The sequence below is a fragment of the Paroedura picta genome, chromosome 3 (assembly GCF_049243985.1).
Source record: "Paroedura picta isolate Pp20150507F chromosome 3, Ppicta_v3.0, whole genome shotgun sequence".
Taxonomy (NCBI): Eukaryota; Metazoa; Chordata; class Lepidosauria; order Squamata; family Gekkonidae; genus Paroedura; species Paroedura picta.
Genome location: NC_135371.1, coordinates 91182191 through 91758906, shown reverse-complemented (window position 1 = coordinate 91758906; position 576716 = coordinate 91182191). Strand labels below are relative to the sequence as shown.

Sequence of the window (576716 nt, the reverse complement as noted above, 5' to 3'; positions counted from 1 at the left end):
GCTTGACTGTTTTTTCCCTCCCGCAGCGAGGCTGGCCACAGCAGTATCTTAATTAAGAAGGGGATTTTCTGTCAGCCAACTGTTTGGCAGAAGGGGAAAGTTCCCGCCCCTCCCCAAAGGAAAGCACATCCATGGCCACAGACTCTGCGTTGCTCTTGGAAACACCTCCCTCGCCTCTGTCAGGGACTGTCAGAGGCTCCTTCACAGCAGGACTGAAGGGAAGGGGGAGGGAGCGCCCTCATCAGTGGTGAAGTTGTTGGATGTGACAATTAGGACAGCCCTGGGGCAAAAAGGGCTGGTGTGGCCTGTCGAAGCCTCCATTCTCACCCCCCTCAGCAGCCCTACAGACATCCTGTTCCTGCGGTGGTCAGGGACAGACTGGCAGTGATGTCGCCAGATTGCCCCTGGCCAGGCAGGTGGGCGGGCTGTGTCGCCTCCCTATTGGTCGCAAATCTGGGGGGGCGGGACCAGTCAGATCTTTATACCAATCAGAAGACATTTTTTGCCTTCTGATTGGTACAAAGATTGGACTGGCCCAGCCCACTCTCTGCCCACCTAGGCCTTAGCTTTTTAAATATATAGTGAAGCTGTTCCAGATGGAGTTGGAAGGGGGCCCCTGGGTCATCTAGTCTAAGCCCCTGCACTATGCAGGACACCCTGTGCCAAGCCAAACTACTAGCGCTCTACTTGGCCCCAGAATATCTAGCCAAAGTGATCCCTGCCCTTAACCTTGATCTGGATACAGCAACTGGTCCAGAATGCCACAGCCAGGATCCTCACTGACCGTGAAGGGCACATACTTGGCCAGCACTCCAACAACTCTACTGGCTCCCAATTGAATTTCAGATCAGGCTTAAGCTTTTGGTAATCACCTTCAAGGCCATACACGGTCTGGGCCCCAGTGTACCCGAGAGACCGCTTCCCTGCCTATATCCCCCAAGAGAGCCTTGCACTCTGCCAACTCCAATTGGTTGGTGATCCCTGGCCCAAAAGAAGCACGTTGGCCCTCAACCAGGGCCAGAGCTTTCTCTGTCCTGACCCCCATGTGGTGGAAGGAGCTCCCTGAAGAGATCAGGGGCATGCCTGAACTCCCACAATTCTGCAAGGCCTGTAAAGGGAGCGCCTCCACCAGGCTTTTGGTAGAGGCAACCCGACCTAATAACATTTGCTGGTCCTCCAGACATCCTCCCACACATTATCTGAACCTAAGCTGACCTCCCTATGGGTTTATATTAGACTTTATGAAAGCTATCGTTGTATTATAAATTGTTATAATCCCTGTTGTTCAACTTGTGACTTATTATTATTGATACTGATTCTATGTATATTCTTCAAATTTTAAACTGCCCTCAGCCTCACGCGAGGGCGGTATAGATATTTAATAAATAATAAATGTTTCACAATCATATTCTGAATGAGTGCACCACTTCAGGGGGTTAAAAATGTTAAAAAGTTGAGATAGGCTGCTGTAGAGCAACAGGGGAAATGGGTTTCAGTGATATTTAGTGATTTCAATAGCCATCTGAACTTCTGAAAAAGGCTATATAACCCCTGGTGAGCGCTTGCATAACCCCAGGGTTTCCTGGGAACCCTTAACAAGATTCCCTCCTAAATGTGACCTCTAATAATTGGAAATAGCCAACTATCATTTTTAAAAGCAGTGCAAGTTACTGCTATCTCAACATCAACATCTCCATACAACAAATAGCGCTGGCTGCATCAGCATGGAACAGCCGATTCGGACACCGCCGCACCCAACCCTAGGCCAACCAGTTTTTAAGGACAGCCAATTTATACACCACTTATCTATTGGAACATTATTTAATGGCAAAGTATCTTAAGTAATGCTACATTCTCTACTTTCAGATCACCAATAACTAAGTCAATGCAAAATTCTAATTATAATGTGCCACCTGCAATTCATAGTCCCACAGCTGCCAGTGCCATTGCAATTTAGGACCAAAGGTCCATATAGGATACCATCCTATCTCAGTGACCAACCAGATCCTTCTATGAAGCTAACAAATAGGGCATGAAAGCAACACCCTTCCCTTGTTGCTCTCTCCTAGCATCCAGCACTCAGAGGCTCATTTAGCAGCAGTTATTAGACCTCCATTAATTTGTCTAAGCCTTTTTAAAGCCATTAACCCTTTTTTACTATACCACCTTAGTGTAGTGGTTAGGAGTGCGGACTTCCAATATGGCGAGCTTGGTGTGATTCCGTGTTCCCCCACATGCAGCCTTCTGGGTGACCTTGGGCTCGCCACAGCACTGATAAAGCTGTTCAGACCGAGCAGTGATATCAGGGCTCCCTCAGACTCACCCTCCTCACAGGGTGTCTGTTGCAGGGAGAGGAATGGGAAGGCGACTGTAAGCTGCTTTGAGATTCCTTCGGGTAGAGAAAAACGGCATATAAGAACCAACTCATCTTCTTCTACATCTTATAGATAAGAATTTAAGTTAATTAGGTGATGTCTGCAAAGTATTCTTATGGCTTAATCCCAAGACATTACAAGAAAGATTTTTAAAATATGGTTGATTTTCTGCACATCATGCATAATATTATAAATTTATCATGTCCACCTCAGTCACCTTTCTTTCCTATCCCAAAATATATCTGGTCTCAGCTTTTCACATAGGCAATATATGTAAACCTTTAATCATTCTGATTTCCCCTTTCTGGATCTTTTTCTAGTGCTACAACATTCTTTGTGAAATGGAGTGACCAGTGCTGTATAGCATTCCAAAAGATTTCCTTTTAAATCTGAATAGATGCTTTGTCAGCTTTTTCTCTCTTCTATATGCCAAGCAGAAACCGCCTCAGATAGAACAGCTTGTCTTGTCCAGAATAAAAATGCCTTAAAGGCAGCCAAATAGACAGGAGAACCAGTAGAGTGTTTCTGAAATGGCTGACTCATCAATCTCACAGAGGAGTTTCCTTACTGCATTTATAACAGGACTGCCTAACAAAGGCTTCTAATAATCAAAATTGTGCATTAATGCTGCTAAAAAGCTAAAATTCTTCCCCTGACATTCACAAGCCCCACTATTATAAAACCTCCAATGAATATGTAGCATAACAGCTATCTGAAATTAGAGATTTTGTTTAAATCAACCTTCAGTCGCCAAAGCTATACCTGATACCTTTTTTCAACTCATCATCCACTCCAAGAACTGCTGAATTTTCTTTTTCTGAGGAAGACTGAGATCCAATCCCCATGCACATAGAAGTATTGCCACTGAGGGATTTTCTTCCGATGGCAACCCCTCAAAGCAGGGTGCTTGGTGAGATTCTCAACTTTGGATCTTTCAGGGTGTTTGCTGGGATAATATTGTACGTTTTTATTGGGGGTTTTATTTGTCACCTGCCGCAAAGCCAGCTTGCTGGGAGTGCTGAGATATGAATTAATAAAAATCTGAGCTGCCACTGGAAAGAGAGGGGAGCTGGAAAGACCCCATAATTTAGAGAAACACACTACAACAATTTGAACCCCACCACTGAACATTTAGCAGGGCAATGTACACTTAAGGCACAGAACAGAGGAAAGCTGTAACCTCACCAAAACTGTTTATGCACTGGGAACTTCACTGACCCAGCTCTCGTGCAGGAGCACAAATCAGGGGTGGATGAGGTGCACCAGGCCAAATGTTCCCCCGTGTGGCTGCAGGAAGAGGTGGGGCAACCTGCCATGACTAAAACTCCAGCCTGCAGCCCGGCATGAAACCTCCAGTGCATAAATGGTCCAAGTGAAAAAAACTTTGCTGCAATAAACCGAACACCATGGAATTTGTTCAGGGAGATTCCAACTGGAAGCAACGTAGGGCTGCTGTACTCACCCTACTTCCCTACTCTTCTAGGAAAGTGTCTTGAAGTGTAAGTGTAACAACTGTAAGAATTAAACTCCTCTAAAAATGGAATTATCATCTCTTCATTCCACTGTACTGATAACTACTGGTGAGTGATATGGATCCAGCTGTTAATAATTACAACTGGTCCAGATCCAGCAAAGTAAATGTAATATGTTTGCCTATTGCACCATTGGGTTGCTGCTCAGTTTTATGAAATTTCAATCCTTTTCCCCTGGTTAATTCCAAAAAACACAGAAGTATCTGGGAGGCAACAACAAAGAAGTTAGGAAATGACTGGGAGTTACATTGAACCAAGTTCCTATGTGTCATTTCTATCAACTGCCGTAAAAGGCGATTTTTTTATTTATTTGTGTTATTTGCCGGGGCCCTATAATCCAGGAGCAACATTTCAGGGGTCATTTTGGACTAAGTGGAAGGGGAAAGCAAGGAAATCACACTCCACCAATTGAGAGCCCTTTCACCATGCAGAAATCCTGTTGGATTCAGATCTATGAATCTTACAATGTCGCCTTTGTCCACTAGCAACAAATACAAGGATGCTGTTCTTGTATGCAAAAGAACCCATAAAGGCAAGTTTTATCGAACACCTAACACAAATGTTTTGAGTCTTTATATATAATTTTGTAATTGCAAACTTCTTGTCCCATTGGAAAGACTTTCAAAGAATTACCATTTAGTGTAAGGATATAGTGTTATCAGTTTTTTTAAAAGATATTAACTTTCATGTGCACTTGTTCTGAGAAAAAAAATGCATTTCAGATTTTAACAACAACCTTGCTGCATTTGTTATAACCTGTATACTTAATATGTTCAAAAAGACATAAACGTTTGTCATTTTTATTAAACAACATGACCCTGGCCTGCAATACATTTAAAAGTCAACAGTTTTCTATACTTAGTTCACAAGTTTATTATGAAAAAAGCTGCAGTACTCTTCTGCAGCAACGTCTTACAGAAAAAGGCCTGTTCTGTTCAAAATAACTCACTATGATGGACAAGTACAAAGGACATTGTACAGGGAAAATGTGGGAGAAACTGAGTGCAGACAAAACATAATCATACAATTAAATTAATGAGATTTCCCTGAAAATGAACAAAGTTTCAGAACACAAATAAGAAATCGGTACTTATTTAAAAGTGTTCATTAAGCTTCGATGATTGATGATTGCTATCCTTATCTACAGTCATGCTGGAAAGCTATAGCTAAATGGAAAGTTAATTGTATTCACGAGGTGTTAAATGTCTACATCTTAATATCTGCAGTCTCTCAGAGAAAGCAAAAGTAACTACAAGTAGAGCTATGCCAGAAACTGGTTTCTTGACCAACAACGTTGCTTCAGCATGCAATGAACTGGATCATTCTAAAGTGGTCACAGTCGCTGACAGACAAGAGGTTTTTGTACTTCAATATGGCACATCTTTTGGTCCATGTGAAAACAAGTTTGAATGTTAAATGTTTTCTGACACTTTGGAGTTACTGTTGCTCTTCCTATATCCTTTAGGTCAACACATGGTTCATGGCAATACTGTACAAGTGTAAAATCTCATTACAGGAAGTAGTCTGGAGTGCGTCGAGTAACGTGTGGTTCACCTCTGCGTGGTGCTGGATCAAACTGCAAGCTACAACAAAAAATACAATTAAATTCCACTGTTCATCTTGACTTAATTGTTTTGAATACTCTGTATAAGACAAACTGCTCAAGTTTTAAAAAATCCAAGATTATGTTTTGCTTTTAAGTATGTTTCTTTAAATTTTTCATAACAGTCTATATGCAAAAATCAGACATTTATAGGATTCATTTCATGGCTGTTAGGATTAACTTGTACTTTACAGTCTAAAAAACAGTGTGATATAATACAAATGAACCAGAGCAAAAGTCCAAATTAGCACTCATATTCTTTAATTTCAAAAGACTGACTTGTCAGAATGAATTACACAGATGAACCTTCCACTCCACTAGAAGACCTTGCAAATAAAAATGTAACATAGTGCACTGCACACTGTGGAGTGAAAGTAGATGACAGTAATGATAAACAGAGGCACAGATCCTTGCCTCCAAAGGGTATTTAGCAAATTAATCCTATTGTAAGAACAGAAGTCCAGATTTTAACATTAAGGGGCATGCAAAAACAATAAGGAAATTAGATTAATAGCCTTTGAGTTCTCAGTCTTCTGTTCCAGGAACTAAAACTAATACAAGGGGCTCTATAAGCACTCTTAAAGAATATTGAGTTGTTTTTTTTAAGATGTTCTGCCCAAGTTACCTCTGAAATATCTGCCAACATTGTCTCCTACCAATAGCTTAAACCAGTTCACTTTGATTCACAACTAACCAAGGTTTGAAAGAAGACCTCACAAAAAATATTTTTAATACTTACAATGAATATTTTAGAGTATCATCAAGTTCCATGATTGCAGCCTGGTTTCCACAGCGATAGCAGTAATTTGGAGCACTGAAAATTGTTACTACATTTCGATCATGGCACCAATTATATCCCTGAAAAATGCAAATGTTAGAGGAACTCAAATATCTCTATGAAGTCGGCTTAATCTTCTGGAAAAAGTATTCTAGTTAGGTATCGTGGTCCATAATAAACTGATCACCTCATACTGATCACCCTATTGGCCTATCCAACCAAGTACTGTCTATGCTGACTGGCAGAAGGTCTCCAATGTTTTCAAAAGCAGCATGGATCCCAACAGGACTTTCCCTCTCCTGCTGTAGTCCACTGCATCCCTCAATTACTCCCAGGGATAAGAGGAGCCATGGAGCTATGGATTCTCAGAGTAGAAACAGAGTGGTAGCAATTTTTTTTTGGAAAATTGAGACAGAAGCACCCCAATTAACTGGGCTGCAAGGATTTGTGTAATAAAGGGGCAATGTGAAATGGGCCAATAGAAACAGGCTTAGGGTAACCTATCAACAGGCACTTACCTCCATTACCAGCTGATGAGCTCTTGAAACCAAAGTAAGACCATTAGCATGGTTGAAAGTTTCTGAAATATCCTGTCCAAAAGTATAACCAGCTCCTCGAGGAGATATGCCCCAACCACCACGATCATCTGGATCTGACCACAGTAAGTCACACATTGGACCCTAAGAAACAGTTTCAGCATCACAAATAAGCCATGAGAAGGGAATAACACTAATGCAATATGGAAATTTTTAAAAGGGGAAATCATTATTACTCAATGAAACAGTTATTTTGGACCAATTATTTATATCCCATGGCAGCTTACAAATCCAAATGTACAAAATACTATTGAGCCTCACATAACATGCCTCTAAAAATTGATGCAACTTATATCTCATCAAATGCCTTTAAGATGAGCCAATTGCAGTTTCCAGGCAGTCTTCAAGGACAGCCATTATGTAGTAACCTGGACAAAAGGTTACAAGGATGAGCCTGGCTAACCTGGCCAATAAAGAAGACCAAATTGACAAACCAAATACAACCGTTAAAAAGGCACACAGTCACCATATCAACCCATTTTCAAACCCAAAAGTATCCTTATGCTCTCAACCTGCTCTCTAAATGCCAACTTCCATTGCACCACAAGTGAATCTAGTTCCTCTGAGCCACCAGACCTCCTGACTAGGCTCTTCTATTTATGTGGGGAAACAACTTGCTTCCCTCCTGTAATGTCTGGATTTGACTTTTTATAAAGGAGCATGCATCCTTTCACCGACAACTAAGCACCAGCTACAGTTGCCCAGAGATCCAGGAGCATCCCTAGCCACTGCATTGCTGCACATTCCTGGCAAAAGCTACCACCACCACATACATTGTCTCTTCTTCCAAAGTAACATCAGGGCAGCTTCTTCCATTCCCTATCCAAGTGAGCAGATGTAAATATGCATGTACCCAACTGCAATAACCATCTGGCCAGAGGAAGAAGTCAAAAACAATGTGGAAATATTGAAAGGCTTATTATTAATCAGACTGGCCAATAATGTGCAAAATGAAGTATTGGCCTTTAATGTTAAACATGCACAAAACTGCATATTACCTCATGTGGAACTTCTTGCAGACGATCAAGTGCTCTGATATGATCCAGTGTATCTATAGATGGGGAAAGTCCTCCATGTAGACAGAAAATCTAAACAAAAATATGACAATTTGTGTTAGTTTCAAATACCATTGCTCTGCTGTAAAGAGCTTCTAGCAATCTGTATAGGACAAAAGCCTAACAACTACTATCTGATCACCCATTCTACTGTGTACGCCTTTTAGTAACATATCAATTTCCTGTATACCTGTCCATCCACCAAGGCAGTTAGAGGAAGATAGTCAAAAAGATCTGTGAAGTATTTCCAAACATTTGCATTTCCATATTTCCTTAAACACTCATCATAGAAGCCATATACTTGTGTGATCTGTCTGCTTTCATGGTTCCCTCGAAGGATAGTAATACGTTCACGATAACGAACCTACAAAACAGGATAATGTGTTTATTTACATCCATCTTTCTCCTAATGCAGCTTACATAGTTATCATCTTTTCTACTTTATCCTTAAAACAATGCTGTAAGGTAATTTAGTCTCATCCATGAAGCTTCCACGGCAGAGAAGAGATTAGAACCTGGATTTCTCAGATCCTAGTCCAAAACTTTGACTCTCCAGATGACCGTGGACTACAATTAAGAGCATGTATTTCCTCCTGTTACATGTACTCCATGGACACCTGGAGAGTTAAAGTTTAGCCACCCCTGCCCCAGTGGCTGAATAAATGGCATTTGTTTCCCCAATTATTCCTAAAAAGGAAAAGAAGGCCAGATCCTAGAAAGGAAGCCAAAAGAAAAAAAAAGGCTATCTGCATCTAAACAAATTTCAATGAAGGTTAACGGCCGATTAGCTTGCGGCTCGGCAAGCTTCTCTTCCCTCCCCTCCCGAAGCGAGAAGCTTGCCGGGCCGCGAGCTAATCGGCTGTTTTGGCGGCCAATTTGCTCGTGGCCTGACGATCTTCTCGCTTCGGGGGGGAGGGAAGAAGGAGCCGGCGCCCGGCGCCAAGGCCTTCGCGGCCCAGTGTTGGGGACCACTGTTCTAGTGTTCAGGACTGTCCAAGGGCCAGTGGAAGTTTCTATTCCTTTTTACATCCAATGTGTATATGAAACTGGTGGTCAAAGTTCTATGCACATTAATGTGGAAGAAAACCACTGGATTCAAGAAAGCACAAATACAATCAGACAGTAACAAAGCAGTTTCTCTACCATCCTTGGCTGACATGCGCTTTATGAGACAATGTTTCAGACCGGAAGGACGGAAGTCTTTTTGAACCTGCAAGTACAAATTCTGAATGGTAGGCACCGTAATAAAATGGCTGCCACAGGAGGTGGAGCCAGACACAGCATGATTGCTTAACAGCTTAACTTCAGTAAAGGTAAAGGTATCCCCTGTGCAAGCACCGGGTCATGTCTGACCCTTGGGGTGACGCCCTCTAGCGTTTTCATGGCAGACTCAGTACGGGGTGGTTTGCCAGTGCCTTCCCCAGTCATTACCGTTTACCCCCCAGCAAGCTGGGCACTCATTTTACCGACCTTGGAAGGATGGAAGGCTGAGTCAACCTTGAGCCGGCTGCTGGGATCAAACTCCCAACCTCATGGGCAGACAGCTTCAGACAGCATGTTGCTGCCTTACCACTCTGCACCACAAGAGGCTCTAACTTCAGTAGCACTGTATAAATCCTGTGATAGCAGCTGTTACCAAAGCAACATTTTAAAAAATCTGAATGCTGAATCAAATCTCCAATCATCATTCAGAAGCCTTGCTGGGCAAAAGTCCTAGTTAGGCCTCACCCGCTTCCTATAAAAATCGGGAGGGGGAGGGGGGGATTCAAAAGGTACCATGTTGGCCCTGTAACACAACATGGGTAGACACTTGGCTGCCCAAGACTCTAACTCAGGCTTTTGTGAATGGCTGGGAGTTAATTTTTATATATCTTTTAAATTTATCGGATGATAGGTCCACACTGACTTGTTCCCTCCCCCCAAATGGCCAATAATAGGAATGGAGGGAGTGGGGAGGTGCCCCAGATGGGTATGTACACAGCTATCCTACCCAACCATGTTCTACAGTCGCACAATTTCGGGGGGTTATCAAAGCCCAAAGAATGTTTCAGGGGTTTATGAACAGTAAACAAGATGAGAAAGGTTGCTCCAACAGGACCTCAGGAGACTACTATCTCACCCACAGCTTTCTCCCCTGCATGCCAGAAAGACAAGTACTAGAATGTCCTCCTGCAAACAGGCACAGAGGTTACTAAAACATTCTCTTATGTACATCAGTGAAAAACCAGGCAATGTTATAAAGGGACAAGTCTCTGCTGACGTTTACTTGGAATGGAAGGCACTGAAGAGCTTGTCTAGGCTTGTACAGGAATAAGACTGAGGGGATGGGCCAAAGCTACTTGGCCTTGACTCCTCTTAACTCAAACACTGGTCCTGTTAAAAACTGTCAAGTCTGGACCCCTTGATGGGGTCTTTTACTCAGTAATGCTCAAGAATTAGTGCGACACCAAACACATATTTATATAGGTCCAAATATCTTGACTAATTTTTAAACATTCTTTTAAGCATTTTGCAATGGTACCTCTGTTCAGGACTAGCATGACTGTTGTATTGGCATACAATTGCATAATGAGCTGAGCATGCCCCTCTAAAAAATTAGAGCTGCTGCTACCCTTCCCACCCCCTTCAGATCCATCTTTGACCGTTTCAGGGTTGACCATAAATAGGGTTGGGTGCTTCGGCATCTGAAGCAGCTACTCGCGCCCAAAGCAGCCAGCAATGCTTTTCGGGGGGGGGGGGGCATGGGCGTCGATGTGCCAGTCGGCACCTGCACCTCCCCTCTCCCTCCACAAGGCAGTGCTGGCTACTTTGGGTGCAAGCAGCTGCTTCAGACGCTGATGCACCCAACCCTATTTATGGTCATTGTTGTTGTTGTTGGGTGCAAAGTAGTGTCTGACCCATTACGACCCCATGGACAATGATCCTCCAGGCCTTCCTGTCCTCTACCATTCCCCGGAGTCCATTTAAGCTCACTCCAACTGCTTCAGTGACTCCATCCAGCCACCTCATTCTCTGTGGTCCCCTTCTTCTTTTGCCCTCAATCGCTCCCAGCATTAGGCTCTTCTCCAAGGAGTCCTTCCTTCTCATGAGGTGGCCAAAGTATTTGAGTTTCATCTTCAGGATCTGGCCTTCTAAGGAGCAGTCCGGGCTGATCTCCTCTAGGACTGACTGGTTTGTTTGCCTTGCAGTCCAAGGGACTCGCAAGAGTCTTCTCCAGCCCCAATTCTTTGATACTCTGCCTACCTTATGGTCCAACTTTCACAGCCATACATTGCAACTGGGAAGACGACAGGCTTGACTAGACACACTTTTGTTGGCAGGGTGACGGCTCTGCTTTTTAGGATGCTGTCTAGATTTTCCATAGCTTTCCTCCCCACCTGCAAGCGTCTTTTAATTTCTTTGCTGCAGTCCCCATTTGCAGTGGTCATATCACCCGATACATGTTTAACAGATTTTTAAAAATCATTAAAATTAATTTCCACCCATTTGGGAAAACCCTTCCACAGCACAACCCCAGGGGGGTTCCACGGCACAACCCCTTTAAGCCAATTATAGTTTTGGAACCACCTGGATCAGGCAATGATGAACCAATCAGAATACATCCTGGCAAGAACTCTCTGGAAAATTCCTAATTCTCCCCCTCCCCTCATATGGCTCATGAAGAGCCAATTAACCCGCTGAACTTGATAAGAGGTCAGCAGGCTGAGAGGCCCAATTAGTAACACCAACAAGATGGAGCATGTTAGTTAACACATTGAAGGCCAATTAATCAGACCCATTAAACCAGACTTAAGTTCAGCAATTTTTTTCTTCAGAAGTTTCAAAGTGTTCTTAATATAATCTCAATTCACATTGGCCTCGAAAATGTGAATGATCACTGAATAAAATCTATGTATTTACTGGATTAAGATTTTGAGGTAACAGATCTAGCTAAATTGCTACTTATTAAATGTCAGTAAGTTGCACCGTTATTGGATGGATTTATCTATATTTCAGCCAACTATCAGCTGCTCTAAAACAACAAAGGAGAAACAAAATGAGCTGCCTAGGGATAAATCTTGTGGGCATAGATAGAAGCATGACATCAGCAACAGAAAGTCCAAAGTACATTATTTCTGGAGAATCAAACAGCTAATTTCCCTTTAATGCTAATAAAAACCCACTAAATGTGTCACAAATCTCTTAAAACTCGTGCAGAAATTGAATAATACCCATAAGTTCTTACCAGCAGCTTGAAATCGCCACCCACTTTATTTATAGTCTAACGCAGAAGTCCCCAACCTTTTTGAGCCTGTGGGCACATTTGAAATTCTGACATGGCTTGGTAGACTTAGGAATAACATGGCTGGCACAAAATTACTGCTGCAGGAGGTGGAGACAGACAAAATTATTGCCATTGCTTTGGTAAAAATGTAGATTCTTGTGTTGTGGTGACTACTGTGGTCAAAGCAACGTTTTTCAAAATCTGCACAATTAAGCAAATATCCAAAAGTCAGCCAGAAGCCTTGCCGGGCAAAAGTCCTACCTGGCCCCACTCATTTCCTAAAAATACTTAGCGATAACCAGAAAAGGTGTCTGCATGTGCCACGGCGCTCCTGGACATAACGTTGGGGGCCATCATAATTTTGGACATAACGTTGGAGAGCCAGTTTGGTGTAGTGGTTAGGAGTGCGGACTTCTAATCTGGCATGCCAGGTTCGATTCTGCGCTCCCCCACATGCAACCAGCTGGGTGACCTTGGGCTCGCCACGGCACTGATAAAACTTTTCTGACTGAGCAGTGATATCAGGGCTCTCTCAGCCTCACCCACCTCACAGGGTGTCTGTTGTGGGGAGAGGAAAGCGGCATATAAGAACCAACTCTTCTTCTTCTTAATTACTGTACCAGCTTAAGGGCCCAGAAAAAGACTATGCCACAGTACATTACATTTCACAGCCAACCAATTAAAAGGGAGTCACAAAATCATTGTAATAATAGGATTACCTATCAACCCAAGCTTTCTATATTCCTGTACTATGGTATTATCTCAGAAATAAACATATTCCATATGATGCACACCTTCTCTAGCTGGCTGGCTGCAAGTTATCAACTACATGCTACTCTTACCTTCCAACATAGTCTTGATTGTTACAGACTGCTTTGCAATTTCAACATCAACTTCAAATATCTCCCCATCAGAACTCTGCAGTTTAATTGAAGGCATCTGAGAACAGAAAAAAAGTTTATTTCCTTAGGTACTTTTGATGACAGAATGTGATAATTGATCACAGGTCCATTTTTATGTGCTGCAGGTGAGGATGGGGGCAACTCTTAAAAGGTAACTGCTTACTTAAATTCACCTAATAAACTTATGTCTTTGAATACTGGACCTCACAGATTACAAATGTATCTTCCCTAGCTTTACATGAGTAACACTACTTATCACCAGTTGCCAGCTGTGTGCAAGCTCAAACTAGACAAGGTTTTTCAAGTATCACAAATAGCTTATTTCAGAATCTCATTTAGATGCTGCTTTGCAAAATAAACTGTATATGCAATTGCTTTACCTGAACAAACTGATTTCAGTACCAGTCTGAATAACTCATTGCTTACCTGCAGTATTACCTTCCTTCAAATGAAGACATACTCATTACAGAATTAGAAAGCCAGTGCTTGAGACTCAGCAAAGCCAATGCTCTGACTCCAGACATCTAGGCTAGGCAGCAGGCAAGCTTCCACCCTATGATATTGCAATTTCAAGTGTACTCAAGGACAGGGGATTTTTTTAGCACCAGAAGGACTACTAGCCTTTATAACTGATGCATTACAAAAGCAAATTGTTAAGTTGAAAGAAAGATGACAAACCAATAGTATTAAAGTTCAAAGTGAGCTAATCTTATGGCCATTCAAAGCAGCTTTATGAAATAAGAAGATGCAAGAGGCCCAAGTCATTATTCTTAATACACAAGCTCAATGATATTGCAGCTTCAACTGAATTTTGCAAACAATTAACTCAGCCTTTCTCAATTTTTTTTACCACTGAGAAAACCCTGAAATATTCTTCAGTCTTCAAGAAACCCCAGAAATTGTACAATCGTGCAGAATATTGCTGTGAAGCATAACTCTGTATATGCTCACCAGGGGTCCCTCCCCTTCAACGGTCCATCTTTGGCCATTGGGGTGGTGTGAGTTGACATGACCATATATAGTGATATCACCCGATAAATTTTCAACAAATTTTAAAATACATATTCCCATTTGGGAAACCATCTGGAAGCAAGATCAATTCTCAAAACATATGGTGATCTTAGCTAAAATATAGCAAGACTCTGTACCTGCTTACTATTAAAATGATTTAATTTTTTCCTAGGAAATCTTATGTACAACCATTTTCCCCTTTTAAGAAGCATTACAGATTGCTGCAAAAGCTAAGTGATACATATTATTGATGTAGTTACCATTTAATTTTGGTACTGGAAAGGTAAAAATGAGTCACAACTGCTACTAATTGTACACTTAAACCAGTCTGCTTACAGAGATGTAGAAGAAATTTCTGTGTGCTTTCTGTTCCCATGGGAAATTCTTAATTTCTGAAGATCTATTGTTTCATACAAGTATGAACAAATAAATGCTGTTATCAATACCATACCAATGTCACCATTGTAATTAATGTTTATCACATGTTTATCCCAAGGAATTGACTGAGAATTGATTTGTAACATAAAAGTGGAGAAGGGGGAGAAAGATTAAACAAATACATATCTGATCTGGATTGTTTTCCTTGGGACATAAAGATTGAGATACTTCAACTCATTTACAAAACAAAGGTAAAAAGTAAATATATTGGATCACACTCTATTTAGGGAAACAGAAAATTTGCCAGTTCTAATTATTTCACCATGTACTAGTTGGGCTTAGTTCAGGTACAATGTTAAGTCAAGTGTTAAGACTACAAGAGATAATCTTGGGCTCACTAAGGCAATGCCCCTCATACAGTCTGATGACATTACTTACTTTCTTATTTCCAGTAAGTCATTACCATCAAACTTGAATCAGCAGAGTATAGCTCATATTGGCCCTAAAGATCAAGAATGCAAATCATGCTTTGTTCTCAGATCACAATCCTGATCTGAAGGCCAAACATAAGTACCAGCTTGCCACACCAGTTCAGCAATGGCAAGCTATGAATGACCAATAACCAAGAACTGGCTAGCATTCAATGCCTGGAGGAAAGGGGATTTATTCTTCAGTGTCAAAACAGTTTGGCATTCCATCTGAATCAAGCTGAAACGTCTTTTGAGGGTGGTTACCACACCACAGATGCAATCCACTCCCTCCACCTCTCAGTTTACCAATGCTCTTATTGCACCTTGCCAGTTTTGCTCAACTCAAAAATAACAAATCTGGTCAGTGTAACAGGTTCAAGCTAAGGGTTCAAGCTAAGGGCAATATAAACATAGTTTAAAAAGAAGCACAACCTTTACAATCTGCAACTTCCTCCACGACCATATTAACATTTTCAGTAGAAGTACATTAGTACAACTCCCAGTATCATAGTGAACACCATAGTAACATGCTTTTAAAAAGTTATAGTACACAAAAAAACAGCATGACACTTTATTATACTGAAATACATGACTCACAGAACTGAATGATCTTTAGAAATAAGCAAAAGAAATTCCAAAAGGTAAATCATAAGCATACTGTCCAAGGTGATACCAAGAAAGTTCATTTCAGGATCTAGTATCTCCTATTATATAATTACATCTGTCAAATCATGTCAGAGAACCAAAGCCCCCATGTAATGCCTCCCTTCCTAGCTGCTTTCATAAGGTTTATTTTATTATATATATTCTGGGATTTATAGTCTGTCCTATTTTCCGGAACTCACACTAAATTCACATCTAACAGCACACCCAATCCCTGTATAAATTTACATTAATTCAGATTAAGTACAAAAAAACATTTACATTAAAATCCTGTACATTACCATAATAAATTAGCAATAAATGTTAACTATTGAAATCAGCTGTGGCGTTTCGACTCTGCATCCTTTTGTGCAAGCTGGCCGTGCCCTCCCAGGAACTCGTCCTATAGTGCAAATATTGTTCCACAGGGGCCCGTCCTCTTTTTAGCCATTTAATTCCCAACTCTCTCGCCAGGGGGAGGGGGGGCTGTTTTCGTGGCTCAGCGGCTCAGGAAGCCGCAGCTGCTGGACAGAGAAAGCGCATCAACAAGCCCAGCCGTTCCCGAGACCTTCTCCCTCCCCACCCCCACCAGCCGAGGAAGAGAAGAGGCCGCTCCCTTCGCAGCCACCTGCAAGGGCCTCCCCGCCCTCGACCCTTCCTCCCCCGTCCAACGCCGAGCAGGCCCCGAGCAGGCCCCGAGCAGGCCCCGGCCGCCCTCACCGTGAGGCAGCAACGCGCTGGCGGCTCTTAGCCCCTCCTTCTCCGACGCCGACTGACTACGCCGCGGCGCAAAACCTCAGGCCCAGCCACGGCCGCCGCCTCTTATAGAATTGGGGGGCGGAGCCAAAGCGGCGCGAAGGCCCCGAAATGCCCTCCGTCTGGCTCTTCTCGCAGGCACCCTGTGACCGCGCCGCGCCCGAACGAAAACTGGGCGGGAGGGGACAGGGGGAGCAAAGGAAGGCAGACACGCACCCCCCTCTACGGCCCGCTCGACCAGAGAGAGAAAAGGGGCTTGGTATTCTGGGAAATGGAGGTACTGGGCCTGGGCTGCCACCGAGCTCGCAGGTCCTTGAGGCAGGCACTTAGACGCCCTGAGTAGGAACGGTCTCATGGCAACGGCGGCGACCGCGATGTACGTAATAAGCGTCGCGAGGCGTTGCGGTTGATGCTTCGACCCCCCCCCCCCCCGGTAGTTTCCCGCGTGCTGGACCTTAACGATGCATCTGCAGCCCCCTCCCCGGGTGGCATTTCCAGCTTGTCACCCCCCCCCCTATCCCATTGCATTCAGTACGTTGCCGGGAAACCATAAAAGCTTGCTTGAGCATCTTTGGAGCGGCAGTCACTCACATGCAGCTGCACCTACTAGGGATGCCAAACAGGTTTTATGTGGGCCATTCCCACACTGGCTACTGCAATCATGATAAATTTTCATGCCCTCTTGTGGATGTAGCCTAGGAATAGTTATAAGGCTTTACTGTTTTTCCTATATTAAACTTCATTAGCAGGCAGTGGCAAGCCATGTTTGCTTACTTGTTTTGAAAGCCCTTTGCTGAGATCACCAGAAGTCAGCTATGACTTGACCTTGCTTTATACACACACATACTTCATTAGCACTGGCAGTTGCAAGTATTATTCCCAATTCCATATGGGTAAATTTCAGCAGGTTTGAGGATGGGTAGTACCTCAGTGAGGCATAATAGTATGGAGTCCACTCTCCAAAGCAGTTTTTTCCCCCACAGGATCTCTGTCACTGGAGATCAGTTATTGTTACAGATCTCCAGGCCTCACCTAGAGGTTGGCAGCCCTATGACTGCAAATACACAACAGAATGTTTTTTTGGGGGAGAAATATAACATGGAAAGAACATCCCATCCAGCTGTAATGTTATCCACCAAGTATATCCTTTTCTGTTTCAGCTACTATAAGTGTGGCTGTAGGATCTTGGCTCATTGGAAAGGTCTTGGATGATCCAGCTACTGAACCTGGGCCAAAACAAGACATAGAATTTGGTCTGTTTACACTGTATTTTTTCTTTGTGCTGTTGTGAGTTGCTTTGAGTCCCCTCAAGGAGAAAAGTAGGTTACAAAAATTAAAATATTTTTAAAATGCTATGAAATAATGGAATGATTCCTTATATTCTCAAATCCTACAGATCACCTTATGCAAAATTATTAACTGTGTGTTGTGTAGCCAGCAGTGAGATGGAGACAAACTCTAGTGATCCAAAGGTTCTAGGAGGTCTGCTTTAATAATGAAGGGGGGAAAGGTGAGATGTGAATGAGCCATAATGTAGCCATACCAGTGAAGTCATTGGATTTAATGGCTGGTAGCTAGCTAGATATGGTTGGCCCCCTTCAGATCTTCTTAGTCCTGATCCTAAATGTATAATGAGTTCTTGTTAAGGTATCCTATTAAGCATATTTTTATATGAGTGTGTGTGTTTATAAATCCCATATATATTCTATTATCACAAGCCTCTATAAAGCATTTATAATTACAGTTATTGTACACAATAACATTTAATAAGCGGCAACTGTAATAAAATTGTCACAATGGAATCATTTTTGCATACAAAGCCAAAAATATAAATAAATTATATTAATTATATTAAAATATAAATAAATAAAATAAATAAATAAAATGTGAGGAAAAACTCAGATTTAAGTAGATCAAGTCAAAAATAATTGATTGAAATGCAAAGGGTTGCATGAAATTCCTCTGCTTAAGTTCTGAAAATGAAATTTGAAACAAAACTTTTTCCAGGTGGCTTCACACATCACTACTTATGGATCTCACCAAAGTTCACAGATGTATTCTTGCACACTCTGGACAAGATGAAGTCATATTCCTGTGACCAGTCATCTGGATAATGTTTTCTACCTGGTCCAGGACTGATAAAGGACTAGGCTAGATTGCACAATAACGCATTTCTCCTCATAGGGATAACCCATTAAATCATTTCCCACCAAAATTATTGCAATTAGACTTGTGCATGAGAACCTGTGGTTTCGAATGTTCGTTGAGTGTGGGAGAAGACTGACCTTTGGGAATTGTGGCATAGTGGTTTCCAGAGCTATGTCTTCAGATACGTGAAGGAAAAATCAGACAGGAGACTCTTCTTAGTGAGAGATTACATGGCAACCAATTCCTTCCAGTTCTGTTTTCAATGTCATTTCCCTTCTTTTGTGAATTAGGCCACAGACACCGAAATGTCCCCCTGCCCTAATCCCCATAGGGTACAGTACACAGGTGGCCTCCCTGCTCCTTCTGTCTCTTTTTTTACTGTTTATAAAATGTTATGTGCCCACATGTTTCTTTCATGGTGGCTCCTTAGAAGAAGAGCTGGATTTTTGTACCCTGCTGTTTACTACCCAAAGGAGTCTCAAAGCGATTTACAAACACATTTTCCCTTTGTCTCATCACAATAGACAACCTGTGAGGCATGTGGGCTGTGAGAGGCCTGAAAGAACTGGGAATGGTCCTCAGTCACCCAGCAGGCCTCAGGTGTCTCAAAGCAGTTTCCAATCACCTTCCCTTCCTCTTCCCATAAGCAGGCTCCCATGAGGAAGGTGGGGTTGAGAGCCTCACAGGGAAGCTGGCAACCCTAAGAGGAGGTCTCTCTGTGCACAGCAGTCTTGACCTTAGTCAGGTTTATGCGCACCTAGGTAGTGTGGAATTCCAGAATGTGAGCCTATCTTGCAACCTTACCTCTTCTCTGCAATGTTTTCTTGACCTGAAATAGGTTAGGGGGTCCTAGGTGGCTGTAGGGGCATTACACACTTTTGAGGCTCCACTTCCAGATTTCAAGGAATATGTTCATACCAGGGACAGCCAACGTCCAGGTGGGGCCTGGAGATCTCCTGGTATTGTTGTTCATCTCCAGACTATAAAGATCAGCTCCCCGGGCAAAAGTGGCTGCTTTGGAGGAGTAACTGTGTAGCATTGTATCCCACTGAGGTTTAGGAATGCCAGCCCCCAGGTGAGGTCTAAGAATCCCCTGGAAGTACAGCTCATTTCCAGGAAGTTAGGCTGAAGGGAAAACTCTTTCCCTTCACATACACCCCTTCAAAAGGAATGCACGTAGCCCCAGAATCTACTTGGTTGCTTGGCTGGTGATGTCTGCCCTTCTGAAGCCTGAGGCCTACTGCTGGCAACTGCAGTCCCTGTTGATGTCCGCAAGGCCAAGTCATTGCCTAATAAAAGTGGATCACCTAATTTCCCCCAAAGTCTCACTGTCTACTTTCCTGTAAAGCTAACTCCACTTGAAGTTCTGGGCCACTCATGCCTTTGAGTTCATAGTTTATTTACCAGGCCAGGTTTGAAAAAAGTCACTTCACTTACCATGTCTCTCCAGCCATTTACTTGTTCACTATTTACAGTTTCAGGCTGTAAATATTCATTATTTAGATCTTCCTGCACTTTCCAGACACGCAGGACTGATACTGGACTGTCTGTTTGGCTGCACCCCAAAATACAAACAGTTGCTGGGAAGGACTGGCTAAAGCCCATAGCCCAGAAGGGACACACCCACACCACTCCACCCCAACCGCAGTCTACGAGCCTCTACCATTGTCTCTAGATTGCTGCTCATCTCTAGATTATAATGATCAACTCTGCAGGCAAAAATGGCTACTAGAGGCTAGACTCTGAGGCATTGTACAATTTTGAAGTCCCACCTCCAAACCTCCAGGAATATTTCCAACCCAGGGGTTACTAACCTCCAGGTGGGGCCTGGAGAGCCTCTGGAATTACAGCTCATCTGCAGATTATAAAGATCAGCTCCCCAGGCAAAAAGGGCTGCTATGGAGTTTGGACAGGATTGTTGTGAAGAAGAAACATCTAAGGCCTCCCATGCAGGTTGTTGTGGAGTTGAAACACTTGAGGCCTACTGCACAGGGTTGTTGTGCAGAGGAAACAGGAAGCAAAAGAACCTACACAACAGCATTTAGTTTCACCTGCACAACAACCATGTGTGGTAGGTCTCAAATCTACAGAGATTTGCTTGACTGTTTTTTCCCTCCCGCAGCGAGGCTGGCCACAGCAGTATCTTAATTAAGAAGGGGATTTTCTGTCAGCCAACTGTTTGGCAGAAGGGGAAAGTTCCCGCCCCTCCCCAAAGGAAAGCACATCCATGGCCACAGACTCTGCGTTGCTCTTGGAAACACCTCCCTCGCCTCTGTCAGGGACTGTCAGAGGCTCCTTCACAGCAGGACTGAAGGGAAGGGGGAGGGAGCGCCCTCATCAGTGGTGAAGTTGTTGGATGTGACAATTAGGACAGCCCTGGGGCAAAAAGGGCTGGTGTGGCCTGTCGAAGCCTCCATTCTCACCCCCCTCAGCAGCCCTACAGACATCCTGTTCCTGCGGTGGTCAGGGACAGACTGGCAGTGATGTCGCCAGATTGCCCCTGGCCAGGCAGGTGGGCGGGCTGTGTCGCCTCCCTATTGGTCGCAAATCTGGGGGGGCGGGACCAGTCAGATCTTTATACCAATCAGAAGACATTTTTTGCCTTCTGATTGGTACAAAGATTGGACTGGCCCAGCCCACTCTCTGCCCACCTAGGCCTTAGCTTTTTAAATATATAGTGAAGCTGTTCCAGATGGAGTTGGAAGGGGGCCCCTGGGTCATCTAGTCTAAGCCCCTGCACTATGCAGGACACCCTGTGCCAAGCCAAACTACTAGCGCTCTACTTGGCCCCAGAATATCTAGCCAAAGTGATCCCTGCCCTTAACCTTGATCTGGATACAGCAACTGGTCCAGAATGCCACAGCCAGGATCCTCACTGACCGTGAAGGGCACATACTTGGCCAGCACTCCAACAACTCTACTGGCTCCCAATTGAATTTCAGATCAGGCTTAAGCTTTTGGTAATCACCTTCAAGGCCATACACGGTCTGGGCCCCAGTGTACCCGAGAGACCGCTTCCCTGCCTATATCCCCCAAGAGAGCCTTGCACTCTGCCAACTCCAATTGGTTGGTGATCCCTGGCCCAAAAGAAGCACGTTGGCCCTCAACCAGGGCCAGAGCTTTCTCTGTCCTGACCCCCATGTGGTGGAAGGAGCTCCCTGAAGAGATCAGGGGCATGCCTGAACTCCCACAATTCTGCAAGGCCTGTAAAGGGAGCGCCTCCACCAGGCTTTTGGTAGAGGCAACCCGACCTAATAACATTTGCTGGTCCTCCAGACATCCTCCCACACATTATCTGAACCTAAGCTGACCTCCCTATGGGTTTATATTAGACTTTATGAAAGCTATCGTTGTATTATAAATTGTTATAATCCCTGTTGTTCAACTTGTGACTTATTATTATTGATACTGATTCTATGTATATTCTTCAAATTTTAAACTGCCCTCAGCCTCACGCGAGGGCGGTATAGATATTTAATAAATAATAAATGTTTCACAATCATATTCTGAATGAGTGCACCACTTCAGGGGGTTAAAAATGTTAAAAAGTTGAGATAGGCTGCTGTAGAGCAACAGGGGAAATGGGTTTCAGTGATATTTAGTGATTTCAATAGCCATCTGAACTTCTGAAAAAGGCTATATAACCCCTGGTGAGCGCTTGCATAACCCCAGGGTTTCCTGGGAACCCTTAACAAGATTCCCTCCTAAATGTGACCTCTAATAATTGGAAATAGCCAACTATCATTTTTAAAAGCAGTGCAAGTTACTGCTATCTCAACATCAACATCTCCATACAACAAATAGCGCTGGCTGCATCAGCATGGAACAGCCGATTCGGACACCGCCGCACCCAACCCTAGGCCAACCAGTTTTTAAGGACAGCCAATTTATACACCACTTATCTATTGGAACATTATTTAATGGCAAAGTATCTTAAGTAATGCTACATTCTCTACTTTCAGATCACCAATAACTAAGTCAATGCAAAATTCTAATTATAATGTGCCACCTGCAATTCATAGTCCCACAGCTGCCAGTGCCATTGCAATTTAGGACCAAAGGTCCATATAGGATACCATCCTATCTCAGTGACCAACCAGATCCTTCTATGAAGCTAACAAATAGGGCATGAAAGCAACACCCTTCCCTTGTTGCTCTCTCCTAGCATCCAGCACTCAGAGGCTCATTTAGCAGCAGTTATTAGACCTCCATTAATTTGTCTAAGCCTTTTTAAAGCCATTAACCCTTTTTTACTATACCACCTTAGTGTAGTGGTTAGGAGTGCGGACTTCCAATATGGCGAGCTTGGTGTGATTCCGTGTTCCCCCACATGCAGCCTTCTGGGTGACCTTGGGCTCGCCACAGCACTGATAAAGCTGTTCAGACCGAGCAGTGATATCAGGGCTCCCTCAGACTCACCCTCCTCACAGGGTGTCTGTTGCAGGGAGAGGAATGGGAAGGCGACTGTAAGCTGCTTTGAGATTCCTTCGGGTAGAGAAAAACGGCATATAAGAACCAACTCATCTTCTTCTACATCTTATAGATAAGAATTTAAGTTAATTAGGTGATGTCTGCAAAGTATTCTTATGGCTTAATCCCAAGACATTACAAGAAAGATTTTTAAAATATGGTTGATTTTCTGCACATCATGCATAATATTATAAATTTATCATGTCCACCTCAGTCACCTTTCTTTCCTATCCCAAAATATATCTGGTCTCAGCTTTTCACATAGGCAATATATGTAAACCTTTAATCATTCTGATTTCCCCTTTCTGGATCTTTTTCTAGTGCTACAACATTCTTTGTGAAATGGAGTGACCAGTGCTGTATAGCATTCCAAAAGATTTCCTTTTAAATCTGAATAGATGCTTTGTCAGCTTTTTCTCTCTTCTATATGCCAAGCAGAAACCGCCTCAGATAGAACAGCTTGTCTTGTCCAGAATAAAAATGCCTTAAAGGCAGCCAAATAGACAGGAGAACCAGTAGAGTGTTTCTGAAATGGCTGACTCATCAATCTCACAGAGGAGTTTCCTTACTGCATTTATAACAGGACTGCCTAACAAAGGCTTCTAATAATCAAAATTGTGCATTAATGCTGCTAAAAAGCTAAAATTCTTCCCCTGACATTCACAAGCCCCACTATTATAAAACCTCCAATGAATATGTAGCATAACAGCTATCTGAAATTAGAGATTTTGTTTAAATCAACCTTCAGTCGCCAAAGCTATACCTGATACCTTTTTTCAACTCATCATCCACTCCAAGAACTGCTGAATTTTCTTTTTCTGAGGAAGACTGAGATCCAATCCCCATGCACATAGAAGTATTGCCACTGAGGGATTTTCTTCCGATGGCAACCCCTCAAAGCAGGGTGCTTGGTGAGATTCTCAACTTTGGATCTTTCAGGGTGTTTGCTGGGATAATATTGTACGTTTTTATTGGGGGTTTTATTTGTCACCTGCCGCAAAGCCAGCTTGCTGGGAGTGCTGAGATATGAATTAATAAAAATCTGAGCTGCCACTGGAAAGAGAGGGGAGCTGGAAAGACCCCATAATTTAGAGAAACACACTACAACAATTTGAACCCCACCACTGAACATTTAGCAGGGCAATGTACACTTAAGGCACAGAACAGAGGAAAGCTGTAACCTCACCAAAACTGTTTATGCACTGGGAACTTCACTGACCCAGCTCTCGTGCAGGAGCACAAATCAGGGGTGGATGAGGTGCACCAGGCCAAATGTTCCCCCGTGTGGCTGCAGGAAGAGGTGGGGCAACCTGCCATGACTAAAACTCCAGCCTGCAGCCCGGCATGAAACCTCCAGTGCATAAATGGTCCAAGTGAAAAAAACTTTGCTGCAATAAACCGAACACCATGGAATTTGTTCAGGGAGATTCCAACTGGAAGCAACGTAGGGCTGCTGTACTCACCCTACTTCCCTACTCTTCTAGGAAAGTGTCTTGAAGTGTAAGTGTAACAACTGTAAGAATTAAACTCCTCTAAAAATGGAATTATCATCTCTTCATTCCACTGTACTGATAACTACTGGTGAGTGATATGGATCCAGCTGTTAATAATTACAACTGGTACAGATCCAGCAAAGTAAATGTAATATGTTTGCCTATTGCACCATTGGGTTGCTGCTCAGTTTTATGAAATTTCAATCCTTTTCCCCTGGTTAATTCCAAAAAACACAGAAGTATCTGGGAGGCAACAACAAAGAAGTTAGGAAATGACTGGGAGTTACATTGAACCAAGTTCCTATGTGTCATTTCTATCAACTGCCGTAAAAGGCGATTTTTTTATTTATTTGTGTTATTTGCCGGGGCCCTATAATCCAGGAGCAACATTTCAGGGGTCATTTTGGACTAAGTGGAAGGGGAAAGCAAGGAAATCACACTCCACCAATTGAGAGCCCTTTCACCATGCAGAAATCCTGTTGGATTCAGATCTATGAATCTTACAATGTCGCCTTTGTCCACTAGCAACAAATACAAGGATGCTGTTCTTGTATGCAAAAGAACCCATAAAGGCAAGTTTTATCGAACACCTAACACAAATGTTTTGAGTCTTTATATATAATTTTGTAATTGCAAACTTCTTGTCCCATTGGAAAGACTTTCAAAGAATTACCATTTAGTGTAAGGATATAGTGTTATCAGTTTTTTTAAAAGATATTAACTTTCATGTGCACTTGTTCTGAGAAAAAAAATGCATTTCAGATTTTAACAACAACCTTGCTGCATTTGTTATAACCTGTATACTTAATATGTTCAAAAAGACATAAACGTTTGTCATTTTTATTAAACAACATGACCCTGGCCTGCAATACATTTAAAAGTCAACAGTTTTCTATACTTAGTTCACAAGTTTATTATGAAAAAAGCTGCAGTACTCTTCTGCAGCAACGTCTTACAGAAAAAGGCCTGTTCTGTTCAAAATAACTCACTATGATGGACAAGTACAAAGGACATTGTACAGGGAAAATGTGGGAGAAACTGAGTGCAGACAAAACATAATCATACAATTAAATTAATGAGATTTCCCTGAAAATGAACAAAGTTTCAGAACACAAATAAGAAATCGGTACTTATTTAAAAGTGTTCATTAAGCTTCGATGATTGATGATTGCTATCCTTATCTACAGTCATGCTGGAAAGCTATAGCTAAATGGAAAGTTAATTGTATTCACGAGGTGTTAAATGTCTACATCTTAATATCTGCAGTCTCTCAGAGAAAGCAAAAGTAACTACAAGTAGAGCTATGCCAGAAACTGGTTTCTTGACCAACAACGTTGCTTCAGCATGCAATGAACTGGATCATTCTAAAGTGGTCACAGTCGCTGACAGACAAGAGGTTTTTGTACTTCAATATGGCACATCTTTTGGTCCATGTGAAAACAAGTTTGAATGTTAAATGTTTTCTGACACTTTGGAGTTACTGTTGCTCTTCCTATATCCTTTAGGTCAACACATGGTTCATGGCAATACTGTACAAGTGTAAAATCTCATTACAGGAAGTAGTCTGGAGTGCGTCGAGTAACGTGTGGTTCACCTCTGCGTGGTGCTGGATCAAACTGCAAGCTACAACAAAAAATACAATTAAATTCCACTGTTCATCTTGACTTAATTGTTTTGAATACTCTGTATAAGACAAACTGCTCAAGTTTTAAAAAATCCAAGATTATGTTTTGCTTTTAAGTATGTTTCTTTAAATTTTTCATAACAGTCTATATGCAAAAATCAGACATTTATAGGATTCATTTCATGGCTGTTAGGATTAACTTGTACTTTACAGTCTAAAAAACAGTGTGATATAATACAAATGAACCAGAGCAAAAGTCCAAATTAGCACTCATATTCTTTAATTTCAAAAGACTGACTTGTCAGAATGAATTACACAGATGAACCTTCCACTCCACTAGAAGACCTTGCAAATAAAAATGTAACATAGTGCACTGCACACTGTGGAGTGAAAGTAGATGACAGTAATGATAAACAGAGGCACAGATCCTTGCCTCCAAAGGGTATTTAGCAAATTAATCCTATTGTAAGAACAGAAGTCCAGATTTTAACATTAAGGGGCATGCAAAAACAATAAGGAAATTAGATTAATAGCCTTTGAGTTCTCAGTCTTCTGTTCCAGGAACTAAAACTAATACAAGGGGCTCTATAAGCACTCTTAAAGAATATTGAGTTGTTTTTTTTAAGATGTTCTGCCCAAGTTACCTCTGAAATATCTGCCAACATTGTCTCCTACCAATAGCTTAAACCAGTTCACTTTGATTCACAACTAACCAAGGTTTGAAAGAAGACCTCACAAAAAATATTTTTAATACTTACAATGAATATTTTAGAGTATCATCAAGTTCCATGATTGCAGCCTGGTTTCCACAGCGATAGCAGTAATTTGGAGCACTGAAAATTGTTACTACATTTCGATCATGGCACCAATTATATCCCTGAAAAATGCAAATGTTAGAGGAACTCAAATATCTCTATGAAGTCGGCTTAATCTTCTGGAAAAAGTATTCTAGTTAGGTATCGTGGTCCATAATAAACTGATCACCTCATACTGATCACCCTATTGGCCTATCCAACCAAGTACTGTCTATGCTGACTGGCAGAAGGTCTCCAATGTTTTCAAAAGCAGCATGGATCCCAACAGGACTTTCCCTCTCCTGCTGTAGTCCACTGCATCCCTCAATTACTCCCAGGGATAAGAGGAGCCATGGAGCTATGGATTCTCAGAGTAGAAACAGAGTGGTAGCAATTTTTTTTTGGAAAATTGAGACAGAAGCACCCCAATTAACTGGGCTGCAAGGATTTGTGTAATAAAGGGGCAATGTGAAATGGGCCAATAGAAACAGGCTTAGGGTAACCTATCAACAGGCACTTACCTCCATTACCAGCTGATGAGCTCTTGAAACCAAAGTAAGACCATTAGCATGGTTGAAAGTTTCTGAAATATCCTGTCCAAAAGTATAACCAGCTCCTCGAGGAGATATGCCCCAACCACCACGATCATCTGGATCTGACCACAGTAAGTCACACATTGGACCCTAAGAAACAGTTTCAGCATCACAAATAAGCCATGAGAAGGGAATAACACTAATGCAATATGGAAATTTTTAAAAGGGGAAATCATTATTACTCAATGAAACAGTTATTTTGGACCAATTATTTATATCCCATGGCAGCTTACAAATCCAAATGTACAAAATACTATTGAGCCTCACATAACATGCCTCTAAAAATTGATGCAACTTATATCTCATCAAATGCCTTTAAGATGAGCCAATTGCAGTTTCCAGGCAGTCTTCAAGGACAGCCATTATGTAGTAACCTGGACAAAAGGTTACAAGGATGAGCCTGGCTAACCTGGCCAATAAAGAAGACCAAATTGACAAACCAAATACAACCGTTAAAAAGGCACACAGTCACCATATCAACCCATTTTCAAACCCAAAAGTATCCTTATGCTCTCAACCTGCTCTCTAAATGCCAACTTCCATTGCACCACAAGTGAATCTAGTTCCTCTGAGCCACCAGACCTCCTGACTAGGCTCTTCTATTTATGTGGGGAAACAACTTGCTTCCCTCCTGTAATGTCTGGATTTGACTTTTTATAAAGGAGCATGCATCCTTTCACCGACAACTAAGCACCAGCTACAGTTGCCCAGAGATCCAGGAGCATCCCTAGCCACTGCATTGCTGCACATTCCTGGCAAAAGCTACCACCACCACATACATTGTCTCTTCTTCCAAAGTAACATCAGGGCAGCTTCTTCCATTCCCTATCCAAGTGAGCAGATGTAAATATGCATGTACCCAACTGCAATAACCATCTGGCCAGAGGAAGAAGTCAAAAACAATGTGGAAATATTGAAAGGCTTATTATTAATCAGACTGGCCAATAATGTGCAAAATGAAGTATTGGCCTTTAATGTTAAACATGCACAAAACTGCATATTACCTCATGTGGAACTTCTTGCAGACGATCAAGTGCTCTGATATGATCCAGTGTATCTATAGATGGGGAAAGTCCTCCATGTAGACAGAAAATCTAAACAAAAATATGACAATTTGTGTTAGTTTCAAATACCATTGCTCTGCTGTAAAGAGCTTCTAGCAATCTGTATAGGACAAAAGCCTAACAACTACTATCTGATCACCCATTCTACTGTGTACGCCTTTTAGTAACATATCAATTTCCTGTATACCTGTCCATCCACCAAGGCAGTTAGAGGAAGATAGTCAAAAAGATCTGTGAAGTATTTCCAAACATTTGCATTTCCATATTTCCTTAAACACTCATCATAGAAGCCATATACTTGTGTGATCTGTCTGCTTTCATGGTTCCCTCGAAGGATAGTAATACGTTCACGATAACGAACCTACAAAACAGGATAATGTGTTTATTTACATCCATCTTTCTCCTAATGCAGCTTACATAGTTATCATCTTTTCTACTTTATCCTTAAAACAATGCTGTAAGGTAATTTAGTCTCATCCATGAAGCTTCCACGGCAGAGAAGAGATTAGAACCTGGATTTCTCAGATCCTAGTCCAAAACTTTGACTCTCCAGATGACCGTGGACTACAATTAAGAGCATGTATTTCCTCCTGTTACATGTACTCCATGGACACCTGGAGAGTTAAAGTTTAGCCACCCCTGCCCCAGTGGCTGAATAAATGGCATTTGTTTCCCCAATTATTCCTAAAAAGGAAAAGAAGGCCAGATCCTAGAAAGGAAGCCAAAAGAAAAAAAAAAGGCTATCTGCATCTAAACAAATTTCAATGAAGGTTAACAACAACCAAATGTGACACCATAGTATTGGGTGTTACTTAAAACACTGCTGGGAACTTATGAAATTAGATACAAACAATTCTGAGGCTGAGTGTGGTGGAACTCGGTTGCAGCAGGATAAATCCTGGTGTTTTAAATGGTTAGTCTGGAGTAGACTCCTTCTTAGGCTTGAAACAACTTCATCACCTTTTCGGATTAATGCCCAAAGCTAATCAGAAGTTATAAACACATCCTAAAAGCAACTTAACCACATTATCTTCAGTAAGATTTCATAGCGTAGTACAGTACCAAAATGTTAATTTATACAGAAGACTTAGCTATTAAGATCTTTAGTATTACAATTTTAGTTCTTTTCAGACTTAACAGATGTCATATTCTTTTTAATTATAATCTAAAAATGCTATTACCTTGAGAGCTACCAGAAGTGTCACTGTTTCAACAGAGTAATATCCCCTGTCAACATAGTCCCCCATAAACAAATAATTTGTGTCTGGTGATTTGCCTCCAATTCTGAAAAGTTCCATGAGATCATGAAATTGTCCATGGACATCTCCACAAACTGTGACTGGGCATCGTACTTCTTGCACATTGGATTCTTTTGTCAAGATTTCTTTAGCCTGAAACAAAAGAAGTGAGTTATTTTACAGACATTTCTTCAGGCATTTTATTATTCATGCCAAAGTATTCTACCTGTACATTATTTTCTATTTCAGCTTGACATATTAAGAATATATTCCTCAAAGCAAGTTACGTGACTTCCTTTAGGACCAAGATGCTTACATTTTCATCAACATGCTGTACGTTTCTCTGTACCAAGACCCAAAAGAAACCTATTATTTAAGGAAGCATCACTTATAGATAGTACATTTCTTTTCTTATTTCAGTTCTTTATTAAAGAGATTTGCCCCAATGGAAACCTTGTTCAACAGGAAATTGATTTAACAGAGTTGCAGGAACTTTAGCAAACTTATCTATTATTTATTTATTCAATTTCTTACCTGCCCTTTCAAAACTAGTCTTATGGTGGGTTATTGTAAATGATAAAACCCCACATAAAACAGCTAAAAACTAACAAATTCTGTATTCTAGTGGCAAGAAAAGTAAAAAGAATCCTAACCCCACCTCCTCACTTACCCTCCCCCCCCCCGCGCCAGATTCTCAGTGAAGGGGTGCCAATTATTTCAGATGTAAATTGTTGTTGCTCTGGTGCTTTTGACTATGGAGGGGCCCCTAGAACTACCATGCCCTGGCCTCAACCAAACACCTGACTTACAGGCCCTGCAAAACCATGACATCTCTGGCACAGCCTTCAGTTCTTCCAGGAGCTCATTCCATCAAGTCAAGGCCAGGACCTAAACGGCCCTGGCCCTGGTCGAGCCCAGGCAAACCTCTCGAGAGCCAGGAACCACCAACAAATTAGTACCTGCAGAGCACAAGCCAACAGGCAGTGCCTCAGGTATGTGGGTTCCGGACTGTGAGGGGCCTTAAAGGTTAACACCAAAACCCTGAACTTGATCCAGGCTGCAACTGACAACCAATGCAACTGCCTCAGCACAGGCTGGATGTGGGCCTTCCAAGATGTTCCTATGAGGAACCTAGAAATTGCATTTGCACCAGCTGCAATTTCTGGGTCAAGAACAAGGGACGGCCCGTATAGAGTGAGTTACAGAATTAAATCCTGAAGGTGACCATCGCTTTGATCACCATGGCCAGGTGTTCCAGGGACCGTAAGGTGCTAGTAACTTCACCTGGCAAAAAAAGAATGCTGAGTGTGCTACTTTTGTTACTTCCACCTCCATAGTCAGGGAGGCATCAAGGATCACTCTGAGATTCCTGGCACAGAACACAACGTTAAGTTGCACTCCAGCCAGCTTGAGCAATCACTGGCCTGCTCCCTTCCAATCCCAGCCACAGGACTTCCATCTAGGAATGGTTGAATTTCAGGTGACTCTGCTCTAACCATCCAGCTATGGCTTCCAAACAACTAGCTGATGTATCTGGAGGGGAGGGCGTCCGGGCGGCTGTCCATAAGGAGACTGATGACAACCCAGCCGGAAACTCCAGACCAGCTGGGCCAGAGGGTATATAAATATGTAGAAAACTGTGGGGGGAAAAGACCAGCCCTTGAGAGTTGGAAGGTGTGTGATAACTCTTCCCCCACAGTGACCCTCTGTGGCCAGTTCCATAGGAAGGGGCACAGCCACTGAACAACAGCTTGGATCCAGTATAGATCTTACATAGATGTAAGATTTCCACCTAAAACACAAAATGCCCTCTCCCCCACAAAATCCTGTTTTGGACTCAGTTCACATGTTCAAAAGAGTTATGTTCAAGTAATCTCCACTGAAGCTAATGATGAAGCTGTTCCAGATGAGGGAGCTCCAAGCATGCACTAGCACCAAAGCAGGCAGCTGGGGATAAGGATAGAATGACGCATGCAGCACATAATCATGCTGGAGATCCAAATTTTCATATATGAAAAAGCTAACCTAATTCTTATTGACAAACTGTTCAACACATCAGGAAATTTCCCATTAGGTTGTGGTCCCCTCAATGAGTCACACTTTTGCAAAATTTATTACTAAAAATAATGCAAAGTGTATTTCATATTTTTGCACGAAATGGACATCAGCCTATCATTAAAACCTTCAACAGAATGATATCTAGTGATTAACTAAATGCTAAACCAGCTTCCTGCCACTCAGTAATATCTGCACTATAGTAATTTTTTTACCCTTAAGTACCAGGAAATGATTAAAATTTAAACAATGTAGTTTTCTAGTATTCTTTGGCATACCACATTCTATTTATTACACTAACAGGGTAATTTCGGACAAATCCTCCTTCCTTCCTCATGAAATTGAGAAGCAAGTCTCTACACGAGCCACGTGTTTAAGATTTCCATTTAAAAATGGAAAAGATAGTGTCTCAATTTCTGTATATAATCTGTAAGGGGTTTTTTGGTTACACAAAATTTTTGCTCTAAGAGAACTAATATTTAGTCTACTCAAAAGTCTTCAATTTCATTTGAAAGGAACACACAAGTAGAATCAGTGAAGTCTGCATGTACAAAATTAACATTGCCCATCATCTTGCAAAGGTATAATGGGACTTATTCTACAAATCCTAAAATGTCTGCAAAGTAGTCTGGACATGCAAACAAAAACCCATTCTGATTTTTTCTATTTCTATTTTTCTTTCATAATAGCCTCTTTCTTCGTGCATACAAGCAGTCCATTCAACCCTGCAGAAACACAATTGTTATTCTGGACACCTTTAATTCCTTTCTCGCATATCTTAAAACATGAATCCAGAAGTACTGCATTTCCCCAGCATTCTCATAATATGCAGTAATACCATAAAGGCTTCAAGTGGCAAAAATATCTAGATTATGGACATATATACGAAGAAATGCCAAAGTACTTTCAACCAAAATATAAAAATAAATGTAGCTCCTAAAATATATAAAGCCTGTATGTTCCTCTATGAAAACAGGGTTGCTCACCAGTAACTGTTGTTCATTGACATCTTGTATGCAGACACATTGGGACTGCGCCTGCACAGGCCTGCCATGAAGATTTTCTAGCTTAAAAGCTCCAAAGATGGCGCTCTGCAGCTCAGCATGGGTTTTCCTGCCTACTGTGTCACATGACCTTAGCATGCAGCACCCCCATCCCTCAGTTCCTTTACAAGGGTGAACCGATATCATTAAATGACAAGATAAACAAGTTGAATTGAGGGCTCATAGCAGGATGGGAAGGGAAGGAATGTCTATCTGCACACAAGATGTCACTGAACAACAGTTACAGGTGAGCAACCCTGTTTTCATCATCCATCTTGCTATGCAGCCCTACATTGGGACCATAATGAGCTGCCCTCAATGAAACAGGGAGTACAGTACAGCCATTCCAAAACAAGTGTCCATCCTTACATGCAAATCCAAGGCATAATGCTTCATAAAATTTCTTCCCTTGCCCAGGTAACAGTGCAAGAGATTTCTTCCACTGGGATCTTACGAGACAACACTGCTGAAGTGGCTTTCACCCAGAAAGAACTGGCCTGAATATCCAAAGGGCAAAGCAAAGACAACTCCCTATATGTCAGTGGTCCCCAACCTTTTTGAGGCTGGGGACCGGCAGGGCAACTGCTTGCATGCGCATATTACGCATGCGTGGCACTTTTGCGCATGCGCGGCACTTTCGAGCATGCACGATTATGGCCGCGCTTGCGCAATGCGTGGGCGCGGCCCTGATTCCCTCTCCCCCCCTCCCGCAGTAAGAAGCTTCCCGGGCCGCAAGCTTGCGGCCTGGGAAGTTTTTTACTGCGGGGGGGGGAACAAGGAGAGGGAGACGCGGCCCGGCATCAAGGCCTTGGCGGCCTGGCACCGGGCCGCGGGTTGGGGACCACTGCTATATGTGGCCTGTATAGCAGTCACTACCCATCAGGATATGGAGTGAACTGATGCCCTAGAGCCTTTTCTAAGGCCCCAGTAACAGATAAATAGTTTTTGTGATTTACAAAAAGGCCTTCTTCTATCAATATAATAAAGAAATGCCCAACACACATCTTGGGCAGAACTCCCAGCTTGGGTGTAGGAGTACCCTCCAATGGATAAACCCTCATGTAGACCAGTGGTCCCCAACCTGCGGGCGGCAGCCCGGTGTCGGGCCGCGAAGGCCATGGCGCCGGGCCACGGCTCCCTCTCCCCGCCCCCCCGCAGTAAAAAACTTCCCAGGCCGCAAGCTTGCGGCCCGGGAAGCTTCTTACTGCGGGAGGGCGGGGAGAGGGAATCAGGGCAGGGCCGCGCAGCCGCGGCCCGATGTGCGGGCGCGGCCCGTGCGGGCGGCCCGATGCGCGGGCATGGCCCGCGGCTGCGCGGCCCGATAAGCAGGCGTGGCCCGTATGGGCGCGGCCCGATGCGCGGGCGCGGCCCGATGCCCTGCCGGTCCCCAGCCTGAGAAAGGTTGGGGACCACTGATGTAGACGATGCAGTAAAAATTCTACACTCAATATGCCAACAAATTTGGAAAACTCAACAATGGCCACAGGATTGGAAAATCTAAAGCCTTTGATTGTTTGGAGCACAACAAATTGTGGCAAGTTCTTAAAGAGATGGGAATACCAGAGCATCTTATTTGTCTCTTGAGAAACTTATATGCAGGTCAAGAAGCAACAGTGAGAACTGAACATGGAATCACTGATTGGTTCAAAATTGAGAAAGAAGTTCAGCAAGGCTGTATACTGTCGCCTTGCCTATTTAACTTGTATGCAGAGCACATCATGAGAAAGGCGGGGTTAGAGGAGTCACAAATTTGGATCAAGATTGCAGGGAGAAATATCAACAACCTCAGATATGCAGATGATACCACTCTAATGGTAGAAAGTGAAGAGGAACTAAAGAGCCTGTTGATGCGGGTGAAGGAGGAGAGTGCAAAAGTTGGCTTGAAACTCAATATCAAGAAAACAAAAATCATGGCATCCGGCCCTCTCAATTCCTGGCAAATAGAATTGAGTGGGCAGATGGGTGGGAAGCCAAGTTTTGAGCCCTTGGGAACAGAACTGCACTATTTCTTCCCTACTTTACCTTTTTAAAAAATCCATAAATGCTGGTGGTACATCAATTTGGGCAGCTGTACCTTATATGTTACCTATTTCCGCCACCTATATGTATTTCCTGGGCATCTTGGGCTACCCCTGAGTGCAACTCTGCTGCCTTGCCCTGAGGAGCCTCAGTCGCATGTCCACCACCATTTCCAGATCTCCAAGCCCTAGCCACTGCTTCAGCTGTCTTCTGCTTCTGTTGGGGCTTTTTTGGAGGCTTTTCCTGTAATTTTATTCGCTGCAATGGCTCCACACTAACCTCAGCCCCAACTGCTGGTCCCTCCTGGCTCCGTTGGGTAGACAGGCGCTTGTTGCTCCTCATCCAAAGAGAGGGCATCCTCATGCCCTTCTATCTATTGCCCAAAATTGGCCACCACCCCAAAAACGAAAGCACATGCAGTAGCTAGCACCACTGCTGTAAGCCTCTATCTAGGCTAGATAAACACCACAGCAGTAGAGTAGAGCAGAGGAGGAGACAAAAAGCGTTAGGAAGAAAAAATAGAGAAGGGAAAAATCTGTGAGATAGCCCTCTCCCTCTCAAGGCAGGAAGACTGGAAGCGGGTGCTTCCCACCAAAGGAGACAGGAATTTAGAAATTAGTCCGTCCCTTGAAGAGTAGTGGGAAACACCCACCAGGATGTCCTCCTACATCCGCTTGAAAAGAAAGGCAATTTGAACTTTGGCAATCAGGTAGCCAATGCTGGCTACTTGGCAATCACCTAATTAAGGATAACTATTATTAGTTTCCAAGTTGGTGATGAGTAATTCTTAAAGAGGCAAAGTGAGACAAAAACCAATTCTAATTTGTTTGGCTAACAATAACTACGAATTTTGAGGGTTAACCCCAAAAGAGCCTTTTAAAAGGCCAAGGCATGCCCAGTATCCCCAATCGCAAAGCAACAACTGAAAGGACAAATATAGACATTTGCATCTATTACATTCAAAGGCAGAAAAACAGTAAGCAGGACAGAAGACCGCTGCTTATGGGATGGGCTCCGCCATAGAAGACCAAAGATAAATAGCTTGGTATTGGTAGATAAGGAGAAAAGAACAGCATTTTTGTTGCCTATGACACAGTACTTAGTATGTCTTTGCGGGTCTTAGCTCATTTCATTCCAGGCATCATCTGCAGCTGCAGCTTATGTTGATTTAGGGAAATTCATATTTGTCCAGACAGTTCAGAGAAAATATCAATATATGCCATACTTTATTAACCAAGTTTAAATAGCACAAAATGCATAGCTTATAACTTTGCATATGAAATTGATATATTCATGAAATTCAGGGAAGTTTTCTACAAGCAACACTGCGAATATAGCCAATACTAGAGATGGCACTACAAACTGCAATGTTCTCTGCTATCTTAATATATGTACATAAGTACAGTATGACATACTATAACATTAACTGTGGACAAAAACAGTCACATTTAAATGAGTGTATATTTGAAACTATGTACAATATACAAGAGTTATCTAATGTCAATTGCAACTTGAGGGCACTTCCCACAACCACCAGTTTGGTAAAACAATCTTTGTTAGAGACTAGCAGCAAAGCCCGTTTTTAAAATGGGCTGTATAAGTGCTGGAAGGTGGAAAGGACCCTGCAGGACAGATGAGTTCATCAGCTAGGTTGCCATGCTCTGCAGGAACTCTGCCCTTGCTCCTGTGGAGCAGGGAGGGCCAGGTGGCAAGATGAGCCAGATAACCACCCTGAGCACTCCACCGTGGCCAGGAGCCTCAGGTGTGTGGCATAGCCACCGTGGAGCACAGCCATAGAGCCATCTCCAGCTCCCCAGCTTACCTCCTAGCTGCTCTTCCTCCTCATTTAAATGCCAGGAAACAGCATGGAGGAGGAGAAGGAGCAGTGGAAGAGCCTCTGACTGGCCCTCAATCAGGGACTACCAAAACCCTATTGGGGGAATGTCTCCCACTAAGAGCCAATAGGGCTCGGTGTGTTGTCGGCAAGATGATAAGGTTTTTATATATGAACGTGTAAAGTCTTTTTAAAAAGCAGATAAAAATACTCAGAGGCCCTTAAAAACTCCTATGAAATATTTCCTCTCTCTTGGAATAAGTATAGTGCTTTTCAGCAAAGATTTCACTCACTCAAAACTTAATATTGTCAAAGGACTTTCTGGGGCCACTGTGATACTCCAGATTTTCACAAAGCCCTGGTTGTGAAAGCCTGCATTGTACCAACTTTGAAGTTTTTTGCTGCATCTCTGGGTTCAATACCTCTGTCAAGGCTCAAGCATGTTACTTCTTGGCCGCAGCATGTTCTCCCAAACAGCCTCTTGAGGACCTGAAGAGGATTCCCACTTTGGTTCAGTTTTGGAAACACTTTTAAGTCTATTAAGAGAAGCTTTTGAGGGCAACTGAACTGAATGAATGCAAATTTTTTGCAGCTGAGTTTATTTGGCATAGATATTTTACTGCCTTTGTAGGTTTTGACATACATTACCTGACCTACTGTTTCACAGAGAGAAAAATGGGGTGAATATGTTAATAAAAACACTGAGCTAATCAACAGGTCATAATGTATATTGACTGTAACTTCATTGCCTCCTATTGATATTAACTCCTTTTCCTGTCCAGACAAAGCAAAGCTCATTTATGGGGTAGGTAACTCTGATCTTACAAGAACTTTTAGATGCCTGAGCTTTCAGAATGATATAGCAGACTCATGAATGGAAGTCTTTACTAAGTCTTGTTTGGTAGCAATCAAGGTTCACTGCCTTTACAGCTTCCCAAAAAAATACTGAAAAAGGCCAAATGTGTTATATGCAGAACCTAAGGACACACAGGTAAACTTCTTACACAAGGATTGTAAGCATCTTATTACTGACCTTCTACTAGCTGGAAAAGTGAGCCATCCCTCAATTGCCTTATATCATCTTAACACAAGCCCGCGGCGCGGACTAAATAAAATAGTAAGCCCTTGGAAGGCGGGATGTGTCCGGGATGAGGAAGGGTGCCGATTGGCCCCTTCCTCCGGACAGACTATCGGAGGGACCAATCGGCAGGCGCAAAGTGCCTGCCGATTGGTCCCTCCGATTCCCCGCCGGAGCAACTGCGAGCCGCGTGCAGCGCCGCTCGCAGTTGCTCCTTTGCCGGCCCCGACGCGTTGGGAGGCGCAAAGCGCCTCCGACGCGTCAGGCCGCCGGCAAGGGAGCCCCCGGTGGGGAATCGGAGGGACCAAGGCGAAGCGCCTCCGCCATGTCGGGCCACCGCAGGCCTGAACGAAGACAACGCCCGAAAAATGGCCGCTGGCCAGAAGACACCGTGCAACACAGCACCGTCGCCGAGACAAGGACGCCACGCCGCCGCCGCCCGCCCTCGCAAACGGCCTCTTGCGGGTAAGCCACCTTCCCTCATCCTACCCTCGCCAGTCCCTCGCTCTGCCCCCGCCTGCTAGCGCACACTGTATTTATTATACAATGGGCTTTTTTACTAGTTGAAGCACTAAAGGCCCAGATACTGCACAGTGTTGCTGAAGGGGTACAAGAGGAAGAGGCAGAAGCTCTCAGAATGCTTTCTAGGCTGGGACTGAAATAACAAGGATGGAATGAAGGGGGGAAAATAATCTGTACCAGATATTTAACTGCCACCTTGGATTCTTTTAATATTGACTGAATACCAAGCATCCTGCTGTGCTAATAACTAACATTTTATACAAATAAAACACTAGATACTTTTACTATACAAAGTGTGGTTGCATAAACAAAAACATATGTTACGAGCACTATCATCACTAAGCCTAAGCAGAGTGATAACCCTTCAACAACATACTGGTGAAAGATCACAACAGCCCCAAATAAATACACTTTCTGCAGAGAATGCTATCTGTAGCCTACCTTTCCCAGTGAGACTCCACGCAGATTACAAAAACTAGATTTAAATGCACATTCTACACCAGAGGCAGAGACACACATCTTTGGGTGTTTTTCACCCCTGTCTTCAGGGAAGCAGGTTTGCTTTTTTCCCTTCCTGTTTCCAGTAGAGGGCATGATTTTTTTCCTGCCTCAAAACTGGGAGTTTAGGCTTTTTTTGAGCGTTAGCAGGCATTTACCTTCAAAACTATTTTCTCTCTTCTTTGCTATCTTCCTCCTGCTCTAGTGCCTTCCTTTCCTCTTCTACAACTTCTAGAAAGGAGTAGTTATTGTTTTTTTAATTCTTTCCACCTTGGAGAGAGAGTCCATGGCAGCCCGCTTTGACTCAGACCTCCCCGCAGCACTAGCTGATCTGATGGAGGACAAGAGGAATCAATGGTTTCCTTTGGGAGGAGGATCCATCCGCTTTGCTCATGGAAGGCAGTGAGAAGCTCCCTTGGCTGGCGGGTGAACCAGCTACAGCCACTCTGCATCTGGTCAGAGCACACTGAGGCCATCATGACAAGTGCACCAAAAAGTCAGCAAGAACCTCCGGCAGTTATCTTGATTCAGCACTCCAGAGGCCTCCTAGCCCGAGAGCCCCAGAGAAGGATAATTTGCAGGCTAATTTTTATTTATTTATTTATTTAGATTTTAATGCTGATGAGGCTTCTTGGGAAATCATAGTAAGGCCCAATGGGCAATCTTCTGTTTCCCCAGATATTCTTAATTCAATAAATGACTCCATTGCTAAGCACATGCAACCTATTTGATAAGTTTTAGAATGCTGACATAGGTGTAGGGACAGGTCAAACTCATCTCCTTCCCTTCCCCTCCAGATATTATGACAGATACTTCACGAACCCAGAAGTTCTGAGCCCACTAAAGCCACTAGAAAAAGAAGGAATAGTCCCTGTGGGGAGTGTGATCGTTCTTCAAACAGTGAGACAAACATAAGGGCTGATACTGAATTCCTCACAGATGAGGAACTAGAGGTAGACATAGAACTACCAGAGCCCTCTAAGAGGTTGTTCAAGTTAGAAAATTATAATACCTTATTAGAAAAGATACTAGCAGCCCAAGATCTTAGGTTTCCTTTAACTGAGGAAACAGAGGAAACTCCTAAAAAGGCCAAACATCCAAAGGGTAAATCAGAGTTCTTTCAACTTTTTGCTCTTCCAGATTATTTTGAGAGACAATTCATGAAGGAGTGGGTAAAGCCCATGGCGGACAAACAGTTCCTTTTATATGCAAAGAAACTGTATACACTTCCTGAATATGCTGAAAAGCTCCTGCAGGTACCAGTCATCAATGTGCTCATGGTGCCCCCCCCCCCCCAAGTTCCTGGTCTTCTGTCAGAAAATGGTGAAGGTACCGTCAAGGATGTGTTGGATAAAAAAAGCAGACTGCCTAATATAAGTTACATTGTGGCGTCTCTTCTATTTCTTCTGTTATTTCTAGGGCTACTGTTGTTTGGGCTTGCAAAATGGTACAACTTATCGCTGACAAGGACAAGAGGTTGGCAGAGAGTGCCAATAGAATCTTTCAGGCAATGTCCTTTGTGGCTAATGCCAAGTTAAATGCAGCTATATTCAATGCTCATAAAATTGCTTCTGCCTCAGCAGCTTACAGGCACTATGACTTCATACTTGGAAGGTGGATTTACATTCCAAAGCCAGCTTACCTATTCCAGAGAGAACGTTTTTTCAGAGATGCTTACCAATTCCAAGGAAAAGAAGCTAAACATGAAGATCTGATAAGAAGCCTTACACAAACTATTCTAACTATTCCTTTTGATCCTCCAGATCATTCAATAGGAACTGACAGGATAGATGTTTCTTCTGGTTGCAAAACAGGTAGTCCTTCCATACAGGAGGGTTCTCTAATAGATTCAACAAGAATAGAACTGTTAAAAATGACAGACAACAAACAATCCAAGGACTTACTACTGCAGTCTGCCAGTGAGGGGAAGATTGCTCCTATTCCAACAGAAGTGGTTTCAAGAAGTCTCAGATCAGTGGGCTCTGGAGATCATCTCTCAGGGCTATGTCTCAGAATTTCAACACCCCCCACCAGAAAAGTTCATATGCTGACCACTGAGCAAAAATCCAGGAAATAGAACTCCCTATATTGTCAAACATCTTCAAATATCAGCAATAGAAGAAGTTCCCATAGGGGATCAAGGAAAAGGGCTGTATTCAATCTTTTTTACGGTCGCCAAATGCATGGGGACTGGAGGGCTATCCTCATCTCAAGGCTCTCAAACAGGTCTGTGCAACACAAGATATTCAGAATGGAGACTCTACAATCAGGTATCTCTTACGTGGACCTTCAAGAAGCATATCTACACGTCCCCATCAGACAAAATCATTGGCACCTGGTTCCACCTAGCCGATTGTAGATTGAGCACAGGAGATTCTGAAGACAAGATCTTTCTCAAAAAGTGATAGATACCATCCTGGTAGTAAGGAAGACTTTCACTAATTGTAATTATTATTATACATGGAGGGTTTTCTACAGATGGTGTAAGAGAAAACACATCTTCCCCACGTCTCTTGGACTCAAGGGAGTCCTAGACTTATTTCAGAATGGACTGAGTCAGGGCCTTAAAGCATCTACCTTGAGGAGACAGGTAGCCACTATTGCCACAGTGCCACCACGTATTCAAGTGTCTAACTCACCACCCACACATTATGCAATTTTTAAAAGGCGCATCTTTGTTAGGTCTTCTATACAGAACAGATTCCCAACGCAGAAACTCAACTTGTTGCTCAATGCCCTTATTCATCTGACGTTCAAACCTACTGCAGAGATATACTTGAAGTTATTAAGGATAAAGATGCGCTTTCTGATAGCAGTACCTTCAGCCAGATGGATTTAAGAAATAGGGGCACTGTTAGCTAATCCTAAGATATTGAGATCTCTAACATCGAGATCATTGTTAGATCTATTGTCTTGGTGCCACCCTCTTCTGAATATTATTCTCTCCACCAGGCTGAACTAGATCAGAATTGTGACCACCGCCGCTATATTATATGTAACTTTTGCTGATGTTAATTGGAGGTTTTATGGGGATTTTATCGTGTTTTAACTATTTATGTTGTAAACCGCCCTGAGACCTATTTGGAGAAGGGCGGTCTAAAAATTAAATAATAATAATAATAATAATAATAATAATAATAATAATAATATACATTTTCCATAAAGAAAAAGTGACCTTAAGACCAGACGCTTCTTTTACTCTTTTTATGGGAGACAGGGGATTCACCTTCCCACCTTCTACCCAAACCCAAAACATTGCCTAGAAAACCTTTTGCATTATTTAAATGTATGAACAGCCTTAAAGGCTTTTCTCATAGGGACTGCAAGATTCTGGAAGTCAGATAGTATCTTTATTTCCATTGCAGCGCCTAACAAGGGCAGCAAGATGTCAAAATCTTCCCTGAGCAGATGTCTCAAGGAACCTATTTTGGAGGCTTACAAGGCCTCAGGCAAGCCCGTACTGGAGGGCATTCTGACATATTCAGTTTGTACTGCTGCTACTTCAACTTGCTAAATAAGATTCCTATAGAAGAGATATGCAAAGCAGCTACATGGTTTGGCAGGGCTGTCCTGCAGGAGGTGATCTTTACAGAAGCAACGTTCCACCCATAGGGACACTCCTCAGGGAGGTCCAAAAGATGTCTTCCACCTCTGGGGGAGAATGACCAGTGAGGGGTCCTTCTCCCCAGAGGTTAGGGAGACATCTTCATCCCTCCCTAGGAGTTGCTACCTTGCTTGTTCTTCTTTATGCCTGTTGTTGCATTCCAAGAGTTACACTTTTTTTTCCTTCTGGGATTGCTTCTTGCATATAGTAACTTTTCTTAAGCTGGTATTCAGTGTTTTGTGCAGAACTGAAGGATTCCTCGGCAGTGTCGAACTGGAGCAAGAAATCATGCCCCCTACTGGAAACAGGAAGGGGAAAAAGCGAACCTGCCTCCATGAAGACCGTTTATGCACTGGAGGTTTCATGCTGGGCTGCAGGCTGGAGTTTTAGTCGTGGCAGGTTGCCCCATCTCTTCCTGCATTCACATGGGAGAGCATTTGGCCTGGTGCGTCTCATCCACCACCGATCTGTGCTCCTGACAGTGGGGTGGGGCAGTGAAGTTCCCAGTGCATAAACAGTCAAAGAGAGGGGTGAAAAACACTCAAATATGTCTTCCTATACCTCTGGGGAGAAGGACCCATCACAGGTTAAGCCGCTGGTTATTTTTTTAAAGCAGCATTACACTAGTAGCAGGTAAAAGTTCAAATTATTAGATCAAAGTTCTTGTGAAAAACAGAAACCTCTTCAGTGTATTAAGCATATATAGTTACTCCAAAGTTCCTGGGAATATTAACTGTGAATGTATATACAGTCAGTTCTAAAGTCACTCACCACCTGCCTGGCCAATCCACTCTCCCAGCAGCAAGGAAACAACATTAATATTTAAAAATGCATTCCATACTTCCTTGTAAAGCTGGTAACAGGTTATATGAGGTTCCTAGTAAGTCTGAAATCCAATCCATCCAAGCATTCATAATTACTGACTCTTATTCAATACGAAACTTGCTTTTCTGTGCAAAAAAATTAAGTCCAATGGCACCTTTAAGACCAATAAAGATGTTTTTACAATCCATATTCAGAAGCATCCTATTTTCCTGAAGCTTTGTCACCTGAGTTAAATATAATGCTGAAGTCCAGACTTTGAGGTCCTTTACTGAATGTCCTGGAAGGTTGAAGTTTTTTCAGTTTTGTGATTTTTGATGTCAAACTTGTGTCCATTAACTCTTTGGTGAAGGGTTTGACCTGTTTGCCTTATGCAGAAAATGGAGTGGGCATTGTTGAGAAGATGAGCATGTGAATAAGACTTTGATGTACGTGTAGGTGATTTTGTTAGGTCCAGCGATTGTGTTATTGGAGTGTATGTGGCAGCAAAGTTGGTTTGTTGCAAGCTCTAACATCAAAAATCACAGAACTGAAAAACCTGTAGGGGAACACTTTAATCTTTCAGGACATTAAATAAGGAACCTCAAAGTAGCTGCTTTATTGCAAAGAAGAAACTTCAAAAACAGACTGGAAAGGGTGATTGCAGAAATGCAAGTTATCACAACACTCAAAACAATGGAATCCCCCAGACTCCACAGGGATATTGGTTTCTTTACATATGCTAACTTCATCCAATTCTTATATCCACACTCCTTACAACCTTTTTGAGGCTGGGGACTGGCAGGGCAACTGCCCGCCCGCGCATGCCGTGCATGCGCGCCCGCGCCTTGCGCATGTGCGCCGGGCCGCACATGCATGGCACTTTCATGCATGCGCAAAAGTGTGGCGCATGCGCGATATCGGCCACGCATGGCGCATGTGCGGGCATGGCCCTGATTCCCTCTCCCCTCTCCCGCAGTAAGAAGCTTCCCGGGCCGCAAGCTTGCGGCCTGCGAAGTTTTTTACTGCGGGGAGGGCGGAGAGAGGGAGCCGCGGCCCAGCACCGGGCCACGGCCCGCGGGCTGGGGATCACTGCCTTACAATACCCTCTTCTTTTTAATTTGGGACAATGTGACAATAATGTGATATAAGTGATTTAGAATCTAACTCTCTTGTGGAGAAAGATGGTGCTATTAACAAGCCTCTTTTAAATAATTCTTTTCATAACTGTGAAAGTGTCTGCTATTAATCACTAACCTTGACATTTTTATTCCCCCAATGTTTTTGTAAACGACAATTAAACCCAAAGGACTGATTAGCTTTTTCTAGCAAAGTATTATCATACTGCTTATTTTTGGATGCAAGGCTGTTTACTAATTTGCTACTAATTTGCTTTCTCGTTATATCTGTACTCTTATGATTTTTGTTTCATCATCTGTGGAAGTTTACACGCACATGAAAGCTCATGCCTTGAATAAATTTTTATTGGTCTTAAGGGTGCTAAAATTCTGTTGTGCTACTTCAGACCAACACAGCTACCCATTTGAATCTTATTTTTCTGTGGTTAGGCGATTTATGTTAAAGTAGTATTGCATAATTATTCTCATTTCCCAATCTTCCTCCCCCAAAGAAAAATTCCTGGGGGGGGGGACAAGGTCCCACCACACCTGCTCCTTTGAAGGTTTTGGACATTTTCTCTCCTATTTGGATAAAACACTGGAGATTCAGTAGAAATCTCCCACATTTTTGTACAACCTTTTACTATGTGCATGTAAAATTTCATACAGAAGAGAGACACCCTGCACTGCATCCTATTCCAAGTCCCCAGGAACAGCTCTTCAAGGACATAGATTTGTTCCATAATCCCTCTATTTGCTAGGCCTACAGCCAGAAATATTTTATACAGCTGAAAATTTGCTGACTAAGCATGGCATGCTGTGCTTTATCCAAAGATGGGCACTTTAGAAGTCTTAGTTCTACAAACACCAGGCTTCTACATATTATACCTACAAAGAACATCTTGAAAGCACATGAACACGAACTAGGAAAATCTCAATACACAGGTGATCAAGGAAGGGCTTCCAGCTGACAACAAGATGGATTCCAGTATCACACAGCTACTTATTTGCCAATGACTATTGTTTAGCATCTTGACTATTCTCAATTTCCATACATTTCTTTCTATTACTCCAAAGGCTCGCACCTAAAAATGGCAATCTTTTTTAAAAAATGATTCTTAGAAACAAGTCAGGCACAATTTATTCTAACCCCAGCAAACTAGATGCCTGAAATGACTCCCCTGCCCCATGTGCCACCAAAATGGAGAAGGGGCCACATATAATGCACATATTATTTTGTGCATTAATTATTTAAATGGTGCATAACTTTTTAAGGTGGTCATCTTAATTTCAAGGTCATTTTTCTTTCAGATAAATAATGGCATTTCATGTGTTAGGTCTGGATTTCAAGTGGGCCACAAATTCAGAAGGACAATAGTACTATTATGACATTATATAAATAATAATATAGCCCGCTGTATGAGGAACACAGCGGGCGCTAGGAACTAACCTTTGTGCGTGTCCCCCGGCGGCGGTCCTCTGGGGCGGCAGCTCTTTGAAGGGGCAGCCTGACGCGGCTACCAGGGGCTCCCTGGGGTGGTGGCCTGACGCGGCAAGAGGCGCGAAGGGCAGGAGCAACTGTGAGCTGCGCTGTGCGCGGCTCACAGTTGCTGGGGCTGGTAATCAGAGGGACCAATCGGCAGGCGCTTTGCGCCTGCCGATTGGTCCCTCCGATTGTCTGTCCAGAGGAAGGGTCCAATCCGGACCCTTCCTCATCACAGACACATCCCGCCCCAGAACCCCTTAGCGAATCATTTAGTCCGCGGTGACCGTAGCACCGCGAGCGGTGTTTAGATAATAAATAAATAAAATATATCATGCAAATTTCTCTATTCTCGCTACACTTTGCAATCTGCTTATTGTAAAACAATGCTAGGGTGGCCATTGAAAAAATTTAAATGACTTAGCAAATACAATTAGTAATGTCAGGTTGACTACAAAGACCTAGAAAACAAAGTATTATCAGAAGCATCACCACCCAAACCCATGTGATGTTAAACTGATACCAGTTTACAGCATCCAATTTCTTGAATCCTTGGACTATAAATAAATAGATACAGGTCATCTTTAACACAGCCCCACGGCACCGCAGCGCCGCGGACTAAATAAAAGAGTAAGGGCTCCAAAGGCGGGCCCTGTCCGGGATGGGGAAGGGGCCTGGACTGACCAGCGGAGGGCCCAATCGGGAGGCGCGAAGTCCACCCCCAAGCTGCCAATCAGCAGCCGCGCACAGCGCGGCTGCTGATTGGCTGCTTGCCCGGCCACAAACCAATTGGGAGGTGCAAAGCGCCTCCCAACCCGCCCCACCCCCCACCAGAGCTTCCCTTCGCTCCGGCGGCCATTACTTTGCTGGCCGCTGAGAGCGAAGGTAGGCTCCCTGGTCCCTGCCCCAAAAACGGCTCGCCTTTAAAACGCTGGCCAAGCCCCGGGGAAGGCGCTCCGGGGCTTGGAAGCGCCTTCCCCGGGGCTTGGCCAGCGTCTTAAAGCCCCCCCCCCCCGCCTTTACAACGCTGGCCAAGCCCCGGGGAAGGCGCTCCGCGACTCCAGGAGCCGCGGAGCGCCTTCCCCGGGGCTTGGCCAGCGTCTTAATGCGTCCCCGCCGCCTTTAAAATGCTCCCTAAGCCCTGTGGCCTGGGGAACATTTTGCTACATGGGCGTGAGGGGAAGCAAACCCTCCCCTAGGGCCCGCTGTTTTTTTTTTGACAGCGGGCTCTACTGCTAGTTTAGAAATAAATAAATAATAAAAAATTATCTAGAAAGCTCAAATGGATGACATCTAGGGCTAGTGAAGTGTCAGAATGAGATCACAAGCAAAATATTATAAGCAAAATATTATAATCACTGACCTGATAAACAGCTCTGAACATTTTAATTAATTCTTATGACACATATTTCAGCACTTTCCCGTGAGCATTGTACTGTGTATTTGAAGCCTAATTCTTGACTACCCTTTTAACCATATTTATCTGTATTTCTGAGAGCCTCTTGTTATGCAGAGTGGTAAGGCAGCAGAAATGTTGTCTGAAAGATCTGCCCATGAGGCTGGGAGTTCAATCCCAGCAGCCGGCTCAAGGTTGACTCAGCCTTCCATTCTTCTGAGGTCGGAAAAATGAGTACCCAGCTTGCTGGGGGGTAAACGGTAATTACTGGGGAAAGCACTGGCAAACCACCCCGTATTGAGTCTGCCATGAAAACGTTAGAGGGTCACACATGACCTAGTGCTTGCGCATGGGATACCTTTACCTTTATTTGTATTTCTAAATAAAACCATAACAATAGGAAATAGCATCTATCTTTGTGGGGAGGGGAGAAGAGAAGGAAATGAAAATTAGATCTTGCTGTCAGACCAGGACCTAGTGAGAACAATTCAGATGAAAGTTAGTATACTTTCAGTACTAGTGACAAAGATTGTATTCTAGAGCAATGGTCCGCAACCTTTTTCAGGCTGCAGCCCGGCGCCGGGAAGGGCGATCGCCCAGCCGCGCATGCGTGGCACTCCCGCACAGGAGTGCCGCGAATGAGCATTTGCGACCACGCATGGCGCAAACACACATGTGTGCCCCGGCATGGCCCTGCGGAGGCAGGGAGTCGCAGCTCGGTGCCAGGGCCTTCGTGGCCTGGTGGTTGGGGACCACTGTTCTAGAGAACTGGTATCAGTGGAGTTCAACAGACATACTCAATTCAAGAATAAGTTGGATCTCCTTAGTTTTAACTACCCTTGTTATTTAGACTCACCCCTTCAGTTCCTTGCCTTAGATGTCTGACTTTCTTTCCTCCTACATCCATCTGGTATTCCTTCCTTGACAGAACAAGACATGCTGCATGTATTTATAACTCAACCTTCCTTCCTCTCTGCATTTTTTTTCATCTTCAGGCATACTTAATTGAGATTAAGAAAAGGTATTTTTGCACCTATTACCATCATGAGGTGTTAAATGTTCTCTTTGCAGGTTACTACCACTACTATCACCACCACTGCTCTGCCTTTTTTCTTCAGAAGACTTGTATTCTAAGCAGTGCTTCTTTTCCTATCTAGTAAGATTTTCATTCTCCCACTTTTTCAACACCAAATGACTTGCTTCATGGGGGGGGGGGGTGTCAAGTCACACTTTTGTATAAAGTCAAATATATTCCATGCCAACCAAGGAAAATTCTATATAAGTTGACAGCCACCCAGTATAAGTTGACAGCCACCCAGGTTTTTACAATCCATATTCAGAAGCATCTTATTTTCCTGAAACCTTGGCAGCTGGGTAAAATATAATGCTGAAATTTAAACATTTGTTGCCATACTGACCATGAAATCATTTAACAGTTACAACTCCAGATCCAAGATTACCATTCACATTATAAACATGTAACGCTAGCTGTGAAAGGAGAAAAAAATAACTTGCTAATATACAAAAGGAACACAGAACACTAAAATACCTCACCCTTCCCCTCCATTAGGCATCTTCCCCGCCTGTGATATGTAATTATATGCAGTCTAAGAACCTGAGGTGGTCTGGGACAAAAAAAGATGCAGGGTATAGTGCTTGTAATCTTAGTGACACCTTAGTAACAGAACATAAAAACATTGTACTTCTATACTACTGAACTAGCATTATTCCAAATTAGCACTGGAAATTTGCACAAACTTACCAACACACACCAAAACCCTAGTGAACATCAGGCTCAGTTGGTTACTTTGTGCAGAATCAGCAAATAATGGTAAATGGCATCTGATAGTGATAGGAAACACTGTCTCAATTAAATGGATAAAGAAACCTAAGATTAATGTGAGGTCTTTGTCCTCACATTAATACTATGACAAACTGTAAGAGGCTATACTGTCTGAAAAACTTCCTGTAGTTTACAGTATATATACTAATAATAAATTTCTATACCGCCCTTCCTCATGTGGACTCGGGGAGGCTCATAAAACTCATTCCACACTGGTCACAAAGTTCATACTGGCCCACAGTATACTACCAGCATAGGCAAATGGTACAGGTTTTCAAAGCTTAAGAGAAAAACACTGGTTACAGTTCAATTGTTAACAGAGGCCAATGTTTACAAAACCTGAAGTCCCATATATTTGAGTTGCCTGACTGGTTTGTACATGTACAACAATATTTCAACCAAAAGAACAAGTTTAACAAATGCATGAGAAACTTCACAAGACTTTAGGTTTATTCCTGAATCTAAACAGATTTGTCTATCCAGCCCACTGACTGCAAAGAAAGCAGCAATGAAATAACACTATTTACACTAAATATTAATATACATTCTGGTGAAGCACATAAGTGAAAATTTCAATAACTCCAATGATTTGACAATACCAATACAATCAAAACAATTTAAATGCCCAGAGGTATGTTATTCTATTCAAGCCTCCACATCTTTAATGTACCAAAAAATACTATCATTTTTCTTAAATTTGGCATAGTAAGTGCTAGTTGAAGACTGACCATTCTGTCACACCAAATAGGTAAACTTAAAGCCACAAATGCCCAAGCGTATTGCAGTAAGCCATCGTGTAAATTGCATTCCGAAATGAAAGTTTTTTGACAGCGATTTTGACAGCCCAGTGAATTGTTGCATCACTACATACAGCTGCAATACAAGATGAAAAACCCAGTCGGTTATCTCAAGATGGGCTTCAGCCCTCCTTTCACACTCTGCTAACGAGGATATAGACCATTATGGCAACACTTTGCAGTCCGGAGAGTCTCCTCCTATGCATTCGCGCTTAATAATCCGGACTGTATGTTAAAGTAACCAAACCTCGCTTCCCCAAACGCAAAGCAATAGACCAAATGTGGGCGCAAGACAAGACCCGGTGGATTCTCAGTCTACTGTTTCCAGTTTCGTTATGGGCCCTCAAACCCACCCACCTAATGGGGGGGGGGGGGAACCACCGGTCGAGCACTAGGCAAACAGGAGGGTCTCAGCGCATTTTCAGTAAAAGGCGCCATTTTAGGAGACAGCAGGAAAAGGAGGAACCGAAGGAGAGGCCGATGCGACAGGAGGCGCAGGGCTGCCAGGCAAAGCGATCCTCGCAGCGAAGTCCAACTACCGAGCCGCCTGCGCTTGGCTCCCCTCCCTCTCCCCCCAAGGGCTGCTGCACCCGCCAAGCGGACACGCCCCACGCGCCCTCCCCGGGACCGGCTCCGCGCAACTAGAACTTCCGCCTCAGGCCTCTCCAGCCTGCCGCCCCCGGAACAGCCCCCGCCCGCCCGCCCGCGAAGGCCTCGCGCGGAGACCCTCCCGGCTGCCTCGGCCGCCCTTGCCCACGAGCGGCCCGGTTCCCTGGGGCCCGGCACTTGCCTTCTCGCAGAGGCTCTTCACCTGCCCTTCGGAGAGCTGCTTGCACTCGTTCAGCTGCTCCACCCACTGGTCCAGCTCCTTGGTGAAGACCTTCTCCTCCATCCTGGCTGCTCACCCGGCGGCGGCGGCGGCGGCGGCGGCGGCGGCCGTCTTCGTCGCCTCCTTCCTTCCTTCCTTCCTCCCTCCCTCGCCGGCACCCGCCGCCCCGGCCCAACCCCCGACCGCCCCCCTTCCCTGGGCAGAGCCTGGCCTCGGAGAGCGCCGCCTGACAGCGCTCGCCGGAAGGAGGGAGAGAGGGGCGGGGGCTCTCTGTCCGTCAGCCGCGAGGCTCAGGCGGCGGCGGCGGCTCCGGAATCCGCTCGTTCTCCCCGCTCCGTGTAATGGCTGCCGCGCTTTGACGTCATCCGCTCAGTTTCCACCCTCCTCGAAACAGCCAAGACAACTCCGCGCCTGCTCAGAAAGGCCAAAGGAAACGCGAGCGCGCACGCGTCTACCCCTCCCCCCAGGTTACAGAAAGAGGGCGGGGCCTCCGATAGGAACGTCGCGGAAGATCTCGGGGAGGGTTTGGCCAATAAGCAGGAGGACCGAGCTCTGACTCACGGAAGCTCCTGCCAGTAAAGTTTGTTACGTCTCTAAGGCGCTGCTGGGTGCTTGCTCCGTTCTACTGGAAGACGCCGGTGTTCTTGAGCGGAGTGAATCGAATACATTTTTTGGCCGAGCCTCAGGGTGGATTACGCAGTATAAGGCAATGCATTCAAATAGTATGAGACATCCAGCAAACAATGCAGGGCACAAGCATTAGAGAGGAGGCACAAGTATCGGCCCTGTTATGCGCAGTGCAAAAAATGAAACTGCAAATAGTTTATAGATACAAATAATAGAAAAAATTCAGGAGGAGCAAATACAGACAGTAAAAAATGTTAACAGCAGTTCTATGCATTTTATAAAAGAACCTTTCAGTTTAGGGAGGACCAGGGTATGTGCAAAGCAGGGCTTAGGAGGGAGGGGGGTCGTAACTTCTCAGTTTACTGGTTGGGGAAAAAAAACATTTTATTCCAACCTTCAGATCCCCACAGGTAAAATTCTAATAGCAGCAAGGGAAATGCAGCCAGTGTACTGTGCTTTAATACATACAACAAAACAGGATCCAGACTCACACTGCACTCCTAAACAGTTTAATCTTTCTAAATCCATTGTATTCAGTAGGGTCAGATGGTTGTGATTCTGTTGTTGCACCTCAAGTTACTCTGCATTGTCTTTGGTAGATTACAATCCCTAAAAATAACTGAGTCATTGAAAGCAACAATAACAAGGCATAAATTACTGATTATGTCAAATGCTCATTCTGTGTAAAAACAAAGTAAGAAGTAATAGCTGGTTTTGCCCTGAATTTTTTCTCAGATGCAGCAGATTGCGATACTGCTATCAATTTAGGAAGGAAAAATCAGGAAGGAAATCTTGCAAGGTTCAATTAATTTCATGGACATTTAAGTCCTTTTGAAACTGAGCAATGGTCCATAGAAAAAGCAATCTGTAGGCCTATTTCCATACTGTTGATAAAAAAATTATATCCAGCGCCCTAGTTAATAACTACAGGTGCAACCAGCAACTCTGTATAGAATGAATGGGCTATAGGAAAAACAGAATGCAACTGGATATAACTGCAGTAGCTGAGGGAACATGTTTGCCCATTAGCAAGGAAGTCACTACATCAGTCTTTCTTAACCAGGGTTTCATGAAACCCTGAGATTTCTTGACAGCCCTGGAAGGATTTCCTAAATGGGTGGGAGTTAATTATTATATATATCATGTCCTTATTTGGTCATGTCAGCTCCCCCCAAAATGACCAGTGATGGGCCTGGAGGGGGTGGGAAGAGGAGGCTCCCCAGTTGGATGTGTATACTTCTTTGCTTCCCAACCATATTCTGCATGATTGCACCACTTTGCCGGTTTCTCAAAGGTAGAAAAATGTTTTAGGGGTTTCTCAATGGTAAAAAAGTTGAAAAAGACTGCACTACATACTGAAAAGGCTACACTTTTGAAAAACTTAGGCCCATTCCACACAAGGACCAATGTTGCCAATTGGTTCCTGATAGCGGAAATGCTATTTTTAATAGTGCAGTCTCTTGAGTTATGCATACCTGCCTTTGTAGTGGAATCCAGTAGCATTTCAATTGTTTCCCACAGGTTTCCGGTCTCGCCAAAAATTGCTAGAAAGGAAGTGATTTTTTCTGTGCTTTGTCCCACCCCTGGCCGTCAATCAAACAAACAGCCAATGGCCATGCTCCCGAAAAGCCCCTTTCCCTTTAAGAACAGTTTGTTTTTTTAAAAAAAGAAGAAGAAGAAAAACACGTTGCAATGAATGTGCCTTGATTCCTTGATTCCTCCTAACGTAGAGACCCATCTAGCTGGCAGCTGGGGTGTGAGCTGGCGATTCATCGTTACCACACTGCCTCGAGTGAAAAGAAAAATCCTCCCCCCCCCCCCCGCGATTTTTGGCTGAAAATAAAGGGAACTTGCAAACGGGGCTGTTTTGTGCTTGGTGACTTAGGGGAGCTTTAAAGCAGTTCTGTGGAGGGACTGTAGCTGGAGAAGCGTCGCTGGGTGAATGAAGCCTCGCCGGTTCGTTGCTTTCTGCTCGCACTGAGAAAAAAGAAATGGCGATCGCTTCGCTGGAAGTTCGGAGGAGAGAGCCAGGGGGAGGGACTTGACTGGAACCACAACAATGGGAACACACAGGTCTTTTTCGCTACTGTTGCAGATTGTTTGCAAGTGTGTAGCCCTTTTCGGAGGTGAATCCACTTTTCTGGATTTCCCTTTAAGCGCTACAACGAATCGCTTTTTGCGGGACTGTTGAAGTCGTGCGGAATGGACCTTACTGTTCCCAAAAACATACTTGATTAGAGCCATCAAGGAAGACAAGACAGAAGTGGACTCTGCTGCTGCCGCTCGTCCACATGGTTTCCCAGTGCCTGTCTCTGGATCCTGTACTAGTTGTGGGGCCCAGCACGCACAGAGCTCTTCGCCAATTCTATGATGCATATTGCATATTGCAACAAGAAGGGGCACATTGCTCTAGTGCGCCGATCCCAGCACATGCCGCTACTTTCAGGCACCAACTTGGTGAGGCCAAATTCCACCACAAATAAAGCAGAAAGACACTGCTTGAGTCTACCACATCCAGCCACTGACATCGTGCAAAGACTAGCACCCACATGGTCTTCATCACAAAGAACAGCCCCAAGAAGAAGAACCATCTGTTGGTGAGCATGCAGGGAGTTCCCTGCTCCATGGAACTGGACACTGGGACATCACTTTCAGTCAGTTCTGGTGTGACCCTAAAATGCCTAATGGAGGCTCTTCTCTGCGACCTCTGGACTACATCGTTAAGAATTTTCAGGGCAACCTTGTCCCAGTGTGAAGAGTGGGCACTGGTCGTTGTCAAGGTTGGGCGCACCAGTCTCCTTAGCGTTGACTGGGTAGAGCCACTTAGGATCACCATATGTGGAATCCATTGACTCGAGGCCACATCTTTAGAGGAGGTTTGCAGCAAGTTTCCAGCCATATTTGATAACTTGCTCAGCTGCTACACCAGTCTGCCACTTTCCCTGGCTCTTGACCTCCCAGACAGTGGTCATCCATCTCAAGGCCAGGAGGGTTCTCTTCATGTTAAAGCCCCACATTGACAAGCTTCTGGCACAGGGCGTCCTCAACCAGTGCTGAATGCGCGTTGGGAGACCCAGTTTTTATCCCCATGAAACCTAATGGGGATGTCTGCATCTGCACGGACTATAAGTATACGCTGAACAAGGCACTGCAGCAGCACTCCTATCCAGTGCTTGTCATCAGCCACATTTGGTGTCTCTGGCAGGGGGTAAGGTCTTTGCCAAACTTGCCCAAGTTTACCAGCAACTGCCAGTCGATGATGCACTGGCTGACACACAAATGATTGTCACCCACTGGGGAGCATTCAGGGTCAAGTGCCTGCAATTCGGTTTCAGTGTGGCACCAGGAATCTTCCAGAACATGATGGAAGATCTCAAGGGAATTCTGGGAGTGATTCCCAATTTGACAATGTTTTGCGTGCAGGGAACACAGTCCCCCAGCTCACTGGCCACCACCAAGAGGTCCTGAACCGTTTCAACACAGCCAGCCTGAAGGTGAAGCGAGAACAATGTCTTCTCAGCCTCCCATCCGTGGAGTTCCTCGGTTTCCTCATCAATGCCGCTGGAATCCACCCAACCATGTATAAGTTGACAGCCACCCAGAATATGCCAATGTACAAACACGATCTGCAAGCCTTCCTGGGCCTCTTAAATTTCTGCCAAACAGTGGCACCATCTCATAGCCTCTGCATTGGCTTCTGGATAAAAAAATGCCCTGGGTATGGTAACCTGCTCAGAAATCTGCGTTTATCACCTCAGACAGCATACTGGTGCACTTTGATGAGACTCAGCCTGTTGTCCTGGTTTGCAACACATCCCAGCATGGAATCTGCACTATTCTGAGCCACCGCCTACCAGATGGGTGAGAGGCTCCAGCATCCTTCTTGTCTTCCGCTAAGCACAACTACACACATCAACAAAGAGGCGCTCGCTGTAGTCACTGGAATAAAAAAATACCAAAACCACCAATATGTATGCCAGTTAAAAATAATCACAAACTACAAACCACTTTTCAGCCTCTTCACTATGGACCATCAAATGCCACAAATCCTCTCCCCATGGATGCTGTGCTGGTCCGTTTTCCTCCATGGCTATGACTTCAGCCTTGAGCACCACCCCAGGAGGGCCATCGGCCATGCTGACGCTCCCAGCTGCCTGCCGCTGCTGCAAGTCGACAGATCTTAACTTTCACCAGGATTTTTTTTCCAGCCTCAAACAGCCTGCTGGGATAGCGGTTTGCTCCCTTGGAGAAACACAAAGGTAGCCCTTATGCTGTCTGCATGTCTTTTCCAAAGTGCCAAATATCAGCTATGGCAGTGGTCCGCAACCTTCCAGCATGCGCAGCAACCCCAGCGTAAATGCGCATGTGCATCGGGCCGCAGCCCAGGCATTGGGGACCACTGAGCTACTGCATCTGAAGAAAGAAACAGTTTAAAGTCATTAACCTCCATGCCACAGTGCCCATATCTCACAGCTTCTGTTTATATGCTGGAGATCTGAACATAAATACTCCAGACTCTTGTCTGGTTTGAGTCTCAGAGACCCCACCAGAACTGAAACTGTTTATTTAAAACATATTTACCCCATGATCCTAATCTTCCTTCAAAGAAACCTCCAAAGGCAGTTAACAACAGTAAAATAGAACAATTTATTTCATACTCTTTAATACTATATGATTTTCAACAATCATCAAACTTCTAATGGAAGATAGCTCATATTCTTATTGCCTCACAAGTGGAAAGTGCTAGTTAAGTTAATCACAACTAATTCTAGGTAATTCATATTTTCAACAGTGATTCAAAATGAATCATTGCTGAAGAGGAGGAACAGAACAGATGAACCATCAGTGATGAACCTAGTAGTTTCTTGTCTGTTAGAAAAGGCATTGTTTGGTATTCTGAGCTAGTTTTAATCAGAAAGTAAATGTATAATTGTGCAAAAAAGTCAAAACCACATTTTAAAGTGATGGCTTATTTTATATTCTTGTACTCTGAAATTCCATTGAAAGAAATAGAAACTAAGCCAGATGACTCAACTGTTGAACTGCTCGCCCACAAGACAAGGTTTTTACATGTAGAAAACTAGCAGGAAGCAGGTTAAGCTAGACCATTTCTGCCTATCCTGCTAGTCATTTGATGTGCATCAGATTTTATTCTGGTATGACAGAGTATTTAATCATGAATCCCTGCTTGCAGTCTATACAGCTTAGACGTAGGTTTAGTGTGTGAGCTGCTTACAAGGACTAAGCCTAAGAGCCTGATCCCTTGCACAATTAAACAGGTGATGAACACATGTAACTTTGCAGGTTACCAGCCTCTGGGTGGATCCTAAAAATCTCCTGGAATTACAACTGTTGTCCAGACTGCAGAGATCAGTTCCTTTGGAGAAAATGGCTGCTTTGGCCTGGATTCTAAGACGTTATACCCCTCCCCAATACCCCACCCAATTTCACCCCCGAATCTCCAAGAACCTCCCGGCTGGGAGCTGGCAACCCTATGGGACCTGACTGTACATTCATAATCTTGTTACTTGGGAGAAAGACTCATATAATTCAGTGTGTCTTAAGCCCACATAAACATGCATAGGTTCAGACTGCATGTCGTTGAATTTATTTTCAAGTGCTATCAATTGTGATTTAAATCAGAAAGTTCTCAGAAGCAAATAGTGATAGCATCTAGATCCTCTGTGTTCATGGTTTTGGTCCTAGTACTTAAATTATGTTAGGAGAGTGAATGAAGGATTAATTAAACCCACAGTATCATATCCTGATCCCATCCTTCCACTAGAAGATATGCTGCCGATGCACCTGCTACCTGATTGCCCTCAGGGATGTTAGTTGTCCCCCAGGGCAGAGATCCTCAACCTGTGGTCCTCAAGATGTTCATGGACGATGATTCCCATGAGCCCCTGCCAGCAAATGGTGGCAGGGGCTCATGGGAATTGTAGTCCATGAACATTTGGAGGACCACAGATTGAGGATCCCTGCCCCAGGGGACCAATTAGGTAGGGGGCGTCCCATCCCTCTCCACCTCCACCTCCCTCTTCCACCTGCATGAAAAGCCGACAGGTGAGCTGGCCTCACGGGGTGACTGGATGGGCAGCTGGGCTGGCAGGAGAGGCTGGGCTGCAGGCCAGCCAGCATCCCCAGGGAGGCCAGTGCCTTGACTGCAGCTGCCTGAGTCAGGAGGGAGGAAGCCAAGGAGGCCCACCAACACTTGCCCCCGCCCTGAGCTGTCCCGCCCTGGCAGCACCCACACAGGTGGGGGGAGGGAGCTAGAGCCCATTGTATTTTTCCCACAACAGGCTTTTTTGCTAGTTCTGAAATAAAGCTGGGGAGGCAAACCTCATAAAAATAATATATAAGACAGGGCCGCTTTGAAAACTGGGTAGGAGGAGCTCATTTTCTGTGTTTTGATTATTGGTTCAGCTTGTTTGAAAAGTTTGGGAAATGTGTGATATTCTGCAATTAATTTCATGAGCTTATCATTTCCAAAACATTAGGAAGCACATTCTGAGAAATAAGAGCTTTGGGTCTATAATGGTTCATTGCAATAATTATCACTACCCTGAAGAATTAGACAAAAATATACATGCCCATATTAGTTTTTAATGCTTCTGGGGAAAATGCCCAAGTAACAAATAGAAGACAGAGAGTTGTTCTTTACAACCCACTTCCTGAAAGAGTTCCAAAGGGGCTTACATTCACCTTCCCTTACTCTCCCCACAACAGACTTCCTGTGAGGAAGGTGGGGCTGAGAGTGCTCTGATAGAACCGATTTGTGAAAACAGTTCTAACAGGACTATGACTAGCCCAATGTCACCCAGCTGGCTGTACATGGAGGAGGAGTGGGGAAATCAAACCATACTTTCCAGATTAGAGACCTGTGCTCTTAATCACTACACCAACATACTGAGAAAAATCCAGATATACTGCTTATTCTATCTTTATGGTAAATGCATGTTTTGCATGAGGCTTAATGAGGGGAAGTTAATACTTGCTCAGAGATGTTTGTTGAAGTCTAGTGGGACAGATAATAAAATGGTGTGGTCATTTGCTACAGCGGTCCACAACCTTTTTTAGGTTGCGGCCTGTTGCCAAGGGGTGGGGGGAGAGGGCGACCCAGGGCCACACGCATGCGCAGCAGCCCCGCACAAACGTGCATGCATGGACCTGCGTGCATGTGCATTTGCGCCTGGCGGGGGTGCAAACGCACATGCCCGACAGTTTTGCACATGCATGCATGCACGGGGCTGCTGTGCATGCGCATTTGCGCTCCTGGCAGGGCACAAACGGACATGCATGGCGGCTCTGCGCATGCGTGCACGTGCGAAATTGCCACACTTACGCGTTTGCACCTCCATCTGGTGCAAACGTGCATGCACGGCAGATCCCCCACATGTGCGTTTGCACCACTGACATGCCGACAGCCATGCTTCCCTCTCCCCCCCCCTCCCACAGCAAGAAGTTTGCTGGGCCGCAAGCTAATCGGCCACTTTGGCAACCGATTTGCTCATGGCCTGGTGAACCTCTCACTGTGGGGGGGGGCAAGGACAGGGAGCCGTGGCCCGCTGCCAAAGCTCTTGCGGCCCAGCACCGGGCTGCATACCGGGGCTTGGGAACCACTGATTTTCTAGATCAGACTCTACAATTCAGTATCCACTTGGCTTTGTTTCACCCAGCTCTATCTTTTCATCACAATTTTTCATCACACTTCCCTGAGAACCTCTACATCAACTAAGGTGTGATGCAAAAAAGGATGTCCCTGCGTGATACAGTGGTTGAAAGTAACTGGGAGTGTTACTCGTTCAAAGTGTACTGAATGCTCAAATGCAAGAAACATGGGTACACTAAAATAGGCTCTGTGTTCATGGAGAAAATATGTATGGTAAATAAACAAGAAGTTTAATCTGATCTTGTATAGGGTTGAAGTACATCTAAATTATCGAAAATACATACACACCAGTAGATTTGAGACTGGTCTCAGTGTGCACTGTATGGCATTAATGCATCTGAATCACAATAATCTTTCTTTTTATGGCATTGCTCCAGGTTCGTTGCTTTTTATCCTCACTAGGAGAGAATGTAACAGCATTGTGAGGGAATTTCCTTGCCTGCAATGACATCATGGTATCATACCAGCAATGCTTTGCCTCATTCCTTTGAGCCTAGCCAGGCAGCTGGATTCTCTCCAGGTGTTGATTCTGGAGTTTAATTTTTTTTTTCTTTAACGGATGCCAATAAGACAAGGAAAATTGACGCTGGAGTAAATAGAGGGGGGGATCCATTGTCTCTGCCAACTATCCCACACCTAGTTAATTTAGTTCCTCATCCATGGCAACTACAACTTTTTAGAAGTTATATAATATTGTGCTGTGTAGTGAAGAAAAATATTTATTTTGGGGTTTTTATCCTGCCCTTCCTCTGGGGGCTCCAGAACATCTACTAGTTTCCATTCCCATATCACTAAACGGTTTCAACCTATCACTGGATGGATCTCATACATATCCACATGAAGAAGAAGAGGAGGAGGAGGAGTTAGTCTTTAATGCTACTTTTCTCTACCTGAAGGAGGCTCAAATCGGCTTACAATCGCCTTCCCTTTCCCCACCACAGACACCCTGTGAGGTGGGTGAGGCTAAGAGAACCCTGATATTGCTGCTCGGACAGAACAACTCTATCAGGGCTGTGATGAGCCCAAGGTCACCCAGCTGGCAGCATGTGGAGGAGCAGGGAATCAAACCCAGCTCGCCAGATTAGAAGTCCGCACTCCTAACCACTATACCAAGCTAGCTCTGGAGCCTCTTGCCTACTGTCAATATGCACATGTAGCAGTTTTGTTTGTATTTCATTTTTTAATGCTGAAGATCACATAGGAAGATAGATTCAACTATGCAGCATTTTTGTATCACCTGTGTGCAAATATGAAGCATGTTCTTCATCTTCTCACCACCTTTTCTTCCACAGAGTTCACATTTGGGAATCCGCATACACATACATACACTTTGAGCTCTCCATCCTGAGCCCTCCATCCAAATTGTCTTTTGGCAGACACATGAACAGACAGGGCTCCTTTGCCCTTTTCTGTGTTTCCACTTCCATGACTGTATTTGCAGAATGACCATTGTTTTCATTGCCCTCTGCTCTGTAAAGTCCATCTTGTAAGTGGGTGTTCAAACTAACTGGCACAATTGAAGAATAACTTCGTCAATTTCAAAAAAAGAAACGAAAGTGGGCAGAACAGACTCTGAATTTTAAGAAAGAATGAGGCATGGCGATTTTATGAACTTAGGCAGATTGTGAGTGGGTGGGCAGGAAGGCATGTGCCAGTGTTTGTCTCTTGTGGCCCTTCCTTGCATACCCAGGGAATTGCTAATCACCGCTGTGGGATGGTAGGTGAATTTTCTCCAGGCCAGGCTGGATTCTGGAGATTTTTGATGGAGGGTTCACTTGAGCATGAAACTGGGGTTACCGTGAGTGGGCAGGTAGTTGTGAGTTCCTGCATTGTGCAGGGGGTTGGACTACATGATCCTGGAGGTCCCGCCGCAATGATTCTATGGGTAAAACTGACAAGGCTTTCTTCTGACATCAACAATAAAATATTGGTTGTCTACCAGCATGGATACTCACTTTGAAAAGGGGACATAAGATTGGTGAAATTAGCAAGACTTTCCCCCTTAACTGCACAGTTTCATGAGGGGATGCAGTGAAGAAATGGCAGCAAAGTGAGCTGGTGGGAAACTCAGAGATCTGAAATTTGTTTATGTTTGACTGATACCAACAATGCCATGGTAAGACCGCATCTGAGTCTAGTCACAAGACAGGGTAGGCCACTCTCCGGGGTAGAAAAATCTTCTCTCACACCAGCTGGAGGATATGTGTGACATTTAAATGGGAAAAGATAGCATGTAAGCAAGGGTGATCTGCAGGCACTGAAGCAGAACAAAATTCCTCAGTGATCATCAGTTCATAGAATCATAGATCATAGAGTTGGAAGGGGCCATACAGGTCATCTAGTCCTACCCCCTGCTCAACGCAGGATCAGCCCTAAGCATCCTAAAGCATCCAAGAAAAATGTGTATCCAACCTTTGCTTGAAGACTGCCAGTGAGGGGGAGTTCACCACCTCCTTAGGCAGCCTATTCCACTGCTGAACTACTCTGACTGTGAACATTTTTTTCCTGATATCTAGCCTATATCGTTGTACTTGAAGTTTAAACCCATTACTGCGTGTCCTTTCCTCTGCAGCCAACAGAAACAGCATCCTGCCCTCCTCCAAGTGACAACTTTTCAAATACTTAAAGAGGGCTATCATGTCCCCTCTCAACCTCCTTTTCTCCAGGCTGAACATTCCCAAGTCCCTCAACCTATCTTCATAGGGCTTGGTCCCTTGGCCCCAGATCACCTTCGTCGCTCTCCTTTGTACCCTTTCAATTTTATCTACGTCCTTCTTGAAGTGAGGCCTCCAGAACTGCACACAGTACTCCAAGTGTGGTCTGACCAGTGCCGTATACAATGGGACTATGACATCTTGTGATTTTGATGTGATGCCCCTGTTGATACAGCCCAAAATGGCATTCGCCTTTTTTACCGCTGCATCACACTGCCTGCTCATGTTTAGTTTACAATCCACAAGTACCCAAGGTCTCGTTCACACACAGTGTTACCTAGAAGTGTATCCCCCACCCAGTAGGCATGCTTTTCATTTTTCTGACCCAGATGCAGAACTTTACACTTACCTTTTTTAAATTGCATCTTGTTCTCATTTGCCCATTTTTCCATTGTGTTCAGATCTCGTTGAACTCTGTCTCTATCTTCCGGAGTATTTGCCAGTCCTCCCAATTTGGTGTCATCTGCAAACTTGATGAGTAGTCCCTCCACCCCCTCATCTAGATCATTAATAAATATGTTAAAAAGTACCGGGCCGAGCCCCGAGCCCTGAGGTACCCCGCTACTCACCTCTCTCCAGTCTAATGAAACACCATTGACAACAACTCTTTGAGTGCGGTTCTCTAACCCAGTGGTCCCCAACCTTTTTGAGGCTGGGGACCAGCAGGGCAACTGCCCGCCTGCACATGCGCAATGCGCGGGCGCGGCCCTGATTCCCTCGCCCCCCCCCTCCCGCAGTAAGAAGCTTCCCGGGCCGCAAGCTTGCACTCTGAGAAGTTTTTTACTGCGGGGGGGGGGCGGGGAGAGGGAGCCGCAGCCCGGCACCAAGGCCTTGGCGGCCCGGCAGCGGGCCGCCGCCCACGGGTTGGGGACCACTGCTCTAACCAATTCCCTATCCACTTAACTATCTGAAAATCCAGATTGCAGTCCTTCAACTTATCCATCAGAACATCATGGGGAACCTTGTCAAAAGCTTTACTAAAATCCAAGTAAATGACATCAACCGAATTTCCACAATCCAGCAAACCTGTTACTTGATCAAAAAAGGAAACCAGGTTGGTCTGGCAGGACCTGTTGGAGACAAATCCATGCTGACTTCCTTGGATCACCAAATTGTCCTCCAGATGTTTGCAGATCACTCCCTTTAATATCTGCTCCATTATCTTCCCCACAACAGAGGTCAGACTCACTGGTCTGTAGTTTCCCGGGTCATCCTTTCTCCCTTTTTTGAAGATCGGAATAACGTTTGCTCTCGTCCAGTCCTCCGGGACATCTCCAGTCCTTAAAGAGGTTCCGAAGATGATGGACAAGGGCTGTGCAAGTTCTCTGGAAAGTTCTTTGAGCACTCTCGGGTGCATTTCATCTGGCCCAGGGGATTTGAACTCATCCAGTGCAGCTAAATGCCTCTCAACAACCTCTCTATATGGACCTGCCACCCAGACACTGTCCTTTGGCTATGGCCATCTCTAGATGTGCCTAAACCCTTTGACCTGTGGGAAAAAACAGATGTAAAATAGGCACGAAGCCTTTCTGCTTTCTCTGCATCTTCTGTTAGAGTTTGTCCATCCGCACCCAACAGTGGGCCTATTGCCTCCTTTACTTTACGTTTGCTCCTCACATAACTGAAAAATCTTTTCTTGTTACAATGGGCTTCCCTGGCCAATCTTAGCTCACTCTCAGCTTTGGCCTTTCTGATGATTGATCTACAGTGCCTAGTAACCTGTAGGTACTCTTCTTTAGAGCTTTGTCCTTCCCTCCATTTCCTGAACATTTCCCTTTTCTTTCTTAGTTACTCTTGAAGTTCTCTGTTCATCCAAATAGGCTTCTTAGAGCTCCTGCAGTGTTTTCGTCTTTCTGGGATAGTCATTGATTGAGCATGCAATAGCTCTTGTTTGAGTAGCGCCCACCCTTCACATGCTCCCTTCCCTTCCAGCATTCTCGTCCATGGTATGACACTCATCATGTCTCTGAGTTTATTAAAGTTTGCCCTACGAAAATCCAACATCCGTGTCTGGCTACAAGCTTCCTTGCCTCCCCATCTCAAAAGTTCTCTTGAAAGGGCACATGGGATTTTTGGCCTTGGAAGTAAAGTATGTTGCTCCCTTTCATTACAGATGGCAAGCTTCCTCACCTGCTTGAGTCCTGGGAAGAGTCTGCACTTACTTTGTTTATTCCATTGTCAATCCTGTTGAATTCAGATCGCTTTGAACTCGGATCTTCCTCTCCCCCCCCCCCCCGTCCCCATTGAAACAGGAAAGTCTTCTGCACGTGGTTAGGGTAGTTCAGAAGGGGGGGGGAGCCAAGCCTCTTTCTTTCTTTTCTTGAAGGGGGGGGGGAGTGGGAGGAGCCAAGCAGGGAGCCTCTTTCTTTTCTTGGAGGGGGTGGGGGGAGAGGATCAAAAAAGGCAGAGAAGGGAGAAAAAATCCACGGGGTGGTTTGCCAGTGCCTTCCCCAGTCATTACCATTTACCCCCCAGCAAGCTGGGTACTCATTTTACCGACCTCGGAAGGATGGAAGGCTGAGTAAACCTTGAGCCGGCTGCTGGGATCGAACTCCCAACCTCATGGGCAGACAGCTCCAGTCAGTATATCGCTGTCTTACCACTCTGCGCCACAAGAGGCTCATAAGGAAATTTTAAATCGCCCCAAATCCAAACGGAAATCGCATTCTGTGTAGAGGGCAGGGACTGAATCGATCTGGGGTTGGAATAAAAGCTCCGTGCAGTTTACACCCAGGTGCCTCTTTTTTAAAACAATGCAACCATCTTTGCCTCCTTGGACAATGGCATGGGAACACAATTCATACTTGGTTGCAAAAAAATAAACAGTTGCTCATTGTACAAAACATGAAGCCTGTTTTACATGGTCTGACACAATCTAAGTTGCATAGTACCTCTTCTGCCATATCTTGGTGTTTTTATTATTTTTAAATTAATAGTTGGTTTTTCCCCTCACACTCTGAAGTATCTTTCTCCCTGCCCCTTTTAAAGTTAGCATATATCCTGAAAGAAAGGAATGAAACTAAATGTGGGCTACTCACTACTTTAGACTGTTTAGGTGGCTGGAATAAAAGGCATTACACTTGAATTTTAAGTATACCAGCAGTTACTTGCAGTTTTGTAGATTTTAAGTATACTGAACTCCATAATTACTTTGAGAAGACTTCAAGGTTGATGTTTGCCCTCAGAAGACCTAGTTGGCAACTTGTGAGACAAGGAGCTGGACTGGATGGACCACTGGCCTGATCCAGCCGGGCACTTCTTATATTCTTACATTCTTAAAGTTAGCAAACCATATATATCAGGCAATATTTAATTGTTTCTTCCTGTCCTTCACCAACTTTGAGTGAGAGCCAGCTTGGTGTAGTGGTTAGGAGCGTCAACTTCTGACGAGCTGGGTTTGATTCCCCATTCCTCCACATGCAGCCAGCTGGGTGACCTTGGGCTCACCAAAGCACTGATAAAGCTGTTTTGGCCGAGCAGTGATATCAGGGCTTTCTCAGCCTCACCCACCTCATAGGGTGTCTGTTGTGGGGAGAGGAAAGGGAAGGCAACTGTAAGCCACTGAGACTCCTTCAGGTAGAGAAAAGTGGCATATAACAACCAACTCTTTTTCTTTCACTTCCAATAACAGATTTAGTCTGAGGGATCGTATGCACACTGTTAAGCAGTTTGATTGTCTGTCTGTCTACACACAAACACATATACCTACTACTTGTAAATCTGATGTTCCTAATGCACCTAAAACACCATTTAATTATTTAGGAATCTAGTCAAGCTTTTGTACAGTTTGATTACATTACATACATACATACGAGCTGCCCACCACTGTATTCATATGCCGCCCTAACCCAAAAGTTCTGCTTCCTGCTCTCTTGCTGCGCTCAAAATGCCTCCTGAAATACTGCTTCATTTAAAAATCAGAATCAAATACCTATCAGAATCAAATACCCAGGCTATTTCCATTGATTCTCTAAATTTACCAGCAAGAGGCTGAAGTCAGAGGCCTTATTACATCCTTAGCTTCCAATAAATCACCTGAAGTAGACCTCATTCCACCTGATTTATTCAAAGCATTTCCTAACTGGTGGGCCCCAGTTTTAGCCTGGTCTTTACTCAGATAAATGAATCAGGCATTTTCCGCAACGGCTGGAAGATGAGCATAGTGGTTCCTATCCACAAAAAAGGCAACAAGATCGACCCACAAAACCGCCCCGTTAGTTTACTAAATATTGTATCTAAACTCTATGGAAAATTCCTCCTACATAAACTAGAGGATTGGGCTGCTGACAACCATATGTTTACTTACTTACTTACTTAAACATATCTTACACCCAAATCAAGTAGGATTTAGAAGAGGCCATTCTACCATGGACCACTGTCAAACCCTCTATTATTTAGCTTATTCCAGCATGGAAGGCCCTACGAGAGCTCTATACACAGCTTTCATTGATTTAGCCACAGCTTTTGACAGAGACAGACTCTGGTCAAAGTTGAGGGAAACTAACATTGATAGACGCCTACTGTTTCTGATGCATGAACTACACACAAAAATTAGGGTAGGTGCTTCAGGTTCTCTAACTAAAGAAATTGCAGTAAGGAAAGGGGTAAAGCAGGGGTGTGTACTAGCCCCTCTGCTTTTCAATATTTACATCAATGATATAGTGCAAAGACTATCGGGCCCAGAATTTGTACCCCTTCAGCAAAAGGTTTCTATTCTGCTTTATTCAGATGACATGGTCCTGGTTTCCCTTACAATAGTCTGAAAAAGCTACTTAACAACTTACTTATTGTAAGGAAGAGTCCCTCTCCATCAACTATGCAAAAACAAAAGTTATAGTTTTTAGGAAAAGACCAGAAAAATTTCTTTGGAGTATACACAATATTCCTATAGAACAGTGCAGTACATTTAAATATCTTGGAATCACTTACAGGGAGACCCTAAACTGGAATGCCCACCTTGCAATTATAAAGGCCTCTGGTCTAAAAATCATTGGAGCCATTCTGAGATTTTATTACACCAGGGGAGGATTTCTAGTTGACCCAGCTCTAAAGCTCTTTGCAGCCAAGGACATTCTCCGGGCGTGTTCATGGAACGCGAGGAGGGGTGGGCAGGGGCTGTTGTGAGTTCTCTTCACGTTTGACACATTCCTCACCTACTATATGGCATCGACATCTGGGGCTGGAAAGAACAAATAACCAACAGCTTGGAGCCCATTCAGAACTTTTTCTTCAGATGTATCCTGGCTCTTCCAAAAGGGTCTCCCGCAGCCCTGATGAGGGCAGAGCTTGGTTTCCCCTCACTCAAAGCCCGTGCCCACTTAGCTATTCTGAAATCTTGGAAGAAAGACACAACAACCAAATCAGATTCTTTAAGCCATCAAAGTTTTAAGCTCTTATTGAGCAAAGACAGGACTCGGTCTGACTTCTTTAGCTCCATTCTTTCACGCTATACCATACCAGATGACTTACTGCATACATCAGCTAATATCTCTGATGTACATGATTGGGTGCTCAAAGCTGATTTATTGATTGATCACTCTTCAATTCTTCTATCACAATCAGCCACATGGTATAAAACGGGGGTCATCAACCCCCAGTCCACGGCCCGATACCGGGTCGCCGGCAGCTGTGCCTGCCTCCCCCCCCCCCCACAGCGAGAACCTCACCAGGCCCGGCTAGCTTCTCGCTGAGAGGGAGGGGAGGAGGCAGGCACGGCCGCCAGCACGCCAGCGACGTAAACGTGCATGTGCGCAACTGCCGTGCATGCGTGTTTGTGCCCCCTGGTGGCAAAAATGTGCATGCACAGCATCTGCGCGTGTGCGTTTGTGCGCAGCTGCCATGTGTGCGCGGCGCCCGGACCGCTGGCTCTCCCCTCATCCCCAGAGGTGGTCCCTGACCTCAGAAAGGTTGGGGACTGCTGGTATAAAACAATTTAATAAGACCACTCTAGAGCATCATATTTAGTAAACATAACAACACGCAATATTAGAATGGCCCTAACATCTTTGCGGTTTGAAATGATGCCATCAGCCATGCTCTTTGGACGATATCTCCAAATACCCACAGCCCAACGCCTGTGTATATGTGGAAATTCATCTGTAGAGGACCTGCCCCACTATGTTTTGGCTTGTCCCCTGTACTATGAACCCAGGGGCAAATTCCTTGCCAAGTTACTGCCAAACTCACACCCCACTTCTGATTTTGATAAAGTCGCCTATCTGTTATCAGATGTTGACCCCTATATTTCATATGGGGTGGCACTTTTCACTCTGGACGCCAGGAAGATCCGAGCTAAAACTTTTTTACAGATGTCCCCACCTTGATACACCGTGTTGCTTTTAAATTGTAACTCAGTAGCCCTCGTCTACAATTTTATGTACGCAATATTGGAGAAATATTGTTTTATCCGTATTTGTACCATATTGTTTTTAATTATGTTTTGTAATGGCCTTTGGCTAAACACAATAAATGTCATTGTACCGTATCAGGAAGCACATTGGACTGCTGCAAGATGGGGAGGTGAGAGAGTTGCACTCTGACTTCCACCCACAAAAGTTGTCCAGTGGATCCCAGCCATTATTAGGGTTCGTTCATTGCAACTGAAGAAGTGGGCCTTTAGTCAACTAAAGCTTGTGTTGGAATACAGACTTTAAAGGGCCACAAGCCTCTTGTGGATACGCTGGAGTTGGCTTGAAATCTCTTGTTTTGGCAAGATATCATGCCAGCTCCTGGGCGGGAACACTTGGAATCTAACCTTTCTGCAGAGTCACTGTTATTCTGACACATGTGATTAAGTGCTCCAAAAATAATGCTAAGCATTGCCTTTCAGACCAGCTGATAGTCAGATCATAGGCTTCCTCCTGGAAAATTGTGAGCACATGCTTTTCCCATTGCATTGATGTTACTGGAAAGAGGAGGGGCCAGGATTTTCCATTATATACACTCTGAGAAAATTCAGCATTATTTTTCAGTGTCAGGGATTCTCTTTAGGCAGAAAAAACAGACCATTTAGTCCAAATTCTGTGTGCTTCTGACCTATCATTTTAATGTGATAGGTAATGTGCAGACCTGGAAATGTTTTATTAGAATTAATCAGCATTAATACAGTAGGTCAACAAGGTACTGGTAATCACCACATACAATTATAATGAAGAGACTCTTTGAAAAGCCATTGTTGAATTATATTTCACTTTGATTTAAGAGATTCTCCCCCCCCCTTTTTTTTTCTTCTTCTCTGGACAATGCAATACCAAACTTCACTGCCTGATGCCTTTGGTGTTATAAATAGGTAGTGATGCAATTAGAATAATTATTGTTGGTCTGAATATAGTTTGCATCATTACACAACAAAATGTTCTAACTCAGAGCATCTATTAAAAGGGAGGAGTAGAAGTGTGTGCTGTGGCAACCTGAAATTATTTATGCATCACTGCTTGGTTGCCATAGAACAGATAATGAACATACCTTCTTTCTTTCATAGGAGAAATTTGCAAACAAGTTTAATACATATGAAAGTTAGTGCCTGGGCCAGCACTACATTAATAGATACAGGGTTCCATCACAGCCTGAGGCTACAAATCTTTTTAATTCAAATGCCACACTTGTTACTGAGCTCATAAGGAAAGAAAGGCAGGTATCTTTCCCTGTCCAGTTACTGTACATCATAGTATTATTTAATATAAATAAAGTTTGGCATTTAACTAGTGGTTTAGAATGCACCAAGTTGCTGTACTAACAAAATCATAGTAATTACAATAACCTTGCAAAGTAGGTCTGTTTTATTATCATTGCATTATTGTAGATCCACACCAGATTTATACCCTTCTAAGTCCACTAAACTAAATTAATCGGAAAACAATTAAAAGAAGGGTTTGACAAACTCAAGGCACAGTACATATAAGGAACAAAGAGAGGGAAATGGGTGAGGTTTAAGTACACAGAAAGAAATTGTGCAAGTTTCAAAGAATAAAGGTGTGTACACCACTGGAAAGCTGCAGCAAGAATTATTTATACCCAGAATTAAACTTTGTTGTTCTTAAAGGTGCCATTGAACTCAAACTTTATTCCATGTTATAAGAGGCTGGTTTTTATATCCCACTTTTCACTACTCAGAAGAGTCTCAAAGCTGCTTACAATCACCTTCCCTTCCTGTACTCACCACAGATGCCCTGTGAGGTACGAGAGAGTGAGGGAGCTCTGAGAACTGTGACTGGCCTAAATTCACTCAGCTGACTGCATGTGGAGGATGAACGTGGAATCAAGGCTAGCTCTCCAGATTAGAGGCTGCGGCTCGTAAGCACTACACTACACTGGCTCTGTTATTTTACATAACCCAGCATCCACTAATGAATATGTTCTTGTGATATTGGATCTGTGGGGAACACCATGTCTTTGTAGATGACTCAGAAAAGTCAGAGATGTGGCGTGTAATGACAATCCCCTCCTCAAATTCAGCACGACAGAGAAGATTCCTAAGACATTACTCTGTAGAATTCAACAGTTCTTAGTGCAGGAGTAGTCTGAGGTAAGGTGACCATATTGTCCCACTTTTGGAGGGACATCGGGGGGCACCTGGCAAATTGTACTTATGTTGAAATTAAAAATATATATATTACAGTACTATTTTTGCATTCTATGCGTTCTATTAAACTTTTTGTTGCTCCATATAGACCAAATTTTTACTCAAGAACCCCCCCCCCCCTGGTCAATGGTGTCCCGCTTTACCAATGTTAAAATCTGGTCACCTTGGTCTGAGGTGAACTCTTGAAGGATACAAATAGTGCAAAATCTAAGCAGGTTTTTGACTTTGCCTTTGTCATAGGACAGCCATAAACCTCCAGACATTTTGATGACAAAGCAGAAATGCACTTTCTCAGGATAAATGTGGTGATTAAAAAGCTGTGCATGAAGCTGGCTTCTATTGAGTCACACCACTGGTCTGTTAAGGTCAATTTTGTCCTTACTCTGACAGACGTTGCTCTCAGGAGCTACAGGCAGAAGTCATTAGTATTATCTACTACCTGATCCTTTCAGTTGGGGGTGCCAGGGACTGAATCTTTGACCTTCTGTATGCAAAGCAGGTGTTCTGTCATTGAGCTACAGAATCTTCCTGTTTAATGTTTGTTTTGTGTAGCTGTTAAAGACACTTTTAAAAGTCTGTCAGGAAAAACTGAAAACCATGAGTCAGGGTCCTCACTTGTCACATTTATTGCAGATTTCAGAGATACAATATATCTTGCAATTCCATCTCCTGCTTATTCTAAGGTGACCAGATTTCAACATTGGTAAAGCGGGACACCATTGACGGGGGGGGGGGGGGGGGGGGTTGATTAAAAATTTGGTCTACATGGAGCAACAAAAAGTTTCATAGAACGCATAGAATGCAAAAATAGTATTGTAATATATATATATTGCAACATAAGTACAATTTGCCAGGTGCCCCCAGATGTTCCTCCAAAAGTGGGACAATCTGGTCACCTTAGCTTATTCATTCCGAATATACTTGGGAGTAGATCTTACTAGAGGTAATATACTGATAAGCAATTTTAAGGCGTTTCACCAAGTCAGACATTGAACTACAGCCAAATTCCAATCATATGACCTATTTAGAAGGGGGAAATGGGTGTTTTCTTGTCCTGTCGTAATTAACATGTACAGCCATGCTTCTCAACTCCACCTGAAATCCAATATAAAAATCTCCCAGGTAAAACAAGACAGGAAAGCAATGTGCCTTAAGCTTTCAAGAGGGGAAAATATATTTATTATCTTCTGATTACATATACTGTCTTGTTTAGTAGCATAACATTTGCATCAAGACCCAACATGACTTTACTTCAAGGCAGAGTTTGTATACAGCTGGGTGATACAGCCCTATTATACAGTACCTGATTCCAGAGACCTCGGTGCTAGTTGGTCAAGACTAAAAAGGGCTAAACTGAACTAGGATGCCAAGCAGGGGGCAGTGCCATAATTCTATAAGAACTTCAAAGATGAATATATTTATTCTATGGATATTCTATGAAGGGAATTAGAATTCCCTTCAAGGATGGTTCCATGTGACCATTTATTCTTGAATTGCTATGATTGATATTCCAACACAAGCTAGAGATATGTTTTCCCACATTTAGAATCCCTACATAATTTTTTATCATCTCCCCAGATCCAGTGGTTCTGGGTCAGGATTTAGAACTGATTTATTAATGTCTTGCAATAATGTTAGAGATAGAATTTATTCTATGAATTTTAAAAGCCCTTCCTCTTTTATAGTCAATGGCTTTGGTGCTCTAAAAAGCCTTAGATTCTCTCCAATGGTACTTAATTAGCTACTTCCTGAATGTATTCTTAAAACAGTTCCCTTTCAGTGGGGAAAAGGCATCAATGGCTTCGTTTCTATTCCAATGTGCGCTCATTAATTTTAAAAAATTGGAAATTTAATTATTCATTTTTAGATACCAATTATCATAATAAAACAATCAAATTTAGTACAAAAGAGCATTTCACCTCCTCCTTCCTCAGCAAAAGATATGTTACTGGGTCACCACAAATGTACAAGGAGTAATTCATTAACTTGGAGGAGCAAAAGTAGCTGGGAAATTATAAACAATTGCAGGGAGAAGAAAGAATTTGCTGAACTAGGACTCCTTTGATGTAAACAGAATGGTGGAGCCTTGCCTTTGGGGAAAGGCATTGACAGATTGTTAATAGTAATAATAATATAATAATAATACACTTTATTCTTGTATCTCGCCCTTCCTGGTAGCTCAGGGCAGGTAACAACATGAATTGAACAATCAGATTATTTAGAAGCCAGTATATTCATTAAAACATTAAGGGTAAATATAGTGCTAACTTAAGTACTGTTTGAAACCCATGTTTCAGTTCTGCTTGGAGGTGAATGTGGAAAAGGACTTCTTCACCAGAGCAGAAGGTCATCATGTAAGATCAGCCTAAGTGAAGACTGTGGTGGCTGTAAACTTCAGAGAATAGTACCACATGCCCACGTGTGAGGGACCTTTATAATGCAGGTATCACTGAAGATGAAATAGAGCCACCTTTCAAGAGTCATTAAGTCATAAAATCTAACACTCAAATGAATTTCCCTGTGATTTAATCTGCATAACCAAATACCAGGCTCCATAGAAAAACAGGTTCTTCTGAGTCACCTGGCCTCTGGCAGAAAAGACTGCAGCTCTTTTGACTTCTCGCAAATCATTTCCATTTTTGACATCTGTCCTATGACTTCATGAGGGAAAGGGTTTAAAAAAAAATTAAAAAACACCAGCCTGACTAAATGAATGTTTCAGTCATCCAGAGGCTCACAAATGAGGATCCACCACATGCTATTAGTCAGAAAGGTGAAGAAATGTTAAAATTTGCCTCAAGATTTAACTCCAATACATGTTTCAGTAGTTGGCAAGAAACAGAAATGGAGAAGCACAAAGGACTGGATGCATTTAACACAGTTATTGAAACTCTTTCTTGTGGTCCACTCTTCACAGTCCTTTCTGTCTTCAGGTAAGGTTATTCCTCGGCTGCAGAACCTCTGTGAGTCAGGAGGCTCCAGTGGGGAACGGGAAAGGGGCCCCAAGTGCTTTCTCCTCCCTCTTGCATTGAAGGAAGAGTTGTTGGAAGAGCGGATTTTGCATACTTTTACCATCCCATTGCAGCTTCTAACCAGCAGGATTTATCTCCAACCAGCTCCAGCAACCACAAAGAATAAACTTTCCCCATTTCAAAATGAATTGCTGGTGAGAGGGGAATTATAGGCAAAGCCTGCAAATGTCAGCTAATCAATCATTGACTCCTGGCAAATGATGACAGTCACAAGATTTTTCTGTGCACTGCCCCTCCCTCAATAATATTCCTTTCCCTGTGCAGCCTAGTCAAATGCTTATTGACTCTGAAGTCAGTCCAATGGGGATTAACAGGACTTCCCTAGCATTGCAGACTTCATATGGTACTGCTTGGATCTGAATCTTCTTATATGCATGAATATGCCTGCCTATAGTGCTGGTATAGTATGCTTGCAACACCAGAACAGCAAAAAAAATTTTAAAAAGGATATGTCTCTTCCAATCTACTCTGCCTTGGCAAGCACATGTTCAAAATGGGATTTTAAAGTATTTGATAAACTATTTATAAATATAGACATGAGCACCAGATCACTGGCATGGAATCTGTAGACTGTGCTTGACCTTGCTGATGCCAGGTTTAAAGCATGTTAATCAGCATTTCACTGTCATCTACTGGACAGGCTTCTTTACATTTTAGAATGTATGAGACTAAAAACAAGAATGGCAAGAACATCTGCACCCTACATGTCCCGCTGAATGCCTCCATGAGATAGTTCTCTGTACATGTCACGCTGCAACTGGGGTGAAGAAGATGTCGGCTGAAGCCACTAATGCACACAAAACCAGCCCTATGTGGCTTCATGATGCTCCTTCACACACAAGCAGCAGATCATGCATGGACTAAAATCCGTCTCTCCCTGATCCTCCATGGGCAGCATTCCATGCACATAGAAAACTAAAGGCAGAAGGGTCTGAAATCCAGGCTCTTCCTAAATTTTTATCAGCACATGAAATAATTTTCATAGAGAAGTATTCATTCATTTATTTATTCACTGCCCTCCCCTCGCGGCTCAGGGCAGTTTACAGAAATCTTGGAAATCATAATACGGGTAAAAACATGAAAACTTTATCAGGCTACTAATAGTTGGAAAGGTTTATAATTATTTCTGGCATACCTGAGGGGACCTCATGTTACTTGGGGGGAGGTGATCTTCCCTACCTGTTTCTCTCTTTTAGCCTATCTTTCTCACACCGCCTCCCAATGGTTTTAGGCAATCCCAAAGTGCACCTGAGACAGTGGAGTACCTAGCCTATTTGGTGACTGGGTGGGTAGGTGGTACCTAGCCTATTTGGTGACTGGGTGGGTAGGTGGACAAGGCTTGGTAACAGAGGGGAAGGGCTTGCTTCTGCCTGGAAGATGCCAGTTAAGGCCACAATGGTGCCCTCTCCAGCCTGCCTGCCTGCATGCCTAGGCATGGATGTCACCCCCCCCCCCCAGTGGAACAATCTTTGGCCAGGTAGCACTCCAAGCAAAAGGGATGTGGTGGAAAGCAGGCTGCAGGAATCCCTTAAGAGCAGTAGCCCAGGCCATTCATAGCCAGTAAGCCTCACCCCCCTTCCTGCAGGATATGTGATGGCCCATCTCCGGCTGGGCTGTAAATGCAGGTTAACTCCTCGGTTGGCTGGGAGATGATGGCTGGGCTTGTCCTTGTGCCAACCCTGGGACCAGCAAAGTTCCCAGTTGTGCAGTTATCAGTCCTGGTGGGAAGCCAACAGCACAGCGAAGGAATGTTACACAGCTTCAGTCAGAAGATGAAAGAGACACAGAGTCAAGACAGTCTTTTACCTGTCACAGCTGATAGAAGCCAGGTTGGTACAAGGTCCAGAAGTCAGGAGGGAGATGGGAAGGCAGTCTGGTCATAAGGCAGTCTAAGGATCGAGGCAGGTGGTAATCAATTCAAATTGGGAACAGGCAGAAGATCAGGCTGGGCAGGAGTCTAAGTATACAGGCATGGACAAGGTAAGAGTCTCACTCACTGCACCCTGACTGGGCACTAGGTGCCTCAGCTTCAATTAGGCATGGCCAAAGAATGAGGACAGCACCTGCAAGGACTTACTCAGGGAGTCCAGATCTTTCAGTCTTCATCCTGTGAGGATTCAGGTGTGTCCCCTAGCCTCTGGTGTTAACAAGCAGCCAACTAGTTACTTCTTCATCTGCAACTTAGGTACTGTCTCTGCTTTTGCAGCCATTGCTCAAGAGGTTCACCACTCTCCCCTGGCTCCCTCTTGCTCACAGCTTCTCGACTGGTGCTCGACTGAGGCTTCTCTTCCTCCTCCTCTGCCTCATCACCAGCCTCCATGAGATCCATAGTCCGACTCCTAACAGAACAGTTCACAGCAGTGCCATGGCCAGCCCTCCTCAGGCTATGAGTCCCTGGCTGTGCTCCCGGGGGCAAGGGGACTCCCGGCTGAGTACACAGGGCCTGCATAATACTTGGACTTGGCTGGTTTGGTGCCAGCAGGGCCCCCATGGCCAGAAGATAGGGCAGTGGCAGTCTGCCTGCTGCTATGGCCCCTGTGGCTCCTGACAAGCTCAGCTCGGGCTGCATCCCCCATCAACTGGCGACCAGAACATTTGCTAGATTAGGGATGATGGAAGCATCCAGGGGGGCAGTGAGGAATTTTGGAGCAGGAGATGGGCAGTGGACTGACTCTTCCTGCCGCAGCTGCATTTTCCTAGCCAGAAACGTTCCAAGGTGGCTTGCAATTGCCTGCCCCTGGGAAGTGGAAACCCTGGACTTCCCTGGTGGCTTCTCATCCTAGTGCTGATCAGGGCCAACCCTGGTTAGCTTCCTGAAGAAAACGAACGCTTCATAAAGTTGGCTGGGTGGGGTCCTATTCCTGCTGAGCTCCTTCCCCTCCTCAGACCTTGTCCTCCCCAGGCTCCACCCTAGAGCTCCCGGAATTTCTTAACCAAGCCTTGGCAACCCTTCCTCCAAAATCCCCACCATTGGGAGGCTGGAAATGCCTCCTCCTGTTTGCTCCTGGCCATGGGATTTTCCACCTTTCTGCCCAATGAGGACCCAAAGAGGTTTTTACAAAGATATATATTATTCCCAGACTAAAATATGGCCACTGCACAACAACCAAAAAGGAAGTGTCGGCAACAGAATATGTTCTGAATTTGCAGGAGAGATGTGTGTATTCATATGTGTGTGTGTGGGGGGGGGGGCACCAGGGATGTTGCCAGGGAGCCTGAAATAGTTTGGGAACCACTGCTCTAGATATACTACCAGTCTGAAATCTTAGAAAACAACACTGCAAAATCTCCTTTTTGCTTGAAGTCGCAATGTCTTTATAAACACAGATATCAGTCCAGCTATTTGGGTTTTTTAAAATCTTTTTATTATATTTTTCATTTTTTCCCTACAAACCTGAGAATTATTTCAGCTGTGTAGAAAATTGCAACCACAATTCCTCTCTTGCATTTTTTTAAAATCCACACACTATATTGTCCTTCCTTTTCTTTTTTAAGAGGAACAAGGCTCCTCTTCAACAAGGATTAGAAAAACAAAGATGAGATTGTTTGTGGCAAATTGTTTCAGAGGAAACAATGATAAATTCACTAATGTATACATACATGCGACTGCATACAACCATGAAATGTACAGAATTTTTTTTTAACAGTGCTGCTTAGTGCTTTTTAACACTGCCCCACAAAGGACTTCTTTTGGGGGCTTTTTGCACGGCTTCAAAATAGCACAATGGTTGCTAATTGAAAACGCTACTGATTTGGAATAACGCACGACGTCGTAGACAATCTGCAACACTCCTGAAACCGATCAGCAAAAAGCGCTTCGTTGTAGCGCTTTCAGGGGAATCCCAAAAAGTGGATTCACCCTCCGGAAAGCAATACACTCCTGCAACCAATCTGCAACACTAGCGATAAAGACCTGTGCGTTAACATTGTTGCGGTTTCTTCAAAGTCCCTCCTCCTGAGCCTGTCCTCCAAACTTCCGGCGAAGCGATCGCCATTTTTTTTTCTCCGAGCGAGCGGGGATAAACGCACCAGCGAGCCTCTTTCTGTTTAGAGGCTTCCCTGGCTTCAGTCCTTCACCTTTAGTCACTAAGCACAAACCACATAAAAGCCCGTTTGCTGAAATAAAGTCCCTTTATTTTTTACACATTAATCCAGCCGAAAATCGGGCCCGTGAGAGGGGGGGGGGATTTTTTTTTTAATCACTCGAGGCAGCGTGGCAACGCTCATACGATCAAACGACAGCTCACATTAGGCAGCTGGATGGGTCTCTCCGTTGCAACGAATCTACCCAGATTCGTTGCTATGGGTCTGTTTTTTTTTTTTTTTAAAAAAAACCTTTCTTAAAGGGAAAGGGGCTGTTTGGGAGCATGCTAACGGCTGCCCATTGGCTGCTTGACGGCCAGGGGCGGGACGAGCTTGGCAATAGCGCTTCCTTTCTAGCGATTTCTGCCGAGACCGGAAGCCTGTGGGAAACGCTAAATAACGCAACTGATTCCACTACAAAGGCAGGTATGCATAACGACGAATTCCACTATTTTAAATGGCGATTTTTCATTCCGCAAACAATTTGCAACAAAGATCCCCGTGCGTAAAGGCCCTTGTTGTTTGTATGCAAGAACTGTGCGCATTGCTCCTGAGGACCCTCAGGCTTCAAATTCTATACTTTAACTAGTGCCATAAGTGTCCTCCAAGTTATTGTGTTTTCACTTAAGTTTCCAATGAAATGCATATACAGGTGGACCACATTGTTCTGAACAAGACTTTCTCCTGTGACGTCAAAAGTCTTTAAAGGGTTACACTAAAAGAGAATTCATGGTATGAATTAGTAGCAGGACACAAGTGATTCAAGTGCCTCCCTTTTTGTTAATTATAACTAGATCGTTGTGTAACAAAGTATTTTTGTCCTATTGCGCACAGATAGCTTACTGCAGAGAATCTGAGCAGTCAAGCCTTTAAGCTTGACTTTGGATTCCTGTGCCTGCCATACACACTGTTCTTTTTGCTTTGGTTATTTATTCTGCAGTTACAACCCAAAAATACACTTTTTCTCAATTGGGGTGGAAACATCACTTGTGACATGGGGGCATGGCATCCAATTTTTTTAAACTTTATACAATTGCCCTATTGTAGCTATATAGTGGCATCAAGTAAAGGCCTTCCTTTTAAATCCTCATTGTTCAATTCCTTGAATGAAAGGAACACAAAGGAGCACAGGCAAAATTAAACAAAAACGTTTTCAAATTGACCAAACTATTTTTGAAACTGACTAGAGCAGCTGCAAAGCTCCCTTATCTTATGGCCAAGCTGTAATGCACTTTCTCAACAGTGGTTTTGTGAGACTTTGGGGTTTCTCAAAAGCTCTGGAATGCTTTCTCCGATTGGGTGGGAGTTAATTAATTTTTAATACATTTTTAATTTAAAGAATGATCAGTGATATGACCGTTTTTTGTTATATCGACCTGACCTTGCAATGGTCAATGATAGGCCTGGGGGTGGGGTGGAAAGGGGAGGAGTCCCAGTGATAAAAATCCATGGTGGAGGAGGCTCGTTGCACGTGGTAGTGACTGAAGTCTAACTTCCATCATTTTAGGGCAGGAGGGAGCAACAGAGTGGCAGATGCCTGCCCCACTCCTGTTCCTGGCCCAGCAGAGGCGGCCTCTGGGTCATTTATATCCTTGGAGGGTAGGGGGCAATGGAGCATGATGTCACATCCAGTGGGAGTGTCTGGGTGATGTCAGTTCTGGTGACATGTGACTGATGGGGGCATGGCAGGGAAATGTGGCTTGCTGACATCACTTCCAGGGCATCTTGAAGCCTGAAGCATATTTCAGTGGTTTCTAAACAGAAAAAAAAGTTGCTAAAGAGTGCTCTCATGGATTCTCTGTTGTGTTATTGGGAACTGAAAAATGGAAAAAGACTCATCACCCTCCACTGTCTCCCTCTTTCACTGCTGGTCTTTCCTTCTCTCTCCCCCTTTCAGACCTTGCTAAGAGGCTTCTCAGAGAGCTGCCAGAGAAGCATGTTTTTTCTGTCACTCAAAATATGTTTTGTCAGTTTCACTGTGATTTTTTTTCAGCTTGCTGCTGGGCATATGATTCTATGCTAGTCTTGACTCTCTCTCTCTCTCTCTCTCTCTCTCTCTCTTTCCCCCTTCCCTCCCTCCTTCCATTAAAATCCTCACCATTCAAGCCCAATGCCAAAAGAGCGCACAATCCAGTAGTTTAATTCAGGGTATAAGCAGTCATGTGCATGTAAATTTCATCAGATATATTGAAACGAAACTTCCTCAACCAATTACATATAGGTAGAGAGAGTAGTTAGTTGCCGGGAAGAATTAGTTAAAGTCAAGATGCATAAGTGACTATGCTCCTACATGTTCTAAGACTCAGTTCTCATACCCAGAATTAAACTTTGCTGGTCTTGGAGGTTCCACTGGACTCAAACTCAGTTCTCACATCTGTGAGCAGGGGTGCTCAAGGCAGGAATCCAGAGTCAGTTCCCCCCTTCTCCCTTGGCCCAACTGGCAAAGCACCACACTTACAAGCCAGAGCTGTATACGCCCTGTCTGGCATTCATAGTTCCCAGAGCTACAGGGATGCTCAGTGGTGGCTGATTGCCCACTGGCTGGACTGGGTCGGAGAGACTGGTGATGGGGAGGGCTGGCCTGCAGTTCAGGGGAATGATGGTCTTCCTCTGTGATTCTCATGTTGCAAAAGGCTATCCCATGAGAGCAGCAGAGGAGGAACAAGTTAAAGACTGCCTCTCCTTGCACTGTTCTTTTCCTTAATGAAGCCTTTGCAGCAGCCACATTTGCAAAAGGACAAGCAGCCATTTAATATATGGACAAAAGCAACTATGATATGTCATTGAGCACTTGAGTGGCAAGATAGAAGGTTCAGGTGAGCCATCAGGAGAATGCACAACATGCACTGCTGATACAGCTTTGAGTGGAGCAACCAAGAATGAAGCATGCCTTGGGGGGGGCATAATGCAGGGCTGGAACTCAGGGGCTTTCCGCACTCCTTCAAAATCGCACAATGGTTGCCAATTGAAAACGCTAGTTTTGCCATTATGCACAATGTTGACAATCTGCCACACACCTGAAACCGATCCGCAAAAAGCGCTTCCTTGTAGCGCTTTCAGGGAAATCCCCAAAAGTGGATTCACCCTCCGGAAAGTGCTACACTCTTGCAACCAATCTGCAACACTAGCGGGAAAGTTCTGTGCGTTACCATTGTTGTGGTTTCTACAAAGTCCCTCCCGCTGGCTCTCTCCTCTGATCTTCCGGCGAAGTGATCGTCATTTTTTTTTCTCCGAGCGAGCAGAGATCAACGCACCGGCGAGCCTCCATTTAGAGGCTTCCACAGCTTCAGTCCCTCCCCAGAGTTGTTTATTCACTAAGCACAAACAACAGAGAAGCCCGTTTGCTGATGTATTTTCCCTTTATTTTTCACACTGTTTTCGGCCGAAAATCGCGCCCGTGAGGGGGGGGATTTTTTTTTTCACTCGGGGGGAGCGTGGCAATGATGAAACGGCAGCTCAAACACACCTGCCAGCTGGATGGGTCTCTCTGTTGCAACGAAGCAACGCATATTCGTTGCAACGTGTGTGTGTGTTTTTTTAAAAACCTTTCTTAAAGGGAAAGGGGCTGTTTGGGAGCATGCTAACGGCCGCCCATTGGCTGCTTGACGGCCAGGGGTAGGACGAGCTCGGCAATAGCGCTTCCTTTCTAGCGATTTTTGCCGAGACCGGAAGCCTGTGGGAAACGATAGAAACGCAACTGGATTCCACTACAAAGGCAGGTATGCATAACGATGAATTCCACTATTTTAAATGCCGATTTTTTGTTCAGCAAACAATTTGCTACAAGGATCCCGGTGCGGAAAGCCCCTCAGTGTGCTGTGGGGCTCTTTCTCTGACCAGGAAAGTCTGACAAACAGCTCTCCTCCTCTAGGCAAACAAAGGTTGAAGCCAATAGCACCTTTAAGTCCAATAAAGTTTTATTCTGATTATAAGCTTACTTAGCATGCACATGAAATGAAATAATCCAGTGCAGAGCAGAAGGAATAACCTCAATGTGGGCAGTGAGAGTGTCCTCCAAGGAGAGGATAAAGGGCAGCAAGTATCCAAGGGAATCTTTATGCTTTTGAATTACCTTTGCTTGGAAATGAAGCAAGGCTAAAAACTGCTACAAAACCACTCTTAGAAAATAGTAATGGGAAAGCAAACTAAGCATTAAAGGGAGGAAAATCAATGCAGAATGGATATGCATGGTGGAAGTGAGGGGAAGCACTTGCTCTACCACACTTTGTACATAATACGGCTTTGTCTCATCCAACTTTGTATTCAGTCTGCATATGAAAAAAGGGAATAGGCTTAACCCTTAATCTACTACAGCCTCTTCCACCACACACACACATCCTGTCTTGGTGTAGTGGTTAAGAGCAGTGGCTTTTAATCAGGTGAGGGAGGTTTGATTCCCCACTCTTCCACATTCACCCAGCTGAGTGACCTTGTGCTAGTCTGAGTCCTGCTATAACTGTTCTCACAGTGCAGCTTCTCTCAGTGCTCTCAGCCTCACCTACCTCACAGGATGTCTGTTGTGGGGAGAGGAAGGGAAGGTGATTGTAAGCCACTTTGAGACTCCTTTGGGTAGTGAGAAGTGGGGTATAAAACCCAACTCTTCTTCTTTTGAAAACTGTAAGCCAGAGAATATAATTAAAGTCTGAATTATTGTTTTTGGCACATGATTTGCATAATAGGATCGCTGTTAGCTAACCCAATAGTAGTTAGACGTTTCCAGCACCATTTCCCATATGGCAGAGCACCAGGGGGATTCTTTGCCATGTTATCAGCCATTGTGAAAAATGGGAATGAATTCCACAAACTCATAACATGGGGAAATATGCAGAGTGCACAGAATGCATGTTAGAACTCACTGACACTAGCATTGGAAGCAGTGATCACTGGCAATCTGTGTGTGCACATGTGTACCTGTGCAAAGTCAACTGCAGCTCTACCACACTTTGCAGAGGTCAGCAATCTGTATCTCTGGCTGAAACTCTGGGGAGTATTTTTTTAGTCTTGTGCCCATAATGTTAGAAAATTGGGAGGGGGAGTATTTTTGCTGATGCCCTAGTGCAACTGCACAGTAACGGTAATTTCCTGCCCTTCCGTGTAAATTTGCATGCTCTTCTCTTTGTGATTCTCTACTTTGATCTGGCACTCTGGTCATGATCTTGGAGGTTTTTAAAAGCCTGTCCTGTGTGGATTGCACTGTCCTCCAAATGGATCAATTCCAAATAATTAGTAGTTCTGTATGACACTGACAATGCTATCTGAAAATCATTTGCCATCTCTGTTCAAATTCTGAGATTGCTGCGTTACTAATGAAGAGACACTATGCAAACACATTCTGGTGCCAACTAGGCTCACTGGCAGCTAAATACCAGTGACAGACAGGATAAACATAAAGGTCAGGGGAATTTAATCTATAAAGAGATTTGAACTGGGATTCCTGGGTTTTACAGATCTGAAGGGAAATTTTGCAGTGGTTATAGCAAACTGAAGACAATCACAGGGAAAATATTAGGTACATTAGTGCTTTTTCCTAAAGCTTGAATCAGAGGGGAGAGGAAATTGCCCATGGCCTCTTACTTTTTCTGATTTGTTTTTAGATATTTTAATTTAATACAGGGAGCATGATTTAGCCATGACTCATTAAGGGCTTCCCCACCTTAATCCTCCAAAATTCAAGCACTGCTTGCATCCCTATTTCCCTACCAGCCTCCAATGAGAAAGTAAGAGCTTCCTACTCCTATAAAAGTTCCTTGATTTCTTGGCTCAACCTTTTGGATGTAACTCTAGAACTCCAGTTTGCTGCCCATTCAGCATAAAGAATGGGCTAAAACCCACATACGTAACAAGCAATTACTCTTTATATTTGGACTTCAAACAGACTGTAACATATTGACAGTAAGAGGCACCACTATTTATTATCTTCTACACCAAGAATTTAGAGAGAAATGGGGAAAAAATCACAAACAGCAGAAAATCATAAAAGAAAAACCTGTATTCATTCACTCTATGGTGGATTAATAAATTTCAGTAAGCTTCTTTGACCTCCTGAAAAATAAAATAAAAGCAGTTTAGTAAAGCATCTCAGATATGTACCAAGCAATACGAAAAACTATGACAGGGTGAGTTGAAAAGCTCTTCATAATTCCTGCTGTGCCAGCTGGTCTTTAATACCCAAGCTATTCAAAAATCTATTCTAGTTTACACTATGCCTTGCATTTGCTTTGGCCTAATGATTTCTAGATATCTAAAAATATAACAAGCATGTTTGCCTTAAACCAAGGACGTGCACTAGAAACCCCACTGATACTGTGTTGGAGTTACAAAATTCCCCCTTATGATGTCACTGTGGTGCAGCTAAAACTGACATTAACAATGTGGAGGACGTGGTGTATTTTGGCTTCTCAGCATTTTGCTGGGAAGTCATTTCCCCTCTCCCAAATTCCTTCTGCATGCAAAATATGTAGCTTGAACTTCCTTAGCCCTGTTCGCACCAGTCCCAATGATACCACTTCACTTCTCGACACTCACTTGGAACTGGTAAGCACATGGAGCACACAGAGGTAACAAAATTCTGAACTGCTAGAGTTGAGCATACCCCTTCTAACTGCGAAGGGAAAGATGGCGTTTCTGAATGCTTTCCCATTTTAAAAGCTCGTAAGAATAGGAGGAGAGCCTGCTGAATCAGACCAATTGATCTTGCCCAGCATCCTGTCTCACACAGCAACCAACCAGTTGCCCTGGAAAGAAAACAGGGCTTAGAGGCTAAGGCCTTCCCCTGCTGCTGCCACCAAGCATCATGATTCAGAGGTTTGCTGGCTCTTGATATGGAAGCTCCCTTGAGTCACCATGATTAGTAGACATTGACGGACCTGTCCAAATAGAGCCCTTGATCAGGGAGAAAGGTTCCAGCCCAGCCTGACTCTTGTTGTCCTGGTCTTTTAGGCAGGACAACCTTCCTCCATCTGCAACCTGAACTGGTTTTGTCTACCAGTTCAGAACTCCAGGAAACACAATCAGTTATCAGTTCCCATCTCCATTTCTTCAGTTTTTCCCTGCATCCGTTTTGAAATACACTTAGATTCTCTAACCTTTCCATAAAGCCTTCAGCAGAAATACAAACACATGCTTAACTTTCTATTGGATTTTTGTTTTAAATATCAGGACAGCTTCAATTGTATGCAAATATTGTTAGCCTGAATAACATACTCAACAGAAACCAATGCTTGGCATATAGTGAAAGCCCCTTTAAAGAGTTTAATTCATGTAGTCTGTATGCATACAATTTAACTTGGTGGAGAGTATTTGCCATGTTCCTAATGAAGGACATTTCAATAACTGATACAGGTTCTTTCGTTTGTCTAATCTGAAGGTAGTCTTCTTTGCCACCTGAGAACATGTATTTGACAAGATGCTATGGTTTAGTACCACTTGTTATGACTTTTTACAAGTATTAACATATTATGGTCCATTATGTTCCCACCACCACCTTGGCAGCAAGGGCCAGAACTTCAATTTTCAGAAAGCCATAGAAGAGGTAGGGTCCACTTCTCATAAGGACTCTGCTATCAACATATCAGTAAGGAAGAAGTACATGATGCACATCTTACTTGCTTTGGTGGCTTTGGGAAGTCATAAGCAAAGACTTAGAAACTATTTGTTTCACGCAGAATGTAAGGGTGAGAAAGTGGCTGTAGATAAGGTACTAAAAGCAAGAAAAATAGCAGGATATGGTGACAGTCAACTTCTGCACTGTTCAAAACTAACTCAAGCAACCAATATTTCAGCTTTATCCTTGCTAAAATCTGATGGGAGAGGACAGCAGTATCCCACATCAAAATATTTGCAGCTGATGATACGCTGCTTTCTTTTAGTGTTTTATTGGCACTAAACATACCCTGCAACACTCACATTCCCACAGAGTTAAAAGGTGTGATGCTAGTTTTACTGTGAATGGGACAGCAGTTTGTTTTGATTTCTTTAACTATAGAAGTACCTTCATGTTTCCAACTGACATATGAATTCTCTATGTAGCTCCTACAATACTTTGGCATTAGGCCAATGAAAGGGCTTTCCTTAAGCAAAGAAAGAACTGGAATTAGAGTGTTTGATTCACAAATAGGACCCCTCTCTGCCCTTTTCCACACCTCTGCCAATGTTTGAGGCATTTTGCATTTCTTTCAGTAGCCAGATGCACAAGGATCCACCTTAAATGATCTCTCTAAGAAAGCATAGGAAGCATGGTTGTGAAGGGCACATTCAATACCATAAAAGTGATTGAGAGTTCTGTGTTCACTTGTCATCTCAGATGAGCTTGTAAGGAAGATTTTGAACTGCTAGCCATGACATGAAGGAAATGGCACAGCAAAGGTAAGAAGTACAAATCTTTGCCTCTACAGTCCTCCTCTCGATATCACTTCATAAGGAAAATGGACCAAAATATCAAAGATTCTGCTGAGGGGTAGCCAGAAATACCAGGGGAAAGCTTCTAGCAAAACTCAATGCTTCCATTGTGGGAGGTAAAAATAGTATGTTCAACAAAAGAATATACAAAACCAAAATAAAATCTGTAACATGAAAAAGATGTCTGGTAAGAAGAATGCTTTGAAAATAAATAGTGCAATAATGAAATATCAAAAGTTGAACTACAGGTGACTTTTGGGGCTACTCTTGCTCAGAAGCTTTCTGAGAGTCAAGTAGCTATTATTAACCATTGCTCCAAGAATAAACCAAATACCTTATGTTTCAAAAGCATTAATGTTTGCACTGGGATGAGTATCTGAAATATCTGTAAATTTCTTTATCTTTGGAACTTTTCTTATTCTTACTATGAAAAATAATAAAACTAATATTAAAAAAATTGCAATGCAGAACTATTTAGAGATATTCCACGGGCTTTTTTAAAGCGCAGACTACAACCAAACACTCAGCAAAGTATCAAGGAACAATAAATAGTGTTGTTCATTGCCACCAAAATTATAAATCAAGACATATGGCAATTAAAAATCATGATGACATATTAAAATATACATTGTCACATGTAATCTGTCTCTGCGTGTAATATTTGTAACCTAGACCATTTCCGTACAGAGGCAGCCAATGTGCACTCCCTCCTGCTCGCAAACACGTGATTGTAAACCGCACATTTGGCAGCTTTCTGATGGGAGACCCCTCCCGTGTTAGCTTGCCATCTCATAACGGCTTTTCCCTTCCTGATGAGGCAGCCGAGAAGATGGAAGCATGGACAACCCACAGGTTTTCCCCCGATCCTTGGGTTGTCAATCAAGCCGCCAATCCCCTTACTGCAGTAGTTTTGGGGACTCTTACAAGTAAATATACATAGGATTTAATCACAGGCATACTTAGTTGTGCATTGAACTCTAGATGACGTTCTTTGCATATTAACAAAGAAATGTAATTTACCTCTGGCTTTTCACGATTCTGATCCACATTTAGTAAGGATGGTATTTTAGATACGTCAGATTTCTTTGATTCCCTCTTCAGCACTCTTACCTGTTTAACTTTTACAAACAAATAGCTAATTATTTCTATATTTGAATGCTTTTGTGAATTATCCATGATGCATTTTAAAATAATTAATCTAGTAGCTAAGGAGAAAAAAGAAAACTGACATCTACGGGCTTTCCAGGAAACATTAGGTAAGCATTTATTTGGGGCTGCAACAGGTCATTAATGGCTTTTAATTCATACAACTTAAACTAGCAGCAAGTATCCTGAAAAGGAAGGAGCAATGTGTGTGGAAAAAGCCGGCAGATAAAGAAACATGTACACAAACCCCAATGTTTTTGGTACAGAACACATCATCCAAAGGCTGCTTTTCATTAAAGAAAAATACTGCCAATGCTTTGTTACTCACATTTGCATGCAATGTGTAGTATAATCCTGTGAGAGAATTTAGTTCATGAAAAAAAAAGATCTTCCACACAAATTACACAATTCAAAGAACCGGGAAACTAATCTCATTGGCCCTTGAGAGTTTTATGCCTGATTTTTTCACATTCAAAGCCTCCTTCTTTCAGAGTGCATGACAAATGGCTGTTGAAACAACAGGATATTCAAAAATTGTCTGAGATATGGTCCGGGGGGGGGGGGGTGGTACTGTTCAAAAGGGGAGGCCCTTGCATGAGCCTAAGGACAAAATGGAGCAACAGGCTGCTTAAAGAACTATTCTAACTGTTGCCTGCAGTTATTCTTATGTTCAACTACTATTCTGGAGGCAAGCAGAGAGTAATTGTGCTTAGAGGGGCAGGTAGTCCTCATGTTGAGCCAATCAGGACATTGGAGCAGGTAATTTGAAAGGACGTTCCTGGTTGCTGTCACGTGTTGGCTATTGGCTTCTTTGCCTTGGAGAGACCATGAGTTTTTTCTCCCAAGAGAAATAATGGTAGGACTGGACCACTTGATCTAATTTACACAAACATTGGTGGATGGGCAGAATTAGCTTCTCTGCGATCAGATGACAAATGTCACCACCTATTTAGCCTAGTGTCCCCCTTCTTGTGGTCTATGTTTAAAACATTTCTTATAGAGTGCTGCTTAAGCAACCAGAGTTCATTCATCTCTTTTTAAAATAAAGACGGAGAAAATCTAGTTTTGATGTGGACCATCTACTGGTGCAGTACCTATAACAGAAATGATAACGGACATGACATCCATTGTCCCGCCTTAGGGAGCACAACTGTAGATGGCCTACAGCAGCGGTGCCAGAGCAGCAAGGCCTAGCAATGAGGTGCTCTTGTTGCTCTGGCACCAGTACCACTGGCAGTCTTCCAAGGCCGTTTCCTCCCTCCAGAGAACAGGAGCAGCCTCAGAAAATTGCTAGAGGTGGCGGCAGCGAGTGGGCCTCGGTGTGGGCCCCAGCCATGGAGGCCAGACCAGCCATGGCACCCAGGAGCCACAAAGTTAAGAAGGGGAAGGGAGTGGGGGGGAGTCTGGGTAACTGAGTGCGGGGAGTGGGCAGGGAACTAGGAATCTTGCCCCTTATGTAGATGCTCCACAGAACTGCTGCCTCTTGACATCACCACTCCCAACCAGTCAACACTGTGCACCACCAGTTTCCACACAAATCAACAGAACTCATCTGGCCAGAGTTCAACCCTGGTCAGAATTAGCTACATCTGACAAAAATGTAGTGAGTACATTGAGTACATCTCCAGAGTGCAGCAATTCTTCTTTTATGTGCTTTTGTACATAACTTGAAAGCATGGATCAGCTCTTGGTCTGGGCAGAAGATGAGGAAAAAAGTTGGGCGTGGGTGAAATTCACAAGAACTGAAAGTGCTTATCTGGGGATGGAGTATACCCAGACTTTAGCTTTTTAGTTAATGAATAGTTACAGGACAAATAGTTATATGCAGCAAAACATGTAGCTTGGACAATGATTTTGGTTAAACAGGTTTTTGGTAAGACATAAAAACTTCTACAAATAAAAACGTATCTTAATGCTGTTCTGTTAAATAACCGAGATGTCTTTTCGCCAATAAGCATTGCTTTGGTTAAAATGATGCATTAATAAGAATCACTGAGTCTTTCCTTGCAATGAGACCTTATCTTCTTCCTGACTTCACAATGCATGTAAATTGATGGACTTACATTGATTTGAATGCTGATTCTACCGTCTGTCTTGCATCATCCTTCCTGCTTCAGGCTCAGGTTTTTTAAACTATCATTTGTACAACCATATATTTTCCCCCCCCCCATAAAAATTCCAATCTTTTAAATAGATTAAGAAACGGTATCAGGCTAAGGTAGATTAGTCAGAGGCGCCAGCCAATTAACAATGTTCACAGCCAATTACAGAGGTTTTGAATCTGTTCACCCAGACCATCAGTGGCTACTAGCCATGGCAAGGAAAGGACACCTCCATTTTTAGAGGCGATAAGGCTCTGAAATTCAGTACTAGGAGGTAACATCAAGGGAAGACCTTTGCCACTAGGCTTTGATCCTCTAAGGCAAATGGTTGGTTACTTAACGAAGCAGGATGCTCGACTAGATGGCCCACTGGTCTGATCCAGCAGGGCTTTTCCTATGTTACAGAGCCTGACCATATAGAAAGATAGCTTGTTCTAACAAAATGAAGGGGCATTAACATTCAAATTACATCCATTTACATACTACGTACAGAAACTACACATGTTATCTATTTTCCGTGGAACTTTCTTCACTATAGGAATTATTAATAAACTAGCAAGAAAGCCCATTGCAAGCAGGGATACAATGAGCACTAGGACCCAGGGGACACCAGGAGGTGCAGATCTCTCTCTGCGTCTCTCTCTCTCTCTCTCTCTCTCTCTCTCTCTCTCCTTCTTGCTGCCTGTGTGCCTTGTAGCAGAAGGCATAACAAGTAATGAGGGCTGGTTTGTAGGAGGGAAGGAGGGCTGGAGTGCAGTTTGGGGCAGCTCTCTCTTTCTGTCTGTCTCTCCCTCTGTCACAGCAGGGGCGGCTCTCTCTGTGTCAGCAGCTTGGGGCAGCTCTCTCTGTGTCTCTCTCTGCCTCCCTTGCAGCAGGAGTGACAGGAGGGAATGAGGGCTCATGCTTGGTCTGGCAAGGCTCTGTGTGTATCTCTCTGTCTCTGGCGTGTCTAAGAGAAACATGGCTAGCGTCCAGGGAGGGATGGCGGGAGCTGTAGGGGCAGGGCCAATCAGAGTGCAGCCAGCGTTCACCCTGATTGTCCCTATTCCAACTTGGACACCTGGACATATTCCACCCCCCAGGCTGTTGCACAAATATATAGAGGAACCATGGATAAGTAGTGACCCATATTTTAATCTAAAAAAATTTGAGAAGTGGAATGTAACTTTAACGTACCAAGAAAACATTTCAATATATTATTTCCTTCAAAGAATATGCTAACTTTTAGAGTACACAGACAAAACATTATTGACAGGTAGAGACAGGTGGGTCCACAAAATATATTGAAAACTGCTTGTTTAAATGAACATTTTTTCTCCATAGTTGTGCCAAGGAATAAATGGTTCAGAAACTGTGTAACAGCTGTGCATGCAGAGGATCAGCTGATGTTGGGCCATCATAATTCCCCTTCTCCAACATATCTTCCTGTGACAGTTCAAGAACTTTACAGGGTTTTTACAAGTGATCAAACAAAAAACTTGTAATTGTATAAAAATACTAACAGCACTTGAAGCAAATTTTTTAAGTAGTTAGCCTGCCTGATGTTTGGGGGAGGAGGAGCAAAACTGAGAACTAAACCAGCATTCAAGTCAGCAGCAAATATGTTTCCTGATGAGCACTGTGAAGAGATAGAAAGTTGGGCTCACTTCTGGGGGGAGAACACACCCCTGAACACCAGTGTTTTAGGTCTGCTTATGTGCAGCCTTTGATTTGCAAAAGAAAGCTGTTGCTCCAGCTGACTCACCAAAAGAAGAGTTGTTTTTATTCTGGACTATTTCCCACAAATCTTCTACAGTGGTGCTTAAGCTCCATTGCTTAACATGCCATTGTTAACTACATGGCCTTGTGGCACATCTGTAAAGTTCTATAGAAAGTGACAAACATACTTTCCATTCCTTTCAGCTCTTTTTGTTGTCCAGTTGTTGTCAGTTCTGGAAAGTGAATGTCTCTCTTCTCACATCTTGAAATATTACGCTTTTTTCTGTTTATGTTGACCATTTGATCAATCTGAGCAGCTCTTTCATACAAGGAGGCTTTCTCTATTGGGTTCTAAAATGGAAGCAGTATGTATCTAAAAACATCTATGGTACAACACAACCATTGCCTGTGCTTCATTTTCAGCTTGACACACCAAAGTAGAAAGTCCTCAGAGGTTCTTTTTAGAGGAAGTTTATAAGAGAGAACCTAAGTCTGGCTCAAGAAGTTCAGGAGGAGATTTGAGCTCACATAGACAGTCTCTCCCCACAGAACTATGGCTTGCAGGAAACAAACAAACAAAAATGTGTTGGTTCAGATATACAAACTCCAATCTTTGGGGGAATTATGAGGTAAAAAATAATAAATAAATAAACCACCCTTTTAATTTTTATTTTGACATTTGGCTTTTCTACTACAGCAATATACTACATAGAATCTATCCTCTTGTGATGACTGAAATCAAGAGAATAGAAAAAAACAATGCAATCCAGAGAAAGGCAGGCCAAAATACCATTTAAATCAGTTGGATGGAAACATCTGTGGAACTTCAGCGTGCTAAGTTTAAAATACTAAAACCTGTGGTGGTAGACATGCTTGCTGAAACCCAGTCTCACCTGAGAATGTACATAATGATAGTGAGAACAAAAGGGGTGTGAGGGTCAAGGAAGCATATATTGGATACTGGAGCTCAGATAAGGTAAAAAGCACCCTGAGACACTTCTTTGCACTAACCATTGAATCTGCCCCCACTTTATATGGAACTGGGACAAACATTTGTTTAAACAAATCTCATTAAATGGCTGTACTTCACTTTTCAAAATCAAGATATATGAACTGAATTGGAATGAAGAACTTACAAGGGGAAGGGTTTTTTTTTAACTATTAGGTTAATCCAGTTCTATGAGGAAAAAAATTAGTACCCAAGCCCAGGATCAAACTAGCAACTTCCATATTTCCATTTACTGCCTTCCCAACTGAGCTATTGACTGTACTGAAAATCAGGGCAGAAAAACACCATCTAAGGCTTTCATTGGGTTTTAAGGTTTTTTAAACCAAGGACTCCAGTCTTGCACTGCCTTGGTAGACATTCCCCTTCTTAAAATAAATGAAATTGACAATATGGGAAGGGGGGAGAGGAGAGGGCAGTCTGGAGCCCTTAGCTCCCAGTGTTTCTCAGGCCCTAGTCTGTGAGGCAAATGTTGGGAGGAACACAGAGAGGAGGAGAAGGCTGGAGGAAATTTAGGCTTCTCTAGATTCTGACATTAACAATGAACCCTGATTAACACTAGAAGGGGGGGCTTATTAAAAAGCCCCTTCAAATGCCTGTAGTATTGGAGCTTATACACTGATTAAAGGGGGAGAGCCTTCTACTAAGATGGCTACTGGAAATGAATAGCAGCTTGAAGAAGGTACATGGCAGTCCCTGAGTAGCATGGAAGTGGAGGCCCAGCCTCTTGGGGTGGAAGAACAATGGGGGGGGATATCCAATCGAAGGTTTCTGCTTTGGAAAAGACTGGAAAAATCATAGAAATAGTACTCAGAAAACTGTGAAATTAATGCATGCTGAAAGGTGAAAAACCAACGCAGAAGGAAAAAAGTTCCGATAGACATCTACTCAGAATGCAGAAGTGAAAAAATAATCAGACAGGAATTCAATGTGGAACTGGATGAAATTACCAATTCAGAAGAGGCCAATCTTTTCCAAGATTGTAAATCCCCTGCCACCTGAGAATAACAACATAAGTACACATTTAATTTTAAAAGACTAGCATTTGAACACTTACTTGACTTATGCTCCCTTCCTCTTGACGATTATTAGGACCCACCTGTCCCACTGATGGCCAAGGACTTCGCCTTTTCTTTGCTTTATCTGGTAGTCTGATAATTAAACAGATAAAGTATGTACCAAATTAATTCCCAGATAAGGACAGAATTCTTCCTATCTAGAATGCCTTTAAAATCCAAGTTAGTAAATGTATTATATATATAATGCTATCTCGTAAGAGTGTGAGAGACATCTCTGCAATAAAGTGATGATTATGATCTTGAACTCCAAATTGCTGTTTTGTCAGCATGAGAACAAAACAGCATTTCTATATGCAGGGCTGGGGGAATGATCTCTGTTGATTCCCTCTTCCACAGTATTTATTAAAATATTTATACCCCACCTTTCCCTGTAGCTCAAGGCATCTTAGAAATCCTGGTTTCAAACATAAATAATGCAGAGGGGAGTTCATTGACACACTGGAGTGCAATTGGAGGTGGTGGAGAGAGGCAGAAATTTGGGGAGTTGTTTTCCTCCAGCAAAGCTCCACTTACTCTGCTTAGGAGCCAAACTATTCTATTTTAAAGCCTGGACACAACACATCTACAGGAACAAAAATATTGCAAACTACATATTCCACTGACATACGTCACTTTCAGTCAGTACAATACTTGGGGAAGCACACTAAGGAAGAAAGAAACAGTTTTGATCTTGATCAGTAAAGAGACATAATGGGGCAGACAGACCAAAGAGAAGACCACACTGCTGTTATCAAGGACTCAACACAATGTCAAAGGGAAGCCACCTCTTTTTGTGAGCTCAAGCATGATATATAGATAAGGCACCTAGAAACAGTAACCGGAGGAATAAGGGCCAATAAAATGTAAATAAAACTGAAGTGCTGTGGGTTGACAGTGCAGCTGAACAGGCAGTCTGCTCTGCATGAGGTTGTTCACGCCCTAAAACAGCATGTCTACATTGTCACTTTTAGATTTAGGTCTACAGGTGGAAGCTCTGGTCTCCTCTGTGGTTTGCGGTATCTTTGGTCAACTTTGACTGGATCACTAGTTAGGTCCCTTCTTTGAGAGGAGCAAGTTAGATGACAATAATATATTGTCTGCCTTTGAAAATAAGTCCAACTGATACCAAATGCAGCAGTGAGACTTACTCACCAGTACAAACTACAAACATAATATCTTGCTGGTTTTAGGAGAGAGATTCTGGCTACTAACCAGCTTCCAAAGCTCAATTCAAAGTGCTATTCCCTTGCAGCCCAATCCTTAAGCACAGACACACCCGAAATCTTCCAAAATCAGCAGGTATAGAAGAGTATCTAGCAAATTATCCATATGGCAACTGCATTTTCATACCCTGTTTCCACTCTTCTTTTTCTAATTTTTACTTCTGCAGCACATACCTTGAGTTAGAGCACAGATAGTGTGAGCTGAAGTTTGTGGTAAGATTTCCACAATTTGGGTGAATGCGAGGCATTGTCATAGAGGGAGTTTGCAAACAATCTTCCTTTGTGCCGCCAGCATCAGGACCAGGTGTTGGTAGAGCAGTTCCATCATTGCTCGTGGGTTTACTTTCATGAGGAAGGTTTACAGGATTCTGAGACAAAGCAACCCACTGCACAGTTGTATCTTCTTGCTCAGTCTTTTTCATCTCTGAGTGTTCAGATTTTACTCCTTTCATTTTGATACCTTTGACCTTTATCTCCTTTGCCTTTTTGTCCTTTTCAGTATCCTGAAAAAAATAATATATGCAATCATCAAACAATTCTTTTTTTTTTTGCCTTGATACTTAAAAGATGGGATATTCCCATTGTCTGTGTTTTTTTTATATGGGAATGGTCTGAAAGCACATGACCTACAATGCAGCCCTAAGAACACTTTTCTGGGAATAAGCCCCACCAAATAGATTTGAGCAGGATGACACTGCTAGCCACCTAGCTGAAGTGAAGCCAGTCATTGGATACATGAATGACCTTCTGTAAACCCTACCTAAATTAGCTTGAGTTCCATGACAGAAGAACTTTGGTACAATGGTATCATCATGTCAGGACTCTTGAGTGAAACCCTGGGGCCAGATTACAAAATATGACTATCGATTCAACTGGGCAACATAGACCTCCAATAAACAATACTATAGGACCAGGATGACAGAACTGCAGAAACAATGCAAATAAAAACTAGTCTAAGGCATGGCATAGCATAATGGAGAGTTACAGTGGTAGAGAACATTGCAATAAAAAGTAGAGTACATGTACAATTGACAGTACAACAGACTACAATATTATCCCTTGTAGAAGCAATCTCCCATGTTCCATTCAATTACTTCTCTAACCTTGTTGTAAAAGTGACCTCCTGAGCATTGTTATTTTGCACATGTTGCAAAACAACAGGAGTGTGGAGCCTTTTTGGCCACCCCATGCTGATGGTTGCACGAAGTAGAAGCCGCCATAGAGAATTTAAGTGAACAGGCAGTTGGCAATTTTACCCATTTGTAGGGTTGCACCTTCAGAAGGCATTGCTCAAATGAGCAAAGCTGCTGTAGTGAGTCACAGTAATTGTGGTCTAAACTGGCATACAAATGCACTAATAAATGAAATAACAAATACTAACAGAAAAAACAAAGTATTCCATTTGTTTCATTTCCCCTTTGAATTGCTACTTTATTATAACTACTAGTAAATAAGCCCACTGCTGTTGGAATGCAGTGGGCGCTAGCAGGGGTTTGGAGGGTGAGGGGGCGGCTGTCGACGGGCATGGCGCGAGGGGGTGGACTCTAGGGGGGTCGTGGGGCGCCGCATGAGGTGGAGGCGGTTCGTCCTGCCCCCAAGGGCCCTCCGATTGTCAGTCTGGGGGAAGGGGCCTATGGGCACCTTTCCTCATCACGGACAGGGACCGCCACCATGGACCTTAACGAATTATTTAATCCGCTCCGCGGGTTAAAGATGAAACTGGGACCCTTTCTCCTATCAATGTGAAGTTTGGCAGTGAGGACCCTATTTGAAGGCTACAATCCCTGAAAACATCATCCAGCTTGGGTGGAAAACTAAGCAGCTAAGGCTGACATTGCTCCCAAATGAAACTAGTGGCAGTGAAAACATATGTAACAATAAAAAGGAATGGGAACAATACAATGAAACATAAAGCATTTAACTGTAAAAATGTGCACATTCCTAGAAAATTGGGGTTGCCTCTTAACTATTTAAAGTGCAGCTTTTGTAGGTTGAATTGTGAGGCTAAAAACAGCATTTCCACACTTGGGATTTACCCTGGATTCAGTGTTCTCAAGAAGTGTCCCCCCACATACACACACGCAAAGTAAGGCATTAAGATCCACTACCTTTATTTAAGCACAACCTAAAAATGATCATGAGTATGTTAAACCTATACATTCAGTGCACCAGTGCACTACTGAAGGGGGAAATGATATTACATTTTCTTACTTATATTACACCCCCCCAAATCTCCCCACTTCATTTTGCTGTTTAGCCTTTCAAACTATACAATGTTGTGAAACACTACCCACACCTCATGTGCTCCTCAACCTCTTTTCAGTTGTTGGAGATTGCCTGGCCACATTCAGATCATGGTGCCAACAATTATTATTATTATTATTATTATTATTATTATTATTATTATTATTATTATTATTAGATTTATTTCCCGTCACTCCTGAATTGACTCATAGCGGGTTACATGTCATAAAATCCCCACTAAAAACCCCAGTTAAAAACATAATCCCCAACATGGCGGAAAACCCCTCCCCACCCCCTGCTATTAGAGGAGGGGAAGGAGGTAAGATAGATACTCATACCTGGATACTCGTACCTGGAGGGGGGGGCGTGGATCTACCTTGCTAACCCCAGCCTCATCTATACACAGAAGCCTTCCCAAAAGTCAGGACTGGCTAACAAGCAGTGAAGGTAGCAGGGGGCTTACAGACAGGCATCGTTTCCAGAGAGGAACATCTTTGTATTCCCAAAGGAAGCTAAATTGCTGCACAAAAACAACCTGCCATGTATTCTGATCATAGCTTCTATGTTGATATACCCATCCTGGAGCACTGAAAATTCTGCTAAGCACAGCTTTATCATTCATTATTTTACCAGGATTCGAATACTCATTGTAAAGCCTATCCTAAACCTCCTCCGGGATTGCCGAAGCATCATCGCTACATAGAAAATTAGCTTGACCTCCCATATTCTCAGCATAAGGACATCACCTCCAGACCAGAGCTCCTGAGGACTCCAGTGTAACCAGTTAATTTCCCACAAAAGAGAGTTATTCAACCACCACAGAGAAGGAAACTTGGATGCACAAAAACCTTGTACCTTCTTCTACAATGTGAACAGGAAAGCCTCTTTCTAAGCATGTTCCACTGAAATAAGCAGGAATTACCACTAAAACCTTTTGTCCCAGTTCAGCAAAATATCCAGGTAATTAATAACAGACAATAATTAGATGCATGTGGGTGTCTATAGCAGCTATGCCAATACTAATGAGTTTAGGGTGCTGTATTTCTAACCTAAATCTTTGCACTATTTTTAAAAAATACAAAAAAAGGCAATTGTTTTTACCTTCCCAACAACTGGGCCATTTTGAGGCACATTAATATGAGCTGCTCTTTTTTCATCTTTGAGTTGTTCAGTCTCTTTGTTGCTGTCTCTGAACTTGGACAGACAACTCAGTTTTGTTTCTTGTAGTAACTTGGCATTCAGTTCTGGTAAAAATCTGAAAAACATATTTACATCAGACACATATCTAAGCCAAGGTAATCTAGTTTGACTCCTTCTAGAAATACAAGTGCATTGCATAACCAAGCCCATCCATTCACACCCATCCCTCACTATAAGTCATCATCATCAAGACCACCACTTTCTAAACAAATCGTGCAAATTGAGCTTACAGGCTGCCCTGCAGGCCGGCCTGGTCAGGTCCCCTCTAGGATAATGCTTTTAGGCTTCCGTTCTGATACTTGAGTATTCAGACAAGAGCCTGAAACTTGCACCTAGTGGATCAGTTGACCCAGCAAAACAACCTTCCCAAGTCTCAACCTCATTGGCCCTAGATCCATACAAGTCTGGCTTTCATCCTGGCCACAGGGTGGGGACTGCGCTGGTCGCCCTGATGGATGATATGTGGCACCAGCTGGACCAGGGCAGTTTGGCCATCCTCATGCTTTTAGATCTATTGGCTGCATTTGATGTGGTCGTGTATGAGTTGTTGGTCCACCGACTCACCAGGCCCAGGATTAGAGGGACTGCGCTGAAATGGCTGGTCTCCTTTCTTCGGAACCAGACTTAGAGGGTTGCAGTGGGGAGTTGTCTAGCCCCTTTGTGCTCCCATGTGGAGTATCACAGGGGCTGATACTATCCCCCACACTTTAAAAAATCTATATGTGCCCTCTAGCCCAGCTGATCCAGGGCTTTGGGCTGGGATGTTCATCCATATGCAGATGACACCCAGCTCTACCTCCAAATGGATGGCTGGCTGGACTCCGGTCTGGAAACATTTGCCAGTTTTTTGGAAGCAGTGGCTAGATGGCTCAGGAAGAGTCATCTGAAACTCAAACCCCCCAAGACGGAGGTCCTGAGGCTGTGTAGAAGGGGGCAGGATCAGGAAGCACGTCTCCTCTGCCTGGACGGGGTGCAACTGACATCTGTACCAGTTGCCAGAAATTTTGGGGTGATCTTTGAAGCCTCCCTTTCAATGGAGGCGCAGATCACAAAAGTAACCCAAACGGCATTTCTCCATTTGCACCTAGCACAGCTACTAGCACCCTACCTGAAAACACTTGGCCACAAAGATCCATACAACAGGCAATTCCAGATTAGACTTCTGTAACTTGCTCTTTGTGGGCCTACCCTTGTCTTTGACCCAGAAACTGCAACTGGTACAATATGCAGCTGCGAGTATCCTCACTCAGACATCTTGGAGGGCCCATATTCCGCTGGTGCTGCATCACCAGCTTACTTCGGGATCACGTTCAAGGTTTTGGTTTTGACCTTTAAGGCTATACACAGCCTGGGTCCTACTTATCTGAGGAACCGCTTATCTGCTTAGGCCCCCCACAGGGCTCTTCACTCTGTGGGTATGAATGCGCTGGCTGTCCTGGGCCCCCAGGATGTTTGTCTGGTCCTGGCCCCAACCTGGTGGAATGAGTTCCTGGAAGAGCTGAGGGCACTGATGGAACTCTCTAGGTTCTGCAGGACCTACAAGACAGAGCTCTTCTGTCAGGCGTTTGGTTGAGGCCGGGCGGATGACCGGGGTTGTCAGCTGTGGGTCACCCCCGGGCTTATACCCTCTAGGCCAGCTGTCCCCAACCCCCAGTCCTGAGACCGGTACCGGTCCATGGATCACCCAACACTCCCAATGGAAAAATAAGTCTACTATGGTTGTGTTCAAAGTAGAGTGTCGGGACGGGAGAGTGGGGCTGTAAGCTACAATGGTAAATTTGGCCACAATGAATAATAGTTTGCAACCTCTGTTACTGGGGATTAAACTTCTGGAGATGCCGCATGGAGGGGCAGTAGAAGTGGCAGAGTGGTGTTAGGATTGAGCCATGGCTTCCCCCTCCCACAGGAGAGGCTAAAAACATACCCAGCCACACCTCGGCATCCAGAGGCAGTTAGGTATCCCTGCCTTTGCTTGGCTACCTGGCTGCCAGTCATGCCCTGGAGTTCATTGTGACAACTCCTGGGGAGAGGGGGCCACTGTGTCCTAAGCACAATGGATCCGGAGGGCCTGCCTGCATAGCAGGGGATGACCAGGAGGGTCCACAAGCTTGCAGGGGCGAGGATGTGCTTTAGCTGTCACTGTACTCCCTGGGCTCTGGGTCTGGTGCTCGTACGTAGTTGCGCTCAGCAGGTGTTAGGCAGGTGGATAGATGGTGGTGTAGATGGGCAGGTAAACAGTTGGGTAGGTAGGTAGGTAGGCAGGTAGAAAGTTGGTTAGGTTGGTAGGTAGATAGGTGGGAAGTCAGAGCACCTGACCCAGGACTCAGGGAGCGTGTTGGGAGCTACACCCCATCCAGACCCATCCAAGCTTGTGGACCCTCATGGTCATATGTATAGGCACTACTTGGCCTCCATGGGGGCTACTGGCGCCCATTTCAGTCATCATCCATTAAATCCATATGAAACCTTTGTTGTTGTTGTTAGGTGCGAAGTCGTGTCCGACCCATCGCGACCCCATGGACAATGATCCTCCAGGCCTTCCTGTCCTCTACCATTCCCCGGAGTCCATTTAAGTTTGCACCTACTGCTTCAGTGACTCCATCCGGCTACCTCATTCTCTATTGTCCCCTTCTTCTTTTGCCCTCGATCACTCCCAGCATTAGACTCTTCTCCAGGAATCCTTCCTTCTCATGAGGTGGCCAAAGTATTTGAGTTTCATCTTCAGGATCTGGCCTTCTAAGGAGCAGGCAGGGCTGATCTCCTCTAGGACTGACCGGTTTGTTCTCCTTGCAGTCCAAGGGACTCGGAAGAGTCTTCTCCAGCACCAGAGTTCAAAAGCCTCAATTCTTTGTCGCTCGGCCTTCCTTATGGTCCAACTTTCACAGCCATACATTGCAACGGCTAATACCATAGCCTTGACTAAACGCACTTTTGTTGGCAGGGTGATGTCTCTGCTTTTTAGGATGGTGTCTAGATTTGCTATAGCTTTCCTCCCCAGGAGCAAGCGTCTTTTAATTTCTTTGCTGCAGTCCCCATCTGCAGTGATCTTGGAGCCCAGGAAAATAAAATCTGTCACTATCTCCATTTCTTCCCCATCTATTTGCCAGGGATTGAGAGGGCCGGATGCCATGATCTTTGTTTTCTTGATGTTGAGTTTCAATCCAACTTTTGCACTCTCCTCCTTCACCCACATCAACAGGCTCTTTAGTTCCTCTTCACTTTCTGCCATTAGAGTGGTATCATCTGCATATCTGAGGTTGTTGATATTTCTCCCTGCAATCTTGATCCCAATTTGTGACTCCTCTAATCCTGCCTTTCTCATGATGTGCTCTGCATACAAGTAGGCAAGGTGAACTTGCTGAACTCCTTTCTCAATTTTGAACCAATCAGTGATTCCATGTTCGGTTCTCACTGTTGCTTCTTGACCTGCATATATAAGTTTCTCAAGAGACAAATAAGATGCTCTGGTATTCCCATCTCTTTAAGAACTTGCCACAATTTGTTGTGCTCCACACAATCAAAGGCTTTAGCATAGTCAACGAAGCAGAAGTAGATGTTCTTCTGGAACTCCCTAGCTTTCTCCATGATCCAGCGTATGTTGGCAATTTGATCTCTAGTTCCTCTACCTCTTCGAAATCCTGCCTGTACTTCTGGAAGTTCTCAGTCCACATATTGCTGGAGCCTAGCTTGTAGGATTTTGAGCATAACTTTGCTAGCATGAGAAATGAGTGCAATGGTGCGGTAGTTTGAACATTCTTTGGCATTGCCCTTCTTTGGGATTGGAACGTAAACTGACCTTTTCCAATCCTGTGGCCATTGTTGAGTTTTCCAAATTTGCTGGCATATTGAGTGTAGCACTTTTACGGCAACATCTTTTAAGATTTTGAATAGTTCAACTGGAATGCTGTCACCACCACTAGCTTTATTGTTGCTCAGACTTCCTCAGGCCCATTTGACTTCACAATCCAGGATGTCTGGCTCCAGGTCAGTAACTACCCCACTGTGGTTATCAGGGAAGTTAAGCTTGCTCTTGTATAGTTCTTCTGTATAATTTTGCCACCTTTTAAAATCTCATCTGCTTCTGTGAGGTCCCTACCATTTTGGTCCCTTATTATACCCATCTTTGCATGAAACGTTCTCTTCATATCTCCAATTTTCTTGAAAAGATCTCTGGTCCTCCCCATTCTATTGTTTTCTTCTATTTGTTTGCACTGTTCATTTAAGAAGGCATTATCTCTTCTAGCTTTTCTCTGGAATTCTGCATTCAATTGGGTGTATCTTTCTCTTTCTCCCTTGCCTTTCACTTCCCTTCTCTCCTTAGCTATTTGTAAAGCTTCCTCAGATAGCCATTTTGATTTCTTACATTTCTTTTTCTTTGGGATGGTTTTAGTTGCTACCTCTTGTACAATGTTGCGAACCTCCATCCATAGTTCTTCAGGCACTCTGTCTATCAGATCTAATTCCTTAAATCTATTTGTCACCTCTACTGTATATTCATCGGGAATATGATTTAGTTCATACCTGAGTGGCCTAGTGCTTTTCCCTACTTTCTTCAATTTAAGCCTAAATTTTGCAACAAGAAGCTGATGATCTGAATATGAAACCTTGCTCCTCTCTAAAACTATGACATGCTGGATGTAGAATTTCAGCCAAAAGTAATGTTAAATGAATGGGAACAACTTTGGGAAAATAACATTAAACTAACAAAATAAAACTGACATGGCAAGGTAAGTGGGTGGATGGCCACTTCTCAAGGCGAAAGGGGAGAAGAGTGGACACTGGACAAGTCCCAGTAACCATGTTCATAATGAGGTGATACACTCAGGGGGCTCCACAGTGAATTTCATATATAAAGCACCTAGGAAACAGCTACACTTAACAAACTCAAGGAAACCCAAAGGTTCATGAACATGGAGGGGAGGGTGTCCATGCATGTGCAGGGTTTGAGACATTCCCCACCCCCACCCCCACAAACCTGCGACCACCCACAAAATCCAGTGAACTTCCATTTTCCAGGTTCGTGCCCACCTCCAATAGCAACCGTGGTATTCTTTGGTGGCCTCTTATCTAAGTACTAACTAGGGCTGACCCTGCTTAGGTTCTGAGATCTGAGGAGATCGGGGTAGTCTGGGCTATCCAGGTCAGGGCAATATTACATTATAGCATGATTTAAATACATTGACTTGAAATGTCCTTCCAAGCAAGGGTGAAATTTTACTTTTCAATCAGAAAGAGTAATCAGTGCACTAGAACAATCACTTTTCTGGTTTCCCCTCTACAAAATGCTAACTAGGGCTCAAACCCACAACTTGTATGGGAAAGCTGCCACACAATATCCTGTCAACCACTGTATCTCATAAGATTTGTCCCAATCTCACTTGGGGGCATATGTGGGCCTCCCTTCTCCACTTTATCCTCACAAAAACCCTATGAGGCTGAGAGAGTGAGAGAGCTACTAGACCAATGCCATCCAGGAAGTTTAATGTAAAGTGGATGCTTAAACCTAAGTCTCCTAGATCTTAGCTTAGGGTTTCCAGACAACCCTACCTTGCCATTGTGAAGGCAGGGCCAAGGCCTCCCCACACCACTGCCCAGCTGACTGGTAGGAAAACTTACCAGGAGAATAAGGAAAACCCAGATGATGTTGACAACAATGTGGTAACACCACTTCCAATACACCCTGGAAGTGATTTCATTCATAGTGTTGCAGTGTGATGATGTCACTTCTGCTGCATGCCAGAATGAACATAGCCGCATCGCTGACATAATCACCTGGGCCTCCCTCCCACTCCTGGTAAGTCACCCCATCCCCCACCAGTTGCCATGAGGGACCTGGCAATACTATCTTAGTCCAACACTCTAATCACTATATCAGACCAAGACTTTAAAAAAAAAAATCAATGGAGAGAATATGCACTCTTAAATCAGGGGTGGACAAACTGTGGCACCCCAGATGTCCATGGACTACAGTTATCATGCTGGCAGGGATTCATAGTAATTGTAGTCCATGGACATCTGGAGAGCCAGTTTGGCCACCCCTGACCTAGATGATGTTTTGATCGCTCAACAAAACAGTACATTTATCATGCAAAAAGCCAATGATCTTGAAAGGATTTCAAATTGACTTCTGAAACCAGATACCAAATGCTTACTTTTCAACAAACCCATCTCTGGTGAAATATTCATGCTGCAGCAAATCAGCAGAAGAAATCCTATCTGCAGGGTCCATTTGCAAACAAGCCTGGAAAACGATGGGATTTGTTTAGAACACAAGATTTCTGCAATCGTACATCGTAAAATTCACAGATTAAAATTTGGAATGATATATTATGAAGTAATCTGTAACCGCTTCGCAGAGCGGTTGCTGATTGGCCCCTTGCCCCAGGACTGACCAATTGGGAGGCGCAAAGCGAGATGCGAGCTAGGCCCAGAGCCCCAGGGAAGCTGGCCCGAGGGGGGGAGAGGCCTTTGCGGCCGCCCCAGGAACTGGGCCAGCGCATCATTGACACGCCATCCCAGCTTCTTCCCTGTCCGCAAAACTGGGAAGCTGAGCCGGGGGGGCAGAGCCTGGGCCGGGAGGGGGACGGAGACAGCTTCGCGGCCGGGCAAGGAGTTGGGCCAGCGTGTCGCAGGTGCACTGGCCCAGCTCCTTCCCTGACTGCGAAGCCCCAAAGCTCGGCAGGGAGGGGAGAGAGCCTGGGCAGGGTAGGGGCCCTTCGTGGCCGGGGAAGGAGCTGGGCCAGCACATCGCAGACGCGCCGGCCCTGCTCCTTCCCCGGCCACAAAGCTGGCCAGCTTGCTCGGGAGGGGTGGGGGAAGTTCCAAGTCCCCCACTGAAGCTGGGAGAGGTTGGGTGGGGCAGAGCAGCCTTCAGCGTGGGTCTCAGAGCCCTGTGCTGAAGCCGGGAGGGGGTGGGTGGGGTGGAGCAGCCGGGAAGGGTGAGGTGGCGGACAAGCCTTCAGCGTGGGGCTCCAAGCCCCCCGCTGAAGCCGGGAGGGGTTGGGGGGGCCTGGCCTGTGTGTGCAGGGGGAAATGAGTCGGGGGAGAGAGTGCGGGGCCCGGGAGGGGGGAGGGGCCCGCCAGGGGGGCCTTCCACAACCACCCACTGCCCACTAGCACCCGCTGTATTTCGGATACAGCGGGCTTAATTTCTAGTTATATAATAATTCCTTGTTGATTCACAAATATTTAAGGAGTATTAGTATAGTATTATCTGGTGGTATGGGCAGCAGTGGTTTAGATGTAACAGAATGCGACCAAAAAGCACACTGATGTTGTCCTGACATGATCATTTATGGCCAAAGGCATCATTTGGCTGATGAATTTTACCATTCAGCCACTTAGAGAAGCCTTGGCTCCATGAACCTTTCATGGACTGAACAAGAGCCTTCATTTCCTTGAAAGCATGTCTATTAGTGCTAACGAGAGGATAGCTGTAACAATCATTTATTATTGCAAGCCTCATTATTTCTTGCTGAATCAAGCACTTTAGACTTTTGGTCAAATATGAATGATAGTAGTGTGTTACACCTTGTTACAAGAGTGCCTAGCATTGCCGTTAAATGATGCATTACTTTGTCGAGCTTCCGTCTTTAATCTGTACGTGATTTGTTATTCAAATATCTCAAGCCAAGATCTGATATACAGAGTCTCTGCCTGGAAGCATGTTTATAACATATGATTTTCAGGAGTGCAACAGAGAAAACTGACAGGAAGATATCTACTGTAATTAGGATAGTGCAAGGACCAATAAAGGGGAATCCAACATGACACTGGAATATAGACACTGACTGATTTATTACACCCAGTCAATGTTACCCATTTGATTACGTTATGACTTGGCTGATATTTTATGCTTCAAGATTTAAATGGAGCTTCCAGTGCCAGCTCAGGCAGCTGATCCCTACCATATCTTGGAGCCAGGATACCAGAACCTCAGCAGTCATACAACAGTGGCTGCTAAAGTTGGTGTGACCAGTTTCAGCAGGTGCAGTAGCTCCCTGGTCAAGTGCACCGATCCCATAGCACTGTGGTGTAATATGGTCTAAAGTGGCCTCTTCACTAAATCGCAGTTGCTTCTGTAGTTGAGCATGAAACTGATACCCCAACCCCCAGGTAGGCCTGGCAGGGCTTGAGCCAGCATGGCATAGTGGTTAAGAGCAGTGGTCTCTAATCTGGACAGGTTTGATTCCCCACTTCTCCACATCCAGCCAGCTGGGTGATCTTGGGCCAGTTACAGTTCACTTAGAGCTCTCTCAGCCTCACCTACCTCACAGGGTGTCTGTTGTAGGGAAAGGAACAGTAGGCAATTGTAAGCTGCTTTGAAAATCCTTAGGTAACAAAACACAGGATACAAAAAAACCCAGCTACATTTGCACTGGAGAAGGATTGCATCAGCACAATACAGCTATGTACCCCTCCTCAAAACAAAACAAGTGCTATTCTTGTAACTGGAATGTAAACAGTTACATTTGTAAATTCAGTCACACCACTGTTAAGAATTTCATTTCTGATGTGTCCTGCTTGATAAAGCCATTTCAAAATAAAGAACAACCCTTCTTGATGGTTAGTGGCTTCTCAATAAAGCTATTAAATCCCATTTTCCTTTGTACAAAAAAAATCTCATAAAAGATCGCTAATGCTGATGAAAGATGCTAATGGGTAGGTTCCACTTGAAAGCAACTTATGCAAGATAACATGCAGAGAATGATGTGGATGCTGAAAGAGCTGCTGACAAGGGAGAAAATTCGCTTATTATACTTTATGAAATTAATGTTCTTCCAGCTAAAGATTTCATTGATTAGCATTGATATATTGTTCTAAAACTTCTGTGAAAATGATTGGAATTTGTGTTTTTCTCTTTTTTAACCGACTGCTCTAGCCATTCATTTCTTGATATGAGGGAATAAATGGTGAATGCACTTATGTGTGTGTGTGCATCTTATCCAGCCAACTGCCTGCAAAGGCACAGAAAGGTGGTTTTGTGTCTATCAAAACATCAAGATCCAAGAAGAGTAGCAAAGGCCTCTGCCATAATCCAGCCTGTGTGTCGCGCATAAGCAGAACAATCAAGACAGATCACACCAAATGAAAATACCCTGATCTCTAACCTGTCTTCTAACATCCCTGGCACTCGTACATCAGTTCTTGCTTGGATGAAGGACATATTAATGCTGAAGCAGGATCAGGAGGAGGGCGCGTTGCTGGTCAGAAGTGACAATACTATGCCAACCCTTTCCAGCCTTCAAGAAATAGGTTTGGAGCCCTTCAGACTCTCCACTTATGTCCCCAATAGAAGCTTTTCATGATACAGACACGAGGAATAAAACGATTAGCCTACCATTAGCACAAAATGTATTTTGGGCTTCAGTTAGCTGCCCAGCCATCTCACAACTCAGGCATGCAAAAACAGTCCCGTTTGTATCTTCTGGAGATGGGAAAGGAGGGTGGCGGGTGATCTGACTGCCTTCTGCCAATCATTACAGAGGTCTTAGCAGCTTGTTTTAAAGCCAGCCATTAGCACAAAACATCTTCTTGGGCTTCAGGAACAATGTGCAGCATCTTAGAAATCCATCCAGACAGAAATAAAGTGCAAAAAAAAAAAAATACAAATCCCAAAGGTGGGGTGCTGTATTATTCTGGGGTTTCTCCAAAGCAACACAGAATAGTTGATTTTATAAAAGATGCATCTGTGTTGTGGCATTACTGCATAGAAATGCGGAAGTGACTTTTAAAAAAAATTATTTCGGGGCTGGTGGGGGAGAAAGTTTCAGTCCACAAGATAACAGCTGTGCTGTAATTGGTGGCTTGCTGTGATTGACAAGCCAGAGAGCAGAGGGAGAAGTTCAGCTTGTTTTCCCTTGCAGTCTTGTCAGGAGGCAAAACTCCTTGACAGGGCAGAGGGAAAATGTGGGAAGGGTCTCCCCGTGAGGAGGGCCTAATGAATTACCAAAAATTCTGGAAGAGATATTCAAATACATGGTGACAGCAGCCAAAATGATTTGTGCGTCAAAATGGAAACTACATGTCTGTCAATGCCTAGAAAAATGGGGAAATAAACTGGCTGAGTTTTCAGTAATGGTGAAATTAACAAGTTATTTGAAAAACAGTTCAATCATAAAATCCATGGAGAAATGGAGTATGTATTATGCAAGCAGGAGATAAATTTAGAATGAGAAACAATTTTTAAAAATTGTATATAAATGTATCATAATGTAGAAGCACAATGAGAATAAGTTTTAAATGTAATATAAGGAAGTAGATAATGAGCAGCAATGTCTTCTACTTTCTTATTATGATTAATATAATTGATTTTCTTTCTATACTCTGATTACCTGTTTGTTAAAAGTTACAGTGAGTAGGTAGAAGTGGCAAAAATAAGCAATACCAAATATGTAGTAAAGATGAAACCAATAATGTATATGAAAAACAGATTAGTTATCCCAACAAAAGTAAGTATTATTGTATTATATGGACAGAGTTTTAAAAACTATAATGAAAGGGGTGTTGAGAAATGCTCCCTCTTTTTTTATACTCTGTGATATATAATTTTTATATACATAAATGTTTTTTTATTTTATTTTCAATAAAAATATAGGTTGGAAAATCCTAGGCATCAGGTCAGGGCAGAATGGAACGCTCCTTATTGCCCTGTCTTGGAAAGAAGGCCAGCATACATTGTGCAGTTTTGTTTCAAATCACACCCATTCTTTCTAAAACAAAAACAAGAATTTTGTTCCTTCTTTTCCAGGCGTTTCCTTTTCATAAATGTATTAATAAAATTGACAAGACAAACAATTATTTAACAGGCCTGTTCTTGCCAACGAATATTCAAACTACTGGGGGAGAAGGGGGAGATCTGAGATTTTTGAATTCTGTCAATCACAATATCAATTTTTGTCATAACCCTGGGTGGGTCCTTGGCCCTTCTACTGTGCCATATTGGTACAGGGGACAAATTAGAAACTCTATATGAGATCAAAAAGCTATGAATTTTCATGGATATATATGGGTACCTCACTGAGGCTGAAAAGATATCTCATTCAGTAAAACATTTTTCTGGTCCTACCCACCAAGGGCAAGGGCTGCAGGATGTAATTCTGCATGTCTCCGGCTGGTGCAACTGGAAAACCCAATATCTAAAGGGTTTCCAAATGTTTATTGTCCATGGTAAGGGTAAAAATGAACAGCATTTCTTCCACTTTGCTTGCAAGAGAAGTCTTTGGTACCTGCTGCCAGAAAGTCAATGGGAGCAATGGAGACATTCTCTGAGCTTGAAAGAGTGAGCTCACTGCTGAGAAACATGTAACTTCAGCTGTTTTCCTGCTTTCTTCAGAGAACAGACATTCAAAAGGAGTTTGAAATTATCCCTCCTATCCAGTTGGGCATACACAGAAATGGAAAGTTAACATCAACTGCTACTTGAAAAAGTGATGAAAGGGGAGAGCAGACCACTAAGCAAAAAGAAAAGTTGTCTTTTGCAAAAAAAAAACCCTAAAATATTTGGAAGGATACTCTCTTTAATTAAGTTTATATATGGTAAAGCATTTTTAAATTAAATACTATGAAAAATTGCTGTTATATACTTCGGAATGTAAATGAAAATAAGCTTTTAACTATTGGCACTCAGCTAAATTTATTTGTGATATAACATTACTATATAGTGGCCACTGAAAATATTACAGAGGTGTGTGTGTGTATGGGAAAAGATGGCTCCTAAAATGGCCACCAAGATTGAATGAACACCAGTAAATTCAAGTATGGACTATTTTCAGAAATTCTTGATACATGGACCAGAATTGGATCAGAGACTATGTAAATGGAATACCAGTCATCAATTAATAAACAATCAACATTTAGCAGTGAAGCAAGAAATCAAGAAATTGGAGAAATCTATAAATAGTTTTTCAGAGATCCAGTTTGTCAGAAAGAAATACCTAACATTAGAAACAAAGGTGGATGAGGCCAACATAGACATATAGATAACTTGGCTCTTTTGGAACTTAAACTGAAGGAACATTGCTTAAGATTGAGAAATATTATAGATATATATAGGGAGAATACATAAGACAAAGAGTAGTTAATGTGCTTATAGAACTCCTTACCTTCTGGAATAAGATATACCAATAGAAGTAGATTCTGTCTACAGAGTGAACTAAAGGAGCCATTCCACACCCAGAAAATGAAGTGAAAGGGTTACCTCTTGCAGACGCTTTTTTTTTCCGTTTTACATTTTACACGACGTCATCAGCATCTAGCGTTCCAGCAGCAAACCGGCAGCTACATCCTCCATTTTAAAATGCTAGCTGCGTGAGTGGGAGGAGAGCAACCAACTGTATTGCATGAGTGGGAGGAGAGCAACCAACAACCACTAGCAAAATGGCTGTGCGTAACCAAAGGGCCAGAAGTAGCGTGATCTCCATCTCCAGCACCCGTCCTTGTGCCCGCCTCCTTTTCCCTTCTCTCTGGAATGGGGGTTATTTTTGTAGCAAGCTGCCTGAAGCAATGAATACATGTTGCTCCATAGAAGCAGAACAAAATAAATTCCCACCCACTAGTTGGCACACAAAGCATGCCTCTCCACCCCCCCCCCCAAAAAAAAAGAATTGGGGAAAATTGCTTATGTTCATCTTCAAGTATCAAACTTCCAAAATGTGCTGGCATTAAAGTATGCACTATGCATCTATGATTGTATGATTGGCATAGCAATGGAGAAGTTTTACTTTTAAAAAAATATCACTTTCCCTTTAAACCTAGGAGAAAACTGATTGGCTGGCTGCCATGATTGACTGGCAGGGGGACACTCACTGGTATTGCGAGTCCCTCTCTGCAGCCATTTTAATCAGACATACAGAGTGCCTGGAAGCGTCAGAAAGCGAGAGAAGAAAGCGAGAGACTGAGGAGGTGAGAAATAGCGGGGGGCGTGGTTTTTTATACTGTTAACCAATTGCAGTTGCTTAACGCTATGTTTTTAGAGGTGCAGAATGGCCCCAGATATGCAATAATGAAAAAAGTTCCAAAAGATACTTTGGTCCACTTTGTGAGGAAATCTACTAGAGATAGAATCCTGCAACAATATTTCAAGATGAAATTTGATGGTAAGGAAGTGATAATTTTAAAGGAAGTTCCACAAAGAATTTTACAGAAAAGAAAAAAATATACCTTCCTGACAGATAATCTTAAACAAAAATGGATTGCCTTTCAATGGGAGTCATCTTTACATTTCAGAGATTCATGCTGAAAGTGAGTACATTCATCAAAAGATATAAAACAGAGTAGGAATTTTTAGAAGTCCCACAATCATCACATCATGATTGTGAGCAACAAATACTAGCTCAAAAGAAAGACCAGTGGAAAAGTGATAAGAGTGGAAAAAGGAACTTTGTCTCTGTTGAGATATGAATATCTATTACAAATTTTTGATGTGGAATATAAATGGATTTAATCCACCTCTGAATGAGAAAGGGAAAAAAAGAACAGAACATTCGGTCGGATTTGAGGGATAATGAACTGGAAAAAAACATGTCATTTTGTTTAGATATATGGCAGTCATTTTGTTTAGATATGTGACAATGTGAGAGTTTAATATGTATAATACTGGGGGAAACGCAAACTTACTTATAAGATTATATGTTAAGTTGTTAGAATTTCCTGATTTTTTTAATGTATTACTTTGGTCAGAAAAAATTTAATATCTACTTATGTGATATAGTGGAAATGTTTTGTTCTTTTTTTCTAGGGAAAAGAAAAATGGTTTAATAATAATCTGTAGACTTGAAGATTAAAGACTATAGATCTCTGAGTACATATATCATAATGAAAAGGGTCTAGAGAGTTGAGGAGATTTAAACCGGTTAGAGATGAATTACAATAATGTAATATTATTTACCAAGTAATGTAATACTAAGTCAAAAGATCTCTGGTGTCTGTTCTTTGTTCTTTCCTTTTATAATATTTTCTTATCTGTTCTATCTTATAATTTTAAAAAAGTTAAAAGCAAATAAAAAAGCCCTTTTCCATGGAAGGGGAAAAAGCTATAAGAATCTGCATATTCATTGGTCCTAAATACACAAGATCATGAAGCACTGATTTTAAAACTCTGTATTACAAATTATGCCCATTATATAAATAATAATAACCAGTAAGGCTGATACTCAGACCTCTTCTGACATACATGAACCATATCTGCAAGTAATCCATTGAGCTTGGGATACTTTTTTCTTGCACATTTAGGGTGCTGAACTTCAGGAAGGACCATCCCAGAAAAAACTGGACTCCTTATAAAAATACTCTGAAGATGAGGTGTCAAATTTCCTAAAAGAAAAAAAGTTTTCAGAATCTAATATCTGGCATTATATTAAAAATGTGTACAAAATAGATATTTGGCCAAAATCTAGGACTACTCCTGGCATCTTGATTTTTTTTTATTAACAGATTTTAAAAAGACAAATGCTAAAATCTAAGTTACCTGCAATGCAATCCTTTCCTAAGAGCAAATCCCACTGAGTAGACCACGGTCCCCAACCATTTTGAGTCCTTGGGCAGCTTTGGAATTGACACAGCATATTGCGCACAGCCTCAAAATGGCAGCCGCAAGAGACAGGGCCCACCATGCAATGGCTGCCATACCTTACCTTCAGACCAACAGTAAAGATTCTTGAGCTGTGGTTGCAGCTGCTGCCAAACCAGCATTTAAAAAAAAATCTGCATAGCCAATCAGATGTCCAGTGACCAATCAGAAGCCTTGCCTCACATAAGCTCTACTTGGCCTACCCAGTTTCTAAAAACACCAGACAGTGCCAAGAAAGACATAAATGGGTGTCATAATGACCACAGTCGCCACAGTGGGAACCCCTCAAATAGACCAAATTGATCCTTCCCAGGTCTATTGTGATAGTGGAGCTTACTCCCCGAAAAGCTTTCTTAGGACTGTGCTGTGTTGCTTTAATCATAATGCCATCAGTAGAGATGGACAACTGGAAGGTTATGGAGGGTGGCAGAAACTGAGCAATTAGACAGGCAGCTAAGAGCACAGATGAAACAGAAACTGGAAAGAGTGGACAAGGGAGGGAAATAGGATCCCTGCAAGTGAAACCATGGGCTAGCATGGAGGAGAGTGAATTTCCGGTTGATTGTGAGTCCTTCTGGATCTCCTGCTGGAAATAGGTATAATAATAAAGAGGCCAAGTATGTAATGTATATTACTGGAGGATGCAAATGGAACTACTTGCTTACCTAAAATGCTAAATCATACCCATTGTTGAAGACATGTCAGTGACTTCAGCAATTATTTACACTAGGAGCAGATGACATGATTATATAACTGCTCAATGATTATGTACATTATTTATTTATTTACTGGATTTCTAGGCTGCCCCTCTCCAGAAAGGTCTTGGGGAAGTTTACAACAAAAAATTATCACATACATTTAAAACTTAAAATTAAACTAATAAAATACTATTTCAATCACTCCATCCGTTAAAACATCTCCCTGGGCCTGATGTTAAAGCAGATCAAAGTACAAAATAATTGGCCCAATTTTGATGAGAGGGAATGGCTCAAGCAGAAGCCTGGGCGAAGAGTTAGGCAGGGGACCCTATCGGATGGTTGGCCCTATTGGCCTCAGCCAAATGCCTGGCGGAAAAGCACTATTTTGCAGGCTTTTCATCAATGTCACCCACTCCTATTTCCTGACTATTCAGTGATGCTGAAGATATGAAAAGCACTATTTTGCAGGCTTTTCATCAATGTCACCCACTCCTATTTCCTGACTATTCAGTGATGCTGAAGATATGAACTGTTTCCTATACAAACAGCACTTCCATGCAGAAGAAAAGATGTATGTGTAGATGCCATGTGTAATAATCACACACATATTTTGCTAGCTGTACATGTTGTGGGAAACCCTCTCCTTTTGGTTTTGGAGCCCTGAAAGTAAATGCTGACTAAATCAATAGTTCCAAGTAAGCGACTTCAGAAATGTGAGGCTGAGTGTTCCATTCCAATTTGGGTGCATGAAAGAAGAATCTGTGCTCCATTTCTGTTACACAAACTCCTCAAGTTACAAGTCTTGCAGGATACACTACAGATAAGCATTTTGGTAATACAACATGGGAAATCTTAACTATAACTTTGATGGCAAACAGAATTCTTCCAGGTGATGAATGCAGTATCTCCTATTACACCAATTAAAATTTAAAGTCGAAAAAATAAGATATATGCTGGCAGTAAAATCATATGTACAAGAAACAACACACAAGTTCTTACTAGAACATTTTCTGCAAGTATCATCAACAACAGTACCTACCTACTTTGGTCACAATTTTATGAAGTAGGTCTAGGTCAGAGCTGCTAGGCAGATAGGGATTACCAGTGGCCATCTCGATGATCATACAACCTAAAGCCCAGATGTCCACAGGTCTAAGATCAGGGAATGAACAAAATGCTCAACCATACAGTGCCTGAAGTTACAGTAACTCCTACTTGCTAGTCTTTTAAATTAAGAAAATATATCTTAATAAGGAATTTAAACATGAAGGTACATACATTCAAAAATAACAAAGCGAGATCTGTTAGACTGTATCTGCACAAGCAAGCAAGCCTTTTCCTCCAAAACAACTGATATGGTTAATTGGCTCCAAACTAAATGGCTTCAGTGTTGCAGCTTAAGGCTTGAGCACACTGGAATGTTTCCATGGATGGAAGGATATCCACCCACAGAACACAATTTTCATGGTGCCATTTGGGCTGTAGAGGGAGGCAAGAAAGTTGTGTTCCATGGACAAATATCCTGTGTTCTGTGCAAGCATGCTAGTAGAAATAAACCAACAACACCTTGGTCATAAATGTATCGGGTTGACAAGTATCACAAAGATTTCATGGAGTTTAGGTGAGAACACATATTTAAACTATATTGTATTAGTGAGTTTGACAAGGTAGTTGATAACTATTAGAATCTTCTTATCTTCCCAGAGTTGGGAATATGGAAGTTTCACCAGCATAAGAGGAGCTGGTCTAATTGGAATTTGCCCATTATGTGCAAGTAAATTCTTCTGAAATCAGCAAATCTTACAAACATAAAACATTGCATATTGTGGTATGATTCCTATTTAAGGAAAGCTTTCAAAGCACAGCAAAACAGTTTTTCTCAGAGATAGATGGCTTGCCTCCTGAAATCAATGCAAAATGTGCCCTTGTCCTCAGAAAGCACAGCATTATGTACAGTGTTCTATGAATTATTGAAGTTAATAAAATAGGCAACCTCCTCCTCCATTAGAACAAGTGCCATGGTTTTAATGTGTGTGAGAGTGCCACCTAATGTTCCTCTAGGATACCCTACTACATCCAGTCTTCAATACACTTGTTAAAATATTTTAACATGAATATATTAAAGCTGTTCACTTAATATATGCTGTTGTGAACCTGCATAGGACAAAAATAAGACTTTTTAAAAAATGCATACTTCCCATATGTAGTATCTTTCAGTACCAGCTCTGGAGCTCTGTACCACCTTGTGGCCACATAGTCAGTATAAATATCACCTGGAGCTGCTAAAGTCCGAGCAAATCCAAAATCACAAAGTTTAGTAATTCCAGTCTGTGAAACTAAAATATTCTCTGGCTTGATATCACGATGTATGACCTGGCCAAAAAAAAAGAAAAAAAGGAATACTTTTAATTTTGTTTACATGGACAAAATGGTTTCATTAAAATGGGGGAATTACCATCCATACTGATATGCTTTTTTAAAAAAAGGGTTGTGGCCCTCACACAAACAAATCAGAACACTTTAACTGAATTTAAAGACAAATTCTAAAGAAAGTGCAAAAGATCATGGAGCTTAGCTTGAGAGGTTCATAACGTCATCCTCAGTGTTTAGAACAACAAAGGGATTTATACTCTAAAGATAGATACAGATGTGGATATCTTGAATTGGTAGCCCATCTACAATCACACCTTTTTAGAGAGTTCTACTAACTCCCGAAGTGCAGAAACAATTGGTTCTTCCTGTTGTGAAGAGAGGCTGCATCAGCAAAAGCTGGCCAGCTGGTTCTTAAAACAATCCTGAAATCACCTCCTGCCCACTGCTCCACCCAAATGTGCAGAGTGTTCACTGGACCTAGAGGTGAACATGATAAAATCCCCCTCTCAGAGGGGGAGGAACAAACAAATTTTTCTGTCTCTCAGCCAGTTGGGAAGCACAGTGTTAAATCTGTGGGTTCAGAGACCAGGAGACTGGGAGTTCATTTCAGCTCTCACCCAGAGCCTATTTTTAAATCTAAAAAGAAAATATCTTAAAAGTGCTAATAAATTATTAATGAATAAATATGTGACTTGGATCACAGTTTTCTACTGCCTCTATTGTATAGTCCTCCACTGAAGTCCTGCCTGCCAAATCTAGCATTGGGTCTTCACAGTAGTTTACAAATATGTTTCATATTTGACAGCCAGTGTTGTGTTGTAGTTCAAATGGTGAGCTCAGATCTGGGAGAACCAGGCTCAAATCCCCACTCTCCCATGGTAGTGTGCTGGGGGGACCTTTGGCCATTCAAACAAGCTTGGCCTACCCTACCTCATAAGGCTGTAGTGATGATGACATGTAAGAGAAGAGAACAATATAAGCCACTCTGGGTCCTCATTGGGGAGAGAAGCAGGGTAGGAAAAAAGTAAATAAATGAATAAATACATTTCAACAAAATTGTTTTCAGCATTTGCAGTGGTAACCTTCCATAAAGAGATTATTTTTACCCCTAAAGAATCTCCTTGTGCGGTTTCACACCCACACCAGAAAGCCAAGCCAGGAACCAACATCTTTGGCATATCTTCCAGCAATATCCACTGGTGCCACCTCAGTAATGATGGGGGAGGAACAAACAAATCCTTCTGTCTCTCAGCCAGTTGGGAAGCACAGTGTTAAATCCATGGGTTCAGAGATCAGGAGACTGGGAGTTAATTTCAGCTCTTTAGTGTGACCTCAACATGATGGTACAAGAGGCAAAACTCAACTAGAGAACCCCTCCAAAATTCATAACTTATATACAGTACAACACAATAGATCTTCCTGCCAGTGTGCACTATAGGTCAGTTTCAGTTTAAACTGATTGGATCTGGAAGTCGGGATCTAGTTTCTTTTTGGCTGATTACATACAGTGCAGGTTCCCAATCCTGCCTCAGACTTCAAGCTTGATCTTTGGCAGATCTACAGGCACAATGAAATAACAGAAGAGGGAACAAAGTAACCCAACCTGGGTGCACAAGTTAGGAACGTAAAAGGTTGAGCAGCAATAGAAGAGTTGGTTCTTATATGCCGCTTTTCTCTACCTGAAGGAGTCTCAAAGCGGCTTACATTCGCCTTCCCTTTCCTCTCCCTACAGCAGACACCCTGTGATGTAAGTGAGGCTCAGAGAACCCTCATATTACTGCTCGGTCGCTTTATCACTGCTGTGGTGAGCCCAGGGTCACCCACCTGGTTCCATGTGGGGGAGCGCAGATTCAAACCCAGCTTGCCAGATTAGAAGTCTGCACTCCTAACCACTATACCAAGCTGGCTCTGGTAGAATAAGTATAAAAATTAAAATGCAAAAATGTATTACAATACATGTGCACATATAAAACTTTAAAACATCAATGTATGTCATGCTCTGTTGCACAAATCCAAAACATTTAGAGACTGGGATAAATGATAAAATAACCAGATGTATTTCAATCCCCCTTGGGGTCCTCTTCAGTGGACTTATATTTAAATGCACTCATGAGATGTAATGGGGGACCATAAGGTGGTAAACAATATGAATTGAGAGGCTCCCACACTATATGAAAAGTATCCAAATATATCTCTTGGAGCCATCCAATTAAAATATCTATTCTTCAAACTGCCACCCTTTTACAAGCCCTCTCTGTGCCTGAGTGTATTCTCACGTGTCCCATGGAATGTAGTCCAACCCCCTGCTCAATGCAGGATCAGCCTAGAGCAGGGGTAGTCAAACTGCGGCCCTCCAGATGTCCATGGACTACACTTCCCAGGAGCCTCTGCCAGCAAATGGCATCAGCAGAGTTGGGTTGGGGAGATTATTATTACTGCTATCTTATGACTGTGGGATATGGGGTTTTATGCTATTGCTGTCTTAAATGGGATTTTATGGGATGTGTTGTTTTTATGATTTTATTTTGTAAGCCATCTTGAGGCGACATTGTTGTGAGAGGCATGGTATACATTTATAAATAAATAAAATAAATACATAAATAAATAATCATGTGGGACTTTAATGTCCACACAGAGCTGCTGTCCTCTGGAAATGGACTGGACCTGGTGTTGGCTATGGCAGCACTAGAGCTCTCACAATTTGTCACCATCTCCACCCAACAAGCAGGCCATACCCTGGATCTTATCTTCAGCGCAGAAGTGGAACTGATAATGGCTAACCCCATTCTATGGTCAGACCACTATGCACTGAAGGCCCAGCTAAGAATACCACCTCCTCGATTGGGTGCTGAGCATATTTTAGCTCACCTAGAGAGACTTATGGATCCAAATGGATTCCTGAATGCCCTGTGGGACCCAGTGCTTCCCTGTGCTTCTCTAAATGAGCTAGTCAGTGACTGGCATGACAGAATGCTGACTGCCACTGTTGAGATACCCCCCCCCATGCCCTCTTCGGTCCTGCCAGAAGCAGGTGCTCCATGAAATGAAGAAGAGTTGGTTCTTATATGCCAATTTTCCCTACTCGAAGGAGGCTCAAAGCATCTTACAGTCACCTTCCCTTTCCTCTCCCCACAACAGACACCCTGTGAGGTGGGTGAGGCTGAGAGAGCTTTGATATCACTGCTCGGTCACAACAGGTTTATCAGTACCGTGGCGACCCCAAGGTCACCCAGCTGGCTGCATGTGGAGGGGTGCAGAATCGAACCCAGCATGCCAGATCAGAAGTCTGCACTCCTAACCATTACACCAAAGTGGCTCTCGGTATCACCAAACTAAACCAAATTGGCCTCGGTATCATGGCAACTGAGATGGCTAGAGCAAGTTTTGAGGAAAACTCATGAAAAAGTGTCAAGATCTATCCATCCAAAATCTGTCTGTCACCCAAACGAGAAGAGGGTGATATCCTCAGTCAAGCCTTCAGGGTGTTGTGGTCTGACCATGGAATGATGTTATTCGGCAGCAAATCTAATGCTACACCTGCGTCAAAGATTAAATCGAAGGTGTGACAAGCCTGATGAGTGGGACCAGCAACAAATTGCAAGTACCCTAGTGTCTCCATGACAGACACTAGGCCTGGGCCAAGAACTGCAGATCGACTCCCACTCTAGACTGACACACCCTATCACAGAATCGATGGCGCAGGGAGAACCCTGAACAGAATTGCCACCCCTCTTCCCACCCCTGGAGCCGGGGCTGATGCAGGACCAAAAACTCAGGTGGTGCCAGTCCTTTCAAGGCAACTGTCTCGCCCTCATGCACCCAGGTTTCGGTCATGCAAGCCAGGTCAGCCTCATGCCTTGCGAAGTAATCCTGCAAGGTTGAGGATTTGTTGTTGATTGACCTGCCGTTGCAGAATATCAGCGCTAGTTCCACCCTAGCCCTCTCTCCTACAAACCTGGGGATCGGACAGAGATTTGAAAGGCAGCACCTGTATCGACCAGGCCACCAGCTGTGGAAATTCTACCACCAGTGACTTCCCGGACCTACATACATCGCTGCCCTCCTATTATTGAATCTCCCCCCACTGCTATGATTGCCTTGGCTCAGAACCACAGGAATCAGAGTCCCAGGCAGGATCCCCTACCCCACATCCTCACTCCCAGCCATGTGCCCCGTTCCAGTTGTTATCCTAGAGCAGACCTAAACCTTATAGCTACTCTAACTGACTAAGCGAACCACCCACCCACATCCCACCCTATCCCAAAAATCCACCCAAATCTAACTACAGTTAACAGCAGCAATCCAAGGGGGGGGTTGTGCCATGGATCCTGCTGGATGCCCAACAGCTCTATTTAATCTGTTTGAAGAAAAATTGTTGTTGTGTACTTAGGTATCTGTCAGTCAGAACTTTGGCTGCAATATTTAATTTTTGTTAAGACTGGATTTTATCGTTTCATCCTTTAAATAAGATTTCTTACAAGCAATGCAATTGTGTAATCTATCTGTTTAGCCCATTTAGGGTTAACACCACGCTTTTGTCTCTGTGCTGCCAAACTTAGAGTTTTGTTTTCTCCCCCCCTCCCCCTCCCAATTGAGTTCGCCTGTTAGGTTCTATATAACTCTAAGCTACCGAGCTAATATATTTGTTTGCTATGTCTGCCAACATCAAGGCAACTAAAGTGCTTGAATTATTAGGTCTTAAAGTTCAATCATCTGCTTTTAAATATGTTTGTTTAGGATTGTTAATGCTCAACCATTGGGGAAAAATATTTTGTGAAGATGTTTGTGTGTTGTGAATTGGGCCAGATATAAGTAACAAAGTATAGATTTTATGTTAGGGGCCACCTCAGAGTATGAGCCCCCAGTTTTCCACAACTAGGTTCTGACCAAAACATTTGGATTTATTTGGCTAAGGAAATAGTTAATACGTCCCATTTTGCCTTTATGGTAGACTCGCTTATGACCACTTGTTTATGGGAAGTCCCTACTCCTTTGAAGTTTCTCAGGCCTTTTGTCTCATCCAGATGGGAAAAGGCAGCTGAGGGATGTTTTTATTTTTCAGGAGAATTGTTTGAATGTTATTAGTGATGACCTCCAATATAATCTGACAGAAACCATTCCCCCTGAAGCGACCAGCCTTGCTTTCCCAAATGGTTGGTTTCTGTTGTGTGGGCGGAAAGCCTTTTCTTATGTCCCTGTATCTCATATGTATCCTATGTTTAAATGCCACAGGGGAGCCTATGCAATAGGGAGGCTCACTGTAATATTGCCCACTCCTGACCCCTACCTTCAAGGGACGCTTTAAGTGCTCTACACTTCCACTCCAGACTGTGATTTTAAGGTTTTCCTTGCTTACCAAAGGAGAATACATTGCCTTGGCACTTTCAATGTTTAGAACAATTGGGGAAATGATTAAAAATGCCCTCCACATCAATGTTTTAGTTTGTGTTTTAGCAATAAGCTTGAATTATACCTTCCAATCCATACCAAATTTGGATAAAAGAAGTATAAGAGGTGCAACTCTGCAAAACAGGGCCACAATTGTTTATTTCCTGCTGCCAAATATGGTTTTTTTCTTCGAAAGTATGTTGTTTTAACCTGGATGGTATTCGTCTAGGATGTCCAGTAGACTTGATTTGTCTTCGCTGACCAGCTGGCTGCCCAGATTTATTTGGTTAAAATCTCTGTTTTGTTTTTATTATTGCTTATAACAATAGATATTATGATTTGCTGTGTACTATAATGCTTGCCTGCTATCTTTTGGCCAAATAAAGGTCCTGATGGATGCAGTATCCCCCTATATAGATTTTAGCAGTTATGGCTAACTCCTGGAACTATATAAAAGCAAACCCCCTTCATTCTTTTGGACTTCTTGTTTACTATCCTATTTTTAAGTGACTCTCTCCTATCAAGAGGAGGGACAAAGGCTTTCATAAGCCTGCACTTAGAAGAATCCTCTGTTAACGGACAAAAGTTTTGGACTGTTTGAACTGTTTTGTTATATTTTGACCGAACACAAGAGCTTGACACAGGCAGGAGTGAAAAGGCCAGATATTAACTCTGTGAAGATATTGTTTCCTGTTTATAAGATCCAAAATCCTCTTGAGAGCCTCTGCATGGATGCTGGCATTTGCAGGTTGTGAGAAGGCATGACGAATTAAGCTTCCCAAAGAAAGTGAGGCACACCATGTCTGAGATGGCCAGAGAGAAAAGTGGGATCCAATCTTAATCCACCAATGACTGAGTTTGAAGGCTAATCCTCCACCTGTGGTTCCAAGATTTGAAGTTTGTGACAGCCCGTTTGTAGTGCTGTGACTTCCTTTTCCACTACATTGAAGCAAGCATAAAAGAAAACTGTTTTACCCAGAAGTAAGCAGGAATGGACAGATCTCAGCCCCTTGTGCTGACCAGAACTTTATACTTGACTATGGAGCAACACCCAGGAGGACTTGGAGATTCTTTTCCAGCCCAATTGCTATTGTAGGCACTGATTCCTTTTGACATCACTCTACACTTTGCTTGTGGACCAAGAACTTGTTCTCTACATGCTAGAATTATAGCATCACCCAAGACTGACACACCCTATCACAGAATCAATGGCGCAGGGAAAGCCCTGAAGGCGGAAGACTCTCTGAAAAGAATTGCCACCCCCCTTCCCACCCCTAGAGCCGGGGCTGATGCAGGACCAAAAACCCAGGAATCAGAGTCCCGGGCAGGATCCCCTACCCCACATCCTCACTCCCAGCCATGTGCCCCGTTCCAGTTATTATCCTAGAGCAGACCTAAACCTAACACTATAGCTACTCTAACTGACTAAGAGAACCACCCACCCACCCACATCCCACCCTATCCCAAAAAAACCACCCAAACCTAACTACAGTTAACAGCAGCAATCCAGAAGGGGGTTGCTGGATGCCCAGCAGCTCTCCTTTGACATTCCCCCCCTTGCCTAACTAACTAATAGGGAAAAAAGGGAAAAATCCCCTCCTCCAAGGACTGGAGGTCAAAAAACTAGAAGAGGTTCTTTCCTTGACCAATAGGTGGTACCAGACAGCCTTCTCCTCCCTTCACAGCTGTCGATGAATTCTGGTAGAAGTACAGTCCAACCTCTGTATCATCTTACTCTACTCAGGCAACAGAAACAGCAGTGTGAGTCACTCAGTCGTGACTTATTTGAGCCAACATGGCTCTCTTCTGCCCTGCCATGGCTGGAAAGGTCTGCCAGAGCTCTAAGTTGGTTCCATCCCATCTCAATGAGCTTCCCAAGCCCATAGCTTTGGGAGAGCTGTTCTTCACACTAGGAGGAGTTGTAGTCTGCCGTGCGCTCAGGGAGAGGGCAGATGAAAGGACGGTGGAGAAAAAGGAAGAGAAAAGGGGGATGAACCACGCAGCATTAAATCAGCTGCAGAGTATTCTCCCATTGTTGGCTCTCCAAAACAGGCTGGTCGTGACTCACCAGACTGCCCTCTGCCTCTGCCTGTGGCTGGTCGGTGGCTGGTCCACAGCCATTCCCCACTCCAACTCTCCACTCATGTTAAGTCCAGCAGTCCTCAGTTATTCCCAGGCTCTGCGTTCCCTAACTCTCCCTATAAGTTCGCTATTAAATAAGTTTTATATTGAATATTCACTGCATTGTACTGCATATGAGAGTTATAATGTAAACTGCCCTAAGCCGAAAGGTAGGGCTGTATATCTGGAACAGCTTTGCTGTATAATAAAAAGCTAGGACCTAGGTGGTTGAAGAGTGGGCAAGCCCAGTCCAATCTTTGGACCAAAGATCAGACTGGTCCTGCCCCCCCCCCTCAGAATTGGGACCAATAGGGAAGTGACACAGCCCACGCCCCTGCCCGGCCAGGGGCAATCTGGCGACATCGCTGCCAGTGTGCCCCTGACCACTGCAGGGAGAGAAGGTCAGTAGGGCTGCCAAGGGGGGGGGATGGAGGCTTGGACAGGCCACATCTGCCCCAGGGCTGTCCTCACTGCTACTTCTAACAACTTCCCGCACTTTGCCTCAGACCGCTGATGAGTACACTCCCTTCCCCCTCCCTTCAGGCCTGCTGTGAAGGAGCCTCTGACAGCCCCTGACTGAGGCGAGGGAGGTGTTTCCAAGAGCAATGCAGAGGGGTCTGTTGGCGTACTTGTGCTTTCCTTCGTGGGGGGAAGTTCTGCCGAACACTTGGCTGACAGGGAGGCCACAGAAAACCCCCTTCTCACTTAAAATACTGCAATGGAAGAAACAGCCAAGCAACTCTCTGTAGATTTAAAGCCTACCACACAGGGTTGTTGTGCAGGTGAAACTGGATGCTGTTGTAGAGGTTCTGCAGATGAGCTGTAATTCCAGAACCTCTCCAGGCTCCACCTGGATGTTGGCTACCCCTGGGTTGGATATATTCCTGGAGATTTGGAGGTGGGACTTCAAAATTGTACAATGCCTCAGAATCCAGCCTCCAAAGTAGACATTTTTGCCTGCAGAGCTGATTAATATAATCTAGAGATCAGCAGCGCTCTAGAGACAATGATAGAGGCTCGCAGACTGCGGTTGGGGTGGAGTGGTGCGGGTATGTCCTTCTTGCGCTATGGCCTTTGGCCAGCCCTTACAACCAACTGTTTGTATTTTGGGGCACAGACAGACAGACAGTCCAGTATCAGTCCTGCGAGTCTGGAAAGTGCAGGAAGATCTAAATAAAGAATATTAATAGCCTGAAACTGTAAATAGTAACAAGTAAATGGCTGGAGAGACTTGGGAACTGAAGTGACTTTTTTCAACCTTGCCTGGTAAATAAAAAACTCCTATGAACTCAAAGGTATAAGTGGCCCAGAATTTCAAGTGGAGTTAGCTTTACAGGAAAGTAGACAGTGAGACTTTGGGGGGAATTAGGTGATCCACTTTTATTAGGCAACAGAGACTGCAGTTGCCAGCAGTGGGCCTCAAGCTTCAGAAGGGCAGCCAAGCAACCATTCTGGGGCCACATGCATTCCTTTTGAAGAGATGCATGCGAGGGGAAAGATCTTTCCTTTCAGCCTAACATCCTGGAGATGAACTGTACTTCCAGGGGATTCTCAGACCCAACCTGGAGGCTGGCATCCATAAACAGTCACCCCCTACAAAGCAGCTATTTTTGCCTGGGGAGCTGATCTTTATAGTCTGGAGATGAGCAGAAATTCCAAGAGATCTCCAGGCCCCACCTGGAGGTTGGCTGTTCCTGGTATGAACATATTCCTTGAAGTCTGGAAGTGGGGCCACAAAAGTGTGTAATGCCCCCACAGCCACCTAGCACCCCCTAACCTATTTCAGGTCAAGAAAACATTGCACAAAGGAGGTCAGGTTGTGAGATTGGTGTAGATTCATGTTCTGGAATTCCACACTACCTAGGTATGCATAAACCTGACTAAGGTCAAGACTACTGTGCACAGAGAGACCTCCTCTTAGAGTTGCCATCTTCCAAGTGAGGCTCTCTACCTCAACTCCCTCATGGGGAGTCTGCTATGGGGAGAGGAAGGAAAGGTGATTGGAAACTGCTCTGAGACACCTGACGCCTGCTGGGTGACTATGGGCCATTCCCAGTTCTCTCAGACCTCTCACAGCCCCACATCCCTCACAGGTTTTCTATTGTGGGGAGACAAAGGGAAAAGGTATTTGTAAACCGCTTTGAAACTCCTTTGAGTAGTAAACAGCAGGGTACAAAAATCCAGCTCTTCTTCTAAGGGGCAACCGTGAAAAAAGCATGGAGGCACATAACATTTTATCAGCAGAAAAAGAAATGGAGCCAGAAGGAGCAGGGCGGACACCTGTGTACTATGACTACCCTCTGTGGATTAGGGCAGAGGAACATTTCAGTTTCTGTGGCCTAATTCACAAGAAGGGAAATGACATTGAAAACATAACTAGGAGGAATTGGTTGCCATGTAATATCCCCCTAAGAAGAGTCTCCAGTCCGATTTTCCCTTCACATATCTGAAGACACGGCTCTGGAAAGCTCATCTGTAACCACTATGCCATAATTCCCAAAGGTCAGTCCTCTCCCACACTCAATGAATATTCCAAACCACAGGTTCTTGACACCCATCTCTCCACACCCATGCCCTCATTTGTCACCATGCCATCACAACTTCCCACACAACACACACATTCAACCCCATGTCCTTACAGACTGGACAACTCCTCCCCTTCCTCTTCCCACCGCCAAGCTCTAGTGCCCATTATATTCCTGGCTACAACAGGCTTTGCCACTAGTAAATCTTTAAATAAAGTTGAAATGGTCATCTGGGCGGCGCTGTCCGGGTCTCTAGTTTGCTGTCCGGGTCTGTCCAGCCTTAGGACAGCACAGGCAGCGGGCCAATCCAGAAGCGCCCAGCACCTGCCTCCCCCAGGCGACTGGCCCTGCTTGCACAGCCTTACCGCCACATGGCTCTTTGCCGCTGAGGGCTGTGCTTCTCCAACTTGCCTTCTTCCAGCCATCCGCTGCCGAGGCACCTGGTCCCAAGAATCATGCCCCGCGGTGGTGGCCCAGCCCTCCGTCTGCCATGGGCCCACCCACACCACACACGCCTTCTACCCAGGAGCGCCCCATGGCTCTGCGCCTGCACACCACTGCACCGCCGACTCTATGGAGGCCTTGCCACCACGCTGCCTTCTGGCCACCCTCTGGCTGCCCGCTGCCGATCCAGCTGCTCCCCAAGACACTCCGCCGCCCTGTCCTGGCCGCCAAGGACAAGTTCCTATCACCGCCATTGGTCACCTGGCCTGCAAAGACGCCACCAGCAAGCCCTCTGTGCACCCGCCGCCAGGCCAGCCAGCCGCTCCTGATGTCCTTGGCTGCCAGCGTGACGCTCCGCGGCCCTGCCGTGGCCCCCAAAGATGTCTTCCTGCTGCCGCCATTGGCTACCTGCTGCTCTCTCTCCTTCCAAGACGCCGCCAGCATGCCCTCCACGTGCTGACTGCCACGCGACCCACTTTCTACCGGCCTCCCCACAACCGGCCCGCTCGCCCTCAATGCTACTGCCTTTGCCCGCTCTTCCTGACACTGCCCGCTAGCGCCCATTGCATTCCTGAATGCAATGGGCTTTTCAGCTAGTATATAATAAATAAATAAATGTTCCTACCATTTTGAACCTGAAGTAGAATATGGCAGGAGATGGAATAAAGCAATAATAAGGGCATGACAGGATCTGCCCATAAACAGAACCTATGATGTCCATTTGTGGGGCTTACATCCACATAAGACCCAGATCCGGCTCCCTCTGAACCCTCTGCCTCTCTGGCAGGCCAGCAGAGTTCAACTCTGTTTTTCCTTGAAGCTAAGGGTCTACAAGACAGAGTTCTTCTATCTGGTCTTTGGTTGAAGCTGGGGCAGTTAATATCAGTGGGCCTCTCCTCTGAACAGCCAAAACATTGGGCTATTCTCTTTACCTCTCCCCACCCCAGGCATGGGGGTATGATGAGCAGGAGGGAAGGGGTGGGCAGGGTTAGGATTAGTAAGGGATAATAAATGTTAAGATTATTGTGTTTTATGGGGTTTTCTGTGAGGTTTTTAAACTTTAACCCACAATAAGCCAGCTAGCCTGGGAGTGGCAGGTAATTAATCTAATCTAATCTAATAATAATAAGCATACACATGAAACCAGATCTTGTTTAAAAGGTTAGAAAAAGGTTTATTAGATAACCAAAAGAAGGGCTACTATTAGGCAACACAGTATATTGAGTCAAGTTGTTAAAAACAATAAAACTGACTTTTCTGTCTAGACAGATACCTGACTGCAGAAGATATAGTCACAACATTCCAGAGTTGAAGCCCAGAGGTCCAAGCGCTCTCCTATGACTCAGCATTGTCCATACCACAGTTTTCTAAATCAGCCTCCTCTTTTGTGATCTCTAGTTCAATTATATCTTTGATCCCCTAACATCAGGTGATACTACAAATCCAATCAGGGGTCAAATTCACAGGCAATCTCTAGAATACTGCATCTCCTTTTCTGCTCCCCCCTCCCATCCAATGGAGAGCTGGTCTCCCAAAGAGCTAATTCTTGGCTCTGGTCTTGAAAAAGATAATAGCCTGTAGATGAGATGAATTCATTACAGGCACCTGGGAAACCAGAATAGATCCGCTAATATTCCTGTTAACCCTTAGGAGGAAGAATACACACACACATACATATAACTGGGAACAGTATGAGTTGCTCTCACTTTACCTAACTGACATCTCCAAGTCTTCAACAGGCACATTACAAAGTCTCTCAATATTGTGTAGAAGCTTGTCAAGAAAGGATAAGATAGTCATAGGTCAAGTTGAAGGCAGGAAATTGGCCAGTTTCATGCTTCAAGAGCTAAAATGTCACAAGTGCTCATGTTCAGAAGAGCATTATGAGTGTCCCAGTTCTGCACTGAGAATGGCAAGTAGTTTCTAAGGAGAGCCAAAAATATTGTGTGAGCAATTCCTCAGCAGGGAGTAAACAGTTTAAGAGCTGGACCAGTAAAACCTTTTACAAATCAGATAAGTTATTCAAGTGACAGTAATACCCGGTTTCAACTTACATTATTGCTGTGGAGATACTCAATAGCTCGAAGAATCTGGAAGAGATATCTTTTAAGCTTTCTGTTCTCCAGTCCATGAGAGTAATGCTGCAGTTCATCTAAAATTGTATGGTCAATAAATTCAAACACTATATGAATTTTCTTTTTCAGTCTAAAGACTTCAATCAGATTGACCAAATTTTCATGACGAAATTGCTGTTGACAAAAGAATTTTTTTTTAAATTAGGTATAGAATTAAGCGAAAAATGCTGGTATTCTGACATTTCCAAATACAGAAATCCTTCTTCCCTTTGTTTAACATAGTTCCTAACATTTGGGACATATAACCTGAACCAACACATTTTTAGTGAATTTTTTAAAATCACTACAGAAATCCATGGAACTGCCAAGAAGACAAATAAATAGGTTCTAGATAAAATTAAGCCTGAACTCTCAGAAGCTAAAATTATCAAACTGAGGCAATCATACTTTGGTCACATTATGAGAAATGGAAGTCACTGGAAAAAACAATAATGCTAGAAAAATCTGAAGGCAGCAAGAAAAAAGGAAAACCCAACAGGAGATGGATTGACTCTATAAAATAAGTCATGACCCTTAGTTTGTAAGACCTGAGCAAGTCTATTAAGGATAGGATATTTTGGAGGACTTTCATTCATAGGGTCACTATAAATAGGAAGCAACTTGATGGCAATAAACACACTAACTACTACATGTAATATAAAAAGGAAGAGGATCTTCACAGTTTATAAACAGCAGAAAATTTTGTTCAACATATAGAAATCCTAAGCACATTTGACCAATACTTTTCTGCTCATTTGTTGTAATGGTTAAATTCTGAAACAATGACTATGTTTATGCATGCCTAATCTCTTTTCAGTTCTTATTATGGTCTGTCATTTGATGAGTCTCTAGAGATTGCCTTGCACTAACCATTTTCTTAATATTTTCTATAGTCATTCAGAAAGAACCAGAGCATCCCAGTAATCATACTCTGCATTCCTTCTAGGATCACCCAAAATTGGGTGATATTAAACCATATGTTACCACTACACATACAATTCCTTTAAATATATTATAAATTAACCATCAGAAGCACAAAAATAATTATACTATCAACTATTAACAATAAGAAAATGAATAGTACTGTTTCTTTATAATACACACACAAAATAATCCAACATTATACTTTCAACATCTGAACATCTAATCTAAAATTTAATTCTGAATATAAAACTCTGAAAATCTGAGGTAAGAAGTCTCTAGCCTTCATGTCTATGGAAAATAATCTTTGAAGTAAATCATATTAGAATATTATTGATTTCACTACAACATACTTTGTATACTTTGCTCAGGATATCATGAGTTCTAAAAAGTCACACACTCTAATTTTAAAAACTAAGATTCTCTGAATTATGGTTCCAATTATTTATGTATCTGCCCCTTTTACTGATTTTTAAAAAGATTGGTAAACCATCTCTGTCTCTTAGAGAGCATGTATATAAACATCATCATCATAATCCACTAAATAAACAAAACATACCATAATGCTACATATTTTATTGCTAAGCCATTCAAGACACTGATTTACAAAATGCCAAGAAAAGAGCCAAACCTTTAGGAACTTTATCTCCCTCATTGCAATTTTGTTGACAGATTTTTCTGGCTTCTCATAAAACATCTTAATGGCAACTATATGACCGGTTTCTTTGTGTTTACATTTCATTACCATTCCGTAGCTTCCCTCTCCCACTTTTCCGAGGACGTCATACATCTCCATACTCAAGTGAGAAATCTCTTCATGGAATGGGGGAAAAAAAATGTTACTTTAAAACACTTAGAACTCTGTTAATTAAAGGATGGTTACAGATAAATTTAAGCAGAGGACCTATTATCACAGGGAGGTGAGGTTTCTTTCAAGCATACTATGTTATACCTAACAACTTGTTCTCAGCTAAATTCAGGTGGGCAGCCATATTGCTCTAAAGCAGCAGAGTCCAGTGGCATCTTTAACAACGACAAAGTTTTATTCAAGGCATAATCTTTTGTGAGCCTTTTGTGTACACACTTCCTCAGATACTGGTAACTTCCGTTTCAATGTATGTGAAGAAGTGTGCATACACATGAAAGCTTATACCTTGAATAAAACTTTCTTGGTCTTAAAGCAGTGGTCCCCAACCTTTTTATCATCAGGGACTGGTCAACAATTTTACTGAGGCCCGGGGGGGGGATTTTTGCCGAGGGACACCGCCACCCCCACCTGAGCCCCTGCTCCACTTGCTTTCCCGCCAGCACCCCTGGCTTCCTGCTGCCCACTGGGGGGATGCTGCCAGCAGCAGCTGTGCAGTGCCACACAGAAGGGGAGCCCCAGCAATGGCAGCCACTGGAGAGCACCAAAGGTGAGCCGGTGGCAGAGTGGTAGGGCAGCCCCCAAGGTAGCAGCCAGGGAGGAGGACAAGGAGGAGCCGCGGCCCAGTACCGACTGATCCACGGACTGATTGCAGTCCCCAGACTGGGAGTTGGGGACCACTGTCTTAAAGTATCATGCAGTTACTGAATAGGTAAAAAAACTGTAACTCAAGTGGCCAGGAGCTTCACCATGAAAACCCACCTGAAATAAATTAGCACTGTACATATCAAATAAAACTAAATTTCTTTTTAATACCATCCACCTAATCTACTGTGAAACTTCCACTGTTACCAATAGGTCATGCACAGGGTTCCTACCAAGGACCTGATGGATTGAATCTGTTAACCAGCACTATGTTTTAAGGGGAAGGAGCACTCATGGTTTGTTTATTCATTTGGAGCATCTGTATTCCACTTTTCTACCTAATTAGAGCATGTCAGAGTCCAGGTGGGACCTGGGGATCCCCCATAATTGCAGCTCAACTCAGTCCAGACTAGAGATCAAGGCCCCTGGAGAAAATGGATTGCTTGAGTGGACTCTATGTCATGGCACCCCACTGAGGTCCCCAGCCTCCAACCCCAAATCTCCAGGAGTTTCCCAACCTGGATCTGGCAACCGTAACCCCCACCCCCTACTGGTGGGGACCTGGCAACCCTATTCAGGACTCTGACTATGGTGTAGCCCTTTGTGTGCATGCATAAGCAAACAAATCTTATGGTTGATCATGGCAGGACAATATTACTTAAGCTACATTCTATCTTTGCAAATGCCATCCTACTCTATGCATGGTTCAAATATCTTAATAAATATCCCACAAGGTTAAATTACAATTCTCTTCCAAAACACTTGACTGGAGCTCATAAAAAGAGGGAAATGGAAAATGTGTCTGCCAGGAAGCAGGGAGGAAGACATGCTATCCACCAAGATCTCTCAGACAATAATGTGGTTGCCATCTGTTTCTGTGGCTTATTCTCATCCATTTCTGCATAGCACAATGCTAGCTGAGTTCTCTCAGGCTTTTCCTGGAACAAGCATATAAAGAGAGCCCCTCGTCTGTTTTCAGTGGGAAATCTAAATAGCTTCTAAAGGAACCCTCCTACCGACATTCAGGATACTAGAAGGAAAATGCTCAATCTCAGCCTTTAACATATAATTCTTGGGGGGACAGTAGCTGTATTGCTTTATTTTTTGTTTTTAATTGTTTTGGTGTGTGTTATTTTTTTAAGTTTGTTTTTTTCCCATTGTTCAGCACCTTGGGAGTCCCAGCTCAGTGGAAAGGCAGCCAAAATCAAAGTTTTAAATAAATCAATAAATCCATTGCTCCAGCAAAGGCACCATAATGGCCAACAACATATTCATTCCCGCATCAATCTCTATAGCCTACCACCCACTGCTTCAGATACAATGCGTGAATCTTTACTCTGTGAATATTTTAGGGTGGGGAGGGAACCGCAAGATTAAGGGGCATAAGATACAATGAGTACAGTGGGGAAAGTATGATTCAAATTCCAAACAAAGCGAAGTCCATAGATCATTCACTAGTTAACTTCCATAAAGAGCGGGAAAATCCCAGATCGCATTTCTGTGCTTTGGAGCTGTGCATCGTCCCGTTTTCGGAAAATGAAAGGCTGCAGTTGTACGTATGAGAGAGAGAAATCCCCCGTCCTGCAGGGCTCTTCTGAGCGTCTCTTGCAGAGCGAGCTTGGCTGCTCCCACGCGCGCCACCAATCAGCCCCGCCCCGCGTCCCCTCCCGCCTCCACGTGACAGCCGTCGGAGCCACCCTTGTTCCGTGACGCACCGAAACAGCCCTCTTCTGGGGCCAAGCTAGAGGGCCTCTGACCTGCTCTCGAGAACTCCCCATGTTGACTCCGCCCTGGCCCAGGCCAGCAAACCGGCCTTGTTACCATAGCAACAGGCTGCTCTAAACAGCCGGCCTGTCTACGTCAGAGGGCGGTGCTCCTTTGATCTCGTCGCGTTCTAGAGATGCCCGGGCGGGGAAAGAAGAGCGAGGGTGGGCGATGCAGGAGGCCGGGCCGCGGAAGAAAAGCGCCCCCAAACATGGCAAGGTTTCTCCAGAGCAGCTATTCCGCGAGGCTGCCGGCACCCCTGTGGTTGGCACTTTCGGGAAATGTCAAGTGTCTCACGGTGCTTTATTCTCAGGTTGCATAATCAGGCTGGAATGCTTTTTGCTACCCGTCTCTGGATAGTTTTTAACCTGACTTTCATGTGTGACGCCTCAGCGCTGGGTTCTTCATCACAGTCTGCTGGCAAGTGTGTGTGGGAGCGGGGAGGGAACCATGGTTAATTAAAACGACATAAAACAACCATCCATTACCGTGCTGCTACAGAAGCCGCTGTGAATGAAAACATGCACATTCGTGTAGGTGCAAGTCTACTTAAATAGGAACCGTCTGTACTCAGTGCAATCTAGCTCAAGCCCTTCCTATCAGTTCTATCAAAGTGCTGGAGGAAAACAAAAAACAGAACGATTTTGATGAACTAAGAACAATCTTTAGGTCCACTCCAAATTCTGCTCAGGCCTACCTTACTGGGGACAGACTCCCTGCTAGAGAAATAATTTGTATCATTTTCAGGTTACCATAGCTCCTTGGAATGACATTCTCAATTTACCAGGTTTACAGACTCAGCCCCAGAATCAATAAACTTTTAAAAGAATGTGTTCATAGTGGAGTGGGTGTAGGATATTGGCTAAGAGAATGAGCTGACTGCTGATTCAGAATTCAGCCAGGAGCCCCCTGGGACTGTTTATGCACTGGGAACTTCACTGCCCCAGCTCCCGTCCAGGAGCACAAATTGGGGGAGGATGAGGCATACTGGGCCAAATGCTCCCCCGTGTGGGTGTAGGAAGAGGTGGCCAACCTGCCACAACTAAAACTCCAGCCTGCAGCCCGGCATGAAACCTCCAGTGCGTTAAACTGTCTGGGTGACCACAGACAAACTGCTAACTCTCAACCTCAGTCCCCAGTCTACAGTACGGGGATAGTAATGCTACCTTACTATCTGAGAAGATTACACTTATTTTAAGATTTGTTTGCTGTAAAGTCTAGGTCGGAGATGGTTCTGCAGTTGCTGATATCTAAAATGAAAGGTGATGGTGATCTTGTGTTGCCTAGCAATTTAATAAAGGCTGCAATTTCATCAAAGATAATATCAAGTAGTAATACAAAATTGGTAGGCCCTGGGCAGATGTTTGGCTGTCCTTGGAAACATATGTCCACAAACTGGGACTCATGACTGAGTCATAGAGAGCAAACTAGGGCAACTCATTTCCACAGTCTTAGCTCTGCAACTAGCCTGTTCCCCGTGACCTTAATTATGTCTGTTCCTTTCCTTCAACAATCTGTCATAACTTTCTTATTACCAGCCATGAATACTGAAAAATGTATAGTTGTACAGCAATGGAACAACAAAAGAGGGAACAAAGTAACCCAAATCTGTATACACAAGCTAGGAACCTGAAAGGTTGAACAGCAGCAGAATATATTAAATACTGAAATACAAATATTTATTTCTATACATGGGCGCATATAAAACTTTAAAACATCAACATATATCACGCACTATTGCACAAATCCAAAACATCCTCGCACTTGGATAAATGACAAAAAACCAAAAAACCAAACATGTTTCAATATGAATGAAGAGGTTCCCATACTTTTAAAATGTATCCAAATAAATCTCTTGGAGCCCACCAATTAAAGTAATTCTTCAAAGTGTCACCTTATTGAATCCCTCTCTCAGTCTGAGTGTATTCTATTGTATCTTATAGACATTCATATTGTTTCCCACCGTATAGTCCCCATTATTACATCACATGAGTGTTTTTAAATATTAGACCACTGAAGACTACCCCTAGAGGGGTTGAAACACATTTGGTTTTCTGAGTTTCTGTGTCAAAATCTTTTGGATTTGTGCAACAGTGCATGATACATGTATCGAAATAAATATTTGCATTTTAATATTTAATATAATCTGCTGCTGGTCAAACTTTCAGATTCCTAACTTTATAGCAAACATATTTAGACTTGTATAATGGTTTGTCAATGGATCTTGAAAAGTATACCATAAGAAATTATCCTGCACCAGCTCCTTTTGTATTGCATATCCCTAGCTACTTCCCACTTATGCAAGGGACAAAGAACAGAACTGGCTTGCCTCTACAAACTCATAGATATTGCTTCTGACAACAATCAGGAACCTTTTATAGTATAATCTTAAGTCCATTTAAGTAAATATAATTGCTCTTAATGGCTTTGTCCCACTATCAGAATTTAATTTTAAATGGTGCAGAGCGCAACCACATACATCAAATGATGGATGTGATCTAGAAAAAGTTCAGTGCCCTGTATATAGCTGACCTAAAAATAGTCATTATTCAGGGTATCTGAAAGTGTGGGCCTACTAGAATTGGTGCTAAAATGAAGTCACTAGAATGTGACCCTGAGGCATTTTTGCAGACTAGAATGCAATTATTTTTTTTGGGGGGGGGCTTTTAGGAGCAAGTGGAAAATGGTGGGGTGGGTGGGAGTGGTGGTCAGCTAAGAGAAGTTGTGGACAGACATAGGTCTTTTTAGGATGACAGAATGATGAGTGAGTTTGTGATGTATAGAAACTGTAGTAGGAGGGTTGAGATTTCATAAAGTTTCAGAAACACTGTGTAGTAAAAGCCACACTTTTCACCCATTAGCTTTAATGTACTTGGTACAACAGTGTAGGAACCATTAAGAGCGTTAACGTGCAGTCTGCTTCTTTAAAACAGTGGTAAAAACTCCTTTTTCTCAGTTTACATAATGGATACTGTTCATACTGTTAGCAATAATTTAAAGCGTATTACTTGGAAATTGATCCCATGTATTTCAGTGAAAGTGACTTCCATGTAACTACCTTGAGTCATAGTTGAGAAGATATTGGGGATGTACACATAGTTTTCTGAGAACACGGCTGATTGACTGGTTCAGTGCCTGTAAAGCTTGCTTTGTGCATGCTTTCTCCAATGCTGCAGTGGATAAGGACCCTTTGCTCATGTAGAACTTCATGTATGTGTCTGAATCCTCACATGTGCACTGAAACAGGTAATCAGTGGACAAGTTTGGACCCTAGGGGGAAGTGACCATGTCCTCATAGAATTCCTTTTGAGATGGGGAGGCAAGGAAGCTTGTAGCCAGACGCGGATGTTGGATTTTCGTAGGGCAAACTTTAATAAACTCAGAGACATTATGAGTCTCATACCATGGACGAGAATGCTGGAAGGGAAGGGAGCATGTGAAGGGTGGGCGCTACTCAAACAAGAGCTATTGCATGCTCAATCAATGACTATCCCAGAAAGACGAAAACACTTCAGGAGCTCTAAGACAAACTCTAATGCAGAGAAAGCAGAAAGGCTCAGCGCCTATTTTACATCTGTTTTTCCCATAGGTCAAAGGGTTTAGGCACATCTAGACATGGCAGTAGCCAAGAGATAGTGTCTGGGTGGCAGGTTGACATGGACAGAGAGGTTGTCGAGAGGCATTTAGCTGCACTGGATGAGTTCAAATCCCCTGGGCTGGATGAAAGGCACCCGAGAGTGCTCAAAGAACTTTCCAGAGAACTTGCACAACTCTTGTCCATCATCTTCGGGACCTCTTTAAGGACTGAAGATGTCCCGGAGGACTGGAAGAGAGCAAACGTTATTCCAATCTTCAAAAAAGGGAGGAAGGATGATCCAGGAAACTACAGACCAGTGAGTCTGACCTCTGTTTTGGGTAAGATAATGGAGCAGATATTAAAGGGAGCGATCTGCAAACATATGGTGGACAATTTGGTAATCCAAGGAAGTCAGCATGGATTTGTCTCCAACAAGTCATGTCCGACCAACCTGGTTTCCTTTTTTGATCAAGTAACAGGTTTGCTGGATCGTGGAAATTCGGTTGATGTTGTTTATTTATTAATGATCTAGATGAGGGGGTGGAGGGACTACTCATCAAGTTTGCAGATGACACCAAATTGGGAGGACTGGCAAATACTCCAGAAGATACAGAGTTCAAGGAGATCTGAACACAATGGAAAAAAGGGCAAATGAGAACAAGATGCAATTTAATAAAGATAAGTGTAAAGTTCTGCATCTGGGTCAGAAAAATGAAAAGCATACGTACTGGATGGGGGATACACTTCTAGGTAATACTGTGTGTTAACGAGACCTTGGGGTACTTGTGGATTGTAAACTAAACATGAGCAGGCAGTGTGATGCAGCAGTAAAAAAGGCAAATGTCATTTTGGGCTGTATCAACAGGGGCATCACATCAAAATCACAAGATGTCATAGTCCCATTGTATATGGTACTGGTCAGACCTCACCTGGAGTACTGTGTGCAGTTCTGGAGGCCTCACTTCAAGAAGGACATAGATAAAATTGAAAGGGTATAGAGAGAGCGGCGAGGATGATCTGGGGCCAAGGGACCAAGCCCTATGAAGATAGGTTGAGGGACTTGGGAATGTTCAGCCTGGAGAAAAGGAGGTTGAGAGGGGACATGATAGCCCTCTTTAAGTATTTGAAAGGTTGTCATTTGAAGGAGGGCAGGATGCTGTTCCTGTTGGCTGCAGATATAGGCTAGATATCAGGAAAAAATTTTCACAGTCAGAGTAGTTCAGCAGTGGAATAGGCTGCCTAAGGAGGTGGTGAGCTCCCCTCACTGGCAGTCTTCAAGCAAAGGTTGGATACACACTTTTCTTGGATGCTTTAGGATGCTTTGGTCTGATCCTGCATAGAGCAGGGGGTTGGACTAGATGGCCTGTATGGCCCCTTCCAACTCTATGATTCTATGGTTCTATGATTCTATAAGTTTTAGATTGGAATGTGTGTAATTGTTATTTAGAACAAATCATTTCAGATTTGGTCCAGTAGAGGCAGGTACCATAATAAGTCTAGATATTATACCTGCCCATAGTAACCTTTTATGTCTTATTATTATTATTATTATTATCATCATCATCATCATCATTAATAATAATAATAACAATAATAATAATAATGACATTTGCATCTCCTCTTCTGAATCAAGCCCGAAGTTGTTCAGTGAGTTGCATGACTGAAAAAGAGTATGAATCCACATCTCTATTGCAAGTCCAGCATATTATCCAGTATGCTGCTCTTGTTTTTTACAACTCAAGCAATGCTTTTTATATGACACTGGTAATAGATTCCTTGCAGTCTGCAACTCACCCTCATACAGTTTATTGCAACCTTTATGCATAGTAACAAAACTATTTTCATGAGTCCAGCAACTATTAGACTTGTTTTTCTGAAACAACAGTTTCCTTGCTGACAAGAATGGGTTCACTGGAACTAAAGGGAGTTTCGAGAGCAATTTCCAATAACATAGCAACCACTGTCAAAGACAGTTTGTGCACTGCAAAAATTGTATTGTGCTAGGACAAGGCTCTTGTACAAGCCTGAGCAACTCTATGGATCCTGGTCTATATGATTTACTTCCAAGTAATGTGTTCAGGAAAAGCTAATCTTCGCAGCTCACTTCATTCACAAAATAAACATAAAAAACGGTGACTTCATAACTTTAATGTTTAAATTAATGTTCAAGGATTTAATATAAAATCACTGGATAAAAATAATCAGGACAGCTAAAATGCCATTTCCAGTCTTTCAAGCTGTTAAGATTTTTTTGATGAATGTATGATGATTTTCTGATACAGGAGACACTGGGGAAAATGATAATAATCAGTCAATGTGAATTAATGAAGATATTATAAAAGCCTTGAACAAAATCATGACACTGGAATTAATGTGAAACATAATAAGATGTTATCACTTCATCGAGGAATGATAATGAGAAAGCAGAGACTGATGTACAACATAACCAAAAAATGGAATTGCTGTCAGTTTAAAGTTATTTTCCCATTTCCTTGACTGAACAAGTTCAATGATGCCTTGACTACATGCCCTTGAAGTAACAATCTTCCAGTCTCAAAAACTCACTCAGTAAATTATGGTGTACATTACTGAATAACATAGTGTCATATAGAGAAGATAATGTTTTCACTTAAGGAAGTCAAAATGGTAAATAGCAGCAATAAAAATCAGCTCTGCTCTGTTGCCAATTAACAGTAGAGAGAAATAATCAGCATCTGCCTCCTAAAATGAATTTTTCAACAAACAGAAGCTATTAACTTACAGGAAAGGAATGGTGGTGGAAAAGTGCAAATCATAAAGACTCTGAATTATTTTGTTGTTTACAGTTTTATTTGAAGTCAAGCCTGAATGAAATTAAATTTATGAATAAAATCATGTCAGTTGAACTAATGTGTTGGCAGCTAACTCTTGAGATAAAGTGTATTCACTGAAGTAAACAGATTAAGATTATTTAACAGTCCTAGGCATATTTTGTCAAAAGTCCCGTTGGTTTCAAAGAGAGAGTTACTCATCTATAACATTTTTGTCCTAAGTTTCCTCCAAATAATTCAGAGCAGCATGCAAGGCTCTCTCCATTTTATCCTAAAAACCCTGTGAGGTAGGGAATATGGAGAGAGAATCCTGTTGCAATCCACTAAGCAAAATTTGGAGCCTTCTTCCAGTTTAAGTGGCTCTTCCTCCTTGACCTTCACCAAGGCTCCATGCCAGGCTGCTGCCTCAAGCTGGAGCTGGGGCAGGTTGCCCTGCCTCTTCCCGCTCCTGCATGGAGGAGCATTTGGTCTGCTGCACCTCGTATGTCCCAGATTTGTGTTCCCACAAGGCAGCTGGGGCAGCAAGGTTTCACAGCACGGCAGGGCAACATGGGCATTTTTTTTTCTTTGTGGTATCGCATACCGATGCAATATCACATCCTTAAATGGGAGGGAAATGCCTGGGACATTTTTTTGTTTCTTCTGGATGAAACAACAAAAGAGGGAACAAACTGACCCAATCTGTGTATATAAGCTAAGAAACTAAAAGGTTGAACAATAGCAGAATATGTATTAAACTAGGGGCCAAGCCCCTTGCATTCAGGAATACAACAGGTGCTAGATTGGGGGTGTGTGGAAGAACTCTGTGGATAGCCTCCCCCTCCACCCAGGACCTGGAAAGGCTGCAGGCTGGAGCCCCCCCCGGGAAGGGGGGCAGGGGTAGCTCTCACGCAGCAAAGATCTGCAGCATCAGAGGGAAGTGAAAGGAGGATGGGGTGGTCAGAGGTGAGGGACTGAAGGCGATTGGCTGGCTGCTGGACAGACAGACAAGCCAGTTGGAGGAGAAGGCACTCAGGGGCGGGACAGCCACCCTGAGTGGATGTTATGTGGCATTCAAACCATGAGACACACTCCTCCTCCAAGGCCTTACCAGACATATGTGGAACATAGGAACAGATATTAAAATGCAAAGATTTGTTTCAATACATGGGCACATATAAAACTTAAAACACCTACAGGTATCAAGCACTACTGCACAAATCCAAAAAACATTTTGACACATGTATGAATTACAAGAAACAGATAACCAAACATGTTTTAACCTCCCTTGAGGTCTTCAGTGGTCTAATATTTAAATGAACTCATATGATGTAATAATGGGGACTATGAGATGGTAAACAAGATGAAAGGAGAGGCTCCCATACTAAGGAAAAGTCTCCAAATATATCTCTTGGAGACATGAGAATAAACTTGGACTCAGAGAGGACCTCTATAAGGGTGGTACTTTGAAGAATAAATATTCTAACTGGGGTGCTCCAAGAGATGAGCGGTGAGTCGGGCCAAATCCTGGGTGTAGAAAAGGCCCAACAGAAAAGCCACTTAAGCTGAAAGAAGACTCATTAGGGCACAATCTAAAGTACGGCACATACCAGTGCACTTCTAACCTACCTCCTAGATCTTAGTTCAACATTCTTAAAAATTTACTCTCAGTGGATATTGCTCCTAGGTAAATGTACAGTCCTTACAATGTACTATGTAAGCATATTTATTAAAAAGTAAATTGCATTGAGCTCAGAGGGGCAGCTTGGTATACTGGCTTCTAAACTGGAGAGGTTGGGTTTGATTCCCCACTCTTCCTCATGCAGCCAGCTGGGTGACCTTGGGCTAGTCACAGTCCTGTTGGAGCTGTTCTCACAGAGCAGGGCATCTGTTGGGAGAAGAATACCCCACTTTTCACTTCCCAAAGGAATCTCAAAGAGGCTTACAATAACCTTCCCATCCTCTCCCTGTGATGTAGGTGGGACTCAGAGTACTCTGACAGGACTGCTGTGTGAGAACAGTACTATTAGGACTGTGATGGGCCCAAGGTTACCCAGCTGGCTGCATGTGGAGGAGCAGGGAATGGAACCAGGCTCTCCAGATCAGAAGCTGCTGTTCTTAACCACTACACCAAGCTGGCGCCTACACCAGGGTTAGGTGATTGTAAGACACTTTGAGATTCCTTTGAGTAGTGAAAAGTGGGGTATAAAAACCAACTTTTCTTCTCAGCAGCCTTTGACACAGTGGACCATCTCATCCTGTTTAGCTGTTTGGAAGTAGCAGTTGGGATTAAGGGATGTGCTTCTGCTGGCTTCAACCATTGCTTATGGGCAGGACTCAGATGACTGCTGTAGGGCAGTGTTCCCCAACCTTTTTATCATTGGGGACCGGTCAACACTTGACAATTTTACTGAGGCCTGGGGTGGGGGGGAGTCTTTTGCCAAGGGATGTCGCCGCCGCCTGAGCCCCTGCTCCACTTACTTTCCTGCCGGCGCCCCTGACTTCCCGGCACCCACTGTGGGGCGATGCCAGCAGCAGCTGCACAGTGCCATGCTGAGGGGGAGCCCCAGCCATGGCAGCCCCTGGAGAGCACCAAAGGTGAGCCAGTGGCAGAGTGGCAGGGCAGCCCCCGAGGCAGCAGCCAGGGAGGAGGACAAGGAGGAGCCGGGGTCCGGTACTGACTGCTCCATGGACCGATCCCGGCCCCCGGCCCGGGGGTTGGGGACAGCTGCTGTAGGGGACAAGTTTTCTGCACTGTGGGATCTGCCCTGTGGGGTCCTGCAAGATTCACTCCTGTCTCACATCAGGCTTTCTCAACCAGAATTTCATGAAACCCTGGGGTTTCCTGACAATCCTGGAAGGGTTTCTCGAATGGGATGGGACATAAGTTTGTATATATTTTAATTTTTTTTTATGTACCAGGTGATATGACTATATATGGTCATGTCTACCTGCCCCCCCCCCCAATGGCCAATGATGGACCTAGAGGGGGTGGGAAAGGAAGGGGCCCAGGCTAAACAAACCCTTGCTGGTCTGGTGATGACACTTCTGGTGATGTGACCTCTGGACACATGGCAGGAAGGTATGGCCTGCTGACATCACTTCCAGGGTTTCTCAAAGCCTGAAGAACGTTTCAGGGGTTTCTCAATGGCAAAAAGGTTGAGAAAGTCTGTCTCACATGCTACTCAATCTCTATTTAAATCCATTGAAAGGATAATTTAATGGTTTGTAAAAAGGAGCCACCAACACCCAGCTCTATATTTTTTATCCAACTCTCCTGGGATACTGTTTATTTACAAAATGTCCTCAGAGTCATGAAGGCAGCTAACAAATTAAGAGCACACATTATTTATTTATTTATTTGTTGGTTTGTTTATTATTTATTTATATACCATCCTCCCCCGGGGGCTCAAAAATAAATCATAATAATAATAATAAATATATACCTTAATAAACATTTAAACCAAACAAAAACACATTTTAAAACAAAACCAAAGCTAAAACATACATACAATAATATAAAAATAGCAGTTAAACACACCTAGAATGGATGATAAATGGAAACATCAGACAAAACAAAAATGACTTCACCCATTGATGAAAGTTGGCAACAGGTGATGACAAACTTTCTGGAGGGGCAGTTCTAGAGTTTGGGTGCCACAACCAAAAAGCTCCTCCCTCAGACTGCAACCTGCTTAATCTCAGAAAGCTGGGACACCTGAAGCAGGGCCTTGGAAAATTACTGTTGTAGTTGGTTTGGTTTGTAAGGGAGTGGGCAGACCCCAGAATTGTTCAGGAGGAAATTCTTGCAGAGGAAGTAACGGCATAATGTATCAGGCGCCTGACCTCTATTAGGGTTTTTCCCTCCTTCCAATTCTTCAATCTCAGCCTCCTTGCACTATGATGGTTTACAAGCAATGTTTGCAGTTAATAGTCAAATTCCATGATGTTTTGTAACCTGCTTGCGGATTGTCAGTAGCTTTGTTTTTACTATAAATTTTCCCTGTTAAATTCAAATGGTATCATTTTCTGAAATTGGCTTAGTGACTGACTAAATAATTCTATCAAGCCTGTAATCTTCCTTGAATCCCAGTGAGAAAGGCACACTATAAATAGAATCATGGAATCATAGAGTTGGAAGGGGCCATACAGACCACCTAGTCCAATTCCCTGCTCAATACAGGATCAGCCTAAAGAATCTCTTAGTATCTGTCCAGCTGCTGCTTGAAGACTGCCAGAGAGGGGCCGAGTTCACCACCTCCTTAGGCAGTTGATTTTCAATTTTGTCCTCGTCTTTTTGAAGTGAGGCCTCTAGAACGGCACACAGTATTCCAGGTAGGGTCTGACCAGTGTGGTACATAGTGGGACTATGACATATTGCAATTTTGATGTGATACCTCTATTGATATTGCATTTGCCTTCTTTATTGCTGCATCAAACTGCTTATGTATATTTAGTTTACAGTCTTGGGCTGTAAACTAAATATGAAAAAAGTACATGTGATTCTAAGGCCCACATCCATTCTAATATGAGTCAGCAGCTGAGCTTGATGGGATGATTAAGGCTGCAATTCTGCACAGTCTCCTTAGAACCATGTCTCCAAATCTGTGGGGTACTTCTGAGGACAGAGTCAAATCTATGTATACATAGTATTTGCAAGCAATCCCCATTCAGTCACTAAACATGCTGGATTGCATTTGCCATTGCTCTTGATGTGACCTTTAGTATCTCCAGGCCTTGTTTTGTTAGTAAAAGGCGTGTGTGTGTGTGTCTTTACAAGGCAGTTTTACCTTTTGAGCGATGACTCATTGGGGCCAAGCCTGGCAATAACCACTGGACACTCTCTCCGAGACCACACAACTTGCACAATATGCTCAGGACTGGTTGCTTGCTACAGTTCGGCAGGAGCCAATCCATGAAAGTCAGTGGGTTGTTGTGGTTAAGAGTTTCAGAGTAAGGTAGGGAAGGGGAAAGGAGATTCCCACACACACACAACCCGGCAAGTCCTTGTAGTCCTCCAGTTCTATATTTTTGTGTGATGCTTCTTTTGGGGGAAGGGGCGTACAATCATTTAAAAACAAGCCCCATTAGACACCCCCACAGGAGGGAGAAGAAAACGCCTTCTTCAAGGGTTCTCCGCCATGCCCGCACTCTGTGGGCGCAGTGTCCCACAACCACTGTTTCCTGTAGCGTCGTCTACGCTAAACGACTTCTCTCCGCCTCACCCCTTTTCGCTCAGGCGCAGTGGTACATTCCTAAGGCGTTCTCGCCCGCCCCCCTCCCAGGCAGGCCAAGTGGTTCAGTCGCGAAGGGTGGCTTGTTCCCTCCCCCACCGGCGGAGGGAGACGCCATTGCGGAGTTGTTTGTGAAGCAGCAGCAGAAGGAGGCGGCCGCCGCCGAATAGGGGAGCAGCTGTGTGGCCGGCCGTGCTGAGTCGGGTTGGGGAGAGGGCTGCTTTTGGCGTTCGGATCATGTCCACTTCAGCCAGGCGGAGGCTAATGCGGGATTTCAAGAGGTCAGCGCTTTCCTTCCTCCTTCCCCGGGGCTGGGGTCGCTCCTGAGAGCGACGTGCCCCCTCCCCCCCCCCCGGCTGGGACTCGCCTCTCCCCGTAGGGCTTCCCTTGCGTCTCCCCGGGGCGCCGAGCCGGTCCCTTGGTCTCCCTTTTAAGCGGCGGCGGCGGCGGCGGGGAGGGGGTGGTGGTCTTTCCCCTGTATTGGGAGGAAAGGGCTGCTTCTGTCCGCCTTCTGTCCCGAAACTAGTGGGGAGGACAAAGAGTTCAGGAGCTCCCTCTCCCACTTCCCAAGAGGGACGGGTTTAATTCCACCCGTACCTGGGGCTGCCGTCCTCTGCCTGTCAGGGAAGAGGAAATCAAGCTCAAGAAGGATTGTTCTAGACAAAAGACTGAAGGGCTTTTTATGTTTCCCTCCCTCCAAAGGGTTTCCCTATTACACGTTGGCAGACCCCCCTTGTCTAAGATGCCTGCCGGATGGTGTATTTGTTCCGTCTGAGGAACATGGAGGGGGACGACCAAAGATAGCCGTTTTTGAAGAACAAGGTTGCGTTAATGTAAGAGTCAGCCAAATCTGTGGGTTAAAAACGCATCGGGTTTCTCTGCCATCTCCCCCCCCCCCTCCGCACCACTGGCCTGTCGTGGATACAAAAGTGGCCTCTATGGAAAGATAAAATATTAAAGGTGCAACTATAGACGTATTGGGAGTTTGAATTGCTATGTAAAAGCTGCAACGATCTGCCGATGCATAGGAAATAGTTGACAGGTTTTGTCAAGGGAGGGGAGAGGGTAGGTCGCAGGCCTTTTAACATAGACACTTCCTTGTGCTGCAGTGCCAGCGTGTAAATTCTCACACTGCATTCTATCCACCGATCTGAAGGCAACTTGCCAATTTATTGCTTCAAAAAAATTTCAGAAACTGTTGTCATACGTTTAGGTTCTTCAGTGAGTCAACAGTAAGGCTGTAAATAAAACTCCTTCCAGTCCAATATCCTCTTCTTCCCTTGGACATGCTGGACATTTTAATCCCCAACTGCTTCAGAGTGGAACGACAGAAGTGGTTCTCTTCACTAGACATGCTGATGCAAACAGGGAATTGGTGCACAAATTCTTCTACTTCCAGAAATGTAAACTCCTTGAAAGGCTGGTTTGAGAATTCCATAACTGATAGGGAGTGGAGGAAATTGTTGAAAGACACATGATAATCTTTTGGATTGTAGATCTCATTGCTTTCATTGTACATAATTCTGAAAGAGCCAATGAATGCAGTAATCACAACCATGCTTGTGTCTGAGAAGAAATCCTAGTTTTCTCACAAGGTAGCCAGGCAGCCTTGTGCATTTCCATGTTTGTTTAGGATTACTTCCTATAATGGTTCTGCCTCACAGCTTTTACTGACATTTGCAGGCATCTGAAGAGCTTATGCTGAAGTTGGCAAAACAATGGCCATTTTCCTTTCTCAAACAGGCTGCCAAGAACGTCATCCTATCCAAAGTGCTGTACCTGGCACTGTGAATGGATTCCACGGAAAAACCTGTTTCGCTCCTGTAAAATCGCCATTTATAAGCTTAATAATATTAACTTTATAACATTAATATGGTTATATGTCTGCACTATGGTAACTGTCTTGCCAAGAACAACAGTTGTAGGTAATCAAACATTGGGTTGCACTTAACAGAGAAGAATGTACATTCTGTTTTTATGCACTGACAGATACTTTAGGATCAGGATGAACTGCCATCATTTTGCCAGTGTAGAATAATGGCTTAGTGCTGTTACATTGTCAAAAGCCATGGTAAACAAATAACGTTGTGTATTTTCCTCAAGAATATCTTCCGCTGAAATCGAGGCTTATGTCGAAATAAATGCTATAGGAGGAATAACTTCAAAATAGAATGCTTCTGTACATACATAATTAAGACCAGGGGTGCATTATTACTATTGACTAGTTGTTTTAATAACTTTCACTGTTGGCTTTAGTTTTTAATGCCTCCCTTGATTCAACTTGTGATGGATTTGTCTTCGTTGAAGGTACTGCAGAAGCTGTACGCTTAGTCTTAAAACAGCCTTAGGATTCCACACTTTTTAATATGAGGCATTGCCTTCTGTATAGCTTGAATGCACAATTGTACTAGAAATTAATTTCTGATCTTGCAGTTTTAGTAATGTATTTTAAAACCTTATTTAGAAATACATACAGATGAATCATCCATGTTGCATGTATTTGTTAGCAAGTCCAAAAGTCCTCTCATCATCAACTTTCCCCTGAAAGGCTCTGCAGCAGTTATTTGTTTGCTGCATTTAATCGTTCACAGAGACACAGTTCATTGCCATGGATTCCAATTTTGTCCTGTATTTCAAGACATTGTGAATTAGTTTGGGCAAATTACTTAAATTTAGTACCTCCCTCTCCTCCTCTGCTGATTGTGCTTGAAAATAATGTGATGGGAAGTAAATTTGCTTCTTCGTGAAGTTAGATGTGAAACAGTCTTTCAAGTTGTATATCACCAGAAATATCGTTCTGTCTTGGACTTTGAACTGGACATTGCTCATGCCAATGAAATGTTACAAAAAGTGGGGAGAAATAGCAATGTTTATGCTTCGGGATTTATACTGCACTTAGCTTGCTAGACCATGTTTGGTTGTGGTGTTATGTGAGCTGTCAGTTCCTCTAGGAAAGAGATATTAAATATACTTTCTCTATTAAGGAGACAATCCCTTTATCTTCTGATTTCCCCCCATATATTCTAGAACAGGGATTCCAAACCAGAGCTCCTGTAAGAGCTCCCCAGAGGTTCCCTGGCCTTTCTCTTATATCCTGCCTAAATGGACTCAGCCACAAGGTATTCCCAGCATTTCAGTGAAATCAGGAAACCAGCTGTTTCCATTGACCTTGGGGGTGGCATTCTCACCTAATTACCATGCCCTGGAAAGGGGATGGAGCCTGACTGCCTACTTCTGCCTCAAACTGCCTCCTTTCTCCTCCCTCCAGTCCTCCTTGAGCATAGCAGGGTGGTGGTGTGGCCAGTTGACATCACTTCCAGACTCCTCCATGGTCAAAAGGTTGAAAAAGGATGTTCTAGAAGATAGTTGGTTTTGTTTAGTGACTGAGCCTGAAAACCCTATGTTGGGAAGTCCCAGTTCTGACTTTACCTCAACCACAGACTCACTAGACTTGTAGATATTCTTTGGAATAATACACACAAAACACTGAACACTTGAAAACTGTTTCTTAGTATTAGTTCATCATATTGGCAACTGAGTTGGTAGCACATTTTGGATAACTTCTCTCCTTGACATAGGCTAACTGAAGCAGTAGATGGGCATAGACATTTCCTCTGAGCTGCAAAACCTTTATATCTAAAGGTATTTCACAGCAGAGACAGCTTTAGGTTTTGAAGCTTCATGAACTGCACTTACAGGGCTTAATGCTGAAGCCAGAGCTTTGGCATTGCAATCTGGCTATCATGTAGCAAGAAATCACGTTCCTTTGCTCTCCAGCCAAGGTTTTAGGTGGCTTGTGTTGTTGACATTGAGTTGCTTGAACAGAGCATGCTCAAAGAACACAGCTATCTGATTTTAAGGTAGTTTTGGAACAAGGAATCACAGATTGACAACACCATGTTGTCAATTTTACAACAATGCTGTGTTTTTCTAGGGTTCCCTTTGCTATAATTAATAAATAGAAATGGATTGCTCTGTATTCTTGCTTAGCTTTGTGACTACTAAGAAGGAAAACTGTTACGTCTGTGTACATCTCTCACAGGCCCTCTGCTTTTAAAAAATATGAACAGAAATCATTGACATAATATCACTGATGTTACAGTGAGAATGTTTGACCATATTAGAGTCAAAATTCTGTAGCTAGGAAAGAAAGGCAGATTCCTATGTTGCATGAAGTTAAGTGTGGAAAGGTCGTAGTCGTTATGCAGGTGGACATCAGGGTGCCCAGTGGTTCCGTGACTTAAGATGCATAGTGCAGTCCTGAAAAGTCACATCCTAAAAAATCAAGATGTTACTTGACCATATGGGAGCAAAACGTGTGATTTGGGGACGGATAACAAAGTATGGTAGGACAGAACGTTATGGGAAACAATGTACACACGTCAAACAAGCCCACCAACCAGAAAAAGTAGTACAGTCTTAACTATACTACAGTATTAAAGATAAATAGAATCAAGACAATTAAATCCATCAATTTCCTCCTCCTTCAATAAGTTTCTGTTTGCATCTGAAATCATATTTAATTCATTCCTCAGAAAACAATTCTGAATTGTTGTTCCCAGCTGAAGGTCAGTGAATGTATGAGGATGCCTTATACTGAATCAAATAGGTCAGACTCTGATTGGCAGGGGCTTTCTGGGGGCTTTTACATCACCTTCTGTCAGGTGATAAGTGGGGATGCTGGCGGTTGAACCTGGGACATTCGGCATACAAAGCAGATGCTCTGCCACTGTGAGTGTGAATGAAAGAGTGAGAGAAAATTTTTTGGCAACCCTATGAATAAAAGGAAACCGCTTAGGGGCGTCACCCCAAGGGTCAGACATGACCCAGTGCTTGCACAGGGGACACCTTTACCTTACCTTTACCTTTATGAATAAAAGACCTCCAAAATGTCCTAATCTTAACAGTTTTGCTCAGGTCTTGCCAGCTGAGTGCTGCAGCTTTGTTGATTGAATCATTCCATCTCATGGTAGGTCTTCCTCTCCATGCTGTCTTCAACATTTCCTAGTGTTATCATATTTTCCAATGACTCTGATCTTCTCATGTGACCAAAGTACAATGCCCTCAGTTTAGTCAAAGATTATTACAGTTATTCGGACCAAGTTATATCAACCAAATCATTATTAGGTATAATACAATTAAAACAAATCCTAAAATAGAAATTAAAACCTAAAATTATCTTTCTTGTAAACTTCATATTGTTATGGCGGTGGTACAAAACATGGCAAGCTGAATTGTTATCTGGTGGGTCTCATTGCTTAATAGCTTCTTTGCTTGATATGCATCTGGATGTTCTGGAAACCTTTTTTGAGTAGTAGATTGATCAATTAAAAAACTAGTCTCAGTGAGAGGGGGGATCTTCTTATAATGATTTACTGGAGCTGAGGACACGACTAAGCATCTAGCAGGGATACATGTCCTTCTTTACAGAGATAGATAAGTGGCAGAGCTCAGAAGATACCTTGTTTTATCTGGGGCCAAAAATGTTGGAGCCCTCAGTTTAGTCATTTTAGCTTCTCTGGGGAATTCAGGCTTGATTTGATCTAGAGCTCGCTTATCTCTCTCTTATGGCACCTGTAAAAAGTCTTCTCCAACACCACATTTCATATGCATCAGTTTTCTTCCTGACAGCTGCCTTCATTATTCAACTTAGTAACAGGGAATATTATGGTATGAATTATCTTGATTGCCAGCAACAGATCCTTACCTGTAATAATTTTTTCTAGCTCCTTGATGGCTGCCCTTCTCTGCCTCAAATCTTACTGATGTTCAGCTGTAATCCTGCTTTGGTTTTACCTTCATCAGTAGTAATTTCACGTCTTCCCTGTTTTCTGCTAATAATATAGTGTCATTTACATATCTCAAACTGTTAATGTTCCTTCCACCAAGTTTCACTCCACCTTCATCTAAATCTTATTCAGCTTTCTTGATGATGTGTTCTGCATATAGATTGGAGATAAAATACATCCTTGTTTGACATCTTTGTCAATTGGAAACTATTCTCTTTCTACATATTATTGTATTAGCCATCCAATGATGTCCATGTATGCAGTGCAATAGTCTGTTTAGCTACCTGAAATGTATTCACAACAAATTGTTGTCTTCACAGAATTCTATTTGTTGCTGTCCTGCTTCATTTCATGCTCCTAGCCCAAGACGTCCAACAATATTTACTTTTGTTTTGTTTCCTACTTCTGCATTCCAGTCACCTATGATTATTAGCACATCTTGTTTAGGTGTGTGATCAATTTATTTTGGGACTTTTGCATGAAAGCTTTCACCAGCACCATCTGTAGTTAGGGCATAAACTGGAATAATGTAGTCTAATTAATATTATTTGGTCGGACCATGCATTCTAGCTCCTAATTGCTTGTGCTACAATTTGCCTCACTGTTAGAGCAACTTCGTGTCATCTATGTTTGGCATTTCCAGAGTAAAATACTTTATAATTTTCTGGTTGAAAATGTCCCAATCCAGTTCACTTTAGTTCACTCACTTCCAGGACTGCAATGTTTAAATATTCCATTTCCATTTTTTATATTTTTGAGTCTCCCTTGATTCATTCTTACAAGGACTAATATATAAACTCTTATTGAAATATGAAACTGAGATGGAACAGATAAGATTCATTCTTCTCACGTTCCATGTTCCTATTATATGTGTTGACTAGCTTATGACTTTCCTTTTGCATCCATTTATGTAAGTGACTGAACTTTCTTTCAGCTTTAGTCCAGTTGCATCAATAAGACAGTGCTACTCACACTTGTCTTCAGCTCTTCCCCAGTAGCTGATTGAGTGCCATCTGACTGGGGATCCTGACTTCTACCACTGTACTTCTACCACTGTACTTTTTGTTTGTTTTGGCTTGTCTTGGTAATCAAGGTAAGAGATGATCAGAAATGGTTTACCTTGCCTTCTTCTGAACCATGCTGACCAAGATTAGTTGAAGTGCTGCTGTGGTTATCTGTGAAAGATCCTCTGCCCCTATCGCCACTGCAACTGTCCTCTTCTGCTGTTACGACCATTCTTTTTTGAGGGGGGATGGATGCATCTTGGTCTGGCATCTCAGCCCTGATTGACTCTACTAGGAGTTTAGCCTCTTATCTGTAACTCCTTGTAAGATAATTTTTGTCTTTGCTTTATTTATTTTGTATCCTGAGTAGAGTCCAAAATTTCTCAGTGGGTCTAATAATGGTGGAATTGATTTTGTCGGGTTTTCCAAGGTACAAACTACATCGTCAGCGTAGCATTTCAGTTTGAATTCTTTTTCAATTCTTATTCCAGTGATTTCTTCCGTGGCTCGGATCTTGGATGCCAATATTTCTAGTACCAGATTAAATAATAATGGACAGCCTTGCCTGGTACCTTTATTTATATTGATTGATTGTTCTGTAAGCATTCCATTTACTAATATCCTTGCTTCCTGTTCCGAGTATATACGTCTGATCAAATAAAAAAAAACATCACCATAGTCTATCAGTTTAAGAGTCTTAAATAAAAAGTCCCAACAAACATTGTCGAAAGCTTTTTCTGCATTTAAAAATATAAAGGCCGCTTTCAGCTTTTTCTTCCTCATGTAGTCTGCAACATTCAGGACAAACCTGAGGTTGTTCCTCATTAACCTTTTTGGCATAAAGCCTGTTTGGTCTTGATGTACTATGTCCCCTACATGTAATTACGATTATTGTCTAGCCAGCCTCCATAATGTGTATATATTGTGGATTTTCTATCTTTTTTTTTAGATTACAAGAAGATCCTCCTGTGGGTGTCAGTGGTGCACCATCTGAGAATAATATAATGCAGTGGAATGCAGTTATTTTTGGGTAAGCTAAAAATGCTTTAATTTTGAAGAAAACCAATACTTAAGAGAAAGCAAGATACTTGATACTTTTTCTTTGAGCTTCTTTGTTATTTTTAATGGAAATACATAAATATAAAACTTTATGTTCTTCATAATACTGAGAACTTTGGCTGGATATATATTGATCACATTACTTAAACTATAACTCTATGAGCAGGACATGCTGGTAGCAGTTCTACTGAAATATGAAAAGGGACAACTATCTAGTTTAAGTAACAGGTTTGCACACTTAACCAATATCATTATTGCAGTTTTGATCCTAAATAGTAGCATAGCTGTTTTAAGAAATAGTACTACTTATGTTGATTTACGCTTAGTTTCTACCTTTCCTTTAAATTAGAATAAGATTGCCGCTATAGAAACTCTGTATTTTGTATTGTTCTAGGCCCGAAGGTACTCCCTTTGAAGATGGTAAGTTCTTAATATTTCCTTGTTGGTGGGGGGGTCTAAGTAAATTTCATATAACTTTGCATTGTCTGATCATCGACTTATGTTATCTGCCACATTATTGAAATGACCCATTATAAAATTCCAGTTGCTGTAACAATATGTCCGAACTACAAAAGTGTAGCCAAAGAGTCTTCTGTAGTATAAAGCAATCATCATACATATTGAAATACACTATTTTGGCAGTGCCAATGGGCAAATAGTTCTGCTTGTTTAATTGGGACCACTAGATGCTGTCAGAATAGCATACCAGAAAATGTTTTAAGTGTGACATTTTGTGCACATAGATATGTTATGTTGGCTATCTTTTATTTGTATTTGCATTAAGAATTGTAGTCTCGATGGGCGAAGTACAGATTTTTATGATGTAGGTCAAGTCAGAGTTATTAGAGTTCTACCCTATATCTAAAATCAGATTATCTGCATTTAAAAATTAACCAATACGTAGCCATACCCATTTGACTTTAAAAGATTGTAATCACTGTGGCTAGATTCTAGTTTCTGTTGAGCTCTTTTAGATTGGAAAGCAGTCTTGATCTCAGCTTTTTATTCCATTAGAATTTCCTCTGCCTCTCCCTTAGAATTCCATTTCCATCAATAATGGTATTTTGGCCATAGTGGCATCTCTCAGTTAAGATCCGTACAACTGTAGTATTAATTCTGTATGAGCTGAACTTGTGTTTCTTGAATAACAGTCTCCCCTGCCACACACAAAGTACTGTTAAGAGTGTGAGGACTCTTAAATGTTTGATTGAAGATGGAAAACTGTTCAAAACATGAAAAGGTCAATATCCCACTGGGGAGACCAGAGGCTTTGAGCGCACCAGATTAGCTATTTGGATCCTGGCCACTATCACCATCCTGAAAATGATTAGATAATACAGAATGATCAAATGGACAGCTAGGTGTACTCCAGCTGGGGCTGAGAGAATTAGTAAAACCCGCACTCAAGATCTGTCAGCTTTTCTGTTGGAAAAATGGGCAGACAAAACCCGCTTTGAGCACTGTACTGGGGATCATAATACCTACATGTGGGATGGGGGCTGCAGCAAGGAGAGGAAATTGGGTAAGACAGAGGAGAAAATTTTTTAGGATTCAGCCCTTGATTCTTAATATTCTGGCCTTACTGGGATGGGGTGTGGAGTATAGGGTAATTTTTAACAGCTTTACAAATAAGTCCATAGAAGTTACTAGTCTATGAACGTTTTACTAGCCTGCTTACTCCTACATATTTAAGGTAGTCAGCTAAAAGGGGGAGATCCCTTTTTGAAAAGCTTTCCTGGGCAGAATCTGCACTTACTTTTTTTATTCCATTGTCAATCCTGTTGAATTCAGATCGCTTTGAACTCGGGTCTTCCTCTTCCCCCCCTCTCCATTGAAACAGGAAATCCTTCTGCACGTGGTTAGGGAGGCTCAGAAGAGGGGGGGAGGCAAATGGAGACTCTTTCTCTGTTTTCTTGAAGGGGGGGAGAGAATCCAAGAAGTCAGAGGAGGGAGGAAAAAAATCCTTTCTTTTCTTGAAGGTGAGGGAATGAAGAAGGCACAAAAAAAAAAAATCCAAGGCCGACAGAAGTTGAGAGAAATTAGGGGCTTCTCCTTTGAGGCAGGCTTGTCACATGACCACCTGTAGCCAATCACGGGTCCTCTACCACGGAGGAGAGCCCAAATTCAAAACAATGCGATTTTCTGAATATATTCAGGCTTAAAAGCACTCTAAGGTATCGCACAATAAAGGTAGGGTCACTCTGGATCAATCCTTCTTGCTGCAGAAGAAAAATTAAAATCGCCCCAAATCCAAACGGAAATCACATTCTGTGTAGAGGGCAGGGATTGAATTGATCTGGGGTTGGAATAAAAGTTCCGTGCAGTTTACACCCTGCTTTGCCTGGCACAAGAACACCTATGGCTATTTACTAACCTGACATGCAACATCTTGGTCGTGGAGCATATCTAAGGTTCTTGCATATGGCCCATGGCAGCTTGTTAAGACACCCAACACCATTTGTACTCCTTAAATTTCGGTTGCAAAAGCATCCTAAATGGCTGTTGGTATTGAAAAACTATTCTCTGTTCTAGCTTTTGGCAGAAACACTGCTAGGCTGGGTCTAATTGAATACTCTTAGTTTATATAACTCTTGAAGAAGATTGGCTGCTTTCTTCTTTGAAGTTTTCTTTTCTCGTTGTGTAAAACACTGGAAGAATCATGTCTCAAGCAGATATTAAGTAAGAGTTTATTCCAAAATAGTTGGATATTGAGTAGTCCAACATCTTTTAAAAAGAATATTCCTTGGGGCAATAATCTCTTATCTTTTTGTCTCAAAGGAAGATCTTTCCTTTTACAGGAAGGCTCTTAAGCGATTTCTCTGAGATAAAAGGATACCAGAATTCATCACTATGAGAAACATAGTGAGGATTTTATGTGTAGTTCTGTGTTATCTTTTGCTTTCCTTTCTAAAAATTTGCTTTTTCTGTTGGATTGAGATTTGATCATTTCTGGCTGATTCACATATTAGACTTCTTTTCATTTGGAAGGCAGTTTTGTGTTTTTATTATAATTTGGAAATGTGTACATTAGTTATGTATTTAAATGGACATGTATGTATTGGTCTATGTATGACATCATGACACTGTATATGAATTTTGTCTGCTTCCTGCCCAGCAGTGTTTTCCACATAGAATTTGCATAATTTCTGGAGAATCTCATAATTGATCATTCACCAGAATTTACACCAGCTTAAAATGCAATGTTATATAACTCTTTATTTATGAACTGCTACAGTACAGTGGCTAAGACCTGAAAGTTCCAAATTCAAATCCCCATTCAGTCATTTAACTCATTTGGTAACCTTGGGTAAGTCACTCTTTCTTAGCCTAACCTATCTTATTGGGTGTTCTCCTACAGTGGGGCCAAAGTCATCCAGAGTGGTTAGGTCACGCCTCTGCTTGCCTAGTAGGGCAATTGTAATGCAGATTTCTTGCAGCCACTTAGTTGGTGACCAGAGCCTGACCGGCCAGTTTTAGATTGCCCTACTGCCTAGGTAGGAGATCCTGAGCTCTGTTCCTGATTGATAGAATCCATTAGATTTATAAAATAAAACAGCTGCGAAAAGAAGATATTTTTTTGCTACAACCAACTTCCTTGCAACTGCAATATTGAGAAAACTGCTAGAGACTTTTCTTCATGGCTCCCACATACTCGCAAGCGGCTGGAGCCAGGACCGACCACGCTGCAGAAAAACAGCGGGAAGGGTCAGAGGCGGCTGCCCCTGAGGAGCAGCCCAGAGCTCCAGGCCTCCACTCCTCCAGTGGACCCGCGTTGGGGCATGGCTGGCGGTGGCGGATTCCCCACCCCCGACAGGATGGAAGGCAGGAGCACAGAACAAAAGGGCCCTCATGAAGGAGAAAGGTTGAACTGTGCCAAAAGGCATCGGCTCTCACAAAGCAGCCCCCAAAGCCTACAACAAAGCAGATGCAAGACTCCAGCCGCAGATATAAGAGCTCTGGAGCCCCGGAATGCATGCCCCCTGGGGGCCGCACTAAACAGCCACTGGAATGCTCAGTCGCAGAGCCGCCTGAGAAACACTGCTTGAAGCACGCACGACCAGTGAGCCCTATAGGTGAGCAATATGTGCTGGAGCTGCAGTCAAGGACTAGTTCCCAAGACCTCCAGTCTCTTGAGGACGACCAGGGCATCCTGGAGCTCTGGGAACAAGTCCTCAATACATGGCAACAGTCACCGTGCCTAGGGAGCTCCCAGGCTTCCAAAATGGCACCACCCATGTGATCCCCAAACATGGTGGCATCTTCCCCATACTTGCATAATTCTGGCTCTGAGCTCAGTACAGATGAGGGGGGGGGGTTTGACCTCTACTCTCTGCCAAGGGTCCTTCCTCTCAAGGAGGGGGGGGGGAGCTCAGGTGTACCACAAGTCCTCTGGCCACCAGTAAAAGCAAAACAATGGGACAAGGAACAATTGTTCCTGGGCTTCCTTGAATGGAGAAAGGTTTGGCCCAGGAGGGCTAGGGAGTCATCCGGGGCACTCATGGAGTTCCCATCTATTCCGCATGCCCCCTAGCAGCCACAAGGAACAGGAATTGAAGGATTCAGAATGCTACGCCACTGATTTTTCTGAGCAAGAGAACACCTTTGTCATATAAATTCGGGGGGGGGGGGAGCCAAACCTACACAGGTGCGCATGGGTCAGTCCTCCCTGGCATGGACACAGTACATGCTCCCCCAGTGAGGTACATTTGCAGGTACCCTGAGACTCTTTCAGAAAAGGAGGAGGGGGAGCTCTCAGGAGATAAGCCCATTGATACACCCCAGACATGTCCATCAGGCTCTTCCAGGCAAAATACATGCAACACCTTCTGCCAAAGGTCATTTCTACCCTGAAGTACAGGATGGAAGTCTGAGAAAAACTTCAGTCAAAGACTTCAGCTAATCTAGATACCAGGGGTTTCATGCGGCCTGTTCCTGCCCACGCAGTCCATCCATTCCAAGTTAGCTCTGACGATATCCAAAAATCCGATTGGCTTATTCCAGGCATTGGAGACTCTGGCTTCCTTTGCCAGGAGACTGTACATTCTCAAAGAGGAGGCAATGGAGGATCTAAAAGTTCCACTTCTTGATGCTCTGGCGATCACCCTCCATTCGAGAGCCTTGCTCACCAAAGATGGAGACAACCCTCTGAAGGATACAAGAGACAAGAAAAATGAATACACTAGTAATCAAGCCCGCTGTAGTCATAATACAGCGGGCGCTAGGCCAGGGACGGCCTGACATGGCGAGAGTTGCTCCCTTGTCTGCAGGGCGGGAATTGGAGAGGCCAAATGGCAGGCGCTTTGCACCTGCCGATTGGCCCCGCCGATGGTCTGTCCGGAGGAAGGGGCTAATCTGCACCCTTCCTCATCCCGGACAGAGCCCACCCTAACTCCTCCCCCTAAGCCCTTACGGCTTTATTTAGTCTGTGGCGCCTGTGGCGCCGCGGGCAGGGTTAGGATGCTTAAGAAGAACTATGAGGCTCCTTCCATGGTGATCAGAGCTTCTGTAGCCCTATCCAACTCCACTCGGGCCATTGTCATCTGGACCAACAGCATGATGAAGTCTCTGAATTTTCGCCAATACAGAGGCAAAAGTGTCCTCCTGAAGAGCAAGAGGGTGGCAGAGTTTGCCATGGATGAGTCCCAAGATGCTTTACACTTCTGCGCAAGAGCACAGGCAGCCAATGGTACCATTAGTTGCAACATTTGGCTGAAATATTAGAAGGTTGATCACATCTTGAAGACCACGCTGTCTACTTCCAAGCTTTGGTGGTAGACTCCTCTTCTGTGAATTAAACTTGGACAGGGTCCTTGCAGAGATGAAAGAAAAGTAGAAGGCCATGCCTGCCACATCCAGCCCCAGCAGAGACAGGGATAACAGAAGCAGCAGTCCTTTCGCAACTACCACACTTCCGGCAGGGCTAGAGACTCAAGGGACTTCAGAATTTTATGCTCTGCAAAATACAGGCGCAGGTTTGTACAGCAGCAGTCCCAGCCCTTCAGGCAGGAGAAGAGCCAGCAAGCCCAGAAGCACTCTGCCTGCCTACCTTGTTGAGGGCAGGCTCTACTTCTTCCAGAAGGCGTGGAGCCACACCACAACAGACCAGTGGCTGCTGAGCATAATTTTGGAGGACTACCAGATAGAACTTACAACAGACCCCCCCCCCCCACAAATCACTTTGTCTAGTCTCCTACTCCTAAGATACTGCACAGAAGGTCTTTATTAAGCCAAGCCATTCAACATTTGATCAACATTGGGGCCATAGATGAGGTTCCCCCTCACCAAGGATCCTCAGGAGTCTATCCCGTTCTTTTTGTTGTGCCAAATAAATCAGGAGTGGCAAGCAATCCTCAACCTCAGAGGCCTAAACTGATGGGTGAAGAGATGGCTGTTCAGGATGGAGTTCCTGTGACATATTCTTCAGATTCTGCAGTGGAACAACATGTTGACATACCTGGATCTTCAGGAGGCATACCTTCACATTTCAATCCACCTGGACGTCAGAAAATACCTCTGGTTCTGTCACCAGGAATGCATTTCCAAATCACATCATTGCTATGCACCAAGGCCATACTGGTGCTGGTAGTGAACTGGCACCAAGGAGAAATTCACTTCTATCCTTATTTAGGCACTTTTTTTGCTGAGGGCCAAGAATTGAGGGATGGCAATGTCAACCACATGACACACTATCTCCATCCCTCAGACCCACAGTTTTACTGCTCAACAGTGACAAGTCACTTAGCTCCCACTGCAGACCTAGTACACCTGCGGTTGAGGATTTGGTACACAGCACGATGGTTTTCCACCAGTTGACAAACAGAGAAAGGTGATACAGATGGTTATGGAGATCATGGCCAGCAGGGCATTCGAACTTATGCACCTAGTGGTGCTTCACGGGCTGATGATATCCACCATTGACATGGTGCCTGTGGCTCGCTCTCACTTGAGACCATTGCAGTGGATGCTTCTGTCATTCCAGCGGGACATTGCAAGACCAAGAAACTGATACTGCCTACGTCAATCTGCATAGAGCTCCTGTGGTGGACCCTTCCAGAAAATCTGACAAAGGCATATGATTCAATCCTCTGAAGCAGTGGTCCCCAACCTTTTTTGGGCCGGGGGGGGGGAGGCGCGGGCGCCAGGCGCTACCATGTCTACACATTTGCGCCCACACCTCCCTCCCCTCTACCGCTGCCTGGTACCGGTCTGTGGCCTGGGGGCTGGGGAACACTGATCTGAAGCACGTCATGGTCACACTACGGATGCAAGCCAGAGTAGCTGGGGAGCGCATTGCGAGGAACTCACAGTGCAGAGCAGGTGGTACCAACCACACCAGGGGTACAGCATAAACTGGCTGGAACTTCGTCCAGTCAAGCTGGCACTTTTACACTTCCATCTAGCCCCTCGATGCACATGTTCTGGTGTGAATGGGCAACATGATTGTGAAGACACAAATTAACAGACAGGGCAGCAGGAGTTCCCACACACTGTACCTCAAGGCATCCCTACTCATGAGAGGGGCAGAGCAGAACTCTGCCAGTCTCAGGGCTGAATACCTGAAGGGCCTTGACAACTAGCAAGCAGATTGACTCGGCAGACAAGATCTCAACTCAGGAGACTAGAATTTGAATCAGGAAGTCTTCCACCAGATTGTGGCCAAGTTCAGCACCCCAGTGATGGACCTCCTGGCGACACCTCAGAATGCACAGGCATTGAGATTCCTGATGCAGCAGAGGGGGTGGATGGCCTCAGTTGCCCATGGCCTCAAGGACATCTGTACGTGTTTCTGTGAAGCGTTACACGGGATCTGATAAAAAAAAAGCAATTGTGATCATCGTGGCATGCCATTGGCCTCAATGGCTATGGTTCTCAGACTTGATTCAACCATCACTGTCAGACCCATGGCCGTTGTTATCCAGGAAGGGCCTTAAAGACCTATTGTGGCCACAGTGGACAGCCTGGAAGTTGAGCAATGATTTCTCTGGAATTTAGGTTTCACCACTAAGATAGTGGACATCATGTTGCAAGCAAGGAGACCATCCATCAAACGCATGTACAACCATATTTAGCGCACTTTCCTGACATGGGCTTCCAACAAAGGCCTGATAACAACTCACCTGTCCTAGAAGGACACCATAGACTTCCTGTATGATGGGAGGCAGCATCACCTGAGGGCTAACACCCTAAGAAGAGATCTGAATGCCGTTTTAGGCATTGACAGTTCCAACTCCCTGATGATGAAAGTATACGTCAGATGTTTCTCAAAGAGGTCAAGTAGCTGGATCCACCAATCCAGTGTAGGTTCCCAACACGGTAGTTACCTACAGTTCTTCACGCCGTAACCAAGCCTTCTTTTGAACCCATCCGTCAGTCCAAACTCAAGTACTTGTCATGGAAGGTGGCCTTCTCATGGTCACCACTTTGGCCAGGCAGATCTCTAAAATAACCGCCTTATCCAGGAAAGAACTCTGCTCCTTTAGAAAGGATGTAGTCGGATTGTGGACAGATCCTAGCTTTAATCCATAGGCCTCTTCACGCTTTCACTGCAAAAAGCTGGTGGTCCTCCCTGATTTTTACCCCAAACTGCAGATACAAGGAGAGAGGGACCAGTATACACTGGATGTGTGACGGGCCCTGTACAGATCAGCAGGCTTGGAAACATTGTTCATCTCCCGTGGCAGGACAAACAGTCATCGAAACATTTCTTCAGCCACCATCGCCTATTGGATCAAACAGTGCATTATCAAGGCCTATGAAGCCCAGGGCAAGATTGCTCCAGCAAAGATCATGGCACTTGTGCCGTAGCATCATCCACAAGCTTCTCCATCAGTGCACTAGTGGTGGAGAACTACCGTGCAGCTACATGGTCTTTTTCTCCACCTTTGTGAGACACTACCACAGAGATCAGTTGGCCTCTAAGGAGACTGACTTTGACTGTTGTGTCCTGCAACAAATAACTCTAGAATGTAACATGTAGTCTCCCACCCCGGGCACAGCTTGGGTACTGCTAACCACTCTGGATGACTTCAGCCCCACAGTCAGAGAACAAAACATTGGACTCACCTGAAGGTTTCTTCTCTCCAGTGGGGTGAAGTCATCCACATCCCATGCAAAGCATGGAGTGCATATTCACACAAACACATTAAACAAACAAACAACAGCCTGACATATGAGAATGCAGCAGGGCTTGGGAACAACTGGAAGGTCAGGCTCTGGTCACCAGCGAAGTGGCTGCAAGAAATTTCATTACAATTGCCCTACCTAAGCAAGCAGAGGCGTGACCTAACCATTCGGGATGACTTCGCCCCACTGGAGAGAAGAAACCTTCAGGTGAGTCCAATGTTTCAGTTGTTAGGATAAAATAGAGAACAATATATGCCATCCTGGTGAAGCGCAAGATAAATATGCAAATATAATACAGATCAGGTAATTTTCTCTGGCAAACAAGTTGGCCAAATTCTTGGGTGGGGGTGGGGGTAATACCAATGTCACATTGCCAGCCTATGGAATGGAAATTCCACAGAAATAATACTATATTAAGATGCCTTTCCTTTAGGACAGTTAAATAACTTGTATTGTAGATTCTGTTGAGTGGGGTGCTAAGATAATACAAGGTTGCTGAAATCATTTCTATTCAGAGCCATGTTTTGCAGAATTTTATTAACACTTAAAATAAAAATAAACACTTGGTCTAACATTTTTAGAGTAGTAGGTCCTGACCGAGGTGGGTCAGCGCTGCTGATACTATTAGACCTTTCGGCAGCATTTGACACAGTCGATCATGACCTCCTAGCTCACCGCCTTGCCGACGCTGGGATATGGGGGACCACCCTCAAATGGTTGATCTCCCTCCTCCAGGGTCACGGACAGAGGGTAGCAATAGGAGAGAGAGTATCTAGCCGTCACCAGCTCACATGTGGAGTCCCAGAAGAGCAGTCCTCTCTCCTATCCTATTTAATATCTTCATGCGCCCTCTTGCTCAGCTGGTGCGGAGGTTTGGGTTGGGTTGCCACCAATACGCAGATGACACCCAGATCTTCCTCCTCATGGATGACTGCCCTGACCCCCCCCCCCCCCCGAATCTTTAGCCAGATGCCTGGAAGCAGTGACAAAATGGATCAAGCAGAGTCGTCTGAAGCTCAACACTGCAAAGACAGAGGTCCTGTGGTTGGGTAGGAAGGGACTATGGGAGGAAGAGCGCCTGTCCACCCTGGACGGTGTGCAGCTCCTAGTGACTTACTCCGCCAGGAACCTGGGCGTGATCCCGGATGCTTCCCTTACAATGGAAGCCCAGGTCACAAAGGTAGCACGGCTGACATTTTACCACCTCTGCCAAGCCAAACTACTAGCGCCCTACCTGGAACCAGAGCACCTAGCCACAGTGATCCATGTGATAGTCACCTCCAGACTGGACTTTGGCAACTTGCTCTACACAGGCCTACCCTTATCCTTGATCCAGAAACTACAACCGGTGCAGAACGCCGTGGCCAGGGTTCTCGCTAAGACATCATGGAGATCTCATATCCGGCCGGTACTCCAAGAATTCAGTTGGCTCCCAGTTGAATTCCAGATTAAGCTTAAGGATTTGGTAATCACCTTTAAGGCCATACACAGTCTGGGCCCAGTGTATCTGAGAGACCGCCTCCCTGCCTATACCCCCAGAAGAGCTCTACGCTCCGCCACCTCCAACTGGCTATGAATCCCTGGCCCTAAAGAAGCACATCGGGCCTCAACAAGGTCCTGGGCCTTTTCAGTCCTGGCCCCCACCTGGTGAAATGAGCTCCCCAAAGAGATCAGGGCCCTGGCGGAACTTCCACAATTCTGCAGGGCCTGCAAAAAGGAGCTCTTCCACCAGGCGTTTGGTGGGGCCGACTGACCCATAACATCTACAGGTGCCCCCCCAGACTGAGGGACCGAACCTACTGAGGGATTGTCAAAGTTATTGTTGAAGTGCCGTTCTAATTGTTCCAGTTGGTGTGTTGTTATTATTGTTATACTGTTATATTGATTTTGATAGTGTTCTATGTGAATGTTCCAAAATGTTTTATGTAAACCGCCCAGAGCCATAGGGAAGGGCAGTATAAAAATCTAAATAAATAAATTTCTTTTGCAAAACTAATGTCTGGGTTTTAAAAGCATTTACATGTACATGGTCTTTTTTCCTATTCTTTTCTCTTACTATGCAGGTACCTTTAAATTAGTAATAGAATTTTCAGAAGAATATCCAAATAAGCCTCCAACTGTTAGGTTTTTATCGAAAATGTTCCATCCTAATGGTGAGTGCTCGTGATTGTAAAATTTTACATGCAGTGATGTATCCTTTTTTGACATCTTAACAGTGCTCTGTCTGTCTTCTGTCAGTTACTCAGTCCAGAAAATGTCCACAACTTGTGGGCTGGACTGTCAGAGAAGCAGGCACAAGAATAGACAAATGTATTAAAACTAGTATCTAGTAAAGGCTCGCCTACTTAATTAATGTAAAGGCCTTTTTTAACTTTCCCAATAGGGACCTAGGACAGCTTACAAAATACAATTTTAAAAAATAAACCCAACAGTAAAATAAATGATGGTTTTGTTATATTTGCATTGTTTATGGTCCCCATTTCTCACTAAGATGCCAGGCAGATTATCAGTGTCAGTCAGTACAGTGCACCACATCCTGGGCTGCTTCTCACTCAGGGCCACAGGCAGCAAGCCATGAGCGAAGAGCTGAGGCTTATGCCTCTGGCCATACCCTAGGCCACATACAAGGCCCAGACTTCATTCAGCTGCCATGAAGATGTTCCCAACATTCCTGCCCTACTGGAAATATATCTCGTCAAGTCCAAGCTCAATATTGTAGAGAAGGAAGTGGTATTACTCTTAAAAGTTTTTCTACTGTACCACTGTGTCAACATTTAAACATTATTACTTATAAATACAACCCCAAAGTTGTTTTTGTGACTTGATTTACAAACATTGTATTACTTATCCGAGCAATCAGTATAGTCTGGTTTATTTTGCCATATGAATTTTACTTAGTAATCTCTCTTGAAATGAGTCACACTGTTCTTTGTGTACTGTTTTATTGTTATAAGGCCTCATTTGACCTGGGAGCAGGACTGGTGCTCTCAAGTACTGATTCAGTTCTTTGAGAAATCATCAGGTTCCAATTTAGAGGCACACATGCCCTGTGCACAGCTGTTCTGGCAGCCTAAGGTGCTTCAAAATGCTGTTTGCAGTGCATGGGGAGGGAGGGTGAACCAGAGATCTCTTATTTCTAAGGTTCCTGATCCTTGGGTAAAAAAGAGACAGCCTCCTACAGACTTGCAATTGAAAAGTGGAGTGCTCTTTGTGAGAAAAAATGTAACAGTTTGGCCGTGCATGTGTTAGCCTACTCCAAGTAGTCAAACTGCGGCCCTCCATATGTCCATGGACTACAGTTCCCATGAGCCCCTGCCAGTGAATGTTTTCTGATCTCTCTGTTTTCTAACACATATTTTCCTATTGCCGAGAAGTGGTTAGGTATAGGCTACTCGTTATGTTTCTAGAGTGCAAAGGAAAATAGTACCTTTAGATCACACAGTTTTCTCTTGACTCTATATCATAAGCTCTATGAGTCATGAACTCCCAACAGCCTAATTAATTACCAGATATCTTTTTGAAAACCCAAGTTTCTTACTAATTTTTGAATCTGGCATAATTTTCTGCCCATGCAATGTGAAGTACAGATAAATCCTGTGTTTTATGAAGTAGTCAGTTCTCCTTCATGGGCTTATACAAAGGCAGTGACCTTCAGACCCATACCCATCTAACTACAAGTTGCAGAATTTTTAAAGAGACTGTTCTCAGAAATCCATTGTGTAGCCTGATCCTGTCCATATTTACTTGGAGCAGAGTCCCACAAATGTCACTGGAACATACTTTCTAGTAATTGTATTCAAAATTGCAGACCTAATTTGACCTTGGGAAAGGCTACAAACTGTTGAAATAAATATGAATTAAAATACTGAACTTTATTGGGATTGATTCTGTGCTTAATCATGATACATATTGTTAATTTTAAAACTTTCTTTTGTTTTAGTGTATGCAGATGGTAGCATATGTTTAGATATCCTTCAAAATCGCTGGAGTCCAACATATGATGTTTCTTCTATTTTAACCTCAATTCAGGTAATAAAAGTAAACAGCTTACAAATCTACTGTTTCCCTGAACTGATGGAGAAAGGTCCCACAAATATGAGGGACAAGACCATGAAGGGTTTTATATGTGATAGTCTGTAGTCTGGTAACTGATGGACCGTCAAAGGAGTTACTGTAAAATTGGAGTAATATGCACGTTCTGACTAGCAGCCAATAATAACAGAGTTGTAATCTTCCACGCCAACTAGAATCTCTGGATTTAATTTGAGAGGAAACCTGTATAGAGTGTGTTAGTCTAGTCTTGGCGTCAGCATGGCATGGATTCAAGTGGGCAGACTGGCCATGTCAGGGTAGGGGGCCCTCTTCTAGGAGTTCAGTGACTTGGAAGAAAGCATTTTTTTCAGCTGCATTAATTTGCTTCTCAAGCAATAATGTTGTATCTAGTATAACCCCTAGGCTATAAACTGAGTCAGTTGAACCCCATTGAAAGTGGGGAACACAAGTTCATTCAAAATCTCCACCTTGCCATCCATCATTATATTGGTCTTTCCAGGGTTCACACCTGTGCATGTTTAGGGGAAGACTTGCTTAGAATTGCTTTAAATTGCTGTCAGTTTTTGATTTAAAATGAGTATCTGTTCGCTTTCATTTTAATTATTTTTTAAAATGTCCTTTCTCTTCCTGCAGTCGCTGCTTGATGAACCTAATCCAAATAGTCCTGCCAATAGTCAGGCTGCACAGCTTTATCAGGAAAACAAACGAGAATATGAAAAAAGAGTTTCAGCTATTGTTGAACAAAGTTGGAATGATTCATAAGAAATGACTTCCTTCATTAACTTCATTCACATAATCATCATGTACAATTTAACTTGCGATAGGAAATGCTACCAGAATTTATCAAGTGCCACGTTTGACTTGCATACAGATGTGTTTGCAAAAAAGCCCTTCAGTTTCAAAACTCTAAACGCTTGTGTACCTTGATTAATGTACTTTTTATTGCATGTTATGACTTAAGTTATTGCTACATAAATTTGTAATATATCCTGTTTGTATTTTTTTCAAAGTGTATAATGTTGGTGTGAAGTTTTCATGACAGAATATACATATTTTGTAAATCTGTACTTTTTCAAAATATTGAATGCCTTATTTTTTGAATTCTTTAGATTTTTAAATTGGAAAAAAGTCACTTAACAGAGTTTTATATATAAAATATTTCATGTAAAGCTGAAATACATAACCTCAGTGCAAGAGAGTTTTCTGTCACTTCTTTCAGTTTTCTGTCCGAAGGCTCACAGATCCTCTAGTTGGTAGGTTTCTGTTTTTGTAGTATCTTCAGACCACAAGATGCTGTTTCACATACATATTCTATAACTCCTGCCATTCTAAGAGATGTTTGATTCCCAATAAAGGAAGACAGCTCTCAATGCTTTTATGTGGTAGAGAGTTACATGGAACTTTTTAAAGACATTTCTTGTATCCTGCTTTGGGAGGAATTTGACACTGCAACCTCAGAACAGGCCTGTGAAAGTTGGGTTTAGCTAAGATACCCACAGATACTCAGTAAACTTAATGCAAGTGGTAGTTTGAAACCAGTTGTCAGTCATGTAAACCCAGTACTTCATTTTATCCACCATTGTATCTCACTTGGCTATGAAGCTGGTGATCAGAAGCAAATTCTGACTATCCAGACTTAGGCCTTAGCTCCCCCTGTGAGCTTGTGGTTCTTATCCAAGTGTGTATAAGATATTTTATCTTTACAGTGAAAGGCTAGAGCCAGGCTTCAAAAACCTGGACGTCTGTATTTTGGAGGCGTCTAGATGTAGGATGACACCTTTAAACATTTTGTTAGCAGGTAGCTAAGTGGCAGGCAGGAAGTTAAGTATCAAGCCAGTTTTCTATACTAGGGCAAGAGAAGGAAGCCATATAGCACTGATGAGTATTTTGTAATATAATTGATGGGGTTTGCTCCTCAATTACTGGCAATTGTGACAGGATATTTGCATTTTTGTTAGTGCATGCTATCCTTACAAGTATAGGTAGGCATTTTGAACTGTGTTCATGATGTGGATGAAAATACCATGAATCCTTTCCAAATATTTCCTCCTGTTCTGCTGAGTGTACAGTTCTGCTATTCTTATGGGAAATATTTGAATGTTTATTTTGAAAGATTGACTAATGCAAAGTAATGTCAATCTCAAGCATATTATTGTATTTAGTACTACTTCCCAGTTGCCCACCCAGGCAGAGAATTATGAGCTCCAGTTTCCCATTCCTGAGGAATTATGTAGTGGGAGAAAAAAGGACCTCCAAATAGTAATTAGGAATTTTACCTTTGTCTCTGTGTTACAGGCCATAGAGACTAGGGAAGGCAAGGCAACCTAGTGTACCACCTGGAAGTGATATTACACCCACCCTGAGCATTGCCCCCCCCCCAGTATAGCCTTTGCTGAAGCAATGTTGGGAACTCTTTGTCCTAAGACAAGGAGAGTTTGATATTCCTCTCAAAAACCAAGTTTCATAAAATCATACTGCATTGGATTAAAATTTCTAACAAAATTCGTAAACATTTCCTATTATATGACAAAGGAAAATTGGGATTTTGTGAAGGACAAAATTCCAAGGGTTCCCAGTGAAACTAAAATTTAAAAGTAGGCTTCTTGAATCAACCTTCAGTACCCATATTGTTCCTCCATTGCTGGAAGCATAAGAAGAAAGTACAGCAGTTGCCAGCTATTGGCTAATTTAATTTCCTTGACAGCTGTACATGTGTGATGTTTGTTATGGTTAGTTCATATTACAACTATATAAATAGGACTCATGTACTGAGATTAGAATGCATGTTTCTAGAACAGCCTCACACATAGACATTTAAGGTCATTTAAGGCCTGCTTTTGCTGAACAAAGGAGATACACCTGCTGAGTAAATTTTAAGGGTATTTAAAAGATTAGGGAAAGATGCTGAGTTCTCTAAGACATGCATTGTCATCACAGGAATATTGTACAAACCTGGAACAGCCCTGGAACAAAATAAAGTTGCAGGAATGTTTAAAATGTTTAACAAGTTAATGTTCTGGGTGTTTATGTGTGACCTATATCTCATGAAACTTCAGGAGATCTGGGCCACAGCTTTGAGAATTGTGCCCTAGGAACAGTCAAACCTAGTAGGAGCAGCTGGAACGTGCTGCTACCAGAAATGTCAGGAAGATGGTGGAGGTGGCAGGAATAGAGGCCAGGCCAGGCAGGTGGAGGTGGTAGCCCTTCAAACAAGTGGGCTTGCAGACATGGCAGTAATCAGTAGGGGAAGGATGGAGGAGGTGGTAGGGAAGGGGAGAGAGGTGCCACTGCCAGGTTAGCCCAGAAGAAGGAAGAGGTGGAGGCAGCAGAAGACAGAAAAAGCAAATGTGGGGGCAAACGAGTTAAACTGGGGGAGGGTAACAAGTGTCATGGGGGACAGGGGAAGCCGGAGAGATGGGGGAGGGGTTAAAAAAAGGAAGGGAAGAGGCAGGGGTGGCAAAGTGAGGGGAAAGTATGGGATTCTTTCCCAGCCCCTGAGTCTTTGCTGCTTTTATATGAAACATTTTAGGGACTGCAATACCATAGCATTATTAGTCCACATAGAAAGAAAAGGGGTTTCTGAAGATGTCTTCATTAATATAAAAGCAGATCAGGAGAGAAGAGAAGTACCGTTAACAAAGGACACAGTTGATCACAGCCTGTGAAATTTACTTATCTATTGGTAAGTTTAAAATAGAGATCAAATATTGGGAATGTTAAGGTGGACAAGATAAAACATTCCAGTGGGAAAGCCCCATTGTATAGCAAAATAAAACAAGGCCAGTGACACCTTAAAGGCTTTAAGATCTCACTGGACTTCAATTTTGTTAGGGCTATGAAAGCCACTCAGAGCCTTTCTTTCCCAGTAATGACCACGTGTCAGGGCACTATGCCTAGGGATTTATTTTCTGCAATTTTTATCTATTTTTAAATTATCAATAATTAAATATTACAGGCTGTGAATAACTGTACCAATTATTAATTGTACATTTTCTCCATCCTGATTTACTTTTGTGCTGACAATACTAAAGTCAGGAGGAAAACAATAAAAAACAAAATAATGTTTTCAATAATATGTTATTTCTGTTAACCCTCTAGGGCAGGTTTTTTCAACCAGGGTTTAGTGAAACCTTGGGGTTTTTTTTTAACAGCCCTGGAACGGTTTCCTGAATGAGTGGGAGTTAATTACTTTTAATATATATTTTAACTTTGTTAAACATTTATCAGGTGATATGACCATATATGGTCATGCTGACCTGTGTCCTACCCCCCCCATAGCCAATGATGGGCCTGGAGGGGATGGGGAGCAGAGGGGGCCCTGGTGGGCATGTGCACAACTATGCTTCCCAACCATATTCTGCATGATCGCACTACTGATGGGGTTTCTCAAAGCCTGAAGGATGTTTCAGGCATTTCTCAATGGTAAAAAACTTGAGAAAGGCTAATCTGAAGACAAGATTCAAGTGGGTAGCCATGTTGGTGTGAAGCAGCAGAACAAAGTTTGAGTCCAGTGGTACCTTTAAGGCCAACAAAGTTTTATTCAAGGTATAAGCCAGGCTTTCTCGACAGGTTTCCTGAAACACTGAGGTTTCCCAACAGGCCTAGAAGGGTTTTGCCGATTGGATGTGAGTTAATTTTATATTTTTTAATTTTAAAAAATCTATTAGGAGATATGCCCACATATGATTATGTTGATCTACCCCCCCCCCCTGAATGGCCAATGATGGCCCTGGAGGGAGTGGAAAGACCCTAGTCCTAAAAATCCTTTCTGGCCCAGGCTAATCACACATGGTAGTGACTGGATTTGAGAGGTAAGTACTCTCATTTTAACTTAATTGCATTGTGGGGTGGCAGGGGATGATGGAGCGGTGGATGCCTGTTCCAGTCCTGATCCCAGCCCAGTGGAGTGGGCCACTGGACTGTTTCTGGCCGTGGAAGGGGGGGCCATGAGTGCTTGGGCGATGTCGCTTCTGATGACATGTGACTTCCGTTGACATGGCAGGGAAGTGTGGTCTGCTGATATCACTTACAGGGATTCTTGAAGCCTGAAGAATGTTTCAGAGGTTTCTGAACAGTACAAAGGTTGAGAAAGGCTGGTATTAGCTTTCGTGTGCATGCACTCTTCCTCAGATGCAATAAAATGGGAGTCCATACATAGAGGTGGAGAGTAGTACATTAACATACAGAATGAATATATTTAACAGATTCCAGAACCAAACAGGAATAACAAGCTTAGTTTGTAAAGTTACTATTTATTTGGGTTTGAATCCAGGGGATAACAGAGAAGGAAATAAATATGTCAAAAAGGGAGAAAAATGGGCAGACGTGTCTTTAATTGGGGAATGATGACAGCAATTAACTGAGTCCCTGCTTTTACTCTCCATCTGGCTTCTCTCAAGCATGGAGGCATCTTTACACATCTCCTTTGAAGTGGGGTGACTGGCTGTGCAGAGTCCCCAGACCAGAGAAACATGTATCCATCTACCATTCCAAATTACATTACATTATACTATTCATTACATTATTATTCAAATATTTATTATTTTTATTTATAAGTTGATTTATACCATCCTTCCATGCAAATGGTCTCAAGACAATGTACAACTATAAATAAAAACAGTGCAATATTTTTAATGCAGTAAAACACAGTAAAACCCATATTGTAAACCCGCCCTGAGCTACCAGGAACGGCAGGAAATAATATTATTAAAAGTTGTATTAAGGGCCCCACCTCCCCACCAACTGCTGCTGTCCAACCACACAGATTGATACAATATATACCAAAAACCCAGAGTGGATAGCACATCTTGCTGGGTTTGCTGATGGGTTCAGTGAGGCAATAAATGACTCTGCAGGAGGGTGTAGTTCCAAGAGTTTTGCAGAAGACAGTCATAAGACACTTCCTAAAGAAGCCAGTGTTGTCTAGTGATTAAAGCAGGCTTTTCCAACCTTTTGACCATGGGGAAGCCCCTGAAATAATTTTTCAGGCTTCAAGGAGACTGACATCACCTGCATTGACAAACAGTCTTGAAGAGGGAGAGGGGAGAAAGGTGGTGGTTTTAGGCAGGAGCAAGTGTGCAGGTTCGACCCCCTCCCAGGCAAGAGAACTCATGTTCAGTTATGGAAGCAACCAGTTCTCTACCCTGTGGCTGAGTCCATTAATCAGGAAGGGAAAATCTGTGGATCTCCTCTGGAACTCCTGCAGAACTCCAGGGGTCCCTGGACCACCAGTTGGGAATCCCTGGATTAAGGTCTTGGACCCCCAGGTTCAAATTGTCACTCTGCCAAGCTTGCTGGATAACCTTGGGTCAGTCACCCACTCTCAGGCTCATCTACCTCACAATGTTGGTGTGAGGATAAAACGAAGGAGGTGAGAATGTTGCAGACCACTTTGGGTCTCCTGGGACGGACAGAGTTTTGGTCACCCTAAGTTATGACTTTTACTAGGAAAATGTCATGGCGAGCATGTATCCATCAGTTCTCCTGGATAATCTTACCAGCATTTTATATCCTCAGTGACAGTATCTTTTTGGATAGGCTGGTTGGGTAGGGAGGCACCATGTTTCAAAGGCTCTACTCTTAGTTGACTGGCAGATTCTAGAAGTTCATGCTGGAGGGGGGGAGTTGCTGCTTGACCCTCGCTGCTTGACCCTGTGGCAAACAGGGTCACTTTGTGTCACATGGAGAATTCTGGGTAATCCTTTGTTTTCAAATGTACAGTTCAGTTAAGAAGAGCCTTACTGGATCACACCTGGTGACCCCTGCTAGGCATGTGCGCTTTATTTATTTATTTATTTATTACATTTATATACTGCCCTTTCCTAAGGCTCAGCTCTGAACCGCTTTGGTCAAAAAAATGTTCCAATCAGGGATGCTTCAGTCATAGATCAGCTGAGTACGGTCTGAAGCAGCAAATGCATAGATCTGTATGGCCAAATCACAGCTGTCCAAATCATCCAAATCATGATTTGGACGTCTCCAAAGCCATTTGTCCATTAAAGTCAGTGGCAAGTTAAAGTCAGTGGGAATTTTCCCATTTCCAACTTCTCTGAGGCTTGTGTGTGTGTGTGTGGGGGGGGTGTTATTGAGACAGAGACTCTTTCAGGGTAGCTTGATGACCCTCTTATCTAAATAACCCCCAGATTTCAAGAAGATTAGATCAGGGGGTCCAATTATAGGGGTACCCAAAGTAGGGAGCCCTATCCAGATCAATTGCATCCTATGGTAGAAATTCTGACCCTCTAGTTTCACTCCATGTGTGATCCACCAAGGCTGGATGGGGCAACCACTTTTGGTGCTCCTAGAATTGGACCCCCTGGTCCAATCGAACCTTGGGGAGTCTTTAGAAAAGGGGGTCCAAGCTACACTGACAGTTTGGAGCCTCTAACTGAAACCCCCACCTGCCCAGGCCGCTGAGAAGATGGAAATGGGAACTTTAACATAGCAGAGAGGGGAGGGAGTGATCTCTAACATGCAGGTGGCACTCTCCAGGCAGGATATTTTATTTATTTATTTTGTTACATTTATATACCGCCCTCCTATGGGGCTCAGGGCAGTTTGCATGGAACATGAGATATTATACATTTAAATCAGTTTTGCCAATGAACTATAATATAACAATGGTAACAATAACAGTAGTAACAGAAGATAATAGTTTAACAAACTAGTAAACAAACAGGTCCATGGAGTAGATTCAGATAAATGGATTCCAGGGAGGGAGGTTCAGGGGCCCAGTAGGTGTTGTAGATTCCTGCTGACCTCAGCCAAATGCCTGGTGGAGGAGCTCCCTTTTGCAAGCCCTGCAGAACTGCTTTGGTTCTGTCAGGTCCCTGGTCTCCTCTGGGAGCTTATTCTACCAGGTAGGGGCCAGGACAAAGACTCTGTCCCTAGTCAAGGTCAAGCGGGCCTTGAGCCAAGGATCACTAGCAGTTGGCGGTAGCAGAGCACACGGCTCTTTGAGGGGCATAGGCATAAAGGTGCACTGGGCCCTGACTGCGTAAGGCCTTGAAGGTGATTACTAAGACCTTTAGCCTGATCCAGAATTCGACTGGTAGCCATTGTAGTTGGTGCAAAATGGGCTGAATGTGAAACCTCCATGGTGTTGCTGTGAGGCCCCTGTCCGCTGCTTTTTGGACCAGCTGCAGTTTCTGGATCAAGCCCAAGGGTAGGCCTGTGTAGAGCGAGTTGCAGAAGTCTAGGCTAGAGGTGACCATTGCATGGATCACTGTGGCTAGGTGTTCCAGGGCCATGTAGGGCGCCAGAAGTTTGATTTGGTGAAGGTGGTAGAATGCCAGCTGTGCTACCCTCGTGACCTGAGCTTCCATTGATCATGCCCAAGTTCCTGGTGGAATAAGCCACTGAGAGCTGTATACCGTCCAGGGTGGGCAGGTGCACTTCCTCACATGGGCCCTTCCTACCCAGCCACAGGACCTCCGTCTTTGAAGGATTGAGCTTCAGACAACTCTGCTCAAGCCATCTTGTCACTACTTCCAGGCAGCTCACTAATGCTTCTGGGGGAGAATCAGGGTGGTCATCCATCAGGAGGAAGAGCTGGGTGTCATCAGCATATTGATGGCAATCCAGCCTGAACAGTTAGGCAAGAGGGCGCATGAACATGCTGAATATAATTGGAAAGAGGATCACTCTTTGTGGGAATCCACAAGTGAGTTGTTGGTTGATGATTTCTCTCCTATTGCTGCCCTCTGTCCATGACCTCAGAGGAAGGAGATCAGCCATGGAAGTCCCCTGTATTCCAGCGTCTGTGAGGTAGCGAGCCAGAAGCTTATGGTAGAAGTTATCTGTCAGGGCTACTAACACTGTCTGTACCCCATGGCCAGGCCAGAAACCCGTTGGAGATAGGTCCAGGACTGAAACTTCTTCCAGGAATGCCAATATTTGATTTGCAACAGCCCTTTCCACCATTTTCCCCAGAAGCTCTAAGTGCGAGACGGGTCGATTATTGTTGGGCATAGCACTGCCTCTTAGCCTGGCTCTTATTCTTTTGTTGGGTATTTTTAGAAGCCATGATGGGCAGGGGTCTAGTGGGCATATGGTTGGCCTCACTGCTGTTAGCATCCTGTCCACTTTAGTCAACATGAGTCATCTGAAGTTACTCAGTGTTCTTTCTGGAGATGGCCAAGGGGCCTCTAGCACAATTTCTGTGCCTAGGGTTGGGGGGAGGTCACGGCGGAGTGTTGATATTTTTTCTGCAAAATGACTCGTAAATGCCTCACAGCTAATATCCAACGGGCTATTATTTTGATACCCCTCTGCTAGAGCAGTGAGAGATCAAACTATCCTAAACCATTGTGCAGAATGTGTGTTTGCGGACACGATGGTAGTTGTGAGTCTACCTCCAAACTCGTTCTAATCATCTCAGGTGCCATTTCTTGCCATGAAGCTCCTCAGTGTACTAAGGGGCTGATTTGAGATGGGTCAGAGAGAATATTGGGAGAGCTATCTCATCGATGGCAGTCAGCATTGTTGTGACAGTTGCTGACCAGACCATTTAGATTAGTGCCGGGAGGCACTGGGTCCTGCAGAGCATTCAGGAATCCTATTGGATCCATAAATCTCCAAGGGCAAGCGAAAATTTGCTCGGGGGTGGTAGCCTTAGCCGAGCCTTCGGGGCATAGTGGTCTGACCATGGCACAGCATTTGCCAGATCCACATTGAGACCAGGACAGAAAATGAGATCCAGGGTGTGGCTTGCTTGGTGGGTGGGGCCTACAATAAATTGTGAGAGTCCTAATGTTGCCATGGATGACACCAGGTCCAACCCATTTCTGGAGGATGGTAACACAGTATGGACATTAAGTCTCCCAGAACTAATAGTCTGGGGAACTGTAGCATCCAGGCTGCCACTGCGTCCAGAAAGGCTGGCAGGACATCTGGAGATACATTGCGCACACGCTACATCAACCAGATGGTCACGTTCTCAACTGATCACAACCTAAAGCCAATACATTCAATGCCTGGAATTGATGGCATGGAAAGGGCTCTGAAGGAGAAATCCTCTTGGATTAGGATTGCCACTCCTCCTCACCCAATGGTCCAAGACTAGAGGACAGAAAACCTGACAGGAGCTAATTCTTTAATGGCAACTGTTTCATCCTCCCTGGTCCAGGTTTCTGTCACATACGCCAGGTCCACTCTGTGCTCTACATTCGTTTGCAGGGTAGAGGTTTTGTTGTTTATTGACCTGACATTGAACAGCACCAATGTCAGAGGCGGGTTGTTCACCTTTGCCTCCACCCTAGTGTTGAGAGGGATGAGGTGGAGCTTGGAAGGAGCCTGAGTACAGCTGAATTTTGGGCCCCATGTTTCAACGCATCTTCACCCTTTGCTGTCTCTGCTGGTTGTCCAGTCCAGATGTGTTGTATTTGTTATGTGTTAGTTCATACTGGGAGTCTTTAGGGGCTCCTGTTGGATAGGGTTGGTATAACTGATTCCATTTGTTGTGTTGGTTATTGGGCATTTTTTAAATTTAAGATTACAATTAATTGGAAAAGTAAGTATAAGTACAGTTAGGTAATTTATTAGAAACAGGTTGGGCTGGTTGAAATTGATTGGGTTAAAAAAATCAGTAGATTGGGTTGGAAAATCAATTTGGAGTAGATTGGCGGTAATCAGTCAGGTAGGGAAATCATTGGATTGATTGGGGTTAGGGGGTCAGTTTGGGTTGTGTTGTGGGAGGCTTGCAATAGGAATTGATTAGGGTGGTTGGTTTGGGATCAATTGGGATGGTAATTATTTGAAGTGGGTGATTGATAGGTGATTTTCTCCTCCCCTTTTTCACCTCCTCCCCCTTTACAGTTCTCTTTCCTCTTTTCCCACGCTTGCCAATGTTTCTCGGTGTGCTTGTTAAAGTGCTTCCCCCTCCCCCTTTCCTACCCCTCCTCCCTCTGTTCCCGCATGTTAGCATTCTTCAGTGCTTTCGTTCTCCTTCCCTCTCTCCAGCGGGTCGAAAGGCAGTGGTGGGTCGAAGGCGGTTGTAGCGAGATGGGGGGGGGGTCCGGGGAGTGGCAGGACCACAATGGGACAAGCTCTCCTCGCAACAGTGGTTCGGAGCGTGCTCTTCATGGCCTGCCTGGTGTCGGGGTGGTTGGTAAGTTACCTTCCTTTCGATGTTTCGTTGGTTGGGTTCTTCTATTATTTTCTTCTTGTTGTTAAGTTCTCTGGGGGTTTGTTTCTTTTCTTTGTGTTAGTTTGCTATTGTTGCTGTTTAGATATCTCCTTTTTTGGGCATCTGAGTTTAGGTTGGTTTGGTGTTTGATTTAGTGTTTTTGATTTTTTGGGGAAGCTTTCCTGGGCTGGGCCAATCTAACTTGGGAAGCAAACCGTCTGTTTGATTGACTGTTCTGGCTGCCATCTTGCTTCATGATGATGGGAATAAACAAGAATTACAGCTCAATATTCACATAGAGCAGTTCCCATCACCTCCTCTGGAGAAAGGGGATGCTGCGGCTTTGCACCTCAACAATTCTAGGGTGCCAGCCTCCATTTGGGACCAGGAGACCTGCTGAAATCATATCACAGCAAAGAGAGATCACTTCAGTTTCCCTGGAAAAGTGGGGGGTGAGGAACCTCACAGCACACTGGGAGTCTCAAGGGATGCTAGCCTCCAGGTGGCACCTGGAGACCTACTGAAATCATACCACACAACAGAATGAAATCACTTCCCCAGAGAGGTGGGGATGTCTGTTTACTGTCTGCTGGCTGGCTTAGTATGGCTGCTGTTGCGCTGGACCTTGGGGGATGTATCTTCATGGCGGCTGGCACCTAAGCATTGCTGGGGTAGCCAGCCACAGACCTTGCTTGCAGCTCTAGCATGCATCCCTTATCTCCAGGAGAGGTGATGAGAACTGCTCTCTGTGTGAAGATGAGCTGCAGTTTCTGTTTATTCCCATCATCTCCTGCCTGGAGGGTGGCACCTGCATGCTAGACCTGAGAATGAGAGAGTCCCCTCCCTGCTTTGGCAATTTTCAGGTTTCCGCAGTCTCCATGGCCTGGGTGGGTGGGGGTTTGAATTAGAGGCTCCAAACTTTCAGGGTAGCTTTAGGAGCCTCTTCTCTGACTCCCTCACCCAAGTTTCAATAAGATATAACCAGGGGCTCCCCATCTAGGGGCTCCCCAATTCTAGGGGCTCCCCATCCTACATCCAATGATGAGAAAAGATAAGACTCTCTGTTCTGATTATAAAATCTCACCATTGGACGTAATGGCTCAGTACTTTCTGTTCTGTTTATTGGGTCACCCAGAGTCTGCAGATTACAAGACAGAAGACCTGGGAGGCATATATTTTTGATGCATGAGCAAGAGGACGTTACAACTATTCTAATTAAGAGACTCTGTCTGAATGAAAGAGTTTTAAAATATAGGCTATGCTGCTTAAGGATACAGTTTAAACAAATTTTACAGCTCAGTAACGGTTATTCAAGAACACCCCAAAATTAGCTGAAACAGCTTTTTTATATATCTTGGTAGTCCTTTTCTTTTACTTTCCCTATAGACCTTCCCCCATTTCATTTTTCCTCCCAACTCCTGTGAAACTGATAGAAGCAAAAAAGGGATAGGAGGGATATAGAATTACTAAAGGTAACATATATTAGGCTTGTTTTCTTATAATACATTAACCCCTCCTTCAGACACATTTCTAGAGCACAGCTATTATCAGTCTTTAAAGTGCTCTCCACACTGTAATTTTCAGCTCTCATGGAGAAAACTTATGCTTAACCTCCTACTCTGCCCATCTGCATGATGCTTAACCCCCTAATCTGCCCATCTGCCACAAAAGAACTATTACACATCCACCAGGAGGAAATACTTGTTCCTTCAAAAGTAATTAGTTACCTCAGACAGTGTGCTGTCAGGGCCAGACTCTGGGGCAGGAGGTCATGGATTCCAGTTCATGGCCTTAGCTGTGGGCCCCAAAGCAGATGCAGTCTGGCATTTAACTGACAATCAACTGAATTATAATTCAGCTTTATAAGTCAATAAAGCAGCTTAGCAGAAACCCACTCACAACAGTTGATGCAATAAAGTTCATTGCATATTTTAAAAGCTCTTTAAATGTTATTTTTATTCAGGATTTGTGTTAGCAGGTAAAATAAGGTGCAAGCTATGAAGTACACTATTTAGTTCCGTAAAAATTAGTTTATAAAAAAATATATAAAAACACTCAATACATAAAAACACTAAATTTAGTGAAACTATGCAGTCAGTAATGCACAAAATATTTTTACAAACCTACAAAAAAAATGAACAATTTCTACAACAGTTTTAGTCTGATTTAGGCTCTGGCAGACCTTATTCAGAAAAAAGTAACATGCAACATCAGAGCAATTCAGAAGACACCTAAAATCCTATTATAGTATGCATGTTGTCAAATGGCTATGGATTTATTTTGGTTGAGGCTATGCTAGAACACATCCCCTACATCTAATAATAAACTGGCTGGCCTCCATGTAGATCATCAAAACTGCACAACTTGGCCCTCCACAGAAAAGTTAGGAATCACTACTTAATTGGGGAACTGAGGAATACATAAAAATTTAAATTAACCAAAATGCTAATTTTGAAGGCAGTTGAAGCAAAGGGAGAAAGGTATGGAAAATCTGTTGGCTCAGGCTATAGTTTCTGCCAACAAACTGGAGAAAACAACTGCCACTTTAACAAAGATTTAATGTAGAAATAGGCAGCTGAAGCTTTTCATAGTATGGAGGTAAATAACATCACCTGGTAAATAACAGCCCATTAAAAGCTGTTATAAAGGGAATAGGGCATTTTTTTCTCCAGGACATTAATAGCTTATAAAATCCTAGGGGGGAGGGAGGGCTTTGGGGGGTTCCAAAATGTCTCCTCTCCCCTATGATACCTTACGGTCTCTCACCCTTTATTCCCCATTTATTCCCCATTTCAGAAAATGAAATCCACTTACTTATCTCATGGGAAAGCAATATAAAATATCCTGCTTTAAACAAGGCCCAGAGCTGATGAAGGGTTTAAACGTTATGATTCATTCCTGTGGCATCTTTGTTACTTATTTTGCAAAACCAATCTAGTACTCCAGTCAGACACATTTCTCTAAGCTCTGACACCATGACTACAAGCACCTGAAAAGTTGTACCTGCCATACTTCGCAGATATATTTTGAGCTACCAAAAGGCCTGGGAACCCTAATGCTGAAAAGGCTTACATATCCTCAATTGAAATGTACATAACTTCTATTTTAAAAAGATATGAGACAATCAAAACTTTGCATTTAAGTTCTTCTCCATGGTTAGGGGATCTAGACTGTCATGATGGGAGAAAAATAAATATCTCCAGATATTTACAGAACATTTAAACCATGCTTCCAGAAAAATACAATAGTATTAATATTTGTGCTATCTGCATGGCAAGTATGCAGAGGATTTTCACACATCCTTTCCAAAACCAGAGCAGCCCCTCTACTTACACAATACAAGGCATGCACCAACAGAGTCAGTTTACACATCAATTAAGACTGTAATGTAAACATAGTTACCTGGGAGTAAATTCCATTTACTCGTGAGCAAACAAGCACAGGATCAGAATATCAGTCAAATTCAATTGTTATAAAGAATTATCTACATTAAACAGGTACTGTGATTCCATCAGTACCCTTACCACTATTTCTAAAAACTGTGTCCCATAGTCAAAAAAAGAAGGAACAAAAGTTATCAGTACTTTCTTTGATCAGAATCAAGATACATATTTTTAAAAAACTGAAATGAGTGTCCTGTGTAAAAAGACCCCAATATAAAATACATGTCTGAAATGAAACTCGTCACAGTCTTCTACTTCAGTAAATTATGCAGCAGAGTAAAAGTCTAGCACCTCATCTCTTGGGCACTAGTGTTGATTCTAAAAGAGAGAGAGAGAGAGAGAGAGAAAACTAAGTAAAGGTCAGTTAAATGTATTGCAGTTACATCTATCAATAATAAGGGGATACCTAACATCTGTTCCAACTAAATTAGCAGCAACTGTTATTAAGGCAGAAGCCTAAAGAATACAACTGAGGTGAAAATCAGCAAGGCCTAGGCCAGTGGTTCTCAACCTGGGAGTTGGGACCCCTTTCACAGGGTCACTTTCATCAAGAACACTGGCATCATTTTATGGTTGGGGATCACCACAACATGAGGAACTATAATAAAGTGTTGTGGCATTAGGAAGGTTGAGAACCGCTGGCCTACGCAGAAAGAAGTCCTGCCACACCAAATTTTAAAGTGCTTTGAGATTAATAAACATGTGGATAAGGCAGGCATATATATTGCAAAAAAGTTTTGACAAGGTTCCACAATAAAAACTCCTAATTAGCCTCAATAGTAATGAGATAAGAGAACAGGTAATTTTATAAATAAAAATTTCATTAAATGTGGAAAAGAAGAGAGTAGGAATAAATCTACAGTTCTTGCAATTGGTAGGAATAAACAATTGAGACCTCTTAGTACTAGTGTCGGTGTTCTTTTTAAACTGTAAATGTATGCTAATGGAGCCTGAACAGGGAAAGATTTCGGTGTTGTAGGACATAGCTAAAAAAATGCTGGCAGTGCACAGCAGTGACGAAAATGTCAATTCCTTAATGAGGATTATTAGGAAAGAGATGGCAGATGTAATACATGTTATCTGTAATGTTTTTATTCCAGTTCCATGTAAACCACCTTGAGCCTCAGGGGAGGGCAGTATAAAAATATAAGAAATAAAATAATAAATAAAATAAATGGACATTGTACAGAGTGATGGTACTGTCTCATTTGAATATGTCATACAGTTTAGGTCAATGTATCTCAAAGAAAGATATTGCACAGCTGGGAAAGTGAAAGGCTTGTAAATGAAACAAACTAACATAGGCTACTACAGTTTTCCTGGTCAGAACACACTCAAAAGGCTGCGCAAGTTAGCACTTAGACACAGGATAATCATACATTTTTGTTTGTAACAAATGAATTGAGACAAGTGAGAAGGTTGTTTATCAATATTTTGATAAGACTTTTAAAGTTTTGGGGTTTTAATGGGACTTTTATGGGGTAGAATTATATAATCCAGCTTGAGTCCAAGGAGGAAGGCAGACTATAAATTGAATAAATAATTGAATTTGTTAACATAATTTCATTTTGACATTTGACAATTTTAAATTCAAGATATCATATTGTTATCTTCTCTAACATGGATTTAGAGTAATACCACACAAAGCTATCACATCATTGTTTCAAAGATGCATAAGTATTATGCATAATGAAACTCAAGCATACCTGTAATTAATAACACATTTAAGTGAGGGATATGGGGCAAAACTGAGTTACTGGAATGGAGGCTTGCAAAGTAGTAGCAACATACATGGAAGCCAGACTCCTGAGAAACTAGTCTCTGTTGAAGAAGGGTTGGTTCTTATATGCTACTTTTCCCTACCAGAAGGAGGCTCAAAGTGGCTTACAGTCACCTTCCCATTCCTCTCCCCACAACAGACACCCTGTGAGGTGGGTGAGACTGAGAGAACCCTGATATCACTGCTCGGTCAGAACAGTTTTATCAGTGCCGTGGCAAGCCCAAGGTCGCCCAGCTGGTTGCATGTGCGGGAGTGCAGAATCGAACCTGGCATGCCAGATTAGAAGTCCACACTCCTAACCACTACACCTAACTGGCTCTACTCCAGCACCTGGAGCTTCTTCTACATTCCTCTTCTTCCTTTTAGCAAGTGCAACATTCATGTTTTCAAGCTTCCCATTGCTGGTATGAAGATACAGTGTTTATTCTATAGTGGCAGAAAATTACATACTACAGTTGACTTAGAAAACAAGACATTTATACTGGTAATTAGGTATTACTGCCAAATGCAGAGTACAGTAAAAATGAGAAAGAGAGAGCTACAATCATATATTCAAAATATATTAACTGCTTTCTTTCCTCAACACTTGTTGAAACAATATAGAATTAGAAATCCCACTTTAGATCACCCATTTATGCACAAATCTATTTTACCATTTGCAAAAGTAGGCCTTGTCAGCATTTTGGTTTTTTTAGTTCTAAATTTTGAATATTCACCTTTTTCATTATTTCATCACGGGTTGTAAAATGTGGGGCATCTTCAACTTCAATCCCCTCAGCCATTTCTGTAACCTTATCCAAGAGATCTTTGTTGTATCTACAAAATAAAAATTAAGTTACAGAGCAATCCTAAACAGATCTATTCAGGTTTATTCAACAGGAAAGTGTTATAATCCATATATGCTTTTTAAAACAGAAAGCATAATCCTTGTAGTTTTAGGAGCTGAAAAAAAGACCATGGAGAGCCGTGCAAGAGCCGAATTATATATATGTTTACAAGGGTTAGACAAAAAATATATAATCTATTCAATATTCATGTAACTGTTTCACTTTTTAAACTTTCTTTATGTGGTAGTGAATTTTAGGGGCAGACCCAGATGTTCAGATATACTGTTTTAAAACTCTCAGTTTCTAAGCTTTAGGCAATTCTCATCACAACCCTTTTACCACAGTAATCACTGGAAGTATAATTTCTCTAATTTCCTAACATGTCTCGAAAATTTTTAAAAGTGTGAGATGTATGCATGTTTTCATTGTCCAGTTGTGAATAAATCAGGATCATATCTCCATTTTAATTTCTCAAAATTTTCACTTAATAGCTCCTCATTGAAAACCATAAACATCACTGCCACACATTTATATATACATAACTTGTAAGATCCAAAACGAACTTAGTTCAGCACTGCTGTTCACAGTAGTTTTCTGAAGTAAGCAGGTTAACCACCTCTGAATTACAGTAATTGGGCACATTAGCTGGATAATTATGGACGTGTGTTACCAAATGCCTAAAGAAAAACAAGTCTTATTGCTTTAATAGAAACTTAATGTAAGGTTACCAGTTCCAGGTTGGGGAACACTTGGAAGTTTTGGGGGGTAGAGCCTGAGGAGGGGAAGGGGAAGGCCACACTTTCCAAAGCCGTCTCTTTCTTCCAGTGAACTTATCTGTTACCTGGAGATCAGTCATAATTCCAGATCTCCAGGTACCACTTGGAGGTTGGCAACTAGCTGTTTACCATTGGGTATATATATATTTCATGCCATGAAAAAAATTCCTGTGCCCATTTCTACACATTACACCATTGTTTAAAGGCCATGGCATTTTCCTCCAAGACCGTAGGCAGTCTTATCATGAACTGCTGACAGTTGTCTATGTGAATCCTACAGCCCAACCCTATGCCTAAAAGTAAATTCCATGAGATCTGATGCGGTTTAATCCCAGGCAGGAGGCTACAAGACTGTACCCCATTAGAGGAGGTGCTTCCAATGAGGCTGCTATAAGCTGACGGTGGGACAGTTCCCTTGACTGCTACGTGGCAGGTGGAAAGACAGCAGATGAATCCGCTTCCGAGCACGGAGTCAGAACGCCGAGGAAAGCTTCGCCCACTGCATTTCTGCCTTGTCGTATAGCTTTTGGAGGAGGATACGGCAAGGCCCTGCCCCCCCCCCCCCCGAGGTTTCCTCGCTGCATGCCCGGGGACGGGGGTTAGAGACGCTTCCCCGCGCGCCGACTGCGCACAGACGCGGGGCCTGAAGGGGCGCAGGAAGGGCGGTACCTGCATCCCAAGAAGAGGTGATTGGCCCAGACCATAGAGAGCGAGAGCAGCTGGTCCACGCGCAGCGGAGAGAGCTCCGCCCTGGCCTCTGGCGGGATGTTGCGCAGGATGAAGGCGCGCCGGGCCTGCCAGTGCCTTTCGGTCTCGGAGTAGGAGCGGAACCGCTCCGGGAAATCGGCCACCGGCTCATCGCTCCCGCTCACCATCCCTTCGGCTTCTCCGTTCCACGCGCTAGTGGGAGGCAGGGAACCGGAAGTAGCGTTGCTAACGGTCAGGCGGTGGGAACGTAGGTGAACAGACTTTGCCGCTCTAGCCCTGCCTACTTTCTTGCTCCCCTGTTCAGCGCAATGCCGGCTCCGGAATCCCGTGGGAGTGTTTCGACTTAGTGATGAGCATGCGCACAAGGACAATGCTGGATCAGCTTCAGTTTTGTTGCTTGGGTGAAATTTAGGCGCCCTTAGTTCTGCTGCTGAGGTATTTCCGTAGTCCTTTACGGACTCTCCCTCCTTCGCACGACCATGTAGAAACCATTCGGCTTTTTTCATTTGCGCATCTCTCTCTCCACCCCCCCCCCCCCGGTTATCTCCCTTTTTTGGCTGATCTGCTTCTAGAGCTACCCTGACATTACGTCAGCGATGCTGTGTTCAGAAGGAGGATGAATTTGTTTCCTCAAACCCTGGATCTTTATGGTCCTATCAAGCACCAAATTTAATAATGCTTAAGCAGCTCTCCTTCTCTAAATAAATTTGGAACTCATCTCAACCCGTAAATCTCTGGAAACAGGAGGCAGAGCCCAGCAAAGATCCTCAGAGAGACTGGTGCCCCATCCAAACTTGTCTTTGTACAAAGCAATCCAAATTAAGGTAACTTCCTGGAATCATTAGATGAAAGATAAGTAGGTTAAGGATTGATGCACCCCCAAATAAGCTTTCCACCACCTTAAACATTTGAACCCCTTTTAACCTGCACCCCATTTCTTGGGTCACTAGGGTGGAGGCAAAGACAATCTACCTCTGACACAAGCTGTGCAATGCCAGGTTTATTAACAACAAAGCTTCTACTCTGCAAGTCTGCTCTGCAGAGCACAAAGTAGATCTGGCTTGCCTGATGGCAACCTGAGCCAGAGAGGGTTAAACAGTCACCCATCAGTCACGGAGTGCAGGGCAGGGAGGAGGGGTGGCAGTCCTAATCCGTGAGGATTTCTCAACCAGGATGGGGTACAGCTGTCAACGACTTACTCTGCCAGGAACCTGGGCATTATCCTTGATGCCTCCCTCTTTATAAAGTCACAGGAGGTCACAAGAGTAGCGTGGCTGGCTTTCTACCATCTACATCAAGCCAAAGTACTAGCACCTTACTTGGCTCCAGTTTACCTAACCACAATGATCCATGCGATGTCACCTCTAGACTAGACTTCTGCAACTCACTCTACACTGGCCTACCTTTAACCTTGATTCAAAAACTGCAACTGGTCCCGAATGCCACAGCCAGGGTCCTCACAGGAACACTATGGAGGTCCCACATCCATTCTGCGCTCCAACAACTGCACTGCTCCCAGTTGAATGCTGGATCAGACTTAAGCTCTTGGTAATCACCTTTAAGGCAATACACAGTCTTGGCCCAGTGTACCTGAGAGAATACCTCATTGCCTACACCCCCCAAAGAGCTCTGTGCTTAACCACTTCCAACTGGCTGGTGATCCCTGTCCCCAAAAAAGGATGTCAGTCTTCAACCAGGACCAGAGTTTTCTCTGTCCTGGCCCCCACCTGGTGGAATGAGCTCCCTGAGGAGATCAGAGCCCTGCCTGAACTTCCACAGTTACACAGGGCATACAAAATGGAGCTCTTCCACCAGGCATTTGTTGAGACCAACCAAACCAACAGCATCTGCTGGTCCCCCAGATACCCCTCATGAACTGAATCCCGAACCAACCTAGGGGATCATAGTTAGCAAGTTAATGTTGTAATAGCAAATATTATAGGAAAATTTACAGTACGTTATCTTCAGTTATGGAAACCACTGTTATTGTTATTTACCTGATGTTATGAATTGCGCTTTACTATCCCTATATTCTGTGTAAACTGCCTTGAGCTGCAAGGGAGGGCAGTATAGAAATATAATGAATCAATCTATAAATAATTCTATCCCTGAGTGGCTTACAACAGCATTCTTGATTCCTCCATTTTATTCTCAACAACCATACTGTGAGTTAAGTTAAGGTTCCCAACTCTGGGAAAGGAGATACTTGGAGATTGGGGGAGGGCTTGGAACCTGCAGAGGGAGCCCAACAGGGTGAAATAAAGCTGTCTTCTGAATTCATTTTCAGAAGACCAAGATTAGTTCCCTTGGAGAAAATGGCTTCTTTGGAGGATGGCATATCCTGCTGAAGTTCCTCCCCACTCCAAACTCCATCCTCCCTAGGCATCACCCACAGTATCTCCACATATTTCCCAAACCAGCACAATACCATATACTACCAAAGCTGCCATTTTTTCCATGAGAACTGGTGTCTGCCATCTGGACATCAGTTGTAATTCTGGAGCTCTCCAGGCCTCACTTAGAGGTTGGTATCACTATTTAGACAGAGAGTGGCCAAAGTCACTCAACAAGATCTCATGGCATAGCGGGAATTCGATCCTGAATGTCCTAGATCCTAGTCCAACATTCTCACCATTATATCATGATCATATATCCCTGGAATCAGGAGACAGCAACCTACAAAGTTCCATAACAGGGTACCTGATCCAAAGCCTGGTTTTTGCACATATGATATTTGTTAGAAAGAAAGCTACCTGTGACTTGAAAAGCAGACTGAAAAGCAGAAACTTAGTGACAATGCTTATTAAAATACATGGTGCAGGATGATTTTTAACTAGTATTGCCATTTTAGAAGCAACAAATAGGATAGCATGCTTTGTACTAAGCTGCTTATGCACATGTTGAATTTGAAGCTGCCTCTTTACACCAGGCTACTGAAAGATCACATTTTTTGTGGCAGGATTGCAGGTATGCAAATCCCACACAATTTTGAAAATGGCTTTATAACTTTTGGTCCAAAGACAGAAGAGGAAAGGAAACATTAATTAGGGGGCTAGAATTGAAAACATGAATGCTGGAAGAAGTATGTTTGTATCTGCACTGACACAATCCAAAGGCTATTAATACATCCACAGGCTATCCATCAGCATGGTTTTGCCCTACATTTGAGGCAGGTGAGAATATTGGGCTATCCAAGAAGAAAGAAACCCAGAAGATAACAGGTAAGAAAAACTTGTAAAGATGCAAACCTGACTATTAATCTGTGATGGATACATTAGGCTGATCCAGCATTGAGCAAGGGATTGGACTAGATGGCATGTATGGTCCAAATCTATGATTGTGTGAGTATCAGAAAATAATTTTTAGTGGGTTATAGTAATTATATGAAAATGACATAGCAAATTCTTTGTGATGTCTGAATACATTGGCGTTCTCTTCTATAGAAAAAAAAAACAATAACTAGGTGATGTTCACAATGATAATCTGTTTGAATACAATGATGAGGTGGTTCACATACCACATATATTTACTGACCCGTGTCTACAATCATTTAAAATCACTCTTTGTGCAGGCAAATAACGCGAGAGGTAACCACATTGCAAGTTGAATTGTAGAACAGCTGGGCAACAGTTGTAGCAAAAATACTGACTATCATAAAATTTATGGTTTACTCTTCAACTATAACAGCATCACAATCATGGATCCTTCAAAAAGAAATGCTCCACTGTGATATGGCAAAGCCAAATGAGGATGTATTGGATATTTTGGCTATACATGCCTGTTAAAGCGAGACAAAAAGTATGACAATATCTATCTTCTATAGAAAAGAAAAAGAAAGATCTCACAGTAGCCAGGAATACAAAAGACAAGTCTTTCCAGAAAGAAAGGAAATACATCAAATCAGCTGAGGAATAAATGAATAAATAGCTCTGCATTTATAGCTGGCAACTACAGTGAAGTGAAGAGTTCTGAAGCAATGCAGAAAATTGCCAGTGAAGGAAAGCTTGAAGGGCAGACAGATTGCAATGTTTTTTCCAAGGCTGCATTAACACACAAGGAAAACAGGATGCTTCAGGAAATTACCATATAAAACATCAAGAGATTGTTACTCTGTCTCCTTTTATATTAGACCTGTCCATGGAAGTTCAGCTTCAACCGCTTCAGGTTCTGCAGAGAACAGGTTTGTTTGAGCTGTATCTTGATGCCACTGAATCAGCCTGTCAAGCATCTGTAGACACCAGAGCTTATGTTACATTATGTGCATGAATATCCCTCAGAGTCATCTGAGTGTGCACTTCCAGAAGCTAGAGATGCTTACCTACACTGGCTGGCATTACTTTCACTTTTAAAATCACTGGTCATCAAATTATAATGAAGAATGTTAATGCAGCTGGGCTTTGATACATGCTGGCACAGAGGTTTCAGTAACATGATGCTCTATTCCAGCCTTTCTCAGCTTTTTTGCCGTTGAGAAACCCCTGAAACATTCTTCGGGCTTCAAGAAACCCAAGAAGTGGTGCAATTGTGCAGAATATAGTTGGAAAGCATAGCTGTGCACGCGCCCACCTGGGGTCCCTCCCCATCCCCTCCAAGTCTATCATTGACCATTTGGGGGGGGAGGTCAACATGGCCATGTATGGTCATATCACCCAATAAATGTTTAACAATTCTTAGGGCCGTTCTGCATTCGTCCAAAATAGCACAATGGTTACAAATTGAAATCACTACAGTTTTGCCGTTATGCACAACGTCGTTGACAATCTGCAACACTCCTGAAACCGATCCGCAAAAAGCGCTTCGTTGTAGCGCATTCAGGGAAATCGCAAAAAGTGGATTCACCCTCCGGAAAGCGCTACACTCCTGCAATCAATCTGCAACACTAGCGGGAAAGTTCTGTGCGTTACCATTGTTGTGGTTTCTGCAAAGTCCCTCCCCCTGGCTCACTCCTCTGATCTTCCGGCGAAGCGATCGCCATTTTTTTTCTCTGAGCGAGCAGAGATCAACGCACCGGCAAGCCTTCGTTTACCCAGTGAGGCTTCCCCAGCGGCAGTCTCTCTGTTTAAAGTCACCAAGCACAAGCAACAGAGAGGCCCGTTTGCTGGTTTATTTTCCCTTTATTTTTCACACAGTTTTCGCCCTTGAGGGGAGGGGATTTTTTTTTTCACTCGTGGGGAGCATGGCAACAATGAAACGGCAGCTCAAACACCACCTGCTAGCTGGATGGGTCTCTCCGTTGCAATGAATCAACGCATATTCGTTGCAATGGGTGTGTGTGTGTGTGTGTTTTTTTAAACCTTCCTTAAAGGGAAAGGGGCTGTTTGGGAGCATGATAACGGCCGCCCATTGGCTGCTTGACGGCCAGGGGCGGGACACAGCTCAGCAATAGCGCTTCCTGGCTAGCGATTTTTGCCGAGACCGGAACCCTGTGGGAAACGATAGAAACGCAACTGGATTCCACTACAAAGGCAGGTATGCATAACGACGAATTCCACTATTTAAAATGGTGATATTTCGTTCCGCAAACAATTTGCAACATGGATCCCGGTGCGGAATGGCCCTTAATATATCCTTAACATTATTTTGCTCCTTATATTTGGGAATCAGCCTCCTGGGAGCAGACTACTCTGATTGCCCCCCCCCCAGCTGCCGCCCTCCCTCGTTGCCTGCTAGCAGCGCTGCTGCGTCCAGACAGGGCTTTGCTGCCGAATAAGAGGATGGGCTGCAGAGATGCTGCTGATGGGTAGGAGCCAGGGCGGAGACTTTCCAGCCTCCCTCAGGCTTCAAAGCCCTGTTGCCGGTTCGCGGAGGGGCTCGCAGCCTTCCCCTACCCCTTTCACAGCCCATTTTTAAAATGGGTGTTGCTACTTGTGTGTGTGTGTGTGTGTGTGTGTGTGTGTGTATATATATATATATATATATATATATATATATATATATATATATATATATATATATATATAATTAATGAACTCCCACCCATTCAGGAAACTCTTCAAGGGCCATCAAGAAACCCCAGGGCTTCACAAAACCCTGGTTGAGAAAGCCTACTCTGCTCAGTGCCCCCCTGCTTATTACAAGGCATATGTTTATGACAGACCTGTGAGGTTTTGTTTTTTTACATTATTACATATTGCAGTGTACATGATAAAATGTATGGCTGGTCTTGAAAAAAAAAGATAAAACTTATAGCTGGTAATATAAATAAAATAAAGATATCCAAGAAAGTGAAAACTCTTTTCTGTATTCATTTGTATGGCTGTGAAAATAGCAAAACAATATAAGAATGCAGAGAAGTTATTTATTACCTCAGCATTATCTGCAGTACCAGATGTTTGACTGAAACACATAGGACAAGTGTATAACATTGTGAATCAGGAACTTACAAAACTGAATCATAAAGCCATCCATTGAGGTGACCTCAGCAGGTATGAGGAAATGACTCCAATAACATAAGAATCTATATATCAAAGGTCACCTTTTGTAAAATTAAGCCCACACTGAAGATGCTGACAACTACTACTCCGCCCCTGAACTACTACTCCACAACTACAACACAGAACTGCTGAAACTCTTGACCAAGTACATACCAGCACTGCTGTCGTGATGACAGTATGTTCCAGGCAAAAAATGGCCCCACACCAGAAGGAATAATGCTGAAAAAAGGTTCAGGGCTATTCAAGAGGAAATTTTTTAAAAATTCATTACAGAACTGCAGAATTTGTTGAAATCAAGGACAAATACCTATGGTTGTCCAGGGAATCTTTCAGAAAAGCAACAGAAAAATATAATGGAAAAAGAAAAAAAAACTAATAAAAATACCAGTTCAGACATTCCAGAGCCTCTTATCCTGGTGGACACTTGGAGCAAAGCGCAAAGCACCTCTCGCCGCGTCAGGCCGGGAGCAACTGCGAGCCACGCTGTGCGCGGCTCGCAGTTGCTGGGGCTGGGAATCAGAGGTGTTTTGGTGAATGGACCTGAGAATATGTGCCTGAGTGAGTACCCTAACTTGGGAATTCACAGCCAAAGTTCACAGACATGACATTAGCAATGCTGTGATATTCCAAGGAGCAATGGCACCTTGTAGAACATTGTTGCCTGATTTCAGAGATGTATGAGTTGAAGTAGTCCCAAATTTATTTTGTGGTGCTTGTGCTTCAGATCCTTGTTCTTTGTCTGTTAAGGAATGCAATCTTTTAGGATTCTTGGGCAATTCCCAAATTTTGAGTGTTTTGCACAAAAGAGAGTATTTGGACAAGATGCCAATATAGGGCACCTTGGAGTACAATTTATATTTGGTTCAGGATTGCAGAATAAGGAACCAGTAACTCCTTTTGCTCCACTAAGTCAATTGAAAAATGGATATGACCAAAGTAGAAAGAAAAAGCTTTACCTGACTATGTGTCCAGTGAGTGAGAATCAGGGAAGGGGAGCATTGGCCTCCTGCCCCAAAGTTGCCCTGTTCCATCTAGCTGAGGTTTACAACCCCTGAGGGTATTCCCAGTCAGGCAACTAGCAACATGATGCCAGCTGTGATGTGTCCTTTCTCTCTCCCTTTCCCAGGAGTCAAAAGTAGGACAAGGTTATTTTTACTTAATTGCACCAATTCCCTTGAGATCTGCTGAGAAAGGAGTAGATGAGTTTAGCATAGTTTATAAAGGCAAGCTATGCATACTTACCTGGCAGCAAGCACCACTGGATTTAGTTACTCCTGTGTATGCATTCATTAGGTCTGACTGTATCCATTATTCAGAACTTCTTCTGAGTCATTAGAATTTGTACATTTTGTTAAGCAGGCCCATATGTTTAGGTTCAATCCATTCACAGTCATAAATCTATTCATTTAACAGCTCCTGAACCCCAAAATCAATTTATATATTTTAGGCATTAATCCATTCTGTTCCTTTCAGGAATCTTCTTCAGGTCAAATGGAGATAGATTCTATAGACAATCAGCTGTTGGTAGCCTATGTTCTGTTCAATGGGGTTTACTTCCCAGGGACATAAGAGTGCAGCCCTTTTATTTATGGGTGAGCTGACCAGAAAAACTGTTGTGCCTTACTAATGCTATGATTGTTAGAGAGCATGTCAGGTGAGTCATCTTAAGCCTAGGTGAAGAAATGAAGACCAAACCCCCTATTTGCGGATAAAATATTATTTGGTTTGTTCCGCATATCTCAAGATCAAAAGACCATCACTCTTTTGAGAGTGACCTGTGGAAAAAAAATGGACCACTTATGCTGACAAATTCCCATTTCAGTCAATAGAATTAAATAGTGTTATATGATTTTGGGATTAGAGCTGGGCTACACAAGAGCTTACAGTGCAAGCCCACTGACTTCAATGAATTTAGAAGAATATAAATCTGCTTAAGATGATACTGTTACAGATAGTGCTATGTGTATTTACCCAGAAGCAGGTCCCATTAATTCAGTGGAGCTTACTCTCAAGTAAATGTACATAGGATTGCAGCCTTAAGGGAAATCCTTTAACAATTATCATCTTGTCCACATCTGTATTGAGATTTTAGTACAAAGTAGTACATAACAAAAGTACATAACAAAAAATATTATCTTAGTGATTTCTATTTTAATACTTAGGGAAGTTCATGGACACACATGTTCTCTTATAATAAAAAAGTACAAAATGCCTGAACTAAACTAATTCCAGAGTCTCACCAGGTTTCTCCTGCTGGAGAGGCTGCATTTTGTTCAGGTAAAAATAACTCCTCGTTGATTTCCGCTTTCATTCCACCATCTACTAAATCCCCAAGGCCTAATTTAGCAGAAATATCTGTGAAAGAGAAGACACTTGGGGCCACTACAAGCCTGTGCCATGTTCTACAGTGTAATTAGCTCAGCAAAGCCAATAGATTTTCTTATAGCACATACATCAAGGGAGAGTTGGAGCACTCTCTGGGTCTCAGCTGAGCCCCCTAATGTATAACAGCAACTGCCATTAGGAGGGGATACCACATTTACAAATGCTTTTATGCTCCAGCCTCCATCTATTGACACAGTTACCCCCCCTCCTCATGAGGTTTTACCTGCTAAATACTGTCTTGAAATTTTCTACTCTGCCAAACTGTATGCTTTTATGTATTATATCTTTGGACCCCATGTTTATGCATCAAGGTGGGTGGTGCTCCTAGGATCTTGGGAGGTCTCCTGTCTAGGCACTAAGGAGAGCCAGACCTCCTTCAGCAAGGCTGCTGGATCAGGTGCTCTCTAGCCATCCCTTGGAGGATCTGCAATGTAGAGTTGTAGTGTGGATAGCTCGATGAAAATGGTGACTGTGTATGGGGCAGCAGTGAAAAAGACTAACTCCATTCTGGAGTTAGGAAAAGAACTGTGAATAAAAACAGCCAATATTGTATTGCCCTGGTATAGCTATATTGGAATACATTTGTGTACAGTTCTGGTCACAGTTTCTCCAAAAGAAACTGTAGAGCTGTAGAGCTGTAGAGCTGGAAAAAGTGCATAAGAGAAAAACCAGAATGATTAAAGGAGTGAGGAAAGGCTGATGAGTCTTATGAATTTTTAGTTTAGGAAAAAAAATGACTAAGAAGGAACATGCTAGAAGTTTATAAATAAATAAGCAAGCAAACAAACAAACAAATAAATAAAATTATTAAAGAAATTTTTCTCCCAGTCCCATAATACCAGAGCTCAGGAGAACCCAATTAAGATGATGACTGGATAGTTTGGGATGGACAAAGGAAACACAGCCTTGCTCAGTGTGTAATTAAATCAAGAAATTCACTGCTAGTGGACTAAGTCATGGTTGCTAGTATAAATGTCCTCAAAAAAAGAGAGAGAGATTAGGCAGAGTGATGAACTATAGATCTATCAGTGGCAGCTAGCCATGATGACTAGACATGAGGCCTGAACTGCTTAACTCCTATTTCTCCTCAGTCTTCTCTTGTGAGGGAAATAGTGCTCAATATGGAAAAAAATGTATCACAACAGGGGGGATGGGATTGGTGGCCTAGGATCACTTTGGGGGCAATCTACAATTACCTAGTTTCCTTAAATGAAACAAAGTCTTCTGGGCCAGATGAATTGCATCCAAATGTACTAAAAAAACTTGCAGATGTCATCTCTGAACCTCTGTCCATTATTTTTCACACTTCTTGGAGAACAGGTGAGGTGCCAGATGATTAGAGGGGAGCGAATGTTGTCCCCATCTTCCAGAAAGGGAAAAAAGAGGATCCGGGTAATTACTGATCCATCAGCTGTAGCTGGCAAAATTTTGGAACAAATCAACAAACAGTTGGTCCTTGAGCAGCTGGGACAGAGAGCTGTGATTTCTAGGACTCAGTCATGTCAGACCAACCTTATCTCTTTTTTTCGAGATAGTGACTACCTTGCTAGATCAGGGGAATGCCGTAGACATAGTTTATCTGTATTTCAGTAAAGCTTTTGATAAGGTTCTACATGATATTTTTGTTGACAAGTTGATAAAATGCGGTATAGATCCTAATTCTGTCAGGTGGATCGATAACTGGTTGGCAGATTGTACCCAAAGGGTACTAGTTAATGGTTCAGCATCCTCTTGGAGAAGAGTGACAAGTAGAGTGCCCGAGGGATCTGTCCTGGGGCCTGTGTTGTTCAACGTACTTATAAATAGTTGGGTAAGAGATTAGAGGGGGTACTTATTACATTTGCAAACAATACTAACCTGGGAGGGATAACAAACAGAACAGAAGATAGAATCAGAATACAGGATGATTTTGATAGGCTCGAGAAGTGGGCTAAACTGAATAAAATGAAATTCAATAGGGACAAATGTAAAGTTCTGCATTTAGGTAGAAAAACCATATACACCAATATAGGTTGGTGGAGACTTATTTTGACAATTGTATGTGCAAAGAGGATCTAGGAGTCTTAGTAGACCATACATTGAACAGGAGACAGCAGTGTGATTCGGTGGCAAAAAAGGCAAATGGTATTTTGGGCTATATCATGTCCAGATCATGGGAGGTGATGGTACCACTTTACTCTGCTGTGGTTTGGCCTCACTTGGATTACTGTGGGCACCACAGTTGAAGAGAGATGTATACAAGCTGGTCCAGAGCATGTCCAGAGGAGGGCAACAAAGATGGTGAGGGATTTGGAGACCAAGACATATGAAGAAAGGTTGGGGGAACTTGGTCTGTTTAGCCTGGAGAGGAGATCTGATAACCATCTTCAAGTATTTTAAAAGCTGTCATGTACAGGATGAAGCAGAGTTGTTCTCTCTTGCTCCAAAGGGACAGACCAGAACCAATGGGATGAAATTAATGCAAAAGAAATTCCATATAAACATCAGGAAGAAGTTCCTGACAGTTAGAGCGGTTTCTCAGTGGAATAGGCTTCCTTGGGAGATGGTGGGTTCTCTATTTTTGGAAATGTTTAAACAGGCTGGATAGCCATCTGACAGAGAGGCTGATTCTGTGAAGGTTTAAGGGGGTAGCAGGTTACAGTGAATGAGTGATAGGGTTGTGAGTGTCCTTCATAGTGCAGGGGGTTGGACTAGATGACCCAGGAGGTCCCTTCCAACTCTATTATTCTATGATTCTATGACTATATGGAACCTTCATGTTCAGAGGCAGTAAAGCTCTTAGTCCCAGTGGAAACACCAGAGATAATTCTGCACTTACTTTTTTTTCCGCTGTGGATCCTGCTGAATTCAGATCGATTTGAACCTGGGCCTTTCTCCTTCCTCCCCCCCCCCCATTGAAACAGAAGCCTTTTGCACTTGATGAGGGGAGCTCAGAGCAGGGAGGGGGAGAGGAGCAGCAGTCATGTAGCTTAACTACTTTTCCTGAACTGGCAGGGTAGGGGGTTAGGTGACTCCAGCCAGCACTAGTACTTTATTTCTTTTCTTTTGACTCTCGAGCCAGCAGCAGCCAATCAGAGAATGAGGCAAATCTCTGCTGAGAGAATTGTGGGCTCACGTCTTGAATAAATCTTTGTTGGTCTTAAGGGTGCTATTGGACTTTTGTTGTACTACTTCAGACCAATGTGGCTACCCACTTGAATCTATCCTTCTGGAGTGCAGTCACTTTAAAACAGGGAGGGAAGCCTTGCAACCGGGAACCAGGAAGTCTTTGAACTGATGCCCTGCTTTGCTATGAGGCACAGAGGAGTAAGTTAATTCGCAAACAGGAGAAATCTACACTTATACTGGTTGCGGTTTTTCAAATATCGAGGCTTATATCCACTCCTGGATATCGTGGGGGAAAGGTAGGGTCACCATGGATCAATCATGTATGTTGCAGAGGGAAAATTTAAAGCGCTCAAAATCAAAATGGAAATCAAATTCACTGTAGACGGGAGGGATTTATTTGGACTGGGAGTGGATAAAAAGCCTCGTGCAGACTCAACCAGGAGAAAGCCTTGGCTACTATGCCCAATTTGTTGATCCTCCAGGGCAACTGGCTAGCCACTGTGTAAAGCAGGACTGATCCAGCAGGGTTCTTATATCTTTTATGTTCTATTGCGGGGGGAAAACCTTGTTAATTTTCTCTTATTTATTTATTTATTTATTTATTTATTTATTTATTTATTTATTTATTTATTTATTTGTTATATTTATATAACACCCTCCCCGAGGGCTCAGGGCGGTTTACAGGAAACAGGAAAAGATACAGATAACATTATTTATTTCATTTTAGTTACTTAAGGTTGTAGTCTTAAGCATATTCACTCAAAGGGACTTTCCTTTTATTCTCCCACATCCCCCCAAAAAATACTGGATTTGAGCTGGTGTATCATACAAGCTTCAACATCAAGAAAACAAAGATCATGGCATCCGGCCCTCTCAATTCCTGGCAAATAGAAGGGGAAGAAATGGAGATAGTGACAGATTTTATTTTCCTGGGCTCCAAGATCACTGCAGATGGGGACTGCAGCAAAGAAATTAAAAGACGCTTGCTCCTGGGGAGGAAAGCTATGGCAAATCTAGACAGCATCCTAAAAAGCAGAGACATCACCCTGCCAACAAAAGTGCGTTTAGTCAAGGCTATGGTCTTCCCAGTTGCAATGTATGGCTGCGAAAGTTGGACCATAAGGAAGGCCGAGCGTCAAAGAATTGAGGCTTTTGAACTCTGGTGCTGGAGAAGACTCTTGCGAGTCCCTTGGACTGCAAGGCGAACAAACCAGTCAGTCCTAGAGGAGATCAGCCCTGACTGCTCCTTAGAAGGCCAGATCCTGAAGATGAAACTCAAATATTTTGGCCACCTCATGAGAAGGAAGGACTCCCTGGAGAAGAGCCTAATGCTGGGAGAGATCGAGGGCAAAAGAAGAAGGGGACGACAGAGAATGAGGTGGATGGATGGAGTCACTGAAGCAGTAGGTGCAAACTTAAATGGACTCCGGGGAATGGTAGAGGACAGGAAGGCCTGGAGGATCATTGTCCATGGGGTCGCGATGGGTCGGACACGACTTCGCACATAACAACAACAACAATCATACAAGCTAGTCCAAATTGCAGTTTTCTTATTGACTCATTAAAAATAAATCCCCCCAGCATGTAGATACAAGTTTGCAATTTCTGGAATGGAATATTTATAGTATTTGATGGCTGCAGAATGTTCAGCAGCCTTCTCTTGGTTCTGGCGTCTACTTTGCAACCCAGGCACAATACCACAGACATTCTCCAGAGGTATTTTAGAAAGAAACAGTGAAATGGTTCAGAATTCCGTAAGGCAGTTTGAGAAGGTGTGCATTTCTGCCTCAGTTTAAAAACAGGGAATTCATGTTGCTTGCTTTGCTCCTTGACATATTCAGAGAAAACGTTTTTTAAATTTTGCATGTATGCACATTTCCCCTTTTCTTTTCCTATTCTTACTCTGTGATCTGAAGCTGTTCACAAGCCAACAAGGGGATCATCTTTTTCAAAGATCCTTTAAACTAGCTTGTGTTTTAAATATTTTCCGAGATCCAGCTATCCTTATAAAGGCAGATTCAATCTTCATATACTATAGAATTATAGAATCATAGAATCATAGAACCATAGAGTTGGAAGGGGCCATGCAGGCCATCTAGTCCAACCCCCTGCTCAACGCAGGATCAGCCCTAAGCATCCTAAAGCATCCAAGAAAAGTGTGTATCCAACCTTTGCTTGAAAACTGCCAGTGAGGGGGAGCTCACCACCTCCTTAGGCAGCCTATTCCACTGCTGAACTACTCTGACTGTGAACATTTTTTTCCTGATATCTAGCCTATATCGTTGTGCTTGTAATTTAAACCCATTACTGCGTGTCCTCTCCTCTGCAGCCAACGGAAACAGCATCCTGCCCTCCTCCAAGTGACAACCTTTCAAATACTTAAAGAGGGCTATCATGTCCCCTCTCAACCTCCTCCTCTCCAGGCTGAACATTCCCAAATCCCTCAACCTATCTTTATAGGGCTTGGTCCCTTGGCCCCAGATCATCTTCATCGCTCTTCTCTGTACCCCTTCAATTTTATCTACGTCCTTCTTAAAGTGAGGCCTCCAGAACTGCACACAGTACTCCAGGTGTGGTCTGACCAGTGCCGTACACAATGGGACTATGACATCTTGTGATTTTGATGTGATGCCCCTGTTGATACAGCCCAAAATGGCATTTGCCTTTTTTACTGCTGCATCACACTGCCTGCTCATGTTTAGTTTACAATCCACAAGCACCCCAAGGTCTCGTTCACACACAGTGTTACCTAGAAGCGTATCCCCCATCCAGTAGGCATGCTTTTCATTTTTCTGACCCAGATGCAGAACTTTACACTTATCTTTATTAAATTGCATCTCATTCTCATTTGCCCATTTTTCCATTGTGTTCCGATCTCATTGAACTCTGTCTCTATCTTCCGGAGTATTTGCCAGTCCTCCCAATTTGGTGTCATCTGCAAACTTGATGAGTAGTCCCTCCACTCCCTCATCTAGATCATTAATAAATATGTTAAAAAGTACCAGGCCGAGCACCGAGCCCTGAGGTACCCTGCTACTCACCTCCCTCCAGTCTGATGAAACACCATTGACAACAACTCTTTGAGTGCGGTTCTCTAACCCCTATCCACCTAACTATCTGAAAATCCAGATTGCAGTCCTTCAATTTATCCATCAGAACATCATGGGGAACCTTATCAAAAGCTTTACTAAAATCCAAGTAAACGACATCAACCAAATTTCCACGATCCAGCAAACCTGTTACTTGATCAAAAAAGGAAACCAGGTTGGTCGGACAGGACCTGTTGGAGACAAATCCATGCTGACTTCCTTGGATCACCAAATTGTCCTCCAGATGTTTGCAGATTGCTCCCTTTAATATCTGCTCCATTATTTTCCCCACAACAGAGGTCAGACTCACTGGTCTGTAGTTTCCCGGGTCATCCTTCCTCCCTTTTTTGAAGATCGGAATAACAATTTCTCTCTTCCAGTCCTCCGGGACATCTCCAGTCCTTAAAGAGGTCCCGAAGATGATGGACAAGGGTTCTGCAAGTTCTCCAGGGAATTTGAACTCATCCAGTGCAGCTAAATGCCTCTCGACAACTTCTCTATCCATGTCAACCTGCCACCCAGACACTATCCTTTGGCTACTGCCATCTCTAGATGTGCCTAAACCCTTTGACCTGTGGGAAAAAACAGATGTAAAATAGGCGCTAAACCTTTCTGCTTTCTCTGCATCTTCCATTAGAGTTTGTCCATCCGCACCCAACAGTGGGCCTATTGCCTCCTTTACTTTACGTTTGCTCCTCACATAACTGAAAAACCTTTTCTTGTTACAATGGGCTTCCCTTGCCAATCTTAGCTCACTCTCAGCTTTGGCCTTTCTGATGATTGATCTACAGTGCCTAGTAACCTGTAGGTACTCTTCTTTAGAGCTCTGTCCTTCCCTCCATTTCCTGAACATCTCCCTTTTCTTTCTTAGTTCCTCTTGAAGTTCTCTGTTCATCCAAATAGGCTTCTTGGAGCTCCTGCAGTGTTTTCGTCTTTCTGGGATAGTCATTGATTGAGCATGTAATAGCTCTTGTTTGAGTAGCTCCCACCCTTCACATGCTCTCTTCCCTTCCAGCATTCTCGTCCATGGTATGACACTCATAATGTCTCTGAGTTTATTACAGTTTGCCCTACGAAAATCCAACATCTGCGTCTGGCTACAAGCTTCCTTGCCTCCCCATCTCAAAAGGAATTCTATGAGGACATGGTCACCTCCCCCCTAGGGTCCCCACCTCCTTCACCTCATCCACCAACTCTTGCCTGTTGGTCAGTATTAAGTCCAGTATGGATGAACCTCTTGTGGGTCCATCTACCATTTGATAAATAAAATTGTCAGCCAGGCTGGTCAGAAAGTTGCATGACTGAGGACGCTTCGCAGAGTTTGTTTCCCAGCACACATACAAGGCTACAATTCCAGCGTTACTTAATTAGAAGCCACTGGGACTGACTTCTGAGTAAAGATGCATAAGAATTAGTTGTGTATTTTTAGACTATCGGAATCTTATTATCAGGTGCTAATAGACAACATCCTAACAGAGAGAGCATCCTAACAGTAGGTGAAGTTTAATTGCAGATGCTGCTGCCCTGACAGTCTGTGCCATGGATTGGCAACCCCTGGTATGTGTATGGAATAGTGCCATGCCAGAGCATTCTGCTAGCCCCACAGGACCAGTTCTCTTCCCAGACAGTGAAAACAAACCTGAGGCATTGGCAACGTCACCGGAGCTGGTGACAGGACATGGTTTATGCCCATCAATGTCTCTGAAGTGAGATCCTGAAATAATGGCAGGATTAATGAGGCTTGGAATGACTACAAGACGCTGCCTTGTATTGATTCAGCATCTTGGTTCATCCAGGTACGTATTGTCTACCCCGACTGACTGTAGCTCACCAGGGTCCTAGACTGAGGTATTTTACATCACTGAAATCCTGAACCTTTTGACTGGAGATGCTAGGGCTTGAACCTGGCACCTTCTGCATGGCAAGTTGATACTCTACCACTAGGCCATGGTCCCCTACCTCCTTTCAGTATGTTTGGCCAAGTAGAATCCTCACCACCACCCTATTTTCAGCACATCAGCATCTTCAGTAATCAAGATTGTACTTTTTAACTTTGGGGCCAAAGCAATAATACATAGGGCTGTGGTAGATTACCATGCTTATTCCAGCCTTGCCTGTTTTTCCACTTGCAGCCCAATGGTGGTGAAAAGCACTGTCAAGTCACAGCTGATTTATGGTGATCACATAGGGTTTTGAAGGTAACAGGTGGTTTGCCATTGCCTGCCTCTGCATAGTAGCCATTTATTTATGTTTATATTCTGCTTTTCCACCCTGGGCTTCTGTGATGGTCTCCCATAACCAGTACTAACTAAATATTAACCAGGGCCGACCCCGAGGAGCTTCCAAGATTTGACAAGCTTGGACTAGCTGGACTATTCAGGTCATGGTAACATGCCTTCCAGAATCCCTCCTATGTGCATAAAGGGTTTGTATTCCATTGGGAACAGGATGTTCTGAGAGATTAAAGTAAGCCAAAACAGCCAAATCTGTTAGGTGCTGCTTTTTCTGACACATGTGGGAATGCACTAGTGATTGAGAGCCGGCCAAAAGCAGAGAGTGGTGGCCTCTGGAAGTGCATATTTTAGAAGGTGGGCTCCAAATCAGATACCTTTACATTAGAAAGACTAATTGGAGCACCACCTAACAGGTTTTTCTTTGCCACACAGCATGCATTTTGATTTTGGTTTTATACATGAATGCATTCCTCACAATAATTTGACCATTGAGAAAGACCCCTCGGAAGCAAAACGCATTTGGTCCATTCTATGTTGGTCCATTCCATCTGTAGTTAGAAATGTGATATTTTAAAATTATGATGACTATGTTTTTAATATGTTGAATTAGTGCACTTTATGTAATAAATATTTTAAAAAATTTAAAATTATTTTTGCAGCTCAGACTTTGGGTTCCTAACTTTTCTGGTTAGGTTGGGTTTTTGTTTCCCTTTTTGGTTTTGCAATCGATGCAAGCCACCAATCCCGTCACAGTGATTGTTTTGGGGACTCAAACTTCTTTTCCTCCCCCCCATCCGTCCCCCCCAAGTCTCGAAATTATTTTTAAAAAATACACATCCATGCTACTTTGGGGAAATGCCACAACAGTAAAACATTTTTTAAAAAAACCTTTCACTTCTGCTTTGCTATGGGATCACGCAACAACAATAAAACATTTCCTTAGATCCCTTTTTGGGATATGTTGTATAATGGTCTCAATGTTCGGGTAGATTAGTGGTAACTGGACCCTGATGATTGTGAGTTCACAATAAAAATTTAAAACATAGAGCACAGAAGCCAAGCTAATAGGGTGAGGGCTGCTTCATCACACACCTTCCCTTCTTTCCCCATTCATACCCCAATGCCAGAAAACACAAACAGGAATGTGTTTTAGCTGCCCAATCCCAATATTTCTGTACACAATAAATATAACATTTTACTTTTACTGAGATGCGAGGGTGGGCAAAACACTACCAAGACTGTCGCGTATTTCTCCCTTCAGATTGGCTTGCATCTGTTTGCACCCTGATTTGCAGCACAACAAGAAAGGGAAATCTTTCTTTCTTTCTTTCTTTCTTTCTTTCTTTCTTTCTTTCTTTCTTTCTTTCTTTCTTTCTTTCTTTCTTTCTTTCTTTCTTTCTTTCTTTCTTTCTTTCTTTCTTTCTTTCTTTCTTTCGCGATTTCCCTCATCACGGAGCAAACCGGATGAAAACTTGCACCAACTCCTGCACAGCCATGGGTTGCTGCCAGCATCATGTGGAAGCAGCACTAAAACCCACGAGCAATGGGAGGCTGTGCAGGGGCAAATACCTTGTGCAGAAATGGTCTAGATGTTGTTTAGCCCTCAATACATTTTGCATGGTTAGTCTGCAGTTCCTTTTGTGAACTTTTGTGATCTATCATATCACAGCTGCCAGAAGCACAGCACATATACAAGGGGGGAAACTTGTTAGATAAGAGTTGTTATTAACATCATAAGACTATGAAAACAAATCAATGACAGCCTCACTCTCACTAAGTATGTGGAACACATATCTGCTCGGATGCTCCTTGTTCCTCCCCTATCCCTACCTCAGACACACATACACACACAACAAACTCCTTCCTCCCATTCCCCCCTGCCCCCACCACCTTTATCTCTCACTTGCCTGACCTCCCTGCTCCCTCCCTCTTCTCTCCCACCCAGACTCCCTCCTCCCACCTCCCCCTATCCTTATCCTTGTGGTGGTGCTGCCTTAGCTGCCTCCCACACTCCACACACATCCTGAAGCCTCAGGCAGGACCGCACTGGCTCAGTTATCTCCCGTGCTCCACCAACATTCCAAGGCCTCAGATGGGGCAGTGCTGGCTCAGCTGCCTCCCATTCTCCACAAGTGTCCCAAGGCCTTGGGCAGTCAATGTACTGACCAGCCTCCTCCCATGCTGTCCTGCAGCTGCCCCAGCCTCTTCTGGCCGGCTCTTTGGGCTGGACTATAGACATCACATCTGAAAGATGTGTTCTACCTCTACAATCATATGTTGCAAAGATTTACTGTATCCTCCCCCCTACACACACACACCATTATGTCGCTAATAAAGATTTTTAAAGCATCATATACTCTGTGCTTTGAACTGCCTTGTTAATGGAAATTAATATTCTGGTCTTTCATGTCAGTTAATTCATTATTTATGTGTCTGTAGAATGGCATCTCTGACTTGATGTATAACCTTTGTAAAATAAGCAGTGCAGGAATTCCAAAGTGATGAGTATCTGTGAGTCTGCATGTATTTCTTTTTTCTTAGGAGTTTCTAGTAGTTTCACGGAATGGGCAGTGGATTAGTGCCTTTTGTTCGCTAGAAAGGTCAATAAAAAATGACAAGCCTTTTTCAGGTCACTTAAGAGTTTGGAATTTAAGCAAGGATATGAACTATGCTGAACAGAAGCAATAGAACAGAACATTAAGCATTAAGGCTGCAGTCACTTAGCTGACAGCAGGCCCAGTTGCCTCTGCTTCCCAGTAATTTTGAACAGAATCCAACCTCGTAGCTGCACTTTTACTAGAGCAGGGGCAGCGACCATCATGGGATGGTCCAGACACAGCCTAAAAGAAGAATTATTTTACTGAACTGCACACAATTAGAAGGAACAAAAGTATGATTATTTGTGTTTGCTGAGGCAAGAGATATGCAAACAAGCAACACACACTGTTTTACTCTAGGTGTTCTATCACACTTTAGCAATCTGAAGATGGCAGTGACCTGCTTCTGATTGTTTTGCTTGGCTCTGTCAGTGAGAGGTTCATGCCAAGGCTCAGTGACAAGTATTTTTCATTGGTGTGGATGAAAGCAATGGGGTTGAGGAAACAATATCAATACAACAACCTGCACAATAATAATGAAAATAATACACATGAAAAGGGGAAAAAAACTAAGTGCTATTTATGACAAATGATCTAATAGTGGTAGTTAAAATGCAATCAAGTTGCAGCCAACTTATTGCAATCCTGTAGGGTTTTCAAGGCAAGTGACTAACAAAGGTGGTTTGCTATTGCCTGCTTCTGCCTAGTGACCCTTGACTTCCTTGGTGGTTTCCCATCCAATTACTAAACTGGATCAGGTGTGCTTAGCTTCCAAGATTTTATGAGACTGGGTTAACTTGGACTATCTAGGTCAGGACCTAGATAGAGAAAAGGAGGTTGAGAGGGGACATGATTCTATAAGGACAGTGATCTAATACCTGTATGCTAAAACAAACAAACATCAAAATGATAACGAGATGGAAATACATTAATTTTCCTTGGAACATTGAAATATATTGATTTTGAAATTAGGGCAGTGTTGAAGACTATGGTCCTAACTGTGGCTGTGCTGTTTGCTGTGGGGACTGCAATCCCACTATGGTTGGGATGTGCAGTAACTTTGAAGGGAGCTGCTGAGGGTTCCCCATGTCTTCTTCCCCAGATGAGAAAGAAACAAGGGATAGAATCACAGAATCATAGAGTTGGAAGGGGCCATACAGGCCATCTAGTCCAACCCCCTGCTCAACGCAGGATCAGCCCAAAGCATCCTAAAGGATTCCTACTTCTTGGGGCCACCCTCTTAAATTTGTCCTCTTTCCTTTACACATGACATGCCAATGCTATAATTCTTTCAACAGTGGTACCTCACATCCGGCCCGGTTTTGTCAACAACCTGTCAAACACAGTACCACACCATCAGAATGCCTGCAGGACATGTACAGGACAAACATAGGTTTGTGGCAGCTGATGGTCCAGATGGAATTTCTTTGGGGGCAGAATCTAGCCAGTGGTCCATAAGAAGCCAGCTTTATTTTAAATCTATGTTTAGGATTATGCTGCATAAACAGTTCTTAAAAGAAAATAAAAGAAGAGTTTTAATTCTAACATTTCCATGGGCTTTCCCATGTATTCTGAACTCTGTAAGAGGAAAAGCAACTAGATGAGGTCCATTTGGAGTCAAGAAACAGTGGGCAGCCAAAGGGTGAAGTTGCTTTTCCCATTTGAAGTTCCCTCCTCCTAAAGCTTTTTTCAAGAGAAAGAACAGAGGGAGGAAGGATGTCTGGGCTCTCTTATGTCCATTGGAGCATTATTTGCACTGATGATTTCTTGCGTTCAAGTTGAGTTCTTATACGTTTGGTTTCCAGGACTGCCTGTGAACAAGCTGCATCAGTGGCCCGTTATAATTAGCGGTGTCATGCCAAAGGTATCCACTCAGCAGCCATCCTATCAACTCAATACAGAATTGATCCCAGTTCACCAGAAAATGGATGTGAATAGGAAAAATGTTGTTCAGAATCAGAAGCTTGCCACCTGGAAGAGGGATTAACAATGAAAGGATTAATCCAGTGTTTAAAATGGATATGGCTGGCGATTCTTAGTCAGTCTCAATTCTGATATAGATGGGTACATGGAGGAGCATGCAAAAAGGTTCAGTGATACAGCATCAGTTTTTTATCTGGAAATCCTCACGTTCCTGGCTAGATATGAACAACTCAGAAAATACCTTAGGTGATGATGCTGGGAAATGCCCCTCTCTGGGATCTTGGGAAAGGTGGAGTACTCAGTGCCAGTCTACATAGATCAAAAGTCTGACGGGGTGTAAGTGGAAGCTTCATATTCATATGAGGGGGCTGGGGTTAAAACAACATTATGGAGCTCCATGACTTCTGCTTCAGATGTATTTTCACTACCAAACAACAGGCTTGGAAGCCCTCCAAGTGTTTGGAAATATGGTCTTCTGTAATTATGTTCTCTTAGCCAGAATTGGTTATGATAAGTCATTTCCCGGATTCAGCTGTTATGCAAAATGTTTGTGTGTTTTGCTGGTGGGAAGCTGGACTCCCCTTCAGAGGAAATGAGTATTGTTGTAAAGAAGTGGGTGAAACAAAACCTTTCTAAGTGCAGATGTCTCATCATAAAAAATACCTAATATTTCTTGGAAAAGTAGGCATAAGAAAACCTCTCATTCCAGAATTTTGAACGTTCCTACTATGTTCTGTATCAAGGAAGTGGTTGGTTAAGAGACATAAACAACCAATGGGATAAAAGGTCATTCTCTGTAAGAAAGTGAAAACCAGATTCACTTATATTTCTTCAGCAAATGATAATAATTTGCATAGATAGACATCCATCCTGTAGTCTTGGCATTGCCACATTGGTACTACGTTCTGCTGGGCACCCTTTAATTACACTGGTACTGTGGGGCTTGCAAAAATAACTACCACCACCTTCAGTTTCTACTGCTGATATTCTCTGGCTTGACCTTAGTCCTGTTGGTTTTCAACTGACACAGTGGCACTGGTTCTGCTGGGCTTGCAAAAATACATCCCTTTCAGTTACTATTGCAGAGATTCTCTGGAACCTTGATTCTGTTATGCTTGGCTTTTATTGCTGTTGCTTTAAAAAAAATTTTTTTTTGCTGTTTCCTTCCTTCCATTGGAAACAATGGTGGATGGGGCAGTTTCTTTGGGGGACAGTAACTCAGACCCCACAAATACCATTCTTACCAAACTTAAGAGGGCAGATTGAGGAGCATCAGAAATATATTATCTGCAAGTCTGGTGCCTCTAGGTTGTTCAGGCTGTGTTCTACATAGTTCAGGCTGTGTTCTACATAGGCCCCATAAATCCAATCCTCACCAAACTTGAAGAGATATTTGGAGACTTCCTGGGAGTTTGGTGTCTCTTGAAGGCAGGGGTGGGGGAGTATCCTTTGCATCACAAACCTCATGAGCCAAACCAGTTCATTTAGCCCCTAAAATTTAGTGAAGCTTCATGGTGCACAAACCAGGCACACCATGAACCACAAACAGTTTGCGCCCATCCCAACTATTGGACAATAGAGTGGGTGGAAATCCAACAGAATGTGCTGTCCCAAGTCTCCAGCATTTAATGCCTATACTAAAAACTGGGAAGATAACAGCCCTCTAATTCATTTTCCCTCCAGTGTAATCTTGGACATTGCACAATTTGCCCTTCACAAACTCAGACTGGAAAGCACAATATGCAGTATTATTTACCACTATAAATAAATATCAGTCATCAGGTGGCAAATTTGGTACATTTGTATTTATTTCAATCTGAAGTATTGCTAGAATGTCCAGGAGTATTCTGTTGCTGATATAAAGATCATTATTATTCTTCAAATGAACGTCAAAGAGAGAATCCAATGAGAAATTCCTGAATTAGCATTCATCAAGAAGATCAACACTGTCCCTCAGCCAGGTCTTAACAAGGATTTGGCATTTCTCCCTCACCATAGGTGTTAATATCTTATTATGCCCCACCCTTACAGATGTTAGTAAGCTCAGCTGTACCGCTATTGCTTTTTAATTGGATCTTCATATCACGTTTTACTCTGCACTAAAGTTATGTTGATTCTACTTTTTCTATCAATTTTGGGGACTGATCCCCAACCACTGATTGGATCAATTACTCTTTTCAATAGATATTGTTTTAAACTGATGTCTTTTTGCAACATGTACACACAAAAAGTTTTCTATTATCTGTGATTTTAAGTATAAACCCTGAAATGTATGAACATAAATCAAAGGAAGTAAATTCTAATTCATGAAAGCTTATGCTGAAATACATTTTAAAATGCCACCTGTTTTATTTTGCTGTCGTAGAAGTATCTATATGGAATTATCATCTGCCAAAGTGGAGCAAGTGAAAACTAGACTTGAAGGAAATAAGAAATGAACTGGAGGTTAAAAGGAAAAGGGGCATCAGGTGATTGCTGGAAGGGTAGGTATGTGTGGAGAAAGCTAAGGAGAAGGAGAAGGAACTAGGTGACAGAGAGAAGAAAAAGAAATGGAATTGAGAACTATGGTTAAGGAAGCAGAACCTCTGCCTTCTGAAATAATTGAATGAGATTAAAACAGGATGAATGCACATTCCAGTTGATGTACATTTCCAGTAACCAGCACAGTAAAATGCAGACATATTTTCACTGCTTCTGCACAGTATGCATCCAGCAAGGCTGAACTGTATTCCTTTCTCACTTCACTAAGGCCATGTCACTGGCCTTGTGTGGCAGGTAGGAGTCAGTGCCAGACTTGGTCTTTCTGCCATGCTATAAGATTTTTCTGCACAGTAGTCAACTTGTGTTAACCAAGTGCATTTGTGTGTCCAGCATTCTGCACCGCACGCTTTACCCTCATTTATCCTGTGATGTGTCGGAAGGCAGGAGAGGGGAGCAATCTCCATCCTTGTTAACAGGAATTGTGTACCTCATTCTCTGGGCATTGTGCTGAGAATGAACAGGCAAAGACGTGTTCAGAATCAGCAAAAAGCTTCTCCTATTCAGCTGGAAGAAGAACGGGACTGGCTATAGCCTGTGAGAGAAGAATCGGAAACAATTGCTGAAAATGAGCATCGGCTGGATTTCTTTCCAAATTTCTGCTGAGGCAATGACAATTCAGAAGCATATTCCAGCCTTGCCCCAACCTGGTCGCTAACCTTTGTGTTGCATGCAATATTGCTGCTACCAGCACTTTAATTTGGTTTGTCACTTTCTCGGCGCTAGCTAATGGCTAAAACAGGCCTGGTTAACATGGTTGCTGGTTTTTCCGGTATAATTATTCCTGAGTAGTACCAAGATTTGTTAGGTTTTCCCAGGGGATGGGCTTTCTGCTGTGCTGCTTTTATAGAGCAGTCCTTCGCATTCTTCTACATCTTCCCTTCAGGTGGCAGCAACTCATTGTGAGATGTTTTCAAGCTCTAAGTGGCTTCCCACCCCCTCTTCTTGGCTTCAATGCTGGTTATATAATTAAGCCGGAGGTGGCAGCTAACACTGACTGGTATACCCCTAATGATGCTGCTTTCTGCCTTGACTGAGGACCTTAGAGCATCTAAGCATTAATGAACCAAGCCTCACAATGCCACTGAGAGTGAAAACAATGGGGAATTAAGGTCTTGTTTACTTGAGCTGTTTTTGAGCAGTTAAGAGCAAAATCATGTCATTGTGCAACAAAGGCAATCAGACAGCCATTAACGCAGATGCCAGAGTGCAGTGCTGTTCAACCTCCTCCTCTGAAATCTGGGAAGGGCTGCGTATTGCTTCAATCAGCATCCTTGACTGAGGAGCCAAAACAGACATCTCGTTCAGTTCTTGCCATGGGAATGGGACCATCTGTTTTGTCCTACCCAGGGCTCAAGCACTGGAGTGGGGTGGGGGTGGGGAACAGAAATGAGTTCACTTTACAGGGGTACAGAGGACAAGAGGAGCCTGGCCTGGGCTGCAAGCCCATTACTATGACATGGGTCATTTATCAAAATTACAGCTGATATGTTACTTTCACAACTTATAAAATGGTGTGTCTGGGATGGGACTATGTCATCAGCTGCAATCTATGATCTTTAATAGTGTAATGGTCAGTGTCATCCTGCCATGTGACTTTGGGACTGTCATGCTCTCAGCCTAACCCACCACTCAGGGCAGATTATGTAAAACTAGAGAGGATAAAACCAGAGAGGATAACCATTTACACTACGCTGAGCTACTTGGAGGAATGATGGGATAAAAATGTGATAATTATTGTGTGGCATGTGAATAATATAGCCAGGAGATCCTCAGATCGTCTGGCAGCCGGGTAAGAGATGTTTGTAGGTGGTTTGCCATTGCCTGCCCTCGTTTGACATCCCTGGTATTCTTTGGAGGTCGCCCTTCCAAGTTCTAGCCAGAGCCAACCCTGCTTAGCTTCCAAGATCTGACATGACTGGGCTTGCATGGGCTATCAATGTTGGTTTATGATAGGTAGATTAGGGTGGTAGGTAGATTAAGAAACACAGAGGGCGGGAGGGAGGGGTAAATGGGTGGGTGGGATGGTGGCTGTCTGGGTCTGTTGCTGTGGTTTTGCCGGAAAGGGGGTTTAGAAAAGATTGTCAATGTTTCTTTAATGGCTATTTGTGAATGAACCACCTCCAGAGGTGGGGTCAGAGACAAAGTGTGCATGAGAAACAGAATGTTTGGCAGGTCTGGAGGGAAAGGGTGGGAGAGCAAGCTGTGAGATGACTGAAGCACTTGGATGTACAGGGCTTCTGTGGGGCAATCTGAATGGTCTATAACAATAATCATACACCACCGGTGTGGTTGCCAGGGATAGTTGATCCTGAGGAATAATGGCATGTCATATGAAACATGGAGAAAGCAAATGGCTGCTTCCAATCATCTCCACATATAGTCCTTGCCTGAGGGTCATAAGGTAAATGCTCACTAGGTTTCAAAAGATGCTTATTTATTTGAAACATGCTATATTTGACCTCTCACTCACACAAAGACTTTCCTGTTTTCTCCATAGCATGTATTATTACCCTGTAGTGGAGTGGGTTAGAATGTATTTTCAAAGGGTAAGGTAAAGGTAAAGGTATCCCCTGTGCAAGCACCGAGTCATGTCTGACCCTTGGGGTGACGCCCTCTAGTGCTTTCTTGGCAGACTCAATACGGGGTGGTTTGCCAGTGCCTTCCCCAGTCATTACCGTTTTACCCACCAGCAAGATGGGTACTCATTTTACCGACCTCGGAAGGATGGAAGGCTGAGTCAACCTTGAGCCGGCTGCTGGGATTGAACTCCCAGCCTCATGGGCAGACAGCTTCAGACAGCATTTCTGCTGCCTTACCACCCTGTGCCACAAAAGGCTCTTTTCAATGGGTAAATTGATGCAAATTCTACATTAGAGCTTAGGTCATTTGTCCCATTGAGTGACACTTCAGTGTCATGAACTGACTACATCTATCACCCAGCCTTGCACACCAACCAAACAGAATCCTGAGCTAGTTCTATCAGGAGAGCATATTTCTAAATCCTGGTTCTCTGTCATAGCATACCATTTAACTAGGCACCTATATACAAGACTCAGAGAGGGGAAATGTGATTGGGTCCACTTCAACATAAGAGAGACCAAGATGGAACTTGACAGTTCAGCTCTAATTGGAGAAAGCTGTTAGTAAGGGAGGTGGGGGGGGCATCTAGCAGAGTGAAGTTACTTTTCACAGCCAACCACTGTTTACTTCACACAGCAAGATTGGCTTGACCACCTGCACCAGCCATCTCTTTTGCGGTTTTCCATATTTTAAAACAACAGAGAGACAAACTCTCACTAGGTCTCTTTTGCACAGCAGGCAGCTGCCAATTACCACAGGCTATGATGCAGGTGTTCAACGGGAATAGAAAGGATTTAAAGATGTACATTCTGGCCCAGAGAATTTTCAAACAAGCAGGCTGGCTAATCTTTCCAATACAGCAATCATGAAGAGTCACACTGAGCTCATCAGTAAGACTGGCTTCCCCTTTATGATTTCAGGTGAAGGAACACCTGAAGTGGGTGGGTTGGGGGTTGGTTTCTGCCAGAATTCTCAGCTAAGGTTCAAGCAGTCACTTTGCACAGAAGTTGGAAATGGATACACCCAGTCTCCAACACAATCTGGCCCTCCTCATGACCTATGTACACGGACCTCTTTTGGCAGGGACAGCAAACATAAGGCCCGTGGGCTGGAACCAGCCTGACCAGGGCTCTTATCAGGCCTGCAAGCAACTGGTGCAACAGAGTGGAAAGGAGGCTGCTCGTGAGGGGAGATGGGCAGAGCCTCTTCAATTGTCACTTCAGCACTGCAGAACAACCTTGTCCTGAGCAGACAAGCAGAACACCTTTGCTTTAGTATCCTCCTCAGTGGTATGTTGGGAGCTGCCACAGTCACATTCATGCCAACAAAGGCTTCCAAGGGGAAGTCACACACATCTCCAATAAGCCTGCAGCTCCAAGGATACTGTCCTGGATGGATGTGAGGATTGAAGTTAGCACATTGGGAGCAGATGCAGACAATCCTCTGCTAGGGTCTTCTGGCAGCTGGCGCCACCACCATATTTGCAACCCACCCCATGCAGCAGCTGTGCTTTGGCCCATGGGCAGGGTGTTCTTCAGCAGTTTCTTCCACACATTGGGGGCCAAGTTTTGTCACTGAGCATGCAGTTTGGCAGCTGGGTCTCCCTCTGCCATGAAACACCTGAGGGATCTTCAGCCATAGGGAACAGCTGCCTCATGGGGAGGGGGCCTATGCCAGCTTCTGCCACATACCTGGCCTTGTGCATATGGTGCCTGTACCCCCATAAGATGATCCAGCAGCCTTGAGCAAGGGTGGCTGCCACTGCAGGGAAACAGCACCGCCTGCTGATGATCTTTGCATGGGAGCTTTGGCTAGAGGTAGCTACTGCTACACAGGTGTAACTTATTGAGATTTGCATAGCCTGGGTCCCACCATGTGCATCCCTTATAACTAGGCCACTGCCCCATTTCTGCAGTTCTGCAGTTCAACTTATCTTCCTGGTCTTCTGTTGTGGCTCAGAAGCCAGGGGGAGGGGGCTCACAATACCTGGTTTAACACTGGGGCTTGGGCTCATAGCATTGGTTACTGCTGAACTAACAGGCTGAAGAAGGAGTTTGCCCCCTCAAGACATCAAAGGCATGTCTGTCCAGCATTGCACTACTATATCTCCAGCTTGCCCCTGTGGGTTTGCCTCTGCACTCTTCCCAACCCACAGAGCCTTGCTGTAAGGACAAACCAACTTGGAACATACCAGCTGCCAATATTTATAAAGTTTGCATCTCCAGTGTCTGATATCCCATTTTATGGCACACATGGCCTAGCCTGACAAAATGACATTTATGTCAGATCTGGCCCTTCAACACCTCTGTTTTATTGGTTCTTCATCCATCAGTCAACCATACAGAGTCCCCTGTAAGAAGTATTGCCTCCTGAGCTTATTGTCAGGTCAGGAATCACTTTCAAAGCAGTAACAAATTAGGAAGTTGACTCTTCCCTGTATGGAATTTGATTTGCCCCTTAGGTACAGCTGCTAACAGAGGCACAGGAAGATGCTCCTTACCTTTTCAGGTCTTCTCTAATTGGCAGTTTGTTAAGGAAACTGTTCTCTTTAGATGTATAAGGAAAGATTTGCAATGTTGTCTGGGAGCCAGGCAGAGCATTTCAGTCTAATCCATCCCCCATCCTTGTGACTCCTAGGGTTGCTGGCCCTCCAATGGGGGCAAGGAATTCCCAACCCCTAGCTAGTGGCAACAGAAAAATGAAATTAAAAATGGCCATTGGCCAATAGTTTAACATTACTTCCAGGAAAACCTGGAAGCAACCTCAAAATCATAGAGTATTCACCATTCCTAGACAAGATTCCTGTTTCATTTCTCTCATGTCCCAAGTCAAGACTACATTTCAGTTAACCCTTAGTTTGCTGATATTGTGAGGTTGTATCTGTTATGGAAGGAAGTAGATAACCGTGCCTTTTCTTGCTGGGAAATTCCCTGAGGCCAGTGGTTCCCTGGGAAGCACACTGGTAACCAGCCACCACCATTGGGATCTCCTGAGAACATCTAAATGGGACTACTGAGAAGAAATCCTAGTGCAGCAATAATGAAGTGACGAGGTAACACCTTATAATAAACTACACAGTGCCATGCTAACTAGTTTGTAGGGAAGAGATTCAAAAAATGTCCACCAAAAATAACTGGTACTAGGTGAAATCAAGAAATGTCTTTGCAACAAAAAAGATTTATTAGAAAAGAGAGAGGAGGAGGGGACACTGTATTAAGAATTTATCAAGAATAAAGAAACAAAAAAATAAACAAATTAAGGATATGGAAATTGAAGTTGGTAAATTAATAGATAATTATAGATAACTAGTAAAAAAAGCCCATTGTATAAAGAAGACAATGGGCTCTAGCACAGTGGTCCCCAACCTGCGGGCCGCGGCTCCCTCTCCCCGCTGCCCCCCCGCAGTAAAAAACTTCCCAGGCCGCAAGTTTGCGGCCCGGGAAGCTTCTTACTGCGGGGAGGGCGGGGAGAGGGAATCAGGGCCGGGCTGCGCCCGCGCGGCCCAATCCGCGGGCGTGGCTCGCGGGTACGGCCCGATCCGTGGGCGTGACTCGCGGGTGCGGCCCGATCCGCGGGCGTGGCTCGCGGGTGCGGCCCGATCCGCGGGCGTGGCTCGCGGGCGCGGCCCGATGCGTGGGCGTGGCCCGCGCGGGCGCGGCCCGATGCCCTGCCGGTCCCCAGCCTAATAAAGGTTGGGGACCACTGCTCTAGCAGACGGGGACAGAGCGAGGCGCAGGCGAGGGACTGAAGCTACCTGTAAGAGGAGGCTGGCGGCGCCTCCGCAGCTCTTCACGGGTGCTCCTCGATGGCTGCTGACGCGGCTCGGCAGCGCTTGTAGGCTGTTTTTTTTCTTTCTTTGGGTGGCTCCTCAAAGGTTTTTTTTGTTCTGCAAGCAGGAGGGCAGGGAGGGCCCGGCAGGTGCGCTGTGCGCACGCGTTGGAGGAGGGGCGCTCCTCGGCGGCTTCTCACGCGGCTCATCGGGGCTTTTCGGCTGTTTTTTTTTTTTTCCTTTCGGTTGCTCCTCGAAGTTTACTTTTCTTCTTCAGCCAGGAGGGAGGCCCCAGAAGGCGTGCTGTGCACACGGATCGGAGGAGGGGCGCTCCTCGGCGGCTTCTGTCGCAGCTCGTAGGGGCTTTTTGGCTGGTTTTCTTTTTTCTTTCAGTTGCTCTTCGTAGGTTTGTGTTGTAGGGAGCCCCCGGCAGCCGCGCTGCGCGCGGCTTCCGAGAGCTCCCTTGCGGGCGGCAACAAAAAAGCAACTGCGAGCCGCGCTGCGCGCGGCTCGCAGTTGCTCGGGGCTGGGAATCGGAGGGAGCAATCGGCAGGCGCTGCGCGCCTGCCGATTGCTCCCTCCGATTGTCTGTCCAGAGGAAGGGTCCAATCCGGACCCTTCCTCATCACGGACACATCCCGCCTCAGAACGCCTTACCGTTTTATTTAGTCCGTGGCGCCTGTGGCGCCACGGGCGGTGTTAAGATTATAAAAGATCAGGATCCCCCTCAGATAAAGTTAAATTAGATCAGAAATTAGAAGAATTAAATATGTTAGAACAACTTTAAAATTATGGTATATGAAACAAAAATATTACGAATTTGAAGGGAAATGCTCGAGATTATTAGCAAACAAAGTGAAGTTAAATCAAACAAGGAAACTGATTATGGCAATAAATAACTCTAAGGGAAAATTGGTTAACAATCCTAAGGAAATATTAGAATCCATCTTGGAATTCTATAACAATTTGTATGCAGCAAAGGAATCCCACTCTCAAAGGATTAACGAATACTGCCTTTCTGTGAAGATTCCTCAATTAGAGTTTGGAATGAGAGACATGTTAGATAAATAAATAACAGTAGAAGAAATTAAAACAGCTATTGACTCATTAAAAGTAGGAGCAGCACCTGGATTAGATGGATATACAGCAGTATTTTATCAACAATAAAAAGACATTTTGGTTCCCCACCTTTTTCAGCTATATAATGAAATTATGGATGGAGCTTCTCTTCTTCCTTCTTGGCTTGAAGGCAAATTAATTTTAATTCCAAAAACAAATAAGGACCCTACATCTAGGGAGTCATATAGACCCATATCGTTAATGAACACAGATTACAAAATTTTTACTAAAATCTTGGCTTCTAGATTTTAAAATTGCATTGGTAATTTAATTAGCATAGATCAATATGGCTTTGTTCCAAAACGTTATATTGCAGATGCAATTAGAAAAGTTATGGAGTTGTTATATTTTTCAAAAAAGGAAAAAGCAGAATCGGCATTAATATCTTTAGACGTTTATAAAGCATTTGATTCGGTTGATTGGAATTACCTTAAAAAGTTAATACAATGCTATGATTTTGGAAATAGATTTAATAACACAATTCAAGCTATTTATTCCACCTCTTATGCAAATATTTTGATCAATAGTATTTCAGGGAAAGTGGAAATTAACTGTGGTACTAAACAAGGATGCCCTCTTTCCCCATTACTTTTAACTCTGGCTTTAGAGCCTCTAGCAAATAAATTAAGAAATAATCAGGAAATTAGAGGCTTTAATTGCGATGTGGTAGAAAGGTTGTTAACAATGTATGCTGATGATATGTTGCTATCAATAGCAGATTTAAAATCATCTATAAAACCTATTAAGGAAGAATTTCAAAATTTTAGTCTAATTTCAGGGCTAAAGATAAACTTTTCAAAATCTAGTCTGTTATGTAGTAATAGTACTCCTAAAATACAGCTAGAGGCTTCTCAGAAATTAAATATCCCATTAGTTCATAAAAGTTTCAGATATCTTGGTATAACAAAAATTTAAATAAGATGTATCAATATAATTATAAACCATTGTGGAGACAAATAAAATTGGACTTGAAGATATGGGAAAAACAGAATAGTGATACATTCACTCGAATTGCATGGGTTAAAATGTTTATTATCCCAAGATTATCATATTTATTTTATGTATTACCATGGCATCTTTCTGATAAGATCTTAAGGAAAAGGCAAATACAAATAGACCGATTTATTTTTAGATCCAGGAAACCGAGAACAGCAAAATTATTGAGATACCATTCAGTAAATGAAGGAGGTTGGGGAATCCCAAATATTTCTTTATATTATAATGCATATCAATTAAGACATATTATTCCTTTCCTATCTCTCTCAAGGGAAATTAACAGTTCAAACTTGGATAATTATATTTTGGAGAAAATAGGAGGTTTCCAAATTTTATTTGGCAAGATCGCTGGTAAAAATGTAAATATAAACTCTTTGCTTACTCTTCACAGCCTGATTCTTGTATGGAAAAAATGGAAAAAGAACCTATACCCTGCAATCTCCCTATTAACACAGATTTTCTGCCACCCAAAATTTTTAGCATTTAAAAGTTATGGATTAGACATTATAGGAGACCTTGGTAAAGTCCTTCTTCTTAAAAATATTCATACAAATTTATCAGAGGTTAGCGAGGTATTAAGATATGAAAAACATTTTCCAGAGGGATGTAACTGGATGTTGAAACTTCAAATTCCATCCTTTCTGCAAAGGAAAGAAATTGAAATCCAATTGGATTGACCATTAACAGATTTTGAACAATTAATCGACAACATAGATAAAATAGAAGGGAAACTAATATCAAAATTATATAAAATATTATTAGATCAGGTACAATCCGCATCACAAACAATAAAAAATGTGGGAGACCTAAATATCACTATTAATGGGATGGAGTGGAATAAGATATTTAGGCAAGTTCCATTTAAGTCATTATCAAGGAAAGTCCAAGAACATGCAATAAAGGTAATACAAAAATGGTATTATTAGGGTATATTGAATGAAGAAATCTGGGGATAAAAAATGTTGGCGAAGCTGTGGAAAGGAGGGAACTTTTGTTCATATGTGGTGGGAATGTCCAGCAATAATGAATTTCTGGAAGAAAATTTTTCTGGAAATTAGTAAAATTATAAAAGTGAAATTGGAACCTTCAGTCCAGTTGGTTCTCCTCAATTTATTTCTCAATGAAAATGCTCAAAGTAAGCAGAAAATACTGGTGAACTTTCTGATTGTAGCTGCCAGGATGTTAATTGCTACTAACTGGAAAAATGCAAATAATATCTCATTAGAAAATTGGCGAAAGAAAATTAGGCAGTTTATGACATTGGAAAAGTTAACAAATAACATTAAAGTAATTCATGGGGAGAAAAAGATTGAGGATTTCAATATAATTTGGCTGGATTTGGCAAATTACTTAAGGAAATTTCAGACTATAAGGTATGTGAACTAGTGTTGTAATTAGGGTTGTGCAGGGAGGCCAATGCAAGTCAATGGCTCCATTGACTTGCATTGGAAATCCTTCCCCTGCCTTCCCCGGGGGCTGGGGGGAGGGGTGTAAGTTGCACCCCTGAAACATCTTGGGGAGCTCAGGGAGGGTCTTCCCTGAGTCCCCTGAAAGTTTCAAGAAGATTGGACCAAGGGGTCCAATTGCCATTGCCAAACAAGCTAACTCTGCCTAGGCCAACCAAAGAAACAGCTTAAACAAACAAACAACCAGCAGCCACCCAGGGCACTCCCCAAAAGGTGGCTACCAAGAAAAACCTGCCCTGCAAGGCCCTAACAGCTAACCAAACAAGCTAACTCTACCTAGGCTAACCAAAGAAACAGCTTCAACAAACAAACAACCTTACCAGCAGCCACCCAGGGCACTCCCCCAAAGGTGGCTGGCAATCCAGAAAAACTGGCCCTGCAAGGCCCTAAGGGCCACTAATCACAGAGGGGTCTGAGCACCTTGTTTTAAAGCCAACCATTTACACAAAATGACATTTTGGGTTTCAAAAACAGCCCTGTTTGCATTTTCTGGAGGTGGGAAATGGGGGGAGGGGGTTGATCTGGCAGCCTTCTCCCAATCATACAGGAGTTTGAGCATACTGTTTTAAAGTCAACCATTAGCATAAAATGTCTTTTTGGGCTCCAGAGACCATGTTTAGCATCTCACAAATCCACCCAGGCAGAAATAAAATGCAAAAGAGCATGAATTCCAAAAGAGGGGGGGAATGCTGTATCATTCTGGCCTTTCTCCATAGCAACGGGGCATTTATATTTATATTAAAAATGTATCTGTGTTGTGGGAACATGGAAGTGCCTTTAAAAAAAAATCAATTTCAGGGCTGGGGAGTAAGAAATTTTCAGACCACGAGAGAACTGTTGTGTTGTGATTGGTGGCTTGCTGTGATTGACAAGCTAAGGAGCAGAGGGAGATGTTTGGCTTGTTCTCCCTTGCAACCTCGTCTGGAGGCATAAAGCTGCGATGGGACAGAGAGAAAACGCAGGAGGAGTTTTCCTGTAAGGAGGGCTGCAAACACGAGATTTGCAAGCAAGAAGCCACTTGCATTTTCTCCCTCTGTGCAGAAATGGTCTCTATGTTCAGAAACAGTATACCACTGAATTCAAGTTGCTGTACAGCATCTGAGTTACCCAAATTAGAATGTTTGATGGGGGAAATTAATGAATTCTAGGAGACTTTAGCGAGACGTGGTTAACTACAGGATCTCCACCTGTGTATGTATACCAGGGTCCTTCCCTCAGAAACATGCACAGAAACCAGTTTGAAATAAATGAAAAAGATTATTTATTTTAAAATAAATTAAAAATAAAACTAGCACACTTGCGCACAATTTAAGCTAAGCATTCACACAAGAGAAAAGACAGTGCTGAAATTGGGCAATAAGGGAATATAAGAGGGAGACAAAAACTACAGCTACTTTTGCAATGTGAAGAATGTCAATACCCATGGAAAGGAGTCGAGCGGATGGCCATCAAAACCAACTGAGTCCCAGTCAAAAGAACAATAGTGAAAGTTAGCTTTATTGAAGGCACATAGCAGGAACAAGCAGTAGGTACACATGGAACCAGGGAATTGGCAAAACAGGAGACAAAGGAAATATGGGGATTTATATAGACTCGGGCTCACATTCTCCAACAATATGTGGGATATCATTTTCCAGGGTGTAAACTGCACGGAGCTTTTATTCCAACCCCAGATTGATTCAGTCCCTGCCCTCTACACGGAATGCGATTTCTGTTTGGATTTTGGGCAATTTTAATTTTCCTTCTGCAGCAAGAAGGATTGATCCGGAGTGACCCTACCATTATTGTGCGATATCTCAGACTGTTTTTAAGCCTGAATATCCAGCTTGGGAAAGAAAGCTCCGGATTGGGAAAGAAAGCTCCGTGGTAGAGAACCTCTGATAGGCTACACCTGGTCATGTGACACACTTGCCTTAAAGGAGAAGCCCCTAATTTCTCTCAACTTCTGTCGGTCCTGGATTTTCCCCCCCCTCCTCTGCCTTTTTCGATCCTCTCCCCCTCCCCTCCAAGAAAAGAAAGAGGCTCCCTGCCTGGGAGTCCAGTACATCAGAGAGTTCATAATGGGTATCCTCCCCAACCATGACTGGAGGTGGGCGAGAAGCACCTGGATACCACTTCATGGGAGCAGTGGCCTTCTTCAAGAAAATGATGTGTCCTCTGGATATCCACATTCATCTCAAGCACTGGTCATTTTCACTGTTTCTGAACATCTGTGGCATGTGCCATACCAGTCTTTCCTAGAGAAGCCAGGTCCACCAGAACACACACAGAGAAAGAAAAGGATTCTGGTACAGTCCCTTAAATAGCTAACTTTGTGTCCGGAGGCTAAGGCTGAGCCTGATGGGATTGCATGCGTATAAAATAGAACCTCTGAAAGCAGGTGATGTTTTTGTCCATTGTGGACAAAACATGGGGTGAGGTCTCAGAGGTTTCCAGGACAAAGATATTAACTGTGATTATCCTGGGTGGATCCTAGGTGAGTTTCCCCGGCAAAGAAAGAAAGATGTGCTTACATTGACTGAATTAGGCAAAAAATGATTAATAGAGTTACATAGGTATGGGAAAGAAGCAGCACTTAAGGGGGTGATAAGATTAGTAACATTCAGAAGCGCACCATTGACCTGCAGATGGGCATTGTTTCTATTTTGGGGAGAGAACAGGCAGCAATTGAATGCCCCTGAGGATCCATAATGATGTCACCCGAGGAATTCAGGCAGCTCCTGGAAAACATGACATCTGACTGGAGAGTACATTGTCTACTTTCTGTGTGGCTACGGACATTGCTGGTCAGTTTTGCAAGAAAACTGCCAAACATTTGTACATTTCCAGCACAGAGGTACAATTCAAAGCAGTATAATGGTGGGCTATGAGCAGCAATGATGAAGGGTGTTTGCGGGCAAACGGTCCCTCAAAGTGAAGAGTGGTCTTGCCACTAACATCTGCCAAAGCTCAGAGCTCAGCTACATGAAGAAGAGGATTTGGGATCTGATGAATCTGTGCCCTGATTCAGCAGGGTGTTCTCTGTCCTCTTAACCTAACTCCCATGGGAACCCAGTGTGGTCCTGCACACTGCAATTCCTGGCTGCCCTCCCCATTTGAAATCAAAGAGGAGGGGAGTGAAGGTTCTTACAAGGGAGCTCTTATTGTCTCTGCACAGGTGCAGCCCTCCAGCTCTACACTGCACAAGGTGGTCTTGTGATCAAAAAGAGGCATATTGATTATTTTGCTGTCAGTATCTGAATCTGTGATTATTACTGAGTCATTCGCTGGAGCCGAAACACCAAGATAATTAGCAAAGAGGCTTCTGCTGAACACATGCCAAAGGCTACATCAGTATATATATATATAAAACCAACCCTTTCTCTCCACCTAATCCTATCCATGTTATCTGGAAATAAATGCACTCAATGGCATTTTATCCCAAGTCAGTGAGCCTAGGATGTTAGCCTAAAGTTCCCTGGAGAACACTGTCAGTGATTATGTTGCTTAATAAATCTTACATCAAAGGCTTGCTGCCCAAAATTCATGATAACCTCCTAATTATTTTCCTTGCACCAGTGAAGAATAATTAAATTCTTCTGACCTGGCTGTCTGGAAGTCTTGCTTGCCTATCACTGTTAATGCAAAGAATGATTTTACATTAAATATATGATAGGAGAAGAAGCAAATACAAGCACTTCCTTTATTCAAAATGGTGGAATACATTGCTTCTGTGACTGGTTTCCATTACCCTTTGATGGTGGGCAGATGTCTTTATTATCGTAGATATTTTTAAAAAATAGGTAGGCTGGTATTAGCAATATTCAGGGTTGAAAGACTGTAAAATGGGGTTTCCTCTATCCTTATGTTGTTTTATTACCCTTTCTCATGCACCAAGGGACTGACAGCACAATCTTATGTGGGTTGATTTGGAAATCACTCCCACTGAATTTAGCAGGCAGGAATCACAGAGGCCATCACCACACAGTGCCGTATCAATTGGAGAGTCATCAGTTAGCCTGCTGTATAATTTACCTTTGAGCTTTTAGCTCTAACATTCTGGGGGTTTCTGTATACACCAGTAATGGTTTCCCAAAATAAAACTCACAAAGAATTGTATCATTGCCTGTGGCTTCTGGATAAACAAGATGTGTGTGCTAACCGGAGGTTATGTCTTTCACTGGAAAAAAATCCTCAGTTCCTCCGAATTCCACCCAAGCCGAAACAGAGTGTTTGAACAGTGATTGCTAAAGAACATGATGTGTCACATACCGAGAATGTAGGCATCAGCCTGCCAAATCCCCTTAGGTGGGCAGCAGCACAGGAAGGGAGAAAGCAGTGCTGAGAGAGCTGCAAACAGTTGCAGGGATTTCCAGAAAAGGGTTATCAAGAGCCAGTCCAGCTCTACGAGCTCTCTGTAAAACTCACCCAGAGCTCATTTGTTTGAGATGCTTTCATTGGTCCCAGCAGCATTTGTAACAGGGGACCAGGAGAGCCTGCTGGCAGGCTAGTCTGCAGACTGTGTTTGGAGCCCCTTGGTTGTGTTTTGATCAGGATTTATCTGTTTGGCTCCATTATTTTTTCTTTTCATGACACTGCTCAAATACATCCCTGCTGGTCAGAGTCAGGTTGTCCTAAACATACACTTACACACACCCCTGCCTTGATGGGTTCATCCTGACTGCATGATCCAGCTCAAACCCATCTCCCTAACCCTATGCCACATGCACCTGTAAGATGTTAACATAGGTTCAGGTGCTGGACAAAAGATAGATTCATGTATAAAGTATAAAGCCTGTTGCCCCACGATAAGGGAACACTGATAAATCTCTTTCTTATTGCGGGAAACAAGTTGCAGCAGGGGCATCGGGAAGGGAAAAGTCGGGCTGTCCCTTGCCCCACCCTCCCAACTACTCATCCAGCCCCAAGTGTCACTTCCATCCTCCTCCCACTGCCCTTTTTTTCAAAAGACTTTTTCCAAAGCCCGCTTTTGCAGAGTCGGCAAGGGAGACTGCTTCCTGGAGCTGCGCTACAGAAGCAATCTTGTACGCAGTTCCAATATACTGAAATTACACCCAGTCTGCTTCATGTATGTATTGCTTGACTCAGTGGCCCCCAACCTTTCTGAGGTTGGGGACCGGCCGGCCCTGATTCCTTCTCCCCGCCCTCCCGCAGTAAGAAGCCTCCCGGGCCGCAGGCTTGCGGCCCGGGAAGTTTTTTACTGCGGGGGGGGGGGGGCGGGGAGAGGGAGCCGCGGCCCGGCGCCATGGCCTTCGCGGCCCGGCACCGGGCCGCAGCCCGCAGGTTGGGGACCACTGGCTTGACTCATGCTTACGTGGAGAAGTCCTTCCTTCCTTCCTTCCTTCCTTCCTTCCTTCCTTCCTTCCTTCCTTCCTTCCTTCCTTCCTTCCTTCCTTCCTTCCTTCCTTCCTTCCTTCATTTTTTTAGGAACTGTAGCCTAACCATATGGGAGGAAGCCGAGGCAGAGAGGTGGGTTGCCTTACAGCTTTTCCTTTCACACTGCTGCACTGTTCACACCCGCACCATTCCCTGCCATCTTCCCTGTCACTACGCGGCACTGTTCTCGGCCAGCTCTGCATTTAGTCCCTTAGAAAGACATCCTTGGGGGGCTGGAAGTCAATAGGGCTCCTGGATTAGCTTCCTGCTTCCCGGGAAAGGAAGGCGCTTGTTGGAATATGTCGCTCGCTGGAATAAGCTCCCATTTGCATTCTATCCACTAGCCTCATCCCATTGGAGGCTTAGCTAGATACTTTTAAAAATTGGGAGGGGAGGCATGGTAATGAATTTTTGTTGGGCAACCGTCATTCTGAAAGTTGTCGCAGCCACGGAAGGGTGCTTTCTGGCAGTGGGCAGAGACAGAGATGCTTTTGGAGCTGGTCTTAGCTTCGAAGAGCGTTGAGAAGCCTATGGCCAGCAAACATGGCCACACAAAGGGGGCCGGGCAACATAGCCCTTTCCAGAAAGATGCAGGCGAGGGGGTACTCGCATTCCTGGGACCAGGTTCGCACAAAGTTCAAGCGAATAAAGCTTGACTTTTTAAACAGTCTTGAGCAGTGGGGTGGCGAGCCTAGGGACAGTGGGAGAACGGTCTTCCACTCCGAGATGATGAAGATCTGGGAGAAATCTGGCAAGCTCCCTCTCGAGATCAGAAGACATATGGGTAAATGGTTGTGTCCTGAGATTTTGAGGCCAAAGACATTAATTACCCAATGCAACTAAGGTTCAGTGATCATGCTTCAAGACAGGAGGCTTATTGTTAGAACAATAATGCTTCCAAACCATTCCACCTTATTTGATATTGGTTGCTTGTGTGCTGTTGCTGCCAGCAAAAGCTTTCCGCACTCCTTCAAAATCGCACAATGGTTGCCAATTGAAAACGCTACTGATTTGCCATTATGCACAACGTCGTTGACAATCTGCCACACACCTGTAACCAATCCGCCAAAAGCGCTTCCTTGTAGCGCTTTCAGGGAAATCCCCAAAAGTGGATTCACCCTCCGGAAAGCGCTACACTCCTGGAACCAATCTGCAACACTAGCGGGAAAGTTCTGTGCGTTACCATTGTTGTGGTTTCTACAAAGTCCCTCCCCCTGGCTCTCTCCTCTGATCTTCCGGCGAAGCGATCGCCATTTTTTTTTCTCCGAGCAAGCGGAGATCAAATCACCGGCAAGCCTTCGTTTACCCAGTGAGGCTTCCCCGGCTGCAGTCCCTCCCCAGAGCTCTTTACAGTCACTAAGCACAAAGAACAGAGAAGCCCGTTTGCTGATGTATTTTCCCTTTATTTTTTACACTGTTTTCGGCCAAAAATCGGGCCCGTGAGGGGGGGGATTTTTTTTTTCACTCGGGGGGAGCGTGGCAACGATGAAACGACAGCTCAAACACACGCTCAAACACACCTGCCAGCTGGATGGGTCTCTCCGTTGCAACGAATCAACGCAGATTCGTTGCAACGTATGTGTGTTTTTTTTTTTAAAAACCTTTCTTAAAGGGAAAGGGGCTGTTTGGGAGCATGCTAACGGTCACCCATTGGCTGCTTGACGGCCAGGGGCGGGACGAGCTCGGCAATAGCGCTTCCTTTCTAGCGATTTTTGCTGAGACCGGATGCTTGTGGGAAACGATGGAAACGCAACTGGATTCCACTACAAAGTCAGGTATGCATAACGACGAATTCCACTATTTTAAATGGTGATTTTTCATTCAGCAAACAATTTGCTACAAGGATCCCGGTGCGGAAAGCCCCTGATAATTCTACGTAATAAGCAATGAAAAACCAATAGGGAAATTGTGAATTTGCCAGTTGACTTTAATGACCACGTGTAAGGGGCCAGCTGAATTAAATTTAACACCTGAGAGGGTGATTCTGTGAAGGCAAAGGGGTGGCAGGTTACAGTAGATGAGCGATTGGGATGTGAGTGTCCTGCATAGCACAGGGGGTTGGACTAAATGACCCGACGTCCCTTCCAACTCTATTATTCTATGATTCTACCTCTTGCTACGGTAAGGTGTCCATGCATGCATACAGAGTGCAAGAATATTAAGAGGCTTCCTTGGTGGTAATCATGCCCTGCATTGCCCCCCCTCTGTCCCCCTCCTCAGCAACCCTGTCCCCTGTTAAAATGGTGGCTGAGCCCAGCGCAGGAGAAGGAGCAGAGGGCGAGACAGAGGAACAGCCATCCACCTCAGCCAAGGCTACATGTAAGAGGCCAGAATTAGATTTCTGTCAATTGACATGTTGAGTTGAGATCCTATGTTTTAAAGGAATCTTGACCAGATTTTTTTTGCCCCCCCCCCCAGCACAGACATTACAGGCCAGGATACAGGAGCTTGAGGGAGCCCTGGCTGTGCATAAGGAGCAGTCTGAGACATGGACCTTGCTTCCAAGATGACAGATACGTCAATCTGAAATGCAATGTTAAAAATCACTCCTGCACTGAATTCTCCTTTCTGTCTATTTAACCCCTTTTCAGCACACACCTTGCAGTCCAGGATTACAGAGCTTGAGGGGGGCCCTTGAAGGACACAAGGAGATTCGCGAGGCATTAAGTGAGCTTGCTGTCAAGATCAGTAAAATGTTAGACAGGTATGCAATGTTAACAATCACTCCTGAACTGACATCTCCTTTCTGTTCTGTTGACCCCCATCCAATACACACGTTGCAGTCGAGGATGACTGGCCAGGATGGTGCCCTGGAGAGGCTCAAGGAGATGTTTGAGAAATCAGGTAAGCTTGTCGCAACCATTACTTGGAGCCCAACAACCACATAACTAAAACATTGTTTTGTCCATGTTCTTCCATTCTTTGTGGTTTTGACCCTGTATTACTTTTCTTCTCTCATCATCCAAAGAGACTCAGGAGAAGCTGGAAGTGAGGGCTGTTTGGCAGAGGAAGGCCCTCGGGGTGATGAAAAGGATAGACAGGTAGCTTCAAGAACTGGTGTGGAGGGGGGGGGGATTGGGAAGGCTCAAGGGAAGGGTGTCAAGCGAAAGGGTGGGAAGGGTAAGGTGCCCAAAGCTAAGGTGGAAAAGTTAAACCAGTTAAAGGGGAGGGAGGTGAAGGGGATGCTGGTGAGGGGGAGGGGAGTTGCTGAATGTATGTTGGGGGTTGGAGGGGAGTTTTGGAGTTACACTGTTGTTAATAATAATGTTTAATACATTCAAAAAGTTATTGGTTATACAAAGAAGTCTCCTTTCTATCTGTTTGGGTCCCCTCACACTGGCTCCCCCCCCCATGATCTGTGAGGTTAACGGTGGTACTACCACTTAATTGTTTGTTGCCCAACCCCCCCCACACACACACACAACCCCAGGCATCACCATAACACCTTGATAGAACAACACAGAATCCCATGCCCTCCCCAAACCAAGATTGAAAAGAGGAACACAAGCGTAAACTTCAAAAACAACTCCAAACTGTATTTCTAAATACATTGTGGGTGGACATGTCCATGTGTTGGGACCTATGATGGTGAATATGGGTCTCTTGGCTTAACTTTTCTCTTACCCAGGGCTGGTCTTCACCTTGTTTGGGTTGCCATGCTGTAGGAAGGGGTTGGTGAGGTTTGTGGTGGTAGGGGTGTTAGGCTGACGTTAATTTGCGGTGGGTTTGCACTCTCCCTCGCCACTCTTGCCTCCATGACCGTAACTGCCCGCTCTGAAATGTCCCCAAGTCTGTTCATGGCGTCAACAGTACCCCTAAGGGAATTGCTGCATGACATGAACACCTCCCTGAGTAGCCTTCCCTCCTCCCTCCTCAGCCTGGCCTCCTCCCTCTCTCTCTGGCTGCGGTTTTCTTCAAAGTGGAGCATGGCCTGCTCAAAGGCACGAGAGTGTCTCATGTTCTCCTCTGCCTGCTCCAGGAGCCTCTGCCCCACATTTGTCAACAGGGAAACACACCTCTATCTCCTGCGTTCCCTTTGCAGGCTCTCCTCTGCTGACAGTGCTCCCCTTATGTCTGGATCCCTGGCTCGTTGGTGGCCATCCCCCTCCTCTTCTGGCTCCTCCTCAGAATGTTGTTCTGAAAATAAGAAAACAGTGTACACATCAGTTATCAACAAAGACCACCCCCCACCCAATAATATCATAGGCGTTAGCCACATCAAGGACTCTGTAAAGTCTGTATTCACAGGAAAACAGACATGTTGACCAGATAGATAAATAGCCAAGAGGCTTTCTGGCACGCTTACCTGCTGGTATCTCCCTCACTACTTGTGCAACCAGTCTCCTGGGTGCAGATGGCTGTCTGTGCTGAGTTCCAGGAATGTATTCTGTGGTGAAAAAGAATGGTTTTTAAGGCAGGATAATATGATGTTATTTAGGGGGTTCTTAAAAATTACTCACACCTCAAGGAGATCCTCTTTCCAGTGGGTTCAGTCCCTGCATAAAGGAAAATCACACAGGCCCAACTGGTTTCTCTCCCAGAAGAAGAATGGAAATATCCACCTATTTGTGTGGAGGCACCAGAGTCACTATCCAGGTCCTGACCCATTGCGTTGGATTCTAAGGGGGACACAGTCTCTGTACCAGGGAGATGTTTTTCTATTACAAGGGAAATAAAAAAGAATCAGTAAAGGAACCCCCCCCCCATCCCTGCAGATGGCCTTGACCGCATGTCTCATTTTTGGGTGCATGCATGCAGAAAGCGTGATCCCGAAGAGGCAGAGGCCGTGGTAATCTAAAGTTCACGGATAGCATATGATCATGAAAGGGCAACCTTGCTGAAACCATCATTGCAATGAATAAATCTTAACAATCTGTCAATATATAAATGCAACAGGAAAACCATGCCACCTGGCGAAGCAAGCTTGCCCAAAGCGAGGGCCGTCTGGTGAAAAACATTCTCCTCCTCGCTGGGGATGATGGCCTGAAGATACCATGTCCATTCCCCCTCGCTGTTGCTAAAGAGGTTGCTGGATCCTCCCAGTGGATGGCCCCTCCTCTGGATCATCCTGCTGGGAAAGCTCTGTTCGCACGGGGGCAGGCTGCCTGACCGCCTTCAGGCTTCTCCCCATGTGCTTTGGCCTCCCTCCCCGTAAAGTGCACACTGCACTTCGAAAAAAGGGCAGGTGACTTTTGCTGCCCCAGATTTTTGATTGTGGGCTATGCAGCACATGTACTCTGTGTGCATGGTCTTGGTCTTGGACTGGCACTCAAGGCCAGTCCTCTGGTGGCCAAGGACTCTCATCTTCATGGCCACCTCCTCAAATATCTCCCTGTTCCAATAGGATAATTTGAAGGAGTCCTGTATCCTTTCCTTAGAAAAAATGGCCATCAGGTCCTGGATCTCTGCCTCCCTCCAAGTGGGTCCTCTGCCGCTGCCTTGGACAGATGAGGATTGTGATGTGGAATCCATCTTGCTTTGGCTGCTGCTGGAGAGAAATGGAGGTGCAAAGGAGTGTCCCAGCCTTCTTCCCGCCCAAAGAAAGAAGGTGGGATTGTGGCCTCCTGATTGGATGGAAGCCCCTCATGGGTGTCTTGATTGGAGCTTTCTTGTCACGTGATGTGTTCAAAATTCTTGCACGGGAGAAATTGCAAAGCCGTAGGCGCACCTACTGCCTCTTTAAAATGGTTGCTTTCACGCAGGCACGTACATGCATCTACATGCATCTTAAAGTAATGTCTGAATGCACGGGGTAGTCAACAGTTAAAATTGGCAATAATAAGATGCCTTGTCCATCGTCCCATGAAGAGGCTTGTTGCACAACACGCTAATCCGCACTCCACCGCCATTTTCAGCAAGTGGTTTTAACTCCATACAAGTTTTTAACTCCATACAAGCAAATAATAGAATGTTGCTTGATGCGACGCTGGTGTGTAATTGTTGACACACGTTTCCATCAAGAAAAATTTTTTTCCGAGCAAAGACTGTGGGTGATGGGAAAATTGGAACGATGGACTTTATGTTGCTCGCTTGGAAAGTTTTAATACATTGTAATACATTTGAAAAAGGGTGTTTTCAGTTTGCCACTGCTGCATCAGTTGTGCAGGAACATAGATCAAAAAAGCCACATGCTCGTGTCTTTGTTGCTATCAGTGGTTTGAATTTTTTTTAAAAAGCCTTCCCCGTCTCCCGGAAGCTTGGGTGCAAGAGTGAAGGAGGAACCTTGCTCCTACCACTATATTGAGAACACACATGTCTTTTTCGGATGTGTTGTTCTCAGGAATTGTGGGGTTTTTTTGGGGGGCGAATCTACTTTTGATGATTCCCCTAAAAGCGCTACATCAAAGCGCTTTTTGCGGGAGTATTGCAGGAATGTTGCGGATTGTGCATGTTGTCATGCATAATGTTAAAAAATAGTGCTTGACAACAGTTACACTTTAGCTACATTAGCACTGTGCGGAATGGCCCGATTCTTCCTCATTCTGGAAATAAATTATTATTTTCTGTTCATTCCAAGATGACAGATTCTTTCAAGTGGGTAGCTGTGTTGGTCTGAAGTAGCAGAACAAAGTCTGAGTTCATTGGCACCTTTAAGACCAACGTATTTGGGAAATAAGCTTTCATGTGTTATCTATCTGATGAAGAGTACAGGCATACAAAAGCTTATTTTATCCATGGTTTCTCTTAATATTTGTGAAACTACCTGGGGAGTAGAGCATGTCCAGGGTGGCCGAGTTGGAATAGGGCTAATCAGGGCACGGCCAGCTTTGGCCCGACCCCTACAGATCCCATCCTCCTGGACTCGCCCCTCTGACCGCATACACGCCTCCCTCCAGGAGCCAGCACATCCACCACACTCCTCAGGTGGTGGCAGGGACACAGCAATCAGCCGTGCTGTGGACAAGCCGCCAACTGCATCACTGTCCCCAGAGAGAACTGCCTGGACACAGCCTGGTACCCACAGGGCTCCAGCCGCTGCCCTGCATGCTGCGCATGCTTATGATGACGCCCCGTCATGGAGGCCAAGCGCTGCCTCCACCTCCTGTCCACGAAGACGCCCACCCAGCACTGGCGGACGCCAAGTGGGGACGGACCAAAGTAGCCGGCTGCCGCCACGAGGACCCAATAAAGCTTCTGTTGCTCCGCCCCCCCTGCCTGCCTCTGCCCCTGGTGTGCACAATCCGGGAGGCAGTGATGACACAGAGCCTCCTGCAACTGCTAGGGACCCCTGTGGGGACTCACCGTTGAAGGGCCACACCATGCACCCAAGCTGCCGCCCCTGAGCTCTTACACTCTGCCACTGTACCCTATATGTTACAACGGGAAGCCGGCAGGGGGGGATTTCCCTTTTACCTTTGCCTGGGAAGCCCTTTTGCCCCATCGCAGAGGCAGCGAGAGAGCTTCTTCGCCCAACGGGAAGCTGGTGGTGGGGAGGGGGCTTTCCCTTCCACCTTGGGGTGGAGGGGGGCTTTCCTTTCCAGTTCAGGACCTTGGGGAGGGGGGAGGGAGCCAGCTGATGAAAGTCTAAGGGCCATTCCACACCGGGATCCATGTTGCAAATTGTTTGCGGGACGAAAAATCACCATTTTAAATAGTGGAATTCGTCGTTATGCATACCTGCCTTTGTAGTGGAATCCAGTTGCGTTTCTATCGTTTCCCACAGGTTTCCGGTCTCGGCAAAAATCACTAGCCAGGAAGCGCTATTGCCGAGCTTGTCCCGCCCCTGGCCGTCAAGCAGCCAATGGGAGGCCGTTATCATGCTCCCAAATAGCCCCTTTCCCTTTAAGGAAGGTTTAAAAAAACACACACACACCCGTTGCAACGAATCTGCGTTGATTCGTTGCAACGGAGAGACCCATCCAGCTAGCAGGTGGTGTTTGAGCTGCCGTTTCATCGTTGCCACGCTCCCCCCGAGTGAAAAAAAAAATCCCCCCCCCTCACGGGCGCGATTTTCGCCGAAAACAGTGTGAAAAATAAAGGGAAAATAAACCAGCAAACAGGCTTCTGTGTTGCTTGTGCTTAGTGACTTTAAACAGAGGGACTACAGCCGGGGAAGCCTCACTGGGTAAACAAAGGCTTGCCGGTGCGCTGATCTCTGCTCACTCGGAGAAAAAAAAAATGGCGATCGCTTCACCGGAAGATCAGAGGAGAGAGCCAGGGGGAGGGACTTTGCAGAAACCGCAACAATGGTAACGCACAGAACTTTCCCACTAGTGTTGCAGATTGGTTGCAGGAGTGTAGCGCTTTCCGGAGGGTGAATCCACTTTTTGGGATTTCCCTGAAAGCGCTACAACGAAGCGCTTTTTGCGGATCGGTTTCAGGAGTGTTGCAGATTGTCAACGACGTTGTGCATAACGACAAAACTGTAGTGATTTCAATTAGTAACCATTGTGCTATTTTGGACGAATGCGGAAGGGCCCTCAGTTTGGGTTCCAGACTGGCCTCTCCTGTAAATTTACATGCTTGAAATTGCACCTTTGCATTTCCATCCTCAATGTATTTGAACTCTCTTGAGTTCAAGAGATACATTTCTAATATAAAGCAGACAGACAAACAAAGCTTAAAATAATAAATCGGCATGTTCCTAATATGCCATTTAACGACCTGCATTGTACGACACACGTTCTCTCCCTCACTCATCAATACTGGCTGTAAATCACCTGCAGCCGCTGATTAGACGCCGCTTTATCAAGTGAACTGGGGTAAGTGCACATGTGGGTTCCCTACCTGTAGGGGGGGAGGCGCTGCCTGAATCAAGCTGGCTGCCTCCAGGGCAGCCGTTTCCTGCCGGATTCTGCGAGGCTGCAGGGAACGGTGGCTGCTACTTGGGGGGGGGGCGGCGACTGTGCAGTGGAGGGGCCATGCGCTCCGGGTGGGGTGGGACTGCCTACCTTCATCCAGCTGGCACTCAAGGACTGTGTTCACACTCCTATAGAGTTGTCCGGCTGCAGGCAGGCCTCTGCACTTCGAGCAGGGTGGGGTGGGTGGGGTGGGATAGACTGCCTGCCTGCGCCCAGACAGCCCTAGAAGATTATGTTCGCACTCCTCTTGAGTTGCCTGACCACATCCAGCCCTCTGTACTCTGGCTCGAGTTGGATGTGGGGGAGGGACTGCCTGCCTGTGCCTGGGCAGCCCTGCTCTCCTCGATACTTGCCCAGGCACAGGCAGCCCTCTGTACTCCAGCTGCAGTGGGGTGGGGTGGGGTAGGGGCTGCCTGTCTGTGCCCATCCAACTCTAGAAGAGCCCAAATATGCTCCTCACTGGTTGCCCGGGCACAGGCTGGCCTCTGTGCTGGGGGGGGGGGGTTGCCTGCCTTCCATCCCTTTCTCTCTCTCCTTCTTTCTCCTATTTTCATTCCTTCCTCCCATCCCTTTCTTTCTACCATTCTTTCTTCTTCCTCCCTCCCTCCCTCCCTCCTTTCCTTCCTTCCTTCCTCCCTCCCTCCCTCCCTCCCTCTCCCTCTGTTCCTTCAAACCCAACACTTCAAAGCATTACACTCCACCATCACACCATAATAGTGCCCATTGTATTTTCAGCTACAATGGGCTTAAGCTACTATTACCTTGAATAAAACTTTGTTGGTCTTCAAGGTGCCACTAGACTCAGATATTTGTTCAGATGCTTTCAAAGCACACATCCATAAAAATGGTTAACTACAAACCTTTGGTTTCTGGGGTGGATGGAGGGCACTTAAGCACTAGTTTTTACATTATGCCAAGCAGATCCTGTTGGATCCATAGGTCAAAAACATGGAGGCACTGGAACCTTTCAGGTCTTTTTTGGTGACAGTGCATAGTACCAGAGAGTACCAAGGCCCATTCCGCACCAGGATCAATGTGGCAAATTGATTACAGAAAGAAAAAACGGAATTTAAAATAGTGGAATTCGGGAATGACTGAAGATGGCGCCATGCTAGCTCAGTCCGTGACGAGCTCTTGAGCCAAGAAGAGGGTCAGGAGCAAATGCACCTGGCAGACCTGAGCAGATACGCAAATCTCGCTCGGCGGTCGCCCCAGGAACCGGGAACGGCATCCTGAGGGTCCTACAGATCCGTGGAGACTGAGTTCTCCGGATCGCCGCTGCCTGTGCTCAAGGTCATGATGGCGTCCTTGTCGTAAACAACTTTCTAAGCTTTAAACGACCAGCTGATCCTGCATTCTTCCCAGCTGATCTCTTACCAGACTGACAGGAGCCGAAGTCTGGGAAGGTCGGCGGTGTAAAGACTGTGAGTTCTGTGTTTGTTTTCTTATTCTTTGGAGCCAGGCACCAGCCCCCCTCCTTCCCTCCTAACCAATTTACAAGGGAATCCTTTCTTCAGACGGGAGGCAAGCCAGATAAATACACTCGTTAAACAAACAAAGAAAGAGCTTAAAGAAAAGAGAGAGTTTAAAGATTTCTTGGAGAGAGTTCAGTGGGGGACTTGACATGGAGATCAACAAACTGATAATTTTTCATCGCCTGAACTCCCGCGAGCCCTCGTGAGACTTTCTGCTTATAATCTGTGACTGCTTAGAACTATGGAAAAACTAACAGGCACAGTTCCTTCATTTGTTATGCGAAGGGAACTCAGAGATACTGAAAGCAGTCAAAAAGGTTGAAAAGGAAATCCAAGACACCAAGAAAGAGCTCTCAGACAGAATCGACGATCTGAAATAAACAGCTGATGAAAACACAACTCAGCCAGCAATACACCAAACGAGAATTCAATGTCTGGAAGTTAATCAACAGGAGTGGGAGAGAGCTAGGAACATAAAAATCAAAAGCATCTTGGAAGAATCTGGGAAAACAGATCTAAGGAAGGAAAGTACCGAAAGCCTGGAAGACTATTTAGAGGAGGAAGAGATTCGGATTGACAAAATATACAGAGTCTATTCAAAGGCGACCGCACGCAGGAAGCAATCAAGAGATAGCTTTGTGCAACCTGACAACAAGGAAGAAGCACAAATACTTCAAGACCTGCCAGCAGATACATCATGGAAAAGAGCACAATTCCACCTTTTGCGACCACCTGAAGAATGTGATGAACAGTGGAGCAATTACTTGGTCTCTCTCAGGAAAGGCAGCAGTAACCTTTAGGTTAGGGCCAATATACGATGGGAACTGACTATATATTATTTGGGATAATAATAGATTGTATCCTTATAAGTATTAACAATTATTTGGCTAAGAAAGACAACAGTAACTTTTAGATTAGGACTAACATGCGATGAGAACTGAATATGTTTTTTTTTCTTTAAGATAATAACAGACTATACTTTTACATGTATCAACAATTACTTTCTCAGCTGGTTGTTTCTTTTTCTCTTTCTTTCTATCTTTTGTAAGCGCTTTATATACAATAAAAATAAAAAAAAATAATAAAAAATAAATAAAATAGTGGAATTCGGCGTAATGCATACCTGCCTTTGTAGTGGAATCCAGTTGCGTTTCAATCATTTCCCACAGGTTTCCAGTCTCACCAAAAATCGCTAGAAAGGAAGCGACATTTGCCATGCTTTGTCCCACCCCTGGCGGTCAGTCAAATGAGTAGCCAATGGGCGGTTGTTACCATGCTCCGGAAAAGCACCTTTGCCTTTAAGAACATGTTTTTTTTTAAAAAAGGAAAAACACACGTTGCAACGAATATGCCTTGATTCCTTGATTCCTTGCTTCCTCCTAACGTAGAGACCCATCTAGCTGGCAGCTGGCCTGTGAGCTGCCGATTCATCGTTGCCACGTTCCCCTGAGTGAAAAAAAAATCCCCCCCCCCCGTGCACGGGTGCGATTTTTGGCCGAAAAAGAGGGAACTTGTAAACGGGGCTGTGTTGTGCTTGGTGACTTGAGGTGAGCTTTAAAGCAGCTCTGTGGAGGGACTGCAGTCAGAGAAGCCTCGCTGGGTGAATGAAGGCTTGCCAGTTCGTTGCTCTCCGCTCGCTCAGAGAAAAAAAAATGGCGATCGCTTCACTGGAAGATCAGAGGAGAGAGCCAGGGGGAGGGACTTTGCTGAAACCGCAACAATGGTAACACAGAGAACTTTTTCGCTAGTGTTTCAGATTGGTTGCAAGAGTGTAGCGCTTTCCAGAGGGTGAATCCACTTTTTGGGATTTCCCTGGAAGCGCTACAACGAAGCGCTTTTAGCGGGACTGTTTCAGGAGTATGGCAGATTGTGTACGACGTTGTGCATAACTGCATTTTAGTAGCGATTACAATTTGCCACAATCCTGCTACATTAAACTTGGGCGGAATGGACCCAAGACTTTCACTGAAAAAAACAAATACAAGCAGGCAACAATAGACCTACCCTTGGCTGTGGGTGATTGGCTACCCAGCAGTTTGAATTGACTGGCCCCACGGAAGATCCTGTCATGAGCCATCCAGTTGTCCAATACAAATCTACTGGCTCTCACAGGAAAGCCAGCCAGCCACCAGCCAATTGGTAGCTCTGATTTTTGATCCTGTCTTGAACCTCAAGCTCGATCCTTGGCAGGACCGCATATACAACAGATCATATGCAGTGAAAACTAAGTATTGCTTGTGGAAGAAAGTTTTCTAATATCCCATCTGCTGTTACAGGCTGTCGTAACCCGAGGATCTGCCCCCAGTGGCTGGTGGGTCTTCAGGAATAATAAAAAACTACTATCTATTATCTGGAAGTCTGCAATGAAAAGGGGTGGTGGCAGAAATCGCTTGCCTCTCTTCCCTAGGCCTTCTGCTTTGGAAAATATGCTTTAGTATCAAAGACATGGCTCATAATTTCTTAAACGTTGATAATAACATGATTACAACATAATGAGGGTAATAAAAAAGATCTATGGTTTTCTGATTGACTTCCAAAGTCACCCATTCCCCTAGGCAACAAGGCCTGAAGTGAGCTAGGGAAAGGATTGCCAAATCTGATTCGGGAGATTCCTGAAAATATGAGCACAGTGCCCGGGGAGGGTGGCGTCTGGGGAGAGGAGGGAGCTCAGCTGGGATGTGATGCCATGGATGGCCTTTCAAAGCTCCCATTTCCTACTCCCAAGGAGCTAATCTCTGTAGTCTGCAGTTCCATTGTCATTCCAGGGAAATCCCAGGTCCCACGCTGAGGTCGGTAATTTTTAGCCAAGGGGCAGTGCAGAGGTTGAACATGAGCAGCAGAAGAATAAAATGGAAGCAGCCAGGAATTACAATAGACCTTGGATAGGTGAGTGCTACAACTGGGAGGAGCACTGCCTGTGGGACTTGTGTGTGCATATGTTTTGTATAATTTTGGAGTATCTGGAAGGGAAAAGCAGTGAATTTTTTAAGTGTGCAAAATGCCTGTGTCAGGTCCAGATTATTCTAAGAAATGGTCCTCAAACTATCATCAATTAGATGTTGTTCTATGAGGCAAGACTTTCTTGGCCAGCAGCCCCTGGCTTTGGAACTCTTCCTGGCATTCTGGCATTTTGTGCAGACTTATTCTAAAAGGCATTTGAGGTGGGTCAGATTGAATATTCAAGTGTGTGTTTGTTTTAAAATCTTGTATTGGTTTTCTTATATAACTATTCTGGCTATTTATAATTGCTGCTTGGGGGGATTATGGTAGTATTTTGTTATTTTTGTTTTGTTTCTATTTTCTCAGCTACTTTGAATGTTACAAAAGAGAAATGAGGGATCAAAAACAAATGCTGAAAAAATTATAACTGCTGTATGTTGCCTCGGTCTTTCTCCCCCTATGGTTGGAATGCCCAGAAGGCTCTAGGACCCTTTTCAAGCCACTGTTGCATCTGGGACTTGAACCAGAATCTTACAGTCTAGCTTAGTGAGCAACCATCAACAATGTGCATCCAAACCTCAGAATACTCTTCAAATGAAGACGAGAACAGGAATGTGCAGTGCTGGCTGCTGCAATTGACAGGGAATATGAAGCTTTGGAATGGCTTCCGTCTGATATGAATATTAGTCGCCTGGCCTTCTGCTTACGCCACTTCAGCAGAGCAGTACCTTCCCTTTATGTATTCCATTGCACCCTTAAGTCTCCACTGGTCCAAACTGAGACATATTTACCTATGGCCCCAGCTAGCCTGTCCTTGACTCTCTAAGATGTGTGTGCCTACATTTCCCACATTGACCGCGCAGCCTTGAAAATGCCATAAAATTGTCCTCAAGTTCACTTGACTCACAAAAGACTCCTATGTGGTAGATGTTTCTGATGTAATAATGACCATGTAGCAAAGATCTAACCACAATGAAATTATTTTGAGGACACTGGGCCTCACTTATTTCCAACCACACGTATACTGTAACATGGAAACATTCTCTTCAGTGCTAGAATTTACCACATCATGTGATACCGTCATTACAAAAGGTCCCAGGGTTCTCACAAGGTCTCAAATGTGCAAGTGGTGGTGACCAGATGCCAAACCAGGCTCACATGACTTTTCAGTTGAAGACCTGGAGAGCAGAGAGCCTTAGCATGCCTGTTGTACCTGCTCAGCGGAGAAGAAATGCAGGCCATTATGCAAATTGCTGCTCTGCTTGTGCTCGCCCCATCAGAAGAGGTCAGGTTTCCTATAAACTACCTTCTACAAGGATTCAATTTCCTTATGTGATGTGGGAACTGCCCCTAAAATGCATTAAAGTGTTTAACATTGTGAGAAATATAATGTTAAATGATCGTTGATGCCAAACCAGATTAGGACAACCTTGAATAAAAATGAGCATCTGATGATACTCTGTCATCTTAAAAACACACATAAAAATGCATTTCCCTTTTGAGGACTATAATTTTATGAACCAAGAGGCAAAGCAGGCAGATTTCTAGCCAGCTTATAGATACATCTGAAATGCATATTAATGCTCCCATAAGAACCGATCAGTCTTGAATACCCAGAGGACAAGACTGCTCAGGAAACCATAGATGAATTCACAGGCAAATAGAGGAAGCGCCAAGTGTGATCGTCTATCCCTCTGAGAGAATTTTTCACTCTCAGTCACCCGAGCCTGTTTGGCAGACATGTCCTACTTCATGTGTTTGAAATAGTCTTTCCAAAAAATTTTGCCTTCACCATTTCTCACTCATCCCTTAGTTTGCTCCTAAAGCATTTTTTCATGTTCTCTTTTTATTGACTTCTTTATATGTACAGAAGTATCTTACACACATGCCTGTAATTCAGTGTGAATAAATTAACGTCCGTACTTATTTAAGCCAGAGCTTATAACAATGGTATAAAAGGTGAAGGTTTCCCCTGTGCAAGCACCGGGTCATGTCTGACCCTTGGGGTGACGCCTTCCAGCGTTTTCATGGCAGACTCAATACGGGGTGGTTTGCCAGTGCCTTCCCCAGTCATTACCGTTTACCCCCCAGCAAGCTTGCATAGTAAGTTGCAAAGATCACATAATGATGGATGACAATGCTGAAGAAACAGGTGAGTAACAATTCAGTTATCCAAAATCATTATGAGAATCAGCAACATTTAAATGAAAATTATGTACTCTAATTGGGTTGCCAAGTTCCCCCTGACCCCCAGTGTGTATGCGGGGGGTGCAGTTGCCAGATCCAGGCTAGGAAATGCCTGGAGATTTGGGGGTGGAGCCTGGGGAGGACAGGAATCTTAGTGCGGTACAAGGCCACAGCTCATCTCCACTCTACAGTAATCAATTTTGCTGGAGAACATGGATACATTGGAGGATGGCATTATACCCTACTGAGGTCCCTGTCCTCCCCAGGCTCCACCCCCAAACCTCCAAGAGTTTCCTGATTTGGATTTGCCAATCCTACCTATCCATCCCCTTCTGGTGTCCACCCTCCAAAGCAGCCATTTTCTCCAGCAGAACTGATCTTGGTAGTCTGATAAACTGTGATTCCAGGGGATCTCCAGACACCACCTGGAGGTGGACATCTCTAGCATCCAGTTGTAATCCTAGCATCCATTGAAGAAAGAATAAAGCTATATGAGGTGTCACAACCCAGCACTGCACATAAAGAATGTTCCCTACACTTGATTAAAAATTTGGTCTATATTTCTTGTATTGTCCTCAACTGCCTCTTTAAGACCATCTATCCGGTCTGAGAGCTCTCTCTTACACTCCTGGATTAGTATTTCTTTAGACTGTTGATTAAGCAACCCTTCTGTAGATGCTTTTAGTTCTCTGCTTTGTTTTTCTAGCAGCCTGGCTATTTGTGTCAGGTCCAGAGACCTCTCCTCCGCTGAATCCTCTATCGCTATGGCCTATTATGCACAGCCACTGAAACGGCGGCATGGAGAACATGGAAGAGGAAGAAGCGAAGCAAGCCGCTTATGCACGGGACGGAACAACATGGCGGCAAAACCCAGAGTATCCGATTATGCACGTAGCTACTCCGGAGTCGCTTCTGGTTGCGCCCTGGTCCCGGGAAGCTCCACTTTCTTCCGCATCTCGCTAACGCAGCTTTTTCGGCGGCATACGTTGACTCTGCGCCCGGTTGCCGCCTGCAGCGTGCATAATTGGTGATTTTAGCCACTGCCATTCCACCCCGAATGCAGACCTTCCACTCCATGCATAATGGGCCTATCTCTGCCTCAATTTCTTTCTCCTTTTTACCCTTCTCCTTAAGTTTCTTGGCTTTTATTGTATTGGCCAAAGGTCTTCACAATAAAGCTAAAATGTACAAACATGTACATGTAATTCAGCTAAAAAGACAATAACAAATAAATTTCCATTCACGATTTTATTGTATTAAATTCATCTGCCTGAAGCCAGTCTCTGGAGAGGCAGAATATACATTTCCAAAACAGTAAATGAGGCCACAGTGTGTACCAGTGATTATGCCTGCAGCATTAATATAATACCGACCTGTTCATGTGGGCTACCAATCATAGAATCATAGAATCATAGTGTTGGAAGGGGCCATAAAGGCCAACTAGTCCAACCCCCTGCTCAACGCAGGATCAGCCCAACATGCAATGCCCGCAGAAAATGTATTTATATAAGTTTCTAGTTAGATTCTAATTGTAGAATCAGCTCACAGAGTAAAATCTGGGACCATAAGAAGGCTTACTGCAGCAAAAGAAAAAATTATTATAACTAGGAGGAAGTGCAAGACCTAAGCACCCCATACAAAAACATACTACACAATCTTCACCAATTAACAAAAGCTTCCAAGAAGGTTTGTGCTTCCCAGAATTAAATAATTTAAATCAATCAGCAAACTGATATTATTTCTTAGTGTTTTATAAATTTGCATACGTCTTACAATTTACTATCAGGCGATCAGGTTGAGAAACTGTAACAAGCCCTTGTACTTCATGGACTATTTTATTGGGGAAAAGCAACTGCTGTTCTCCATGCCATTATCTTTTTTAAAAATCCAGGAAGAAAATATTTTTTTCTCAAGATTTCTCTGTGCCCAGAAGGCAGACACTAACAGCAATATTTATTTATCTATTTATCTATTTATCTATTTATCTATTTATCTATTTATCTATTTATCTATTTATCTATTTATCTATTTATCTATTTATCTATTTATCTATTTATCTATATACCGCCCTCCCCGGGGGCTCAGGGCGGTTTACATAATAACATAAGAACAATACATGGAATATCTCAGCACAGCTCCCAAGGATTACCACCTGCATTCGATCTAGGGCTCCCTGACCACTTCTACACAGCAGATGGTAGGGATTGAAACTTCTGCTCCACCATTGAGTTAAGGCTCCTCCCTGATGCAGTACAATGAACTCAGATCTGTGTTTCACTAAGTCAGACCACTGGTTTATGAAGTTCAACAGTTCTCCAGAGTCTAGCATCTGTTTTTAAACTGGAAATGCTGGCAGCTAAACCTGGGACTTTCTACATGCAGAATGACAGTCAGTGTCAAGGCTCTGCACAAAGGGGGGGGGGGGCGTTGTTTGAGTTTAACCCCCAAAAAAGATTAAATAAAAGAAATAATGCAAAAAGCTTCTAACTAAAACAATGAAAACCTACTAACCAGAGTACGAGATAGAAAAAGAATGGACAAAGAGTTTTAAAATGTAAGAAAAAGTGAGGAAGAACTAATTAAGTTTCCTGAATGTTCTGGAATATATTGTAAACACTGCTCCCCCCCCCCTTTTTTTTTTTTAATCCTGCGCACAGGCCTGGTAAGTGGGAAGTCTTGGAGCACCTGACCCACAAGCTTCCGGAGGGCTTTATTCAAAGGGGTCATTGCAAGGCATGCTTTTCAGCAGGGAGGTGTGAAAAATAAAGGGAGAGAATGGAGAGGTACGTGCAACAAAATCTGAGCCCAATGGCATTTTTGGCTGAGCCTGTGTGTCTTTTGCGGGGGGACGATCCAAGAGAGTCAGGGAAGGAAGTGGGGATGGGAGGGGGAGATCAGCCACCCCCGCCAGCCTTTGTGCCCGGGAGGAGAGTCTTGGTGCCCAATTTCCCAGTGTCTGGGCAAAAGCAGCTCAGGGTGGGGCGAGGACAGAGAGAGAAAGATGAAAAACCTGACTGACTCTCCCACCTCCCGAGTCAGCCACTCACCGGGCCCCACTCACCCGACGGAGGTTTGATGCAGGAGATGAAAGGAGAGACCAAGAAAGAAGCTGCTGCACCAGCCCCACCATTCTGGCAAGAAGCAGAGTTCCCTGCGGGCTGTCGCTGGGCTGAAGCGACCGAGGAAAAGGGATGGCCGGGAAATGATTTTCAGCAGAGCTGCTTGCCCAGACTGCAGGGGCCGGAGAAAGACCAAGAGGGAAGAAAAGCAGGGTAGAGAAAGTCTGGAGGGAGGTAGAACGGAGCGGGGAGGAAAGGGAAGGGGGAGAGAAGTCCCGTTTCGATACTTACCAAAGTCAAAGCGAGAACGCCAGCCTGGATCCAAACACTGAGGAGGAGACTCCCTCAGCCCATGGGTGGGGTGGTGGGTGGGGGAGGCAGCAGCCGAACGCCCCAGACCACGCACCCCAGGGAAGGGCCAGAGTGAGAGAACGTGGACAGAGAAACCTAGAAGGGAAGCGGGGTGGAGACTGGAGGGAGGGGGCAGACGTGTAGATCGCTCAGGAGAAGGAAGAGCAGTGCTGGAAGGGGGAAGCACAAGGGGTTAAGTAGGAGGGGAGGAGACCTGGGAGAGGATATGTAGGAAGGCAGAAGAACATGGTGGAGGGGCGGCAGCGAGGAGGTGAAGAGCACGGAGAGTTGGTGAATGGGTGTATGGAAACAACGAGCATGCCTCACGTTTGTGGCTTTGAATGGACCTTCATACCTTTCTGAGTTCAGTAGAAAGCTGCAGTAGAGGTTTTCTTTTCTCCCTCCTTGCTACTGCTGAGTTGCATGCTCCCCGCTCGCTCCCACACCGCAGAGCTCATCCTCTACGTGCTTCCGCTTGTATGGACCCACCAAACAAAGAGGAAGGCGGAGTCCAGCAGCGGCAGCCTTTCTGTCAGCGGCAGTCTGAAGGAACCGAGTGGGCGGTGCTGCAGCATGACCGCAGCGCCACCAGGGCCACGTGCCAGAATAAAAGGAAGAGAAGAGTGAAGAAGGACGCCGATTGCCATCTTGGCCTCGGTGCGGCCAGACCCCAGCCCGAGGAAGACGCGGGACATTTGGGGTGACTATCCGGGACGCGGGACTTTTGGGGGGAACCTGGAGCGGTCCCACCATTTGCGGGACATCTGGTCACCTTAAGCCAGCCATGCAATGATTGTCACAGCTTAACTTTGGTAACACAGAGCGACTACCACCAAAGTAACATTTTAAAAAGTCTGCACAGCCAATCTCTAATAGTCAGAAGACTTTCTGGGTAAAAGCCATACTTGGCATTTCCCACCCTTGGTTTATACACGAGTCAATAAGTTTTTCCAGTTTTTTTTGGGTAAAATTAGGTGCCTCGGCTAACACTTGGGTCAGTATATACTTGAGTATATATGGTAGATCACATTTGAATGTGGGTGCCCTCTTATAATCTATTTCCTTTTTGGTTGCTCTTTGTTTCATTTCTAGACTTTGGCCCCAATCCAGCTAAAGTTAATCATGCATGTTTCACTGGAACTAATGTTACTTGCATACTTGCACCCATGCCCCGTTAATATTAGTGGGGCTATGTATGATTAACTATAGCTGGAATTGAGAAGAGTTTGAAGAGTTTAGCAGAAAAATTTTGTGTTCTTTTTGCAAATGCAGTATCAATAAGCACAATTGTAGCCTTTTATCTCACTATTAATGAGGAAACATTCTTGGAGGAACAAAACCTGTATTTTAAGTTCAAAAGAAGACTTTTTAGATAAAACATTCAGCACTCAAAGCACATTACATACATCAGCACTATTCCTTACAACAGCCCTGAAGGTCGGCCAGTATAAGTACCTCCATATTATAGATGAGGAGCTGAAGTTGATGAAGAGAGAGGGAGGGACAGAAGGTGGCTTCCTCAAGGTCAGCTAATGACTTCTGTCAATGGGTAAGATCTGAACCAACAGTTCTTCTAGCTCACTGTTCACTGTGTCAGCCACCATACTACACCACTCTATATGCTTCCAAGTATGACCTGGGGGTGACCTGGAATGACACTGATCTTCAGACTGCAGAAATCAGGTCCTCTGGAGAACATGGATGCTTGGGAGAGTGGACTCTCCTGCATTGTACCCCTGTTGTCTCCAGGCTCTACCCCCTGGATCTGACAACCCTGCCTTCCCCACAACCTCCACCAGTGGCCAGGAGGGATCTGGCAACCCTGTTTATTTCTTTCCGGGGGTTTTGCAGACATATTGAAAGCAAGATGGAAAATACAGTATTACAGGAAGCTTAGCTTTAGTGCGCACACACAGAGCTAGAAATCCATTATAGAAAAGCACAGACACTGTAAACACAGTGGTGGTTAGGAAAACCTATATCATTGAGCAGTTCTATTCAGGCCCCATAAGTCTCCAGTTACTCCCTCATTCTAACAATGATCATGTCCCCCCCCCCCCCCCCCCGGTAAACTTTTAACATTGGGTAACTTCTGAGCAGAAGGCTGAGTCATCACACAGGCCATTAGCTTTATCTGCAATAAAGTGTAGAGTATAGCAGAAACCCCCAGGCCCAGATGGTTTCACATCTGAATTGTTTTAAGCCATTTAAGTAACAACTTGAAACAACCTTCCTTTCTCCATATGTTTAGGACTATGTGTATCCCCCTGCATAAAGCCGCTTCTGCTAGCCTTTGAAGAGTATGACTCTGGCTTTGATCTCCAAGGAAAGAAGTGGCCGGGTCTTGTGGTAATACAGCTCTATTTCTTTCACAAGCAGCCTATCAAGGGAACATTATTTACCATAGCCCGTATGTTTCTGATCCAGCCAGATGTGTCAGAATTTATGCTACATTCGTATGTATATTCTAGAGAAACTTTAAAAACTTAATATGTTCAGGCTTTAGTGCAGTGGAGCCATGAATGTCGGGAAATGGAATGTATACAAATTGGGGGACTTGGGTAGGTGTTAACAGCCATTCCTGTTGACCCCCAGGTTAGCTAGGAATGGTTATTCTAGCCATTGCTAAACATATATAGCAACACCCACATGGATTCATGTGTTGGAACAGAGTTTCGGATTTAACTGATCTGTCTTTATAGACTAAATGTAAATCCTTCAAGAGACCAAGTATCAGCTAAATAGGAGAACGAAGTTTGAGTCCAGTGGCACCTTTAAGATCAACAAAGTTTTATTCAAAGTATATGAGCTTTCATGTGCATGCACACTTTTTCATGTACGCACACAAAAGCTTATATCCAGAATGAAACGTTGTTGATCTTAAAGGTGCCACTGGACTCAAATTGTTGTCTTCTGCTTCAGACCAAACATGGCTGCCACCTGAATCTGTTAAACAGGAATTCTGTGAATGAGATCTGTTACTGGAAATGGAGGTAGAATGTCCTCCTGACCAATGCCATCCAATGAAGGCTGATGTGAATTCAAAGTTTCCTGGATTCAAGTCTATCACTTAGATCTTAAGTTTCTCTCAACATTAACATAATTACTGTAATATCTCATCAACTTACAAAGCGTAAAGTGCTTTATCCAGTTCACAGAAGAAAGGCCTTTTATCTTAACTATATAGAGAGTCATCTGAAGTATGGCTCCATGGTATAGTGCAGGAGTGGCCAAACTGTGGCTCTCTGCCAGCATGTTGGTAGGGGATCATGGTAATTGTAGTCCATGAAATTCTGGAGAGCCACAGTTTGGCCACCCCTAATATAGTGCCTTCTTAAATGAACAGTGCAAACAAATAGAAGAAAACAATAGAATAGGGAGGACCAGAAATCTCTTCAAGAAAATTGGAGATATGAAGAAGATATGAAGAGAACATTTCATACAAAGATGGGCATGATAAAGGAACAAAATGGTAGGGACCTAACAGAAGCAGATTTTTAAAAGGTGGCAAAATTATACAGAAGAACTATTCAAGAGCGAGCTTAACATCCCTGATAACCATAACTTGGAGCCAGACATCCTGGAATGTGAAGTCAAATGGGCCTTAGGATGTCTGAGCAACAATAAAGCTACTGGAGGTGACAGCATTCCAGTTGAACTATTCAAAATCTTAAAAGATGAGGCAGTAAAAGTGCTACACACAACATGCCAGCAAATCTGGAAAACTCAACAGTGGCCACAGGATTGGAGCCTAATGCTGGGAGCGATTGAGGGCAAAAGAAGAAGGGGATGACAGAGAATGAGGTGGCTGGATGGAGTCACTGAAGCAGTTGGTGCAAACCTAAATGGACTTTGAGGACAGGAAGGCCTGGAGCAGTGGTCCCCAACCCCCGGTCCGGGGACCGGTCCCGGTCCGTGGATCAGTCGATACCGGGCCGCAGCTCCTCCTCGTCCTCCTCCGCGGCTGCTGCCTCAGGGGCTGCCCTGCCACTCTGCCACCAGGTCACCTTTGGTGCTCTCCAGCGGCTGCCATGCCTGGGGCTCCCCTTGACAAGGCACTGCGTAGCTGCTGCTGGCAGCGCCCCCCAGCGGATGGCGGGAAATCAGGGGCACCGGTGGGAAAGCAAGTGGAGCAGAGGCTCAGGCAGTGGCGATGTCCCTCGGCAAAAGACTACCCCCCCTGGCCTCAGTAAAATTGTCAAGCGTTGACCGGTCCCCAGTGATAAAAAGGTTGGGGACCACTGGCCTGGAGGATCAGTGTCCATGAGGTCGTGATAGGTCGGACATGACTTCGCACCTAACAACACCACTCCCACAAGTGGCTCATGGTGGGTTACAATTAGCTATCCCCCAATAAAACCCATGAAACCCCCAAACAGTAAATTATCCAAGCAGTGAAAAACCTCCCACCCAAGCCAGACAGCACTGGGAGATACTGCTGGGAGAGCAACCAGGGTCAGAAGAATCACACACAAACAGAAGTCTAAGGGACATTTAAAGCAAAGGGATGATGCTCCAATGCAGGCATGGAAAGGAAAATTAGGCTTACTAGTAGAAGCAGTGGGAGGCCTGGCACCCATAAGAGCCAAGAACTTTCCTCATACAATGATGTGGCCTTCTCCTCTGTCTTTTCTAAAAACACTTATGCACTACAACCTGTACTAATGGCCCAGGCTTTCCCATGTCCTGACACTGTACTCACTATATCACCTCAGTTTTTGTGGGGAGTACAATCCTGTGAGTGCAGTTTCGTTCATGGCTAGGGTATGGCTATAGATGAGACTTCAGGGAGACTCCTCTATGGTGTGGATTCACTGGGATTCTTTGTACATCTTTGGTCACCCTGTGTCAAAAAGCTACTATAATAACGCTGGAAAAGATATAGGAAGAGGCCACCAAAAAGATCAAAGAGTTAGAGTACCTTCCATACAAAAAATGACTAAGGAATTTAGGATTTTTAGTTTAGAGAAAAGATGGCCAAGGAAGAGAATGACAGAGTTTATAAAATTATGCAAAGGGTAGATAAAGTGGATAGATAGGGAGAATTTTTCTCCCTTTCCCACTATACTAGAACCCAAAGACATCCAGGGAAGTTGATGGGCAAAAGAATCTGGACAGATCTGGATGAGCTTAACCAACATCCACTAGTTGTAAAGGACTGGATTTATTTATTTTATTTTTATTTTGTTATATTTATATACCACCCTCCCCCGAAGCTCAGGGCAGTTTACATGGAATGTAAAGAGTTATACATTGAACTCAGTTTTGCCAATAAACTAGACTATAACAATGGTGACAATAGTAATACTAACAGAAGATAACAATTTAACAGAATAGCAATCAAACAGGTCCACGGTACAGACTTAGGTACATGGTTTCCAGGGAGATTCAGGGACCCAGTAGATACTGTAGATTCTGGCCGACCCCAACCAAATGCCTGGTGGAGGAGCTCCCTTTTACAGGTCCTGCAGAACTGCTTTAGGTCCATCAGGGCCCTGATCTCCTCCGGGAGCTCGTTCCACCAGGTGGGGGCCAGCACAGAGAAGGCTATGGCCCTGGTGGAGACCATGCAAGCTTCTTTTGGGCCACGGATCATTAGCTGGTTGGTGGTGGCAGAGCACAAGGCTCTTTGAGGGGTATAGGCAGAAAGGCGGTCCTTCAGGTACACTGGGGCTGACCACGTATGGCCTTAAAGATGATTACCAAAATCTTTAGCCTGATCCTGAATTTGACTGGTAGCCATTGTAGTCGGATGGGCCAGATGTGGGACCTCCATGGTGTTACTGTGAGAACCTGGCCACTGCATTTTGGACCAGCTGCAGTTTCCTGATCAAGGCCAAGGGCAGACCTTCGTAGAGCGAGTTGCAGAAGTCCAGTCTAGATGTGACCGTCGCATGGATCACTGGGTGTAGAAACTTAACATCTGTCCAGATCAAATGGCTATTCCAGGAATAGATTTCCTTCCTCTCCCCACGACAGACAAAACAGAGGTAGCTGGGGCTGAGAGAACTATGAGTGGCCCAAGGTCACTCAGCTGGCTGCATGTGGAGGAGTGAAGAATTCAATCCAAATCAGAGGCTGCCACTCTTAACCACTACACCAAGCTGGTTTATTGGCCATGCTCCTAGTTGCTTCATTGGCCCTTCTTTTTCAAATTCATTTCCCTCCTGCACTGCTAACAGTTCCTGATTTAGAGGCCTTCTGGCACCAGCTTAAAACTTTTTAAATTCCAGAAGTCCTCACTTAACAACAACAATAAATCAATCTGTTCCCAGTGCTTGTCATATTTTAATGGTTGTTATGTGTTTTTAAGTGTTTTGTACAGATTCTACTACTAAAAGCAGAAGTGAGCATTAATTTGTAAACAGAAAGACAGGTACGTTTGGTCTACTCTAAGAGTAATAACCATGGCATTCACTGCCACAGGAGCTATTTGATGCCCATGATAAGGGGGCAGTGTGAGACAAAAAGCAGCCCCTGTGAATGTGTGTTACACTGGATGTCCCTTACCAGCTGCGGCAGAGTTTTCTTTGGCCAAGGCCCAGGAAGATTAACCAACAAAAGGAATAACTGACAGTGCATTTGTGCTATTCTTTGCGATGTACTCTATCTCTCTGTTGAAATTCCTTGGAGAAATGTCTCTTGAAGAAGTCAGTATTAGGTGGCATTTTCCCTTTTTGGACCCCGTCTTTCCCAAGCTTAGTAAAGTAAAAATAGGGGTTTGCTACATTTAAATGTCAATTTTTTCCCTATAATGTGATTCTGTAGAGTTCATAGGCAAAGCTCCTGACTGGAACTGAGCTGAGGGGCGTGGCTTATGCAAACCAGGGGGAGGGACTCAAACAGAAGTGAGAGAGTGGGATCTGTGGATCTGTGTCTTTCTGTAATGTGACATCCTACCACCATCACCCACTAGTGCTATGAGCAAGGAAAGTGGAAACAGGCTGTGACTGAGTGGAAAAGAGAAGGAAGCAAAATAATGCAACCTGTGTTGAAAGGATATACAGGGGAAATAAACACCTAAACAACTATGTCAGAAAGCTCTCCAATGAATTAATTCCTGTGAGAAACTTGCCATGACAGGAAACTATTTTCATTTTCTAAGAAGTAAATCTGTTCTTGCCTTCCGGTATTCTGGCTAATGAGCATGAAGGCACTGTGATAACTGGGCACTAGGGACTTGTTTGTAGATTTTATAAAATTAAAAGTTGATTTATTAACATATGATACAATTAAATACATTTAAACATAACAGGGCACTTATATTTAGGTTCTGGCAGCTGTGCATTGATTCCCACCCTCCATTTTCTGTAGAATCTCATTGAAAAATTTCTGTCTTATTGGCCTGCTCATGGCTGAGAGAGAAACAGCATCCTGATTTCTCCGAGTTCAACCTTCTGTTCAGCGTTTCCCTCTGGTTACCTCATTTGGGAGACAGAAGCATCAGTCTAACCACAAGTGATGACATCTCTGCAGTGACTCTGTGTGAGCTTCTGAAGGCTATAATTCCAGACAGGTAGCCATGTTACAGTGCAATCCTATGCAACAGATGAAATTTACATAGGATGGTACTGGGAGTCTCTGGCCACAAAAATAAAGAGGAATCTAGTGGCACTTAAAAACCAGTCTTTAAATCTGATGTTACTAGATTTCTGTATTACTTTACAGACAGCATTTTTCAGAGAAGAGGAAAAAACCATTTATGCTCATGTCAGAGGAGACCCACATAAAACAGAATAGGCGCAATCTGACCAAATACAACACAACATGCAATGTGCCACCCAATGTCATTCATGGCAAGACATGTTCATGGCTAGTACCTAGCCTACCACAGAGACTTGGATGACAGTCCCATTACTATGGAGTGATGTGCTTCTGAAGGGGTGGGAAGCCTGTATCTGAAAGATGCTAAATGACTGCTAAGTTTTGTTAAAGGAAGAGGGAGTTTGCTTCCTTTCCAGCTCTGGTTCTGTCTGTCACACAACCTGAGTGAAAAGAGAAGCCTAATGAATATAATATGTTTGCTTGGGAAAATCTGTTTTCCTCCATAAAACCATCTGTGCTAAGTGGAAATGTAGTGCATTAGAAATGCTGATGGAAGCGTAAAACTTACAGTTGCTGATGCAGAGTTCTGGTGCTTGCTGGGCTTTCTGTTTCAGTATATGAAAGGGTTGCCAGTTGTCCTTTGATCAATATTTTGTATTGTAAATTGAGCCCATTGACAAATTATGTCACCTGAAGGATGCAGAGATCTCTGAAATAAAAGTGGCAAGAGGATGATCTTCAAAATGAATGCAAGTAGAAAGCAATGTGAATAGATATATACAGCAGTTACACCTGCAAGCAACTGACAGTTATGGCTGGGCACAGTCCTCTCAGAGGTGAATGTTGCAGGCCCAATATCTAGGGAGATTGTTTCACCAAGGCAGGATTTTGAATCCCAAAATGCACTCTGCAACTGGATTTCACTGTGTAAAATTGCAAAATCCACTTACAAATAGTGGGTTGAGCCCAAAGTGAGTGTCCTAGTTGGTTGATGATTTGGACCCAGATCTTACCCTAATCTTAGTTCAGATGACCACTGTATCAAAGATTTCACATACATACATACCTCTAGCATTTCATAGAGTTGCCAACTGCCTGGAGGAAAAATAATCCTGCCTATTTAATAGAAGGTCAATTGGATGCTATTTACCAGATGACAAAAGCTTCAGCTGCCCATTTCTATACATTGTCAGTGTTAAAAGGGCAGGACATTTTTCTCCAGGCCTCTTGGCAACCAAATAGAGAACTTTCTTTAATTTCTACAGCATTAGATCATTTTCAAATACAAATACCATGGACAGTCTCTGACTCTTTGCAAAATATGTGCCTTACCACTCAGCAGTGGCTCCTCTCCTATATCTCTCCCCTCATTCAAATAAGAATGAAAGTCTTTCAGATTCAAAATGCCTAAAATGCTTGTTTCCTTGTAAGCAGAGAAAGACTTAATTACTAATTTCCTGGTTTCCAAGAGGTATATCCCCCCACCACCCCACACACACACTCTTAACTGATTACTGGCAGGCTTTTCTAGGAAGATTTGCATTTAGACAAAGGTTTCCTGATTGTAGCTTTTCGCATAGACCAAATTGACAAAAAGAGTGGACATAGTTTTTAAAGAGGCTAAGATAAGCTTTCAGGACAGCCAAGACTTAGAAAAAAAACATTCAAAGTGCCTGGTACAGGAGGCTACTGACATATCTAAAAACTGAGGGTTCCATTTGTTTGCATTTTTGGAATCTTTGTAAACTCAGCTGCTCAAAAGGGAGAAATGAGGAGGGGGTAGGAAAAGAGGATAATGCTGCTGTTTAAAAACAAACAAACAAACCAGGCAGTTTGACTAGAGGCAGCAAGAAGACAAAACCATATTTTAGAGAAAATACCAGATGGGCTATTGATATTGTAGCATGAGGATTCAAGAATGGGTCTGAATTGACTGGGAAGCCTTCATTCAGTTATGGCGTAAATCTAAAAATTGTTGAATTACACATAAAGGTAAAGGTAAAGGTATCCCCTGTGCAAGCACCGAGTCATGTCTGACCCTTGGGGTGACGCCCTCCAGCGTTTTCATGGCAGACTCAATACGGGGTGGTTTGCCAGTGCCTTCCCCAGTCATTACCGTTTACCCCCCAGCAAGCTGGGTACTCATTTTACCAACCTTGGAAGGATGGAAGGCTGAGTCAACCTTGAGCCGGCTGCTGGGATTGAACTCCCAGCCTTATGGGCAAAGCTTTCAGACAGCTGCCTTACCACTCTGCGCCACAAGAGGCTCATGAATTACACATACTGCTCTGCTTATCCAGGATAATATTAACACTGAATATTTCTGCCTAAGCAGATAGATATATATATATCTGCAAATGATAGCAAATGGGGGTTGTTTTGTACATAAACAAACAACCTGCTGATTTCCATTACTAGATATAGATCCATTGACTTTTTTCCCAACAAGGCAATGTGGTGATGTGATCCTAGGATCCCTCCATCATTTATCTTCTCATCTGAGTAAGTGACAGGGCCACTGATCTTGAATAGGGGTTGATTTGATCCCCATCTAGGCCATACAGAAGGCTGTGAATTCACTTTGCATGAGCAATGTATTGGGCCTATCAGGGAACAGAGAGAGAGAGAGAGAGAGAACATTTCAAATAAATATTTTTTTCTCCCTCCCATACTACAAGAATTTGGGTCACCTAAGGACATTGATGGGTAATAGGTTCAGGCATTGTAAAATTTACTGTCAGTGGATTGAGGAATGGCCATAAGCATGGATGGTTTTAGAAGGAGATTAGACAAATTCATGTGAGATAGGTTTACCAACCATGGTGACTAAAGGGAACCTTCATTTTCAAAGGCAGTGACCTATGAAAACCAGGGCTAGGAGGCAACAGCACAGACTACTATGCCTGGCTTGTTGGTCCTCCAGGGTAACTGGTTAGTCACTTTGTAAAACAGGTTGCTGGACTAGATAGGCCATTTGTCTGATTCAACAGGGCAAGTCAAAGAGTTTTCCATGATTGGTTCTTGCACTACAGTGACAACATAGGACCTGAGGATCCCCTGGAATTTTAGCTCATCTCTAGACTAAGGAGATCCATTCCCTTGGAGCAAATAGCTAGTTTGGAGGATGGACTCCATAATATTATTCTCAACTGCAACCCCCCCCCTAAATCCCACCTACTCCCAGTTCCACCCCCAAACTGTCCAGAAGAGAGTTGCATTTCATTTAGCATAGGCACTGAGATATCAGGAAGGTATAGGTCCAATCCACTGCTTGGTAGTCCTTCTGCTGCTACAGTGCTATTCCTCCATGGAGGTGGCTTGATATCCAAAGACAAAATTAGCCTTAGATCTGTATGGGAGTTTCCTCCTTCAAACTGGAGGATGTTTCTCTAGCCCAATATATGAGGCTTTTTAGGATAGGGGAAGAAGGCTTCAGACTTTACTCAATGGAGTGGTAGGATATAGGGGAGGGGTGAAAAAACAAAGCATAGTCTCCAGGGTTGTTGTTTAGCAAGATGACTGATCCACTGAACTCTTTTAGTTGCAATGGCTAATGATATATGCCTCTTGGTCAGCTGGCATTCCATTCATTACTGGATACAAAATACATATTGAACCCACATGAAGCTGTCTTATACCAAATCAAACCACTGGACCATCAAGGTCAGTACTGTCAACACAGACTGGCAGCAGCTCTTGCAGATCTCAAATAGACACCTTTCACATAACAGGAGATGTTTGTGATTGAACCTGGGACCTTCTGCATGCAAAGCAGAGGGTCTTCCACAGCAGCCAACTCCAGCTTGGTAAATGTCTGAAGAATTGAGGTCATGTCTGGAGATGGCAGACTTGGGGAATGGTGGAAGCTCAGCAAAACCCTTTTGAATCTGCCATTTCCACCAGGGGTCTGTTCTCTGTAGTTTGGACACTGTAATTCTGGGAAAACATGAGCCTCACCTGGAAAGTGGTAACCATAATACAACAGGGTTTTTAATGGGATAGGGGGAGGGTGAACTGGTAGAACTAAAATTACACATTTGATGGGCATTTCTATTACATAAAAAGGCATGTAGAAGCAAGTGGCATTGTTTGCTGGTTGCACTGCAAGAAAGCAAAAGATGAAATAGCCATTTGCAGTTTCCCTACTATTTGCCATTGCCCTTTTAGCTAATGACTGCCCTCTGTGTAACTGACTGACAAGGTGCATGAAGCAATTAACTGCAAAGGTTTCAAAATCCATTTAACCTCTCTAACTTTCAATGTTTTGTTAGAGGCTTTGATCCTGGTTTTGATAAAGATGCTACAGCAATAGGACTCTCCAAATCAATATGCCCAATCAATAAATTTCACCCTGGACAAGTCCCTAGCAAAAGTGCATGCAACTCTATTTACTTGACATAACCGGAATCTCAAAAATAATGTTTTTACTCCACACCAAATGTTATTGGGCAAGGTCAAGGGACCACCATGTTTTCCATGATAACTTTGGAACAAAAGTAACAAATAGTCATATAACAAATTCTCTTTCTAAAACTTCTGGAGTCTTAATATGGAGTAGAAATTAGGTTACTGTGCTGCCCTACTGGGCTGTACCTGCTTGTCCAGGTTGTTGTGCCAAGGCAGGGGTGTGCAAGCTGGAAACCAGTCCGGGGAGTTAGGAGCCAGAGAAACAGTTCACACAGTAGGCGGGGTAGGGAGCAAGGTCAAGCTCAGCCGGAGTGAGGAGCCAGAGAAACAGCCAATGCAAAACCAGCCAGGTGGGGCAGCAGTAGTCAGAGGGCTTGCAGATGGTCCTAGTCCTCATCAGAAGAAGGAGCCCCATCTACCTTGAAAGCAAGCTGCCATGTATGCTGATCTCCTAACAGCTGTCAGGGTGGCTCGCCTCCTCCAGTGCTGCCATGTGGGGCTTGCTGAGGTCTTTGCTTGGGACTAGCAGCACCGTTCCTCCAGTGTGTCTTCAGGGCACATCAGGCTGGGTACTGGTCTGGCTGCGATGAGGTTGTTAGTCCTGTGAGGCATTGGGCTGGTCACAATCCCCAACCTGTTCAAATCTCCAGGTGGTGCTTGCAGAATGCTGGGCCCAGGTAGTGGATCAGAATCCGCTGCAACCTCTGGAGTGCCTCAGGAGGAATGATAGCTACAGACTCAGTCAGATTTCATAATGATAGGTGCAAATGAAGTTTCAAAATGCACCCAAGATCAAGGCTGTATTCTCCCCCAAGTCCCCAACGGGGGATATGGGGTAGGGTTGCCAGATCCAAATTGGGAAATTCCTTGAGTTTAGGGATTGGACCTGGGAAGGCAGGGACTACCATGGGCTACAATGCCACATCCTCCATCCACCAAAGAACTCAGTTTCTCCAGGGTAACTGATTTCTGTAGTCTGGAATTCCAGGGGCTCCCCATGACCACCTAAAAACTGGCATCCCTAACCAAGATCTAGAGAAGTCAGAGAAGGAAAAAATGGCCATGTTCTGTTTGATAATATAAATGCCAGCAGTTAATCAAATGTCTCTCCAACACTAGGTGGAATATACACATTCCTTGTAATGCAGGAAAACAATGTGGAAGCCTGGCTTTTATTAATAGAATTGGAGATCTGTCTTAGGTGATGAATTAATAAAGAGTAAAGGTCAAATAACACAGATCAGGAGGGGGTGCTTGCTTATTTGTTAGGGGCCAGGCAGCTATTATATTTACTGCATGTGTCAAAATAGTAAATAATGTGCCAATTATGTTTAAACAACCTGTCCTGCACTTAACTGCAGTCACCAAATGCCTACCAAAGCACAACATCTCACAATTCCTCTAAAATATGTTCAGGCTAAGATTATGCAAACCTCTGAGCCCAGAAGGCAGATCTATGTATGCAAAACAACTAGTAAGACCACCTCTTTATATCTGACCCTGACTGTAAAAAAGCTACTTGTACAGATTGTGTTATGAACAGGGTATTCATGGTCAAGGATGTATGTGTTCTCCTCAAGATATAAGGATATAATTTCCAGCATCTTTAATAGCACCCAGAAGGAAAGCAAGTGTAAACTCTTACTACTTTGGAGTTGCAAATTACAATAAAATTGGAGCATCCCTTGAAAACTGTATCAGTTGTTAAAGGTTTCCAGCCCAACTGGAGCTAGGCTAGCAAGGATTCCAATAATTGTCCAAAAAACCACCTCACACAGCCATGCTCTCAGTGGGTTCCAAAGGGACAATACAAGATGTTTTAAATGAATCAATCTGCGCAGGTAGGCCTTTGTACAATCTCCATGCTTGGGCATGGTGGGGGGAGGCGGTGGGGAGAATAATGGACTGTGTCTGCATAAACCTCTTTCATTTTGATATGCAGCCCATTAATAATGATCAGAGCCTCCAGACTTCTAAAATCACAGAAGACAGGAAGTATCAAGATGGGTAGCTGGATTAATCTGTCTGTAGCAGTGGAAAAGAGCAAAAGTCCAGTAGAAGCAGGAAATATTAATTAATTAATTACTATGGAGATAATTCTCCATAATATCACTATTGCATTTCAGGGCTTCCGGTATTCCATTAAGCGTTGCTCAATATAGTTTGACAAGCAACTTGGCTGCTGCAACCTCTTGTCTTGCAGCTGTGTGAGCAGCTGGCACTTTGGAGCAGCTTTCTGCATGCCTACAACAAATAACAGTTAACAAAGCCAAGGTGAGACTGCACAAAGTTAGCTGAAATGCAATGGGCAGAAACTTTTTTTTGGGGGGGGGCAGTGTTGACACAAGAAACCTAGAAACCAATATTACAGAACTGTAAACATGTCCTACTCAATAGGAGGTTGAAGTTGGTTCCTTATTCGTATTTCTTAGTTCTGTATTTGTGACCCCCAACAACCAATATTGAGGATAATTTAAAAGCTCTGAACCTCAAAATACTGTGGACTACCACCGACCATAGCCCCCACATTCAGGATACTCTGCCCTCCAAGTGGATGTATGCTGCTTGCTGTTCCAACTCTTGTGTCAGCTGCTCCCAAGTGCGGTGTCCCCAGGACAAGGGCACCTTAGAGTCAGCGGTGGTGTTCTTTGCCGCTGCGGGGCAGGAGAACCGGCTTAAGGCGCTGGCTGCTAGGCTGTCTTTGTCACCAGCAGCTTCCAGCATCTTGCTGGAGCTTCGGCAGCAAGACAGCTGGGAGGAGCGGAGCTGTTCGCGCGGGCATCTCCTTTTATGGAGGGTGCTCTGCGACGCTTGTCTCTTTCCCTCCCCGGAGCCAGCCAAGCGAGCCACCTCAGGTTTGTCAGAGGTCACCGGTGGGCCTACTGACTGGGTGCCTTGTGTTCGGCTGATCGCAAGGAGGTATGATCCTTCCCATGTTGGGTGCCACGCTTACATGCTCAATAAAGGCTGTGGCCAATTTGTTGCCAAGGTGATTGTGCCTGTGTCTTATTAAGGTGCGATTTGGCCCCTGCAAGGCAAATGCACTCATAGACACTGGAACAAAATTGCACCCCAAAACAATCTTTGGGTGATGCCAATTCACACAGCCCCACACTCTGAAGACTGTCACCTGCAAGAAGACATGCAGTGGTTCCCAGCCCAAACAATAGTTCTGGTACTACAAGCTTCTATTTGGGTTAACCCCTTCCAAGAAGCTTGTATTGTGAAGATTTGAATAAGGAATTGAAATGGCTGCATGCCCTTTGCATCTCAAAATGAATTCTAGATCACCAAACCCCTATATTCAAGGGACTCTGCCATCCAAATGAATGCATGATGTTTCCTGGTTCAAAGCCCAGTTCTTGTGCCAACTGCTCCTAAGTGGGGTGCCCCTTAGACAAATGCACATACAGCCACTTTTGCAGAGTTGTACCCCCAAATAATCTTTGGACCATTCTGAATCATCCTCCCCACCACCCACCCCCACTGCTCGCAAGAAGGCATACAGGTGCGACCAGTCCAAACTGGGCTTTGGGACATGAAACAGCATATGTTCACTCAGGCCAGAGGCCCCTGAATAAGGAACTAGGAGCCAGTTTCAGCCTTGACTAAAACACATAAAATGGCCAAGATTTTAGTAGAGCTTGCCAGTTGAGGATGTTAGCCTAAAAGCTGGGGTGGCTGGATGCTACAAACACTTGCTTCATTGAGAGCTAAAGAAAACAGTTTGCCGATTTTGCAATATAGCCAACAGAAAAATCTGAATTTTGTAGCTGGTGTCCAAAAATATCAAGAAGGGAATCATGTTTTTTGAGGATCTAATGCTACTTTAAACTGTCTTCTGTCTAGGTCATGCCCAATCTCTTAAGATTGCTTTCTATATATAAAATTAAATTTTCTTCCCCAAAAAACTCCTTGGTTCTTTATCTGATCTTGGAAAATATTTTCCCTGAAATTTCCTTCTATTCACAGAAAAGGGGGGTGGGGGGTGAAATCATAGATATCTAAAGCATGCAGCAGATCAGCAGAGGGAGAAATCCCAAATTGCAACTCTGGAAGCTTTTAATTATGCCGGTTCATTCTGCTTTCTAAATCTGCAAGGGAAGACATCAAATTGAATTTTAAAGTCCACTTCATTCAAGATACCACTTTAAGCTGCATAATAGCCATTATACCCTATCTATTACCTATTTAATGCCCAAGCCACTACATTAATATTCCACTTTTTCCTGGTATATTGGCAGCTTTTTTTTTAGAGTAGACTTCCAAACATTGCAGCAGCTTGATTTATAGAAAGTGCTTAGTCATTGACATCTGTTCTGTTTTATGTGTTAAAAAGAGATGTTTGTCTTTCAGTCTTTCGTACAACATTGTGTGCCAAGAAGTTGAGAGTAACCTGGGAACGACGGCTGTCAGTTTCCACAGAGGGATCTATCTATTTCCACAGAATTTCTGAAACCAATGCACATGAAATCACCCACCTGCAGAAAGCACAGGTGACTGTGATTCCAGCAGTCTACCTGAATAATAACCCAAAAAAATTCCAAGCAAATAACTGGGTCACATTTCCTTCAGTCCGATGCAAAGATTACATGCTCACATTGGTCAGTGAAGATGCCCTATTTCTAGGTGCAAGTTAGTCTTATAAGGTAGAAATTTTGTGCAAAGTGACCCTGGTTGCTTCCAGAAGTTACTAATAATGATGAGATCTGCAGTTTGCATATTAAAATTAGCACACAGAAGAAAGTTTCCCTTTGTTTACAGCTGAATGTTTACAGCTACGTTGGACACTGCTGAGAGCCATGCAGTTTTGTTATGCAAAGCCTCCATTATGCCCTGTTTCACTGAAAGAAATGGACGCTAATGGGCAATTTGGATGATCTTTGCTTTATGCCATTATGGAACATACCTTGAGTTATACTCACCTGCAGCAGGTGTAGGTCAAAGTTCAGTTTAACTTAATTTGGCAGAGTTTCCCACAAACTGACAAGTAGTATTTAGATTCCAGAAGGCTGAAATTTAATGTCACCATTAAATGAACAAAGACACTGCAAATCTCTGATTCTACTTTCCCTCAAAGGACACTCACCTGTACATCTGAATTTTCCATCACACAGGAAAGGAGAGTGTGAAATTAAATAGGAAGAAGAATCTTGGATTAAATTAAATAGGAAGAAGAATGAAAAATACACAGCTGGTGGGCAAGCTGCATTCCCCCCCACACACACACACACTATTTCTTTCTGCATTTCCAGACCTGAAAGCTTGAAATGGTAGTTTGGCTTTGGAGATTATCCATCGTTAACTAACATTTCAGTTGGTGCTAATGCGGTTCACACATTACAACAAGTTCTAAGAAATATATATACTCTCAAAGAGAACTTTTTTAAAAGGTGAATTTATAAAATAATAAACCTGGATTGTTTTTAAAAAAACAGAATTATAGTTATTGGTTTGTATTTTGATATTCCATTGAAATCAGTGAGACTCCTGAGTATAGAATAAGTATAGAATAAGTGCGTATTATATGGCCATTTTATTTCCTTCAAACCAAGATTAAACAGCAAGGTACAAGGGTTTTTTGTTAGGTTTTACACATTCTGCCAAGGATTCAAGATTTGGTAGCAAAACAAGGGGCTTCTCCTGTTTGGAATTCCCACTTTCACATAATTGTGGAGCAGGTGCATAGCCATGTGCTCTTGGACAATAGAAAAGCAGCTGGCTGCATCTCTTCTCAGTATGCTTTTCTGTGTTCTCAGACTCACAGAAGAAAGGCAGGCGGGAACAAATGAGAAAGGCCCCTCTCTTTTCTTTTCTTCCTTTTTTTTCTTTTTGGCATGAGCAAATAGCCTGTTTCTTTTTTCCAGGGCCTGTTCTCCAACTTGTGGTATTTTCTAAGAACCAACATAAAATTATTGGCAAGAAATATCCAAATTACGGTGCTTGGTTTACATGATTAGCAAGCAGTTTGGGGAAGTGGGACAGACCAGGGCCCATTCTTCTTGCTGACTCAGGCCTTGTTCATCTGCCCTTGACCACAACCTGGCACAAAGAAACAAAGTGTGCGACATTTTTCTCCATCATATCTCCATATCAGAAACTGGTTAACCTCTTACAATTCTGCATACCAGTGAACCGGACTAGCAAAAAGTCCCTGGCTTTACAGTGCCATCCCTAAGTACAACTTTCTGGCAGTAAGTCCGATGGATTTGTCTTGAGTAGGATTCTGAATAGCCTTGCTTAGGATAGTAGGCACTGCTGGTGGCAAACTATGTAGTCAGAAGAGGACCTTGGTGGTTTCCATCAGTGCTTTATATACAGAATCCTATGGAATTTCTCCAGGTCTTAGTAGACAGATAAGGCAGGATTGTTATCTTTGGCAAAAAATAAGAACAATAATATTGTGGTTTAGAAACCTATCCTCTGGCCTGAAGGGAAGAAGTATTGTTTTACCACATCTACAATGAAAGCAAACTTTAAGGTCTGGTTGGTTGATGTTTTTGTCTGCCATTAGAAAAAGAAAAAGAACCTGCATCCATGTTTTCATTTCAGTGTTGACATTTATCGACCCTGGTATTGGCCCCAATTCTTTTCCTTAAAAAAATGGCTCTCACAGGACAAATATTGCTACCAGCTATTCTCAAGAATTAACTAAGGCTAAAGCAGGCAATGCGACAAGAGACCTTCTAAGTTCTCAGCAATATTATCTCAAGCCCTTTCTGGCAATATTTATTTTTGGTGATGTTGCTTTAATAAAAATATAATCTGACAAAACCAACTGAAGAGAAGGACATTGCAACCAATTATATTATTTCTGATCAATCAAATTACTTATTCAAGGATGCTGATAGAATTAACTAGCAGTCTAGCACTTTAATCCAAAGCCACGTTAACTCATCTAGTTGGTTTAATCTAAATACTAAAAGAGTGAAATGGATGTTTGTGAGAGGAGGCTAAAGATGAATGTTTTATAGCGATAGCCAATATGAACAAATGCCCCAAGTCTCTAATAAATAAGTATAATTTTGCAACACAAATCAGCATGGAAATTTGGCTGTCTCTCCTGTTTATACATGGCTGAGGCCAATTTAAAACTAATACTTTACAAAATAAAATGTTATTTCACATAGCCGGTGTTGTCTATGTTGATCTGCTGAGGACTGAGTTTGAGGTATGAGGCAGGATCCAAGCAGACACAGGGGCTTTTCGCACGCCTTCAAAATCGCACAATGGTTGCCAATTGAAAACGCTACTGATTTGCCATTATGCACAACGTCGTTGACAATCTGCCACACACCTGAAACTGATCCGCAAAAAGCGCTTCCTTGTAGCGCTTTCAGGGAAATCCCCAAAGGGGGATTCACCCTCCGGAAAGCGCTACACTCCTGCAACCAATCTGCAACACTAGCGGGAAAGTTCTGTGCGTTACCATTGTTGTGGTTTCTACAAAGTCCCTCCCCCTGGCTCTCTCCTCTGATCTTCCGGCGAAGCGATTGCCATTTTTTTTTCTCCGAGCGAGCCTCTGTTTAGAGGCTTCCCTGGCTTCAGTCCCTCTTCAGAGCTGTTTAGTCACTAAAGCACAAACAACAGAGAAGCCCGTTTGCTGATGTATTTTCCCTTTATTTTTTATACTGTTTTCGGCCGAAAATCGGGCCCGTGAGGGGGGGGGGATTTTTTTTTTCACTCGGGAGGAGCGTGGCAACGATGAAACGACAGCTCAAACACACCTTCTCCGTTGCAACGAATCAACACAGATTCGTTGCAATGGGTGTGTGTGTTTTTTTTTTTTAAAAAAGACCTTTCTTAAAGGGAAAGGGGCTGTTTGGGAGCATGCTAACGGCTGCCCATTGGCTGCTTGACGGCCAGGGGCGGGACGAGCTTGGCAATAGTGCTTCCTTTCTAGCGATTTTTGCTGAGACCGGAAGCCTTTGGGAAACGATAGAAATGCAACTGGATTCCACTACAAAGTCAGGTATGCATAATGACGAATTCCACTATTTCAAATGGCGATTTTTCCTTCAGCAAACAATTTGCTATAAGGATCCCGGTGCGGAAAGCCCCACATAATTGACCTATTGTCTGCTTTGTTGGGGTTGGGGTTTTCTGAAGGGTATCTCAGTTTTGTTTTCTCCCATTATTACAACATGTACTCACTGCTGAAATCACCATTAAAGAGCTGTTCATTTGCCTGGAGTTCTTCCTATGAAGCCACATATTTTACAGCCACAAGGGGAAGTTGGTACTTCAGCATATAATTAAGAGGTTACCAAATTGCTGGCTAACAATTGGTTTGGAAAAGCATGCTTGCTCTTTGCACTCTGGCTTTTTGGAGATGATAAAAGTAGCAAAGTGAGATTTCTGTCCTGTGGCAAACACCCTTCTTGGGGTTTTAAGCAGTGGTCAGTTTCTTAGTTAGTACTGACATTTCCAGATGTCCAGCAAGATCATTTCTGGAAGGGAAGACATAATCCACCCAGTATAGACAATAACATTTGATTTAAATCCATGGAAAACATGGTTAAGTAAAACTAACATTCAAATCACAGATGACTTATAAGAAAACTGGAAAGGTGGAATACGTAAAGTTCTATCTGCTTTGTGCTTTAGGATCCCAACTTCAATCAGGGTAATTTAAAATCTGCATATAGGATAAATTATATAAATTTATCAAAACATTTGCAGCCTTATTTTACCTTTCTCTCTTTTAGATGACCATGAAAGCATGCAAGTCTTCTATCATGCCTGATACTGTCCTTCCTCTTCTTTTTTCTGGCAGGCCCCAGTTTGTGAAATACAGAAAACCAACTGCACAGATTTTAAACATGCAACGGTGGAGAAATCTGTATCTGCTGAATTGCTACCTGTCATGCAAGTTTATACACACACACACACACACACACATACAGCTCTGCCATGCCTAGCAGAAGCAGCTGGTTAATGCTGCTATTGGAATCATCTGTGAAGGAATCCCCATTTAACACAAGTTCAAAGGCCAAGCAGAATAGGTGAAGGGCATACACAGTGCATATGGGCAATCTTTCATAACCACCTCTCTATTTTCATTCTGTGAGAAATCAAGAAAAAGGATCTGCAATTCCAATCAAATTTGTCTTCTGTCCTTTTTGTGATTGGAAGGAGTAAGGCTGAAGGGCAAAATGCAAGCTTCCAGGTTCCCATTGAAATAATACTGCAAGGCATTTTTATAAAGGTAACAGGGCTATGTTGTGTTGGAATATGCAAGATCTATACTATGCATGATAAATAAACTACACGGGGCATCGGAGATGAGTATTCAGCATCATTAGAATAGCAGCTTCCAGATATTTTTCGAATAATATCCTCCAGTGTCCTGAATGACACAGAAAGACCACCCTTCCTCCCTACTTGTATCCCAAACAGATGGGGCATTTCCGCACCCTTTAAATATACTGTAACACTTACCTTAAGTAGTTGTTATATTTTGGGCCCCTCCACATGATGTCGCCAACGTCTGGGCAGTGTCTGACGAGCTACTTCCTCCATTTTAAAGTGCTAGTTGGTGAATTCCAAAAAGTGGATTCACCAGTATTTGTAGTGCTACCTAATGGAGAGCAGCCAGCTGGCCACCAGCCAAAGAAAGGTATGGAGGCTCAAATGCGCAAGGTGCCTGCTTCATCCGGCCCCTGCTCCCAACCCCCTCTTCCGGTGGACAAGCGTACAGGTGATGGCAGTAAGAATTTTTCCCAAACATCTATCCTTTTAAGAAGCCTCCCCTTTGGATCACATGGGGGAGCTGGGCACTCTCTCCTCCCTCCCTCCCTCAAGAGGCAGGGTGAGCAGCTGCAAGCCCACGGCAAGAGGCAGCCAGCCAGCGAGAAAAGCCCCCAGGCAGGCACCCCTGCCACCCGCAGCAATGATAAGGTAAAGGTAAAGGTATCCCCTGTGCAAGCACCGAGTCATGTCTGACCCTTGGGGTGACGCCCTCCAGCGTTTTCATGGCAGACTCAATACGGGGTGGTTTGCCAGTGCCTTCCCCAGTCATGACCGTTTACCCCCCAGCAAGCTGGGTACTCATTTTACCGACCTCGGAAGGATGGAAGGCTGAGTCAACCTTGAGCCGGCTGCTGGGATTGAACTCCCAGCCTCATGGGCAAAGCTTTCAGACGGCTGCCTTACCACTCTGCGCCACAAGAGGCTCTTTTACCTTTACCTTTACCTTTACACAGCAATGATAAAACCTTTTAAAAACTCCAGCACCAACATCCACAGTGCTACTAGACTCCCAGTCAAGCTACAGAGCTTGAAGCTTATGTAAGGGATAAATGCCCTCAACCATTCCTGCCACCCAATCTCTGAGACTTGGATCAGTGCTGGGAGGGGGCACAGCCATATGAAGGGGCAAAAGATTAGAGGGGGCCTTGGAGTCCACACGAGGTGTGTCATCCCAACTGCAGTTCCCCCGTATTGCACTCCATGCTGTTCTGGAGGGTTGCTCTGACCTACAAATGTGGCTTGTTAGTGGGGTGCAAGTTGCTGGGTGGGAGACAGAAACCTACTCTCTTGGGGATGAACTAAGGGATATGAGGGGTGGGGGGAGAACAATTCCAGGTAGGATTATTTCGAAATTTAAGAGTGAGAATACATTATCATTATGCAGAGAAGAATTGCTTAAAAGATTGAGACTTGTCTAAGAGACAGACAGTAATGTAAATCAGGGGTAGTCAACCTGTGGTCCTCCAGATGTTCATGGACTACAATTCCTATGAGCCCCTGACAGCATTTGCTGGCAGGGGCTCATGGGAATTGTAGTCCATGAACATCTGGAGGACCACAGGTTGACTACCCCTGATGTAAATGACATTGTACACTTGTGTGACATTTGGGAAACAATGACAAACTGAATGCTCATTCTGCACAGGTAACATTGGCAATGAGGTGGAAGTCATCCACAACCAAACCATTAGCCATTAATAATTAAAATCTTGTATCTTGTACATGCAAAGATGTCACCTCAAATAGCCCTTTGATCAAACCAGTCCCTCCATATAGTTAGAGAGCCTTTCCTTCAAAGCCCTGATTTCAGTTTGGCTTTTAAAGGGCTTCATGTATGATCGTGAATTTAAGTGGCACAGAAGAGAAAAACTTTGCTTTTAAAGTACTAAAAAGAATGCATTTAAATTGTTTTTGAGCAGATGCATTGTGGTTCTTGTGCTAATGCTACACTTGCAGTGTCCTGCTGGGATTTAGGATTTCCACACAGTTATCTTTTATTTCTATAAATTGGTCAATAACTGAATAGCTGCTGTGGGCCAGGGGAAGATGTTCCCAGCAATACCCGGTCTGAGTGCTGTTTCACAATAAGGTGGCCTGGGGCAGGGGAAGGAGATGGTATCTGGATCTTTATTACAGCAACTGAATACCAACCAAACATTTATTGTACAATAAAGTTGGCATTTAGAAAGATGTTTCAGCTAGTTTAAGTCAATGCTTACTGAAGACAAAGGAAAAGCACAAATCTGGTTCCAGTTTCTGCCATAGTACCTCATATGCTAAGTCTGAAATATTTAGATTGAAATCTAAATTGATTACAAAGCAGATGACTATAGTATTTGATAATAGCTGGAAGGAAAATTTAGGGATTAATTTTTTTAAACCAATAGCTACCTTTTGAAGAAGAAGAAGAGTTGGTTCTTATATGCCGCTTTTCCCTACCTGAAGGAGTCTCAAAGCCGCTTACAGTCACCTTCCTTTTCCTCTTCCTACAACAGACACCCTGTGGGGTGGGTGAGGCTGAGAGAGCCCTGATATCACTGCCCGGTCAGAACACCTTTATCAGCGCTGTGGCGAGCCCAAGGTCACCCAGCTGGCTGCATGTGGGGGAGTGCAGAATCGAACCCGGCATGCCAGATTAGAAGTCCGCACTCCTAACCACTACACCAAACTGGCTCTCTTTTGAGTTCTGTCATAAGAAGAACTGCAGCATATGAGTGCATCCTATATATTTTTAAGCATCTTTGCTTCTCAGAGGAACTTTTCATACTGAAGTGCAAACCTGCTGCCATTTTCACCTATATTTGTTCTGGCTGTGGGGCTGCAGTAATTAAATCTCATGAACATTAAGCTACCAGTTTACTCAGACACCTAGTTGTTAACATTGTGTGTGAACATAAGTGTGATGTTGACATTCTCACCATAAATAAAGAAGCTATATGTACTCTGGATCTCACACAAAACCCTCTTCTTGAAAAGTGTCACTACATTTGTTGCTTAATAAGTGAAGAAGAGCTGGGCTTTTATACTCGACTTTTCACTGCCTGAAGGAGTCCCACAGAAGCTTACAAACACCTTTCCCTTTCTCTCCTCACAACAGACAACCTGTGAGACAGGTGGGACTGAGAGTTCTAAGGGAACTGCTTTGTGAGAACAGCTCTAAGAGAACTGTGACTAGCCCAAGGTCACATGTAGGGGGAATTCAATCCAGCTCTCCAGATGAGAGGCTGCTGCTCTTAATCACTACACTGCAAAGTCTCTCAATGAAGCAGTAGCAGTGCAGAGATAGAACGGCTCTAAAGCTTCCCCACTGCTGTTTTTGGTAGGAAGTCATCCTTGGATTAGTGGTAGGACAACAGGGTTTATTAAATGGACATTTTGCTAAGTAGAATTCTTTCAAATTGTTTTGAGTTACAGCAAATGAAAACTACACTGGAAGGCACATCTGCTCACACCCTACAGTGCCTGAGGGCTTCCTGCTTTACCTTTACAATACCTGTTCCCTATGTGTATGTGTGTCAAGTGCCGTCAAGTCACAGCCAACATGACAACCCCATAGGGTTTTTCAAGACAAGTGATTTGCCATTGCCTTCCCTGCAGTCTTTCAAGGTGGACTCCCATCCAAGTACTGTCCCTGCTTAGCTTCCCAGTTCTGACGAGATTGGTTATACTATACCATTCCACATCCCAGTGTATTCACTATACATCTGCAAATAATCCAATGTTTAGTGAGATATCTCCATTGTTCTCCTTCAAATAACTGGCCCAGTAATCATACTTTTTGGATTGAGTTTTTGCAGCCCTATAGAACTGATTCCCCCTGTTCAGACACTGTTTCTTATGCTTAAGACAGAGAGACTTGTCTACAGAAATGAAATCCAGTATTCTTTCATATCCAGGCCCTGGTATTATAGTCATGAAAGTAAGCACAGGACAGTAGAAAGGACAACTTCTGATGGGATAGGATTCATAGAAAAGTTTTGAAACTCAGTTATTTTTTGGTCGGGAAAGCCCTCCAACAAGATAGAACAACTTAATTTTCTTTAATGCTGAAATACAACAAAAATTGATGGTGTCTGTGATTTTATTATGCATGTAAGGATCCTATACATCTAGTTAGGAAGCTGGCTCCCTATTTGTTGATGGCTGATCTGGGCATGTACTAATCTTGAGGCCAGATTACTGTAATGTGCTTGATATGGGGCTGCCCTTGAAGTAATCAGGAAATTGCAGCTGGTGCCAAATGTGACGGCCCATTAATTATTTGGAACTAGCCAGCAGAACTATATTACTGCCAGATAATTTCTGGTTCCAGTACAAGGCTCTGGGACTCTGAGTACACTCCCAACTATAAAGAACATAGATTCATTTCTGGCAGAAGCCTGTTTGGAAGGTCTGAGATTAGCCTTTATACTAGACAGAATGAAAGCAGTGGTGAATGAGATTCCATGCTGGGGTGTTGACACAATGCAAACTGTAACCGTCAGATTTTTTTTGTGAGGGATGGTCGTGGAACATTCCAACCAAGTTGCAGCTGCTTTATGGCAACCCCATAAGATTTTCAAGGCAAGAAACATTCAGAGTTGCTTGGTCATTGCCTGCCTCTATGTAATGACCCTGGACAGACTAGAGCCAACCCTGCTTAGCTTCTGGGATCTGACAAAGCTGGACTAGCATGGACCAACTAGCTAAGTTTGTGGTTTTTGTGTGGGTAGTCACAACATGGATGACTAGGCTTAAAGCTGGCTCAAGGGAGGGAGAGGACAAGTACTGGGGCAATTGAAAATCTAAGTTTTCTGTTTAGAGTATTTTTAGTATCGGGAATATGAAATTCACACCAGAAAAAAATCCTCCTACATGAGGGAGGGAAAGGCTGAGGTAATCACCTACTCAGAATCCAGAGTAACTCAGGATGTACCACCTTGCCCATTGTCTGACTAGTTTTCGGCATCATCCTGTACTAGCTCAGTTTCATCCCTACATCAATCAATCGATCGATCGATCGATCGATCGATCGACCGACCGACCAACCAACAAACAAACAAACAAACAAACAAACAAACAAACAAACAAACAACACTAGTGATAAGACTGTAACCTTTTAGTGTGATGTAAGCGATATATGATGCCTATTCTTTGTTTTTTATGCTTTGTTTCCCTCCTGCTTTTTTGTTTTTATAATCTGTGTAAATAATGAAAATATACTTAAAAAAAAAGTTTCACCCTGCTCCTAATTAACAGTTTCTCTACCCAATCACTCTTCTTTATGGGTTTCTTGTTGAAAAGGTATAATCCAATCCTAGAAGCTCAATGAGAACTAGAGGTGTTTTTTATTCAGTTTACTATTTGACTATAGAAAGTCAGGCTTAGACCTGGCTCAAGACATTTTGGGGCTAAGTTGAAAAGCCAAATGTTACCCCCCCACACACACACACACGTTTAAAAAAACCCACAAACAACATTTTTATGCAATTTAATAGCATTCTCTCAAAAAAGAATGTGTCATGTGCAGGCTAGAGCTTCTAAGGATGTTTTCACATATGATGCTCAAATAATCTTTTCCTTAAACTGATCTGCTATTTGAAAGTCAAATTTGTAGCAGTTACAGTATGTTTTGTAAGGCATAGGAATTTCAGACTAGAGGAATTGATAGCCACAATGAGGTGTCCAATTATGCTAGGAGATAGAACTGACATGTTTTAGCTTTATCACTGGATGGTAAGAGGGCAAAATGGCTGTTTGAAGCTTCATATCACTTCTGAATTCAACCTGCCTCTTGTGTACGAACCTTGCTCAGGTACAGTTGGAGCAGCTCTCTCATTCTGGTCTGACTATTTGCTTTCCTCCTGTTAGTCATTGTATCATCATCATCGTAATTATCATCATTCTCAACATGACCCTATCTGCAGATACTTAAATCTGCAGACTGGGGCCATGGAGAAAGAAAGGTGATTTTTCTACAAACATCCTGCCACACAGACACACATCCACTTGCATAAAAGCTGGAAAAAAATTTAAATGGAGGGGGGAATGGGAAGGATGGATGAGAGCAGATGGGCAAATGGACAGGAAATATCATTGCCCCTCACTGCTGCTGCATAAGCTGCAGAGAGTCAGCTGAAGAAGATGCAGCCAATGCTGGCACTACTTGAGCTATGGAAAGGGCAGCAATGCAGGCAGGTGAGGAAAGAGTCACCAATGCCCCCCCCCCAAAAAAATTGGAATTGGTGATTGAGTCAGGTGGGCAAATGGAACAGCAATGTTGCCAGCCAGTGGGCTACTGAGTAAGTAGCTAACCTGGTGAATAAGTGGAAGAGAAGAGATAGACTCCTCCTACAAATCTTGTGGGTCCCAGTTTTTAGATCTAATTCTCAACATGACCCCAGCTATGTATCCTTAAATCCAGAGACTGGGGCCATGTAGATAAAATGTTGCAAGTTAAAAAAATAAAGGATATTGAGGGGGAAAAGAAAGCTCATAACAAAACATCATTAGATTTCAGCCACTATTACAGGGACTGCAAAAACCTTGATTAGGTAAGGCTTTGAGGCAGTGAATGGATGGATGGTACCTGATAGCAAAAAAGTGGCAAAAAAAGAGGTTATATTCTATTTTCTTGTTCCATATAGAACTTCTAGAAAGAAACCTCACGAAAATTAAGACTACAATCCCTAACCCTACAGTCCTGGGTTTATTTATATACATCTGCTTAAATCTAGTTTCATTGATCTGGGCATGTACTAATAATTTCATTGAAATTATGGGCCTGTTGGGGGCCAAGATTCTGGCGCATTTCACCAGTTCAGCAGGCTATAGCTTTCCTTTTGAAAGGAGGGAGACACCATCAGGATCTGTCCTAGGTCAACTCTGCACTTTGCTTTTTATCCTCTCCCAGCCCGAATAAACCACTCCCCTTTGCACTGTATTCAATTTCCATTTTGATTTTGTGCGCTTTAAATGTTCCCTCTGCAACATCCATGATTGATCCGTGGTGACCCTACCTTCCCCTTGCAATATCCAGGAGTGGATATAAGTTGCTGTGTTTGAAGAATCTGAAAGTCCCCAGTATGTTTAGATGTTCTGTGTTTTTCCAGGTTAACGTTCTGCCTGTGTTTGCTTACATTGCTGACATAGCAAAGCAGTTTGTCCCTGGTTCCTGTTGCAAGACTTCCCTCCCAATACTTATTTTTGCCTTGTTGTAAAGTGACTGCACACCAGAAACCCACACTTCTCTCAGCAGATATTTGCCTCTTGGATTTATTTATATCTGTGAGGCTGCCTCCCCCTCCCCTCATTCAGGAAAAGAAAGAAAGAGCCTCCTGCTGCGTTTGGCTCCTCCCTGGCTTGCTCTGACTCGGGAGTCAAAATACAAAGCACTCTCCTTTAATGCCGGCTGGACTTCACACAGCCTCTTCCCTTCGCTTGTTCAGGAAAAGAAAAATAAGCAGCTTCTTGACCACCGATCCCCTCTCCGCTGTGAGCTTCCCCCATCAAGTGCAGAACCCTTTCTGTTTGAAGAAGACCCAGGTTCAAATTGGTCTGGATTCAGCAGGATCGACAATGGAGGAAAAAGTAAGGGCAGAATCAGCCCTGGTCTCACTCTCACTTCAAGTGAGGCCTGGAATTGTCCTAGAATTTCAAATCTTGAGTCTAAAGAGATCAGTTCCACTGGAAGAAGTTTGCAACTGTGGGCTACTCTATGAAAGTCCTAGATTGGCTACAGAGGGTGGATTTTCTAAGATTTCTGCTTCTACAGTAGAATCTCAGATACTGGAAGAGACTGCTGGTTTGTTGCATGTCAACTTTACAGTGTAAAGACACTTCTGATTAGTATGATCTTCAGACTGTATTTTTCTTTGTAATACTGAGAAAATCCTGAAGAGGATTTCGAGAAGTCTTTTTTTTAAGGTTGAGAGGAATATAACTGGATAGCAGCCCACTCTATGAGTATAAATATTTAGCATCAAAAGGTTAGTATGACATACCAAATTCATGCCTATTGTAGTCTACAAGTGATGGAAGAGGGGAGAAAAAGGCATGGGAAGAATATTATGAGGAGGGAAATTTAAAATTAAAAACTATATTTTGGTGGGGGACAGTGACTTCACAGCTTAGGAGGAAGTTGGAGACATTGACCTTTGACTGAGACATGACATCTCAGACTGTGACATGTGATCAAATGAAGCTGTCTTATACTCAATTAGACCAGTAAAGTCAGTGTTCCCTACAGTTGCCAGGTCCCCCTCCTACGTGATCCTTTTAACTGGAAATGCCATGGATTGAACCTGGAACTTTCTGCACACCAAGCAGATGTTCTACAGTTGAGCCATGGACCTTCCCTAACATCACAGGTGTGATAGTACATCCTTCCTGAGCTCCCTGAGCTTTGTCCCATTGCCAAACTCCGCCCTTCCAGGCACTGCATCCCCAAATCTCCAATAATTTCCCAAGCTGGATTTGGCAACCTTATATCCATTTGAGGAATCTGCTCTCCTTCTGAGGAGTCTCCGTCTTAAATTGATGTTGGTGCCACCCACATAATAAGACCATTAAGAGACTAAAAATTACTTAGCTGCATTTAATTCAATGTGATTTGCAGGACTGCATTATAAATGGTTAGGAATTTTTCTTTCTCCTCAGTGCTAAGAGATATAAGTGAACTGTTTACAGTTTTCTTTAGAATAATTTAGATTATGTTGGTAGACCTGTTACAACTTCATGAACTGACTGAAATTCATTCCATGTTTTGTCAGTGTATCTCAAATGTAACTCTTCTGCAGTCTGGACAGATGCTAGTGACTCTTCTTCAATAAGGGAGAATGAATACACAATGGTTTTGTGGGTTATTTTAGAAAAAACAATGCCTTAGACTCTGGGGCCCAAGATGTAATAATTTTAATTCATCAATCCTTCTTGGTCAACCAGATTTTGAGTACCATTGTAACCCCTGAAATCTACTGACAGAAGTCTGTGTTTCTTGTGAACTTACTGATTTATGACATACTAACAGAAGTCTTTATACATAGTTATCCCCAGGCTGGTAGATTACCTCATTCCTTTATATTTACAGAGTCAATATTTGTTGTAATGAAAACAGAATCTTTGGGATGACACTTTTAAGATGTGATAATGGTTTTCACTTTCAAATCACTCTACTACAGCATTTTTTTTATTGGATTCTCTGTATTGATGGGGCAACAGGAGACTATTCAAGTGTCATTATCTGATAGATATATCACTTTATTCAACTGCAATTTACAATGTATATATATTTAATGACACTTCTAAGCCAAATTAATTTTTTCTAAGATGCAGCACTTATGGAAAACAAATGTGTGTTCTAACAATTTGTTGCTCATAGTATACTTTTTTATATTTAATAGATAAAAGCACTATCTTGGCATGCAATACATTATACATTTCTATTTTTGTAAACTTTCCCTTTGGAAATCCATCAGTTTTAAGACTGAATTTTCTTTTTTCATAAGCCAAGAGAAATGTGGAAACTAACTACCGTATATACTTGCATAGAAGCTGACCCGCATATAAGCCGAGGCACCTAATTTTACCACAAAATCTGGGCAAACGTATTGACTTGCATATAAGCTGAGGGTGGGAAATGCTCCATCATCACAGGCTCTCCCATCCAGCCTCCCCCCCACCAATAAATACAGAAAAGTCAAGAAAATGAATAGCTGCTGGTTTTTGTACCCCGCTTTTCACCCACAGAAACTGAAATAATAGTTTGGAAGAAGTGATTAAGAAGAAGAAGTGAAGGAAAAAGGGAAAAAATATCAGAGTCCCTCAGTTGAACTGTTGATGTCCTACAATCTGTCAGAGCAACGATTGGCTGGCTGAAGCAGGCCTTTATTTCAATCACCGTATATACCCACATATAAGCCGAGGAGGGCCTTTTCAGTGTGAAAAAGGTGCTGAAAAACTTGGCTTATACGCGAGTATATAGGGTAAGCGCTTTCAAGTCTGAGGCATCTAAGAAGCCCAATGTTGGACTATTGCAGTCTTAACACATGCTACATATACTAGATACAAGCTATTAGGTAACTGTACAAGTAGATATAGCTGCCAAAGCAGGCTAGAGACAAGCAGATATGAATTCCACCACTGTAGTAGGATTCTGTTTCAGTGCTGGTAACCCAGAACTTTTAGCCCACTCACAGAAGCAATTAAGGTAACCAGCAAGTTACATCAGGCTGGGGTATTGGTGAATAGTGACTAGAGTATTAGATGTGTAGAATCATAGCTCAGCCATGAAGCTGTGTGGCTGTAGAAAAGTCATATCCCCACAATCTAACATAGAGATTGTGAGTCTAAAACACTACCCTGAAAATTCTGAAGAATGGGTGATTTATTTTACAAGTGTGACAAATGAACATGGTTGTTGTCTGGGCAGAGATAGAAGGCAGCAAGATCCAAGAATCAAGTCCAGAACACAATCCAAAGAAACCATCAGAATGGCAAACTATGCCCTCTACTTTGTGATAAAGTCTTCTAAACAGGGGCACTGCTATGGTAAGCAATGAGTCTACTGAAGCTATCCATCTGTACACCAAGAACAGATCATAATGAATGCCTCAGAGACTTCTGCAGCTCTTATCAGGTACTTCCTGTGGCTTGACCTTATCTTTTGCATCACATCGCCCACAACAGCAAAACATCTCAAAGGTGCAGTCCTCATGGGCAGAGGACCACCAAAAGGTGGCAGTGGAGGGACAGGGCTGACCAAAGGCCTTTTATGTGGCACCCTCTAGTCCTTTCAGACCCAGTGAAATCATGAAGTAACACAACCTTGTGGACTCAACTAGAAATCTGGAGGAATTTTTCTATGGCAGGCCCCAGAGCTGTTTGTTGTCCTGTTTGTAAGGATCAGAGTGCTTCTACAATTACAGGCAAAAATTGCAAGCGGTTGTGCAGATCTAATAGAGGTCCAATCTGAAAACAACAGGAGAGTAATAGTTTTACTAGGACCAATTTAAAGTGTAAAAAAATAAACACTGAGCAAGTTTTTTAGTACACGTTGCCTTGCTGGTAAATTTTGATGAATTTGAAAATATGTTCACAGTTTTCTGTTATTTCCATTTTTTGTTGGTTGGTATGGACACCAAGGCCACAGAATCACACAGGTGGTTGTTCACACGACTTTTTTGTTTGTTTTGGAGCCATGCAATCAAGCTCTAAGAAAAAGAAGCAGGAAATGCCTTTCTGAAAGAGATTGATAAGTAAAAGCAGGCTAGCTATAAAACAAAAATCACAATGGAATCTGCTATGGTGCTGAAGAAATCTATATAAAGTAGGAGATATTCGTTGACAGAAGTAGTATTTCCAGGCAGAGTAAAATGCACCAAAATCTTTTGATCTCCTGGACCCTTTATGCACAGTGGCCGCTACACCAGGCAGCCGCCATGCTGTTGCAGCGGGGCAGGATTCCTTGCCGTTCCCCGTGAATGCACGGCAGTGGGGTGTACGGGACTGCTCCCACTTAGCGTGTCCATGTGCATTTTGCGCCGGGGCCAGCAGGGTAAGTGGCAGCGGCAGGGGGGAGGTGGGGAGAGGCCATGGGGAGTGAGGGGGTCGGGCCTCCTCCACACGCTATGGCAGGGGCAGGGGCAGGGGCAGGGGCAGGGGCAGGGGGATTCCCCCTGCTGGCTCCATGGAGCACGCAGGGGCATGTGGTGTCCCTACAGGGACACCATAGGTTGGGGCTGGGCAGGCCGAAAGGCCAGGCACTGGCAATTATGCACAGCGCCGGCCTGCCCCACCCCCTGCAAATGTATGCAGTATCAGGAAGCTGCAGAAGTTCCCGCGTTTCCATAACGCGGGCCTTCCGTGGCCCTGGGCCAGGCCAGGCCAACGCTGGCTTGCATAATCGGGGATTCTTCCTGATGCCCTGCTGCCACCAGTGCGGGCATTCTGTCCCATGCATAATTGGTCATGGTGTTTTATATTTCCCTAAACTTTTTTCCTGCTGTTAGATTATTAAATCTTTAATTTCAGCTTTATTTATTTGTTGCAAGATCAACATAGACACACAGTCATCAGCACATCTACATACAATAAAATTTCAAAGCCACATAATTGTCTGACTTCAATAAGTAAAAAGATTTAACCAGACATAACCAGCTACTTCCTTGTTAAATACGCCAAAGTGTAAATATTAGCCACCTTAATAGAATAGAACTATTTGAGAAGAGGAGGGAAGTATAAAACTCATATCCAGCACACTTGGGATAATGCACTTTCAATACATTTTAGAAGTAGATTTTCTTATTTTACCCAGCAAAATCCATCTGCAAAAACACATTGAACGTGCATTATCCAACATGTGGGGAATCGGCCCTTGTTCTGCCTAGAAAATTTGAAAAGAATAGAGTCATATATAGGGAGCAGATGTCTCTATACAGACAGCAATGTTCATGGTCAACTTTTATGTATGTATGTATTTATTTATATTTATATATTTATTTATTATATATTTCTAACCAGCTTTCCCCAGAGACAGAACCATGTCCATTTAGCAAGCACAAGCTAGTTGAAGGTAGCGTTATATGCATTTCTCTTTTCCAAAAGAGTTGATGGCAAAGCATTAAAGTGGCCTAGGATGGAGACACTTTGGTATTTAGGTAATTTTAAAACATTGTTTTATATTTATATCCTTTTTTTTGGCCAAAAGGATCTCAATGTAATTTTGGAAACCATGTTTTGTGTAGATTTTTTTTCTATTTATTGCACCTAATATAGAACCTGAGCTTTGACTATAAGCTAAACATTTAGATCTCCAGGGATGAACCTGATGGAGTTTGAGTTAGATCAAAAAAAAATAAAGCCTACTTGAAAATGTTTTGCATTTTAAGATGGGTCAAGGGGTCATAGTGAAGTGGAAGGAGATGAGGGGTGTTGGGGAACATTTGGGAAAGTTTAACAAAAAGAGCATTGCAGTCATATAAGATGGAACAAATGACCCATCCTTTTAAAATGTATCACATTTTGGTATGCCAAGCTTGGTTTTGTATTTTAGCATTCTTTGGTTGGGTAGCAGAAAAGTGGCCATTTCCTCTCCTTCTAAGATTTTTGCCTCAAAAACCTGTTCTGGACTTAGTGGTGAAAGAGTTTTTGAGTGATGAATGGGAGGAATGACAATGAGGGAAGAGTTACATACCAGCAGGAAACACTTCAGTAAGGAAATCAGCCCTTTTAGTGATGATCTGTAGGGATTTGGGGAATGTTGCAGGTTAAAAAGAAAAATAGCAACTAATGCTTACTGCAAGGAATTTGCATATTCTTGAATATGTGTATGATGTTTTAAGATTCCTTTTCTTTCCCATTGCCAGTTTCTTTTAATTATTTCTTTGGCTAGGGCTGCTGTTTTTTATGAATGCAAACCTGTGTCCATAAGATAGATATCCACAGGAGAAGATTCACATTACGCACAATGTTGGGGAAACTGTCATGTATTGATGCCTGCCTGTTAGACAGCTACTCACAGCACAACATATAATCAGAATCAACTCTTATTAGGCTCCTGGGATTAGGCAGTGGTCTTGAATGATATGAGCCTGGTAGGCCAATGGTAAAAATGTATTCAGAATGCAAAGCCAAAAGTCAACTAGACAAAAAGGGAAGTCCTGGTACACCATATGAGTCAAGGAAGCAGGAATGCAAGGCTGGACAGGGAAACTATGAGCTGTTTGAGAAAGGAGAGGAAGGCCTGGGAGGTACAGGAAAGGGAACCCAAGCTGGAGCAGGTATTGATAATAAAGGAAACAGCAAGGATTCAGGTCAGAAACAGCAGGAGAGGTGTAAGCAGGCTGCCCAAGTTCCTTCCTATCTCCATCCTTCCTCAGTATGTATACAGGAAAAAAATCCACAAGCTTTTTGGCAAATACTAGATATATTCTCTGCATTGTCATTGACAACACCCTTTTGTTGCCCACACCTACATATCTCTCATGCTTCCTCTTTTTCTCTACTCCTGTCTACTTCTCTTAAGAACCAGTGTGGTGTAGCAGTTGAGAACAGAAGACTATAACCTGGAGTTTTGTTCCCCAGTCTTCCACATGCAGCCAACTGAGTGACCTAGGGCTAGTCACAGTTCTCTTAGAGCAGTTAACTTAGCGCTCTCTCATGCTTACCTACTTCATGGGGTATCTGTTGTGGGGGAAAGGTGTTTGTGAGCCACTTTGGGACTCCTTTGGGTAGTGAAAAGTGGGGTATAAAAAACGAACTCGTCTTCCTACTTCATGCAATGACCTCACTGTCTGGTCCTCAGAACTGTTTCTGTCCTTGCAGAATAAGCCATGACTAGGAAGAATATGCAAACTGGTAAAAGTATCCATGGTAGTACCTACAATAATGTCATTTGGCTGTGCATGTAGGACCTTGTTGTAAAAACTGGGGTAGTTGACTGATTCGATGTTTTCTAGACATGGAATTGTTCAGTGATTTTTAAATTTTGTTCCTAAGATGTATTGCAAGGAATTGTGGTATAATTTAAAAACTAACTTTACGTCCTGTTCCTTACACTGTTTTATATTACAATTTTGAGAAACAAATTTTTAAAAATACTTATGATGCTACATGCTGAGGAAGGATGGAGAGAGAAAAGTGTGAGCCTCTACTTGTTCAAGCTTTTAGCAGTCACAGACCAGGATAATGTTTATTATTTTTATATAACAACCACAACAACTTCCTTTATAGTCCTCCTTTTTTGCTGCAGCACATGATGGATTGCAAAATATGAAAAGCAATTAAATCAGACAGCAAAGACCTCCAATAAACTGTGTAGTAGGGCTATGATTATAGAGATGGGTGAATAATAAAAACCAGGCAACATTTTTAATGGAATTATGAAGAAATGAGGTGACAAACAATGCAGTCAATGCAATAAAGAGAGGTGATATCTGCAATAAACTTTGTAATAATTACAATATGATCCCATGTAGAAGCAATTTCTTCTATTATATGTGGTTCTCATGCCTTTGTCAAAGTGCTCTCCTGATCACTTCTGTTTTGCACGTTCTACAAAATTATAGCAGTGTTGGGCCATTCCACAAGGTGGCATCACCACAAAGAAGGCACCTGAACTAGGTAGCCAGCTCCCAAATGGGGCCTGGAGATCCCCAGGTAATCAGTTCCCCTGGAGAAAATGGCTGTTCTGGAGATGAGACCCTATGGCATTATACCCCACTGAGATTCCTTCCCTCACCAAACCCCACCCTCCCCAGGGTCCACTCTCCAGATCTCCAGGAATTTCCCAACATGGAATTGGCAACCGCAATCTGAACAGCAGGTACCAATTTTGCAGGGTAGTAACTTCAGGGAATTTTGTGCAGATGAGCAATACAATGATCTAACCTTGAGGGGACCATAGCATGTATCCACTTGGCCAGATCAAGGTAGGACACCATCTGAAGAGCTAAGTGAAGCTGAAAGAAAAGAAGGCTACCCCCCCCCATTCCTTTTTGGAAGCTCTCTTTAGTTACTGATTTAAGACCCTATAAAACATAATAAAAGTTAAGTTCTTTATAACATAACATCTGGTAACTCCAATTATTCCTTTATCATGCAGTATATAAAAGGCTGTATTTCCCATTACCTTCTTAGAGAGAAGAAAATACATAAGCAGGGATATGGTCAGTGAATGAAGATGAAAGAAAAATTCAAGCTGACTTAATCTCCATATATTTCTTACTTACAAAGCTGCTTATTTTAGCATCACTCTGAATAGTCAAGCTTGTTGTTTTAGAACAGGAGTGTCAAAGACCAGCCTCTTAAAGGATTCCAGTGCATCTTGCAGCATTTCTGCCACACTACACTCAAATTACTGAACCATATTCATATCTAAGAAGCTGATGCTTATAGGGCAAGGGGGCAAATTCTGCTGTTGCATGATATAGAATTTTCCCATCTGTTCCAATCCCCTCTCCCAAATTAGCAACATGTGTATTAAGGAAAGTAGAGCAGAGGTAAAGGAATGCATTTTAGCATAAAAGCATAGTATTCTCTAGAGAAGAGTAAGATGTGTGAGTCTGTGTAAAAGAAAAATCAATGTCTCTAAATCTCAGATGTGGATATTCAAATCCAGAGATTGGGACTATAAACAGACAACACAGACCTTTGTAGAAACCTGAAAAATTCCTCAAGCCAGCAGGAAAATCTGAAATCTAAACAAACAAACAAACAAACAAACCCCACTGTGTGTTAAATCCCCATGTTGTATGTAAACCGCCCTGAGCCATACAGAAGGGCGATATAGAAATCAAATAAATAAATAAATAAATAAAAGGAGTGTGTGTAGCTCTAAGAAACAGATGCTTTCAGTGGCTATTTCTAGGCAACCATAATCTAGCAGAGAGGGGACAGGGCCCTTTGCAGGGTTGCTTTAGCACTGGACAGAGGACTCAAAGGGACTAACCCAGGAGCAACTATCCGGTTAGGTTGTGTGGTGGGTGGGAAGAACAGAAAGAAGAAAAAAAGAGAATGGGATACTGGGGCTTTCAGGACAGTGGAAAAGGAAACAGTGTGGGAGAGGAAAATTGGTTGCCTTCTGCAATCCCTTGTAGGTTTCTTGCTTGTACATATAAAATTCTTAACACGACCCCATCCAAGAAAAAGTACATCAGATTCACATTGGCCGATTCTGTAGGGGCGGGAAAGGCCAAGACGGTAGTCATAAGGAAGTGGGACAAATCTCTGCTTTCATATGACATTGCTGCCAGGCCACCGTCCTCAGGGCCAGGCATGGATCATGCCCCAGAAGTCCTGGGCTAAGGGAACATGGATTCTTCTGAGTTCCCTTAGCCCACTGCAGGGGCCATCAGGGCCTGCCCAGCAGTAAAAAATGCCCCAGTCAGCTCTATGGTGTTTTTCCATGCTGTGGAGTAGACCAGGGCATTTATTTGTATTTTGCAGGAAGGTAGGATTGCATAGAATGCAATCCCACCTTCCTGCAAAATAACCCCCCACAGGCTCCCCGTGTGACAGAACTAATCCACTGCTGGTTTGTTTCCAGTGGGGCACATCCCAGCGCTAGATCTGGCATTGAAATGTGTCCCCCATGTGGACACAGATTGATGTGAAGCATGCAACTCCGCAGCAACACACTGGTAGCAGCCCACTGTGGCCACTGCTATGTGGAATCGGTCTTAGAGAGAACAGAGACAATATGATAACATTTATTGTATATAGCCAAAGGCCATTACAAAGCACAATTAAAACAATAAAGTAAAAATACAAATAAAACAATATTTCTCCAATATTGCATACATAAAATTGTAAACATGGGCTACTGAGTGACAATAAGAAAAAAAATGGTGTATTAAGGTGGAGACTCCTTTAAAATGCTTTGGCTCGGATCTTCCTGGCAACCAAAGTGAAAAGTGCCACCCTATATGAAATACAGGGGTTGGCATCTGATAACAGATAGGTGACTTTGTCAAAATTAGAAATAGGGTATGAGTTCGGTAATAACTTGGCAAGGAATTTGCCCCTGGGTTCGGAATATAGGGGACAAGCCAAAGCATAGTGGGGCAGGTCCTCCACCGATGAATTTCCACATATACACAGGTGTTGGGCTGTGGGTATTTGGAGGTATCACCCAGAGAGCATGGTTGATGGCATCATTTCAAACCGCAGAGATGTTAGGGCCATTCTAAGATTACGTGTTGTTATGTTTACTAAATATAATGCTCAAGAGTGGTCTTTTAAAATTGTTTTATACCATGAGGCTGTGATAGCAGAATTGAAGAACTGGTCAATCAGTGAATCAGATTTGAGCACCCAAGTCATCTGGTATGGTATAGCGTAAAAGAATGGAGCTAAAAAACTCAGACCAAGTCCTGTCTTTGCTCAATAAGAGCTTAAATCTTTGATGGCTTAAAGAATCTGATTTGGATAACATATTTTTTTTTACAACCTAAGAGAACCTTTAGGTTGGCAGAAAAATGTTAAAAGTATTTTGAAAATGGGATGTGGGTTTTAACACCCAACCACCTGGATCAACCCATGCTGAGCAGATGGAAGCACAAACAATGTTGTTACCAAGCAAGATATATTGTGGTACTGCAGACAGGTAGGTGGAAGGTGCAGGTAGTAAGTGGCAGAAAGGACCATGGATGGGTGGGGGGCAGGCAGAGATAGCAGGTAGGCATCATGGAAAAGACAGATGGATGGGTGCATTGAACTTCAGGGAGGAGTAAGGGTGGGCACAATAGGGTACGAGGGTGAGCAAGATTCCCCTTCCCCTCTGAGTTTACCTGGGAGGAAGAGTGGAAGCAAAGGCTGCGGAGGCAGCCATGCTGCAGGTGGGTATTCAGGAGAATATGGTTTCTCCTAGCAGTCTCATGGCTAGCTGCTTGTATATAAAACTTTTAAATCATCCTATTTAAGTGATATACTTCTGAGACTAGATAGGTGACCAAATGTGGCTGAACAAATTCTGTTTTTCAGTATAAGAGATTAATAGGTATTATGTGGACAAAGAATTTGAATTTGATGTTATTGGTTTAAAGGGTTTTTGTTGGGTAATGTCTCTCACAGGGGGAGGGAAGGTGACATGATGTAGCCTGATCTCCTGAGCTAAGCAGGGCTGGTTCTTGGATAGAAATAGCAACCACCTCTAATTAATAATTTGCCTTGAAAACCCTTTAATGGAGCTGCCATAAGTTGGCTATGATTTGGGAGCATTTTACACACACACGTTTCTCAATCATCGTGTTGTTTATTTCTTCAGTGAGGAAATATGCAATGACACCCAGCTCTTCCTCCAGATGGATGGCTGCCCTGATTCTTCTCTAGAAATGTTAGCCAGATGTCTGGAAGCACTGATAAGATGGCTCAAACAGGGTCATCTGAAGCTAAACCCTTCAGCCATGGAGGTCCTATGGCTGGACAGGAAGAGTCCAAGTGAGGAAGTGTGCTTGCCCAACCTGGATGGTGTACAGCTATCAGTGGCTCACTCCACCAGGAACCTGGACCTGATCCTCGACACACCCCTCAAGTAGCACGGCTGGCATTCTACCACCTGTGCCAAGCCAAACTACTAGCACTCTACTTGGGCCTGGAACACCTGGCCACAGTGATCCATGAAATGGCCACCTCTAGTCTGGACTTCTGCAACTCGCTTTATGCGGGCCTAACCTTAACCTTGACCCGGAAACTACAGCTGGTCCAGAATGCAGCAGCCAAGGTCCTCACAGCAACACTATGGAGGTCCCACATTCAGCCCATTCTCCACCACTTGCACTGGTTACCAGTCAAATTCTGGATCAGACTTAAGGTTCTGGTAATCATGTTTAAGGCCAGTGTACTCAAGGGACCGCCTCTTTGCTTACACCCCTCAAAGAGCTATACGCTCCACCACTTCCAACTGGCTGACCTCAACCAGGGCCAGAGCTTTCTCTGTCCTGGCCTCCACCTGGTGGAATGAGCTCCCAGCGGAGACCTGGGTCGAGTCTGCACTTTGCTTTTTATTCTCTCCCAAACTGAATAAACTATGATTGATCCGCGGAGACCCTACCTTTCCCCCACAATATCCAGGAGTGGATATAAGTCACTATATTCGAAGACCTGGCTTTTGAAGCCCCCACTATAAGGGTAGATGTTCTGTGTTTTGCAGATTAACTTTCTGCAATGCTGGTGTAGCAAAACAGTCTTCCCTGATTGGCTAGGGAGTCAGTTCAAAGACATCCTGGTTCCTGTTGCAAGGCTTCCCTCCCAAGACTTGTTTTTGTCCTGTTTTAAAGTGAATGCACACCAGAAGCCCACACTTCTCTCAGCAGAGATTTGCCTCTTGGATTTATTTTTCCGTCATTCTCTGTGAGGTTTCTGTCTTCAACCCTCTCCCCCACGCTCATTAAGGAAAAGAAAGAAAGAGCCTTCTGCTGTACTTGTTTCCCCTACCCACTCTGAGCTTCCCCAATCAAGTGCAGAAAACTTTCTGTTTCAATTCAGGTGGGGGGGAGGGAAGGAGGAAACCGCAGGTTCAAATTGATCTGAATTCAGCAGGATTGACAATGGAAATAACAAAGTGAGTGCAGAATCAGCCCAGGGCCCTGCCAGAGCTAGATCAATTCCACAGGGCCTGCAAATGGGAGCTCTTCTGCCAGGCATTAGGTTGAGGTCAATCTAAACTAACTTCTATTGGTGTCCCTGAAACTCTCGCCATGAAGCAAACACTATGAACTTCCCAACCATGGGACTGTTAAAATGTTGATGTTGTTAAACACTGTTCTCTGTTATCACTGTTACTACTGTTACTCATTTGACATGGTTACCAAGTTATACTGTATTGTTCTTTGTTTTTCCATGTAAACTGCCCTGAGCTACATGGGAGGTGGTAGTATATAAATATAAGAAATAAACAAACAGATACTGAAAAAATCAGGTTTTTTCTTTCAAATGTCATGGGAAAGTTTATGTATGAATCAATTTATTATTCATCAAATGACTAGGGGGAAGAGAAGAGCTAGTACCTGAATTCCCTTGCAGCCTGATGATGATGTCGCTGGAGGAATCCAGGCAGTTCCTAAAAAGCATGGCGTCTGGCTGGAGAGTACACTTCCTGTTTTCTGCATGGGTGCAGATATTGCATGTAGCAGATATTGCTGGTCAGCCTAAAATATATCTGTACATTTCTAGCATATGGATGTTATTGCAGAGCAATATAATAGCAAGGTGCAAGCAAGGGTGTTCTGACGCAAACTTCTTGAAGCAATGAGGGGTCTGACTGCTAGCACAGGGAGAAAGTATGCTCAAGGAAGCAGGAAGTCTCCAGTTGAGCCAATAAGGACACAATATTATGAGATAGACTCACAAATGATCTTCTTGGACCTCTGTTACCTATGTCAAGATTCTTCATTCCCAACATTCAAAACAGAACAGCCTATACAAGGGAGGGGGGAATCACTGATCTTTTTATGGAGGGCCACAAAGTGGTAGCACAAGATGTACAATGACACAGGAAAATCTGTGATTTATTAAAATTTTGTACATCATATAAACAAATCCAGATGACCCAAGCAACCTAAAGAGATAGATCACAATGTATTACATTTTTCCTATTTATCTGTTCCATTACACATTGGAGTATGCAAAGCATATGTGCAGCAGCCAAATTATGCTGCATCTCCAAGTCTTCACCCTTTCATGACCTGCTGAGCACTATGGCAACTCACTACACTTTAATGGTCTCTTCCTTATGCCAGACAGAGCAACCCATGTTGGGTACAGGATTTGTGAACACCCCTTAGATTATTATCTGGTATATATGAATCTTGCAAAAATTAGTCACTACCATTCTTCCACATTTGACTGCATATCTGGGCCAGGAAATGCAGCACTTCTATGACAGTGTGGTGTGATTACAAGCACACCAGAAAATGGGACTAATAAAGTCTGGTTTGGGACCAAGTTGAGGCAACAACCCATATGTCTGTTAAACAACCTGCAAATTGTATGATAATTCCAACAATGATTCTGAAATACACTACGTACTTTGGCCACCTCACTTACTATGAAAGTGGAATCCAACTAAATTCCACTAGTTGTTTAAGCCCACCTAGTTTAAGCCCACCTAGGAAGTGTGGAATTCCAGAACATGAACCTATACCGATATGGCAACCTTACCTCCTCTTTTGTTTTCTTGACCTGAAAAAGGCTGGGGGCACTACGTGGCTGGATGAAAAGCTGCAGAGGCATTATACTTTTTTTAGGCCCCACTTTCAAACCTCAGGGAATATTTCCAACCTGGAGTAGCCAACCTCCAGGTGGGGCATGGAGATCTCCTGGAATTATTAGCCGCTCCTGCTATGCCCTGCCCTGCCTTGCCTTATGAACAAGGCCACCTCCCGCCACCATCAAAAAACCCCGACCTCTGTGGCTGCCGCCCCACCTGCCAGGATCCCTCTTGCCTCACCCTAGACCAAACGGCTGTGCTCCTGTTAGCCTGCCAGTCTATGGGGAGAGCAGATTGCACCATGGCGTCTAGAGCCATGAGCAGGATGCCTGCCTACCATGCCTCCTGACACGCCCCAGCCCACACTGCTACGGGGCCATCAGCCCATCAAGCTGCAGGAAGGAGGAGGATGCCTACCTGTGTCACGGGCTGCTACCTGCTTGCCTGCCCAGCGCGCCTCCCGCCTTCCCCACTGTGCTGCAGCCCATGTGGCTGCGGGGCCGTTAGCCTCGCCACCAGCGAGGACAGCACGTCACCCGTCAAACCTCCCAGGCAGCCTTTTCCTAGCCTCCACTGTGACCGTTATGCCATGACCCGCCTTCGCCTGCCTAACCACCCCCTGCTCTCTGGCCGCACCATCCAGGCCTACTCTGGCCCCATGCTCCTGCCCGCCTGCAGAAAACCTCAGTAAGTTGCCAGCTGCGCCCTCAGTGCGGGGGATGGGGCGCCGTTAGTGCCTGTTGCATTCCTGCATGCAATGGGCTAAAAGGCTAGTATACTTCATATTTCATACTAGAAATTAAGCCCGCTGTAAAAAGAATACAGTGGGTGCTAGCCCCCCCCCCCCCGGGCTGCAGCTTTTCCCAGCCGGCCGGGCAGTGCAGTTGCCGGCTCTCTGAGCCAGCGGCTGCACTGCCCAGGCGGCTGGGAATGGATCCCCCCCCCCGACTGCAGGTGTTCCCAGCCGACCAGGGCTTTTCTGTAGTTTCCCTGCCTGCTAACCATTAGATAGGAGGGGAAAGCTTCCCCCCACAAAAGGAATTCCCACACACATGCCCTCAGACTCCCCTGCATTGCTCTGAGTAATGCATTCTGCACTTCAGTCAGGAGCTGTTAGAGGCTCCCTTCACAGCAGGCCTGAAGGGAAGGGAGGGGGTGCGGAATCCTGAGCAAGAGCAGCAACTGGCCCTGAGTCAGGCAGATTCCACCAATAGGAGGCTTCAGAACCTTCAGCATGTTGTCAGAAGTACACAACACATCTTTAAACCGCTCTGGTAGAAATAAAGCTGTAAGGGCCCTTGAGGTGGGCCCTGTCCGGAATGGGGAAGGGTGGCCATTGGACCCTTCCCTCCGGTTGTCAGTCCCTCCCTTGGCCCTGACTGACGAGTCAGCAGGCGCTTTGCGCCTGCCGATTCCCGCCCCACGTCGCCCGCCCTGACTGCCGCCATTACCCTGCAGGCAAGCAAGGTAAGTGGCGGTCAGGGCGGCCCTTCCAGCTTCAACCCGGCAAAGGGACAGCCTGGCTGCTGCGCAGCCGTGGCTAGGCTGTCCCTTTGCCGTAATGGACGCTTCGGACCCGGCCTGGAGCCTGCCGGGCCCGTCGGGCTTCCTGCACCTAAAAGGGACAACCTGGCCGCGGTGCAGTCGTGGCTAGGCTGTCCCTTTGCCGCAATGGAAGCTCCGGACCCGGCCTGGAGCCTACCGGGCCCGTCGGGCTTCCTGCGCTGCGCCCGCCCCCGCTGCCTTCTCCCCAAGCCTCCACATGCCCATTTTTAAAAATGGGATTTATTCCTAGTTTTATTATATTAGATAAATTTTCGTGTGCCCACACACATCCTCAGATACATCGTCATGCAATGGAAGGAAGTTCATGCTTATAGACAAAGTGTGGGAATAAATTAACATACAGCATAATGTCAAGATATGAATGTGCCTTTGCCTGTTGAGATATATCATTTTAATGTGAGAACAAGGTTTGAGTCTAGTGGCACCTTTAAGACCAATAAAGATACCTGAATAAGTAAGCATGCAAACAAATACCTTGAATAAAACTTTGCTGGTCTTAAAGGTGTCACTGCTGCTTCTGAGCGACATGGCTACCCACTAATCAATTTTAAGGTTACTTATTGACAATTATTAAGAGCCTCTTGTGGCGCAGAGTGGTAAGGCAGCCATCTGAAAGCTTTGCCCATAAGGCTGGGAGTTCAATCCCAGCAGCCAGCTCAAGGTTCACTCAGCCTTCCATCCTTCCGAGGTCGGTAAAATGAGTACCCAGCTTGCTGGGGGGTAAACGGTCATGACTGGGGAAGGCACTGGCAAACCACCCCGTATTGAGTCTGCCATGAAAACGCTAGAGGGCGTCACCCCAAGGGTCAGACATGACTCGGTGCTTGCACAGGGGATACCTTTACCTTTACCTTTATTGACAATTATTAGGTAGAACCAACAAGCCTGCAGTTATCATTTGTGCTATATACAGTTTCTTTTCTAATCATGAGGTGGCAGTTTTTATATTAATGTTAAAATGTTTTTATTGTTAATAACTGTTTTAAAGTCTGTTGTCAACCACACTGAACTAACGAGGAAAGTGCACTATAAAAATATACATTTAAAAAATTTTTTAAAAAATAAAAGGAATGACTTTACCTGGAGATGAGGGGATTCAGTTATGGAGCTATTATTGGGGGAAGGGGCCTTCTTGTGTAAAGCATTCTGGTAAAGCAAGTGCTTGCATGTAGAACATTCTGAATTCAATTTCTATTATACTTGAAAAGGATTTCAGGTAGAACTGGTGGGAAATATCTTTCCCTGTCTGGGAGCTTGAAAGTTGCTTTTGATCAGAAGAGACAATACTGAGCTAAATAAGATCAGTGGCCTTAATTAATATAAGGCAGGGTCTTCTGACTAAGAATTCCTCTCCAAGAGTAACGAGAAGGTAAGAACTATCAGAAAAGATTTTCCACAGCCAATGAGAGAGCAGTGTTAAAGGAATGTACATGTACAGTTGCCTCTTATAATGACAGGTCTTCAAGGAATATATGGCAAGACATAAGAAAATGTTTGGATATCAATGTTGTATGGTTTGGAAAATAGATTCCATAATGCGCTCCAGCTTCAAATTGGACATCTCTTTTTCTTTTTACTTCAGAAGCAACATTTATAATAATGTAACTGATTTCTATGACTTTAGAATGCTTCTTTGGAGGTAACATTGACACCTGCTTGATATGATTAACTTTGGGTACCAGTAAAAAATCTAATTGGCATGAAAATGGAGTCATCGTGGGTGGGCAGGTGATTGTGAGTTCCTGCATTGTTGGACTAGATGACCCTGTAGGTTCCTTCCAACTCTATGATTCTAATAAAAACCCTTTATTGTAAAAACAACTGAGTAACTGTTGTCTGCTTCCTTACCTTGGAAAGCCTGTGAGGTAGCCAGGCCACCAATATCACCATGTTTCAGAGGAGGGACTAAGATGTTGATTTACCCAAGACCACCTCCTTGAATTTTGTGTCTGAGGTGAATCTGGGCTCACATGGAACTGCAACAATCTGATGATCCAGTCTGCCATTTGACTATTTAACAGTATGTGTGCCTGCCATCCTAGGGGGAAGACTAAGTTCTCCCAAGGGAGAGGCATGCTTAGGAAAGAGTGGATAAATAACTCTTGAATACTAGATATTTAGAATTCAGCAGTTTGGGGTGTGCCTGTGTAACTTTGCTGTGATCTCTCTGGGGAAACGCACAACATCCACAATTCTCTCAACATCCGGGTGTGCCTGGGGAAAGAGGTCTTTTGTAAAGAAAGGTGACAGGGCAACAGCAATTGAGCGGGAAAAGTGTGCGAGGGGCTTAAGGCTGAACGGATGCGCGTGAGGCAAACGCCACGAGTGGGCGAGATATGGCTCCGGCAGAAGGGCAGCCACTTCTTCACAACCCCACCCCCGAGATTTGTCGTTGGGGTGAAAGGACTGGTATTCTCCGAGTAAAGAGAGAGTAGGTGTCTGCCTCAAGCAAGCAGGCAGCTGTGGGTGTGGCCAGTTGGATGTCGGCGGCAGCTCTCGGCGGCGGCTGCTAGTGCCGCCGCCACAGCAAACAGACAGGCGGAGAGCAACAGCAACAAACACCCTTCCAGCAACGGCTTGAAGTGTATTGTTTATGCACCACAAGGTCATGTCGAGAACTACAGAAGGGCGGACCCGGCTCCTTTTCTTCCTGTGTCAAACTGTGCAAAGTTCTTTCTCTCTTTGCCTCAGAGCAGCCCCCGTTCCTTATTTTTAGTAGTTGGGAGCGAGAATTGCAGGAATCGAAACAGATTTTCATGGGACACGAAGGGAGAGGGGGTATTTCTTAACGTCTATCTCTTCCTCTCTCTCCTCCCCCCTGGCGCTGCTACCGAAAAGGAGCAAGTGTTTCACCCCAGCCTGTTCGCGGCCAGAAGCGGGTCTGAAGGGTAATTGGAATTAAAGCGAATGTGGCGTTCGCCGCCAAAGGTGGTGGCATTTCAAAGACCACTCTCGTCGCCCCGTTCTCCTATGAGGGTAACCAAACAACTTTGCGAGCCAGAGGGACACAGTGGTGATCTCGATGCTTTCCTCCCTCCCGCCACTTTGCCTTCTCCCGCCCTCACCTCACTTATAGTTAATGCACCCCCCCTCCAAATTCCCTGCGGGGGCTTTGCTGCGAGATTGTTCCCTGCAGAAGGGCTTAAAAAAAATTTCTCTGCCTTGCACCTCATCTATTATTTGCAAGAAACGTCTTTTTGACGCAGGAAGAAATGGCAAATTTGAAGTACGTCATTAATATGGCGCCAAAAGATTTTGTTAAGTATAAGCTTATTTTTTTTGGTGAGGTTGCAGCAGCAGGCTAGTGTACGCCTGTGCATAGCTCCGATGAGGTGGAGGGGGGAGTGCGTGTATGTGCGTTCGTGTATGAGAAGGGGAGGAAGCGAAGAAAGTGTTGCAGCTCTGTGATCTGTGTGTGTGCACTGCCGCCGCTGTTGTATGTGCGCGAGGCTGAAGATCATTGCGAAAGTGACCTGATCAGGCAGGGAGAGGGAGAGAGCGCGAGGGAAAAAGAAGGCGAGCGCGTCAGTGTGTGCAACCCGACCCCTTTCCAGCTGCCCAGGGCACCAGAGAAAAGAGATGGGGACTCGGCGCATCGGAGGGAGGTGAAGAAGAGGGAGGGCTCGGAGTGCGTTTGGGGTGGGAGGCAACACATGCCTAACACAATCAGGGATGGGACCCACGTCTGCCGCTGCCCGCGCTGCACCTGGACCTGCTGCTCGTCAGGAAGAAACAACAAGCAAGAAAAGAAGAAATTGAGGGAAGGGGTGGGGGTTGAGGGGGCGGGGGGTGGGAGGAAGAGGGAGAAACCGCCAGCATCATCCTAATTTATATACTCCCTTGAAGAAGTCTTTCCTTCGCCACCAGAGGAAGAAACAGGGGGGAGGGGGCAGCCGTAGAATTTTGGGCAATTTGCAGAGATCCGAAAAGTCTGGATTAAAAAAAAAGAAACAGAAACACGCACGCAGGGCTTGTTGGATTTTGCACCGAGCGGCCATCTCAGCTGGAAGCAATTCTTTCGGGGTTTTTTTTTTGTTGCATCCATGGAGTTACTTTGTATCTAGTCCTAAAAGGAGGGTATCATCCTCGGAACCCACGGGAGGTGGAATGGTTCGCCCCCTCCGCAATGGTCCCGGATTAATCTTTGCAAAAGGATATAATCTATGAACTGTTACATTTCTGGAGCATCAGCCCTCACGCCTCTCTTGTAACCCCAGGACATTCTCAACTCTTTGAGGACGCTCTCTCCCAGCTAAGGTAAAAGGGTGGAGAATTGCTCCATTTTTTTGCAGCTTCTCTTGAATTCACCCCTCCCCTTCATGCATTTGTTTTAATGCTTTTTAACTGAGCTGCTTGCAAAGAAGGAACCGGGGGAGGGGGGCTGAGGGAAGTGTGCAGCGTTTTTAGACAGATTGCGCATGTTGGGTCAGTCATGTTTTAAAAGGGAGGCGGAAGGAATGTAAACAAGAACTTTTTCAAGGATAGGGAGCTTCTGGAAACGGTTTCCTCGAATTAATGACTGCGGCAGAACATGCCCCAAAAGGTGGCTAAGAAAGAGGGATGGGTGAGAAAGGGGTCAAGAAGCAGAATTTATTGTGGTTGGGTGGGGGAAAAGAGGACGATCCAGATAGGAGGGGGGGAAGGTTCGGGATTGATAAGGACCCGGAAGGGGTGGAGGGTCAAAAGTGGTCTTGTGTGCGCGCGGGTATGTGTGCATGTGCAAAAGGGGACACAGCGGCAATTAAGAGGGGGTACGAGTTTCATTTTTGTTGATACGCAGCACGTTTCGAAGCCTTTGCATTTTTTTGAAGCTGATGCACCCACATGATCGGCTCCTCTCACGTGCTGGGGTTGTGGGGTCCCTGCCAGCTTCTGCAACAGACACAAACAATGCGCCCAGGAGGCAGGCAGAGGAGAAGCAGCAGCAGCGCCGCCTTTTGCGAGGGTGGGCGAGCCCCGCTGGGCTTTGAATGGCACCAGCTTGCTGGGGCGCCGCTGGCTTTTACAGCCGCGTTGCAACGGCGCGGGAGAGCGGGTGGGTGGTGACGTGGGGGTGGGGAGGCCGAGAGTTACGCCGCTGGGGGGCACGGAGCAATTTGGGAATGGAAATGTACAGGCAACGCAACGGCTGCCGCTGAGCTGCGCGGTCGGGCTGAGGACTGTAGGGGGCGTGGCTGTTGTTTACCTTCTGAAACTGCCCCCCCCCCCGGATCCCAACGGGCTCCTCCGGGGGCGTCTCATCTTCGCCTCCATCTCTGCCCCTGAATCACTCACGCCGCGCAACCCTCCTCGCCGCCGCCGCCCCCCCCCCCCCCCGAAGCCCAGCCTCGCTCGCCTCCCGCGGACACGCGGGCTCTTTTCCCCTCCCCTCCCGGAGGCGTTGTGTTTCCTTCCTGCCGCCCTGCATTCCCTCATAGGCTTTGCCTGTGGCAGGCTTTCCTTTTCCAAGCGACGCATCATGTTTTCTCTGCCGCTTCTCTCGCGGCCGCTCTCCACACCCTCTCTTTGAGCTGCTCTTCAAGAGCTCTCTTATCCAGGGCCGCCTTTTATTTCCTGAAGAGAAACCGTGATCCGGGGCTCAGGCCCCTGTGCAAGTCGCATTTTCTCTTCCGAAACCACTCCCCCGCCGCGCTAGTCATCCCAAAAGTGTGTGGGCTGACTGTGGTTTTGCACAAATGGTAAGGAAAAAGGTACTTTCCACATGCTGAAGCCTCAAGGCCTTTTCTGTATTACTCTTTGGTCGCTGAATGAACAGCAGCGTGTAACCCCCTGCAGGCCTCTTTCGTTTTGAACTACGGGTGCCAGTTATGTTCCTTTTCCCAAGTACCAGGTATCTTCTAGTGAGTGACCCCAAAGCTGACATTCTTAGGTGGAGTGGGGGTGGGGGAAATGCCTGTTAAGTGTTTGGAACTGAAAGTGAATGCATTCACAAAGAAGAACATTCAGATTTGGAACCATAAAATGTTTCCTCCATCCACAGAACATATACCTCCCTATTGCTGTTATTGAACCCCAAGGAAAGGTGGGATATAAATATTTTAATAAATAATCCCCCCAAGGATCAGATAAAATCTGGAGGGAATTTTTTTTACAGACTAGTTTTTTTTAAGAGTAGCCTTTGTGTTGATTGCTCAACCTGTCTGTGTTTTTCCCTTTTACATGATCTCTTGTCCACTCCCCCCCCCCTGCAAAAAACCCCCAACGGTCCAGGTTTGTAATGCTTATTACTCTTGATTCTTGTGGCTCTTCCTTATTCTTGCAGTTTTTTTCCAGACAGCTTCATAAGACTGCCTCATGCCCATTTTTAGCACCTTCTGAGGTGTTATGCATGTCTACATTGTATTGCTACTGTACCTCACTGGGATTTTCTGACATAATTTATTTGGAGGACCCTTTTTCTGTTTTACTTCAGTGCCTCATTGAGACATACCTTTGCTGAATACCCCTTCCCGTTGTCATTCTCACATGCACACACTTGCACTGTCTCACAGTTAGACTTTCTTTTGGTCTTGTCTGTTCTCAGCAACCTACTTCTAGTCCAGTCTTGTCAGATATATCCTGAGATATCCATCTTCTTAGCTTTTGTTGGTCCCCCCACTAATAAACCGGCATCCACTTGGATCTGTCCTTAATCAGTGCTCCACCGCGGTTTTTTTCTGTCAGCTACTTGTTGACATCTTAAGACCTATTTCCATGCCTCTTTTTTTTCTTTGAATGCTATGTAAGTTTCTCTGCTAGGCTTGTTCAATGCACTCCAGCATCTCTTGTAAAACTAATGCCTCATGCTCATTGCTTCCTCTGTGTCCTTTTAAAACCTGATTTCGCCTTAGTTTCTGTCCCAGTCTTATGGAGAGAGTGATTCACAACTGCAAATATCTTGCTCTCTGTCTTTGCTTGTGTATTTATGCCTCTCAGGAAAAGACTGAAGATGTTATTAGATTGCTTGGCAAATGGTTGGGAGTCTCCCAGCTGGAACATCTATTTGATCTCTTCTATCTTGCCATTCACCCTTGCAACCTTAAACATTTCTTACAAGCAAAATATACATCTTTGTTGGTACAGCTAGAGCATTTTTTAGTTTTAGGATTTGACTTTACATCTAATTGCCTTCTTGGATGGCAGTGAATTTGTTTGACAGCATACTCTTTAGAAGGAGGTGCAGTCAAAGTTTGAATGGGGTTGGGAAGGTGGCGATGGACTTGCTGAACACTTGAATTGAGCTGTACAGCTAGAACCTTACTTGTCTTGAACCTGATGCACAGAAGCTCCAGCAACATGTTATCCACCAACAGCTTATTGATTATTACCTCAACCACCATTAATTGTAATGCAGTAATTTTGTAAATTTACATTGAAAACAATACCCAATAAATCTTTACAGGCAAGGCTTTTGGTTCCAGACTGGGCAGCAGTTCACTCAGGGGTTTTATAGGAGTTATAAGAAATCTTGTCCTGCTCTGGATACCCGGGCTAGCCTGATCTTGCAGATTTTGAAAGCTAAGCAGGGTCAGTCCTAGCAAGTATTTGGATGGGAGATCTCCCGGGAGATCCAGGGCCATGAGGTAGGCAATGGCCAAACAACTCTGAAGGTCAGCTGTGACTTGACAGCACTTTCCCCCAAGAAACCCAGACAATAAAACAGCATTTCCAACAACTGCTGGCCAAGGAAGCTGAAACATTACAGGCAGAATGTGAACTAGTTTATAGAAAGTTAAATTTGCTGTTCTGCAGGAAAGTTTAAACTGGCTTTTGGCAATCAAGGCTTTTGCTGCAGGGTAGGAAGGTTATCCCTTGTAAACTTATCCCTTGTTTATAGAGGCTGATTTTACTTAATCAGATTTTCTCTAGGGTTGTTAACATTACAGGCTTACTTTAGAATAGCTACATTATGGTGATCAGATGCACAGAGCTGTTGTCTTTTTAATTTTTTATAGGAGAGGGAATTGGGACAATTTTTATCATGCCATGATAGGAAAAACTACACCTGCTAGAATTCCCTTGATGACATTGTTACTGAAAGCAGGATCTTGTCCTCTTTTGAAACTAGATCCCAGTCTTACAGGGCAGTTGTTCTGAGGTTGCTTTGCTGTCTGGCCCCACCTGACTGAAACTTGACAACTATGACCTTGTTTCTGAGTCTGTTGAACTCAGTGGACTCTGTTAAAAACTTATTGGGAGTAACCTTCCCTTTTCTTCAACACATGCACTCTCTGTCTAGAACAGAAATTTAGATCCTTCCGGAAGAGAAAGGTGGGAAGTTACAGGAACAAGTTTAAAGCATAGTTTAGGAATGGTAGCATACCAAATAACTGCTTTTGAGTTTTGCCTTTTATGGAACATCTTTGGGCACTGTGGTACAAATGCTTTGGAGAAGTAAGGTCATGATTGTTGGACTTATAAGTGAGTTAAATCCCTAAAGGCACCTGGCTTTTGTGTGAGCTTTGACAAAAGTTATGCATCCAGGTTGATTACATTAATTTTGCTCCTTTTGTAATTGGAAGTTTCTTGGATAATCTCTCACAGCCATAAATTGTTTCTTTGATAGTTGGATTAGGACACCAAAGTTAGGCCTTTGAGAGTACTCAGGCTTCCTCAGGCTACCCCACATCTTTCCAAGTGGAATTGTTGGGATTCTGTATATTATGTAGCTCTTTTAGGCATTGTTGCCTTTTATGCATTGTTATGTTGAGGATGTCCATGTAGCTTTTCCTGCAGCTGGATTGATATCTTCAATTATCACTGGCATGTCTGGGCTTGTTTCTAGATAAGCAAAGGGTTAAAAAACAAAAGTCAGAAAGGAAAAGTAGAGTCATAAATACATAAGTTCCTTCTAGATATGGAAACAATGCAAAGCAGGCAAAAGTGAAAAGGGCCCAGTTTTGTTTTAAATTTCAGTGTGCAAGATATGGGGGAGCAAGAATTAAAGATGACAGTTTCTCTTTAAGTGTTACAAAAAACAAGTATCATTCCACTAACCTCCCTTCTTCATATTATGTGACGTAGCAAGGCACTGTATAAAAGGCAGTGTTGTTGTTGTTAGGTGCGAAGTCATGTTTGACCCATTGTGACCCCATGGACACTGATCCTCCAGTCCTTCCTGTCCTCTACCATTCCCCAGAGTCCATTTAAGTTTGCACCGACTGCTTCAGTGACTCCATCCAGCCACCTCATTCTCTGTCGTCCCCATCTTCTTTTACCCTCAATCACCCCCAGCATTAGGCTCTTCTCCAGGGAGTCCTTCCTTCTCATGAGGTGGCCAAAGTATTTGAGTTTCATCTTCAGGATCTGGCCTTCTAAGGAGCAGTCAGGGCTGATCTCCTCAAGGACTGACCGGTTTGTTCGCCTTGCAGTCCAAGGGACTCGCAAGAGTCTTCTCCAGCACCAGAGTTCAAAAGCCTCAATTCTTTGATGTTCGGCCTTTCTTATGGTCCAACTTTCACAGCCATACATTGCAATTGGGAATACCATAGCTTTGACTAAACGCACTTTTGTTGGCAGGGTGATGTCTCTGCTTTTTAGGATGCTGTCGAGATTTGCCATTGCTTTCCTCCCCAGGAGCAAGTGTGTTTTAATTTCTTTGGTGCAGTCCCCATCTGCAGGAATCTTGGAGTCCAGGAAAATAAAATCTGTCACTACCTCCATTTCTTCCCCATCTGTTTGCCAGGAATTGAGAGGGCCAGATGTTTGAACATTCTTTGGCAATGCCTTTCTTTGGGATTGGAATGTAAACTGACCTTTTCCAATCCTGTGGTCATTGTTGAGTTTTCCAAGGCATTATAAATCTGTAAATATAAAACAACATAATTTTTAATCTGCCCTCTCTAATTTTTAAGTCGTGGAGGCATATGATGCAATTATATTTTTATGATCTATGGAACTATGAGATCTAGTTTCTTATTTTTTATATAGCAGGAAATAATTAAGTAGTTTTATTACAGTGACTCCTTTCCCTTCTCATATATTTTGTATCATCCAGCAGAGGGCCTGCTGTTCAGCTTGAAAACTATTGTGGGCCTCCCTCTCAAAAAATGGAATGGAAAACAGTTTAAGTTGTTAGATATGTGGAAATATTTAATATACCTTTGCATCTTAATCATAACAAGGGCAGACCAAACATAATAAATGCAGAGTCATTTCCAGTCAATAAATTAAATATTTATCGAATGTTACAAAGGGGATTTTTCTTTAATTTGTTCTTGGCTTATTTTTTTCTCCCAGATGCACTTTATCTGATTTCCCACATAATTATAAAAAGAGTAGTAAAATGCTTTTGAAAGGTCCCCTTCTCCTCCACTTTACCCCTCTTGGTTTGCCATTGAGTGGTCCGTCAATATTTTTCTTGGTTGACAAAATAAAATTAGAAAAAACTTGTTGCCATGAAGGTTGTGTCATAACTTTGCCTCTTGTTTATTTCACAGAATAAGGACTGTACACAGCTCTTCAACATTGCAGTTGCTTGGTGAATTCTTCAAGAAATCTGTGTGCTCCCCCAGGATATCTTAATTCCTGGAAAACATATAGTGCTGGTATTTCAAGCCATTTGTCTGCAGAATAGAGCAATTGTAATACCATTTTACAGATATGTTGCATTTCCTCTCCTCCCAGGGGAGGGGCAGTTTGCTTTGTTTTATTGCTAAATTATAGCACAAGGAAAATGCCAACAATGGTTTCTTGTAGATTTATAGCACAGTTTGCAGGCTAGCATGTGGAAGATCATCTTATCTACCCGAAACAAAACTTACCTCGGTGCTTTTGTGATCATTGCTTATAGAACGGAATCTTGGGTACTCTCTGTGGTCCTGCTCTGAGGTAACGGGAGGACATCTTGATATGGATGATCCCCAGCAATGGCTCAGGGAGGCAGAACTAAACTCTTCAACTTCTGATCTCCTTGTTGGGCGTCAACCTGGATCACTTTGATTCCTTCACTAGCTAATGGAACAGAAGAGAGATAAAATAATAACCAGAACGGGTAAACCACTGTTGTAAACAAAGCAACTGATAACCGTAGAAACGGTATAAGCAGGATTAAGGAAAGATTAGAGCAAGCATCTTCCCTCTGCTACTTGAGCACACAAGATAGGTTAGATTCAGAAACACATTTTTTTTAGTAGGCAGTCTTTTTTCTTTTCTATCTTTCTGTTTTCCTTATAATTGTGGGTTTTTTGGGGGGATGGGTATGGGGAAAGAAGCCCTTCTGACCTCTGAGCAGAAGGAACCCTTGTGGTGAGTATCCAAAGTTCTAGTCTCTCAGGAGGAGAGCATCTTGAAATGGAACTTTGAATAGCAGTGTCCCAATAATGGGTGGAAATTAGCTATGATCCACCACATGCTGCAGCACTTTACCTCCAAAGGGTGGTGTCAGCTGAGAAGGAGTTAAGTTGGTAATGTATAACAAATATAGAAACTGAAGACTATGTGGCCCCCTTGCATATTTCCTTCACTGAGGCTTGATGATCAAAGGCTGCATTAGTGGCTGCACTTGCTACAAGAGTTCATTTCTGGAGCTGGAATATTGCTTGCCTTATAGGCATGGAATATGCACTGATAAATGGCATAGCTAATGGCTGATCTAGGCATCTTCCTCCCTTTTGGGGAGCTGTTAATAAAATGAAAAGAGAATCTGTCTGTCTAATGGACTCTGTACATCAGAGGAAAATCCAGAGGTCTAATGAGTGCCAATCCTTCTTCCTAGGGAGGCTAGAACATAGGCAGAAGGATAGTAGATTCTGTGGATCACTGAAGGGTTGATCTGTCTAACCCCTTTGAGGAAGTGAAGGATATGAAGAAGTGTGGATGGTGAGATACTATCTATCTGTGGAAGGATCACGGCTATAGCTGCTACTTGGCAGTGAAGGGTGGATGCTTTCAGCTTTTGATGGATTCTTCTTGTAAGAAGTCCAGCAGATGGCCCAGTCCTGGGTTGAGGGGATTGATGTGTTCACACTGGTACCACTTTGTGAAGCCTTTCCAGATTGTGTCAATACACCTTGTGAAGGTCTTCTTAGAGGCCATGAAAGTCTCTGCAACCTCTGATGAGTTGTAGCCTAAGTTCAGAAGCTCATTTCTTTCATGAGCCACATGGTCAGATGGAGCCACTCAGGATTCCGCTGCAACATGTCTGAGCTCACTGGGATCTAATGATGGAAACCATGGCCTGCATGGCCAGACTGGAGCCACAAAGTTCACCATTGTCTCCTCCTGGCATATCTTTTGTAGAGCTTTTGGGATCATCAGGAGGGACAGGAAAGCACAGAAAAAGCCCTTGGGCCATGGAGAGGTTAATACATTGTTCTGACCTTGGATGATGCTATCTGGAAAAGAACCTTGTTACTTGATGATTGGATGCCAAGGCAAACAGGTCTACCTTTGGAGTTCCAAACCTGGCTACAATTTGTAGGAACAGCTGCATTCGTTTTCATTTATGGTCTATTTGCTCAACCAGCTTGCCTGGATGTTCAGGGAACCTTTGATGTCTTCTGCTGAGATGTTGGACCTTCTTCCAGGAACACACAATGACTGCTGTAGACATTAAGGCTAAAGTAGCCATTGCTCTGATGCACATTACTGTGGTCTTGTGGGATTTTCAGAGTACAGTCTGTTTTTCTAATCTGTCCTTTATTAATCTGTCACCTTCTTTAGAGAGCAGCCCCGTGAACTGTAATGCTGCAACTGGAGCAACCATTGGGGAACCTCCAGCAATTCCATAACATGAGGAACCAAGTCTTAAGCTTTTGGGTCATGTTTGGGAGCTGCCAGTTAGATACAGGTGTAGCCAATTTTCTCTCCATCGGACTTCAAAGAAACCAGAGAAGAAAACTGACTTTTCTGAGGAGGGAGCACTAGGGAAAAATTGATCTCCTGATGTACTTTCTTGGGGAATTTCTGTGAGGTCTAGGGCCAGGATAGCTTTGGATAAGAGGGACTGTTAGTCATCCACATTGAACAGACACGTGAGGTATTCAGCAACTACATTCTCCTTCTCTGAAAAGAACTCTTACTCCTTCCTATTGGATTCTGACTAGGATTAGAGGCTTTCCATTCCTGAGGGGCTGCCATGAATCCCAGAAGAGGTGGCAGTGGAAGAGAAGACTTTGCAGGATGTCTTGGTGGGCAACTGAGAGTCAGGATCCTGATTACATGAGGCATGCCCCTCCCTGCACTTCAATCTTTCCTTGGAGGCAGAAGAGCATTTTGGACACCTGAGATGGGGTGGGAGAAGATTGCTCTCAAATTCTTTGCAACTCTTCCATCAAGACTCTACTTAGAAATTCCATAAGTCCAGCTGAGCTAGGATTCCAGCTGTCCACTACCTCAGAAACAGTGTGTGTGGGGGGAAGTATCTTGAAGATCCATTCTGGTTTTCAAAGAGTCCATCTGGGATTCCAGCAGAGCCTGGCATGCTGTCCTAGCCTTCAAGGACCAAACTGGCTGCTTAGAGAGCTATTTACACCAGAGGAGTAGTTTCTCCACCTTTTTAATGGTGAGTTTTTAAGTGCTTTCATTTTTGCCTCAGGGCCTTCCTGGTCAGCTGCAGGCTTGTCTGGTCGGGTGAGCTCACTATGAGAAACAGATGGCAGAAGAAAAGGGACTGGAAACTACCCTTGTATGTGCCTCTAAAGTCTCCAAAGCCTTTTGAAGAGCCATCAAGAGGAAGGAAGGAGGAGCAGAGAAAAAACCTGGAAGACAAAGGAAGCAGCAGAGCCAAGGGAAGGTGTGAAAAGAAGGCATGAGAGAAAAAGGCACATACTGGGGAGGTTAGGAAACCCTCCCTCAGGTTGGAAATCACTGTAGAAGGTCTACTCTGGAGACAAGAAGTTGAAGAGTTCAGTCCTGCCTCTCTGAGCAGTTTATGGGAATCACCCATATCAAGATGTTCCTCCGCAAAATAAGAACATTTAATAACAATCATATTAACACTAGAATGAAAGCCCGTTGTAGGTTGAAATACAACGGGCGCTAGCATGGGGGGAGGGTGTAAAGCATAGGAAAGAGGCAGAGGTAGGAAGAAAGACACATAGAAAAAGAAGAGAAATAGAGAATGATAGTGAGAGAGAAAATAGTGATAGAAAGAAAGACGGGTAGATGGAAAGGAAGAAAGAGATGGAAAGAAGAGAGATAAATATAGACAGGAGGAGAGGGAGAGAAAGATGGAGAGAATGACAGTGAAAGGGAATGAAACATAGGGAGACAGAGGGAGAGGAATAAACAAATGAGATAGAGAGGAAAAGAGAGAGATAGGAAGACAGATAGGAAGTGAGAGAACTCTTGAGCTGTTTTCCCCATCACACTGAGGAGCCCCGCTGAGGGACATGGAGGGTGCAGTGGGGATTTAGGGGGCAGGGGGTGGTGCCGGGCATTCCCTCTTCCTCCCCAGCACCGCCAGGAGTTGTGCAGCCTGTCCCTGCAACCCCCGAGAGCCACATTGATGGCCTTGCAGGCCGCGGTGGGGCTTAAGGGTTAGGGGGAGGTGGCAGGTATTCCCCCTTCTCAGCCTGCGCAGGAACACTGGTGCCTCTCCCCACCAGCCCCCAGAGCCCCAGTGAGGCCGTGGTGGCTGTGGCCCCTGGAGGCCATTCCCCCTCTCTCCCCAGCCCCCCAGAGGAGCCCTGGCACCTCTCCCTGCCATCCCCCCGAGTCCCGTTAATGGTCGGAGCATCGGGCTGTGTAGGGTGCTGCTGGTCCGATCTCTGCAGCCAGGGAGCATCTGGCTGTCAGGCTGCGAGCACGCCTCGCAGTCAGCTCCTGAGGGGTGGGCGCTCCATGGGCCAGCCCAATCCGGGTGTGCCCAGCTTTTTTGAGTGTAGCCAGATTGGCCCATGCAGCTGGAAGCAGTGTCTGAACATAGTGGCGCTACCAAAATATTAGAGCCGCTAATAGTTAAAGATGTGTGGAGTGAGCTGACTCAGTCCTTAATGGATGGGATCTTCCTACTTTTGCCTTTATAACACCAGAATTTTGGCACTCTACCAAGGATGTAATGTGAATCAATGCTATATCACGGCAATTCTCCAAATTTGGACATCTTATCTCCTTCACAATCCTCCTTCCCCCTCTCCTTTTACATCTTCTTATTCCTATCAAAAATGCCCTTTGCCTCTCCCGACTTTTTCATTTTAAATATTCTTGCTCAACGTGATTAACTTTCCCACAGGAATAACCTCTGTAATTTGACAAATAAGTATTACTCCAGTAGCTTTGTACTTAGGAAAGGATGTCTTTCTATTCTTAGCTAAGGCTGCTTATTACCTAGCTGGTTATACTTACCCAGTGGGTGTGGATGCTGGACATCTTCACTGCATGCTCAACCTGTGCTATTCTTCAGTCGTGTAGCAGTTTTTTTCTTGACAATGGAAATATTTTTCAGGCTTCAAGGAGCCTTGGAACCAAGCTGGCCACACCATGCCAGAGGAGGATGAAGGTGGGACAGAAAGGAGGTGGTTTGAGGCAGGAGTAGACATCCAGGCTCTTCCCCCTTTTTTAAGGGTGGTAACAATGAGAATGCTGCCCCTAGGGCAGTCAGTTGAAGTGGCTGGTTCCCTGCTTTCACAATAATGCTGAAAATAGCTTATGACTGAATCCATTAGGATAGTGGTCCCCAACCCCTGGTCCGGAGACCAGTCCTAGTCTGTGGATCAGTCGGTACAGGGCCGCGGCTCCTCCTCGTCCTCCTCCCCAGTTGCAGCGGGTGGTGGGAAGTCAGGGGTGCCGGTGAGAAAGCAAGTGGAGCAGGGGTCAGGCTCCAGCGGTGGCAGCGACATCCCTCAGCCAAAGACTATCCCCCCGCCCAGGCCTCAGTAAAATTGTCAAGTGTTGACTGGTCCCCGATGATAAAAAGGTTGGGGACCACTGCATTAGGATACAGGGGAAAGGCTGGGGAGCCCCTGTTTGGAAATCCCTTATGTAACAGGAGGTTGATAAAATTTTGTGGTGGAAAACAAGGAATACCAACCCACACTGAATAGACTCCAAATTAAATTAACTTCTCCCACCCACCCATCTACCCAACCAAACCAAATTAACCAACACCCCCACCCAGCCAAAACAACAAATTGCTACCAACAGATCTACCCAAACCAATACAATCAACTAATCCTGATTGATTTCACACTAAATTAACACCTGCCCACCCACCCACCATATACACTCAACTACTATCAATTAATCTATTCTAACCCAATACCGAACCCCCCCCAAAACCCAACCCCCACCCCAACAATCTAAACTCTACCCCAACTACCCAAAACAATTAAATTCCAAAAAATCAAGTTACTTGAACCCAGCCGAAGCAATTAATCCAACCAACCTATCAACTACCCTCCACTCACCAAACAACCCTAACTGCCAACTGGCCACCACTTAATCCACAACTTCCTACCACAATCCAACGTGAAATAACACTCAGGCCACTCATACATCACACACCCCTGGACTGGGCAACCCTGAGGTGCCACAACAGGCGATCGGGACCACCCCTCCAGGCACCCACAACGACACACACCCTACACCCAGCACATAACTACATACAAGTGGAACTGGAAATCCCTGAGAGGCTGTAATTAGCGATCAGGGCCAACCTCCCACAGATACATAACTCACACACACAACGACAGAACCGGGGTTCAACAATCAACCCCAGCCAAACCATAGAACTAAGAATTGAACCAACAGTGTCCATAGAACTCATAATCCCTAGCAAAACTGAGGAAGGAGAAAAAGCAGGGGCCTTGATAGGGTCAGGGATCCCAATAATAAGGGGCAAAGGCAGGGACAGCAGATGGTGGAGATACATCAAACCAAGGGGGCCGAAAACCAACCATACTCGAGCCCCCTCCAGACTCCGCCCCATCCCTTGTGACACTAGGGTGGAGGCAAACAACCCACCTCTGACACTGGTGCTGTGCAACGCCAGGTCAATAAACAACAAAACCTCTACGCTGCAAAACCACTTTGTAGAGCAAAGAGTGGACCTAGCGTGCGTGACAGAAACCTGGACCAGGGAGGGGGAAACGGTTGCCCTCAAAGATCTAGCCCCTGCTGGGTTTTCTGTCCTCCACCAGTCCCGGACAGAGGGGCGGGGAGGAGGGGTGGCAATCCTAACCTGAGAGGCTTTCTCTTTTGGAACCCTTCCTGCGCCGTCAATACCAGGCATTGAATGTGTTGGCCTCGGATGGGGATCAACCGAGAGCGTGGCCATCTGGCTAGTGTACCGCGCGCCCAATGCACCGCCAGATGCCCTGCCTGCCCTGCTAGAGGCGGTGGCGGCCTGGACGCTACAGTTCTCCAGTCTTCTAGTCCTGGGGGACTTTAACGTCCATGCTGAGCTACTGTCCTCTAGAACTGGACAGGACCTAGTGTCATCCATGGCAACACTAGGGCTCTCTCAATTTGTTGTTGGCCCTACCCATCAAGCAGGTCACACCCTAGATCTTATTTTCGGCGCAGGTTTGGATGTGGATCTGGTCACAACAACAGCCGTGCCATGGTCAGACCACTATGCTCTAAAGGCTCGGCTAAGGCTCCCACCATCTCCTCAGTTGGGCCCCGAGCAAATTTTAGCTCGCCCACGGAGACTTATGGATCCAATAGGATTCCGGAATGCTCTGCGGGAACCAATGCCTCCCGGCACTTCTCTCAATGGCCTGGTCAGTGACTGGCATAACAGACTGCTGACTGCCATTGATGAGATAGTTCCCCGCCGCCCTATCCAGCCCCGTCTCAAGCGAGCTCCCTGGTACACCAAGGAGCTTCGCGACAAGAAACGGGAACTGACACGGCTAGAGCGAGTTTGGAGGAAGACTCGTGATGAAGCCTCGAGAACATCTTATAGAATGCAGATGAAAGCCTATGAGATGGCGGTGAAGTCAGTAAAACGCAATTTTTACTCGGCTACCATCGCATCTGCAGACTCACGCCCAGCTCAATTGTTTAAGGTAGTTCGATCCCTCACTGCCCTGATTGAAGGGCAACAAAACAGTAGCCAATTGGACATTAGCTGTGAGGCATTTGTGAGTCATTTTGCGGACAAAATCTCGACACTCCGCTACGACCTCCCTCCAACCTTAGATACAAAAAGTGAACTAGAGGCCCCTTGGCCGTCTTTGGAGAAAACTATGAGTAACTTCAGACGACTCACGCTGACCGAAGTGGACAGGATTCTAGCGACAACAAGACCAACTACATGCCCTCTAGATCCTTGCCCATCCTGGCTCTTGAAAACAGCTGGCATAAAGATAATGGGCCCCCTCCAGGAGATAATCAACCTATCTCTAACAACAGGAGAATTCCCGGAGGGTTTGAAAGAGGCTGTGGTACGTCCACTGTTGAAAAAAACATCTCTAAACCCACAAGAGCCTAACAACTACAGGCCCGTCTCGCACTTAGCGTTTCTGGACAAGATGATAGAAAGGGCAGTCGCAAACCAACTGACAGAATACCTGGAAGAAGCTTCCGTCCTAGACCCATCCCAGTCAGGCTTCCGGCCTGGCCATGGGGTAGAGACAGCGCTAGTCGCCCTGACGGACGACCTCCGTCACCAGTTGGATCGAGGCGGGTCGGCACTGCTGATATTATTAGACCTCTCAGCAGCGTTCAACACAGTCGATCACGAGCTTTTAGCTCGCCGCCTCATCGATGCTGGAATACAAGGGACAGTCCTTCAATGGCTGATCTCCTTCCTCCAGGATCGTGGACAGAGGGTTGCAATAGGAGAGAAAACATCAGGCCGCCGGCAACTTACTTGTGGAGTCCCACAAGGAGCGGTCCTCTCTCCTATCCTATTCAACATCTTCATGCGCCCTCTCGCGCAGCTGGTACGGAAGTTTGGCCTGGGTTGCCATCAATATGCAGATGACACCCAGCTCTTCCTCCTGATGGATGGCCGCCCTGACTCTCCCCCAGAAGCATTAGCTAGCTGCCTGGAAGCAGTGACGAGATGGCTCAAGCAGAGTCGTCTGAAGCTCAATCCTTCAAAGACGGAGGTCCTGTGGCTAGGTAGGAAGGGCCCATGTGAGGAAGTGCGCCTGCCTACCCTGGATGGCGTGCAGCTCTCTACGGCTTGCTCCGCCGGGAATCTAGGTGTGATTCTGGACGCCTCCCTTACAATGGAGGCCCAGATCACAAAGGTAGCGAGGCTGGCATTCTACCATCTCCGCCAAGCCAAACTACTAGCGCCCTACCTGGCCCCGGAACACCTAGCCACAGTGATCCATGCGACGGTCACCTCTAGACTGGACTTTTGTAACTCGCTCTACGCAGGCCTGCCCTTAGCCCTGACTCGGATACTACAACTAGTTCAAAATGCAGCAGCCAGGATCCTCACGGCAACACCGTGGAGGTCCCATATTCGGCCTATTCTCCACCAGCTGCAATGGTTACCAGTTGAATTCTGGATCAGACTAAAGGTTCTGGTAATTACCTTCAAGGCCATACGCGGTCAGGGCCCAGTGTACCTGAGGGACCACCTCCCCGCCTATGCCCCCAAAAGAGCTCTACGCTCTACTTAGCCTCCAATCAGCTAAGGATCCCTGGCCCTAAAGAAGTCAGTCTGGTCTCGACCAGGGCCAGAGCATTCTCTGTTCTGGCCCCTACCTGGTGGAACGAGCTCCCAGAGGAGATCAGGGCCCTGACGGAGCTTAAACAGTTCCGCAGGGCCTGCAAAAAGGAGCTCCTCCACCAGGCATTTGGCCGAGACCAGACGTAATCTACAGCGACCAAGGGCCCCTGTTCCCCCCCACCCCCCCTCAGAATTCAATCAATAAGCCCTGTACCTGTTTGTATTACGATTGTTTACTGTTATACTGTGTTGTGTTTGGTTGCAATTGTTGGTTATCGATGTACATGTTCTACAGACTGTTTTATGTATGGTTCTCTGTTATAATGTAAACCGCCCTGAGCCTCCGGGGAGGGCGGTATAGAAGTATGATAAATAAAATAAAATAAATAGGTTTAATTAGCTCTGTTTTATCAGTGAAAAAAATTCTAGTCTCTTAGTGATCTGGGAAATAAATAGAGGGTTACCATAGATGCATGACAACATGAGCTCTGAACTAGGCTTGTGCGATTCGGCCATTCAGCCTTCAGCAGCCGTTCCCTCCGGGTGCAGGTTAATGGTCATTAACCTTTATGAGAATAAATTATTATTATTACTATTACTATTACTATTATTATTATTATTATTATTATTATTATTATTATTATTATTATTATTATTATTACCCTTTAATTTATATCCCGCCTCCCCCCGGAGGCTCGATGCTTGATGCTTCGGTTGCTTCCTTAATTCAGGTAGCCTGTCTGATTCAGAGAGACTTGTACAAAAGAGGTGTTGTGTAAGGTGCGGTGAGATTCCTTGGTGCTTCTCTTGATGTTTCAGTAGCAGCTATACCTTCTGGATGCACACATGGTAGGGTGTTGCACTTCCAATGTGCTATAATTCTTATTCACCTTTGGATTTGTTTGTGTGGATGAGACAATCCAGGTCAGTAATTACAGTATCATAGGGTTGTGCTCGGCTGCGTCTGAATCGGCCACTCCAGGCTGCCGCAGCCAGCGCCTCACGGGGGGGGGGGGAAGGGTGCATGCACACACACCCCTCCCCCCACGGTGAGGTGCTAGCTGCAGCGGCCTGGAGTGGCCGATTCAGACGCAGCCGAGCACAACCGTAATTACAACATCCAGAATGTGTGGATCCAGCACTTACTCACCTCTCTCCCTCCTCATTATGACAATGGACATTTTTCTAACATAATAGGATGGAAGGGCAACTACATCTAGGGAAATTGAGGAAGTTTCTAAACTTGGCCCATCTCCTTTGTTGTTAGGTGCGTAGTCGTGTCTGACCCATTGTGACCCCATGGACAATGATCCTCCAGGCCTTCCTGTCCTCTACCATTCCCCAGAGTCCATTTAAGTTTGCACCCATCTCCTTTAGAGTGCTCTAAATATCTGACTAGAAATCTATTCTGGTTTTTTATTATGGTAGAAATAATTTTTCTATGTAAAATAAGTTTTAGGGTTTTTAAATCTATATTCCTTCTGTATATATAATTCACATTTTAGATTTGTGATCTCTATTTTCTCTACTATGACTGAAGACCATGTTTTCACTGTGGTGGTAAATTTCTATATGGTCCATAACTCTCCAGCTGGGTTTGATTTTCTGCTCCCTCGCATTCAGCCAGCTGGGTGACCTTGGGCTCGCCACAGCACTGATCAAGCTGTTCTGATGGAGCAGTAATATCAGGGCTCTCTCAGCCTCACCTACCTCACAGGGTGTCTGTTGTGGGGAGAGGAAAGGGAAGACAATTGTAATTTGCTTTGAGTCTCTTTTAAGTAGAGAAAAGCGACAGAGGAGAACCAACTCTTCTTGTATATGTGCAGGGATTTTTTTGAATGTATATATTATTTATTGGATTTTAATACCGCTTCTCTCTCATAATGTGCTAGTGAGCCCCAAACTGGACTGAAATCCATATATGAATTTACTACCTCAGCCAGTCTTGATTACAAATCTTTGAAGAGGGAACATGGGAAGGGAATTTTAATCTTGTAGGAGATTGGTTATTAGAATGCTTATGTTTTCATCAAAACTTCCTAGAAATATAACCAAAGGGTCAGCTTAAAAGTTAAAAAGGTACTGAACTGATCATCCCCCCCCTTTCTTGTCAAGTGGCAGCTATAGCGACCCTACAAGGGTGGTTTTCAAGATGCAAGGTGTTCAGAGATGGCTTGTCATTGCCTACTTCTGCCTTGCCACCCTGAACTTTATTGGTGGTTTCCCATCCGAGTACTAACCGGGGCTGACCCTTCTAAGCTTCTAAGGTCTGACAAGATAGGGTTTTCATGGGCTATCCAGGTTAGGGCAATCAAATTGAAATATCCGAAAAAGGATTTCTAGAGTGGGTTACAGATTCAGAGAGAAGATTCCTAACATACCACTGGGGGTGTTGTTTTCTTTTTTAAAAAAATCAGGTATGTGAGAAAAACAAACAAGAAAAGAGTTTTTTTCAGTCACACTACAATTAAATAGAACACAGAATCCAGTGTGTTCTTTTTCCTTGACCATCATTGGGTCAAAAGTTACTAAAGATGGGAAAATATGAGCAGAGAAAGAGACCTTGGATAGTCTAGGCACTCAAAGGGTAGATTATTTGATGTCCAAGTAATTTTTCTCTTCCTGCAATTTGCTCTCCTAAGCAGATATTTAAATAAATTAGCAGTGTTAAAGATAGACATTCCACTCACACATTGGAATGGTTTAGGAATTTGCACATTACGGTTGCTATATAATTCTCCTTTTTATGTTAAAAAGTGCCACTTTGGGAGAGACTTTCCAATCAAAAGTATGTCAGATCTTATTAGCATCTCATTTAACTTCTTAAGTCTTCTAAGATGCCCCCTGTTAATGTTGTCAACTTGAAGAATGTGTGTAGAAAAAAGAAGAAATTTATTGTTAAGACAGTGGCATCGTGCATCATAATACTGCTTATTTCTATACTGTATAGAAAGGCTAATTGAGCTGTAGGAAGAATTTAATACAGCTGTGAGTTCCTGCATTGTGGAGAGGGTTGGACTAGATGACCCTGGAGGTCCCTTCCAACTCTATGATTCTATAATGCAGAGATGTACTAGTTTTGTAGCACAAGAGCCTATTAGATGAATACAAAATATTTTTTCAAGAGTTATGGTTTGACATGGGAGCTCTGGAGTTTACTACTAGTTATTTCTAAATACATGTGTATGTATTTATACTGTCATGTCAGGCCAATTTCAAACTGCCTTTGCATTCTGTTTTAGAAACTGGTTGCTAATGGATTTCCCCCCTGTCATTTCAGACAAACCCATTTTAATAAGCAACTGTTAGTGGAATTTATTTATTAGTTCATGCAAATCCACTAGTATCGGGATAGCAAAGTATGGTCGAGCTGCATTTCTTCTGCTTTCTACCCCTTTGTTGTGCTTCTGAATTGTTGTGCTGTTTAAAATGTCCAAAGTGCTCCCTAATATACTGCTTCCCCCACGATCTTCTGTGGACTATTTTTTAAGGTTCTAAGTTGTGTGCTATAGCACTAAACCAATATAGCACTTCAGTGCTGTAGCAGTACTGTTGAAATTCCTTGAGTCCATTGACTCAGTGGAGTCAAGACATCTCAGTGGTGCTGCAATACAACTTCAGTACTATATTGGTTTTGAGCTATAGTGCTCAATTTCGAATCTTAAAAAGATACTCAAAGGAAGAATGCACAGTGAAACAAGGTGGTGGTGGGGAAAGCACTGTTTGAAATTACTTCAGTTTTATAAAATCAGAGTCCAGTAGCACCTTTAAGACCAACATTTAAGATTTATTCAAGGTGTGAGCCTTTCGAGTGCAAGCACCCTTCGTCAGACAGTTTTATAGCGGGACTGTTGAAATGCCTTGACTCTTGTGACTCTATGGATTCAAGGCTTCTCAGTGGTGCCACAATGTAACTTAAATGTTATATTGGTTTAGTGCTATAGTATTCAATTTAGACCATTAGAAAGGCACTCCAAGGAAGACTGCACAGTGAAAAAGGGGAACGCACTGTTTGAAATGACCGTAATGCTTCAGAGATGGCTCATTAATGGAAGGAAATTCATTGTATGACATCCTCAGGCCTGTGTCATTTTACTTGAAATTAGGCCAACAACAAATAACACCTGTCTTAGAAAAGTAATGTTATATTTTAGTGTATGTGGGGGATAGTCACTGGCTATTAGCTTTCACTGTTAAGTAGAACTTCCATATTCATTGGCAGTATCCACCAAATAGCAGATTCTAGGGACAGTCCACAACAGATGGCCACATCGAGAGATACATTTTTTAGAAATTTTGAAACCAGTGGATACAGTATTAGTGGAGCGATATGACAATCCAACAAAATATACTAAGTGCATGACTCTGGAGCAGCACATTAAAAATATATGATATTATAAAGATTTATTTCTCAGTACTGACACCAAACATTAAATACGAAGTGAGAAATCAGTTAGAGATATTTATATATCACAAACTATCAGCTCAAATAAATATACAATAAACAATCTTGGTAATTTAAAAATCCCACTTGGCAGCTTTGACTACTCCTCTGGTTATGTTGTTTACTGAGAAATGTTCTAAATCTTCATAATAATGAGCAGAGATGTTGATGGGACAGGGTGCTGGAACTACTCCCATTTCAAAGTTTTCTTCGTGAAGGCCAACCTTTCACATTTCTATTGCTTATCACAATTAAAACAATGTCTACTGCCAAATAGCTATAACTAGCTAAACACATATCATTCCTCCAATGTAATAACAATAATGAAGTGATACCAACCTATCACATTTAAATGTTCCAAACAGCAATTGTAAAATATTTACATGTGGATCAAATATAAATACTTTGTTAAGATACAATTAAGCAATATAACTTCATTACATTAAACCTTCACACGCATTAGCTATAAACCTCTCATGTTAGTGTACACCTTAAAGATACAGTGGGGAATATATAATACCATATTGCTTAAACAAAAACTCAAATCACATTTCTCATTCAACTCCAATGGAACCACAAAATATAGAGTCTAAATCCAATAAGATGCATGTTTTAAATACTTGACTGTATCTAATTGGTTGTAGGGATGTTTGATTAGCTTATTAATAACAAAGTTAAAATCATTCATTCTATGTCCATTTGATATAAAGTATGTAACCAAACCCCTTCAAGGATCACTGCCTTGTCTTTGCAAACCGGCCTGTGTAGCTCAGTGAAGCTATGAGCTATACTGTGCAGGGCCACCCAAGACGGACAGGTCATAGCTGAGAGCTCTGACAAAAGGTGATCCCCCGGAGAAGGAAATGACAAACCATTCCAGTATCTTTGCCATGAAAACTCTATGGACAGTTCCAAAAGGCAAAACGATATGACGCCAGAAGATGAGCCCCTCAGGTCGGAAGGTGTCCAATATGCTGCTACTGGGGGTACAAGTATTGGGATACAAACCCCAAAATGACAGAATGATCTCAGTTTGAATCCAAGGCAAACCATTCAACAGATTATCGGAAATAGTGAGGTATTGAACAGTTATAATATTTTGAAAGTTGTTCATATGTTCCATGTTAAGTTAGATAATGTTTCAGTGTAAACCGCCCAGAGCTGCAAAGAATGGGTGGTATAAAAATCCAAATAAACAAACAACTACAGTAGTAAAGGTCTACGCCCCAATCACTGCTACTGAAGAGGATGAAGTTGACCAGTTCTATGAAGCCCTACAACATTAGAAACAATCCCAAAAAATTGATGTGATTATCATCATGGGGGATTGGAATGCTAAAGTAGGAAGCCAAAAGATAACCGGGATAACAAGCAAGTTTGGCCTTGGAGTACAAAATGAGGCAGGGCACAGGAGGGTAGAATGGTCATAGCAAACGCTTTTTTCCAACAACCCAGGAGACGACTCTACACATGGACAACACCAGACATTCAATACAGAAATCAGATTGACTATGTGCTCTGCAGCCAAAGATGGAGAAGTTCTATACAGTCAGTAAAAACAAGACCAGGAGCTGATTGTGGTTCAGATCATCAGCTTCTTGTTGCAAAATTTAGGCTTAAATTGAAGAAAGTAGGGAAAAGCACTAGGCCACTCAGATACGAACTAAAACCGGGGACCGGTCAACGCTTGACAATTTTACTGAGGCCCGGGGGGTGGTAGTCTTTTGCCAAGGGATGTCCCTGCCGCCTGAGCCCCTGCTCTGCTTGTTTTCCCACCGGGCGACCCTGACTTCCTGCCGCCCACTGGGGGGCGCTGCCAGCAGCAGCTGCGCAGTGCCACGCCGAGGGGGACCCCCAGCCATGGTGGCTACTGGACAGCACCAAAGGTGAGCCGGCGGCAGAGTGGCAGGGCAGCCCCGAGGCAGCAGCCGGGGAGGAAGACGAGGAGGAGCTGCAGCCTGGTACCGACTGATTAACGGACTGGTCCTGGTCCCCGGACCGGGGGTTGGGGATCACTGAACTAAATCATATCCCTGATGAATATACAGTAGATGTGGCAAATAGATTTAAGGAATTAGATCTGATAGAGTGCCTGAAGAAGTATGGACGGAGGTTCACAGCATTGTCCAAGAGGTAGCAACTAAAACCATCCCAAAGAAAAACAAATGCAAGAAAGCAAAATGACTGTCTGAGGAAGCTTTACAAATAGCTGAGGAGACAAGGGAAGTGAAAGGCAAGGGAGAAAGAGAAAGATAAACCCAATTGAATGCAGAATTCCAGAGAAAAACTAGAAGATATAAGAATGCCTTCTTAAATGAACAGTGCAAACAAATAGAAGAAAACAAAAGAATAGGGGGGACCAGAGATCGAGAAAACTGGAGATATGAAGAGAATGTTTCATGCAAATATGGGTATGATAAAGGACCAAATGGTAGGGACCTCATATAAGCAGAAGAGATTTTAAAAAGGTGGCAAAATTATACAGAAGACCTATACAGGAGTTAGCTTAACATCCCTGATAACCATGATGGAGTAGTCACTGATCTGGAGCCAGACATCCTGGAATGTGAAGTCAAATGGTCCTTAGAAAGTCTGAGCAACAATAAAGCTAGTGGTGGTGACAGCATTCCAGTTGAACTATTCAAAATCTTAAAAGATGAAGTAAAAAGTGCTATACTCAATATGTCAGCAAATTTGGAAAACTCAACAATGGCCACAGGATTGGAAAAGGTCAGTTTACATTCCAATCCCAAAGAAGGGCAATGCCAAAGAATGTTCAGTCTACCACACCATTGTACTCATTTCTCATGCTAGCAAAGTTATGCTCAAAATCCTACAAGCTAGGCTCCAGCAATATGTGGACCAAGAACTTCCAGAAGTACAGGCAGGATTTCAAAGAGACAGAGGAGCTAGAGATCAAATTGCCAACATACGCTGGATCATGGAGAAAGCTAGGGAGTTCCAGAAAAACATCTACTTCTGCTTCATTGACTATGCTAAAGCCTTTGTTTGTGTGGAGCACAACAAATTGTGGCAATTTCTTAAAGAGATGGGAATACCAGAGCATCTTCTCTGTCTCTTGAGAAACCTTTATGCAGGTCAAGAAGCAACAGTGAGAAATGGAATCACTGACTGGTTCATAATTGAGAAAGGAGTTAGGCAAAGCTGTATACTGTCGCCTTGCCTATTTAACTTGTATGCGGAGCACATAATGAGAAAGGCAGGGTTAGATGAGTCACAAATCGGGATTAAGATTGCAGGGAGAAATATCAACAATCTCAGATATACAGATGATACCATTCTAATGGCAGAAAGCGAAAAGGAGCTAAAGAGCCTGTTGATGCAGGTGAAGTACAAAAGAGTACAAAAGTTAGCTTGAAACTGAACATCAAGAAAACGAAGATCATGGCATCCAGCCCTCTCAATTCCTGGCAAATAGATGGGGAAGAAATGAAGGTAGTGATAGATTTTATTTTCCTGGGCTCCAAGATCACTGCAGATGGGGACTGCAGCAAAGAAATTAAAAGATGCTTGCTCCTGGGGAGGAAAGCTATGGCATCCTAAAAAGCATCCTAAAAAGCAGAGACATCACCCTGCCAACAAAAGTGTGTTTAGTCAAAGCTATGGTATTCCCAATTGCAATGTATGGCTGTGAAAGTTGGACCATAAGAAAGGCCGAACGTCAAAGAATTGTGGCTTTTGAACTCTGGTGCTGGAGAAGACTCTTGCGAGTCCCTTGGACTGCAAGGCGAACAAACCGGTCAGTCCTTGAGGAGATCAGCCCTGACTGCTCCTTAGAAGGCCAGATCCTGAAGATGAAGCTCAAATACTTTGGCCACCTCATGAGAAGGAAGGACTCCCTGGAGAAGAGCCTAATGCTGGGAGCGATTGAGGGCAAAAGAAGAAGGGGAAGACAGAGAATGTGGTGAATGGATGGAGTCACTGAAGCAGTCGGTGCAAACTTAAATGGACTCCGGGGAATGGTAGAGGACAGGAAGGCCTGGAGGATGATTGTCTATGGGGTCGCGATGGGTCGGATACAACTTTGCAACTAACAACAACAACAACAACAACAACGTAACCAAAGGAGTAGTCAAAGCATCTCTTAATAATGTTACTACAATGTTCTGATTCATGTGCGGACTTTATGAGAAGTCATGATTACTTATAACAATTTACAAGGACAAATCAAGGACTAATTGGAGGTGGGCCACGAAGGATGCCTTCCCCCCCCCCCCCGGCCCTTTACTTCACCTCCCCCGGCCCTTTACAACACACTTCGGGTGTCATTGTCTCCCATCACTCCCAGATGGGACTATCTCGTTGCAGGGAAACAAGCTCACGGTTCCCATTGATTTGTCATTATCATGAGTTAAAATTTCCATCAAAATAAAATGTTCCTTATGGTCATTGTTGTGGCGTGTCTGTATCTTATTTTGAAGGGATGTTTAAACATTACCATAGCGATCAGAGAGCGTTAGGGCAGTGGTTGAGAATAGAGGAGTAAACTACCTCCCCCCCCCCGCACTGGGCCTCAGTAAAATTGTCAAGCGTTGAGTGGTCCCTGGTGATAAAAAGGTTGGGGACCACTGCTCCAGAGTGTCCGGGCTTTGACTCCAGCTCAATCAAAAACCGTGCATCTCCTGATTGGCTGACCCTCCTCAGGCCAGCCAATCAGGAGTTACGCGGCTCATGATTGGCTGGCCCCATCTGGCGCGCCCCCCACAAACCTGGCGAAGCTAGTCGCCTCAATTTTTTCTAGTGGACTTCACTGGGAGCACTGTTTGAAATTACTTCAGTTCTATAGCACAGAATCACAGAATCACAAGGGCCATACAGGCCATCTAGTCTAACCCCCTGCTCAACGCAGGATCCGCCCAAAGCAGCCTGAAGCATCCAAGAAAAGTGTGTATCCAACCTTTGCTTGAAGACTGCCTGTGAGGGGGAGCTCACCACCTCCTTAGGCAGTCTATTCTACTGCTGAACTACTCTGACTGTGAATTTTTTTTCCTGATATCTAGCCTATATTGTTGTACTTGTAGTTTAAACTAGTGGTCTCCAAACACTGGGCTGCGGCTTGGTGCCAGGCCGCGAAGGCCCTGGCACCGGGCTGCAGCTCCCTCTCCCTGCCCCCCCGCAGTAAAAAACTTCCCAGGCTGCAAGCTTGTGGCCCAGGAAGCTTCTTACTGTTGGAGGGGGGGGGAGAGGGAAGCAGGGCCACACACGTGCATTTTGCATGCGCAGCCGAAATCGTGCATGTGAGGCACTTTTGCGCATACAAGTGCAACGCATGCGCAATTTTGGCAGTGCATGGTGCATACGCGCATGCAGATGACACCATCATCAAGTTTGCAGATGACACCAAATTAGGAGGACTGGCAAATACTCCAGAAGTTAGAGACAGAGTTCAACGAGATCTGAACACAATGGAAAAATGGACAAATGAGAACAAGATGCAATTTAATAAAGATAAGTCTCAAGTTCTGCATCTGGGTCAGAAAAATGAAAAGCATGCCTACTGATTGGGGGATATGCTTCTAGGTAACACTTCTAGGTAACACTACATGTGAACGAGACCTTGGGGTACTTGTGAATTGTAAGATAAACATGAGCAAGCAGTGTGACGCAGCGGTAAAAAGGCAAATGCCATTTTCAGTTGCCTCCCAAGAATTTTCTATTTATTCAGAACTTTAGGATGCTTAGGGCTGATCCTGCATTGAGCAGGGGGTTGGACTAGTTGGCCTGTATGGCCCCTTCCAACTCTATGATTCTATGATTCTAACTCCATAAGGGCTGAGATAGCCAGTTTTTGTTCTCAATTCCTTCCTCCTCCCAACAAACCTTTGGGCCTTTTCGCACAGGGATCTTCGTTGCAAATTGTTTGCGGAATGAAAAATCGCCATTTAAAATAGTGGAATTCGTCGTTATGCATACCTGCCTTTGTAGTGGAATCAGTTGCGTTTTTTAGCGTTTCCCACAGGCTTCCGGTCTCGGCAGAAATCGCTAGAAAGGAAGCGCTATTGCCAAGCTCGTCCCGCCCCTGGCCGTCAAGCAGCCAATGGGCAGCCGTTAGCATGCTCCCAAACAGCCCCTTTCCCTTTAAGAAATGTTTAAAAAAAAAAAAAAACGACCCATAGCAATGAATCTAGGTAGATTCGTTGCTACGGAGAGACCCATCCAGCTGCCTAATGTGAGCTGTCGTTTGATTGTATGATCATTTGCACGCTGCCTCGAGTGATAAAAAAAAAAATCCCCCCCCCCTCTCACGGGCACGATTTTCGGCTGAATTTATTTGTAAAAAATAAAGGGACTTTATTTCAGCAAACGGGCTTTTCAGTTGTTTGTGCTTAGTGACTAAAGGTGAAGGACTGAAGCCAGGGAAGCCTCTAAACAGAAAGAGGCTCGCCGGTGCGTTTATCCCCGCTCGCTCGGAGAAAAAAAAATGGCGATCGCTTCGCCGGAAGTTTGGAGGAGAGAGCCAGGGGGAGGGACTTTGAAGAACCAGCAACAATGGTAACGCACAGATCTTTAGCGCTACTGTTGCAGATTGGTTGCAGGAGTGTATCGCTATCCGGAGGGTGAATCCACTTTTCTTGATTCCCCTGAAAGCGCCACAACGAAGCGCTTTTTGCTGATTGGTTTCAGGATTGTTGCAGATTGTCTACGACGTCGTGGGTTATGTCAAATTAGTAGCGTTTCCAAATAGCAACCATTCTGCTACTTTGAAGCCGTGCGAAATGGCCCTAACTGTTCCAGATCTTCTTCCCCAGCATCCTTGCACCCCACAGTTCTCCCTCCAATCGGATAAAATGTCATTGACAAACATTCTTTGGATGTGGTTTTCTAAACAGTTCTCTATCCACCTAACAGTCTGAAAATCCAGATTGCAGTCTTCCACTTTATTTATCAGAATATCATGGGGAACTTTCACAAAATCTTTACTGAAATCCAGGTAAACTATATCAACTGAGTTTCCATTATTTAGTAAGCCTGTCACTCGGTCAAAGAAGGAAACCAGGTTGATCTGGCAGGACCTGTTGGAAATAAATCCATGCTGACTTCCCAGATAAACAAATTGTCCTTCAGCTTATTAAAGATCGTCCCCTTTAAAATCTGATGCATTGTTTTTCTTGCAACTGAGGTCAGACCGTCGTTTCCTGGGTCATCTCTCCTCTCTTTTTGAAGACGGGGATACCATTTGCTCTCTTCCAATCTTCTGGCACATATCCAATCCTCCAAGTGGTCCTAAAGATGATAGACAAAGGTTCCGCAAGCTCTCTAGATAGTTCTTTGAGCACTCTAAGGTGCACACCATTCAGCCCAGGGGATTGGAATTCATCCAGTGCAACCAGACATCTGTCAACTCTCCTCCCAGACACTATACCTTGTTTACTAACATCTCTAGATGTCCTCTTGCCATTGCTTGCCTCCATGTGGCAACCCTAATATTCTTTGGTTGTCTCCCATCAAAACATTAGTCAGGGCTGATCTTGCTTAGCAATTCAGATCTGATTAGATTGGGCTTGCCTGGGTTATCCAGGACACAGCTCACCTACTTTAGTGGGTAGTATTAAAGCATGTAGAGATATTGTATGTGAAGCATTTTGTACACACTAAAACCCTATATAAATATTTACAATGATTCTTTATTATTATTACTTTCAAAAGGCTTTTCAAGTATGATTCAGATATGAATGAATGAGCCTTTTCGTTAGTTAGGTGGAAAGTGGGATGCCAGAGCTGATACGGTTCCACAGGGCCTGTAAGAATGAGTTCTTCCACCAGGCTTTTAATTGGGGCCAGGGAAATAACATGTACTGGACTCCCTCTAACAAAGATGCCCCCTGACTGTGGAGTGGCTCTGGAAGAACAAAAGGCAATTCAGTAGCAGGAACTCTGACATCTGAGATGTTTAATATGCTGATTGGTTTTAGAACTTTTATTTAAATATTGCTTTTAATTGAATTGATTGCATTATTTATATATTTTAATTGATGTACACCACACTGAGCCAGCTCGCTAGGAGGGTGGTATAGAAATTAAATAAATGAATAATACTAAATAAAGCTTTATTAATGTCATCTTATAAATAAAATTGGTGATGCTAGTCAATCTGAATTTCCATAAATGTATATACTAAAATCATAAAATTGTAAGCACTGCCTTCATTTTGCCATTCTACTATGAAAGATAATAGCAGCAAATTGGTGAACTGAGGCAGGTACGAAGATTACAGAACTGAATGCGTGTTCATGGAGCTTCTCTGCCTTCAAAGGAGACCTCGTTCAGTTCAGTTCAGTAGCATTTTGCATACAAAGGGAAGTACAGAACTTTTCATACTGTTGAAGTAGCAACTCAGGTAATATGCCACCAAGGAATTAAGTTCTCAGTATACGGTGATTGAAATTAAGGCTTTAGAATTTTATCATGCAGTAGAAGATGTGATTGACTTTACTAGATTTTCTTTTGGTTGGATTAGCCTTAGTTTTTAATAACAAGAATTCTATTGCAAAGATCTTTGGAGATCTTAAAATCTTTGGAATCTCCCATCCCTTCTTATTTCTCTGTAGCTCCAAGCAGGTAGTACTATGTTGGATAAGGTGACCAGAATTTAACATTGGTAAAGCGGGACACCATTGACTGGGGGTGGGGGGGTGTTCTTGATTTAAAATTTGGTCTATATGGAGCAACAAAAAGTTTCATAGAACGCATAGAACACAAAAATAGTATTGTAATATATATTTTTAATTTCAGCATTACAATTTACCAGGTACCCCAGATGTCCCTCCAAAAGTGGGACAATCTGGTCACCTTAATGTTGGGTGTATATGGGATAAAAGTTGCCTGGTCAGCACAAAACTGTAGAAAGTTATTCAGTTGGAGTTTTAGCATCATGAAATGTCTTCAATACATCTGCCCTATCTTTTTCTCTCTCTGAAATCTAATGGCCCTGAAGTGTAAGGCTAGTTTAATAACAGCTGTTTCCGTGAATTACTGGAGGAAAGTATTGATATAACCATATTGTCAAGAAGTAATTTTAGTTATGTTTTGACATGGCAATTCTTTATCACAGTGTTGTCAGTAAAAATGTTTATGTTACTTCATAGCGGCATAGCAAAGCATTCCACATGTGCTGGAAATGAAAGCAGTGCTTACGATTTTATGATTTAATATTTATTTATGGGAATTCCTCTGCAGATTGTCATCTTCTCTCAGGGATAATAGCATCCTGTGGTCTTGGCATCAAGTGCAATTTTCTCCTAATGACTGTTGTGATTAAATCACCAACAAAACTGTTTTCCACAGTTTTCTTGTTCTTCCCTTCGTTGATCCTAAAAATATGAAGCAAATGCTGTCTTCGACATTGGCATCTGAGAAGAGTACCAGCTTGGTGGGTTTTGCTGTCTTTTCATGAGATATTTTTTACTTGCTTGCAGACACTTGCATATGAAATGTACTTGTACCATTTTGAACATAGGATTTGCCTTGAAAATACACAGTATTTAATAGGAAAAGATTGGCTCCTAGGATTGTCAGGTTACAACATGATGGATGATTGTGTAACTTGAAATCCAAAGATGCAGTGGGAAACTACCATGATATATCAAACTAAGATCTGGTAGAACTTCGATTTGAATCCCTAGTTGCCCATGGAAGCTCCCTGGGTGATCATGGGCAAGTACAAAAGATCCCAACTTCAAGTATAAGCTAAAGGGGGTCTGAACTTGCTGAGAGGGAAAAAGATCTTGGGACCATAGTTGATAGCTCAGTGTAAATGTCAACCCAGTGTGCTGCAATGGTGTAAAAGGCAAACTCTGTATTATGAATAAAATTAAGAAAGGAATTGAGAATTTGCCTGAGACTACCCAAACCCAACAACACCCATAGATTCCCCCCCCCCAGATATCCATTCCCTAAACCAGTCTGAGGGGCCTTTCTGGGGGCCTATCTAAGTTATCATTCCTGTTATATTGTTGTTGATAAAGATTCAGAACGAATATTGGATTATTGTTGATGTTATTTTTGACTATGTTATATGTTAGGTCGTTCCATGTACACTCCCCTCCCCATGACGTTATATGTAAACCGCCCTGAGCCATATGGAAGGGCAGTATAAAAATATAATAAATAAATAATAAATAAAATGGGTGATATTGGAATGCCCCTTTTATAAATCTACTAGATTCAAAGCCCCCTATCCCCACCCTAGCGGAGGTGGAAGGAGGCTCCGTTTGGGCCTAGAAGTTCTCTCGCAGTGGCGAGAGAGCTTACAGGACTAAAGGGAGGGGACAGCCCCCCCGTGGTGCCGCCGCCATGGGAGGCTCCCTTTGCGGCTTATCCGGGGCTTCGTGGGGCTGGGGAAGCTATCCCCGGCTACATCCCTCCCCCCCGGCGAATGCGGGACTTCTCTGGCCCGCTCTCTCCCCCCTGGCAAATGCGGGTCTTCCCTGGCCTCGTGGAGCAGCGGGTGCACTCCACGGGGCTGGGGAAGCCATCCCCGGCCCCCCATTCCTCCCCACCAGTGAACACGGGCCTTCGTCAGCCCCATGGCGCGGCAGGCGTGTGCCGCGGGGCCGGGGAAGCCATCCTTTGGCCCCCGCTGCTCCCCCCGGCAAACACGGGCTTTGCCCGGCCCCACAGAGTGAAGGCTGCGCTCCATGGGGCCGGAGAAGCCACCCCCAGCTGCCCCCCTCCCCGGCGATGGTTCAGCTCCTCTGGGGGCCTCCGAGCAGGCCCCTGGGGAAGCCATCCGTTGCCCCCTCCCTGGCAGCGAGGCCAGCGGCTGGACTGACTGCCTACTTACGGTGGTCAGTCCGGCTTCTGGCCACAGCTCTGCTGTCCGTCCGGGTGAGGGGCCAATCTGAAGGCGCAAAGCCCTTCCGGCCCCTCACCTGGACCGGCCCCAGCCACTCTCCACCCACTTAGCCAAATATGACAGTAAAGCTGTGTAAAGATGGTGCAGACTCATTTGGAATACTGAGTACAGTTCTGGTCACCATGTATCCAAAAGAACATTACAGAGCTGGAAAAATTGCAGTAGAGGCCAACCAAGATAATTAGTGGAATGCAGCATCTTCCCTATGATGAAAGGCTTAGGATTCTGGAACTTTTCAGTTTAGAAAAGAGATTTATAAAATTATGCATGGGGTGGAGAAAGCTGACAAAGAGAATTTTTTCTCCTTCTTCCAAAACACTAGAACCTCATGACATCCAATGAAACTGATGGGCAGTATTTTCAGGACAGACAAAAAGAAATACTACTTTAAACAGAGAGGGATTAAAATATTGAATTTGCTGCCCGGAATAGTAGTGATGGCTACAGCAACAAACATAGATTAATGGAGGATGTTTAGCAAGTGGCTACTAGTCATGGTGACTACAGCGAACCTTCACATTCAGATGCAGTAAACATCTGAAGCCTAGAGCGGGAGGTAACATCAGAGTAAGGCCTTGGCCCTTATGCTCTGTTGTTGGCCATCCAGAGGAACTGGTTGGCCGCTGTGTGAGACAGGATGCTGGTCTAGATGGACCATTGGTTTGATCCAGCAGGGTTCTTGTTACATTCTTATAAAATTGTAATAAATTCCTAAAATGAAGTCCAACTGGATACATTTCATACAGTATATGTAATCTCAGTGGAAGGTTGGCCCATTAACCCATTTCCTACAAAGAATATAAACATACATTTCTGTAGATATATTTCACAATGGCCCAGAGCAAAAAAAAGAGAGAGTAAACATTGTCATCTGGGCAACATTTTGATAGTTGGATAGACTTTCCTATCATTTTTGTATTTATTTAATTCTTTTGTAGCCCACCTTTCTCCCCTAGGGGGACCCAAAGCAGCTCACATTGGTTCTCTCCTCCATTTTATCAATCCTATGAGGTAGATTAGGCTGTGAGGGAATGGTTGACCCAGTACCACCCAATGAGCTTCCATAGAACATGTGAGGATTTGAGCCTAGGCTTCCCATATACTGCTGGTCCTGACACCCTGACCACTAGATGACACTACACCACAATCTTTTGGCTCCTCCTACTTCTTTTGCTGTATTCATTGACTGAGCAAGGCAACCTGAGACCTCAGCTTCATTTCTCTACTGCACTTAGTTCTCTTCACTTATTCTGTACTTACCTTCTCTATCTCTCTCTATCATTCCATTTACATTTGTTCGCTAAAAACAAAACAGTCTCCTCCCATTGGTCACAGGGATAGTATGCATGCTGTTTTACCATCTGCACCAAGCACTGCTACTAGTCCCCTACCTGCCTCTGGACTGTATGGATACAGTGATCCATGCCATTTGCACCTCTAGATTGGACTTCTTTAATTCTCCCTATGCTAGCCTTCCCTTGTCCTTAACCCAGAAACTCCAGTTGATGGAGAATGCAGCTACTAGGGTCCTTGCTGGTTCATCTTGGAGGACCCACATCCAGCCTGTGCTGAGGCAACTGCATTAGTTACCAGTTTTGGCCCAGAGCAAGTTTTGATCTTTAAGGCCATCTTGGTTTTGATCTTTAAGGCCTCCATGGCTTGGGCCCTGCCTATCTGAGGGACTGCTTAGCTGTTTATGCTCCCCACAGGGCCCGTCACTTTGTGGGTACTAATCTGTTAGTGGTCCCTAGCCCCAGAGAGATATGGCTGGCCTCAACCCAGGCCAGGGCCTTCTCAGTCCTGGCCCCGAACTGGTGGAATGAATTCCCAGGAGAGCTGAGGGCCCTGACCAAGCTGTCAAAGTTACGTAGTGTCTGTAAAAGAAAACCAGGTCTTCAGTTGAGGCCAGGTCTGTTAAGATCAGTGGGCCTCCCCTGGCTACGCTACTCCATCTGATGACCCCTTTGTGGACAGTTGTGGGGAGGTGGGAGGATTTTTCTTTTCTACCATCTTGTGATTGTGGTTTCATGGTTTTGGGTTTTAATGGGGTTTTAATGGGGTACTACTATGTAATCTGCTTTGAGTCAAAGGGGAAGGTGGACTATAAATTAAATAAATGAGTGAGTGAGGTAGGGAGAGAGGATTCCATTGATCTAGAGGAGGTTCATTTGCCCCAGGGATCCTTCCTTGTCTTCAAGGAGAGCAGTGGTCTCTGGTATGACCTCATGACACTGTTTATGGCTCCATTATGTGTGTGTACACACCCGCGTGTGCTGGCAACCAGACCACCAAAACCTCCCAAGCAGTAGTCCCTTACACTGGTGGTAAATTATTTGAGGAAGAAGTTGGATGGTGTCCTTAATAGAGAGACAGAGAACAAAAGGAATGCTCATCTCATCTGGAAAGAAGAACTCACATTTTTCATCTACTTATTTCTGGGCCACCTACTCATATGGGCTTCATCCCTATACAAAACCTCACAAGTCATCACTCAGGTTCTGTTCTTTCTACAACTACACAAGTCTCCAGTCACCTCATCCAAAGGCTATCTTACTACACCTGGGCGTCATGATAGACGCAGTACATGAGAAAATGCTTTTTTCACCAGATAACATTTGCATACAGACTCAAGCAGCATGCCTTGTCCATTGGACATAGGCAGTAGTCCTGATGACCCAACTTTAGGGTCAGGTGATAGCCAGTGTAGAAACATTCCTGTGGGGAAGGCTACACTGGACCTTAATAATATTTCAAAAGGCTGGTGCTTCCAAATGTGATCTCTGGGTCCCAGTAGAACCATACCTTTGGATCAATATGAAGTGGTGGAGACAACCACTTAATCTTTCAAGGAGTCAGAGCTTCCAGCCGAACAATGAACTATTGCCACAGATGTATGCCAATCTGGCTAGGAAGCCCATTGCAGCTAGGGCCAGATAAGTCCTCTGTATGCCCCCTCCCGCCACCATTTCCAGCCATGTGTCAAATCAGGAGCTCCGCACCAGCATGTGTGCACCCGCTGGTGCGCTGACACCCACGCCTCCCCCCCCCCCCCGTGGTGCGGTCCTGGCTGTGCCAGGGGAGACCGACTGCTTCGGGCGCTGAAGCACCCAACCCTAGTTGAGAACCACTGAGGTAGAGGGAACCTTAGCATCTAATCACCAACATGTTTCATTTGTTACATCCAATTGACTCATGAGTAATACTTCTAAAACCCTGATGATTAGCACTTTTTGTATGATGGAATTGGCTCACTGTATGGAATAATTACTCTGTGCTTTGGATTTTGAGCAGCTGTTGGTGTGAATACTTGGTTACCCAAGTCTTCATCTTCCATTCACACACTTTCAGTAACACAGGGCTGTAAATTAGATGTCACAGGTAAAGCTTATTCATGATGAAGCTGTGGTTAGATCAGGAAGTCTGTCTCAGCTGTGAATGTGATCTCCTAAACCTTTCTGGATCCTTCAGATCACTAACTCTGGTTTAATTCTGACATCTGAATGTAAGCCAGGCATCCTAATCTCCAAAAATGTTCTTTTAATCCTTAAATAGAAACTGCAAATCAAAATAACCAAGCCAGAGATCTGTGATGTTGCTAAATGAGGCCTTAGATACTTTCCCAAGGAAATACACCAGACTTTAGTTTCCTGGTTTGCTCCACTGCCCAAGTAATTGCAAGCAAGTGTTGTAGTATTTACTGTTTAGATGAGTGGAGTTCTTGAATTTAACATGCCATATTCCTTCAATATAAATTTGGTATAAATGGTTATGATTGCTGTCGTGAATTGTGCATGATAACACACACATGTATCTCAGTGGTTGCTATGCCTTAGACTGCAATGGCTCAGTGATGTTCTTTTTTCACTTGTTAAGCCTTTTGATAATTCTCTGTTCTAAGCATTTGCTGGTATGGTTGGGTTAATGCGATGTGTGGATATCCTGAGATAACAGTGATTTGGCACCATAATGAGTTTCCTGAACTGTAAGTGTAATGTTCAATTTCTTTTGTTACAGATGGAAGAGAAACGGCGAAAGTACTCGATCAGCAGTGATAACTCAGACACCACTGACAGTAAGACCTTTAATTCAAGGCTTTGAACAAGATAACTAAACAATTCACCTCCAGCAGGGAAAGCATTTGAATAATTACTTTGCAGACAACTGGGAAAGCTACATTTCACTGGGTAGTCCCTGAACAATAAATTGTGCTCAGGGTATTGCTTTTCAAAAAACTGTGGTCCTCGTATATAAGAAGTTAATATTTATTTACATTCCTCATGGTGGGCACTTTTTTTTGATGAAAATGTCCTTCACTTCCTGTAATATTGTAGGCAAAAGAAAACCATGAACTTCAACCCAGGCCACAGTCCTTACTAGACAGCATGTTGCAGCCTACCTTTTCACATGAGAGTGTACTCAAATGGCATTTAGATTCAGGTGAAATGAAACTACTTCATGACTTTGTTCAACAACTACCGTTCTTCCTCAGCCATCCTCAGTAAAACGTCCAGATTTGGCTTGTCAATCTAAGAACAAAATGGGCAAAATAAAAACAACTCCATTTGGGGTAAACTGAAGGAATTTGTTTAGCTCATGTGCGGGACCCACTTGTGCAGGACCCACAACATGAGCATATGATTTGGTTAGAGATAAGATTTAGTGGGCATGACAGATACTTGGTGGAATGATTCCTATAATTGGAATTCAGTAGTGGATGGATGAATTGTTCAGAAAACCCAGAAAAGGTCAAAGATGAGGTGGAGTGCAGCTGTATATGAAGAGAAGATGTGTCTGTTAGACTTTCATGTGGCAGACTTTAATAAATTCAGAGATGATGAGAATCACCCCATGGACCAGAATACTGGAAGAGAAAGGAGCAAGTGAAAGGTGGGCTCTCTTTAAACAAGAGCTATTGTATGCTCAGAGCCTCTTGTGGCGCAGAATGGTAAGGCAGCCGTCTGAAAGCTTTGCCCATGAGGCTGGGAGTTCAATCCCAGCAGCCGGCTCAAGGTTGACTCAGCCTTCCATCCTTCTGAGGTCGGTAAAATGAGTACCCAGCTTGCTGGGGGGTAAACGGTAATGACTGGGGAAGGCACTGGCAAACCACCCCGTATTGAGTCTGCCATGAAAACGCTGGAGGGTGTCACCTCAAGGGTCAGACATGACTCGGTGCTTGCACAGGGGATACCTTTACCTTTACCTTTATTGTATGCTCACGTCATGACTATAACAGCAAGATTGAAACATGGTAGGGGATCCAAGAAGGCTATTTGAATTAACAGAGAACTTCAGGAGGAACTAAGGCCAAAAATGTTAATGTTCAAGAAATGGTGTGAAGGGCAGACCTTTAAAGAAGAGTTACTAGGCACTGTAGGCTAGTCATCAAAGCAGCCAAAGCAGAGAGTGAGCTGAGATGGGCCAAGGAAGCCACTAAAACACAAGTAGCTTCTACTGATATGTGAGGAGCAAATGTAAGGTAAATGAGGCAATAAGCCCACTGTTGGGTGAAGATGGAGAGATTCTGACAGAGGACAGAGAGAAAACAGTAAGGCTCAGAACCTATTTTACCTCTGCGTTTTCCCAGAAGAATATGAACATATCTAGGGATGATAGTAGGCAAGATAGTGCCTAGGAGGCAGATTGACATGAACAGAGAGGTAGTCGAGAGGCACCTGGCTGTACTTGAATGAGTTCAAATCCCTCCCTCCCTACCTCCCCCACATACTGCCACTCACTTGGCATCTGGAGACAGTGTACATGGGACATAGCAACTTATAAAACATATTATAACATTTGTAACCATTTGAGACAAGGATGTATAACTAGTATATAACATATAACAGATCACAAAAAACGGCCTAACAGAGAAAGGGACATTTGGTCATCGGTGTAGCAGTTTCCTAGCAGTTGGGTTGGATTTGGGGTCCTTGTTGCTAGTCTTATCCAAAAACCTGGCAAAAGAGCTCTGCTTTGTTAGGACCTCTTGGAGGATTGGAGATGTGCCAGATTGGAGGAGAATGAATGTTATCTTTTAGAAAGGGAGGAAAGATCATTTGGGAAACTACAGGCCAGTGATTCTGGCCTCAGTTGCAGGAAAGATAATGGAGTAGATTTTAAAAGGGACAATTTGTTGATCCAGGGAAATTACCATGGATTTGTCTCCAACAGGTTCTGCCAGACTACCCTGGTTTCCTTCTTTGAATGACAGACTTACCAGATTGAGCAAACTCAGTTGATGTTTACCTGGATTTCAATCCAGCATTCGATAAGGTTCCCCATGATGTTCTTATGGGTAAACTGGAGGGCTGCAGGCTGGATTTTCGGATGGTTAGGTAGATAGGGAACTGATTAGAAAACTACACCCAAAGAGTAGTTTTTAGTGGTATTTGTTTAGATTGGAGGGAGGTGAGCAGTGTGATACCACAGGGCTTGGTTCAGGGTCTGCTACTTCTCAGCATTTTTATCAATTGTCTGGATGAGAGGGTGGAGGGCACTTAATTCCTCATTAAATTTGCAGATAGCAGATTGGGAACAGCAGTAAACACCCCAGATGATTGAGAAAGTTCAACATAAACTGAACATGCTGGAAAAATGGGCAAATGAGAACAAGATCCATCCATCCTTTTCTTATTTGACTATATTTATACTGCACATCCTGGTAAAAATTCAATAATGATAAGTTCAGAGTTCTACATCTGGGTCACAGGCAAACTGGGTAGCAGTGTATGTGAATGTGATCCTGGGATACTTGTGGACTGTAAGCTAAATATAAGCAGACAGTGTGGCAAAGAAGGTAATTTCAGGCTTGGGCTGTATTGGCAGAGGCAGAAGAAGAGATTGCTCTCTTTTTGCAAGGTTGACACTTGGAGGAGGACAGGGAGAGGTTCCTGTTGGCAGCAGAGCATAGGACCTACAGTAATGGGTTTAAACTAAGTGTAAAATAGTATCTGCTAGATATCAGGAAAAAAATGTTCACAGTGTAGTTCAACAGTGGAATCCACTGTCTAACGGGGTGGTGAGCTCCCCCTCACTGATGGCCTTTAAGCAGCAACTGGACAGCCACTTATCATGGATATTTTAAGCTGATCCTGCATTGAGCAGTGGGTTGGACTAGTTAGCCTGTATGGCCCCTTCGAACTCTCTGATTCTGTACTGTTCCGGGGTACAAATGTAATGAAGTCAGTGGATTGCATCCTGTGATTTGTGGACACAAAGACTGTGTACCTTTCGTGCACCCTCCTCCCTGCCCAGCCATTTCCAACTCAGGAAATCTAATCCCTTGGTTATCCTTACTCAAGCTGCAAGGAATAACAGTTAAAACAGTCACAATATGCAGCCACTGTCTTCCTGGAAAACGAAAGTCATAGTTGTGTTTATAGTTACTCCTCAGGACAGCGTTTGTCAAAAGCTAAAATATTACCTCCTGCATAAATACCAAAGTCCAGCAGAGATAAGGCTGTGCTGTTTAATATGTTGATTAAACAATGACTTAACCCTTAAAAGCACTGGTGCAAAACTACGAGGTATTTGTGGGGTTATGGTAAGACCTGGTCCTTGGACAGCAGCTAGGAACATTGACAAGTAGGGCACAGCCTGCTTTCATCTCAATGCTATAGTGGTGGATTGTCCCAATTCCCATTTTGCCTGTGAGGCTGATAACTGGAGGCCAGATGATACCACTCAATGGGCCTAATTGGCCTGGGTGCTTCCATGGCTAACCACTGTACTAGGAGGAGCTGATAACTATTTACAAGTTTTAATACTAGGGTGAGGGTGAGGGTGGGGTTGGGGAGAAGTGGAGTACTCTTAAATAGTACTTCAACTAAAAAAAATGGAGTAGGAAAAAAACAAATTAAATGTACCTAAATAGTACATTTAAACAAATTCAAAGTTTAACGTGGAAATTACTTTATTGAAATAATGCTTGTTTGTTTGTTTATTTATATGCCACCCTCCCCGAAGGTTCAGGGCAGTTTACAGGGAACAGATACAGATAACATATAGTAACAGGTGATAACAGTAATAACATTATAACAACAATAAACATGATTAAAACTTCTTCTAGGGTGATAAGAGATCTAACTATCCTAAATAATTGCATTGCGTGTGAGTTAGCAGATGCGATTTCAGTCGAGTAGAATTTGCATTTTACTGACTTCACCGCCATCTCATAGGCTCTTAACTGCGTTCTATAGGATGCTCTCGCCACTTCGTCATGAGTCTTCCTCGAGGCTCGCTCTAGTCATCTCAGCTCCCATTTCTTCTCACGGAGCTCCTTGGTGTAACAAGGGGCCCACTTGCGACGGGGGTGGAGAGGCTGTCTGGGAGCTATCTTGTCGATGGCTGCCAGCATTCTGTTATGCCAGTCGCTGACCAGGCCATCTAGAGAGGTGCCAGGAGGCATTGGGTCCCGCAGAACATTCAGGAATCATATGTGATCCATAAGTCTCCGTGGGTGAGCTAAAATCTGCTCGACGCCCAACTGCCGAGGGGGTGACAGCCTTAGCTGGGCCTTCAGGGCATAGTGGTCTGACCATGGCACGGCCGTGGCCGAAATCAGATCCACATTCATCCCTGCATCGAAAATGAGGTCCAGGGTGTGGCCTGCTTGATGGATGGGGCCAACAATAAATTGCGAGAGCCCTAGTGTTGCCATGGCTGACACTAGATCCAACCCATTCCTAGAGGGTAGTAGGTCAGCATGGACGCTAAAGTCGCCCAGAATTAAGAGTCTGGGGAACTGTAGCACCCAGGCCGCTACCTCCTCCAGTAGGGATGGCAGGGCATCTGGATGTGCATTGGGCATGCGGTACACCAGCCAGATGGCCACGCCCTTGGTTGAGTCCCACCCAAGGCCAACACATTCAATTTCTGGAATTGAAAGTGTAGGAAGAGCCCTGAAGGAGAAGCTCTCTCGGATAAGGATAACCACCCCTCCTCCCTACCCCTCAGTCCGAGACTGATGAAGGACAGAGAACCCGGTAGGGGCTAGTTCTTTAAGGGCAACAGTTTCTCCCTCCCTTACCCAGGTCTCCATCACGCACGCGAAGTCCACGTTATTAGTTGAAAGGTAATCTTGCAGAGTGTGGGTCTTATTGTTGATCGACCTGGCGCTGCACAACATCAGTGTCGGAAGCAGGTTGTCCACCTTTGCCTCCACCCTAGTGATCCGAGGGATGGGGCGGAGGTGTCTGTGTTTCGGGTCCCTTCTCTTTTCATACCTCCTCCAACTGCTATTTCCACCTCTTCTCCTCAGTATCAGAAGATATAATTATTATAATTATAATAATACAATTATATTATGAAAATATAAATTATATTTATAATATAATTAAATATTATAAATATTTAAAGATAAAAGTAGGATATACATCCCTTACATTGTATATATAAGAACTGCACTTGATGGGACTGACAACTGACAAACTAATTTCAAGTGCATATCATCATCATCATCATCATCATCATCATCATCATCATCATCATCATCATTATTTAGGTTTCTAGCCCACCACTCCCAGTGGATTGTTGCGGGTTACAACATATATAAAAACCCCAGTAAAATTCACCTAAAAACCAGAACTACTCCATAAATTACAGAAAACAAGCTACAAGATGACCAGAAACGGGGCAAAACTACATGTACTCAGCAAGCCCATTATCAACTATAGGGGCAGAGGGGTCGTTGACCATTAACCCACCATAACAGTAACCCAATGGGTGGTCCAGCTCTTCCCTAGTACACCGGCCTCAACCATAGTCCTGGCAGAAGAGCTCCGTGTTGCAGGCCCTGCAGAATGTCGGAAGCTCCCGCAGGGCATATATCTCTTCCGAGAACTCATTCCACCAGGTAGGGGCCAGGACCGAAAAGGTCCTGGCCCTAGTCGAGGCAAGACACGCTTCCTGGGGGCTGGGTATGACTAACAGATTCGAACTTGCAGAGTGTAAAATCCTGCAGGGGGGGTATAAGGCAAGAGGTGGTCCCTCAAGAATGTGGGTCCCAGACTGCGCAGGGCCTTAAAGGTTCATACCAAAACCTTGAACCAGATCCGGGCTGTAACCGGTAGCCAATGCAGCTACCTCAGCACAGGCTAGATGTGGGCCCTCCAAGGTATCCCTGTGAGTACCCTAGCAGGCGCATTTTGCACCAGCTGTAACTTCCGGATCAAGCCCAAGGGCAGGCCTGCGTAGGGCAAGTTACAGAAATCTATTCTGTAGGTGACCATTGCATGGATCACTGTTGCCAGATGTTCGGGGGACAGGTAGGGCGCTAGTAGCTGAGGTGGAAAAATGCCTGGCCAGCTACCTTCTAGACCTGAGCCTCCAGAGTTAATGAAGCATTGAAGGTCACTCCCAAGTTCCTGGCCTGGGATGCAGTGACCAGTCCCTGCCAAGGTGGGCAAGCACGCTTCCTGAGCTGCCACCCTACCATCTAGCTATACGACCTTCGTCTTGGAGGGGTTGAGTTTCAGGCAACTGTGCTCGAACCACCCGGCCACAGCTTCCAAACATCTGGCAAATGGTTCCGGGGGGGGGGGGGAGTCCGGGCGGCAGTCCATCAGGAGATATAGCTGGGTATCATCCATATATTGATGACAATCCAAGCTGTAACTCTGCACCAGCTGGGCTAGAGGGCGCATAAATATGTTAAATAATGCGGGGAAGAGAACCGAGCCCTGAGGGACCCCACAAGGGAGCCAAAATGGACTCGATAACTCTTCCCCCACCGCCACCCTCTGGATCCAGTTTAGGAGAAAGTAGTGTATCTAGCTCAAGGCTGTGCCCCATATCCCTGTCCTGGCGAGGTGGAAAGCCAGCAGTTTGTGATCGACCACATCAAACACAGCCGACAGATCTGATATAACTAACACGGCAGAACCGCCCCGATCCAGCTGGCGATGGATATCATCTGTCAGGGCAACCAACACCATCTCCACCCCGTGGCCAGGATAGAAGCCAAACTGGTATGGGTCGAGTCCCGAAGTTTCCTTTAAGACTGCCAGGAGCTGGTCCACTCTTTCAACTACCTTCCCCAGAAACGCTAATTGTGAGATTGGCCGTTAGCTGGCTGGATCACGTGGGTCCAGTGATGGCTTCTTGAGGAGTGGGCAAACCACTGCCTCCTTAAGCAGCTCTGGAAACTCCCCAGACTAGAGGGAGCAGTTGATGGCTTCTATGAGCTGCTCCCCTATCCAAAGGCCTCCTCGTTTGATGAGCTACGATGGACAGGGATAAAGGGGACAAGTGGTTGCCCTCACTCTCCCCAGCAACCTGCCCACTTTGGGTAAAGAGAGCCGCCTGAAGCCATTAAACATTACCTCCAAAGGCAGCCAACGGGCCTCCAGTTCATTTACTGTATCAAATATGGCAGGAAGGTCGCGTCGGAGCGACAAGACTTTATCCGCAAAATATCTCACTAATGCCTCACAGCTGAGGTCCAATTTCCTAATATTTTGGCGCCCATCCTCGAGGGCAGTAAGAGAACGGACAACCCTAAATACCTGGGCAGAGTGAGAGCTTGCAGATGCAATTTCTGCAAGGAAAAAAAATCACGTTTTGCCACTTTCACTGCTATCTCATACGCCCTCATAAGCATGTGATAAGATGCTCTTCATGAGTCTTCCACCACACTTGCTCTAGTTGTCTCAATTCCCTCTTCTCCCAAAGCGCCCCCGTATACCAAGGTTCCTGTTTTGAGTCGAGGGCAGAGAGGACGTCTAGGGACAATCACATATAGCGGCTGTCAGGCGGGACTCCCAGTTCTCCACCATAGCCACCAACGAACCGCCAGGAAGCATTGGGTCCTGCAGAGCATTCTGGAATCCAGTAGGATCTATTAATCTGCTGCCCAACTGGGGGAAGGGTGGAATCTTGACCCGGGGCCCGCAGGGCATAGTGGTCTGACCATGGAATGGCCAAGGCTGCATCCAGACCCACCTCTATCCTGCACTAAAGATCAAGTTGCGGGTGTGGCTGGCCTGATGAGTGGGCTCGGCAACAAATGCTATCAAATCACATCTGATTTGCAGTTACATTATACATTAATAATATCTGGTATGTCTTATCATTTACAGCCTTGTTCAGGTCTTCCAAATGAAAGTCTGTGGCTTCCTTTATTGAGTCAATCTGTCTCACATTGTTTTTTCCTCACATTGAGTCTTCCATTAATTTTAGACACCCCCCCCCCCCGAACTTTGTATGATATTCTGTGAAAGTGGAGAGCCAGCATGGTGTAATGTTTGAAGAGCAGAAAACTTTTATATAGAGAACAGTGTCTGATTCCCTATTCCTCCACACAGAGCCAACCGGGCAACCTTGGAGCTAGTCAAGTTCTCTTACAACTGCCCTTAAAGAGCATTTCTTTTAGAGCTTTTTCAGCCCCAGCTACTTCACAGGATTTCTGTTGTGGGGAGAGGAAGGGAAGGCTATTCTAAGCTGACTTGAGGCTCCTTTGGCTAGTGAAAGGTGGGGTATAAAAAAACCCAGCTCTTCTTATCCAGTCAGATAAATTAATAATGATTTTTTGCTTGGATTATTACATGCATTTGTGGATATCTTTTCCCCTTTCCCATTTACAAATTTTAATAATGGTGGCTTCCCTTCCTCTTCCCATAACAGACAGCCTGTGAGGGAGTGGGGCTGAGAGGTCTGAGTGAACGGGAATGGCCCATAGTCACCCAGCAGGCTTCAGGTGTCTCTAAGCAGTTTAAAATCGCCTCTCATCATAATAGACACCCTGTGAGAGATTGGCCCATATTGAATTTGGACACCCGGGACACGGTCCTCCCACAGGGCTGTTTCACAAATATATAGAGCAGTGGTCCCCAACCGGTGCCGGGCCGCGAAGGCCATGGCGCTGGGTCGCAGCTCCCTCTCCCCCCCCCCCACAGTAAAAAACTTCCCAGGCCGCAAGCTTGCGGCCCGGGAAGCTTCTTACTGAGGGAAGGCGGGGAGAGGGAATCAGGGCCGGGCCGCGCATCGCATGGGCGTGGCCCGCGTGGGCATGGCCTGATGCGCGGGCGCGGCCCGCAGGCATGACCCGACGCGCAGGCGTGGCCCGCGCCGGCGCGGTCCGCACAGGCGCGGTGCGATGCCCTGCCGGTCCCCAGCCTCAGAAAGGTTGGGGACTACTGATATAGAGGAACCATGGATAAGGATGATTTAACTGAAACAAGTCAAGTAACAAGAATATTTTCAGGTTTAAGGATCTGTACTATAAGTAATGTCTTTCTTTGGGAGAAAATTAACTCTCGTCCTTCTTTTATCAAGAAAAGGGGTGATAGTAATGTTCCTGTCATATATATTCCTGTTATATATATAGTAGACTCAAGCCCATTTAAAAATGGGCTTTGAAAGGGGTTGGGAGGTCGGAGGGTTCTGGCAGAGAGCGGGTCAACAAAGAGGAATTGGGTGGGAGAGGGGAAGTGCTTCAGGGGCCACCAGACTTGCAGAGGCCTCCCGACCACTGTTGGCCACAGCGGCCGGGGGTCTGCTCTGTCCTTCTGCTTGCCTCCCCCTCCCAGGCCTGGATGTTCCTGGCCGGGCTCACCCTCCAGGAGACTGCAACTTGGAAGGTCTGGGGAAGAAGCACAGTTCCCCGTAGAGCATCAGGGTATAGCGAGCAATGTCGGCATGTGGCGCCTCCCTGCCTATGCCCCCAAAAGAACTCTGTGCTCCACCGCCACCAAGCAGCTAATGGTCCCTGGCCCTAAAGAAGTCCACCTGGCCTCAACCAGGGCCAGAGCATTCTCTGTCCTCGCCCCCACCTGATGGAATGAGCTCCCAGAGGAGATCAGGGCACAGATGGAGCTTAAACAGTTCTGCAGGGCCTGCAAAAAGGAGCTTTTCCACCAGGCATTTGGTTGACACGAGGCATAACCAACAGCGAAGGGCTCCTGCTCCCCCCACCCCAGAATTCCACCGGAGCGCTCTGGACCTGTTTTGCCATTGCACTGTTGCATTGTTGTGCTATTATATTGTAATGTTGTGCTGTTACAACCACTGTTGTTAATATTATTGTATGATTATTAGTGCAGATTGTTCATGTATGGTTCATAAGTTCAATGTAAACCGCCCTGAGCCCCCAGGGAGGGTGGTATATAAATATAATTAATAAAAAATAAAGAAATAAATAAAATGGAGGGAGAGGGCTCGAGGGAGAGGCGGACGGGCGGGTGGCTGCCCGCCTGTCGGCTGTGGCTGGCTGGGACTCATGCGGACGACTCTGCTGGGGCGTGGGGTGAAGGCACCCGAGTGAGGTGGAGGGGGTGGCAGGTGCTAAGGGCGGGCTCTGTGGCAAGGGAGGAAGTGAGGCTGGGCCTCAGGTGGTGCTATCCGGAGCCAGGGTGAAGAGCTGGATGGGTGGCTGCCAGCATGAGCATATGAGCCCTGGCTGACACTCACCTCCTGCGTGTCCTTCCGTCCCTCACTGCCCAGGCTCCCACCCTGTGGGCTGGCTGGGGCTAGGCAGGGCTTATGGAGCCACAGCAGCGGCTGCCCATCCCATTCCTTGGCTCAACGGCTCGTAGGCCATGCATGGGGCACCGCGCCGCTTGCAAGGCCAGACTTCCATTTGAGCAGGGTACGTGGGCGGCAGTGCTAGCGAGGTGGCAGTTTGAGCGCATGCTGGTGATTCAGGCTCTGCTGGCAGTTGGGGCCGAAGGCAAGGCTGCAGGGCATTGTTGGATGTGGCGGTCGAGGCTGGTGGTCTGTTGGAGCTGGGGCAATATCTGTGGAGGTGGCTGGGCCATCATGGCTGGCCGGTGGGGAAGATAGGGTAGGAGAGGAGCGGCATCCTTGCCGGCCAGGCAGTGTCTGGTGGTGAGACTTGGCGCCCGGCTTGCGGCCTGCTCCTGGAGGCAGGCACACAAGACGCCGGCCCAAACCGGTTGCGACCAGTGCGTCTGGATTGGCCCGTGCGGGAGGATGCCCTGGCCAGACGCTGTATGTGTCCCCGGACAGCACTCTGCACACATGGGCTTTTCGCAGAAGGATATATAAATTTAGAGGTGTGTTTGTTTCTGGAGAGGATCATTGCAAAGTCTCTTAAAAGGGATATAAGCTGTTTTAAGTGGAAAGACATTTTGAAGCCATCAACAAATTGATGGTTTATCAAATTCCCTCTGTAGCATTTTAAATCAAATTGGGCAAAGTTGATATAATTAACAGCAGTTTGCAATCTTTGACTGTCTAGAATCTGAAATGCATTTGTTCTGTGACTGCTTGTACAGGACACTCAGCACTTCTTGCAAAGTGTCCTCAGTGACCAATGAAGTAAAGGACTTGTAGAGAACACTTGAGATCCCACAAGAGCTCTTGCCAGACTGCTTCACTGAAGACCTTGCATTTTCACTATATCTAAAAATGTTCATAGTTGTTACTTGGTAATCATTTCTAGCAACACTCCACTCAGACTTCTTTTCCATTGCTGCTGTTATATCAGGACACAACCTACTCTGTCACTGAAGATGATGTTTGAAGTTCTGCCTTAGAAAGATACAGCAAGGCCATTGTTATTCTCAAAGTGATTCTAAAACAATCTTTGTTCATTTCAAGTCTTTCCCGAATACTCTTTCAGAACTTTAAGTTTGGTTAATATATTGTGGTGGAGAGGTTTTGGGGGGTTGTGTGTTTTTTTGTTTTTGTTTTTTGCTACAGGCATTATCCACATAGTGTGGTGGGTTATGTGGGAAAATATGAATCAGATTTTTTTTTTGTATTCAAATTTAAATAGATAATTTATATATATAATTTATCTATTTAAATAATGTTAGCAAAATTAAAATAATATTAGCAAAACAAATATCACTGGCAGTCTTCAAGCAAAGGTTGGATACACACTTTTCTTGGATGCTTTAGGATGCTTAGGGCTGCGTTGAGCAGGGGGTTGTACTAGATGGCCTGCATGGCCCCTTCCAACTCTATGGTTCTATGGTTCTATGATCCCAAGTACAAGCCTGGATGGTGTACAGACACATGTCATCCAAATATAACACCAGAAAATTTTCTGCCCTATATCACTCATAATGTGTTTATGAGATAGCCATAGTTTTGAGATAGTAAGTCACTGCTAGTTGATTTATAATGGCTGTTTATCAGGAGGCTTTATAATTAGCACTGTTTGTTTGTTTGTTTATTTGCCCCCCTCCCTTTTGGCTCAGGGCGGTTTACATTATAATTCTCAAATGCAGTACAGTACAATGAACATTCAGTATAAAACGTATTTAACAGTGAAACTTGTATCAAACAGTGTAATATAACAATAATATTCAATAACAAACAAAAGTTTGGTCAGTCTGCACTGTGGTCTGGTTTTCTATTAGTGCAAATTATGGGGCTTCTGGTTGGTGGTTAGCAGCTTGTTAACTTGTCTTGGCTGAATGCCTTCTGAAAGAGCTCCTTGAAGGGATTTCAAAAAAATGGTTTTATAAAACTCAGCCATATCAGACCAGTGATCCATCTATTCCAAAATCCTGTTTCACACAATTGCGAACAGCTTTCACACAACTGCCTAGAGCAGTGGTCCCCAACCCCTGGTCCTTAGACTGATATCGGTCCATAGATCAGTCGGTACCGGGCCACAGCTCCTCCTCGTCCTCTGCCCCAGCTGCTGCCTTGGGGGCTACCCTGCCACTCTGCCATCGGCTCACCTTTGGTGCTCTCTAGCAGCTGCCATGGTTGGGGCTCCCCCTCGGCAGTAACCCCTTTGGTTACGATCTGTCAACCAGTGATCAATCCATGTGACAGAATAAGGATCTATACCGCATTTTACCAACTTGACAACAAGTGGAACCATATCAAAAGCTTTATCCAGATAAACTATGTCCACAGTATTCCCCTGATCCAGAAAAGTAGTCAGATTAGGTTGGTCTGACATTATTCTTGCGAAACCCGTGCTGAGTCTTAGAAATCACAGGTCTGTGTTCCAGCTGCTCAAGGACTGACTGTTTTATGAATTGTTCCAAAATGTTGCCAGCTACAGATATCAAGCTGACAGGTCGATAATATCCTGGATACTTTTCCGTTTCTTGAAGATGGGGACAACATTTGCCCGCCTCCAATCATCTGGCACCTCACCTGTTCTCCAAGAAGTGTCAAAAATAATGGACAGAGGTTCAGAGATTACATCTGCAAGTTCTTTTAGTACTCTTGGATGCAATTCATCTGACCCAGAAGACTTTGTTACATTTAAAGAAACTAGGTCTTTCTGGACTGCCCCAACAATCCTAGGCCACCATTCCCATCTCCCTTGTTGTGTTATGTTTTTCCACATTGAACACTATTTCCCTCACAAGAGAAGACTGAGGAGAAATAGGATTTAAGCAGTTCAGCCCTCTCTTCATCATCATTGTTAAAATTTCACTTTCTTATCCTAGCAGTGGTCCTACCATGTCCCTATTCTTTTTCTTACTTGAAATATAACTAAAGAAGCCTTTTTTGTTATATTTAGCACTTCTTGGTAGCCAAAGCTCAAATTGAGCTTTAGCTTTTCTAAACCTGTCCCTACAATTATTGGTTATTTGTTTATATTCATCCTTGGTAATAAGGCCTTCCCTCCATTTCCTAAATGATTCTTTCTTATTCCTCAAATCATTTGACAGCTGTTTATGGAGCCACCTTGGCTTCCTTAGGCTCTTTCAATTTTCCTTCTCAAGGGAATTGTTTGTGATAGAGCCTTCAGTATTTCACTTTTAAGAAACTCCCAGTCCTCTTTGACTCCCATATCTTTAAGTCTTTCTGACCACGGGACTGTACCCAACATACCTTTAAGTCTGTTAAAATCGGTTTTCCTGAAGTCCAGTCTATATGTACGACTACATAAAGGTTTTCTCTTTTCCACAATTGAAAATTCCAAAAGCACATGGTCACTACTACCAAGTGTGCCCACTACTTCTACCTCATCTATCAGTTCTTCCCTATTGATGAGAATCAAGTCTAAAATAGCAGTGCCCCTGCACTGGTTCCCCTCTCAACATTCTGGGAAATGAAGCTGTCGGCAAGATAGGTTAAGAAATTTGTACTTGTATTTTTGTTTGTATTTTTAGCAGAGTTGGTCTTCCAACAGATATCTGGGTAATTGAAATCACAAACGACCACTGTTTCCCCCTTTTTTGAAAATTGTGTAATTTGGTCTAGCAAGTTCTCTGACTGGCTTGGTGGTCTATAACAGACCCCCACAATAATACCACTCTCATTTCCTACTTCTTTTACATTAACCCAAATACACTCAACTGAACTTTCACTTACCTGTACTTCTTCACAAGTATAAAGATTCTTAACATATACTGCTACACCTCCCCCTTCTTTTCTTGTCTGTCCCTTTTGAATAGATTGTACCCCTTGATTCCAATTGTGAGTATTATCCCACCAAGTTTCTGTGATTCCTATTAGGTCATAGCCCCCTACCTCTATTAGGACTACTAGTTCCTCCTGCTTGTTTCCCATACTCTGTACATTAGTGAAGAGACATCGTAATCCATTCCTTGTGTGCCCCATGGTTTTGGTTTTTGAACTTCCTTGCAAGTTAGTAGTTCCCTGCTTATGTGCCATCCCCTGTAGATTTGCACTCTTCTCATCTTGAGTTCTTGCCATCACACCAAGTTCAGAATTTATGTAGCGCTCCCCCTTTAGATTTAGTTTAAAGCCCTCTTCACTAGATTTGCAAGGGTTCTCCCCAAAATACTTTTTCCATCCCTTGTGAGGTGTACACCGTCTTCTGATAGTAGGCCCTCATATTGACATCTTAGACCATGATCCAGAAATCTAAACCTTTCCGGATGACACCAGTGGCGTAGCCAGTCATTTACTTGCATGATTTTTCTCTCTCTTCCTAAGCCATGGCCACTTACAGGAAGGACTGATGAAAACGCAACCTGAACTCTCAGGTCCTTTATCTTTCCCCCCAGATCCACAAAGTCTTTCTTAATATGTTCCATACTCTGCTGGGCAGTATTATTTGTTTCTACATGGATGAGAAGGAAGGGGTAATGATCTGTGGGCTTGATGAGTCTGTCCATCCATTCTGTGACATCCTTGATGCATGCACCAGGTAGGCAGCAGAACTCTCGAGACAGCAAGTCTGGTCTACACACTTCATCCTCTACACCTCTCCTGTAGCTCTTCCCAATCTACCTTGGGTTTTGCCATCCTGGATAATCTTATTTCATTTGCAAACTTGTCTGCTACACTCTGTCCTAAATTCCAAATAGTTGGGCAAATTACATCACATAGGTCCCAATACTGCTCACTTCCCTCCATTTTGAGAACTTTTTCTTTATTACTGCTCTGCTTCCTATTGTTTCACTAGTTTTTAATCCATAACCGCACTTGCCTTCTTATCTTCTTATCTCATGACTGTTGTTACTCAGGAGTCTTTAGAAGTCTGAGTAGATAATGTCTACCAGGCTCCACCTTATCCCTGTGCTTGTTAACCTCCTGAAAGAACACCTAGAGATTGGAGAGGCAGGCCTTTACAGAAGCTATGTTGATTATCCCTCAGCAGACTTATTTCTTCAGTGTGCTTAATAATTCTATCTTGAATAACAGTTTCTGTTAATTTACCTGCAACAGATGTTAGACTAATTGGCCTGTAATTTTCTGGATCCCATCTGATTCGTGTCATGTTTGATACTTTCCAGTCTTTCAGCATGGATGCCAGTTTTAGCAGCAATTAACATTGCTGGTCAGTAGAGCAACAATTTCACATTTTAGTTCTTAGAACCCTTGGGTATTTGGCATCTGGATCAGGAAACTTAACTAGCTTTAAATCTACCCACTAATCCTAGAACTTCTAATAATCTCAATTTGACTCAGTTCTTCAGATACTCATTGAAAACAGCAGTTTTGGCAAGGATACTTGCTCTACAGTTTCCACAGTGGAAACTGACACATAAGAATTAATTCAGTTTATCTGCAATCTCCCCATTTTCCTTATGCAATCTTTTCCCCCTTTGTCATCCAAAGGCCCAATGGGCTCCCTAGCTGGTATCCTGTTTCTGATATTTTGATGTTTATCTTAATTATTTCAGCAATCCTTCCCTAAGACTCTTGTTTTGCTCACCTTACTTATGTTTGCCAGATCCTGTGTGTCCTTCTGTTCAACTCATTCAGGCAAAGCTTCCACTTCTTAAATAAAGCCTATTTGCTTTTTGTGGTTCCTTGCCATGGAGTATTATCTACTGCAGGCTTTCTTAATCTCAACTCCGTGAAACCTTGGGGTTTCTTGATGGCCCTGGAAGGATTTTCTAAATGGTTGAGAATTAATTTTAATATATTTTTTAATTTGGTAAACATGGCCACTGATGGGCTTGGAAGGGGTGGAGAGGGAAGGAACCCTGAGTGAACTTGTACACAGCTATGCTTACCAACCATATTCTGCACAATCACAGCACTTCTGGGATTTCTTGAAGTCTAAATATTGTTTCACGGGATTCTCAATGATAAAAAAGTTGAGAAAGGCTGGTCTACTCAGCCTGGCAGCAGTTCTCCAAAGGTCTCAAGCAGAGGCCTTTTCACTTCACTTAATATGTGGTCCTTTTAACTGGAGATGCCTGGCATTGAATTTGTGATCTTCTGCATGCTGGGCAGAGGCTCTTCCACTGCACCATGACCCCTCCCCTAGTATGAGATGTGGTCTTTCTCTGATTGATAATAGTGTTATTATCTCAGCATTATTGTTATTAAGCTCAGCATTCACAAATGGAATGTTGCCCCCAAAGTCAAGAAAGGTACCACATGTAGTACTACTATGTTCTCTTCACTGTTGTGGCTCTTTTTGACCCCTGGAGGAATCAGTCCTAGGTTTTGGGAACCCACAGTGAGGAACAGCTACTCAGGTTGGGGGCTGGAATGAAGACTGGCAGTATTGAAATGGATCCTCCTTCTCCCACATTTACAGCTTCACTGAGGGAGAGGGCAATTTCATATCATCTGTCCTACATCATTCTAGCCCACTGATCCTCACACTCTGCAAGGATCTTGTGACCCTGGGAATGATCTTTCTGGTTAGACAGTTCTGCAGTAGTAGAAGGAAAATGTATGTGCACATGGGTGGTAGGATACTACTGCACAATGATAGGAGCTTTCGTTTTTTAGTTTACCTGGCTTCACCACTAAAGAACAATCTATTATAGTTTCCCAGATTCAAAGAAAGTCTACTTTCCTTTCTTTAGTGCCAAGCAGCTGTGTCAGCTTTGTGCTATGTGTAATTCTGAAGTCCTTGTTTTGAAAACTTACTGTGCATGGATAGCAAGATTTATTTTTATTTAACTTTTACATGTTAACATTGCAGAGTTATTTCACTGATATGCAGACGCTATTTTAGCTTAGAAAAGTAAGTTTTATTTACGGAAGATAGAAAAGAGATAGAAAGAGAGAGATAGAGCTCCTTCTGCTAGCTCGCTCAAGAGAGGAAAGGGCGGACTGAGAAGCTTCCGTGAAGAAAAAGGAAATTGCCCTGAGAGTAGTAATCTAGGGACAGACAAAAAGAACACTTAAAAAATAGAAAGGTCCTGAATTCTCTGATCTATCTAACAGCCTTCTTGCTGCCCCCCATCAGGGTCTTCCTCTTCCTGGTTAACTTTGCACACCAGACATTGCATACTCCAACATTAAAGGTAAAGGTAAAGGTATCCCCTGTTCAAGCACCGAGTCATGTCTGACCCTTGGGGTGACGCCCTCTAGCGTTTTCATGGCAGACTCAATACGGGGTGGTTTGCCAGTGCAACATTACATACATTACATACATTAAAAACATTACATACATTACATACATTAAACATTACATACATTAACATTACATACATACATTAAAAACATACATTAAAAACAACATTACATACATTAAAAATAACTTTCCTGTTCTTGGGGTCTTCCATTGGAATCTAAACCTTCCTATCTTTTCCATAGTGCTCATTTAACATTTAAAACAAGTAGTAATTGCCATAGGGTAATGCACATAGTGGTAATCCCTGATGTAGAAATGGAGGACGTTCAACAGCACATCACACCTAGTGTATAATGCCTTGGTTTACTATAACACACTGTCCACAGGTTTCTGGTTAAGTGTTATTTTGATCAGGGTCAGACAAATGGTGATCTATTTAAATTGCTTGAAGTTAAAGAAGAAAAAAGCTGGCTGCCAAACAGTCTAATATACCATTCAGCAAAGTGGCAATTTAGATGTAGTCTATCCCACTTTTGGTAATTCACTCACAAGTTTAATGTTGGGTGGAGTGTGTGGAGGCCAGTCTCCAACTGCAATCTTCATAGCTGCTTTTGTGAGATGCAGGAGAGACATTGGCTGACAACAGTTTTCTCTCAATAGTTGAAAAATTAAGTGGGACAGTTAGGGTCTTCTGGCCCTAGAAATGCCAAAACGGTTCAGATAATTAGGTGTGCTGATAAATAGCCATGCTCTTTACTAAGGTCATTTTAAATAATTAAGTTTTCCAGATAACAGACTTGAAATGAGTTGGATGGGATTTAATTTACTTAATGTAAGGTGACCAGATTTTAACATTGGTAAAGCGGGACACCATTGACTGGGGGGGTTCTTGATTAAAAATTCGGTCTATATGGAGCAACTATATTTTTCATAGAATGCATCGATCGCAAAAATAGTATTGTAATATATATATTGTTTTAATTTCAACATACGTACAATTTGCCAGGTGCCCCCATATGTCCCTCCAAAAGTGGGACAATCTGGTTGCCTTAACTTAATGTGAAACTGTCTGCTTGTGCCAAGTATTATTTAATGTTACATTAAAGCTGGGAATTGACCAAATGATTCAAGGGGTGGTAGTTCCAATTAGAGGCCCCCCGTTCTTGGATTCCAGACAGTTCTGAAGCTGGCAACATGGAATCCACTACTGCCGAACAAGGTTGAAGGCAGATATTAGTGCTAGTGTGTTCTGTGGAACAACAAATGGTTCTTTGGAGTTGTTGCTGGAAAGCTGCAGGAGTGGCCAAACTGTGGCTCTCCACATGTGTATGAACTAAAGTTACCATGCTGGGAGTCCATGGACATCTGGAGAGCCATAGGTTGGCCACCCTGGTCAAGTGCATGTGGTTCTGAAATGTTTACTGCTATGGGCATTGTTAACAAATTAATTTAAGGCCCATACATTTCATCTACTAACATTTATACTGAATTAAGGATATTATTAAATTTTGGTCCAACAGTTCAAGTTTCTATTTCTCTGCATTTGGGACAAAAGTGAAGGTGTCCTTCCCCCACCTCCCAACTACATTAGTGAAATTCGATAGAAGTGGTGTGTAACATATAAATGCCATTTCAAGTTTTTTTTTTTTAAATCCTGTAAAAGAAACAAACAAAATGGATAAGTTGCCAGAGAAAACAGACAGAATGAAAATGGAGCATGTCCAGAGGAGGGCAACAAAGATGGTGAGGGGTTTGGAGACCAAGACGTATGAGGAAAGGTTGGGGGAGCTTGGTCTGTTTAGCCTGGACAGGAGACGACTGACAGGGGATCTGATAACCATGTTCAAGTATTTAAAAGGGTGCCATATAGAGGATGGAGCACAGTTGTTCTCTCTTGCCCCAGAGGGATGGACCAGAATCAATGGTTCTTTTGAAATTAATTCAAAAGAAATTCCGTCTAAACATCCAGAAGAAGTTCCTGACAGAGCGGTTTCTCAGTGGAACAGGCTTCCTCAGGAGGTGGTGGGTTCTCCGTGTTTGGACGTTTTTAAACAGAGGCTGGATAGCCATCTGACAGAGAGGCTGATTCTGGACTAGATGATGCATGAGGTCCCTTTCAACTCTATTATTCTATGACTAGGGGCAAAGCCCATTGTATCCAAGAATACAATGGGCGCTAGAGCTTGGCAGTGGGAAGAGGAAGGGGAGGAGTTGTCCAGTCTGTAAGGGCATGGGGTTGAATGTGTGTGTTGTGTGGGAGGTTGCGGTGGCGTGGTGGCAAATGAGGGCATGGGTGTGGAGATATGGGTGTCAAGAACCTGTGGTTTGGAATGTTCATTGAGTATGGGAGAAGACTGACGTTTGGGAATTGTGGCATAGTGGTTACATGTGAGCTTTCTAGAGCCATGTCTTCAGATATGTGAAGGGAAAATCAGACTGGAGACTCTTCTTAGGGGAAGATTACATGGCAACCAATTCCCCCCAGTTCTGTGTCATTTCCCTTCTTGTGTGAATTAGGCCACAGACACCGAAATGCCCCTCTGCCCTAATACACATGGGCTAGTCACAGTACACAGGTGTCCACCCTGTTCCTTCTTTTCCATTTTTTCACTGTTGATAAAATGTTATGTGCCCACATGCTTCTTTCGTGGTTGCTCCTTAGAAGAAGAACGGATTTTTGTACCCTATTGTTTACTACCCAAAGGAGTCTCAAAGCGGTTTGCAAACACCTTTTCCATTCATCTCCCCACAATAGTCAATCTGTGAGTTATGTGGGGCTGTGAGAGGTCTGAGAGAACTGGGAATGGGCTGCAGTGACCCAGCAGGCCTCAGGTGTCTCAAAGCATTTTCCAATCATCTTCCCTTTCTCTCCCCATAGCAGACTCCCGATGAGGGAGGTGGGGTAGAGAGCCTCACAGGGAAGCTGGCAACCCTAAGAGGAAGACTCTGTGCACAGCAGTCTTGACCTTAGTACGTTTTTTTAATACTGTTTTTTTATTAGCCAGGCCAAGGTTGGAAAAAGTCAAGTCAGTTCCCATGTGTCTCCAGCCATTTACTTGTTCACTATTTACAGTTTCAGGCTGAAAATATTTATTTAGATCTTCCTGCACTTTCCAGACTCACAGGACTGATGCTGGTCTGCCTGTCTGTGCCCCAGAATACAAACAGTTGCTGGTAAGGGCTGGCCATAGCCCACAGCCCAGGAGGGACACACCTGCACCACTCCCTCCCAACTGCAGGCAAAAATGGCTCCTTTGAAGGCTGGACTCTGAGGCATTGTACGATTTTGAAGTCCCACCTCCAAACCTCCAGGAATATTTCCAGCCCAGGGGTAGCCAACCTCCAGGTGTGGCCTGGAGAGCTCCTGGAATTACAGTTCACCTGCAGAGTATAAAGATCAGCTCCCCAGGCAGAAAGGGCTACTTTGGACAGGGTTGTGGTAGAGAAGAAACATTTAAGTTGCAAAGAAGAAAGACACACGGCTTGGCTGTGTCCAACCCCCAGCCAGAGCAGTATTTTAAGTGAGAAGGGGCTTTTTTGTGGCCTCCCTTTCAGCCAACTGCTTGGCAGAAGGGGAAAGTCCTCCCCTCAAAAGGAAGGCCCCTAAGGCTCCCCTGCGTTGCTCCTAGAAAGGCTTCTTTCCCTCAGTCAGGGCCTGACAGAGGCTCCTTCGCAGCAGGCCTGAAGGGGGGAGGGGGCTCCTGCCAGCTCTGTCAGGGTTCTGAGGCAATTTACAGTTGGACTTGACAGTTAGGACAGCCATGGGGCGAAAAGGGCTGGCGCAGCCTGTCGAAGCCTCTGTTCTCATCCCCCTTGGCAGCCCTACTGACCTCCTCTCCCTGCGGTGGTCAGGAGCAGACTGGCAGCCATGTCCCCAGATTGCCCTGGAACTCTGGTCTGTCCTGGTGAGGGCCCAATCGGAAGATGCTTCGCTCCTTCCGATTGGCCCCTCTGCTTGTCAGTCTGGGGCCAAGGGGCCAATCCGGGAGTTTTGATCACGGACACAGCCCAACCCAACACCCTTACTGTTTTATTAAGAGGGAACAGAATCTATGATTCTATGCTTTCCTAATGCTGCACAAAAATTAACAGAAGTGGAAAAAACTCACATCTGTACCATAAACTTCCTGTAAATTGCTTGTGCTCTGTTGTTTCCACCGTTCACCACCAATTTGTATTTAGTTCACCGTTGAGCTCTCTGCAATAGCTTGGGACTCAGTGGTCCATTGAGGACATTGTGAACCAGAGTGCTGTGTCTCATAAAGACCCATTATGCACGGGGGTTTTAGCGCACATTCGGGGTGGAATGGCGGCGACTAAAATCACGGATAACGCACGGAGCTGGCTGCAACCAGCTGCAGCTTCGGTGCATGCCGCCGAAAAAGCCGCGTCAGTGAAACGCGGAAGAAAGCGCAGCTTCCGGGTGAGCGGGGCGCAACCAGAAGCGGCGCCCGGATCGGCGCGTGCATAATCGGTTACTCTGGGTTTTGCCGCCGTCGTGCCCCGCCCCGTGCATAACCGGTATGCGTCGCGTCTTCCCCCTCCGCGTTTTCCACGTGACCCGAAATCGCCGTTTCGGCGGCCGTGCATAATGGGCCAAAGAGAGGGCCTTCCACTGTGAAATCTTGTACAGGTCAGGTCATCCACTGTTGCGTTTTTATGCTTTTTGAATCTTACGGTACAATCCTGTGAAGAGTTACTCTAGTACAAACCCTGCTGAGAATGGAGCAGGTTTGCATAGGGTTGTCCTGTTAAGGTACGATCCTAAATAGAATTTAAGCATTTTTAGTTTAAAGAAATTAGAGGAGAGTAACTTTGTTAAGGATTACATTGCTTATGTCATACTGGGTACATCTTAGTCCTGTGTTTTGTATAGCTTTCTGATGTCTCCTTCATATGCAAGTGCTCTGTTATGGAAACTACAGCAACTGAGGTGTTCTAAAGTGCTGGTTTGCTTTGAACATCAATTAGGCTGCAACTAGACTTTACCTCATGCCTGATCTTCTCACCCTTCTACCTTGTTTTCTTTGTAAAGGTCAGACAACATCAGCTTCAAGATGCTCCAAAATTCCAAATACAAAATCTGGTTGGTCCAGACAGAAGGAAAAGAAACCCTCAGAGGTTAGTTGTGCTTCATGTTTCTGCTGATAATTGTACTGTTTGATGTCTATGTTATTCCCAGAGTGGTGGCACCATATTCACGAAGGCTGTTGAATCCAGGACTCAGGAATTGGATGGATATGTTGCAGTGTTTCCCCAGGGCAGTCAGAAAGAGAGTGGCCTGTATCTTGTATGCTCCCAGATCCTAATTGCATCCCTCCCAAATTTCTTTCTGAAAATGGAAGCCCAGTAGCTAGTCCTTAACAGGTGACCAGGAAGGAATCCTGTCCCCTCTGTCAACAAACAGAGACCTTTCAGTGTCTAATGAACTGCTGTCTGAAGTGGTAGAAGGCACTCCAAAGCTGCAGACTACGCCATCCCTAAGATCTTAGGCAGCTTGGTGTAGTGATAAAGAGCAGTGGCCTCTAATTTGGAAAACACGGTTTAATTCTCAGCTCCTCCACATGCGTATGTGTGAAGCCAGCTGGGTGACGTTGGGCCAGTCACAGTCTTCTCAGAACTATCTAAGCCTCATCTGCCTCACAGGGTGTCTGTTGTGGGGAGAGAAAAGGAATGTGATTGTAAGCCGTTTTGAGATGCCTTTGGGTAGTAAAAAGTGGGGTATGGAAACCCAGCGGCTTCTACTGTATTATACATCTTTTGCCTGCATGGTGGTATATGCAAGCTGCATGAGAGGTTCTTATATCCAGGCACTTACAAGATTGAGACTGGCTTTGCTTAAGCAATTCTGCTTTCTCATGCACCCTCCAAACAAACCCTGGGATTCGTTGAGCTCTGTCCATTGCAGGAGCTGCCTAATTGCTGTCCTAGGTCCTCAGCTCATTTCAAAAGAAGGCTGGTTCAACATCCAATACAAGAAGCAGACTCCTGAATGGTAAGGTGAATTACAAGCGGAAGGGGAAACACAATGGTTCTTTCAAATTATATCTCAGGTTGGAAATTATCTTTTGATGTCACAGATGTCATTCTCTGTAGCTTCAGTAAATGCTGTTCCCTTTCAAGATGCAATGTTTCAGTTCTGATACCTTTGTAAAAGAAGAAAATAGATAGGGTTTTATTATCCTTCTGAGTGAAAATGCACATTTTGTAGGCACATGGAAAGACCTGTCTGTTAATGCTGTATAGTAAAAAAGAAGGTATTAATAAGTGACTTTAATTAATGTTTTTACCACTATTCATATATTGCCTGCTGATACAGAAATATATTGGAAACTTACAGAGAACAGTACAAGTTCTAAAAGAAACCTTATATTTGCAATAGAGTGTGTTGGTTATAATGTAAACAGCTAAATCCCAATTTAAGAGTTTATTCCACAATCTTACAGCAGCTGTTAGCATTTAGTATGCTGTATATACAACTGATTGGATCCTGCATCCTGTTTCCAATGGTGCAAGGGCACTTCTGCTGATGGAGGAGGGAGGCCCTTCTTCTCTGAGTCTTCCCTTCTGCCAACCTCCAGATCACACCACCTTTGCTGTTCCAGTGGCAGCATTTAAAGGATGCAAGAGCTAGAAAGCAGGGCTGGGCTCCCGGATCATAGGATCTAACTCATCGTTATGTTATCATAAAGCCAAGTAAAGGAAGTTGACACTCTCCTATTGATATGGATGTTACGTTCACAAAAGACATGAGATTGAATTGGAGATATTCCTGGGTTGCCATCCAGGTTACTAGTTGATATGCTTCATTATCTTTTGAATAAACTGAAAAGATATAATCTCTCAAACTTGCAAGATGCTTTGAACTCTGGAAGCCTTGCAATCAAAATTTCGTGGCTTAGACCCTTGTTTTTCAATTGCCTTTTAGGGCTGCCTTGTGAAACCCCTCGTATAACAGCAGTTTCTTTGGTTTTCAAATGATCTTTTGACTGCCTTCTGAAACTCTCTTGTAGTGCTTCATGTTCATCATATCTGCTGTGGTAGCATAAGATGCAAAGCTAAGGAATCAAAGGCACTAGATACTACGCAGTCATTAGCAAACCAAGGGTTATGCTTCTTATGAAATACTGTGTGACAAGGGATTAGCTATGCACATTCATTGTGCAACTGGAAAGAGGAGCTTCTTTTGCATGGAAACACTGGACCCTTTGTAAATATTTGAGGTCATTTTATAGCATTGTCAGGATGCAATGATTCATTGATGGTGCTGGTTTCAGATTTCTTCTTGATTGTGGTCTAAAATTCAGCATGGGGATGGAAGGTTTTTTGCTCCTTGCCTCATCATATATTTCAGAGTTAAGAGGTGGAATGACTTGGTAAGTAAGCACCCTGACCTGGATAGCTCAGGCACCCCTGATCTTATCAGAACTTGGAAGCTAAACAGGCTTGGCTCTGGCTAGTATTTGAATGGGAGATGCCCAAGAAACACTGGGGTCATGATGTTGAGGCAGGCAAGGCATTGCCTGGCTGCCAGACAATCCTAGGATCTGGCACACACATACTTCATCATATGATAAATAAAATTAAAAAATCATAAATGTGAAGTCCATTCTCAGTGGCTGAGGTGGCCCCCACCTATAAAGATAAGAATGTACAGTCCTCATACAATCTTGTCAGTGCTCTGCACATATAAATAATGTACTTTATTCATCAAGGCTTACCTGTTATGGCACAGTTGTGCTCTTTGAGCTAGTTCATTGTAGGGTTTAGAACAGTGGTCCCCAACCCCTGGTCCGAGGACTGGTACTGGTCCATGGATCAGTCGGTACCAGGCCGCGGCTCCTCGTCGTCCTCCTCCCTGGCTGCTGCCTCGGGGGCTGCCCTGCCACTCTGCCGCTGGCTCACCTTTGGTGCTCTCCAGAGGCTGGCATGGCTGGGGATCCCCCTCGGTGTGGCACTGCGCAGCTGCTGCTGGCAGCATCCTCCAGCGGGCAGCAGGAAGTCAGGGGCACCGGCGGGAAAGCAAGTAGAGCAGGGGCTTAGGCAGCGGCGATGTCCCTCGGCAGAAGACTACCCGCCCCCGGGCCTCAGTAAAATTGTCAAGCGTTGACCGGTCCCCAATGATAAAAAGTTTGGGGACCACTGGTTTAGAAGAATGTTGGACCAGAAGCTGGGGGTTCTTTGGTCATATTCGTAATTGACAGCAATTGGATGAACTTGTGCCAGTCATTCTCTGTTTCTCTGTTCCTCTCTCAGCTACCACACAAGTTTGTTGTTAGAATAAAATGAAAGAGGGGAGGCCAATGTACGTGGCCTTGATCTCTGTTGGTGAAAAAAGCGGTATAAAAATGTGATACATAGTTGAGAAGCTTTGCTGCAGTGACTTGTTTTTATGATCTCTGGCTTGCGTGAGGCAGTTTTTTCCTACATCCGTGTTAATTTAATCCAAAGGCTTCAAGCCCTTGTCTTGCTGCCTGTCTTGGCCTCCAAAAACTACACTTTTCTTCCTTGTTAAAATATGCCATGCTTTGAACAGAACACTACCATTGAAATATACTTTTCAAATAAAGCCAATGGTTAAGAGTAGCAGCCTCTAATCTGGAAAGCCGGATTAGATTCCCCACACCTCCACAAGCACCCAGCTGGGTGACCTTGAGCTAGTCACATTTCTCCTAGAGCTCTTCTCACAGACCTCACTTAGACCTCTCTCAGCCCCACCCACCTCACAGGGTGTCTGTTGTGGGGAGAGGAAGGGAAGGTGATTGTAAGTCACTTTGAGACTCCTTCAGATAGTGAAAATCAGTTTATAAAAACCAAGTTTATGAAAATTTGCTCAAAAAGCACTTTAAAACTCATCCAAAGAATTATTAAAGATTGATAGAACCAAAAGTTGTAGATCTCAGCCTAAAGCAGATTTTATACCAATAGACTAGTGCCTGAAGAGAACAGAGAATCAGGATTTTCTGATGACATACTAGGAACTCCAGCTTTTCTACTCTGTTGTTGTTTGTATAAAGCATGGCTCTTGACAGGGGATTTCGAGTGGCAGTTGAATACTCATGAAACTGGCTAGGCCACTTTATTAAAGGGTTTTTGTGGGTGACTAAATGAGCCTTGAAATCGATATAGAGAATTCAAAGGAAAGCCAATGAAAAGATTTCAAAAGGAGACTGATGGAAACAGAAAATTTCAAGTGATGAGACCTGGATCAAAAGTAGTTCTCACAACTCATCATTTCTGGTTTCTTGTTCTAATGAGTCACAGGAGTAACAGAGTTGAATCTCAAGGGCACTAAAGGAGTGACTATAGCGATAAAGGGGTGTGTGACAATTACACTGCCTTTCAAGACTATACGTGATCTTGCTTCCATGAAGTTAGATTGCACTGGAACTCTGCTTGCAATGCTGTGGACCAGTTTGTTCATTGCAATTTCAGTTCTGGTGCATGTGCATTTTAAACTGCAAATCGTGCATGTATTTAGGCTTCTTAAACGTGTTGCTTCTACTATGGCTTTGGTGTTAAATAATCAGAGAAGATGTCTCAGGCTGAAGTGGGCAGTTGTTTCAAACCAGGGTCCTTGTGTGGGCATTTACTCAGGGTAATCCCAGTGCTTTCAGTATAAGTACTCCAGAAATCATAGCCTTAAAGCAAATTCCAGTCCTTTTCCTACAATATCAATTATGTGCTCCAACATATTAATAAACACTCTTAGTGCAACCACTACACAGACTACAACAGTGTTAGATTGTTCCTTTATGGGAAAAGTCTACAGCTGATAAAGTATTCATATTACACAAATGTATGCAAAACTGCCTGGGCTGATAATTAAAAGGAATTCTAAGCATGAATTCATTTAGTTTAGTTAAGATGATTCAAAAGAAAAAGATCACCAGTCCTAAGCACAGTTGTTTGAAAGTATATCCCAGTGATTGCAATAGAACCTACTTCTAAGTAAGTGTGTTTTGGACCATTGCCAGAATCAAATACTGAGAAGCAGTGAGACATAAGTACAGTGTTATCTCAGATTAACTGAAATGACAGTCTTTTAAACAGAGGCAGGTTGGTCGATTACACATCTTATTCTAGTTTATGTTTAAAAGCACAAAGAGCTTGTGAAGATAAGCTATAAAGTCACTGGAACTGATGGCTAGTTTGACATGTCAACGTAGAAGTAAGTGAAACCAGTTTCAAACTATTTTAGGACAACACTAATGACTGAATTACAAAGCTGTATAGTTTAAGAATGTTACCCACAATATGGGCAATAATTTATGTATATCACCAGACTGTGTGCGTATGTGTGAATATACCAGGAGTAGTCAACCCTCCCAAAATATTAAATAACAATGTGGTGAAAGACTGACAATATCAGAGATACATGGAATCATAGGTTAGTTGCTTTGGTTTTCTGAGAGTGGCTAACATAATAATGATTTCCATGGTATTATTAATAGTAAAAAGGTGAATGTTTTATGCTAAGGCTGTGGTTCTCAACCTTCCTAATGCCGCAACCCTTTAATACAGTTCTTCATGTTGTGGTGACCCCCAACCATAAAATTATGCAAGTGTTCTTTCTCAGAAATTAAACCAAAACTGACCAATGGCATGAAGATCCATTGTTCATGATTGTATATAAATTGTTTTTTTTTCTGGGGGTTTTCAATTCAGTTCTGCCTCTTGTCTCACCACGCTGATTCTGCTCTTTTCCGCCTTCAGGAGGAGCGGCAATAGTGGCGGCACCCCCCAGCCAACCTGCTCACCCTGCCATGACCCTGTGAAAGGGTCGTTTGACCCCCAAAGGGGTCCCAACCCCCAGGTTGAGAACCACTGTGCTAAGGGATAATTCAGTAGCACACTGTTGGCAGGACAAATACTTAGAGCTGGTTGATGTTATGAAACATTTGAGACATCCTCACATTTCCGTGAATGGCATGCAACTGATCGGGTAGATGGATAGCCAACACTACATTGTTTCCACACTATTACCACATGTCATCAGCAAATAACACTTAGCTATCTAACATATGGGTTACTAGTTTTAGAAAAGTTTTTTTTTTAACGTGTGTGCTGAGGTTTTCATTGGAACTACTAGTTCCTTAGAAATTCTGTTGAATCTCTATTTGGATATCGTGCTGTCTTGTCTTTCACTTATGCTGGCCAGAGAAGAAGAGGATTGCTTATGCCACTGTAACTCCCAAATTTTGATGTTACTATTGTAAGGCCATTGTATGACTATACCTTTGTAAGAGGGATAATATGGTTTAGTGTTGTTGGGGAGGTAAGAAGAAATGGCCAACATAGACAGGGTGTTATTTTCCCAGCTTCTCTGTCATCAATATACACTCAGAAAAACACCAGTACAATATCTGTTGCCAGTAAATACCCTCCCGTGGGAACCAAATGGAGAACTCAGGACTAATGGTGTTGCTTCAACCATTGTTCAGCCACATTAAAGATCATATAGTAATTAAATTTAGTCACACAAAGAATGTAGAAGGCCAGCAAAGAAATACTGCTCAGACCTCAAAATAGTTAACATGTGTCTGTACCAGCTCACTTAGCCTTTTTTGAGAACAAAAAACATCTGATCGAGCATTAGTGATGAGTAGCTTTGGCAAAAGGAGCTTTGTTGAAACGTAAAGGTATCCCCTGTGCAAGCACCGAGTCATGTCTGACCCTTGGGGTGATGCCCTCTAGCGTTTTGTTGGCATACTCAATACGGGGTGGTTTGCCAGTGCCTTCCCCAGTCATTACCGTTTACCCCCCAGCAAGCTTGGTACTCATTCTCCCTCTAGGTCAGGAGGACAGCTTGGTGGGTGATTTCCCATCTCTCTTTGAGGGAGGCAGGTCAAAGGAAAATTTCCTGTCTCCCTGTTGGGAAACGGCCTCCTCTTGCCAGTCTTCTTCCTGCCTCACATGAGGGAGCGTGCAGACTAGAAGTCTCCTGCTTGGAAGAGAATTTTTCTTTACAACCCCTGTTCCAACAATTTTTTCCTGTTCCCCTGCTAGCCTTCTCTCCTGCTATTCCATTTTTCTTTCCTACCCTCCTCTTGGTCGGTTGAGAGAAAGAGCAGAGAGATAGATGGCCCACTAAGGCAGCACAAAAAAAGGCCCTACTATGCCTCCAATTGTCAGTCTGAATCCTTTGAGGAGGAAACTGAGGCCAGGGAACGGGAAGAAGGATAAAAGGTATGGTCCCAAGGACAGTGGGGAATTTTTCCTAAGATACAAACCAACTTAAAGAACTTTCCCTTACCAGAATCCTTTGAAAGAAATATCAGGGCTGAATGGGGAAAGCCTATTGTAACTAAACAGTTTCCTGCCTTTATCTAGCGTATGTATGACATGCTAGAGTATGCTGAATCCGTGTTACAGATTCCTGCAATAGATGGTTCAGCGGCCGCATTGCAGACCTCTGAGGATGGCGAGGGATATCTTCAAGATATCATGGACAGAAGGTCAGAGAATGTGCTGAGAAAGCACACAAGGCCATGGCAATGGCAATTAGAGCTGCTACCACTGCCTCAATTGTTGCAAGAGCGTCCATGGCCAGGTGTAAGAAATTGCTCACGTTGATTCCTGAATCAGAGGGGAGCCTCCAGTAAGGCACCAAAGGCTTTGGTGTATAATGCAGACATTTCTTTAGATATAGTGGTCTTTGCATCCCGTGCTGTGGCTTCTACCACTGTGGCTAGACAACTGGCAGGCCGATCCCCACTCTAAGACTCAAGTTACTGCTTATCCCTTCCAAGGGGACAACTTTTTGGAGACATTCTAGATAGAGTCTTTATTGAGACCAGGGATAAAAAGAAGGCAATGCCACGGCCCGTTAGGAGGGATGGCAAGCCCTTTCCATCGACCTTCCGGTCCTAGAACACTGGTCCCAGATTCAGACCAGAAGGAAAGAGAGGATCCTACGGATCCAACTGCTTCAAGCAGGGACGCTCCAACAGAGCAGTGAGAGACAGTAAGTCCCCTAAAGCATGACTCACAGACTATTCCTGTAGGGGGGCGACTTCAGCATTTCTAGCAGGCCTGGATAGGTTCACCAAGGGATGCTTGGGCCAAGGAGGTAGTATCTCAAGGTTACCTAATAGAGTTTGCTGCTCTGCCCCCACACAGGTTCCTACAATCCCCAGAATCCAAAATCCTAGACAAGTGAAAGTGGACATTGGACGCGATAGACAACTTACTGTGGATCAGAGCCATAGAACCAGTTCCTCCACATGGGCACGGGTATGCACATGTTTACTGTCCCCAAGAGGAATGGGTACTGGAGAGCCATACTCGAAAGTTTGTCAACCGGTTCATCTGGCTGAACAGATTTCATATGGAGACTCTTCGCTCCATCACACAGGCCCTACAGAAGGACGAATACCTCACATCCCTAGACCTGCAGGAGGTGTATCTTCACATCCCCATAGCTCAGAAGCACCGATGCTACTTGCGTTTTTGCGCAGGGGAGCGTCAGGTTCAGTACAGGGCCCTACCCTTCGGCCTATCAACAGCTCCGTGGGTAGTCACGAAGGTTTTCGTCACCGTGCTAGTACTCTTGAGACAGGAGGTGATTGATGCCCATCCATATTTGATCAGGGTCCCCTCCTGTCAGCTGTCTACGTCTTACACCTGCAGAACTGTCTAGGTTCTGGAGTAGTTTGTTTTTTCTGGTGAATTTGACAAAGAGTTCAATTGTTCCATCTCAGACACTAGAAAATCTTGGAGTGGTGATTAACACAACCAAGTCAACACTTTTCCTTCCACAGACCATAACCATCAAGACCATAGGGTTGATCACACAGGTCATCATAGCACAGTCCTCTTCACTCCTACAGCTGGCCAGTCTGATGGGGCTTCTGAGATCGAACTCAAAAACCCTTCAGTGGGATTGCGCTCATCCATGCCCCCTGCAACAGACCTTACGACCTTTTCAACAGAGAATCTCCTGCAAGGTGGATGTTCCAATGACTCTGGACCAACAGGTCAAGGCCAGCCTTTGTTGGTGGATTGCTTGCAAGAACCTCTTGAGTGGAAGAATTTTTTCTTATTCCAAATTATTTGCAGATATTCATGGATGCCAGCTTAACAGGTTGGGGGGCCACACTCAACAACAGCCCTGTTCAGGGATCCTGGACAGCAGAGGACAGAGACAACCCATCAACCTGCTTGAGTTACAAGCAATTTGCTTGGATCTGAAATCTTTCCAGTCAAGCATCATAGGAAGTCACGTGATGATCTGGACAGACAATATGGCAGCAAAGGCATAGGTCAACCACCAGGGCGGATTGAAATCTGGATGACTACAGAAGGTGGTCAGACTGCTAATGAGCTGGGCGGAGAAACATCTTGCATCGCTAAGAGCAGAACACATCCAAGGCGTCCTAAACACTCAGGCAGATTGGCTCAGCCAACAGTATCTTCAGGAGGTAGAATGGAGCCTCAACAAGTCAGTATTCCAAATGATCATGAAGCAGTTCGGCCACCCCATCATGGACTTGTTCGCATCTCACCTAAACTTCCAGGTGGAGCCCTTCTTAATGAGGTTCTTTCATCCTAGAGCCGTATTGACAGACACACTGATGTCCAACTGGCCAACAGGTTTTCTTTATGCCTTCTCGCCGGTTCCTGTCCTTCCCAAATTTCTACAGGGAGTCAGGATGTTGCGAGCTGAGGTGAGCCTGGTGGGTCCTTGGTGGCCCAAGCACCCCTGGTTCTCCACCATAGTCCAGATGACAGGCAGCCCACATCTGACTTTGTCAACCATTCCGGACCTGCAAAGTTCAGGGTCTGGTCAGGCACCCTCGGCCAGAGTGGTGGAGTTTGACTGCTTGGCTGTTGGAAGGTTGGCTTTAAGTAGGAAGGGTTATAGCTCAGCAGTGACCAATACAATTCTGGCCTCTAGGAGAGCTTCCACTACATGTTTGTATAACTGTACCTGGAAGGCCTTTGTACAATGGTCATGTAGGAAGGTTATCAACCCCAGTGCCCCCAAAATCAAATATATCCTGGAGTTCCTACAGGAGGGCATACATTCAGGTCTCAGGTCTGGGACACGTCGTCGACAGGTAGCAGCCCTGTCTATGGTGTTGGGGCAAGACCGGGGGGGGGGGGGGGTCACCACTCTTCCGTCATCCTCACATGCTAAGTTTTTCTTAGAGGTGCAGCTCTTTCAGAGCTTCCCCCCAGCCATCATTTTCCCACATGGCAGTTAAAGGTTGTGATTTGAGGCCTTGTCTAAGGTACCATTCAAACCCATTAAGTCCATTCTTCTTTCGAGATTGACTCTCAAAACTGTTTTCTTAGCTGCCATCACCTCAGCCAGGAGGGTTTCAGAGCTGGGGGCATTGTCCATTGGCAAGGAGCTTTGCATGTTTCACAGTTCCCGGATTGAGCTCAGGACAGAGCTGCTATTCAGACCAAAACTGGATTCCAGGTTTCTCCTGTCTCAAGAGCTTGATTTGCCTTCATTTTTTCCTAAGACTTGTTCTGAGAACAAACACAGATGACACAAGCTGGACGTGAGAAGAGTTCTTAAAACTTACATCAAAAGGGATTGAGATCCTTAGAAAGACAAAAGGTTTGTTTGTGTCAGCGGCGCCTGCGCAGGCAGGCCTGGCCATGTCTAAGGCTGCTATTAGCAAGTCCATCCAATCCTGCATTGTAGAGGCCCATAGAATGGAGGGCAAGATGGTGCCAGAGGACATCACAGCTCATTCCCTCAAAAGTGCAGCTGCCTCTGCTGCTTTTTCCAACCGGTGAAACAGGTCTGTAGGGCCGCCACTTGGGCCACCCCTTCCACCTTTGTCAGGCCCTATATGATAGATGCCTTGGAGGTTGCAGAGAGATGGGAAATCACCCACCAAGCTGTCCTCCTGACCTACGAGGCGAAGGACCGTTCTCAGTGAGTATCCAATGGTCATTTTACTGACCTCGGAAGGTTGGAAGGCTGAGTCAACCTTGTGCCGGCTGCTGGGATTGAACTCCCAGCCTCATGGGCAGAGCTTCAGACAGCATGTTGGCTGCCTTACCCTGTGCCACAAGAGGCCCTCATGTTGAAACACAGTCATAGAGAAAAATCCCATAAAAGGTAGGTGAATCAAAATTGTGTTTTTAGAACCTCTTACAGGAGCCCCTACAAATTCCAGGTACAGTCATCAGGAATCTTATCTCCATTGCTGCAGCTGGGGCTGCAGGGACAAGACATCTTGACCAGGTAAGGAATGCAGGGATTAATCACTTGGGTTGGGGGAGATTTCCAGCCCTTCCAAGAACTGCATGTCTGCTCCTCATCCTCACAGTTAAGGGAAATTATATTGGCAAACATGCAGAGACGACTGTGCTGAAAGATGTCACTAAACATATTCCCACTCTCCTTTGGTAGTATTGTGTCATTCCTTGGTGGTGATAATGGAGAGCACAGTCAGTTTTGCTGACAACCACCTATTCTGCATCTATTGCCACAGCTGGCCAAAGACTTACCAGTAATTTTTCCCTGCAGGATAAGAGCTATACATGAAACAAGTCAAACAGAACTAAAGAGAGAGAGAGAGTTCCAGTGCAATTCCCTACAGCACATGGGTAAGTTTGTCTGCATGAGGGCATTATTCCACATATAAGTGGATCCTTGTACATAAGCATAGAATGGCTAGTAATAAGTGCATGGGAAGCATATGGGATGGAAGAGCATCTGGGCATTGCACCTTACCCTGCCTTTATTAATTACTGGCCTCATCTCTCTCTCTTTTTCTCTCTGCAGGGAATCACTGAATGCATGGAGGGCTAAACACGCAGTGCCTGCATCAGTACTGACCAGTGGAAAGTTTGCCATTCCTCTGCAATGTTGCCATCTTAGCATACTAGCTGGGCTCCTCTGCTGTTCCAAATACTTGACATGGAAATGAAACGATGCTGTACGCTTGAACTGTGTCCTCTCTGTCATGAAGTTTTACAGGCAAAGGGACCTTTCAGGACCGTTGTGGTTGCCTACTTCATAGTTCACCCCCTTGTCATGCACTCAGAATGCATTCTGCTAGTGGTACTTTCCAATAAAGAGCAGTGAATATTCCAGATGTACTTATGTTTTCTAAACATGGTTGGCAGATAGACCCTTCCTGCAACTGTGGCTCAAGTTAACATCAGGAAGGGCTCCATAACCCCATCAAGAGCTAGAGCCTGCATCTTGCCCACATTGTCTTCATTGGAGCTTTAGGAAGGATTTCTGTGTACATGAGTCTCAGTAGTTCAGTGTTATTCTGACACTCTTATCCTTACTACTGGAGTTGCAGGGCTGGTGTTATATCTGCTATAAAATTTAAGTGGGAGGCTGATTGATTTCTCGGGGTGCCAGCAGGTTAATGTGGGAAGTCATTGGGAGCAAATTGTGATTGAGATGGGAGCAAATTGTAATTAGAGATGGGAATTACTAGGGATGCTTTGGGAATGACTATATTTGCTACCTTGCTCCTTTTTAATGTTGATATTGTTTATTTATTTGGATACCTTTTATTCCACTTTTCTCCATTCAATGTGGTCAGTAATAATAATAATTAAAAAATTAGTGACACCCGACTCCCACAACGTATGTGGAACACATGCCTTCCTCAGACACAGATCCAGACTCCTTTCTCCTTCCCACCTCACCCCACCCAGACTCCCTCCTCCCTCTCACCTCTCACCTCTCCTACCCAGAATCCCTCTTCCCTCTCATCTTCCCCCCCCCCCCCCGACTCCATCCTCACTTCCACTTTCCCTCCTCCTCATCGTCGCAGCGGTGCTGGCCCAGGCGGCCTCTGCACCGCTCCATGACTGCCTAGGCCTCAAGCAGGAGAAGTGCCCTGTGACTGGCCAGGCCTCCTCAGGGCAGTAAGTCTCCTCCCACAAAGACCCGTGCTGCCCTGGCCTCAGGCAGTGAGGCGCTGCCCCAGCCTCCTTGGGCAGCGTGGCCTTCCGCGACAACAGTACTGCCTTGGCCGGCCACCTGCTGTGCCACCCCGCAGCTGCCCTGACGTTTTCTGGTGTATTCCCTTTGATATAACTGGTTATTTGGATTTCATGCAGTAGGGCATGATAGGTTTCTTGAGCCGATAGGTTTCTTCCCCTCTCTTTAATGCCTGTGGTTAATATATGTGGTTGCTGCTACGTATTGATTCAAGTCTTTTAATTTGTTAGGTGTGTTTGAAAAGATCAACCCGCTTTCCAGAGTAGACAGTAAATAAGAACCTTGCAATGACCACATCGAAACACATTTGTCGTGATTCAATTCAGCCTCTGCCAGGCTCGGGAGTGCAGATAGGTGGGAATGACATATATTTTCATTTGGCTGATTTTTAATGATGATATTTATCATGTTAAAGCAGTAGCCGAGGCAGAGCCAATAACTCAAAAGGAGGGATTGCCAGTCTGCCACCTGCAGCCCTACATGAGCTTCCCAGTGCAAGGATGCTGACAGGCTTCGATAGATGCAGATGTTTCCTATAGGTTCTCTAGGGGTTAGAAGCATTCTCTAGGTGAATGAGTTCTCTATTCATAAAACCGGGTTAGGCAAGAAGAGCTCCAAAGTGATTACAGAAAGGCATTCAGTTGAAGAACATGAACATCGTCAGAGGCCAGTAATCAGCCAGCTACTAATTGAACTATTAATATCCTCAGAGTTCCTGATCCCTGCCAAATTATTAGTGCCCAAGCCCCATGAAATCAAAGGAACATGTTTGTTGACGCAAACAAGCAGAATTGCTTTTGATGGGATTTAGTCACACCCTGGCCCCAGCCTGATGAAGAGTTCTGGAAAACTCAATAGATTGCATACTGTTTGGGGTCAGTCTAGATGAAAAATGTTGCATGTTTTTTGTTTTCGAATGCTGTTTCTGCTTTCGTAGTTAGTCTTAGTTTTACTTGCTGGTGGCTTCAATAAATTACTTCCTTGTGATTTTAGCACTTGACCATACTGTAAGCTGCTGTGTGTGTGTTTTTGCCAAAAAGGATTATAATAAATGATTTTTTACCACCAAGTTTTTTTTTTTTTTTGAAAAGAGTTTCCTTCCTTCTCACACTTTTGATTTCCTCTCTAGATGAAAGCAAAAGGACATGAACGCAGTCTGTGCATCACACATTTTTCTTGGGGTTTTGTGTTAACAGGAGCTTTTCTTGAATAGATCCTATCTTGCCCACTGGTTGAGTGTAGGCCAAATGAAAAAAAGATCCCTAAAACAAGTTGCTGATACAGTCAATTACACATATAAATAGCAATTGCTTTCTTCCATTGATCAGTAACATATAAGCAATACAGAGAACAGAGAATTGTTTGAGTCTGGTTGTTACAGTCTCAGTCAGTTGCATTTTCCCCTCACCAATTTCTTTCAATACTAAATTAGATATGTATCCCTTTAAACCGTTCTCATTGTTTGGAGAAGTAATTAACATCTTCTAAGAGGATCAGTGGAACTGGTGTTGCTAAGCAGCAGACCTTTAAAGATAATTTGTCAATTTCTGCAGAAGGAAGAAAATAATAAACAGTCCTATTGAGAGAAAATTGCTTGTTTTCCAGTATGCACCTTCCTTTCCACCGCCGGGTCCTCACTTCATCAGTGCCCAGTTTATTCTTTATTTAGCTTCTATAAATAATTCAGAAGAGCTTGAGCAAAATAATTGAGTCTTTTCCCATATCCCAATCCCAGATAATTCAAAACAAAATAAATTCAGATTACATTTGGGGTATATTAGCTGCTGGTATCTTTCCAAAAATTGATCTTCTTGTGTGTTGCATGTCTTTGTGTATGTTTTTAAAGAATATTTGCAGCATGGTATCACTCCCTAAATGATCTGCTTTGATTGTTCATAATTTGTGTATATTCAGTTGTATGCAGCATCCTCGTGACATAATCCTTTGCCTTTCCATGTGCAGGCTTATCTTTTCGGATGGAGACTAAATAAATGAAGTGACAATATTGCAAATCCAGGCAGCAGCTTGCCTTATCATCTTGAAGGAAATAGATGCAATCATACTTCTCGGGCATAAAATTAGGACTAATCTTCTATCCCAATCCTTGTTTGGAAGGCCGGAGTGAATTGGGGGTTGGGGAGTGGAAAGATTTAGTGAAGGAACACAAGCTTATAATATGTGGAGAGTCTGATGAGAAAATGTCCCAAACAATAATTCTTGCGGTTCTGGAAAAACTGCCCATCCTGCAGGTTTCAATTTGAGATGTTGTGAATCATTTGCAACAGTTACCCTGACTTATTAGATAATCAAAGTATTGCACCGTAAGCTTTTTTCAAGGGACAGGGGGGAAAGATGCCTCCGACAGCTGCATCAGGTGAGGTTGTGTTCAAATACAGAGGAGCTGCCTGGCTGCCAAGAAGCCCTCCTTATGCTTGAAGAATGAATTAAATAAATGGCTGCAGGTAGCATCTGGAAGCGAAACAAAACATATTTTATTTTTATGGTAAGGAGCCAAGCTCCCTTGAAAAACAAAAGATTCCATTCTCACCAAGGCATATGTCAGGAAGAAGATGGGTCCACCTGCTGCTAGAGAAAGAACCCCGGAGTGATTGATTTTTAATGCTTGATCTTCCCGCCTGTGTGCCCTGCGAGCACAGAAGGGGGGTGGGGTGGGGAGTGTAGGGAGAGGGTGAATGGAGCGAAAGCAGCAAACTGTCAGGTAGCTGACCGTCAATTAGGCAGGCTGCTCATCTTCATTCATGGCCTCTCTTCAGCCCACCCTCTGCAGAAAGGCCTCCAGATGGTGGGGAGGGTGAGGCGGGAAAGCACTTTACTGCAACAATAACAGCGATTACAGAGGCACGCTTAGCTCTGCTGACATTTGGTCTGTGACTGAGATCTTCCCCTTTGTAGGGGTTCATTGAGTGGGAGTTCAGACGCTGCTTTAGTTGGGAAGATATAAACAGATAGACAGCCAGATTAGATGGAGTTAGCTTTTATTGCCTGATCCCCTATTAAAACTGTTTGGGAGATTCACGCCATTGGAGATTCCCATCTGTGGTATCATCCTTGTATTAAAAAGAGTCTGCAAACAGCTTGCCATTTACTTCTGTGGATGGCTTCATTCTTGTATTGCGCAATTCTGCATATGTGCCTAGGCAAGTACAGCATGGTCTGACAGGGCCCCATCGGCAGCTGCCGGACAATGCTCTGATCCGTAGGAGATTTAAGAATGTTGGTTTAAATTCTATACATGTCTGTTGCAAATAAATCTGTCGGTTGTCAAAAGGAACAGCCAAAGCAAATGATTTCGTTGATACTGAGAGTTCGATTTTGGCAGGATCGAAGCCAGAACTGAAACCTGCTTCAGCTGGACAATCGTATGTTGGTTTCAGGACCATGGCTAGAGTTCTTTCCTGCCAAGATCGCAACACTTCCATTTCCTATGGCCCTTGCTCTGGAGAGGAGCTTCAAACTTTTCTGAGCAGCGTGGAAGGGACACTAGCAAGTTTATAACTGTCATTCTGTGAATGAAGCCTCATACCCGCTTCAGTTTTGTTCGTAGCATCTCTGCAGGCCCTATGGGCCAAGCAAGGCTGAACAGAGTCTAGTTAGCTACATGATGAAAAAGCAGAAGGGAAGGGGATAGTTACCCCAGAGTGCAAGTCTCAAGACTTATGCTTCTGTATTGTATTGGAGCCAGCAAGCAATTACTCCTGGGAGCAGAGAAGGTAAAGAGTCCAAGTGTTGACACTCAACGTTTTTTTCCTATGGCTCTTTTAGCTTCAGCATGTGGTTCTTGGTTATGATGTTTTAAGACAGGATTAGGCAAATCGGTAGAGAATAGGCATGTCACTTCAGTGCAGTAGTTCTCACAAAAGTCCCCCAGTATTTTTTCTGAACAAATCTAAGGACTTCAGATAATTGCCACTTGTTTCTTCTCTTACCCTTCAGACTTCCCTGTGGCTGCCCTTTGCCCCCTGCGGCCACCTGACTCTTTCAGTTCATGAACAAACCCCAAGGCACTTGATCTTTGATCCTCTGCTTTTCTCATATGCTGTATTTCATTCTAGATCTTGCTTGTTCTCCTTGGCTTCTGCTTCCACGTTTATGTTCAAGTCCCTCCTCTCCCACCTGCTGAGACCACACGTGTGTGGAGAAACAAGTGAACACACTGACAGAGCCAGGCCACCTCTCTTCATTGCTGATCTTACCACTGCAGAAGAGTAGAACTGTGTTAAATACTGAACTGTGGCTGATAAAAGAAAAAAACAGCAAGCGAGGTTCCAGCGGCAAGTTCTCTTATGCTTCTGTACATGTTTCTCTTCAGCAGTCTTATTGTTAGCTCTTCCTGTATATCATGCTGAAGCTGAGTACAGTGAAGAAGAAGAGCTGGGCTTTTGTGCCCGACTTTTCTCTGCTTGAAGGACTCCCAAAGGAGCTTACAATCACCTATCATTCTTCTTCCCTCAACAGACACTGTGTGAGGTAGGTGGAGCTGAGAAAAAGCTCTGAAAGAACTGCTCTGGGAGAACAGCCCTAGGAAAACTGTGACTACCTGCATGTGGAGGAGTAGTGAATCCAGCCCAATCCTCCAGATTAGAGGCCACCACTCTTAACCACTACACCACACTGGCTCTGGCAGATTTCCTACTTGTTTCATGAAGATCTTCATTCTCTGCTTCATTCTGTCACTGCTGATCCAAAACAAATTCCCTTTCAAGCTGTTTTAGCACCATCTTTGACTACTCCCTACCTTTCTGCTTTGATGTTAACATATTTGCAACTTTATGTTTAAAATAATGAAGCATCATATCACTTGAGTGTAGCTGGAGATGGAGTAAAAGAACTGAGCTTGAAGCTTGACATTGAATACTGTCATCCAAACATGTACAATGCATAGTGGGCAGATTGTCATGGGGCATGATTGATAAATAGTACTTAGCAGACTAGGCGTCTGGTGGAAGCTTTGTAGGCAGGGTAAAAAGCTTTGCTTTATCTTGTTTGCTCTGTCCCCTTAGGAGATAGTCACTTGGCAATATTGAGTAACTTAAATCAGCCTCCAGCCTGATGTAGCAACAGGGAACAGCAAGCACATGGAATTTATTTCTAAAAGGGCAACAGTGTTCATTATGACTTAGAAAAGGTCCTAGATTAGCGCTGTTTTTTTTATGAGCTGTCGTATTGCCTGATAACCCAGATATGCAAAACTGCAAGGATTTTGACATCTTTTGCAGATCCTGTTTAATTAGCATTTATCTTAATCTCATTTTTAATTTTTTCACACCAGCAGCATAATCAAATGCTACTGCGGCATTTTAACAATTACATATTGGCAGATAGAGACTTAAGGGAAGCTGACCTTTGTCAAGCCCAGACTTATAAAGAGGCAGCTGTTAATTATGTTTTTATTGGGAGATGCATCCCGACAGTGTCAGCGGCTGGTTCAGCTTTGCTTTGCTTAGATGTGGCTGGAAACATTCTCCAGACAAATGTAGTGGGCAGAACGTACTGCTTGGTGTACAAAGAAGGGCTGTGCCATTTATAGGAAAGGTTGCTTATGTTGCCCTTCAGTTTTAATTGAGTTATCAGCTGAAGCTTCAAAAGAGTAAATGAACTGACCTAAATACTGGGTCTCTGCCAGCGTTAAATGTCCCCCTTCTTGCAACAGTTTGGTTTCCAAACCTTCTGGAACATTTTTAGCTTTGTTTTGGAAGTATAAAACTGCCTTTGGATCATTTATCACAGTGTGCCCTGAGCAGTCGTTAGGTTGTTGAGACTAAGCACTAAAAACAAATTAAATGGCACCTGAAGAAAACACCTGATCCATCTCCCTCCTTGTGTGAGGTGACAGGGAAGTCAGCAGAGGTAGACTGATTGGAACTAGGTGCTGCCTGGATATTATTGCTGGTTTTGTAGATTATTTTTTCAAATAATAACAAGTGGCAGACGGAAGAAGAAATCATCCATTTTCATTGACAAATGATCCTTTATTCCTTGAGAGGCTGGCTTGTTGTAGTCAAATCATAGTTCTCAGGCTGTTTCCTAGTAGAAAAGCTTTATTTATTATGATATGTATTCTGCTGTCATTGGAGAGTTATTTCTTTTTCTTCTCACAGGATATATTTGGGCATGTCCAGAAGCAAATTGGGAAGGGGGAGATGAGCTCTGTCAGCATCCATAGGGCTTGCAGTATTCTCATAATGGTGCATCTGCACAGATCTTGGTGTAGCAGTTTCACAGGTCACCGAGAATCTGTGTGGCTGTGGGCTCTGAACATATGAGCAAGGGTAGATGACATCGTTTTACTTATCATTCCGCCCTTTTCTTTAAAAAAAAAAAGCTTTCTGCACTTTCTGAGATGATGGTATAGTATTTGGTTCCTTTTTGATTGATAGAGAACAAGGAACTGTGAGCATGTTTTGAATGCCTTAGTGCGCTCAGTAAACATTGGTTCTGGAAGTTAGACGACTAATGGTGGAGTTCTAAAAAACACGTTCCTGGGAGAAAATCCCATTGAATAGACTGGCATGGGATTCTGAATAGGCCCAGGCCTTGTTCCATTTAGGATGGCTCTTGGGAAAAGGGAAGGATGGTGTCATTAGAATCCTGTGCGTGTGAAAAGCTCCAGTCCGGTGGGGAGGCAGTGAAAGCCAGTTTCTAACTGCAAGCATTAAAGGGAATTTAAATCACAATCTGAAGCCAAAACTAACTTAAGCGCTTCAGCTAGGCTTTTCCCGTGACTGTCTGGAGACCTGTTCTGCTGAGCTATTCTTAAAAAACAAACAAACAAAACTAAATAAGTAATCTCCCCCTTTTTATACACTTCCTGACAAAGTGATCTCCATGTTCATCTTGCCCATCACAGAACATACTTCATGACAGCAAATGCCAAGATTTTTATAAACACTACTACAACTGTACTTCACAACTAGGATTGCCCTATCATTGTGGTGGTAGGCTCAGGGGCAAGGACACTGGAGGGGACTGTTCTGTGTGCAGCTACTTTACTTCTGGGGAAAAACAATTATGTGGTGTAGCTCTAGGAATCAGAAGAAACTCTGTGATAGAACCATTCCTAGAGCTTCCCTATGTTACTTCTGGGTTTCTCCCAGAAGTGACATATTTGTTTGTTTATTTTTCAGGTTATTGTCCTCTGCTCCCCAAAGGCACCTGGTGGGTTACAACCATCTGAATAAAATCCCCTTAAAAAGAGACATAAAATCAGATTACATGCATAAAAACCCATAAGACACACCTGCAAACTCGCCCCAGCTCTAACAATACCCCACTATCATGTTAGAGGGAGAGGGAGGAAGAGGGCGCAAATGGAATTTGCTACATATATATTGTCAGTGCCTAGGGCCTTGTTGTTTCACAATTGACTCAAGGCTCATTTGACTTCCTCCTCAAGAATGGCTGGTTCAAGTTCTATTTCTATTTCTTTTTAATTTTGAAGAGAGCAAATTTCCATTATGCATGCGTACAGTTCTTCTGTGTATTCCCACCACCTGTTCTTGATGCTCTGTTGGTCAGTCAGTTCCTTCCCTTGTTTATCTTTGATACTGCTTTGGCAAGCAGCAGATGGCATTCGGAACCTCTTTATTTGTGTGTAAGCATTTTTCATGTGTCTATAGAAATAGAAAATAAAAACCAAATTTTGTCATAAACAAAAGGACATATATTATTAGCACAGAACCTTGGAGTTCTGGTGGGTTGTGATAAAGGACACTTAAACACTCCAATCCTACAATACATTACATCTCTGGAGAAATGCTTTGGGAAATCAGTCTTTCTGCTTACTCTATCAAATATACAACACATTAATGGTTCAGTATGATAATAATCAAATATCAAGTGAGAATTCTGACAAGATTGAGTTGCAGGGACCATATCACTCCAGTTGTGTTCCATTTGCTTGGGCTTCTAGTTTGTTTCCAGGCCCAATTCTAAGTCGTTAAGGACTGTCATACAAACCTTCCTGATCACTGCAGTCATCTTCAGGGGGCCTGTTGTTAGGCAGTTGGCAACACAAGAATGGACCTTCTAGGTCAGTGGTCCCCAAACTTTTTATCACCAGGGACCAGTCAACACTTGACAATTTTACTGACGCCTGGGGGTTGGGGTAGCCTTTTGCCGAGGGACATCGCCACTGCCGCCTGAGCCCCTGCTCCGTTTTCTTTCCCGCTGGCGCCCCTGACTTCCCGCCACCCACTGGGAGGTGCTCTGCTGCAGCAGCAGAGGGGAGCCCCAGCTATGGCAGCCACCGGAGAGCACCAAACGTGAGCCAGCGGCAGAGTGGCAGGGCAGCCCCCGAGGCAGCAGCTGGGGAGGAGGATGAGGAGGGGCTACGGCCCAGTACCGACTGATCTACGGACCGATACCGGTCTCCGGACCGGGGGTTGGGGACCACTATTCTAGGTCATGTCACCAAAACTGTATTATTCAAGATTCCTCTGTCACCCTGTCATTATTTTCTTCCACTGGGAGTTTAAGACTTTTTTCATTGGGGTCCTGTATTGATCCTCCTCCTTGTTGGTATTAGTTGCTCCCCCCCCCCCATACATGCACACAACATAGAGAGCGTTTTAAAAGTTGACACTGTTCTCCAATGTGAGGGCCAAAAATAAAATGTTTTAAATAACATCTTTGCCTCAGAGCTAAGCCTAATAATCTTTTCAAGGCAACACTGCTATTCTCTGGAATAGTTCTACCACAGTATCTGTAAGCTAAAGAAACTAGCGCAGTCCATGAGGAGTTGATGGGTATGACTCAAAATTTTAAGTACTGAAACAGGGACACAAACAAAAAATCCAGCTAGGGCTCATGAAGCCTCCTTTTAATCATTCTAGTAGCTCTTCCCTTGAGCAAGAAGAGTAAAACCATGCTGACATATAGTTTTCTGGTAGAGCAAGTAAGTACCCATTAGAGCTTCTGTGATAGAAAGATACTCCCTTGGAAGCCTTTTGTCGTGCTGTGCTGGGTATACTTTTCCTTTCACCCCTATTCTTTCTTCAAAGTCTGTTGTGCTTAACTAGCCCGAAGGATCCTTGACAGTGGCTCTGTTTGGCAATATTCAGGATTCATAGAATAGTTGACTTGTATATAGAAGTTAACTCACTGCTCATGGTTGTTTTCATGTGTTCTAGGCACATGAAATTATCCCTCAATTATCTGAGACCTAGAATGGTAGAAACTTGAGAATCTGCTTCCAGAGACTGTAGTGTTTCAATAATTTGTCCTGCCTCTGACTGCAGCACTGGCTTTTCCTGCAGGTTTTTCGTACCGATCTGATAACAGCTATGAAGATTCCAGATTCGTACCAGCTGAGCCCAGATGAATACTACATCCTTGCCGATCCCTGGAGGCAGGAGTGGGAGAAAGGTGTTCAGGTGCCTGCAAATACTGAAACAATCCCAGAACCAGTGGTTAGGTAAGTTTACATGAGGCGTCTGTGAGTGAGAGTGTGTGGTAATGAGGTAGTTCAGCCCCACCCCCCCACCCGCCTCACCCAAGTATGTTACTTACACTGCACATTTCTGCCTTTGTGTTCACTGAGGAACTTTCAGAATTATTTATTTAAACATTTCTGTGCTGGCTTTCCACCAAAATAGGAGGAAGTAAATATTTCAACAATAAAACATTTAAGGCCTTAAATCAGATTTGAGTACATGTACCTAAACAGTTCCATAAAAAACATATAATAACAGGGAGGGCCAATAAAGCTATTGGGGGAAAGGCAAACAAAATTGAAAAGTCTTCACTTGCTGATGGCAGACAACAATAGAAGGACACAGAGGAATCTCTTTGGGGAGCGATTTCTAAAGTTTTGGCACCACGACTGATGAGGCTCTTCCTTAGGTTGCCACCCACTTGGCCTAAAGCCAACTGGGGACCCAAAGCAGGGCTTCTGAAGATGGCCAGAGTGGATGGGTAGGTTCCTATGGGAGAATAACATTTAGAAATTGTCTACATAGTAATGTTTGAGGAGCCTAAGTAACACTTAACAGCAGCTTCAGCTACTTTGAGCTCTGAGATGGAAGGTGGATCCAACTACTTTCTCGTTGATGCTGCAGCTGCCAGGATCGGAGCAATAGGAATGTGATATCATATACAATGGGGTGGCTCAAAGATTACATGGCTTTGACAATGATACCCATGTATGTAAGAGAAAATAATGACCCCTTATTCCTGGTAATGAATGGATTCAGGCAACCAAAATCCAACCAGTAGCTAGTTAAAAACAAGATATATGAAGACTGCAGGCTGTGCCATGTGGAGGTCATGCAGAGGTAATGATCCTCAAGTACAAGCTGTATTTTATATCCTTATCTATTCTTTTTATATATACAAGTTTTTTATTTTCATAAAGATAGAAATATAGAATGCAATACGAGTTATTAATACAAAAAACAGTAAAATATAAAATATAATCATCATTTGAAAATGTACGACCCCACATTAACTACACAATGATATAAACTTTTGCCCAAAACTGAGTCTAAGAGCCATCCACATTTCCACTACATTTAAAAAAAAGGCCTATTTAGATATACAAAAGAGAAGTTGTTAATAATCAACCTACTTCAGAGATCATAGACCTCACATTAACTGCTTGATATAATCTAAGAGCTATCCTAACAGATATTTCTAGGTTTAAGTTAGATGATTAACATTAAACATTTCTTGTAGAACAGTATGAGTTTTGGCCCTGTATCAATACTCTAATGAAGGGAAAAGAAAGTAGGGCTTTGCCTTAAAGATGTACAAAAAAAAGAAAAAAAAATTACAAGAGGATTTCATAGCTTCTCCTTATCCTTAATACAGATACATCTACAAAACAATTTATATTTGACCCATTCTAAGAGCCATCCTGACAGGTATATTTTCAGATTTAAGTTGAGAGCTTAACATTAAATGTTTTCTACAGATCAGTGTGAGCTTTGGCCCTATAACAATACCCTAATAAAGAAAAAATTAAAAATAAGGGGGGAAAACCCCGTTTTATATTTCCAACACTAACGATTATATTACCTATATGCCTACAAAAGAAAAGAAACAAGAGAGACAAAAACACTGCTTCCCCTTTTTCATAAAAATAGAAATATAGAATACAGTATATGTTATTAATACAGAGAATAGTAAGTTTCCAGGTTTAGATTAAATGCTTAACATTAAACATAGAACAATATGAGCTTTCGGTCTTCTTAAGGGGGTCTCATCTCGAGGCTTGCTACATCTTGTCGTTCCCGTAGACTTATATTCTGTCCCATTGGCCTTTGGAGAAAGTGCAGTTGTACTCTTTCCCGCAGAATATGCATCGATAAATCTTGAGGCCGTTGCACCTCCTGGACTCCAGTATCAATACAATTTTTTCCACAAAGAGCTCCTTTAAATCGGTTACTTTCACTACAGATCCATATATCTTTTGATTGATTTTTGTACACTGTTGCTTTGAGATGGCTGTATGTCTTTTTTAAAAGGGTGTCCTTATCTGGGCTGCAGAACTCTGACATCCCCTTTTCCGTCTCCAGAATTTCAGATTTCTACTGTTGGTTTTCCACCTTGTTTAGAGCTGTCATCAGCCACTGTTATTGATCCATCATTCCTGTTGGAGACTTCTTCCTTGCCATCTTGGATCTCCTTGAAGATATTTTTGACCAATCCTTCTGTAAATGCTTTGAAATCTTGGGTTTGTTTCTCTATTAGATGAGCCAATCTTTTTAACATAGACATGTTTTTGACTTAAAAAACAACAGCCTGCCTCAAACAATTTTACAAGTGGCCAGTAGAGGTCCTCTGTTTTATCCTCTACCGTTCTGGCACAGGCATGTGACGTATTGAAGTCAGTAAGGCAGATATTCTCGTGCTGGAACAGAGTTCTCATGAGATCTTCCCATTCACAGCTCTTATCTCTTATCTCCGAAAACCAAAACAATTGCAGTAAGAGCTTTTGCCAATTAATTTGAGTTGATTTGAGTCCTTCTTCTGCTTAGTTAGGAGAATTAGCCTGCCTCATAACGAGGTGGCTTTGGGCAGAGCAGAGTAAAAGGAGGGGGGGAACAAAGGGCTTTGATACAGGAAGGGAGACAGAGAAAAAAAAACGAGAGATACTTGCAGTAAATGATGTTTTGGAACTCAGCCGATGTCCTCCCCTCAGTTCACAACGTTCATTTGCAGTAAATCGTCGTGTAGGGTTGAAGCAGATGCTTTAAGATTAAAGAGAGAAAAGAAAGTCCGAGATAGAATATGGCAGTCGTCCTCTGGACCTGAAACGCTGACAGCCTATAATCCAGGGAGATATACTCCCTAAAGGATTGGAGACGGCCCCAAGAACTTCCTGGGTAGAAAGGTGAGGTTGGGTTTGCGTACCCCTCCTCTTTTCTGCCAATTGCTTGCGCAATTGACCCCTGTCAGGCTTCAGAGATAGCAGAGCAGATGCCCTGCAACCCTCTCAGAACGACATCTTAGCCGGAAGTGATATCCTTATCTGTTCTGATGACTTGCCAAGGGACTGGGGAAGTTACAATGCATTTACATTTCAGCACAGTAATGACACAGGCTACCTGTTTCACCAAGGTGTGTTAATAAAGTTTGCATACCTGATAAAAATATTCTTATGGAGATGTAATATGTGACTTAAACTGTCCGTGATACAGCAGTAACTTGGGACCCTTGCCCCTAGGACAGGCTTTCTCAAACAGGGTTTTGTGAAACCCTGGGGTTTCTTGACAACCCTTGAAGTGTTTCCCAAAGGGGTGGGAGTTAATTAATTTTATCTATATTTTTTTAATTAGTTAAACATTTATTGGGTGATATGACCATATATAGTAATTGACCCACTGTCTTCATCCTAAACATATTCTGTACAATCGCACCACTCCTGGGATTTCTCAAAGCCTGAAGAATGTTTCAAGGGCTTCTCAACAGTGAAAAAGTTGAGAAAGGCTGCCCTAGGACCATATATCCCTATTTACTTCCATATTCCAGATGTACTCTTCATGTAACCTCCTTCCTTCAATGCCCTAATTAGAATAGTTTGTTTTGTGACCACCAGCACTAGGCCAGTATCTTGGTGTAGCATGTTTACATGGCTGAGGAGAAGAAGAAGAAGAGTTGGTTCTTATATGCCGCTTTTCCCTACCCGAAGGAGGCTCAAAGCGGCTTACAGTCGCCTTCCCATTCCTCTCCCCACAACAGACATCCTGTGGGGTGGGTGAGGCTGAGAGAGCCCCGATATCACTGCTCGGTCAGAACAGTTTTATCAGTGCCGTGGCGAGCCCAAGGTCACCCAGCTGGTTGCATGTGGAGGAGTGCAGAATCGAACCTGGCATGCCAGATTAGAAGTCCGCACTCCTAACCACTACACCAAACTGGAGGGCAACTATGTGCTTTTCAGAAAGCACATGGTTGCATTTTATTTTTGATAATGTTTTGGAGAGACTGAATGATTGATAAGGTATTGTTGGATAAAGCTTAGCAATGTTTTTGTCTGTGTATGTTATTTTAACTCTGTTAAAACTGAATTGTTTGAATTGTTATGGCATCCTGTTATTGCTTACTATTAGTAAAGCCCGTTGTGTGCTCTAATGCAGTCCATGAACATTGGAGGACCACAGGTTGACTACCCCTGCTCTAATGCAACATGCTTTAGCCCATGGTTTGGTGTTGGTTTTGTGCCTCACTTGGAAGCTGGCAATCCTAAGAGGAGGTCTCTCTGTGTACAACAGTCCTGACCCAAGTCAGCTTCAAGCACACCTAGGAAGCATGGAATTCCAGAACATGAACCTAACCTATCTGGCAACCTTACCTCCTCTCTGCAATATTTTCTTGACCTGAAATAGGCCAGGGACACTATGTGGCTGGTTGGGTGGCTGTGGAGGCATTATATCCTTTTGAGGCTCCACTTTCAAGGAATATTCCCAACCCAAGGGTAGTCAACCTTCAGGTTGGGTCTGAAGATGTCCTGGCATTACTGTTCATCTGCAGACTATAAAGATTAGTTCCCCAGGTAAAAATGATTGCCTTAAAGGGTGGAATCCCTCGCTCCCTACCCTTTTGAAGCCTACTTCCAAACCTCGCTTTCACTGGGCTTAGCTAGCGAAGTCTGTAGCTTGACTGTTGATGTCTGCCCTTCTGAAGCCTGAGGCCTACTGCTGGCAACTGCACTTCCTGTTGTTGTTTGAAAAGCCAAATCATTGCCTAATAAAAGTGGATCACCCAGTTCCTCCCAAAGAATCACTGCCTACTTTCCTGTAAACCCTTTGTATGCAAACTCCCAAGCTAACTTCACTTGAAATTCTGGGCCACTTAACCCTTTTATTTTATAGGAACTTCATGGCAAATACTGATTTTTAATAATCAGGTCAAAGTCACTTCAGCCCCTATGTCTCTCCACTTACAGTTTCAGGCTGTAAATATTCTTTATTTAGATCTTCCTGCACTTTACAGACTTGCAGGACCCATATCGCTGGTAAGGGACACCTCTACCATTGTCTCTACTATTGCTGCTCATCTCTAGACTATAAATATGGGCTCTGCAGGCAAAAATAGCTGCTTTGAAGGATGTGCTGACACACTGTACCATTTTGAGACCCCGCCTTCAAACCTCTAGGAATATTTCCAACCCATGGGTAGCCAACCTCCAGGTGGGGCCTGGAGAACTCCTGGAATTACAGCTCATCTGCAGAGTGTAAAGATCAGTTTTCCAAACAGAAATGGCTGCTTTGGAGAGTGGACAGGGTTGTTGTGCAAAAAAACTACTTGAGCCTCCTACATCGGGTGTTGTGGAGGTGAAACACTTGAGGCCTACTGGACACTATTGTGGGGATAATTTTTCTTCTGTTTCATTTGCACAACAAAAGTTCAGAGAGTGGTGGAGAAGTGACACACATGGCTTGGCTGTGTCTTCCCTCCAGCAGCAAGGACTGCATCAGTGGTATTTTAAGTGAAAAGAGGCTTTTTTGTGACCTCCCTGTCAGCCAACCTTTAAGCAGAAGGAGAAAGTGTGTCCTCTCAAAAGGAATCTACACACATGGCCACAGACACTCCTGTACTGCTCTCAGAAATGCGTCCCTTGGCTCAGTCAGGGGCTGTTAGATGCTGCCTTCACAGCAGACATGAAGGGAAGGAGTGTGTGTAGAATCCTGAGAGAGAGCAGCAATTGGCCCTGAGGGGTCAGGGTGAGATAGTCCACCATTAGGAGTCTTCGGAACCTTCAGAATTTTGTCAGGCTGTATGGTCATGATTTTATGTATATAGACTAGTAGTAAAGCCCGTTGCGTTCTGTAATGCAACGGGTGCTACCTTACAGTTTAGTGTGGGTTTAGTGCTTCACTTTCTCAAAGCAACCCTAATAGGAGGTCTCTCTGTGCACAGTAGTCTTGACCATAGTCAGGTTTATGCACACCTAGGTAGTGTGGAATTCCAGAAAATGAACCTACACTAATCTTGATCAAATGTTTTCTTGATAAAATAGATCAGGAGGTACTATATGGCTGTTTAGGAGAAGAAGAGTTGGTTCTTATATGTTAAGTGGCTGTGGAAACATTATACATTTTTGGGGCTACACTTCCAAACTTCAAAGAATATAAGATCTCCAGACTACAAAGATCAGCTCTCTTGGCAAAAATGGCTGTTTTGGAAGGGTGACTCTGTAGCATTGTACCCCACTGAGGTTGAGGGATGCCAGCCTCCAGGTGGGGTCTGAGAATCCCCTAGAAGTACATCTCATCTCCAGGAAGTTAGGCTGAAGGGAAAGCTCTTTCTCCTCACATGCATCCCTTCAAAAGGAATGCATGTGGGCACAGACACCCCTCTGCTCGCACAGTCTGCTGCTTGTCTGGTGATGTCTGCCCCTCTGAAGCTTGAGGCCCACTGCTGGCAACTGCAGTCCCTGTTGTTGTCCACAAGGCCAAGTCGCTGCCTAATAAAAGTGGATCACCCAGTTCCACCCGAAGCCTCACTGTCTACTTTTCTGTAAAGCTAACTCCACTTGAAATTCTGGGCCACTCATGCCTTTGATTTTGTAAGACCTTCCTGGCAAATACTCATTTTTATTTACCAGGTCAAGCTTGAGAAAAGGCCTTAGCTTTTTATATTATACAGCAAAGCTGTTCCAGATGTGAGTTTCTTTGAGTTTTCAGAGAAAGCAGACTATAAATGTTTGAAATAAATAAATTAAATAGTACCTGAAATGGTGTTGATGCCAGAAAATAAATCATTGCATGTGCTCCATATACGTGCATTCCTGAGTACAGTCAAAACTCATCAGGTGGAAAATATTTTGAATGGCTTCTTTGCTAATCCATAGACTCTCCCATGAACTAGAGCAGTATTGGCATATTGTTGGTATCATATTTGAATTGGTACAGGCACTAAAGGGTGCATGAAAGTTGAATGAGGTTAATCTTATTGTCACTGAATGATCTTCTTTTTTTTCTTTTCTATAATGTCTCTGGAGTAGATTTGTATGCTTTGGTGCTGTGATAAGCCAGCTTCAGACTTCATCAAAGAACAGAATACAACTAAATAAATGATTCTACAAGATTTTAGGGTATTAGAGATAATTCAAATCCTCTACTTCTTGTGATCATTATCAAGTTCCTCATTAAATGTTGAACCTCAAATGGAACCTCAAAGGAACCTCAAATAAACTGCATTCAAGGAGACTTTGGCTCATAGCAACTTTACCTCCACTTTTAACTATTTTTATTTCTATTAACTTTGTTAACATTATCAAAGGCTTTTGGGCTTTCTACACTTAAGAGAGGCTATAGTCATTCTAAAAGAAGCAGTTAAATGGGTAAAAATCAGTGCTTTGTTAGAACTCAGTGGATAATTTTAAGCATGTTAAGGTGTTTTCAGATTGCGTGCAGGAAATTCCCCCCCCCCTCAAAGGATGGAAGTATTTCAGTAAAGTCAATAACTCTGCCTAAGGCACAGCTTGGCCAGCAGTGACAGCAGCAACAGCTGTTGGTGGAAGAAAGTTATAAAATAAACTTCTTGTGCACACATCTCCTCCTAGGCAGTGGGTGGGGGGAAGAATCAGGGGGACTTCTTGAAAACAACAAAACTTTAATGATGACTCTGAATTCTTTATAACAGAAACTCTATAAAAGGAATTTCAAGTTTATTTAATCCTTAAAGGAATGCTGGATGGAATATTTATTTTTTTACCAACTTTGATACACAACCACAGTCTGGAGTCATAAATGTCCGGCTCTAGAGCTGAAGGTTGATTTTGGTGTTGTGTCAAGATGAAAAGTGATAGCTTGGCATTGCCTGTCCTAGAGGTGCCGATTTAAAGCCAGACTAAACGGATTCACATTTTTGAGAGGAGAATTTGCAGGCAACCAGTTTGTTTAACTTCTTTGCTCTTTGGTTCCATTGAGGGGACTACTGAAGACTTTGGCCACAATCCAGCACAGGGGTAGAAATACATAAGCCCGCTGAAGGAAGTGGATTTCGGCATAAACTTCATCTTGGACTGAGGCCTAGTTATGTGGTGGAACATATTCCAGTGTGCCGTCGAGATAGGATGCCATAGAAGGGAGAAAAATCTTTTACATTGCCACCAGCATTCTTCAGGATGAGGTAATGCATATCTCCATACGACTGTAGAACCTTATTCCTTAATTACTGTTCAGTTTTCTAAAATGCCAAAATCATGGATGCCATCTCCTTTCAATGAACAATACATGAACATGAGACTGCCTTATACTGGACATCAGTCTATCAAGTTCACTATTGTCAACTCAGACCCTCTCCAACTGAGGTCTTCCACACCACCTACTACCTGATTCTTTGAATTGAGATTCCAGGGAAATACCACCTGAAGGAAAAGACTCATTCTTGGGAAGGGGTTTTGCAGATACTGTACTGCCCTATCATTTCTCCAACTTGATGACTTAATATTGCAGTAATCTGCTGCTACAGTGTCCAAGTCAGAAGTCTGGTAGGTGAAGTGCTGTTTTCTTAGCAGATAGTCAGAGAAGGGAACTGCAGAGGAGTGTGGAAGTGAAGGATTTTGGCAATACTGTCCATAATTCTTATGCTTCATGAATAAGGTGATCCTACAAGGCATGCCCAGTCGCTGAAGAGACTGGGATGATCTTAGCCTACCAGGAAGCATCTCCCACCCCCCCTACTGCTGATATTACTAGACCTCTCAGCAGCGTTCGACAGTCGATCATGAGCTTCTAGCTCGCCGCCTCATCATTGCCAGAATACAAGGGACAGCCCTTCTATGGCTGATCTCCTTCTTCCGGGATCGTGGACAGAGGGCTCAATCCTTCAAAGACAGAGGTCCTGTGACTGGGTAGGAAGGGCCCATGCAAGGAAGTGCGTCTGCCTACCCTGGATGGTGTGCAGCTCTCTACGGCTTGCTCCGCCGGGAATCTAGGTGTGATTCTGGATGCTTCCCTCACAATGGAAGCCCAGATCAGAAAGGTAGTGTGGCTGGCATTCTACCATCTCCGCCAAGCCAAACTACTAGCGCCCTACCTGGCCCCGGAACACCTAGCCACAGTGATCCATGCGACGGTCACCTCTAGACTGGACTTTTGTAACTCGCTCTACGCAGGCCTGCCCTTAGCCTTGACCCGGAAACTACAGCTGGTTCAAAATGCAGCGGCCAGGATCCTCACAGCAACACTGTGGAGGTCTCACATCCGGCCCATTCTCCACCAACTGCAGTGGTTGCCAGTTGAATTCCGGATCAGACTAAAGGTTCTGGTAATTACCTTCAAGGCCATATGCGGTCAGGGCCCAGTGTACCTGAGGGATCACCTCCTCGCCGATGTCCCCACTGCCACCAGCCAGCTAAGGATCCCTGGCCTTAAAGAAGTCCACATGGTCTCAACCAGGGCTAGAGCATTCTCTGTTCTAGCCCCCACCTGGTGGAACGGGTTCCCGGAGGAGATCAGGGCCCTGATGGAGCTTAAACAGTTCCACAGGGCCTGCAAAAAGGAGCTCTTCCGCCAGGCATTTGGTTGCAACCAGATGCAATCAACAGCGACTGACTGCTCCCCCCCTGCCCCCCCTTCCCTCCCTCAGAATTCCACCAACATGCTCTGGACCTGTTTGTATTGTTGCACTGTTGTATTGTCTACATTATTTATACTGTTACATTGTTATACGGTTACAATAATTAGTTATTATTGTAAAGTTATTCACATGTTTATAGATTGTTTTATGTATTGTTGTTTGTTCTTATGTAAACTGCCCTGAGCCCCCGGGGAGGGCGATAGATAGATAGATAGATAGATAGATAGATAGAGAGAGAGAGAGAGAGAGAGAGAGAGAGAGAGAGAGAGAGAGAGAGATGATGGATGGATGGATGGATGGATGGATGGATGGATGGATGGATGGATGGATGGATGGATGGATGGATGGATGTTTTGGCAGTGGCTGGCCTAGGGGCTGTAATGGATGGACCTCTCTTTTGCTGCCAGAAAGGGACCTCTACATCTCAGTTTTAGCTTTGCATTCAAACCTCTTCCTCAGTGCAGGGTGAATTCCTCCTCCTCCCCCTCCCCCATCCTGGGGAACATGAACATTGATCAGGACCTTTTTAGATTAATGATTTGCATAAGCCCCCCCCCCATTTTCTGATTGTTCAAAGATGAACCCCTTTAATACTGGCTATCAAGGTGTCCATTTGTCACTTCAGTCCATCACTGTTAGCTTTCAGCTTGGAATGTTTTACTTGCCTTGCCAAGGATACATAATGTACCAAGAATCCTTGTAAATTTAGGGATCTCATTTTTCAATTTTTGTTTTTTCCTTCCCCAAGTATCCTCTTTTGCCTGTCTATATATGCTTAAAATATAGATTTTTAAAAGTGGATCTTCACTCTGAGAGATGTTGTGTATTAATCTTCCCCATGGATGGACTTCACCATTTTGTGAAGAAGGACAGAAAGTTGCCTTGTGGAGATGAGGCATTTGGCCAGATTCTCCTCTAGATCAAGGAAAGTACTTTCCCTGCCATGCACATGCTACTGTCAAAGGTGTCAAAGACTGGTCTAAAGCATTTCATCGGTGTCATATAATTCTTTCCAGGTGGGGGTAATTCTAAATAAGTTGGGTTGTGTAGTACATGAAAAGCCCCTCAAATGTGTGCCCTGCAATGAATCCAGGCACTTTTAGAACCTGACTTTCGCCTGTAGTAAAAGGTCACAATTTTGCTGAAGATACATTCTCCCCCCCCCCGTTCGTTTTTGCCACCAAGTTGCTGTGGGGTTTTCAAGGGAAGAGACGTTCAGCCATGGTTTGCTATTGCCTGTGGTTGCATAGCAAACCTGGTATTCTGTGGTGGTCTCCCATCCGAATACTGACTATTGTCAGCTCTGCTAAACTTCTGAAATGTGATGAGATTGGGCTATGCTATGTTGTGCTGTACAGATCAGGGCAGCCATCCTGTCCCCCTTGAAATTTGCTCTGCATGACACGTCCTTTCCCCACTGGTTGTGTGCAGGGTTCTCCTAAGCATCAATCTGTTCTCTTTTCCTTTTGAATTCCCTGCCATTCATTTGCAATCAGCCACCTGCACAGTGAGACCTAGATTTCATTCTAAAATGAATGAATGGAGTTGGAAACCACAGCTTCCTGTATCAGTAAAACAGGTGCTTTGGAGGAACCCAGTGTTTCCTGTCAAATGACCACTTTAGTTTGCAACTTCCCTCGTTTTTACTTTGGCTGAAAACAGAGGGAATCAATTCCAGAGCACACTTCACCAGAACAGTTTTAATACTGCTTATTTTCTATTTAGGTTAATTAGTTGTTGTTCAAGGGAGCTGCTCCCTCTTTTTGTCAGAATTTCGAGTCCAGATTAACTGCTGTTTTGCTTCAGCATACAGTTAGTGCAAAGCAATGGAGAATCAGACTGTGAGGAAAAATAGCAGGCCTGTTGAATGTCTTTATGACAGCAAGCAGGAAGGAAGGACAGGATCTGTATGCATGCATTTCTCCTTCTCTGAGTTCCCAAGAGGCACCATCATTTGTCCAGGTGTTTTCCACTTTCTGTCATATGCTAGATAAAGTCACATTCAAAAGGGGAAGGCAGATTTCAGATGTGAAGCTCTTACAGCTTCTGGCCGTAAACAAATCTTTGCACACTTTGCTTAATGGCAGAAACCGCAGTCCTCAACATTCTAGACATGTGAGACCCTGCAGTACATTTTTATTTCATTCAAAAACATTTATTGGGGGGTGGCGGGTGGAGGGTGTTTCAAACTGTTCTGAAAGATTCTTTCAGAAATGACAAAGTTCTTGTTAGCTAATATTAGAACTGCATCAGGCAGATTTTGTGATGTCTAAAACCACACAGTTTTTCATAAAGATAAAGTAGCTGGCACTTGAACAGCTGTTCCATCTCCCCCCCCCCCCAGTGGCTTTTGTGGGCTAGTTGGATAGGAGCTCAGCGCTTATCCAGGAGCAAGTACTTCTAGAATTCATAAATGTGGGCATGTTTAATCAGAGGACAGATTATTTGTATTGATTTCATGCCACCTGCAAGCAAACACTGGAAAATCCTACCTGCTAACTGTGAGTGAGATTTACAGTGCCATCCGAAGCAGAAGTACACTCTTGTAAATGCGTTGACTGGGTGTTAGCCACTCCTGAGAGAGAGCAAACCTTCCCCTTCTGTCCAGAATTGCCATTGGGAAGTACCTTCCAGTCACTGACACTGTGGATGGGCAAGGATGTAACAATAGGTGACCTATGTAATCTAAAATTCTAGCAGTATTCTTTATTAGTTTACAACTTGAGCCTGTGATCCACGCTGAGGACCTCATAACTTGTTCACATGAAAATGAAAGTTGTACCCTCTTTAGTACTTTTTTACAATGGAACAGGGCCTGTGCGTAAGTGAAAATGAAGGCCAGAGGGTTTTAGTCAGCAAGGAGACGAACGTCCTGTACTCTGTTGTATTAATGCTGTCAGTTTTGACAGTGATTTACATTTGAAATTCCTAGAGGGGAATGGAGCTACAGAGAGGTCGGCAAGCTGTGAAAGGAGGTAGCCGCATGTCATTACACATTTAGGAAATCATTCTACTGCATGGCACAGACAAATTATCTGCCTTAGTTAGGAAATGTTTAGATAGTGATCACAAGTTTTTCTTGAGAGCCAGCAAGGGAAACAAGATATTTTCTCCTTCTGTTCCGCTTCAGCTTTTGAAGGGAAAGCCCCCCCCCTTCATGTTTTAGTATCATAACCGAATGTCCTAGTTCCTGACTGCCTCACAGTCCATGGGAAAACAACTATGAAAATCAGTCCTACCTTGAAAAAGTTTATAGATACTAGAAATAATAGCATTCCTAATGTGTTTGGTGATTCTTTTTTTTAGAATTCTTTCTCTCTATGATCTGGTCACAGTCTTCCTATCTATTATCCACACAGATTGTGAGTCAATGACCTTGCAAAATGGAAAAGATCTGGGTAAGACAAGATTGTTAAAACTGAGCTCAAGGGAACCCTGTCGGTTTACAAAGATACTGGGGAGAAGGTGTCTGCAAATCCTTCCTAAGAACAAAGATTGAGCCCTTTGCCCAACAAGAAAATGGGGCGTTCTTTATTTAGCAGGACAGGAGGTTGTCTGCCTCAGGGAAATGGAATGGAATCAGCTCCCCCTTCTTTGTATAACTTCTAGATTACTTCCTTACACTGTCCAGAAAGAATACGGATTGGCTGTCTGGAACAAATAACTTTGTCCCTAGGACCTCCTATTGATGAAGTAGCACCTAGAATGTACAGATCCTGATACAGTTCATCAGGTATGAACTGCATTTACTGTATTCTCCAGTGCAAAAGAACAGCCTTTGTGTGAACAGGGTTCTGTGAGCAACTCTAATAAATTTTCCAGGCTTCTTTCCACCCTGTCCAAACAGTCTCTGGTTTTATGTCAGAGAAGTTTCTTGCAGTCATACCTATCAAGGAGTGAGCGCCACACTTAGTTTGCCTCTGGCCCAACATTTGCCCCTCTGTCATAACAGCTCTTACTGCTAGAAAGTCTGCTAAGCTTTAATAAGAGTGGATCCTCCTCTCTCTCCTCTCCACTGACTTCTGTTCCTCCACACTCAGCTACAGTATTCCTGGTTTGCCTCTGGGCCCTCTTCAAATAAGCAGTAGGATGCCATACCCTCTTGGCCATTTCTACCTCACCCTTGTGACCAGGAAGTACTGAAGACTGGAAGAAAGTTCTTATTGGGCTGAACACATTCCTGACACCCCATCCATCTGGGATTATGCAAGGCTCTTGGGTTGTTTCTCTCCTAAGGAGCCATTCCTTGAGCCTCATCCCCCTCAAGCCTGCGCTGGCTGCTCTATGGCATGGTTGGGTTGTGCCGAGCCAGCATGACTCTGGACCAAAAAAGGACCATTCAGTGCCTTCCCCACAAAGCACAGCCTGACTGGTTGTTATGGCTGTTTGCTGTCATCATGGAGGATGCATTTCTGCATCTGGTAAGGACAGTTGGGTTCCTGCTACCCGACAGTAATGTACTTTAAAGGGATTGCCTGGTGTATTATTGGTCCTAGTGAAAGACGTACATTTGAGCATCTGTGTAAAATTTTTAAAATCAAAATGGCCCACAATTTGCTAATGATTGAAAACCCCTAGTGTACCTCGGGGGATGTCATGCCTGGTAACAAGATGCAACATCTTATTGCCTGTATCAGGCAATCATTTTATAGAAATTGATAATGGCTATAATGAGCAGAAAAAGAGAGAGGTAGTTCAGCAGCAGAACACCTTCTATAAATGCAGAAGACCTCAGATGCCATTCCTGGCATCTCCTGTTAGAAGGAGCTCAGGTAACAGAACTGGTAAAAGCCTCTGCGTCAGGACCTTGGAGAGCCATAACCAGTGAGAACAGACAGCACAGAATTGATATAACCTCCATATAATGCAGCTTCATAAGAACACAGAATGAAATGTGCAGTTATAAGTATGGTTCTAACTAGCAGAAATTGCAACAGGTTTTATTTAAGTAGGCAACAGTAGTTTCTTTCAAGGAAATAGGATGATTCCAAAATGCTTCACAAATACTGCTGTAAGGTTTGGCAATGTTTTTTGTGTATCAAGAGGGCATCATACACATCTGTCGGTCAGGATCACTAAGCAGTAGCGCTTGAACCCTTTGCACTTGACAAGGTCATAGAACAGAGTCAATGTTCAACTGTTAAAATGTACTCAGAATTGATTGATGTGAACTTCCTTCCTGGGAGTAACAGGATTTGTGAAATCAGTATCCCCTTGCAATTCTTGGATCTCACAGTAGTACACAGTGTCTATTGGATTTCCTGTGAATTTAAACACAGCAGGGTAAAAAAGAAGTAAGAAGGCTTCTCATTGGCTGCTTTCCCAGATAATTTTTGGCTCTGAGCTTTGGTACTTTATAATAGCTTGTTGCAGGCCTCTTTTTAGTAAAAGGTAATTTTTTAGAATAGAAGGCCATGGAGTATTGTGTATGGAGTCTCACCAATCTAGTTTGCCAACTTTGGTTGACCTTGGTAACCAACCGTTATGTATGATCTCTGCAATTCCTTCCTTCCCTTGAGGCCTCTGCACATGCACAGGGCATCCCAATGCAATCATAAAATAAAAACAAAAGCACAATATTTATGTTATTTATGTTCATTTATATCCCACCTTTCTCCCCTGTAGGAGAGTCAGGGAAGCTTAGTCTCCTTTTCTGTATTTTATTCTCACAACAACTCTGAGATAGTTGAAGCTGAGCATTCGTGATTGGCCCAAGGTCTTCCAGCAAGCTTTCATGGCATAATGATGATTTGAACCTTGGTCTCTCAAATCCTGGTCCAACTTTATGAGAAAATCATAAATAGCAGGGGTCACAAGTTACAGAGGCCTTCTGCAGCTTTAATTAAGCAGCAGCCCTGTTTCCTCTCCAAATTATTTTTCTATCGAGAAAGCAGCCATCTAAGGAGTTCAAACATTAAAACATTAATTCAATAAATCAAGAGGGTTATAAAATTAAATACATTAATTGAAAGCTGCCTCTCATGTTTAAGAAACTTCTGGGGGAGGAGCTTGGTAAGTGCATGGGCAGCTTCTTCCAGCGGTTCTAAGTTTCCAGATGGTATTTCAGATCGGGAGGCCAGTATTTTGTTGGTGTTGAATTCCTGGCCTCAACCATAGGCCTAGTGGATGGAACAACTCTGTCTTGCAGGCCCTCCGGAATTGTTTTAAGGGCCCTGCTCTTGCTCAGCAGAGATCCTTACAAAATAGGAACTGGTTCATTATGTTCACCTGCTGTACAGTTACCAGCTGCCACCAAGTTTTCGTTTAGTGTAGTGGTTAAGAGTGCGGACTTCTAATCTGGTGAGCCAGGTTTCATTCTGCACTCCCCCACATGCAGCCAGCTGGGTGACCTTGGGCTCGCCACAGCGCCGATAAAGGTGTTCTGACCGAGCAGTGATATCAGGGCTCTCTCAGCCTCCCCCACCTCACAGGGTGTCTGTTGTGGGGAGAGGAAAGGGAAGGTGACTTTAAGCCGATTTGAGCCTCCTTCGGGTAGAGAAAAAGCGGCATATAAGAACCAACTCTTCTTCTTTGTGGTTGAAGAATACCAAAGGTGGATGTCTTGGTGAGTAGCTATAGAAGGCGCTGAAGGAGCAGAAGCCATTAGTGCAGTGGTTCTCAACCTTCCTAATGCCACGACCCTTTAATACAGTCCCTCATGTTGAGGTGACCCCCAACCATAAAATTATGCAAGTGTTCTTTCACAGAAATTAAACCAAAACTGACCAATTGCGTGAAAATCCATTATTCATGATTGTATGTAAACTGGTTTTCTTCTGAGGTTTCTCAGTTCAGTTCTGCCTCTTCTCCCATCATGCTAATCTCGCTCTTGACGAACGCTCTATCTCGATCTACCCCACAAGGCTGTTGTGTGGATGGCACCCTCCCCCTCCGGCTAAGCTGCTTGTCTTGCTGCAACCCCTGTGATAGGGTTGTTTGACCCCCAAAGGGGTCCCGACCCCCAGGTTGAAAACCACTGCATTATTGTATCTGCACAGAGAGCATGAAAATGTTCTTTTCTCAAAAATTATCTGGTAGGATAATTTATGATGAGGCAAAGGCCATTGCACCCAGGAATACAACCAACACTAGCACATATATATGCACTGTGACATTCCCGGATTCTGACCCCCCCCCTCCCCGCTTCATCTTGAGATAGAGTGTGGTGAAGTGGTTAAAGAGTTGGGTTTGATTCCTGACTCCCCCTCCATGTGCAGCCAGCTGGGTTGCCAACCTCCAGGTGGTGGCCTGGAGATCTTCAAGAATAACAACTGAAGAAAGGAAAAGAAAGGAGGATGGAAGGGAGTAAAAAGAGAGAAAGAGGGAAGCAGAGAGGAGGAAGGGAAGGAGAAAGAGGGAGGAAGATGGAGAGAGAGACAGGAAGGAAGGGGAGGAGAGGGAGGAGAAAGAAAAAGAAGGATAGAAGAAAGAAAAAGAGAGAAAGCAAGAGGAAGGAAGCAGGGACAGAAAGATTCAAGAAGGAATGAAAGAGATATAGAGGAAAAGCAAGATGGGGAGAGGAAGAGTGAGGGAAAGACAATGAAAGAAAGGGGGAGGGAGAAAGGAAGGAAAAGGAAGGAGAAAGGAGGAATGGAATAGAAAGAGTGAGAAATAGGGGGATGGGGATATAGGGAAGGAGGGAGAAAGGAGGGAAGGAAGGAAAAAGGAAAGGAAGAAAGGTAGGGAGAATGAAAGGGTGAAAGAACAAGGGAGGAAGGAAGGATGAAAGAAGATGAAAGAGGAAGAGAAGATGAAAGAGACAGAACAAAAAGGAGAACAAAAGAGGGATGGAAAGCATCAGATCTTCTATAGAAAATAACTGTGTGGGAGGGCCACTGGCCCTTCTACTCCCCGCCCTTCCACAGCAGTGTCTTCACAGGTTACCACTGACCTCACATTCCCATTCATTCCCACATCTTCCAAAGGCCAGGCTGAGCAAGCGATACGGGGTGGGCTGCCACCTTTCTGTTCCCCCCCCATCTTCCAAAGGCTGGGTTGGGAAGGCCACAGGGTGTGTGTGGGCTGCCACCTTCTTGCCCCCCATCTCTCAAAGGCTGGGCCAGTCAGGGCCACAGGGGGGACTGCCTCCTTCCTGCCTTCTCCCAGGCTGGGTGAAGAAGGCTGTGGGTAGGGGGCTGCTCCCTTCCCACCCTGCCAACTCCCAAAGGGCAGGCCAGGCAGGGAAAACCATATGGGGGTCGACTGCTTTCTTCCTGCCACCCCATCTCCCAAAGGCTAGGCTGGGCAGGGAAGGTTGCGGGGGGCTGCCATCCCAATCCATTTTTTCCAAAGGGCTGGCTGAGCAGGTAAGGGGGGGCTGTCTCCTTCCCATTCCCCCACAGTTCTCAAGGGCCAGGCTTGGTGGGGAAGGGTGCTTTGAGGAGAGGCAGGGTGAGGTAAAGCAAAAAGCACTCTGATGACCAGGCCATGGGGAGGTGTTGTGAGTCTAGGTCCTGTTAGTGAGGACAACTCAGAAGCAAACCATTGTCAGGAACTCCCAGCTCCACCTGAACCTCAGCTGGATGAGAGCTTAGCCCAGCCAGATGTTCAACAGGCAGAGAGCTTTGACCAGAGAAGGGAATGGAGTTGCAGACAAACCAAGGTTTTGATTCCAAGTTGTTGTAAGAGCTTCCGATTGCTCTGCCCAGCCTCCATCTGCAGCTCCCTGCCTTGTCAGGCTACCAGGCTCACCTGAGTGAATTAAGCAATGCAAGCTATATGCTGCTAGAGAGTTCTAGTCTAAAAGGCACCATACTAGGTTAGCAAGACAGTTGCTGACTGCAGAAGCCTGTGAATCATCACTGAGTGATATCAAGTGAGTCAAGACATTCTTTGCATTCTGTCCGTACCTTGGCATTCTGTTTTTTGAAATACTTATTATCTCTGAAACCTGAGACCAACACAGGAGGCAAAGGAAGCAGTTGACTTCCCTCCCTTGCTAGCTTGGTGTAGTGGTTAGGAGTGCGGACTTCTCATTTGGCGAGCCAGTTTTTTTTCTGTGCTCCACCACATAGAATCTGCTGAATGACTATGGGCTTGTCACATCACCGATAAAGCTATTCTGACTGAGCAGCAAGATCAGGGCTCTCTCAGCCTCACCTACCTCACAGGGTGTCTGTTGTGGGGAGAGGAAAGGGAAGGCGAATGTAAGCCACTTTGAGACTCCTTTGGGTAGAGAAAAGCAGCATATAAGAACCTTGCCTGGGGGAGATGGAGGGTGGAAAGAGGCTGAGGTTGGGGCAACTTACCAGCAGCAGGGCCTTTCAGAGAAGACGGCACCTCTTCTACCCAGCAAGCAGCTGGAAGAGGAAGACAGAAGCACAACGATTGGATCTCATTGGGAGAGTGCTCTCTCCATATTGGTGGCACAACCCAGGGAGGGCCAATCAGGTCGTTTAGTGAATTGTCTGCATGCAACTTGAACTTTATTATGCTTACAAAGATATGTTTAAATATGTTCAAACAGCTTGTTTTGGGATTGATGACATCAGATAGGTCATAGTTGTATAAGTCTCCTAAATCAGTGGTCCCCAACCTTTTTATCACCGGGGACCACTCAACGCCAGGGACCACTCACCAGGGACCACTCAACGCCTTTAACTGAGGCCCGGTGTGGGGGGGTAGTTTATTCCTCTACTCTCAACCACTGCCCTAGCGCTCTCTGATCGCTATGGTAATGTTTAAAGGTAAAGGTAAAGGTATCCCCTGTGCAAGCACCGAGTCATGTCTGACCCTTGGGGTGACGCCCTCCAGCGTTTTCATGGCAGACTCAATACGGGGTGGTTTGCCAGTGCCTTCCCCAGTCATTACCGTTTACCCCCCAGCAAGCTGGGTACTCATTTTACCGACCTCGGAAGGATGGAAGGCTGAGTCAACCTTGAGCCAGCTGCTGGGATCGAACTCCCAGCCTCATGGGCAAAGCTTTCAGGTGGCTGCCTTACCACTCTGCGCCACAAGAGGCTCATATGGTAATGTTTAAACATCCCTTAAAAATAAGATACAGACACGCCACAACAATGAAGTGTGTTGTAAAGGGCTGGGGGGGGGGATGAAGTAAAGGGCCGGGGGAGGGGAGAAGGCATCCTTCGGGGCCCACCTCCAATTAGTCAAAGGACCACATGTGGTCCGTGGCCCACAGGTTGGGGATCGCCATCCTAAATTGGTTATCTGAGGGACTAGGAGGTAGATGGAATGATATCAGCTACTGAGAGAAGAAGGTAGAGTTTACTGTGAAGGGAAAGCAGTTTTGCTTGAAAAACAGATTAGGTATAGATGGAGGTCCTATGAAGTATGGCTCTATGGAGCAAGAGCTGTCTAATGGAAGGCTGTGTCATTCGACCTCTGAGCTTTCACTGGTTGTCATACCCCACTTGTTTGGATAAGCTAATAGGGTCTCTAGAGACTGACTAGTGAGTATTTAGCTCCCCCTACTGCCAAATCTGTTTTTGTTAGACAGAAGTATTACTCCTACCAACTCTGTCTCTGGAAAATAGGTATTGGCAGTTGCAGTGACTAGCGAGAGAAATGTGAAATGCTGCTGTGTGTTCAGTGTTCCTGATGCTTACTCTGCTATTGGCTTTCCTTTCACCATACAATTTCCATTGGTCCCAAAATCTCTTTCTGTTTTTGTTGGAATTGTTAGATTGTCACTTGTTATTTGGTGTCTTGATCAATTTGTGTCTGTAACCATTCCATAAAATACTAAAAATATCTTGTGTTTCAATAATAAGCTCCCGTTTCTCCCCTACAGAGGAAGCTGTAGGTCATGAGTGTTTGCACACCAGTTGCATACCAGATCAGGACTTGGTAATTACCTTTAAGGCCATTTGCAGTTTGGGTCCAGTGTACTTGAGAGACTGTCTCTCTGCTTATAACCTTCCAAAGAGCACTATGCTCAGCTAATACCAACCAGCTAGTAACCCCTGGCCCCAAGGAAGTACAGTTGGCTTTGACTAGAGCCAGGTTGTTCTCTGTCCTGGGCCGCTCCAGGTGGAACAAGCTCCCAGAGGAGATCTGGGCCTCGTCCAAGCTATCAGAGTTCCACAGGGCCTGCAAAATAGAGCTCTTCCGCCAGGCATTTGGTAGAGGCCGATGGTAACATCTATTAGGCCCCACCCCTCCTCCTACCCAGATGAGTGCACACTATGGGTCTCCAGAAGAAGAAACTTAACTGAAACATATATTGTACTATGACTGTTGTTGAGGCGATGATGGTTGATATAGTTACTGAACATGCCTTATTATGTTCTGTCTCTTGTTAGACTTGTTGCTAAAATTGATGTTGACTGTTGACAGTCACCATCTAACATTCTCTGTAAACCACCCTGAGCCATTGGGGAGGGCAGTATATAAATGTGAGTAAGTAAGTAAACAAACAAACAAACAAAATCCAATCCACATGGTCCCTGTGGTAGACAACAAAGATTCCTTATCATTTTGATGAGGAATTGGATCATTTATGTCTGATTTCTATTTGTGGAGTGTGTCAGATTTGACTCGTAACATTAAAGTGAGAAAGGCATGAACGTCAACACTCTGGACTTGTCTAATCTGTTGAGCATCAATCTATTTTAATTCAGCAATAAATAGCTTGGGCTCTATTTGAGAAAAGCTGTCTACTAGATGGCTGTTTAAGCTCCTGTTTAATTGATAGTCTTTTAACCCATAAAAAATTGGTCTTCTCATTGGAACACCTCCCCCAAAACAGATGTTCTATAGAATTTTAAGACCTATATATAAAAGTTGTGGAATAGCATGTCAAGAATCAATGCAAAATGATATCTGTAGTGTTCTTTATGAGGATCAAAGGTCATAGTCTGCCACTTAGATTGGTAGGAATGAGATGCAGCCAGCCAAATAAAGAGATCACCCTTTTCTTTTTGCAGCTCCTCAAGAACCTTCTGTTCTTCTGATTCAGAATGGAATTGTACAATGGAAATGCAAAAATTTAAATGCGCCTTTCTGTGGGAGGTGATGTTTATATGATATTGTGAGCTTGCAGAAGATGGTTTCATGCAAAGAATTTAACATAATCACATTAATGCATAACATTTGGTACTAAAGGGTCAAAATAAATAAAACCAAACTGTTTAAAATAGCAGTGTATCTGACACAGAAAAATAATGTTAATTGATAACAGGGTGATAACAGTGAAAATACCTCAACACAGGGTGAATATCTGGCAGGTTTGTAGAGAGTAGCATAAAAGCATGGAATGGAAGGCAGGAAAAGTAGTAACCAAATAGGCACTGTGGTTAGGCTGGATTGTAAACATCTATGGTAGGGTTTTAAATTTCTTTCCTGTGGTACACTGGATAAACTGCTGCAGTTGTATGTGAGAAATATAGATTGTAATCCTTACTTGGCCACAAAGCTCAAATTCAGTATGTCTCAGCAGTGGATTCTCAGGCCATTACAGTTGTCTTATGAATCCATTTGACCTGCAGTCTTGTTGGCGAGAGAAAAGTAGATATTAAACAGTTTACTAGTCTGTGAGAGTAGGTCTCATACTCTTGTCAAAAGTGCATGGAAGGCAACACTAGAACTGGGAGATCTTGCTTATATTAAGCAACAGATATTCCCTTATGATTTCTTTGAGAGGAACTGGAAACGAGCAGGAAAAAATGCATGTAATTCCCACTTCCAGGCATGTTGCAGGCATACGTGAGTGGAAATGTATGGTTTCATTCACCCCAAACTGCATATCAGATAATACTCTTGATACCTCTAGAAACATCCCAGGCCAAGAATACCCTCTGACAATAGACATGCTTGTTCTGGGTTTTTTTTGTTTGTTTCATTTTTCTCCGCATAGAAGTTTTCATTAACTCAGATACAGAGCTGTAGGGGCCCCTCTAATCAGAGCCCTGTAACCATTTCCCACCTAATGGTCATTGCTGTGGGAAGGGCCTCTCTCCCTCCCTCAGTTCTCTCTTTGCCACCACTTTGAGAGGACTATTGAACTTTGCTTTAAAAAGCAAAACAGGAAAACATGTCTTTATTTAAGAAATGCACAACGTGCACTACCAAGATGATAAGGTTCAGCAAACACTCCATGTGCCTCATCTGTCTTGGTGAGAATCATAATGTGGGAGTGTGTAGTGTTTGCTGATAATTCTCCATCAAGGCCCGTGCTGATTGCACTGCCTACCTTATGGCTGCTCTTTGGGAAAGATCTCTGTTGGCCTCTGCCCTAATGACAGGAAATACATTTGACTATGGAGAGAAATTGGCTTTTTCAGCCCCAAAATCACCTCAAGGGAGTGTTTGCCGCACTCCCTCTATGGTGTCTTTGCAATTGGTTTCTAGATCAGGTCCAAGTCAGAAAGGTTCTGAGTGTCTGGAACACATGCATGAGAGGCCTTCTTTGGAACCTCCTCCTCCCAAGAAGCAAAAATATAAGACTAAGTCTCATCAGTCTGTGTCTAATGGTGCCTGTCTGGAACTGCAGAAGGTTTCAAAAGAACCTGCACTATTGTTTCCTCATGCATAGAATCATAGAATTACAGAGTTGGAAGGGGCCATACAGACCATCTAGTCCAACCCCCTGCTCAACGCAGGATCAGCTCAAAGCATCCTAAAGCATCCAAGAAAAGTATGTATCCAACCTTTGCTTGAAGACTGCCAGTGAGGGGGAGTTCACCACCTTCTTAGGCAGCCTATTCCACTGCTGAACTACTCTGACTGTGAAAATTTATTCCTGATATCTAGCCTATATTGTTGTACTTGAAGTTTAAACCCATTACTGCGTGTCCTCTCCTCTGCAGCCAACAGAAACAGCATCCTGCCCTCCTCCAAGTGACAACCTTTCAAATACTTAGAGAGGGCTATCATGTCCCCTCTCAACCTCCTTTTCTCCAGGCTGAACATTCCCAAGTCCCTCAACCTATCTTCATAGGGCTTGGTCCCTTGGCCCCAGATCATCTTCGTCACTCTCCTCTGTACCCATCAATTTTATCTATGTCCTTCTTGAAGTGAGGCCTCCAGAACTGCACACTCTAGGTGTGGTCTGACCAGTGCCGTATACAATGGGACTATGACATCTTGTGATTTTGATGTGATGCCCCTGTTGATACAGCCCAAAAGGGCATTTGCCTTTTTTACCGCTGCATCACACTGCCTGCTCATGTTTAGTTTACAACCCACAAGTACCCCAAGGTCTCGTTCACACACAGTGCTACCTAGAAGCGTATCCCCCATCCAGTAGGCATGCTTTTTATTTTTCTGACCCAGATGCAGAACTTTACACTTATCTTTATTAAATTGCATCTTGTTCTCATTTGCCCATTTTTCCATTGTGTTCAGATCTCGTTGAACTCTGTCTCTATCTTCCGGAGTATTTGCCAGTCCTCCCAATTTGGTGTCATCTGCAAACATGATGAATAGTCCCTCCACCCCCTCATCTAGATCATTAATAAATATGTTAAAAAGTACCGGGCTGAGCACCGAGCCCTGAGGTACCCTGCTACTCACCTCCCTCCAGTCTGATGAAACACCATTGACAACAACTCTTTGAGTGCGGTTCTCTAACCAATTCCCTATCCACTTAACTATCTGAAAATCCAGATTGCAGTCCTTCAACTTATCCATCAGAACATCATGGGGAACCTTGTCAAAAGCTTTACTAAAATCCAAGTAGATGACATCAATTCCTTTGGACAATCAACCCTGTTGTTTCCACCTAGATGGCATTCCCCAACGTGTTCTGTGATGTGATTTTACCTGATGAATCAGGATCAGGACGATGTTCAAGATCTCCAGTTCTGTTATCATCCTTGTCAGTTCTTTTTTCTGTCCACCAATATTGCTGCCTGCCATCTCAGGACCTCGGTCATCCTCCAAATTCACCTATGCTATAGGAGGAATATTTGGTTCCTCCTCAAGTTACCACTTATTGGACTCCCAATTCCGAGCCTCACATATACTGCTCCAAGGAGGAGGAACATGTGTCTCTAGCAAATAGTCGCTAATGACAAGTCAAAGGACAAGATCCTGGGTTGTCTCTTGATTGCTTTTCCTCTGAAGGTATTCTAGACATGGACAGATCAGTTTAGGAGAAACCATCCTCTATTCCAACTACATCTTATAGAATTGAAAACATCTCCAGAGTGCAACAAGAGGGATGTTTATTCCTATTCAGCCATCCATCACTCTCATCCTTAATAGCTGAAGAGTTGTAGCCTACCTTGATGCTTCATCCATATCTACATTATTGGCTCCTTACAGCTCAATCTAGGGCAGAATTGCAAGTACAATTTTTGTTTGCTATCTTGCCAAAATCTGGACATTAGAATAAATCAGAAAAAAATCTTGATGACTTCACAGTTTCAACTATCAGCTCTACTACAGCTAGGGTATATCTTCCTAGAGACAAAGCTTCACAAATATCTATCATGGTATGGCAATTTATTTCCCATAGAAGATAGATACCAAAGAGTCATTGCCATTCAGAGATATTTAGGTATTATGACCTCCACAACTACTATGGTCTTTTTTGCTCTACTGAAAATGTGGCCATTTTAAAACTGGTTTCTTATGGGTTTCAGTCCTATTACTCTCTCACAGAACCCAGAAGGGTATTTAGGGAATTATATTGGTGGACTACAAGTTAAGCCCACTGTATACAAAATACAGCGGGTGCTAGCGGGCAGCGGGTGGGTGTGGGAGTCCCCCCTCCGGCCTCCTCCCTCCTCCCCTAGCTCCCAGCTTCAGCAGCGGGCCTGCGGTGAAGCCTGCCCCTCCCCCCCGAGCTCCTGGCTTCAGCGCGGAGCTCAGAGCAGGCCCCGCCGCATTTGGGATGTGGCGGGGCTGCTCTGAGCCCTGCAGTGAAGCCTGCTCTGCCCCCCCCGAGCTCCCGGGTTCAGCGCAGAGCTCGGAGCAGGCCCGCTGCGTCTTGGACAAGGTGGGCCTGCTCTGAGCCCCGCACTGAAGCCAGCCCCACCCCTCCCCCCGAGCTTCCAGCTTCAGCGCGGGGCTCAGAGCAGGCCCCGCCGCATCCTAGACACGGCGGGCCTGCTCTGAGCCCTGCACTAAAGCCTACCCTGCCCCCCCCTGAGGCCCCGGTTTCAGTACACGGTTTGGAGCAGGCCCGCCGTGTCTGTGATGCGGCGGGCCTGCTCCAAGCCCCACACTGAAGCCTAACCCAGCTGCCCCCCATCCTCGGTGAGTCTGGGACAGGTCAAGGGGCCAATCAGGAGCCATACGCTGCAGACTGACCCCGGACTGACACTCGGAGGGGACAATCGGGAGCCGCTTCCCTTTGGCCACGGACTGACGCTTGGAGGGGCCCCTTTGAGTTTTTATCCTGGACTTGCCCTGCCCCTTTCTCCGCTCACAATGCCCTTACTGCTTTATTTTTACGGCTCCCGCGGGAGCGGTTTACAGATGGAGTTGAATCTATTAGTGGGTATCCCATTTGGTATTTCTTCACCTGAGTAGGTTCTAACTAATGATGACTCCCTGTTGGGTTGGGGACCTCATTGTCAGGGTCTGCAAGACAGAGGTGTGTGGTCCCCTGATGAGTCTCAGCTACACATTAATATTTTGGATTTAAAATCTATTTGATTGGCCCTTAACTCTTTCTCATGGCAAGGTGACTCAAATGCAAACAGGAAACCCTGCAACCATGTTATATGTCAACAAGCAGAGGTGCACAGCCTCCGTTCCTCTTTGTCAAGAAGCTATCACAATCTGGAATTGGGCCATTGCAAACAACATGTCCCTCCAGGCCCTGCTGGTGTACAGAACATGACGGCAGATTGGTTCAGCTGGATGGGGGGATCTGGCACACAAATGGTCTCTCAACATACAATACCTTACCAGTAGTTTTGTGCTGTAGGGTTTCTCAGATGTTAGACCTATTTGTGACCCTCCAGTTTTGCATGTAAAGTATTTAAAAACCTTCCAGCAACGGACCTGTGTGCCTGCACAGGGACAGCTAGAGGAACAACAGTTACAATTAAGTGCAACAGTCCCTGCCACTGTCTATCCAACAAACTGTAAGAATTCTCTTTCTGATATTACATATCAAAATGTCACATAAATAATAAAGAGGTGGAGAGGGGCCTGCCCATGATGGACCATAATGTCTCTAGGGTACATAATAGCCAGAGCCTCTAATATAGGGTGCATTGTTAACCGGTGAAGAACTATGGGTGCCAACTAAAAGGTTGGTTGCCTCCTGGGATGGCTCATAGATTTGTATTGCTTTCCAGAAAGCAGATTTTAAGTGTGCAGAATTGTAGCCATAACAGTCCGGCAAAAAGCATGGACAGAAGCTTCCGTGTGCCCTTTTGGGAATAGGCTTTATATGTACTGCTGAGTCTGAGGACCATTTTCTCTGAAAGATTGTCGGAAGGGGCTGAATGTAGTCATTCCCCTTCCTGATGTTGTCGAGAGGGGAAGCAATTCTCTTTTGAGTGGCAGATAGAGAAGTGCCTTGCTGATGGAGATCTGTGGAGTAGAGCCAGCAGATAATTGCCAAGCTGACCAATTCTGTTTGCCTGCAGAATCCTAGCCAGTTCTGTAGGACAGGAACTTTTCTGAAAGTTTGAATAATTTGCAAGTCAGAAGTTTCATTGCATTCTGTGGGACTTCCTCTAATGGATGCATATGAGACTGAGACAGAGGATGGTCCCCTACACTCACAATGCCAGAACAAAGCTTGAGTCCTTTAAGACCAACAAAATGGCACACTTAAGACCAGTGAAGTCTTATTCAAAGTACTAGTATTAAAGCCCGTTGCAGCTGATACAACAGACACTAGCGGGTGGGGGGGACAGCAAAGAGTGAGGGCGGTAGAAAGGAATAGAGTGATTAAGTTTGGCATTGGGAGGATTAAGGGGAGGGGTTATGCAGGGGTTATGCAGTCTATAAGGGCATGAGGCTGAATATGTGTGTTGTGGGGGGAGGGTTGTGGTGACGTAGTGGCAAATGAGGGCATGGGTGTGGAGATATGGGTGTCAAGAACCTGTGGTTTGGAATGTTCGTTGATTGTGGGAGAGGACTGACCCTTGGGAATTGTGGCATAGTGGTTACAGATGAGCTTTCTAGAGCCATGTCTTCAGATATGTGAAAGGAAAAACAGACTGGAGACTCTTCTTAGGGGGGAGATTACATGGCAGTCAATTCCTCCTAGTTCTGTGGTCCTACTCCTTCTGTCTCCATTTTCTGACTTTTGATATAATGTTATGTGCCCACATGCTTCTTTCACTGTTGCCCCTTAGAAGAAGAGATGGAGTTTTATACCCTGCTGTTTACTACCAAACCACAAAGCGGTTTACAAACACCTTTTCCCTTCATCTCCCCACAATAGACAACCTGTGACGGATGTGGGGCTGTGAGAGGTCTAAGAGAACTGGAAATGGTCCAGAGTCACCCAGCAGGCCTTAGGTGTCTCTAAGCAGTTTAAAAGTGCCTTCCCTTCCTCTCCTCATAACAGTCACCCTGTGAGCGTAATGAGGCTGAGAGCTCTGAGGGAACTGAAAATGGTCCACAGTCACCCAGCAGGCCTCAGGTATCTCTAAGCAGTTTAAAATCGCCTTTCCTTCCTCTCCCCATAATAGACACTTTATGAGAGAAGTGAGAGCTCTGTGAGAACTGAGAATGGCCCACAGTCACCCAGCAGGCCTCAGGTGTCTCTAAGCAGTTTAAAATTGCCTTCCCTTCCTCTCCCTATAATAGGTCCCCTGTGAGGGAGGTGACTGTAGGGGCTGGCCCAATCGGTTTGACCCATATTCAATTTGGACACTTGGGACATCTTCCTCCCACAGGGCCGTTTCACAAATATAGAGAGGAACCATGGGTAAGGATAAGCTTTCATGTGCATGCACACTTCTTCAGACCAACATGGCCACTCATCTGACTCATTATCCTAGTTTCTATGGTTTTAAACTAGCGATATGTGGTTGCTATCTTAAAGGTAGAATTTAACAAGTACCAGTATACCAACACCTGCTCCCATGGCACCAACAGCATTCATGGCAGTTCTGCAGCTGCACAAGATAATTACAGAGACTCGTATTAGTTATGCATGGGACACATCAGTCAATGAAAGATATTCTATGACATTGTTCCACCCAGTGTACACTATAACATGCAACCAATGGTACCTGAGGTGGGGGACTGTTGCATCTGCACCTACGCCAGACCTCTGATGTGCTGATGAGGAAGGTAGCAGCAGATGCCTTCAGTTATAAGCTTCTGCGTTTCCTTCAAACAAGAGTCTAATAAATCACTTGAAAACCCACACAACAGCCATTTGCCTGGAAAGCAACCAGGGCTAAAATTTGAAGGAAGGATTCAGTGGTCCCCAACCCCCGGGTTGCGGCCCGGCACCAGGCTGCAGCTCCCTCTTTTCGCCCCCCCCCCCCGCAGCAAGAAGCTCACCAGGCCGCGAGCAAATCGGCCGCCGAAGCAGCCGATTAGCTTGCGGCCCGGCAAGCTTCTTGCTTCGGGGGGGGGGGGGGGAGAAGCTTGCCGGAACGCAAGCTAATTGGCCGTTTCAGCAGCCAATTTGCTTGCGGCCTGGAGGGGCGGGGAGAGGGAGCCACGGCCGCCAGCATGCCAGCGACGCAAACACACGCACGGACTGCCATGCATGCGCGTTTGTGTCTGGCGGGACTGCAAATGCGTACGCGCAGCAAGTCCGCGCATGTGCGTTTGTGCTGGGGCTGCCGCGCGTGTGCGGGGCCCCGGGCCGCCCTCTCCCCTTACTTAGAATCAGCGGGCTGCGGCAGCTGGAAGGTTGCCGACCGCTGTAAGGATTGACCTCCTAGCCATGAATGATAGTGGCTAAGAGAGAATCTGTTGGTCCACCAGGGATTAATAGTCTAGTCTCAGTAGGGGCCCATTGCTTTTGCAGAGACATCTGTCAAGGCCATTCTTTCAGAATGCATATGCTGAGGCCCATGTGAGAGGAGCATCGTTTCTTGCGACAAAAATGGTTACATGTACAAGGAGTAACTGGAGCCTTGCAAGATTCCAGGAAGTTTGGGGCTCTCTAACCTGCAAATGGACTACTGGTCCTATTCTCCCTTAGCCCCCAGTTACACTGCCCAGGTTGTGCAACAGGTCAGTGGAAGAAACCCACTGTAGTTGTTGGGTGTCCATAGTGTAGCATTAGCATGCATCTTCCTTTTAGACATCGCTCCAGACTCTGTTGGTACAAGAGGATTTCAAACCAATCATATCCTTAGCTAGCCACAACAACTTAAGGATAAGATTGCATCATTGCTTGTTGTAGTGGTTAGGAGTGCGGACTTCTAATCTTGTGAGCCAGGTTTGATTCCACACTCCCCCACCTGCAACAAGCTGGGTGACCTTGGGCTCGCCACGGCACTGATAAAGAGCAGTAATATCAGGGCTCTCTCAGTCTCACCTACCTCACAGGGTATCTGTTATGGGTAGAGGAAAGGTGACTGTAAGCCGCTTTGAGACTCCTTCAGGTAGAGAAACGTGGCATATAAGAACCAACTGTTCTTCTTCTTTCAGTCATATTGTGAGACACCATTTTTTCATAAAAATATCACTACTCTCTCTTTCTAATGTCCCAGTATATATGAGGGATTGTATATGCCATAAACATTTCAAAATATTTAAGGTGGATGCACTAAATGGTGTTTCTGGATTCTTTTAAAATAAACAGCTGTCTCTATCAGAAAATGAGAAACATCCTTTTTACTTCACAGCATGCTTTATTTATACCCTTTTGCTTTTTAAAGTTCTCGTGTTTTGCAAAAGAATTCCCAAGTGAATCAAGGTGACAGTAAGAACAATATGAGCAGTCTCAGAAGGCTGCTGGCAGAATTATCTTTCCAGTGGCTTTCATAAGCTGATTTATTTATGGCTACTGGGTGAGAATAATTTAGACTGGAATGCAGGTAAAGAAAAGATGACTGACTAAAGCCCTTGCCACAAAAAAAAATTGAGGATTTGCATAAGGGAATTGCAATAGAGGGTGATATATCATGCCCCCCTAGCACACTAAAGTTGAACAATTTGGATATAAAACAAGAAAGGAAAATGCATTTGCTCTTGCTGTGGAATCATTCAGAATATGGAAATGATAAAAGTCAGGCACACACATGCTTTTTTTTTTTAAGATTGACTACATGGTTCGTCAATATTAGCCCTGCTGGCTTGTTCTTTTTAACACTTGCTTAGACACAAAGGGATGCTCCTTGAGGAATGTTGCTATATAATATGTATTGCCTTCAGCATGCCTTCCTTCCTCTTTAAGACCGTTTCCGCTCTGAGGACTCACCTAGCCATCATTTCGCCATGACTCCTGATATTCGGTTTGGGATCGCTCCCCAGACCATTTCCGTTTCCTGCATTTGGGCTTCTCTTTCCTCATTGTCCAGGCTACAATCCACCATTTGTTTCCTGCATTGGGGTGGGAAACCATAATGCTCTCGTTTGGGTTTTTGCAGCACCCACCATTTTGAGAGTTTGTGTGTGCCCCTTCCCTTGTTGCTGTCCTCTCTCCCCCCATCCTCACCCTACCATGAGAAAGATGTCCTAACGTTCATCTCTTCCATATTCCCTGCGTTCTTCCACCCCTCTTCATTCCACCTTCCCTTGATCGTCCCAAGGTGGTTTTCTTTCTTTTTTTCAAGGTTATCATGTTACAATACTGGGATGCTTTAATAAGAAAGTAGGTTTTTGGCCCTGGAGAAGGCAAGCACAGAACTCCCTCAGCCACCCTGCCCCCAGCCAAGACTGCAGGTACCTCATCTCATGGCATGGAAGCTGCCCTGAGGTGGCATGGGGCTCTGATTACATTGGGGAAGTGAGGCGCCCAGGCAGCCTCACTATCCCATTCAGATCTCAGGCCCCTATCATGGCGGGGCACTCTTGGTGGGGCACTCTTAATTGCATCGGGAAAGCGTGGGACCCAGGCAGCCTTGCTTTCCCACCCCAATCTCCACCCCTGTTGTGGCAGGGAAGCTGCCTTACCACCGCACACGTCTCTGATTGCAACTGGGAAGCGTGGCGCCCAGGCAACCTCACTTTTCCATCCTAATCTGAGCTCCCTGCTGCAGTGGAGAAGTTGCCCTGCTGTTGTGTGAGGCCCTGCTTGCATTGGGGAAGGGAGGTGCCCAGTCAGCGTTGCTTCCCCATGCTGATATCAGCCCCCTACTGTAGTGGTGCAGCTTCCCCACTGTGGTATGAAATGCCTGCAGTCTTGGATGGGGGAAGGGTGGCTGAGGGTTGTTCCTGCCCTCTCCAGGGTAAAAACCTCCACTTCCTTGTTAAAGTGCCCCAGCATTGTAACGATCACATTGCTTTTTAAAAAAAAAACACCTTGGGGTGGAAGGAGACAGCTGATTGAGGGGATGTCGACTCAACCGGGGTGGGGGGGGGGAGGGCACAGGGCATATGGAAGAACTGAGCTCTAGGATACCTTTCCCCAGGGAAGGGGGAGGGAGGACGATGATAAGGGGAGGGGCGTACCCAAATACTCAAAATGGTGGGCACCGTGAAAACCCTACTGAAAGCATGCCCACATTGGCCAGCCCTCATTCATGCCCTGCTAGCTCCTGGTTCAGAAAGTGAGAACCGGATTTCTGAGGATTCCCTTGCTGTGAGGCAACTGAGGGGGCAAATCAGGTCTCCGCTGGAAAAGATGAATATAGATGTGGAAGTGTATGAAAAAACACAACCCTATGCAAATAGAAATCTGAGCCAAAACCATAGTGCAGAAACTGTCTAAGACTAAGCACTTTTAACTAGAATGAATGCATATGCTTCCTCTGTTTAGTCCTGCCTCTCCCTCTCCTCCCTCTTTTAGTTGCATTCTCTGTCAGGTTTCAGACTGTAAGATCCTCAGGGTAAGGGCCTTTCTTCTTATACTCTGTAAAGTGCTACATACATTAATGGCACTAATGTTAACTTTCACACTTAGTTTTTGGTTTGCAATTACAATTGAATCTTCTGGCTGACCTTAGGGTAGTCATGCATATCCAGTATAACCTACCTCAGAGGGTTGTTAAGGGGATAAAATGGAGAAGAGGTAAATGGTTTTAGCCGCTTTTGGGTCTCCACTGGAGAGAAGGTCAATAAACATCTTAGGTCTACAAAATTTACTGCAGCCCTTGGACTAATAGAGGCCTGATTATTTCTGGGATAATTCATTCTCAGGACTAGTTTAGACATTAACGGTCTTCTCCGTGTAATGTGCCCTGTATGGCTCTGATAAAAAATATGATCGGGTATCCACAAATCCAGCTAGTAGGAACAGAACAATATTCATTTTCAAGGGCTTTTGCCATCTCATTCAACAAGAATTTGAGTCTATTATCTGTGGATATCCTGGGCTCTGTCTTGCACTCCCTAACAGTTGTGTTGTGAAAACTTTCAGTGTCTAAAATGGCTTCTGACCTGTAGTTGGATGGCATTTTTGTTTAACAGTGCACTGTTTCATGGTTACACAGTTGGATAAATAAATGAGATCAATTCTCATCCTCCTCCAACATTCTGCATAAATACATTTCTTTAGTAGGGGAAAAACAGCGAAGAGCTTCAGGAAATAAGGAATAATTCCGGAAACCTCTGAAGAAACTTTAATTGAAGAAAAGTTTCATGTGATGATGACTTGTGGAAGAGAGAGAAGACCTGGATACACATTCTGGAATCACAGCTAGACAAACAGGATCTTGCAATCACTCAGGAGTCTGACACTTTATTCTTAGCCAACTCTTGGTATTAATTTAAAAGGAGTGCTGTGTGTTTAAACAATAATAATAATATTTGTGTTATGATGAAGCATCTCTCTCTCTCTCCCCCGCCTCCCTTTCCTGAAGTCCCAACTCACAGACCTTTAGAAGTCTACTAGGGCTGTTAGTCAAATAAAGTAGCTTCTTAGCTCATAGTCTTGGGTGTTTATCCATATTCTCTTGTCTAGTTTATTTACAATTAGGTTGGCAACCAGCCAATTTGGAGACATCCAGTTTATCTGTGTGCCTTGGGGCACACCGGTTGTATTCAAACCATCTGATGCTTACATAAATGCAAACAAATGCTTCTGTCACTTCAGGTAGGTTACCAGTGAAAGCAAAAGATCACAAGTGGTTCAAGTTTTATTCAGGTACTAGTTTCAAAGCCTGTTTGAAAAATGGGCTTTGAAAGGTGTGGCAGGCAGGAGAGCATGAGAGGGTGGTTGTGGCTCCCTTTGGCCCACAAAGTGGGCTAAAGGGAGAGGAAAGCCCCCCCCCCCGCCGGCAGCACTGCTGCGGGAGGCTCCCTTTGGCCTGGCAAACGCTCTCACCGTGGCGAGAGCACTTCCCGGGATCCCGCAGGGAGGTTGAAAACTCCGCCCCCCCTGACTCCCTCCCAGCAGGACCGTACGTACGAGCCACAAAGCCCTGTTGCTGCCTCTTTCCTCGTGGGCGACAATGGAGGCTTCAGCCACAAGGCTTCTAGCAGGCAAGGAGTGGAGGGTGGAAGCTGGAGGGGGAGGGCCAATCAGGGTGTACCTGGACAGGGCCTGGGACAGTCTCCTCCCAGGAGGCTGTATCCCAAATAGATAAGGAAGCGAAAGAGAGCGAAATAGTGTTAAGGATAAGCTTTCATGAGCATGCAGACTTTATCAGAAACAGAGAGACTGTATGCTCATTCATTACATACAGGTTAAGTGGGGGTTTAATTGTGAACCAGTTTAGTGTAGTGGTTAAGAGTGGCAGCCTGTAATCTGGACAACCAGGTTTTATTCCCCACTTCTTCACATGCAGCTAGCTCAGTAATCTTGGTCCAGTCGCTGTTCTCTCAGAGCTCTCTTAGCCTTACCCAGCTCACATGGGGTCTCTTGTAGGGAAGGGTAAGTGACTGGAAGCCGATTTGAGATTCTTTAAGTCAGTGGTTCCCAACCTTTTTATCACCGGGGACCGGTCAACGCTTGACAATTTTACTGAGGCCCGGGAGGGTAGTTTTTGCCGAGGGACGTCACTGCCATCGCCTGAGCCGCTGCTCCACTTGCTTTCCCGCTGTCACCCCTGACTTCCCGCCGCCCACTGGGGGGTGCTGCCAGCAGCAGCTGCGCAGTGCCACACCAAGGGGGAGCTTCAGCCATGGCGGCCGCCGGAGAGCATCAAAGGTGAGCAGCAGCCGGGGAGGAGGATGAGGAGGAGCTGCGGCCCGGTACCGACTGATCAACGAACCGGCACCGGTCCCCAGACCGGGGGTTGGGGACCACTGCTTTAAGTAATAAAAACCAGGTGTTCTAATTTTCAGGAAGGGCTAGCTTGAGTCAAGATGCATAAGAAAATGGATGATAATACCTAAGATTAGATTGAGGCAGTTATTGAGATCTGTGAATAGCTGTAAATAAGTATACAAATACAAGAGTTTACAAGATGGTACCGCTTTGCTCTGTTCTGGTTCAGACTTACATGGATTACTGTGTTCAGTTTTGGGCACCGCAGTTGAAGAGGGATATTATTATTGTTGTTGTTGTTGTTGTTGTATTTATACCCCGCCTCCCCCCGAAGGCTCGAGGTGGCTTACATAACCCCGTCCCCTAAAACCAAACTGGAATGTGTCCAGAGGAGGGCAACAAAGATAGTGAGGGGTTTGGAGACCAAGATGTATGAGGAAAGGTTGGGGGAGCTTAGTCTGTTTAGCCTGGAGAGAACTGAGAGGGGATCTGATAACCATCTTCAATTATTTAAAAGGCGACCATGTAGAGGATGGAGCAGAGTTGTTCTCTCTTGCCCCAGAAGGACAGACTAGAACCAATGGGATGAAATTAATGCAAAAGAAATTCCGTCTAAACATCCGGAAGAAGTTCCTGATAGTTAGAATGGTTTCTCAGTGGAACAGGCTTCCTCGGGAGGTGGTGGATTCTCCATCTTTGGAAATTTTTAAACAGAGGCTGGATAGCCATCTGATGGAGAGGCTGATTCAGTGAAGGTTCACGGGGGTGGCAGGTTACAATGGATGAGCAATAGGGTTGTGAGTGTCCTACATAGTACAGAGGGTTGGACTAGATGACCCATGAGTGTCCTACATAGTACAGAGGGTTGGACTAGATGACCCATGAGGTTCCCTCCAACTCTATTATTCTATGACTAGAAACTAAGCCCGCTGCCGTTTAAATACAGTGGGCACTAGGGAGGCAGTCGAGTTCGGCGGGGTGGCAGTGTGAGCTGGGGGTGGCGAGGTGGCGCACCGGAAGCCGGGGATGGGCTGGCCTGTGTCGGTCCCCCGGCGTGTGCGGGCTCCTGCACGTAAGGGCGAGACGGATGTGTAGGAGGGCTCTGGTAGGCTTGAAACGGCGTCCAGGAGAGGAGACAGGGGGCCGCGTCTGGGGCCAGCAGCGTGTGTGTCCGGCGTTGGTGTGGGGGCTGCTGGAGGGTGTTCTGTGGCTGTTGGTGGGGGGGAGCGGGCAGGAGGTGCTCTCAGGTGTGCGGGCCAGCAGGTCCTCGAAGGCAGGGCATGCGCAGGCCTCTGTCCGCGGGGTTAGGCAAGAGCGGCTTGGGCGTAATTGGTGGGGCGGCGGTGGGTTCGCGGGCGCCGTTTTGGGTGTCTCGGAGGAGGCGTGTTCGCGGCTGGGGTGGCGGCGGGTGCTCCTGGGCGCACGGGCCGTCGTGGACCTTATGTGTCAGGGGCTCGGAAGGTAATGGCAGGCAGTCGCATGGTTCGGAGTTGGGGGGGCGGATCGGGAGGCGCTGCGTGCCTCCCGATTCGTGAGTCTGGCAGCAAGGGGCCAATCGGACTGACAATCGGAGGGGCCAATCGACAGGCGCAAAGCGCCTGCCGATTGGGCCCTCCAATTGTCAGTCCGGGGGAAGAGGCCTATCGGCACCCTTCCTCATCACAGGGCCCGCCTTGGGTGGCCTTAGACGATTATTTAATCCACTCCGCAGGAGCGGTTAAATATAAGATTCTTTGATTCTAACAAACAGAAGTTAGGATCCAGTGGCAGCCCCAAGATCAACAAAATTCTACCAGCAGGAACAAAAAGCTACCAGCAGGAACTGAGAGACTAGGTTTATACAGATGCACGCTCCTTCACTTACATTGAAAATAGATTTGCTTAAGTGTTACATATGGGGGGAGGTAGTTCCCAGGAAGGACTAATTACAGTAAACATTCATAAGTAACCAAGCAATAAATACAGCTAGGATTGGAATAGCACATTTGGTAAAACCTGTAAATAGCAGCAAATTGACATACAGATGATAAAGGAATAAACAACATATGTGAGAACTGAGTTTGAGTCCAGTGCCCCTCAAAGACCAACAAGTTCAATTTCTGGGTATAATTGAGAAATGAGTGATTTTAGCTCATGTAATGACCATGTGCAATTAGCACATGTAGTGAGCTGGTAAGATATCCTTTTATACACAGGGGGTTCCATTGTCCTGATCAGGGTTTTTCAACGAAGGTACCAAGGTGTACCTCTACATTGCCACAGATATACTGCGATGTGGGGGTCTCCAAGATGACATCACATGGAGCCAGCTGCCACTGCAGCAGCAGCATACCCATCAGCCAATGCCAGCCTCTTTTTGACCCTGCATGTTCTGTGTGCTGGACCTGTTGGCCACAGCCCTCGCCATTCTAGCCCCCCCCCCAGGGGGTACCCATGCAGGGCAAGTGTAGCTCTGGCCTGCCTGCCAAACTCAGGCATGGTAATGTCCACTGCAGCCCCTAGTGGGGTCTGCACCCCTGGCCTTTTCCAGTCCTAAATGGTAACAAGACAGATGCTCCTGTTTATAAAGGGATTAAAAAAAAAGGGTGGGGGGGACAGACAAGTCTGTGCTTGTTTGTTCTCCCTAATAGCCATGTGGGACCTCCAGGCTTAGAGGCAGAAGGCTAGGTATTGGGGAGTAGACAGCTGAAATGGGCTTATTTGTGATTTTTATTATTTTCACATGGGACGTGGCCGATTGACATCACTTCTGTGGTACCTCAAAAACCTGAAACATATTTCAGGTATATCTCCATGGTCAAAAGGTGGAAACAGACTGGTCCTGAGTATTGTAATAACTTGTAACCCCATTCCAGTCTGTTTCTGAAATTCCTTGGCAGTAAAAAAGGTACTTGATGTCTCCTACGGAGTGCCCTGTGGGTTTCTCAGTTTTGTGATTCTTGATGTCAGATTTGTGTCCATTTATCCATTGGTGCAGTTTTAAACCTGTTTGCTCTGTGTAGAGAATGGAAGGGCATAGTTGGCATTTAATAGCATACCCCAGCCTTTCTTAACCCTTTTACCATTGAGAAACCCCTAAAATATTCTTCAAGCTTTGAAAAACCCTGGCAGTGATGTCAGCTGGCCACAACTTCCTGCCATGCCCCCTGAAGTCACATAACACCTGAAGTCACATCACAAGGCCATTCCTACCAGAAGTAAGAGCACAGAAATATTTTCAGATGATTTGTGAACAGAACCATACATACACTTTGGGCTGGCCATCAGTTTACTCTTCTTCACCAAAGGGAACCTGCAGAAACAGGGCTGGGCAGACCTGTGCCACTCTGTCACACCGCCTCCCCCCCCCCCCAGTGTCAGAAACAGCCCAGCAGCCTACTCCACTGGGCCAGGAATACACACACATGGTTGTTAAGTTAAAATGAGAACACATCTCTTTAGATTCCAGTTGCTACCATGTGTAACGAAACTCGGCCAGCAAGGATTTGTATGACTGGGGGCCCTCCCCTCATAACCCCTTCTAGGCCCATTTTGTGAGGGGGGAAGGTCAATATTACCATATCCTTATCCATTGTTCCTCTATATTATTATTATTATTATTATTATTATTATTATTATTATTAGATTTATTATATTTATTTCCCGCCTCTTCCGTCAGGCTCGAGGCAGGCCACAGCAACTAACCCCATTAAAATTCCCATTAAAATATATATGTTCAGAAACATATATTTCTGAAACAGCCCGGGGGTTGGAACGTGTCCGGCTGTCCAAGTTGGAATAGGGCCAATCAGGGTGCAGCCAGCAAAGCCCTGATTGGCCCTGCCCCTGCAACTCCTGCCCTCCATCCCTGGACTCTAGCCTCTTTGCTCTCAGACGCGCCTCAGTGCCTAGAGCCAGCAGCAGGTAAGGGGAGATGACCCTGGGAAATGGGTCATGGTTGAAGGCCTGCTAAGGAGGGCCTCTTGGCCTGCTAGGCTGGGCCTTCTAATGAGGGCCTCCCGGCCTGCTGACTGCCTGCTAAGGAGCTCTGTCTCGGCCCTGCTAATGAGCTGGCCAGTCCCCGCCTGCCCTACTTGATCCAGCTGCGAGCTGCGGTCCAAAGGCACCTTAAGCTGCCTGGCCAGGGGCCAGGGGAGGGGACCCTTTCAAGGCATGTTCTTGTTAGGTTCAGTGATTATGTTGTCTGGGTATATGTTGCAGCAATGTTGGCATCTGGGTTTACTACAAGCTCTGGTACCAGTATCCATGTTCAAATGGATATAGTATTGTGAGTGAGGAGTTGCTTGAGATTGGGAGACTTTTTGTGGGCAAAATAGATGTGGTCCTCCAGTATTTGTGAAAGAGGACTGTCATTCAGTAGAGGTTTAAGTCAGCGGTCCCCAACCTTCTTGTAGTTGGGGACCACCTCCGAGGGTGGGAGAGAGCCGGCGGCCCGGCCACAGCAGCTGGATGTAAATGCGCACGTGCAATTGCTGCGCATGTGCGTTTTCGCCACTAGGTAGCGCTAATGCGCATGCGCAGAACAGCCGCACGTGCACGTTTTCGCCAGCAGAGGGCGCAAACATGCATACGCGGCGGTTCCACGCATGCGCGTTTGCGTCGCTGGCGTGCCAGTGGCCGCACCTGCCTCTTCCCCCCCTCTCGCTGTGGGGGGGAGGGGAAGGCAGGCGCCACTGCTGGCGGCCCGGTACCATGGCGTTGACGGCCCGGTACCGGGCCGCAGACCGGGGGTTGGAGACCTCTGGTTTAAGTAATTGATGATGCACTGAATTGTTTTGAGTTGAGAGTTATAGGGACCACTAGTGGTGTTTTGTTATTGTCTCTTTCTACCTGTCTTGCAGCATATTTTCTCTGGGTACCATTCTGTCTTTGTTAATCTGTTTCTTCACTTCATCAGGTGGGTACTTTAGTTCCAAAAAGGTTTGTTGTAGGTCCCTCTGGTGAGAATCTCTATCTGTAGGAATGGAGCAGATGCAGGTATAGTAAATCCTAGCTGTATAGAATGGTATGCTTAGGATGGTAGCTGAAGGCATGCAGGTGTGTCAGTCAGTAGGCTTCCAGTATAAAGGTGTGATCTGTGCATTTGTCCATTGTGTATTTTTATAGCAGCGTCCAGAAAATGTACTTCTTGCATAGATTCATTGTCAGGTTGATGGTAGGATGAAAGTCATTGAATGCCTTGTGGAATATGTCCAGGGCTTCTTTACCACGTGTCCAAGCAGTAACAGTGTCATCAGTTAATTGCAGGTATAAGAGAGTTATGAGTGGGTAGGAGTTTAATATTTGTTGCTCCAATTTGGCCATAAGAAGGTCATCATATTGGGGGCCGCTGCAGGTGCCCATGGTTATACCAATGATCTTAAGCAACAAGTTATTGCCAAGTCTCAAGTGGTTATGGGTGAGGACAAAATGGTAAGGTGTCAGATCTGTGGTGTCAGAAATCATATTCCTTATGGCTTGTAATTCATCATTGTGTGGGATGTTGGTACATTGGGATTCACAACCATGGTGGTAAAATATTATTCTCTGAAAGAGTGTTTAAATATCATAATTTCTTCAGGTCTGTGGTGTCATGAACATAACTGGGAGCATTGATGGCATAGACCTGAATCTAAGAACAGAGTGATAGTGCCTATGCCTAAGACAGTGGGGTGTCCTGGGTTGCCAGGTTTGTGTATTTTGGGTAGAAGATAAAAGTTACTTGGTTGACGTTCCTGTGGTGTCTGAAAGGATTTCTTCCTGAATGTGCAGCGGCAATGCCTTTATAATCTTGTTTAGTTCTTTTTGTATTCCTTTGTGGGGTCTGAGGTCAGTTATTTCTAAAAACCAGTATTTGAGAGTTGTTTTTGAGCCTCCTGGATGCAGTCTATTCTATTCGTGATGACAACGGGTTCCCTTATGTCTGGCTTTTTAATTATAATATCTGGATTACTCCTTATGGCCTTCCTTTCATCATAGTTGAAATTCTGCTGCGTGTGATGTTGTTTGTTGATCATCCATTTGGATGCTATGGCATAAGCATTCTGTTTAGAGATCGAGTATGGCATTGTGACCATCGGGAGGAGCCCATGTGGATTCTCTTATTGTGTAGTATTGTTTTCATGGTATGTGGGGGTAAGTATTTTGTTTGTTGTTCGGTAGAGAGATGCCAATAGATTGTGTGATGGTGTGTTGTGAAGATGCTGCCTATTGTTTCTTGTTCTGTTCTTGTGTATGTTTAAAGTACTCCTTCAGATATAGATGGTGGGGAAAGGCTTCCTGGTCGCCACAGTACTGAGTCATTTGTGTGGACTTGGTAGGCTGAATGAAAGTCCATGGGCAAGAACTGTTTTCTCTGCTGGGCTAAGTCGGTGCTGTGACAGGCTGACAATATTGTTGGAGTTCTTATTATTAAGATTAGCAGCCTGCAGGTTAGATAGTTTTTTTTAAAAAAATGTTGCATTATTAACTCCAATTGAGAGCAGTAGATGGCTTGTCTTTTCTTTTGAAGATTTCGCATTGTAGAAATGTTCAGTACCAAGAGTTTGTCCTTAATCAGCTTCTGTTTGTAGAACAGGTCAGACATTTGAGAGGTTTCTTGGAAAATGTGAGTTTTTCTGCATAGTTCACTTGTTTCCTTTTATTCGCAGTGAGGAGAGTGGTGGCAGGTCTGGGATCTGCGTCTAAACTTGCCTCAGGGTAAAATTCTGAGGTGAAGTAACATCAGAACAGATTTCCACCTATTAGTTCAAGGGTGACAATTTTAACTGAAGCATAATAGCTAGCTGCAACAACTGTTTGGTGCCTGAGATGAATAAAACATACAATAAACATATGGGTATTTGGTCTAGAGCTCACATGGAACAACGGTGATCTTTTCATCCCCCCCCCAAAGTATTATTTTGCTGATAGCAAGTGAACTGATAAAACACTCATTCATTCAGGGTTCCCTATAGCCAGCAGGCCTATATCAGCCATTCAGTTTAGTGACATTTCCAGAACAATGTTGAGATGCTCAAGTTGCTTTTTTGGTTCTAGACAAATGACTTGTCTGGTAGTTATCTCATTTATGATGCTCTAGTAATAATTTAGTTCTCAGATTTATATCTCATTCTTCCTCAAATGCACTATGAGTAGAGATTATTCCATTTTATACTCGTAACAAGATAGGTTAGATGTAGAGTGCAGCTAGCCCAAGATCATACACTCAGCTTCATGATTCAGTGGGGGTTTGAACCCAGGAATTGCCAGCCTATCACCAACAACATATTGGCTCCCTATAAAACAAATTCCAACATAAAAAGAACATCTCAACCAAAAATTAGTGTGTATAAAGGAAGGGGCAGTCTATGTTTACTGCTGGTAAGCACTGCAACAAAAGATGTATGGTGGTGGGGTGGGGAGAGTTAATCTTTGATAAATCTTTATTGAAGGATCATGACACCATAGAGTTGGAAGGTGCTTCTGGGGAGAGTCAGGGTGGCCATCCATCAGGAGGAAGAGTTGGGTGTCATCGGCAAATTGATGACAACCCAGCCCAAACATCCGTACCAGTTGTGCAAGAGGGCGCATGAAGATGTTGAATAGGATAGGAGAGAGGACCGCTCCTTGTGCAACTCCGCAAGTAAGTTGCCGGCGGTCTGATGTTCCCTCTCCTATTGCAACCCTCTGTCCACGATCCCCGAGGAAGGAGATCAGCCATTAAAGGGCTGTCCCTCGTATTCCGGCATCGATGTTTGTCTTGCTGAGCTGTTTCTTCTGCCATTCTTGAAACTAATTGTACATGCATTAACCAGTCTAAATTTTTGTTTTCTTTAGCTAGCTGATTGTAGTCTTTGAGATCTCCTTTTGAGATTATCAAGTCTTGGTATCTCAGCAGGCCAATTTTGCGTGTTTGTACATGATCCATGAATGCTTCTACAGGTGATTTGAATGGGGATGTTCCTGGGCTGATTCTTTCTTGGTATTTTATTCAGATTTTGATCAATGGACCCTTACAAAGTGTATGTCCTTTGTTAGTCTCCTTTTGACTTGCGGCCCAAGTGATTTATGCAAGCCCTGAGTAAGCCCAACTTTTTCAATTTCTAAATCTCTTGTTATAGGGTTGTTAATCCATTCTGCTACCGAGGTGAGTGCTGCTGCATGATGGTATCATTTCAAATTTGGGACTCTCAATCCCCCTCTTGTCTTCTCATCTTGCAAAACTTTAAATGCAATTCTTGGCCTTTTGTATTTCCAGATGAATCTGTTAATCTCACTTTGCCCCTTCTGTATTGTTCATTGACATCCTGTGTGCAGACACACATCCCCTCCCCACTGTGAGCCCATGATGTTTGTTCGGTCGGTCTTGACAGAACCTTATTCGGGTTCCCCGTCACATTACCAGGTATGTTGTTACTGAGGGATGGGGGTACTTCAACCTCAGAACACGTGGGATGCCAAGGCAGGAAGACTGGCGCATACGTAGTTCCAAGGGGTGGGAGCATCCCCTATTAGAATCATAGAATCATAGAGTTGGAAGGGGCCATACAGGCCATCTTATCCAACCCACTGCTCAACACAGGATCAGCCGAAAGCATCCTAAAGCATCCAAGAAAAGTGTGTATCCAACCTTTGCTTGAAGTCTGCCAGTGAGGGGGAGCTCACCACTAGGCTTGTGTGATTCGGCCGCTTCAACGGCCGTTCCCACTGGGCACGGCCAGTGCCGCGCCGCGGAGGGGGGAGGAGAGCAGTGCCGGCAGTGGCGTGACAGCGGGCGCAACCACACAGGCGCGGAATTCCGCACCTGCGTGGTTGCGCTCGCTTTCACGCCGCTGCCGTCAACCACCTCCCCCCCCCCACGTGGCGCGCTGCTGGCTGCGCCCGGAGGGAACGGCTGCCGAGGCAGCTGAATCGCACAAGCCTACTCACCACCTCCTTAGGCAGCCTATTCCACTGCTGAACTACTCTGACTGTGAAAATTTTTTTTCCTGATATCTAGTCTATATCATTGTACTTGTAGTTTAAACCCATTACTGCATGTCCTTTCCCCTGCAGGCAACAGAAAAAGCATCCTGCCCTCCTCCAAATGACAACCTTTCAAATACTTAAAGAGGGCTATCATGTCCCCTCTCAACCTCCTTTTCTCCAGGCTGAACATTCCCAAGTCCCTCAACCTATCTTCATAGGGCTTGGTCCCTTGGCCCCAGATCATCCTTGTCGCTCTCCTCTGTACCCTTTCAATTTTATCTATGTCCTTCTTGAAGTGAGGCCTCCAGAACTGCACACAGTACTCCAGGTGTGGTCTGACCAGCGCTGTATACAATGGGACTATGACATCTTGTGATTTTGATGTGATGCCCCTGTTGATACAGCCCAAAATGGCATTCGCCTTTTTTACCACTGCATCACACTGCCTGCTCATGTTTAGTTTACAATCCACAAGTACCCAAGGTCTCGTTCACACAGAGTGTAACCTAGAAGCGTATCCCCTATCCAGTAGGCATGCTTTTCATTTTTCTGAGCCAGATGCAGAACTTTACACTTATCTTTATTAAATTGCATCTTGTTCTCATTTGCCCATTTTTCCATTGTGTTCAGATGTCGAACTCTGTCTCTATCTTCTGGAGTATTTGCCAGTCCTCCCAATTTGGTGTCATCTGCAAACTTGATGAGTAGTCCCTCCACCCCCTCATCTAGATCATTAATAAATATGTTAAAAAGTACCGGGCCGAGCACCGAGCCCTGAGGTACTCCGCTACTCACCTCCCTCCAGTCTGATGAAACACCATTGACAACAACTCTTTGAGTGCGGTTCTCTAACCAATTCCCTATCCACCTAACTATCTGAAAATCCAGATTGCAGTCCTTCAATTTATCCATCAGAACATCATGGTACCCTTATCAAAAGATTTACTAAAATGCAAGTAAACGACATCAACCGAATTTCCACAATCCAACAAACCTGTTACTTGGTCAGAAAAGGAAACCAGGTTGGTCTGACAGGACCTGTTGGAGACAAATCCATGCTGACTTCCTTGGATCACCAAATTATCCTCCAGATGTTTGCAGATCTCTCCCTTTAATATCTGCTCCATTATCTTCCCCACAACAGAGGTCAGACTCACTGGTCTGTCGTTTCCCGGGTCATCCTTCCTCCCTTTTTTGAAGATCGGAATAACGTTTGCTCTCTTCCAGTCCTCCGGGACATCTCCAGTCCTTAAAGGGGTCCCGAAGATGATGGACAAGGGCTGTGCAAGTTCTCTGGAAAGTTCTTTGAGTACTCTCGGGTGCATTTCATCCGGACCAGGGGATTTGAACTCATCCAGTGCAGCTAAATGCCTCTCGACAACCTCTCTGTCCATGTCCACCTGCCACCCAGACACTATGTCTTGGCTACGGCCATCTCTAGATGTGCCTAAACCCTTTGACCTGTGGGAAAAAAACAGATGTAAAATAGGCGCTGAGCCTTTCTGCTTTCTCTGCATCCTCCATTAGAGTTTGTCCATCAGCACCCAACAGTGGGCCTATTGCCTCCTTTACTTTACGTTTGCTTTTGGAGCTTTGGTGAAAAGGCTTTTGCAGCTGGCCTGCGCTTGCACAGTCGCAATGTGTGTCTGCACTCAAGACGTCAATGAACAATGGTTACACGTAAGTGCAACCCTGTTTTTCATGCATTTAAATGAATCAGTGATCATTACACAAGAATGTGAAAATACGAAAATGCTACATTCTGCAAAGGGCTTCTTCCAAAGTCCTAAGAATTTTTGGTTATAGTGTCTGGTATCTTCCACTTAATCCGAAATGACATAATTTACCTCTGAATCAAGCATTCACCTTTTAGTCATGTCTGAATTCGACACATCAAATTCTCCCTCACCTAATACAATTAAGGGGGGGGGGGAACCCAGGTATCTTTACAGGCATTCTTTACCTTCACGCTCAGTTTTGGGTGGACTGATAATAAAATGCCTGGTTTGTAATCAGTCTGCAAAAGAATCTCCCATCCATAGCAGAAAGAACATAGTCTATAGAGCAGGGAGCATCAATACACCTCACTAAACATGTCGAGGAAGAGGGCTTTTTACAAAAGAGTATGTAGTAGGTAAGGATGACCTTCACCATACAACATTCAACAGTGAAATCCTAATCAAAATCACACCCTATAAATCCATTGAAGCCAGTGGGCTTAGAAGAGTATCACTGTGCTTAGGATTGATTATACCATTAGTTTCTAACGCTTAATTAAAATAAGAATAATGAGTGGTGACATACCTCACAATGTTGGTGTAGGGGTGATTTTCACTTACTAAAAATGCTGTGTAAATGAATGATTGTTGAAGATATACTTTTTTTGTATGCCTGGGAAATCCCCCCTAATATGTCATTTTTCTTTTGTGATTCCACTTTGTTGTTTTCATTAGTCATATGGGAGGGGGGGAGTTTAATACCAAATATTATGATACAATAGAGAATCTGGGGGAATTCTACTAATTGCTTCCCTCTGTTTTGAAAATTCACTCCTTGCATCTTTGTGTTTTCTAAACAGTTTACTTTGATCAGGATTTTGTCCGATTTTTGAAAATCCAGGTTATTGTTGTTGTATCATACACTTGACAACTTACAATGCAGAATGAAGATTATGTGTACATAGCTATGTTAACATTACTCAGTATTGGGGATAGAGCAGAAATACAATGGAACATTAAGGGCCAAACTGCACAATACAGTTATTATCAAGCTGGGTCCAGGGAACTCCACAAAAGGGGGGGAAAGACTTTTTAAAAATCTGTGGGGGCCCAGTTTGGTTTGGAGAAAGGGCTTCAGGCCGGGGACGACCAGCAGGTTCTCAACCGCAAAGCATAAGGCCCTGCGGGGGGGCATAGGGCTGCAGGCGGTCCCTCAGGTATATGGGTCCCAACCCACGTATGGCCTTGAAGGTTAAAACCAAACCTTGAAACGGATCTGGGCAGCAATTGGCAGCCAATGCAGCTGCCTCAGCACTGGCTGGATGTGGGCCCTCCAGGATGTTCCAGTGAGGACCCTGGCAGCTGCATTTTGCACCAGCTGTAGTTTCTGGGTCAGGGACAAGGGTAGGCCTGCGTAGAGAGAGTTACAGAAATCTATTCTGGAGGTGACTCACATGGATCACTGTGGCCAAGTGGTCAGGGGACAGGTAGGGCGCTAGTAGCCGGGCCTGGTGAAGATAGAAAAATGCCTGGCCCGCTACTCTCTTGACCTGTATCTCCATAGTTAGGGAGGCATCAATGGTCACACCCAAAATCCTAGCTTGGGGCACAATGGTAAGTTGCACCCCTGCTAGGGTGGGTAAGCGCGCTGCCTGTTCCCGCCCCTTTCCCCCCAGCCACAGGGCCTCCATCCTCCCTGCTTCCAAACATCTGGCAAATGGTTCCGGGGGAGAGTCCCGGTGGCCGTCCATTAGGAGATAGAGCTGGGTGTCATCAGCGTACTGATGGCAGCCCAGCCCAAAGCTCCATACCAGCTGGGCCAGAGGGCACATAAAGATGTTAAACAATGTGGGGGAGAGGACTGTATCCTGAGGGACCCCGCAAGGGAGTCTATAGGACTCTTCCCCCACAGCAATCCTCTGGGACTGGGCCCACCTCCAATTAGTCGATGGACTACATGTGGTCCGCGGCCCACAGGTTGGGGATCGCTACCGCAGGGCATTCTGGAAGCCGAGTGGACCCATGAGTCTCCGCGGGCGGGCAAAAATGAGCCCACCGCCCAACTGGGGATAGGGTGGTATCTTGAGCCAAGCCCGCAGGGCATAGTGGTCTGACCACTGCACAGCCAAAGCTGCATTCAGATCCACTATCCCGGCGCCTAAAATCAAGTCAAGCGTGTGGCCGGCATGATGGGTGGACCCAGCAACAAATTGTGAGAGCCCCAGTGTCGCCATGGATGACACCAGGCCCCCGCCAATGTCCACGTGGACATTGAAGTCACCCAGGATTAAAAACCTGGGGAACTGCAACGCCCAGGCAGCCGCCGCCTCCAGCAGGCAGGGCAGGGCAGGGCATGGCGGGGCGTTGGGCAGACAGTATACCAGCCAGATCTCCAAGCTCTCGACCGAGCCCAACCCAATACCGACACACTCCACCCCACCGATTTCTGGCCCCGGGAGAGCCCTGTAGGAGAAAGCCTCCCGAACCAAGATTGCCACCCACCCTCCCCTCTTGTGGGTCCAGGATTGGTGAAGGACGGAGTAACCTGCTGGGTCCTGTTCTCTCAAGGCCACCTCCTCTCCATCTCTCAGCCAGGTCTCCGTTATGGAAGCAAGGTCAGCCTTCGACTCCGCAAAGAAATGTTGCAGAGTCGCGGCCTTGTTCTTGATCAACCTTGCGTTGCACAAGACCAGGTATATAACAAACTCTATATTTTGAGTGGAAATGTTGGGGGGTTTTCTTATACGCCCAGTCGTCTTATACGCCGGCAAATATGGTAGTCCTTGCTGTTCTTAATTTAGTTTATTGCTCTTTTTTTGAGCTAAATGTAACAGTCTCCTTTCTATTCCCAGGGAGCTATCTCTGGTCATATTTTGGCAGCCACCTTCCTTCAGTTACACCAAGCTGGATAATTGGAGGCTGCAGTAAATGGAGACAAAGTGCTGAGGCCACAAGAAAGACAGTGCTGGTTACCTGGGCTATTCTTTAATTGCAGTCAAGCCACATATCAGTTGATAACATTTAAGAGGACACGATTTTCTGGCTGAACTAAAAAATGAGTTTTGTCAGTGTTCAAAAACATTTTGTGGGGTAAGTCATCAACAGAACCCAGATTTCTTGACATTTATTGTCATGTGGCCTAGAGGAGTCCTGTTCACCTTTCCCAAACAATCCAGCAGGCTTTTGTCTAGGAAAGTTCATGCCACAGCCTTTTGGGTCTACTGAAGCTAAATTATTTTCTTCTACTTCTCTCCTTTTTTTGACTATGTTAGGAGTCTGGATTTTAAACTGACAGTAAGTAAAACTATCTAAGTACAGTGGCACCTTTAAGACCAGTAGTGTTCAATTCTGGATAAAAGCTTTTGTGCCAGGCATCTGAAAAAGTGTGTAGGGACACAAAGCTTAGATCCAGAATAAAACTTTGTTGGACTTAAAGGTGCCATTGGGCTCAAACGTCATTCTGTTGCTTCAGACCAACACAGCTACCCACAGAATCTGCCTCTGTCTGTCTTGGACATCTGTAATGCAGCCAGGACCTTACTCAAAATAGCCCACAATTAAAACAATGCAATATCAACAAGTTATTAAAAGCAAGCCAAGCCAATAAAAAATAAACAAGTTTTATCTTTTGGACCGCTTCATACCAGCTGTTTTACATGGTGAAGTATATATACAGGCAATTCAATCCTGTGCATGTTTACTAAGAAGGAAGGGCCTGTGACTTTAGTGATTCTTATTCCTCAATAAATCTGCACAGAGTGGCAACCATAGTTATAGTGATTGCTGATAGAGTGGTCCTGTTTAAAGCGGTCTTCCAATTTCTGCATTGCCTTCAAATTTCTACTCATTCCAGAACAGGCTTTTCCCGTGATGGGTTTTTCAGCTGTCAACTCTTTTCCAACTCCCATTGTGAACATCTAGAGTTTTAGAACACATATAGTAGAAATCTAGAACAAAATGAACATATTCCCTGGTGCCCCTAACTGAAGGAACCTCATTTAGGCGTGGTGTAATTGCCTTCGTCCCAGGAGCTCAGGGAGGCATACCTTATTCCTCCTTCTCAATTTTGTTGTCTCGGCTGCCCTTGGAGGGAGTTTAGGCTTAGACAATTTGACTAGTTAATGTCATCAACTGAGCTTCATGGCAGAGTGGAAACTAGACACCCCAGTCTTTGCTATACCGCACTGGATCTCAATCTATGCTTATGCAGATTAATTAGGTGAGTTCTAGTTTGTAGCATCCAATCTTGCCAGATACATTGGAACAGGAGTAGGATTAGCAGAATGTAGCAAAATGTAGATAAATAGGAAGGGTGGAGGTGTTGAAAAACTTAAGTGGAATTTCCTTTCAAGAGTACAGCCCTGGAGGGGAAGTGGAAAACTCAGAAAGTATAATCCTCTATTGCATTGTAGTTTTGTAGAGTGATCTGCTGTTTTTTAGTAGGGTAAGTGCAAAGTAGATTTAAAAGGCTGCCTTTTTTCACTTAGCAATTCACATTCAATCTGCCCAGAGGAGTGAATCCACATCTCAGGGTTGTTCATTGTTGCAGGTAACATAATAATTTCAGTCAGTAGAAACTGAACTCAAATGGTGTAGAATAGAAAAACCGCAAGCTAAATCGGGGGCAGTGGAACAGATTTTGTGCTGTACTGGTAAGAATCACCATTACAAGATAGGCTGTAGTACTACTTTTTGCCATCTAAAGCTGTTTTATGGCACATATAAATGGAGGAACTTGCTTATGCCCTATCTTAAAGGTTTTTCAGTAACAACTCAGCCCAGCTTCCAGGAGAGTTCCCAAGGAAGGGAGATCTTGATTTGACAAGGTTGGAAGCTCAATAAACACTTGTATCTTGAAGCAAGGCCTGATGACTGCCAAGCACAGAGTCAGAGGACACAAGAGTTCTGTTCTGGCTTGGACATGTGTGTTAGGATGCTTTGGGCTGGGTTCTATGCCCATTCCAGTGTATGTCAGTGGTTGATGTGTTAGCATGTTCAAACTCCTCACTGCACTGCCACACATAGTTGTAGAGTCTGGTAACTCCTCTGCAGAGAAGCCTTCTAGAATTCCAGCAGTTTCTGGTTCCATGAGCTGTTCCAAACAGAAGTGCCTGGCTTGAATCATTACTGGAGGAATTGCTGTCAGAGGAGTGAGGGAGCTACCACACCATGTCGCTTGGAGCCACTATGCAATTGCTTTTTGGTTTTCCCCTCCTGGCATAGGAAGTTCACTGCTGAGAGAACACTGAAAGGAGCCCTGAGTAAGCAGGCATTATATCCTGTGTACTGTGGAGCAATTGGCAGTAGAAGAAACTGCTAGCAGCAATTAACAGGCCATGAAGCATTTGATGGGATAGGAATAGCTACAGCTCTGAGTTGTGTCCATAGATGGTGATGATGATGCAGCTGTGCCTTCAAGCTGGGGCTGTTGGTATAAAGGTGCTCAGCTTCCCTTTCCGGGATCCTAGTGACACCTAACGCCTGTATTAACTTTCATCAGTGCTGTGAAAAGACTGGTCAGTTTCCTCATTGGTCTGGCTCAGAAGAGGATATATCCATTTGATGTCTAGCTACAAGTTGGGAGACAGCTTTCGTTTGCCTGTGCATTTTCACCGTGAGCAGAGCTCTGCTGAACCATGGTGGTGCAAGCATATAATGAACTAGCTTTTTTTTTTGTAAACTATAACAGACCTGAGAAGGTTGAGAACAGGCCCAGGTACAAAACTGCCTCACAGGTGGGATTTCTGTTGTACTAAAGCAAATCTAGTTTTAAAAGGTTGAAACCAGTAGGTTAGTAGTAGTGTAAGAGTAAGGGGGATCTGGGCAGTGGGTGTTACCCCCTGCCTCATCCACAGTAACCTCGCAGTAAGGCTACAGAGAGTTCAGCTCAACACTTACTGAATCCATTATTCTTGATGTTCAGGCTTTGGTAGCAGCTGGAGTTTTTTTCACCTTCCTCCTCTCCTCCTCCCTTTTCTTTCCTGGGACTAATGGGAACAGCTTTACACCTATTACATGGACATTGTGAAATTCTGCACACTTCAGGAGACTTCCTAGGAAATGAAAAATGCCCCCCCCCCCCCCAATGCTCCTGTTAGCTTTGTGTAAACATTGGAAACCTTCTGCTGTGTTTGCAGTATAAACTACAGCGGCAGAAATCTGGGAATTTGAAGACGAGCTTTTTAAAAAAGCTGTACCCATTTTCTGATTTCAATTACATGTTCTCAGCTATCAAATCGGCAGTGATATTTATTTTAAGAGGGTGTTAAGAGACCTAAGTATGTACATTTGTAAATTTGATACGGTGTGTTATTACTCTTAGATTAGATGAGAGGGCGAATGCCCTAATTAAGCTATTATTAGCGAGCCACGAGATCTCTCTGCCCTCTGACATGGGGTGGGGGAGGGGACTCTGAAAAAGTATTATTTTGAAATGTTTTGCCCTCATCCAGCAGGTTCTTACGAATGCACAGGAACCTCCACTATTGGAAGTAGTGTTGAATACCGGTCTCTTTGTTCTCTCTGTTGAAACTAATGCTAAAGGATCTACAGCAAAGAGCATGTGAATTATTCCTGTGTTTCAAAAAGTTTGCATAGACACTTCATATCAAGGAGCTGAAATAACATGTTGTGGATTTCTTAATTCTGCTTTATAGAGTTTAATTTCTGAAGTGCTTGTAAACAGTTGGTTAATTTAGAAAGGCTTGAATTTCTCCAACATTTAAAGGGAGGCTCTTCCTCACCACCGTAGCCTCCCTCAATAATGCTTTTGATCAGACCTACCAAATCAGTCCTCCCACGTTAATGTCAGCAACCCAGGTCACGTTCAGTAATGGTCAGTAAGTAGGCATTGAGCTCTGTGCCTGTCACCTGAGTATCAGTAAAGAAAAGGTGCGGGGGTTGGTTGGTTTACACAGTACAGTTGGGATGAAGAGATTTCTTGGAACAGCATAGCGGTGATTTCCCCATCAAGGATCAGTTTACATACAGAGGCTTGTCCCACTGTGTCTCAGACCTTCCCACAGACTTTTCCCTGTAGTGTCTGATGATGAAGTACAAAATCATCATGTGATCAGGATGTGTACTTGGCAAGCTACTTTATTCCTGTAGCTACTGCGTGGCTCACTCACCATGCACAGACTGTTTAAAGTTGCCTTCGTAAGGCCCTTATAAAATGTAGATGAGCTCTTAAGTCTCATGAGCCAGACATCCCTCTCTTTTGTCTTCCATTAAGAGATTGATGCCTTCTTAGGTGAGACTGGCACATATCCTTCAGTTCATTTTCACTAACATAAAGACCATGAATTTATAATTTAATAATTAAGCTAAAGACTTCAGGTTCATAGCATGGTGAGCAGTCAGAGTTGTGTACAAATCACAGCAGTGTTACTGCTGAAGCAATGGCCCTTTCGTTCATAGAACATTGCTTGCTTGGAAATGAACTCCACTGACATTTTGTTGGACACACCACTGCGTGGGCCATTACTCAATCATTCAGGTTAGATAAGTATGTGGACAGCTTTAGGAAGTAGATGGTTATCACACTGAGGAACTAGGACAGATTTGTAGAGATGGTTTTGCAGAATGATCTATAAATAAGGTTGCTGTGATTTATGTAAAAATCTAGAACAGTGGTTCTCAACCTGGGGGTTGGGACCCCTTTGGGGGTCAAACAACCCTTTCACAGGGTTTACAGCAGGGTGAGCAGCTTAGCTGGGCGAGCACTGCCACCGTTGCCTCCCCCAAATCATGGGTTTTCTTGGTTTCTCCCCCACCCTTCTCTCCAAGGGGGGCCCAAAGTGGTCCACATCCCTTTACAGACGTCTCCAAATCAATCTTGTCTGAGGGAGGGTGCCTGCACATGAAAGCTCACACCTCTTTGGTCATCTTAAAGGGGCCCCTGGACTCAATTTCTGTTCTTCCAAATCATTTCTTTACAGTTTGTACCCTGCCCTTCTCTCCAAGGGGGTCCCAAAGTGGCTGACATCATTCCTCTTCCATTTCATTAACACAACAGCCTTGCAGGGTAAATTGAGACAGAGCGTTCGTCTGTCTGGAGCAGTGGAAAACAGTGAGATCAGCATGGTGAGACAAGAGGCAGAACTGAACTGAGAAACCCTGGAAAAAAACAATTTATGTACAATCACAGAATCATAGAGTTGGAAGGGGCCATACAGGCCATCTAGTCCAACTCCCTGCTCAACGCAGGATCAGCCCTAAGCACCCTAAAGCATCCAAGAAAAGTGTGTATCCAACCTTTGTTTGAAGACTGCCAGTGAGGGGGAGCTCACCACCTCCTTAGGCAGCTATTCCACTGCTGAACTACTCTGACTGTGAAATTTTTTCCTGATATCTAGCCTATATTGTTGTACTTGTAGTTTAAACACACTCCTCCACATGCAGCCAGCTGGGTGACCTTGGATTCGCCACAACAGTGATAAAACTGTTCTGACCAAGCAGTGATATCAGGGCTCTCTCAGCCTCACCCACCTCACAGGGTGTCTGTTGTGGGGAGAGGAAAGGGAAGGCTACTGTAAGCCGCTTTGAGCCCCCTTCGGGTAGCGGTATATAATAACCAACTCTTCTGTTTTTCTAATTTTTGGTTTAATTTCTGCGAAAGAACACTTGTGTAATTTTATGGTTGGGGGTTACCACAACATGTGGAACTATATTAAAGGGTCACAGCATTAGGAAGGTTGAAAACAACTGATCTAGAATGTAGATGTATGTTTTAAATTGCTCAGCTTTGTTCTCTTTGAGACCCAGCTTGGTTTCATGGTTAAGAGCAGCAGCCTCTAGAACTGGGTTTGATTCCCCACTCCTCCTCCTCCACGTGCAGCCAGCTGGGTGACTTTGGGCCACTCACAGTTGTCTTAGTGCTCTCTGGGGAGAGAAAGGGGAAGGGATTGTAAGCCATTTTGAGACTCCTTTAGATATTAAAAAGCAGGGTACAAAATACCAGCTCTTCTCCACCTTACAAAAGTCACATTAAGGGTAAAGGTATCCCCTGTGCAAGCACTGGGTCATGTCTGAGACTTGGGGTGACGCCCTCTAGCGTTTTCATGGCAGACTCAATACGGGGTGGTTTGCCAGTGCCTTCCCCAGTCATTACCGTTTACCCCCCAGCAAGCTGGGGACTCATTTTACCGACCTCAGAAGGATGGAAGGCTGAGTCAACCTTGAGCCGGCTGCTGGGATTGAACTCCCAGCCTCATGGACAAAGCTTACAATTTAGTAATGTACTAGTAACTGGCTAACCCTGCTGGTTATTGAACTGCTGCAGCATGTCAGGGTCAAGGTTACCCTGGTCTGCTGAAAGCCCACAACCCTTTAGTTTGCCACTAGTGCTGGGGTTTAATCTCTTTGCAGTTCATTGGAGCCCCAACAAGAGGGGCAACACCACCAAGCTGTCATGGGCTGTCTTTTTTAGGGTTTTTTTTGTAAGGGGAGGAAGCCATCTGTGTGACTCTGTACCATTTGCTGTGCTGGGATGCTACTTTAACCAGTGTATATACCCTTGTTTTCAACTGAAGTAGCCCCTCAGGACTGGGCTGCCAAAATAACAGAATTCCGTCAGCGTTTTCTCCTCCATGATTACATTTTTAACACTACTACCGAGTGCCATTTGAAATACGGTTAGCCTATATCCTCAGGTTCTTAGTTGCTTGTAGCCATTATCAACATTAGACAGGTGATCGCTAGACTGGAGGAAGACGTATTTCTCTCTGGTGGAAAATATCTCACCTCTAGCTTCAGCAGGGCTTCGTTTCAAATTTCCTTCTACAAAGTGATAGTTTTGGACAGAAACCCTCAGGGATGACATACCCTATTAATTATTCAAGAATTGTGAGCTCTCTGCAAGCTACCAGCACTTTGAACATGAACCTTTAGATATCATGGTAAAGTATCATATGCACCGACAACGTCCAAAGGCTTCCCCGTCCACCTGCAGTTTGTACATGTATTAGTATCGGAGTCTAAAATTCCAGCAGCTGTCCGTGGCCTGCATGAACCAGCCTCTTGGCAAGTTCCTGCCAGCAATTGCCTTTTGATACTATGAGCATCCTTAAAATACTTATTTTCAAAGGGAAATCTTTGGATCATGGCTCTGTATATAGACTGTGCATTGTTAGAGGAAGGACCAGGATTAACAATTGCATAGAATGAACCTTTTCCTGAGAACTCTTGTAGAGAGGGACCTTTCCATTTATTCCTAGGATACCTCTTTAGTGCAAAGGATTGTCTCTCCTATCCAAATCGGAACTGTGGGATACCATTTCTTGACTTTATTTAGCATGATGATGATCCTTTGTTGTGAGGCGGGGGGGAGGGGAGTTGGGAATATATGTAGTGTGCAAATGAGACAGAAATCAGGCATCAGGCAATTGCCCCTAAATAAACCTGCCGAAGTACTTGTAGCTGGTTGCCTTTGTTCATGGAAAAGCTGCCTTGATTATGCACACAGAATGATCTTTGCACTTTTATGTCAGGCTAAAAATAAAGCCTTCTTTCCACTGAGGTTCAAAGTCCAGTGCTTTCTGCAGATCATCAGTTGGACACATTTCAAACTATCACCTGTTGCAAGCTGACTGTTCTGTAAGCGAGTTATATAAGTAGGATTAATAAAGGCTTAAAGCTTGATCATGCTGTGTAGCTGGATCCGCTCAGACATTCTTAGAGGCAATGACGAAGAAGAACATTTATTGTGGCCTGAGCAATTTGCAAAAGAACACTAAGTTTTGCATTTTAAAGTGCTTGTCACATGGCTTTACACAGTTAAGTTAAACTTATGTTGAGAGTAGTGGTGTTTGTAGTTTATCAGTACTCATCACATTTTTAAAGACACATTTCAGTTGGGTCTGCTAAGGAGTTGCTTCTTCTGATCTACAAATGTACCCATCCATTAAGGTCATCTTGTAGAGTAGTGATCCCCAACCTGTGGGCCGCGAACCACATGTGGTCCGTCGACTAACTGGAGGTGGGCCGCGAAGGACGCCTTCTTCCCCCCCCCGGCCCTTTACTTCATCCACGATCCAGCAGGCGCACATGGGACTATCTCGTTGCAGAGAAAAAAGCTCACGGTTCCCACTGATTTGTCATTGTCATGAGTTAAAATTTCCATGAAAATAAAATGTTCCTTATGTTCATTGTTGCGGCGTGTCTGTATCTTATTTTGAAGGGATGTTTAAACATTACCATAGCGATCAGAGTCAGAGAGCGTTAGGGCAGTGGTTGAGAGTAGAGGAGTATACTCTCCCCCCCCCACCGGGCCTCAGTAAAATTGTCAAGCGTTGAGTGGTCCCCGGTGATAGAAAGGTTGGGGACCACTGTTGTAGAGGTCTTGCTTTGGGCGCCATCCATGTAGCCATTTGAGGCTGGATGGGTGGCAACCCAAGAAAGGGCCTTCTTGGCTGTGGCACCAGATATTTAGAGCACCCTCCCAGGGAGAGTTATCTTTCTCCTTCCATCATTTTCTTCCTCTAGTGGGTGAGGTTTTGTTTGTTTTTTTGTCAATTCACCACTAACTGTTACTTGCTATCTTTTTTATTGTGTTATGTGTGTTTTTATGTTTATATGTTTTATGAAATAATAATTTATCTGTTTTAAAAGGTGCTTTAATGTTTTGATGTTTTAATGCTGAAAAGTTTTGATGTTTATTATCTGTTTGAGCAGCAAAGTGGCATACAAGTGTTACATATTTAAAAAAAAATTTAAATATCTATTTAGTGTTTAATTGGAGATTCTAAAGTGAGATCTTTGATCTGATAAGTTCTGAAAAAAGTTGTCTGTAATTACTTTTCCAAGTAGAAAGAAATTAGTTATCCTGTTAAGGAATAAATCTTTAGAGATATAACCATAATTTAAAAGCTAGTGAATGACAGTCTGAATTGATTATGGTATAAAACTGACTTTGGTGCAGAGATGCCATTACTAAAGCTTAGATGTGTATCCCAGCTCTTCATAAATTGTGATGGGATTACTTTGTCCCGCATTGTCTCTTTTTAAGTTATTTTTTTTAATGCTGTTTAAAGACATTTCAATATTGTGTTGCTCTCTTTGATACCAGGGTTGCCAGCTGGTCTGGAGAAAATGTCCTGCCCCTATAATAAGAGGCTTAATTTGTGGAAATGGGCAGCTGAAGATTTTCATGGCATTAAGGTAAATAACATCACACGGTAAATAACATCAGATTAAGCCTCTGTTAAAGGTACAGGACATTTTTTTTCTTCAGGCCTGCTAGCAACCATACCTGATACCACAAGAGTTTTTTGGGGGAGGAGTTAAATCAGGGCCATTCCGCACAAGGACCAATGTTGCCAATTGCTTTCACAAAGCGGAAACGCTATTTTAAATAGTGGAATCTCGGCGTTCCGCATACCTTTCATTCGTTCCCCACAGGTTTCCAGTCTCGCAGGAATCGCTAGAAAGGAAGTGATTTTTGTCTGTGCTTGTTCCCGCCCCTGGCCATCAATCAAACGGAACAGCCAATGGGCAGTTGTTATCATGCTCCCGAAAAGACCCTTTCCCTTTAAGCACAGTTTTTTGAAAAATACACACACAAGTTGCAACGAATATGCCTTGATTCTTCGCAACGTAGAGACCCATCTAGCTGGTGTGTGAGCTGGCGATTCATCATTACCACGCTCCCCCGAGTGGAAAAAAAATCCCCCCCCCCAGCACGGGCGTGATTTTTGCCCAAAATTAAAGGGAACTGGTGAACAGGGGGCTGTGTTGTGCTTGGGGACTTAGGGGAGCTTCAAAGCACTTCTGTGGAGGGACTGTAGCCAGAGAAGCCTCTCTGGGTGAATGAAGCCTCGCTGGTTTGTTGCTTTTCCCGCTCCGAGGGGAAAAAAATGGTGATCGCTTCGCCAGAAGTTCGGAGGAGGGAACCAGGGGAAGGGACTTTGTTGCAACCGCTACATTGAGAATGCACATGCAGGTTGTTGGCAGGAGTGTAGCAATTTTCTGAGGGTGAATCCACTTTTCCCGATTCCCGAGTGTTTTCCCGAGTGTTGCAGATTGCTCATGATGTCATGCGGAATGTAGTTTTAGTGGCGAAAACAAAATGTAAGACTGGTGCTATATTAAAGTCGTGCGGAATGGCCCTCAGAATTTCAGACTTTCAGCTGGGCAGATTCAGATGCCAATAGTACATCTGGGAGTATTGTTAGCTTAACCATCTACTCGTTATACTTTTATTTTTGTAATGCTTTGTAAAGCTTGCTGTAGGTTACATTTATTATTTTCAGATATAGGAATTGAAATCATTATATACCTTTCCTTTCTCATATAGTTGTATTAGTCAGAGATGTTTGACCAGCAAACATGTTGGTATCTGTAATTTGGGAGACATTATATATGTGAACTTTTAAAAAGCTTCTGATAAAGTCTATCACCAAATGCTTATTAGTGAACGTTGCAGTCTATGAATAAAAATACAGATCAGCACTGCTGTCTTCCCATGAGGTTGGGAGTTCGATCCCAGCAGCCGGCTCAAGGTTGACTCAGCCTTCCATCCTTCCGAGGTCGGTAAAATGAGTACCCAGCTTGCTGGGGGGTAAATGGTAATGACTGGGGAAGGCACTGGCAAACCACCCCGTAATGAGTCTGCCATGAAAACGCTAGAGGGTGTCACCCCAAGGGTCAGACATGACCCGGTGCTTGCATAGGGGATACCTTTACCTTTTTACTGCTGTCTTAAGTAAGCAGAGTTACACTATTCAAAGTCTAAGCTTAGAAAGGTGTAACTCTTATTTATTTATTTGATTGATTGATTGATTTTTATACTGCCCTCCCAGCAAGTTGGCTTGGCTTACCTGTACAGCATTACAGGTAACATATAGTTTATTAGATCAGTGATTAAGAATTAAAATTAAAAAATTCAGTTACAACAGATTTAATAGCAACCTAGCTTAAAGATCAGCATCAACATCCCTCATTGAATGGTGTTCAATCTTCCTGTGCCAGACCACAATTTTGGGGCAGCTTATAGTAGGGGAGTGTCAATGGTTGTTAGTCATGTCACTGGCCCCAACCAAAATCCTGGCAAAACTTATCTGTTTAGAATGGCACTGTAAGGAACTGGCATCAGTGGTTAGGAATAAATGGATACTTTTCATAGAGAGAACTAAGCAGTGGGGAAAGCCATAATTTTCTTCATTGGGGCGAGTGCTGTTAAACTTACTCATAAGTAGTCCAAAGCCAACAATGGCATCTGGTGATATACACAGATACACAAAAGTGATATGTTAAGCCCCAAAGTGAGTTACATATATTTTGGGTCTGATCCAACCAGGCTGCTTATATGTTCTCATAACATATCGTAATGAAACAATTTCCTTCCCTTCTTTGCATAATTTAACCCTTTGAATAAAACAGGAAACTGAATTGTCACAAATCTCTCATATTCAAATCCTTTCCTGAAGGACATTGAGCATGCTGTGCTTTCTTTGCTTGTTTTGTCAGCATCCGTGCATATTGGCATTTATGTCACAATGTGATATTTCAAGAGGAAAATATGATCTTAGCAAATACCCTGACATGCTTTAGCCCCTGAGTATGCTGAGAGCTGTCAGAGCTGGCATCATGGCCTGCTTCTCAACCTGAGAGCTCTTTCTGTGATGGGATATCATTATGTGTGACACTGTTGTGTGCATGGCAAGTGTCATGTGTAATAACAGAAAGCCACTGAAGAATGGCAGAAAAACTGACAGCAAACACCTCTTCAATCCACACCCAGAAACATGTGCAGATATAGACCATTTTTTCTTCCTTATACTTACTTCTCAGTGTTTAAGGACAATGTCTATGTGCAGTGCGTGACACCTCCCTGCTCAAAGAATCCCATCTTCTAGCGCCTCAAGCACATGTAGAATCTTAGAAATACATGGAACAACACTGAGAAGAAGTTGCTTTCCGGAGTGCTGTCCCCATTGTCTTCATGAATGCCTACAAATATCCTAATAGGGCCTTAGCACTCAGAACTCTCTAATTAGCCTGCCATAAAATATTTGCCAACAGTGCAATGAAGACTGGTCGGTTTGCTAGTCCAGAATATAAGAAAAAACTCCAGCCAATTAGCTGACCTTAATTCTCCTTTTTTAAAATTATTATTCTTTTAAATGTTCACAACTTGAGACTTCCTTATGGGAAATGTTGATTCTTCCAAATGGGAAGTGGAAGGAGAGATGGGTGGTCAGGGGTGGGGATGGAAGGCGATCGGATGGCTGCTGGACAGACAGGCAAGGTGGTTGGAGGAGAAGGCACTCAGGGGCAGGACAGCCATCCTGAGTGGGGTGTTAAGCGATGAGTGGCACTTAAGCCATGAGACATGGTCCTCCTCCAAGGCTTTACCAAAAATATTAAGTGGATCAGATTAATATTTGATGCATACCCTGTACTCATTTTAAATAAGCAATGAAATTTCTACCTGCTTCAAATACCTGCCTCTAATTCTAATTCTACCTGCCTCTAATTCTTTCATTTGTATCTATAAGAAAAAATTGTATCTATAAGAGAAAAAAATATGGTGTAATACCTATAAACTAATCATAGTTCATTTTTACACTCATACATAAATATTTGAGATTTTGCCCTATACTATGTCCTGGTAGGTAGTGGGCAATTAATTAATTTAATAAATATGTGTTTCCATTAGCATGGTGCTCTTGCCAGACAAAAAGGGGCTGTCTGTTGGGTCTCTGAATGACTACCCATTTTTTCTCCTCCTAATCAGTTTCTATTTGGAGCAAATATTTTTGTAGCAACAGTTGTGGTTGGATCATTCCTGGTATATAAGGTTGCTATGCATATGACAAACAAAATGCATGCCTAGTTCTACAGGTTGTACTTTCTGTTTGTGACCTGCCTGTTTGCCTTTAACCAGTTGGGGCACATTTGGCCAGGGTCCAAGTTAGAGGAGTTTATGATGATTTAACTGTGCAATCCTAAACAGAGTTACACCCTCCTAAATCTATTGAAATCCGTGGGTCTAGATGAGTGTAACTGCTTAGGACTACACTGCAGACGTTACTCTATATAAATCCTGTTGACTATAATGAGACTTAAGTGTGCCTGCTTTCCCCAGAACTATGCCCAGAAGATCTAAAATATATTATTAAACTTGTCAGATTCTGCAGCTAAAAATGTCTCTTGATAGAAAGGAGTATGAAGATTAGGAATAATTACTTAGTTTCCTTCCCCATACTGCACCCAGATTCAGGAATTTGGAGGTGCAGGAAGAACAGCCCCTTGGGAAGCAGAGATGAAGGACTATCCTCTTATGTCTAGAATCATAAATCTTCCCCAACCCAAGCATCATTAGACACATCATGTACATTTATGAGCATTTTCTTTGCAATCATAGGGGCTAGGAATTTCTTGATGGTGTAACTGAGTGAGGTAATGAATTCTGTGCAAGAAAACCGGGTTAAGAGTGACTTGACCCCATCAGAAATTATTGCAAATGCATATTTCTTTTTAAGTAATACATTTTTTGAAAGCAATACAAGGACTCTTAGTTTCTCCACCTTTTGCTGAAGCAGGGAGGGTTTACATAAGAGCATATATTTGCTTTGAACAAGCACATCTGTCCAATTTTATCTTTTATGGGTTAGTAGTAGTTCCATTGCCTTATTTTCTGCTTCTGGAAGTCTTCAAAAGTAAATGACTTCAATAGCTGCCAAAGCTCGCTTTTCTCCATTTCAGTATCATCATTTATAAAAATAAAAAATTCTGGGTTCCCCCCTCCCCTCTTGAAGTGGTAATTTGTACATGTGATTTTTCTAAGTGATACCTTTAGTGAGCTTTGTGGAGAAAAGCCTCTAGTGTCATAAGGAAACATTATGAGAAGATTGATGCCAGCAGATTTAGCTGTAGGTAGGGTTATTTGTTTGATTTCAGAATCAAAACATGAGGGAGGTTGCTGTCAACTGCCTTATAGTGATCTGACAAGGCAAAAATAAAATAAAGGAATTATATCTGCTGGGAGGAAAATGATTTAATTCTTTGTGACATGAGAAACAAGTGTTTAAGTTGTAAAAATTGAATAGATCCAAGCACACAAGTTTCTTGTTTCATTTGTGCCTGGTGATTTTCCTGCACAATATGAGATGAGAATAAAAACCCAGGATACGACCCAATCTGTGCCCTAGTCTGCAGGGCTTGCAAAGTAGCACAGCATCTGTCTTTTGCCATCTTTTTGCTTCTAAAAGACTAATAATACCAGCATGGGGTGGCTAATTGGGAACGCTTTGGATGGTGAAAGAGGTAACCTCATCTCCCTTCCCCAAACTATTGTACCACACAGTTGTAATTTATCTTGAATAGAAGATTCTAGGAAAGTCCAGTTGCTGATCTCACAGTACGTAGTTTTTGCTGTGACCCTGAGGAAAGGAAAAGGCTGGTGGAATATGGCTAAGGATCATAAAGTAGAAACAGTGATTTACACTTTAATAGTGTCTGATTCTGATATATGCTAATGTTGCTATTAATGTAGAAGTCTTAAAAATAACCTCAAATTCATGATGGGTAAGTCTAATGATTGTTTGCACCTGTAATAACTACAGATGTAAGCTCCATGTTAAAGGCAGAAGAGCTCCCAAGTCCTAATGATGGAGGTGGGCAAGGAGGTTAATGCTATTATATCTGGTTTGTGCTTCCCAGAGTCAACTCTCTGGTTACTGTTGGAGGCAGAACACTGAACTAGCTGATCATTGGATCTGATCTAACAAGGCTGTATTCACAGAAGCAAGGAGAAAGAAAATCCCATGAGCATTAGATTTTGTCTGATTGTGGAATAAGTACCTTCCTGGAGCCAAAAGTGGCCATAACTGACATCACAGGCATGAGTATAAAATCTTCCAAGGTAATGTTTGTACAGGACCCAGAAGTTTCACAGGAAAATAAAAAATAAGACTATATTTATTTTTACAACTTCCGATTATTCACTTTGGGGCACTATGATGACTTTCAATTGGAGATTTGTTCTAGTTAGGAGCAGATTAGCCCTGCTGACCTTCAAGTACCACTCTCCCCCCCCACTTCAGACATCTAGGAATCCAGTAATATTCCAGGAGCAAGCGTCTTTTAATTTCTTTGCTGCAGTCCCCATCTGCAGTGATCTTGGAGCCCAGGAAAATAAAATCTGTCACTATCTCAATTTCTTCCCCATCTATTTGCCAGGAATTGAAAGGGCTGGATGCCATGATCTTTGTTTTCTTGATGTTGAGTTTCAAGCCAACTTTTGCACTCTCCTCCTTCACCCACATCAACAGGCTCTTTAGTTCCTCTTCACTTTCTGCCATTAGAGTGGTATCATCTGCATATCTGAAGTTGTTGATATTTCTTCCTGCAATCTTGATCCCAATTTGTGACTCCTCTAACCCCGCCTTTCTCATGATGTGCTCCGTATAAAGTTAAATAGGCAAAGCGACAGTATACAGTCTTGCCGAACTCCTTTCTCAATTTTGAACCTATCAGTGATTCCATTCTCGGTTCTCACTGTTGCTTCTTGATCTGCATAAAGGTTTCTCAAGAGGCAAATAAGATGCTCTGGTATTCCCATCTCTTTAAGAACTTGCCACAATTTGTTGTGCTCCACACAATCAAAGGCTTTAGCATAGTCAATGAAGCAGAAGTAGATGTTCTTCTGGAACTCCCTAGCTTTCTCCATGATCCAACGTATATTGGCAATTTGATCTCTAGTTCCTCTGCCTCTTCGAAATCCTGCCTGTACTTCTGGAAGTTCTCGGTCCACATATTGCTGGAGCCTAGCTTGTAGGATTTTGAGCATAACTTTGCTAGCATGAGAAATGATTGCAATGGTGCGGTAGTTTGAACATTCTTTGGCATTGCCCTTCTTTGGGATTGGAATGTAAACTGACCTTTTCCAATCCTGCGGCCATTGTTGAGTTTTCCAAATTTGCTGGCATATTGAGTGTAGGACTTTTACGGCATCGTCTTTTAAGATTTTGAATAGTTCAACTGGAATGCTGTAACCACCACTAGCTTTATTGTTGCTCAGACTTCCTAAAGCCCATTTGACTTCACATTACAGGATGTCTGGCTCCAGGTCAGTAACTACCCCATCGTGGTTATCACGGATGTTAAGCTCGCTCTTGTATAGTTCCTCTGTATAATTTTGCCACCTTTTTTAAATCTCTTCTGCTTCTGTGAGGTCCGTACCATTTTGGTCCCTTATCATACCCATCTTTGCATGAAACGTTCTCTTTATATCTCCAATTTTCTTGAAAAGATCTCTGGTCCTCCACATTCTATTGTTTTCTTCTATTTGTTTGCACTGTTCATTTAAGAAGGCATTATCTCTTCTAGCTTTTCTCTGGAATTCTGCATTCAATTGGGTGTATCTTTCTCTTTCTCCCTTGCCTTTCACTTCCCTTCTCTCCTTAGCTATTTGTAAAGCTTCCTCAGACAGCCATTTTGATTTCTTGCATTTCTTTTTCTTTGGGATGGTTTTAGTTGCTACCTCTTGTACAATGTTGCGAACCTCCATCCATAGTTCTTCAGGCACTCGGTCTATCAGATCTAATTCCTTAAATCTATTTGTCACCTCTACTGTATATTCGGGGATATGATTTAGTTCATACCTGAGTGGCCTAGTGCTTTTCCCTACATTCTTCAATTTAAGCCTAAATTTTGCAATAGGAAGCTAATGATCTGAACCACAATCAGCTCCTGGTCTTGTTTTTACTGACTGTAAAGAACTTCTCCATCTTTGGCTGCAGAGCACATAGTCAATCTGATTTCTGTATTGACCGTCTGGTGATGTCCATGTGTAGAGTCGTCTCTTGGGTTGTTGGAAAAGAGTGTTTGCTATGACCATTGCATTCTCTTGACAAAATTCTACCAGCCTGTGTCCTGCTTCATTTTGTACTCCAAGGCCAAACTTGCCTGTTATCCTGGTTATCTTTTGGCTTCCTACTTTAGCATTCCAATCCCCCATGATGATAAGCACATCATTTTAGGCGTTGCTTCTAGAGGGTGTTGTAGGGCTTCATAGAATTGGTCAACTTCATCCTCTTCAGCAGCAGTGGTTGGGGCATAGACCTGGTTACTGTGATGTTGAATGGTTTGCCTTGGATTCGAACTGAGATCATTCTGTCATTTTGGGGATTGTATCCCAAGACTGCTTTCCCTACTCTCTTATTGATTATGAAGGCTACTCCATTTCTTCTGTGAGATTCTTGACCACAGTAGTATAACTGATGGTAATCTGAATTAAATTCCCCCATTCCTGTCCATTTTAGTTCACTGATTCCAAAAATGTCGATGTTCAGTCTTGTCATCTCTTGTTTAACCACATCCAGCTTGCCTTGATTCATGGATCTGATGTTCCAGGTTCCTATGGAATAAAAATCTTTACAGCATCGGACTGTCTTTTCACCTCTAGTTACCTCCACAACTGAGCGTCCTTTCGGCTTTGGCCCAGTCGCTTCATTCATTCTGGAGCTACTCGTACTAGCCGTCTGCTCATCCCTAGTAGCATATAGGACACCTTCCAATCTGAGGGGCTCATCTTCCGGCGTCATATCGTTTTGCCTTTTGGAACTGTCCATTGGGTTTTCATGGCAAAGATACTGGAGTGGTTTGCCATTTTCTTCTCCAGACCTTTTGTCAGAGCTCTCAGCTGTGACCTGTCCGTCTTGGGTGGCCATGCACAGCATAGCTTATAGCTTCACTGAGCTATGCAAGCCCCCTAGCCACGGCAGGGCAGTGATCCTTGAAGGGGGTGAAAACAATTGGGGGCATTCAAAATAGCAAAAATTTATTAAACGTAAAATGTCCACAAGCATACATTCTGCATAGCAACAGATTGAGCAAGGAATACAACAGAAAGCTGTAAAGATGCAGTTCCCTGACTCTCACTCTATACATGCTCTAGTTTGTGTCATTCTGACTTTTTAACTTAGAAGTTGTAGAATTCTGAAAAACAAATTTAGAGTCTAGTGGCACCTTTAAGACCAACAATTTTTTATTCAAGGCTTGAGCTTTCGTATGCATGCACACTACCTCAGATATAATGTCTGAAAATTTCCCATTACCTTGGAGCCTTTGTTGAGACAGACACCCTTTTGTCTGCTTGATGTGGCAATAGTGACCATGAAGATGGAACTCCGTTGTGAGTGCTTCTTCTGCCAGATGTATTGAACTAGAACAGACCTGCCAGACAGGGCCCTTTTCTTTCTGTGCCAAGAGATTTTATGTGGGATTTTTCTCACTCCCTTGTGGGTCCAAGAACCCTTTCCTGAAATCTCCAGGAAGATGCAGAGTAGCCCCTTGTATCCTCAAGTCTCTGAGTCCCTTCTGTCAGATTCCAGCGAAGATGTGAGCTGACTGTGCAATTGTCACTGGCCTGGATCACCATAAGGTGGATTTGAATATTTGATAGCAATTGACCTCTCCCTCCCTTTCCAGAAAAGAAAATTCAGTAGCACTTTTAAGACCAACCAAGATTTATTCAAGGGATGAGCCTTTGAGTGCATGCACTCTTTCTCAGACAATGGAACATGGATCATAAGAGTACAGATATAAGGAAAAAGTAAATCAGTAGCAAATTAATGACAGACCAATTACTAACCTTGACGTTTTTATGTCTCAGATGTTTTTGTGAACTACAACTGAACCCAAAGGACTGATTAGCTGTTTTGACAAAGATGTATCATACTGCATAATTTTGATATTATGATACATTTTACAAATTTGCTACTGACTTCAGTGAGGTCCACCACTTGCCCCCTAGACTTCTGCTCCTCATAGTTTATCAAAAGGTTGGATGAACGGATAGGGGCTCCCCTTTGGGAGATAATCAGCCTGTCCCTCTCAAACAGAGAATTCCCAGAGGGGCTTAAGGAGGCACTGGTTCAACCTCTGCTGAAGAAACCATCTCTGGATCTGTGGCAGCCTGCCAACTATGGCCCCATCTCACACACATTTTTGGGAAGGTGGTGAAAAATGCTGCTTCAGACCAACTGACACTTTCCAGTTTGGTGTAGTGGTTAGGAATGCGGACTTCTAATGCGGACTAATGCGGACTTCTAATCTGGCAAGCCAGGTTCGATTCTCCGCTCCCCCACATGCAGCCAGCTGGGTGACCTTGGGCTCGCCACGGCACTGATAAAACTGTTCTGACCGGACAGTGATACCAGCGCTCTCTCAGCCTCACCCACCCCACAGGGTGTCTGTTGTGGGGAGAGGAATGTGAAGGCGACTGTAAGCCGCTTTGAGCCTCCTTCGGGTAGGGAAAAGCGGCATATAAGAACCAACTCTTCTTCTTCTTCTTCTTCTTCCTGGAAGAAGCTTCAGTCCTAGACACAGCCCAGTCAGGCTTCGAGCCTGGCCATGGGGTTGAGACAGCAGTGGTCGCCCTGATGGATAACCTTCGCTGCCAACTGGATTGAGGCGGGTCAGCACTGCTTATACTATTTGACCTCTTGGCAGCGTTCGACACAGTAGATCACGAGCTGCTAGCTCGCCACCTCACCAACACTGGCATACGAGGACAGCCCTTCAGTGGCTGATCTCTTTTCTTCGGGGTCGCAGATAGAGGGTAGCAATAGGAGAGAACCAATCATGTTGTCAACTCCAATGAGCAGTTCTCTCCCTAATCCTATTTAACATCTTTATACGCCCTCTTGCCCAGCCGATAAGGAGGTTCAGACTGGGATGCCATCAGTATACCAATGACACCCAGTTTTTCCTCATAATGGAAGACTATCCTGACTCACCCCCAGACTCATTAGACAGATGCCTGGAAGCAGTGATGGCTCAGGCAAAACGGTCTGAAGCTTAATCCTTCAAAGACGAATATCCTGTGGTATGGTAGGAAAGGGACAAGCAAGGAAGCATGACTGCCCGACCTGGATGAGGTGCAGTTATCAGTTACACTCTTAGCCAGGAACCTGGGCGTGATCTTTGACACCTCCCTTTTCATGGAGGAACAGATCATGAGTAGCATTTTCCCATTTACGTCAAGCTAAGCTACTAGTGCCTCAGAACACCTAGCCACAGATCCAGGTGATCCTCTTGGTTGGGTTTCTACAGCGCGTTCTACACAAGCCTACACTTATCCCTGATCCGGAAACTCCAACTGGTACAGAATGCGGCAGCCAGGTTCCTTACAGAAAGACCTGGGAGGACCCACATCTGGCCCACACTCCAATAGCTGCTCTAGCTATGAGTTGACTACCGGATCAGGCTCAGGGTTTTGCCATCACTTTCAAGGCCATACTCAGTCTGGGGCCTGAGTATCTGAGAAACTGCCTCTCTACCTATGCTCCACAAAGTGTACTGCACTCCACCAACACCAACAAACTGGTGATCCCTGGCCCCAGGGAAGTTCATCTGTCATCGACCAGAGCTAGGGCTTTCTCAGTCTTGGCCCCCACGTGGTAGAATTAGCTCCCAGATGACACCAGGGCCCTGCCAGAGTTAATGCAATTCCACAGAGCCTGCAAAAGGGAGCTCTTTCACCAAGTCTTTAGTCAGGACAAGCGAATAAGCCACCAACCACCAACCGAAGCCCAGTGGCCTCTCCCATGATTCACTGCACTAACGGAAGAAAAACAATATCACAGTGCAGAAAGCTGAGTTGCTGATTATTGAATGTTAAATTACAAGTTCCTATTGTTAAAGATCTTACTATTGCATTGTATTATGGAAGTTCCAATGTGAACTATCCTGAGCTGAAAGTGAGGGTGGTATAGAAATCCTTACCATTTGTTCTCCCTAATATTTGGGAAAGGCCCCTGTGAGCAGAGCGCTGTCCGGGACATATCCGATGTCTGGACTGTGCTTCTGCTCGCACAGGCCGATGCGCTGGTTCCAGGAGCACCTGTCTTCAGAGGCTGGCTGCAAGCCTCGCAGCAAGAAGCTGCCTGGCTGCCGAGGATGCTGATCCTCTGCTTCCCTGCCTTGTCTGTCGGTCCGACCACCTCTGGAGATGGTAGCCCAGGCCTAGAGGCTCACACACCGTGCTCCTCGACGCCCGGCTGCCTTGCCCTCACCCCAGCTGCCAGCACACCACATGCCTCCAGTGCTGCGTGCCAGCACACACATTTCGGCCCGACTAGCCCCAGCCGCAAGCCACGAATTAACGTAGGGCTGAAGCCTTGGAGGGTGATGGGGCTTATGTTGGGCAGTCCTGTGCAGCAGGGGAAGAGTTGGGCCATCCTAGCCAGCTCGTCTCCCAACCACAGCATTATAGAATCATAGAATAATAGAGTTGGAATTGACCTCATGGGTCATCTAGTCCAACCCCCTGCACTATGCGGGACATTCACAATCCTATCGCTCATCCACTGTAACCTGCCACCCCCTTAAGCTTTCACAGAATCAGCCTCTCCGTCAGATGGCTATCCAGCCAATGCTTAAAAATTTCCAAAGATGGAGAAGCCACCACCTCCCGAGAAAGCCTGTTCCACTGAGAAACCGCTCTAACTGTCAGGAACTTCTTCCTGATGTTTAGATGGAATTTCTTATGAATTTAGTTCTGGTCTGTCCTTCCGGGGCAAGAGAAAACAACTCTGCTCCATCCTCTATATGGCAGCCTTTTAAATATTGGAAGGTGGCTGTCAAATTGCCTCTGTCGTCTGCTCGCCAGGCTAAACAGACCAAGTTCCCCAACCTTTCCTCATACGTCTTGGTCTCCAAACCCCTCACCATCTTTGTTGCCCTCCTCTGGACACACTCCAGTTTGTCTACATCCCTCTTCAACTGTGATGCCCAAAACTGAACACAGTACTCCAAGTGAGACCGAACCAGAGCAGAGTAAAGCGGTACCATCACCTCCCGTGATCTGGACACGATACTCCGTTTGATTCAGTCCAAAATCCCATTTGCCTTTTTAGCCACTGAGTCACACTGTTGACTCATGTTCAATGTGTGGTCTCTTAAGACTCCTAGATCCTTTTCATACATGCTACTGCCAAGACAAGTCTCCCCATCCTATACTGGTGTTTGGTTTTTCCTACCTAAATGCAGAACTTTACACTTGTCTGTAGACAAAATATGCCCCAGGTGGCTCAGCACCATAAAGCTGCCTGGAGTATTTTTTTAAATTAAAAAAAAATTTCAAACACAGGCCCACGCTGCACTTCAGCGCAGCAGAACCTTGCCACCCTGTCTCCCATGAAGGATCATAAATCCAGGGCAGACAAAGTACACTGGGCCAAATGCTCCCCCATGCCAGAGCTGGAAAAGGTGGGGCAACATGCCCTGGCTCAACCAGCAGCCTGCAGCCCGGAGCAACAGCGTCTGTATGGTAAACGTCCTAGAGAGTTGCCTGTGATTGACTGAAACTGTGTGCATCAAAAAGCAAGTTTTGGGGGTTCCATTAAAAGACAGCAAACAATTATTTATTATTAACTAGGGGCAAAGCCCGTTGTCTCCAAGAATACAACGAGCGCTAGAGTTTCGCAGTGGGAAGAGGAAGGTGAGGAGTTGTCCAGTCTGTAAGGGCATGGGGTTGTCATGTGTGTGTTGTGTGGGAGGTTGTGGTGGCATAGTGGCAAATGAGGACATGGGTGTGGAGAGATGGGTGTCACATTCTGTGAATTTGCGGTGTGGAATGTTCGTTGAGTGTGGGAGAGGACTGACCTTTGGGAATTTTGGCATAGTGGTTACAGATGAGCTTTCCAGAGCCATGTCCTCAGATATGTGAAGGGGAAATCAGACTGGAGACTCTTCTTAGGGGAAGATTTCATCGCAACCAATTCCACCCAGTTCTGTGTCATTTCCCTTCGTGTGTGAATTAGGCCACATTCACTGAAATGCCCCTCTGCCCTAATATACATAGGGTAGTCACAGTACACAGGTGTCCACCATGTTCCTTCTTTTCCATTTTTTCACTGTTGGTAAAACATTATGTGCCCACATGCTTCTTTCATGGTTGCTCCTTAGAAGAACGGATTTTTGTACCCTATTGCTTACTACCCAAAGGAGTCTCAAAGCAGTTTACAAATACCTTTTCCATTTGTCTCTCCACAATAGTCAACCTGTGAGGTATGTGGGGTTGTGAGAGATCTGAGAGAACTGGGAATGGGCCGCAGTGACCCAGCAAGCCTCAGGTGTCTCAAAGCATTTTCCAATCGTCTTCCCCTTCTCTCCCCATAGCAGACTCCACATGAGGGAGGTGGGGTAGCGAGCCTCACAGGGAAGCTGGCAACCCTAAGGGGAAGACTCTGTGCACAGCAGTCTTGACCTTAGTAAGGTTTTTTATACTGGTTTTTTAATTTGCCAGGCCAAGGTTATTTGCCAGTTACTATTTCAGTTACTATGTGTCTCCAGACATTTACTTGTTCTCTATTTACAGTTTCAGGCTGTAAATATTTGTTTAGATTTTCCTGCACTTTCCAGACTCACAGGACTGATGCTGGTCTGCCTGTCTGCGCCCCAGAATACAAACAGTTGCTGGTAAGGGCTGGCCATAATCCATAGGCCAGGAAGGACACTCCTGCACCACTCCCCACCAACTGCAGGCAAAAATGGCTCATTTGAAGGCTGGACTCTGAGGCATTGTATGATTTTGAAGTTCCACCTCCAAACCTCCAGGAATATTTCCAACCCAGGGGTAGCCAACCTACAGGTGTGGCCTGGAGAGCTCCTGGAATAACAGCTCACCTGCAGAGTATAAAGATCAGCTCCCCAGGCAGAAAGGGCTTGGGTTGGGGTAGAGGGTTTGGACAGGGTTGTGGTAGAGAAGAAACATTTAAAGCTTCCCACACATGTTGTTGTTGAATTGAAAGACTTGAGGCCTACTGCACAGGGTTGTTGTGCAGATGAAACAGGAGACAAAAGAGCCAGTTTCCTCTGCAGAATAATGCTGTGCAGTGGCCTCAAATCTGCAGAGAGTTGCAAAGAAGAAAGACACATGGTTTGGCGTGTCTAACCTCCGGGCAGAGCAGTATTTTAAGTGAGAAGGGGCTTTTCTGTGGCCTCCCTGTCAGTCAACTGTTTGGCAGAAGGGGATAGTCCCCCCCCCTCAAAAGGAAGGCCCCTCAGGCTCCCCTGCATTGCTTTTGGAAAGGCCTCCCTCCCCTTTCAGGGCCTGTCAGAGGCTCCTTCGCAGCAGGCCTGAAGGGAGGAGGAGGGGAGCGCACTCAGCAGCCTCCTGCCAGCTCTGTCAGGGTTCTGAGGCAATTTGCAGTTGGACATGACAGTTAGGACAGCCTTGGGGCGAAAAGGGCTGGCACAGCCTGTCCAAGCCTCTGTTCTCACCCCCCTTGGCAGCCCTACTGACCTCCTCTCCCTGCGGTGGTCAGGAGCAGACTGGCAACCAGACTGGGCTGGGTGAATGGAATTTTGGTGAGGGGTCAATAGGAATGCACCCTGGTGAGGGGCCAATAGGAAGGCACTTTGCGCGCCTCCCCATTGACTGCTTGGCCCTGGATGGACACTCGAAGGGCCCAATCAGGAGCCGCTTTGCGGCTCCTGATTGGGCCCTCTGAGTTTTTATCCTGGACAGGGCCCACCCTAACTCCTCCCCAGGTAACCTTACCCTTTTATTTAATAGGAGCGGTTAAAGATTATTATATGTATGCCTACATGAGGGCAGCCTTTGGCTTTACTGACCCTCTTACCAAAATATTTTGGACAGGCTCTCATCTCTGTCCAGTTCTTGGAGATGTGCCTGTAATTGTGCTACAGTTACTTTTTGATACTACAACAAATCCCTAGGGTTGAGTTTGGGGCAAGGGTGGAAGAGGCTCCTTTCTCATTGCTTCCTGTTTCTTATTAGCAGATAGAGGATCAGCTTCTTGACTGTGAAAGTCTTGCTTTGAGTGAGAGAAAGGGTCTGCACCTCCCACAGTGCAGACAAAGTACAAGTGTTTCATTGAAATGATCTGCCCTGAGACTGCTTGCCATGTGGATCAGTTAAATAGTGAGATTTTTTTCAGCAAGGTCAGGGGTGAAATACTCAGAACTTTGACTCACGGCTGAACATTTAACCTTTCTTGTGACTCAGAAAGTCCTTTTTCTTAATACTACAAGTACTCTGTTGTGTGTTAAGTCTCTCTGTAGCCTTTAGCCTGTGTACACATTATTCTCCTCAAGAAAGAGGGCTTTTAAAAAGCATTTGCTGGTTGCCAGGAAGGTCATGGCTGGGAGTTCCCAGACAGACCATTAATTTTGTGTCATCAGTTTTGACAGCACCTCAAAGGAACCTACCCTTTTATAGGAATGAGAAGTCAGCACTATTTTTGAGCTGACCTAAGTTGGACTTCCATAATGAACAGGTGCTTCAAAATCACTTGTTTTGAACAGTTTTGCCCATTCTGGCGTATCTGCCCTGTAAATTGAGAGACAGATGATTCCTTCAGTAGACCTTTTGTGGATGCACTCAAATTATTGAGCCTTCTCCAACCAGGAATGACTTCTTTTCACTACAAATCTTAATCATTTTGACTGTAGCATTCTCCCAAGAAACTTTAGGAACTATAGCTCTATGAACATGTTAAGGGAATCTTACTAATTGAATTCTTTTAACAACATCACAAAATTGTGATCCCCTTAGGAGAAATCATGACATTTAAACCATCTTATATTTGTGGTGAAAATACGCTTACATTTTATTTTCCTGCTCAAAACTAGCTATATATGTTCTAATAGAATGTAATCCAGCTATTCCTTTACATTTTTGTTTATCTGAGTAGATAACCACATACATATAATTTCAGGGTGCAGATGTCCATAACATCTTCCTCCACGCATGCCTCATTATAATGTATATAATGTATAATAATGTATAATATAATGTATTTCAGTGAGATTCACTCCAAAACAACTTACAATTAGAATCCACTGGTGCAGAGTGGTAAGGCAGCAGTTATGCAGTCTGAAAGCTCGGCTCATGAGGCTGGGAGTTCAATCCCAGCAGCCAGCTCAAGGCTGACTCAACCTTCCATCCTTCCGAGGTCGGTAAAATGAGTACCCAGCTTGCTGGGGGGTAAACGGTAATGACCGGGGAAGGCACTGGCAAACCACCCCGTATTGAGTCTGCCATGAAAACGCTAGAGGGCGTCACCCCAAGGGTCAGACATGACCCAGTGCTTGCACAGGGGATACCTTTACCTTTACCTTTTAATAATTAAAGACAGTTGCTTTCCCCCCTACACTACAAAAGAAATGTCACCAAATACTGTCACATCCCTTAGGGTTTGGGAGAACATTGCGTAGCTGAGGCATGTCAGTTGCTAGAGTTGATATGTTTACCATGAAAAAAAGGACGGTTCAAAATTATTGTAACAGAAAACAGAACCTATCCTGGGCTATACTAAACAATTTCACAATAAATATAAATAAACGTTTCTTATCTCTTCTTTTATATATATATATATATATATATATAAAACAACCATATGTATATTATAACAACCAGAACGGCCTCTAGATTGAACCGTTTTCAATTGGGTTTTCCTCAGTGGTTGTTTTTCAACTAATTGTATTATTAATGAAGTCCTAGACTAGACCTCCCCGAACTTGGGAGCCAAAGGCCACATATATATAATTTAAATTCTGAGAGGAAAACTTGATCCTTTTGAAGGACTTCATTAACAATACAATAAGTTGAAAAACAACCACTGAGGAAAACCCAATTGAAAATGGTTCAGTCTAGAGGCCGTTCTGGTTGTTATAATATACATATGGTTGTTATAATATACATATATATATAAAAGAAGAGATAAGAAACATTTATTTATATTTATTGTGAAATTGTTTAGTATAGCCCAGGATAGATTCTGTTTTCTGTTACAAGAGTTGATATGTTGGAAGAGATTTTCCCAGATGTTAATCTTCAACTTAAGCCCCACCTTCCAACTGCTGGAAACTTCTATTAGCTGGGCTTTTAGGTGATCCTAGATCCTCTCTTGCAAAGGCTCCCTGACAATAACTTTCCTCAGGAGATCTACAGTAGGGGGTCTCTGTTAATACCTGGTGCAACAGAGATATTGGGAATGCCTGCTGGAGATATAGAAACTATGGTTGTCAGTTGTCAGAGATACTCTTATCTCTTCTTGTTTTCTTTTCTAGGATCATTCCTGCTCTAGAGCACTCTTCGCCACAGATCTCCCCAAGCAATATGTCCAGCTTTGACCGCTTTGAAGTCACCAGGACATACTCCCAACGAGTAAGCCGTTACGATCTGGATGAAATAGATACTTGCTGGCTGGAGCTCTTCAACATGGAGCTTAAGGAAATGGGTAGGTGATTGTGGTTCCTTTGAGTGGCACACACGTAAGCATACACTACACCTTGAGACTTGATTATAACTTGGACCTGTCCATGAAGACAACATTGGCCATGGTGGGTGGTTCAAAATGTGGCAGCATAACTGTTGTGTGGAAGCAGTAGCTTTGTACCTTTTGCTCCCATCTTAAAATGTTTTTGCACTCACTGTCTTATTGTTTCCTGGTTGAGTTCAAATTGCTTGTCCTGCTCCTGTTTCCTTCAGCGTGAATCCATTATGTGGCTGTACTTGTCCCACCACTGTCTCTCTCATGTCCCCTCACCTGCATACCTAGTCAGTCTTTGGCTTTTACAGTGGTGACCACTATATTGTAGAATAGTCTTCCCAAGAATGTTAGGATGGCACCCACCCTCAAGTCCTTTAGGAAGCTGTGTAAGTCTGAGTTAAGAGGGACATTGGCATTTGATTAGAAACAGTGATGCCCTGTTTCTCTTTTTATGGCTTTTGTAGCTGGCTATGTTGTAACCGGTATTGATTAGAAGAAGAAGAAGAAGAGTTGGTTCTTCCATGACGCTTTTGTCTACCCAAAGGAGTCTCAAAGCGGCTTACATTTGCCTTTCCTTTCCTCTCCCCACAACAGTGCACCAGTAGTCATACCCAGCCTCTGCTCCCCCCTCCAATTTCTAGGGAAGATTGGGCAGAGGCCGATGCCAAATTGCACATGGAGAGAATGTGTTCATGTTATAACATCATTTCCTCAGAGCTGATTCCTGTATTTCTCCTTTCAGTATGAAAAATAATTCTGGGAAATTCCTGTACGGAAGTGCCTCCAGTATCTTGTTTGTCAATACTTATTCCAGAAATGATCATATTGTAGTAAGAATTGCAGTCTGAAAAGAGGAACTAAGGAAAGATACAACTGCAGTAGTGCAGAACCAGAGTTACTGCTGAATTGCACTGGGGGAATTGAGAGGGGAAAAAAGATTTTGTAGAGTTGTCTTCAATTGATTAGAAACTACTGGCCTTCAAACTATACATAATTATTTTAAACCTTGCTTTGGTTTCGCCAGTCCCGGGTTTCTCTTCTTGTACGTGCTTGAAAGGCAGGAAGAGGAGTGCTTTAAAAAATATAACAATACTGGGGGGAAAGAGCACACAATTTACAACATAATGTGGAAAGGGGAGAAATACTTTATATCCTCTAACTCATTCCTCTGACTGCACAGAATTGCTCTACATAGTACAATTTTGAATGCCTTTATCTTATAGGCATTCAGAAATGGGATTTTAACTGTGATTGAATATGTCTCCCAATAGTAAACTGGCATTCCTGCTTTAAAAAAAATGCTTTAAAAAAGCCACCTTTCCTGAGAAAAGTTCTCAGTGGCTGTCTTAAGATGCTGTGACAAACAGTAGCACACTTAGTGAGGCACAGAGTTTGTGCCTTGCTCCTCCCATTGGCCTTTATGCATGCAGCTTGGTGCACAATGTCCCCGTTTGATCAAGGTCCAATTCAGTGTGATGTTCACACATTTTGTATGGAGTAAATAAACTCCAGTTTACCAAGGCACCTGCATTCAGACATCATAGGGAATTAACACTTTGAAGTTTAACAGGCTCCATGCCCAAAGGGAGGTGGGAGAGGAAAGAGAGGAGTACACAGTCATCACAAGGAATTGTGCTTGATCTAGAATTTCATTACAGCACATGATGTCCAAATGAAGCCAGCATAAATAAAGCGTGTAATTAATTCATCACTCACTTGTCCCCACTGCATGCCTGTGATAGGCTACCTAGGAAAAATATGCTGGGTAAAAAGCTGTCATGTGGCAAACATTTTAATTATGTGGGATGGTTTTATTGGTTGCTGCTGCTGCTTCGTGTGATAGTAAAGCAAGTGGGTCTGAAGTAATCGGGATCAAATACAGAGCAGCCATCACATAGAGAACGTTATAGGCAACGAAAGACCTTTTTTTCCCCTTTTTGGCAGGCTACCAGTTTTCATTTATGTTTTTCTTGAGACAAGATGTCATGCCATGTCGTAATCACTGTGCCATGTAAAGTTATTCTAGAACTGACCAGAGAGACTACAGAGGCTTGTGGATAAAAGTCATCTTTATATATTTTCACACTGCTCCTTTGGTTTCTCACTAAGCATTCTTTCTCTGTCTTTCTAGTACATGTATATCACAAAGAATTGGCTAAAATAGAACTAATTCCAAAAGATGCTTCAAGATAGTATGAACACATTTAAGTATCCTTTTAACCTTAGTGATGTAGTTTTCCCTACAGAAGTATGACTGGGCTCAGGGCATTCCTGCCCCATTGCTGTAGAAATCGGAGGCAGCCCAACTTCCTGTGCCAGATCAGAAACAGACCTTTGTTCTGCTGCTTTAGCAGAGGGGAAGTTTCTGCATACTTCACTAGAACCCCTTGTAAGGAACTTTTCAGTAAACAGAAAAAAGCTAGGGTACCATTGCCTCCTATTTCCTTCCTTATGGACCCCGTCAACTACCGCCCAGTCTTGCATCTTGCGTTTCTGGGCAAGGTGGTGGAGCGGGCTGTGGCGGACAGGCTCCTGGAATTTTTGGAGGAAGCTTTGGCCCTAGATCCATTCCAGTTGGGCTTCCGTCCTGGCCACGGGATAAAGGCTGTGCTGGTCACCCTAATGGATTATATCTGGCGCCAGCTGGACTGGGATGTTTCAGCCATCCTCGTACTTCTCGATCTGTAGTCTGCATTTGATGTGGTTGATCATGAGCTGTTGGCCCACCTCCTCACCGGTGCTAGGATTAGGGGGACTGCACTGAAATGGCTGGTCTCCTTTCTCCCAAACCGGACACAGAGGGTCGCTGTGGGAGAGGAGCTGTTGACCCCTTTGGTGCTTCCATGTGGAGTGTCACAGGGGGCATTACCCTCCCCCACACTTTTCAACATCTATATGGGCCCTCTGGCCCAGCTGGTCCTGGGCTTTGGGCTGGGTTGTCACCAATATGTGGATGACACCCAGCTCTACCTCCTAATGGACGTCCAGCCAGACTCTCCCCCGGAAATATTTGCCAGTTGTTTGGAAGCAGTGGCTGGATGGCTCAGGCAGACTCGTCTGAAACTCAACCCCCCCCCCCTCCAAGACAGAAGTCCTTAGGTTGGGTAGAAGAGGGCAGGATCAGGAAGAGTGCCTCCCATGCCTGGACGGTGTGCAGTTAACAACTGCACCAGCTGCCAGGAATTTGGGGGTGATCTTTGATGCCTCCCTTTCTATGGAGGCTCAGATCACAAGAGTAGCACAAACAATGTTCTTCCATCTGCGCCAAGTATAGCTACTAGCACCCTACCTATCCTCAGAACACTTGGCCACAGTGATCCATACAATGGTCACTTCCAAATTAGACTACTGTAACTCACTCTACGCAGGCCTGCCCTTGGCGTTGACCCGGAAATTTTAACTGGTACAAAATGAGGCTGTATTTTGGAGGGCCCATATTCAGCCAGTGATGAGGCAGCTGCATTGGTTACTGGTTTGCTTCGAGATCAAGTTCAAGATCTTGTTTTTGAATTTTAAGGCTATACGCAGCCTGGATCCTGCCTATCTGAGGAACCGCTTTCTGCCTGTTCCCCCCGCAGGGCCCTTCGCTCTGCAGGTATGAATTTGCTGGTGGTCCCAGCCCCTCAGGACATCCACTTGGCCTCGACCAGGGCCCGAGCCTTTTTGGCTCTGGACCCAACTTGGTGGAATGAGCTCCTGGAAGAGCTAAGGGCCCTGATGGAACTATCCAGGTTCCGCAGGGCCTGAAAGACAGAGCTCTTCCACCAGGCGTTGAGGCCAGCGGTAAAGGATTAAGATAAGTGGGTCCTGCCCTATACTGCCCTATGGCAAACCAGCAGGTTTATATTGGTGTTACACCAGAAGGCCATGCTATTGGCTAGGCTGGAACAGCTGAGTTGGGTTTCTGGGCCATTACAATTATACCGCCATAGGGATATTGAGCCTCTTGTGGCACAGAGTGGTAAGGCAGTGTCAGGAATCAGGCTGAGCCCAGCCTGTGGACCCTCTGGTGAAAGCGCATTCGAAATCCAACAGCTGGTTGCAAATTCCAAAAGTAGCTTTATTTGGCAAAGTCCACAGTACGCTTAAGCAGGCCAAGATCTTCCTAAGCAAAGATCTTGATAATAACAAAGTACAGGGGGAACAAGAGGGGTAGTTATAGGGTGCACCAGGTAGGGGCGGGGGGCAGAAGACTTTTCGGCGGGAGAGCAAAAGGTGGTGAAAACAAGTCGGTTCTCAGGCGGCCAGATGGCCATGGACCTTATCAAGCGGTTGGCACATTGTTGAGACTTTGGGCTGTCTCCGCAAGGACACTTACAGTAAGATTGATACATTCGGACGGAGTCCTCTCCCGCTGGGAAAGGAAGGGAGTGGAGTTCTCAAAGGACAGGTTTATTGCTTTACGGCCTTGGCCAGATGCGGCCGGGGGAAGCATAGAGGTGTGAGAATATGCAGAGACGGATGGAGTCGGGATGGCATGAATCGGGGTTCATGACACTCGCCTCCCTTCAAGGCCCCTCCCCCCCCTACACACCTGCGGCGATCGGAGCAGGGCGAGGCTTGTCGGGGAAGCGAGAGTGAAACTTCCGGAGAAGGAGGGGGGCGGCGACATCCTCAGCTTTAACCTATTCGTTATCGGAATCAGGGAAACCTTTCCAGGACACCAAGTACTGAAGCTGCTTACGGAAAAAGTGGGAGTCCACAATATCAGACAGCTCATAGTGGGTCTCTTCGCCAACCATGACAGGCGGAGGAGGGTTAGACTGGGGTTGCCAAGGGTTGGGCGGAGGCGCCCGTTTTACCAGGCTGATGTGGGACACGGTGTGAACCTTACGGTAGGTCTTGGGGAGGTCCACCCTTATGGCGACCTCGTTCAGTACGGCCACAACCTTAAAAGGACCCACGTACTGATAGCTCAGCTTCTTGCAGGGCCGTCTATTCTTCAGGTGTTTGGTGGAAATGTACACCTCATCCCCCACTGCATAGACGGGGTTTCTGCCGCTTACGGTCTGCCCACTTCTTGAAGTCGGCTTTTGCCTTCCCCAAGGATTCGGTTACCTCCCCCCAGGCTTCACGGACCCTGGCGGCCCATTCGTCAACTCCCGGAGGGACGGAGGTGTCGTCTCCCGGAGGATTCACCAGTGTGGGGAACGGGGGGGAGGCATAGCCGTGCACTACTTCGAACGGGGACTTTCCAGTGCTGGAGTGCGGGGCGTTGTTGTAGGCATACTTGGCCAGGGGCAGGAGGGAGACCCAATCGTCTTGGTGATAGTTCAAAAAGCAGCGGAGATACTGCTCCAGCACCTGGTTCACCCTTTCGGTCTGCCCGTTTGTGGCGGGATGGTAAGCGGAGCTAAAACCCCGGGACACCCCTGCCAGGCTCATCAGGGCCCCCCAGAATTTGGTAACGAACTGGGCCCTGCGGTCGCTGATTATTATGCGGGGGAACCCGTGGAGTCTCATGATGTGGGTCACGAACATTTCAGCCAGGCGTTGTGCCGTGGGCAATCCCGGGCAGTGCACGAAGTGGGCCTGTTTCGAGAATTGGTCGACTATGACCCAGATCACTGTCTTCCCCTGGCTAAGGGGCAAGTCTGTGATGAAATCCATGGAGATAATCTACCAGGGGCATTTGGGCACCTCCAGGGGCTTCAATAAACCCTGAGGCTTTCCCACCCCACGTTTGTGGGACAAACAAACGGGGCATCCCGCCACGTATTTGCCCACATCACGGCGCGCCTTGGGCCACCAGAATTGATGGCGAAGAAGACCCAAGTTTTCAGGAAGCCAAAGTGCCCCGCCGCCTTGCTGTTGTGGCAGAGCTCGAGGACCTGCTTGCGGAGGGATGCGGGGACGTACAAACGGACCCCCCTATACCAGACCCCCTCATGGGCGCGCAATTGCGAGCGGAGGTCAGCCAGTTGAGGATTGGGGCCGAGGGCCGCCCGGAACTCGGACAGAGGCACCGTGAGCGAAGCCGGCGTGGGTGACGGCCGGATGGCCGGGTCCCACCCCCCTTTGCTCGGGACTGGCTGCAGGTCTGCACTAAGAGGCCCAATTGTTTCGGGGTGAAAACGGTATCGATCCAGGGGGTCTTTCCCTCCCCCGGGTGCATGCGGGATAGAGCGTTGGCCATGAAGTTCTTCCGCCCGGGAATGTGTACCAGGGTGAAATCGAACCTGGAGAAGAAGTCAGCCCACCGGATCTGCTTGGCGTTGAGGGTGCGCGGTCTACGCAGAGCCTCCAGGTTTTTGTGATCGGTCCAGACCTCGAACGGTATTTTGGACCCTTCCAAGAAGTGGCGCCAAGTGGTGAGGGCGGCCTTTACAGCTGCCGCCTCCTTCTCCCATATCGCCCAGTTTTTCTTAGCTGGGGAGAATTTAGGGGAGAGGTAGGCGCATGGGCACAGTTGCCCTGTTTTTCCCCTTTGCAGGAGGACCCCCCCCCCCCGATGGCTTCGTTCGAGGCATCGACTTGCACCATGAAGGGCTTGTCGGTCTTGGGGTGGGCGAGGATGGGTTCGGAGGTGAAAAGCCTTTTGAGGTGCTCAAAGGCATGCGAGTAGTCCGGGGTCCACGGTAGTGGGGCCCTGGTCTCCCGTCCCGGGCACCCTTCCCCTTGGTTTTGAGGAGATCGGTCAGGGGCAGGGCCACTTTGGAGAACCTGGGGAGGAAGTCACGGTAAAAATTGGTGAACCCGAGGAAGGACTGGAGCTGGCGGCGGGTACGGGGGACCTCCCAGTCTAAGACTGCCTGGACCTTTGCCTCGTCCATCCCAATCCCCTCCCCGGAAATCCGATAGCCCAAGAAATCCACCTGGGTTTTATGGAACTCACATTTGGGAAGTTTGGCGTAGAGCTTGTGGTCGGCCAGGCGGCGGAGAACCTTCCGCACCAAGGCCGTGTGCTCCTCCTCCCCCTTGGAGTAAATTAACACGTCATCAAGGTAAACCCCCCCCCCCGGTACAACAGGTCATGCAAAACTTCGTTAATTACATTCATGAAAATGCCCGGAAAGCCGCTTAAACCGAACGGCATGATGCGGTACTCGAATTGTCCCAGGGGGGTGTTGAACGCCGTTTTCCATTCGTCGCCCTCGGCGATGCGAACCCGAAAGTAGGCATCCCGCAAGTCCAGTTTGGTAAAGATGCGCCCCTCCCCCAGGCGACTGAGTAAGTCCTTGATGAGGGGGAGGGGGTAGGCATTGACTTGGGAGACTGCATTGATGGCCCGGTAGTCGGTGCAGAGCCGAAGGGAGACGTCCTTCTTTTTGGCGAACAGAACGGGGGCTGCCATGGAGGAGGTTGCTGGGCGGATAAATCCGCGGGTCAAGTTCTTGTCCACGATCGAGCAAAGCTCACGGAGCTCGGCCGGGCTCATGTTGCAGAGTTTTGCTTTCGGGAGCTTTGCCCCGGGGACCAGTTCGATGGCACAGTCAATCAGGCGGTGAGGGGGGAGTTGGTTGCATTCCTCCTCCGAAAATGCTTCAGCGAGGTCGCGGTAGCAGGCAGGGATCCCCTTGTCTTGTTCGTGGTAGAGGCCCAATGCTCGGAGCCAAGGGTTGAGGATTGCGGAGCTCTCGGACCATGGGACGACCGTTCCCACCACAGCAACTGGGGGCGCGTCTGGTTGGTCCCGGTACCAAAAATGCAGTTTGCAATTGGGGTGGGAGAAGATCAGGCGCTTTTCTTCCCAGTCAGCAGACATGCAGTCTGAAGCTCTGCCCATGAGGCTGGGAGTTCAATCCCAGCAGCCAGCTCAAGTTTGACTCAGCCTTCCATCCTTCTGAGGTTGATAAAATGAGTACCCAGCTTGCTGGGGGGTAAACAGTAATGACTGGGGAAGGCACTGGCAAACCCCCCTCCCCGTATCGAGTCTGCCATGAAAACGCTAGAGGGCGTCACCCCAAAGGTCATAAATGATCCAGTGCTTGCATAGGGGATATTGTATTTTTAGGCATTTTAATGTTTTAATGGGTTTTATGGGGATTTTTGATCATGTTTATATTGTAAGCCACCACAAGGTGACATTGTTGTGATTGGCGGGGTATAAATTAAAGAATAAATAAATATAATAAATTACATATGTTGTTAGAAGATACATTTACTTATTTATTTATTCATTCATTTATCTATTTATCTTTTTATCTGTCTATCATATTTATTTAGTGCCCTCTCCCTAAGGCTCAGCAGGGTTCACATGGAACAGAACAAGAACAATACAGGGAAAATCAGTAACCATAGATAACAATAGAACAATAATAAACAGTATGGACAGTAAATTCTTAACCACAACATGTAGATGGACCCATGATTGGTCGATTTAGAACGTTAACTTCATGGGAGGGAGTCTCCCGGGGCTAATGGAAAATGTTGGATTCTGGTCAACTTCAACCAAATGCCTGCCGGAGAAGCTACCTTTTGCAGGCCCTGTGGAATTGTTCAAGTTCTATTAGGGCCCTAATCTCCTCTGGGAGCTCATTCCACTAGGTGGGGGCCAGTACGGAGAAAGCTCTGGCCCTGGTTGAGGTCAAGCGAGCTTCCTTGGGGCCAGGGATGACAAGCCAGTTGGAGGCGATGTACAGCTTTTTGAGGAGTATAAGCAAAAAGGTGGTCCTTCAGGTACACTGGACGCAGACCATGTATGGCCTTGAAGGTGATTGCCAGAACTTTAAGTCTGATCCAGAATTCAACTGGTAACCAGTGTAGTTGTTGGAGAAAGGGCCAAATGTGAGACCTCCATGGTGTTGCTGTGAGGACCCTGGCTGCAGCATTCTGGACCAGCTGTAGTTTCTGGATCAAGGTTAAGGGTAGGCCTCCGTAGAGAAAATTGCAAAGGTCCAGTCTAGAAGAAGAGTTGGTTCTTATAGGCTGCTTTTCTCTACCCAAAGGAATCTCAAAATGGCTTACATTCCCCTTCCCTTTTCTCTCCCCACAACATACACCCTGTGAGCTAGGTGAGGCTGAGAGAGCCCTAATATAACTGCTTGGTCAGGACGGCTTTATCAGTGCTGTGGTGAGCCCAAGGTCACCCAGCTGGTTGCATGTAGAAGAGAACGGAATCAAACATGGCTCAGCAGATTAGAAGTCCACACTTTTAACCACTACACCAAGCTAGCTCTCAGAGGTAACCGTCATGTGGATCACTATGGCAGGTGTTGTGGGACCAAGTAGAGCTCTAGTAGATTGGCTTGGCGAAGGTAGCAGAATGCCAGTCACACTACTCTCATGACCTGAGCCTCCATTGAGAGGGAGGCATCAAAGAACACACCCAGGTTTCTGGCAGAGTGAGCCACTGATAGCTGCACTCAGTCCAGGTTGGGTAGGCATGCTTCTTTGCTTGGATACTTCCTGCCCAGTCACAGGACCTCCATCTTTGGTTGACTTTAGACGACTCTGTTTAAGCCATCTTGTCACTGCTTCTAGGCAGCTGGCTAATTCTTCTGGGGGAGAGTCAGGGTGGTCATATATCAGGAGGAAGAGCTGGGTGTCATTAGCATATTGGTGACATCCCAGCCCAAATTTTGGCACCAGTTGAACAATAGTGCGTATGAAGATGTTAAATAGGATTGGAGAGAGGACTGCTTCTTGAGGGACTCCATATGCAAGCTGGTGGCAGCTTGATGATCTCTCTCCTACTCCTTTGTCTGCAATCCCAGGGAAAGGAGATCAGCTGTTGAAGGGTTGTCCCCCATATCCTGGCATTGATGAGGTGGTGAGCTAGAAGCTTGTAGTCAGTTGTGTTGAATTATAACAGAAGCAGTGCTTGCCCACCCCGTGAGGGTAACTAGTGCAGTTTCGACCCCATGGCCAGGCCAGAAACCTGACTGGTATAGTTAAAGACTGAGTCTTCTTCCAGGAATGTTGAGAATTGGTCCGCAACAGCCCTTTCAAGTATCTTTCCCAGAAACACTAATTGTGAAACAGGACAATAGTTATTGGGCTCTCGTGGGTCCAAAGATGGTTTCTTAAGCAACAGGCTAACCATTGCCTTTTTTAGCCCTTCCGGAAATTCTCCCATTGGGAGGGAGTGGTTAATTATTTCCCAGAGGAAGGATACTATTCTTATATCGGCTGTCTTTAGCAGCCACAGTGAGCATGGGTCTAGAGGGCATGTGGTTGACTTCGCTGCCATTACCATCCTGTCCACTTTAGTGTGAGTCGTCTGAAGTTACTCAGTCTTCTCTCCAAAGACAGCCAAGGGACCTCTAGTCCGTTTTCTGTATTAAAGGCTGTACCCTGTGTGAATGGAGCCCTGCTTTCCAGTTCAGCACAAAGTCACACCAGGGTGGCCTAAATGTTAGGAAGAGTATGTTTCTTTCTGCTGTTTAATTCCCAGATATTACTTGCTTAAGAATTATGTCTACCTGAGCATGGACTCAAGCCCACAACCAACACAAGTGGCAATTGAAGAGTCATTTTATAAAATGAAGAGGCCTTTAATACAAATTTAGTAGAGACCCTGAATGTGGTGAAATCAGAGGTTGTTTCATTGAGGGGAATACAGTTGCAATAACATCAGGCCTACAGCAATTATTTCAAATACTAAAAAGCCCATGTGAAGGAGGAGGCAAGGGGCTAAAAAGGTAGACAGGTAGCTGAAGAAGGAGCTTATCTGAGCAGGCTTCAAACACTGGTTTGAATCTTGGACGGAGTCTAAAGTATTTGGGCAGCCAATAAATCCACATGGTAAGAGTACAAGCACAGTTGGAGTACCCACTGGCAGAGTCCAAAGCAGTATTCCAGGCAGAGATCCAGAGGAGAAGAGGACCAGGCAGGAAGGTATATCGTGTGTGAACAGGGAGCTTCTTTAGTACCGTAAAGTAGTGGTCCCCAACCTTTCTCGGGTCAGGGACCGCCTCCGGGGTGAGGGGAGAGCCGACGGACTGGGTGCTGCAAAAACGAGCACGTGCAGTTGCCGCACATGTGTGGTTTCGCCACCAGGTGGCACTAACGCACATACACGCAGTTGCTGCGCATGCACTTTTTCGCCACCAGGGGGCGTTAAGGCACATGAATGGCACATGCGCGTTTGCGTCACCGGCATGCCAGCGGCTGCACCTGCCTCTTTCCTTCCTTCTCACTGCAGGCGGGGGGAAGCAGGCGCGGCCGGTGGCCCGGTAACGTGGCCTTTGCAGCCTGGCACCGAGCCACGGACCGGTGGTTGATGACCCCTGCCATAAAGGAATGGTATTAGCAAAAATGTACCTTTGGGTTAGATCCTGACTTTAGCTTTAAGGCATTAGTCTTGAATAAAAATGTTTCCCTTTTCACAAGGAAACAGAAAGGGGAATAGAGGGAATGAAGATTCCCAGATCCTTAGAATATTTCAAAATAAGGAATAGAGAGGGCATTTCAGGGCAGAGAAAAGGTCTTTTGCAGGAAGCCTTGCTTACCTCACTGAGGTGGGATTTTCAGCAGGAAATTTTAGCAAGCCTGTATTGGATCAATGTGAATAGAGATTTTTTAAGTTGAGGGTGCTAATTTGAATCTTAGTCTTTGCCAGGAGGAATATTAATGGAGCAGGATCTTTTCCAGGGATCCTGATTAAAGGTCTGAGGACTAGACAGTGTTGGAAATGGAAGTTCCTGATACAAGCGGGTGAACAGGATGGAACTGTCGAACTTCGCCCTCCTACTATGGTTGCCAGTTTTTCACAATACACTTGAGTCTTTTTGAGAAAAGCGAACTCTAAGTGTAGTGAAATGGATAACGTAGCACAATCCTCTGGCTGGAGAGATGGCAACCCTTCTGCTAGACTCACAGATGGTGCCATGCCAGTCGCCATCAAGATGACGCCATCTCAGCGATGCTGCACATGTGATGGAATAGGATCAAGCCACATTTTTTCCCCTTCAACATTTCCCAAGCAGCCCTACTACCAGTACGTTGGCATTTGACCTGTATATTGAAAGGGTAAGGCTTTTCAAGATCTAGTCCATTTTAATAGCGTTAATTGGTTATTGAATGTAGTTGGAAGCAGATTATGCCATTAATCATCACCCTGGGATGAATTAGCTATATAAAACAGTTCTAGAGAAATTAATGTTCACAAGAACATTAATTTCTGATGATAAACGCATCAGATTAATTAAGCATTAAAGACTGTATTATTGCCTTCCTCCTCTGTGATATACTGCAAAAGCAAATGGGTATAAGGAAATGGGCTACCAGATAAAGGTGTGGATTTAAGCCATTGAGTCCAGACTCTGAAAGCACAAACACCTGCCCTAGAACTTAGGGGAGAAAGGCTCATGAATGGACAACTAATTAAAAAAACCTTTAGGCCAAAAGATGTGCAAATAAAACACAGCATTGCTGAAGAAGAGAAAACCCTGTGTGGTGTGCTTGATGGCAATAAAATAACTGGGGCACAAATTAAGCAGATTTATAGTCAGTGTCTGCATGGTTTTCTACTACAGGAAGCCATCAAGTAGGTTGAGTAGATGCAGCTTGCTTAAAAAGCCTCTTTTACCCTAAATGCGGCATTGATTTGTAAAAGGAGCACAATGCTATGTATTAAGGATTGTCAAGTGTGGAGCTAGCTTTAGTTTTATTACTACAAAATCAGGTCACAGATTCGTTGCTGCATTCTCAATCAATCTGCTGTACTTGGTGCGATACACATAAGGAGGGCATAGAGGGGAATTCAGGCAATTGACCTATGGGCAGCAGATGCCACGTCCAAATACTTTTTATTGCATTGACTCAAAAGTCAGAGCAGCAGGTACCACATCTAATTACCAGTCTCCCTTCATAGGTAGCAATATTGTTTCTTTCTTTATTTGCATAAGTACACTCCAGACCTGTTTCTCTTAGCCCAGAGTTCTTGATGGATTCTAGAATGCAGAGCAAACTTGTTTCTTTGCTGCTCCTGAAAAAGCTGGCTGCCTAGTTAATAATAATAATAATAATACCATCTTTATTGGCATACAGCAAGTATAAAACACAGACAATTGACCAAGATGCATAATAAGAGAGCAGAACTAGAACCATAGATGCAGCGGTCTAGAGCAGCGGTCCGCAACCTTTTTCAGGTTGCAGTCCATTGCCAAGGGGTGGGGGGAGAGCGCAACCTGGGCCCTGCACATGCATGGCAGCCCTGCACAAATGTGCATGTGCGGACCTGGCGCACATGCGTGTTTGCGCCTGGCAGGGGTGCAAATGTGCATGTGCTGCAGTTTTGTGCATGCACGCATGCAAGGCACACATCTGGGCACACTAAGAATTTGGTGGAAAAAGTCACCTTGGATCCCTTCTGTATTGCCATTGAAAACTTTTATCCAGATAGGAATACTATAAAGCAGCTGGGTTAAAATTTTAGCTTTAAAAATTATTATAGCTGCTGGTATGTATTGGTTTCCTTCCAAATAGAAAAAGTGTTTGGTTTACGCTGAAGAGCACATAGCTAAATTTAAAGAGTGCTTGCAGTGGACTGACCACTTAAGATTATAATTAAATGAAATACCTAAGTAACATAAAATTTTAACTTGGTCAATTGTCCTATTCCCTAACACTCATTTCTTTGGGTTCCAACTCTTGAAGAAAACCAAGACCTTAGATTTCAGAAAGCTAATCAATGAGGAATTACTCTGACAGTATGAATAAAAACAGGCAAGAGATCTTAAAAGACCCACTCTTGATTAGGAGAGAACGGCTGTGTCATTGCATGGGATTGCATGTATTCCCCCAACCTTTGGGGGATTCCCATTAGTAGAATTAAAATTCTGGGCCAAATCAGATAAATACAAATTGAAAAGATGTGGAGCAAGAATGCATCCCTGCTTCACACCTTTAGTTGGTTGAGCAGTCAGAAGTTCCTGGGTAGAATATTCAACTTGACAGGATATAACAGTATGAAGTTTCTTAAGAAGAAATAATAAATGTGGGTCAATATTAGAACACTTCAGATTTTCCCATAGGGCCTCCCTTGGGATGGAATCAAAGGCATTTTTTAGATCCATGAATGCCAGATATAGATTTTTGTTCCAAAATACATATATTTTCAGCTACAGAAGGCAGGAGCAGGCAGTGATCCAGAGTGTATTTCCCTTTGAAAATCCAATTTGTTCTGGACCAATAATTACAGAGGAATGCATCCATGAGGTGAGATGTCATTCAAGATGTTTGGCATAAAGTTTACCATCTACAGAAAGTAAACTCATTAGACAAAAATTTTCAGGTAGTTTTGGATTGCGTTTTTGAAGATTAGAATAATGATTGAATTAAGCCATGTGTCTGGAATTATTCCTAAGTGATCTACGAGAGTAAATAAATTGGCATGTGGAAGGGACCACTAGAAAGGGAATTTTTTAAAAAATCTCAGCTGGAAGTCCATTGGGTCTGGGAGATTTACCGACTTTTAATTCGTCAAGTAATTCAAGAATTTCATTTGGGGAAGACGACTGAAGATGGCGCCGTGCTAGCCCGTTCTGTAACGAGCTCTCGAGCCAAGTAGAGGGCCAGGAGCAGAAGCACCTGGCGGACCTGAGTGGGATGCGCAAATCTCGCTTGTTAGTCACCCCAGGAACCGGGAACGGCATCCTGAGGGTCCTACAGATCCGCAGAGACTAAGTTCTCCAGATCATCGCTGCCTGTGCTCGGGGCCATAATGACTTCCTTGTCGTAAACAATCTTCCAAGCTTGAAACGACCAGCTGCATAAAATCCTGCATTTTCCCAGATTATCTCTCTCCAGCTTAAGAGCCGAAGTCTGATGAATCAACAATGCAAAGACTGTGAGTTCTCTGTTTGTTTTCCACTTTTTTTTAAAGCCAGGCACTAGCCCCCCTTCTTCCCCCCTAACCAATTTACAAGGGAATTCTTTCTTCAGACAGGAGGCAAGCCAGATAAATACACTCGTTAAAACAAACAAAAGAAAGAGATTAAGAATTTGTTAAGGAGAGCTCAGCGGGAGACTTTGACAGCATACGGAGATCGACTAACTGATAATTCCTGATCGCCCGAACTCTCGCGAGATGCCCTGTCTGTGATCTGTGACTGTTTACGGCAATGGAAAATTTAACTAATGCACAGATGTTTCATTTGTTATACAAAGACAACTCAGAGATACTGAAAGTAGTCAAAAAGGTTGAAAAGGAAATACAAGATACCAAGAAAGAGCTCTCAGACAGAATCGACAGTTTGAAAAAAACAGCTGATGAAAACACAAAGCTGGCAACACACCAAACGAGAATTCAATGTCTGAAGAAGTTAATCAACAGGAGCAAGAGAGAGTGGCAGAAGATAAACCTGAAGCTCTGGAAGTAGAATCTAAAGTTAGGAACGTAAAAATCAAAGGCGTCTCGGAAGAATTTGGGAAAACAGACCTAAGGAAGGAAATCATCGATAGCCTGGAAGACTACATAGAGGAGGTAGAGATTCGGATTGACAAAGTATACAGAGTCTACTCAAAGGCAACCGCATGCAAGAAGCAACCAAGAGACATCTTTGTGGGCTCTGACAGTAAGGCTGCAAGGAATACTCTACACAAAAAGCTTCAGGCGACGCTGCTGAGTTTGGTGAATCAGCACAAATCAGCACAAGAAGCACAAATATTTCAAAACCTGCCAGCAAATACATCATGGAAAAGAGCACAATTCCATTTTTTGCGACCACCCGAAGAACGTAATGAACAGTGGATCAATTACCTGGTCTTTCTTAGGAAAGACAGCAGCAACTTTTAGGATAGGGCTAACATACGATGGGAACTGACTATATATTACTTAAGATAATAACAGATTATATTCTCATATGTATCAACAATTACTTTGCTAAGAAAGACAGCAGTAACTTTTAGGTTAGGACTAATACGCGATGGGAACCGAATATGTACTTTTTAAGATAATAACAGACCATACTCTCACATGTATCAACTGTTATTTTGCTTGCTGGTTGTTTTTTTTCCCTTTCATCTTTTTGTAAGCGCTTTATATACAATAAAAATAAATAATATATATATATTTTTTAAAGAATTTCATTTGGGCTCACTGGGGGCCAGTCGGGAATATTAGAAGGCACGGTGTCTCCGTTCTTAATTGAAACTGAATTTGGGACATTGAATATGGCATAGTAGTGATCAGTCCACATTTATGGTGGAATGTTGGTGGTGGGCCAGTCAGGACCTAAACAACCAGAAATCGCTTACCAAAAAATCTTGAGATAATTAGATTTTAAAGCTTGGAGCAATTGTGTCCATTTGTTTTCAAAGAAAGATTGTAAGCCATGACTTGTTCAGGCTACCTAGTTAAAAACATGTGAACCCTTTTGTGTCATCAGAGCAGTTGAGCTACTGGATTTGCACCTAGTCTTTTGATGTTCTTATGGACCTTTTGTTGGGGCAGTGGCTGTTTGCTGGCTTGTGGAGAGACTGGCTTCAAGGGTGGGTGGGATTGAGAGGAAGTAGGAGATATGAAAAATGAAAAGATTTTGATAGCACTTCGTAGTTATAACTTGTGCACCACTCTGCACATGCATTTTTTGGTAGACCTTATCTTGGACTGAACTATGGTCCAGGTGTCATTAACGATAGCCAGCATACCTAACATCAACACTTTAATGCAGTAAGGACTAATCGGTTTATTAATCCCTCAGGAAGAAATAAATATTTTTATTAGATTGAGCCTTTGGGTGGAAAGCTATGTTTATGAGCAGGGGATTTTCTGATCAGTTGTATTGACAATAACAGCTACACTGCCGACAGAGTTAGGCTTTTCCTTCTCCTAACGAGGAACAGGCATGGAGGGGCAGACGTTCTTGTATTGAAACTGTAAAAGTTTCCAGTTATTCATATAGAACCCAGCCATAAAAGTAAGTGCTGGCCTCCATGAATATAGATGAACTGCTTGAAATACAGCTTAGTATACTGCTCTTACTTAAGTCTTTTTAACAGTCACTCTGTTATTTTTAAAGCACATAACGAACAGTCTTGTATCCTCCATTGACCTTACAATCAAGTTAAGGTTAAGGTAATCAGTAGCCTGTATTTCACATTCTGCAAACTCAAAACTCATTTTAGGATCCTGAAAGGTAGCAGAGAGAGGCCTGTGCTTTGAACATTCTGATTACAACGCCTATAATCCAAATTGTATCTAAGCGGCAGGGATAATCATACGAGATCTTATCCCATTGCACCGCTTGGCAAGGTGTTTGATTGGGATCAGACCCAAGGCATCTTCCTAGTGGTGAATGACAACTCTCAAGTGCTTAACTTCTCAGAACTCAAAATGGTTCTTCAGACCGCTTGGTGCTACTCTGTGGAATGCATTTTGTAGCTCTTCGATGGAAGAGTATAAACAACATGGAATAATTTAATCCAGTAAATTGGACATGAAAAAGAGCCAAGGAACGCCATAGGGCATTCCCATTTTGAAAACTCTGCTGCTTGTAAAACATCCAACAACATCTTGTTCTTGCCTCTTCTCCCTAACAGTTTGTATAATATTTTCCATAGCAGCTGCATTTGGTCACGCATATAAATTTTGTTTCAGAGGTGGTTAGACCGGTGCAGAGACACACTGTGTGTAAATGGAAGATTTGTTCACTTACCGTGAAGCTTCCGCTGTACTCTTGGGATTGAAGCTCCTTCTCTTGCAGGCAGGGCCACAACTTTCACAATTCCTGTAGGGGAAGGTGCTCTTCCCTTGGACCTCAGCCCCGTCTTGGAGAAGTACCACTGAAGAAAAAACTTCCTCTCCCCATAATCAAACATTTTTTTTAACAACCAAATGAAAGAACAGGAAAATACTCTTTCCCTCTCCATCACAGCCCAAATGAAAGAAAAATGAAGCTCCAGGGAATAACCTGACCCTGAGCTTAACCCAATTTACTACACTGAATTTACGTTTACAGAAAATCCATCTCAAAACTAGGAGCCGGAAGACAAAACCACATTTGGGCGGGAAATGATTCGACTCCCCCATCCCTAGACCACCAAGAAGGAAGCTTCACGGTGTAAAACCTGAAAAAGGTGTCCTAGAATTAGTTCAGAACCCATGCCCCCCCCCCCAAATAATTCCAGTCCCTAGCCAATCCATTGTGTCAGGAGTCAGAGTCTGGGGCCTCAGCTTCAACAGCACTCTCATAAGATCTGACTTCAGACACAGTGGATGGCGGGTGGTATGAGGGCAAAACCCAACCACAGGAAATCTCTGCCAGGTTGTTCCACATGGAGCTTTCCCAATGATTACTGGGCTAGATCCTAGCTACTACAAAGTACCTGGCTTCTGCTGACCTTTCAGAGGATTTGGAATTGCTGGACATAAAGGATTTGGATGAAAGTATGCTTTGAGATCCTTCACAACTTCAAAACTATCACTACAAGCAGGCAATGAGATCTGAACAGGATATGTTGGGTGGATAGCACCTCCCTAGCACCCCTGACAATGAATATTTATTGTTTACCTAGGAGGATCCTGGAGAATCTGAAAGTGCTCCTGTTCCACACCCCAGTGGTTGCATTCAAGAGCCCAAGGCTCATGACAGTGCCTCAAAGATGGGATGGATAGAATTATATGGCACCTAAGAGGCTGCATGAAGTGCCCCCTCTGGTGATTTACCCAGGGGCAGCCATCCCCACCTTTGCCAAGGTGACTGTGGTTTAAGCAGATGGATTGTTTAAGTGCCCCAACTCTGACAGCCACATGCAGAGTGTGACACACCTCAAGATCAAGCACACAGTGTAATTCTTCGCCAACACCAGACAAGACATTATATATTTGGGGACAGAGTGCATTGTGTCACCAACAGACACAATGTTTGGTTGAAACTCTGGAAGGTGGACACATCTTCCAAAACCACCCAGGCAACAGAGAAATTCTCAGGCCACCAACTACCCTTTGACAAGTCTAAACTGGATACGGTCCAAGTCAAGACAAAGGGCAAAAGGAAGCCCATGCCTTCATCATCAGCCAGCAGAGCCAGGGACGCCAGATGGAGATAGCATTCCGTTCACCTCCCTAGGCCAGCAGTTGGAAGGGTCATGGGAGACTACAGAAGCACCAACCAGTTTTACTTCAGATCCAGAGCTGCCCAGTATCAGCACCCCAATTACTGCCAGGAAAGAGGGGTTCACACAAAGAAGATGGCTGTCTGACTACCAGATCAGCTGTTGCCGGCAATATTCCAGGCGAGCTGGACAACCACTAACTCAGGCTGATGGGTTTTCTCACTTGTGTCTGAATGGGGATGTTGTCCCTTTTACATCTCCAGAAGATAATCACAACAATCTGCAGCAAGAGTGGCTGGGGGGCACACAGCGGAGGCCGCACTGTGCAGGGATGGTGAACTTCAACCAAAGCCAAGCACAACTGAAGCTGGCTTAAAGAGCAACTTGAGACCCCCGTGGCTTTTCAGCATCACCTGCAGAGCTGTCATATTCTCATATGTACCAACACATGTCTACCAAGACCCATGTCAATCAACAGGGCAGAACAAGATCACAGGAGTTGTTTGTCAAGGCAATGAAGTTGCTGCTGTGGGTGAAATCAAACCTTGCGGACCTCAAGGCAGAACACTTCAGAAGGCTCACCAGCATAGAGGTGGATTGGCTAGGCAGGCAGGACCTGAACCTAGGGAATGGAGTCTCAATCAAGAGATTTTGCACCAAATGGCGACTCATTTTGGCCACCAATCCTTGGATCAGATGACATCAGTGGACAATCACAAGGATCAGAGTGCCACATAAAGATTCCATGACCTACTAGTAGTTCGGGAAGACACCATGACCCATCACTGACAATTAAAAGCCAGTCCTGCTCATCAGCCATATGATAAGCAGGATATACCAAGAAAGACTTTGATTGTGTGCAGCACAACAAATTGTGGCAAGTTCTTAAAGAGATGGGAATACCAGAGCATCTTATTTGTCTCTTGAGAAACCTATATGGAGGTCAAGAAGCAACAGTGAGAACTAAGCATGGAATCACTGATTGGTTCAAAATTGAGAAAGGAGTTCAGCAAGGCGGTATACTGTCGCCTTGCCTATTTAACTTATATGCGGAGCACATCATGAGAAAGGCAGGGTTAGAGGCATCACAAATTGGGATCAAGATTGCAGGAAGAAATATCAACAACCTCAGATATGCAGATGATACCACTCTAATGGCAGAAAATGAAGAGGAACTAAAGAGCCTGTTGATGCGGGTGAAGGAGGAGAGTGCAAATGTTGGCTTGAAACACAAAATCAAGAAAACAAAGATCATGGCACCCGGCCCTCTCAATTCCTGGCAAATAGATGGGAAAGAAATGGAGATAGTGACAGATTTTATTTTCCTGGGCTCCAAGATCACTGCAGATGGGGACTGCAGCAAAGAAATTAAAAGACGCTTGCTCCTGGGGAAGAAAGCTATGGCAAATCTAGACAGCATCCTAAAAAGCAGAGACATCACCCTGCCAACAAAAGTGTGTTTAGTCAAGGCTATGGTATTCCCGTTGCAATGTATGGCTGTGAAAGTTGGACCATAAGGAAGGCCGAGCATCAAAGAATTGAGGCTTTTGAACTCTGGTGCTGAAGAAGACTCTTGCGAGTCCCTTGGACTGCAAGGCGAACAAACCGGTTAGTCCTAGAGGAGATCAGCCCGGACTGCTCCTTAGAAGGCCAGATCCTGAAAATGAAACTCAAATACTTTGGCCACCTCATGAGAAGGAAGGACTTCTTGGAGAAGAGTCGAATGCTGGGAGAGATTGAGGGCAAAAGAAGAAGGGGACGACAGAGAATGAGGTGGCTGGATGGAGTCACTGAAGCAATCGGTGCAAACTTAAATGGACTCCAGGGAATGGTAGAGGACAGGAAGGCCTGGAGGATCATTGTCCATGGGGTTGCGATGGGTCGGACACGACTTCGCACCTAACAACAACAACTAAGAAAGGGCATTTGTCATGCCTTGAATCCTGCAGTTTTCAGACTGCTTGCAGTTGAAAATCGAGGCACCCTGGCACTTACCCACCAGACTGAATCTCCTGCTTCAGGGGTCAGTACATTATCAAGACCTGGATTGGCTCTGCTTGATGGCATGAAAATTGGGAAGGAGAGCCTAGAAACACAGGAGCCCTCTAAAGAAATTGTAGACATCATGCTGCAGTCATGGAGACGAGTAACAAAATGGAGGTGGAACCACCCCTGGCAAACTTCAGGGTAGTGGGCAGTACACTGTAAGGTGAATCGCCTTGAGCCAGAGGTGACAGAAATAGTTCAGGATTTGTTCAATGATATAAGAGAGGTTCAAGACTGAACACCTTGGGAGGATAGGTCACTGCGATTAATGAGACTCTAAGCCACAGTAGGTGCAGGAGTCTGAGCTCAAGCAGATACATCAAGAGATTCATCAATAGTTTGACACAGTTGACTTCCCCAATGAAGCACCATTTCCCCTCCTGGGAACTCTCTGCAAGCTTGAAGACACTGCCGCTGCTTAACTGTTTTGGAAGGTGACTTACCTAGGAGCAATAACCCCTAGATTCTATGACACTATTCATATATTTTTTTCTTCATCCCCTAAGGGAACTCAGTATTCTGCAGGAGCCAGAGTCTGGTATAGCTCACCTTCTGTACCAAACCAAAGGACTGGAAGGAGAAGGAATGGCATACCTTAAACATGTGCTGGGATCTACATATATACCTGAACAGGGCAGGGTGTCTGATGGTCTATTCATTTCCCATAGTACCCAGAATTTGGGGAGGCCAGTGTCCTATCCACCATCATGTTCTTGCTGAAACAGTGCATCTACATGGTGTATGAGACTGCTCATTCCATGAGAACAGCGACTTCATTGGCTGCTGTTATCTCCAGGGACCTGGTGGGAGAAATTTCTAGAGCTGTGACATGGTGATCCCTTTTTGACCCTTCATAGACACTACAAGATAGACCAATCCACCTTGGAGGAAGCAGCCTTTGGCAAAAGGATGCTCCAACAAGTGGCAGAATATCAGATGGTGCCCATGCACTGTTTGTTTTCCCACCCTAGGAAGCATAGCTTGGGCATAGCTAACTATCTATGGATGACTTCCCCCCACTGCAGTAGAACAAAACATTGACCTTATCTGAAGATTTCTTCTTTTCAGTGAGGTGACGTCATCCACTTCCCACCCAACAAGAACAAAAACACCTTTGACTGCAAGGCAAAATACAAATACAGATCTGTATGGTGGAGCTTGTCAAAAAAAACTTGGAAGGCCAGCCCATGGTCACCCATTAAGGCCACACAAAATAATTTGTATATGAATAGCCCTACGTGAGTGAGCAGAGGCATGACCTAAACATCTGTGGATGACTTTGCCCAACTGATGAAAAGAAACCTTCAGGTAAGACCAATGTTTTGTTTCATTAATTGCTTTTTATAGCAATTTTTAAATTGTAAGCCTTGTCAAGCACAACTCTGAAATGGTGGCACAGAAATGTTCTAAATAAGTTAATTAACAAATTTCAGTCAAAGTATATTCACCAAAATAGACTTTTAGGGGCTAGCAGAGGGTCAGAAACACAATAGCTCATGATTAAGAAATGTTGAAACATCTAATGAGTTGCACAGTTTTCACATGAAGGCACCCTGTTGACCATTATCATTTTTAGCTTACAGTAGGAAGAAGAAAAAAGGAATAATGGAGGGGGGGGGGAGAGAAATCCATAATCATTGTTCCTGTGGGTTGCTGAACTGAGTTCAAAAGCTCCGGATAGATATGTCCACCATTATTCTTTGGGAGGGTTCCTTGCAAGCTTTTACAACTGTGAAAAAACAAGATAGAAAGAATCACAGAACCAGGTTTTGAAATTTAATTTGCTTTAAGCTACAATTCTGTACATATCTTGGGTTGGATCCACTGCTGAATTATTGTACATGTTTTGCAGGGGGCCAGTTTTGTTAAGGAGATTTGATAAGTTGGGGCTACTACTGAGAATCTCCTGTTCCTTGCCATTACCTGCATCATTTTTGCAGGCAAGCAAATCAACCTAAATTGGGCTAGCTCGAATTATCTTGGCAAATCTATGGGGTGTAAATGTGTGTGTGTGTGTGTTTGTGTGTGTGTGTGTGTGTGTGTGTGATAAAGACATAAGTAAGTCTGGTTTAAATAACCCAAAACCTGGTCAGACAGACTATAATCCAATAAAAAAATTTCTTAAGGCAAACAGAAAAGATTCCACAACCTACAGTTATAGTTTCTACATTTCTATGTTTCCCCCTTTCATTTATTTTGTTTGTAACTGGTACAAATAATTAGAAATCATTGCATAGGGTTAAAAATTCAGATTTCAAATGATACTTAAAACTTGAGTATCCCCTGACTAAGAACTGCCTCAGGACAATAGCCTGAGACCAAAGCAGTAATATACAGAGAAAGAGAGACAGATAAGATTATAAAGTGACTTTTGAAAACATTTTGCTATCATCTTAAATTTAAGCAATAATTGATATTGGTGGGTGGCATAAGAGGTGATAATTGGTTCCTGTAAAACTTGTAAGTGCATTAATGGGATATGCTCATAATGAAATATCTGATAGCTTCACAGCACACAGTTGGCTCTTATGTCGGTTGTGTATTTTGTGTGGTCTATATAGAACGGTTTCTATGACGCTCAGCCCTAAACCACTTGAGCATCTCCAAACTTCACTCTTAAAGGAATGGGCAATGTACTGGTGATCTTTTTTGTACTCTCTCTTATAGAAATCAAGCAAAATTATGCAGAATTTACAAATCAGTATTTTGAAAAAGAAAGAACATTCATCTTAAAGCGATGGATCCTGAAGAAGTCACTTGCAGGTTGAAGCTTTACATCCACATCCTAATAGGAAATAAGTTTTCCCCTGTCCTCTGAGAGGTTTCACCTATGCTTATAGCAACCACTAGAATAGGCTGTTTTGCCACCAGGAGGGCTCTTTTGCATGACATGCAGAAATTAATCAGGCAAAATTTTTTCGATATGTAGCACACTTGTATTTCTTCCTTACATGCCACTGAGAAAAGTATAGCAGTTCCTCACCTCCCTGCCTGCTCCCAGGTCAGCAGATTTAGCAGGCACATATCGAACAACAGTTGCCACCATTATACCTCATCTTACAACGTTCTACCGAAGGGATCTGAGTGGCTCATTTCCTGCTAAGGATAGGCAAAGTGCAACTTGGAGGGAGGATTCCTTGTTCTGGTATTTTGTGTGAGCAATGTCTATATGGCCATTATGTCAGTATCCATACAATTACATCTCTCCTTATCACCATGTCTGAGGTGACTGTCTCATTTCCACTTTTGTGAATCTAAATTCTGTTCAAGGGACCCACCCAAGGTAACTGAACTGTTTCCTGCTATTCCAAAGTGAAAACTGCTAAGTAGCTACTGCATGGTAATGACGCTACCTTGGTGTTTACAGTCTTTCTAAATCGTCCTCCAACAGAAGTGTTGAACAATCACTCACTTTGGTGCCTAGAGAAAGCACCAAAGCCTCTTCTACAGAGCAGTGTCAAAAGACAATTCTGCTCACTTGAAAGCTCTTTATGAATAGCAATAACTTATGATGCTGAGGAAGATAAATGGAGCATAAATGGGGAAAACAACTCTCCCCCCCCAGCGTTGTCATTTAGCAATTCATAACCCATTAATCGCTTTGTACCCATCAAGTACTTTTGTCACTTGAATAAGCTCTGGGGTACTTGTGAGCCAACCTCCACATAGTAATTACAGTACTAATGTAATTACACACAAACAGAGTAGATATATGTAAGTGACACACAGAGAGAAAAATATATTAGCCACATAATCAACAAGCCACAAGTAGTGGGGAGCACATTCCTGTTCCTAAAGATACCACAGGTAACTTGTTTCCAATTAAAAATCCAACAGGTTACGGTGATAAGTTTTAGTAATATTTTCAAATCCATATCTTCATGTAGGTAGTTTATGCTTTTCTCCTTTATTGTGCATCTCTTCTTGTGTTTTTATTCCATTTTAATCTATGCAAGATGGAGCACTCTTGCATTGACTTTTTGTGGTTATTTAAGTTAAAAGAGAGGAACTAATGTTGATGCGGGTGAAGGAGAGTGCAAAAGTTGGCTTGAAACTCAACATCAAGAAAACTGAAATTAAAAAAAAAAGAAAACAAAAGAAAACAAAGATCATAGCCCTCTCAATTCCTGGCAAATAGATGGGGAAGAAATGGAGATAGTGACAGATTTTATTTTCCTGGGCTCCAAGATCACTGCAGATGGGGACTGCAGCAAAGAAATTAAAAGACGTTTGCTCCTGGGGAGGAAAGCCATGGCAAATGTAGACAGCATCCTAAAAAGCAGAGACATCACCCTGCCAACAAAAGTGCGTTTAGTCAAGGCTATGGTATTCCCAGTTGCAATGTATGGCTGCGAAAGTTGGACCATAAGGAAGGCTGGGCGTCAAAGAATTGAGGCTTTTGAACTCTGGTGCCGGAGAAGACTCTTGCGAGTCCCTTGGACTGCAAGGAGAACAAACCAGTCAGTCCTAGAGGAGATCAGCCCGGACTGCTCCTTAGAAGGCCAGATCCTGAAGATGAAACTCAAATACTTTGGCCACCTCATGAGAAGCAAGGACTCCCTGGAGAAGAGTCGAATGCTGGGAGCGATTGAGGGCAAAAGAGGAAGGCGACGACAGAGAATGAGGTGGCTGGATGGAGTCACTGAAGCAGTAGGTGCAAACTTAAATGGACTCCGGGGAATGGTAGAGGACAGGAAGGCCTGGAGGATCATTGTTCATGGGGTTGCGATGGGTCGGACACGACTTCGCACCTAACAACAACAACCAAAGTTAAAAGATTGAAATAAAAAGTTGTTAAAAGTCCAGTGGATTCTGGCCTGCTGCTGAAAAGAAGCTCAGCTTCAGAACCGAGTAAAATCAGAAGATGGACAAGGTTTCTCATCAACCCTCATTCCTTTCTTGTGGGTTCAGTTGGCTATATCGCTAACAATGAAAAATTTAGAACCTTGCCTAGCCACAGGGAATAGGCTGTGACAGAAGGTGTAGGGTAGGATACTGTTTCAGACATAAGACGTTTCCACTTAGCATGAAATAAGCACTCTCCCAGTGCTTTTGTGATCTCTGCCAGTAACATAGGTTGGTTTCAAATTGCCTTTGGAAATCCTCTCTCTGTATGTTCTTACTTCTTCACCTTTGCCCTTGTTCATGAATAGCAAATGGTTGGACTTTCTCAATGCTGTAAAATTTCAAAAGCATAGATATTGCTATCCCTGCAGCTCAAGGCAATAGCTACAGACATTGCATTTTAAATTTAATGCAGAAATGCTGAGGTTTTGACTGCTGTCCCCTGATCTCCATCTAACCATTACCCTATAATAGCAAGGAATGGGCTTCTGAATGATGTGACATTTTGGGGGTGACTGGCTTGCTTTGAATTAATTATGAACTTGCTAATTTGTGTAGATAAATACTAAGTCGATTCTGTACAGGTGACATTTGGAGAGTATCTGCAGAACACAGCTGTTGATTTCTCATTTAATAACACAGTAGAACAATTTGCGGGGGCAGAGTATGTTTTAACTTGGGTGAATTGTTCAATTAATGCTTTCAACCCTCTGAAAGAGTACTCCTAATAATACATAAGCAAAGAATCCTTGCACTAGTTAGGTTTATCATATGTGACCTGCCCCATATTAGATCCGTGCCACTGGAAAAGAAATAGCATATCGTAAAGGTAGTAGAATACACCAAAATAGCAACATAATAGAAGTAATTTTTTCCCATCTGCTTCTCCTTCCCATGCCCTTTAATATAGCACAGCCCAGGGTCAGAAAATGTACAGCAACAGAGAGACCATTTGTAGAAGATGTCAAGAGGGCAATTTCTACCACAGGGCATTTTTCTCCTCAGTGATCCCCCCCCCCCCATGTGCATGACGTCGTGTTCTTCAGGGCTCCTCAACCCTTGCCAGTGGTATGAGGGATACAGGAGAAATTTCAAGATTTCGACCAGATATGTAGATTTTCAAACTATGTGGAAACAAGAATAATTGATTCGCTTGTTTGTTCTCTAAGGATCTTCATCAGGATCAGAATACCAGCTGAGATTTACATCGTTTCCCTTCTCAATATACCAGGATGTAAAGAATACTGATACATGTGTTGAATGGTCTCACTTGGTCAGTGGCTTTCTATCCCCTCTTCCAACTTAGACCAATAATGGTATTTAGGAGTTGAAGCATGATCTGTGCTTTAGCAGATTGCTAGGGCTCTTCAGAAAGTCAACCAGCTGGTGTACTCCAAACACTTCAGGCACTATATCCCAAATTTGGTTTCCAAAAACACCTCATCATCTGTCAGTTTTGCCAGCAATAAACTGGTACTGTCAAGTCCCTGTGCATGTTCTGGCTTAACAACTTTAGCATTTGATGGGGTCCTGGTAGGGAATTGTGTTGTCTGGCTGGCTGAATTCCAGACTGACGCAGACATGTAGATGCCAATCCAGATTCTTGCCTAAACTTGCCAAGGCGAGCAGCCTGAAAATGGATTGCTCTTTGAGAAGCTTTTAAGTTGCCCAAGTGTCCAAGCATCTAATCGAAAGAACTGCATGCAGTCTGAACCAAATCCAAATTCCATTCCAAGAAAATCTGGATGCTGCCATCAGAATAAATTAAACTGCAGATATTTTTGAAATGATGGATAACTCTCCCACTTCTGTGAATCGTTCTCTGGCCCCCAGGCCCTTAGCCCGACACTATGTATTTCTATTATCTTCTATAATTTACTTTGCCTACCAGAGTCAGCTTTTCAAACAGTGTCATGTTCTTGGCACAAGCTGTAGTAACAGGAAGTAAGAAAAGGGCCTGGAGATTGAGGCTTGATCATCTGTGAGGTAGTGGGGGAAGAGCTATGAATAACTGTCAGGCAACTAGGACAGAGAAGTGTTCTGGAAGGCAAAGGCCTTGCTTCCAGCCACTGAAAGTGCTCCCTCAAAGCCACTGCCTTTATGCACTGAATTGCTTTAAACTTAAAGCTGAAAGGGAAATTGAACCATAGCATTTGCTGTGAACATATCCTACAGGGCTGTAAATAGTTTAGGCTGACTGACCAAAATAACTGGCTTAAGTAAATGATTTTACAGTGAATGTGGTATTTGAATGTTATAGATGCACCACAGGATTATTTTGTACCACAGTCATAAGGTGTGAGCCATAATTGGAAATCACTTTTATTCTTCTACTGATGTGTAAAATAATCTGCATCATCCTAGGTTACTTAACTAGTAGTTATTATGTCACTTTTTACTTGGTAATCCAGGATCTGATTAATTTATATTTCAGTAGAGAAATGTCAAGAACAAACCTTTAGCACCATGTCAGCGTGTGTCTTATGAAGGAGTTTCAAGCACTTCCTTCAGCACAAGTTTGCGTTGATCTTGCATAAATGGAAGATTTATTGGAAGAAAAAGCACACCCCATGATAGAGGCTGTCTAGCATGTATGGAATTCATTCATAATATCCAAGCTATAACATGTAGATCCCAGGCTATCTGCAAAAAAATAGTTCTCAAAGTAGCTGTCTTTCTGGCCACACCACTGAACAAGCAGTATATCTCAGAAGGATATATTATATTGAGTAGTAAAGTCGATAGTGCCAGTCCAGGTGTAGTTGTGTAGTGGTTCAGAGTGGCAGACTCTAATATGGAGAGTCAGGTTTGATCACACATGCCGCCAACTGGCTGACCTTGGACTAATCACAAGTCTCTTAGAGCTGTTCTCACAGAACAGTTATCATAGAGCTCCCTCAGCCCCACCTGCTTCACAGGGTGTCTGTTGTGGGAAGAGGAAGGAAAGGCAATTATAAGCTGCTTTGGAACTCTTTTGGGTAGGGAAAAGTGAGATATAAAAATCCAGCTCTTCCTCTTGATTGACTGGATTAAATCCTCATTGGCTATGGACACAGACAGGATAAATGTATTCAGATATGTATACCCAAAGCAAACATTCTCCACTCCCCCATTTTAGCTGACAACAACAATCGTATGAGGTAGGTTTGGTAGAGTGACTGTCCCAAGGTCACCCAGCCAAGCTTCCATGGTAGTGTGAGGTTTAAAATCTGGATCTCTCAGATCCTAGAATGACCTCCCAACTCCGACAGCACACTGCCTATGAAGGAGAAATATGTTAGAGGAGTGAAGGCTGGATTCAACCTTCCTGTCTACACATTTTTCCAGTAATAATTGTCATTAATAATTACCACCCTTGTGGGTGTGACAGGTGAGAGCTAGAAGCCGCCCCTACCCATAATGCTTGTTTGGTATAATTCCAAGATAATGATTCCTGCTGTGGATCAAGCACTGACAGTATCATATTCCTGGCTTGCTATTGTTACTGAGAAATCTGGTTATAATGAGAATAAAAAATAAGATTAGAAATGCAAAAAGTAAGCTGCTTTCTGACAGCACAAGAGCTTACTGTGGGGAGGGGGAATGACAAAAATGGGTAAAAGCTTTTACAGAAAGACACCTTATAAATAAAGTTAATTTTTCTCCAGCATCCTTGGAATGTTTTCCCTTTCTCGTGCTTCTTAAAATTATCAGAGTTGCTGGCCTCATGTCTCTGCACTGTGCTTTAATGGATGCATCCTTTTGTGACAGTCTGTGTCATGTAAACTGTTAACCTTCTGAGTCAGAAACAGCCATTCCTGAATGAGACCTCCTAATCTCCATCAGTCTTTCTGCTTGAGCTGAAAGTGCTTCCTTTAAGAAAGGTGAAAGGAGCTTTTAGAATTATGAGCCCTTACTTGCCAAATGGTCCTGTCACAGTGGAAGATGAGGGGCTGCTGCAGCTTAAAAAGCAAGGCTGGTTAGGCCAGAATCCTGAAAAGGCAAGGAGAGAAGGGTGGCCTCTCAGGAGGTTTTGATACCGGAATTTATGGGGCCAAGTGAGAGGAGCTGCATGGACTCCAGAGAATCTCCATTTTCAGTTGTGACAAATGCAGTGCCAATGAATATGGTGACAATGGAAAGTGTTGTCAAGTCAAAGCTGCCTTGTAGGGTTTTCAAGGCAAGAGAAACTCAAATGTGGTTTGCCATTGCCTGCCTCTGCACAGCAGCCCTAAAATTCCTCCCATCCAAGGGATAGGCTGAGAGAGTCTGATGCAAGCAAGGTCACCCAGAAAGCCTGTGGGGTCTCCTGGATCTTAGCCTGGGTCAAGGATACCACACTGGCTCTGGGTGTATCTTGTTTGAGAATTTGGATGGTGCTTTTCCCTCTAATTTCTTTTCCGTTGTTTCCACGGAGGGCAGAAGAAAAAACAAGCAGAGCCAGCTAAACTGCCCAACCTTCATCAGATTTGTTGAGGCTTGTGTGGAATATCAGCCGCCTTCCCCTTAGTTAAGAAATTCCTCACTGCGACACTGTTTGAGATCTTCTGACCAAGAGTGAATGGAATACTGTTGCCTTTTTTGCTTTTCAGAGCAGCCAGAAATGGATGAATTCACCCTGGAAAGAGTGCTGGAGGAGCTGGAGACGCTGTGCTATGAGAATATGAACAGTGCCATCGAGACAGAGGAGGGCCTGGGCATCGAGTACGATGAGGATGTCGTGTGCGACGTCTGCCGCTCACCAGAAGGAGAAGATGGCAACGAGATGGTTTTCTGTGACAAATGCAATGTCTGTGTGCATCAGGCAAGTCATATTTCTCACCAGGAGAGTTAAGCGGGTCTTTCTGCCTCTTTAGCCTAAGCCTAAGTTAGTGGCAGGAACATTGCTATTATTGACAGGGGAGCTTTCCTGCCCTTCATAGCAGCCTGTCATGTGTTCATTTGCAGCAACAATGGAACTCCTGGGTTTGAGCTCCTCTGAAACTTAAAGTGCTTCCAGTCCATCAACAAGGATTGGGTTGGAGAAATACTGTGCTACAGCAGGAGTGCAGGAACCTCCCCACCTCTTTGCCTTTTGCACCTCTTTTCCTGCCCTGTTGCAGTTGTGTCTCCTGAATGTTAACCTGTCTATATCCTGTGCCAAAGGCTGTTGCTTATTCTAACGAAAAGTTCTCATGTCCAACCTTAAGTTAATATTAAGATAAATCCATACATCCTAATATTGGTCAAAAGACTGGGCAGAACATGGCAGTGACTACTGACAGTGTCTTTTTACAAATTGCTAGTGTTGCTTTTAAGAATCAAGTAGGTCACAAATAGGCTGTGATGCCTGGCCAGCTAACTTGCCAGACTGTCCTTTAGAAGGAAAAGAAGATCAAGCATTGAAGTCAAGCTACCCGTTAGCAATTGATAGTGAGTAGCTGTGAGTCTGGGATGATCAGTGTAACTGATCTTTAACTTCCTTTAGGCTCTGCATTGGGAGGATGGTCTCTGCTTCTGTCTCAACAGAGCTCCTGCGCTGTCACATGCTGGCAGGATTTTCATCAGAACACCCTGGAACTGAGGGAAATGGTTGTGGGCTGGGGGTATTAGATGGCTTCTAGGAGTGCTAAAGACTACTCAGCACATAACTGCTCTTCAAGACTTCAATCAGGCTTTCATACTATATACTGCCCTTCACGCAGTACAGTTGCTAGGACATTATCCTTTGGCTGCTGTGTGGCCATCACTATGGAGAGGGCTCTGCTGCCGTACAAATATTATGTGTTACCATAAACTAGGAATCCCATTTAGTGAAATAATGGTAGCGAACCATGTTGTCCTGTCAGCCCATAGGCTTCTGTATGCTTACTCACAGGCAATCTTTCCCATCTATAATTCTAGAAAAATTTTAGTTATTTGCCAGCCTCCTACAGTTGTACCTCCTATCTGTCCCTTCAGCTGTGGAGGGACAGTCTTAGTTCCAAAGTATCACAAGCAGAGAGTGCTAGAGTAGAGGTTCCCAAAGTAGGTGGTACACACCCCCTGGGGGTTGTGGAAGGATTCAGGGGGGCAGTGAGGAATTTGGGGGCAGTAAGGGGGCAGCAGTCTTCCTGCTGCAGCTGCATTTTCCTAGTGAAAGACATTCCAAGGTGGCTTGCCATTGCCTGCCTCTGGGAAGTGGTGACCCTGGACTTCCTTGGTGTCCTCCCATTCTTGTGCTGATCAGGCCCAATCCTGCTTAGCTTCCTGAAGAAAGCGGGAGCTTTAGAAGATGGGTTGGAGGGGATCATATTTCTGCTGAGCTCCTCAACAGATTCTCTCCTTCCCAGGTCCCACCCCAGATCTCCAGGAATTTTATAACCCAGAGTTGGCAACCCTTCCCCAAAAAATATTTGGGAGGCTGAAAAAGCTATTTCCTGTTTGCTCCTGGCCATGGGATTTTCCATTGCTTGCTTCTCTCTCTTTTTCTTTCCCTGTCTGTCTTTCTCCTCAATGAGGACCCAAAGTGACTTTTATGTGGCCACAGCACAACAACCAAAAAAGAAGTGTAGGCAATATAGTGTGTTTTAAATTTGCAGTAAATTTAAGACCAGGAAAGACATGGGTGTTCATATGTGTTGTGGGGAGGGGGTGTACTAGAGTTATGGCCTTGGAGCCAAGAGCCTGAATAAGTTTGGGGACCACTATGCTAGAGGAAGTCAATTTCACCTCCTCATTCTCACAGCAGCCTTCTGTGTGTGTCCCCCAGTTGTGGCCCTGCAGTTGTGCTCCTGAGGGTCAATGGACTTGAAGGAACAGCATGCATAGGAAACTGAGAGTTTGGAAAATATCTGTACTGTCTCTCTCTGCTCTTTCCCAGACAAAAAAGCTGGCCTATTTGATGAGCTTCTGACAGAGTGACACACTTCAGTGTCTAAGCGAGGCTTTCTCAACCAGGGTTTCATGAAACCCTGGAAAGATTTCCCAAATGGGTGGGGGTTATATATATAGTTATTGGGTGATATGACCATATATGGTTATGTTGCCCCACCCCTCTCAAAATGGCCAATGATGGGCCTGGGAAGGGGAGGAGCCCTGGGTGGGCATGTACACAGCTATGCTTTCTAACCATATTCTGCATGATGGTGTCACTTCTAGGGCTTCTCAAAGCCTGAAGAATGTTTCAGTGGTTTCTCAATGGTAAAAAGGTTGAGAGAGCCTTGTCTAAGCCATAGTAATGTAACTATACACATGTTTTTTCCAAGAGTCTTCCTGCTGAGGAACCTGGTGAATGAAAAGGGTTTCTCAAATAGTAGAATCTGAGATTTGCAGGCTTTCAGTGATCCCAGACTGATCAGAGACAGAGAAAGCTATGTCCCAAGCAGGAATGACAAGAGGGTCCCTACTCTATGGACCCTTCTTATCAGCAGTCAAACTGAATGGATGGCTTGTCTCACCATGTATTGTAGCTGACTTGTCTTTTGTGTCCATCATGCCCACCAGGTGTGACATAGAGAGGGGAGAAGACAGAGAGCATTGAGAAGTCATGGATAGGATCTCTGCATGAGTTTATTTTATTTTTTGTTTCCTAATGACACTATGTAAAAAACAAGGATCTATTAGGTGTTTTCCAGTTTGGGGGCCCTTTTTGTCCCAATGACAGCACCTTTTCTCACAGAGACACATGCAACTTGTGGAATTGCTGCTGAGCTCACTGTATGGGTGGGAAAACAGCCCACAGTGAATTCCTCTTTCCTCTCTCTAAGAATTTGTCCATGCTCCTTTCTCCTTTGCCAGATTAAAACGGAGGTGTTTAAACACTGTGCTTCCTAGACACATGGGCACTGAATGGAGCAAAGAGATATTGGATTTTCTTCAAAGGGCCATAATGTGATTTGCAGACTAACCTGCAAGTGAGCTAACCTGGAAGGAAGAACACAGTAATCTAGGACGAACTGTGAATTTTAAGGCTCCTAAAGTCAAAGCTTTCAAATAACAGAAGGAGGAAAAGAGGAGGAGGCATATGGCCTGCAAGAAACATTCTGCTTTATCCAAGAGGATCTCTTAATTTTGCATCATGTCGTACTGCACACGTCAGATCAAATAAATCTAAATAAATAAAAAAATAATTAATTAAATGAATAAGTCAGTAGCTGGTTTTGGATTACCTTGAGGCTTTAAAAGTTACCACCTACTGAGGGAACTGCTAATGAGACAGTGAGCTTTTAACCTCTGCTGTCTTCGTTCAGATAGCAGTGGCCCACACTCATCATCTTGATAACACAGTGGTAGCTATTCTCTAGCTTCTGTGGAAATGAATCTGAGGTGTTACTTTATTTTGTAGGCATATTAGAATGGTGATGTTTGAAGAGTGGCTTGCATGTAACACATGTAGCTGCTTCATACTGAGTCAAACCATTAGTCCACCTAACCCAGTATTGACTAGCAGCAATTCTAGAACCACAAAAACCCAGCTGAAAACAATCTGGACCTTAAAAGGTTGAGTGTCTGTATAACACCAGTTAATTACAAAATTATATGGCTTTTATTGTGCACAAAAACTTTAACAATTAAACACATACCTACACAGCCCATAGGCTATTGCAAGAACAGTGTTACATGTACTATATAAATCAACTATAGGCCCATAGTTGGGTTTTTGTGGTTCTGGTTCCAGATTTTCCTCCCCTCCCCCTTTGGCTCTTGTAGCAGCAACTCTACACTGCTAGATGTCAGAAGCCATTGTAAGTGGGGGAGGGGGGGTGCCAGAAACGTCAAATGCCTTCCAGAGATCTATAAATCATTGCCTGAGGAGCAGCATGATTTCCCCCCCCCCCTTAGGAATTATTGTCTTAGACACCTTAAGGTGCCAAAAATGCCTTGAAATGTGAGATTCTGTTTATTCTTTCCTCCCACAGACTTTTCTCTCACGGTTGTCTCTTCTTTCTCTCAAAATGAACAAAGGCATTATGTTCTGGAATTACCAAAATAACTGAGAGGGGAGATGCTCCAAAACCAGATTGTTATCATAACATGGATGAGAGCTAATTTAAGCTTGGGGGGGATACCCACAGTATCATAGCTTTGCACACTGTTTAGAGTTTATTGAGACATATTTGTGTAGGAAGGTCTCTTACATCATTTTTAGTGATAGGTAATAGAATACAACCTAAATGCTTTTCACCGTTTTATACTTTATAATCTCTGAAATGTGGTTCAATTAACTATAGGAGCATTCTAACACAGTGAGAGCCAGTTTGATGGAGTGGTTAGGAGTGCGGACTTCTAATCTGGCATGCTGGGTTCAATTCTGCACTCCCCACATGCAGCAATCTGGGTGACCTTGGGCTGCTACAGCACTGATAAAGCTGTTCTGACCGAGCAGTGATATCAGGGCTCTCTCAGTCTCACCCACCTCACAGGGTGTCTGTTGTGGGGAGAGGAAAGGAAAGGCTACTGTAAGCCGCTTTAAGCCTCCTTCAGGAAGAAGAAAAGCGGCATATAAGAACCAACTCTTCTTCTTCTTCAATTTCAGTGAGCCACCTTGTCTAAAGATATGCAAATTATTTAAAAGGTTGTGTTTGTAAGTTGTTGTACTGCAGTTGAATTACTTTAATGAAGTATGATGTTACTAATGGGCACAGGTACAAATCTATAATGTAGTTGGAGTCTTGTGAATTGTAGATCGTCAGGAATTACAGATTCTCGGGAACTAATGCAACAATCCTATGCAGAGGATCTATGGAAGGACCTACCCTGGCCCAGTCTTAACACAGGACAAATTTCCCTGAAAGAAATCTTCTCAAAGATTGATGAGTCCCTACCCACAGGTCCACTATAACTGTACTATAACTTGTTACCCTGATCCTGAGAAGGCCCCTGTTTAAGAGCCAACCAGGAACTTCCTCAGTAGTCTGGTCCACCTCCAGCACTCCCAGTTTCCCTTGGGAACAAAGAACATGGACAGTTGAAGCCAGGACCAGGTGAAAGAGTACATTTCTGGCAAACCACAGCATCCTGTACTCCAGTCTCTTGCCAGTGGAGAAGAAGAAAAAGAGTTGGTTCTTATATGCCACTTTTCTCTATCACAGTGGTTCTCAACCTTGGGGTCACGGCAGCAGGTGGAGGCAGGCAGAGGCAGAGCCATGGCACTGGCCACCTCCATGCCGCCTTGATTGTTGTGCACATGCGCATGCACCCGTGCCTGCCGCCCACACGCACACTACCACTGCCGCCGAAGTTGGGGTCACAGCACCAAAAAGGTTGAGAACCACTATCAGAAGGAATCTCAAAGTGGCTTACAATCGCCTTCCCTTTCCTCTCCCCACAACAGACACCCTGTGAGGTGGGTGAGGCTGAGGGAGCTCTGATATCACTGCTCAGTCAAAACAGCTTTATCAGTGCTGTGGAGAGCCCAAGGTCACCCAGATGGCTGCATGTGGAGGAGGAGCAGAGAATCAAACCCAGCTCGCCAGATTAGAAGTCGGCACTCCTAACCTCTACAGTAAACTGGCACAGCTATCTGTAGGACCCAACTCTGTCTGCTGGAAGTGGTGAGATTATGGGGTCACCTAAGATAGATTCAAATTGATGGCACTTTACACACTTGCGTACATAGACATTTTTGGTTGAGTCCTGCCTTTGCTGGTTCGGTAGATCACCAGCCTACTCCGGGACAGCACACTGCTGTAGTGGGCTTCTGCTATCCAGCTTCTGCCCCTACATGAAGTTCTGATCCAGCCCAGCCTTAAATGGGTTACCATTTGGATCCTGTGCGTTTATGCTTGGCTTTCCAGATAGAGCAGAAGAGAAAAGTGGGGGTTCTTTCTGCCCTGCTTTCTACTACCAAAAGGAGTCCCAAAGCAGCTTACAATTGCTTTCCATTCCTCTTCCTACAACAGACACCCTGTGAGGTCGGTGGGGCTGAGAGAGTTCTAAGAGAACTGTGACTGGCCCAAGGGAACCCAGCTGGCTGTACGTGGAGGAGTGAAGAATCAAGCCCAGTTTTCCAAATTAGAGACCACCACTCCTGACCACTACACCACACTGGCTCTATACACCAAGCTGGCCTCCAACTTCTCTACACCAGTGGTCCCCAACCTTTCTGAGGTCGGGGACCGGCAAGGCATTGGGCCGCGCCTGCGCGGACCACAGCCCGCGTCCGCGCGATGCGCGGCCCTGCCCTGATTCCCTCTCCCTGCCCTCCCGCAGTAAGAAGCTTCCCGGGCCGCAAGCTTGCGGCCTGGGAAGTTTTTTACTGCGAGGGGGGCGGGGAGAGGGAGCCGCGGCCCGGCACTGGGCCGCGGCCGGCAGGCTGGGGACCACTGCTCTACACCAACAGATGAATAAGCTCATTGACTTCAGTGAGCTTAGTCTGGAGTAACTCTGCATTGGATTTCTAGTTAGGAAATTGTGAATAGCAACATTTTAACATGAACAGCATGTCTACCAGTTGTGGTTCAGTACTTGTTCATGGAAATGATATGCAAGTTATATTAATTACATGCATCAAAGATATGCAAATTAAATATGATAATCTAATCATTTCACAGTGTAGCCATGAGTGCCGGTCCATCCCTCTGGTAAATAATTCTTCCTTCCTCCTGTTTTTATTTAGGCTTGCTATGGAATCTTGAAAGTTCCTATTGGAAGCTGGCTTTGCCGAACCTGTGCTCTGGGAGTCCAGCCAAAGTGTTTACTCTGCCCAAAGAGAGGGGGTGCTCTAAAACCCACTCGGAGTGGGACAAAATGGGTCCACGTTAGCTGTGCCTTATGGATACCCGAAGTAAGATAATCAATTACTTCCTTTATAAATGGGAGGTGGGTGGTATGTGGAAGATAAATATGAATTGAAATAGTTTTTCCCTTATAGAAATAGCAATACCTTACAAATAGCAATACCTTACACAAGAAACTTGCAGGGGGGAGATATTCCTCCCTTTGTTTCCTCCCCACTACTCTTACTTCTCTTTCTCTCACTCTTCCTCCATCCTGTCATCTCTCATTCTCTCTCCCATGCCTATCACTCTCTCTGCCCCCTACCACATCAATTTCTTTTTCTTCCTTCCACCTCATCACTATCTCTTTATGCCCCCCTATGCATCACTCTCTCTTTTTTTCTCTGTCCCCCCTCCCCTCAGCTTCTCTCCCATAGCAGTCCTCAGCAGCTCACCCAGAGCTGCACTGAGCAGCCTGCCTCTGGATGAGTCAGCACAGTCTCCCTGCACTGGTCTCTGCAACTCACCAGTAGCAGCTCTGGGCAAGCTAGCAGTCTCCCTTCCACCTTTCTCTCTGGCTCTCCACAGCAGAGTCTTCCCTCTTGGCTTACTTCTCCTGCACCACCAGCCCCAGTGTGGTTTCCAGCCTACTGTGCCACTGGAGCTAGGTGAAATCTTTGTGCAGATTTTTTTTTAATGGGGAGTTAACCCCCCCCCACACACACACTTTTTTTTAAAGTCAGATTTTTCTGTAAACCTAAGGATCTCCTACGTTTGAAGTAACATCTGTTTAGCATCCATGTAGCCAAGATTTAAATATCTACAGATGGGGGCCACAGATCACTAATAGTATACAGATGATAAGAACACACACAGAGATGCTGCTTGATTGGCTCATGCAAGATGCTTGCAGTAATCAGCTCCTGTCACTTAAGTCAAAAGTTGAATTAAAAGTACAGGGTGTATGAGTGCATGATTTTTGAAAACTTAGTGCCATTGAGCATTATGCCCTCACTAAGAGCCAGTTCAGACATTCAGAATCTCCACACATTGTGCAGTGACTCATTTTGGGATATATTCACACTGAGAATGTACATGTGCCCCAGACATTCACATAAATGTCCCAGACATTCACAGAGCGAATCAAACCTTTGGTCTTTCAAGATCAGCAGCTGTTCGTGGTTTTACGGGGTTTCCAGTATAGTTCTTTCTGATCACTAACTGTTTTTTGTTTGACTGAAGATACTGGTGGTTCACCCTTCACCCTGAGACCTTCTGCATGCAAAGCAAGTGCTAGTTCTTAGCCATGGCCCCTCCTCATGTGTAGATGTGCAGCTTCCTGGTGGGGATTTCAGCAATTGCAGCTTGGCTCACAGGTTACATTTCACTTGTAAATGCATTCCTGGAGATGGAGGGGATTCTTTACTTGAAAAAGTCATTGACTTCTTTTGGCACCAATTGAGATATAAGGAACTGCTTTTTCTCTCCCAGTGGACTGCAACAATATATCCGTGTCTATGACAGCTACCATAAGAATCATTTCACTGTCCTTTAAGAAGATGTACGAAAGCCATTAATCTCTGTGTTCTGTGTTGTATTCAGGTTAGCATTGGATGCCCTGAAAAAATGGAACCCATTACAAAGATTTCACATATCCCAGCAAGCAGATGGGCTTTGTCTTGCAGTCTTTGCAAGGAGTGCACTGGAACATGCATTCAGGTAAGTAATTAATTAAACCAGAGCTTTCTTTATCTACAAATACGAAAGGCTAAAATTTTACAAAATGGAACTATATGCTGAGGCTGGTAATTAATGTAAGTAACTATTGAGAGAAGATACCCTTAGTCACTGTTGGATTTTCATAACTTTGCTTAGCATTTCCTTTGCTTAGCATGTTAACATCACTGGCTCTGGCTTTTTTATAACATGGAATGGAATCATAGACTTAGAATACATCAAAAAGTTCATCTAGACCAATGACTGGCTCTGCAGGGATTGTAGCTTTTTTGCAAGCGATTAGTGATTGGTTGGTCTGTTCAAGGTGCTAGAAAAGTTATATGGGATCTTGCTGCCACATGGATATTTGCATTACTACAGGTAGCTCCTTCTTTTGATGAGACACTGAAAGATTGTAGGCATATCTTAATCACCAGTGGCAGTTGTTTCTTTAGCACAACCTCATGTTCAAGCCTTATGTCTTGAGAACACTAGTTTTCACAAGAGGGGGTTGTCCAAGCCCCTATGTTTATGTGTAAATGTGCGAATGGTGCCTGATGTGGATCAGAAGCTGGATTGTGGAAGACAAATAAATTATATCCATTTTGTTAATTTCTACTCATATGATTGTGAAGATAGCTTTAAGATATGTGAAAAATGCATAATGAATGTTGGAAGATGAGATAGATTTTCTGTGTCAGGTAGTGCAGCATCAGATTTCTGGTCCTGCCCAATAAAAAGTAGAAGCATTATTTGTTAATTCCCTTTTGGTAGAGAAATATACTCTGGAACAAGTTGCTTCCCAAAGCAATGCCAGACCGTCATTTGGGCGGGACGAGAGTCCTCTGTTCCAGTCCTGCCTTCAATATAACTGGGCCTTGCCAGCAGTCCATTGCAGGACTAGAGTAGTACTTTTTTCATCTAGCTACAAATTTATTCTGGAGAGTAGAATTTTTTCTCCAGCCGTTGCCTCTCTGTGCCTTCTCCAGGGGTAATCAAAATTAAGGAAAGTCTCCTATCCATGTTGTTCAGGCAAAGGACTTCTGTAATCTTGGAGTCCCTGATGGCTGTGGGAGGGGGAGTTGGGAGCACTACCTCCACTGCCAAGCCAGGAAAAAGAGATCCTGCTGCCCCCACAACGTGATAAAATAGAATAGACTTTATTTAAAAGAAGTAATTGAGTTAAATAAGGGGGTTCCTGATGGTATCTCCTCCGTGCTTAAACTGTTTTCCTCTGGCAGCTAGGTTTTTTGCTAGGCAATTTAGTGGTGCTGAATGTTCTAGTTATTTTTCCACCTAGGGGATTAATGCTCAGGTTTGGTCCTGTCTTGAGAAGAAGGTGGAAGGAGCAGCCTGTTCCAGGATATCCTTCTTTTGCTGGCGTTCATTTTGCATAATCAGCTCTGGTTTTTGAATTCCACTTCTTTCTTGGCACAGAATAATTTGCTTTTTATTTTTAGTGCTTAGGTATATAGACCTCCTGTTAGCTGTGGAGAAGTGTTCTTCCCGTCATTGTTTGTCACCTATCCAAATGCCTTTTGAGCTCCAGGAGAATACCCAAAGTGTTTACCTCTGGCCCAGAGGGAGAATCTGTCAGATATTAGACACTTAGATATAGAAGTGTCAAAGAACAATTATCTGGTGTAAGAAAAGCCATGTGCTCTGAGAACAGAAAGTGTCAAGCTTGCATGGTGCTGGAGCATTTTAAGGGAGACATTTTAAAGCAATCATTTTTAGCTGGCAATGAAGGCTCACACCATATTTCTTTAAATCCACCTAACTTGATTTGACTTCATTTGAGAGAGCTCTGGGTGGATCTGCTTATTCACCCTGCCAGATGGATATATTCTGTCATAATGGCAACTGCTTTCAAAGAACGGAAGGGCAGGAGAACGAGTCAGCTACACTCAGCAGCGGCATTAAAAAAAAATCAGTTTTCCCCTAGACTTCATCCTCTTAGCTCTGGCTTGCACGTTAGTTTTGAAATGCTCTGAGCTGAATGGATTTGCATAAAAGGTCACCTGAATCAGAACACATGGTTTTAGCATCTCCTTTGCTGACATTCCATATTTTTAAGTCTTCATACGACTGATATCAAAACTGGCTCCTATTAAGAGGTAGAACATTTCTGCAAAAAAAGAGGAAAGAATGCCAATGATTCATTTGTTTAAACATTTAAGCAATGACTAAGCATCAGAGTGAAACTTAGAAATAAATGAAAAAGAGATCTTACTGTCTCCCACCCTCAAATTGCTTTAGAGTTGCATATTGTACTGTTTTGTTGATGTAGCATCTTTTTTGTTTGCCTAGGCAGGTGAATTTTAGCACATCTGTCTTTATATTAGTTTAATGAAACAGCTTTGCAAAAAAAAAAAAAAACCATTACAGCAACCTTCCTGACAGCAGGGATCATAGTAGAGAAATGGAATTTCAAAGAATGGTCTGGCCTGTAGTAAATGAATATGAACCAAATAAAAAATTTTCATTCACCATTAAAGAAATGTCCGTGTGCTGTAGCAGTATGCTTTAAAAGGGATTTCAAGATTCTGGCCCTTACAAGGCAAGAAAAGAGCAGGAAGAACAACTTGGCCATCTATAGCATCTTGCAAACTGTTTGCTTTCCCTTTCCTGTATCAAGTATTCCAAGGGTTAGGTATGTCCAGCAGTGCAAGCCTTTGGACAAGAGCTAACAGGATCTTGGCTCTTTGTTGCCTCAGTGCATGGCTCTCAGCTGGTGCCTTTATATGAGCCAGACAAGCCCAAGACATGCTTTATTTGTTTTTCCAGTTGGCTGCTTTATTGATACAGTATTTTTTTATTTTTGCTGTTGGGACCTGCTTTGGGTCCCTTCATGGAGAAAAGAGGAATACAGATAAATAAATTGTGACCCCATCAGATGGAGACTGTTGAAGATAAGAACATTGGATTAGAAGGATTTTTGATCCATTCAGAGGTAGAGATGGCATAATGTAATGTTCAGTATTGGCAAGTGGGATTGTATTTTTTGATTTCCCTGTGTTGTAAGTTGCAGACCTGCTTTTTTATTGGGGTGTGGGGAAGGAGAATGAACAAAATAATAGTGTCTGTGGAGAGATCCACTTACATGATGCATTATGAATATAAAATACAGAACTTGAGCCTTTTGCTTGCAATCCCAGATGTGAGTATAAAAAGACTCTAAACACAGGCAATAAATAAATAAATTATCACTACATTAGTTAGTGGCTTAGCAATGATACAGAGGGCAAATCACAATTCAGATGTTGGATAGTAAACGTTTGCATAATTGGATTTGATTCTCCAAAAAGGGGGGGGGGCTACAGAAATTCAGTACTGAGCAGTTTATTTTTAAAATAAAAACATAACTCACAGACTTCTCTGTCCTCGGGTTATCTTAGGACAGGAATCCTTAACCTCTTTCACTGGAGGCAGGCTAACTACAAAATGCCAAGGAGTGAGGTTGTACATAACTCTGATAATAGCTGTTCAGCATTTCAGACAGAAGTTCTGTTTAATAGGATGCCTCTTAAAATTAACATATTGTTTTAAAATATTTTCTTGTATACACACAAAATAAGTATACATATTGAGCTAGGTAACAAACTATCATCTAGCACAGCCTTTCTCACCTTTTTTACCATTGAGAAATCTCTGAAACATTTTTCAGGCTTTGAAAAACCCCAGAAGTGGCACGATCATGCAGAATAGGGTTGGGGAGCATAACTGTGCACATGCCCACTTGGGGTCCCTCCCCTTCCCACCTCATCCACGTCCATCACTGGCCATTGGGGGAGGGGCCAAAATGCACAGTGGATGGTCATATCATCTGATAAATGTTTAACAAATTTTAAAAATACATTAAAATTAATTAACTCCACATTTGGGAAACCCTTTCAGGGCTGTCAAGAAACAAGGGTTTCATTAAACCTTGGTTGAAAAAGCCTGTTCTAGAGGTATCTATCATCATTTTGTAGGTACCTATTGTAATGTAAGTCTTCCATGTAAAGACAGGAGGGTATTTTCCTCCCAATGAACCAGAAGAGACTTTTCCTCTATTATGCAAAGGTTTCTCCCTCTCAGACCAGCCCTGCCTCATGCTTTGGAAGCAGAGTCTAGGTGAAGCTTCTTTGAGCTCAGCTAGCTTGCATTAGCCTTTGATCATTAATCTATTCCTATAGAATCATATAGAAGAGAGCCTCTTGTGGCGCACAGTGGTAAGGCAGCAGACATGCAGGCTGAAAGCTATGCCCATGAGGCTGGGAGTTCAATCCCAGCAGCCGGCTCAAGGTTGACTCAGCCTTCCATCCTTCCGAGGTAGGTAAAATGAGTACCCAGCTTGCTGGGGGGTAAACGGTAATGACTGGGGAAGGCACTGGCAAACCACCCCGTATTGAGTCTGCCATGAAAACGCTAGAGGGCGTCACCCCAAGGGTCAGACATGACTCGATGCTTGCACAGGGGATACCTTTATCTTTATAGAATCATAGAATAATAGAGTTGGAAGGGACCTCATGGGTCATCTCGTCCAACCCCCTGCACTATGCAGGACACTCACATCCCATTCGTTCATCTACTGTAAACTGCTACCCCTTTGCCTTCACAGAATCAGCCTCTCCGTCAGATGGCTATCTAGCCTCAGTTTAAAATTTTCCAAAGATGGAAAACATTGCAGCTCAAGCTCATTCCAGAGAGTCCATTCTTAATGTGAATAAAACAGCGGCACCTGTGGGTGTCATTGTGCCTCCCAAGTGCTTTTAGGAAGTGGGCAGGGCTAGGTGTAACTTTTCCCTAACAGGATTTATGATTGGCTTTGCTGGTTAAAAAACATGCTTTTAAACAGGGCTTTTGCTTGAGATGTGGAAGTCAATATTAGATTTGTATATAATCTTGGTCCTTGACGTTTTGTGGTTGGTTCTGCCTCCTGTGACAACCGGTTTTGTGATAGGGTCCACCACCTTTTCATAGAATCATAGAATCATAGAGTTGGAAGGCGCCATACAGGCCATCTAGTCCAACCCCCTGCTCAACGCAGGATTAGCCCTAAGCATCCTAAAGCATCCAAGAAAAGTGTGTATCCAACCTTTGCTTGAAGACTGCCAGTGAGGGGGAGCTCACCACCTCCTTAGGCAGCCTATTCCACTGCTGAACTACTCTGACTGTGAAAATGTTTTTCCTGATATCTAGCCTATATCATTGTACTTGAAGTTTAAACCCATTACTGCATGTCCTCTCCTCTGCAGCCAACAGAAACAGCATCCTGCCCTCCTCCAAGTGACAACCTTTCAAATACTTAGAGGGCTATCATGTCCCCTCTCAACCTCCTTTTCTCCAGGCTGAACATTCCCAAATCCCTCAACCTATCTTCATAGGGCTTGGTCCCTTGGCCCCAGATCATCTTCGTCGCTCTCCTCTGTACCCTTTCAATTTTATCTGCATCCTTCTTGAAGAGAGGCCTCCAGAACTGCACACAGTACTCCAGGTGTGGTCTGACCAGTGCCGTATACAATGGGACTATGACATCTTGTGATTTTGATGTGATGCCTCTGTTGATACAGCCCAAAATGGCATTTGCCTTTTTTACCGCTGCATCACACTGCCTGCTCATGTTTAGTTTACAATCCACAAGTACCCCAAGGTCTCATTCACACACAGTGTTACCTAGAAGCGTATCCTCCATCCAGTAGGCATGCTTTTCATTTTTCTGACCCAGATGCAGAACTTTACACTTAGCTTTATTAAATTGCATCTTGTTCTCATTTGCCCATTTTTCCATTGTGTTCAGATCTCATTGAACTCTGTCTCTATCTTCCGGAATATTTGCCAGTCCTCCCAATTTGGTGTCATCTGCAAACTTGATGAGTAGTCCCTCCACCCCCTCATCTAGATCATTAATAAATATGTTTAAAAGTACCGGGCCGAGCACCGAGCCCTGAGGTACTCCGCTACTCACCTCTCTCCAGTCTGATGAAACACCATTGACAACAACTCTTTGAGTGCGGTTCTCTAACCAATTCCCTATCCACCTAACTATCTGAAAATCCAGATTGCAGTCCTTCAACTTATCCATCAGAACATCATGGGGAACCTTGTCAAAAGCTTTACTAAAATCCAAGTAAATAACATCAACCGAATTTCCCCAATCCAGCAAACCTGTTACTTGGTCAGAAAAGGAAACTAGGTTGGTCTGGCAGGACCTGTTGGAGACAAATCCATGCTGACTTCCTTGGATCAACAAATTGTCCTCCAGATGTTTGCAGATCGCTCCCTTTAATATCTGCTCCATTATCTTCCCCACAACAGAGGTCAGACTCACTGGACTGTAGTTTCCCGGGTCATCCTTCCTCCCTTTTTTGAAGATTGGAATAACGTTTGCTCTCTTCCAGTCCTCCGGGACATCTCCAGTCCTTAAAGAGGTTCCAAAGATGATGGACAAGGGCTGTGCAAGTTCTCTGGAAAGTTCTTTGAGTACTCTCGGGTGCATTTCATCCAGACCAGGGGATTTGAACTCATCCAGTGCACCTAAATGCCTCTCGACAACCTCTCTATCCATGTTAACCTGCCACCCAGACACTATCCTTTGGTTACGGCCATCTCTAGATGTGCCTAAACACTTTGACCTGTGGGAAAAAACAGATGTAAAATAGGCACTAAGCCTTTCCGCTTTCTCTGTATCTTCCATTAGAGTTTGTCCATCCGCATCCAACAGCGGGCCTATTGCCTCCTTTACTTTACGTTTGCTCCTCACGTAACTGAAAAATCTTTTCTTGTTACAATGGGCTTCCCTGGCCAATCTTAGCTCACTCTCAGCTTTGGCCTTTCTGATGATTGATCTACAGTGCCTAGTAACCTGTAGGTACTCTTCTTTAGAGCTCTGTCCTTCCCTCCATTTCCTGAACATTTTCCTTTTCTTTCTTAGTTCCTCTTGAAGTTCTCTGTTCATCCAAATAGGCTTCTTAGAGCTCCTGCAGTGTTTTCGTATTTCTGGAATAGTCATTGATTGAGCATGCAATAGCTCTTGTTTGAGTAGCGCCCACCCGTCACATGCTCCCTTCCCTTCCAGCATTCTCGTCCATGGTATGACACTCATCATGTCTCTGAGTTTATTAAAGTTTGCCCTACGAAAATCCAACATCCGCATCTGGCTACAAGCTTCCTTGGCTCCCCATCTCAAAAGGAATTCTATGAGGACATGGTCACTTCCCCCTAGGGTCCCCACCTCCTTCACCTCATCCACCAACTCTTGCCTGTTGGTCAGTATTAAGTCCAGTATGGCTGAACCTCTTGTGGGTTCATCTACCATTTGATAAATGGTCAGCCAGGTAGGTCAAAAACTTGCATGACTGAGGACGCTTTGCAGAGTTTGTTTCCCAGCACACATCTGGGAAATTGAAGTCACTCATGACGACAAGGTCCTGCCGCTTGGATATTTTCTCAAGCTGTTCACAAAGTGCAGCATCCACATCCTCTCGTTGGTCAGGCGGTCGGTAGCAGACACCAACCACCACACTGTTTGTTTTCTCCTCGCTTATTTTCACCCAGATGCTTTCCACTGTAGAATTTTGTCAGAATTCCAAAGGTTCCCACAGGCTGAAAAGCTCTCGGGACCCTACGATAGAAAAACAAGGAACCCCAGTATCTTAGGAGTTTGTTATCCTAAACTAATGGGTAGCGAGAATATGTGTCTGTGTCTGTCATCTGTTAATAAGCACCTTGATCCTGTGCATGTTTAAGCATATTTGACACAGAACAATCAGATATTGCTTCTTTCTATTCTTATAGATTATTACTCAGGTTCCCAGCTCTCTCTGCCTGTCAGTACATTCTCCTTATCCTTGATTGTACAGTTTCATTTCACTGGCAGAGAAAAATTGAAGCACCAACAATGCCTTCATTATCACTTTATGCAAGGTTCTTTGGTAGCTCCTGCTGAACAGGTACTTTTTGTTGTTGACCCGCCAGCTCAGCTTGCTAATTATTTCCTATTTGCATTTTGGGCACAGTCCCTGACAACTGCTACTTACCATCTGTCAGAAGAAACCCAGGATGGGTGGCATTCTATTTGTTTTATCTCTAAGGTAGCGTGGATAATCTTTCCTGTGCAAAAGGGCACTGTGTAGGCTGTTGTTCTAGCAAAAGCCATAAACAATTTAATAATGATATTAATACTGTTTGTGACGCAAAGAGGCTGGGAAGAGGGAGGAAGTACAGATGCATTTATTTCAGTAGCTTAGATACTGTGGTGCAGTCAGAGAGTTTCTTGCTTTGCTTTCATCTCAATAATGTAGCAAGTAGGGATTTACAAAACCCCCAAACAAGCAATATTTTAGGGGCCTGGGTATATTGAACAAAAAATATTGCATTCCCCAGTATTCCTGAATCCCAATAATTGTATGCTATTGTGATTTGATAAGTATTTGGGAACACTGATTTTTTTTTTCCGAGCTCCATTGTAGCCTATGGGGAACATTATAGTCCATGATCCCCGGACTATAACGGAGAATCAATGTGAGGGTATCTGAGGTGTGTGTGTGTGTTTTGAGACAGAGGCACCAAATTTGCAGCATAGCTGCTGGTGCCTCTACTTAAGAAACCTCTCATGTTTGAAAAAGATCATTCAGGGAGTCCAATTCTATGGACTCTATCACTGTTTCAAATAGAGGGGGGAAAGGCATTTAAACTTGAAAGTAAACACATTCCCTTCAACATTTAAATACCTTTTGCAAGCTGCAGTTGTGGCGTGAGTGGAAGGCTCATAGTCCCTTTAAATGCCTTCTCCCAAGCGCCCTTTAAATACACTATTGCTATTATCCAGGATTTTTCAGGGCCGTCCCTTTTGGATAGCCAAAAATATATCCAACTGAATTAATATTCGAAAAATACCAGTAAGGTATTTTCCAGGTATTTGTTCTGCTCGGATTAGCTGAATACATGCCCCTAGTAGCAAGTTGTGTGCATAACAGCTCAAAGGATCTTTCAAGTCTCTTTTTTAAAGTATTCCCTTGGATATTTCTCCAATTCAAGCACAATGGGATCAATCAGTATCTATCTAGCTATGCATGCCATTAATTACTTCACTGGCTAGTAGACAAGAAAACCCAATCAAAGCTGTTTACTGTTGGCAAAAGCTTGAAAATCAAAATGCAATAAAACTGTAAAAATTGACCTCACTGTGTCTTTTTAACATACTCTGTTTTGTTCTTTGGGACAGTGTTACCTAACTGTCCCTGTGCCGGATCTGTCACCTAAGAGCATCCCCTACATCTGTATGGCCAGGACATAAATCAAAAAGGAGTATTTTATAACCTGTTGTATACATGACACCCACTTTGACACAATAAATTTTGGATAAAGGTGGAAGGAAAACAACCAGCAAGTAGCTTTATTACCCCAGCCAAGATACAGACTAGAAAATGAGGAATCATTATGTAAAAGAGCCAGAAGGGTAAGCAAATTGCAAAAAGATAATAAACATCAGTTACTTTTCACAAGCATGTTGTATAGTTGTGTTACAATAAGGTAGCTAGCAACTAAAACTATGCTTACTCCAGATTATGATTCTCCCACTTGGCTAGTAGAGAGCTAGTAGAGAGAAAAGGAGGTAGATGAAGAGTTGCCTGAAGTGGGACCAAAAGGTGCAATAGGATAAATTGGAATGAAACTTAAGGAAAGCAGTTTCTAACAAAGAAAGCAGGGAAGAGCTGGCAGATGGTAAGGGAAGCCAGTCTTGGATGAACAATGGCGAAGCTAAGGAAGGTAAATAGACAAACAAAACTTAAAGGATTAATCTTGAGAAATGAAGCAGAATTGGAGACAAATCATATTTCATCTGTCTTGAAGGTGAAGGGTCAAGTGATTTCATACTTATGGTCATGAAAGACCGTTTTTGTATAGAACCAACTATAAAGACTGAGGGCTTAGGAAGTTCTTATGCACCTGAGTTTTTACCTGGGTACCAATGGAAGAGGTCTGCTATTGGCCTAGTTTGGTGTAGAGTCAAAAGTTTGGCATTGGACCAAAACTTCAGAATCTGGATGCCCACTGGTGAGTTTTGGGTTCTCTTATTGCTCTACTTTTAGATATTGGACTCTGGTGTGTAGATGGAAGATCCAGGCTTTGATAAGATAGTGAAAGCCTCCTATAACATAAGGGGCACCTGAATGTACATGAGAAATGTATGTGAGGATATTCACAGAGATCTGATGTTAGTCATCAAGAGATGGTCCTTCTTGGGTTTATGATTGTATCAGCTGTATTGACTTTGCAAAGGAAATTTCAGTAGCTTTGATTATCTATGAACAAACCTGGGTTGAAGTTTATGGCCAGAAGGGGGTGAGGCACACTGGTGAGTCAAAAGACCCCAGGTCAGTTCTTTCTTGCTGTATCCATAAATTCAAGCTATTCCCTATCAGGTGTGCTTCTTATCAACTATTCCCTGTTTTTAATGTTAAAATGCATGCATTTCCCCTGACATCATAAAGTCAAGAATTCTTGGAATATATTTTCCTTACTTATGACATTTTTAAGGCCACAAGATTTTGGAAGTTCCCTTCTGCACATCCAGTCTCAGTACTTTTACTGGTCTTAATAGGAGCATAGTCACAACTGTCATATCCACAGTAGAAACCACATTGTGGTGGACCAGCGCTGTGATATATTGAAAGAATCATGTTATAATAATTAACTAAATAATTAAAGGAACATGCACAGTTATGTGTCAGAAAGGAGGAAGAATTCATCGTGTGAGTAGTTCTGATGTAGATAATTTTCTCACACTATTGCGCGGCCCGGCCACGCATGCGAGATGCGCGGGTGTGGCTGTCGCCCTGCCGGTCCCCAGCAAAAAAAAGGTTGGGGACCACTGACTTAGGGTTCTGCTTCACACAGCATTAAGTGTTATTTCATAGATCTGTTTGGTGTTGTCACCCATGTGACTGGAGGTACATATTAATCTGGCCTGCATTGTTCTTCTGTCAAGTAGTTTGATTTGTCTTCAAAGAAAGACAGAGAAACACATCTACCCATGATACTTTGGGTCATATTCATGGTTAGGGATGGACATGAACTAGAAAATGCTGTTCATTTTGGTTTGTAGCGTGATGGGTTCATGAGTCATGAATTGTCACAAACTTTTAGGTTCCAAACAAATCAGTGAAGTTCACAACACAGTAGAATTCCACCCCACCACCAAGCACATTAGAGACACCAAACTCACAGGAAATTTCTGTCTGACTCTCCTATTTGTTTGCCAAGATTTGTGAGGATTTGGTTTACAGGGTCTGAGTTCTGCCCCCCCCCCTCCCCAAGAAGGTGCCTCCAGGAAAGTGCTTCTGAGGAAATGACAGGTGCAGGTTCAGGAATGTGTAAAACAAACCCAGTGAAACATAGACACATCAAACTTGCACAGGACCTCTCCCTGATGCTCTTCAAGTTATATGTAGATTGGATGTAGGGGGGTCTGAGTTGTGGCCCCCCAAATATGATATCCCCAGGTAAGTGCTTTTGGAGAAAATGTCAGATGCAGTTTCCAAAGTGTATAGATTGGGGCCCCTGCAAGCTACACACTCCAAACTCATAGACTGGAGAATTCTCCCCCCTAATTTAGAAAACGTTATGACTGAGTAGAGACAGTCCGTCTGGAAATGTATCTATTTATGAACCCCTTGAAAGTTTATGGGATATTAATGCTAGTTGACCTGCTACAAACTCCAGTTCATGAACTACAAATGGGCCAATATTTGTCACAAAATTTAGTCTTGGTGACTTCGTGATGAAGCAGGAGATCAAGACTAGTAGGTAAAGATGAAACTATACATAATCATCATTCAAAATTTAACATAATTCCCTCTTCCATGAAATGTAAATGCTATTCATAGTCAACTAAGAATATGCAGTCTCTCAAAGCACCTCACAGTATCTTCCAGAAACATCTCTTTGTATTATTGTGGGCTACTGTTCTCCATACCCATAAAGATCCATGTTATGTCAATGGCTTAATGGGGTGTCTGCAGGAATAAATCTTTCAGAGCAACTCCTTATTGCCTATTAACTGATCATTAGCAGCTGGAATAAGACTGATTTCTTATGGGTTATGGCTTAAATAATTACCTGACACTCTGAGCCATTAAAAACAGTTTTTTTTAGTGGGGGGATCCAAGAGGAGAGTGTGGAGATATATCCAGTTAGCTGGGAAATGTGATATCTTCCATAGAAAATGACACTTTAGATTTTGCTGCCTTGGGGAGGAGGAAGGTTTTGACAGAACAAATCACCAGGGGAGGACTTTAATAAAATTGTATAAAGTTCTGCTTTGAAATAACTGTTGACAGCTATTTAGCCACTGCAATGAGGTTTTAAAAGTACATTTTTATTATACTGATTCTTCAGAAGCGTTAGTCCATCATTCTCCTTTTTTCATGATACTAATTAGAGACCATCGTATATCAAAGGGAAGATATTAATAAAGGCCTGGTGTTTATAGTCCCAGTGCTTCAGGGGCATTGTAAGCCCCTGAGAGTGTAGATTTATTCAGGAATGTTTGTTTTGACCCAATGTGCAAACAAAAAATCAAATTAGCCAATGTTGTTTAAAGATTAAGAAGAATTAAAAATAACAAGGAAATGAGCTTCTCCGCCCCCCAAAATAACAGTCTCAGAATAGCAAGTGTCTCCCTAAAAGTTGACAGAGTTGTTCATTTTTGTGTTGTTCTTGTTAGGTGCGAAGTCATGTCCGACCCATCATGACCCCATGGACAATGATCCTCCAGGCCTTCCTGTCCTCTACCATTCCCTGGAGTCCATTTAAGTTTGCACCTACTGCTTCAGTGACTCCATCCAGCCACCTCATTCTCTGTCGTCCCCGTCTTCTTTTGCCCTCGATCGCTCCCAGCATTAGGCTCTTCTCCAGGGAGTCCTTCCTTCTCATGAGGTGGCCAAAGTATTTGAGTTTCATCTTCAGGATCTGGCCTTCTAAAGAGCAGTCAGGGTTGATCTCCTCTAGGACTGACCGGTTTGTTCGCCTTGCAGTCCAAGGGACTCGCAAGAGTCTTCTCCAGCACCAGAGTTCAAAAGCCTCAATTCTTTGACTCTCCACCTTCCTTATAGTCAAACTTTCACATCCTTGACTAAACGCACTTTTGTTGGCAGGGTGATGTCTCTGCTTTATAGGATGCTGTCTAGATTTGCCATAGCTTTCCTCCCCAGGAGCAAGCATCTTTTAATTTCTTTGCAGCAGTCCCATCTGCAATGATCTTGGAGCCCAGGAAAATAAAATCTGTCACTACCTCCATTTCTTACTCATCTATTTGCCAGGAATTGAGAGGGCTGGATGCCATGATCTTTGTTTTCTTGATGTTGAGTTTCAAGCCAACTTTTGCACTCTCCTCCTTCACCCGCATCAAGAGGCTCTTTAGTTCCTCTTCGATTTCTGCCATTAGAGTGGTATCATCTGCATGTGTGAGGTTGTTATTTCTTCCTGCAATCTTGATCCCAATTTGTGATTCATCTAACCCCGCCTTTCTCATGATGTCCTCTGCATACAAGTTAAATAGGCAAGGCGACAGTATACAGCCTTGCCAAACTCCCTTCTCAATATTGAACCAGTCAGTGATTCCATGCTCGGTTCTCACTGTTGCTTCTTGACCTGTATATAGGTTTCTCAAGAGACAGATAAGATGCTCTGGGTGGTCGCAAAATCTCAGGCTCTGTAATGGAGCTGGGGCAGGTGTCCTTCCCTCTCCCTATTTACTCACAATACAAAAATCCAGACTCTATCTAAACACTTCAAGATCATGATCATTTTATTTACTGACAGCTTTATTTGAAGGGCCAACTGATACATTACTTCTGATAAAAGATTCTTTGCCATGTCAGGAACATTTGTACATAATGTCTGTGACAAATTTGAAGACTTTCCCCCTTAGGTATCTGTTAACAGAAACCAATAAATAGCCTTATAATTCTTGACATTACAAAAAGTAGAATAACACATCTTTCACTGATTGTATTTCTATTCATTTGGGCATTTGGATAAAAGGATTTGACTGAATTGAATACTGGTGATATAGATGTTGCACTACAAGAATATTATATCATGACCCATTGAAATTCTCCTTCACTAAGCACCTGGGCTATTGTTAGATCAAGACTTGTGGATATATCACAGGAAGGATATTATACAACAGGGAACACTTTGCCCAGACCTATGAAAATATCCCCATTTGTTTCTAGTGATTTTAGTAGGACATGAGATTCGATGTTCTCAAAACCTTAATCTCTTCTCAGCAAAATCAAATTAATAATCCAGTGTAAAGTAAAACTATTGTGAGTAGGAATGTAACATGTAAACAATTTTTTTCTCTTAGTTTCTAAAGGGAAGAAATATTGGTAGTATTTCTCAATTTTCTCATGAAAGGTAGCAGTTCCAAACAGAAAATAATGGGAATAGTGGGTCTGAGTTTTAGCTCCCCTCAAATCCTGGAATTGTGTCACTAGACTTGCACATACAATGCTTAATGATCTAAATGGAGAATTTAAACCCAGGTCTTTCTGACCCTAATCCAGCATTATTACAACCACACCGTACTCACTGTCAAAACCATAGAGTGATCTTGTTGAAAAAATTATCATGGTTGATGATATTGTCTTACAAATGGCTTCACAGGACTACTCACACCTTTGGTTATTGTCCCCCTCCTATTTTCTTCCTAGTGTTCCATGCCTTCCTGCATCACGGCCTTCCACGTAACATGCGCCTTTGAACACAATCTGGACATGCGGACACTTTTAGCAGAGAATGATGAGGTGAAGTTCAAGTCGTTCTGTCTTGAGCACAGCAGCAATGCTACTAAGCCACCAGATCAGGTACGGACAGAGGCAGATCAAGGCAAACTAGACATGGAGAAGGTCACACTGAGAAAGCAGAAACTCCAGCAACTGGAGGAAGACTTTTATGATCTAGTAAAGCCCTCAGAGGTGGCTGAGAACCTTGATATGACTGAGTGGCTAGTTGATTTTGTCTATCAGTACTGGAAAATGAAGAGGAAAGCCAATTACAACAAGCCCTTGATGATGCCCAAAACAGATGAGGTGGACAACTTGGCTCAGCAAGAGCAGGATGTGCTGTACCGACGCTTGAAGCTTTTCACACACCTCCGGCAGGACCTTGAAAGGGTGAGTAGTATTGCTAGCTTAGCAGAATTCCTTGCTGCACTTCCATGGCTAACTAAACAGCTGTCAGCAATTATTTACCTTCACTGGCCAAGTCAAATTTCCCTAAAAAAACACTTGCTTTTTGCAGACGCCAGGTATCATTTGAGTTACGATGATTGATTTCCATATGCATTTTTGTTGCTATTCAAAACAATCACAAATATGAATCGTTGCAACTGACTCATGGTGACCACATGAAGTTCTCTCTTGTGTAGAGGTGGTTTTCTATTAGCTTCCTCAACATAGCAACCTTGGTCTTCCTTGACATCTCCCATTCAAGAGTTAACTGTGACAGTCCCTACTTAGATTCTGAACACTGATGAGATCAGATTAGGCTGAGATATTAGGGCTGCTTCACAAATATTATCCATTATAAATATAAATACTGGGAGCATTCAACCTATCCCATTATTTCATTTTTCCTGTAGCTAAATGAGTGGGTGGCAGTGGGAGAAAAATTGTCACACCCCTTTCAACTCCTTTGTGGGGTTCCGCAGGGGGTGGTTCTCTCTCCCATGCTTTTCAGCATCTATATGCGCCCTCTGGCTAGCTGGCCAGAGTTTTGGGCTGGATTGTCACCAATATGCAGATGACACCCAGCTCTGTCTCGTAATGGATGGCCACCCGGACTCTTCCCCAGAAACATTCACCAGATGTTTGGAAGCTGTGGCTAGATGGCTTGAGCAGAGTCGCTTGAAAATCAGCTCCTCCAAGATGGATGTCCTGTGGCTGTAGGAAGGAACCGGATCAGGAAGCGTGCTTACCCAGGCTGATGTGAGTGCAGCTTAACATCTCTTCCTCTGGCAGGAATCTGGAGATGATTCTTGACACCTCCCTTTCAGTGGAGGCTCAGGTCATGAGAGTAACCCACATGGCATTTTCCATCTACACCAGGCAAGGCTACTAGCACCCTATCTTTCTCCAGCACACCTAACCACAGTGATCCATGTGATGGTCACCTCCAGGATTGATTTCTGTAACTCCCTCTATGCAGGCCTTCCCTTGTCCTTGACCCAAATGTTACAGCTGGTACAGAATGCAGCTTTGAGGGTCCTCACTGGAACACCTTGGAGAGCTCATATCCAGTCAGCGCTAAGGCAGCTGCATTGGTTGTCAGTTGCATTCCGGATCAGGTTCAAGGATCTGGATGTTAACCTCTAAGGCCATCTCTGCTCTGGGCCCCACATATCTGAGGTACTGCCTATCACCTTATGCTCCCTGCAGGGCCTTATGCTGCAATTGGCTGGACCTTAGCTGAGAAGGAATAGTGTAGGTAAAGAATCTGTTGGTGGTCCCTGGCGCATGAGAGGTATGCCTGGCCTTGACCAGAGCCATGGCCTTTTGGGTTCTGGCTCCAGCCTAGTGGAATGAGCTCCCAGAAGAATTGAGGGCCATGACGGAGCTAGCACAGACAAGATGGAGTTCTTCCACTAGGCATTGAGTTGAGGACAGTGCAGTTGAGCTGTGACACCTGGCTCCCCATGTATATCTCCTCTGGCTAAGCCTGGAAGGGGCCTCTGGGAGATTGTTGACAGGGGGGATGAGGGTTGTATTTCACCGCCTAGGAGGGAATGATTTTAAGGGATGTGTTTTATCATTTTATTGTGGGATTCATTATTGTAAGTCACTGCAAGCCAGTTTGCTGGAAGCAGTAATTAATAAATAATAAATAAATAATTGTTTCCATTTAAAAATGATAAGAGACAAGCTGCTGTCTGTTGCCCAGTCCATGGGGAGAGGTGTGACTTCAAGTAAAAATCTACTGGTATGTGTTTGAGGGCTCAGCAGAAAAGTTAAAGAACAGATACTTGTGTAGTCCTCTGTTTGTTCTCTAGTATAATTGAGGCACCCAACCACAAACTTTTGGCTTTTCCTGATCAGTTAAATCACTTTTTGAGGACAATGTAGATTGACCTGGCTACTCTTAAGCTGTTCTGTGTTTCTTCTTTTGTGATTCATTTTTATCGCAGGGATGAGTTTGAAGATGAGTTTAGGAAATGCTTTTACATCATCCTTTAAATACAGTGGTTCTCAACCTGGTGGTGGGGACCCCTTTGGGAGTCAAATGACCCTTTCACATGGGGTTGCAGCAGGGCGAGCAGCTTGGCGGTGGGGGGTGCCACCACTGTTGCCGTTCCTCCTGAAGGCGCCCGCCAGTTTATGTACAATTATTATAACCAATTTATATACAATCTTCACGCCATTGGTCAGTTTCGGTTTAATTTCTGTGAAAGAACACTTGCATAATTTCATGGTTGGGAGTCACCACAACATGAGGAAATGTATTAAAGGGTTGCAGCATTAGGAAGGTTGAGAACCACTGCTTGAAAAGGATTGGTGGATGTTTGTGAAATCCCCCACAATAACAAATTTTCATGGCAGAGCACCACGTATTTTCTTTCCTTTTGGTTTCTCCCTGCTGTGCCTAGTGCAGTCTCTGCTGCTGTGTGCAGGACAGTAAAAGGAGATTTATTAGATTCCTGCTCTCTCAAGTGCCACACTGCCAGCCCTCTTGGATTCTTGTAAATTTTCTCTTTTTATGAGTTGTGTGCGCACACGCACACACAGAAAACACTGGCAGAATTAACCATGAAGCTCCAGAAAGTATAAGACACAGGATCTGATACCACTTACAGTCTATAGCAAGATCCCTTCCAGGGGTAGAAGAGGCAAAACAAATTGCCCAATGAAATAACTACCCAGACTTGTCCAAGGAGGAGGCCTGGATGGCAGTTTTAAAGCAAAGTGTGTAGGAAAGAAAAGTACAGAGAAGTAGGAAAAGGACACAAGTAGGAAATGTAGGAATGAATGTACAAACAGCTATGCCAAGGTAGAGAGAGTTTCGAGTTCCTGCTATTGCCTTAATTGTACTAAACTCAAATTTGAGGCTTTGCAAGTTTCTAATATGCTGCAGTTGGCTGGACCTTAGCTGAGAAGGAATAGTGGAGGTAAAGAAACAAAACATGTTCTAAAAACAGCACATTCACTAATGTGGATCTTTTACCCATACTTTCTGTATATATGTATTCACATGTACAGTCTGCTTTTCTACTGAAAACAAGAAGTCAGCAATATTCTTTTATACACAGCGCCATCAATGTAGGTGGTGCCTTACTGGACTTCCTAATAATGACCTGTATCCATTTTTTCTATCCTCAGTATTGTTGTAAAGATTGAATTTGGGGCTGGGTTCATGATTTAAACCTATACTCTTGTTGAATATGAGAATAAATCTTTAGACTTTGAGAATAAATCCTTTAGACTTCACAGAATCTCAGGCAGAGTAAGCGGGGAAGTTCTGCCTTGAGATAGTATTGCTGTATTTATTTTTATTTTATTTATTATATTTATATACTGCCCTCCCCGGAGGCTCAGGGCCGTTTACATAAGAACAAAGAACAATACAGGAAACAATCTATAACATGTGAATAACCTTACAATGATAATAACTAACAGTTGTAACCATATAACAATATAACAGTATTGATTAATATCAGATTGTTTTTCACTTGAGCAGTTATTCTTTTTTTGAAATAATAATTCTGTTATCTTCAAGTAATTGTTAAACTTATTTACTTACATAACAAACACGAAAAACATTTCTTGTACAGCTGACAAGACTTCTCTCCTTCCTTCTCACAATTGGTAAAATAGTAATAAAATAGATTCAGTCTTAAAGTTCCTAGGTAATCTTGGTTCATTACACACTTTTTGTTACAGTTACTTATTGAGAAACTGACTCTATCTCAAACAGCCCATATCCAGCCTGTGCTGAGACAACTGCACTGGTTACCTGTATGTTTCTGGATCAAGTATAAGGTTCAGGTTTTGACCTTTAAGGCTATACACGGCCTGGGTCCTGCTTATCTGAGGGACCGCTTATCTGCTTTTGCCTACCGCAAGGCTCTTTGTTCTGCGACTATGAATCTACTGGTCGTCCCAGGTCCCTGGGATATTCACCTGGCTTTGACCAGGGCCAGGGGTTTTACAGACCTGACGCCAACCTGGTGGAAAGAGCTCCTAGAAGAGCTAAGGGCCCTGATGGAACTATCAGGGTTCTGCAGGGCCTGTATGATGGAGCTCTTCCAATAAGTATTCAGTTGAAGCCAGGTTAGGAAGAACTGCTCCCTCCCTGTGCGGGCCTGAAAAGGCACTGGGACATATCTGTAGTTGCACCCTGGGGGACCTGCAACTTTTTGATGTGGGGGCTGGTGGTGGGCATGGTCTAGCTCTTCTGCCAGGTGTTTGGTTGATGCTGGGGGGGGTCCCTGAGTTACAATTGTAGGGTCTGGCCCTATGTCAAGCGCCAATCATTAGCTGCATGGCTAGATAGATCTGGCAACCTGTATATAATCTTTGGCTACATTGTTGGACAGATGTGGAAGCAGGGAAGTTGATGGGGTTAAGGGGGGGATTTTACACCGCCATCTTGCTGTTGTTTAACTGTGTTGTTAAATTGCTAATTTTAATTGCTGGGATTGATGGGACTGTTGATTTTATTGTTTTGTGGTTTTTATGGGGTTGTTCCCCGTTTTATCTGCAAGCCACCCCAAGCTGATATTTTTGGGAGGGGCGGGATATAAATCTAATATAAATAAACACAAGTACATAGGAGTAGAAGAATTCACTGACTCACTGACTGAGAGATTCTGCTAATTGGCTAGCTGACAAAACAGCAGAAATCTCCCAGCTTGCACCACTCGTCCCTCCAATATGTGGAGTGCCTGTATGCAAAGATGCAACCCCCCCCCCCCCAACAAATAGGGCTTGGGGCTTTTCAGCACTTTAGGTGGTCTTAAGCGGTGCTGTTCGAAGTGTTCCGTATCGAGTGATGAGGTTACCAGTTTTCTTCTTAAGGGCTTCACAAGGAAAGCTTGCTACAGTAAAAGTTGTTTCTGCATCTGTAGTAGCCTTGGACTTTCCAATGCATTTAGTATCTTTGGTACTAGCTATTGTTATATTTTTAACAACATGTTTATCTTGATGGAAACAATACAAAAATGTAATACCCTTGGTCTCCAGTTAATCGATGTGAAACACTGTCATGTCTATCCATCCTGTTAAAACTGCCTTGCACAGGGTCTTATCCTTTTGCCGAGTTGGGACAAAAGACAGAACTGGTAAGGGACTTTCTGCAGACTCCCAGCGCATATAGTTAACAGGGCCTGTTTGGTTGTATAAAATCCCACAAAAATTGCCTTAGCATCACAAACAGCAAATGGTCAGTACCAGTCTACTATAAAGTTTTAGCTGGAGTAAAGGTAAAGGTATCCCCTGTGCAAGCACCGGGTCATGTCTGACCCTTGGGGTGACGCCCTCTAGCGTCTTCATGGCAGACTGAATACGGGGTGGTTTGCCAGTGCCTTCCCCAGTCATTACCGTTTACCCCCCAGCAAGCTGGGTACTCATTTTACCCACCTCAGAAGGATGGAAGGCTGAGTCAACCTTGATCCGGCTGCTGGGATTGAACTCCCAACCTCATGAGCAGAGCTTTCAGACGGCTGCCTTACCACTCTGCGCCACAAGAAGGTCTGTTTAGCTGGATTAGGGTCATGTAAAAAGGACTAATTTGTGGACCTTGCTGTCTGAACAGATTAAGATTGTTTATAGTCTATAACAAGAGCCCTTCCCCCTTCTGTTAGGTTCAGGTTTGGTCCCACCCCCACATATATACATACACTGCTCAACTGCTAGGAATAGGAAGCTCTTCCAGAATTTCTGTTGCTTTAATCTCTCCATTGCTCAAGGTAACCTTGGGAAGTGAAGCAGGAAACTGGCCAGGGAGCCTGCTGGTCAATAAAAGTCAGGGGATCTCAGAGAAGCTGATGAGTTCCACTGCTGTTTTCAAGGAGGGTGACTGAAAAACTGAGTCAAAAGCAGTGAAGAACGAGGAATTTTGAGGGCTGCTTGACATATTAAAAAATAACAAGTCACTGGTTCTAAATGGCATGCACATGAGGGATTATAAAGAATTCAGTAAAAATGTGGATGTGGTGTGTGGCAGAGGTGAAAAGGTCAGATTCTATGCTAGGGAATTAAAATATAACATCCAAATATTGTATAGATCTATAGTGTGTGTACCTTTGGAATAAACCTTGCCGGTTTGGCCTAGGTTTCTGAGGCTAGAGGACCTCCATCCTGGCCTTGGCTTCCTGAATTCCTTCCTAATATCTTGCCCTTGTGCCCCCTCCCCAGTCTCTTTCCACTTTCTGCCTATTATCTCTTGTTTCCTGGCCATTCCTGCTTCCTGCCAATTTTGCCTCGCCTCATGAGCCTGTCTTTTGTCCATTATGATAGGATTTGTTCACAAATGCAGGCTTTCCTACTGCTATTCAGTGACAAGTGCTGGTAAGTCTTGGCCAAGTGTCTGTAATGTGACTTCTCCTCTTCACATGGCTCCTTCCTCTTTCTTCTCCCATCTCCCGCTGCAGCATGAAATAACATTATGACATAGATCTCATAATGATGTTTTATAATTGCTGTATGATACCATCTTGTGGAACTGGGTCATTGGAAGGATTACAGATTTAGATGCCTATTTTGCAAGAGATAACTGCAGTATTGATTGCATCCTGGATCCCTGATGGTAGATGTTATTGCATAATACACGTAAAATGTCACCATCTAGTGGGGAAATCCAAGATCCTCTGAGCTTTCAAACCATTAACAGGAACAAACCAATACAGGGCACACTCATCACAGTAGTCTCTGTCTTGCTTTAATCTAAGGCTCCAACTCAAACCTATAGAAGGTTTATTTTATTGTTCAGGTGTTCTCCCAGAGTGGGAGGGCAAATTTCTCCTTTCTTTCAGTATTGCTAGAACTCTCCACAGGTAGAGATGGTGGAAAGCTCTTCTGGCCACCATCAAATTTACCAGAATCCCGTGGCAGCCTTTTTCTGATTAGCCCCAGCCCTCTGGAAGCCATTTTATGGTAGCCAACATTCTCAAAATTCTAATGGTGTCTACAGGCTCAACAAGATTAGGGACTTCTGTATCAATCAATCGTTCAGGCCAAGTTATATGAAGTTGATACATAAGAGACCAAAAGAATATGGTCATTTAATGTAATACAGTTTAAAACAGGTCATATAATAGAACTTAAAACTATGCTACTTTAGAGCTTCTGTATTAGGGACTTCTGTATTAGAAACATTTTTTTTTGTTAGCAAAACAGGGGAGAGGGAACCCTTTCCAAAGAAAGTGCCACTGCATTGCCCTGAAAGTGCCATGACTCACTGGATTTGGTACAATTCTATTCTAAAAATTAATTTGCTTTAATTAACTTCAACAAAGATTGATGATTTTGTAAGGTGTCTTAAGAAAGCAACTCTAGTTAGCCTGGGGGAGACTCTTTTGTATGTTTTAGCATTGCTTAATGAAAGTCGTTCAAAACCAGAGGGCAAAAAGCATTTTCCCCTTCTTTTCTTCTTCAGTGTCTGAAATAAGAAATTGAAAGATAATGCCAAACCTTTTAACATACATCCTGCCAGAGGCTGTCATTTTTTTGGAAAGATATTTCAGTCTGATGTTCACTTCAAATCAAAATAAAGAGATGAGCACATGTTAAAATATATAGCTCATTAATCATATTTTAAACTTGTATCTTGGAGGTATATTTATATATTTTAATCTTTTCACCTCAGAAAAAAGTGCTTGGAGATTTTCTTGCACTAGCTCTAATATCCTTACATTATTACATAATCTAGAATGGGTCTGTACTCCATAGCATGTAAAGCTGCCAATATGGTTTCCAATCTCCAGGTGGGGCCTGAAGTTATCCCAAAAATACTAATGATTTCCTCACTACAGAGATCACACCCCTGGAGGAAGTAGAAGCTTTGGAGGTTGGATGCTTTTGTATCACACCCCCACTTAATTCTCTCCCTTCCCCAAGATCCTTCCTCCCCAATTACCATCCCCAGATATCAGACAGTTGGCAACTCTTACTGCCTACTGGCATTCGACCCTACTGGAAGAAGAGCCACAGCAAATCTGTGCATATGAAGAAGAAGAAGAAAAGTTGGTTCTTATATGCTGCTTTTCTCTACCCAAGAGAGTCTCAAAGCAGCTATTGCCTTCTTTGTGGCCCCGGGCCTTCTTTTGTTCCCCCCTCTTGTTTCCAGGGTGCAATAGAGTGCACTATGTGAGTTTTGAAGCCCAGTACCTTCTTTGGTTCTCCTCTCTTGTGTCCAGGGTATGATGGAGTGCACTCTGAGAGTTTTGGAGCATGAGCACATAAAAGAAGATCAAAGGCTCACAAAAGAATATCACCATTAGGTGATTAAAAGGAACATCAAGGATATATCAGCAAATGTGAAGATAATAATGAGATGAGCATCTTGCTAATTCATCCCTCTAAGATGTTGTAAACTTATATCACTGACTGAATCTTGCTGCATGCATCATGTCATCACCCTGTTCCTAGAATGCACTTCTCTCTTGAACACCACAAGGTCCATTTTATTTTATAGATACATACCTCTTGAATCCAATCATCCACTTTTTAATTACCTTTTTAATATTCATGTATTTCATGTTTTCCTGAGCCTTCAGGGAGGGTGGTATATAAATGCGAAAATAAATAAATACATAAAAATAAAATCCCTGCAGTTTTAAATCATCCTTCCTTCTTTCCCTATCCTACATTTTCTGCCTACTAATGCAAGTTTTTCTAAATTAGCCAGTTTGGACTACTTGGGGTCCATTTTTGCTGTAGGACCTGTCTTTGTTCCATCTTCTGGTTGCTGGAGTGGGATTTGTATGAAGTTTCATGGCGAGCTCCTGGTGGTTAGAAGAAGGAATTGAAGTTGGGAAATGCTGGGTTAGCAAAGAGTAATTACAGGTCAAGGTTTTCTCTGTGACCAACACTATTATGATAGCTGAAATTTGAAGAAGAATAAAACTTTACTTTTTCTGGCTGTATAATTGGTATAACTCTCCTGTTTTGAGCATAATTATTGGGCCTGCTGCAGAGGACTACTATGTAGAGGGGCACTTCATTTTTATGCATTACCTCATCTTATTGCTGAAAAGTCTTAGCAGATTTCAGGTAAATTCAATACATAAAACTTATTCACATGAGCAGACTGTTTCTTAGAATCATATTGTTGGAAAGGACTTCCAGGGTAATCCAGTTCAACCCCCTGCACAGTGGAGGAACTCACAACTACCAGCTCACCCTCAGTGACCCCAATTTCATACCCAAGCGATCCCCCCACCAAAAATCTCCAGAATCCAGCCTAGACTGGAAGAAATTCACCTACTGTCCCACAGTGGTGATCAGTAATTCCCTGGGTATGCAAGGAAATAGCTGCCGCAATTAGTGTTCAAGCACATTAATAACCAGATTCTAGACATTCTCTTAGAGCCTCTTGTGGCACAGGGTGGTAAGGCAGCCAACATGTTGTATGAAGCTCTGACCATGAGGCTGGGAGTTTGAGGCTGTACAGTGTATATTATACAATGTATTTCATATCTTAATGGGCATCTATCTGTAAAGGGCAAAACTGCAGCAAGCATTTTCAACATTCAGATTCCACTCTCTTCAAAGAGCTGTGCTTATTGATTCCAGAAGGCCATTCCCTGCAAGAAATTTTTTATGGCTTATTGAGACTTACTGAGACACTTGTAGTTATATTTTCCACTTGCCTTTGAGTGCTTTTAATAGTACATTGACATTAACTTTTCATCAATTTTTATAGTACAGTACTCAAAGTCCTTAAAAAAATAAGGCAAAGGTTGTAAATGTACCAGTTCTCATGTGTCTCTGCTCTGTTTCTTTTATTCTGTTCTCTCTTCCTCTCTCTCCCTCATACACACATGAACACACACAACAATGTGGCGAAACAGTTGCCTTTAAAGAACTAGTCCTGCCTGCTGGGTTCTCTGTTCTCTACCAGTTTCAGACTGCGGAGTGGGGAGTAGGGGTGGCAGTCATATCATCATCATCATCATCATCATCATCATCATCATCATCATTATTTATTTATTTATTTCCCGCCACTCCCTGGGTAGGCTTGTGGCGGGTAACAGTTGTCTTAAAAATCCCAATTAAAACCCCATTAAAAAACATTAAAATCATATCATGGCGGCAGCCAATCACAATCTACTCCCACCTACCAAGGCGATAGAGAATGGGGGAAGATTACGAATACTTCTGACCACCTGGGGGGCAACGCTCTACCTCGCAGACCCCAGCCTCAACCATAAACCTGGCAGAAGAGCTCCATTTTACAGGCCCTGAGTAAAGCTGACAAATCTGGCAGGGCCCGTAGCTCACCCGGGAGCTCATTCCACCAGGTGGGGGCCAGGACCGAAAAAGCCCTGGCTCTCTTTGAGGCTAGACGCGCTTCTCTAGGGCCAGGAACGACTAATAGATTTCCCCACACAAAGCGTAGCGCCCTGCGGGGGGTGTAGGCCGATACGCAGTCCCTCAAGTATGTGGGTCCCAACTCGCGTAAAGCCTTAAAGGTTAGTACCAAAATTTTGAACTGGATCCAGGCAGCAATGCACGTCCAGATGCCCTGCCAGCCCTGCTGGAGGCAGTCGCAGCCTGGATGCTACAGTTCCCCACACTATTAGATCTGGGGTACTTTAACATCCATGCTGAGCTGCCGTCCTCTAGAAATAGGCTGGACTTGGTGACATTAGGGCTCTCACAATTTGTTGTTGGCCCCACCCATCAAGCAGGCCACACCCTGGATCTCATTTTCAGTGTGGGTTTGAATGCGGATCTGGTCACAGCAAATGCTGTGCCATGGTCAGTCCACTATGCACTGAAGGCTTGGCTAAGGCTACCACCCCCTCCTCAGTTGGGTGCCGAGTAAATTTTAGCTCGCCTGCCATGACTTATGGATCTAATTGGATTCCTAAATGCTCTGTGGGACCCAGTGCCTTCTGGCACCTCTCTAAATGGTCTGGTAAGTGACTGACATGACAGAATTCTGGCTGCCATTGACAAGAGCTTCCTGATGTCCTCACTGCCCCCATCTCATGTGAGCCCTTTGGTACACTGAGGAGCTTCATGGCAAGAAACGGGAACTGAGACTACTAGAGCGAGTTTGGAGAAAACTTGTGACAAAACTTTGGGAATATCTTATTGAATGCAGTTGATTGCCTATGAGATGGGGATGAAGTCAGTAAAATGCAATTTTTACTCAACTACTATCCCATCAGGAAACTCACACCCAGCACAATTGTTTAGGATAGTTCGATCTCTCACTGCCCTAGAGGAAGGGCAACAATACAGAAGTCAATTGGATATCAGCAAATGTGAAGCATTTGCAAGTCATTTGCAGACAAAATCTTGACATTCTGCCATGACCAACCTTAGACACAGAAAGTGAAGTAGAGGCTCCTTTGCCACCTCTGGAGAGAACACTGAGTAACTTCTAAGTACTCACACTGACTGAAGTGGATATGGTGCAAATAGCAGCAAGGCCAACCACATGCCTGTTAAACCCCTGCCCATTGTGGCTTCTAAAAACATCCCTGGGAGATACTCAGCCTTTCTCTCACAATGGGAAAATTCCCAGAGGGACTAAAAGAAGCAGTGGTACTGAAAAAAACCATCGCGAGAGCCCGACAACTATTGACCCGTCTTGCAATTAGTGTTTATGGAGAAAATGGTGGAAAGGACTGTTGCAGATCAAATATAGACATTCCTGGAAGAAGCTTCAGTCCCAGCCACATCTCAGTCAGGTTTCTGACCTGGCCATGGGGTAGAGATAGCACTAGTTGCCCTGATGGATGACTTCCATTGCCAGCTGGACCGAGGTGGGTTGGTGCTGCTGAAACTACTATATCTCTCAGCAGCATTCAACATAGTTAACCATAAGCTTCTAGCTCACGGTTTCACTGATGCCTCGTAGCCAGCTCTTCAGTGGCTGATCTCCTTCCTCTGGGATCGCGGACAGAGGGTAGCAATGGAAGAGAGATCATGAAGCTGCCGACAACTCACTTGTGGAGTCCCACAATGAGCAGTTCTATCTCCAATTTTATTCAACATCTTCATGCGCCCTCTTACCCAACTGATATGGAAGTTTTGGCTGGGTTGTCATCAATATGCAGATGACACCCAGTTCCTCCTCCTGATGGATGGCTGCCCTGACTCTCCCCCAGAAACATTAGCCAGCTGCCTGGAAGCAGTGATGAGGTGAGCAGAGTCATCTGAAGAGCAAAGATGGAGGTCCTGTGGATGCGTAGGAAGGAACCATATGAGAAAGTGTGTCTGCCTATCCTGGATGGTTTGCAGCTTTCAGTGGTTCACTCCACCAGGAACCTGGGTGTGATCTTGGATGCTTCCCTCTCAATGGAAGCTGAGGTCACGAGGGTAGCACAACTGGCATTTTACCATCTTCACCAAGCCAAACTATTAGCACCCTAGTTTGCCTCGGAACACCTAGCCACAGTGATCTATGCAACGGTCCCTTCTAGACTAGACTTCTGCGACTTGCTGCATGCAGGCCTGCCCTTAACCTTGACCCGGAAACTACAGCTGGTCCGAAACGCAGCAGCCAGGGTCCTTACAGCGACACCATGGAGATTCCACATCCAGCCCATCCTCCATTAAATGCAGTGGCTTCCAGCCAAATTCCAGATTCCAGTCTAAAGGTACTGGTAATCACCTTCAAGGCCATATGCAGTCTGGGCCCAGTGAACCTGAGGGGCCGCATCTCTGCCTACGCCTCTCAAAGAGCTTTACACTGTACCACTGCCTACTGGCTAGTGATCCCTGGCGCACAAAAAGCCTGCTTGACCTCAACCAGGGCCAGAGCCTTCTCTGTCCTGCCCCCCACCTGATGGAATTAACTCCCGGAGATCAGGGCCCTGATGGAACAGTTCCACAGGGCCTGCAAAAGGGAGCTCATCCACCAGGTCGACTGGAACTAGCAACACCCGCTGGGCCCCTGAACCTCCCTCCCAGGAATCCATGGACCTGAACTGAACCATGGACCTGTTTGATTGTTATCCTGTTTCAACTGTTATCTTCTGTTGTTGTTATTGTTACCATTGTTATTTTCTATTTTATACAAAAACAGAGTTCAGTGTTCTTTAAATTCCATGTGAACTGCCCTGGGTGGGTGGGTTGGAAGGAAGGAAGGAAGGAAGGAAGGAAGGAAGGAAGGAAGGAAGGAAGGAAGGAAGGAAGGAAGGAAGGAAGGAAGGAAGGAAGGAGAAATTTAGCTTTCTGAAAAAATCTGTGATAAGCAGTGATTATTTTCCTAGGAAGCATTAATGAAATTTGAGAGTCAATCTCCAATATGTTACAGACACAAAGGAATCTGAACACTTGAAGTTCTTGTAATGTGAATACTTTAAAAAAAGAAGCTTAAATAATCTGAGATGTGTAGGTTTCCAGCAGATCATAGGGAAATGCAAAGCATGTATGAGAAAAGGAAGAAAAAGAGTACAATGTGAAGTTTACATGTTAATATAATTATTGAAAATCTCCTTGATGCCATTTTACTTTGCCTTTGGCGTCTGTGAAAATTATCTTTTCCTTCCTCCTTCTCTTCCTCCCCCCCCCCCCGGCAGTCTTTCTTCTCAAGATTAGTAAAATGGTGAGTTTTGAAAACTTAGAAAGCTTTCATAGAAAGCTTGCTCCTATGACGTAACAGATGAAGCAGGCTTCACGAAGAGGTCTGCATGTACAGCTGTCAGAATTGTGTACGTATAGTCCTGTTGGAAAATCAGTAATAACCTCACACTGCTTTGAGGACTGGGGTAGCTCTAAATGAATCCTGCCCACTGCCTTTCCCTGTTTAGGGCTATTGCCGACTGGCTGTGTATACACACAGTTGTATACACATTTTTCCACATTTAAGTGAATCTGGACTTGACGCAACTGCCATATTTTCTCCTGGTGCCATTTTCAGGTTTGTTGAAGAGACAGATACAGAATTCAGTTGCTGCAGAATGCTGCAGCCAGGATGTTGACTGGCCCATCCTCACTGGGTCTCAATTTATTTCCAGGCACAATTCAGTGTGCTGGTCATGACCTCCAATGCCATATTCAGAGGTGCCAAATTCATTTATTATGAGGCCCAGATCTGACATAAATGTTACTTTGTCGGCCCATTTGTGCCATATAACGTAATGCCAAATTTTTATTTATTTTCAAATTTTTACACTGCCACTCCTAGAAATACCGGCTCGTGGCGGTTTACATTAATCTAAAATCCCATAAAACAATAAGATCCCAATAAAACCCAAGATGGCGGAAAAAACTCAGCAGCAGGATGAGACCACTAGACCATACCCACCACCAGCCCGCACACCTAACAGTTGCAGTTCCCCCAGGGTGCAGCTACAGATATGTCCCAGTGCCTTTTCAGGCACGCACAGGGAGGGAGCAGTTCTTCCTAACCTGGCTTCAACTGAGCACCTGTTGGAAGAGCTCCATCATACAGGCCCTGTGGAATGTTGAAAGCTCCAACAGGTCCCTTAGCTCTTTCAGGAGTTCATTCCACCAGGTTGGGGCCAGGACTGAAAAGGCCCTGGCCCTGGTCAAGGCCAGGTGCACTTCTGGGGGCCCGCAGAGTGAAGAGCCCTGCAAGGGGCATAAGGAGACAAGAGGTACCTAAGATAGTCTGGTTGGCCATCCATCAGGAGATAGTGCTGAGGGTCATAGAATCATAGAGTTGGAAGGGGCCATACAGGCCATCTAGTCCAACCCCCTGCGCTACGCAGGATCAGCCCTAAGCATCCTAAAGCATCCAAGAAAAGTGTGCATCCAACCTTTTCTTGAAGACTGCCAGTGAGGGGGAGCTCACCACCTCCTTAGGCAGCCTATCCCACTACTGAACTACTCTGACTGTGAAATGTTTTTTCCTGATATCTAGCCTATATTGTTGTACTTGAAGTTTAAACCCATTACTGCGTGTCCTCTCCTCTGCAGCCAACGGAAACAGCATCCTGCCCTCCTCCAAGTGACAACCTTTCAAATACTTAAAGAGGGCTATCATGTCCCCTCTCATCGTGTCAGCTGCATACTGATGACAGCCCAGTCCCAAAGCTCCAGACCAGCTGTGCCAGAGGGCACATATGTGTTAAAAAGCATGGGGGAAAGTATCATCCCCTGCAGTACCCCACAAGGGAGCACAAAAGGGGCAGGCAACTCTTTCCCTGCAGCAGCCCTCTTGTGTCCGGTTCTGGACATGTCAAACACTGCCAAGGTGATCCAGTAAATAGGTCTCAAGCTGAATATACAGCCTCTTTCCAGGGACTTTTACTGTAGGAAATGTCAAAAGGATTGCCAAAGTGGATTCAAATTGCATTATTTAGCATGTGTGAAAGTGCCCTTAGTAATGACACGCTCATCCCAGGGAGATTCATCTGTCGCCTTCTGTTGCCATCTTCTGCCAGTGTGTGAAAACTTTTTGGTTTTGTTGTTATTGCCTCAATGTGAAAAAAAAATTCAGAAGTGAATATTTGTAATTTGTACATCTTAGAGTGGGATATAGCAATTACCTACCATCATCATTCATCCAATGACGGAAAAGTGGGTGGAGGTAGGGTATCCAGTTGCCACCTGGAGACTCTAGATGAGGGGGTGGAAGGACTACTCATCAAGTTTGCAGACAACACCAAATTGGAAGGACTGGCAAATACTCCAGAAGATAGAGACAGAGTTCAACGAGATCTGAATGCAATGGGAAAATGGGCAAATGAGAACAAGATGCAATTTAATAAAGATAAGTGTAAAGTTCTGCATCTGGGTCAGAAAAATGAAAAGCATACCGACTGGATGGGGGATATGCTTCTAGGTAACACAGTGTGCGAACGAGACCTTGGAGTACTTGTGGATTGTAAACTAAACATGAGCAGGCAGTGTGATGCAGCGGTAAAAAAGGCGAATGCCATTTTGGGCTGTATCAACAGGGGCATCACATCAAAATCACAAGATGTCATAGTCTCATTGTATACGGCACTGGTCAGACCACACCTGGAGTACTGTGTGCAGTTCTGGAGGCCTCACTTCAAGAAGGACGTAGATAAAATTGAAAGAGTACAGAGCAGAGCGACGAAGATGATCTGGGGCCAAGGGACCAAGCCCTATGAAGATAGGTTGAGGAACTTGGGAATGTTCAGCCTGGAGAAGAGGAGGTTGAGAGGGGACATCATAGCCCTCTTTAAGTATTTGAAAGGTTGTCACTTGGAGGAGGGCAGGATGCTGTTCCCATTGGCTGCAGAGGAAAGGACATTCAGTAATGGGTTTAAACTACAAGTACAACGATATAGGCTAGATATCAGGAAAAGAATTTTCATAGTCAGGGTAGTTCAGCAGTGGAATAGGCTGCCTAAGGAGGTGGTGAGCTCCCCCTCAGTGGCAGTCTTCAAGCATAGGTTGGATACACACTTTTCTTGGATGCTTTAGGACAGTGGTCCCCAACCCGCGAAGGCCATGGCGCCGGGCCGCAGCTCCGCCTCCCCGCCCCCCCCCCCCCCCCGCAGTAAAAAACTTCCCAGGCCGCAAGCTTGCGGCCCGGGAAGCTACTTACTGCGGGAGGGCGGGGAGAGGGAATCAGGGCCGGGCCGCGCCCGTGCAGGCCGCGCCCGCGTGGCCCGATCCGCGGGTGCGGCCCGTGGGTGCGACCCGATCCGCGGGCGTGGCTCGCGGGCACGGCCCGATCCGCGGGCGTGGCTTCCGGGCGCGGCCCGATCCACGGGCGCGGCTCGCGGGCGCGTCCGGGCGCAGCTCGATGCGCGGGCGCGGCCAGAAGCGTGGGCGTGGCCCGCGCGGGCGTGACCCGATGCCCTGCCGGTCCCCAGCCTAATAAAGGTTGGGGACCACTGCTTTAGGATGCTTTCGGCTGATCCTGCGTTGAGCAGGGGGTTGGACTAGTTGGCCTGTATGGCCCCTTCCAACTCTATGATTCTATGATTCTATGACTTTGGGGGTGGTGCCAGGAATGGACTGGATTTGGAGCAAGGAGGGGACCTGCTGTGGAATCAATCCTCCAAAACAGCTATATTCTCCAGGGGAACTGATCTCTGTCTCCTGGAGGTAAGATATAATTCTAGGGCAGCGATTCTCAACCGCTCTAATGCGGTGATCCCGAGAGACCTCCTCAAGAAGCCCCTCCCTCCCGGGAAGGTGTACCTTCAAGGTGATGGCAGCTGGAAGCGGCAGCAGGCGATGGTGTCAGGCAACCAAGGGACCCCACAGAAGGGGCTAGGCGACACCAAATGGGGTTGCAACCCCAGGGTTGAGAACCACTGTTCTAGGGGATCCCAGGTCCCACATAAGGAATAGCATCTAAAGACAGCAAGATTCGTTTATTTCAGTATCATTCAGTCTAATTCAAAATAGGTGGGATTCCTTCTGCCAAACTGTGGACCATTCCGCACCGGGATTCATGTAGCAAATTGTTTGCTGAACGAAAAATCGCCATTTTAAATAGTGGAATTCGTCGTTATGCATACCTGCCTTTGTAGTGGAATCCAGTTGTGTTTCTATCGTTTCCCACAGGGTTCCGGTCTTGGCAAAAATCGCTAGAAAGGAAGCGCTATTGCTGAGCTGTGTCCCACCCCTGGCCGTCAACCAGCCAATGGGTGGCCGTTATCATGCTCCCAAACAGCCCCTTTCCCTTTAAGGAAGGTTTTTTTAAATAAAAAAAAAACACCCGTTGCAATGAAAATGCGTTGATTCGTTGCAACGGAGAGACCCATCCAGCTAGCAGGTGATGTTTGAGCTGCCGTTTCATCGTTGCCACGCTCCCCCCCAAGGGGAAAAAAAAAATGCCACCCCTCACGGGCGCGATTTTCAGCCGAAAACAGTGTGAAAAATAAAGGGAAAATAAACCAGCAAACGGGCCTCTGCGATGCTTGTGCTTGGTGTCTTTAAACAGAGGGACTGCAGCCGGGGAAGCCTCACTTGGTAAACGAAGGCTTGCCGGTGCGTTGATCTCCGCTCACTCAGAGAAAAAAAAATGGCGATCGCTTCGCCGGAAGATCAGAGGAGAGAGCCAGGGGGAGGGACTTTGCAGAAACCGCAACAATGGTAACGCACAGAACTTTCCCGCTAGGGTTGCAGATTGGTTGCAGGAGTGTAGCGCTTTCCGGAGGGTGAATCCACTTTTTGGGATTTCCCTGAAAGCGCTACAACAAAGCGCTTTTTGCGGATCGGTTTCAGGAGTGTTGCAGATTGTCAACGACGTTGTGCATAACGGCAAAACTGTAGCTATTTCAATTAGTAACCATCGTGCTATTTTGGACGAATGCGGAACGGCCATGTGAATGTTCTGAATTAGTTAAATGTGTACTTTTCACTTTTATGTAACCTGATTCCCCATGGATTTTTTCCCATTTTCTCAAGAATCTTTCAAACAAAAGTTTGGATTTCCTTTTTTGAAGTTCTTTAGAACCATAAACATAGATTTGCAATTGTGTAGGTAATTTGCAGTGGGACTACACTTGTCAGAAACCAGTGCTTCAGTGGATACCTTGCATCATTCTTTCCCCACCTCATGAATTGCAGAATAAACTCTGCAAAATAAGCAAATGCATAATAATGTGCTCATTTTAAAACTTACACTGGTAATAGAAGTCAACTTTTATTGACACAAGTTGGTATAGATTTTGGTTTAACCACTGAGAATGGGATGTATGTATGCTTGTGAATGTACACACACACACAGCTACTGAGATTTGGCTCACAAGGCATTTCTAGAAAGCTAGTATTGTCATCTGGGTAGCATCTGGGTAGCAACCAGGTAAGAGTTCACTTATAAACAAAATTTCATTTTCATACAGGTTGGCAATAAGTGATGTATGACTGTAGTGGCATTGCACAGCAATTTATTGGAAACAAAATAAGGCCCAGTTAGTATATGAATGAACTAGGGTGGCTTCAGGTCAGAAGAGTATATATAGATGCCTGCTATATTTACCTCACACCATGTTACTGACTGTGTGAATGGGTAGGACGAGATAGCTAAAATCATAAACGATATATTTCTAGAGATTAGTAGCAGACTGTTCTTATCCATGTGCTGGGTTTGAAAAAGAAATAAGAGGAGAAAGCTGAGGGGACAGCATGAACTCGAGACATCAGGGGTCATGTTATCAGACCCCTATAATTGCCTTAGCAGTCAGGAAATAATTTTACACTTCAACAGCCCCCCCCCCAAACTCCTTGATTTGTGTCTGCATTTGCTCATTCCCAAACATCTGTGCTGTCATACCCAACCCATCCAAGTGTTTCTTTTATCACTGGTATTCCCAATGCATACAGTAGTTTATGGTGAATAGAGCTTTTCTCTGAGGGGAATTTCTTGCAACTGGGTCATCGGTCACTGGTAAAATGACAGTCTTCCTGAAGAAAGCAAGACAGGAGTGACCTTTAGGTGAGTGGGCTTTATTCCAAAAGCATTGCCATTTGCTGTACATCTGCCAGGCAGAAAGGTTGTTTTTTGTTTGAACAAAGTACTTCTCACTGGATGGAATAACACAACTATGAAAAGCAAACCTTTAGAACCCTGAGATATTCCAGGAGCTGAAAATAAGTTTAGAAAAATCAGAACTGGTAACCTTCAAGCTGATGCTGACAAAGAGCTTAAAAATAAGTCTGCTTTCAAGGAGGTTCATGGGCATAGGAGCCTATCAAGGTTATTACTGTTAAGCTCACTGATTGATGGATTCTGTTCAGGGTCTCAGGCAGGAAAAGGGACTTTCCCAGTACCTGTTGAGTCTCTCTTAAGTAAATAGGAGAGGAACTGAACTTGAAATATTCTGGGTGCAAACTATTCTTACCCAACAACAAGGTAGTTAAAGGGTCAGGTCACAGCCAAGCTATGGGATCATAAAAAGAAACAAATACTTATTATTGTAATGAATAAACTTAAAGATGCCTTGTGTGTGGTTATAATTCCTTCTAAATGGGCAGTGATTAAAATTGTCTTTGCTACCCAAGTCGTTATGATTATTTCAAGTGATGCTGATAGAAAATGTTGCAGAACAGCTGCTGTGCATGACAAAATACCTTGGTAAAATTCATTTGGCATGGTAACAAAATAAAAAAATAGAAACACACACACACGGACAACTGTAAGAAGGCCAGATACGCAGGAAGGACTTTCAGTTCCGGATTTATGGTTATGTTACTGTGTACCTCAGCTGTACCACCTAATTAATCTGGCCAACATTCTGATAAAGAAACAGTGGGTCATGATGAAAGTTATGAAGTGGTGTTATTGCCCATACAAAGTGGCAATATGTCTGCTGCTTTCAAAAAAGATCCAGAGCCCATAGTACAATATTTTCACATCCTTAACAATAAAACTATGAGATGAATAGAAAGGTAAATTAGCTCTTGGAGTTTTGTCTCTTGCTTCATTTATTCAGGCTTTGATAAAGGAGAAATGTGTATTTAGTTCAGAGCCTTGTCCCAAAAGAAAATGCACATGTGATATTATGAATGATGGTCTAATCTCTGTGGTACAGTAAAAAGATAATGTGATGGACAGATCTAGTCATACCTTTCCCAGAGGTGTAGTCGGTAGGAACTGACAGCATGTTGAGGTTCCTGCCATTGAAAGCAGTTAGAGAGTTAGAAGGAAGGGGTCGAACAGTCAGTCTGAAAAGGGAGAAATCTGAGTCTGTGAAGGAAGTAGCCTGTGTTACAGCTGACATCTCAGAACTGACAGTTTGTAATTTGTGACTGCTGGGGTGAGTTACAATTGTAAGTTCGAATTTTAGGACCCATGTATTGCTGTGCTTGAGTCATTCCATGTTGCTGATGTTGCATGTGTGGCATTTTCCCCTGAAACACTAGACATCCAGTCAACAGATTTAAGGAGAAGAAAAGAGTTCATCCTGTCTTTAAACCCTGTTGACTGGAAGTCTAGCGTTTCAGGAAAAATACCACACACACCACCCCAGCTTGATAGCTGTGGCCACTGAATTTAATTAGCTATGTGTTGGCAGCTAATAAGGAAAAGATGTCTGGGGTTCCCTGACTCCAGTAAACGTGTGTGGTAACTGTGTAATAAGGAGCTGGGCTTCTCCCTCTAAAAATATTTCTGGAAAAGAAGAGCAAGAACTCAATGTTTGGAAAGGGAAACAATATGGGCAGCAGATCCTGACTGCCCTCAATCCTTGGTATATCTAAAACCTGTATGAGGAGACGTTAATGGTGGGAAGCGGAGTGTTTGGGGGGGGGTGTTACAGAAAATTAACAAATTATTCCATTTCTTGATTCAGCATCTACAAGTTCAGACTTAGAGCGGGCTTTCTCAACTGAGGTTTCATAGAATCATGGAGGTGGGAGCGATCTCCAGGGTCATCTAGTCTAACCCCCTGCACAATGCAGGAACTCACGACTACCTGCCAACCCACAGTGACCCCAATTTTATGCCCAAGTGATCCTGCCATTAAAAATCGCCAGAATCCAGCCTAGCCTGGAGGAAATTCATCTACCATCCCACAGTGGCGATTAGCAATTCCCTGGGTATGCAAGGAAACTTTAGTGTTTCTTGATTGCCCCAGAAGGGTTTCATGGGAGATAATTAATGTTTTGTATATATTTTTAATTCTTTAAAAAATACCACGTGATATGAACATATGTGATTACTAGTAGTGAAGCCTATTGCATTTTGTAATGCAACGGGCGCTAACTCATGATTTGGTGTGGGTTTAGTGCTACACTTGGAAGCTGGCAACCCTTTGAGGAGATCTCTCTGTGCACAGCAGTCTCGACCCTAGTCAGGTTTATGCACACCCGGATAATGTGGAATTCCAGAACATGAACCTTTAATAAACCTGGCAAATACTGATTTTTATTTACCATGCCAAGCTTGAGAAAAGTCACTTCAGTTCCCATGTTTCTCCAGCCATTTACTTGTTCACCATTTACAGTTTCAGGCCGTAATATTCTTTATATAGATCTTCCTGGAATTTCCAGACTTACAGGACTGCCCCAAAATACAAACAGTTGCTGGTAAGGGCTGGCCAAAGCCCATTCCCCAGGAGGGGCTCATCTGCACCACTCCACCCCAACCTCAGCCTGCAAGCCTCTACCATTGCCTCTAGATCACTGCTCATCTTTAGATTATAATGATCAGCTCTGCAGGCACAAATGGCTACTTTGGAGACTGAACTCTGAGGTATTGTACCATTTTAAGGCCCTCCTCCAAATGTCCAGGAATATTTCCAACCCAGGGGTAGCCAACCTCCAGATGGATCCTGGAATGCTCCTGTAATTACAGCTCATTTCAGGATTATAAAGATCAGCTTCCCAGGCATTGGAAGGTAGATTCTGAAGCATTGTACCATTTTAAAGTCCTACCTCCAAACTTCAGGTGTGGCTGAGAGCGCTCTGAGAGAACTTGGACTATCCCCTGGTCACCCAGCCAGCTGCCTGCTGGGAACCCGGCTCTCCAGGTTAGAGGCTGCTGTTCTTTAAATGGCTCTCAGAGGCCAATGCTAGAGTTGGTGATGGAGTGTGATGTCACATCCAGTGGGAGTGTCTGGGTGATGTCAGTTCTGGTGACATGTGACTGATAGGGGTATGGCAGGGAGTAGTGGCCTGCTGACATTACTTCTGGGCTTTCTTGAAGCCTGAAGAATATTTCAGCGGTTTCTCATCAGTAAAAAAGTTGAGAAAGGTTGACTTAGAAAATGTATCTAGAGTAGTGGTACTCAGATTTTAGAAATCCATGATACTCATTTTTATTTTTGTGGACCACTAAATATGTTGCAAGATGCGTATTCCCCATGGAGACTTCCCTTTGAAGACTTTCTCTTTCACCAGTTTCAGAGGGGTTCTTTTGAGATATAAGGCTGTTTACTTTAAATTAAAGATATCTAGAATTATTTTTTTTTCTGGAATCAACCCTAGATAAAAGAAATTGTGCAACTTTAAAATAATTTTAAAATTGGTAGACAGGTTTTTGCATAATTGATTAGAAGAAGAAGAAGAAGAGTTGGTTCTTATATGCCGCTTTTCCCTACCCGAAGGAGACTCAAAGCGGCTTACAGTCGCCTTCCCATTCCTCTCCCCACAACAGACACCCTGTGGGGTGGGTGAGGCTGAGAGAGCGCTGATATCACTGCCCGGTCAGAACAGTTTTATCAGCGCCGTGGCGAGCCCAAGGTCACCCAGATAGTTGCATGTGGGGGAGCGCAGAATCGAACCTGGCATGCCAGATTAGAAGTCCGCACTCCTAACCACTACACCAAACTGGCTCTTAGACAGTCTTGGACAAGACACACTCTTTAGTCCACTTTTTTCTTGGCATTCATTATATTGTTCTGTAGTGCAGCTGCCATTTATTTTAGTGAAAAATAAGTTCTCCTTCAGTGGGGCTGATGTCATCCAGAGTGGCTAGGTCATGCCTCTGCTCACACAGGTAAGGCACCTATAATGCAGATTCTGCAGCCACCTAGTTGGTGACTAGAGCCTGACCTTCCAGTCTTGATTGCCTACTGCTTAGGTAGGTGATCCCAAGTCTTGCTCCTGATCAGCCATTTGATTTAAACAAATATTTTTAAAAGGAAAACAGAAAATGGATCTTACACTTCTACAAAGATCTCAGTGGCACCTCAGTTGACTTAATTCGGGATGGCAGGAAGCAGCAGCAAATTCATGGCTGCAAATTCCTCAATGCCAGATGGAGCCACAAATGAATGCCCAGCTCCAGAGAACCAGATGGTGCATGGGGTTGAGGCAGTTGCCAGAGCCCCTGAGGAGTGCCCAAAAACTCTGGGCTTCCACTCCTCCAATGATCTCACACTGGAGATGCAAGGCTCAGTGATGGAATGCTCCTTTCCAACTGGTCGGAAGGAGAAGAGGTCCACCAGTAAGGGGAAAGGTCGAGCTGTGCTGAAAGGTGAAGGCTCTCACGACGCACCTCTGAAACACGAGACAAAAAATAAGAAGCTGGCTGGGGAGAGGCCTGCAGCACAGAGCATTCCAGAGCTCTGGAACACCCGCCGCCGAGGTAGGAGACCAGTCAGCCATACTCCCACACCATGGAGGGGCTGCTGGAAGAATGCTGTGGGACTCATTCAGAATTGCCAGGTGAGGAAGCCACTGAGGTCCCAGATACTTCTACCAGTCTATTCCACACTGAGCATCTACAATGCTGGCTGCCAAAAGTAATTTTCACACTGAGTGCGAGAAAAACCTCTCTGCTAACCTGGATACCAAAGGTTTTAAGAGACCCCTGTTCAGATGGTCCATCCATTCTCAGATAACTTTGATGATGTCATTAAAGCTGAATGGGCTATCCCAGGAAGCGAGAACTCACATCCATCACCAAGAAATTATACACACTAACTGACAAAGCAGTGGAGGACCTCAGAGTACCCCTTGTTGATGTGTTGGTGGCTGCTCTCCACTCAGGGGCGATACTTGAAAAAGATGGTGACAGTCCGATCAAGGATTCAGTAGACAACAGAAATAAGTATACTCTCAAAAAGAACTTCAAAGCTTCATCAATGGCAATACAAGTCTCTACTACCCTATCAAATTTTACCAGGGCAGTCATCATTTGGATAGATATGTTGAAGTCACTGGATTTCACCACCACAATGGCAAGGCAGCCCATCTTGAAGATCAAGCGGACAGCAGAATTTACCCCTGATGTGTCATAGGATGCTATCCAGTTCTGTGCCAGGATGCAGGTGGCCAGCATCACAATATCTGGCTTAAGCCTCCATGAACACACCGTTCACCTCCAAGCTCTCTGGGATACTACTATTTGGGGAATGCAACTTGGACAAGGTACTAGTGGAGACGAAAGAGAAGAAGAAGGTGATACCTGCCACCTGTAGCTCTGGTCGGGAAAGAGATAGTAAATACCGACATCAACAGTTCTTTCATGCCTACCGCCCTCCCAGAAGGACCAGAGATCCCAAGGACTTCAGAAATTTTCAGTTTTCTAAGCAAAGGCGCCCAGACAGACCCAACCATTCTTTGGCTGCTAACTAAACCACCCTTTGAGCCCATTCGTCTGGCTGAGCTCAAATTCTTGGAAGATGGCATTTTTGGTGGCCATTACGTCAGCCAGAAAGGTCTCCAGGTGGACAGCTCTATCCTCCAGGAAAGAGCTTTGCGCCTCCCAAAATAATTCAATCATCCTCCAGACTGACCCCTGCTTTATTCTGAAGGTTTCTTCACACTTCCATCAGGAGTGGCCAGTAGCCCTCCCTATCTTCTGCCCCATACCAAAACCCCAAGGCAAAAAGGAACATCACAAACTGGACATATGCAGGGCTCTGCGAATCTACTTGAGCAAAACAGCGGAATTTTGATATTCCAACACCCTGTTTGTCTCACCTGGCACCACCAACACTGGTAAGAATGTCTTCACTTTGACCATGGTCTACTGGGTCAGACAGTGTATCATCAAGGCCTACAAAATACATGGCAAGATACCATCAGGGAAGATTACAGCATATTCTGCTTGTACCACAGAGTCTTTCACAGCATTCTCCACCAGAATCCCAGTTGCGGAGATTTGCAGGTCGGCAACCTGGTTTTCCATCCAGGCACAGAAGCTTGGGGGACCAATCGGAAACCAGTTCCTTCTCCAACAAACTGTTGGCCTGACACTTGGATTGGACGCTGCAGGGCTTGGGGAAACTGGAAGTTCAGGCTCTGGTCACCAGTTAGGTGGCTGCAGAATTTGCATTACAATTGCCCTACCTGAGCAAGCAGAGGTGTGACCTAACCACTCTGGATGACTTCACCCCACTGAAGAGAAGAAACCTTCAGATTAGTCTAATATCTTGCTTTCTTAGTGGATCCCCCCCCCCCCGGTGTCTAAAATACCAGAAATTAGCTGTTTGCTGGAGTAAGATATTGTATTTTTATATAGAAGGTATTAGTTTTTCCAAGAAGATCTAAAGAAGTACAAATGTGGCACCATCTGGTTTTCCAAAGGGGAAGGGTGCTTTTTCTTACATTGACACTTGCACATTCACCACTTTTTCTTCCACTAAATTTCTAGCTCTCTTGCCCCAAAGAACAAACGCTTCCATAGCTTCTGTGACACATAGATATATAGATTGTTTTTCTTTCACATTGACAGCTGTGCCCTGCAGTAAGGGTAGGTCAACACACTTATTTTGTCATCTGGAAACAATCCCTGCTGGAAAAGCTAGATGAGCTGCTGTAGTACTAAGCGATAACTGATGACTGTGTTCTTGTTCCTTAAGCCATTGCAAATTGTAGTCATATCTGTCAGCAGGACATCAGAGTCAAAAGGGATGTACTTACTGGTGTTTCTAGACTGCAGTTCTTGGGGTATTCAAGCAGCCTTGAAGGATGAAGGCAAATCATCATAAAATGGAGTTAAATAAGAGAGTGGGTTAAGCAGTGAAATGTGTTTTGTGGAGCCAGACAGATATTTTTAACATTCACTGTTAACCTCTTTTTATTCTGTTCTGCAGGTTAGAAATCTTTGTTACATGGTGACAAGGCGAGAGAAAATGAAGCACTCCATTTGCAAATTGCAGGAACAGATCTTCCATCTCCAGATGAAACTTATTGAGAAAGATCTTTACCCAGGTAACTACACCTTGCTGAGGCTCAGAAAGCAAAGTCTAAAACATTTAAAATAATTTCATCCATAATCCATAATTGTATCAAAACTGGCAGAGGACCTAATCTATTTTGCTATTTTTTCACAATTTAGATTTAAGTGGGTAGCCGTAATGGTCTGAGTAACACAACAAAAATAGAATCCAATAGCACCTTTAAGACCAACAAAGATTTATTTATACACCTTGAATAAATCTTTGTTGGTTTTAAAGGTGCTATTGGTATCTATTTTTGTTGTTTTCACAATTTAGTTTATCTTAATAGCCCCTGAAAAATGGAGACCTAGGCAGGAGGCAGCCTTTAACCTTTTGTCTTCAAGACCCTCTGGAGTTCATAAGAAAGGAGTTCTTATGTGGATAACCACCTCTCTGATTCAAACCAACAGTCTGGTAGGGCAGGAGACAAGAGAATGAATCTGATGACTCAAACTAGTATGTTTTTGCAGTGCAGCCAGACAGCATGCCCTTCCCTCACAGCAGCTCTTTTTGCCTTTAAAGCCTCCACGAAGAACCCAAAAGGTGGTGTTAGTATTCTACTGCCAACCTCCAGTAGAAGCAAGAGAATGCTTGCAGTCAGGAGGTCAGTATTGGAGGCAGAGGGGTACTAGTTTCACCACTATGCAAATACATGCTAGTTGCCATATTCAAGTTCCCCAAATCTAAGTAATCCGACCTGCATATTATGCCAACTGTTTCACAGTTGAAATACTAAAAACATATGTACCTTGCCTTGAAGCGTTTAACCCTAGAAACAGAAAGTCCTCATTGGAGGCAATCTTAGGGACACTTTTTTACTCCTTATTGTAAATAATGGCTTACAATCATAACATGGGACTTAATTCTGAGTAGACCTGTTTAGGATTACTCCAAGTCAGATCAGAACTCCAGTCCTAGGAAAGGTGGATTTAACTTTTCTTTCAATGCTGTATTCCCAACCACATGTTGCAATAGGGGAAGGAAGAAAGACAGTTACCACAATTTTACTAGTCTTGTTTCTCTCCTGTAGCTGATCGAAGATGGAGGAGAATAATTTAGGTTGGGAAAACAGCACAAACGGAGAAGAGTTAACTCTACCATCACCATCTTGCCCATTGCCTCAGTCCCAGTTCAGCTCAGCAATGCACTCGTGCCTGCTATTTAGAGTAAAAAAAACACCTGTAGAGTTTCAGTCCCGGATCACCAGTGTAATTTTCCCCTCAGACTTGTCTTCCCCCTGCCTGAGTTCAAACATCATTATGCCTTATCCCAGCAGTGTTGACCTTTTGGACCCTGTTTGTCTTTCCCCAGGTTGCACTCTAAGTAGCTACATTCCTTATCCCTCCTGGATTAAATATATTTAGATAATTTTCCTAAATAAGAGAGAGTACCTATGATTCAGTCAACTGGTCTTTGTTATGTATATGAGCATCTTGGGAGACGAGAATCGTAGAGTTGGAAGGGGACATAGGGGACATCTAGTCCAACACCCTGATCAATGTAGGATCAGCCTAAAGCATCCATGATACGTAGCTGTCCAGTTGCTGGCTGAAGATGGCCAGTTTATTTGTTTTACTTGTTTATTTGTTCTATTTGACAGAGAAAGTAGGTTGTGGGGATGTCCTAATGTCTTCCCTGGTAAATTTTAGAAAAACAGTATAAAACTCATTTGTAAAAGGAGCAAGGTTTTTCAGTGGTGAAAATCAAGACACTATAAAGTTTTCGTTCCCTGTACGTTGTATAGGTCTGTCTGAGGTACAGATTGTAAGGAATTTCTAAAATGAAAATATGAGATTACATGTCTGTGTGGAAGACAGGCTGACTGATTCCAGACAAATGGAGACCACTTGGGATCACTTTGTGGCTGGATTTATTTTACTTGTATTTCCAGGACAGCCTCATGGCACTGAGAATAAGTTATGTTTCTGTTGCTGAGCCCTGGATGAAATTAAACCTTAACATTATCCAGTACTGTCTTTGAGTATTAGGCAAACCAATAGGTATTTGGTGTAGTGGTTAGGAGTGCGGTTTGGTGTAGTGGTTAGTTTGGTGTAGTGGTTTAGGAGTGCGGACTTCTAATCTGGCATGCCAGGTTCGATTCTGCGCTCCCCCACATGCAACCAGCTGGGTGACCTTGGGCTCACCACAGCGCGGATAAAGCTGTTCTGACCGAGCAGTGATATCAGAGCTCTCTCAGCCTCCCCCACTTCACAGGGTGTCTGTTGTGGGGAGAGGAATGGGAAGGCGACTGTAAGCCGCTTTGAGCCTCCTTCGGGTAGGGAAAAGTGGCATATAAGAACCAACTCTTCCTCTTCTTCTTCTTCTTCTTCTTCTTTTTCTTCTTTTTCTTCTTCTATTTATTTATTTATATTTATATACTGCCACTCTCAAATGTCTCACAGCGGTTTACAAAATCTATGAATACAATAGAATCCCCTAAAATCACCCATTAAAACACAATTAGAACAATAGCATAATATCAGATGGCAGACAACAAAATATTACCACCACCACCCCCTCAGCATGAGTCTATTGCTCTTTATCTGGGAGCAAGGGACTTTGTTAATTCCAGCTACAGATCCTCAGCAGACAACACCGGGTACCACTCTGGCCTTAACCATACGCCTGGCGGAAGAACTCCGTCTTACAGGCCCTGCAGAAAGCTGACAAATCCCGCAGGGCCTGTAGCTCTTCCGGGAGCTCATTCCACCAGGTTGAGGCCAGGGCCGAAAAAGCCCTGGCCCTGGTTGAGGCCAGGCGTATGTCCCGCAAAGCGAAGAGCCCTGTGGGGGACATAAGCAGGTAAGTGGTCCCGCAGCTAAGGTAATCTCATAGCACTATCTCTAGAGAGGACACGTGGATTAACTTCAAAAAATATGGGCTCAATTTCAGCAAAGAGAGATGAGAAAGAAGCCCTTTTGTAAACAATGTCACTTTTGCAAACATGTTTTGATATCAGGGAGTATTACCACCCAAATGGGCTCATGTATTTAGTTATTAGTCACTTGCAATTCCTTTCCTGAACTTCCAAGTTAGCATCATTAACTTCAGACTTACTGCTCTGAAACGATCTGCAAGTAACTACCAAAGGCCTAGTTTACCCATATTTCAAAAGCTGCAGCTGTTTCAAAAGAGAATTAGTTCATGAGTAGTGCCTCATCTCCCATCTGTTAATGGTGCCAGCCCCTGTTGGTCACAGGCAACAAGGTACCTTCTGAACACATACAAATAATCTTTTAATTGCACATTAGGGCAGCCGCCTTAATTTCACAGTGTACATGAGATTCTAATGCTGTTGCTTCTATTGGTATTGTGCAAAGGGTCATATATCATGTGCAGGTAGAAGGAAATTAGCTAGAAACGCCACATTAATCCATTGTTACATATTGGTTACATCCTGTGGATTTTCTGCTGCCAGGAGAGGGAGAAGTGACATTCTTGCCCACTTCCCCTTGTCACTGCAGTCCCTCAGCTTTCATGGAGTTTTTTTCTGTGAATTCTTCTGATGCCCCAAAATGCATTTGTGGGGATCACAGATAGTTTCTAGGAGAATAGGAAGGCAGAGAAAGACTCGCTTCTGCCAGCAGAACAGCTATTACTTTTAATCATCCTAATCTTCAGTGTAATATTCTTGCAAAGTATGCTTCCCTCTTGCCCTCTGTTTTGGTTGTTATTGCCCATGTTGGCCTACGGCTTTAGATGTTAGAGGTTTTTTTAATGGCAACACCTGTTTCACTGGCAAGTTTACTAGCAGTCACAGGGGCTTCACCTCTGACTCCACCAAGGATCAAAGGTTAAACTGCTGGCTGGTTATCTTTTGCTTCTCAGTGGTTTTAGCTTTATCTGTAAATTCATTTGCTGTGTATCTCCATAGGTATCTTATTGTGATTGCACAGAGTTTGATTCCTTTTAATAAACATGGACACAGTAGGATTTTGTTTTCCACACACAGCTGGACATCCACAAGTACATAGCCGTGAAGTCTGCGTCCTATACATTTCTCCCTCCCTCCCCCCCCCTTTTTTTTTTTGCAATAAGAACACAAGAGGCAAAATTCAAAACTATGTAACGTTTTCTTGAGGAGCAGCATCTGGCTGTTGGCAGAGTTCTCAGCCAGTTGTTGTGTTTGTGGCTTTGGATCCTCCTCAGAAGCCATCACGTGGCTGGGGTTTCTTTAGGACTGTCTGGACTACATTCTCATCTTTCCCTGGACTTGAATTCTTACATCCAGAATGTGTGCACTGAAAAGCAGTGGTTCCAAATCTCCTGTTATGGCACCATGAATAAAAAGATCACATGCAATTTTCAGACTCAAATCAAATGTCCCCCAAATTTACCAGACTTTTAGCGCCTACAGTGGTGGGCATGTTCTACTGGAAATACAGTTGAAACGAATACAGCCATTTTGTTTTGTGGACAGCTATTTGTTTTCTGAAAGTCACCTTGTCATAACTTCAGCATGCCCAGAATAAAGGTCAGTGTGAATGCAGATCTGTATTCTGCACTAGGTGATAGCAGTATTAAACAGCCTCCAAATTCAATAATACATTTTACAACCACTCCAAACCCAGTCTTCATCTGCATACCATGTAGTTATGGTATCATGCATACCATTAATTCTGGCTTTGGCATGACATGAAAGATCATGTAAGTTGAATATATTTAACTTTTTGTAAAAGAAAATATGTTTATTTATTTACTTCCCCAAACTAGTTTCCTGTTTTTACCTTGTGTATGTTTAGGGCCTGCATAGAAGAGTCACATATCTGTTGCCGCTCTTACATATATAATTCATACATTTGACACAGTGGATTAAAGTCTGAATTTTTAGGCCACAATACATCAGTACCATAAGTTTTTTTTTCCCCTTGGCTTTTACAATGGGAAAGGAGTATATACCACAGTGAATGATATAACAAGTCATATCTTCAAAGTGTTCCAGTTTGCTAACTTAACTGTTCTTATTTTTATCCGCATCCTGATTGGCCCTCCCCCTCCAGCTCCCACCCTCCCTCCTTGCCTGCTAGCAGCAGCACCACGGCTTCCAGAGAGGGCTTTGTGGCCAAAGGGACGCTGCCTCTGGGTAGGAGCCGGGGGGGGGAGGAGGGGAGGGCTTTCCAGCGTCCCTTTGGCCGCAAAGCCCTGCCACTGCCTTGCAGAAGCAGCAAGAGGGCTTTGTGCCCTGAACAAACGCTGCCACTGAGACGGAACTGGGGGGGGGCATCCCTTCAGGCTACAAAGCCATGTTGCTGGCTCTGCGAGGCGGCAACAGCATTGCAGCCCAAAAATACACTTGACTGGGCTAAATGCTCGCCAATGTACTTGCCCATTGTTAAAGGCATGACTCATAATTTTGGTAGAACAATCTGCAGGGTCATTCACATACTTTTGCCAACGTTTCTTGCTCATCAGCTAACACTTTCAGTGCATAGGTGGAAATTTGCAGATTAGATTATGATTCATATGTTGATTGAGTTTGCAACAATAGCAAAAAAGGTTTTGTTGATGTTTAATTACTGCCAGAAATGAGGGTAGGGGTTGATATTGTTTGGAAGATATTTTTTGAGAATCAGTCCATGATAACTTTCCATACAATTCAGTAAGTTGTTTTAACATCATTTTGGAAGTGTCTAGTCCAGAGACAATTTTCCAGAGAAGAGCATTATCAGTAATAGCACTATGAGGAGAAACAGACAAAATCTGCAGAGAAGGCATCTGAGACTGCATGAGCGGTACTGGTGGGGAACAGGACCTTACAGGTCATCAAGAAATAATTGTCCCTGGTGGCAAATTTCACAGTGCCTTTAGTCATTGTAGTCAATATTGATGAATATGTGAACATTGTTTTATAGCTATACTAGCTGTAAAGCCCGTTGCACCCAGAGATGTAATAGCCACTAAAGCAGGGGTAGTCAACTTGTGTTCCTCCAGATGTCCATGGTCTACAATTCCCATGAGCCCCTGCCAGCATTTGCATACCATGTTTGCTGGCAGGGGCTCATGGGAATTGTAGTCCATTGTAGTCCATGGACATCTGGGGGACCACAGGTTGACTACCCTTGTGCTAAAGGGCCCTCCTGTTCATCCAGCCTTTGGTACAGCAATCCTGCCTCCTCAAGCTTGTCCATGTATTCCCGGTCATTTTTCCTTTATATTCCACCTTTCTTCCCAGTGGGGCACCCAAGCTGGGCCAAAGCCACTTCTCTGGCAGAGTGGGGATTTGAACATGGGCTTCTCATATCCTAGCCTACTACACAGTGCTGACTTTGAGAAGCCATCTCCAGATCCCTACATTCACACACTGTCTGAACTTGCCCAATCTCACTTACCCTGGTGCTTGGGACAACAACAAAAAGCCCAAGAAGCTGTGGTCTTTTTAACAAAGCCAAACTTTCCAGCCCAGGGATGGCAGGCTGCATGCTTTTTATACCTTCCTTTGTCAAGTCTCTCCACATTGTCAATTCTACCAGGCGGTGGGTGGGATGTCCCCAACCATACACACCAAGGTGGTAATATTATCCTCTGCCAGATAGAGTTGCCTGATCCCCCACCACCACCAGCCTTCAGTGAGGAAAGGGGCATTAGGGTCGCCAAATCCAGGTTGAGACGCTCCCAGAGATTTGGGGGTGGAAGCTAAAGAGGTTAGGGACCTCCGTGGGGTACAAAGCATCCTTTTTCTCCATGTGAGCCCAGTCCTTGATATGGATTAATACACAGGCTGCTGAAGCTGGAGAACCAAAGAGCCATGCCTGCCCTGCCTGCATCTGGCCACGAGGGCAGGTGAGCTGTGCACAGCTGCCTGGTGGCCCTCTAGAGGCCAGCCCAATCTAGGGTTGGCCTGCATTTCAGGGCCAGATAGACCCAGACAGGCTCCACCCTGTAGCCTGTTTCCCTTTTATTAATATAGCTAATGGTAAGGATCTGGAGTATACATTAAAATTCATTTTTTGCAGAGTCATAGTGGTCGGGAGGAAAGCAATGGAAATTCTGCATTCTACAATAATTCCCATATGTGTGAATTGGCAGCAAGTTATTCTTTAAAATAAGCATTTAATCTGTATCCGTTCAGTACATAAACAAATTAGTGTACAGATTGCAATCACCACACTACAGTTAATTGAGAAAGTCTGCCTACGCCAATAAAATTAAAAATGATCTTATCATAGATTGCTCGTGTTTCATAAATGTCATAATAAATACAAATTGTGTCTGAAATCCAAAGACACCCAACCACAGACAGCAAAACCTTTCAGCACACCCATAGTGTAATCCCATAGTGGCTGAAGCTGATCTTCCCAGTGACAGCCTCCATGAAACTCATTGGGCGCTGTTCTGAAGGGGCTGGGAGTGGGAAGGGAGACTTTGACCTTCATGCACCCTGAACCTACATTGCATTTCAGTGAATAGCTTGATATGAAGCCAGCATAGTATAGTGGGTAGACTTTCAGTCACCCAGGTTCATATCCCAAGGACATTTCCTGGGTGATCTTGGGTCACACATTCAATATACCTCACAGGGTTGTTGTGATGAGAAAATGGTGGACTGGAGAACGTTGGGTCCACATTGGGGAGAAAAAGGGAGGTATAAATTAAATACATAAATAAGTACTTTTATAACAGAAGAACAACACTTGGTTTTTACACCCTGCTTTTTACCACCCAAAGAAGACTCAAAGCAGCTTACAATCTCCCCACAACAGCTGACTACATGTGGAGGAGCGGGAAATTAAACCCAGCTCTCCAGGTCAGAGGTCACCGCTCTTAACCACCACACCATACTGGCTCTCTCAATGGACACTTCTCATTACCATTATCAAGGATATATTCATATAGCAAGTAATTTTCTCTTAAGTATTCAAATGTATTATACATAGAAGGAAATGGTTTTTAAAGAAACAAAAAATCTCTTGAATCTGTTATTTTATCATGTATTGGAAAATGCCACAGCTGGAGCTCAGTCCTGTACTTCCCATAATCTCCACAACAAATTATTCAATTTATTACCAAATGTCTTGTGATAGTCACTAATTTAGATGGCTTTAAAAAGGGATTCTTGGAGGATAAGTCTATGAATGGCTATTAGCCATAAAAGCGAAATGGCATTTCCCTGTACAGTCTCCCTGTACAGTCTCTGAATAGCAGAGGCTTCAGGCAAATAACAGGAGAAACCATCCTTGCTTGTATGCTTTCCAAAGTCATCTGGCTGTCCACATATGGAAACAGAATGCTGGCCTTGAAGGACCTTGATTCAGAGCAGTGTTCTTATGCTCTCTCTCCTCTTGCAAGGTTACATAATTTGATGCCATGCAATGTTTGATATAAAATAAAACTCTGTTTTTGACACTGTTGTTGTTACTACCACTTGAGTTTATGTTGTACTCCTCTGATGTTCACTACAAGGCATACTTTATTGATCTGAAGTTTGATGCTATCTGCTTTTTTCCTTTCTTTGCAACGGGTCAGTAGCGTAAACTTGAGTCATCTCCAACTCCAGTCATTAGAACCTTGAAATGCCTAGAGGTAAAGGCTGTGTAACACAGCAGGCACTGATAAAGTACAAATAAATCAGAAACCTTTGAGAATCTTAGGTTGTAGAAGTTCTACAAGTATAGAATCATAGCTAGTAGATGCATTACAGGTATTTGGGTAAGTACAATTATATGTTGCCAGGCTGCTTGAGCAGCAGCCAAAATAGTCCTGCAATATAAGCTGTTTATATTTAATGCACTTGAAGAATTGTCCATGGAATGTGTCATGATTACTAATTACCCAGTTTGGAGGCAAGGAGTTCCACAGCTCCTGTTTACCCTACTTATCCTGCTCCATGTTCTCTTTAGCACCCATAGGCAGGGAAGTGCTCCTCATGCCATCTGTTACACTTCTAGTTCCTGGCCATCCCTCTCCCTTGGTTATACTGCAAATAGTTCATATTTGCCAGCTTAGATTTTATAGGCTTCGAGTTGACTGGAGCAGCTGTCTTATTTGTTCCCACTTGTTGAGCTTTGACTGCTCAGCTTCAGTGATGCGGACTTCTACAGAAGAGCTCTTGCTAGCTAGAGATAAACTTGACATAGAAGAAGCTGTTTCTGGCTTCTGCCTTAAGCCAGATGGAGATTTGCCAGTGACATACATGGAAAGAGGACCAAATCACAAAATACCAGCCCTGTTTCAATAGGAAATTGCAGTTTTATAAGCAACTATGGACACAGCTCAAGACTGTATCTGTTCTCCATTTCATCTTGATCTTTTTAAAATGATGGATAATTCCATTAAAGTTTATGTTGAAGTGACATACAGATCAGACTAGATTAATTCTCTGCTTTTTTCCCTTAAGACTTATCTGAGAAGTTGATTCAAATACATAGCAGCCTGCATTGGTGTTCCCTATCTAGTACTATAAAATCATTTTCATATTTACAATGTGTTTAGGGTAAATAACAGCACTTTCCCTGGGAGCTAAATTTCTGCACATCATCTGTAATCCCAGTGGTCACAGAGGCTATTAAATAACCTCCAAAAATGCATGAGTTACATTTCACTCTGTTTGATCTGTAGCCTGGAGAGCTTTGCTTCCAAAACAAATCTGCTTTCTTGGAAATGTGCTTAAAGTGGCCTTTCTTATTGTCACTTGTGGTTGCTTTGAAAGCCTGGCTCTAGAAAGATGAAGTTATGAAAATTCTTTCAGCTTTCCCTATGTTCACATAATAAGAAATATATTCATATAATGGATGCTCCCAATAGAATTTGAGTCCAATAGCACCCTTAAAACCAACAAAGATGTATTCAGGGTGTGAGCTTTCATGTACATGCATACTCCCTCAGACAATGGAATGCTCCCAATGTTACCTTATTAATTCAGAATGGTCCTGTAACTCTCTTATTGAAAAACTCAATGCTGAAAGTGTTTATAAATGTGATTGTATCCAAGAATATCTCTCATGTATGGATGTTTCAAGATCCTACGTGAATCCTTTTATAGGTTGGGACAAAAAGCTGCTTTATAAAGCATACATGATCAGCTCACATGATCTTTACATGTAGTATATTTGCTGCTAAATCCAGATAGATGGGCAAATTAGATGAACAGAGACAGGTGGATGAGAGTTTTAAATCCTAATACACTCCTGGTTGTACAAGTCAGGGATCCATAGAGCTAAATATGTAACAGGAAGTTTCTTTTGAAATATAAATCTAAGTAGTTCATCTCTCTGAAAAGGTGGGTTTAAGGGGTTTTTCATAATAAATTATACAAAATGCTGCTGCTCATCCACCTATTCATTAGCTTCAGTAAGCAAGGGGGAGCAGTGTTAGCAATTCTTTCCTCTCTACTTGTAATGCCGCCACTGTGCAGCAGTGATTGCACTTCTCCCTAACTGCTCATCTATTTGACCTTCTCCCTCCTTCCACACTTGATGGTGAGGGATGGGAATGGCTCCTGGTTTCCCTCCCCTGGCCAATTACCACTCCATTATCTAGATCAGTCTTCCCCAACTCCCAGGCCGCAAACTGGGACCGGCTCACGACAGGGGGGAGGGAGGTGCGGGCGCTGGTGCGCCTCCCCCCCCCCCACCGCGCTGTTCACTGGCCGATCACTCCCAGGCACCTACTGCAAGGGGGGGAGAGCCGCGGGCGCCAGTAGGCGCAAACGCACAGGCATGGAGCTACCGCACCTGCGCATCTGCGCCCGCCAGTGCGCTAGTGCTGGCACCTCCCTGCCCCCCCCCAGTCCCCAGCCCGAAAAAGGACCATTGCTCTAGATGACAAAGGGGCAACACCAGCTTCTTTCCACCAACCACATATCAGCCTGTCTCACTGAAGTGCCTGCCCTCCCCATCCACAGTGCTACCTGCTCAATGAGAAGAAGGGATGACTCCCAGTGGCAACGGAAGCTGCATCTAAGGACATAGGTCTGTCTGGCTCTTTCTCCCCGCCCCACAGCTTCAGAGTTGCTGTTTTTCTGTTCAAATATTTTTTAAAACTTTTATTTATTTATTTATTTATTTATTGACTAGATTTCAAGCCTGTTGCATCCAGGAATGCAATGGGTGCTAGTGGTCAGGCAACCTACCATAGGAGCTGGCGGTGGTGCCAATGGGTTGGCGGGTGGGCAGAGGGTGTGTGGCGGTCAAGTGGGGCGTCGTGCTGCTGGCTGGAGCAACGGCTCCACAGCTGGTCGATGTGGCGCGCAGCAGCCAACGTAGTAGCTGCGGTGGTGGGCGGGGTGATGGCCGTGCTGCCGGTTGTCCCGCTATGGCTGCTGGTGGGTGGGCCGATTGGCAGTGATGGCACAGCACCATGGGAGCGCCCTCCTCATCAGCCAGGCAGCATCTGGCCATGAGGCTGGCTGAGCGCCTTGCGGCCAGGTTCTGGAGGAGGTGTTCCAGGGGCCAGCCCAATCCAGGTGCGCCCAGGTAGGGTGCTAGTAGCCGTGCTTGGTGCAGATGGGAAAACACCATCTGGGCTACCTTAGTGATCTGGTCCTCCATAGAAAGCGAGGCATCCAAGATCACCAATTGTACCCTGTCCAAGCAGGGAAGACGCGCTTCCTCCTCCTGCCCCCTTCAACCCAGCCAGAGGACCTCTGTTTTGGAGGGGTTGAGGTTTCAGGTGACTCTCCCTGGTCCACCCAGCCTCTTCTTCCAAACAACTGGCGAATGTTTCTGGGGGAAATCAAGCCAGCCATCCATCAGGAGATAGAACTGGGTGTCATCTGCATATTGATGACATCCCAGCCCATAACTCCAGACCAACTGGGCAGGAAGGGTGCATATAGATGTTAAACAAACAGAGTACCGCTCCCAGTGGCACCCGGCACGGTAGTGCAAAGGAGTCAGATAACTCATCCCCACTGCAGCCCTCTGCAACCTGTTCTCTAGAAAGGAGGTCAGCCACTTAAGGACCATCCCTCCAATCCTGGTGTCAGCAAGCCGGTGGACCAAGAGCTCATAGTCGACCACATCAAATGTGGCCGACAGATCTAATAATACAAGAATGGCCAATCTTCCTTGATCCAGTTGACGCCAGAGATCATCTATCAGGGTGACCAGCACGGTCTCCACTCCATGGCCAGGATGGAAGCCAGACTGGTATGGATCCAGGACCAAAGTTTCCGCCAAAATTCTGGGTTTTCTGCAAAACTGGGGACTTCCCAAGTTCATTAAAAAAAAAAAACACCAAACCAAACCTCCCTTCTCTTTATGTACCCCCAGTCTGCAGAGGAGGCCATGATGACAATTGACGAAGAAGAAGCGATACCCCGCTTTTCTCTACCAGAGGGAGTCTCAAAGCGGCTTACAAATGCCTTCTTTTCCTCTCACAGGCACCCTGTGAGGTAGGTGGGGCTGAGAGAGCCATGATATTACTGCTCTATGAGAACAGCACTATCAGGGCTGTGATGAGCCCAAGGTCACCCAGCTGGCTGCATATGAAGAAGCGAGGAATCAAACCCAGCTTACCAGATTAGAAGCCACTGCTGTTAACCACTACATATTTCCTGATACCCATCTAGTCTCAGATGGCAGGGGCATCCTATGAAGATAAGTAGGTTCACATTAGAGTATGTGGTCCTTCGGTTTTGCTGGCCCCAACCTGTAAAGTCAATATCAACACCGTGCATTGGGCCTAGAAGAAAGCTGAGCGCCAGTGTAGATAATCCCTATAATTCACTCCAGACAACATTCTGGCTACAGTATTATGTACCACCTCTAACTACTAGATGGTTTTCAAGGGGACCCCAATATACAACACAGACTTAAGTAATCTATGTTACTAGGGCATGCAAGATTTTTCCTGCTCAAGAGAGGCCACAGCTGACTTACCAGCCAAAGCTGGCAACCTCTGGCAACCACTGCCACTTCTTAATATTGAGTCCAGCTCCAGATCAAGGGTATCCCAATACCTGGGTGAAATTTTCATATATAACACGTCTACCGTATTTGCCGGCGTATAAGACGAGTGGGTGTATAAGACGACCCCCCAACATTTCCACTAAAAATATAGAGTTTGTTACATTACAGTACTATGGGCCACTATGGGCAGCTATGTCTATCCCAACTGAAGTGCACCCGATGTATAGGACGACCCCCCCCACTTGAAGGCATGTTTTTCAGGGGGAAAAAGTAGTCTTATACGCCAGCAAATACTGTATATATAAAAGGTCAAGAATGGATCACTGAATCCAGTCCTATAGGCAGAATTACACATTCTGTAATAATGTAAATAAAAAGTAATACTTTTTAACTGAGATTATTACGTTTATCAAATGTAGCCATTAGTTGTATGATTTTAAGTGGGAGACTGACACATCAGGAAAGGAGGGAAGGGCTATTAAACTGTTTCCTCCACTGAAAATAATGGGGACATGGAGAGAGTGCACTTTCTGTTTGACAGCTAACTGAAAGGAAATAGGATAAAACTAAGAACAAAATGTACATGTAGGTATATAGTTTGCTTCTTTTGTAAAAGATATAACAGGTAATTAGACATCGTTGACTCCTAAAGAAAACAGTGTATACTGCTTCAGTGTGGTCAGACACAAATTGATAATTTTAAATTGAATTGGCTGATTTTCCCCACTAAGTTCTCATACCTAAAGTGAGAGACACAAAAACTCGCTTCTAATGCTGATGGGGTTGGCCTCATAATTTTAAACTTGGTTATATTCAGATCACAAATCTAAGAATTCCCTTGTGAAATGAACCAGTTTTGATTTGGAGAACAACAAAGGGTTGAATTATGAACAAATGAGCTACTATCAGCCCCTATAAAGTGGGAATTCCTAATAGTAACAAATGGACTGGAAGGAGAAGTGTGGGCCATGCATTGTTCAGTGTCTGTCATAAGACTTTTATGTCTGTGTATGATTCCTGGACACAAGGGAAGGAGAAAGTTTGCTTTTTATTTTGGTCAATTAGAGAAAACGGTGAAATCAGCAAGTAGTGACTGATTTCAGCAAGTGGTACTTCTTAAGTCTGGAAGGAGCTGCCAGTCTAAATACACAACTTTTCTATCTATCTGCCTTTTGTGAATTGAAAAGTAAACCCCTAGCTGTCAGGCTTTGAAATGCAGTTGTTGCTTTTGACAAGCTTCCTTTTCAGAAAGGGTAACATTCATATTGCTGTTTGGAAGCATTGCTCTGTCTAAACAAAGCCATATATTTTATTTGTTAAGTCAAGTGAAAAATGTGTCTGCCCTTCTCCAGTTAGCTGGCAGGAATTGAGCAAACATCAATTCTGCTTTTCTTTCATCCTGGAAGTCAGTTCAGTGCTTAAAAGAGAGAGAAGTCGTTGATTGGCATGCCTTGAAAATGTAAATCCTCTATAAAATGTTTATAGTGGTTTATTAAATTGTTACCCCCCAAAAGCCTAATTTGTTTAGAACAATAGTCCATCAATTCTATTTCTCTCTAAGAGCAGCTAGTTCTGAGATCTGTTTGTAATGGCATGACCTATTGATGTGAACCACAAGGTGACTCTTGCATTTTGCTCTTGGTAATTTTATCTCTAAGGAATGGTTAGAGCTACTTCATTGGGGAGAAACAATGGCTCTATAGTAGAGCCTGTGCTTGGCATGCAGAAGGTCCCATGTCCAATCCCTGGCATCTCCAGTTAAAATGATGAGGTATGGGTGATGTGAAAAACATCTTCTTCAGACTCTGGAGAGCAGATGCCAGAGTAGACAATACTGACCTTGATGGACCGATAGTATGATTCTGTATAAGGCAGCTTCATGTGTCCATGTGTTCAAAATGCCTACCAGTGGATAACTGCTGCCTACTATCACCATAACATGAAAACAGATAGAGGCTACCTGGGATGTCTGTTGATCTGTATTGCTGCCTATACATCTATCAGTATCCATCTATGAAGAGCAGAGTCAACCATGTACTTTTTCCTTTCATGTGTCTCTGTGTCAGCAAAATACTTAAAGCCCTAGCATGGCCAGAGGCTATTTCAGCAGGGGAGGGGAATTGTTTAAGATCCAGGCTGTTGCTCCCTCCTGTTGCATAAACTTAACACCTGGACAAGGCCACTGGTTTGAGCCTTTTGTTATGAGCGGAAGGGCAAGAGCATATAGGCCCTTGGCTCTTAGCCCATGGTTTGCAGCCTGTGACCTTGATGGACGACCCTGATGGATACCAGACCAGAATTGGATAGTCTTTTGATTTTGATTTTGCCTGTGCTTTTATTTAGACCATGTTTTATTATTTTCAATTGCACTGATATTTTTAACTAGTTTGGGGACTCCATTGAGGAGAAAAGTAGAATAATAAATGCTCTAAATAAATACACTCCTAGCTGCATAATTTTTTACATCCCATGTTTACCTTATAGGGACTTTTCTTGCTTATGAGCTCTTATCAGGAATTCTTTCTTCTATGGCTTAGTAAGAACTTTACTGGAAGGGTATGTTTTCATGATATAATGTCCATTTTGTTTGCAGAAGCTCCCAGGTTCTGTCCCAGTATCTTGAGTTAGGTCAGGGGTCCCAACATGAAGAAGAAGAAGAATCACATTCCAGATTAAGTTCAAGGTTTTGGTTTTGATCTTCAAAGGCCTAGTGTACTTAAGGGACCATCTTATTCCCAATACCCCTTGCAGAGCCTTCTGCTCGTTAAATTCTAACCAGGTGGAGATCCTTGGCCCTTGGGACATAAGCCCGGCCTCAACCAGGGCCAGGACCTTTTCAGACCTGGCCCCTACCTAATGGAATGAGCTCCCGGAAGAGCGAAGGGCCCTACAGTAGTTTTCACAGTTCCACAAGGCCTATTAGATGGAGCTCTTCTACCATGTGTTTGGTTGAGGCCGGGTGGCAGAACATTGTTGGGTCCCTCCTCCAAGTACCCCTCCTATGGCCCCCGGGCCCCATAGCCCAATGAAGACAGAAGTGGAGATTAGTAGGGTGGGATAGGGAGTTTTTGTCTTACTATTGTAAATTGCCTCGAGCCAGCTAGCTGGGGATAGCAAACACAACAGAAGACAGAATCAGAATACAGATGATCTTTACAAGCTTGAGAACTGATCTAAGCTGAATAAAATGAAATTCAGTAGAGACAAATGTAGGTAGGAAAAACCATATACATCAATATAGGATGGGAGAGACTTGTCTTGGCAGTAGTATGTGTGAAATGGATCTATGACTCTTAGTAGACCATACATTGAACATGACTCAGCAGTGTGACTTGGTGGCTAAAAAGGCAAATGGGATTTTGAGCTGTATCAAACAGAGTATCTTGTCCAGATCATGGGAGGTGATGTTACCGCTTTACTTTGCTGTGATTTGGCCTCACTTGGAGTACTGTGTTCAGTTTTGGGCACCACAGTTGAAGAGGGATGAAGACAAACTGGAATGTGTCCCGAGGATGCAACAAAGATGGTGAGGGGTTTGGAGACCAAGACATATGAGGAAAGGTTGGGGGAGCTTGGTCTGTTTAGCCTCGAGAGGAGGTGACTGAAAGGGGATCTGATAGCCATCTTCAAGTATTTTAAAGGGTGCCATATAGAGGATGGAGCAGAGTTGTTCTCTCTTGCCCCAGAGGGACGGACCAGATCGGATGGGATGAAATTAATGTAAAAGAAATTCCGTCTAAACATCCAGAAGAAGTTCCTGACAGAGCCGTTTCTCAGTGGAACAGGCTTCCTCGAGAGGTGGTGGGTTCTCCATCTTTGGAAATTTTTAAGCAGAGGCTGGATAGCCTTCTTCCAAAGAGACATATTTCCTTAAGGCTTCAAAATAACTTCTGTTGTCATTAGATACAAGCCATTGTCTCTGAAATGAAAATTTTCAAAATATAAATTGCATGGGTGTCAGGCTCTGGGGAAACTATTGGTGTGCAGTACAGGTGAGTTCAACCAAGCCAGTTATGAAATTAAGTGAAATCTATGAATGAGATGTTAATTTCCAGCATCTGTGGGAAAACACCTTAAATTCACAGAGTTGTAAGTCTCTTTTACTCAGCAGCCCAGGATTTATCTACCACATGCTCAGAAGGCTTCAAGAGACTGTAACAATAGTTGACAGTATCAAAAACTACATGGATCTGTGGAGAAGCTGATTCTGTGAAGGCTCAAGGGGGTGGCAGGTTATAGTGGATGAGCCGATAGGGTTGTGAGTGTCCTGCATAGTGCAGGGGGTTGGACTAGATGACCCAGGAGGTACCTTCCAACTTTATTATTCTGTGATTCTATGAATGGCGCTTAATAAATATAATAAATAAAATAAACATTTCCTTCCTGTCCCTCAACAGTCACCTTTTGAGGTAGGTGAGGCTGAGAACTGTGAGTGACCCATGGTCAACCAGCAGGCTTCATGTGGAGAAGTGGGTAATCAACCCACATTAGAGTCCATCATGCTTAACCACTACACCATATGCACTGGCACCTTCCCTGGTGCCGACCAAGTGTTTTTAGGAAGTGTATGACTTCTTCCATTCCAACTTCCTTTTATACCCACCCTGAACAACATGTTGGCTAAAAATAAAATTTTATTACTACTACTACTACTATTACATGACATTCTGTGCAGTTATTTTAGCTAGATGTTTTGCAGGCATTTGGACGCTCCTCAGATTTTTGTGTGACTATGTTCAGAAGTACTTAAATAGATGCCAGAAGATACTGCTAGGGGACTTCTACTGTGGTTTTGTCTTGACCCCCATGATTTTCATCATCAACATGAAATACTAGGAGAGGCTTCCAGTTTGGGATGTGTCCTCAATATGCTGGTGGAATTTTACTCTGTGTCTCCTTAACAAAGCTAAGTGAGACATCAGAAGTTTTGAACTTTCTTAGGGCAGAAATTGAGTAAATTAAGGTTAATAACACATTGAAGTTCCACCTAAAAAGGAAGGAGAGATGTTAATGGTGGTGAGTCTGACAGAGTGTTGGCAAATACTTTATACTGAATTGACAGGTGCATGGTCAAAGGTATTACTAGCAAAAAGTAGTTTTTACCTGATTAAGGTGGTCTGCCAGTTACAACTACTCATAGAGAAGGAAAATCAGTATACTGATACATAATCATGGTCTTCATGGAGTGACTTGGAAAACGTAGATAGAAACATCAGTTATTTCAAAATATAGTTTCTGGTTTATTATGGAATTGTGCCAAAGGAAGCATCCTACATCACCACAAAATACATGACTCCTGATTTGCTCCAGGACACAATTTAAAGTGTATATTTTAATCTTTTGGAGCTCTAAGTGGTTTCTTCCTAAGAATTAAAGGAATTTCTACTTTATAACCCTCCCTGTATACTGAGATCCTCTGGACAGAACCACTTTTTCATTTGCGAGTGGATTGGCTGGGACAAAAGGGTAAAGCTTTCTCAACAATTGCTCTCTGAAATTCCGTCCCCAAGAAAACCAGCCTATCTGATTGTATCCTCACCTTCCAAATAATGGGCCATTTTTTTCCTATAAAAAGTAAATGAACAACTGTGTTCAATTGTAATCCTTATCCATGGTTCCTCTATATATTTGTGAAACAGCCTGGGAGGTGGAACGTGTCCAGCTGTCTGAGTTGGAATAGAGCCTATCAGCTCCCGCCTTCCCTCCCTGGACGCTAGCCACATTCCTCTCAGACACGCCAGAGACAAAGAGAGACACACAGAGCGCTGCCAGACCGAACATGAACCCTCATTCCCTCCTATCGCTCCTGCTGGGAGGGAGGCAGAGACAGACAGACAGAGAGAGCTGCCCCAAACTGCACACCAGCCCTCCTTCCCTCCTACAAACCAGCCCTAATTACCTGCTATACTTTCTGCTGCGAGGTACACCTCGACACACAGCGAGAGGGAGAGAGAGATCTGCACCTCCCAGTGTTCCCTGGGTCCTACCGCCCATTGCATTCTTGCTTGCAATGGGCTTTCTTGCTAGTACTTACTATAAGTTATTACAAAAGGCTCAGTATTTTAAAGTGATTGCAATGCTATATTTGTACACTTGTTTCCCAAACTGAATATATAGCCAAGGACTATGATTATTACATGCATTATTTACCAGAGGCATCAAACCAGGATCAAGCACCTAGATCTATTCCATATTTGACTGCATTCATCTGTGAAACTTTGTAGGATACTGCATTTCCTTTCCTTGGTTCTTGATACCTTGAACTTGTATCTGAAAAATGTTTAATCATAAGGGCATGTTGCACTAGAATTGTTTGAATGCAGTGAATTGAGCAAGTGCTATCACCAGCACTGGCCATGCTGTAAAGCTCTGCTGAACCAAGCTTCGTAGAAATGCACAAGGCTGCTACCAGCAGAGGCCTGAGGAGTACAGCTTAAAAATTAGAGTTCATAATCCTGCTAAGAAAATTGATATGATATGACCCTTATTTGCTTGCAACCCCAGAGTTCCTGTGACTCTGAGATAATAACTTAGTTTATCTGAGTATTCTGGTGAACCAAATCAGCAGTTTGATCCCCCTGTTAATTAGGAGAAAGTTCTTCTGGGGTCACTGGCACTTGATCACTATTAGGTCTATGCATATAGCATCAGAAAAGTAATCTCAAGCACATATAGTCAGAAGCAAGCCCAATTTTATTCATCGGGCCTCTACCAACAGCCCTTGTCAAGTTTCATCTAAGCTTGGATTCTTTTACTAACATTGGATAATTAAGTATCTATACTTCTTTTAAAAAATTTGCAGAGCAAACTGGGAAGAGAACAAAGGGAAGGAGAAGTGACCCAAAAAGAAAAGGAAGAGATGATCGGAAAAGCAGTCCAGAGCAGAAAGAAAAAAGGAAATCAGGGAATGAGTTGGTGTTGCAACAACTAGGTAAGTTTGGAATGAAAAGTGCTGCTTCAAAACCTATGGTCTGGCGAAAAGAGTTGCAAATGATCTTCTGTGGGTTGCAGAATACAAGTTAGAGAATGTATAGCTAAAATGATACAAATCCCAGTCCTATCCATACTTTATTCACATCTTTAAAGCTATTTTTACTATACTTGGACCAGTCCTTAACCCAATGCCAGTAGGAAAATGTTCAATCCTTGGTATGGACAATAGAAGTGGGAATGTGTGGTTATGGCCTGATTCACCATGGGCAGGGAGGAGGACTTGTTTCAGCCCTGCACAGGGCAAAAGATCTATTTTAGACAGTGTGATGTGGTGGCAACACTTTGAGTTGTATCAACAGGGGCATCACATCAAAATCACAAGATGTCATAGTCCCACTGTATACCGCATTTGTCAGACCCCACCTGGAGTACTGTGTGCAGTTCTGGAGGTCTCATTTCAAAAAGGATGTGGACAACATTGAGATGGTTCAGAGGAGAGCGGCAAGAGCGATCCGGGGCCTGGGGACCAAGCGCTATGAGGAATGGCTGAGGGACTTGGAATGTTCAGCCTGGAGAAAAGGAGGCTCAGAAGGGGATATGATTGCTGTCTTTAAGAATTTGTAAGGTTGTCACTTAGAGGAGGGCAGGGAAAGGTTGCTGTTGACAGCACAGGATAGGACCCACAGTAATGGGTTTACACTATGTGTAGAATGATATCGCCTAGATATTGGGGGGGAGGGGGTGGAATTCACAGTCAGAGTAGTTCAGCAGTGAAATCGACTGCCTTAGGAGGTGGTGAGCTGTTCCTCACCAAGAGTCTTCAAGTAGTGGCTGGACAGATACTTATCCTGGATGCTTTAGACTGATCCTGAATTGAACAAGAGGTTGGACTGGATGGCCAACTCTATGATTCTATCTTTAAAAACCTGAACAATTTATTTAAAATGTAAATGAAGGCATTCAGTAGGAGGAGAGCCCACTAAAGGCCAACAAGATAGGCATTCTTAAAGCATGTTTTTAAATCTGTTCCTATAAGCTTTTAAAGGTTCTGGATTATTAGTTCATTTTAGATAACAAGTTACAATATGGTGATTGTATATTTGTATTGACATTTCATTAAGCTAAATCAAATAACAATGATTCATTCTCCAGTCCCACACATAATCTTGTCACGTTGCCCACCAATGCCTTAGCCCCCTGCCCTTGCCCATTGAAGTGTCTGGAACCAAATGGGGCTGGAGGAACAGCATTGCACAACACTCTTAGCCTTTCCCCAATCTCTGTGGTGTATACCATATAGTTTGGGGAAGTTCTATAGTGTCCTGTAACACTGTTTTCCCCCTCTCCTCTCCCAGATGTTCCCACCACTCCTCCAGTACAGTACTCTCTTCCATGCATTCAGTTTTTTGGGCATGCAGCATTGGATAGATCACATCCAATGTTATTGAAAACACAGTTGCTTTCATTGTAGATTAAGAAAGGTAAGATATTTCAATAAATAAAATAATTATATTATTCATATTGGTCACTTTTTAAAATGGTTAGGTGGATGTTTCTGCATTTAAGTGATACAGTGGGAAATTGCCAACCCCACCCGAAGAATGTATTTATTTAAATGTTAGGTCACAAAATGATGCAGTTATTGTAGCAATTTGGAGGGAGTTGTGTTGTTTACAATCAAGCATTATTCAGTAGGCACCCATAGCGCAGAGTGCATTTGGCAATTGACAGAAGAACGGGTGTTGTAGTTGGAGGAGGAATCACTTTTCCTTAGCTATTTCCTAGGATGAGTGCTAGGAAAATCATTATCCCCACAACCAGAGCACTGCTCTGAAGATAGTGGTCTGAATATCCCACAACAAAAGAACAAACAGCTGTGCAATTTAATGTGTGGGGAAAAACCTGGAAAGTTCCCCAATGATGAGTGGATAAACAGAAGAATTTAGTCACCAGTAATGGCTATGTAAATAATTTGTAGTGCTTGGTAAGACAGCCTGCATTCTACCAATAAAGGACTCTTTTTGCAATGCCTGTTTTAGTCAGCCAGCCAGCCAGTGTTAGAGAGGCCTTAAACATTTTTGTAGTTGCAATCTGCTATTTATTCTCATATGCTGCCTCTTCAAAAACCAACTCAAAGGGGCCCACAAATAAAACACTATAATAAAATCAAAGAACAACAGTATAAAAACAAGCCATTAAAATCATAGTATAAACATCTGCTACAAAGAGCAAACAAGTCATTTGGGTTTTGAAAGAGTTGGGTCCAAGACTCCTCAAGTTCCTTGTGGGTACAGAGTGGCTGTGGGAAATAATAAAAGAGAGCTAGGCAAGCTCTGGGTTGTGAAGACTTTGGGGATGGAGTTGGGTGGCATTTGGGGCAGGGGGGACCTCAGTCAAGTATAATGCTATGTAGTCCACCCTCCAAAGCAGCCTTTTTCTCCAGGGGAACTTATCTCAATTGCTTGGAGATAGCCAAATCCAGGGGATCCCAGGTCTGGCATCCCTAAGGGAGCCTAAATACGCTCAGAACACTGCAACAGGAAAAGGAAGGTTTCTGCCTCCCTTCCCCAAGCCACTTTACTGCTTCAAAGAAGTTCTGGGATAAGGATTTTTAAAAGAATGACTGGCATACTTGAACTCCTGTGACAAATTGAAGTGAGTTGTTCTTATCATGCTGATCTTTGTCACACTCCAAACCATAGATCTTCATGTTATATTATAATTCCATATCTAGCCAATTGTGAAACATTTGATGTAGTTCACAGGGAGGTTTTGCAGATCTGCCATTCTTAACTGAAGCATGTTCTTTACTTCTCTCATCTATAACCTCACATGTTACACTAGTCTTTCAAGAACAAAATTCCAGTCCTGTGGCACCTTTGAGACCAAAAAGTTTTATTCAAGGTATAAGCTTTTGTTTGTGTGCATACTGTTTCAGGTACATTGAAATAGAAGTTGCTAGTCCATACATATAGGTAGAGGGTGAGTAGCAAATTAGTATACAACATGTTTAGTATACAACATGATTAACACAGGCAAGGACCAAACAGGAATAACAAACTTAGTTTACATTGTCAACCTTTGTTTGGATTTAATTTTTGGGGGGGAGAGAATGAAACAAATAGATAAATCAAAACTGTAGATTGATATGTAGATATACCCCTTTATTTTATTTATTTATTTATTAAGGGCCCAGACCATATAAGGCCTTGAAGGTTAAAACCAAAACCTTTAAATGGATCCAGAAGCCAACGTAGCTGCCACAACACAGGTTTTACTCTCCGCAGCGTCCATGTGAGATCCCAGGCAGGTGCATTTTGAACCAGTTGTAGTTCCTGGAGCAGAGTCAAGGGTAGGCCCACATAGAGTGAGTCACTGTAATTAAGTCTGGAGGTGAGTGTGGCATGGATCACAGTGGCTAGGTGTTCTGGGGCCAGATAGGGCACTAGTAGTCTAGCCTGGTGAAGGTGAAAAGAATGCCGGTTGAGCTGCCTTTGAGACTTGAGCCTCCACAGTTGAGGAATGCTGAGAGTAATTAACTGAGACTCTGTTGTTATGCTTCATCCATCTCCTCTCATGCATAGAGGTATCTAACACTACCTTTTCTGTAAGAAGGGGTGACTGGTTGTGCACACTGTATCTGAAGAAGTGAGCATGCACACAAAAGCTTATGCCTTGAATAACACTTCGTTGGTTTCCAATATGCCACTGGACTCTAATTTTGTTCTGTTGCTTCAGATCAACATGGCTACCTATCTGAATTAGTCTTTCCAAATTCCTTATTTGTTTATTCTGAGACTTCTATGCCACTCCCTCATGAATGGATGCCTTGGGGCGGTGTACAACCTAAAATAAGTCGGACATACAATATAAAACCCAAAAATTTACAATTGTGATAGAAGTCAGTGGGATTTAAAATACAGTTAAACTAGTATAAAATCAGTTAAAAATTAAGACTGCTATCCCAATAATGGGGAGGGGAGGCGGAGGAGGAATGGGGAGCGGCCCTGATGTCATTGTGCTGGCCCCAAGCATAAGCTTGCAGAACTTCTCTAGTTGCCTGCTTGATTATCACTAGAGATTTTTACCTGGCCTTTAAAACTGTATCTAAATCTAAAGCAAAACCATGTTGGAAGACTCTGGCTTCTAAAGTATCTGTACCTTTGTATTCCCATTATTTGTATAGGTTTGCCACCTTCCTTTCCCATTGATGGGACCTTCTTCAACAGCTGGCTGGCTCAGTCTGTACAGATTACCACAGAGAATATGGCAATGAGTGAGTGGTCTCTGAACAATGGCCATCATGAAAATACCACTCCTGGCCTCTCTGAGGAACTTCTACAAGATGAAGAAACCTTGTTAAGTTTTATGATGGATCATTCCTTGAAGTCCCCGTTGAAGCAGAGTGACACAGCCAAGAAAGCTAAAAGTAAATTGCGATCACACACCAAGAAAAAAACTGCAAGAAATGGCTTGAATACCATCTTCAAAAGTCACCAAGAGGATGATTCAAATCAGTGGACTAATAATGTGAATTATTTGCCAAACAACACCACAAAATCTTTATCCCATGATTTAAGAAACAACAAAGCAGAGAAAGGTATGGACAGACTTCAGCCAGAGCGCAAAGGGATGTGTGAAGCAAAAAAGACACCTAAGAAGGGTTCTCATCCTGCACCTCCTCTTCCAAAAGCAAATGATTCTCAAGCTTCCCAAGGTCTGATAAGTAATCTAAGCAATGATGAGGAACCAGTGAAATATCTCCCATCTGATCCCAACTCCCTGGTTAAAGTGCCTGACTCAGTAGGTAGTCCGAAAACAATAGTGAGGTTCAAATTACCAAAAGAGGGCAGAGGGACTCGAAGATCACAGAATGAGAAGACTGATATGGTTAATGGACCTTCAGGAAGTGAAAGATCAAAGATGATCTTACACCCTTTTGACAATGAGACTGATGGCTACTTTTCAGATGCAGAAATGAGTGACTCTGACACAGAATCCAGTAGTGGCAGAGGGCACTGTAGCCAGTTAGATTCAGGAAACGAGGATAATTTCAGAATGAGTATTTTGGCATCCTAATACACCAGATAGACCAATTGGGACAGCTTGTTGAGGCCTAAATCCAGTCATAACTGCCATGTCCCCCTTTCTTCCTGGTATCATAACAGAGAGTTGTTTTAGTTTATTTTGTTTTAATTTGTATATATAGTTTTGAAATGAGCACTGTTGTTTTTCCTCTTCTCTATATGCCTGAGAAACAGCTAAAAGCTTCACTGAATTTAGAGTGTATACTGTAAAAGTAGATAACCTTTCTTAGTCAAGACCTGCATATCCCGGTTAAATAAAATGCAGGCATGTGCATTATTAGGAACTTGTGCTTGCCAGTAGTCAACAGGATATCCTAGAATTTTAATGAGAAAGTCTGAGATTGCCAGTATCTGTTGTTCATGCAGGGATGACAGTTTTATGGGCATTATTTAAACCAAGCAAGTAGATTTCATGGTCTGCCTAGTGTTATTGCCACTGTTTGGCAGGTTGTAGAATGGGGAGGACTACTATGGTAGCCAACTATATATACAGAATTTAATAGAAAAGTAAATATCTATGTTTGTGTGTGTGTGTCTGTGTGTATGCGCACATTTGCAGAATTTGTCAGCGTGCAAGTCTGTGCGCATACAACTTTGAAGTAAAATAAGCGATTATTTTTTTAAAAGCACAACAAGCTTATTTGAAGAAAGCACTTAATGGGTGGAGGAATACAACATTGTATTTATGGTCTATTAAATCCTTGATTTTTCTTTCTCACCTCTTCAGTTTGATCTGAGTCCGTCCAAAGGGCCAAGAACCAAGACTCAGCCCAGTCACTCCAGCAATCCACTGGGCAGCACTATAAAACACTCATCCAAGCCTCTTAGTATATAAAGAAATACATATCCGTGTTAAAGCTGCTCTGCTCTTTTATCATTGTACTTCCTGAGTAACTTTTGGTATTATTTAGTGGTATAACCTAACCTTCGGTTGTCTGAAGAAATTTCCATAATTTACTCAGGTTGACTGCAGTAGCCTTTTACCAAAACACTTGGGCCAAAATGGAAATCTGAAGGGGAAGACATGATTTCATTAATCAGAGAAGAGAAACTTATTCAAAGATATGTTCTCCTGTGTTTGTTCTAAATCAAATGTCTTTTATTCTCAGCCTTGTAAAAGAGCTCCAGTCTACACTTTTCAGTAAAATGACCTAATTGTTACTTGCCTGCGAAGGGATTGTCCTCTTCACAGAAGTGGACATTTGGCCGCAGAGTCTAAATACAACATAATTTGGAGGCAGCTGAACCTCCTCCTTCTCTTTGCCATTTTTTCCTTTTTGTCTAAACACTGTAATTAAATGGATGGGCTTTCTCCCCTTCTCATCCTTCCTTTTCAAAACAGAACTCCTAGTAGCAAAGCCATCAACTCATCAAAGGAAGGTGATTCACAGAAGTTAACATTCTAAATATTACAATTCCATTGTGCATACATTGTTTTTATGAAGCCTTAAGTGTCATTCAAAAGCCCATGTTACCCATGAGTCATAAAAAAATCTCTACGTTTGCACTCAATTACACCATTACTTCAGTTCTGGCTTCAAAGGTCACCATTTGCTATATGATTTATGGAAGCGACCCCAGTGTGAGCTCAGGGAACAAAAAGAAAAGTGAAGTTCACAAAACCTTTTTTTGTTGGTGGTGTGTAACTTCAGAGGAAAAAAATTACTGGGACACTTCTGCTTGTTGATCCATCATTTTCAAACTGGGGGACGACGAAGACCTTGCAGTTGTTCAAATGAATCCGTGAAATTGCTTTATGGATGCCAAAGAATATTTTGACAATAAAATAGCACAGCCAGAACCCGGAAACTTGTCATTTGAAGAAGAAAAATGAACGGAAGCTGTTAAGCTACAGAAGGACTAGAAAACGTGCTCATGACACAGCCGAGGCATTAGGTTGCAAGCTTGCTGAAGATGATGCTTTTTCTCATTTGGACCATATCCCAGCATTTTGAATTCTGATGCTCTTTGCTCATTTCAGTCTGAGCAATGTCGATTTTGGTTCTCTGATGCCAGAAATTGGCTGTCCTTGTTTTTTTTTTGTTTGTTTGTTTGTTTTGGGGGGGGGGTCTTTTCTTTTGAGTCAGTCATTTTACAAGCCTTCCAAAGCCCTTATCGCTCCAATTAAGCAACAACTTGGACAATCTTTATTCTTAAACCAAAATTAGTCAGTGTTTTACTGATCTGAAACATTTTATTTGCAAAAAAAAAATTTTTTTTTTCAATAGCAATCCGACTTCAAAATGGAACAGTTCGAAATTAGACTAACCTGTTTGGGTTAGTGAGCAAATTCTGCTCCTTCATCAAGGCTTGATATGTTCTGATAATGTTAAATACAGTAAATAGGACTTAGTTTTATCTTATCAAGCTTGCTGGCTTTAGCTACAATATCCTAGTTATGTCATACAAATACTCAATATGCTGCCTTTTAATGGATCTTGCTTCCGTGTGCTTCAGTTCAACTATAGCTAAAAATAAAAATGGGGGGGGGGGGTGTCCAGGAATCTCACTATACACAGCTTCATTCATGAGCTTACTACATTACTTGCCTGCTTAGCCAGTACAGGACAGCAAAAGAGACAAACTTTAAAGAACAACCAAACTAAAGCAACACCTTAAAAAAAACAATCCTGGAGAAAACTCCATCATCATTGTGAATAAGATATCATTGTGATCAAAACACAAATACATAAAAGAAGAATTTCACGCTGATCTCACAGCTTCAGGATACTCAGTGGGCACTCTTTGGAAAGTACAAACTGTGGAATTGCACACCTAAAGTACTCTCCAAAATTGATAAGAATGGGAAAAAACACTGCTCACCTGGACTATTGTGATTTTGCATCCTGAGAATGTAAAAGGGGTTTCAATGTGTGGAGAATGAGAATATGGGAGAAAAATAGAAAAGTTCATTAGAAGGACTAAGAAAGAAGGACCCAACACTATTCCTACCTAGAATGTTTAATTGGTTGTGTAACAACGTATATTTACTGCATTCCTTGTAGATAACTATGCAGAAGGGTGCATACTACTTTTTACCTTGTGTCTTTGGGGGGGGGGGGAGTATTTTTGCCAAGTTTACTGAGCCATTTGTTGTTTTAGATCCTTCATTGTGCTTGGATATGTTCTTAAGGTCGACAAAAGCATTCTGCAGATATGACAAAGGCCCATGAGTGCCTTGGGACACTTACCATCTTTGGAGCAGTACAGGAGCCCACGAAGGAGACTGTTTCCTGACAGTGAAGATTGAGCGATGACTTTGCCCTAAACTAGCTCCTAATTACACCAAATCCTTTATATTGTCTCTGTTAGGTTCAGTGTGACCCCAGAGGGTCAGTCTTGCTCAGCCAGGAGCCACCAGCAAATCAGGCCAGTCCTTTAAAGAAGCACTCCATTCTTCCTTCGCTGTTTAGTGCCCACTTCCCCCCCCCCACTGTAGAACCAACAAAAAGGATTTGCATAAAAGAGAAAATGTACATGGAAACTATTTTTGATGCAATGTAAATGTATTTTGAGATGAACGGAGAGGGGAAAGTATAACGTCTATTTTATTAAACAAATGTCTTTTAAAGTGATGTGTGAACTTCAAGCATTGACATATGCACTGTAAAAGGGGAATCCTGTTTCTTTGGGGAAAGGAGCATATGACAATAAAACTCCTTTTAGGTTTGTCAGCTGAAATCAAACTTCTCTTTCAAAGCTTTAGTGTTGGGTGGAATTTCCAAGAGACGCTTCCGATTTTCTCACACAGGCAGTGCCGTCCTGACCCGAGTGAGTCCTCAGCTCCATTGAAGTTGGTGGGCTTTGGAGGATATAACTCTGCTTTGAATGGCACTGTTAGTTTCCCTTCCTGAGTTTTCTGGAACATCTTAACATGTGGAATATTTTGCATCTTGTGTGCACTGTCGTATTACTGAGAAACAAACACCTGGCAATGCTTTTCCTCAAAGCACAATTGGAGAATTAGCCATTTCTTCATAAGGAAATGAGGAAAAGATACTATTCTACCCATTCCTCTTTTTTCCCCCTCTGTCTGATAAAAAGACTGTACTTCCTGTTATTCAGCAGGTGTGTTAATTTGGTTCTTTAAAGAAACACTTGTATACTTGGCTCCATTCCACAGACACAAAACAAGCCCGCTCCATATCAATTACAGGAAACGATATGAATGTCACAGGAGGCAAAGCCCTTCTGTTTTCTTTGTTTCAAAGAAAGTGATGTGCCATTTGTTAATATAAAAGAGAAATATTGAAAAATATATTGAAAAGAGCAATTTTAAATTATTTTTGGCTTATGTTGCAATATTTATTTTCTTGTATTAGAAATTCCTTTGTAGAGAAAAAAATGTATTTTTCATTAATGCAAAAACCTATTTCTCCTTTTTGTACATTTTCCATGTTAGTTAATCCTTAAAGCAATATAATGTATCAGAGTTGTTCTGTGTGAAAGCTGTATTATGCATGCTGTTTGTGTTGCCTTGGAATAGGTCTGTCTGCCATAATTTTCATCATGTTTCAATTCAATGTATGCTTTAATACACATTGGGACCATGGCCCATTTGCTTATGGGGAAAAAAACCTTTGCATTCTTCAATGTGTTGGCAAATGCAGTCAATAAAGCCGTGTTTTCTGTGTACTTGTGCCGGAATATTGAATGCTCAATAGGACTAATTCACCTCAGTATTAAAAGGAGTCATCTTTTCATACAACCATAAAACCTTGATGACAGTCAGCATTGGATTTGTTAGCATCTATGAAATGGCAATTAATTTCCATCAAAATTAAGGATGTAATTATATTTTAATGCTATAATAGCTAGGCAGTAATGGTTCTGCAAATCTGCAGAAGAGCAGAAATGCCAAATAATGTGGCACTGTCGGTACAGTAGGGATTGGTTTATGGTGAGAAAGGTAGGCCGGCCCTTGACAAAATCTGCGCAATCAACACCTTGATTAGTCCCTCCTCTTCTGATATGGTATGCTCTAAGTTCTGTTCTTACAGGGTGCTATTTTAATTATTACTGTAGTCTCTCCATTGTGGGAAGATTGTAATCTGAGTCATTTATCTGAATCAAAACTGCCTTCACCTTTGTTATTACTATGTTTGTGAAAAGTAGTGAGCAGAAAGTGAAATAATATCCTTCTCAATGTTGAGCACACTCAACAGAAACAGGATAGATGATACAGGATAGAAGTAATGCATCGTGGATAATAACTTTCAAAGCCCCCTTGGCCTCTGAAATCTATATCAGCCTGTGTCCAAGCCAACAACAAATGTTCACAGGGGTCTTACCTTGTTAAGGGCTAGAATCAATCCTCTTACCACTTTACCAGAAAAGAGTTCTCAGGAATTTATTCATTTATTCCTTTTCAGCCTCCCAAGCATTTGTAATGGTAAAGAGCACATTCATTGCACAAAAGCTCACAAGAAAGGGCAACTGGAACAACAGGAGAGAAAAAAAGTTGGAAGGACAAAGATCTTTGGTCACTATTTGTACCAAAAAAAACACAAGGGATAAATCTGCCTTGTATATATCTACTGTATATCCGTTGGCCCAACACGTTCAAAGCCGACACAGGGATGACCATGAACCAACTAAAAGAAGCGGTCATTGACAGAAACACATGGAGGAAACTTTCCTATAGAATCGCCAAGGGTCAGACAAGACTGAACGGATTACATCATTATATATCTATTATATACTATTTACACACACATATAAGTGTCTTGTATATATAATGGCAGCTGATCTTAAGATCACAGAGAAATAATTTCCACTGATTTAAGCAAATCTGAGTATACATAGCCTCATGATTTGAGTGCTCTCCAGCATTAACCGAACATGAACTGAATTAAATAATCAGAATCCAATATGGCTGTAGATTGTTGAAATTAAACATAGCTTAATTCTGCATTGGATAGTGGCCAACATCTCTATAACCAACTGAGTTAACATTAAATTTTATATGATATGTATTTTGCCATTTGGCATATAGATGAGGTCTTCAACAATTCTTGGCACAAAATAGTGATAAAATCTGTCATGATTATGATACAGCTTATCATCCAGTTGAAACAATGGGTAGTCTATAACAAACATTGGGAAAGAGAGTTGCTGTGAATTCATGGAGTGCTGGGAAGAGACTTCACAACAGGTTCAACAAGGCATTTGGAAAAATATAATAAAGCACAGATGGCCAAACTCTGGCTTTCCCAATGTTCATGGACTCTTGGGAATTGTAGTACATGAGCATCTGGAGAGCCACGGTTTGATTGCTCCTACAATAGAGGCACTTGCTAAGAAATAGTATGGCATGAGAAAACATGTGAAAATAAAGTAGAAAACAAACATCACATGAGGAATGGGACCAAATATGGGAGAAGGGATTTGTGCCAATCTAACCATTTCAGCTCCAGCTACATTAATACAGCTACATTAATTAATAATTAATACAGTGAATGAACTGGAGACCTGTTGGCTGCCATTGGTAGTGAGGTTTGATGGCTTCAGGCGGCTCTCTTCTTCTGAAGTGGACAAGTTGCTAGGTTCAGTCAGGGCGACCACCTGCCCCCTCGACCCCTGTCCTTGGCTCCTCAAGGGAGGTGGCCAGAAGATAGGAGGCCAGCTCAGAGACATCATCAACTCCTCCCTGAGTACGGGAGAGTTTCCTGAGCGGCTCAAGGAGGCGGTGGTCCGCCCTCTCCTGAAGAAACCATCGCTGGACCCGCTGGACCCTGTTAACTACCGCCCAGTGTCGCATTTAGCGTTCCTGGGCAAGGTGGTGGAGAGGGCGGCAGCGGACCAGCTCCTGGCTTTCTTGGAGGAAACTTCAGCACTCGATCCATATCAATCTGGCTTCTGCCCTGGCCACGGGGTGGAGACGGTTTTGGTCGCTCTGCTGGATGACCTCCGTCGCCAGCTGGATAGAGGCGGGTCAGCCGTGTTGGTCCTTTTAGACCTATCGGCGGCCTTTGACATCGTGGACCACGAACTGTTGGTCCATCACCTGGCCGGTACGTGGATACGGGGCACAGCCTTGTGCTGGATACGCTCCTTCCTCCAGAACCGGTCCCAGAGGGTTGCTGTGGGGGAAGAGCTCTCACGGCCCTATAGACTCCCTTGCGGGGTCCCTCAGGGTGCGGTCCTCTCCCCCACATTGTTTATGCGCCCTCTGGCCCAGCTGGTACGGAGCTTTGGGCTGGGTTGCCATCAGTACGCTGATGACACCCAGCTCTATCTCCTAATGGACGGTCACCCGAACTCCCCCCCGGAACCATTTGCCAGATGTTTGGAAGCAGTGCCAGAATGGTTCGAGCAGAGTCGCCTGAAACTCAACCCCTCCAAGACGGAGGTCCTGTGGCTGGGGGGAAAGGGGTGGGAACAGGTAGCGCGTTTACCCACCCTAGCAGGGGTGCAACTTACCATCGTGCCCCAAGCTAGGAATTTGGGTGTGACCATTGATGCCTCCCTGACTATGGAGGCTCAGGTCAAGAGAGTAGCGGGCCAGGCATTTTTCTACCTTCGCCAGGCCCGGCTACTAGCGCCCTACCTGTCCCCTGACCACTTGGCCACAGTGATCCATGCGACAGTCACCTCCAGAATAGATTTCTGTAACTCAGTCTACGCAGGCCTACCCTTGTCCCTGATCCGGAAACTACAGCTGGTACAAAATGCAGCTGCTAGGGTCCTCACTGGAACATCTTGGAGGGCCCACATCCAGCCGGTGCTGAGGCAGCTGCATTGGCTGCCAATTGCTGCCCGGATCCGGTTCAAGGTTTTGGTTTTAACCTTCAAGGCCATACGCGGGTTGGGACCCATATACCTGACGGACCGCCTACCGTTCTATGCCCCCCGCAGGGCCTTACGCTCGGCGGGTGAGAACCTGTTGGTCGTCCCCGGCCCAAAGGAAGCGCGCCTAGCCTCGACCAGGGCCAGGGCTTTTTCAATCCTGGCCCCTACCTGGTGGAATGAGCTCCCGGGTGATCTGCGGGCCCTGCGGGATTTGTCAGCTTTCCGCAGGGCCTGTAAAACGGAGCTCTTCCACCAGGTCTATGGTTGAGGCTGGGGTCGGCAAATCAGGGACATCGCTCCCCCCCTAGGAGTTGGAGTGTACGCTACTCCCTTATCCTTTCCTCTTCACCTCTTAATAATTGGGGGAGGGATGGGATTTTTAGCCGCCATGTTAGTAGATTGATGTTTTAATGAGAATTTTAATGGGATTAGTTGTTGTGACCCGCCTCGAGCCTATCAGGAGAGGCGGGAAATAAATCTAATAATAATAATAATAATAATAATAATAATAATAATAATAATAATAATACATGAACACTGAAAAGATTCTTGGGCAATCAGTATTATTTACAGACAACTAAGAAAGCTCAGAATTTCAAGAAGCAAATCAGTTATTGTGTGACTTCCTTACAGATGTGGAAGGAAAATCATTTGTAAACAATAAAAATCAGAAGTACAATAATCTCTCTGCACTGACCTCAGCAATAGACCTGGTGGAAGAGCTCTGTCTTGCAAGCCCTTGTCTTGCAAGTTTCCTCTAAGAATGTCAGGAGATGGTCCACCGCAGCCCTTTGAACCACTTTACGCAGAAACGGAAGATGCGAAACCGGGCAGTAGCTGGTCAGGTCCTGCAAGTCCAGAGATGGTTTTTTAAGGAGAGCGCAAACCACTTTTCCCTTCAGCCGCTCAGGGAACTCCCCGGTTGACAGGGAGAGATTAATTATATCCCTGAGCTGGCCTATCCGCTGGTCACTGTCTTTGACGGGAGCAAAGTGGTGGCCATCACCAACTCCAGAAACTTGTCCACTTCAGATAGAGAGCCACCTGACACCATCAAACGTCACCTCCAAAGGCGGCCAACAGGCCTCCAGTTCCTTTTCTGTATCAACCATGGCAGGAAGGTCACAGCGGAGCAACAAGACTTTATCTGAAAAATAGTTTGCTAATGCCTCACAGCTTAAATCCAATTTTCTAGAGTTTTGGTGCCCCTCCTCAAGGGTGGTAAGAGATCGAACTACCCTAAAGACTTGAGCCAGGTGAGAGCTTGTGAATGCAATTCCTGTTGGCAAAAAGGTCCATTTTGCCACTTTCACTGCCATTTCATACGCCCTCATAAGCATGTGGTAAGATGTTCTTGCTGCCTCTTCGTGAGGTTTCCACCACACTCGCTCTAGTCATCTCATTTCCCTCTTCCTCTCCTGATATACCATGTGGCTCCTTTGAGGCAAGGGCGAAGAGGACATCTAGGGGTGATCTCATCTATGGCAGCTGTCAGGTGGGACTGCCAGTCCACCAGTGCTGTCAATGAGTCAACTGCAAGCCTGGGAAACTGCAATGCCCAAACAGCAGCTGCCTCCAGCAGGCTCGGCAGGGCATCTGGTGGGGCAGTGGGTGGACGGTGCACCAGCCAGATGGCCAAGCCCTCGACTGAGTACCAGCCCATGCCAACACACTCACTCCACTGATCACTGGTGCAGGGAGAGCCCTGTAGGAGGAAGCCTCCCAGAACATGATTGCCATCCCACTCACCCCTGCCATGGATCCGAAATTGGTGTAAGACCGAGCACCCGGGGGGCTAGTTTCTTCAAGGCGACTTTTTCACCTTCCCGCATCCAGGTCTCGGTCACGCTAGCAAGGTCTGCCCTCAACTCCACAAAAAGGTTGCAGAGTTGAGGCCATGTTGTTGATTGGCCTTACGTTGCACAAGACTCAAGATCAGATCCTCCCTAGCCTCCGCCTCATATATCTTAGAATGGGACGGAGATAAGAAGAGGAGCAAGTGTGCCCAGGGCCACAACCATGTTTCCACAACTGGGTCCCACATGGGTTTGCAGCACTCTCAGATCTTTTATCCAACCTCTGACCCCCATAGTATCGCCCCTGGCCCATTATGGTCAAAATCCTGGCCCCAGTAAGCCCCCCCCCCTCAGCATCCCCTCCTGTTGCAAGCACCGGCTTCGGTTGTCGGCCAGTATCTCCTACTAATCCTATAACCTAGCACTACCAGCTAACCTAAATCCCTCCCTAACCCACCCAACCCCTGCCCACCCTTAGACTAACCTCCCTCCCCTCCCTCCCCACACGCACCAGTAGCTACTAACTAACTGGCAAGGTGGGAAAATCGGGCCTATTTCAGCCTGAACACAGGCGCTCTCCAAGACCCTTCCACCCACCTGCCAGACCCTAAGTGAGGTTACCTAACCCAGATTGCCCCCCTCTCACTGGCATTAACCAGAGCTTGATCCCAATGTCCTTTCTGGTCACTTGTGATAACCAAAGCACAACAGACCAAGGACCAAGATATGGCCTTCTGGATTCTAAGTGCACTATTTACAACCATAAAATAAATTTTCAATTTGCTCAGATATTTTTCAATTTGCCAGATATTTTTTAAACAGGAGTACTTGTCTTGAAAGACTTGTTCAGTTTGTCATAAACTCTACCTTTGGAGTATGGGTTTCTCTCATGGTGGTGTATTTGGTTGGATGTTCAAAGCAAAATGGAGCATAAAAGAAGGAACCTCAAGTCTTGCTGCTTCTAATTAGTGATGGTGGCACACTTTAAACACCTCCATTTTGAGTTTTCCAAGGCCGTAATGAGCCAAGCCTAAACACTTTCTAAGTCCAGAATCTGCTCATAAAAAACAGGGTACTCAGCAGTGATGCAGACGAGTCTGTCCTTTCAAACTAGGACTTATTTGGTGGTAGAAGTAGGGTGCTAGGAGCATCATGTTATAGAATGCCACACCACTAGCATGGCAAATGCCATGACTCCCAGATGTGTGTTTCCAGAGCTATTTTCAATTCCCCAAGAGTTTTGGTAGCCATGAAGCTGTCAAAATGGTACTGGCAGATCCAACATAAAATTCACACTCTGGGTATCAACTTGGAGCCTCTGGCTAATTATGAGGAGTTTCAAATATACAATATTATTAGACAGAGAATCCGTGATATTGAGAGACAGACCATCGAAGCGGGAATCAATTGGACTTGTTCCCCCCGCTTCTTCGGCCTTACTTCCAACACTGGTCAGGGAGCTACTTATATGCAAAGTCTTATTAACCCACTCCATCGTTGTGCTTTTATGCTTGCTAGATTAAACATCTTCCCATCAGCTGTCCTAGCAGGCAGATACAGCAATGTGCCAATTGGGAACAGACTTTGTAAGTTTTGCCAATTAGAGCCTGACTCAGTGCCACATATTCTACTCTATTGCCCATTACATTCTATGCTTAGACAACGACTTGTTGTCCCTATCACGATGGACCTTTCTGGCCCTATGGACAGAATAACCAGACATTTGTTAGCTGATAGGTCCCCAGAAATAACGGAACTGGTGGCCGAATTCTTGGCTACTGTGATACAAAGGGACAGTCAGCTAGGCAAGAATCAGGTCTAGACCAGGGGCACCTACAATTGGTGGAAATTACTGATTGCTGGGCATTCTGGAGGAATCTACTGTTGGTTACTGCTTATTTTATTTTATTTGTTTATCTAGACTATGTAATTTTTATCAATTAATTATAATTATAAATTACCCTTGTTCTCATGATGTTTTATATGCCATTAAAGGTTTTTTGAATTTGAAAATTTGAAAGAAGCTGTCATGAGTGTGCGTTGCAAGATCCCCCAGTATATTTATTTCTAGGATATAGTTTCACAAATCTATAGTTCAAATAGTTCATAAGACTCCAATGGCCCTAAAAAATTTCCCAGTGGCTTTGGTATCCGGGATGCTGTTGTGGTGGTATTCTCAGCAATAAGGAAGGCTCCAGCCCTTGTTGGCACAATCATCAGATATTGGATTTGACTTTGGGTTTGGCCAGTAATAGATGAGAGTGGTGAGCTTCGTTCCATTCCTGACGACGTCACACTAACCTGAGTGCAGCCTAACATCAGAGTGTTTACTTAGGAGGGGGAAGTCCATGAAGTCCAGGGAAGTGTTAGATCTCTTTATGTCCCCCATCCATTTTACCATCATCACACGAAACCCACAAGATAATTTAAGTTGAGGACAAGAGTGAATGGCCCAAGGTCACTCTGTGAGCTTCATGACCATTTCACTGAAACCACTCTCAACTGTCCTTTAACATGCACATCTATCATGACCCACAATTGCTGTGTTCGGTAAGAGAACTATCGTGCCTTATTCCATAACAAAAAAACTTTAAAAGTAACATGGTGTAATTTAATATAACCAATAGATGAAATGTATAAATTGCCATTCATGCTGGTCAGAAGCCAAAGAAAATAATAAAACTGTACTTTCTCATCACAGACATGAAATATTGGCCAGTCCTACTATAAATGTGAATAATGGGACAACCACCATCAATAATGGGACAACCACCATAGGACAACCACCATGCTCTTAAACTGGATTTTAAAAACCATTATGAATGGCCATCTAACATCAATTATATGATTGTCATTAATAACAGGAGTCCAGCTTCATACATGTGAAGGATAATCTCCAGCCTTGCATTGTGCAGATCACAGGAATAATAATAATAATAACATTTTTTAATTTGTAACAACAACTATTTTTATTTGTGGCCTGCCCTTCCAGACACACAGGATGGTAATATCCATAAAATGAACATACAGTTTAAAAACATTAAGACAATCTCTCTGACACAATCAGCCCCTCTAAAAACACCTAGATTGTCTAGGCATAACTACTGTAAGAATTTTGGAACATTTCCAAACAGCAGCTCCCCCTGGTTCATGCCAGAGCAATTCCCTGGTTTTGCAAGTCATCCCTTTTCCCCAGATCCCAGAAAACCTTTGTAGTGTTTCTCTGGAAAAGATCTACATGAATCAGTAAAAGAGCAAGAAGACAGTAATACCTTGAAAGACTGACAAAAAATCTGAAGAACTGAACAGTGACTCACAAAAGCGCCTGAAGTGACTTGTGAAAGCTCATGATGATGATGTTATCCGTTCAGTCGTGTCTGACCCTCAGCAATTCTGTAGGAAAATCTTCACCATGTATCCCTGTCTCTGACTGCTTCTTTTAGTTGGTTCATGGTCATCCCTGTATCGGCTTTGATTATGTTGAGCCAGCAGATCCTTTGGCAACCACGTTTCCTTTGGCCAATGAGTATGATTGCATGATGTGTCCAAAATAAGTGAGCTTTAGGCATAATATCTTGCCTTCTAATGACATAATTGGTTTGCTCCTCTCTAAAACTATCTTGTTGGTAACTTTGGCTGTCCATAATATTCGCAGCATTCGTCTCCAACACCATAATTCGAAAGCATCTATTCTCCTCCTGTCTTCTTTTTTCAGGGTCCAGCTTTCGTATCCGTATCTTGTTATGGGGAAGACAATGGCGTTGACTAGCCGGCACTTTGTATTAAGGCTGATATCCTTATCTTTCCATATTTGGGTCATGCTTAACATTGCATTCCGGCTCAGTGTTATTCACCGTTTGATTTCACGGCTGCATCCACCACTTTGAGTGATCATAGAGCCAAGAAAGATGAAATCATCAATACATTCAATGTTCCCATTGTCAATTGTGACTTTGGTGCTACTGCCAGTAGTTGTCATGATCTTGGTCTTCTTCATATTTACCCCCCAGCAAGCTGGGTACTCATTTTACCGACCCCGGAAGGCTGGAAGGCTGAGTCAACCTTGAGCCGGCTGCTGGGATTGAACTCCCAGCCTCATGGGCAGAGCTTTCAGACTGCATGTCTGCTGCCTTACCACTCTGCGCCACAAGTGGCTCCTGATATTTAGGTATAGTCCCATTTTTTCACTTTCTTCTTTCAGTCTCTTTATCAGGGTCCTCAGATCACTCTCTGATTCAGCAAGAAGTATTGTATCATCTGCATAGCGGAGATTATTGATGTTATGGCCTCCAATTTTGACTCCAATCATAGATTTTTCAAGATTAGGCTTCCGCATAATTACCTCTGCATAAAGGTTAAAAAGAAAGGGTGAGAAGATACACCCTTGTCTCACTCCTTGGCTGATCTTGAACTAATCAATGTCTCCATATATTGTTTGTACTGTGGCCTCCTGGTTGGTGTACAATGAACTGATGAGGTGGGTTAAGGGGGACGACACTCCCAATTCATGTAAGATCAACACAGTCAAAATAATCAATAAAGCATAGATAGATGGCCTTTTGATATTCATGTGTTTTTTTTCCAAGAATCCAGCGCAAATTTGCAATGTGGTCTCAGGTGCCATGGCCATGTCGAAAAACAGCCTGGACATCCAGTAGCTGAGCATCAATGGTTGATTTGAGGCAGTTCTGAATGATCTTCAATAAGATTTTACTCGCATGGGAGATCAGGGCTATAGTTCGATAGTTTGAGCAAATGTGAGCATCACTTTTCCTTAGTAATGGGATAAAAACGGACCTTTTCCAGTCTATTGGCCATGTGTGAGTTTCCCAGACTTTTTGGCAGAATGCGGCCCCTAAGCTCACCACCCTCACTAGCAGCCTCCTTCACAGGGTGCCTATTATGGAGAGAGGAAGGGAAGGCAATTTTAAACTGCTTAGAGACACCAGACGCCTGCTGGGCAACTGTGGACCATTCCCGGTTCTCTCAGAGCTCTCAGCCCCACCTCCGTCACAGGGTGTCTGTTATGGGGAGAGGAAGGAAAGGCAATTTTAAACTGCTTTGAGACACTTGAGGCCTGCTGGGCAACTGTGGACCATTCCCAGCACTCTCAGAGCTCTCACAGCCCCACCTCCCTCACGGGGAGTCTGCTATGGGGAGAGGAAGGGAAGGTGATTTTAAACTGCTTTGAGACACCTGAGGTCTGCTGGGTGACTGTGGACCATTCCCAGTTCTCAGAGTTCTCTCAGCTCCACCTCGCTTACAGGGTGTCTGTTATGGGGAGAGAAGGGGAAGGCAATTAGAAACTGCTTTGAGAAAGCTGAGGCCTGCTTGGTCACTGCAACCCATTCCCAGTTCTCTCAGACCTCTCCCAGCCCCACATCCCTCACAGGTTGCCTATTTTGGGGAGATGAAGGGAAAGGGTTTTGTCAACCACTTTTAGACTCCTTTTGGTAGTAAACAGCAGGGTACAAAACTCCATCTCTTCTTCTAAGGGGCAACAGTGAATGAGGCACATGGGCACATAACATTATATCAATAGTAAAAAAAATGGAGACAGAAGGAGCAGAGCGGACACCTGTGTACTGTACCGTATGTGGATTAGGGCAGGGGGACATTTCGGTGTCTGTGGCCTAATTCACAAAAGAAGGGAAGTGACATTGAACACAGAACTGGAAGGAATTGGTTGCCATGTAATCTCTCCCTAAGTAGAGTCTCCAGTCTGGTTTTTCCATGTATCTGGCTCTGGAAAGCTCATCTGCAACCACTATGCCACAATTCCCAAAGGTCAGTCCTCTCTCATACTCAACAAATATTCCAAATGACAGGTTCTTGACACCCATCTCTCCACACCCATGCCCTCATTTGTCAGCATGCCACCAGAATCCCACACACAACACACATATTCAACGTCATGCCCTTACAGACTGGACAACCCCTCCCCTTCCTCTTCCCAGTGCCGAGCTCTATCTTGATCAAGCTCTTCCTTTCTACCCTCTCTCTTTGCTATTTCCCCCCCCCCCCGCTAGCACCCGTTGTATCAGCTACAAAGGGCTTTAATTCTAGTAACTTCATAATTGATTTAAAATAAAAGCAACAATAACAGAAGCATAAAAAACAGCAAGAAGGACAAAGAAAGAATTTCAGGCCTTCATAAAGAACTCTTATTTCATTTGTTTGCGTGTTCATGTGCCATCTCTCCAGAGAAGACCTGGTCAAGGTGGCTGACAAAGTAAAACAAAGAACATCTTTTTACAATACAATGCATAAAAGTCATCATAATGTTATCAACACTAAAGCCATTAAAACCAATATGAAGTAGGCAAAAATGTATTCATAACAATTCAAGTTCAGTGCGAACTTATATGGACTCCTGGGAATGGTAGAAGACAGGAAGGCCTGGAGGATCATTGTCCATGGGGTCGTGATGGGTCGGACACGAATTCGCACCTAACAACAACAACAATAATACAAACCGACACTCACACCAGAAGCAGATTATAAAGGTATCCCCTGTGCAAGCACCGAGTCATGCCTGACCCTTGGGGTGACGCCCTCCAGCGTTTTCATGGCAGACTCAATACGGGGTGGTTTGCCAGTGCCTTCCCCAGTCATGACCGTTTACCCCCCAGCAAGCTGAAGTTTAACATATGGAGCCCTTCAGTTAAAATCTTGGGTTTGAAAAAGATGTTTTAATCTGGTGTCTAAAAGACAATAAGGAATGTGCCAGGTAAGCCTCAAGGGGGAAGGGCATCCCAGAGGCAAGATGCCACTACTGAAAGAATCCTGCTACTAGCTCTGTTTACAAGTTATAGCAAACACAGATACACCCTGCATATCTGTTTGTAAGAAAGAGCCAATGTACATTCAGTTTACAAGTGAAATCAGGGATTGGTGCCTGGATATACATGTGGTTTCAATCACACATTCAGCAGAACATGTGTTGATCATAACATGAAAATTCCTCACTGCATCTATTAAGAAAAGCCAAGTGTACACTGTATATGGGCTGCAAATTCATTCACTGCAGCTTTTGAACAGGGCTTCTAGTTGTTACCCATCTCACCTTTGCAGGCAGGTGCATGGAAATCTGGGCTTCAGAGGAGGATTTCAGCTGACAGGTTGGACTCTACCTGAAGAACCATGGCCCTACAACATATAGGACCAACACAGATCTTTCAGAACAGGGTTGATACCATTCCTTTATCCTGCCTTAAAGCACACTCTAGCTATCATTGCATTGAAAAACAGAAACCAGGTCAGCAATGTACATATGAGGGGTGGCATTATGCAGGTTTTTGACCAATGTAGTACTTAGTTGTTCTTATAGAGCCAGAATAAGCAGGCTAGAGACTGAAAGACAACTATTCCCTTGGTGGTTCAAATGTAATTGAATAACCATTATTTGCACATCTATAAAGGATATTCCAAAGAATTGATGGATAGTTCACCTGAATATGGAATATAAGACATTAAATGCTATTTTAACTGAGAGGCTTAATCACAGGAAATTAGATTGAACCTGAATAGGTAGAGTCTATTCATTGTATTTGCACATGACACTGTAGCTTTTGATTGAGTGGAATGGTCTTATTTGTTTAAGCATCAAACAAATTGTAAAAACTCATTATCTCCAATTTATGTAAAAAAATTGTGCAGTGTCAGAAACATAACTTAAACATCAGTGACATTTCTAAGCCATGAAAACCAGGTGCAAGAAGAAAAGGTAATGAATGAATCACCACAAATATGCCCCAAACAATATAAAGAACAGACACTTGAATAACAATCATTACACCGAAATAACAAATATGGAGGAGAATATGGATATTATTTCAAAACAAGACTTTCTCCAAAAAGTTTCTTTTGCATTTAAGATCAGGGAGACATTTCACATGGGAAACATATCTAGATCATTAGCCCAGATTATTGATTCTGTCCCATGGCAATTTGAAAGCTGGGCTTACCCCTATCACCTTTTGCTCAAGTGGCTGCAGTGAGAGTGTTCAAATAAACATACTTCACAGGTAATTGAACAGGGTGGTGGTGGACTGGTAGAGGGTTTTCTAGCCCTAAGGATAGTATAAGTCATGCCTGGAATGATCACAACATCATGTGGATATTTCCCATTGACCCAGGGGAATCCAGTCTTCTATGCTGGGAAAAATCTAGATGTGGAAACAACCTCAGAATTAACTTTCTTAGAACAAAAAATTCTATGTAATGACGATCAATACAAACTTTAGAAAGTTACTACCTTGCTAGATCAGGGGAATGCTGGGGACATTGTTTACCTTGATTTCAATAAGGCTTTTGATAAGGTTCCACATAAAATTCTTATTGACAAGTTGGTAAAATGCGGTATGGATCCTATTCCTGTTAGGTCCACTGCAAGGACAAGAAAGTGAAATGATAATAGATGATGAAGAGAAGGCTGAACTGCTTAACTCCTATTTCTCCTCAATCTTCTCTTGAGAGGGAAACAGTGATCCATGTGGCAAAAACGTAACACAACATGGGGGACAGGAATGGTGGCCTAGGATCACTGTTGGAGCAGTCCACAAACACCTAGTTTCTTTAAATGAAACAAAGTCTTCTGGGCCAGATGAACTGCATCCAAGGGTACTAAAAGAACTTGCAGATGTCATCTCTGAATCTCTGTCCATTATTTTTGACACTTCTTAGAGAACAGGTGACGTGCCAAACGATTGGAGGTGAGCAAATGTTGTCCCCATCTACAAGAAAGGGAAGAAGGAGGATCTGTGTAATTATCAACCCATCAGCTTGACATCTGTAGCTGGTAAAATTCTGGAACAAATAATCAAACACTTGATCCTTGAGCAGCTGGAACTGAGAGCTGTAATTTCTAAGACTCAGCACAGGTTTTCCAAGAACAAGTCATGTCAGACCAACTTTATCTCTTTTTTTGAGAAAGTGACTACCTTGCTGGATCAGGGGAATGCCGTGGACATAGTTTATCTGGATTTCAGTAAAGCTTTTGATAAGGTTCCACATGATATTCTTGTTCACAAGTTGGTAAAATGCAGTAAGGTAAAGGTATCCCCTGTGCAAGCACTGAGTCATGTCTGACCCTTGGGGTGACGCCCTCTAGTGTTTTCTTGGCAGATTCAATACAGGGTGGTTTACTATTGCCTTCCCCAGTCATTACTGTTTTACCCCCCAGCAAGCTGGGTACTCATTTTACTGACCTTGGAAAGATGGAAGGCTGAATTGACCTTGAGCTGGCTTCTGGGATCGAACTCCCAGCCTCATGGTCAGAGCTTCAGACAGCATGTCTGCTGCCTTACAATTCTCTCAGTTGGATCAATAGCTGGTTAACAAATCGTACCCAGAGGGTACTTGTTAATGGTTCAACATCTTCTTGGAAAAGAGTGACAAGTGGAGAACCCCAAGGATCTATCCTGGGGCCTGTGCTGTTCAACATATTTATAAATGATTTGGATGAGGGATTAGAGGGGATACTTATTAAATTTGCAGACGATACTAAACTGGGAGGGGTAGCAAACACACCAGAAGACAGAATCAGAATACAGGATGATCTTGACAGTCTAGAAAAGTAGGCTAAAATGAATAATTTTAATAGTGATAAATGTAAAGTTCTTCATTTAGGTAGGAAAAGTCAAATGCATCACTGTAGGATGGGTGAGACTTTTCTTGGCATTAGTACATGTAAAAAGGATCTGGGAGGTCTTAGTAGACCATACACTGAATATGAGTCAGCAGTGTGACATGGTGGCTAAAAAGGCAAGCAGGATTTGGGGCTGTATTAAAAGAAGTACGGTGTCCGCTCTGGCAAAACCTCACTTTTAGTACTGTGTTCATTTTGAGGCACAGCAACTGAAGAAAAATGCAGAGCAATGAGTGTCAAGAGGAAGGATATGAAGATGGTGAGGGGTTTGGAGACCAAGTCGTATGAGGAAAGGTTGAGGGAGCTAAGCTCAACCTTTCCTCATCTATGATAATCATCTTCAAATACTTGAAGGAGTGTCATGCAGAAGATGGAGCAGAGTTGTTTTCTGTTGCCCTAGAGAGTCGGACCAATTGATTGAAATGAATTGAAAAGAATTTTTGGCTAAACATCCAGAAGTTCCTGACAGAGCAGTTCCTCAGTGGAACAGGCATCCTCAGGAGGTGTTGAATTCTTCTTTGGGAGTTTTTAAGCAGACAGAAATGCTGGTTTTATGAATTTAGGCAGATTGTGAGTGGGTGGCCAGGAAGGAATGTGCCAGTGTTTGTCTCTTGTGGCCTTTTCTTACATACCCAGGGAATTGCTGATTGCCACTGTCAGATGGTAGGTGAATTTCCTCCAGGCCAGGCTGGCTTCTGAAGATTTTGGTGGAAGAATCACTTGGATATGAAATTGGGGTCACTGTCAATGGGCAGGTAGTTGTGATTTCCTGCATTGTGCAGGGAGAAGGACTGGATGACCCTGAAGGGCCCTTCCAACTTGATGATTTGATGATTCTGTGAAAACCACACATAGACCATTTATGCACTGGAGGTTTCATGCCAGGCTGCAGGCTGGAGTTTTAGTCGTGGCAGGTTGCCCCACCTCTTCCTGTACTCACACAGGGGAGCATTTGGCCCTGTGTGCCTCATCTGCCCCCGATTTATACTCCTGCATGGGAGCTGGGGCAGTGAAGTTCCCAGTGCATAAACGGTCATAGGAAACAAAATAAAAACCAAATCAAAACTAGTGACCCTTAATATAATACTAAAACCCGGTTAGAAAAACAGCAATACCATTTCATACAGAATCTACCATTTAAAACCAAAATAACATTAGAAAGTAGTAACATTTCCTTCTACTGGATTTTGCTGGAATGGATAAATGAGGATAAAGTACAGCACCAGAATGGTTTGTGTGAATTTAAAAAGATCATTGAAAGCTATGTTTCTTCCTTAGAATCCTTATTGTAAGATGATATTAGTTAGGGTTTTTTTGTTGATGCTGTTTTTTGGTAATGGGATTCAAACAATGGGAATACCAGGTACAGAGGTTAGTTTAACTAACACTGATGATCCCCTTCATTCAAGGGGGAAATAATTTTTTCACCAAATTGCAGTTGGAAACTGGGAACAATAGTGCTATCAGGAGCAAAGCCTCTTACTAAGGATGTAACAAACACAAGCGCTCACATGCATGCGCACGCACACCCACATGTCCCTGTGATACATAAACTTGATCTACAGAGATAACCACTTACCCTAGTGACAAGCATTTTGCTAAGGAAGATAAGGAAGATAAGGCTGCTACAAGATATTGTTCTGAAAGGTAACAACAGCTTGCGCTGTCATTCCATAAAAGATTCATAGTTTTGGATGATTTCTGAAATGTATCCAGAAATGCTGTGGAGCAACTCTGGTGCCACAAGGAAAGCAAAGAAAATCCAAACAATCTTGCTAGGTTTACAAAGTTGCTAGTGAAAAACACAGCTTGTATTAATGCTGAAGGGCAGGAAATGTTAGACTAATTCTAAAGGAGAAACTGTGGTTTATGTTCATGAAACTGTTAATGACAAATAAAAATATGATTTGCCCTCAACGTATCTTCAGAGGAGCTGCATGGCTATTTTACACTGTGCTTGATTAAATGTTATTCTTAGAGCAGCATTTTCCCAGAGCTGAAAAAGACATTTCTAATTTGATGAGTGAGTATTTAAGATTCAGTCTTCCCAGGCTAATCCATTTAGGGCAGCCATGCTGTGTACTCACATAGCACTTTCTCGTGGATGTCCATGTAGGGCTGTAAAATGACATGCACCTGCTGCCATTTGCAAAAGATGATTTCCAAACAAATCTACAATTCACTGGCACAGAACTAAGGGAAGCATCTCTGCCTAGGGAAAGCAAAGACACCCCCCCCCCGAAGCTTTCAGCAGAGCGTGCCAATTCTGCCAGTGGCAGCAGGAAGGAATAATGTTTTGATTGCGTGCAAGTCTTTCAGTGGTACCTTTTAAAAAAATCTGTGGCAATTTGCAAGTCTTTATCACCTGCCTCCAAAGATCCATGCAAATGCCTTTGTTGTTCATCAGTGAAGGGCAGCACTCCAGTATGGAACCCAGGTGTGCATTTTGGAATGCTTTAATAAATGCACATAGATACGATCAGACAAGAGATTAACAAGGACAAATCGTAAGGAGCACACGGGAGGGCTTTTTTCCATTCCACGCAGGCAAAGCTACTTTCTTTTCCAGAAAACACACACACAGAGACAGACGAGTTATGTGTGGCAAAATAATTTCAGGGAAGTCAGCCAGTGGCTATGTTTGCAATGGTAATAATCTTGCAATGGCAATCCTCAGCCTTTGCTTTCAGAGGCTGTTTGTACAGAGTGACTCAGCAAGCCCTCTTGTCACTCAGGCAGATCACCTGCAAGAAAGCCTGCATGCAGACAGAGCTCTCGGGAGGCATTAGTCCCGGCTTCACTCATGCTGAGCAGTAAAGGCGGGTGAAAAAGGGGAACGTGGAGAATCATGAAAGAGGAGTCGCCTCCAGGAACGCCAGGCATACCATCAGCAGTTTAATTAACTTGACAGAGCTGGAAGACAGTGCAGCCAGTGTGCGTATGCCAAAGATCCAGATGCTCTGTTGGGAGGGAAAAAGTACCTCCGCTGTCTTGGCAGCTGCCTTCATGATCACCCTGCAAATCTGCAGGGGAAAGAGAGAGTCATGGCATATGCCAGAATACCCTGGGCAGGCCTGTGCCACGATTGCCTTCCTAGGGCTAAAACCTGATGACTCTTATTGGGAGTGACCCCCCCCCCCTTATTTCTAAGTAACCCTGCAGAGGATTTGGCTGCAGGGCAATGCAATCCCAGACTAACAATAGCAAATGAGATCACACCTGATTGGAACCTTGCCAGGTTGGATTCTCAGGTTCTGCTGGGATTCTTTGTTTGATATTGGTTCTGTTGGATTTGCACTGACACATTGGCCCGAGCATCTGTTTAGTTTCTGCAGTTTGACATTGGTTTGTTGGGCTGGACACAGTGTCCCTTATCTTGCTTAAATTGGTTTTTGCTTGGATACTCTGAATAGATATTGGATGTGTAGGCCTTGTTGTATTAGCCTGTAGCTCTGCTGGGATTATCTGGCTTGGTTGGGTTTTTTGTACTTGATGGTGCCATTTGCATTGGGAGGCTTTGAGCCAATGGTTGCTTGTTTGTATTTGTTTAACTATTCTTTGCCCTTGCGAAATTTCCCCCCATAGGAAACCATCAAGAATGACTGGAGACACTTTGTTCAGGGGCCCAAAGAATTTGATCCCTTGATCCCATATTTTACAAGAACTCAGCAAAAGAGGTTAACTTGTTTAAAATATATAATATAAAGATATGTTACTCAGCGGCAAAGCGACCCAATTCTAACCGACAGAGGGTGGACAGAGGGACTGATCTTTCTTCTTTAATCCGCCCTTGGTAGCCCAATAGGGCTCGGTGGCAGGGGGGGTCCAGATCTTCTTCGGCACGCCGGCCTCAACCATAATCCTGGTGGAAGAGCTCCATCTTGCAGGCCCTGCGAAATGCAGAAAGCTCCCGCAGGGCCCGTAGCTCTTCCGGGAGCTCATTCCAACAGGTCTTTGCCTGGAGTTACTTCCCTCACATGCCAGAATCATCTTCTTCCATGCTACGATGGCGGCAAGATTAGTTCTGGCCAAGAACTGGAAATCCATGGAGATACCAACTATTGAGTGCAGGTTGGACAAACTTGCTGACCTTGCAAAGATGGCAAAACTTACATCCATAGTCAATAAAAGACCAATAGATAAATTCCAGGAGCAGTGGAGCTTCTATTTGGACTATCTTGCCAAATGAAGCTTTATGCAGAACAAGGGGTTTATAAGAAACAAGGGATGGGGATATATTGTAATCAATACTTTTCTTTTCTGTATACTACGATAAAGACAAAGACTAAATAAGAAATATATTTGGAAATCAAATTACCTGGATTGCTCATCATTTTGCCCTCCTCAGAATTAGAACCTGAAAAAAACCTTTGTTTTTTTCTGGTGCACATCTTTCCTGCTGATTGCAAATGAGTATGTCTCTGGCTGAGTTACAGTACTGCTGGTGTAAAACTGCCCCAACACAGTTATGCAGCCTAACCTACTTCACATGGTTGTCATGAGACTAAAATGGAAGAGTCGAGAACAGTGTTGGAAAATGCTCAGACTATACACTGGGGATCCAAGCATACATAAATACATTTTTAAAACTCCGGAATTAAGAGTACTTTTAAATCTTGTTTGTGGAGTAGAGGGAGAGAACCAGCTGGGATGCTTCTTTGTACTACAAGTGCCTCCTCCACAACAGGAATGAAAGGTAAGCTGGTATGGAGAACCAGTAAGTACCAGTTAAAAAGCAGCCTAAATGATAACCTCTCATCATCTGCTTGGAGCCCCCCAGTGCCACCTTGCAAGAGATAATACCATCAAGTTACATTTACTTCTATTAAACAATTATCCATTGACATCTGTAAAGTGAAGGTGGGAAACTGTCAAATCCACGGTGGGAAATTCTTGGAGATTGGGGGAGGGAGCCTGGGGAGGGAAGGTAGGTCAACCTTTGAAGTTGTCATTTTCTTTAGGGAAACTGACCCCTGAAGTCTAGAAATCAATTGTACTTCCAGGAAAAGTCCAGGGCCTCCTCTGCATGATGGAAAAGCTGATGAAAACTCACTAAATACATTGTAGTTTTTCTGATCTCTGCACAGAAGAGTGAATTTACTTCACAAAACTGATTTTGCTCTGCATGGTGAACTGCCTCTTTGGTGCTTTAAGCATCTTTTAAGCATTGTTTCTGAAAGAGGCTTTTCACCGATTCATTTCTCTCCTGCCTGCCTGAGACGACCTATTAGCCATGCGGAGAAGATCTTTAGTTATGCAGATTAATGACTGCATTCGAGAACAAAGCAGAGTTGGCAAAACTACAGGGGGCAGGGCTATGAATTGTTTCATGCAGAGAGCGTTGCAATGTAGTTTTTCAACAGACTATATTCAATGCAGAACAATTGTAATATAATAAAGCGGTCTAAACTGGTTGTTTTTTAAACTGTTTTATTTGGCTCCATGCAGAATACCTCCAGGCCCTGCCTGGAGACTGGGAACTCTGCTCAAAACTGATGTGAAAATTCCTTTTCCAGCTGGATTCCACTGGCTGTGCATTACCTGTCTCACTTCTGGTTATTGTATCCAGAGCTGTTTCCAAAGACTACTTGTGGAAGGTTTTGTTTGGACTTGCTGGAAAGTGAAATGATGATCTAACCTGCATCCTTCCTCCCACCCCATTAAAGAACAAAAACATGTTCTATTGAAGTACAGCATGACTCTTCACATCAATATAGTAGTCTGCACTTGGGAGCAAAGATTGTGACTAGCTCCCAAGAGATAATTGTAGCTAAGGACCACTTTTTTAAAAAAGCCATAAGGAAGGCATGTTCTTTAAAGAGGAGAATCAGCATTCTGCAGTGAGATTTAATGATGACATAATAGCCAGCCAGATGTGGTTCTCTTTAGAAACAATGCATTATCCTGCTGCCATTCTAGTAGGTACTGGGGAAACAGACGTTTTAAAAGGATGGAGGTTAAAAGAGCACTTGTGCAGATTGGCCATTAGCAGTGCTGCTTCTGAGGGTGAAATTTT

General features: G+C 44.0%; 6 protein-coding genes and 1 long non-coding RNA gene across 15 annotated transcripts; 3 read left to right on the top strand and 4 right to left on the bottom strand.

Annotated features, from left to right (window-relative positions):
• Window positions 1-4693: 4693 nt before the first annotated feature.
• LOC143831186 (serine/threonine-protein phosphatase 2A catalytic subunit alpha isoform-like) lies at window positions 4694-13142 on the bottom strand. The gene is made up of 7 exons (XM_077324255.1): window positions 13046-13142; window positions 10059-10108; window positions 8130-8303; window positions 7883-7972; window positions 6807-6968; window positions 6250-6368; window positions 4694-5490 (listed from the first exon to the last, which is right to left on the bottom strand). The coding sequence occupies exons 1-7, from the start codon at window positions 13140-13142 to the stop codon at window positions 5418-5420; spliced, it is 765 nt and encodes a 254-aa protein (XP_077180370.1). The 3' UTR covers window positions 4694-5417.
• Window positions 13143-25299: 12157 nt separating this feature from the next.
• LOC143832427 (serine/threonine-protein phosphatase 2A catalytic subunit alpha isoform) lies at window positions 25300-51088 on the bottom strand. Its single transcript, XM_077326833.1, has 7 exons — window positions 50668-51088; window positions 29730-29939; window positions 28736-28909; window positions 28489-28578; window positions 27413-27574; window positions 26856-26974; window positions 25300-26096 (listed from the first exon to the last, which is right to left on the bottom strand). The coding sequence occupies exons 1-7, from the start codon at window positions 50767-50769 to the stop codon at window positions 26024-26026; spliced, it is 930 nt and encodes a 309-aa protein (XP_077182948.1). The 5' UTR covers window positions 50770-51088; the 3' UTR covers window positions 25300-26023.
• Window positions 51089-83301: 32213 nt separating this feature from the next.
• On the bottom strand, window positions 83302-132030 carry CDKL3 (cyclin dependent kinase like 3). Of its 4 annotated transcripts, none has more exons than XM_077326829.1 (14): window positions 131910-132030; window positions 129274-129455; window positions 127662-127856; window positions 114951-115129; window positions 113796-113908; window positions 111663-111802; window positions 103642-103730; window positions 97391-97544; window positions 94220-94548; window positions 92822-92915; window positions 90947-91109; window positions 86833-86930; window positions 85406-85484; window positions 83302-83457 (listed from the first exon to the last, which is right to left on the bottom strand). In XM_077326829.1, the coding sequence occupies exons 1-14, from the start codon at window positions 131974-131976 to the stop codon at window positions 83417-83419; spliced, it is 1923 nt and encodes a 640-aa protein (XP_077182944.1). In that variant the 5' UTR covers window positions 131977-132030; the 3' UTR covers window positions 83302-83416. The 4 variants fall into 4 exon arrangements, with proteins under 4 accessions (XP_077182944.1, XP_077182945.1, XP_077182946.1 ...); XM_077326830.1 differs by having other exon boundaries at window positions 131868-131975; XM_077326831.1 differs by lacking the exon at window positions 85406-85484.
• Window positions 132031-143603: 11573 nt separating this feature from the next.
• Window positions 143604-165914, top strand: UBE2B (ubiquitin conjugating enzyme E2 B). Its single transcript, XM_077326828.1, has 6 exons — window positions 143604-143797; window positions 151259-151339; window positions 151763-151788; window positions 162555-162644; window positions 164432-164520; window positions 165178-165914. The coding sequence occupies exons 1-6, from the start codon at window positions 143754-143756 to the stop codon at window positions 165304-165306; spliced, it is 459 nt and encodes a 152-aa protein (XP_077182943.1). The 5' UTR covers window positions 143604-143753; the 3' UTR covers window positions 165307-165914.
• Window positions 165915-177596: 11682 nt separating this feature from the next.
• On the bottom strand, window positions 177597-183508 carry CDKN2AIPNL (CDKN2A interacting protein N-terminal like). Its single transcript, XM_077326827.1, has 3 exons — window positions 183165-183508; window positions 181609-181708; window positions 177597-179430 (listed from the first exon to the last, which is right to left on the bottom strand). The coding sequence occupies exons 1-3, from the start codon at window positions 183368-183370 to the stop codon at window positions 179419-179421; spliced, it is 318 nt and encodes a 105-aa protein (XP_077182942.1). The 5' UTR covers window positions 183371-183508; the 3' UTR covers window positions 177597-179418.
• Window positions 183339-207579, top strand: LOC143832423 (uncharacterized). 2 transcript variants are annotated; one of them, XR_013229260.1, is made up of 3 exons: window positions 183339-183450; window positions 186338-186424; window positions 207339-207579. It is a non-coding gene; the product is annotated as an uncharacterized LOC143832423 (long non-coding RNA). The 2 variants fall into 2 exon arrangements; XR_013229259.1 differs by lacking the exon at window positions 183339-183450 and adding an exon at window positions 183465-184027.
• Window positions 207580-289005: 81426 nt separating this feature from the next.
• Window positions 289006-556099, top strand: JADE2 (jade family PHD finger 2). Of its 5 annotated transcripts, none has more exons than XM_077326821.1 (12): window positions 289006-289314; window positions 324978-325035; window positions 347663-347748; window positions 369838-369995; window positions 445457-445626; window positions 476064-476275; window positions 483050-483217; window positions 484752-484868; window positions 499571-500032; window positions 526471-526588; window positions 546247-546375; window positions 550564-556099. In XM_077326821.1, exons 1-12 carry the CDS (start codon window positions 289168-289170, stop codon window positions 551454-551456), a joined length of 2718 nt encoding a protein of 905 aa, XP_077182936.1. In that variant the 5' UTR covers window positions 289006-289167; the 3' UTR covers window positions 551457-556099. The 5 variants fall into 5 exon arrangements, with proteins under 5 accessions (XP_077182936.1, XP_077182938.1, XP_077182937.1 ...); XM_077326823.1 differs by lacking the exon at window positions 289006-289314 and adding an exon at window positions 289402-290345; XM_077326822.1 differs by lacking the exon at window positions 289006-289314 and adding an exon at window positions 319409-319478.
• The last annotated feature ends 20617 nt before the right edge of the window (window positions 556100-576716 follow it).

Excerpts from the sequence above, each read along its gene's own strand:
- UBE2B (XM_077326828.1), top strand. The coding sequence starts at position 143,754 with ATGTCCACTTCAGCCAGGCGGAGGCTAATGCGGGATTTCAAGAG. Across the intron at positions 143,798-151,258 it reads CTAATGCGGGATTTCAAGAG|ATTACAAGAAGATCCTCCTG; the intron begins GTCAGCGCTTTC and ends CTTTTTTTTTAG. Across the intron at positions 164,521-165,177 it reads CTATTTTAACCTCAATTCAG|TCGCTGCTTGATGAACCTAA; the intron begins GTAATAAAAGTA and ends CTCTTCCTGCAG.
- CDKN2AIPNL (XM_077326827.1), bottom strand. The coding sequence starts at position 183,370 with ATGGTGAGCGGGAGCGATGAGCCGGTGGCCGATTTCCCGGAGCGGTTC. Across the intron at positions 181,709-183,164 it reads CACCTCTTCTTGGGATGCAG|ATACAACAAAGATCTCTTGG; the intron begins GTACCGCCCTTC and ends TTTATTTTGTAG.
- LOC143832427 (XM_077326833.1), bottom strand. The coding sequence starts at position 50,769 with ATGGAGGAGAAGGTCTTCACCAAGGAGCTGGACCAGTGGGTGGAGCAG. Across the intron at positions 29,940-50,667 it reads TGAAGAGCCTCTGCGAGAAG|GCTAAAGAAATCTTGACAAA; the intron begins GCAAGTGCCGGG and ends CTTTTGTTTCAG. Across the intron at positions 28,910-29,729 it reads CACTTCTGGTAGCTCTCAAG|GTTCGTTATCGTGAACGTAT; the intron begins GTAATAGCATTT and ends CCTGTTTTGTAG.
- CDKL3 (XM_077326829.1), bottom strand. The coding sequence starts at position 131,976 with ATGGTAACAAGGCCGGTTTGCTGGCCTGGGCCAGGGCGGAGTCAACAT. Across the intron at positions 127,857-129,273 it reads GGGAGATAAAGTTCCTAAAG|CAATTTCGTCATGAAAATTT; the intron begins GTTTGGCTCTTT and ends TTTTGTCAACAG. Across the intron at positions 86,931-90,946 it reads AGAGCTGAAAGGAATGGAAA|TTAAACAGGTAAGAGTGCTG; the intron begins GTATGTTTGTCA and ends TGTTTGTAAAAG.
- LOC143831186 (XM_077324255.1), bottom strand. The coding sequence starts at position 13,142 with ATGCCTTCAATTAAACTGCAGAGTTCTGATGGGGAGATATTTGAAGTT. Across the intron at positions 10,109-13,045 it reads AATCAAGACTATGTTGGAAG|GAGGACATTCTAGTACTTGT; the intron begins GTAAGAGTAGCA and ends GCCTGTTTGCAG. Across the intron at positions 7,973-8,129 it reads CTGCCTTGGTGGATGGACAG|ATTTTCTGTCTACATGGAGG; the intron begins GTATACAGGAAA and ends ATTTTTGTTTAG.
- JADE2 (XM_077326821.1), top strand. The coding sequence starts at position 289,168 with ATGCACCCCCCCTCCAAATTCCCTGCGGGGGCTTTGCTGCGAGATTGT. Across the intron at positions 347,749-369,837 it reads AGGAAAAGAAACCCTCAGAG|GTTTTTCGTACCGATCTGAT; the intron begins GTTAGTTGTGCT and ends CTTTTCCTGCAG. Across the intron at positions 526,589-546,246 it reads TGAGAAAGATCTTTACCCAG|AGCAAACTGGGAAGAGAACA; the intron begins GTAACTACACCT and ends AAAAATTTGCAG.